This window comes from Homo sapiens, chromosome 7 (genome assembly GCF_000001405.40).
Source record: "Homo sapiens chromosome 7, GRCh38.p14 Primary Assembly".
Taxonomy (NCBI): domain Eukaryota; kingdom Metazoa; phylum Chordata; class Mammalia; order Primates; family Hominidae; genus Homo; species Homo sapiens.
Window position 1 is genome coordinate 144,435,753 of NC_000007.14, and position 540,788 is coordinate 144,976,540.

Sequence of the window (540,788 nt, forward strand, 5' to 3'; positions counted from 1 at the left end):
TAAAATAATCTATAAAAAAGTTGCAAGACTGCTTGCAAGGGTATGTTAAAATGAAGAAGCCAAGTTTTTTTTTTTTTTTTTTTTTTTTTCGAGATGGAGTCTTGCTTTGTCACCCAGGCTGGAGTGCAGTGGTGCAATCTCGGCTCACTGCAACCTCTGCCTCCTGGATTCAAGTGATTCTCGTGCCTCAGCCTCCAGAGTAGCTGGGATTACAGGCATGCGCCACCATGCCCAGCTAATTTTTGTGTTTTTAATAGAGACAGGGTTTTGCCACATTGGCCATGCTGGTTTTGAACTCCCGACCTCAGGTGATCTGCCCACCTTGGCCTCCCAAAGTGCTGGGATTGCAGGCGTGAGCCACCGTGCCTGGCCAGAAGCCAAGTTCTAATTTTGAATTCTGTAAATACTTAGAGCTTTCTGATGTGGCTATGGAATAGACTGGTGTCCAATAGAACTTTCTGTGATGATGGAAATGTTTTAGATCTGCACTATTCAGCCCAGTAGCCACTATATGTGGCTATTTAAACTTTTAATTAAAATTAAATACAATTTTAATTCCCAAGTCACACTAACCACATTTCATGTGCTTGGTAGACACATATGGTAGTGGCTTCCATATTGGATAATTCTGGAATCAAAAGAGTCTTCTGTATGGGTGATCTTTATAGCTGGTATTTGGGAAATAGTTTTCAACTTTTCTGCTAACTCTGATAGATTTATCAACCAGAAGGGTCTGCTTGAAGCATTGTGTGGGAAGGACTTGCAATCATATTTAGATACACTGAGAGAGAATGTTGTGGTAGATGGTAATCTGAGTGTGAGAATGAGGTACAGTGCTATGGTTTAATTATTTACCTTTTCTCATTTTCAACTTTTCCTCACATCAGAGAGACCGTGTGTGTTGAGCAAACCTTTCAAAACCTCGCTTCCCGTGTGATCCTGCTTCCCATCCGTTTGGTTCAGCTGTCTCGAGACATCTGTTTCTACTCTTCGTTAAGGGTGGGGACAGTGACAGTGAGTGCGCCCCCGTCCCTATCCCCACAAATCATATACAGTTACACACAGAGTGTACTATAGTTGATCAGCAAACTTGCCTGTGCTGTTCTCTCTTGCAGACTTATATGTCGGATCCTCAGAGAAGACTCAGGCAAATGGAAACTGGGCAGGCAAGCCTTGATTACAAGGAGGAGTAAATGGTGAAGGAAAGAACCGCTTTTTCTGTCCTCATTCCCCTATAAAATTTACATTTTTCCCCCACTAAGAACAACAGTAACATCTCTGCTAATATTATGCTACCATGAACTAACATCTTCCTTTCTTTCCCTATTTTGAACCCTTGGGTGATTTGTCTGGCCATCACACATCGTGATTTTTGAAAGAATTAAGTACATTGACCTCTCGCTGTTAGCATTTCTGTAGTTTGCTCAAGGAGTTTATTTGGGGAAGGGGAGAGGAAAGGTTCATAGGAATAATTTCTTTTTATTTTACTCCCTTATTGTGTATGAGTCAATTTTTTCCCCAATAGCTATGACCTTCTTACAATAAGGGACCATCCTGCAAGTAAGGATGTAAAGTATGAGTCTATTTTTGCCCCAGTAGCTATGACCTTCTTACAGTGGTGTCTAGAAGAGAGGTTGACAAAAGCCAACATGCAATATAGGATTTATTGAACTGAGGTGCCTGGGATTTAATGGAAAGCCTTGTATTTTAGGACTATGTCAAGGATACACTATCTGATTTTCTCAACTTCCATGGCTAAATGAAGATTATCAGAGACAGGAACCCAATTCAGGCTGGACTGCCAACAGCTACCCGAGTCGCTGTTAAGCCCTGGTACCCTAATAATGCCACTGGTATCAATCCCCCATTTTTTCAGTACTTTATCATTAGGATACTGTTCATAGGGTTTGCAGATGGTGGGCCCACTGAACTGAGCTGAAAATATAGATGTCTACCTGGCCAACAAGTAGTGGAAATAGACACACTACTTGTATGTATGTGGAATATACAAATCATAGTTTAGTAAGGTTTGACTGCCACCTGGTGGGGGAAATTCTGCAGTATGTTCATTTCAATGTCAAAGGCATAAATAAGACTCAAGTCATTAGTCACCTAACTGTAGGCTTGGATGCCTAAGATATTCCAAAATAGTTCAGTTGCCTTAAAGGAATTAAAGACTTATAATTGTGGTTGTGTTAGGGCATGTGCCTGCTATCTGCAAATATGATTGCTCATTAATCAAGTAAAACTCAGGCACCAGATTCATTGTCTTCGAGGGTTCTTTCCAGCTCTGAGGTTGTGTCAGTCTTCACCTAGACTTTGAGAATAAACTTGAGGCCAGAATTATTAAGATTCTTATTGCCAGCTGGAGCTAACATACATCCTACCAATTCCAAGCCGGGTGTGAAATCTCCTAGAAACCACCCACTCTTAGATCTCATGGAACAAATTAGAACAGGAAGGAATCCTCATCTCTCTTTATCAGAAAATAGCCCTGTAAGCAAGGAGCATGTAAAGAAGTAGAATGGAAAAGCAGGCAAGTTAAGTTTTAACAATGCTAAGCACCTGATAGATTTTCCTTAAGTTGATTCTTTTTTTTTTTTTTTTTTACCAATGTCTGAAAAAAAAAAAAAAACTACACAAAACAAGGAAAATGATCTACTTTCTTTGGGTTGTGGAACAATCTAGGGTATAAGGAAGACATCTTTATCTTGTAGAATGACCAGTATAACAATATGTTGTATCAGATTTATACCCTTCCCAGATTTCCTTGCTCCCTTTTCCTGGGCCACTGGCTGCTGGCTCCATGAAGAGTCCCATCACTTCTGTCCCCTCATGGAACATCACTGTCCACCTTGTCTTCCTCCAATGATGAAGGCCCAGTTTAATGGGCCTAGTCAGGTCAGGTGTGGGCACCAACGCCGCTGCAGCTTCCACTGTGCCAGGTTCAGTGAGAGCCATGCTGGAGCCTACCTTCCCCTGGGAGAGGCCAAGGGAGATGTCACTGAAGTGCCTGGACTCAGCTTCCTCACTGGCTGCCTGGAAGAACCAGTGACAACCCTAGTGAAAGTGCAGTGGTAGGCGCTGGGTCATAGGCAGAGGGATTTGCTTGTGCAAAGGACTTGGGAGAGCAAAGAGAGTTCAGAGAACTGCCCATTGTCGGCGTGGCTGGAGTGTGATGAGCAGATGGGAGAGGAAGGCAGACAGATGACACAAGGCTTTGCAGGATGACCTTGAACCTTAGCCCATGTCATTGGTAAGCTATGTAAGCAAAAGAGTATTGCAAGCAGGTTTGTGGTTTAAGATCTGGCTGCATGGTAGGGACATGATTAGAGGGAGACAGAGCTTGAGAAAGGGAGATAAGGAGATGGTTGGGGGAATGGAGACTGGAGATGATGGGGGCACTACGTGGTGGCAATTGACTTGTAGTCAGGTGACCAAAAGTCCTGTTCTGGCTCTGTCACTAACTTTGGTTGAATTATTTAAGTCTTCTGCTGTTCCATGTTCTCATCTATGAGTCAGAGTTAAAACTACCTCAGCTGGGTTCAGTGGCTCACATCTGTATCCCAGCACTTTGGGAGGCCGAGGCATGCAAATCACCTGGGCTCAGGAGTTTGAGACCAGCCTGGCCGACATGGTGAAACCCTGTCTCTACTAAAATACAAAAATTAGCCAGGCGTGGTGGCACGCACCTGTAATCCCAGCTACTTGGGAGGCTGAGGCAGGAGAATCACTTGAACCCTGGAGGCAGAGGTTGCAATGAGCTGAAATCACACCATTGTACTCCATCCTGGGCCAAAAGAGCGAAACTCCATCTCAAAAAAGCAAAACAAAAGAAAACAAAAACTACCTCATTCCTAGTCTTGAAAATTAAATAATTTGAATGCACTTACTAATAGGTGCTTCATAAATACGATTTGGGTGTGAAAGGTGTGAGGATGGAGTGGCCTCCCCTGAGTTAGCACAGCTGTCAGGCCAGCTGAGCACAGCCACCACCAAGACCTCACTAAAGTAGGCCCTAGGTTTTCTCAAGATAACAAGTGATTTACTTGGATGTAAGGAGCGTTATCTGTAAATACTGTCTCCACAGGATTAAGGGGGCAGAACGATTGCCGGTGATAGAAATGTCAACAGCAAAAGGCCAGTAGGACACTAGAAACAGCAGTGTCAGGATGTGCCAGCTGGCATTTGCTGCACGCTGTGCTATGAGTGTGTGAGCACACAGATAAACATTGTAATTAACCATCCTGGGGTGATAGTATGTTCATACAGTCAAAACAGGTGATAGATTCGAAATGCAATTTGAACTTAATCATTTGGGTGGGGTGATTTCAGAGTCAAGTAATTTAGCAAACCATTTTTAAAGGGTGCTAATTAAAAATTGCCTGGGGTTATCAATTTGCTGCCAGAACTGCAGAAAAATGGGCATGGAAAAATTTCAGTCCAGCTAATTATTGGCTAAAGCATAAGACTTGATTACCATGTCAGGGGAATTTTTTAAATGGGGATATTTTCATTCAAAGCTTTTAATTTTTTAATTTAGGGGAAGAATTATTGAGACAATAGAATTAGATATATTGAGAGACTATACTCCCGGGGTGAGAAAGACACAGTATCTTATTTGCTTTATTTTGTTCATCATTAATTATATCTAGTGTCATTAAGGCAAATAAATTTTTGTGTACTGGATTGAGGAACCTTGGAGTCCTAGTTTGCAGACGCTTAATTGTCTGAGATACCACTGAACCCTAAAACACAAGTGCACAGTTATGGTGTTTATTTCAGTCAGCAGAGTCTCAGAGTTTGATGAGAGCATTTAGTGTGCTGTGAGGGTGGCTGATGCAATTCTTCTTGGTGCTTTTCCACTTTCCTATAGATATTTTAAAAGTTAGGTGTCCAGGAAATCTCAATAAGAATCAGACTGTGAAGTTTAAAGGGGACAGACAGCATGATGGTCTTATTCTGTGCTCAACTCCCAGTGCCTGGCATATGGGAAATTCTCAGCAGGCGTTTGCTGAATGAAGGAATGCACCTGCCCTGTTGCTCTAGAGCCTTGGGAAACATCTGTGAAAACAACAAAAGTCGCTGCCCTCATGGAGATTACATTCTAGCAAGGGGAAGAGAGGTAATATAATAAGTAAATTATGTGGGATGCTAGGTGACGAATTCTTTGGAAAAAATAAAATTAACACTAAGTAAGGGGCATTGAAAGTGCCAGGGATACGGTGGGGTGGAGTTGGGTTAGTGGGCCTATTTCTTTATTCAATACGAAGCTCCAAGGAGGCCTTGTTGAGAAAGTGAGGTTTGAAAAATGATATGAAAATGGCAAGGGCTCTGGCTAGACAGACATATGGGGAGGTGCATTCTAGGCAGAGGGAACAGCTAGTGCCAAGGCTGCAAGGGTTGTGTCTGAGGAGTAAGGAGGCCTGTGAAGCTTGAGCAGAGTGAGCAGAGGGAGAGCAAAAAATAAGATTAGAGAAGTAATGAGGGGAGTCAGTCAGGCTATCTAGGACATTTCAGTCCATTGTAAAGACTTTGCCTTTCTTCCTAATCCTAAGCAGGATTTTAAGTAGAGAAATGGCATGACCGGCTGTGGCCACTGTGCTAACAGTCAGGAAGGAGCTCAGGGTAGAAGCAGGAACCATTGGGAGGCTACTGCAGTCATTCACAAGAGAGACCACATGGCCTGAACCAGAGTGATCATGACAGAGACAGCAAGAAGGAGTCAAAATCCATTTTGAAAGCAGAACTAGCAAGTGCAAGAGAAAGAGGAAATCAGAATGACTCCATGGCTTTGGGCTTGAAAACGAGAAGGATGGGATTACCAGCAATTGAGATGGGGAGGTAGGAGATGACACAGGCTTTTAGGAGAAGAGTACTGGTTTAGTCTTCGACATGCTGAGTGCGAAAAGTCCATCAGATATCAGAGTGGAGATGACAAGTAGAAGATTCAGTATGTGACTTTCCATGCATACGTTGTTGGAGACCGTATGTACTAGGTGTGACCACTAAGAGTGAGACACAATGAAAAATAAAAGAACGAGGCCTTACCTAGGAGCCGTCCTACATTAAAAAGCTGGAGGAAAAGATGAGGAACCAGTGAAGGGTACAGAAGACTGACCAGTGAGATAGATGTAACACCAGGAGAGTGGAGAGTTTAGTGTCCTGGGAGTCAAGGGTAGAATGTGATAATTGTATTAAATATTGATGAGCTATGTCAAGTCCATTGAGGACTGAGGCTTGACCACTGACTTTAGCAATATGGATGTCACCAGCGCCCAGTTGTTTTGGTGGAATGGGGAGGACAACGCATCCTTGGAGTGGGTTTAAGAGAGAAACAGGAGGGGAATTGGAACTAGAGTGCACTTAGACAACATTTAAAAGTATACTGCGAAGGAGAATAAAGAAATGAGTTGGTGGCTGATAAAGGAAGCAGGGCCAATAAAACAATTTAAGATAGTACTTTTTATGCCAATTGGAATGATCCAGGGGAAAGGAGGACAAAACCCATGATGTAGGAAAGAGAGGGGCAGATTGCAGGATGACCCTGAAGGGACCAGAAAGGAGAACTGTGCACAAGTGGATGGCCAGCTTTGATGGGAACGGTGGATGGTTCACTATGGTAACAGAAGGAAAGGCGGCAGGGGCAGATGCTGGTGGGTGGAGAATGGGATGGAGTCTGAGTTCTTTTTTGATTGCTACAATTTTCTCAGAGAAGTTGGAAGCTAGGTCACCAAATGGAAGTGAGGAGTTGGGGAAGACGTACTGAAAGTCTGAGGAAGAGGAGCAGCCATGAAAGAGAAACAAAGAAAATGGGAGAATGAATGGATTGGGGACATGCAGTAGAATTGCCAGGCATCATTGAAGACCCACTTAAAAAAGGTGTATCTGGATGTGTGCATGCAATTTTAAGTGAGGTCAGTCGTCACAGTTGTCATGTTTTGTTTTTGTATTTTTTTTTTTTTTTGAGACAGAGTTTCGCTCTTTTTGCCCAGGCTGGAATGCAGTGCCGTGATCTCAGCTCACTGCAAACTCTGCCTCCTGGGTTCAAGTGATTCTCCTGTCTCAGCCTCCCGAGTAGCTCGGATTACAGGGATGTGCCACCACGCCCGGCTAATTTTGTATTTTTAGTTGAGACGAGGTTTCTCCATGTTGGTCAGGCTGGTCTCCAACTCCCGACCTCAGATGATCCACCCGCCTCGGCCTCCCAAAGTGCTGGGATTACAGGTGTGAGCCACCGCGCCCGGGCCCTTGTTTTTTTTTCCTTATTCCCCCCAGCAATTTTCAGGTGCAGGAGAGGGAGAGGGTGGGATTGTGATTGGGTTTCGCCTGGTGAGCCTGAGTCCACGGGATAAGCAATAGCATGATTCTAACTGAAATGGAGTTTGCACAGATGCTTAATGATTGTCTGTTGAATGAATAAATGATTTAAGGAAAAGCTGAAACTTTATAAAAAAGAAAAAACATGTGCATGGGAATAATAAGTGCCATCTCAATGTCTGAGAAATTGCAGAATGAGTCAGACGATGAGGGTCTTCGTGCTGGCTGCTGTTCTGTGTGCCCTGTCAGCCTCTGCCTATTCCTCTGTCCTCCTTCCGTGGCCTGTCTACACGTTTCTATTCATGAGGACCTTGGAGAATTAGATTGTGTCTGCCTCTATGGGCCTTGTTGAGCCTCTCTGTTTCTGTGAATGTCTTCATAATGTTTGAATAATAATTTACTGAGAAGGTTTATTTTTTTCTTACATATATTTTAAATATTTTAAATCATATACACCAGTTTTTAAAAATTCTGATTTATAAACATACATGTAACCTATTTTTACAAAATATAGAAAAATGTAGATAGATTTATAATGAAAAAGTTTACCTACAATATCATCATTCAAAGTCAACCATGTTAAAAATTAAATATATTCTCTTCCAGTATTGGCTATTATTTACATAAATGTAATCAAAATTACATATGCACTGTATCCTTTATGCTCTTAGTATTAGTCTATTATAAATTTCTCACAAACATTCTTTTTACTGGATACATAAAATCCCATCTTCCACTTCTATAGTAACTTCGGTGTTAATAATTTAAGGTAGGCCAGGCACGGTGGCTCACGCCTGTAATCTCAGCACTTTTGGAGGCCAAGGTGGGTAGATCACCTGAGGTCAGGAATTCAAGACCAGCCTGGCCAACATGGTGAAACCTCATCTCTAATAAAAATACAAAAAGTTAGCCAGGCATGGTGGCAAGTACCTCAGGAGGCTGAGGCAGGAGAATTGCTTGAACTTGGGAGGTAGAGGTTGCAGTAAGCTGAGATCGCGCCACTGAACTCCAGCCTGGGAAACAACAGCAAAACTTCCTCTCAAAACAAAGCAAAACAATAATTTAAGGTAATTCTGTCATTCCGAGTGGTTTAGAGAAGGGAAGCAAACTTTCCACTCTCTTCTTCTTTCCCTATCTCCTGTGCCCACAGTGAATGCTCCACTTTAGCACTATCTGCAGTCTTCCCCATCTGTGTTCCCATGTACTTCTGCCTCTTTTTCTTCCTCTTCCCATGTCTCTTTGACTCCTGGCTCCTTTCTCTCATTTGTCTCCTATTCATTTACCATAATGTAAGTTCTGTGAGGGCATCCTTATACCCTAATGTCTGTCTTACAGTAGGTACTAAAATTTGCATGTAAGGACAATGATATGTCAACCTGGAATATCCCATTTAACTGGACTGTGGTTTATTGAAAGTTAACTTCTAATGAAATGGCCAGGGTTAGTTTCCTGCCGGGGACTGTGGAACTCCATCTACCCAGGGAAACTCATTTTTATCTACATTCTTGCATCCATAGTCTTACAGAGAGCAAACTCTTCAGTCATAAATCTTCTACTTAGAAACCTGACCAGTAGATGCAGTATTGGTAAATTTTCAATGAGGCCATAAGAATGCATTTACAAAAAGTACAAAGTTAAGGTTGCTTGTGATGATTTTAGCTAATCAGCACAATTTTAGCAGGAAGCAGATACATCTGTCCTTTCCCTCAAACTTCATATAGCTATAAAATATTCAATTTCCTGAAGGAGTTACTCAACACACAAACTTGGAGATTAATTTAGAGGCCAGATCCCCACAAGCATTTGTCTAGCCTTAGACTGAACAACTTCTGTTGCCGGGAGCTTGCCATGTCTAGTGGGAATGGGTCTGTTCTGTAGTTGTTGGATGGAAAAATTGTTAGCAGAGTCTTTTTTATGTTAAGATGAAAAGTGCCTCCCACAGAGTCAACAAAAAGGTTCTGGTGTGTGGAATTTTTTAAGGATGCTAAAGTATGAATAATTGGAAACTTTAGTAATTTGAGGCTTCTGTGATTTCTCTAATTCTTTGTAGTCAATCCATTTATCCGATCCCCTTTAATGCTAACATTATTTACTTGATTTTAGTTCTGTGAAGCTTTGGCTCTTATAAATGACACATCTAACCAAGGGAATGGTTAAGCCTTAGAGCAACTTGTGGAAAGTTTTCATTCCTCAAAACAGGAATGAATAACAATGGCCTCGATATGACTAACATTATTAATGTATTTATATGGGTACATAATTACTAGCAATATCTAGAGCATTATGAAAATGATTTGCATAGCCACTTCTTAAAATTTAGGGCAGGGAGGCCGAGGCGGGCGGATCACAAGGTCAGGAGATCAAGACCATCCTGGCTAACACGGTGAAACCCCATCTCTACTAAAAATACAAAAAGTTAGCCAGGCATGGTGGCACGTGCCTGTAGTCCCAGCTACTTGGGAGGCTGAGGCAGGAGAATCACTTGAACCCGGGGGGCGGAGGTTGCAGTGAGCCAAGATCATGCCACTGCACTCCAGCCTGGGCAACAGAGCAAGACTCCGTCTCAAAAAAAGAAAAAAAAAATCTCTATCCTATATCTCTCAAGCCTTGAAAATAATATATTGGCTTCTTCATGATTTAATCCAGGGCTTCCTCATGAAACTTATTGCTCAATGCCACTGGAATGCAAATATTCCAACTGACCATGCTGCTCAGTTCCTTGCAATAGAATTGAATAAAAACTTGGATTAAAAGGTCAACTTTAAAATATGCCTAATAAATTCACTGACTAAAAGCTATCCCAACAACTTTCTGCATCATTTCTCTTCATCTCATTATTCATGTAGGCTTCCCTGAATTTTAAGGAATGCAAATAAAAGAGCAGAATGTGTGGAGCACTGGGGCCTAGGACATTCTTTTCATGAATATGGAACTAAAGGTAGAGTGAAAGGTATTTCTTAAATAAATTACGTTGATATGGTGGAGAGAGTATTGATGGATGCTTATGTATTTTCTATAGCACAAAAAAGTAAAACTCATATATTATTCTAAGAATCCCTTATTTTATGTCCTTCATATATTTGGTCCCATAGCTATAATATTGGGAGCCTCATTACTTCAAAATGATTATTTTTAAAATTTCCTAACCTATGATACTAAAATTATTGGGGTTATTCAGCAAGTTGTCGTGGGACAAAGCATGGGAATTTCTATAAGGGAGAGGTGAGCAGAATGTCATAATATTACATAAAAAGCTTTCTCATGCATTCTACAAATAGTTGCTGAGTAACCACGTGTTAATAAAAAAAGTGATATAAAGGTAACACTTTTGGAAGGAATGAGATCATGTCCTTTTCAGGGACCTGGATGGAGCTGGAAGCCATCATCCTCAGCAAACTAACATAGGAATAGAAAACCAAACACTGCATGTTCTCTCTCATAAGTGGGAGTTAACAGTGAGAACACATGGACACAGGGAGGGGAACATCACACACCAGGGCCTGCTGGGGGTTGGTGGGCAATGGGAGGGAGACCATTAGGGCAATTACCTAATGCATACAGGGCTTAAAGCCTAGATGACAGGTTGATGGGTGCAGCAAACCACCATGGCACATGTATACCTATGTAACAAACCTGCACGTTCTGCACGTGTATCCCAAAACTTAAAAAAAAAAGAATAACTATAAAATAAGAATTCTAACTCAAAAACAAACAAAAAAGAATTATTATGAAATAAAGAAGAATTCTAACTCAAAAACAAAACAAAAGATAACTTTTTCGGGAGGCTGAGGCAGGCAGATCGCTTGAACTTAGGAGTTCAGGACCAGCCTGGGCAACATGGAGAGACCCCATCTCTACAAAAAAAAAAAAAAAAAAAATTAGCCAGGCATGGAGGCTCATGCCTGTAGTCCCAGCTACTTGGGAGACTGAGGCATGAGAATCATTTGAACCCAGGAGATGGATGTTGCAGTGAGCTGAGATCGCACCACCGCACTCCAGCCTGGGTGACAGTGAGACCACTGTATAAAAAAAAAAAAAAAGAGCCCATAATCCCAGCACTTTGGGAGGCTGAGGCAGGCGGATCACCTGAGGTCAGCAGTTCGAGATCAGCCTGGCCAACATGGTGAAACCCTGTCTCTACTAAGGATACAAAAATTAGCTGGGTGTGCTGCCAGGTGCCTGTAATCCCAGCTACTCGGGAGGCTGAGGCAGGAGAATCTCTTGAACCCTGGAGGTGGAGGCTGCAGTGAGCTGAGATCGCACCACTGCACTGCAGCCTGGGGGACAAGAGCATCTGAGACTTTGTCTCAAAAAAAAAAAAAAAAAAAAGAAAGAAAAGAAAAAGAGAAAGAAAAAAAACATTAGCTGGGCATGGTGCCAGGTGCCTGTAATCCCAGCTACTCGGAAGGCTGAGGCAGGAGAATCGCTTGAATCTGGGAGGCACAGGTTGCGTTGAGCCGAGATCCCGCCACTGCACTCCAGCCTGGGCAACAAGAGTGAGACTCTGTCTCAAAACAAAACAAAACAAAACAAAAAAGCACTGAATCCAAATCACAAATAATGAGATTTAGCATAGGGAATTCAGTTGCAGACAGCATAGCGTTTATTTTTTATGGTTTTAGACTCCTCAGGCTAATTTCATATGCATGTTAAAGGTTTAATTTGTAGAATAAGTAAATTTAAACACAAGTAAAATATTAGAATTGAATGCCAAGGTCTCATAGTATTTGAAAATCACATGTACTCTTGTCTGGAATCCACCTCAACTCTTGACAGCCATGGTCATGTCTTGAACTTCCAAATCGAGAAACCACTCCAGCTACAAGATTTCTAACTGAAAATTTTCTCTTAACCTTTTACTTCTTCTATTTTTCCTGTTAAATGAGGTCAATTAAACATGCTCTTCACTTGCTGGGCGTGGTGGCACATGGCTGTAATCCTAGTTACTTGGGAGACTGAGGCAAGAGCATCCCTTGAGTCCAGGAGTTTGAATCCAATTGGGGCAACACAGGAAGAACCCGTATATTAAAAAAATAAAAAAATAAATGTCTTCATATTTACTTTGACTTTGACTCTTTTAGCTTACACTAATATTCTAAGCCTATGATGATTACTTGTCTCATGGCTTTCATGTTCCCATGAACATGCTAGCCATTTTGAGCAACTGAAAATTGCTTGGCCTTTTGATTTTCCTTTGTTACTAGCTGAATGTTTTGCCCTGGCCTTGGCCTTGGAACATCACTTTCTTCTTCAGATATGTGAACAAGGACGGATACAACCAGATCTAACCAGACTAGGTTTAGGATATGTATCTTTCAGATTGAGGAACCCACTCAAGGGCAACATTAACATACAGAGGCTTCTTGACTTATGATGTGGTTACATCCCAATAAACCCATCATAAGTTGAAAATATCATAAGGCAAAAATGCGCTTAGTACAGCTAACCTACCAAACATCATAGCTTAGCCTAGCCTACCTTGAACATGCTCAGAACACTTACATTATCCTACAGTTGGGCAAAATCATCTAACCCCAAACCTATCATAATAAAGTTATTTTAAAGAATTTTACATCAAAAGTCAAAATTCGAAGTAAGGTTTCTACTGAATTCTAGCTTTTACACTACTGTAAAGTTGGAAAATCCTAAGTCACACCATTGTGAGTCAGGGACTGTCTGTATCTACTTTAAATCTTGGTTAGTTAGGGAACAAGGAAAGAAAAGAACAATAGTTGTCAGGGACTAGAGAAGCGGTACAGTATGTTCCCTCAGCACGGATACAAGCAGGGACTTCGGTTACTGCACTAGTGGTGCTGCACAAATATTACTGCTCACTTGCTACAGACAAGGCCCTACTCTAGGAATAGGACATACAGCAGATGACAGTCAAGGACCTCAAGGGGTTCATATTCTAGTAGAAGGTTCATACTGTTTAATGGTTAACAAAATTATGCCATTCAGATAAAACTGCTCAATTCTTGCATAATTTTATTCTCATCATTTCCCATGTTTATTGTTCAAAAATACAATGGGCTATTAAATATTCACTATTCTTTAGGTTTTAAAAATATAAGGGTTATGGTATGATTTGCCATCCTACATTTATCAGTTCCTTTGACTATTAGTTAAAAACACTTTTCTACCTCTGGACTCTGTATACATCTCAGATTTCTTGGTTCTCGGGCACCAGCTATGGGTCCATTGTGAGAAATTTCCTACTTTTCAACTGTGAGCGCTCTCGGGGCCTTGCTTACATTTTTCAAGTTATCTGCAGGGATGGAATTAGTTTTTATTTGTTGTGTACAAAGTCCTTGCTTTCGGTGGTAGAATGAAATACTTAGAGAACAGTCCATGGATCTATTTACTTCCCATGACCTGTGAAGAGGAGTGATGTTGCCAGGACCTCTTTCCTGGGTTGTACCCAGAGCTGTTTTCTGCACGCTCTGAGCCTCCAGGGATGCCATCCCAATGGAGGCTAATTGATCAAGGCTGCCTGGAGAATTGTTTTGAGATAGATTCTGAGGCTTAGGCTGGGGATCATCAGAAAAGAAAATTATGATTGATAAGTGAAATCTGCTGTGGGCAAGGAAGGGTAAACTTGTACTTTACATGCCAGGAATTTTCGAATCTGTATGTGACTCCCAAGAAAGGCTTGACCTTGTAGCTTCGATTTTAATCTCCGCAGGTATAAGGATAATTCATTTTATGTTGAATAGACTGCTCTAAAGACAATTTAAATAATCTAATACCCCTGCCCATTTCCTAAGAGAGTTGTGTTGACTGTTTTATTCCCAAATAGGATCAAATTCAACCTGCTGTCATTGGTAGATCATTCTTCTTAACACACATGTAAGAATAAAAACTATTATTAGTTTGGTGATAAAGGCAGTGAAACAAACACCGAGAATAGGAGTAGAAAAATGTTCTGTGTGACCTTGGTTAAATTATGAGGCAAATAAGTTGAAATATCTCCAGATACATTCTCGCTCAAATATGCCAGTTTTCAATAATTTATTGAAATCATATAAATTCTGAAACAGATTTTTAAAATACTTTAATAATGGGATATCTTAATTATTTGATGGGAAGTATTTTTTAAAATTACACTCCTATTGTCCTAAATTTATGAAAAAAAATGAATGTTCAATGCAGAACACTTGCATAAATACACACACTTTTTAAAAAAGGTACCTTTATGCATTTTGCTCTGCCCTTAGGCACTCTTTTTCCAATCTAGAATATATTTCTGGATGTTTTTCAATTGACAATAAAATTACTGGAGTACACGCATGTTTTATTGTGTTTGTGTGTGTCTATGGACTGGATCACAAGGTATACCAGATGTATTTCTAGTGGGCCATGGTAAATATAGTCTGAAAGTCACCATTCTGACCATACCCCTCTCAAAATCACAGAGCCTTGGAGAAGAGAAGAACAGTTTCTTGCTGCGTACTGACTTGGCACATACCATCAGTCGCAATCAGGCCAGATCTATGTGCTGCTTTATTTTCACAGTTCAAGTAAAGCTGTGGAAAAAGTCTGAGCAGCAGTAGTAGGCAAGGTCTGTGCCACACACGGAAGCAGAACGCAAAATGCATTCCACACACATAGAAGTGTGACACAAAAGTTTGAGCATTTACCTGTATGAATGCCCCAGTCTGTGTCCACCGCTTCTTTGCTCTGAGTGATGCTCACCCATGCCCCCCTAGTCCCAATTCCTTGAACCACACATATAACTTATTACATGTCATGGTCATGTGTGACTCCAACCAGGTTGCAATAGCTGCAGTGATTTTCAGATTTTCCCTGCTTTCTAAAGAGAAGTGAGATCATAGCATGTTTTCACTAATCAGTGATTTAGGTAGACAGATGACATTTGGGGGTGACAATAACTAGATTTATAAATGCTACAAATCCGACCCATAGAAATAAGAAAGTGACTGGAGTCAGAAGGTCAAGGAGCACCTGTCACTTTCCCAGCAGGGCCCAACCTGCAGTCTCTTTTATGGCTACAAGCTGGAGGTCAGGATCTGAACTGAACAGGAGTAAGAGAAGAGGGACTTCCCAGGGGGGCTCAGATAGTTCACTGGGTGTACCTGAGATCTCACTATCTGCAGACTTGTATTGTTATAAAAATAAGTGAATACTTAACTGCCACGGTGGGATAGCACATAAAGAGAAAAACATACTTAGGTAGTTTTAAGGAATGGGAAGGGGTGAAATATAGTCATCCCCTGATATCTGCAAGGACTGGTTCCAGGACAACTTCTCCAACCCCCAACCTGCAGATACCAAAATCTGTGGATGGTATACTTAAGTCCCTGATATAAAATGATGTGGTATTTGCATATAACCTATGTACATCCTCCCGTATATGTTACATCATCTTTAGATTACTTAAAATCCCCAATACAATATAAATGCTAAGTAAACAGTTGTTGTACTGTATCGTTTAGGAAATAATGACAAGAAAAATGTCTGTCTGTGTTCAGTACAGATGCAACCATTCTTTTCTTTACAAATATTTTCAATCCATGATTGATTGACTGAATGTATGGATGTGGAACCCACTGATACAGAGGGCTGACTGTAATAAAACCAGCACCTAGCGCTGTATGAAAGGTTAGCACTCCCCTTGACAAGAATGGAAGAGGCCCTCGGGCCTGACAACACACATATGGTTAAAACTAGCACCTAACTCCTCAGTAGCCTGGCAGGAACTGGGAATGGTGGCCTATGTTTTAAGAGAACCCCTTCTGTGGGCCCCCAATGGCTACAGCCTGATACTCAGGTGATGGTGTGAGATAAGCCTCAGTGCTTTTTTTTATCCCCTGTCCCCCAATATTTACTAAGCTTCAGGAAACTATATTCTTTTTTGATAAGTATCCATTTATTAACACTGGTAACATTTTCAGGGCACACAGAACATGCATTCTTTGGTAGCAAAATTTTAAAATCACAGATATATTTCTTTTATATATTATGAATATATTTCTAGTAAGGAATATATAACTAGTCTTCAGAAACTGAAGATGGAAACATAGCTAAGCCTCAACTTCCGGTCAAGCAGAAAGTAATGAAAAGTGCCGAAAATGCCACAGTCACATGGGCCACTGCTCCTTAAATGCCACAATCACGCGGGCCACTGCTCCTTTCATTCTCTACAGACAACCTGAGTCTCACACTGTCATAGCACCAAGAAGAAAACAGTTACTTTCACTTTTCTTATAGCAACATAGGGATTTGTGTACATAAAACATGTTGGACAGGTTCTCCTTCAATCATGGTTTGTATGTCAACAGTTGGTTTCATAAAACAGAGAAAGGTGGAAAGAAGATAGAAGATGGTCTCTTTACAAAAGAAAGGTGAATACATTTCGATGCACCAGGTTGTTTAGGCTAAGTCAGTAACTGTGTGTATTATCAGCCCTATGACTGCTAAGTGTCAATATTTAGAATTTCAGTGTGGGAAAGAACCTCAGACACCATCAGTCCAACCGCTTCCATTTTACAGCTAAGGAAAAGGGTCCGGAAACTTAGGTGAATATCAGACTGGGATGAGAACGCAGGCTTTGGAGTTAGGCTCCTTAGTATATGAAGTTCATGTATCCCCATAGACAAACTCATTTTCTGGTAATATGAATACACTTCTGGATGAACCAACAGTTTTTCAGTCTAAGGTATGTCAGAAACGAATTCAATTTTTATGCTTAAGTTTCCTCTGCACAGCTTTCTCCATTTAGGTTGTGATGATGATGCAGACTGTTACCCCCTCTAGACTTTTGCATTCTTACTTTTGAATTTGGGGGTTAATGTGTGAGTAGGGCTCCACGAATCATCATTTATCTTTCACATCATTTCTCTTTCCACCTATTGCTAACTACCTATTTTTAAATTTAACAATTAGGTCAATGATTCTTGATTTATTTAAGACAATACCAAAGACAGTAATAAGGTCAGAGTGACCTGGTGCACTTCTAACACCCCAATCTGAAAGGAATTTTTTTTCAGTATAAGATAATATATATCATATACAGAAAACTAATACTAAAAGGTACTCAGAGGTAGCCCTTGTTGTTAGACATTTAAGGATGTTCTAGACTCCAAGAGGAACCTCAACAGTTTTCTCTGATTCAAATTAAAAACAATTTTCTAGGATAAATGGAATGATTAATAATGTAAGAAGAATAATCAGTACTGAATTGTATAGTGGAATGATTCCCATTAGGTTCCAACCGAATATAATAGAGCTTATTTGCTTTCTTAGCATGTATCTTTCCCACTACTATAAAATTGAGATCTGTCATTTATAATGTTACCTGTATTATCTAAACACTAACATCTTTAAACCCAGTGGGCTTCCCCTAGAGAGGTTTAGATTCTTGCAAACCCAGGTGAATCGTTCTTGTTGAGCAATGAACTGTTGAGAAATGAGATAAGGCAGAGGCACACTTATGGATGCCAGTCAACAGGTTAGCTTTTGATGGCCATGGTCCAGAGGAGTGGGTGGTCAGTTTCCACAGTCACAACACCAGACCCGTCGTAGGTATTGGAAGTACTGACCAATGTTCCAAAAGCAAGCACATCATTTGCTGTAAGAAAATAAGGGAAAAAAATTAGTAACTATTTTTTTTCTTCCTCCAGTGTAGATTAACTTTGTCACTTACCAAAAAGCAAGTACACACTTTGATAAAAATATATATAAATGTGGGATAGGTGAAATATATGATGTATGGCTTTAAAATGGGTAAGTTCTATAACTTGCTGTAAACATTCTTCCTGGAATTGGTTATTGACCATTTTGGGTTATATATCATTCTCAATATTAAATTTTATTAGAATCTTTTCTTTTTCTTTACTAATTATAAAACCAAAACCTGTATTTGTAATGTGCTACTTACTTCCTTCCCTGGGTACAATTTTAGTTTCTCTTGATAATTCAGAATTAAAATTTAATATGTTATTACACTCTACAGAATGTAGTTTTAGCTTCAAGTAGAAATGATATGAGACAGATAGAAAATTACCTAAAAAAATGCATGTGATTTTGGTTACTGTTTTCTCATAAAGTAAGAAAAGCCAAAGTGAATACAGCTTACATTCTGTAAAATTAATAGAAACTCAAAGGTCAAAGCCGACTTTCAAATGTGTAATCTTGAGCAAGTCACTTAAGCTCAGCCATAAAGTGAAGGCAAGAGATGATAAGATAATCCTTTAAACTACTTATCAAAGTAAAAGGCTTATGAATTAAGATTAGAATTCATATATTTATACATTTCATAAATATATAGCTATAAATATATTTTTTATTTTCTAACAAGTTAATGCCTAAGCACAGATTGGTAACGTCAACCTCTCTTTGCTGATACAGGAGCAATTCACTTCATCAACATGACTCTAAACTCACAGCTGTCCTATAAGCATCCCTTGGTAACCAATATTATTTTCTTTACCAAAATTCAGAGAGAAAAATGAACAAATGTTATGGAGCCCAAACTATCAGAGTCAGAAGAGGCCCCTTTTCCTTCAAACAACACCTATGAAGTTATACACACTGCTTTGGGGGAAATCAATCAATTACAATGCTCACTTCCCACTAGAGGGAGCCTCCTATCTTTCTGAGGAAATCTTGAAAAGGCAATTTAAAAATTCAGGAACAGTACTGCAAGATAATCTATTGTCAGTATTACCAGTTCACACAGCTTATTTATTAAAACTCAAATTATTTTTCATAGTTCTTTATGTTTTTACTAGTGCAAACACAAAAGTAAAACTACACAGTAATACAGAGTGAATCTCATGTGAATATTGCCCTGATACGAACTTCAATATAGGAAGCTCTTAACTCTTGAGTCATTTGGGACTTGGGACTTCTGTGAGATGATGTTTCTGAACACTGGTGATATACACAAAAATATGTATCGATCTAGACACTGTTACATAGTTGGTAGATCAGGGTGGTGATCTTTGAGGGATTCACAGCAAAGTCAATTGAAATCTCTACCTCTCCTGAATAGTGGTCTTGCCTGGAACCTGGGTGCTTACCAAGTAGCTTACTGAGACCTATCCCAGGCCTACGGTTTCAAGGTTTTCCCAATAGCCAAGAGGGAGGCAATCAGGGAGCACTTCACACCACTTCATTGCGAAGGCAATTTAGAGTGCTTCAGCAGGCCTGCCAACTTTAAAGTGGAAACTCCCTCGTGAAGACCCATGCATGCACAACCGACTTGGATTTGACACACACATTATATGATTCGAGAAAATGGATTAAAATCCTAGTTTTTACTTAGGCCCAAAGAACAGGAGTACAAAATTGTGCTTCAAGTTTATAGCTGCATATAAATTCCTTTCTGATTTTTGAAGCCAGACTATGGATTTCAGAATTTCAGGGGTAAATACCTGGATTATACATACTGGGTTTGGAAGACACTGTTGTAGCCTAATTAATTTTCAAATGGGAAAATAATCAAAGTGGTTTATTTGGGCATAAGAAGATGAAATTTTTTTTTGGAAGGAAATATTTCTTTGAGTTAAGCAAGGCCACTGTTAGCCATACTTGTAAATTATGTTTTTATTTTATTTTATAATATTTAAAGTTCCAACAAGACCAGTTATATAGTTACAATTAATTAAAGATAACAATTGGTTTTGATTATCTCTAACTTTATGGAAAGTACAATAAAAATGATAGAAAACTAAGATGAATAAGTTGAGAGACAAAGTCATGAATTTTAATTTACTATGTCATTACAATTATTTTGGAATATATTTTCTTCAAGTCACAGAATCATATTTTTGGACAAAACCTTAGAAAAATAAAAAAATTTTAAGGAAAATATTTGGAATTATGATGAACTTCCTCTACCCCAAATATCTGAAGGCCAATCATGACATAAGTACATGAAACTAGTAAAGAGACAGCTGTGTACAGATAGTAGAAAAACAAATTACCTCTTCGTTTCTACCCTAGAGGATTTGTCCAACACTTTAGCTGGCTGAATTATAGAAAATCTGACTTGGATTTTTCCCCCCATTGTTTGCAGAGTAGACTACAGCCAACCGTAGTTGCTCAAAGACAACCAGTCATCAGATCAAGACCCGTTTTTAACAAAAGGCAAAAATAAAAGTTACAGATCTATGTGCAAGCTTATAAGCAACGATATTTTGTGTGATAAACACATTAACATAGATTTTACAATTTTCATCCATTATCTCAGGCTGTTTTATTTCCCAAAGGTAAGGACGAGAATTAGCACTCCGTGTTCTATTGTTTTCAGTGATGTCCTCCCAGCTTTTCTCTAAAGCTGGAAAAACAGGGGACTACAAAGCAAGAGCTGGCAAATCGGTGGAAACCAATTATTCAACTCTTTTCAGTTAGTGGGGCCATTTGTCCCTGGTTTCTTGCCCATCTTTCCTCCACAAGCTACATTAGTGAACTGTGGCTCCTTGGTTGGAGCTGGAAGCATGAAGGAGTACTCTGCAAGGCCTTGGATGCTTTTGGCACTGAAAAGCAACAGTGGGAGGCATTCATTCTCTGTGTACCTGCATGACTTTTCTGATCAGGTGCTTTTATAGAAAAGGCATCTCTCTATCAAAGAGCATGACTCCATCATGATGAAGTTAATAAGTTAGATCTAGGTTCAAACCCTGGCTCTACCATTCACCAGCTTTACAAACTCAGTTATTTAAACTCTTTGGCCTTGTGTCATCAACAGTAAATATGTAGAAAGTATCTACTTCACAGGGAAGTTGTATGGATTATGTGGCCAATCTTACATATGATACATATTCAAGTAATTTCCATCTTCTTTGCTTTCTCCTGTTATCCTGCTGATAAAACAGATCAGGTTTTTCTTTTAAAATTAACAAAAAGAGAGATGTCATGAGCTGAACAATTAGCAAAGGCCTGAATTCAAGTGATTAGTTTATAGCCAGCTGAGAAGTAGAATGAGGTACACTCGTAACTTTTCCAGGCTAGCTTTTGTGAAATACTTAACATCATTTCAGGTGATTCCTTGGCCTGCATGTATGTATGCATTTATTTAATAGATATTAAAGCCTCATTCTGTGCCAGGCACTAGGGTTTAAGGATGAGTATCTCTGCCCTCACTAAAATGAGGACTCACATTTTAGTAAAAGGGAAAGATATACAATCAAACCCAGCAGACAGGAGAGAAGCATGAGGTGGGCCAAGGAGGGCAGAGGTGCCTTCCTGGCAGCCAAGATGGGTTGTGTATTCAAGAGGGAGGTGAAGCCTTTGACAGTGGGGGGCTACTGGCATCCCTAGAGGCCTGCCCGCTGGCCTGGCTTCCCAAGAATCTGTAGATCGACGCTGGTTCTTTTGTAAAAATAAATACATTATTTAAAAAGGCAATGGAAACATTTCTAAAATCAATAAATCCTGAGGGCAAAATGGAGGTGCTATTTGAGATGGGCATAATCCTTATTCATTCAAGACGTGATCTGAGTCCTTACAGTACACCAGCCACTCAAGGCATAGCCAGGTTTTATCTTCCATTTAGAGATGAGGAAAATGAAGCTCAGAGAGGCTAAAATCACAGGCTATGATGATAATAAAAGTTGTCAGACACTAACAAGTTAGTAAGGGAGGTTAAGGCGATGCTTTGAAGAGCTCTAAAGAAGAGAACTGTTGCTGGTCTGTTCTCCTGAAGTACAGAGCTGTCTTTTGGCAGCCTGATGGAGACTTAAGGAGATGCATTAGTGAGAGCCTAAAAATCACTCTAAGACTTAATGAATACTTTACATCTCATATAGACAAATGCTTAATGAACCCATTATGATGAATCTTAAGGCTCCCTACCATTCTGGAACATTAGGTTAAGTTCGGAGAGTTAAGTTAGACATATTAGACATCACTAACTATTTAAAACATAATGGGACCACTGTCTACACTCACCATTTACTCTCTGAGGATTCTTAGCCTATGTGGAGAAATGGCAACACATTAAGAAAATATGACTCAGATTTCATTACCAGGAAAAGAAAACTATACTGTCTGTAACATCAGTTCACTATTATAGGTCTTTACAATTTTAATTTTTGACAAATATATTTTTTAAAAAAAGGTCTTTTATGTACACACATGAGGCAAAAGATTATATTTTAAAAATTGCCAATTTATACTGTAAAATATGAATTCTGGGAAGGGTTATTAGTGAATTTGTTTCTTATAAAATGGCATTTATACTTATGGTTGCTCTTGAAAATTTTCAAAAATAAAATCAATATGTTGTGTTTTCACTTTCTTGAAGTAAAAAACTCAAAGTAGTCCTAATGTAAAGCTGTGGAGTACATGTCTTTTGTGTACTTATATTTCTATTAGAATCTTAGAAAATACAAGTTTGAGACCATCTATAAAATAAATATATTTATTTATCTCAGCACTGCCAAATAAAAATAAGTGATCACAAATCTAAATTTTCTAATAGCCACCTTAAAAAAGTAAAAATAGGAAAAATGTTAATATCTTTTTTATTTAGCCCAATATATCCAAAATCATTTTAACATAATCAATATATAAAATTTGGGGTCTTTTACATTCCTTTTTCATACTAAGTCTCTGAAATCCATTTACAGCATGTCTTAACTTGGACAAGGCTCATTTTAAGTATTCAGTGGCCATACGTAGCTAGTGGTTACTATATAGATTGAACAGTGCAGTTCTAGGTTGTTGAAGCAGGAACTATATTTATGATTCAATTATCTGCTTTTTTCAGAAGAACATTATTTTTTGGTTTGATTATATAGATAGTAATTTTCATTTCATATGTAGCTATGCGGTCACAGAGTCCGAGGTTATAAAGAGAACATTAAATTCAAAGTGTGCATATACAATCATTTTGAGTGATTTGAACTTACGATGTGAGTGGATCAACAAACACTTAAATACTTAACATGTGTTCAGCAGCAAGACAGACTCAGTCCTCTGCCCTTCAACTTGAAGGCTGAGAACTATCTAGCAGGAACTGTAGAAAGGACAACCAAAAATCCAAAATCCAAGCAAACCTAATGTGAAATTACCAAGAGAATATATACTACATTCTATAAGGTATAGAATAAATAAATGCCTGCTTGGACATGTGGCAAATAATCTTCCTTTTTTTTGAAGGGGGGAGGGAGTTATTTATTTTTATTTTATTTTATTTATTCATTTATTTCCATAGGTTTTTGGGGAACAGGTGGTGTTTGGTTACATGAGTAAGTTCTTTAGTAGTGATCTGTGAGATTTTGGTGTACCCAACACCCAAACAGTGTACACTGTACCCAATTTGAAGTCTTTTATCCCTCACTCACCTCCCACCCTTTCCCCCAAGACCCTCAAGTCCCCAAAGTCCACTGTATCATTCTTATGCATTTGTATCCTCATAGTGTGGCTCCCACTTATAAGTGAGAACATATGATGTTCGGTTTTCCATTTCTGAGTTACTTCACTTAGAATAATGATCTCCAATTCCACTATTGGGTATCTACTCAGAGGAAAAGAAGTCATTATACAAAAAAGATACTTACAATCTTCTAATTGTACCTGCAAATAATCTTCTAATTTTTCTTCTAATAATTGCAAATAATCTTCTAATTGTACTCTTTTCTCCCAATTATTACCTTCTCTTCCCACTCCTCTAACACTTGTGAAAGAATAACTGGAGGACCCTAATTGCCTATAATGAAATGTTCAAAACAAACACATTCCCTCTTCCCGGCCCAAACATCCTGGCATGGCACTTAAGGCCCTTTGTTATCTGGCTACTTCCTACCTGCTTGCCAGCCACTCTCTGCTACTTGCTGTTCCTTGAATAGATCAGGAATTTCCTGCTTCTACGAAAATTTTTGACGTGTTCCCTCCGAGAACAAATTGACTTTTCTCTGCATATTTTATCCTTCAAGTCTAAACTCAATGTCACTTGCTACCCTGTACCGCTCTTTGATTCTCCAACTGCTACAGGACAAATTAAAAATTCTCTTTTCTATTTACAAAGGACTTGATTGCTTCCCTGGAACACACTTTGTATTTAAAGCTGACTGTTTAGATGCCTCGTCTCAAGCAGGCAAAGTACAGAGTGAGCTTGAAACATCTTGCTCCAGAAAGCAAGAGGGTGCTCAAAAACAGATGTAGACCTGTGAAAAGGACACAACGACTGGAACTAATTTGGGGCATTAGAAAAGAATCCTGAGAGAGAGAGGCATTATAATATATTGAATAATGAATTGCCAAAAGCAGGTGGAGAGAAGAAAACCTATTATTTACAGAAGAATGCCAACTACTAAAGGAAGGAATGGCAGAATTAGAGAATTAGAAAGGCACCATTTGCAGCCACCAGTGTAATAACTAGTTTAGGCAAGAACCATCAATGGATGGATGCTTAAACTACTGGATAAAATGTGGAGAAGAAGGATAGCACCCAGTTCCAAAGCAGTACTCCACGTATTGCTTTTAACTTCAAAGGAAAAAAAGGTAGCAGAGTGATCTCATGAGTCCGATCTTAGCTAAATGATCAACCTTAGCATCACCAATAAAAGGCCATACTGATATCATGTGCCTCCTGCTATGATGCTAGGGATGAATACAATATCACCCATTAATACTTTTGGCCAAAAATGCCTGACCTGAATTGAATCATGGGGAAACCGTAGACAAATGCAGAATGGGGGCAGATGACAGGTTAGTGGGCCTGAACTCTTAAAAGCTGTCAGTGTCATGAAAGACCAAAAAAGTGAAGGGACTTTTCTAGATTAAAACAGACTAGGCTGGGCGCGGTGGCTCACGCCTGTAATCCCAGCACTTTGGGAGGCCGAGGCGGGCGGATCACGAGGTCAGGAGATCGAGACCATCCTGGCTAACACGGTGAAACCCCGTCTCTACTAAAAATACAAAAAATTAGCCGGGCGTGGTAGCGGGCGCCTGTAGTCCCAGCTACTCGGGAGGCTGAGGCAGGAGAATGGCGTGAACCCGGGAGGCGGAGCTTGCAGTGAGCCGAGATCGCGCCACTGCACTCCAGCCTGGGCGACAGAGCGAGACTCCGTCTCAAAAAAAAAAAAAAAAAAAAAAACAGACTAAACAGATATGACAACTAAATACAATGCATGTTTTTTTAGTAGACTCCAGATTTTAGAAAGTTATAAAGAGCACTACTGGGACACTTGGGGAGTAAGCATATGGACTGTACACTATTATTCCATCAATGTTACATTTTGGGGGTAGATATTAGCACTGTAGTTATGCAAGAGAATGACCTCGTTCCTAGGAGATACAAGCTGAGGAATTTCAGGTGTTTATTATTATCATGCCTTCAACTTATTTTCAAATAGTTCAGAATGTAATGCACATACACTCATACTCACATATTATATTGTTTGGAGATTTGTCCCTGCCCAAATCTCATGTTGAATTGTAATCTCTGATGCTGGAGGAAGGGCCTGGTGGGAGGTGTTTGGGTTATGAGGGTGGATCCCTCGTGGCTTGGTGCTGTCTTTGAGATAGTGAGTTCTCTCAAGATCTGGTCATTTAAAAGTGCATGGCACCTTCCCCACAATCTCTCTCTTGCTCCTGATTTCCCTGTGGTGAGTGCCTGCTTCTGCCTTGCCTTCTGCCATGGGTAAAAGCTTCCCGAGGCCTTCCCAGAAGCAGATGCTGACATGATGCTTCCTGTACCGCCTGCAGAACCATAAGCCCAATTCAACCTCTTTTCTTTGTAAATTACCCAGCCTCAGCAATGCAAGAATGGCCTAGTACACATACAAAGAAATAAATGCAAATGTAGAAAAAAAATGTTAGCACTTGGTGAATCTCAGTGAAAGGTATACAGATTTTGCTGTACTGTCCCTTCAGTTTTTTTGTAGGTTTGAAGTTATTCAACATTAAAATTCCACAATACAATTTGGGGAAAAAATTTGGGAAGAAAGGCTAGCAACTTAGGAAGGGAAGTGTTTCCCTCTTGGTTCACCTTTGGTTTCCCTGAAAGCTGAAGTAATGCCATTGCAAAGCATTAAGAAATGTTTATTGATTTAACGTGCATCAAAATAAATCCAAGTTGAAAAAAAGTGTGCCAAATTTAGGAAGAAATTATCTAGTCTATGATATATCTGCATTGCAGCTTCTTGGAAAAGTATAGAGAGAGATGCTGAGCACACAGACTGTGTGTGGTGAGGCCCCTTCCTTTGTCAACTCATTGAAGCTCACCAAGGACAGCCTTTACTTCCACTCATTGATGCAGGAGGCCCTGGAAATTAACTTGCAGTGTCTACCAGAACTTCTTAGTGCTTGTGAAAATGGTAAGAGCAAGACTTATTGTTATGCATGTCTCTGATAACAAGCCATCAGCTGTGCTTTCTTTTTGAGCCTTATCTCTCAAAACCCTGATCTACTAAGACTCTTCCCAAGGTGAACACTCATCACCTCCCTCTCCTGACAACTAATCCTTCCTTGAACTCAAATGTCCAAGGAAGGGCTATTATAATTCTATTTGAAACTGGCTGCATTTATCTTCTTCTCTCTCAGAAGTCACATTTCCCTTGCCCTTGGATGAGGACTGGAATGCATTAGAAGGCTTCTGATGTTCAATTATTCTTCCTTCTCCACATTTTCTGTGTTATGACTCGGCCTGTTGATCGAAAAACAATTAGGCCAGGAAAATGCTGCTGCTTGGAGGAATCAAAACTAATTATGCCAGTTAGAAAATGTTTACAAAGATCATCAGTTTCAAACATTTAGCCCTTTCTAAAATAAACAAAATCGTTATTTTTATTTGTTAAAGAGAATTCCCTAATGTATTATGTCATCAGCATGTTCTACTCATAAAAGGCCCCATGTTCCAGTTAAAGAGCCAATCAGAGCTGCTTTAAGAAAAAAGAAAAGCTTACTGGGCTTATAAAATAAGAACCACAGTCCAAATCCACAAAATGTGACCTTTTTGCATTAATTATTAGTGGTAAAGTGAATGAACTGTGTAGAACTCTGTGAAAATTTTCAGTGTGGAAAATCAGTATCAGATTTAAACGTTTGTTCAAAGAGAAAGGCTGTCCACAGGCTGTTCTGAACTGATTTATTTTGCTCTGTTGCCTTCAAATCCTGTGTCTTGGTGTTGCCTCCTGTGGACACTGGCCTGCCCCAAAACCATCCCACAGGGGTGAGAATTATGACCTGCAGATGCCAAAGATGACTGAGTCGCAGCCATCCTAATCTCTTGCTGCCCGGCTGTAGAGCAAGGCAAGTCATTTTGTACTGCTGGGCCTCAGTGCCATCCCTGAAAACAGAGAGTTGATCTTTTCACTGTAATATTTTATGACTTTTGTTAAAAGTCCCTCAGGTGACCTCAGCATCCATTTGTAAAATGCCAATAATACTTGTCCCCAGTTACCTCTAATACTGCTATCGTGAAGATGAATGAGTTAATGTCTGTGAAGAGCTTTGACTTCTCCAGAAAAGTGTTGAAAATGTGTTGTATTATTATCATCATTTCATCTGCACTGAGGAAGCTTTAAAGTGGCATTTGCTTCTATCCTTCAAATGTCAACAGAGATTATTACAGGTACATCAAACAAACAGAAATGTCATAGAAAAGTGAAAAAAGAGAGGAACATGTGCAGTAGCATGGTATGATTACTTAACATCAATCTCAAACCTGCAGGTGGTATTTATACAAATAAGCTAAAGAGACATAATCCAGGCCCTTTTAGAATTTACCAGTCAAGAGGGTCTCTGTGAATCTGCTGTGATTCTGGGGGCTGCCGGATTTGCAAATCGTTCACTGCTCAATTGAACTCTTTTAAATTTAATTCGGCTGAAGTTTTTCTTTTATCAGATGGTGTCAGAAGTGGGATCCAAAATGGAGCTTCTAGCATCCCCCAGCAGTGCTGAGTGAATATGCAAGGTACCTGCAGGACCCACTTGTGTCCACTCATCTCTTAGAGCTGCTGGGGATCATGGGTAAGCTCCTTCTTGGATTTCGGAGCTCCGCTGATCTCTCACAGCCACTGGGGATCATGGGTAAGCTCCCTCTTGGATTTCCGAGCTCCACTGATCTCTCACAGCCACTGGGGATCATGGTTAAGCTCCCTCTTGGATTTCCCAGCTCCACAGATTTGTGTTTTGAGCTCTCTGAGTTTCTTTGAGCAAATTTCTGATCCAAACTGGGTTTGGAGTTGTGACAGAAACTGGACTGGGTACAGGAATGGATTTGATCTGGGAATTAACTGGCTTGGATCCAGTTAGAAGCCTCTTACATCTGACTGGGTCAGAAAGGAACTGGTAGTAAGCAGTAATATTGCAGGAGTTATAAAATTTGGCTTTTGAAAAATCAGATTTTTGTGTTATACCCCTTTGTTTCATTTTTCTTACACTTGGGTAGGAAAAAAAAATCACTGGCTAAGTTAATCAAGAGAAGCTGAGCGTAAGGCCAATATTTTAGGTAAAAATGGGATCCTTAGTTTCTGGAAAACTGAGTTCTTTCTGGCTTACACTTCAGGCCTGGGAGGCAGCGAAGTCTTACAGAAACAGCAAAATGTTACTAAAGATAACACAGTGGAATGTTCCGAATGAACAACAATGCATTTGAAGTACATTTTTAAAATGAGGGCTCTAAGTAAAGTCCCTTTTGTCTAAGAATGGGTTTGGCACTACAGCATGTCAACTGCTATTCTCTTTGGAATAATCTGCCTTGCACTCTTTGCTGACAACTGTGGGTGACAGGATTAGGCATGTACAGGATCGTGGGACATGGGGAGCTTTTTCCTCCCTAAAAGGGGAAACTTGAGAGATGATGGGCCTGCTGGAAAAGATCCCTTCGCTACCTAGAAGCAGCCGCCTGAACTTTTTTTTCAGTGTCGCTGCAATGGGTGGGTCTTTCTCTGGCCTCCCAGATCATTTCACCTTCCCCACCCTGCCTCAGGCAATGCTTTTCTCTTTCTCCTTTCTCTTTCTTATCTTTTCTATTACTCAGGGCAACCATCTTGCCCAGAGACCACAGGTTGAAACTCCTGGTTGGAGGTTGGATTAATGATGATGGAGCCCAACCAGGTGCAAATTTGAGCCTTGCCAGTTTGATACTGGGTGCTAATCAGAGCAGCTAATGTCTATGTTTTTGTCACATGTATTTTACTCTGGCCAGAACAGAAAAAGATAATTTTCTTTTCTGATGTGGCTTTGCCCCAGCGCGATGGTGTGGCAAGCTCAGTCATGGAGGCCGCTCAGGCAAAGAGAACCCAGAAGCCTGGCATGCCGGCAAAAGGGTAAGAATTTCTTACCAGTCAGACTTCTGGCTTCTCTCTTTCTGTGCAAATGGTTGACTGAATGGTAAAAATCACTGTTTATCTCCATCTTGTTTTATGTCCTTGGGAGCTTGACCTTGTTACCACGTGGCAGTACTTTCTCTTGGTCTCCTCCTTCCAGGGAACAGGAATTTTAGGGTTTATGTCATAATTAGCTCTAAAAATTATCTTGAGTAGTTAAAAGCCTGTGTAAGCTCACAATTAACTATTCTAGATGCTTTCTGGGAAGAACAGTGAAGACTGCCCTATGCTGTAGCTCAGTTGCTAAGGCTTTGCCCTTTCTTACTGGTGGTCTGGTTTCGATTCCCTGCTTGTGAAATAAAAGCCTTTTCATTTAATTTCTGCATGACCTTGTCTAGTCTCTTCTCCTTCATGTACTATCTTAAATTTTCCTTTCGCTGAGCACCTGGGAGGTTACCTTTGGTAAAGTTCAAAAGCCGGAAATATCGGAGTGAAGGTTAGGTACTATTAGAAGTCAATTTTCCATTTATTTGTGCTTGGGAAGATCTAGTCAAATTAACCAGATGACTGAATCCTTGAATTTACAGAAAGCCCTTGAAGTTCTGAAAGATTTGCCATGTAAATCCCTCTAAGATTCTGGCTCAATCTTGATCAATTCAGCCAGACCAACTGGTCCACTCAGGCCACCTCTTGCTGGTGAAATTCCCGCTCCTCTCACAAAGGCATCTTCCCTGCTGCCTGTGTCCCTACGCGGTGCCCTGCTTTCCTCTTTGGCTCCACTGCCCACTCGAGATTCCCTGTTACAGTGAGTACCTGCCACTCTAGCTCCTCCAGATCTCCTGCCACCCTCCTGCACCAGCCCCTCCCCGACCCCTGCTTTACCCTACGAGGGCCACCGGCATGACTTGACCTCTGCTCCTTTAATAATAGATGGTTCTTTCTTATATCTCAGCCTGAAACTGTGACAGTCCCGAAAATGAAATCTCAGTGGTCATGGTGGCTTTTCATTGTCTTGTGGAAAAATATTTACAACACAGAAATAGGGGATGAGTGTTTACCATCAAGCAGAATCCATTCAATCATATGGCTGTTTTTAGAATAGAATTTCATTTAGTGAGAGTCTGACCGCTGCCTTTTGGGGAAAACATCATTTGATTTAAGTTCAGATGGTCTAATATTAACAGATATGATTTGTTATAGCAAAGGTAATGAAGCAATGTCTTAGACTTTGTCCATAAACCTATAAATATACAAGCTTGCTCCTAATATATTTCATCATGACCTATTTTCATTTTTAATTTCCCCTTGCTGATATACAATAACATTATTTCAATTTAGGAATAGCTGTCATCTTCTTATATGAATATTCTAACAAGTCTGAAAATATTAGCCATTCTTAGAAACAAGCTACTTTAATTCACAATTAATATATTCTCTTTCTCGTTCTCGTTATAATAATCAATTTTTTAATACTCATACCATGGACTTTTTCCTGATGACAGGCTGAACTTCTCTTTTTTTGATGAACCTTCTTTGCATTAACTATCTGCATGCAAAGTTGCATATTATCCCAGCCTCAAATTTATAACCTTCTACTTAGCATTTTACTATATCATTGTGGAGTGCTGACATGTGTAACACTATCTTACACATTAAATGTTCAAGTATTTTTTTCTACCAATTAGATTATAAGCTCCTTGTGGGCAGAAATATGACTTGGTCTAACTTCCTTTATTATAGAATGTCTAATCTGCAAGAAACCTTATCTATTATTTAGTTCAGTGGTTTAATACAGATAAAAGTGAGGCTGCTCCTACTTTAACCAATTTAAAGTGCTAGGCTCAAAGTTCTCTTCACTTGACTTTACCTCATAACCAAACCAAGTTGGCCTTAGGGAACTGGCTAGGTCTTCAGTGCTTCAGAGAATGTATTTAAAGAGCCACTGATATAATATCCAAACACTTTATTTCAAGACAGGGAAACGAATTAAAGATACCTTATTGACCTAGGATGCCCAGCACTGAAATTCAAGTCTGTTGACTTGTAGCTCAGTGTATTCTCTCTTATAACAAAATCAAACTATGGGCCAGCCACAGTGCCTCCTGTCTATAATCCTAGCACTTTGGAGGCTGAGGTGGGAGGATCACTTGAGGCCGGGAGTTTGAGGCCAGCCTGGCAACATAGTGAGACCCCATCTCTATATATATAAAAAAATAATAAATTTTAAAAACCCAAAGTCAAATTACGGGCTTTAACAAATTGGTTGGCTCCTCAGAAGTATTTTTGGATTAGCTAAGCAAAGTTAAATGATTAAAACTACATACTGAATATCTGAATTGCTTGAACATGTGGCTATGTTACCTATTTTTTCCTAAAGCTTAGTGATTCATGTAGATTGACTAAAGTCACAGGCTTCAAGCCGGTGGCAAAATGGATTCAGAAGTTTCTCATCCTTGATTTTTGTGTAAGCTACAGACCACAGGACACAATGTACTTAACTGAAACACTCTGTACTGCATTTTCTTATTTAGAAAATGCACCAATTCCATTTATAAACCACTATCTATAGAAGTGTTTCTTTTGTTGTGTCAGCCATTATTTAATTAAGTAGTATTAACAGTCTAGACAAGGAGGAATGAGGAAATGGTCACACAGGCTTAGCTGCTAAGACATGGTTCAATATTTGGCTTTTAGTAAAAACATTTTGCTGTATCTGTAGTAAACACATTAGATAAAAATTAAAGGTGAAATTTCAGTTAATCCACTTTCACTGCTGATATGGCAAGATTATTAGAAGAAAGGCTAACTACAGAGCCTTTATTTATGATTTAGGAAAATAGACCTATATTGTTAGAGAAGAAAAAAATTCACTTGTTATAAATGGCTGTATTTGCAACTGAAAGAATATCAATATATCAGACATCAATTACACCAAAGATAAGATGATTACAAACCTTCTATGTAGAAAAAACATTCATTTTGAAGTATTTGGAGACAGGGATGGAGAGTGGCAATTTTGTTTTTGTACTAAAAAAATCATTCCTCAAAAGCTGAGTTATGAAGTTTGTACAAACTAAGATTATATTATATCAAAGCTGCAGGTTAGGAAGTCATATTTACTTGGTATGTATAGACAAATTTACAACTCTAATCAATTTGGTAGAAAGTCTACTAAAATTGAACTAATTTTTTAAAAAGCCTGTCAAATCACAACTAGTATGTATGTGTAGAAATGGCCTGAGATAGCTTTTCTGTATTCTTAATTAAGAAATAAACAATCCCATATATTCCTTGCAAGTATCTAGCCTGGAAGGCATGAAAGAACCCTGGCTCCTCCCTGTTCCTTTGATGCCATCAGTGGTATCTAGTTGTTGGGGGTTTCGGGGCAACCTCTGATTCAGACCCTTGTGGCACCTTGTTGATGACCAGGATCTTACCTACTCATTGTGGTCCAATCAATATTGGGTGGAACCCTCTTGATGGCTACCATTTTGACCTCTCACCTTTCTTCTTAATCCATGACACTCTTTGCAAAAAGCAATCTAGGAAAGCAGATATCCTCCCCCTTATTCTTCCTAAAACATCAGCGCCATCGGAGAAATGTGATGAATAATTACCAATATGCCTTTTTAGTGTTGTGCCTGCTGAGTGTTGGTGAACCTCTTCCTCCAGAGATGATGGACATAGTTGTGATGTCTCACTGTTCTATACTTTGCTTGGAGGTAACTACAGACTGGCCTCTACTTGGGCACTTGAGGCCATCTGATGTGTCTGGAGTAACAGCTGCCTCTGATCTTAGGCTTGGGGCAGCTTCACTTATGAGTACTGGCTGTGAGCCTCTGAGGCTTCATTCTGTTAGTGCTGGGGTATCTCATTTTCCACTCATTGATGGAGTGGCAGTGATGTGTGTCTCCTCTTCTCTGAGTCAAAGAGGCATCTCCTACAGGACATGCTGCAGGCCTGTGGATTGGTGCTGAGGTGTTGTAGGTATTTTTGTTCTAAGCATTAACAGGACTGACACTATCTATTTTGGCCCTTATTCCATAGAGGTCTTTTCCTTCCAAAGAAATCCAAAGGCATACACAACCTATCCCATATTTCATTTCCCTGTTGAGGGATGAAGAAATCATCTCAGCAGATTGTTTCTTTCCTTCTCATCTAAGAGATATGTTTATATGTGTACATGGCAACAGGGATGAGGAACCTCCAGATTCTTGGCATGATTTCAGGCATCTGGACACAGCCCTGCCTCTGGTATAGGGCCTGCTGTACTTTCTTCCTTGTATCCTCCCAGGCACTTCACTGGAGAGTGACTGATCTCTTCTTGAGTCAAGATTTAAATATACTTCAACATACTAATGACTTTTATTTACTAGATTTGCCATTTAAGCAGTCTTTATCTTCTGCTGTTGCCCTAGTATTTATAATATCTGAATCAAAGAGGAATAGATTCTTGAAAAACTGTGCCACACACTCTAGCCTGGGTGACAGAATGAGACTCCATCTCAAACAAAACAAAACAAACAAAAAACTGTGCTACAAATTCAGACTGCTTTTTTAAACAGTAGTCTTATATGGGTCTTTTAATGTGCAATGCAAGAATAGTGCTGTGTTTTAGCATGAGATGACGTTGCTTATATAAATGATTTTATATCTCACGAAAAAAATCTATAAAATCAAAGTAAAAAGTTATCTTTACTCTTTTAAAAAAGAGGCTCATATATTAAACATATTGAACCTTATTAGACAGATATCTACCAGGCTTAGTGATGTAAGCTCATGACTCTCAAATGCAAAACTTTAAGGCACCACTGAATTAATATACTGGCACATTCTGCAGGCAAAAGCATTAAATTTTTAACAGTACAATTGACTGTATGTGGTTCAACCTTCAAACATGTTGCTTGTGAATAATTGCAAAAGATACACTCTGGTATGTGATATGTGTTACTCATTTCTAAAATGCAAAGATAGAAGGATCTACTTTCTGTTTTGATTTAGCCACAAATCCAGTGTACAAAGAATTTACTCAGCCTGGAAAATAGTTAAGAGGATAATAAGAAAATAGAAAAGTAACAGACTAACTTCAGGCCTAGGTTCCTCCAGTATAGCTAATTTATGACATTTGAGGCTTAAGAGATGATAATAATTACCATGAGAAAGAAAAATATTACATTTTAAAATCCTGTCTCATTTTCAAAGACTACAGAAAATTTCTACTTGGTGCTTTAATTGCCATTTTAGGATGCTTGAAATCTCTGTCCCTTTCTACTCCCTGGAAATGTTTTAACACTTTGTAAATACGATGAAAAAGGCCAAGTTTCTATAATCTACAAAGACATTCAAATGCTTTATTATGTACAAGAGTAATTCTTAAGAGTAGGGAGTTGTATATATAGTTTGAAAAAAAATCCTAAAATTATAATTGTGTTACTTTCTAAGTACGAAATTTATTGTGAACATTCTGATATTACGTGTGATCTTACGTTTAGTAAAAAAGAAAAAAAAGATTCATGGGTTTAATAAAGGTAAGAAACATTGGAATAAGCAAGCATTCAATAAGAATGCTAAAATGTGCTACCCCAATCATTTTGGTACTAATTCATTATGGTAACAGATTTGCCAAGTTCCATAGTTCAAGACTTTGGCATTATAACAACTACCAGCAGGGCTCCTAGGCAGAATTAAGGGTTCAGTGTGTGTGTGCAAAATTAGGGCCTTGGTGTTATTAGTAAAGAACTGTATTAAAAAGAATGAGGGCAACTGCAATTCTGTTCTACCAAATAAAACATTTTGTTTAGAGATTAAAAAAACAAAAAACAATGAAGGCTATGTTACAGTTATGCAAGGGGTGTTCTCAATTAGTAGAAAACAGTATGCCAATTTGAGAAATTCCATTAAAAACAGAGAATTCCATAAAGGTAGCACCCTAGTTATTACATTAAACAAAAGTATTAATATTGAGTATTATTGCTACAGTTTGTTCATTACTCAGAATCATGTGAGCCCAGGAGAGACCAGGTTTGCTCTGTTCTCTATTATTCCTGTATATTTAGCATACTCAAAGAAAATATCCTAATTATAGATTACAATTACTACATAGCAGACTTACTGTAAATATTTATTGAATGAATAAGTGTGTATCCAAATAAAGATGTCTGCTCTGCAAACCTTCATCCAGGCCCTGGGTCTACATCTCAGATAATTCACCCAGACAGCCAAGACATAAAAAAACCCAAACTCCTTTGGTATTTATTCTCCCTAAGCTCCCTGGTCAAGGGTCTCTAAATGACTTCAAAGGAGGCCCCTTTCCTAGAACTCAGCATTTCCTTAACTGGTGATTGCTGATTGAAGCACACCACTCCCAGGCTTTCCAGAATTATTTAATATTGCTTCTAGGGCACCTTATATGGGTGTGTTCAGAAGCACTGGGGGGAAAAGGAACACTGGGTTCAATGGCTAGATCCTTGTTTCCCACTTGTTCCCTTTTCATAGGTCTCCCTGCCCTTTGAGATCATGAGCAACTTCAGATTACCTCTCACCCTTAGAATACAATGCATCCATGGATGGAGCTTTGGAAAATGCTACTGTGTTTCTGATAAACTAAGTGCTTGTTAAGCTTTCACTTTAGCACAACTTTAATGTGGAAGTAATGACTCTTTCCAGCTGATATCAAGGTATTTCCCACACTTTGGGAAAGATGCAAAAACCACTTTCTATATGGCTCAGTGGTTTTATTACTGATGGAAGCATCCCATTAAATTTTCTTATCAGGCTGTAAGGAAAAAAGAAATTCATTATGTGAAGAGAGACAAGGTAAGGGTTTACTATATAATCAATCAATGGTAATACACCCTTGTTTCTCTTATCAGGTAAATTGCCCCTCAAATATTTTATAGTAACGGGAATTTCTCCAATCTCAACATAGAATCCTAAAAATATGCACACTCTGACATACCATTAATCCTAACATTTATCATCCCTTATGGTTAAACATTTATAAGGTTACATTCTCCTTAAACTTTCTTAAGCCTGTAAACAGCTACAATGAACAACAGGTAAGTTTATTATGGTTTTAGACAGCTCTGTGGAGTAATTAATGAAGCGTTTAGGTCGATGTTTTGCATTACTCAAACTTTCCAATTCCAAATTTGATAAAGAAATTTTCAACATGATTGATGTAATGGTTACTTCTCAGGTCAATGAAAATGAATGAGCACTGGGTTCAAGTCCAAGCCCAAGCAAGTCACTTATTTCTTAAGTCTCTATCTTCTAGTCCATTGGTCTGAGAGATCTGGCCTGAAGTTCCACTTTCAAGTATATTGGTCCATTCTCACATTGCTATAAAGAACTACCTGAGACTGGGTAGTTTATAAAGAAAAGAGGTTTAATTGACTCAAAGTTCTGCAGGATATATAGGAAACATGGCTGGGAGGCCTCAGGAAATGTACAATCATGGCAGAAGGGCAAACGGGAAGCAAGCACCTTTGTCACATGGCAGTAACAGAGAGAACAAAGGGGGAAGTGCTACACACTTTCAAACAACCAGATCTTGTGAGAACTCTATGTGGAGAACACTAAGGGGGAAGTTCGCCCCCATGATTCAATCACCTCCCACCAGGCCCCTCCCCTGATACGTGGGGTTACAAATTTACAGGAGATTTGGATGGGGACACAGAGCCAAACCATATCACATAGCTTGGGTTTACCTTGACCAAGGCTCAAAACAAGGTGATGCAGTTTCTTAAATTTTTCCTTTACTGCGCAGGTTAAAATTACATGTTAATTTCTTGAATGGTATTCCCACAAATTCCCTTACTTCCATTCCATTACTGATTATTTCCTGAGTCTCATCTGTCTCTCAGATTCTATATTCTTTTAACTAAAGGAACAAGGGTTTCTAAACAGAAGGTCATTTCAAGTTTCAATAATAATAATAAAAGTGGTAGGAAACTTTATCTGGACAATTTTATATGATCTTGCCAAATGGACAATGGCAAGATCATATAAAAAATAGAATTCTGACCCCAAAACTGTAGAAACGTGCCCAGGAAACCAATCCCTTATCTACAACAACTAGCCTGGGAAATCAGCCCACGATAAGTCAGACTTGCAGGGATTCAGAACACAGAAAACCAAACAATAATTTCTGCAACAATTTGCCCCAAATGGCCATGACTTAACTGAAAGCTGACAACTTCCCTAATTTTTGGCTCCACTGCTAACTTTAGCACCAACCAGAGAAAGCCAAATATGCTCCTCTAACCTATCGCGTAGGATGCTTGCTTCCAGTCAGCCTGCCTGCAGCTTCTTTGGGCCAACAGACTCCAATTAGGGTACATCAGAAGCCATCCCTTTCTCCACTACACAGCATTCCCATTTCTTTCCCTGCCTTTGAATCTCCGCTGAAATGAGTTACTCTGCAAGAAACTGAATAAATAGCCTTGATTTATTCTCTTTTGGTTTGTCTTTATTTATCACCACTGTGCGTATAAAAAAGGATACAGAGAGTGCACTCAGCTTCATCTAGATCCACAGTTGGGTCAATCTTTCTGCTTTCCTAGTTAATTATTAAGTTCTTGCTAGCTACTATTTAAAAACCTACACACTAAAACCTCCTACCTTTCCAAATGCCTAATGCCTATCTACTTTGAGCATATGACTTTACCCCATCTTCTCAGGGAAAACAAGCCCAATAAGAACTTGCTCCACATCTTCTCAGCATTCACGCCAGTATCTACAGCCTCATCCAGTCAATTCCTCCCTTCTTGTGGTTGTAATAGAAATGTAGACATCTCCTCTGTCCAGGGTTCTGGATCTCACTTCCCTTACTGTCTCACAGCTTTGATCTACAGATTATCATCACTCTCTCCTGTTCCTTCAAACAGTTCTCATCATCTTATTTATTTCTATGAACACTTAGATGTGTTCAAGGCTGTTCCATTTTACTCTCTCTCCCACTCCAAGTCCCTTTCAGTTATCAATCTCTCTCTCTTCCCCACTTCAGAGCCCAAACACTGGAATTACTTATCTACCCTTCAATTTCCATTCATTTCATAACCTGCTGCAGTGTAGGTTCCACCTCTATTACTGCACTAAAACTACTAAGATCATCAGTGACTTCATTTTCCCTCAGTGCAATGTGTATTCTCAGTGCCTACAACTGTGACTGATATGGAGTAGAGCCTCACTTCTCTGGATTTCCTAATTTTAAAAATAGTTCTGCATTGGCTTATAGCTTTACCTGAATTACGTCATCTATTACAACAACCTGATAAAGTAGGTATTATTAATGTGATTCATATTTGGAAACTGGAGCTCACAGAGGTTAAATCTCCCCCTGAAGGACAGACATCTGTTCTGCCACCTAAGATTCATCCTTGCTTCTTCCCTCTGAAATAATAATAGTATTAGATAGGAAAGTATCCTGAAAAATCCTTAGCAGATTTCCTGGTATAAGAAAAAGAGTTCAATATATGTTGAGTATTATCATTTTTCTACCACCTAAACCAGTGCCTGGCACATGAAATATACTCCATAAATACTGACTGATTAAATGTGCCCAGAGAGGTCATAACAGTGATGCCCAAATAATTATTTTTGCTGGTAACTGTGGCCTAGCTGGGGCTTTAAAGCAGGTAGGGGCATTTTTCCTAGATCTGAAGGCCTCTAGAGGGCTTTACCTCGTCATACTAACTGTAGGGAAGAATAAGAAAAAAATATTTTTACTTCCTCTTTCTCAAAAATGTTCACTCATCCATTTCTGAAAAGGTAAAATTATAGACAATGTTACTTGGTAATCCCTATCACCTTTTTCAGAAAAGGATTTGCCTTTATCTTATTATAGCAAATATTAGTTTGTAGGTGTGAATTGAGAGGGAGAGCAGTTAAGTCCTTTTTCCTATTACGTACATGTATAAATATTGAAATTCATGAGATTTAAATTTGAAAATCTGCTGCTTTACAAAAATGAAGTATAATTATAGAGTTGAACAGAACAAAAGGGGAAGTAAAAGCATAGATGCACTGATTTACTATCTTGCCTTCTCTCCCACTGGAATCAATTTATGCTGGAAAGAGGAGCTAAAGACAGCTGGAGGAACAATAGGTTGTTAACACAAATTATAAGGAAAGGAACTCCCTTTAATTTTTGGGAACTGAGCCAAGGGAGAAAATTGAAGTGAGATACTGTATTTATACTACACTATAACAGTACTCATGTAATTTTCTGAGCTCCTCAAAAATCTCTACTAAAATAAAAGCATTAGTATCTATTTCTCATTATGCCTAAATATTGGTAAATGCATAGGAAAAAATCCCCAGAAGGTAGCTGCCAGTTTGCCAACATATCCTATTAAAAACTTTTTTACCAACTAGGAGACATCTTTCCTTAGTGTAAGAACAGAGATACAACAGGATGCATGGACACTGCGTTACTTTAATGATGTTGCCTTTAAGAAAAGATAATTATGCTGGAATGCAAGATGCAAAAAGAGACTACATAGGAAACAAAGAGTTCACTAAGTGCAGACTCAGTTGGGTTTCTGGCTTGAAATGCAATACAAGTAAAATATTTGGCAAGAAACCTGTAAACTACATAAAAGAGGCTTAAAAATCAAATTTGGAAGTTAAAGAAAAAAATCACCCAGATAAACTATAAAATGCAGGTAACATAGATGGATGTGATATATTTCTGGTTGTCACAATGAGGTCATGAGGATATTCTGGCATTCTCATGAAGGCTAGCTCAGAGCACTCCCAACCAATGAGGTCCTCTATTACCAACAAAGAGCATGTTAAAATTCCAAACAACAGGGTTCTACATTTTATAACAGATGAAATATTGCTATTACATAGTCAGAACTCTGAGGACGGGCTCACCATTGGAAAATAGAAATGGAAGGGTTTCCTTAGTTCAAGTGAATATGTTAAAAGATGGGAAAAACAGGAAAGCTAAAGATCTGGAAGGTCAAAGTATCAAAATGTGCCAAATTCAATAACAAAAAGGGGCTTCAAAGCTATGCTGGAAGCAAAGGCGTTGATTTCTGCCTGAAGAAGATGCTGTGACATCAACTCCAGGACACTTACTTGGCACTCACATTCTCCATCACAGAAAATGATCTCACGTGTTGTACACTGGAAGTTGAACTCAAGATACGTGATATGATATTAAAGTTCTGTTTACTCGGCCAGGCACGGTGGCTCACATCTGTAATCCCAGCACTTTGGGAGGCTGAGGCGGGTGGATCATGAGGTCAGGAGTTCAAGACCATCCTGGCCAAGATTATGAAACCCCATCTCTACTAAAAACACACAAAAAATTAGCCGGGCATGGTGGCAGGTGCCTGTAATCCCAGCTACTCGGGAGGCTGAGGCAGAGAATTGCTTGAACCTGGGAGGCAGAGGTTGCAGTGAGCCAAGGAGGTTGCAGTGGGCCGAGATTGCACCACTGCACTCCAGCCTGGGTGACAGAGCAAGACTCCATCTCAAAAATAAATAAAGTTCTGTTTCCTCAACTCAGATTACTGAAAATAATTTCCAGCTATTACTCTCGAGTGATGATATGCCTTTCAGAGACTATTTTGTATATTACCAAGAATAACACGGTGAAGTATGGGCTAAATGATTATACAGACATATGAATTTTGAGATATCAAATACCTTTCCTAAAGAGTACTCGTTAGTGGCTCTTTGGAATGGCCTTGAATGGGGCAAGAGTCTGTCCTTAGACTACCTCATTCAACTACCTATCACTGTCTCGGAAGAACACCAGTAAAGTTAATCTGATCTTCAATAGAAAAACACTGGGGAGGGTCGGGGGTAGGGAGAGCATCAAGAAAAACAGCTAACGCATGCTGGGCTTCCTACCTAGGTGATGAGTTGATAGGTGCAGCAAACCACCATGGCACACATTTACCTATGTAACAAGCCTGCACATCCTGTACATGTACCCTGGAACTTAAAAAAAAAAAAGTACTAGGAGAGAGAAACTAAACAAAGAATCAAGATTCAAGTATTGTACACTTTAAAAGAAATAATTTTATGGTTTCTGAATTATGTCTTAATAAAGCTGTTATATATTTTTAAAAAGTAACAGGAGAATGTTTAACTGGAAAATGTAAAGCCTCATATATTTGAGTTAAAAAATGTACTGAGCAGAGAAAGCTTCCCTGTTGATAGGCTGAGGCCTGCAGTAGACTGTGGGCTCAGGAGCAGGTGACAGTCTGCTGGAGTCTTGGCTTCCTCAGCAGCAGCCTCCCCCTAGACCCTCAGTACCTGACATCATGTCTGCCACAAAGGAATGCATAGTAAATACCTGCTGAATAATTATGCTCCTTAAAAACAAAACAACAAAGAAAAGCCAAGAACACAAACTTAAACGTTATGAAATTAAAAATAGGAGTTTCTTCTCTAAGAAATCTAACATATATAGAGAAAAAAGACTGGACTAAACACCAAAATACTAGCAGTAGTTGTCTTTGGGTCAGAAGATTTTGGGCAAATTATGATCATTTAATTTCATATTTCTGTCTATTTTCCTGTGTGTTCCAATTTTGTAGGATAGAGAAAAGTATATCCTCTGTTACCCCTCATCCCTACCCCAAGTCTGTTTGAATGACAATGAGTATGCTGAAACATTGAGCTGCTTGAAAACTATTTTTATATATGTTACTTTGAATTATTTATATTTGTATGTCTTTTCTTTCCACTTGAACTGTAGATACTCAGATTGCAGCAGTGATATGTTATTATCCTTGTATATAGTCTGATGCTAAGGATGGCAGCAAATTCAACCACCTTCTCTTGCAAACGTTATTACAACTGAACCGGGAAAAAGACTAGAATTTTATCCACATGGCTGCTCTAATGTCATCCTAATATGATATAATTTCTCTAAGAAAAGGCACTTGACTCAAACTAAAACAAAAGTTAACACTGTGACTCAAAGTTTAGGCTAGATGACAATTCTGAAGATCTTTTTATTTCTTGGTGGTGAAGAAAAAAAAACACTCAGATATTACCTTTTTTTTCAGCGCATGGGATCGGCAGTAATTTATCTGACATTATCCCAATACTCCTGATGGAGGACTGTCATTTCAAGTTCTACTTCGCAGGAGGATTTTATCGCCCTCTCAATCAATGTTAGGAGTCATTAGAGCAATAACAGAGAAGAAAAATCAAGGCCACCTATTTAGGCAGGGTGCTTGCCACAAGGTAGTGAAACACAAACCCTAAGATCTTTATGTCTGTACAAACGTACAAGGGAGTTGGCCATTTAGCTCCCATAGTTGTGGGGAGCACTAGGCCAGACTGCCTGGATGGGGCAATTCCCTGGGGCCTCAGAAATTAGTATTGGTAACAGCTTATATTTCTACCACTTCTCATGAAAGAAACCCAGAAATTAGCAACTACCCTTGAATACCCTGTAGAAGTTTGCAGGCTTGTCTAGAAAGGCATTAAAAATAATCACAAAATAACACAAATCCACAACCAAGCAATCAACCCTATTCACTTTCCAAGCCCCATTTCATCTCTCTAATTTTTCCATTATTTAAGACCGCAGCCAGAAAAACTTCAGTGGGAGAAGGAGAGGTGAATCCAATGCAACATGAACCAAATCTCTATCATCTTCGTGTCACCAACAGAAATGTTTTAGCTAAACAAATTTGATCGTTTGTGATATGTGCACAAATTGATTTAGATTATCTTGACAAGTCCAGTTAGTCCATCCAACCAAATCAACTCAGAAAAAGGAATCTAAGGAGTCAAAATAGATAATTCAAATCAGGTTGCATGCACAGGCACAGCCACAATGCATCTTAGCCCAAATGACCTGAATCTCATTACTAATAATTCTTAATTATTCAGTACTGAAAATACAAAATGTTTAGTCAGAACATGGTTTGGGATTTAAAAACAGAGAAAAATAAGTGAATACCAATTTTTGGTATGTGGAGCTGAGCTACAGAAAGCTATAACAAATTAATTTGAATAATTATCAATAAATTTAAGAAAGTAAATGTGCCCTAAAATTCTTTCAGATAATTTGTTTATCCAAATAGTTTAAATGACCTATTGTTTATCCTGCTATACAAATCCTTTTTCTTTAGATAATATAAGATTTAATGAATAAACACACATTACAAGTTAGTGACATTTACATAAAGAATCATTAATCATACCACCTTCAAATATATTTGCATAAATATTAGCAGTTACCAAGTCCTTTATCATGTACGGCCTCCATGACTTAGTCTAGATGAGAATACCACCTTTTGCAATTATGGGTAATACATTCTTTTTCAATCTACTTTTGAATTTGAGGATTGGAACCAAAGTTTATCGTAAGCAACGGTGACTTACTCAAGTTTGTCTATACATCTGACTGTCACATATGTAATCTTCCCAATTTTTTTTCTTGCCTCTGGCTATTCTAGTCTTTCCCTAAAACCTACTAAAAGTTACTCATTTTAAAGCAATTGCTATTTACTGTGTACTACTAACTGCTTTCTGTGAAAAATGTGTATTCTTGGATGTTGAAATACAGGGAGAAGAGATGCTCCACCAATAGCTTTGTAAACTTTTCCCATTAAAGTAGTATTCCACAACATGCATTCAAATGTCACCACGAATACTGATGATCCTGTAAAGTGGCACTGTCTTTCAAGAGACAAGATTGATGAGGATAGAAAGAACCAGATAAAGAAGTCTTTGAATTCTAGACTATTAAGCAGTAGAGAGTCACTGCATAACATTTTTATAAGGAGTGGTTGGATTAAACAATATTTTGGGAATATTCAACAAATATGATACAGCATACTAGTAGGAATTGAAATAAAATGCTTTTTGCATCGAGCATTCAATAGGCTGTTGCCCTACTAAGATGATAACTACTAATCCTTTGCTAGTGAAAACCCAGACTTTAAATTTTTTTTTTGAAAGCATTTAACTATTTATGTTGGTTGATGAAGTCAACTGCTCAAGTGAGACTGATACCTTGGAAATGTCTAGCTGGTGTTAATGGTTCAGTTTGGGAGCTCTTGGTTGGGAAAGCACTGAGCTCAGCTCTTGTGACTAAGATAGCTTGATTCACTCATGTCTCCAACAAATATTTTCAAATATCTACAGCTATATGTGAAAGCTGACAAATTTAAGAAAAGAATAAAAGTAATGTGGTTTCCACAAGTTGATCACTTTTTGAGTATAAAAATTAGGGAATGGAGTGTAGAGGGTAAAAGCTAGAATATCCATTCCTTCGGTTGAGATTTCTGATGCATTATTATTGAAGTTTATTGAAGACCTAGAGTTTCAAGAATTTCACTTAAATAAGAATATCAATTTAACTATATTATCCTTCTTTCGTGGAGGCTTTCTTAGGTACAACGTTAGGTCCAATTTCTCAGGAGTTCTCTTTGTGAGCAGCGTGTACTCCTCTGTCTCTTGATGTGGGGCCGGCCATATGACTGATTTGGGTATATGACCAAAGAGGATAGATTGCCAGGTCAGAAGCCAGGCCTTTGGGGACTTTGTATGTTTCTGCTTGCTGTCTTAAGTGTTTGCCACTGCCTTGAGAAGAAGTTAGCTCCAAGTCCAAACAGAGACTTAAAGAGCATGGCCAGTCAGACACCCAAACATCTATTTTAAGAGGCAGAGCAATGACGCACCAGGTGCTGTGTACAGAAGTTCAGCTTTAGATGAACCAAATCTTACCTGCACTGCCCTGCAGTCAAGTAAATGACTGTTATGGACCACAGAGCTTTGAGGAAGTATGAAACACAGTATCTTTGTAGCAACAGCTAATGGATACAGTGGCAAAACAGGGATTAGAACTGAGGCTTGGAGGCTCTTATTTGAATGTAGATTTTATCTATCACTTTTTTTTCCTGTTGCACTAGGCATGACACCGTCATATGTAGAACTTAATCTGTTCTATTTTTGTGCCCTTTCCATTGCCTTTTTCAGTAACCTTTTAACTACCTTGCCTTTCCATTTTTTGTTTTGTTTTGTTTTTCTTCTTTGTTTTTTTGAGACAGAGTTTTGGCCTGTTGCCCAGGCTACAGTCCAGTGGCACAGTCTCGGCTCACTGCTGGGCTCAAGTGATCCTCCCACCTCAGCCTCCGGGGTAGCTGGGACTATAGGTGTGCACCACCACACCCAGCTAATTTTTGTAGAGATGGAGTTTTGCCATGTTGTCCAGGCTGGTCTTGAACTCCTGAGCTCAAGTGATCCAACTGTCTTGGCCTCCCAAAGTGCTGGGATTACAGGCGTGAGCCACTGTGCCTGGCCTGTTTTGTTAATATGTATGTATTTCCCTGTGCTTTGGAACCAATTTTTCCACTTTACTGACATTTTGTTTTCTTTCCTTGGAAACTTAAGTCTTTCAAATAATGGCCAGTTTCTCTAACATTTCTTTCCACCTTAAGATCCTTACAGACTTTGAAAAGAAAAAAAAAATACACTCATAATAATCATTCTTATTATCTTATTATCATTTTTACCTTAGTTTAATCTTATCCAAACTAGGTCGTGACAATTTAGGGAATACTTCCGAAGACTTGCTCTGGTATTTTATTTTTTAAAGAGAAGTCCATATATTGGAATGCATGAACAAGAAATGCAAAGTTAGAAACATATCCCATGAAGCACTGTGAACACTCTGACAGCTGCAATTTATCAACATAAATTACTGTGCTTAGCTGCAAAGCTTTTGTCACAGGGAGACAGGGCACTTCCTAAATGGCTTGCTGCCCTCTTTAATAATAATCTTAGTTTTTACAATCCAGACAACCTAGGGCAAGAGACAGCCTGATGCACATAGAAACAGAAAAATTCAGGTTTTTATGTACATCACCGGGAGCACTGACATGCTACTCTATTCATTTTTAGATTAGAGTCTTTTCCCCCTTCTGTCTACATGTGGCAATAGATGACTTAGAAAAGAAAATGTGGGCAGGAGAGCCAGGATAGGAAGCTTAGCAGTAAACAAGTCAGCCTGTCTGCTGTCTCACTTTCCTTTTAATCAAGGAAAAGGCCTAACAGAATTCACTGTCATCGTCTTAGTGGTGGCTTCTAACAGCACTGGATAGGGAGAATCCTTTTATTTCCAGCATCACATGAACAAATTGATTTTTAAATTCATGCATCTAACATGTGTTCCTAAAGCCATTACCATTTAGTAAACAGCATAACTAAATGTCTTTAAACTACTTTAGACATTTTAAGCACTAATTTTTCTCATTTTAAAAAAGTTTCAATCTGTGTGTTAGAGATATTCGAGATATGCTACTACATAAAGTTTTGTACCTATTCATGAAAATCTAATTTTGGGGGGATGTGGTTGAATTCTGTATCTCAATATTGGACTTTTCTAATACGGTGGATGAGCTGAAACCTGTTCCCTGGTCCCCTTAACTCCAAAGCCTCTGCTCACTCTACTGTACATGCTGCCTTTACAGAAAGCCCCTGTCCGTAAGCTCCATTTTAAGAAAAGGAGTTTTAAGACTGCTATCCATAATGCCAAATTTCTAAGCTGCTTTCTTCTAGTATTGGAAAAACAGAAACGTCTAGTTTAGCCATTATAATCAGGAATCAATAACATGCATATCTGCTAATTTCCCTGCCTTTATGGTCTGTGCTCCTATCCAAAAAGGGTTGTAAAGGCAAGAACAAAGTTACCTATAGTCTCTCTCTCTTTTTGAGTACTTTCAAATTCATCATTTGTCAACAGATGTACTGCAGTCCCTAGCTTCAGTACAACAGGACACCAGTAAAGTCACCTGTGGTACACAGAATAAGAGCTGCCCAAAGATGTCTACCTTCTAATCCCTGGAACCCGTGAATATATATGTTACATGGCACATGGGGAATTAAGGTTGCAGATGAAATTAAGTTTCCTAATCAGCTGACCTTAAAATAGGGAGAGTATCCTGGACTATCCAGGTGGGCCCAATGTAATCAGAAGGGTCCTTAAAAGTCAAAGAGGGAGGCAGAAGAGGAAGTGAGAGTGATGTAATATGACAAATACTTGGCCCAACATTGCTGGCTTCCAAGATAGAGGAGAAGAACCAAAAGCCAAGAAATGTGGGTGGCCTAGAGGCTGGAAAACGCTGGGAAACAGATTGTCCCCTAGAGCCTCCAGAAAGGATCAAAGGTCTGCTGACATCTTGTTTTAGCCCAGCAAGACCCATTTCAGACTTCTGAACTACAGAACTGTAGGAGGAGAAATTTGTGTTGTTTTAAGCCACTAAGTTTGTGGTAATTTGTTGTAGCAGCCACAGGAAACGAATACATCATTTATTTTTAAGACAGGTTACCAGGAAGGCTATCTACATTACAGATAACTGGGAGACAATTTGACAAATATTTGACAAATTATCAGAAATGTTTTTGTTGTTTAATGGCAAAAGTAAAAGAATAATATGCTTTTGTTTTCTTTTAATTTATTTTTCCTTGCTGAATTGTGTCCTTTAATTTATAACTACAATTGCTTTGGCTGTTATTTGGCACTCCAAATGGATCAGAAGTAAATTGAGACTGATAAATAATTTTTGTAATTAAATACAATATTATAGCAAAGAAGAATTTAAAATATAAACAGCATCTTACTTCAATAAAAATGTGTTATAAAAGAATAGAAAATCACAAGTAACTAAATAAAAAAATAAATAAATTTGACTTTATCACAAGTAAAAACTTCTGTGCATCAAAGGACAATATCAAATATGTGAAAAGACAGTCCACATTAAAAAATTTTGAAATCATATGTCTGATAAAGGTCTAGTATCTAGAACATACAAAGAACTCTTGGAAGCCAACAATACAAAAGGCAAATAACCTACTTTTAAAAAGGGCAAAGAATATGGGTAGGTATTTTTCCAAAAAACCTCAAAACAATTGACCAATAAGCACGTGAAAAGACGCTCAACATCATTAATCATTAGGGAAGTGCAAATCAAAACCACTATGAGATACTAATTCACACTCATTATGATGGCTATTTAAAAAAAAGGAAAATGGTGAGGATGTAGAGAAAATGGAACTATAATACATAACTAGTGGGAATGTAAAATGACACAGCCCCTGTGGAGAACAATTTGGCAATTCCTTGAAAAGTTAAATATAGAATTTCCATATGACCCCGCAATTCCACTCCTAGGTATACACCTAAGAGCACTGAAAACATGCTCATGCAAAAACCTGTACACAAATGTTCCTAGCAGAATTATTCGTAATAGCCAAAGAGTGAAAACACCACCAATGTCCATAAATTGATACATGAATAGACAAAGTGTAGTATGTCTATACAATGGAATATTATACAGCCAGAAAAAGGAATGCATAGGTGAACCTTGAAAATTTTATGCTAAGTGGCAACAGCCAGACACAAAAGGCCACATATTCCATTTGTATGATATGTTCAGAATAGTCAAATCCATAGAGACAGAAAAATTATTTCATTGACACATAAATGAGGGATATGAAATCTATTCACAATAGGAACTCATGGTAGGTATCATTTATATAGCTGAGAAAGCTCTCAGGCAATCACACACAGGAAAATGTGTCAAAAATATCTGCAGAAAATGTTATGTGAATGTCTTCATACATCCATTATATCCTTATTCCTCCCTCTGTTCCAAATTTGAGCTTTACTGAATAGAGTGTGAGCACCTGCAGGCAGGGGCTAAATCTTATTTATCTTTGCATTCTCAGTGCTGAACATAATAGGCACACAATAAATTTGTTCTATAATGGGATGAAGAGATCAAAGCAAAGAGTAATGGCCCTCAGTAATGGCTCCTGACAATAAGAAAGCCCTTGTAGTTAGGAAATATTCTTAAATCCCTCAAATGCTTATTTAAGATACAGAGAGTGAAGTATTACCTTATGTAGGAATGTTCAGTGACCAAAATGGGAAAATTACAAATATCTGTTGCTTTAAATTCTTTAATTTTTGGCAAATTGAATATTATGCACTTTTTGTATTTTTATTATAAATAATTTGTTTCAGTACTATGACTTATTTCAGTATAAATGAAATAAGTTGAGGAGGGTTATTTAAAATGGTAAACATTTAACCATCTAATGGTTAATTAAAATGAGGAATTCAAGTTTGAACATAACCATTAAAGTCTTTTTTTTTTTTTTTTTTTTTGACAGAGTCTCGCTCTGTCACCAGGCTGGAGTGCAGTGGTGCGATCTTGGCTCACTGCAACCTCTGCCTCCCAGGTTCAAGTGATTCTCCTGCCTCAGCCTCCTGAGTAGCTTGGATGACAGGCAGGTACCACCATGCCTGGCCAAGTTTTGTATTTTTAGTAGAGACGGGATTTCAGCATGTTGGTCAGGCTGGTCTCGAACTCCTGACCTCGTGATCTACCTGCCTCGGCCTCCCAAAGTGCTGGGATTACAGGCATGAGCCACTGCGCCTGGCCCCATTAAAGTCTTTTAATTCAATGAAGGGTTCACTCAGCCTTATTTGAAAACATATTTGCTTACAGATAATTCTATTGTAATATTTTAATCCTCCAATATGTGCTTATAAGGAAATTACAAAATAACAATACATCATTTTAATTTTATCTTTACTAAAAGTAATGTAGAGATTAAGGCCTTCTGCTTCTCTGTCAAAAAATAAAAAAGATCAAACAATACCGGCTGTGATAAGCATACAACTTGTGATTATATTGTGCTAATAGGTCCAAGGATCTATGGAGATAAAATCTGATTAATATATTTATCATCTTTTTATGTTTGTTTTATAAAAGAGGATTCATGTTTCTATTTCATAAAGAGACATTTAACTTCTTCATCGGGTCATTCTAAAGTTACCTTTAAAACCTAAGAAGCACCTTCTACCTCTTAACCAAAGAAAAGTCAAATATACGCAGAATACAGAGGGATACAGAACCAGCTAAGTGTCGCAAAGTCACAAGCCTTCTTTCCCCCAGGAAAATAAAGATCAGAATGCTATGCTAGAGTACATGTTCAGGTTTTTGAAAGGGATGTAAGGATATGCAGGTAATGAGCAAGGCCTCATTTCTTTTCTGCATATATATTAGCATGGATTTTAGCCTATTTATATAAAAAAGTCAGAAATATAAAGCAGAGGAGTTTTTACTGGAACTATGATGACTCCATGTTTCGTATTTGATTTTCTCTGCTGTTCACATATGTTTTCTTGATTCCTTGAGAATTGTCTTTTTAAAAAATTTGTGAGTGTATCATTTACATGAACTAAATGACCAACACTACTTGCCCTGCCTAATAAGGAGTAATCTCTGATTCACTCAGGATACGTGGAGGCCTTAAAGTTTGGGAGTCCTTAATTGCGTTTATGGCTATATCTTGCTATTTGGCACCTGAGTGTGTTTATCACACTGTCTTACGTATGGTAGGTGCTTAACCAATCATGACTAGTTTTAGATATGTTTACTTGGTGTCCCAAATAGATTCTAAGTACCTTGAGTGCAGACATTATGTATTACATGTTTTTAGAGTATTTCACAACCTTTAGCTTGGTGCTGAGCACATGGGAGGTGCCAGTTAGCCAAGGTAGTGTAGACCCTTCTTTTCATTCTTGTTATGAGAAGAGTATAGATGATATTGGGACTCCTTAACTCCTTACCCATTTACCAAGACACATACACATGCGCACGTGTGCGTGTGCACACACAATCTGTATTTGATGAAGCAGATGCAGATTAATGGAGACACATTTGATCACAGGGAGTTTTATTTTTACTCTCTGTGTCATCAGCAGTTTTTGCATATTACCTCTAGAAAATGTTCAGAAAAGTTGTACTGGTAAATAGAATTCCAATTCTTTGTGATGGAAAAAGTACTTGAGCAATAGCGAGCCTATGGAGACAGCTAAATCAGCAGCTGGCAGGGCCCTCTCTCCATTCTCCCCTCTACGGATCAGCAGTCCTTGGTATTCAGAAAGTAGATTGTAAGCAAATATTTTTTTCTAGTGAGGCCGGAAGATTTACTGTGTAGTATTTTACAGAAAATATAAAGTCTTTGATAAAATGTAAAAGTCAGTTGTTGAGATAAAATATGACTACAATGAAGACCACTATAAATTTGAGTAGATTTTTCAAAGTAGCATTATAATTAAGACCTAATTTCTCTCTCCTAGCAGTGTAGAAGGTGGAGAGGAAAGAGTATTATGTGACAGGTAAGGAAACGGAGGCAGATAAAGTCTACATGATTTACTATTGATTGGGAGCCAGAAGCCAGAACTCAGGATTCCTGGCTAAATCAATCAAAAAATTATTAATGACTTCTACTACTTATAAGATATTATACTAAAACTTTCTTTTTGAGATAACTGTAGAAGAGTTAAAAAGACAATATATAAAGATGTGGTAAGTTAAATTACAACAGAAGCATTATAGATTTCCAAAGTAAATGATACCTATACCAAAGGGGGAAAAAAGAACAGAAAAAAGACACCTCAGGAGATTGTTTTGGGCTGTGGTGTTTTGTAGATAGTAATTTCCCACTCTAAGTTTTTTCTCCTTCCATATTGAACACTGGGACTGGAAGATAAAACCATATTGATTTTCTGTCCTTCACCATCTTGCCCAAACTTCTGTTTTTTAATCTTTCTTTTAGATATTGGAGGAAAACGTTTGTTGTTTCTCATCTAGAGTTAATCCCTTTTCTTACGTTCCATGGCTCCTCATTGCCCATTTATTCTATGCCCTTACTCCTCAGAGTGCAATCTGTGAGCCAGCAGCAGCAGCATCCCTGGGGAGCTTGTTAGAAAGGCAGGATCTCAGTCCTCACCACAGCTCTAGAGAGGAGAATCTGCATTTTAACAAGACACATTCCAGTGGGAGACCTGCTGATCTCGGCCATTCTTTCAAAAATCAGCCCCTCCATTTCTAGCACCATTAGTCTCTCTTTTTCCCTCACTATCTCCTTTTCCCTTCTTGAACAATCCAGGGGTCTTTATTAAGAAACAAACCAAGAAACATCCCTCCCTACTCCCCATCTCCAATGACTGATATCCCTTTCAGCTTTCAGAGCACCTCACTTCTGTTTCTGTGGTTACCACGTTCCTGGAATGAATTTTATGCCCCTGCTCTCTTTATTTTTAATTCAGTCAGTTTCTTCTTAAAACTTGGAAACTTTCACTCTGAAGCAGTTTGAACACATAGGCCACATGAACTCACACACGTGCACGTAGAGGCACACACATGGGTGCACCCACATGCACACACACACGTGCACGTAGAGGCACACACATGGGTGCACCCACATGCACACACACACGTGCACGTGGAGGCACACACATGGGTGCACCCACATGCACACACACACGTGCACGTGGAGGCACACACATGGGTGCACCCACATGCACACACACACGTGCACGTGGAGGCACACACATGGGTGCACCCACATGCACACACACACGTGCACGTGGAGGCACACACATGGGTGCACCCACATGCACACACACACGTGCACGTGGAGGCACACACATGGGTGCACCCACATGCACACACACACGTGCACGTGGAGGCACACACATGGGTGCACCCACATGCACACACACAGATGCAGATGATTAACTCTGATGAGGTTAGATCAACTTTTAAAATGACCATAGTTCCTATACTGATGGGAACATTAATTATCTGAGCCACATTTGGTTCCTGATGATTTTGGTGTGCCCACTCCTATCATGAATCTATTCAGGATCATCTACTTGTCTGTGATCCTGCTTAGGTGGCTGGACTGACCTACACCAGGCCAAATTTACTGAATGCCCCTGCGGTACAACTGTCCCAATCTTGAAAGGGAAATCTTGTATCTCTGCATAAATATCCCAGCAGTATACACAGATGCAGGTTCACGAAAGTGAAACAAAATGAGACCTTGTACTTAAGGCCTATCTAAGTTAGGTTTTCTTCCTGAATCCTTCTGCTGGGTAAATCCTAGACGACAGAGGTCCATCTGTAGTCTTGTGTTAGACGTGAAGAAAAGGAGGAGGTTGCCAATAGATTCCCCACCATCAAGTGTCATAGGAAAAAGCTTATACCAATGAGGAACCAAAAAATAAAAACAATCTTCTTCTTAATTCCAATGACTTTCTGAAGTCATTTCATACAACAAGGTTGGAAGGTTGAGATGTTTTAAAATTTACTGGGTACCATCACCCACTCACCTTCTACGGGTTTTGAGCAATCTGCTCACTAGTGATTGGATGTTGTGTTATTCATCAGGCCTGGCTCTTATGAAGAAAAATGAAGAGCATAAAAGAAAAGAACCACCACAGTGAAAATGGGGCTGTGCTGAAAGGTTAATGTGCTCTTCAGCCTAGGACTTCAGACAGAACACGGAGCGGCCACACAATCTGTTTATCTGATGCATGCAGACAGTACTGTCATGCTTCACCTTTGGAAATGGGCCATTACTTCTGGTGACAGATTATGAATTGTGGAATATGGCTGGCACGTGGCCAGACAATGGAGAGTTCATAAATCAGACTCAAAATGGAAATACCTGAGTAAAATTCTTGAGTTATTTGAGGGGTTGGAAAAGGATATGTAATGAGAGAATTCGTTAAACCCATGTGCGTGGATGTGTAGGTGGGCACGCTGTGTATGTGTATGTGTGTATGGGGCAGGTGTTGATTTTTAAAAGTCCTTTGTTAAGGTTCTACAAAGAAGTATTTTTTGTTTTGTTATTTTCTGGTTGGCTGAAGAATTTTGCTTCAGCATGGAATAGAGTGGTAGTTGGGGATCAGGGTAAAGGATGGTTGGGATAAAGATTTTGGTTTTTAACAGGAAATTGGTTTGAGCCTTCCAAAAAAAAGAGAGAATCAATCAACTCTGAACAAAAGGAGTAAATAGTTGGTCTACAGGGATTAATGTTTCTTTATTTTACAAATAATCTGAAAAACAGGCCCATAGATCTGGAAAACAGCCACAACTGCGTAGATAATACTACACAAATTGGTAAACGGATGAGAGTAAATTAAAATACAGGTTTATAAGCATGTGAAAATAGCCAGAAAAATATCAACTAAAATAAAGTGTTGATGCATAAATGCCCTTGAGGAAAAATAACCTAAACTCCTTGTAAGAAGACGGGCTCTAAAGTTTTGTTTTGTGATGAAGGAATGAAACCTAAAAGTGATTTTTAAAACTACTATCTGAAAATATGCTCCAATGTGTCCCCAAAGACCAGCACAGGTAGGTAATCCTCTAGAAAGGTACTAGTAACACACAAAAGGTAGGATTCCAATATTGGCAACTCATGCTAGGTTGATTAAGTGCTTATGACCAAGGAGTTGAGAGTGGTTGTTTAGTTTTCCTCGTACTCAACCTCAGACAACAGCCATCAGGCTGAGGGTAATTCTTCATCAGGATAGGACCACAAGAGCTTGTTCTTTCTTGAGAAGAAAAACAAGGATAGGTAAATATATAGATCATTACTATAATGTCACCAGCAAATTTTTAAGTAGTTCTATTTGAAAAAAAAATCACTATTTAGGCATTTAAAAAATGTAATATATAATACCATGTACAAAAAGTAGAGAAAACTTTTATAAGAATAAAAGCTATAATCAAGACTTTTAGTACCATCTCTAATTATATACTTAGTACCACCTCTAATATTATACTTTGTACCATCTCTAATAATATATACTCTGTTTATCTAAAGGCTACCTCATGGATTTTTAGAGTTCTGATAAATGTATCAATTATTTTCAGCTACGAAGTACTATCCTTTTTTTTTTTTTTTTTCTGTTTATTACGAATATCAACGACTTAAGTTCTCTGGCCAAATTAGTTTCTCCAGTGTGGAACTAACTTCTATAGAAACCCTCTAGTCTTTTTGTACAGTTGTGACATTGACTAACATTTTTACATCAGTGGCCAGACTAATCCTCAGGCCTGGAGTCCCACATTTTAGGCCACCAGCAAACTCCCTGTCAGGTGCTGCCTTTGCTTGTTGCTGGCAGGAGAGTCCAGTGCAACCGGTAGGAAAAGATCCTTCATTAGCAGGTGCTAAAATGACGGGAAGCCCCTTACAGAGATAACACATCCTACCTTTCTACTTTCTTTTTCTGCTTAAAATGTGCCTTCAATCTTCCTTTTAAATGGATTTCCTCAGTTTAGAGATGTGTAATACGAAGGCATGCATCTTACCTATGTGGCTTCTGATCCCTCTGGGCACCTGTGTCTGGATACAGACCTGTGCCCACCTGCATCCCAACCCCTGACGAGGCACATCTCTGCTGGTGGGGGCCTGTGTCAACCCTGAACAGCTCCCCAAGGAAGCTGCTTTTCTGGGTGTCTGTCTAGCCAGCTAACCTATCATGTTCATTTTTCTGGCCCTTAGTTAAAAATGCTCTATTAGGCAGGGCACAGTAAGTCACACCTGTAATCCCAGAACTTTAGGAGACAGGCAGGTGGATCACTTGAAACCAGGAGTTCGAGACCAGCCTGGCCAACATGGCAAAACCCTGTCTCTACTAAAAATACAAAAAATTAGGCGTGGTGGCACCTGCCTGTAATCCCAGCTACTTGGAAGACAGAGGCACCAGAATTGCTTGAACTCAGGAAGTGGAGGTTTCAGTGAGCCAAGATCACACCACCGTACTCCAGCCTGGGTAGCAGAGTGAAACTCTGTCTCAAACAAAACAAAACAAAACAAAACAAAAAAAAACAAAAAAACAAAACTGCTTTATTATCCAAGTGTTAAAAAAAGGTATAGGCTTTCTTTGTCAAGATACTTTCTCGAAGTCAAAGTCTTTTATCAGTCTTCTACTGTTTTTCAGTAGGGTCCCGGTTTATTCCTCTGTCAGGAGCAATATACATTCCAGTATCACACACACCAAAACTTTAAATACGTTGGTCAATTTTAGGTTATATACATTATCTATGTGAAGTGAATAATGTGCATTTTTTCTATGTTTCATTGCACCTGGTACAAGTTTAAAGCATAATAATACATTTCCAGGCCGGGCGTGGTGGCTCATGCCTGTAATCCCAGCACTTTGGGAGGCCGAGGTGGGCCGATCACGAGGTCAGGAGATTGAGACCATCCTGGCTAACACGGTGAAACCCAGTCTCTACTTAAAAAAAAAAAAAAAAAAAAAAAAATTAGCCGGGCGCGATGATGGGCGCCTGTAGTCCCAGCTACCTGGGAGGCTGAGGCTGGAGAATGGCGTGAACCCGGGAGACGGAGCTTGCAGTGAGCCGGGATTGCGCCACTGCACTCCAGCCTGGGCGACAGAGCGAGACTACGTCTCGAAAATAATAATAATAATACATTTCGGGCTACTTTGTATTTATTCTGTTGAAAGAGAATGTTAACAGTCTGTCTTGCCCTGATTTTTCATTCTGATATTATTTCACTATTTCCTTCTAACATGTCTCCAAAAGAAATTACTGCCAGACATGTGTCTTAGAGAAATAGTGATTCAATAATTATCAGTAAATTGCCAGATAATCTTTAAACTAGCCAGGAGTATTACAAGCAATATTTATGCTAAAAATCAATTTCCCTACCTCAGAAGAATAATTGTATTTTAAGGTTTCTGATGGAAACCAGTCTTTGAACATCCAAGCATTAGACCCAGTTCCTTACCCTCTGCATAAGGCATCCTGTTAGGGGCTCTAAAGAAAATCCTCAAGAGGTATGAAATTTATATAGAAGGTGACACAAGCTTAACTTCATAGTAAGTTTAACTGCATTCAATAAGTAATTCAATATAAATATATAAAGAATGGTAGGAGTTAGCATGCTTTCCAAATGAATTATAGAAAGAATAATTGCTACAAAATTTACTACACTGGCACTGTATAGAAAAGTTGGATGTAGAAAGAGAGATAAAAGTTGCCTTTCAAATAAATGGGTAGCCTTTGATTAAGAAGTAAGGAGGAAAGCATTTTGAGTACAAAAGCTCCATTTGTTAATTCCTCTAAATCTTCAACAAACAGAGTACAAAGACAGAGAAAATGCTCTTCAATTACTTTTTTTGATGTGAGCTAATACAGCATTAATAACAAAGCCTGTAAAACCTGGTTATTTAAGATAACTTTAATAAATACGAAGTAACTGGTGATAAATTTGACAAAAGATGTGCAGGAGCTATAAACTAAGAATTATAAAACATCGCTGAAAGAAATTAAGTCCCAGGGAAATGGAACAATATTGTGTTCATGGGCCAGAAGATTCAATATTGTGAAAAAGATCAAAACTAGAGGATTTACACTATCTGATGTCAAGACTTATTATAAAGCTACAGTAACCAAGACGCCGTGGTATTAGGATATGAATAGTCATACAACAATGGCACAGAAAGTCTAGAAATACACATACACATATATGAACAATTTTAACAAAAATTTCAAGGCAATTCGGTAGGCAAGGGAAAAAATTTCAACAAATGCTGTTGCAACTATAATATATCCACATGCAAAAACATGGACTTCAAACCTTAACTCATCATTTATAAAAATAAATTCAAGATGTATCATGGATCTACATGTAAGAGCAAAAACTATAACATTTCCAGAAGAAACATAAGAAAAAAAGGGCTGGCCACAGTGGCTCAAGCCTGTAATCTCAGCACTTTGAGAGGCTGAGGCAAGAGGATTGCTTGAGTCCAGAAGTTTGAGACCAGCTTGGGCAACACAGTGAGAACCCATCTCTTAAAAAAAAAAAAAAAAAAAAGTAAAAATACATAAAAAAGGAATATACAAGATGATGTTTTAGAGACCTTGTGTTAGACAAAGATTTCTGAAATAACACACAAAAAGCATGAATTATGAAAGAAGAAAGTCAGCAAATTAAATTTGATCAAAATTGAAACCTTTTGCTCTTTAAAGGAAACTATTAAGAAAATGAAAAGGTAGCCTGGGAAAAATATTTGCAAAACATATTTTAAAAGGCACTTGTATCCAGAGTATATAAAGAACTCTTACAACTCATCAACAATCCAATAAAAATGGGCAAAATATTTGAACCATGGTTTTTCAACTATGCTATCAGAGACACTGGGGATGGATAATTTTTTCATTGTGGGGAGGCTGTCCTGTGAACTGCAGGTTGTTTAGCAGCCTCCCAACATCCACCCAGAGATGCCAGTAGGATCTGAAGTAGTGACATCAAAAAATGCCTTGAGATATTTGCCAAAGGTCCCATGGGAAGCAAAATTGCCTCAGATGAGAACTACTGATTTGGATAACATGTTAATCAGAGAGGAGGTACAGATGACAAACCTACAGAACCTATGATAATCAACTAGAAACTATGGAAAACAACACAGTTTGATAAAGTTATTTAATATGCAAATATTAGCAAGATGAAAATGCAATACTGTTTTTATGCCTGTACTGTGCCGTTTAAATTACTAGAGCTTTGTAGTAAATGTTTTCAAATCAGTAATTGTGATGCCTCTAGCTTTGTTCTTTTTGCTCAACATTATTTTGGTTATTCAGGGTCTTTTGTGGTTCCATATGAATTTTAGGAATGTTTTTTCTATTTCTGTGGGAAAAAAAAGTCATTGCATTTCGATAGGGACTGCATTGTTTCTGTAGATTGCTTTGGGTGGGATGGACCTTTTAGCAATATTAATTCTTCCAATACGTTAACATGAATATCTTTCCATTTATTTGTGTTGTATCCAATTTCTTTAATCAGTGTCTTATATTTTTCAGTGTATAGATCTTTCCTCCTTGGTTAAATTTGTTCCTAAATATTTTATTATTTTTTTGTAGCTATTGTAAATGGGATTGTTTCCTTGATTTCTTTTTCAAACACTTTGTTATTAGGGTGCAGAAATGCTACTGATTTTCATATGTTGATTTTGTATCCTGCAACTTTACTGAATTCATTTATTTTAACAGTTTTTTGGAGGAGTTTTTATGTTTTCTATTTATAAAAAACATAAAACATTAAATTGTCTATACAGATGACATGGTCTTATAATGAGATCAATTTAATTTCAGAGACAATTTAATTTCTTCTCTTCTGATTTGGATGTCATTTATTTCATTCTCTTGCCTAACTACACTGGCTAGGACTTCCAGTACTATGCTGAACAGAAGTGTTAAGAGTGGGCAACCTTGTATTGTTCCTGATCTTAGAGGAAGCTTTTAGCTTTTCACCACTGAGTATGATGTTAGTTGTGGGTTTTTCATATATGGCCTTTATTGTGTTGAGGTACATACTTTCTATACCTAATTTGTTGAGAGTTTTTATAATGAAAGGATGTCAAATTTTGTGAAATACCTTTTCTGCATCTATTGACAGGATTACATGGTTTTTGTCCTTCATTCTGTTAATGTGGCATATCATAATTACTGATTTACTTAGCTTGAATTATCTTTGCATCCCAGGGATAGATCCCACTTGATCATGGTGAATAATCCTTTTAATGTGCTGGTGAAATCAGTTTGCTATGTTTTTTCATGGAGGATTTTTGTATCTATGCTCATTGGTGATATTGGCCTGTAGTTTTCTTTTCTTGAAGTGTCCTTATCTGGCTTTGGTATCAATGTATTACATGTTTCATTTATTTAAGTTAAATAAAAGGACTAGAAACAAAAACAAGAAATTGCTAACTCTGAATGATAGAAATATAAATGAGAACTATATTATTTTTCTAAACTTGGCATTTCAAGAAATTATCAAAAGAATTCAAAGTTTCTAGAAGGTAAAATAAATAAGCACGTGTTTACCATGTCAGAAGACAAAGTACAAATTCATTTACAATACATACAGTTCAATAAATGATAGAAAAGAATTTGTTCAATAAATGGGAAGATGAATGAGCCTACTGAAAAATGAGCAAAGACAAAGAGTGGTCAATTGAAAAACACAAATTTACAAAGCCTATAACAATTAAGTAATTATATTAACAATTAAATTGCAAGGAAATTTTCTACACTAGATTGACCAAAAAAACTAAGTTTGAGGATATATATATATCTTCACCTCCACCCCATGATCCAGCTGTCCTACATCTGGACATTGGGTCCTCTTGACTATTTATATTAAATACAAGTACAAGTGCAAGGATTTTGATTGCAACACTGTAATAAAAAACCTAGATAATCCATATAGAAATCATATTGGAACTAGTTAAATAAGTCACCGTAGCTCTATACAACATAATTCTATGCACATATTAAATGAATTAGTTAGATCTCATTTGTAAGATAAGACTGTATATTTAAAAGACAGAAAATATGTTCTTAAGTGGAAAAAGCAAGTGTGGAAGATTATGTTCATTATTACTTTTTGGTTAAAAATATACATATATAGACATAGGAAAAGTTCTAGGAAGAAAAATGTCAAATGTTAGAAGTGGTAACCTATGTGGTTAGATTGTGATAGGACCTCCATTTTGTATGTTTTATGTGTCTGTACTGTTTCATTACCTCAACAATGTAATTTTTATACAAATTGATAAATTTTTATTTTAAAATGTATTTAGTTTTCAAGCAGCTCTTTATCAAAGACATGGTTCTATAAGTGGCTTGGGATCCTCAGTAGAATTTCTGAAGATTTTATTTAAAGGGAGTGAGAAAGTAATAGAATAGTATGTGTTTCTTTAGGCAATGTGCTGTATAATATTTTATTGTAATCTAGAGACTTTGTGGTAATTACTAAAGTTAAAGCAGTATTACCTTAAGCTGTTGACTCCCCTCCTAAGTAAAAATAATTTTAAAGAAACAAAATAATCTATGCTTTTCCACATGAATACAGTGTTTGAAATATTTATATATACATAAAGTAGGTCATATTTCACCCTAGTTGTCATCAATTCATCTAATTCTTGACATGATATATAATTTTTAATGACTTGCAAAAAATTCTGGAAGAACTCTCTCCAAAATCATCTAAGCATTAAGATCAAAAGTTTTAGTGACACTAAACAGAGGCAAAACTTAAGACAATACTTCCTCCTTTTCTATCATAAAATAGATAAGTTTAGCTCACAAAAACACAGTACAGGCAGCAATGGAGATTTTCCATAGCATCTTTTGATACATAGTACCGCTGCAAACTTCAACAAATTCCTAAGACATTTTAAAATTAGCAATTCAGTTACTAGCTCCAAAATAAATCATTGTATTTATGCAATGGCTGAGACAGTCTTAGGAACATGGTAGGAAGTCTCTCTGTGTCTGAGTGACTCAACAGTCTGACAGCCACCCCAAGTAATCCCCTTGAAGGTCCAAAGTCAGAATCATTTCTAAGATTTGTCATCTCTAGTAGAGTAGCTAATGTGCTCTCTTGGTCCCTTTTACTTAAGTGAATTCAATAAATGATGCTGGAAGTACTTCACTAGGTAGAGTCTGTTAATTTACTAAGAAAGGTGTTTGACTTCCCATAGAATGTACAAACTGAGTTTGTACTGAAGATTTCTCTAAGAACTGTCGTAATGCTTGGTATTTAAAGAATAACAACCAAAAAGAATACATTCAGCTGAGAGAATGGTTCATTTTAGGTGGCTTAATGAAGAAATAATTGGATACAATTTGACATTTACAATTTGATAATGATAGGTAGACTGTACTTGTCCCTTTACCAGGAGAACAACTATAGAACAGCTTAGGTTCATATGCAGAAGACACCTTATTTTTTTTCTGCCTTTTTTTATTTTTTTGAGATGCAGTGTCACTCTGTCATTGCCCAGGCTGGAGTGCAGTGGTGCCATCTCGGCTCACTGCAACCTCCACCTCCCGGGTTCAAGTGATTCTCCTGCCTCAGCCTCCTGAGTAGCTGGGATTACAGGTATGCACCACCATGGCCGGCTAATTTTTGTATTTGTAGTAGAGACGGGATTTCACCACGTTGGTCAGGCTGGTCTCGATCTGACCTCAGGTGATCCACCCGCCTCAGCCTCCCAAAGTGCAGGGATTACAGGCACGATCCATCGTGCCTGGCCTGTTCTGCATTTTTATTATTACATAAACAGTATTCTGGAAAGGCTGGAAAATTTAAAAATCGCCTCTCATCTTATTATGTTTTCCCACTTTCTGCCTTTATGCACATAAGTGATTATTTTACACAGTTTAATCACAACATATGCAATTTTATATGATTTTTGAATTCATTTTCCTAATGAAAAAGTGTTTCTCAATAAGCAACTTTCTTCTTAAAAATGACACAGCCATTTCAAGAGGGAAGGGTAGAAAAATATTTTAATTGAATCAGCTACTTATGAATATAGTATTTTATATTCCTTTTTGTAATATTTTGGAATCTCAGCAAAGTCGTAGATCTTTTCCTAATTCTGCTCTCATTAAGTTACTCTGAATCAAACCCATAAGTCTGAGTCTACTCCGTAGTGCAGTATTCCTGCTGAAATACTTAGAGATTGAAGTGCATTTGTTAGACACTTGCAAATTATCATTCGCTTAATCTGTAATGTAAATGTTCGCTCTTTTTCATTTCTAATTTTACTTGCTTGTGATTTCTCCTTTTTTTTGTTTCTTGATGGCTCACTGTCCAGTAGTGTCTCTTTTTAACAAATGTTTTTTGACTGCTTAACAATTTTGTGATTTACAATTTCTCCTTTGATCATCTTTGTGTCTTTCATTTGACTTCCTTATATTCACTGTATTATTCCATTTATGCCTTCTTGACTTAAAAACTGATCCTTTTTCTTTTAAAAATATAAGTATTAAAAGCTACATATACTGTATCCGGAGGTGTGCGGGGATTATTTTTCAATTCTTAAAATGTGCAAATATGCCTTTTGATTTAAAAGTTGCTTAAAGGTACATTTTTTAATTTTGAGGATATGTTAGTTATGAATTTGTTAATGATTATATTTTGTATTTTATTGCATTGGGTCAGACTGTAGAATGTATTTATATTTCAGGGCTAAAACAATGTTTTTGTCACTTAGTAGTCCATTTTGTAAATTTCTAAGCAAGTTTAAAAATGGTTTCTGTTATACAGGTTTTAATCATATGCATATATATGTTGTATTTATGTATATTTCACATATACATATATGTATAAACATATATATGTATATATATATTTATCCATATTATGTAATCCTTACTAATAATTCACATCTTTCATATCTTTTTGTTTACTTACTTTTCTTCCTTTCACATCTTTTGGTTACTTACTTTTTTTTTTTTTTTTTTTTTGAGACGGAGTCTTGCTCTGTCACCCAGGCTGGAGTGCAGTGGCACTATCACGGCTCACTGCAACCTCTGCCTCCCGGATTAATGCCATTCTCCTGCCTCAGCCTCCCGAACACGCCTGGCTAATTTTTTTGTATTTTTAGTAGAGATGGGGTTTCACCATGTTAGCCAGGATGGTCTCGATCTCCTGACCTCGTAATCTGCCTGCTTCGGCCTCCCAAAGTGCTGGGATTACAGGTGTGAGCTACCATGCTCAGCCAAGGTTACTTACTTTCTTAATCTGTCTTGGGCGGGGGGTTGACAGAGGTTAATTAAAGCCTATAATCACCATTGTGTTTGTCAGTTTCTTTTTTTAACCTTCCTTTAATTTATGCTATATGGGTTTTTGTGCAATAGAATTTGGGTATACATACTTATACCCTCATTATGACCTTTAATATTTACTACAAATTTCTTATTTATAGCTCTGTTGACATAGTTTATCTTGAATCTAGCTTTGTACAATAAAAATCAACAGCAGCTTTGTTCTTGTTAGTACTTCTAGTATATTTAACCTTTCTAAATCTAAGTTAGAACGTTTCTAATTCTTATTCTAATTCTTCTAAATTAGAATCTTCTAATTCTAATAAGAACCTGTTCTTATGTTTGGTTTGAAGAAATCACACAACATACATTCTTATACACGAAAGTGTCTGTCCATCATCTAGATTCAAACTTCCTGGAGAGCTCCATATTTATTAATTTTTGAATCCTTTAAAATTCCCAGGGCCACGCATAAAGATTGGATTTAAAATATATTTGTTAGCTGACTTGAAATGTCAAAAAGAGTGAATCATCAGCAATAGAGCTGAAAAATAATCGACAATCCAGTGGTGATAAATTTGGGGCAGGAATTTTCCTGGCCTCCCTGGAAGCACAAAACCTCAGTTGCTACATCCTTCAACAATGTGCACCTGCTATTTCTGTACTTGGCACAGACTAATCGGACAGACACACTTCTAGTCAATAAGAAAGAAAGCACAGTCCCTTTTCAGTCACCTTGCCTTTACTACCAATCAATCCACAGGCAGTTCTACTTTGGAACGAGAGTTTAACTGCCCTGCTTGCTTCTCCGAGATCAATGTAATGGCTGAGAACAGCAATAAAGGAATAATTCAAACAAGTTTAAAATTCAAAGAAATACAGACAATTCACAGGCCTGAGAAAGAACCGCATCCAATGTAAGACGTTCTCTCTTTCCTCATTTCACTTAAGCCTCTTGTTATCTCTGCATCCTTGTAAGTTATGCTTCACTTACTTTAAAAGTTAGTCTTCCCAAATATCCTTTGATAGACATATTTCTGAATTCTTTACAACAACTTTTGAAAGAATAAGGCTGCAGTCACTGCATTTTTCTTCCTATGCTAGGCTCAAGTAGAAACTTAAAAAACATTTAAAAAGCAACTCCAAGGGTCAGTTGGTCTATCTGTTCTACCCACAGTAAAAAGAGTTTTGCCTTGAGAACCCCGAAAAACGTGAGATGTGGTGGAGAAATGTGGATAGGTTTGTTTTGTAGAAAAAAGGATTATATTTTTTAAAACAGCCATGTATGCTTAGAAGATAATCTACTAAGTGTTGTATTTCTGGATACAAATGGAAAAAAAAAACAATCACAGCTAGATAAAAACCAAACACTCGACTGATAGGAAGCTACGCTGAATGAATGCTTATCAGATTACCAGAACAGGTACTCTAAGTATGAAAATGCATGGTGTCTGGTATTTGAAAAAATTCAAAAAATCTCAAGAGCGCCTATGGCTTAGGGAAAGGAATACCTCTTCTCCTCTCTCCTTCTTTTGGTAAAGAGGAAAACTAATTTTGAAAGGTCATGTTCTTTGAGTATTAGTCAGTATAGTTTTCAATACTATAAGGTATTTTTTTTCACAATATATCAAACTAATGACATTGTTTTCTGAAATCGTATCAGTCAAGCTTTGTATACTCTGGTATGAAGTAATCATGATAATAAGCTGAAGTTAAAAACAAAAATAAATGAAAAGGATGGTAGTTGGGGGAAATAGAAATGTAGCAAATAGCAAAATATAGAAATGTTTAGATTTATTATTCACTCCACTTTTTATTTATTTTTATTTATTTTTTATTTTTTTTTCTTTTTTCTTTTTTTTTTCCACTCCACTTCTTAAATGGTTGTAACAGTAACAGGTGGAAGATAGAAAATGTTCTTTATTTCTAAAACCTTATTAGGGTTGTGAATTTTGCTCTTACAGCTTTGAAAGAAAAATTGGAAAGAAATTGAGCAATATGGTTCTCTAGTATGATATACATATATATTTGACAGAAACTAAATACATTCAAATCCAGGCAAATGAGTATCTTTTCTTTGTAAGTGTCAAAAAATATAATTTGGTTTCCAATTCATTTATATACTTCAGGTTTCTGTATTCTTTATCACTCTTCCCAAGTTAAATTTACAAACTTTGTGTCAGGTCACTCACTGCAGATGACTGAACAGGTGAGGAGCACTCTGGTACCAAGCACCCTTGTACATGTGTTGAAACCGCTGAGCAAGCTACAGTCTCATTTGTCAAAGTTTTCACATTCTGACAAAACTGACATTTTTATTCCAGGGATGAGAAATCTGCCCCTGGTCTTTTCTTCGTATTTAAATTTAAAGGGGGTAGAAAGCAAATAATCTTTTTAAAAAGTGTGAACACACATCTGACAAACATTCATGCCTTTGAATAATGGACGGGTAATTTTAAATACCCACTTAGATTCTTAGGCTCTTTAAGTCAAATGGCCCAATTGTTTCTTTTTCTTCTTCTTTCTTGAGACAAGGTCTTGCTCTGCCACTCAGGGTAAGTGCAGTGGTGCAATCACAGCTCACTACAGCCTCAACCTCTCAGGCTCAAGGGATCCCCCTACCTCAGTCTCCTGAGTAGCTGGGACTACAGGCACGTGCCACAACACCCAGTTAGTTTTTTGATTTTGTAATTTTTTTTAGAGATGGGATCTTGCTATGTTGCCCAGGCTGGTCTCGAACTCCTGAACTCAAGCAATCCTCCCACCTTGGCCTCCCAAAGTGCTGGGATTGCAGGAGTGAGTCACCACACCTGGCCTCCCAATTTCTTATTTATCTTTTGTTTGTATAAAACCTACTGAAAATGATGACTCTAATTCAATTCAGTGGGGCTCTCCCTAGCTTCCATGGTTTGGAGAACATCACTTTTCTACTTTTGTGCTACATACACATATACACAATAACTCTGTATACATTTTTAATTCACAATGCTTTCTAAACAAACTTCCTCTGTGGTGGTAGATCTCATATGGAACAGAATACAAACCCCACAGTTTATAGATTTGGGCTGCAGCAATACTGGCTAAAAACAGTTGTCTGGTGCTGAGTTGTATCTTCTCTGAATTCCATCAGAATTTAAGTTACAGGATGGATTTAGAAATAAATGGCTCAAGTGGCATAATGAAAGTTGTGACTGGTGGGAAAATGCACCTAAAAGAACTGCAAATTCAATTCAAAAAATATTCAGAAATCTTACACATTTTGTGTTTTTGACCTAGGTCTTTAGGTCCTGAGGTTTTGAGGTTAAAAACAGAAAGAAACACCATCTATTCTCCATGGCAAAAACGGCTTGTAATCCCCCAATATCCATTTTTCTCTTCATCCAGAAGAAGAGAACCACTGATTTTTAGCCAGATATATAGTTCCTGAGAATAGAGATAATACTTCTCAGCCTCCTTTGAAGCTAGGTAAATCCGAGAAAGTTTCGGCTAAAAAGATATATGCAGAATTTGTGTAGCAATTAAAGGAATTTTCCTTAAAGAGACAGCTGAAGCTTTTGCTTCTTTATATCTACACTGCCCCCTGGAATGTTGATGGGATGGAACTCTAGCTTCCATCTCTGACCATGAGCATGAAGGTCCCACCCAGGAATGCTCCAGGAACGCTGGAGCAGCAAGGCAGAAGAAGCATGTCCCTGACAGCTGTGTGAAGTGGAACCACGAGATCATCCCTAGACTGACCTGAATGGGCTTTCACAGGAGAAAGAAACCCTTCCTGTGTTTAAACCATTGTGATCCTGGGCCTTTGTTCTTTCAATTGGACTGAATCCTAATGGATACGCTCTCAATGAAGGCGCATATTGAAGAAGTAATTACATGTGTAATGAAAATAGAAGTAAAGAGTGTTTTAGAGGCTAAGCATATTGTCTATGCATTGTCTGTCTCCACACTTACTACTAATTAAGTGGTAGAAATGACATTTTTAGAATTCATTTTCTTTGGCTCAGTAATTTCTTTTCTGAGCATTTATCCTAAGAGGACAAATCTTAAACACAGATAAAACTTCTTGCATGATGATGTCTATTACAGCGTTATTTATAATAGTAAAAGCACGCTCACTGTTCAAAGGAAACAAACACAAATTTACATTGCATTGAATATTGTGTAGGTAATAAATATATAACCATGAGGACTATATAGCAGCATATGATATGCTTCTAAGTCTGTTTTAAAACAGCATTAAAAGCTGTATATATAGCATAACTATACACATAGGAAGAATGAGAATATATAAAAACTGCTGTTATTAGTTATATTTGAATGATATAATTACTGATATTAAATTTTAATTTTGAAGATACATCATATTTAATTTTTTAACATTCTAAATTTTCTTTAATGAGCATGTGCCAGCTAACATAAAAATCACGTCAAAACAAACTTAAAAAAAATTTCCCTGGCTCTAGGAAACTATCAAGATAAAATGAAATAGGGACAGTAATAAGGTCTTGCAATTACATTTAAAATAGTAACACAAGGTTAGGGTGTCTGACTTACAGTATCTCAGAGGCCTGACCTACAGTATCTCATATGAAAGAAACACAAGAGTTTTAGTTGACTGTAAGCTCAGTATGAGTTGATAGTGGTGTGATGTGACTATTAAAAAAGCTATTCTTAAGTGATATGGAAGAATAACCGTAAGGTTCAAAAAAGGATAGTAACAACCTATTGATCTATGTACTCATCAATCCAGTTTTAGAGCACCATTATCAGTTCTTGGCAACACATTTTAAGAGAGACTTTGACTACTGCCACATGTCCACAGGAGAGTGTGTTGAAGGTATCTGGAGAAAATATTATATGAAGAGTCATTAAAGAAATTAGGGATATTTACCTTAAATACATGTTCACAACCAAGGCACGTTAATTGACTTCAAACATGTGGCGTGTGCTAGAAAGATCAGATTTAGACTCCATAGTTTGAGGGATAGAATCAGATCCAATATGAAGCAAATTATGAGGCTTTTATGAGACATGAAGAATTTAAGACATATATTGTTTAAAATCTTATTTTTAATTCTGTCTTCTTTCTATGACCCTTTGGGCACATATAGTCCATTTCCTCCTTGTCTATTAATGAATATTTGAATTTTTACTAAAATCAAAATCCTATTTTGACAAGAAGGCATTAGTTAATACTTTTATTTATGAAACAATATAAACCGAACCAAACCTTGTAAATAGTAAGAGTCTTATTCAGCTCCAAGATTTTGTTGCTGAATCTGTATCTATCTGAAATACCACCCAGTCAATACCTTTAAAGTATAAACTTCTTTCAATATATTATCTTTTTTGAACTTAGCAACAACCCTGCATCATAAAGATTATTTGATTTTTGTCCTACATATTTGTGGTCGGATTTTTCACCATGGTTTTGACTTCTTTCTCCATTTTGGTATTCTATTTCAATTGACTTAATGCAAATTCTGCCAATCTCTTTGTGGAACAAAGGAGGCCACGGGAGTGCAGGGGAAAAGACTCTCATATTAGTAAATCAGGAAATATAGGTTTCTTCAAGGCCATATAACTCAACTATGAAGCAGATGTGACTAGAACTGAGAGCCTCTGATTCCAGGCCGATTTCTGCTCTCTCACGGCTGCCCCTCCAAACTCCTATTTCTCTCCTTCTCTAGTCTAGGGTTATCACTATGAACTAGCAGATAACACAGTAAATAGTGATATGGACAGGAGGCAAGGAAATTCTGGGTAGAAGAGGGTGCTTCCCCGGCAAAGGCCCCCACCTCAAGCCTGGAAACCTGGTGGCCCTAAGTGGGAATAGGCATTCCTGTTTTCATGCTCAAATGTTGCCTTTTCCAAGACCACTCTGGCCTGCCACACCCCTATCCTGTGCTCATATAAACCCTAAGCTCCACAAGCAGAGGAACAGAACAGCAGCAGAAAGGTACAGCAGAGAAGGAGAAAAGAGAAGGAGCATTTGAACATCAGGAGGTGTTTGGCTGGGGACAGTCAGAGAGGAGATTGGCTGTGGGATGGCCAAGCTCCAGGGGAAGATCATCTTCCCACTCCATCCCCTTTCCAGCTCCCCATCCATTCTGCTGAGAGCCACCTCCATCACTCAGTAAAATCCCCACGTTCACTATCCTTCAAGTCCATATGACCTGATTCTTCCTGGATGCCAGACAAGGACCCGGGTACCAAGAGGGCAGGGTGTAAAAGGATGTCACCCTAACTCTCCACTGAGCTGGTTTAACACTTAGCCATCCATGGATAGCAACTGCTAAAAGAGCACTAATTGTAACACACCTCCAGATGCTACTGTGGGGCCAGAGCCCAGAAGCACTTGGCCCAGCTCCTGCACCGGCCCATCTGCATGCCCCATGTCCTGTAAGGGGGTGCGGGCCAAGCAAATGAGCCACGCCCCTGTCACAAGTCCTGTGAGGGGGTCAGGGAACGCTCCCATTTCATAAATAGATCTCCAGTAACCTCATTTAATACATCAATTTCTTGGCATTCTTAAATTCTAAGTAATTTTTCATCATGTTTATGTTTGTCTTAACAACCTCACTTCAACTGGAATCTACAAGGTATGACTAAAGTTCAAAAAGATGGGCCAACTAGATAGGACTAAGTTTTCTGGATGCAGAGAAGAAAATTACCACCCCCATATATATGTTGTTCATGTCTGTTCTTCAGGAAGTCAAATGTAGTCAATAAACGTGACCAAGATATGTCTGCCCTTCCCCCGACACACACACAACTTTAGAAGGATGCTGAGACATCACGTTATCTAAAGAGCATTAGATAATCTATATAAGCAGTTGTAAAACTTTAGGAAATGCAGTACTACTGAAGTATTTGTTTTTTTGTAATGTAGGTCAAATGATTCTTCAACCCAGAGGTGTAGGCTCCCTATCCACCCCTAGGCTGCCTAGCTTTCCAGTTCAGGTACTTTTATTTGAGAAACCAGCCATATTTGACTGAATTACCATGCTGAAATCCTAGATTCTTTTCCTAGCCCTCTCACTCTAACTAGCAATTCTCTGAGACAGAAAGTAAAAAGACTTGGGGAAAGGCACAGGCCAGAAAAGACAGCCTCAATGTTCCAAAGACATGCCATATCCCCCAACCCTACCCAGCCACCCCGAGAAAACAAGCTAGAGCCTATAGTTTACATTAATTGCTCTCTGGTTAGAGGTTACTTTTCTGGTAGGCCAGAGGCTGTTTCCAGGAGTACAGAATAAAGCCATCATCAATCATTCATCAGTTACAATTACCATTTGCATCCATTTAATGACAGCCTGCAGTAGCTACCACCCATGAACAGTCCAAAATCAGAAACACAGAAACATTGAGAGTGATTATAATATAATTGCCTACAAATTCTCTAACACTATCAAAGATATATGTCTCGCCCGTTCATGTTTCATTTAATGAGTAATACATGTTCTCTCCCCCGCATATCACATGCCTATAGAGGGGTAAAGGAGGGTAGAATAGCGCATGGCAACCAGAATATATGGGCCATCATATGCCAAATTTCTTCAGACTAGAAAAGGCACAAATCCTTTGGGGTGCTCATTCCTGGGACTGTGGTTTTAAGCATGGTCTCTTTTTATGTATATAACCACATGAAGTGCATAATTATGCAAAGCTGCCTTATATTTCCATTCATCTTCCACTCTGCTCTTGCTCATGTATCTCCCCAATCATCATCTTCCTATTGCTGTTTTTTCTTTCTTTTTTTTTTTTCAACCGGGCTTTATCTCGGCAGTTTTTACATCAGGTTCTTTTCAAAATTACACTTAGCTTTGACATTTCTACATGTTCACTTTATCCATGACACCTTTTGGGTGTCATCACAAATACTAAAGCTCTAAAGATGGTCACTGACAGGAAACTAAATGACCTTCCTTTTTTCCTGTATTCCGAAATGTCTCCTGCCTCTTTTCATAATCGTGCACACATGTGTGCATGTGTGTGTGTATGTGTGTGTGGACTCAGAATCATACCTCATTGGCCAGACATATACTGAATTGGTTTCTGTTTACTTCTTGTTGTATCATTCACATGCTTATATACTTTCTACTCTATACGGCCTAGTTTAAAGGACTTGAACCGTCTAAACGTTTGTTTTCCAATCTCTAATTTGAAAATGCTAATAGCTATTTTATAGGGTTTTTATGATGAGTAAATAATGCCTAAGACTGCACAAGGCATTTAAATCTGCATTTAATAAAGGTTTCTTCCTCTTCCCCTTTCTCACGTGCTCAAATAAGTCAAAGCTTTCTTTTATCATTTTTTATTTTCTAGAGACAGGGTCTCATTCTGACGTGCAGTGGTGCAATCATAGCTCATTGTATCCTCAAACTCGTGGGCTCAAGCTACACCGGCACCTCAGTCTCTCGAGTAGCTAGGACTACAGGCACACATCACCACATTCAGCTACATTTTTTAAAACAGATGGGGTCTTGCTATGTTGCCCAGGTTGGTCTTGAACTCCTGGCCTCACAAAGTGTTGGGATTATAGGCATGAGCCACCACATCCAGCTAAAATGGTAAACCTTTACCTGAATATTTATGTATAACACAATTTATTTTGAAAAGATATATTTAAATAATATAACACCTAGGTGATAGCAACATTATTTTGTTGTTAAAGGATACAATTCTAGCAAGACTTAAATTGTATTAATTCACTGTAATAAGGTACAAAGACCTAGGAAAATAAGAATTTCTCTAGTTAAATGATGCCTATGTCACATAGGCTGGCCTTGCTATTGGATGTATAAATATAGCTAAAAAACTTTGTAAGAAACTTCATGTTTTGTTACACTTCATGCTTGCCATTTTAAAATCTTAACACATTAAATTGAAGGATGGCATGGGAGGGAGAAAAGGGGAGCAAAAAAAAAATTAACTGTCGAGTTACCTCAGATGGATTTAACATAATTTCTTTTGTTTTTATGGTAAAAGAATCAGTTGCTGTTTGCATCTTAGTTGAAAATACCCTCAAGGAACTTGAAAACTTTGGTCGAGACAAAGTACTATTTTCGGTTCACTATCTCCTCCCCTTTCTCAGCCCACACTCAGATCTGTTCTTTCCCTACAACGGGTGCTGAAACCTCTGTACTCCTCAGTCCTGTTATATATGAAGCAGCATAAAAATTGCCTTCACTGGGGTGTATGACAGGCCTATCTTTAGCCTGTAATAATATGATAATTAGGTTCCAGGATATTTTAAGTGGAAGGAGAAGGTGGGTTGCTCAGTTGCCAGGATGCTCATTCCTGCTTCCGCATGTAGATCTATATTCTCCCTCCTGCCTGGAATGTTCGTTTTCCATCTCTCTCACTTGCCTCTTTCACTTTTTCGCCTATTTATCTTAGACAATTGCTAAGGCTCAACTCAAAGGCCTTCCCAGAGCATGACCGTGATTTCTCCTATACTTATACTTCTTGCTACCTATTTTCTGAAATACATACATAACTGTATTTTGCTACATACTGTCTTCTTCATCTATGTAGATCTTATGTCTTCCAAGTGACTATGATGCTCTTCAGATCAAACAGGATGCATGAGCACTGTGCTTGCTAGGCTTACAGGGATGAGTAATATTTATATTGATGTTTCTTAGAACTTGCAATTTTATTTGACAGGGAAAGATGATCTCTCATGCCTTCAATGTTCAGCAATTGGATGTTTTTAGACTGTTGCAAAACTAAATAATGAACAAGTAATGTTAAAGCCAATTAAAATGGAGCTCAAATGCCTATGTGTAAGATCTAACTTGAATCAATTTACTGTTGTGTATTTTAGTTTTTTTTTTTTTTTTTTTTTTTTTTTTTTTTTTTTTTTGAGACAGTCTTCGCTCTGTCGCCCAGACTGGAGTGAGGTGGTGCGATCTCGGCTCACTGCAAGCTCCACCTCCCAGGTTCACGCCACTCTCCTGCCTCAGTCTCCTGAGTAGCTGGGACTACAGGCGCCCGCCACCATGCTCGGCTAATTTTTTTGTATTTTTAGTAGAGATGGGGTTTCACCGTGTTAGCCAAGATGGTCTTGATCTCCTGACCTCATGATCCGCCCGTCTTGGCTTTCCAAAGTGCTGGGATTACAGGCATGAGCCACCGCACCCAGCCTCAAATTAGTTTTTATGAACATTATCTTTACAGACTTTAAAATGCTTTGACCATGGGTATGTTATAAAACTAGAAGCCATTTAAAGATATTTTATATAGTAAAAATGGGTTAATACACTCATCAGCAGTTATGCATGATTATCTAAAGGAGTAATGGGATTTATGGTACATCAATTCTATAAATATATCCAACTGTTTATACAGCATTTCTTAGAGGTAACATGCAAAATGAAATATGCAGAAAAGAACTTGAAAAAATACCCCTTGTTCACATATTTTGAGATGCGACATTAGAGTTATTTATTCATAAGAATTTCATAATACATTAGTAAGCATGCCGCAGGATATTTTGGAAAAGTAATGAAGGCTTAATAATGCAAAATTTTTCTCCAGCCTTCTTTTCTAAGAAACAAATGAGGTGAGACTTTCATTTAAGGCTAAGACTTTAGCTCTTCCTGTTCATAATCTCATTTATCACTTCGTCCTGTGCATTTGTATATCTGCTTGTTCTTTTATGAATCTGCTCCCGCTCCTCTGCTAGACTCTAAGCCCTCTAGAGACAGATCCAGGATTTGACCCCTTTTTGCAAGGCCTAGTGGCAGAGTGTCCATTGTAAAGTACTTGCACATGATAAGAGGAATAAAAGCTTGCCAGACAGACAAGGGGAAAGGAATGAGAATGAATGTGAATGATGATCTAGTTAGCACCTACTGTCTACTCAAGACTGTGCCACTATGCTACCTTGGCATTTGATCAAACTTATTAATCCGCACAGCTACGTTTACCCAAAATCTTCATGCAACATTTACTGAAAGCATCTTCACTCCTTGGCAGTTTTCTCCGCATGTCCCCAGGGAAACTCATAAACAGATGAGGACATTAAATATACATGTGGTACTGTGAGTTCTGGATTGTAATGGTCGGGGTAGGAGTACAAGGGAGAAAGGCTCTTTGAAAAAGCGAGGAGCTGGCCTTAGCGAGAGCATATTGGCAGGTAGAGGAGCAGAAATATCAGCAGGAAGGTGGGAACAATTTGGGAGGTGCTGGAGTCTGAAGGCAGTTTGCTGTTGCTGGACTGAAAAGGGCAAGGCACAAAATAGTGAGGAATGAGTATTTAACAACAGACCATGTCCTAAAGGACTTGATGACCTAGTAAATGGGCTTGAGCTTCGTCTTCTGGGTAGGCAATGAGCATCCATCAGCTATTTAGGGAGGAGAGTAACAAGATGTTTTGGATAGTTTACTCTGGCGTCACTCCCTGGTTAAAACCCTTAGATGATTCCCTAATGCTCTTCGAATAAAACACACACCTCCTGCGATGGCCTACCAGTTTTCCCTCCTGCCTACCTTTTTCTCTCATATCCACACCAAATTCAGCCACTATTCCCTGTCCTAGGTCTCTTTACTGGTCTTCAGAAGCGCCAAGGCCTTTGCATTTTACATTTGTTCCCCCTCTGCCCAGATTCCCTTTCCTCAGCTCTTCTTGCGGTGGGTTCTTTCTCATTCTGTAGATCTTACCTCTTCAAAGGGATCTTTCACAGAAACATTATTAATGGGACCTTCCTCCATTATTCTATGTGTTTTGAATTTGCTAATTTACTCTATAGCACTTATCATACTGTCTATCTTGATAGTTACACTTTTGTTATACTTGGTATATTATCACTTCCCTCCCAGAATGTCATAGGAGCCCTTGAATTCTTGAATTTGATTTATCACAGGCACGTTAGCACAGTGGTACCTGGTACATGGACACCACTTAAATAAATGTCTGTGTGTGTGTGTGTGTGTGTGTGTGTGTGTGTGTGTGTGAATATATGAATATAATGAATATACTTAGAAGGTGAGTTAGAGGAAGACGCCCAGTGGTAGGGTCAGAATTTGCATCTAAGGCTTATCTGACTCTAAATTTCACCTTTATCCACTATCCAAAATATTCCTCTTTGTTTTAGAGTAAATATATATTCCATTCATTCATATTGTGAAGCAAATGCTATAGATGATGACTCAGCCTACAGACACTGTTCTCAAGACAAAACCAAATATAAAATAAGTAAAAATGCATTTAACTTGCCTAAGAGATACTTTTGTGCTATGAAAGCATATATCTATCTATAGAACTATTATAACACAAAGAATGTTTTAATTCTTACATGGTTAATTAGCAAATCTGGGGAAAGATACGGTGTTTCCCCATTTATTTCTCAGAAAAGCCTTAAGAAAGACAATAGAGAAATAACCTCCGTGCAAAAAAAGCTATTTTTATAATATGTCAAAGCACATTAATATCCTCTACAGCATTTTAGCACCAAAATTAACAAGTGGAATTTCTTAAATAAAATTAAAGTCTGTCTTATACAAACTTAGGCTGGTTTTCTTTTGCTTCCTTTTTATATTGCTTCATATAGTATTTGTACCCTACCTTGGGAAATATATGCAAAATTCTCTAAAATAAATTTGATATACTAAAATGATCTTAATTTACTACATACGTCTAGATCCTTTTATTCTATTTTTTTAAGTCAGGTAATACTCTATACCATAAGCTAAATAATATACAGCAATTAAAATATTATGTATTTCCCTTAAGACAAAGAAATATATCCAGTCAGAAATAACTTCCTATCAGGAATAATGGGTGAGGATAATATTAAAGGTGTAACTTCCATTTTGAATTCAATTCAATTTCAACCCCTTTTTAATGATATAAGTTCTCAAATATTATAATAGCATGCTTCAGGATCATCTGAGATTCTTAATAAACATGAACACTGGCAGGCCCCAACCTATGTGATGTGGCGCTCAGATATATACATTTTAAAAGTACTTCAGGAAATTATGGGGGGAAATGGGGGTGATGTTTTACATTTTCTAAATTTCTGGAGCTCTACCAAAAGAAAAAAAAAGATTCTTGGGAAGATACCTAAATTTTATAGTACCTATAGTTTATAGCACTTTTCCATCCATTATTTCACGTAATTTTCAGTACAACAGTAATATAGGAAGAAGAGGTATAGGTGTGCCCATTTTAAAAATACAAACCAAAATTCAACTGACTATCTTTCCACATTTGTTCTACTTACTAGCAAAGTACAGTTATATTTATTCAGTCAAATAACAAATATTTGAAGACCTGCTTTTGTGCCAGGCATTGTTCTAAATACTTGGAATAAATCAGTGAACAAAATAGATAAAAATCTTTCCCTCATGGTGATTATGTTCTGGCAGTTGGAGACAGATATGAGCAGTAGAGATAATAAATACATAAATAATGAAACTAATATTCATTCCAATACGATCTATTCAAGGTAACCAGAAAGTCATCTTACACAGATTATCAAACAAATTTTTGAAACAAATGGGCTATCCAGTTCATCAATTTAATAGGAAACACAACACTCCTTTGCCTTAGGAGTCTAGGTAATAGAGCCTTAAGTACAGCAACAGCATTTTGCAAATATGCAACCATTTTTCTATGTAGCAACAAAGCCTTACTGTATGTACACAGCTAATTCTAAACACATACACATCTTATTTCCCTTGTGGCTACATTATCTGAAGTGCAGAAGAGAAACAGAATCCACATTATCCAATCTATTCTGTAGATGGCACTGCAGGTCCAACAGTGGGCTTGGCTCATAAGTCTTGCTATCACTGTCGGGCTCAGATAAGTGTCACATTGAACTGCAGGAAAACCACATTCATTCTAAAAGCAGAAATCACTTTGCAATGGCAACCGTCTTATACAATTGCAGGACACAACTCCAATTTGTAATTTATTTGAAATTTTTCTTATAATGTATTAGGTCCCACAAAGGCTGAACTGGTGAAATCATTCTGTTTATCTTGTAGCATCTATTTTAGTTTATTGCCAGGAATAGAATAATGTCTGTTCCCTAAAGTGGAAAAATGTTTCATTGATAAACCTATACATTATAAATCATTCCTGTGGGCTCTAGGTCTGACTAAACCAAAGGCATGCTTTTTATGGCATTTGAGTTTCACTTCCTACCCCAGGAAGTTAAGTAATATTCTGCAGGGAGGCAGATTAATGTCCGCTGAAGGTAAAGGATGAAGGGATAAAGTCAGAGGTACTGCACCACAGTTGGACTCTAATGCCAAGGAGGGTGAGCCTCTCATCTTGAGCCAGAGCAAGAGCTGCTGGAAGTCAGCTGAAGTATCTAAGAAAGAGAAAAGTCAGGCTTTGGGTCCTGAAACCCAGACTTCTATTTTATCTTGTATTGACTGATGGATTGATTAACCTTTCTGCAGGGGTCACTAATGGCGAACGTAATGCAACTATAGAAGAAGGAACAAAACAATTCAAACTATGCCATAGGAATTGGACTAGTATCTTTTCCCATACACTTGAATTACACTTATTTTTTTTTTTTCTGGCAAAAAACAAGTTCTAGCCCAGAAAACAAGTCATGGTTGATCAGACATTCAATCGCATATTCATCAGACTGGCTTTTCTTTACAGGTACATCCTGAAACATATATAGTTGGGACGGCAATTCTAAGCAGTTTATTATCATGGCAAGTCGAGTGTCAAGTTGAAGTTTCTCAATTAAAAAAAAAAAATTCTAGCCAGGCACGGTGGCTCATGCCTGTAATCCCAGCACTTTGGGAGGCCAAGGTGGATGGACCACTTGAGATCAGGAGTTCCAGACCTGCCTGGGCAACATGGTGAAATCCCATCTCTACCAAAAATACAAAACAATTAGCTAGGCATAGTGGCTCATGCTTGTGGTCCCAGCTACTCAGGAGGCTGAGGTGAGAGGATCGCTTAAGCCTGGGAGGCAGAGGTTGCAGTGAGTTGAGATGGCTCCACGTCACTCCAAGCTGGGTGACAGACTGAGACTCCATCTCAGAAAAAAAAAAAAAAAATCTTAGATAGCTGAGAAAACCCAGTCCTCCTACAGTCCTCACCCTCTTGGCTGTTTCTGCTCTGTGTGAAACTGTGCCATGCAGGCTGTACTGAGCTCTTGCAGCTGATGAACACTGGGTCGCCCAGGCCAAGGCAATAGCTACTGCCATGGCTACTCTCTCTTGCCTTTTGTCTGAGTCAGTTACTTTAAGAGACTGACAGGAGAAGATGAGGTGTTCTCTTTCTCTCCCTTCCTTAGCGTGTGTTGCTTCAAGCAGTCACTCATATTTCCCACTCATATGGCCAACTGAACCTTAGTGACTTTTACCAAGAGTGTGGAATAATACAGAGACAGATGCTTCAGATCCAGACGCAGTCTGAGGGTGCTAGAATGATGAGAAAGCCAGGTGGCAATCTGGGCACACAGAGAAAGAAAGGATGTAATACATCAGTCCTGACCCACAGTTCCTCAGCTCACCACAATTATTTTATTTTTCAATTATCGAGGAATTGAGGTACTGAAAGGAATCTGACAAAGACCCAGGGCTCTTAGAGTCCTGGGGGGCAACAGCATGGATCAGAAAACCAACAGACTGTCAATGCAATGCCATTACTCTTCTTTTTCTATAGCTCAGGTTTCAGTGCACGGCTGAGTGGTTTGCCTTAAAGAAGTCACAAAATTTACTACAAGGTCAATGCATCATTTGGCATAATAATTTCAGTAACTCTAATATCACACATGATGTATTTTAATTGAGAAAAAATCAAAATGACAACTTTTTAGTGAGGCCCTGATTCAGCACTCATTGTTCTGTGCATTCACAGTTGGCGGTTACCAAGGGGGGGAGCTGTCCAAGAGGATTCTGCTCTCTGCCCTCCAGCTAAAAACAATCCTATAGGCTACTGGTACAAATTAACTTAGACCTCAAGCATATCAATTATTATTTGTCTCAATTCGTGTCTTTTGTAGGCAATTATTTGTCTTCATGCTTCCAAGGATTCTGTTAATCCACGTTGTAACACAATTCTCAGAAAAAAGAAAACTTACCTACAGGACATAGGAAGTTATGCAGAAAATAATTACAAATGTAATCTGGATGTAGAAAGAAAAAAAAGGAAGCAGGAAGCCAAAACATAAATTCTAATCTGTAATTTAAAAAAGGAATACCCTTAATATGACAGCATAGTGAACTTAGAACTAAATAATCATGATTTTTAAAAGTCACGAGACACCAAAATTAGATTGGGGGAGGAGGAACTTACGGATTTTTTGAGGGTGGGGTGGGGAATGTTGTACCACTAAACAGCTATTTGTTTTCTGCAGTGAAAATCATGTGATGGTATATAATCTATTTTGTTTCCAAGAAAACAAGTGAATAGTTAATTACTCTAGACAGAAACATAATTGCATGCACATGCAATCACAGAAAACAGCTCATCTACTTGCCACTCCTTGGCTAATAATAATTTAGTGATGGGCATGTAAGTTATTATGGTCTTTATTTATTTATATTTTGCTAGGGCTGTGGCTCCCTTCCTGGACACTAGCCATTTTGCTCTGTCACAGTCATAAGGAAGGGGTTACATATGACATGTCCTCTGGCTAAAAGCTGTAGTGTGGGTTACTAAAGAAATATTAAGAGCTCCATGTAAAGAATAGGTTTCTTTTACCACTGCAGTTAATTGACATAAACAAATGTTTCCTTTCAACAGAACTTGTCCATTTTCAGTCCCATGTTCTATGCTCCAGTGCTTTTCCAGACTTTGAGACGGTATTGCCTCTCAAATCACAAACATGTTATAAGGCCAGGGGTCATAAAACATATATACGATGAACGGGACCACCTAGACTGTTGTTCAAGAATCCATTTGTGAATTCTTAGGGAATTACTGGGTTCTGTGGAGTGATATGAAGATATTAAACGCTCAGGATTACTAAGAGATCCTGTTACACGAAAACAGAATGATTTCATTTTTGTGGCCCACCTTACTCTGCCAGTTGCACCTATGTAGCTGCACACCTTATGTAGGCCAATGCATGAGCACAGCAGCTCAGCTTTCAGAGCAGCCCTCTCAACCTTGGCTGCACAGGAAACACCTAGGGAGCTTTTCAACAAACAAAACAAAACAAAAACCCAGCATCTAGGCTACACCTGAGACCAATTACCTTGACCCTCAACATGTGGCACCAAGGCAGCAGTACTTTCTATAGACTCCCAGGTGATCCCGGTGCACAGCCAGGGTTGAGAATCCAGCTCTAACTGCATTTGCTTCAGCAATTCGTGAGGAGGTATCAAAGAAGGTAATAAGAAAAAACAAACAAACAAACAAAAAAAACCCCTGGCCCTTGGGCTTATTAGAAAGTCATCAGGCAACTAATGCTCTGCAAAATTCTCTTCAAGCATGTCTGAAAAGAAGAATCTCTCCATAGCAGACTTGTGAATTCTGAGATGCTGGTCAAAGATCCTAACTCTACAGTAAGTAGGAGTGTATGAGTGGTAAGCACATGGGCTTTGGCAGCAGATGGCCAGAGGAAAAAATAAATCCCAACTCCATTGCTTATAGGCTTTGTGATCCTGGGCAACAAAGCTAATATTTCTAAGCTTCTGTTTCCCCACCTGTAAAATAGTACTTGACACTATTAGATTACAGGAGACAAATTCACAGAAAGCAGTTGGAAGAGTTGCTGACACAAAAGGAAGCACTCAGTATTCACTTCATTTTTATGAGCTATTATTTTTTGCAGGAAAAAATAGTCCATAAATAAAGTGTGAAATTCATGTACAATGTTATGAACTTATTTCAGTGATTTTAAAAATCTTACGTGATAAAACACCCTATGTGATAGCATTTGTATTATACTTCAGACGGAACAGTTGCTTATCTATCTTTATGCTTTAAGATTCTAAGTAAAGTTTGGTAAGCAAAGCCTTCTGCAGTTTAAGAAGGAGTTTAAAATCCTTTGGCTTAACATCATTAATTTACTCTTATTGCATAGATTTAAAACACATCATTAGAAATATTTTGGGGCAACGGAATTTTCTACATGAGGCCTCTCTGACAATGTGAATTAGATGGATGCCTGCTATAAATGCAGGTAAAGCTACATGGCCAAGTTTTTGGCTTTCATGTGGTTTATGAGGCAGTTTTGTTTGGCACTGCACTGAGGAAACTCTGCTGACAGTGATAGTGATGCTGATAAGACTAAGGCACAGATTTTAACTGAATTAAAACCACTGGGAACATGATAAGCCTTGACTAGCACAGCGCTAAACGTGGCCTTGAATGTTCAGAAACTTTACAAGGCTTTAATATTTAGGGGAAAAGTTTGATATTCAGTTCCAGTGGAAATATCCTAATTCAGCTGTCCATCACACTCTCAATGAAGATAGAAGTATAATTTATTATTGTTATTACATTAGCTGGTGACTGGAAACACATTACCAATGTACAAATTAGAGTCTCTAATCCTAAGGTAATTATCAGCCAATTTCAGAGTTGTTAACAGGATTAAAATTATGAATACATTAGCTGATTCACCCTTGCAAATCAAATTTTGATTAGATAATACTACATGCTAATATGTATAACATTCAAATGTCATAAAAGGCTTTTTAGTATAAAAACTTTGATAAAATTTTTCAATAATGTATGCAAAGCCAGGGAGAGGGAATGAATGATTGATGGTTTTTCCTTATAAGCCTTATTAAAGGTCCTGATTTGGTTGGTCTCCAACTGTTTTGGCTCAGAATTAGGAATTCTAGTTTTGATGACAGCTCGTGTGCACTGATTAGAAAAACATCTCACAGAGCTATTAATAAGGCAAGTTAATCACTAGAAGCATAACAGTGGATGGAAAATATTTCATACTGAAAGTTCTTGAAGATCCTGCTTTTCAGTTTATTACAGGATATATCTTCTTAAAGAAGCATCATTGAACAGTTAGTACCTACATAAGTACATACTAACTCATTTCACGTAGGTGCTCTGTGAATTCTACCTGTAAGCATAATCCTTCTAGCAACAGTAACAGGCAGTGTAAAATGCAGTCAGGTGGGTGAGTAGTTGGTGAGTATGTAATTGTGACATTTTTCTAATGTCTAAAGAACTTCATTTGTGGTACATCTGGACTTTAAAATACATCACTTCACCTTAAACAAAAGATCGTTGGGTCATCAGGTTTGGTCAGAACAACAGCACAGAATATATTACAGAAATGAAGTCTTACCACATCCCACAAGGAGAAGAGACGTTTGCAATTTTGTTTGTTGGGAACAACCAAGTAATTCCACAAATCATAACCCTGAAGACAGAACATCCTTATACTCCCTTCCATGTAAGCAGACACAGAAGGTGAATTTGGAATTTCAAAGGTAAATGATACATATTGAAAAAGATGATAATACATTTAATGTAGCCAAAAGTTTTAAAAATTGTGCTCAATAGATTTTTCTTTTTAGAATGAGTAAGAAATGCTTTTTTTGAGTGTTTATTCAGGTAACTGAGATAAGGTTCTAGTTTACTATATGGTCTGATTTTAAAAAGGAACAAAAAATCTATTTACTGTATCTTTCTGTAATACAACTTGTACCTGATTCCAGAGGCATCTTTGTTAAACGCAAAGGTGAGCATTTCCCCACACCCCGGCTTAAAATCTTTCCCCATTACCTAAAGAGTAAATCCAAACATCGTGTTACGGTACGCAGGGTCCTACATGAGCTGATCCCGCCAATACTTCTAGCATGCCTCTCACCTTTCCACCACCTCTACTTGCTATGCCAGTGATGTACATATCCCTTACCCATCAGGACATACTCTGCAAATGCTGCACCACGTTCCCAGAACGTGCTCCTGTTTCTTTCTACAGTGCTCCAAAAGATTTCTAAGATTATTTAATTGTGACATATCACTGCATCCCAAAAGAAAAAAATAATGAACTTTTGGCATCAATGGAAATATTCAACTATGGGGATATATGCATTTATACATAAGTTACACATATTTAAATCCTGTGTGAGCAAGCATGTGTTTTTCCAGACTTAACAAACAACAACAAAACTTATCTGTCTTGATCCTATTCATAGACCTAAGGCAAAATAGAAATTACTGTAATAACAAACTCATAGAAATACATGAGCATAATAACAGACTGCGAATAGATTTAGTATTTTTCCATGTTCAGAAAACCAAGTCAGTGTAGCTCATATCCCTACCCTTCTTGTTTTATGGTTCTTGGCAATTCTTTTGATTATTTCTGTTCTCAGGCAGGGCTGCCAAATCCTTTTCTCAGCTCCATCTACTCCACAGTTGAGGTCTCTTCGGTTCCAGCTCTTGCTCTGCTGCCAAGCTCCCCTTCACTGCCTTGGCATCAAAGACGAAATGTGGCCAAGGAAGGAAGCTCCCTAGCCATCAGCATGTGCAGGGCAAATCGGAATTTCCTTAAATCCTTCTCCTTAAAAAGATCAAAGAGAGCATAGCTTTGCATCTTATAGTCCTTTTATTGAGAGTTTGTTTCTGCTTCTATTATGTCTGCCTCCTCCCCTGGTCCTTTTTCTTTATTTCTTCAATTATGTAAGCATAAAGTTGGTTTTTAAGTATGCAAGGACATAAAATACCAAGATTTTTAGTGTCTGTGCTGGCCAGAATGAAAATTAAGAGATCTGATGAGAGCTGAAATAACTGAGTTAGTAATTCTGATAAATATCCTGAACATACACTATGGTCTACAATTGAGTATATTGATTCTTAGAACTTACATTGCTGTGCCACACAGTATCCGAGAGGTTGGTTAAATGTTAGCATGTATTTTAGGCAAAAGGTCAGCAAGTTTCTAACTTTTAAGAAGTTTCTGCAAAATTATATCAGCCTCCCCAAAGGCCACCCCCACTTTTTTTTTTTAAATGATGTAATCAGAACTACTTTTCATTCTCTCAGGGATCCATCTATCTTCTGATAAACTTCCTATCTACTTTTCCAAATCAATGTGACCAGTGTATACTTTGATTAGAATTTCCTGTTTTAGAATCCATTACTTTAAAAACAATTTATAAAGGCAAAAGATTGTGGGATTTGTTCTCCTCAAAGGTATAAAGCACAAAGTGAGGCATTATTAATACTTCTGAACACACGTAACAAAAGAAATCATTCAGCACCATTTCAGCATATTCCCCACTCAGGAGATTCATGCATATTTAAATGAATTAATTTATTTTCTGCAATTTGCTCTTTAAGTGCTTAAGTGCTCATTTGCTGTTGCTTATTTCAAGATTCTGTGCCCTTGTTTTCTGAGTCACCAACTTATAGCTTGAGTGCTCCAGGTGTATTTATGCTCCCAAAGTATTTTAAATTACCCATTAGGAAATCCAATTTCCTATTTATAAGACTCAGAAGTGATTTTCCACTGTTACCTTTTTCTTAATTAAGAATATAGGCCTAAATTCACAGCTAAGTTTTTGGTACAATATTTATTTATTGGCTCTATGACAGTCAATATTATAGAATGTCACCAATATTAGACTCTCAGTCACTTAAGATGGGCTACTCTTGGATTCTATTGGGATTGACATTTTGGGTATCCATAAAAATCATCACCGTAACAACATCCACTACTTACACTGTGTGCCAAGCACTGGACATGCTCTATCTCATTTAGTCCTTTCAACATTCCTATGAAGAGTTATTATTTTCTCTATCATTATTTGTTTTACAGATGAGAAAATATAACTTAGAGAGGTGAAACACAAGGTCACATACCTAGCAAGTAGCAGAACCAATATTTAAAGCCCGCTCCGTCGTCCTTCCAAACTTTATAACGATCCATTTGTGTCTAAGGCATGTGATTGTGTTTTGGCAGGTATAGAAATGACTGACTGAGACCCAACTTCTGCTTTTAAAGACACTCAATAATCTCATTCAATAATTTCAGACAGTGATGATTGCAATAAAGAAAACAAAACAGGGTGATGTGCTGGAGAAGCTTTGTTGGTGGGTTGGTCATGCTAATGCAGATCTGGTTATTAGAAACAACCTCCTTAAAGAAGTAACATCTAAGCTAAGACTCAAAAAATACAATGTGGGACATCCACTGAAAGACAGGAAAAATGGTATTCCAGGCAGAAGGAAAAGCAGGTACAAAGGCCTAAGGCAGAAACTGAAAGGTCACTGAGACTAGAGTTAAGTGAGTGAAGGGAAACTGGCACCTAGGCTGGGGAAGAGAGAACAAACCAGGTCATGAGATGCAGGCAAGAGTGTGGCTTTTATGCTAAATGTGAAGGAAAGCCATTAGAGGGTGCCAAACTGGGGAGTGACGTAAGTAAGTTTTATTTTGGCTTCAAAAAGATTGCTCTGGTTGTTTTGCAAAGAATGATTAGACAAAGTGATCAGTAAGGAAGGAGACCACTGCAGGATTCCATGGTAGAGATCACCTAGACTAGGATGGGACTAGGAGATGGAGAAAAGGGAAGAATGAGTTTAAGGATTTGGGTTTGAGCTGTTGGGTAGATGGTGGTTTACTGACATGGGGAAAACCGAACAGGTGAGGCAAAAATCAGGTTGTCGTTTATGGTCACCGGGTTAGACAAGGTTTTTAGGCATTCATTCAACAAAGATTTACTGAACAACTCAGTGCTCTTGAGGGCACTAGAGATAAGTTGTTAACAAAGCAGATGAAGTTTCTATGCTCTAGTTAGCTTACATCCCAGGAATCTTGGTACAAATGGAATAATCAGAGAGGGCAGGAAGGGAACTATGTATTTGAGAAACAATGGCATTTAGATGTATTTAAAGCCATGGGTCATGGTAAGATCATTTAGGGAGAATTTACAGATAAAAAGAAGAAAAGGACCCAGGACCAGACCAAGCAAAGGGACATTTTTTATTGAGAAATGGCGTACGCAAAACATATTTGATGACTTCTAGTTTAAAAACTTGTCTTTTTTTTGAAAATACTGACTGACATGGCAAAGTGACCTCCCCTCTATCCCCTATTGTATTTTTAGATTGCTTAGATACAAGTACAAGAAATTTGTTGATGCGCTACTCTCATTTTCTTCTTCCATTCAATACCCTTTTGCTTTTTTTTTTTTTTAATTTTCTTTTTCTATTTTTTTTTTCGAGACAGAGTCTCACTCTGTCGCCCAGGCTGGAGTGCAGTGGCTCGATCTAGGCTCACTGCAAGCTCCGTCTCCCAGATTCACACCATTCTCCTGCCTCAGCCTCCCGAGTAGCTGGGACTACAGGGGCCTGCCACCATGCCTGGCTAATTTTTGGTATTTTTAGTAGAGACGGGGTTTCACCGTGTTAGCCAGGATGGTCTCGATCTCCCGACCTCATGATCCACCTGCCTCGGCCTCCGAAAGTGCTGGGATTACAGGTGTGAACCACCACGCCCGGCCAATACGTTCTTGTTTTCTTTTTAAAGAGATAGAGTCTCACTCTGTCGTCCAGGCTGGTGTGCAGGGGCACGATCATGGCTCACTGCAGCCTCGAACTCCTGGACTCAGGCAACCCTCCCACTTCAGCCTCCCGAGTAGCTGGAACTACAGGTGCACACCACCATGCCTAATTTTTTGTATTTTTGCCCAATACCTTCTTTATTAAAAATTCATTCTTTTGGCCAGGGCACTGACTCATGCCTGTAATCCCAATACTTTGGGAGACCAAGGCAGGTGGATTGTTTGAAGCTAGGACTTTGAGACCAGCTTGGGCCACATAGCAAGATCACATATCTACAAAAAATTATCTGGGCATAGTGGCACATGCCTCTAGTTCCAGTTACTTGGGGAGCTGAGGTGGGAGGATTGCTTGAGCCTAGGAGGCAGATGTTGCAGTGAGCCATAATCGTGCTACCACACTCCAGCCTGGGTGAGAGAGCGAGACCTTGTCTCAGAGAAAAAAATTAATTCATCAGAAAAATTACACAGAAAACCCAACTAACTATAAAACTTGAACCATGAAGCTCTAAATAATTTGTGACTGCCATAACAATTAATGGTAAATCTGTAACAGCAGCTGAATCCATGAGTCACCTTCAGATGAGGGGGAAAGCACATACAATTTCCATAACGCTGATTCTAACTCCACAGGTTTCTTTTCAGTTCAAGGAAGTACACTAAATTGACAGTGAGAGGCATGATTTTTAGGAGTAAATTTTAATCTGCTTTAATGAGTTTTTAAAAACTCAGTCAAAATCATGAGTACTTACACTTAGTTACAGAGTACTTGGGGCCTAATTGACAAGTGATTGAGACATATTGTGGCACTTGAGAACCGCTGCCCAAGGGCAGGCTTGCCCACAGTCAGGGCCTCCAGTCCACTCTGCCCACTATTTCCTACTACAATTCTGCTAGAGGGAAATTCAGAACTGAAAAATACTTTATGTTCAACATAGTTTAGTCCATGTTGTGGTTCAAAATGTAACCCACTCTCCTTGATAAGTATTTTAAACTTTCTAAATCCTACCCTTAACCCAGTGCCTTATCCCCGATGCTGTGGTCTCTGTCTTGGTAAAGACTCTTGCCACCTATCAGTTCTGTCATCTCTGAGTGTCTTCACCTTCATACCTAACTCATCATCTCTCATTTCGTTGTCTCTACTTTCAAAGGTGGAGCTAAACACACTTTTCTCGAAGGGCTCCCATCCCCAGTCTGAATTCCATCTTCCATCTTGAGGAATACCACTTCCACACTTCACCCATCCTTTCCCCGTTTCTTCCATCTCTCCCTGGATCTCTGGAGTTTCCTGGTCCTTTTGATCTTTCAACATAAGTAGACTCCTTTCATCTTGGACATAAAGGCCTTCTTGATAATGAAGCCTTCACATGTATATATCTTCTCATATCACTGATAAACTTCTTTTTAAAAGTTTAATTTCCTGCCATTGTGCTTTCAGTATGTTTTTAATACCTCCTTAATGAATAGAAATCTGGCTTCTGTTCCTACTATGCTATTACTCCTCTGCATTTTTAAGAGTGACCAATGCATTTCTTTAGTAAAAATCCAACAATTTTAATCTCTTTTACATAAGATCCAACTTATTAATCCCTCTTTCAATGATAGCTTAATTCTTGGCTAACTTCTTCCTGGCCTGCTCACCGTTCACTCTTTGCCTTTTGTTTTTTATATAGGATCTGCTATTTTTTTTTTTTTTTTTTTACTAATCTGTAAATATGACAGTTTCCCAGGGCTAAGTAACCCCTTTAGTTACTTCTTCTAGTTAACAATGACAGAGAAATGTGTAAGATCTGAATATTTAAAAGCAGCAACCCTGATAAGAAATCCTATTATTAATCAATGCCAATTAAGCATCTAATATTAAGGATTTACTAACTACGATGAGCAAAACATGAAGGGCCTATAAACTAAAAGAGTATACAACCTAGTTATGTAGATAAAACATACAAAATAACTGGAACAAACATAAACCCACCTTTTACATATGTGTAACACCATTACGAATGCCTGTTGGAAACAGTAGAGTAAGGTGAACTAAGATTTTTCTGTTTTCTTTCTTTTTGCAAAGCAAATATTACAAGTTTCATGAATGAGGACACAATAATGCAAGAACCAATTTCATTTGCCTTTGTTTTTACAATGATGTCTGCTCTCAAATAAGAGTTCTGTACAATTTTCAGCATCTAAAAGGAGAATGAATCTAAATGAAATGCTTTAGACCTTGACTCACGCTCAGAGCAGTAAAGAAATGAGTCAGAAAAAAACATCCTAGGGAGCAGAGGATGCATTTAAAACTCCAAATCCCCCGAAAGGCAATAATTTCCAAAAATTCCTCCACTGCCACTCCCTAGGTAAGCCCCTGTCTGGACACACACAGAGACACACACACATACACTCACTCAGACTCAAAAACCCTCTTTTGTAATAGGCACATTTTTGGATCGTATTACTTTAAACCATATCAACTTCTGGCAGGGTTTGCAAGTATTTTTACCCTTAAAATGGAACTTATCCTTCATTCTTCTAATTGCTTTAAAAGTTATAATAAAGAACTCTTGCTTGAACATTTTTTACCATAGCACAATTAGTTCCGTGTCCCATTACAGAACTCGTGTGGGTAAAATGCACTTGCTGATTTTAAAAAGGTGGTTAATTACATAAAATATGCAAAGGTACTATTCTGGATGACTAGGAGGGGACACAGAAGACAAGCACCAAATTCTTGAGGCAAATCCATTCTAGTCAAGGGAATAAGAAATATACACAAATAATGATGCTATTTATATGGAAGAGTTACATGGTATACTTTAGGAATTCAAAGGAAAGAGAAATTGCATTTAGTTATAAAAGCTTCATGAAGGATGTGATCTGAAATGGCCCTTGTAGATGAGTAACATTTGTGCAGGGGGAGACGTTAAAGGGAGAACACATTCTGAGAATACCAGGGGGTGAGGTCATGTATTATGGGGAAAATGGAATATGTGTTGGACCTCAAATGCTTTTAATAGGCTCTCAGGAGGAGAGGATAAAATAGTACAATTCTATTACTGAGAATAAAGAAGAAAGACTAATGCTAGAGATGAAAAAGATTTTGAGATAGTTTAGTTCAAAGTTACTCATTTTAAAGAAAGAGAGCTACATAGTAAGGATAGGGGAGAACAGAGCGCATATTTATATCACCATTGCAGCAGCAGGGGATGAGGAGGAGAAGGCTGCCAGAGCTAGCTCTGTCCTCATTCACTTTGTCCTACAAGCACAAGCCAGACTTCTCCTCCCTTTGGTACTGCACCCACCTATAGGGAATGAGCCTCATTTATTAAATTTATATGGTAGTTGGCATGTACCATGGCAGCAGGAAATGGCATCTCTTCACTGTTATCTCTAGAAAATCAGCATTTGGTGGGATACAAGTTAGTGAAAACACCACAAGTTTCAATTTACATTTTTCTTAATTGTATGTCAGATTTCAATTGTCCACAATTTGTTTCTCTCTCCTGGCAGACTTTCCACTTGTACACTGCACATAACTAATTTCTTAAAGGTTAAGATAAAAATTAGTTATCATCTGTAGTTGTTTAAGAAAAGAGAGTCTGAAAGCATTCTTTTTTCCTAAGCACATGAAGACACACACACACACACTTTTTTCCTAAACACGTTTTTCCCTTTTTCCTAAGCACATTAAGACACACACACACACACACACACACACACGAAAAACCGGATTTAGAGATAGATAGTTGCGAGGGAAAACTTGTTAATTTGAAATTAAATGTGTCCAGAAAATAGGTGAGTGGCAAAGGCTGCTGTGCTTCTCCAGAAGTGAAACCTTGCAATTAAGATGAGAAGACAGCCCAAGTGTGACGCTGGCGCTGGAGCGGCCGGGGGATCTCAACACGGCTAATGAATCATCATCAAAGTGATTTATTGACTGCGGCCAGAGCTTCAACTCTGTCTCAGTGTAAATGAGGAATAATAATAATTTCCCAGTACTCGCTTGGCTGTGAACTTCTAAAGAGTGAGAACCTTCAGCAGGAGATGATAAACTGTAGTGATGCCATAGGACGTCTTCTTCCACAATGTTCAAAGCCACTGTCATACAGTGAACTACATCTCATAAAACCGACAAGAGACGGGTATGCACAACGCGATGTCATCCCAACACAGCTTCCAAGCAAAAGTCCCCTGAGTCTCATCCTATTACAGCTTCTCATGGGGACCGTTCATTGCTGCCACACAGGAATGTAAGGAGGAGAGGGATGCCTCCTTAGAATATCAAGCTCCTGACATTTAGGATCTGGACTCACGCGCTTCTCTGTGGCTTCAGCGACCATGGTTTTCAAACCAAAAGAAACCTTGGATACCATCTATCATCATATATACAATCAGTCCTCTTTGTATATATGAAGAATCCATGTTACTTGTAGTACCATTTAATTCATTAGTTACAGAGTCAGACTTTGAACCCTATTGTCATCTTCCCTCCTCATTATGAATTGAAGTAAACAGATACATACTTTGTTTCTGCTACATTTTAAGGAACAGTCAAGGTATAAATTACATACAGAGAAGGTAAGTTATATATTATGCAATAATCTCCAGAGATTTTTTTTTGTCAAGATGTTTAAAGCACTGATTTGAGTGGGAGCTAACACTGAGTACACACGGACACAAAGAAGGGAACCAGAGACATCGGGCCTACTTGAGGGCAGAGGGTGGGAGGCGGGTGGGAGGCGGGTGGGAGGAGGGTGAGGATTGAAAAACTGCCTATCGGGTACCATACTTACTACCTGGATGACAAAATAATATGTATAGCAAACCCCCCAACATGTAATTTATCTAGAGAGCAAACCTGCCATGAACCCTAAAGCTAGAAGTCAAAAAACAAAAAAAATTAAAAAGGCATGGATTTGTTCTTGTTTTTGGCTCTTATAATATTCTCAAAGCCAGAGGATCTTTACCCTCTCTTGCTAGTTCAATCCTACTCTTTTCTCTGGAATGGAAAGAAAATACTGTATAATTCCCTGACGCACCCCTTTAGCTTGGGAATTTACCTGCTCTCCATGTAACCTATGCCTTGATTTTCCTTGAAGTATAGCTATATATGCATATAGCTATGCAAATACTTCACTACTATTTGGGATACATGGGTATATGTAAAAGGTCTCTGATGCAGATACTTCTATTTTGGTCTCCATAATGGGCATTTCTCCAGTTTGATCTCCCCTCCTTTTAATTTAAACCTAGTGTTCTCCAAATATTTTTAGCTTTTTTACAGTTTGATCTCCAAACAATCTAGAGGACAAAGTGGTGGCTCACTGCTGAAAAAGCCCTGCATGCAGTGTAAACCTCCTGCAGCCTTGTCTTCCTAGCTCTATTAACATTGTTCTTTTTCACCCTTTAATCTTTAGACACTCAAAAACACTGTTTTAACCATTTATTCCCCTTTGTGGATGCTAAATATATCTTTTTTCTTCCCTCGAATCCTTACCACAAATTCTTGGAGAACCACGATGAATGCTAACAATTTATAATTACCCTAGAAATCAGATATCACAGTAAGCCTAAGTTACACTTAAATTACACACTACAAATCTACTAGCTTGTGCACTTGTGGTTCATGGAGTGGAAAGGAATCTCTTGGATGGTGCCTGAAACCTGATTTTAACTGCTAAGATGTTTGCTATCTTGTTTGTCTTTGAGCCGGCCCAATTTCAGAAAAATTTCATTGTCATTTAGAAAAATGACTTGGAAATAGGCTATTTCACTACTACCACATCCAACGATTTTAAAAATGGTTATGTAAATAACTAATGATGAATCCATTTTATGTATATAGAGGACTAGGTTAGAAAATATGAACTTAGACAATTCATCTGGCATCTTGTGTCTCATCTTGTTTTCTCATCTATAAAATGGGGATGATAATACTTCACATTTAAAAAAGGTTGATATTATACCAGAATGAGAATGAGTATAGAGATACAACAGGTAGGAGATACATGAAAGACTTATTCAAGATTTAAAGTATTGTTATTTGGAACCAGCAGAAAATTATATCCAGTGTGCCATTCCCAGAGCAAAAGTTTATTCACCTGCACCCTTGATTCTTTCTCTACAACTCATGTAATCACCAAAAGTTATTGCTTTCTTGTCTCAGTGTATTAACTGGATGGTTGAATGCACAGAGCTCACATCTGAATCAGCACAAAACTGAAACCCAGAGGAGGGGAAATAGAAAGGGAGTCGGGCTTACACTGAAGTCATTCTCATCACTCAACGTGCCCACACAAATACTGGGAAATCAACTCATTTAAACAACTTGGGAGGCAAGCTTGGGTTATAATAATGTTCTTGAATGCAGGTCAGTGAAAAATTGGCCTGCACACAAATTCCCACTTGTCATATTCTCTACAAATGCACATTGATTGTTTTCATATTTAAATGCCCAGAATCAACCACAACAAATGTGTCAGGTTGTTGCGAGTTTTTTAAAAAACAAAACAGGATGAACTATGGCATATGGTAAATTATTGTGGGTTCCTTGTGCTCTCAGCAGAATCACAAAAGGGCAAGGACTTAAGAGAAATCATTTGTGTCTGGTTCAAATCCTACAACATAGAAAATGGAACTGGAGCTGAGTTAATGAAATATATTATTAAATCCCAGTTTGTAGTTGGCTGTGTGTCATTAGTCTTATATGCCTGAAAAATGTAGTATTTGCTTACAAGTAGAATACTATACAGTCTTCAGAATGACATAATCTAAAAAGTAATCTTGTTTTTCCGTGTATTTTTCTCTATAGACAAATAATATCTCCTGCTAATCAACCCCCTCCCCACACTTTGCCTTCTTCATAAAAGCTAGGTCCGAGAGCTTCCCACGATTGCCAGCTGGTGCAATCATTCCTCAATGCTAATACTCGGAACTCATCAAAGGTGGCAGTTTTGTGGTCTATAATCCCCAACTGACCAAATCTCATACGTAATAAAAAACCTAAACTTGTATTATATCAGAGTGTAGGTATATGCGGGTGTGGAAGGGGGAGGAGTAAGAGTGATAGCCATGTAAGTAGTCCACCAGCAGTTTAATGGTGTATGTGTGCTCAGAGAAGTCATTGATAATAAGGACCTTTAGAGTCCTGAGACTCTGATAACATGCGGCCAGAAAGGCAACAAAAACAGGAGGGAGAAAGTTTTGACTCTTTCTTGTTGCCTTTACAGCCACATGTTTTTAGAGTCTCGGGAATTTTATTTCCACATCAGATTGCTGCCTGTTATTGGTATAAAGTATCAGTCTCTCGTATAAGAACAACTTAAAAAGGCTAAAAACAGAAAAGACATGCAAAAAGGCTGGGAAACATATGTCTAAGAAGAGACTGGATAAAACCTGCCACAGAGTGAAGAGTGAGCTCTAGCCTAAGTAAACCTGCTGACTTCCTTCCTGGTTCTGAAGCATCAAAATACACACGTGGCAAAACTTACTACAATTTTGGAGAACAGTAACTACATTGAATGGAAAAGGTAGACCTCATTCCCTGTTGAGGGCATCAAATAAATCCTACTTGCAAAATTTGTTTTGTTTATGTCTTGATTCTTAACTGCAAGTTACCTGAGGCAAGATGAATGACAACACTAAGTTTTTCAAATAGAATACAATTATATACCGTTTTTATACATCGATTCAATTGTACAGATTCAATGGCATATAATTGTATTCAAGAAGTATTATTTTAGAAAATCACTGGATTACTATCTGATATAGTAGGCTGAATAATGGACCACTAAAAAGTCCTCAATTGTAATCCCCGGAACCTGCCAATATGCTACTTACATGGCAAGAGGAACTTTACAGATGTGATTAAGTCTGATTAATCTGATTAGTCTTGGGACGGGATTATCCTTGGCTATCCAGGTGGTCCTAGTGTAGTCACAAGTTCCTTAAAAGAAGAAGGCAGAAGACTCAGAGTCAGAAAAAAAAAAAAAAGTGACACCAGAAAGAGAGGTCAGAAAAAGAGGGAGAGAGATTTGAAGCTGCTATGCTGCCAGTCTTGAGGATGGAGGAAAGGGTTAGGAGCCAAGAAGTGTGGGTGGCCTTTAGAAGCTGGAAAGGGTTAGAAAAAACTTCCCTCTTGCAGCTTGCAGGAGGAATGAAGCTCTGCCAATGCTTGTATTTTAGTCTCATGAGACTCATTTTTGACTGTCCTCCAAACTGTAAAATCATGACTTTGTGTTGTTTTAGGCCACTAAGTTTGTGGTAATTTGTTACAGCAGCAATAGGGAACTGATAAATCTGAAAACTTACATCATGAAAATTTTAACAAATATTGTCAATTTTTTTCATCTACCTATCATCAAACAACACCCATTCTAAGTCTGTCTGTTATCTCTCTATCTATTTATCTATCTTCAAATATACTGTCAAACATAAAAAATTTTCTACACTGTAAAATTCCCTCTATGTCACGTACCCCACATTCTGTATCTTGCCTGCCAACTCTACTTTAATTGGGTTGTTCCTGCTGCCTTGCTGACTTCCCCAGTTTCTCTCTTGAATACCTCAACTTGAAGAGCAAATCTCAGTATTATCCTGATACTAAAACCAGACAAAGACATCACATGAAGAGAAAGCCACAGAACAATACCTGTTAGGAATATGGATGCAAACATCCTCAACAACATAGTCAGAAACCAAATCCAGCAACATATAACAGTAATGATACATTATGACCAAGTGGGATTTATTCCAGGGATGCAAGTTTGATTTAATATCTGAAATTCAATTAATGTAAAACATATCAATAGAAGTTTTAAAATCAAATGTTCATTTCAACAGATGCAGAAAGATACAAAATCCAACACACTTTCATGATATAACCACTCAACAACTGGAAATAGCAAAGAACCCCCTTAATCTAATAAAGGACATCTATGAAAAGCCCACAGTTAACATCATTCTTAAGAACAGAAAACTAGATGCTTTCTTCCTAAGATCAGGAACATAACAAAGATGTACACTCTCAACACTTTTATTCAATATTGTACCTGAGGTTCTAGCGAGGACAATTTGGCAAGAAAAAGGAAGAAAATGCATCCAGATTTGAAAAGAAGTAAAAGTACTTCTATTTGCAGAAATCATGATCTTGTATATAGAAACTCCTAAGAAATCTGCTAAAAATCCATTAGTCTTAAGGAATAAGTTCAGCAAGGTTGCAGGATACAAGATAAATTGCAGAAATCAATTGTATTTCTATACACTTGGAATTAAACCCAAAATAAAATGAATTCCATTCACTACAGCATAAAAACAATACTAAATAATGTAACAAAAGAAGTATACAACTTGTACTATTTAAAAAGAACATGAAAAGAAATTAAATGAGATCTAAATAAATGAAAAGCATTCCATGTTCATGGATTAGAAGACAACATTGTTAAGATGGTTATACTCTCCAAAATACTCTACAGAATCAACACAATCTCTATTAGAATCCTAGCTATAACTTACACAAAATTACTTAAATATAAAAATTAATTCAACACAGATCCAGAACCTAAATGTAAGCACAAAACTGTACATTCTTAAAAGAAAATGTAAGTTTTCATGACATTGGATTTGACAACCAATTCTTAGATATGATGCAAAAAGCATAAGTAACAAGTGAAAAAAATAAGACTTTGTCAACAGTAGTTTTTCTTTTTGCTTTAAAGAACACCATTAAGAAAGCAAAAAGAGCCCACAAAATGGAAGAAAATATTTTCAGATCATATATCTGATAAGGGACTTGTATCTGGAATACATAAAGAACTCTAACAACTCAATGATTAAAAGACAAATAGCTCAATTAAGAAATGGCTAAAGAATCTGCATGAAAGGTATACAAATGGCCAAGAAGTACTTGAAAATACATTCCACATCATTATTCATCAGGGAAATGCAAATCAAAACCACAATGAGATATCACTTCACACATGCCAGATTGGCTAGAATCAAAAAGTGAGATAAAAATAATAAGTGTTGGCAAGGACATGGCAAAATTGGAACTCTCATACACTGTTGGCAGGAATAGAAAATGGTGTAGTCCCTTTGGAAAACAGTCTGGAAGTTCTTCAGCAATTAAAGATACAATAATGCCCAGAAACTCTACTCCTAGGTATATACCCCTCAAAAATGAAGACATGTCTACACAGAAATTTGTACATGAGTATCTATAGCAGCATTACTTGCAATAGGCAAAAGGTGGAAACAATTCAAATGCCCATTAATTGACAAATAGATAAAATGTGGTATAACCATATGGTGGAATATTATGCAGCCATGTAAGTGAATGAAATACTGACAAATTTCTACATTGATGAACCTTAAAATGTTATGCTAAGTGAAAGAAGTCAGTCACAAAAATCCCTATATTACATGATTCAATTCATATGAAAGACTAGAATATCTAGAGATAGGAAATAGAGAAGTAGTTGCTTAGGGCTAGAGCAAAAAGGCATGGGGGGGATGTGAGGGTGACAGCTAAAGGATACATGGTTTCTTTTTGAAAAGATGAACTTTCTAAATTTGTCTGGTGATGACTGTACACATATTTTAATACACTAAATCCAATTTTTTTTTTTTTTTTTTTTTGAGACAGAGTCTTGCTCTGTCGCCCAGGCTGGAGTGCAGTGGCATGATCTCGGCTCACTGCAAGCTCTGCCTCCCGGGTTCAGGCCATTCTCCTGCCCCAGCCTCCCGAGTAGCTGGGACTACAGGCGCCCGCCACCATGCCCGGCTAATTTTTTGTATTTTTAGTAGAGACGGGGTTTCACTGGGTTAGCCAGGGTGGTCTCGATCTCCTGACCTCGTGATCTGCCCGCCTCGGCCTCCCAAAGTGCTGGGATTACAGGCGTGAGCCACCGCGCCCGGCCTACTAAATACTATTGACTATACATGTTCAATGAGTGAATTGTATGATATGTGAATTATATCTCAAAAAATGTTTAAAAAAAACATATCATTTCGTTCTAGCTTAGTCTACTAGAACTAGAATCAATGCTTGCCTCCTAGAAGATCATACCGGTCTGATTCCTCTTGCTTACCTTGGCTCAAAGTCATGGCCATGATCCTTTTTAGACAAAGATAGCATAGCATAGCTCTTTGTGAGACCTCTTCCCAGTACACAAATACGGAAGTGACATAACCAGCCCTTTGTTTCCAGGGCTACCCCTGACCTCTACTTGGAAGTTAAATGGTATTTTGCAATAACAAAATACACTTTTTTAAAAAGACCGCAACAGCTTGTGATCCTTAAAATATCATGAGTGACTGCAATTTGGTTTGTTAACAAATAGTTTTTAAAAGGTAAAATAATGGCTCATACAAATATAAAATGAACATGACAGATATTTTATTTAAGTCATTAATTAATGAGAAAACCTGTAAATAAAAAAAAAAACTGCTTCAAGGAGACTCTACAAAGGACAGACACATCTACAGATAATTGGGAATGCTGACATGAGTTTGCTAATGAATAGGAAACTGGCCAATTCTATAGGGTGAGAATCCACTGCATTTTAACAGAACAAAAGCTCATTTGACTTATACAAACAGTAATCATTTACATTACAATCAGCCCCTTACAAGTTAGCTTCTAACTAAACAGAGTTGTAAAATAATCAAAAACAATGAAGGGCTTAAGTTTCCTATAGAATCAGATAACCCTGAAAGGATCTTTTAGAGACCAGGCCTAACAATCCATCAGAAGACATTCAGGAATCTTTCTGTTTCGTATTTTTCACTGTTCACTTTTATTTTAGGTTCAGGGGTACATGGTCAGGTTTGTTGTATAGGTAAACTGCATTTTATGAAGGTTTGGTATACAGATTATTTTATCACCTGGGTAATAAGCATGGCCCCTGATAGGTATTTTTTCTGATCCTCTCCCTAATCCCACCCTCAAGTGGGCCCCAGTGTCTACTGTTCCACTCTTTGTGTTCATGTATTCTCATTGTTTAGCTCCCACTTATAAGTGAGAATACTTCGTGCGTTATTTGGTTTTCTGTTCCTACATTAGTTTGCTTTGGATAATGACCTCCAGCTCCATCCATGTTAATGCAAAGGACATGATCTCATTCTTCTTAATGGCTGCATAGTGCTCCATGGTTTATATGTATCACATTTTCTTTTCTTTTTTTTTAAAAAAAAAAAACAAACTTTTCTTTTAGGTTTAGGGGTACATAATGAAGGTTATATAAATAAACACATGTCATAGGGGTTTCTTTTGCATATTATTTCATTACTCAAGTACTAAGCCAAGTACACAATAGTTATCTTTTCTGCTCCTCTCCCACTTCCCACCCTCCCCCTTCAAGTAGACATCAGTGTCTATTGTTTCCTTCTTTGTGTTCATAAGTTCTCATCATTTAGCTCCCACTTATAAGTGAGAATATGTGGTATTTGGTTTTCAGTCCCTGTGTTAGTTTGCTAAGGATAATAGTCTCCAGCTCCATCCATCATGTTCCCACAAAAGACATGATCTTGTTCTTTTTTATGGCTGCATAGTATTCCATGGTGTATATTTATCACATTTTCTTTATCCAATCTACTGTTGATGGGCATTTAGGTTGATTCCATGTCTTTGCTATTGTGAATAGTGCTGCAATGAACATATGCATGTGTCTTTATGACAGAAACATTTATATTATTTTGGGTATTTATTCAAAAATAAGATTACTGGGTCAAATAGTAATTCTGTTTTAAATTCTCTGAGGAATTTCCACACTGCTTTCCACAATGGCTGAACTAATTTACACTTCCTCAGCAGAGTATAAAGCATTCCCTTTTTTCTGTGACCCTGCCAGCATCTTTTATTTTTTGACCTTTTAATAATAGTCATTCCAACTGGTGTGAGATGGTATCTCACTGTGGTTTTGATTTGCATTTCTCTAATGATTAGTGGTGTTCAGCATTTTTTTAATATGCTTGTTGGCCACATGTATATCTTCTCTCGAAAAGTGTCAGTTCATGTCCTTTGTCTACTTTTTAACAAGGTTGTTTGTTTTTTGCTTGGAATACAGCTAACCATTCACAATTGCTTCAAAGAGAATAAAATACCTAGGAATCCAACTTACAAGGGACGTGAAGGACCTCTTCAAGGAGAACTACAAACCACTGCTCAAGGAAATAAAAGAGGATACAAAGAAATGGAAGAACATTCCATGCTCATGGGTAGGAAGAATCAATATCGTGAAAATGGCCATACTGCCCAAGGTAATTTATAGATCCAATGCCATCCCCATCAAGCTACAAATGACTTTCTTCACAGAATTGGAAAAAACTACTTTAAAGTTCATATGGAACCAAAAAAGAGCCCACATCGCCAAGTCAATCCTAAGCCAAAAGAACAAAGCTGGAGGCATCACACTACCTGACTTCAAACTATACTACAAGGCTACAGTAACCAAAACAGCATGGTACTGGTACCAAAACAGAGATATAGATCAATGGAACAGAACAGAGCCCTCAGAAATAACGCTGCATATCTACAACCATCTGATCTTTGACAAACCTGAGAAAAACAAGCAATGGGGAAAGGATTCCCTATTTAATAAATGGTGCTGGGAAAACTGGCTAGCCATATGTAGAAAGCTGAAACTGGATCCCTTCCTTACACCTTATACAAAAATTAATTTGAGATGGATTAAAGACTTAAACGTTAGACCTAAAACCATAAAAATCCTAGAAGAAAACCTAGGCATTACCACTCAGGACATAGGCATGGACAAGGACTTCATGTCTAAAACACTAAAAGCAATGGCAACAAAAGCCAAAATTGACAAATGGGATCTAATTAAACTAAAGAGCTTCTGCACAGCAAAAGAAACTACCATCAGAGTGAACAGGCAACCTACACAATGGGAGAAAATTTTCCCAACCTTCTAATCTGACAAAGGGCTAATATCCAGAATCTACAATGAACTCAAACAAATTTACAAGAAAAAAACAAACAACCCCATCAAAAAGTGGGCAAAGGACATGAACAGACACTTCTCAAAAGAAGACATTTATGCAGCCAAAAAACACATGAAAAAATGCTCACCATCACTGGCTATCAGAGAAATGCAAATCAAAACCACAATGAGATACCATCTCACACCAGTTAGAATGGTGATCATTAAAAAGTCAGGAGACAACGGGTGCTGGAGAGGATGTGGAGAAATAGGAACACTTTTACACTGTTGGTGGGACTGTAAACTAGTTCAACCATTGTGGAAGTCAGTGTGGCGATTCCTCAGGGATCTAGAACTAGAAATACCATTTGACCCAGCCATCCCATTACTGAGTATATACCCAAAGGACTATAAATCATGCTACTATAAAGACACATGCACACGTATGTTTATTGCGGCACTATTCACGATAGCAAAGACTTGGAACCAATCCAAATGTCCAACAATGATAGACTGGATTAAGAAAATGTGGCACATATACACCATGGAATACTATGCAGCCATAAAAAATGATGAGTTCATGTCCCTTGTAGGGACATGGATGAAATTGGAAATCATCATTCTCAGTAAACCATCTCAAGAACAAAAAACCAAACACCGCATATTCTCACTCACAGGTGGGAATTGAGCAATGAGAACACATGGACACAGGAAGGGGAACATCACACTCTGGGGACTGTTGTGGGGTGGGGGGAGGGATAGCTTTAGGAGATATACCTAATGCTAAATGACGAGTTAATGGGTGCAGCACACCAGCATGGCACATGTATACATATGTAACTAACCTGCACATTGTGCACATGTACCCTAAAACTTAAAGTACAATAATAATAAAATAAAAAATAAAAAGATCTCTACAATGACAATTGCAAAACATTGCTCAAAGAAATCAGAGATGACAGAAACAAATGGAAAAAGATTGCATGCTCATAAATAGGAAGAATCAATATTGTTAAAATGGCCATACTGTCCTAAGCAATTTAGAGATTCAATGCTATTCCTATTGGACTACCAATGATATTCTTCACAGAATTAGAAAACACTATTTTAAAGTTCTTATGGAACCAAACAAATAGCCTGAATAGCCAAGGCATTCTTAAGCAAAATGAACAAAGCTGGAGACATCGCCTGACTTGAAGCTATGCTACAAGGGTACAGTAACCAAAACAGCATGGTACTGGTACAAAAACAGACACATAGACCAAAGGAACAGAACAGAGAGCCCAGAAGTAATACCACACACCAATAATCATCTGATCTTCAGCAAAGCTGACAAAAACAAGCAATGGGGAAAAGACTCCCTATTTAATAAATGGTGCTGGGGTAGCTGGCTAGCCATATGTAGAAGATTGAAACTGGACCCCTTCCTTACACTACATGCAAACATCAACTCAAGATGGAGTATAGACTTAAATGTAAAACCTAAAACTATAAAAATCCTGGGGATAACCTAAGAAATACCATTCTGGACACAGAATCCAGCAAAGATTTCATGACGAAGACACTAAAAGGAATTGCAAAAAAACCAAAAATTGATAAATGGGACCTAATTAAACTAAAGAGCTTCTGCAGAGCAAAAGAAACTGTCAAGAGAGTAAATAACCTACAGAAAGGGAGAAAATATTTGCAAACTATGCATCTGACAAAGGTCTAATATACAGAGGCTATAAGGAACTTAATTTTCTATTCGATTTGATCTATCAAATTTCATCAGTTCTAACATGGATATTTTCCTATATCTGCAATTATAATCAGTATATTTTTTCTTAGTATACATAAAATAATACACATCTTACAATCAATGGCATCGTAAATGTGATAAAATGCAATCATTTCACCAACTCGTTAACTCGAGAAAAGGGTTTGGGGGTGGAAGACCTCAGCTAGCATCTATTTTAGGAAGGACCAGAGGGGAAAAGATTGCCAATGCCAATTTTATTGTCACCTTTGATCTGTAATGCATCTTTTTTTTTTCTGGAAAAATGTTTTAACATATTTAATTCAATTCAGAGTAAGTTATTGATTATAGAAGACTTACAGTATGAAAGACATCGTCCTTGACTCAGACAAGAAATACTGATGTCACAGTTTCAGAGTGTCTTTTTTAAGCACTGGTCTGCAAAATCAATAATTAATATAATAACAAAGACATCTAAAAACACAAAACATCTCACACATTAGTGGCACTAGCTCACAAGAGGTTATAACCTAAGTGGGAATAGCTATAGCTATACTATGACAACTGCCTACAATCACTTTGTGAGTTGCAGTGGAGTGAGAATTAAGAGCATTTCTCACTGAAAATGCATTATTAGCAAGTGTAATTTTACAGATGCATGAACTGTTCCCTTGTTAGGCTGACACTTAAAAATTTTAATAGAAAACTCCTGCAGAAAACCATGGTACCTGTATATGCTTATTACAGCTTTTTTATTTTCATAGAGATGAAAAATCTTTTCAAACTGTTTTCTCATAATTTCTCTCTTTCAAAACTCTTTCCCCTAGGTTAAAAGAGTTGAGTCTCTTTTAGTCAATGCTGAGAAGTTATTTCCTTGTAATTTACTTCTATATTTCTTTGAAAGAAACGTAAAAGAAAGAACAATGAATACATAATTTCAATCTCAATATGAGTGCTATATAAAGGGGCCTGGGCAAATGGAAGGCAACTCCATTTAATATTTTCCTTAGGCAAAAGTGTAGAAAAGTTAAAAGTTCTGTCCGTCAGAATTTCACTTTTCTTGCCATTACTTTCCATTCTGTGCCATTATCTTCTCTTTCATATCACCTTTGCTTTCCCATGTAGTTACCTTCCTCCTATCTTCTCTTTATCCCAAATTTACATTCTCTTTATTCCAAATTTAAATTTTTTAAACATCAACTTATTTTATATAAGTCCTTCACTTACTAATTGGAAAGAAAGATAAATAGTATTGAAGACTTGATTTCAAATTTTGAGTGCATTAATCCATAATTATGTAAATTTAGGACAATTAGAGATTTTAATTACTATTTCCATATCTGAAAAATACAGACAATCCAACCTGTCACACAGACCTATTGTAATATTTAAAAGACTCTTTAAAAATGTGAAATATCATATGAACATTAATATTACAATTCTGATTATTGTTCCCATCCTTTGTGAAAAGTCAAAAACTTCTGGAAATACCTCAAACCCATACATAGAGTATACTGCCACTTGACTGTATAGGTATTACATGGAATATCAACCTAAATACACCCTGCTAAATTCACCAGGATTATCTAGGAAGGAAACCCAACTTTGAGCTATTAACACCCATTAACACAAATTTATAAATCAGATTAAGTAGCTATCTCCTGGCAGGAGACTGAAAGACTGGAGTAGTTTTAGTAAATTATTGAAGAGAATCTTTGTTCTGGGAATATGTAGAGTATGGAACATGGCTGAGTAGGGAGACAAGGGGAATGGGGAGGATGAAGCTATCATGAGGCAGAAGCCAGTGTGCTGGGTTCTGAAAAATATACAAGAAGGGGCAGAATTCTAGGGTTAATGATTAGGATGAGCAGTGGCTCCATTTAGAACTTCAAAAATCAGTGTAAGACTGGAATTCAGATTTCCCAAAGGTGAAAATATGAGTGTTGGAATGTTTACAATAATGATTTGTATGTTTCCATGAGTTAAAGTTTGAATAGAGTCACTTCAAAATATAATTGTGGCCTCTGAAAAACCTTGCCAGAGCCTTTGCTGTTAACTTTTCCCCTTCAGAGGGTTCCCTGATGCTACTCTTGTCCTACTCAAGCAACCTCAACTAGGAGATGTGGAAGATTTCCATTCTGGCCATATGGTAGCCCATATATCCTGAAATTCTCCTGATACCAGACTCTTAGACATAATACATAACTTATTATAAATGTTCTGTAACTAACATGCTAAGCTCACAAGAAAATAAACTCTTCAGTGGTATAAAATTGAAGGAGCTGGAAAACAGGGCACCTGCACAGAGAATGTTCGCTTCTTTCCTTAACTAAGATGCCTTTCTTTTCAGATACATGTCAATCAAGAGTCAACATGTTGGGCCTCGATAAAGTAGAGTTAGGACTGAGGTTCTATATAAATTCACTGCTACGTCTTTAACAGAAGGGTAGACTTGTGTCTTAGTCTGTTTGGGTTACTCTAATAAAATACCATAAACTAGATAGCTTACAAACATCACAAATTTATTGCTCACAGTTCTGGAGGTGGAGAACTGCAAGATCAAGGTACCACGGATTTGGCATCTGGAACTCCAGATCCATTGCCTGGTTTATAGATGGTACCTTCTTACTGAGTGGTGGAAGAGGCAAGTGTCTCTCTCAGGCCTCTTTTATAAGGGCATTAATCCCATTCACGAGGGTTCATGATCTACTCACCTCCCAATGTCTCCTCCTCCTGATAATATCACATTGATGATTAAGTTTCAACATACAAATTGGGAGTGGAGGCATAAACCTTCAGACCATAGCAACTAGGAAATAACTGGTCTGCCAGAAAAGGTTCGGAACAAGGAAACATCTCTCTATCAGCCTGGGCTTTCACAGAGGCAAAAACTAAAAAAGACACCTCAATTCCTTGTGGTTTTAATTAACACTGAAAGCGTCTTCAGGAAAATCTTATACCAAGGTAGCTAAGTATTCCAGGATTGGTTATACCTCAGGGCACTGGCAGAAGCACCTTAAAATCTCATGTCAAAGAACATGCTCAACCTAACCTTCTACATATTTCCACAGGAAAAAAAAAGACAACCACATATATAAAACACAGGATAAAGTGTCTATCATGAGTGAGAATAAAAGAAATATTTAAAAATAGCAGTATTATCAAAAAGGCAAAAAATTAATAGATGCTGGTGAGGCTGAAGAGAAAAGGAACACATATACTGCTGGTGGGAATGGAAATTAGTTCAGCCATGGTGGAGAGCAGTTTAGCGATTTTTCAAAGAACTCAAAGCAGAATTACCATTTGACCCAGCAATCCCATTATTGGGTATATATCCAAAGAAATAGAAATCATTCTACCATAAAGAACATGTACATGTATGTCCATCACAGCACTAGCCACAATAGCAAAGACACCGAATCAACTGAAATCCTCATCAACGGTAGACTGGATAAATAAAATGTGGTACATATACACCATGGAATATCACACAGCCATAAAAAGAACAAGATCATGCGTTTGCAGCAACATAGATGGAGCTGGTGGCCATTATCCTAAGTGAACTAACACAAAAACAGAAAACCAAATACTACATGTTCTCACTTATAAGTGGAAGTGAAATGTTGAGTTCACATAGACACAAAGAAGGGAACAACAGATGCCAATGTCTAGTTGAGGGTGCAGGGTAAGGACTGAAAAATTACCTATTGGATACTATGCTTATTACCTGGGTGCTAAAATAATCTGTATATAAAACCCCTGTGACATGCAATATACCTATATAGCAAACCTGCACATGTACCTCTGAACCTAAAAGAAACATTAAAAGTAATTGGAAACAGAAAATTTGAGACTCCTTCTCAAAAAATAAAAAAAAGGAAAATAGCAGAATTAGGTCAAAAAAGAGATGAAGAAACTAGAATGCTCAAATACCATATTGTATTCCACCAAATATAAGATACCATGTATTATAATAGGCCCCAATTTTTAAATATCTAAAAAAACTCCTATCAATTAAATTATGATTTTTAACAATCTAATAGATTAAATAATTCATCTCAATTTCTGATATTTTAAAAATCTGCTTACATATTTAAAAAAGTAAATATATAATTAAAATACTGGCAACAAACAAGACGTGATCTTAAATTTTTTGAGATAAAAAAGAGTGAAAAATAAAATCTATGAAATTCAAAACACAATCATTAAATGGCAGATTAGAAACAGCCAAAGACAGAAACAGTGAAAAGAAAGATGAAAACAAACAAACAAACAAACATAGAATGCACAAAGAATAAACAAGGAAAAGGGATGATGAGGCCTAATATGTTTACTAACAGTTCAAGGAGAAAAGAATAGAAAAAAATGGAGGGGAAGCAATCGAAGAAGATAAACGGCTAAGAATTTTCAGAATTGATGAACTATACCAATTATCAGAATGAATAAAAAGCAACTAGAACAAAAGAAACGTTACATGCAAACATATTGTTGTAAAACTTTAGAATATCAAAGCAAAACTTAAGGTCTAGAAAACGTGACAGATTATAAACAAATCAGAACTAATTTCATTGATTGTAGATTTTTTCAACAGAAACAACAGCAATCCATATGAATATGGCTGAAAGAAAACTAAAATAAATTTTTTAAGATATACATAGATAAAATGTTCAAGATGATGAATGAAGCAAAGGCATTTTTTGACAGAAGAGCAGACTCCTAGTCATTCTCTTCTTCCCTACTGATGGAACCTCAGTTTTATTTGGAGTGACAATGTAGTTGGATTCAAAATTGCACACGTAGCCTTCCTTGAAGCTAGGGTGGCTATGTGATACAATTCTGGCCACTGAGGCAAAAGATGAGACACAGGAAGGGTTTCTGAGAATGCCGGGAATCCCTGATGTCTCTGATTCCCGTTACAGATCCTTCCTGCTCCCTTCCCTTTCCTCTCTTCTGATGCCTACTGGGCACAATACAGCTGGAGTTGCAAAAGACATCTTAGATTTTCAGGCAAAGGCTGAGGAAATAATAGAAACCTTGCCCTGTAGGTACTTACCTCTGCACTTTGCTACATGAGGAAACCAACAAAAAGGCTTTTTTTTTAAAGCCACCATTTCAGTCCATTATAGTAACTTAATTCTATTTGTTACAGACTGCAGAAGAAAACTTGATTATTAACAGAAATACGATTGTGTATAGAAAACCAAGTGAGTGTACAGTCACGTTTTCAGATATAATTAATGTTCATCAATATGTTAACATTAAAATAGACAAAAATGAATTATATGTCTATATATCACCAACAGAAAATGTAATTTTTTAAAGTATAATTTATACTAGGACACAAAATATAGGGTTTATAGAAATAAACCTTATAAAAATGCATAGGATGTTTATAGAGAAAGTTATAAAATTATTGAAAGGAATTTAAAAGTTCTAAGTAAATAGAAAGCTAAACTAAATTTGTGGATGGGAAGACTCAATTTCATGTAGAAATTTCCTTCCCCAATTTTTTGAGTCTTCCCAAATTAATCTAGACATTAAATGTAATTGCAGCAAAAATTATAATAGAATTGTGTGAGAGAGGCACTTGTCAAGTTACTTCTAAAATTTATAAAGAAGAGCAGGCCGGTGTGGTGACTCATGCCTGTAATCCCAGCACTTTGGGAGGCCGAGGTGGGTGAATCACAAAGTCAGGAGTTGGAGACAAGCCTGGCCAACCTGGTGAAACCCTGTCTCTACTAAGAATGCAAACAAAACAAAACAAAACAAAAATTAGCTGGGTGTGGTGGCAGTCGTCTGTAATCCCAGTTACTCAGGAGGCCGAGGCAGGAGAATCACTTGAACCCAGGAGGCGGAGGTTGCAGTGAGCCGAAATTGCACCATTGCACTCCAGCCCAGGCGACAGTGAGACACTCCGTCTCGAACAAACAAATGAGCAAAATGCCAGGAATAGAGTGACAATTTTGAAGAACAAGGTCTGAGGACTCAACTTAGCACATTTCAATATTTATTATAAAGCTATGGTAATGAAGGCAGCGTGGCTCCAGCACAGGAACAGGTATGTAAGCCAATGGAACAAAACAGATCCAAGAAACATACCCATACATATGAACACCTGTGCTACACTGCAAATCACTGGAGAAAGGATTAATAAATGATGTTAGGGCAATTCATTATCTTTAAAAAACTAGATCCTTACATCATATACAAAAATCAACTTCAGGTGAAAGAAAAGACCTAAACACGAAACTTAAATGAGAGTATCTTTATGACCATGGGGAATAGAAAGATAACTTACACGAAAATGACTAAACTGATAAATTTTGACTGCATTTAACTCAATAAACTCTGTTCATATAAAAACACCATAAACAAATTGAAAAGCCAAAGTACGGCCAGGAAAAAGAGGCTTCAGAACTTCTAAGAATTAACATCCCAATGGAAAAATAGGCAAAAGAAAGTAGCAATTCACAGAAGAAGAAACCAGCATGAATAATAACTACAAAAAGATGCTTATCCTTATCAGCAGAGACCACAAAAACATATCATTTACACTCATCAGGCTGACAAAAATGATTAAGTTTGGTAATAGCAAGAATTGTTGACGATATGGAGCAGGGGAACTTAATATGTATTCCTGGGCTGAATACACATGGGTACAATCACTGTGTAGAGCAATATGGTGTATCTCACAAAGGTGAAGATGTGATTATCTATGACACAGCTATTTTACTGCCAACTGTATATATCCTAGAGAAACTCTTGTACAAGACACAAGTCAAAGAATATTCATAGCATATTGCTATGAAATAAAAGACTGTAAACATAGGCAGCTTCAGTAATATTTGAAACGTTTCACTCCTGGGTGATCGGTACCTAGGTATCAGTCACACAATTTTTTTTTTTTAAACGTTAGAATGGCATGTGAAATATTGCGAACTGGTAACAGATAAATCCAACTACTTTTAGAACTTGTGGCATCATGTACTTAGAGTGGGTGGAGATAGGTAGAGATCAAGCCACGGGGCCGCACATGAGGACCTTGACAAGTTTCTTCACAAAAACTTGCTTACTCCCATTAACCCAAGAAGTGAGCTGCCCCTGACTAAGTGTCTGCATATTCTTTCTCTTTCTGCAAGCCCACCTTCACCCTGTCCCTTTGTAGCCATGACTGACAAAATAACCCTGACCTCAGGGCTCTTTCACAGACAACAGCACTGAGGAAGGCAGGGACCCTCTCTGTGAATGAAATCTACCCACTTTTCTTCAAGTCAACATGATGTCACATTTATTTTTATTAACTTTTAATGAGGCAATATTACCTATCAGAAGACCCCATGAATTAGCGCTTTTACAACAGGTAATTGATGAAACACTTTGTATTTCAACTTTATTGCTTTGCATATGCCATGAAGTTTTTTTTTTATTTTTATGAAGTTTAGAAAAAATAATTACTTCAAAAGTCAAAGTGATGTGTAACTATATAAATAAGTAATGGCATATTACATGCAGGCCGGATCAAAAGTTATCTCAGGAAGGTTAAGAGCCCTGCCCTCATCATGCTGAAGGCCCCCTTACCAGAGAAAGCCTTACACAGAATTAGGATGTGTGATACGATTTGACTCCAGGTCCCCACCCAAATTGCATGTTGAATTGTATGTAATTCCCAATTGTTGGTGGAGGAACCTGGTGGGAGGTGACGGAATCATGGGAGTGGGCTTCCCCCTTGCTGTTCTCGTGGTAGTGACTGACTTCTCATGAGATTTGATGGTTTAAAAGTCTGTGGCACGTCCCCCATCGCTCTCATTCTCTCTTGCTGCCATGTGAAGAAGGTGCCTGCTTCCCTTTCACCTCCCACCATGACTGTAAGTTTCCTGAGGCCTCCTGGTCATGCTTCCTGGTAAGCCTGCATAACTGTGAGTCAGTTAAACCTCTTTTCTTCATAAATTACCCAGTCTCAGGTAGTTCTTTACAGCAATGTGAGCATGGACTAATACAATGTGCATACTACTGTGGGAAGTATAGGATCAAAGGACATTCTAAAGATAACAGAAGAATCATGTCTAACATATGACTCTTTTTTATTACTATAAGATAAAGGAAGCTGGGGCACCTGCTCCTAGTGCCAACGGTCCTCTTTGCTCAGTGCTCCTTTGTCTTGCTGCCAGCCCTGAAAAGTGTGATCGCTCCTAGATCCAGCAGGAAGTTCATCACTGTCTAGATTGGGTGCCCTTGGAAATAATGAGAACTAGAAAAAATAAAACAGTTGTTTGGGGCCAGAATGTTTTCAAAAAAGCTTCCAATGGGAGCTCAGGTCAATTTCAGCTAAACAGCTTCAAAGCCTGTCACATATTTCTGTGCACTGGAGGAGATGTGTTCTCACAGTCCTTTCAAATTCTGATGAGCTCTCTAAACATTTGTTTCAAAATATCTCTAGTTTTTCCTAATTGTTTCTGCAGTGGCTCATAGAAAGGTCTTTTTACAGGTCTTTTTGTTTCAAAATATTTATTTCTTGGAAAAAAATTTATTTTCTTGTGGGAATCTAAGTGCTTTACTTGTTAGAAAAGAACGATACAGTTCCATATTTTACTTGTACAGCTTTGCCGTATTGGTCAATTAGGAGATGATCCCTTTGACATTCAATCACAACTCTTTGATTAAATTATTACTATCCTTAGAAAGGCTAGAGTTGATTCATTTCACAACGACTGATGGTTCCTTTTGGAATCAGCATTTATCTCATGAACAGGACCCCCTTACTTTTTAATATTTTTAACTCAGATAGTTTTAGTACTAGTAGGACCTAATACAGTTCACAATTACTGGAAAACATTTTAAAATTTAATAAGAGCAGCAAATCTTATGTTAAAGATTTGACTACGAAAATAATTTGCTGCTTCTCTAGCAAAGTAAAGTAGGTTTTTCAAATATACAAAATCGTGAAGACGGTGGGGCAAAGAGTTCTTTGGTATGACATCAAAAATATGATCCATAAAAGAAAAAACATAGACTTAATTAACATTTGTTAATTTAGTTAATTAAATTTCAGAAAATGAAAATATATGCTAAGGGCTAAAAAATTTTTGCAAGTCACACACCTGGGTAAAGGACTTGTATCTAAAATACATAAAGGACTCTTACAACTCAATGTAAAAATAGCCAATTAAAATATGGGTAAAAGAGCTGAATAGACATTTCTCCAATGAAGATATATGAATGTTCCATAAGTACAAGAAAAGATGCTCGACATAATTAGTCATCAGAGAAATGCAAATCAAACCCCCATAAGATGCCACCTTCACATGCTCTAGGATAACTATAAGCCAGAAAACAGATAATAACAAGTGTTGAGAATGTGGGGAAACTGGAACACTCTTACACTGCACATAGAAATGTAAAATGGTTCAGGTACACTGGAAGGTAATCTGGCAGTTCCTCAATAGGTTAAACATAGAGTTATCATATGACCCAGCAATTCCTCCTAGGTATAGACCACAGAGACATTAAAAAAAAAGAAAGAAAGCAAGAAAGAAAGAAACAGAGAAAAAAAGAAAAAAAAAAATCATTCCTTTATGAAAAGGTTCTACTTACTGAGGTTCCACTTGAGGCCTGTGGTTGTAACCTGCATACAAGGCTGTCCAACAGGAATAAGGCCACACCAATCACCCTCCATTCCAGTGTCTACATGCAACCTGTGCTTTCCCTGAAGGAGACAAGAAATGATCATTAAGAAGGGGAAGAGAGAAGGAATGTTAATGTGCACTGAAGACCTGGGCAGGATGCGTCTACAACCCTCACACGGCTTATCATACTTAATCCTCACAAAAAAATGTTTGCAATATGTGCTGAATAATCCTAGGAACCTTCACCCGACTTAATCCTTACAATAATTTTACAAAGTATCTGATATCTTATTGTTAATTATGTTTCAACTATGAGAAAATTGAAGCTTGCAGAGATTAACATAGGACCACACAGATAAGGGATTCCTACCTACACCTGCCAATTCCAGAGACCAAACTCACAGCAATAGGACTGTGGGTTTGAAACCTATCCTAAATGAAAGGTACCACACAAAGAGAAACACACAAAGACAGCTGCTTCTCAGCAGCCATTACAATGTATTCTGCTTTTTTTTTTTTTTTCTTTTTTAAGATGGAGTCTCACTCTGTTGCCGAGGCTGGAGTGCAATGTTGCAATCTTGGCTCACTGCAACCTCTGCCGCCAGGGTTCAAGCAATTCTCCTGCCTCCTGAGTAGCTAGGACTACAGGCGGGCACCACCACACCCAGCTAATTTTATATTTTTAGTAGAGATGGGGTTTCACCACATTGGCCAGGCTGGTCTCGAACTCCTGACCTCAAGTGATCCACCCACCTCAGCCTCCCAAAGTGCTGGGATTGCAGGCATGAGCCACGACACCTGGCCTTGCGTTTTTTGTTTGTTTGCTTGTTTGTTTTCCTAAAAAAGTTTTTATTTTCTTTTAGGTAAGAGCTGCCTTTATTCCTTTTGTATAGAATTCCTCCCCGCCCCAAGTTGATTTATATTGAATAGCTTGCCACACAAATTTGAGATTTGTTTCTTCCTACCATTCTCCATTATATAAATAATTCTCTCTGAAGACAGATATACTAAACATAATACAAATGACCATCCCTAGATGCCAAACATAGCACACTTTTAAAACAAGTGCTCAAAGAGGTATCAAAACCTTCTTTCTAATAGAAGGAGTTGATGAGGCCAGGTGCAGTGGCTCACGCCTGTAATCTCAGCATTTTGGAAGGCTGAGGCGGGCAGATCACCTGAGGTCAGGAGTTCAAGACCAGCCTGGCCAACATGGTGAAACCCTGTCTCTAAAAAAAAAAAAAAAATTAGCTGGGTATGGTGGTGGGTGCCTGTAATCCAAGCTACTCGGGAGGCTGTGGCAGAAGAATTGCTTGAACCCGGGAGGCAGAGGTTGCAGTGAGCCGAGATTGTGCCATTGCACTCCAGCCTGGGCGACAGAGCGATGCTCCATCTCAAAAAAAAAAAAGGAGTTGATGAGACAGATGTTTTAGAAATTCGGATTTCCTTAGCATTACATTAGCTTCAGCAGATAAGGAACAGGAATTGGTGACGACTTATCATGTAGGTGGATCGCCACCCAGTTTCCTGTTGAAGGGCAGTACTCTTAGGGTTCCCATCAGAAAACACAGCAATTTCAGAGGGGTTATAGGTAACCTGTAGCATTCTGGACATTTTGGGGGCAGAGAGTGGAGGGCTCAAGAGAGCACCAGTGGAACAAGGAAAGGAAGGTACACCTTGTCCAGATCTCTGTACTTCTGCATCTGATAACGGTGTTTCTGACAATGAGACCTGTTGTTAGAGTGCGACTTCTCCATCACTTATCAAAGAGGAATTCCTGTGTTCTTGAGCTATCTTATTTTCAGTGTGTTACAGTTAGTTCTTGTCTCTTAATTGATGATTTTCTTTCCTCTGTCTGTGGCCGGCTTAATGGTTTGGCAGTGCCTAGCTGAATACGTTAGCATGTTTGGTGCTCCTAGGTGACTTCTGTTAAGAATGGCGAAGGAAAGAAGGAAGTGTTTTTCAATTTGTGATATTAACTCCCTAAGAGAGTATTCTTCAACTTGTATCGTATAATGCAAAGGAAACAGCACATATACATGCTAAGTTTTATTCTCCCAGGGAGAGGAGGGCTGTTATAAAATCCAATGATTTAAATGACATAGTAGTAAGCATGCTATATATTCATTGCCTTCCTCATTATTTTAAAGAATCAGCAGGCCTTAAAATTTTCAGTCTGGGAATAAACTCGTTTGTGGACTTGAGAAGTCACAGATAGGCCTTAGCCCACAATCAATTAACCATGTTTTCTCTTGTTCCAAAAAGGTGCTTAGCCATATGTGAATGGTCTTTGTGTTTATAAAAATGCAAATACAGTTTTTATGGTTAAATGAGAGCAATATTTTCCTCCTGTATCTTCAAGTCTATATGACATCTTTTGAAAATGAACAACTGTATAAAGGAATTTTTGTTCATTCCCCAGATTTCTTAATTCATAATATGTGCTAGCCTATATGTGACTTGACACAGGCAGGCATACACGCTGACATTAAAGAACTTCCCTATGGATTTATGCCATTACTGGAGACTAGAGGCACATGAACTCATCATTTACTTCCATCTTCTCCCATGAATCATTTCACAGGTTCCTGCTCTGGCCTCTTTTCCGAACTAAGATAACTCTTTGAAGTCAAAGCCAGCCCTATATAGTAAAGAAAGAACAAAAATCAATCACAGTCAGGTTGCTTTTCCAATTGTGGTTATTGCAACACATCTAACAACCTTAATAATATGAAATTGTAATTTAGGGAAAGGTAACACAGATGTTGCTTGGTATGTGTGCTGGAAAGCATACCTACGATCATGTGAAAGACAAACAGCGTAACAGTATTAATTTCCCTAGACTGTCATGTCAGGGTAGAACAAAATACACACAAATATGAAGGGGTGAGAAATCGCTGTCCCTTTGTTTTGTATTATAACTCCACTTTCCAAAGGACAATGACATAACTGAGAGAAAAGATTAAAGCTGACTCTAGATTTTGCCTTTGAAAAATACCAAACATTGACAGGGCATGGTGGCTCATGTCTGTAATCCCAGCAATTTAGGAGGCTGAGGTGGAAGGATCACTTGAACCTAGGAGTTGGAGACAAGCCCAGACAACATAGTGAAACCATGTCTCTACAAAAAAAAAAAAAAAAAAAAAAGAAAGAAAAATATCAGAGAGATATCTAAATTCTGTTTACATACCAACATCCTTAAATCCAATAACTATGCCAAGTTTTGTGCTAAGATATTTCAGTGTGGATATCGCAAAATATACAGCCAATTAACAAGATCATTCAGAAAGCACTGAACAGAAAAAGAACATAAACACATTAGATTTAGTGTAAACAATTCAAGGAGAAGCTGCCAATGCTAGTTTATAAAGTGGCCATGCATTCATCAAGTTGTTGTTAATGCTGAACCTACACTCTGAGGCTAATGGCAGCCACAATTAGTGGCACACGGTTAGACCCTGTATGAATGAAATATTGCTGTAGACGGATTAAACACAAGGCCAGTCTCTGGTAGCTCATTTTTTGTTAGCTGGTCCAGGTACTTTAAAAATTTATCAACAAACACTGCAGGAAATTAAATAGCCTGCAGGAAAGAAGAGTAAAAGAAGTAGACAGAAGTATCTACATTATATTTAGCAGGAAAAAAGGTTACTTCTCCTACACAACAGAGTTTTGTGCTGGTATATTTTCATACTGTGACTGCTCACATAGCTGAAAGTAGTCACAAGATAAAGGGTCTCCCCAGTGAACTTGTAGTTGTAAAACCTCAGAGTTGGAAGTCTTATATATTTTCTTTGATTCTGTTCCACAAATGTGGAATTCAAAATAAAAGTGTATTGGGTTCATTTGAAATAGCCTGTATCAAATTAATGTTGCATGTATATATATTAAATTGAGGGGTGTTCCCTTTGAAAAAGCATTAATATGTTATCTACAGATAGCTTTTAGAATTTCAAATCATGTTAGAACATTTTCTAAAGTGCTTTCCATAGAACATTACTCCCAGGGTCAAATACAGATTGGAAAAATCGCTTTGTCAATTCACCTCTTGGAAACCACGATTTTTGCCAGCATGTTAGATGTTCTAGGCAATCTTGCAGCAAAAACAAGTAAACACAAACCCTGTTTACCTGAATAAGTATTTCCAAAATTTACTTCACCACAGAACCTTCCTCTGCTGCTCAAATATCATCTCGTAATTTCCCATGGAAGCTTCATTTCATGAAATCGACTTAGGAAAATGTTGATTGGGAATAATATTTTTCACACAACACCCAAAACTAGCATATTTTGGTTTAATATTTCCATAGTCAGAACATTTCAAGAATATGTTTTGAACTTAATAACTTCCATTTGATTTTTGTTTTAGAAGTTAGTCAATAACCTCTGGCTGAAATCACATACGTGTTCTGACATGAGCTAGCTGTACTATTAAAGGGTTAATGACAATACTCAACAGTTATCCAAAAGAAAACCTTAATGTAGTTAAGTTAGTTTGTTTATTCAAAAGTCAAAAACATGTATGAAATGCCTACATTTAGAGATAGTAAATAACTCTAATGACAGGCTAATTTCCTTATCAATCGCTTCACATTGGATATTACAAAATAAAACATGACACTGATGTCTCTGCTTTGTTATCACCTCTGCATTTATGCCTTTTTTACAATGGATCATATCTTATCTTCATGCCTTCCTTTTATTCCAGTCAGAGAAAAACCCAACCTTGGCCTCTTCAAAAGATATAGACATCTTAAATGATGACTTCTAGAGACAATATTTATCCCAGAAGTAAGCGTTACTGACAGCAGAAACAGGACAGGTTGCATTGAAAGATATATTTTGAGTTAGTGTGATCTCAGAGTTTTCAAATTACTTTAGATAAATGCTTTTCTTAACATAGCATCTGATCAGGATGCCCATGCTCTCCTGTCTGCTTCTATACTGTTTCTCCATCCTCAATCCAGAGAAACATCAAAGCAAAATGCAAGCTTTACTTTTTTAATGAAATCTCCCTATGTGTTCTAAATAGCAAAGATGACTTCCTCCTGAATGCTACAATTTTAATTATTTATGCTACAAAATGTAGCACTTTGGTACTGTATTGCATCCCTCAAATAGTTTCATGTTGTATCCCTAAAAAGAATAAACTTTCTTTGAAGAACAAGAATCTAATTTTTTTTCTATTGGACTTACAGCACAGTGGAAGGAACATATGTATCAAATAAATACCTGATTGTTTCATTGTTTAAAGAAAACGTATTGATGAAAAGGTGTCAATATGCTTTGAAAAATCTTCTCGCAGTATCTGAGTAGATGAGGGAAGGTCCAGGTGAACTGAAAGGACTCAAGAGACAGACCCATTATTCTTTGATAAGATCAAGCTTGCCCAACCCGCGGCTCACAGGCTAAATGCAGCCCAGGACAGCTTTGAATGTCACCCAACACAAATTCGTAAAGTTTCTTAAAACATTGTGAGATATTTTTGCTATTTTTTTAAAGCTCATCAGCTATGTTAGTGTCAGTGTATTTTATGTGTGGCCCAAGACAATTATTCTTCTTGCAATGTGGCCCAGGGAAGCCAAAAAATTGGACACCCCGATCTAGATAATGTTTGCTTAATTGGATACAAGTAAACTGTACACCAATAATCATGAAGACCCTGTCACTAGTGCTTGAAATACACTTAAAATGTAATTTTATGTGTTTCTGTAAAATGCGGACTACAATATTACCTCCCTGAGTTATTTTCAGGATGAAATAACACGTTGAACGTGCCAAGAATAGCATTTCAAGCACTCATATTATATATGTTGATTTACTTTTCTCCATTTATCAGCTCCTCCAGGTTTAATTTGAACCCACACTTTCTTTCCTTTCTGCTTTTTATTTTTTTAAAAACCTGGCCACTTTGCTCCAGTAATTTTTAAAGAAAAATAAGTGTGATTAGCCCTCATAAGACTAACGTAAAATATTAGCAGAAAGAAGGGAAAAGAAAAACATTTTAATGCTATACCTCCATGAAACATTAAGATACCTTCCTTTTTTTTTTTTTTTTTGAGTCAACGTCTCGATCTGTCGCCCACGCTGGAGGGCAGTGGTGCGATCTTGGCTCACTGTAACCTCCACCCTCACCACGGGTTCAAGCGATTCTCTTGCCCCAGCCTCCTGAGTAGCTGGGGTTACAGGCGCCCAGCACCGCGCCTGGATAATTTTTTTATTTTTAGTAGAGACGGCGTTTCACCATGTTGGTCAGGCTGGTCTCAAACTCCTGACCTCGTGATCTGCCCACCTCAGCCTCTGAAAGTGCTGGGATTACAGGCATGAACGACGGTGCCCAGCCGACATTAAGATATCTTAAGGAGAGTCATTTCTCCAATTTGTCATACAGAAGCTCTAGTTTTTAGTAAATGAATTTTTAAATAAGAGCATACCTCTTTTACTTTGTTCATCATTTTAAAAAAAGTTCTAAGAACTCCTTCTGAAGCCTAATATCTGGTCACTAAACCCAATGTGAAATTCTTCAAGTTATTTTTTGGAATTCTCAACATGAATTTAGCCAAATACTGCGATAACTCAATGTTATCTTTTTTTTAGTGATAGTAATAATTTAAGTAATATTTCATTCAGATTCTAAATATACTAACGTATTTCCCACATTTTCTATAATTGTAAAAGAGTTGATTGGAATGCTGTTACTGCAATACATATTTCAACTTTCTTCCTGTATTATTAACTGCTCCAACTTTGTTACTATAAAAGAGCTACCAAAGAGAGTCCCCTTCAATAGACAATCAGCTTCCCACAATTACTGTAAGCACTAACATTCCCTTCTACCTGAACCCCCCATCTTTTGTCAGATGAGCTATTCATCAATCCCCATGCACTTCGCTTTGATGTTATCTCAGAAGCTACAAGTCATTAAGACTGGCAGGAGAATGGAGGATAAGCGGGGAGATGGTTCAACCGTAGGGAGAACTACTGGAATGATCCTATTCATTATCAAACTCCAGGCAGCGTTTCTGCTAGCTGAGAATGTGGTATGGCTGATGTTCAGCATGCTTAACTGAATGTTGGGTGTCTCGTGATTTTTTTCACTCGTGTTAATAATGCTCATGGGATATTGTTAGTGTTCCTGAAGAAAGTGTGCAGGGAAAGACAACAAATTTGCATTTATTTATTTTGAAAACCAGCATGACTATCAAACTCTGTAACCTGGAAGAAATAATGAGAAAGATCTAGTTAAAGAAAAAACGGGGCGAAAAATGAGTATCTTGTCCAGGCGTGGTGGCTCATGCCTGTAATCCCAGCACTGTGGGAGGCTGAGGCGGGCAGATCACCTGACATCAGGAGTTCGCGACCAGCCTGGCCAACATGGTGAAACGCTGTCTCTATTAAAAATACAAAAAAAAAAAAAAAAAATTAGCCAGGCTTAGTGGCAGGCGCCTGTAATCCCAGCTACTCGGGAGGCTGAGGCAAGAGAATTGCTTGAACCCGGGAGGCGGAAGTTGCAGTGAGCCGAGATCGCGCCATTGCCCTCCAGCCTGGGGAACAAGGGCGAGACTTCGTCTCAAACAAAACAAAACAAAACAAAACAAAACAAAAAAAAAACCACACAAACAAAAGAAAAGAAAAATGAGTATCTTACTTTATTTGGGCAACTAGAATAAAACACCACAAAATGGTAGCTTATAAACAACATAAATTTACTTCTCAAATTTCTGGACCCTGGGAAGCCCAAGATCCATATGCTGGCAGATTCAGTGTCTGGTTAGCACCTGCTTGCTGGTTTACAGATGGCACCTTCTCAGTCTGTCCTCACGTGGGGAAAGTGGCAAGGAGTCTCTCTCAGGCTTCCTTGAGAAGCGTACCCATCCCATTCAAGGGTTCCATTCTCACGACCTAATCATCTCCTAAAGACCCCATTTCCAAACTTGGGGTTTAGGATTTCAATATAGGAGTTTTGCACGGGGGAGGGGAGACACAAACATTCAGACCATAGCAGTGAGGAAACAATTTTTGAGTATTTGCTTGGTGCAAATATTCTGCTGGGCACTATAATTCTCGTAACAACCTTGTGTGGTAGAATTACTGCTAAAATAAAGATTGTAGACTCAGGGCAGTCATGAACTCATTCAGGATAACTCAACTAGTAACAGTAGGTGTGATATCTCAACCCAAGTATGCTGTGATTTTAAAGCCCACTTGTTTTTACTATGTCATCATGTATTTCTAGGCTCTAACTTTAAAAACCAGTCTGGCCCATTTATCTCATTGCTTGCTTTTTCCCCATTCTTCCTTTTTGTTCCCTATATTCACTTTCCAAGTGAAGCTTCTGCATGACCTTGCCTAAAGTTTATCCTAAATAATAAATACTCATACAGTACATGAATGAATAAGTCAGTGAATGCCTATCTTCTTTGACCTCATCCATGTATCTTCAATAGAATGTCCCATTCTCTTTATTTACTATGTTATGTCTCCATTCATTTCGCTGTTCTGTGTTGGTGACTGAATATGCGGAGGATGCAGATAAGTCTGTGTGAAACACTTATTCATGTTTTCAAAACATGTCTATTGGGTTTTCCAGAAGTTCACAAAGAATGGTTAAAGCAAAATCAATAACTGGGCTATGAACAAGAAAACTGAGATACAATAGTCATTTTTTTAAAAAAAATCCAGTATCATAAAGCAAGAACAAACAGGACAATTTTGCTTCTCCTCTCCCCCAATCTTAGAAAATATTAATGAAAAGCAGGTAGGCTTAATATTCAGATGGTACAAGTCCCAACACTCAGTTCAGATGCCACCGAATCCACTATCCTTCTCAGAATCCTTTGTTGAACTTGTAATCTGGGCTACTTGCATACCTTCTGCTCTCCACACACACTATTTCAAGTCTAATTCCCTTACCAGAAGATAAATGCCTCAAGGAGAGAAGCAGATCTTATTGATTTTTTTTTTTTTTAATTTTGAGATGGGTTCTGGCTACGTTGATCAGGCTGGCCTCAAACCCCTGGGCTCAAGTGATCCTCCTGCCTCAGCCTCCTGAGGAGCTGGGAGTATTACGTACACAGTAGGAGTACAATAAATATTATGAAAAGGAAAACACTAAGCTTAGTAGTTTCCATATAACAACTCTTGACCTTCTTCATCTGCCATCTACCACCTTACTACCCCATTTATTTGTTCCCATTTACATTAAGATTCCTAGAAAGCACTGTCTAAATTCACTGTCTCCAGTTCTTCTCCTCTATTCTGTCTTTGATATAGTTTTCATATTTGTCCCTGCCCAAATCTCGTGTTGAATTGTAATCTCCAACATTGGATGTGGGGCCTGGTGGGAGGTGACTGGATCATGAGGGTCGATTTCTCATGAATGGTTTAGCACCATCTCCTTGATGCTATTCTTGTGAGAGTGAGTTCTTGTGAGATCTAGTCATTTAAAAGTGTGTGGCACCGCCCCCCACTCTCTTGCTTCTGCTTTTGCTGTGTAATGCACCTGCTCCCCCTTCACCTTCTGCCATGATTGGAAGCTTCCTGAGGCCTCCCCAGAAACAGATGCTGCTATGCTTCCTGTATAGCCTGCAGAACCTAGAGCCAATTAAACCTCTTCTTTTATAAATTACCCAGTCTCAGGGATTTCTTTATAGTGGTGCAAGAACGACCTAATACTGTCTTAGAGTCATACCAAATAAGCTTTTGCCCCCATCACTCTTCCAAACTGGCTTTCACTGAGAAATCCAATGACCTCCAAGTTGCTAAATTCAATGGTCAACTATTAGTTTTCATTTGAGTTGACCTATCAGCAGTGTTTGCAATGGGTTATCATTCTCTCTTTTTGATAAATTATCTTTACTTTGCTTCCAGAATACCACACTCTTTTGATTTTCCTCTTAACCCATGTGTCTTTCACTGGCTCCTCCCCTTCTTTTCAAACTCTCAATGATGGAGGGTCTAAACTCCTTACTCTCAGCAAGATCCTCCTCCCTCATATGCCCATATTCACACTCTTTGTGATCTCAATCATCTAGATGTTGTGGAATCCCAAATTTGGATCTCTAGCTCAGACTTCTCTCCCAAACTCTGCTTTTGCATGTCCAATTGCCTATTTTACATATCTTGACCTTTTACCTCAAACCCACCCCATTCACAGCTTTTGATCTCAGTTGAGAGCTACTCCATCTTTCCAACTGCTTAGGCCAAAGGATTTCTTCTTTTCCCATACCCCACATCTAACCCATAAAGAAATCTTATTGACCCTATTCTAAATAGTTTCAGAATTCCTATCACTTCCTATCACATCTCACAGTCTCATTCATTACCACCCTGTGCACTTTGCCATAATAAGGTCTCCTCTTGCCTCACTAGAGTCTGTTCCCAAACCAGCAGTTGAAAATGATCCCTTTAAAAAGTAAATCAGACCCACCTACCTCCAGGCTGACCCCTTCCCTCAAGAGAAACACTCCCAGGTTTCAGAAAGCATTCCATTTTCTTTTTCTAACTCTTGAGAAGTCTGGGGATACTATAGATTCTGTCCATGGAGTCTGAGGAAATCACTGTCATTGTTAGTGAATCCTTCTTTTGAACTTGCCTGGGTTAATCTACCCTGCATGCAGCGTGACCATTAAGAGTACTGTAAGCCAGGCACGGTGGCTCATGCCTGTAATCCCAGCACTTTGGGAGGCCAAGGCGGGTGGATCACCTGAGGTCAGGAGTTCGGGACCAGCCTGGTCAACATGGCGAAACATTGTCTCTACTAAAAATACAAAAATTAGCCAGGCATGGTGGCGGGTGCCTGTAATTCCAGCTACTTGGGAGGCTGAGACAGGAGAATCACTTGAACCCAGGAGACGGAGGTTGCAGTGAGTCGAGATCATGCCACTGCACTCCAGCCTGGGTGACAGAGCAAGACTCTGTCTCAGACGGATGGATGGATAGACAGACAGACAGAAAGACAGACAGACAGACAGACAGACAGACAGAGTATTGTAGGTGCTAGAGAAAGACTTCATGGATTTCAATCCCTTTCTATCATGTCTAAGTTTCATTTTCTTTAACTACAAAACCAGAATAAAAACGTTGCTTTGGGAACTTAATGGCTTGAAATGCAAAGCCCTTAGAATAGTGCCTGCCAAAGAGTAAATGCTCCAAAAACATCTGCTATCATTATGTTTAGAAAACAAACGGATTAAATCACAGGTAACACAATTAATTACTTTTACTTTTAGAAAGTCAGTGTACCTGCCTCTCATTTTGGGGATCTTGAATGTTGGGATACAGTTGTCTTCTGAAAGCAACTTGAGAAGTACTTCATAACCTACAACCTACTGTGTTTGGGCAAAAATGTCAGAATAAACACTCCTTTCAAGTTATGTAGATTACAATCTTCATTGTTATAGTGGTCTTATTTTGATACCTCTTCTATATCAGATACTTTGACATGAGAAATGTAAAAGCACTGATACTGGGGTGTGTGTGTGTGTGTGTGTGTGTGTGTGTGTGTTGGAAGGGAAATATATAGATTTTTATCCTTTAAGGTAAAATTGTGGTAATATTTCTGAGAAAAATATGCCTTAATACAACTAAGCTTTCCATTTTGATGCTAGAAAGATTATTGTAATGAGAGTACAATTAAGCATACTAGATGTGACAAGTTGGGTTAGAATTAACAACTGATATTAAGCGGCCTTTACACTTGTCACAAACCAAGCGCACTTCAGGAGAACATGATCACCCTCACCCTGGACTTGACTCAACTACCCAGTCTTCTCCCCTCTCCTGTTCATAAAGGTCTGTGTGTCTGTGTTTGTCTACCACTCTCTTCCCTATTTCTCTGTGGCAATCAAGCTCCAAAACAGCGCCCAGTGAACCTTGCCTCCTGGTATTTGTGCCCTTGCATTCCCTGCACCGAATAAGCTAACCTGTATGACCAACAGGACACTGCAGAAGTGCGGGTGTATTGTAACTTCTGAAGCTAGATCATTAAAAAAAAAATACAGCTGCCCTCTTGCTTGCTATTGAAGATTACTTGCTCTGGGGGAAGCCAATCCTTATGTCATGAGGACACTCAAGCAGCCCTTTAGAGAGGTCCGTATTGAGAGGAATCCAACCTCACACCCATCGCTGCCACCAGCTGGTACCAACTTGTCAGCCACATGGAATCTGATGCCTGACACCAGGACAACCAAGCTATACAAGACCCTAAGCTTGGAACGTCCAGCTAAGACCAAATTCCTGACCCACAGAGAAGCTTTGAAAGATAATAAATGTTTACTGTTGTGTTAAGCCACCAAGTTTTCGGGCAATTTGTTACACAGCAATGGATAACTAACACACTCTCAATCTCTTGCTGTCCCTCTCCAGATGGCTTTGTCTGCACTATTTTATCTTTGTATGCCCACTGCCTTTTTTCCTTGTCATTCCTTGTGCTCTTTCTGCTTTTTTAGGCCACCATAAAACAGAAAAATCATTTTTGGTGTTTTTTTATGTGTTTGTTCAAAAGAGTTTAAGGGTCTCTTAAAATTGTAAAAAATAAGAAGTTTTATTTATTTATTTTTGTTTCTAAAATAAAAGAAAATGACCAATTTTCCCTCCTCTTCTCTGGGAGTTATCTGGACTGTTTTTTTTCCCCTGCTTATCTTTGTTTTCTCCTGGGCTATCAGTCTGAGAAAGGTAATAGTGAAGTCAGAGAATAAAGGTTCCTCAACAGTTATTTAATGAAGATGGAAACATAATCATTAAAACAGAACACTTTACGCTTAACAGCACTGAAAATGCTCAAACACACTGTACTGTATGTGATTGCTGACAAAGCCTCCATCTGAACAAGAATGAACCACATGTCATAATGAATTTGGCATACTGGGGAAAAAAGCATTAAAAATATTATACATTAACTATCTCCGTTCCTGTCCAAAAACCACTTATGCTGTCTTCATTCAAATAAATGGTAAAATATGACCATACTGTTATACTGAATTTGATTGGACCTTGTAAAGTTTTCAAAATTGGATGGTCCAACTCCAGACACATTTCAAAAGGAACATGCAAAAAACTGTTCTCTACCCTGTATTGTCTACTTTTCTAGTATTTTTAATACAATAAAATATTTTAGTTTTACAGTTATCAATTTTTGGTATCCTAGAAACTCCACAATGATGAAAAAGAACAGGTGCTCACAACAAAGCAGAATTACCAACATATTTATGGCCTTATCGTTTGACAGGGAAGGTCAAACCTCTCAGAGTTTATTCATAACCCTGCATCGGCTTTCAATTCTTTGAAAATTGCTCCTTGATACCCGACTTCCCTGAAATCACAGAGAGTGGCAGCCACTCTCTTAAGGTATAAATCAGATTCTAAATAACTGATAGTGCTTTTTTCCTCTAGACATGGACAAGAAAAGCACTGCATTTTCATTGCTGAATGCCAGTACTTAGAAAGACCAGTGCACCAAGGATGTTTTTAGGGCTTAATTTCTAAAGTCATCTATAAGAAACTGCCTTTGAGATTTTTTTTTTAAAAAAGGTCCGGCTCTTGTGTGTCCCTGGCATTTTAATAACCTCTCTTCTTTCGTTCTCCAAATTCAAATTTAACGCAATCGCAAACTTAGTGACTGTCCATCACTATAAGTTCTATGACGATGTAGCTGTTCCATACTTAAGAAGATGTGGATAATTTTGGCTCACTATAATACCAGCTGATGACACAACGGCAAGTGAAAATAGTCACACAGATGCATAGGCAACTAACAATTTAGAAAAAAAAGTAAAATTAAGGACAAATAGAGTAAGACAGGAAAAAATCTTGTGTTTTTTTCTCTATGAGATATCAGTAATTGTTGCAGGGCCAATTAAGAAGTAGGTCATGGGAACTCTTTATTGTAATAATTAGTAACATTATTTAAAAATATTTGGCATTTAGCAGCTCAGTCACGGTAGCTGGACATTTCTTCTGAAATGTGCTTATACACCTGGTGAACAGTCTGAAAGCCATACAATGTGAAAAACAGGAATCTTTAATCTGCTGCCATGTTTTCAACTCACGAGTTATCAATACACCCTTTATAAAAATAATGAAATGCTGCTTTTTCATTTAGCTGTTTATCTCAATAAAATTAATATAATCATATTAAGGTTCATCCAGATGTCTGTTTTATCATAAAATACTGGCATTTGATTTCAGTTGCTATATTTAAGTTTCAATTCATACTTGGTTGGCATCAAACAGCACCAAGAGAATCAGCATCATTGTAGTGAGAATCAGCATAGACTCTGGCATTTGGCTACCTGGGAACAAGTTCTATTCTGCTACTTATTGGCTGTGTGACTTTGGACAGTTAAATTAATCTCTCTGTGTCTCAATTCCTTAATTTTCAAAATTGAGGTAATATTTGTCATGGCCAATAACTGAGATGGTTTTAATATGAGAACAAGCACTTGCATCAATTCAAAAGGCAGCAGTTGTCACAACATGCGATATGAATGAAAGTTCATTGTATAGCACTATACATGTGCTGTTGTAAGGCACACATGATAGAGAACTCCAATGAGTAGGTATGAATGGCACTAAATCCAGTGAACGTCCTTGGAAGTCTGTAAAGGAACCCATCTCCTGCAGGGTATCAAAAGCTGAGGATTAGGTCTAGGACTTCATTATAGGTAGCAGAGCTCCCTTGAAGGTTGAATTCTCAGCATATTCTTTTTCCCAAGTCTGCTACATCGAGGTCAGGGAACTAACTGGGAAGGAGTAGGACCCAGAAAAACAGAATAGGAAAATCTGAGTTCAAGAACTCAAAAAACTTTGCAGAGAATGATGGTTTCCAGCTTCATCCATGTCCCTACAAAGGACATGAACTCATCATTTTTTATGGCTGCATAGTATTCCACGGTGTAAATGTGCCACATTTTCTTAATCCAGTCTATCATTGTTGAACATTTTGGTTGGTTCCAAGTCTTTGCTATTGTGAACAGTGCCGCAATAAACATACGTGTGCATGTGTCTTTATAGAAGCATGATTTATAATCTTTTGGGTATATACACAATGAGAACACATGGACACAGGAAAGGGAATGTCACACACCGGGGACTGTTGTGGGGTGGGGGGAGGGGGGAGGGATAGCATTAGGAGATACACCTAATGCTAAATGATGAGTTAATGGGTACAGCACACAACATGGCACATGTATACATATGTAACAAACCTGCACATTGTGCACATGTACCCTAAAACTTAAAGTATAATAAAAATAAATAAATACATAAAAAAAAGCTTTGCATTGCTTGATTCATCTGAAATCTACAGATTTCAGAAGTGGCTCTTTCTTTCCAGTTAACAGCTAGCACTCCCCTTCTCCTTGAGATTATTTAGAACCTCTGCCTTATAAGGGAACATGTCACCCTTCCAGATTTACCCCTCTTATCCCCTCCTGGCCACCAGTTCAATAACAAAGGTGAAGGTCCAACATAACCCAGCCATGAAAGGGCTGGCACTGCTGAGGGAAGAAGGGACTACATTCCAATAGAGCTAAGGACTGGTCCCCAAAGATGCTGGATCAAACAGGGTGAAACCTAAGGTAAGATAAGGGCTAGTTTATGGATAATGAAGCACTTTGGCATGACAGAGAATGTACCACCCTACAGAGGACTCTAGTAGACAGTGGTAATAAAACTCCAGTTGGCTCTGGAAAGTTGGGAAGAAGTGATGGTTTACTGTAAATGAAATTTAAATTTCTAGAATTTCAATGGCAAATGGCGAAGGATGGAAGGGATCCAAAGGCTCAGAGAAGTGAGCACGCTAGAGTAGATATGCCACCCGAAGCCAAAGTCCATCAGTTAACTCTGTTCTATGAGAAGCTGGAGGACAAAAGTGAGAAGGAATGAGCTAGTGAAAGGGATACCAGCATCCAAAAGAAGTCCTGTGGAAGCTGTCCTCTATAGACTAAGGCTGGTAAGAAAAGATGCAAATGGTAGAAGATGCTACACAGAACTGGGCTCCAGGAGAGCAACTGAGATGACAGGATCCTACCATAACAGACCAGATGATGGCCACTAACTGTCAAAAGCAGGGTAGGCTCAATTATCAGAACTAGTGACAAGACTAGTTACAGCCAGGGGCACCTTAACCGCAAAAAACTTTGGAGATGGTTACTAGGACACAAAGTTCCAGGAGACAAGATAAATGGATTGCAACAGAAATATTGCTTCATTTATAGGATTAAAATAAATCAGTTAATAAATTCATGACCTTTTGCCCCATTTCTGGCCATAAGCCAGTTCTCAGAAGTATAAACAATGGTATATATTTCAGTATAAACTGAAAGAGAGGATGAGTTCTCAGGAGGAAGGACTCTGTCCACTCATTTATATAACTGATGATTCCCTAGTCCTTCCCTAAAGAGATCCACAAGTGTTTACTGAGGTGACCATGGGAACCTCTGGGGTAACCACTGGGCAAAGGAGGACATCCATACATTGCATGGAGATGAACCATCACTGCTGAATAAGAACCTGAGTTGATATTAAGACCCAGGGACCTGAAGCATCATTGTGGCCCACTGTCAAAGTGGGGGTAGATGGGGTAGGGAGAGTAATAAACGGAGTCCGTGACCTAGTCTGGCTCACAGTGAGCCCACTCAGTCCATGAACTATCTGGTGCTTGACTATATGGTTAGAATGAACATACTCAATAGTTGGCAGAATTTCCACACTGGTTCCTTGGCCTGTGGGATAAAAGCTACTATAGTGAGGAAGGCCAGGTAGAAGCATCTGAAACTGTCACTCCTCTCTCTCCTCCTCATTAAGAAGATAATTTAAAGATAACATGGAATCCAGGAGAGAAAGAGATCAGAGTCACTCTTAAAGAGTGACTCCCTCACATCCTCATTTAATGCTTTACTCTGGTCAGCAACAAAAATCAGAAAGATGTGAGAGAATGACGAAGTACTACAAACTCAACCAAGTAGTAGCCCCAGTTGTAGTTACTCTGCCAAATGTGGTATCTGCTAGAGAATATTAATACAGCTTCGTGGCAAAGGAGGCTAGGGTACATCCTAGACTCCCCAGCAGTGGCCCGTAGTAGCCAATGCGAGGTGCGATGCACACTGCTTCTCAGCCTTCCATGTGCATGCCTTCATTTCTCCTTTTTTTTTTTTTTTTAACTGTGTGAAATAGACATGAACCCTGGCTAACTCTGGAAACTATGTTGATAATAATAGAGCCTAAAACACTTTAGGTGCCTAAATGGCTGTGGGGACAAAAGTATCCCACTGAGCTGTTCAACAGCATAGAGTTGTCATGTAAACACAAGATATTCTTCTTTGGAATTTGAACGAGCAAAAAGGGAGGCATTAAAAATATGCAAACAGAGAATAGGGGATTACAACAAAGGGTTAACAGGAAAGAGTTGAAAGCTAGTGTAAGAGTCACAACCACTGACTGATGAAAAACTTTGCTTTCATTCCATGCATTTGACTTGTAACCATGCAGGTAATGGTTTCATGTTGCCATGAAGTATTAATATATTTAGTAGCTTTGTTCTCTCCAATATTATTAGTTTATTCTAAAAAGAGGAGTACATTTTTCCTTTTTTTTTTTGAGATGGAGTCTGGCTCTGTCCCCCAGGGTGGAGTACAGTGGCACGATCTCAGCTCCCTGCAACCTCCATGTCCCGGGTTCAAGTGATTCTCCTGCCTCAGCCTCTAGAGTAGCTGGGATTACAGGCGCCCACCACCACACTTGGCTAATTTTTGTATTTTTCATAGAGATGGCGGTTTCACCATGTTGGCCAGGCTGGTCTTGAACTCCTGGCCAGGCTGGTCTCGAACTCCTGACCTTAGGTGATCCGCCCGCCTTGGCCTCCAAAAGTGTTAGGATTACAGGCATGAGCCTCCGCGTCTGGCCTTTTTTTCCCAAAGTTAATGTCATATTCTATAAAAGGGAATGTTTGGTATGGAACTGTAAAAGTTTGAATACAAGTAAATAAGGATTTAGAAAGATATTCAAGGATTAGGAATACAGAAAACAGAACATGATTAGTCTCAATCCTTAGAGTAGCTCAAAATATAACTGAGAAATTAAGAAATAAGTAAGTAAAGACAGAGACTATGTGTCAGTGTTAGAAACAAGAAGAACCCTGAAATAATGGGCCTCCGTTAGTACAAGAGTGTTGCGACAACAAGCTCAGAGCTAGCCATTACTTCTTGATAAACAAACTTACAAACCTGTTACCATAAATTATAAATTAATCTATACTGGTCAGGCGCAGTGGCTCACGCCTGTAATCCCAGAATTTTGGGAGGCCAAGGCAGGCGGATCACTTGAGGTCAGGAGTTCAAGACCAGCCTGGCCAACATGGTGAGCCCCGTCTCTACTAAAAGTACAAAAATTAGCTAGGCATGGTGGGGAGCATCTGTAATCCCAGTTACTCGGCAGGCTGAGGCAGGAGAATTGCTTGAACTGGGGAGGGGGAGGTTGCAGTGAGCCGAGATGGCACCACTGCACTCCAGCCTGAAAAACAAAAGTGAAACTACATCTCAAAAAATAAATAAATAAAACAAACAATAAATTAACAAATTAATTAACCTATACTAATCCTGTACTCTGTCATTAAAAACAAACAAAAAAAAAACTTTTGTTAAATCTTACTGAGAAGGTCAAAAGATTTTTCCATAACATAAAATGGTTGGCTTAAATTTCCAAGAAGTATTTATTTGTAAGTTTTAGGCCAGAATATGGTTGGGTTTGTTTTGGTGTAGAAATCTTTTTTGTCACCTAACACCATAACTGTTTCTCATTGAAAATCAACTTTACTCAATATAAGTTAACTTACTGTGACATCACTGACCTAATTTTAAATAATTCAAAATTTTGAAAATGACTGACACTTTCCTCCAAGTAAGAAACACAGGTAAAGGTATATTTCCTCTGTATTAGTCCATTTTCATGCTGCTGATGAAGACATACCCAAGACTGGGGAAAAAAAGAGGTTTAATTGGACTTACAGTTCCACATGGCTGGGGAGGCCTCAGAATCATGGTAGGAGGCAAAAGGCACTTCTTACATGGCAGTGGCAAGAGAAAATGAGGAAGAAGCAAAAGTGGAAACCCGTGAGAAACTCATCAGATCTCGTGAGATTTATTCATTATCACGAGAATAGCACTAGAAAGACCGGTCCCCATGATTCAATTACCCCTCATGTGGGAATTCTGGGAGACACAATTCAAGTTGAGGTTTGGGTGGGGACACAGCTCATCTTCCTTTTAAAATACACTTTCAAGTAAAATAATTAACAGATAACTTCACATCTCAATGCAGAATCTCAAAACAGTCAAATTCTAACTTTGATACTAAAAAGTTACCTTCATTGAGAAATACAGTCCTGCTCCTTTACACATTGCTAGAGACACTGAAATAGTCATTTACAGACTTGTTGAATTTTATTTTTTATATTTTAATCAAAATGTCTTATTTGGTAGTTCTACCCCCCAGAGTGAAATAGACTGAAACTCATCAACAAATTCATTGAGAGAAAGAGATAATTAAATATGTCATCCACTGCTCTTCAATTATTTTTGCCAAATTTTGTGAAGTTACCCTCTGAATACGGAGATTTTAGCAGTCCAGGTACGATCATTCCTCTGCCGCTTTATATAACCCATATTCTTACAATGTGCAGGTTAAAACAAGGCCAATGGCCTCATTGCTGAATTAAGATTTTCATATTGTACATGCCTGAAAGGAAAATGTGACCTGAAATGGGCAGAATAATTCTAGGATTCCCTGGTTATAAACATACCTTGAAAGGCATTTGCCATCCAGCCACATCTTGTCTCTAACTATTAATGTAACCTTGGGTAGAGAACTAGACTTCGTGGTGCCTCTGACTTCAAGTATTTTAGCCACATCAGCAAAATCAACCCTCATGTGGAGGAGGATAAAAAGGGGAGTAGACAGAAGACTCTCATCTTCAAGCATTCCCATCCCACTGGGAGGAATATCCCCAGCATGAGAATGAGCACATCAATTTTCCTAAAATCTGATACTATCATACATCGGTTTCCTCTCACTCCTATCACGCTAATTCCTTCTTGACCATCAGCCCTCTGATTATAATTTGACTTCTAATATGGTATGTTTTTGGGAGGGGAAGCAGTGAAAAAACATAAGATAATATGGACCTCACATTTTCTTGATACTGTTATTTTCTTATAAATTACCAAAGTATTAATGAGAGATCAAGCTGCACACTATTTCAATTACTATCATAGATATATTTCTTGTTATGATGAGTGAAATTAGTTTTATAGTCTTCCATTTTTAAACAGGTATGCTGTATGAGGAAGGAGGCTTTGTTTTTCACCTTTAATTATTCTCTAATTTTGCCAGACAAGCCAATAGAAAAAAAACAAAAAGCAGAAGATGGGTCAAAACTTGTATGCATTGCTTTTACATGAAACACATTACTACAAATTCACCTCTGTCCATATTACCCAGGTTCAGCCTTGGTCCCCATCCTAAGACCAGTCTATACAGGATTGTTAGGTCACTTTCCGAAAATCTCAAGGCTGTTGTGAAAACATAGACCAAATAAATGGGTATAGTGCCTAGTGTAGGAGAAAGAATAACCAATAATACCAAATTGCTGTTTGTCTTAAAAGCACCGTAATTTGAATGCTTTTACATCCTAGCATCTCCATAAATGACATACATTCACAGTACAGAGTTTGGGCATACTGTCCAAGTAGAAATTAAAATGTGAACCCTTACATTCTGACTCTAAGTTGGACATCACAGTGGATATAAGAAGTTATCGGAAAAATATAATTTTGTGGTCATTTTACATTCTCAATGAATTTTAAATACTACTTAAAAATTAGCTGTTCAATTTTTTATAACCTTTGGACACTGGTGGAACAGGAGCTAGGTTTGCACATGCATCCAATAGAGATAAATTAGGATTCATTTTGAAGGAGTTGTCTTATCCAACTTTCTTTTTGTTAAGAAAAAAAATCTGACATTACAAAGTATAAAAGGAAAGTTTTAAAAACCAGGCAGTTTTTCCCCTATTAAATAGTTTCTACTTATATTCGTCTTCTGAAAGTTACAGGATGATGCCTTATTAGCTTTGAGTATTAATAAATGACCTCATTCAATTTAAGCAAGTTATAAAAAAAAGTATTCTGAAGGGAAAGAGTGCTGCTACTTCCTCAAACGAGGAAAGTTAGTATCCAAACGTTATCATAAATAATGTACTTTTGCAAGTAAAAGAATGATATGTATGACATATATATATATAATATATATACACTTTTAAGATAAGTAGCCACACATTTTACTACTACTTCCTCAAATGAGGAAAGTTAGTATCTAAATGTTATCATAAATAATGTACTTTTGCAAGTAAAAGAATGATATGTATGATATATATATATATATACACTTTTAAGATAAGTAGCCACACATTTTAACTCATCACTTTTCAGATACTAATGAACAAAAACATATAGGTTCTCAGTCCCTTCTCCCCTAGCCTAAACTTCTACAGTTTCTGCTGCATAAGAAGTCTGCATGGTATGGCAAAGGGCAGTGTCATAAGAGCACAAAATTAAGGTAAATAGAATGCTTAATGACCTCATAGAAATCTAGTTCTCTTGACCCATTTGAATTGTACTCTTCACTTGCCCTCCACGATTAAATGTGTTAATGCTTATGCATCGTGCTCAATAGTTCATTTGGTACTTCTTACTGAATAGGAAACTTTTAGACTAATCCAGTTTTAAAATAAAGGAAGGTGTAAAAGCTAACAACATTATAAAGTTAGGAGTGATGTATAAAAAATGTGAAAGAATTAGGGCAAAATAGAATATAAAGCTCCTGTACCTATGAGCACTCAGCGTTTCAGCACTGCTAAGATGAGTTGCTAAAATTGAGATGTGTCAAGATTTACCATTTCAGAGCTTGAGTCTAGGTTATGACAAATCTTCTAAGCACTTAAAAGTTAAATGAGTACGGAGTGGATAATGAGATTTTTTCTTTCTCTAAAATGTAAACCTGATGAATGATGCCTGAAAGCACCACCAGTCATTTTTATGAGTCCTCAGCAAAGCAATACAAGGCATTTTTGTTTTGTTGTTGTTTTTTTCTTTCTCTGTACCTAAAAGGAAGATTTTCTTTATTTTAGCTTTTCTAGGATGGTCACATCCCCTTTTGGAGACAATGTTACCTCTACAAACTTAAATAGCTAAGACAATATACTTTCTTCCTACATAATAAAAATCAAACTATAAATATAGTTTAGGATATAAATTGTAAATATGTATTAATAATTTTATATCCTAATTAGGATTTTAGGATTATTTACAACAACCAAAAGTACATACATGTGATAATGAATTGGTTACAATTTATAAAAAGTCAAATTGCAGATATACAATTGTGTATAATATGAATAATTTTTTATATGAAAACGGAAAGTAAATCCTGTAAAAAAGAAATATAGTGTGAGAGGAATCTAAAATTAATTATCTTTGTGAACCTTAAAAAAAAGTATATTACTATTAATGTTTGATTCAAATATTTTTTCTGTTGTTTTCAAGCCCAGTTGTCAAAGATCAACTTCTAACATCAAAGACCTGACAAGAATTGTATGAAAGTGTCCTATTTCTATTGAAAAAAACCTCATCAATTAAAGTATTATTTTTATTAACAATAATTCTGAAGTATTTTTTACCATGTAAAAAAGGATACGCACCTACAGGTCTATAAACATTTTCTTCTCAAGGAAGATGGTCTTGAAAATATAATATTCAATGCTTGATAACTTAATCCCATGAACATATTATAAATTTGCATCAAAAATATCTATTTCCATATTCAATTTAAATATGAGAGTCACCTTGAACTGTTTCTTAGAATCTAAATGTAAAATGGAGAAATATCACCATTTACAAAGGGAACAGTAAAATGTTCTATGAAATATATCCAGAGAACCCTTGAAACAAGCTAAGGGGGCCAGAGGGGAAGAGGACACATAGGGTTGGAATTGCACATTTCTTTGGGAACCGTGACTATATATTGATTAAATATTTGGGATAAAAAATATGATAAAAATTATATATGTAGCAAAATAAAAAAATCCACTATGATGCAATTCAAAGTGCCTTCTGCAATTTCTTTTCTTTTTCTTTTCCTTTTTTTTTTTTTTGTTTTTTGAGATGGAGTCTCACTCTGTTGCCCAGACTAGAGTACAGTGGCGCGATTTCGGCTCACTGCAACCTCTGCCTCCTGGGTTCAAGCAATTCTCCTGCCTCAGCCTCCTGAGTAGCTAGGAATACAGGTGCATGCCACCATGCCCAGCTAATTTTTGTATTTATTGTAGAGATGGGGTTTCACCATGTTGGCCAGGCTGGTCTCAAACTCCTGACCTCAGTTGATCTGCCCCCCTCGGCCTCCCAAAGTGCTGGTATTACAGGCATGAGCCACTGCTCCCAGCTCCAATTTATTAAGTAGAAATTTTGTCAATAGCTTTAAACAACAAAGTCCAGTTTAAAAAAAAGAAGAAAACCTTCAAGAAACAAAAAAACAATTTTAAAGGTTGATACTAACAAAACCTCATCTTTATGCCAGATTCACATGTCTGACTACTTGCTTAAGAATTCTACCTGAAGGTTCAATGCATCTCTAACCTAATACAGCCAAACAGAAACTCCTGTTCCCCACTCTAGCCTACCCTATTTCTCTCTCATTTTTCAGAATATTTGTAAATCGTACCGTCATCCAACAAGCCAAAGATTAAACTGATAAATCTGTTCAACAAAGGGCATCATGAACAAAGCTAACAGACCGATGATGGTGTTAGAAAAGGTATTCTGTAATGTTAAAAACTGACATGATATTCATATTTAAAATATACAAGGAACAACTACAAATCAGTTTAAAAAATACATCATCTACATATAAATATGGGTAAAATCTAGTACCCACAGGAAGAGGTGTTCAGACTCATTAGTAATTATAGAAATTTAAATAAATACAGTGAGTTACCACATGATTCCTATATACTTATATCCAGAAATTTTGATAATATGAAATGTTGGTGGGGAAATGGGGCTAATTCTAAAACACAAATTAAAAAAAAAAAAAACCATGTTGCTGGCCTGCTAAGACCATTCCAGATAGCAATCTGACACTAGTCAAATAAAACAAGGACATGTCTTATGTTCTAACAATTTCCTTCCTAGGTATATATCCCAAAGAAATACACAGGTCCTTAAGGGCATATATGTGAGTCTGTTTATTACATTATTTGTGGTAGTAGAGCTGAGTTGGGTTGGGACACTAAGATTTTGAAGCAATGTGCTATCCATCAGAGAGTGGATGGGCAAATGTACTAGTTGTCCATCACATAGTGCTATTAAAAGGAAAAGAATCAATGCAGACATAACAACATAGATAGATCTTAAAAATATAATGCTAAGTAAAAAAAGATCGTCAGAAAAGACATGAAGACATGAATGAAGCTTAAATTTACATCACTAAACAAAACAAGCTATTCTAAAAAGACTACATACTGTATTATTTCAATTATATAACATTCTGGATAAAGAAAAACTATAAGAAGACTAAAACGATCAGTCTCCCTGGTGTATGGGAAAAGTGGGGAGCAATGAATATGCAAAGCTCGAGGGATTTTTAGGGTCTTGAAACTATACTTCATGGTATTTGGTGGCTACATGATATTATAGGATTCTTATTTATCAAAACCTATAGGGCTTTACACAACACAGAGTGAACGTTATTGTATTCAAATTTTAAAAAATCATTTAGAAAGTTGGAGGATCTCCGCAAAGAATGTAGACTGTGACAAGAAAATCTAATTGTATTACAAATATATGGAACAACCTCATTGTATGGGGTAAGAAAGGTACTGACCTAACTTTGGAAATGAATAGAATCCGTAAAAGTAAAGGCAAAAGGACCTGCACATAACTACTGCACTCGAGCTAATAAAGTTGTTTCCTACAGGGGTACACGTTAACAATTCTTATATCTGCCTACAAGTTCTTCATCTCCATCTGAGACCACCGCAGCCTGGATTTCATGGTCCATATCATTATCAGCATTTTGGTCAACGCCATCCAATAAGTCTCTAGGGAGCTCCAAACTTTCCCACATTTTCCTGTCTTCTCCTGAGCCCTCCAAACTGTTCCAACCTCTGCCTATTACCCAGTTCTAAAGTTGCTTCCACATTTTCAGGTATCTTTACAGCAGCGCCCCACTCCTGGGACCAATTTATCATGTTAGTCCATTCTCATGCTGCTATAAAGAACCGTCCGAGACTGGGTAATTTATAAAGGAAACAGGTTTAGTTGACTCACAGTTCCACATGGCCAGTTAGGCCTCAGAAAACTTACAATCATGGTGGAAGTGGAAGCAAACATCCTTCACATGGTGGCAAGAAGGAGAAGTGCCACGCAAAGGAGAAAAAGCCACTTATAAAACTATCAGATCTTGTAAAAACTCACTCACTATTAGGAGAACAGCATTAACTGCCCCCATGATTCAATTATATCCACCTGGTCCCACCCTCGAGACATGGGATTATTTCAATTCAAGGTGAGATTGAATGGTGGGGACACAGAGCCAAACCATATCACCACCTATATCAGAACTTCCCCCACAGACATTTTTTAACTGTTCTGATTACAGCTTTAGAATTAATTACACAGATACAGAGGAAACAGAAATTATTAAGTGACATAGTGCCATAAAATCAGTTCAGATTTTGGAAAACTCCATAGAACAAATGACAATGTTTTTTCAAAAAAAAAGTTAAAGGAGAAAAAGAAGAATAAGACAAAGAAGGAGAAGAAGAAAAAATGGAGACAGAGAGACTTATAGATTAAAACGGATTTTAAAGAAATAGCCAATTGCAACGTGTGGATGTTGTTTGGATCCCTATTCAAATAACAAACTATGGAGAAAACATAATAAACTATGTTTTCAAACTATGGAGAAAACATAACAAACAATGGAGAAAACATAAACACTACATTTTACCATATTAAGTAATGATTTTTAACTTTATTTAGGTGTAATAATGGCACTGTAGTTACGGTTTTTAAATTATACTTTAAGTTATAGGATACATGTGCAGGTTTGCTACATAGGTATACATGTGCCATGGTGGTTTGGGGCACCCATCAACCCGTCATCTACATTAGGTATTTCTCCTAATGCTCTCCCACTCCTAGCGCCCCACCCCCTGACAAGCCCCAGTGTGTGATGTTCCCCTCTCTGTGTCCATGTGTTCTCATTGTTCAACTCCCACTTAGGAGTGAGAACATGCGGTGTTTTGTTTTCTGTTCTTGTGTTAGTTTGCTGAGAATGATGGTTTCCAGCGTCATCCACGTCCTTGCAAAGGACATGAACTCATCCTTTTTTATGGCTGCATAGTATTCCATGGTGTATATGTGCCACATTTTCTTGATCCAGTCTGTCATTGATGAGCATTTGGGTTGTTTCCAAGTCTTTGCTATTGTGAACAGTGCCGCAATAAACATACATGTGCATGTGTCTTTATAGTAGAATGGTTTGGTATGTATAAAAATATCTTTAAAAAGTCATAAAAACAAAATATATTTTGCAAATCACATACAAACAAAAAGATAAAATGATATATTACGATGGTTTCCTATGTAATGTAAAGGAAATCTAGAGAACGACAGAAAAAATAATCAGCAAATCCAAACCAAACAATGAAACAAAGTGATCAGTGATGATAACGTGCCATGAAATAAGGAGCATGATTAATGCAACTATTTCCACTAGAAGCCCAAAGTAAAGAAACCAAACAAAAGCAAAACACAATAGTAATTTTATATGCATGGCCCTAAACATTTTAATTTTCATGAAATTAATGTGAATCATTTCAGTCTTACAAATGAAGACACTGAGACTGACAGAGTTCCTCAGGATTGGCAGTCAGTATACCACCACAGTCAAGCCTCAAACTTCCCACTCAGAGTCAGAAGCCCCAGAACACCTAAACTTGTATGAAGTAATTTAAAATTTCCAGCCCTAACAAACCACCGGATTGTGACGCCATGTTGCTTCTTCATACACTCGCTTATGAAATATCTATGCTCTAATTAAATATGATATACAGTCTCCTAGTTCCATTTCAGTTATGAATGCTTCCCTTTCTTTGTGTCTAGTTCCTTTCTAGAAGAGCCCTGTTGCAATAAACTTGTTTTTCACTTCTATACTTATTTTTTAAGAGTTTTTAACATGAACAGATGCTGAATTTTGTTAAATGCTTTTTCTACATCTATTGAGATGTTCATGTAGCTTCTTTTTTGGGGTATAAATGCACATTTCCAAGTAAAAAGCATTGTAGATAAAAGGAACAGAGAATGAAATTTTGAGCATCGATTTATTAATGTTGCACATCAAATTTTATGCTAAGTTCTAGTTAGAGTTGGTTTCATAAATTGTTTTAAATGAAGTGTATGTTAAGGATAATTTTTTAAAAATTATACACTATTTAGCTTTAGAAATAAAATTCTTTAAGACAACCTGGATGACATGCAGCATTAAGTGTTGCTGCTAATAATCTTAAAGCCACATTTAACCTATTCAAAGTTCTGTCATGAATGTAGCCACAATGAACTAGTGCTTTCAAGGGCAGCAATCTGTACATCTAAGATGTAAGTTCAATGAACACAACGTAAGATCTGCATACTGAGTTGTATCTATGGCCAATTGGTCTAGGCTCTTGTCATTAGAAACTGCTTCAATTTGTTTTTCTCAGGGAGAGGATAATGTAGCAATTAAGGGCATGAAACAGTGCCTGTGTGACCAGAATGCTGGGTATATGCCATCTCTGTACCTTGCTAGCTGTAAATAATACCTTGTGCTTATGTTTTTTCACCTGAGATATTGGAAAAATAAGAATAGCTACTTTACAGAATTGTTGTGAGCTTGTTATACAAGTTAACAAAAAACAAAAACAAACAAGTTAATATACATAATCACTCAGCATGGCGCTGGACACATGGTGAGACTCTGTCAGCATTAGCCATGATCACTATTTTCATTATGAATGAAGAGCCTGGCTGCTCCCCACGTTTGATAATTGTTATTGATAACTAAATGTGAAGCTCCTATCTATGAATATCACTAAACCCTCTCCATGCTAACTTATAGGACAATGAGGTACGTAAGAATTTGTCTGAAATAGCTGGTTCCCAAGGGGAAGTCCATGGATAGACAGGCTCAGGGCTTCTATAAACTCCTCAGATAATATTTAAAATTTTAAGTGCGTTTATAAAGGTACATTTTTATGGAGAGAAGGTTGACAGTTTTTATCACATTCTCAAATGGGTTTATGACCCAGAAAAGTTAAGAATCTCTTTAAACTCTAAAAGATAAAATCCAAACTCTTTCCCTGGCACAGGAGCTGATATCTAATTGCTTCTCTGCCCACCTTTTTAGCCTTATCTACCACCATCTCCTTTTCTCTCCGAGACACAACAGGTTTTCACCAGTTCTCCCAAATAAACTGTGCAGTGTCTTAACTGCACACATTTTGCTCATCTTGTCCCCTCTAGTGGTCTCCTGATCCCTTCCCTCTTGGTAACACTGATTCTTCTGCCTATTTTGAGGCAGGCTCAGGAACGCCCTCCTCCAGGAATCCTTCCTACGCCAGTCTGTGGCATGGCATGTGCTGCTTCTCTGGGCTCCCATAATATTCTCTACATACTTGCAATGCTGTTTTTTTAAAAAATCTCATTCTATAGCGTTGTTATATTTAGTGAAGAGACGGTTAGCTCTTTGAGAATAAATTATCCACCTTCAATCCAGCAAAGTGCCTGATACAAATAAGTCCTTAATAATATTTTGATCGAATGAATACATTTTAAAAATTGTTCAATGCCTTTTATTTTCATATGGCTTTCTCTGCTCCTGGAAATACTATATAGTATGAAATAAGCTCAGAAAAAAATGTTAAGCTTTCAATTACTATTACCAAAATTTCAAAGAGTGCCCACTTCTTAATAGGCTAGCATCACTCAGGAGAAAATCAATCCTCCTCCACTGTCCCTTGAGCAACATTGTTGTATGTTAAACTTGCCTGATAAAATGAGACCAATGTTCTATACTCTGTGCCTTTTACCTTGAGGACTCCTACTAGGGATAAAATTGGCTTACTGTCATAAGACAATTGGAAAGGCCAATGTCTCCACAATGAATCAATTTTGGGGGTCCTCTGTCATCATGCCTTTTTCCACAGAGGAAGCAATCCCGTTCCTCATCAACACTATCTCAGCTAAAACAGAATATTCTTCCTTCTTGATAAGAAAACTGATTACATCTATTCCTTTCTTTCTATTTAGAAATTTATCTACATGCAATAGCAGGTGGCAGGTAACTGGGTGCAGTGGCTCACACTTGTAATCCCAGTGCGTTGAGAAATCAAGGTGGGAGGATTGCTTGAGGCCAGGAGTTCAAGACCAGCCTGGACAATCTAGCAAGGCCCTACTTGTAAACAAAATTTTTTTTTAATTAGCCGGGTGTGATGGTACATGCCTATGGTCCCAGCTAATTGGGAGACTGAGGCAGGAGGATCGCTTGAACCCGGGAGGCGGAGGTTGCAGTGAGCCAAGATCGCGCCACTGCACTCCAGCCTGGCAACAGAGTGAGACTCCATCTCAAAAAAAAAAAAAGTCTGTATGTATGATAATTTTCATAATTAAAAAATTGATTGGGGAGAAAAAAGCCATATAGATTTTTTCAATGCTGATATGGATATGTCCCCACTCAAATCTCATCTTGAATTTTAGCTTCCATAATTCCCATGTATTGTGAGAGGGACCCAGTGGGAGGTAAACAAATCATGGGGGCAGGTTTTTCCCATGCTGTTCTTGTGATACTGATTAAATCTCACAAGATCTGATGGTTTTATAAAGGGCAGTTCCTCTGCACACTCTCTCTTCCCTGCCACCATGTCAGATGTGCTTTTGCTCCTCTTTCACCTTCTGCCATGATTGTGAGGCCTCCCCAGCCAGGCGGAACTGTGAGTCCATTAAACCTCTTTTTCTTTATAAATTACCCAGTCTTGGGTACGTCTTTATTAGCAGTGTGAGAACAGACTAATACAAATGCTTACTCCTAGGTGAACCTCATAGTGCGCAGAAGATATGTAAAACTGGTTATTTTTTTCTTAATCCTTTTGGAGCCTTCCATATGTATCCAATAACATTTAGAGAGTAACTGTGGATTCTTATAAAGAAAAGGTATAGAAGCAGCATTCAGAAAATTCCTAGATTGTTGATGGATTTGCCATGGATTCACTATGTTGTCCTATGCATAATTTCTTCATCTCAGAAGTAGGAAAAATGTACCTAGCCTGCTTACTTAAAAGGGCTGCTGGGAGAAGCAAATGAGATGATGATGAAGGTAGTTCATAAATTGTAAAAGTGTTAAGTGGACCAAAGTGTTCAGTATATAAGTAAAAATGTTATTGTTTTTTAATCTTCCATCCTTTTGGATACAGAGGATATTTCATAAATCATGCACGGCGGTCAAGAGATTTAGTATATTAATATTCAGTATATCTTCAATGTTTAGACTATCAGATCTACTTAATATTTTATAAGCAGTTTCTCAGTCTGATTCAGAAAACAATATGAAATTGGGAATACCTCTCCTCTTCTATGTTTATTCAAACTAAGTTTCTCTTTCTGTGTGTGTCTATCACCTTAGGTTATATCCTGCTAACCTGCTTTCAGACTCTGAAACTTTTTAAAAAAAAATTCCACTGGTATACTATTCTGTATATATGTAAGTCAAGTATCATAATTCAGATAATAACAAAGTTATGAAGAATTAATTAGAGCTTTTAAAAGACAAACACACTAGTTTTCAAAAAAAAAAAAAAAAAACAACAACAACAAAAAAAACCAAATCCTTCTCAATAGACCTAAGATCTAGAATCCTTACTTTCCTTTTTCTTAGTAAAACTGTGTGGTGCGTGTGTGTACTTATATATTACATGTGTTCTATGTATATGTGTGTATTGTGGGGGAGGGAGACATCTTACACAATTCCTTGAAAGAGCTTTAAAATATCTAGGGTAAATGTATGGTCTGAATAAATACCCTCCAGCCCCACCTGTCCCAGCTTAACTTTCTTTGTAAAATTTTCCACTTTTCTTCACTTTTAGTTTTGATTACTTTCAGAACAAGTAAGATGAAAATTCTCCCACATTTGGAGGAAAAAACCTTAATTGGCCGAGAACTAGAACAACCCAGCTGGAGCTGTATGGAGCTCTTTATATAGAAACTTTCACTTATGCCAATCTTCTTCCCAGAGGCTCATTTCATTTCCCTGCTGGTAACACTCAAATCACTTCACAGTTCATTGATAACTGCATTGGCAACCTTTTGTTTTCAATCAAAGGAAGATGCTGCAGCAATGCTCAATTGAACTAAGTATACATGACACAGTGTACCAGTGTCCTTGCCACAGAGGACTGTGGGAGGGGGGATAAAGGAAAAGATGACATCCTGCATCCAATATTCCATTACTTTACCTAGAATTGGATTATGATAAATTATGGTGACAGAGCTCAGACAAATGCTGATGCCATCTTTTCTATTGTTGCACCTGCACACAACACTCTTATGGATTGCATCAAGTCTCCAAATTGATTCTCTGTCACTCATGGTTGAAAATGAAAGGCCAATGTACAAATAAGTTTTTAAACAATTTCCATGAAGATTGAATTTGATATTTCCTCCCTTACTGCTTTGAAATCACTGAGGGTCACAATAGGTTTTTGCTGATGAACACCTTTCTATAAATCTTCCTTGGTGAAAGACTTCTCTAAGGTCAAGGAACCTCTATGCTGTGTGGGTGAGAGGCAGGTATCAGGGTAGTGTTTCACTCCTTTCCCCTTGAAACATCATCATACCTAGGTTGCTTTAAAGCCCACCACCACCACCACCACCACCACCACCATTATCTGCATGTATTTGATGTATTTGTCCAGCAGTAACATGCTACCAACCACCAAAAGAAACAATTACTGTCCCAAGTAAGCACCCAAAATACAAGGAAAAGGCAAGTGTCAAATGCGAAATAAGTGGATCAAGTTATAGCCTCTGACTCTTAACCAGGGATGTCCAGGCAGCCCACATTTTATAAGAGGAGGCAATACTGGATGCTTCTGGTAATGGAATAATACATTTAGATTATCTAAAACTTCCTATTTATTTAGACTTGGCTAGCATTAAACTGTGAAAATTGTTATTTCATCTTTTATCAAAATACGCAATTATTTGTTTTTTAAAGTTCAGAAACAAGAAAAGTTATAACTCAATAAATTTTGTTTTAGGTTTAGAGTATTTGAGGCCCAAAGGAGAAAAAAAAATTTAAAAAAAGTGTTTGGTTGTTCCTAATGTTCCTCATGCACTTGCCTCCCAATTCATCTGTTGAAACCTAATCACCAATGTGATAGTATTAAGAGGTAGAGCCTTAGGGAGGCAATTTAGTAATGAGGGCAGAGCCCTCATGAATGGGATTAGTACCTTTAAAAAAGAGGCCCTAGAGAGCTTAGTTGCCCCTTTCGCCATGGAAGAACACAGTAAGAAAGAGCCAACCAGCCAAGGGGCCCTCACCAGACACTGAATCTACTGGCGTCTTGATCTTGGACTTCCCAATCTCCATAACTATGAGAGATGAATTTGTTGTTTATAAAACCAAGTTTATGGTATTTTGTTATAGCAGCCGGAATGAAGACAAAAGAAGATAAAAATGATCCAGATGAAGGAGGTTTAGAGGGTTTATTTGGAAATGCTCCATAGAAGACAAAAATTTTGAGTAGGGTTTTAAAAGACAAGAATTACTTAAAAATATTTTTGAAAGTGTACAGTGAGTTCAAAAAAGCAGAGAAAAGAGTAGTTGTGGAATGTTCGAACCAGTTTTCCCTAGACCAGAAAAGGAGTCTAAAAGGTTTGACACAGAGTTCCACCATGCCTTAGCCCCATACCACAGATGTTCAAGTAGAAGAGGTGTCGAAGGGTTTATAAGAGATGTGGAGCTGGGGTTTGGGCCAGGAGATTCTTTTTCTTTTTCTTTTTTCTTGAAGAAAGTATTGGTTAAAAGTAGGGTGAAAAGTACTTCTCCAGTGTATGCTGGTATAATTAGTGTCCATGAATATCTGCAGCACTTTACAAACATGCAGCATAGTAGCTCTCAGTCATGCTGCGCAAGATACAAAGGCAAAATCCCAAATACGTGTGCCATGGTTTTGTTTTTAACTTGGAAAAATGGTCTCACCAAAACAGTTTTATAAGCCATTATTAGTTCCCAGTTTAGCACAAAAAAATCAACTTCTATAAGGGAACAACAAAAAAGGGTAAACAATAATACAAAAGAAAACAAATGTATTTCAACTGCCCTTCCCATTTAATACTCAACTCATAGTAATATAGTTTCTACCCATACTGTGCCATAAAAACGTATCAAAATTTCTTCCTGGCTTTCTACCTTATCAAATTTCTTCCTGGCTGCCAAATCCATTGTATCCTATTTATTCTTGATATCCAAGCTCATCACTCTTTTGCCTTTTTACATATTGACAATTTTCAAGGTATACCTCCAGGCCAGAACATATATCCTTTTAGGCAATTCCATTTGGTTCCAAAGATAGATCTTTCTCTTTATATCCCAGAGTCAACTGCTGATCTTCACATTTTGATCTGCTCTTCCCATTTGCTCTATCTCAAAGAAGAACAGCACCCAGTTCCCTAATGCAGGATGCAGTTATTATACCGACTCCTCCCTCTGCATTTCTACGATGAAGACTTCTGAGCACACATCCCAACAAACTCCATCATTTTTCCTTCACTCTCATGTTTACTTAAGTTTACTCACCATTTGTTCCTTGGATTTCCAAGAGAATTGGTTGGCCTCTATTTCTTCCATAAACAATCTATACTCCCACCAAATTAAACTTTCTAAAATGTCAATCAAATGCCACTCCTTTGATTAAAAAAACCCTTAAAACCTGACCTTTATTCTCAATATAGAGACCATCTTCCTGGGGATTCAAGCAAGCCCTCATGCTCTAGACCCTGCTTCCCTCCAGCTGCACCTCCAATGGCTCCCCGTGATCCAGCAATTTGCTGTTCCCCAAATGTGCCAAGTTCTCTTGCTTTATATTCCTTCCACATTAAATGTCACTATTCCTTTCTTTGCCTGACTTCTTAGCAGTCTTGAGTTCAGATATCATCTCCATATCACATATGGAGTCTTGATATCATTTCTTAGAAACTATTCAAGTCTCCAAAACTGATTCTCCATCACTCATGGCTGAAAGGAAAGGCCAATGTTCACGTAAGTTTTCAAACAGTTTCCATGAAGATTGAATTCGGTATTTCCTCCTATACTGCTTTGGAATCACTGAGGGATCACCTTAAGTTTTTGCTGATGGATATCTTCCTATAAATCTTTCTCAGTGAAAGGCTTCTTTAAGGTCAAAGAGCCTGCATGCTGCATGGGTGAGTGGCAGGTATTAGGGTTGGGGACCACCGGCCCTGTGTCCCGTCTGGGTAAGATGCTTTATTCCTGCCATCCCCCTTGCTCCCAGTGTTTTCTCATACATATTTCTGAATTTTAATATTTATTCTGTCTCTTGTACTAAACTGTGAGCAGCAGAATAAAGGCAGTGCCTTTTATTTCTGTACTCTGAATGCCTACCACAGTGTCTAACACATCATAGGTATTTACTGAATGTTTGTTTTTGAAGTATCCTACTCTGTGAATCAACAAAACAGACAACAATAGCTACAAGGTAAAGACAAGTGTGTAGTTTAACTTCTTAAATGAAAATTAGTTTAATTAAACATGGATAAAACCATAGAGGAAAATTTTCTATGGAGATTTAAAGGGAACACTAGGGCACTTAAAAAATGAGAACTGTATAGCTCTGGAATTTTATTGTCTTATTTCATACTAAAATACAAGGTTTTCCTGCTTATATGTATGAGATTAACACATACTACAACAGGATAGGTTTTTGTGTTATTTTTTTAAATGTCATGTAGAGGAGGAGGAAACAACACAAAAGAAAGGGGAAAGAGAAGAAGGAGAGAATGAGTATTGAAAATTGTTCCCTAGAAAGCCGGGCAACAATTGAAGAGAGGGAAAAGAAGAGGAGGCTTAGCGAAGATGTGTCTGTGTGTATTCCATGTGAAGAAGAACCTGCTGCATGGCATGGCAGAGCAAACAAGCCAAAGAAAGGACAGAGCTAGGCAAGGACACAATTTGAAGGTAAAGAGTATTTCGGCCAGGCGTTGAACCCTGAGTGGCAAAACTTTCCCAGGGCAACAAGCTGAGGTGGGTGTAGGCCAGGTAGGAACAGGTATTCACAATGCGCCTTTTGGAAGGCGGAGGGAGGTTGGGAAGGTCAGTGTAACAGGGCATTTCTGGTATGAAATGCCTAGTGGTCCTTTTTCAGACTATTACTGCATCAGATCTTTTTCAATTTCAGTATCAATCACCTACCAAAGAAACACTGCATATAACCTTGGGCAGATCACATAAATGTCTCTGAAATTGCTCATCTATAAAACGATCTCTAAAGCTTTACACTATTCACACTATTTAATAGTTTATTATATTTAATAATACATATTTAATAGTTCTGTGATACTATGTAGTTTATACTAGGAATTCTAAAAGGCCAAGCAACAATAAAAATTACATGAAAGATACAGAGGAAGAATAAAATAATAATGATTATTCCAAAGAAGGGAATTAAAACGGGTAATAAATAGTGTGGGAAGATTTCAGTGTTGTCTAGAATTGAGAACTCTCTGTCGCCTACTCAAAATCACACTGAGAATCACTTCTTTGATGTTATCACTGATGAGGTTGTGCTGGACATGTGCACACAAGGGTAGACCGACCCAAACGCCCAGTTCTCAGCAGAAACCATCAGGCATAGCAAATTTATATCATGAATATTCAGCTTCTATCAAACTCCCAGCATATTTTATCATATTCATTACCAGCATTACAAATGTATAATGTAAATAATGTTAGGACATTATATAGTAAATAATTGATCTGGTGAAAGAGAAAAAAAAAACAAGCAGCAGTAAAGCATGACTAAAATGATGAGGAAGAAATATTTACAACATATTTGCAAGTTTGCTCAAGTGAGATAAAAACTGACAGAAGTCTTCTCTGTGCCACCTTCTCCTATATCAGATACTGGAATCCTGAGCGGGAATCACCGAGCAAGGTTTAGGATAATGTAAAAGCCATGCCTTATTAACTCTTGGACATCTCATTTCTTGGTTATAAATCCTATTAACTTGTATTACAAACTGCCATAAAACTTGGAGATAAAAGATAATTTATGCTCAGTGTACAGAAGCTAATGTTTCTGTACTCCTGAGAAGCACAGGACCAGAAAATGAGAAAGAATGTATGTGAAACCTAGAGCCACCCGCACTCCACACAGGCAGCATGATAAACATGGCTCTGAGCACCTGACTCTTCAGCAGGAAGATGGCCTAACTAGTTACTGACATCAGCGATGTTTCATATCTGAAATGTCTGTCATCTATTTCATAGCATCCCCTCCTCATAAAAGGTGATGATGTCTTATCAAGAACACATTTTTGGAAGTAAAAGAAGGATGTTTATTTAAAGGAAGGGACTATTATGCATCCTATTTTGAATTTTCTATTTTTCGAATGGCAAATTGAACATTCCTACAAAGTAAATGCTACCTACCAAGGTTTTCACTCATAATTACATTTTGACCCATAGTAAGTGAAATATGCCAAAAATACAATATGAAAAACCTTACATGCTAAAAAAAACAACCAGCTAAAAAAATTCCAAACACCTTCCCATATTCATTTTAACTGGAACTACCTCATTGTATCCTTGTTTTAAAATTCAATTTATAACTAATAAAAATACACCACAGAGAGGGGACTGAAAAGAGAACACAGACTTTAGACTGAAACAACTATACACTTTAAGTGAATTGCTACTATGACATATAGGTCAGTCCGAAATGACTAAAATAATCTTAATGAATGGAAGATAATTACTTATTTACACAACCTAGTCTCATGAGAGTCTCATATGTAAACACTCCAAAAGAAACACAGAACATCACAGAAAGACTAAGATGATATGAGGATAGGCTTTTTTAAAAAGATCAAGAAAAGTGCATTCTGGTTCCAGGGACTAGGACTATTCTAGCCAATTAAAATTAGTGTAGCAGATATAACACAAGCTCTCTTACCAAGTTACTAGACTAAAAAAATGATCAGATAAACAGTTGCTGTAAGATGACTTATTCCTCCTACTATTATCTTTAATTTCAGATCATCTAATTGAAAAAAAATTCTGGAACACTCTAGGCTCAAATCTAACACTCGTAATAATTAACATTTATATTGAATTTTTACCACTTTTAACATACTTTAGCAAAGCTTAATGGTAAATCACTTAGTCTGCTTAAATGATGAAAGATTATTATTAGATGTAAATTTTATTATAAAACTTCAGAAAGTCATTTTTCCTTAAGGATACAGCAACAAGATGAGGTAGATCCTTAAAGTGCATCCAAGATTTATTTTACTTGAAAATAATATCATAGTGGAAAAAACATATATGTACACATATACACACACACATATATTTATACATACACATGCATACACCAACTGGCCATCAGTTACACACTGCTTATGGACAATTACCAGCCTATGGGCTGTGACTTGTTTCAAGAGTTTATTATTTGCATCTTAGTCCATTAACCCCATGAAGGAGGAAATGTAATGTTGTGGAAAAAGTGTTGAGACAAAACACTTCACTGTGTGACCATATTATCCTGCTTTTCTCCCAGTATTGTTATAAGGCTCAGATGAGATGCTTCTTGTAAAAGTATCAGTATTATCTTCCTCCTCAACAACTATATGTTAACTTTAATTTAAAAAAATTTAAAAATTTAGAGTTTTGAAGTCATTCTTTATTTGGCGCTAAAGCACACGAGACATTTTCTTAAGCCTACTTTTGCAATATTTTTAAATGATTTCAGTTTAAATTTATAACATTTCTCCTGCCCATCCGGACTGTGACTGTATGTTCTAAAAATAATGAACAGTCTGCTGTAGATGTCCATTCTGAATACCTTCCCCAAAGTATGCACACCATGTAATGTATAGGCACATTTAGTGCATGTATCACATATATTAATGATGCAGTTATATGAAGTAACACCTGACAGAGCCATTTCAGCCCCAGTGGTGCAAGTCTCATTTCTAGGATGTAGAATGCTTCTGTGCAGTAATTTTATAGTAGTTTTTTTTTTGTTTTTTGAGACGACGTTTTGCTCTTGTTGCCCAGGTTAGAGCACAGTGGCGCAATCTCAGCTCACTGCAACCTCCACCTCCCATGTTCAAGCAATTCTCCTGTTTCAGCCTTCCAAGTAGCTGGGATTACAGGCATGCACCACCACGCCTGGCTAATTTTGTATTTTTAGTAGAGACAGGGTTTCACTATGTTGGTCAGGCTGGTCTCAAACTCCTGACCTCAGGTGACAGGCCCGTGTCGGCCTCCCAAAGTGCTGGGATTATAGGCATGAGCCACCACACCCGGTCTCTAGTAGTTTTTAACTGATTTTTAGTATTAATCCCATTCACGGGTATACAATTAAAACTTGTTACCAATATGGTGGATCACATGAGATCCATCCATACCTTAAACCCCCAAACATATTCACTTCAACATATGCATTTGTGTTACTAATTTTCTTGCTATTCCCTTACTAAAAGTGATAGAAAAGCAGAGAGCCAGGCTGTGTCTCGATAAAGAACTCCCTAGAACAGAGTGGCCAAGACGAGCAAAGGCTGCACTGCTAACCCCACAGGTGGAAGCCTGTGCCTGCCATTGTCACTCCCTTAAAGAACAGAGAGTGTAATTTTGCATGTTCTTTTTGCACCACACTATGTAATAATTACTTCATTAGGATAAGGTAATTTTGTAGTTATTCCAATGACACAAAATCAAAATTATCACAGAGAGAATCTACATTGCATTATATTTGGGGATTTGGCTATGCAGGTACCCTTAACATGTTTACCACTTTAGAGAACTGGGGATTCCACCTTAATAACTAACTAAAGCCTAACACATTGTATGTTACATTCCTATAAGTTATGTAGGGTCATGATTCCAGAATTTCTTTCAAGATATCCATGTCTGGCAGTTTGAGAAAGAATTGCTTTGTAAGTCAGTGTTTCCTCTTCCTGGGCCCACAAGCTTCATTTCCTAGACTGCCTTTGCAGTTGGGCTGGGGCGGCAGAACTTCATTCCTGCAGAAGGTGACACAGGTTATAGGCAGGCCTGGCCTGTAAAAAACATGGTGCCACATTCTAGTAATCAGTTTCCCTGCTTCAGCAATGTGTTCCAGTTAGCTTAGATATAAAATGTGGGATGCCTCTCAAGCCACATCAGATATTCTATTAATAAGAAAAAAAAACTTAATAAACCTAATCTTGGAAAGCCTCTCAGATCTGGAGTTGATCATCACTGCAACATAGACGGAGGGGGGGGTGGGAAGTAACTGAGGTACAGAGGCAATATGATAGATTAGTGCCCTGGCCAACTGAAAACAATACAAATACTAAAAAAAAAAAATTAAGAGAATCTTCTAAAATGCATCAAATGTATCTTTAAAAAAAAAAGAATTCTAGGAGGCAGAGGCTGCAGTAAGCCTAGATCACGCCACTGCACTCCAGCCTGGGCAACAGAGGGAGACTCTGTCTCCAAAAAAAAAAAAAAAAAAAAGAAAGAAAAGGAAAGAAATAAGAATTTTGCCCAGAAGCCAAAAACTACATTTTGATATAAAAAGAAGGCCAAGGCTAACTTTCATCTGGAGAGTGTTTAGCAAATCAGATGAACCTGAGCTTCAGTTTCTAAAGCCCCCAACTAGGGAAGGTTGTCAGAAGACAAAGCCCAAGGCCTGCCCAAGGTTGACGTCTAAAAGGATGCTGTACCACGTAAAGCAGAGATCCAAAATATCAAGATGAATATGAACAACACTCCCACTGGTCTGCTAGGAAAAGTGGCCAACCAAACTTTGGCACTCCATAACTGAGAAGATGAGAAAAGTCTCCCCTGAGCATTTGTAACCAGACATCAGATTCTCAGCAGTGTTACATTCAGAGTCTACACTGACAACGTGGTCCAAAATAGTCTCAGACAAAATGTCCTAAGTACTTAGTGCTCCCACAGAACTGGGCTACAAGTCCACTCAGCAGCCAGGCAAAAGCAAATGTAAATTCTCCTTGGATTTACTTTTAACCCACACCTCAAATAATTCCCACACTTAAAGTTCTCAGAAATGTGAGGTCCTGCCAAAAATCATAAAACAGAGAAGGAATTGAGGTCACGAAATGTGAAAGCAAAAGTGAACACAAAAGGCAGCTGGCTTACATTAGAATTATTCTAGACTATAAAACCAGTTTGATAATTATGTTTTAAGAAAGAGCCCCTTGAAAATGTGAGTAAAGGGCAAGCGTGTAAGAAAGAATAATCATGGCAGGAATTAAAAACGCAGAGGGTGGGTCTAGCGGCAGATAGGTAGAGCTGAAGCGGGACAGTGAACAGAACACAGAGGTGGTGAAGAACTTCAGAATGAAGCCCAGAGAGATTAAGACATAGAAAATATGAAAGTGCTGAGATATATATGATACAAGTAGAGGATCTTAAATACATTTAATTGGAGGTACAGAAGAAAAGAGAAAAAGAATAGGGCAATATTTGAAAACATAATGATTGAGAGTTTTCCAGAAATGATGACAGACAACAATCTATAGATGGAAGAAAATCCAATGAATCCCAAGCCAAATGCATTTCAGAAAGCTCATAATTATACCAATTATAGGGAAAACACAGAAACCCAAAACAGTAAAAATACCTTAATGTAGAATTCATATTTTAGATGTGGCTTTTTCTATCAGTGAATCTGCCAATTATAATTTTAAAAAGTATTGTACTGCATCTTTAACTAGTAATATATTGACCAGAGCATCTATACAGAGACAAGTTATGACTGAATACTTTAGCAGTCATACCATCAATTCAGTGCAATAGAACAAAGCTCATTGCTTCACAATAGTAGTAAGTTTCAAACTTCAGAAGCTGTTGGGAGTCTATGGGTATTTAACAAACATATAAATTGATAAGAAATCTAAAAAGCATATCTGTACTGCTAACCAAAATCTTTTAATGACTTTCCAAAACCTATGGCAAAAAGAAGTTCACATTCCATTGTGTGGAATTTAAAGCTCTTCACAATCAGTATCCCAATTAGTTTTGTATCTTATCTTCTGGCATTCTTCCATACCACAGCCCATATTGTAGCTGCACAGCCCATATTTTAGCTGCACAGAATTACCTGCAAATCCTATAACACATCCTGCATCTCCATGTTTCTTCCCTGGCTCTTCTTGCATTAAATAACTTTCCCATCATCTTCCACAGCAAGAATCTACTCATCCTTGAAGATTCTGTTGAATTGTAAGCTTAGTAGAAGGTACATTGCATGAAAGGATTTCTGTTTGTATTGTTAACTGCTCTATCCCTAGAAAGGAGCCTGGCAAATAGCAGGTACTCAGTAAACGTTTGTTGAATTAATTGAGTGAATACAATGTGAGTGCCTCTGTGAAGACTTTTCTTACTACACACATGCTCCAGTTTTCTATTATTTCATTTTTTGGTACTAATCTTTCAACATTGCATTGTGATTACATTTGTATAAATGGATCTTTCATTGCACTTAATCTGGAGAGCAAAGATCACATGCAACTATTTATTTTTATCCTTAATTGCTAGGCAGTGCAACAAATACGTAGAAGGCAGTCTGTAACGGTTGACAAAATACATGGATAGTATAGTTTGAAATCTGAATTCTTCTTCTCCCCTTCCATATTTATCCAGAAAGCAACATGGCTAGGACACGCAAAGATCCAGGAAAAAAATGCAAAACTGGCTAAAGAATAGTGAGCATGCACTAAACCCACCCTATTAACCAAACTACAATTTCTAGTAATGCCAGGCTACAGATGGTGGGTAGCAACAGGGTAGCAGCAAAATATAAGTAGTAGACCACAATGAGAGGCAAAAATGGAAAGTACTGTCCACTATCTTTTAAAAAAAAGGTTACCAAATGATATTTTAAAACTGAAATCCACCAATAAACCTCATAAAATTTGTTTGTTTAGTAAGAATTCTGTTCTATGCACTACATTGAGAGAAAATGTCGTTAATGTTTATCACTGGAAATGAAAGACATCATTAGAAATTATTCTGAGACAGAGAAACTAATCACCAGGCAACTTATGAATAGTAAAAGCTAAAGACTGTCTTCTAAGTGCCTAACGAAATCAAACCCAGTTTCCAGTTATATCCAATGATAATGACAACACTCAAAATACGTAAGAATTACATTAGCAACATTTGCCAAACCTTGTGTTTCCCCTATTGAGGTTTTTCTCAAATGTCATTCACATTCAGCTGTTCAAAACGCAAAAGTGCTCAATTTAATTCTTAGTCAATTTAGAGTTACAACACTTTCTCTTGTTTTTTAGACACAATAAAATGAAAACTTTCAGGATTCTCCTTCACATTTTTGCTGGTCAGTGACCTGGGGCAAAACTAAAGTGGCCACAAGAAAGCGCACATGTTCAATTCCACTCACAGTTCGAAGACCCAAGCAGGGCCAATGTTTTCTTCTAGTCTACTCAAGTGGTAGAAGCTTTGTGAAGGAAAGGGCTCACATTATATTCACTTTTGACTCACTGGTTGGAGCAGGTAGATCAGCGATTCCTCTTGGATTATTATAATTGGAAAAGGAGTGATGTGAGTCGCTTGGAACAAGGTATTCACAGATGCCATAATCTGGTCAAAACGCCCAGCAAGGCCTCCCAGTGTCACGATCACATCAACCTAAGCAAGGAAGGTAAAACTGGGAGTCACATAGAGTCACATACAAAAAATAAGTAAAAATACAGAATATTGGTGTTTAAGTTTTAAAATAATACATTAAAAAGGCTTAATGTGTGATCCATAAAGATGGCATGACTTTAGAATAATAACCTGTTAACCAAGCACCAACAGAACCTATTCAATTCCTAGAGAAATAGGTGGTATCAGGTCATGAAGCCAAATGTTGTGTTTCTCTGGTTCAATGGTTATACCAGTGATTTTGCAAAGTGCTTTACATACAAGAAGTTCAAGAGTTTGACGAATGAATAAATGAAGACATTGCAAGAAAAGACTCATTAGCCTAAAGAAGAAATAGATTAATTGCCATACTGTGGGAATGTATACTTCAAAATGGGGTTCCATAACAGCACTAAAAGTAAATTATAGAGAAGAACCAAGTTCTGAAATGAGTTTCCTATCTGTGACCTTATCAGAATGTAAGAAGAATGGGAATTTTTACTAAGGGTAACATGCTTCACATTAAGCTTAAAATATTTTAAGACAGGCAAACCAATAGCTAAAAGATTATAACTGGATTGTTTGTAACACAAAGGATAAATGCTTCAGGGGCTGGATACCCCAGTTTCCATGATGTGATTATTACACACTGCATGCCTGTACTAAAATATCTGTATGTTCCCCAGAAATATATACATCTAGTATGTACCCAGGAACATCAAAAATTAAAAATCAAAGAAACCAGGCAGGCCGGGCACGGTGGCTCACGCCTGTAATCCCAGCACTTTGGGAGGCCGAGGTGGGCGGATCACGAGGTCAAGACATCGAGATCATCCTGGCCAACAAGATGAAACCCTGTCTCTACTAAAAATACAAAAATTAGCTGGGCCCACGTGGTGGTGCGCACCTGTAGTCCCAGCTACTGGGGAGGCTGAGGCAGGAGAATCACTTGAACCCAGGAGGCAGAGGTTGCGGTTAGCCGAGATTGCGCCACTGCACTCCAGCCTGGGCGACAGAGTGAGACTCCGTCTCACAAAAAAGAAAAAAAGAAACAGAAACCAGGCAAACCATACATCTAAAGGATCTATTATTCTCCTTGGACATCTTTTTAGAATTCGAAGAATTAGGTTTTGTGGCTCAGAAAGACCATGTACTCTAGGGAGTATGTATTACTCCAAATACACAGGCAATTTCCAGGACATCTGTTAATATTCAGAGGAAAGAGTTAACTTGTAAGCCATTAGACAAAGACTTATCAAAGGGATGGCTTCTGTTTGTGATATCAAGTTAGGTAACTGATTTCTATTTATGTTTAGGAGGCCTTATTAAAAGGGCCTCTACAGACCAGTTGGGAAAGGCCCAGAGATTATTTATGACTTCAGAAAAACTACAGCATTTGCTTTAAACTGAAGAGAAATACATAAATAAGAAATTGTATATAAAATATAGAGAAAGTTCTAAGGCTGCAGTAAAAAGCTCATGGCATATGCCTATCCACATAATCCTAAATTCATATCAGAAGCAAGGCCTGATAAAAGTTTATTCACTATACAGAATCCGAAATCCCCTTTCTAGGTTCTCAATTTTTCATTACTATACGCTAAGCCTTGAGGGATCCCATAACCTTTAAGACTGAAATTTAATCCCCATCTTCTACAATGGGATATCATGATGAACAGGCAATATCTGTAAATCAATCATTAAATTTTTCAGAAGAAAGTAGCAGCAAGATTACTTCTCATCACTACTCATTTTCCCTACAGGAAGTATTTAGCAAGATTGATTAAAAACACTAGAGGATCAATGCAAGCTGCAGGTGGGACAGAAAAGGAATTGGCTTTGGATCATTTTTGCAGTTCTTTAGTTCTGGCTGTAAGTAGGACATTTGAAATTCACAGAGATATCGGAAAGAGGACAGAGTGTTCAATCTAAAATAGACCATTTATAGACTGCAAGTGTGTCTTTTCTACATGAACCCAAACCCTGGTGCATTTATTTCTAACATCACCCAGTCATACTTGGTTATAAACATTGACATACTTGTGAATCTCTCCTTCTAGAGGAGGCCTATGAATCACAGCCGCTAGCACAGTGTTTGCAACAGAGTAGACAACAGGTATTTACTGAGCTTCCCTTGAGCATATAAATACTCAGGAAAAACTGAATAAATAACCAGAGAGGCAAGAAGCTAATTATTCAGCTGAGTTAACATCACCTAACTCCTACAAAATAGTACTTTCTTACTTGGAAATGATTCCAACAGGTAGTAGCTTTTGAAAAAAAGCAAACACATCATACTTATTAGCTCAGATATACATCTGATGCTTTTAAAAGCTTTAGTTACAAGCTAATGACAAGAAAAATTCAACCAGTGTTTGTTGATCATTTACCATGTGCTAGGAAATATCCTAAACACTTAGGATATATCGGCAAAAATACATAAGCCCCTGCCTTCATGGAGTTAATATTCAAATGAAGGATAATATACACTTGATAAAAAGGTTTTTTTAAATGAATATATAAGTTAGAATGTGAAAAAGGTGAAAAATATATAGATATTTAAAATATATAGATATTTAAAATATATAGATATGATCTATATATTTTAAAAAGTCAGCATGCTGAGTGTGTTGAGAATAAACTGTGGAAAGGCAAGAAGGAAAGTCAGGAGATATAAAGAGATCATTATAGTAATACAGATAAGAGATAAGTTTGCTACCCCTTATTACTCCATCAAACATGATTATTCATGGCATCTACACAGCAAAACTCAGTGGTCAATTCCCAGTCCTTTTATTACTTAATCCTTCAGCAATATCTGACAAGTGAAAAAAGGTAAGGATAGCTTAAGAGACTTATGGGACACCATCAAGTATAACAATTTAAACATTATTGGTGTACTAGAAGAACAAGAGAAAGAGAAAAGAACAGAAAATATATTTGAAGAAATAATGGCAGAAAACATCCCCAGCCTGGGGAAGGAAATAGAAAGCAAATACAAGAAGCCTACGATATATCAAATAAGATAAATCCAAAAAAGACCCACACCAAGACACATCACTGTCAAAATGTCAAAAGTTAGGGTGTTGAAAGCAGCAAGGAAAAAGTGAATTGTCACATGTAAAGGAATCTCCACAAAAGCATCAGTGTATTTCTCAGCAGAAATATTGCAGGCCAGAAGGGAGTTAAATGATACATTCAAAATCCAGAAGGGGGATGGGGGTTGTTCTGTCAACCAAGAATACTATTCCCAGCAATCTTGTCTTTTGAAAATGAAGAGGTAATAAACACTTACTCAGACAAACAAAAACTGAGAGAGCTTATCATCACTAGACTTGTCTTATGAGAAATGCCAAAGGGAGTTCTTCAAGCAGAAGAAGAGGATACTAATTAGTAACATTAAAATATATGGAAGTATAAAACTTTAAGTATAAAAGCAAGTATATTGTCAAATCCAATACACTCTAATAACGAAACAGTGCTGGGTAAACAATTATACCTCTAGTATAAAGGATAAAAGGCAAAATTACCAAAAACAAAACTACAGCTTTAATAATTTTTCAAGTGATTATATATTATAAAAAACATAAAACAAGACATTAAAAACATAAAATGTGGGAAGTAGAAGAGTAAATGTGTAGTATGCGTTATGTGATCAAAATTAAGCTGTTATCAATTTAAAATAGCCAGTTTTAAGTATAAGATGTTTTACGTAAGCCTCAGGGTAACCACAAAGCAAAATCCTATAAGAGATACACAAAAGATAAGAAGAAAAAATCTAAAGCATACTACTCCAGGGAGCCATCAAACCACAAAGGAAGAACACAAGAGGAAAAAAAGAACAGAAGATCTAAAAAACAATTGCTCTACAGAAAACAATGAACAAAATGGCACTAGTAAGTCTGCACTTATCAATAATTATTTAAATGTAAATGGATTAACTTTTCCAATCAAAAAGCATAGAGTGGTTGAATATATTGTTTTAAAGACTCAACATGGAATGCCTTTTTTATTCCTTCATTTTCAGTCTATGAGTGTCCTTTAAAGACTTACTTTACTTTAAAGGATACTCATAGGCTGAAGGTGAAGGAATAAAAAAGACATTCCATGAAAATGGAAGCAAAAAGAATGCAGGGGCAGCTGTACATAATACAAACAAAATAGACTTTAGGCAGAAAACAGTAAAAATAGACAAAGAAGATTCTTATATACTGACAAAGGGATCAATTCATCAAGAGGATATAACAATTGTAAATATATGTCCACCCAACATTAGAGCACCTAAATATATAAAGTAAACATTAAGAGATCTGAAAGGAGACAAAGACTTCAACACAATATTAGTAGAAGATTTCAATACCCCACTTTAAACATTAGAAACATTAGACAGGTCATCCAGACAGAAAATCAGTAAGAAAACACTGGACTTGAACTATACTTTAAAGTACCACAAATGAACCCAAAAGACATATACAGAACATTCTATCCAACAGCAACAGAAGACACACTCTTCTTAAGTGCACACGGAACATTCTCCAGAATAGATCATATGTTAGGTCATGGAACAAGTCTAACAAATTTAAGAAGATAAAAATCATATTAAGTACTTCAACATAGTCCTGAAAGTCTTAGCCAGAGCAATTAGGCAAGAGAAAGAAATAAAAAGCATCCAAACAGGAAAGGATGAAGTGAAATTGTATCTGTTTGTTGATGTCATGATCTTATTAATATACACAGAAAATCCTAAAGAAGCTACCAAAAAATGGTTTAAACTGATAAATTCAGTAAAGTTCTAGGGTGCAAAATAAAAAATCAGTAGTTTCTATATAGTAACAACGAACCGTCTGAAAAAGAAGTGAAGAAAACAATCCCATTAATAATAGGATCAAAACATGTTTAGGAGTATATTTAATCAAATTATAAGTGAAAGATCTGAATACTAAAAACTATAAAACATTAACAAAAAATTAAAGATGACACAAATAAAAGATATCCCATGTTCTTGAATTGGAAGAATTAATACTGTTAAAATATCCATATTACTCACAATGCTACAGATTCAATGTAATCCCTATAAAAATTCCAATGTAGTTCTTCACAGAAATAGAAAAAAACATTCCTAAAATTCATATGGAGTCATAAAAGACACCAAATAGACAAAGCAATAATCAATAAAAAGAATAAAGCTGGAGGTATCACACTACCAGATTTCAAAATATATTACAATGCTATAGTAATCAAAACAGCATGATACTGACATAAAAACAGATACATCAACCCATGCAATAGGATAGGGAGCTCCAAAATAAACCCACGTATCTATGGTCAATTGATTTGCAACAAAATTGTGAAGAACACACATTGGAGAAAGTGTAGTCTCTTCAATAAATGATGTTGGGAAAACTAGATATCTACATAAGAAAGAAAGAAATTGGAGGCCAGGCATGGTAGTTCATGCTTGTAATCCCAGAACTTACGGAGGCCAAAGCAAGAGGACTGCTTGAGGCCAGGAGTTCAAGACCAGCCTAGGTAACATAGCAAGATCCCATCTCTACCAAATAAATAAATAAATAAATAAATAAATAAATAAATAAATAAAAGATAAAAAGTAAAAAAAAATTAGCTTTGCATGGTGGCACGCATCTGTAGTCCTAGCTACTTGGAAAGCTAAGGCAGAAGGATCGCTTGAGTCTAGGAGTTGCTTGGGTCCTTACCTCACCCCTTATGAAAGAATCAACTCAAAATATATTAAGGATTTACACATACGAGCAGAAACCATAAAACATAAGAAGAAAACATGCAGAAAACGCTCTATGACCGACATTGTTTTGGGTAGAAACTTCTTAGATACTGACCCCAAAATCACAAGTTACAAGGGCTAAAATAGACAAATGGGATTGGTTCAAACTGAAAGGCATCTGCACAGCAATAGAAACAATTAATAAAGGAGGCACCCATGAGCTGGGAGAAAATACTTGCAAATCATACATCAGATAAGGGGCTACTTTTCAAAATATACAAGAAACTCAGACTACCCTGTAACAAGATAACAAATAACCCTTTTAAAATATAGGCAAAGGATTTGAAGACATTTCTCAAAAGAAAACATAGAAATGGCCAACAGATATGTGAAGAAATGCTCAACATGCTTTAAACATCAGATGAATGCAAATTAAAACCACAATGAATTATCACCTCACAACTTTTAGATTGGCTATTATCAAAGAGTTGAAAGATAAGTGTTGGTGAAGATGTGGGGAAAAGGGAAACCTTATACATACACTGTTGGTGGTTTTACAAATTAGTACAGCTATTTTTCAAAAAAATGTATGGAATTTCCTCTAAAAACTGAAAATAGAATCATGATATGATCCAGCAATCCCACTACTGGGACATACCCAGTGGAATGGAAATCGGTATGCTGATGAGATACCTGCATTCCTGCATTCATTGCAGCATTATTCACAATAGTCAAGATATGGAAATAACCCAAGTATCCACCTAATGGGTTAAAAACTGTGGTATACATAAATAATGGAATACAATTCAGCCTTTAAAAATAAACTAGGAAATTCTATCATTTGTGACATGAATGAACCTATATAAGCCAGAAACAAAGAAACAAATACTGTCTGATCTCATATGTGGAATCTATAAAAGTCAAACTCATAGAAGTAGAGAGTAAAATGATAATTATCAGAGCCTGGTGTTGTATGGGGGAAAAAAAGACATTGGTCAATGAGTACAAAGTTACAGTTAGAAGAAATAAGGTCTGGTGTTCTATTTCACAGCACAGTGATGACAGTTAATAATGTATTATATATTTCAAAAGAGCTAAAAGTGAGGATTTTCAATGTTCTCACCACAAAGAAATGATAAATACTTAAAGTGATGGATACTCAAATTATCCTGATTTGATCATTCCGCAATGTATATACATGTATCAAAACATCACTGTGTACCCCATAAACATATAGTCAATTAAAAGTTTAAAAAATATTCGTGCATACATACATAAAGCTACTCAGCACATACCTATTATGCCGTATTTTAAATATATAAAATGTAAAATATCAATTTCTGACTGCTTTCCATATATTTCCTAAAGTCAGGATATTTTACATGGACCTTTTTGTTTACAAGATGAGTGTGATGGGAATAAAGGTGGCCTGTGGTTTTCATATGCAATCCCATCTAGCGAAAAGGACCTTGAAACCCTGGATTAAAACATTGGAGGTCTAGCTATAGCACTGTATGCCACTTAAGTAGCCATGGAACCACATATATGTTACATGACCTCTTGGTGATCTAGGTCACTCATCTGTAAAGGAAGGGGATGCACTAAATTCATTATCATATTTTTCAAGATTCTTTTCACGTTTAAGTCCATATAAGGTTCTCTGTTTTCCACCATAAGTTAAATAGTCATAGTGTGTATTTTGTTTAGAAAATAAATGCAAAACTCAGCTTTGCATTATTTACCTTAATAGAATCATGACAAGACTGGTTGAGGGACATATAGCACCAAAAGAGAAGTAATTTCATTTTTCTATTATAGCAGTAAAAATCTTTTAGTAAATAAGTGACAAGTTTTACTCCATTTGTCCTCAAAAAGACTTAAGAGACAGTATGCATGAAGTCTACAGCAGGCACACTGGCTGTCAGCATGTTTTAATTACATTTACTTCCCATAAATTGAATTCTAGAAATGCATAAATGGATAATTTCTTTGTGGCTCTCCCTGATAGGGTGATCATACAATTTAATGTACAAACTGAGATACTTTTGAAAGTAAAAATGGGGCATTATAAATAAATTACACCAAGAATACAGGCATAAACTGGGACTATCCCATGTAAACCAAGGCACATGTTTACCCTACTGTCTGAGAGTTACAACTAACATTAGTATAGCAACTTAACAAAATTAAACACTAGGGTATAAAAAATTTAGATTATGCTTAATAAGCTTCCTTTAACTCTCAAAGATGTGTACTGCACTCTAGTGAGGCTTCAATAGAATAATGAAATTCTTGGTTTGTTTGATTCCATAATTTGAAGATGGAAGAGCCAATACAGCGTTTGGAGGAATGAGTGGGATCAAGATAGAGCAAGAACAAATAATCTGACCAAAAAAAAAAAAAGGCAATACTAAAACATGTTTTAGTAAGCCTATAAAATAATTCTACTGATTAATATGAAGCTCAATGAGAAACCAGAGAAAGTAAAGAACTCGTATTTTATAGTACCAAGGTATGTTATATGAACAAACACAGGATATATCTTGTTGCATCTTGTCAGGCTATGGAAGCACTACTACAGGGATCCTGTTTACATTTCAAGCAGGCTACATTATAATGTAAGGTCCAGTTTCATGTAAGCATGTTTGGGTGAGATAGAAATAATGCCTCTTGCAGTGGCAAAATTTTGAGGCTTCCATTCATAGATAAGAAAACCAAGGAAATTCTAGATTTATCTCAAATAATTCTTATTTCATCACTGTTGCCACAGCCTTAATTCAGAAATCATAATTCTCACATGGATAATTCCACTGGCATTCTTATCTACAATGTTGCCTCTATAACCAAGTAGTCTTTCAATTGGTTATGACAGTAAGTTTTCCAAATATTAAATCTGGCTTGCCAATGTTCTGCTTAAAATTAGGTATTGGTGCCGGGCATGGTGGCTCACGCCTGTAATCCCAGCACTTTAGGAGGCTGAGGTGGGCAGATCATGAGGTCAGGAGATCAAGACCATCCTGGCTAACATGGTGAAACCCCATCTCTACTAAAAATACAAAAACTTAGCTGGGCGTGGTGGCGGGCGCCTGTAGTCCCAGCTACTCGTGAGGCTGAGGCAGGAGAATGGTGTGAACCTGGGAGGTGGAGGTTGCAGTGAGACGAGATTGCACCACTGTACTCCAGCCTGGGCGACAGAGCAAGACTCCATCTCAAAAAAAAAAAAAAAAAAAAATTAGGTATTGGTTCTTCAGGCTCCACAAGATGAAGTCCATTTGCCTCCAGTCCTGTCTCATAAATCACATCTTCAACTCCCACCCCACATTTACATTCTAGAAATACAATCAGCCCTCTGTATCCATGGGTTCTGCATCCATTGGTTTCAACCAACTATGGATCAAAAATATACAGAAAAAAAACTGTGTCCGTACTGAACATGGGCAGATTTTTTTCCTTGTCATTATTCCTTAATCAATACAGTATAACAATTATTACATAGTATTGACATTGCATTAGGTATTATAAATAATCTAGAGATGACTTAAAGTATACAGAATGATGTACATAGGTTATATGCAAATACTATGCCATTTTGTATCAGGGACATGAGCATCCACAGATTTTGGTATGCACAGTAGGTCCTGGAACAAATCCCCCATAGATACCAAGGGACAACCATACTTTAATTCTCAGAACACGGCTGGGCGTGGTGGCTCACGCCTATAATTCCAGCACTCCTGGGAGGCCGAGGCAGGTAGATCACCTGAAGTCAGGAGTTTGAGACCAGCCTGACCAATATGATGAAACCTCGTCTCTACTAAAAACACAAAAATCAGCCGGAGATGGTGGCATGAGCCTGTTATCGCATGGTGGTGCACATCTGTAGTCCCAGCTACTTGGGAGGCTGAGGCAGGAGAATCGCTTGAACCCGGGAGGAGGAGGTTGCAGTGATCCAAGGTCGTGCCATTGCACTCCAGCCTGGGCAACGAGCAAAACTCCATTTCAAAAAAAAAAAAAAATCTCAGAAAACCTCACAAGATTTCCAACTTTAGTGCTTAAACTATCACCTGTCCGCTCCTTTCCTTGTAAAGCATTTAATTACTGTAAGTATTTCCAAAAGATGCCTACCTCCACCACCTAAAAAAGTGAACTTGATTGGATAGAGTGTTTTCATCCTACTTTTCTAAACTCTTAACATAGTGTTAATAAGAAATGTCATAAATGTGTTGTCTTAGCTCTGGCAGCTTTAACAAATTAGACTGAGTAGCTAAACAACATTTATTTTTCACAGGTCTGGAGGCTGGGAAGCCCAAGAGCAAGGTGTCAGCAGATGCAGTTCTGGTGAGGACCCTCTACCTGGTTTGCAGATGGCCATCTATTCATTGCATCCTCACATGGTCACGGCAGAGAGTAGAGAGAGAGAAACAAGCTCTTTTTTTTATAAGGGCTAATCCCATTCATGAAGTCTCCACCCTCCTGAACGAATTACCTTCCAAAGGCCCAACCTCCTAAATACAATCACACTGGGGGTAGGATTTCAACATATGAATTTTGGGAGACACGAACACTCAGTCTATAACACATGATTATAAAAAATCTTTTTTTCAACATGTTATTTTTTTAAAAAAGGTGTTTTTAAAAAAGGAGGAGGAACCACACATGAAGAGTCAGCAATGTACACAAGCTTCTTTGCATTTGAAAAACTACGGGAGCTGTGATGAAGATCTGTGCTAAGATATGCGTCTGCTATAAATCATAATTCCCCCGGTAAAAGTTTTAGCATAAAATCCCAGGCAGTCTATACTCTCATTAACTCTCTAGCACTGATGCCCCTGTACCTCTCTGGAGAGCTCAGCCAAGGGACTCCAACTTCCTTGCATAAGTGGAAGAAGAAAGTCTTGCTGGCAGAGGTCCCTGACACACTAAGATAGGAACCAGCAGGAGAAGAGTCCAGGAGAGAATGACCAATCCCAGTGAAGTTCTCTGCTAGCTTGTTAAAGGAAGCAAATGTAAATATTGCCTGAACCCAGGGTGTATGTGTGATTATTACATTCTCTCAGGACTGCCTATTCTTTGACATTCCAGAATTAAGGGGTTTACCTTTAACTTTGAATACTCAAAATAAACACTCCCCTTATTCTGGTTAGCCCTTACTATACCTTCAAGACTCAGCAGACTGACCACCTCCACTAGGAAGGAGTCTTTGAACACTCTAGGCTGGAAAACGTTTGCTTCAATGGGCTTCTCACCCACCCTATCAGACTTCTACTGTAGCACTACTGACAGTGTATCCAGATAATCTGATTACAAGTGCATCCACCCCCAAAGACAGGACAGTCTTAGAGTCAGAAACTGGGTCTCATTCAGTTTGCATTTCTCAATCTATAATACTTAGCAGAGTGCCTGGCACATGCAAAATAGATGTTTGTTTAGCTGAATAGTTATAGTTTTGAGCTTTCAATTTTGTCAGAAAAGATCAATCAGCACCAAGTATATACTTTAAGGCTAATTTCTGAGGTCTCTATTCCTTTCTCAAATTCTTGATGGAGAAAATGACTAAAGTATTGTTCTTCAAAGAACACTGTAATTGGTTCATTACTGTCATTAGATTTTCCATCCTTCAATGCAGCTTGCATACAACCATTACATTATTTTTCTAAATTGCCTTATGATTTTCTGTTCAAAATTTTTTAATAGCTTACCATTATCTATATAGATCAAGGTTCAAATTTCTTATCTAGAAATTAAAGATTCTTCATATGTTGACCCCAAACAACCTAAATCTGTGACTGCTGTGACATTTCTCCTCCTTTAGAGCACTCCCTAGCTACAATGGATGCAGTGCTTTTATCATAGGTGTGTTCTGTTTACCCTCAGATTGCTTCAAAGAATCTCTGAAAGCACTTTAATTTCAGGTACTCTGGTCATGACAATGTATAGGACAATGACAGAGAGTTCACTCCCTGAACAATGAAAACCTTTTCTGATTCACCCTAGGCAAGGATTTTGAATCTTTTAATTAAACATTTCAAGCCTGGTTGCCTTATGATTTTGTAATAATCGTGGTTGTAATAATAGTGCTTTCCTCACAAAGCTGTCTTGAATATTGATATTTCCTTGATTAACTGGACTATAGGTTTTCAAGCCAGATCAGTGAGATCCCTATAGATGGGACATTTTTTGCATATAAACAAAAACAATAACCTTATATCTAGAAAATGTAGAAATGTGTTATTTTTCTTCCCCATATAAATACACCATGGGACAGAAAGGGCAAATAAGCAGGTATTTACATTTCCCTATATCAGAAGTGAGTGATAAACGAGAGGTGAATGGAATAAAAAAACCGTTGTGGGAAGTTTCTTTTTTAACATAATTTTATTCAACTTATCTTTGCTGAAAATTAAATTCTTTGAGGAGAAGAGCAGGAATTATGAGTAAATAACAATACATAAAATTAGTGTCTGTATAAACAGCATAGATATTATAAAACCTACTAGAGGTAATTATGGTGTCCGAACCTCTCATATTCTCAGGATATGAAGATATTTTAGTGAATTCAAAGGCATTCCTTTTGAATTACGGGGGTTATGAGGAATGGAAAGATCCATTGTTTGTGGTTTAGAATGGTCATAATACCTAGTGTAGCATCTTTAACACACTAGGTGTTTAGTGTAAAATGAAAAATAAAAGTGTGACTTATATTCAGAAACAATTAGCTATTTGAAGACAGTCTTTTGAAAGGATATTACAATTTTATTTTATAAATGTTGCTTGGTACACAATTGAAAACATTCCAAAATTTATTGTTGAAGTCTTACTCAAAAAGTACCAAGTATTGTTTACTCTGGCTAAAAATTCTCTAACATACATAATGCCCCGCTAAAGTTGAATACCTGAAAGAACACGAACCAGTCACTCCTTCCCTTTCCATGGAAAATGGGTTATGATAGCTCAGAATCTGTATCCTCTTTCTTCAGTCACACCCACCAATGATCAAGTTGACAAAAGACAATTTTCCAAGCCACTTTGGAACTGATTGACTGTGATAAAGACATGCTCTGGTCCCAGGAGATTAGTATATCTGTACTTGTGATCATTTCTTAATAGCAACTATCCTCTCTTTCATTATCATGATTCGTTTTAATCTAAGAATATTTCTTGCTTGAATTCAGCCATGAAATAAGTCTTAGTCGCACAGTCTTATTGAAAGTGATACATGAAACACCTGGCTTCCATGTCTGCATAAATTAGATTTGGCTATTTGTACTATTTTTGGTGTATTATTTCCCCCAAAGTTTAGTGGTTTAAAACCCTCTCCACTTTTTATTGCCCAGTTATAACAGGTGGCCATCAGACTTGCTGTAGTGCAATCCTTAGATCTAGCAATCTGGTGTAACATACACAGTTTACATTAATTATCCCCTTTCCACCTTCTGGGAGAACACAGAGCATTTTGATTGCAAATTTTGTACTTTGCCATTAACATTCTGGTTTCTAGATATGCACTGGACCATTTCATAATGCCAAATGAGAATGTTAAACATATTACTGTAGTGACATTAATTAAAGTGTATTTCTTGCAATGCAGTTAAGTTTGCTTCACAATGCAGTAAGTTTGCTTCACAAGTTGAAGCAACCCCAAGGTTGACCTTAAAATGATAAGCAATGCTATTTGCTATTTTACTTAAACGTATTCCATATCCATGAGCATCAAAGTAAATCTGTAATCTGGGATAAAATATTTGTTCAAATAATAATTTCCTCTCTAAAATAATTCCCTTTATTTATATGAATGCTTTACAAAAAAATCAGAATCTTTAGGGTCAATCTGATACGCATCTAAATTCTCTAGTAGAAATAGATGAGGAAACAGAATTAAACTGCAATCAATATAACTTGATTTAGATATTCCTATTTCCTATATGTTTCAAGATACCCTGATCCGGTTGTTCATATTGAGAATTATATACATCGACATATATGTTCACAGGGGAAGGTACACAGCAGATTCAGGAAAGAAGCTAGAATCATCTTATTTCTACTCCATGCATCTGGATTTTCGTATGCCATTTTCTGTTTTGAAACGGCACGTTAACCATGGAGTGCTAAGTACAAATGGGAAAGCAGAGGGTCATGGACACAACAGAAACATCTTCTACTTCCAGCTACTAACAGAAGAGATGGATAGAAAGTGAATACTATAGGATTCCATCTTCTTCTTTAACTTACATGGAACTTTCTGAGATACCTAGGCTCATCACCTAACACAAAGCAAAAAATTACATGCATCTCTTTTCTTCATTACCTATTTAATCACCACTAAAAATATATCGATCTGACATATGTAGACCTGTAATGACCAGTAACATCATTACAGTTTTTCAGTCATGACTTAAACTATAAGCCAAACTTTTATTTTTGTTTGTTTGTTTTTGAGACAGGGTCTCACTCTGTTGCCCAGGCTGGAGTGCAGTGGTGCGAGAACGGCTAAACTGCAGCCTCGACCTCCAAGTCTCAAGCTATCCTCTCCCCTTGGCCTCCCAAGTAACTGAGACTAAAGGCATGCACGACTACACCCTGCTAATTTTTGCTTGTTTGTTTTTATAGACGAGGTCTCACTATGTTGCTCAGGATGGTCTCAAACTTCTGGGCTCAAGCAATCCTCTGCCTCAGCCTCCCAAAGTGCTGAAGTTATTGGCATTAGCCCCTGTGCCCAGCCCCAAAACATTTCTTAAAAATATAGACAGTATTATCATTGTGGACAATCATAATTATAGATATAGGGACTACCACATGTAATATTTCTGGCTAAGGAATATACAGAATGAGGACAAATTTTATAATCTACTAAGTAATTTCAGGATGTTCTATTATATGTGAATTTTTCTTACAAAAGTCCTCAATACATAGTTTCTCCATCTGTAATTTCTGCATTCTCACAATGCGGTAATTCAAAATAAAATACTCCTTTTCATGTAAGGTCAGCGTGTCTTTTGCAGAGGAGCCCCACACCAACCAAATCTGGAATTCTCTGCATTAATAAGAAATTTTATCTGGCAAGTGAGTCATCAAGCTGAGATTCCTGGTAAGCAGATAAACTTAACCCTTGTCTTGGGGCCTATAAAAAGCATGCTTCTCCTCCGGCAGGGATGGATTAGGTTGCCACAGCCTCTAAGGTAGTAAGCTTTTTATATCCGTAGCAACATCTCCCAAGTCACTTCAAAGCACTGGGTTTATCTATTTTCTCTTGTTGCACAGCACTATAAAAAAGATTGCTGATCTCTAAGAAGCAGAAATAGAGATGTGAATTCCTCTTTTGAAGGCTTCTCCAAAATGATCTAGGAAATAGCCTGCTAACACAGGCTGATGCCCAGAAATCTGTTCCTTCTCTTTGCCTCTTTGTCTGATACTTAGCTTGCACTGCGTTTGTTCCAAAATCTGAACATATTAAGTAGCTACTTTGGCACTCAACAAACAGAACAATGTTGTTATATACTAAAAAGCAAGGATTGGTGTATGTAGACATATTTATGTGTAACTGAATGATTGAATATATATATAAATAAATATATGTGTCATGTTACTTTCTAGAATCTTATGAAAATTATCAATTTAAGCTTACCATATCCCTTTGAGGTACACTGGCACAGGCAAAAAGGTAGTGAAACTTGTCATAAAAGTATTACGATGCCTCGGTTACACAGCTGATGTTGGAATTGAACAGTATTCCTTTCACTGTTTCTTCTTCAAGAAAGACAGCAAGATTTATTATTATCAAGTTCACAATGGCAATGGCATATGAGACAAGCTTTATGTATTCTCATGTTTTAGCTCTTGACTTTTACAAATAACTTAGAACTTGGAGGAAGCAGTTCCAAAAAGTTATAAAATACCAATTAAGGAAATGAGAGGAAGATATATGGACTGTACAATTTTTACTTACACACAACATACATCCTATTGAAGATCCTCTGTTGTAGGTAAAAATACTGAAGGTATTTATAATCAAATAATCATACACAATCATATAATACTGGATATATAACCATTTACAACATAATTATATATATAATCATGTAATAGTAGATATAATAATGGATATTTCCATGTACTGCCAAAATAAAAAATTTCTCAAGGGGTAAGTTCTGTGGCAATAGAATAAGCCCTGTTAAGTTAAAGCAGATACTTAATGTTTGCTAACATTTGATAAGAGTTTGTTACAACAAGATTCTTCTGTATTTGTTTAACTACTGATTCATTTAATAAATATTTATGAAGTGCCCGCTATGTGCCAGGTATTGCTTTAAATGCTGAGGACACAGCAGAGTACAAACATGCAGAATTCCCTGTCCATGTGAAGTTTATAATATATTGAATGAATATGTAATAGAAACAAACATCCTAAATATGTAGTATGTCAGATGGTGACAAGAAAATGGAGCAGGGGAAGATATAAGGATGGCTTAACCAAGGGATTCAAGAGGTAGAGCTGAGGGGTGCTGCCTTAAATATGATGTTCACAGAAGGCTTCAACATGAGCTGCAATTTCATTAGAAAAAAACTATATTATTCCATTTTCTCAAAAAGGAATTATATATAAATAACTGCAGAGTAATCTATCCAAAAGAAGTTGAATCTATTCTGAAGAGGCAAGTTACAGTATTTATTACAGTAGTCTAAATCATTCTATGGTCACCTGTAAATCTGTCTCCTCTATTAGACCGAAGGCTGTTTGAGATTATGGACTTAGTCACGAAATCACAGCATACTGACTTAAACAGAACAGATATTAAGTAAAAGTTTGTTAAGGTGACTGGAAGAAGATACCTAATAGCCTCTATAGTATATCTAAGAGGAGGAAGTTTGCCTGTGGAACTCTAATATGAACTTTTGCCTAATTTTAGGGTAATATAACCTTTCATGAGCATAAGGCCTATAATGTCCATACTAGGATTAGCAAGGGTAGAGCAGATCCTTCCTTTTTTCTCCACACAAAGGCAAGGTACAAAAATAGTTACCTGGGTTGTACATCTCACTCTCTGTTGGATTCCACTATTAAATATAGAGATACATTTAATATATATAGGTTCTCTGGGAATAGGGGAAGTTCCAGAACTCACCTGGGAAATACATTAACATGTAATAAGTTCTCAGTTTAATTCAAGTTTCTGATATTGAGAGTTCTTGTAAAATTAGAGTATGTCCAAAAAAAAAAAAAAAAACCCACAATACTCTATTGAGAGTCCCATGAACCTGGGTAAAAAACTGTAACTAATTTAAGAGATTTCTAAGACATACTCTAATTCTTAAGTGATATTATTCCACAAAATCTATTACATTTAGTTGCACAAGAGTGTATTACAATTATTACCACCACTATCGCTAATTTTTAAAATAAGGACTTCCTATGGGACGGGCACTGAAATACGTGCTTTACCATGTAATGCTCTGTTATAGGTGGGTTAGTATTTTTACTTTACAGATGAGAAAATCCAGGCTTAAAGAACTTAAATACTGGCCGGGCGCGGTGGCTCACACCTGTAATCCCAGCACTTTGGGAGGCCAAGGTGGGTGGATCACCTGAGGTCAGGAGTTCAAGACCAGGCTGGCCAACAAGGTGAAACCTCATCTCTACTAAAACTACAAACACTAGCTGGGCATGGTGGTGTGCGCCTCTAATACCAGCTACTCGGGAGGCTGAGGCAGGAGGATTGCTTGAACCCAGGAGGTGGAGGTTGCAGTGAGCTGAGATCACAGCACTGCACTCTAGTCTGGGTGACAGAGTTCTCAAAAAAAAAAAAAAAAAAAAAAGAAAGAAAGAAAGAAAAAGAAAAAAAAAAACAGCAACAACAAAAAAAAACTTAAATATCTTTCTACTGTCATGCAGCTAAAAAGAGTGCCAGGCCTATCCTGAGCACCTGAATACCTGACTTCTAATTACAGTGCTTTGAAGATTAACATTTTATTAAAGTTTAAGGTGGTATTATTACTTTCAATAATAAGCATATTCATTGTCACAATTGGTAGAGACAAGCAAGATTCTAAAGCACCTGGACACATGTCACAGGAGAATTAACATGGCATCAAGAATGCTAGCAACAAGAGTCCTGAAGAAAGTTCTATACGCCAGCTAAGTTTTAGCATAATGTCCTTTGGAATAGAGAAAACTGATGTTATTAGAAATGCATTTATTCATTAAATAAATATTTCTTGAATACATAACAATGAGAGACAATAAAAAATTTAAAGCAGATATAGATTTAAGATATATTATATGAATTTTGGTAAGATAATGTACTGAAGGGGGCGAGCAGAGGCTAATATAGTAACCCAAGTGAGAAATGATAAATGTTTGAACTCATATAGTGGCAGCAAGACTGCCATAGGACAGAGATCTGAAGAATTTCAGGGAACTGTGACCAACTGTCAAGGGATGGTAGAGTAAGGCATAAACTTACTCTTAGGTTTCCGCCAGGCAGTTGGATGGTAGTGCCATTGAATGAGAAAGGAAATATAAAAAGAGAAAACGAGATTCTTGTGAGACTAATAATGAATTTTGTTTTAGACAATAAAATGAAGTTCCTCTGGTCGTCCAGTTAGCAAGGAGAAAAACAGCTTTGGAGTTTAGGATTAAAGGTACGAATTAGGTACAAATTTGGAGTTTAGGATTAAAGGTACAAATTAATGAATGGCACAGAAGTGGTAAGTGAAGGTCACAGAAACAAGATAAAGAGGAGAAAAGCAGGTATGTCAGAATGTCAGCACAGGCAATGCCCAAGAGAAAATGAGAGGCTGAAGGAGACCAGGACAGAGACTGACAGGCAAGAAGAAGAGGCAGGAATACATAGGTTAGTACTTCTAGAGTTAATCCTGATAAAAACATATCTAGTGGCAGTTCTACCTTTGATAGAGTCTTACCATATTTTGAAATTTATCCCTTGGGAAAGTGGGAAAGTTGAGAGCATCTGGGCTGTCTCCATAGTTTAAAGACCATCAAATGTCTACCTAAGATTTTCTACCAGGCATAATTTTCATGTAAAACAGTTGTCTAAATATGCATCAGAAACTCACAATTTAAAATTTCCTGAGGAAATATTTTAAAGGTGGGAGAGTCCACAAAAGGCATTGTTTTTTTTTTGTTTTTTGTTTTTTGTTTTTTTGCCTAAGTACTAAGAAGCACTTGCCTTTATTCTATATTACTGTGAGCCATTCACTAAAAGATTACACCTGTTCTAGGGTAATAGCATATTTGAAACAGTGAATATATTTTCTCAATGAAATGTTGTGTTTTGGAATAATTTTAGATTTACTAAAAAGTTCCAAAAATAGTACAAGGAGTATACTCTTCATCCAGTTTTCAGCAGTGTTAACATCTTGTCTAAACACAGTACATAGGATACAACTAAGACTGACATTGGTCACTACTATTAACTAAACTTTCAAGCTTATTCAGATTTCAACAGCTTTCCCTAATGTCCTATTTTTCCACTACACAACAGAAATCAGGTTACCATACTGCAGTTAGTTGTCATGTCTTCTTCATCTCCTCTGGCCATAACAATTTCTCAGTCTTTCTCTGTTGGCCTTAAAAATGTTGGTCAGGCATTTGATGGAATATTCTTCAACTTGGAGTTCTTTGACTACTTTAAAGGTTAAAGTGGAATTGTGGATTTTAGAGAAGAACTCCACAAGTGCCCTTCTCAACTTATATCCATGTAGGAGGGCATTACTAGTATGATATAACGATGTTATTAATGTTTTTCACTTGATTAATGTGGTATCTGCCAGGATTCTCCACTATAAAGATTTTTTCCTTTTCAGAATACATTTTTACACATACACACACATATATTTTCCTTTAGATCATGCCAAAGATACCAGTTCATGAAAGCAGGCTGTACTGAGACACCAGAGTACCTGGAAAGATATCTCTTGGGGTACTATCATGGTTTTTCCTGCAACCCAATGAGTCACATCTTTTTATGCTGCTGAGTAATTAGTCCAATCAGACAGTTAGCCTTAAATTGTATTTTCAATGGAGGAGAATGTTCATATTTAGTATGAAAATAAAACAAATCCACCAGTCCATTGCAGAAAAGTAATGTACACCTAAATCCAATACTGATAATTAGAAGATAAAACAAAATATTCTAAGCTCATAGAATTTGCTGCTGTATAAAGATAATGTATCTATCTGAGAAATGCCATGTAGACATTAAATAGAAAGACTGTTCTTAACAGAGTCCTAATGGTCAAGAGTTAATAACTTCAATTTGGACATACTCAAATTATACAGAAATGTCTTAAAATATGTAAATCACAATTCAGTACTTGCCCAGCCTATTAAGAAAATAAAAAAGAATAATATGTAATAAACCTATGGCCTTCAGTATTATTTAATTCAGTCATTTATGTGTGTGTGTAGCTGTATGTATATATATATATACACACACACATATATATATAATATAAGCATTTGCCCTCATTCATATAACCTACTCACCATCCTTCATTATTTGATTTAAAAACTGCTTAAGAAATTACATGGCATAATATAAGCTGGCTAAAATGTACTGAGGTTTTAGCAAATAAAACTAGTATTGGTTTAAATCTCTAAAGCATTCAGATTGAAATTAATGGAAACTTTTCTGCTCAGATTTTGTCTAATATATAGTCTATGTTTAAAATTGAAGTAACTGATTCTGTTGCCATATAATACTAGTAAATATCCTAAAGAGACCTATCCTGTTATTCTTAGGGCCTCATAATCTTAATTTATTTCTGCTTTATTGTAAAGAACATGCATCTTATATGTTTAGATGTTTAGAGAGACAGCTTTTAATGTTTTCCACCAAATCCCAGGGTTTAGATCTCAAGTGTGTATCACAGCATCCGAAAATATATGTGTCCTTTGAAGACTCAGACATATCAGATGGCATCCTGATAATGTAGTATTCATGACTCAGTTACAGATAAACAATGTGGCAACATGAAAGCAAAGCCTTAAAAAGTCCCAGGTATGAGAGAATCCTTTTGTGGAAGAGTAAATGTTAAGGGTGATTGGGTTTCAATTAGATGGATACATGAACTAAAAAGGTAATTTAGGGGAATTTAAAAAAAGTAATCTCATGTTCTAGATAGTAAACTCCTTTAGGATCAGGACAGACCTAATTCAAATTCTATGAATTTCTAACATATAGTTCTTTAATATATTAAATACTATTTTGCATTTTATTTACATTACAATTAACATTTTATAGTAAGAGGCCTATTATAAAATATACTTTGATTATAAATTCATATTTATAATTTAATAAGTAGAAATAAAAAATATATAATAATTTGATATGATTTATTAGATGGAGAAGAGGCATATAAAGATTTGATACAGTTTATGTGTATTATCAGGAGAAATTTTAAAAAGGCTTCATGATCTCATATGGAGACAGGAGTATGGGTGGAGGGAAATCTTGTATTATTTTCCCTTCTAATGTTGCTTTTCTCTTGCTATAACATCAAATAAAATACAGTGTTGACCTTCCAAGTTAAATGTAAAGTCAGGTGGAAGCTCACAGATACTCCACTTCCTCAGATTTAATATAATCACTCTGCCCACTTTTTAATGGGGTTGTTTTTCTCATGTAAATCTGTTTAAATTCCTTATAGATGCTGAATATTAGACCTTTATCAGATGCACAGATTGCAAAAATTTTCTCCCATTCTGTAGGTTGTCTGTTTACTGTTTATAGTTTCTATTGCTGTGCAGAAGCTCTTTAGTTTAATTACATACCATTTGTCAATTTTTGCTTTTGTTCCAATTGCTTTTGGTGTCTTCATCATGAAATCTTTGCCCGTGCCTATTTCCTGAATGGCATTGCCTAGGTTTTCTTCTAGAGTTTTGAGAGTTTTGGGTGTTACATTTAAGTCTTTCATCTATCTCGAGTTGACTTTTGTATATGGTGTAAGGAAGTGGTCCAGTTTCTGTTTTCTGTATATGACTAGCCAGTTCTCCCAGCACCATTTACTAAACAGGGAATCTTTCCCCCATTGCTTGTTTTTGTCAGGTTTGTCAAAAATCAGATGGTTATAGGTGTGTGGTCTTATTTCTGGGTTCTCTGTTCTGCTCCATTGGTCTATCTGTCTTTTCTTGTACTGCAGCCCTGTGGTATAGTTTGAAGTCGGGTAGCGTGATACCTCCAAGCTCTGTTGTTTTTGCTTAGGATTGCCTTGGTTATTTGGGCTGTTTTTTTGGTTCCATATTAATTTTAAATTAGTTTTTTTCTACTTCTGTGAAGAATGTGTTGGTAGTTTTATTATTCAATTATTCAATGGGAACAGCATTGAATCTATTAATTACTTTGGGCAGTATAGCCATTTTCATGATATTGATTCTTCCTGTCCATGAGCATGGAATGTTTTTCCATTTGTTTGGGTCATCTCTGATTTCTTAGAGCCGTGGTTTGTAGTTCTCCTTGAAGAAGTCCTTCACTTTCCTCATTAGCTGTATTCCTAGGTATTTTATTCTTTTTGTGGCAATTATGAGTGGGGAGTTCATTCATGGTTTGCTCTCAGCTTGCCTGTTGTTGGTGTATAGGAATGCTACTGATTTTTGCACATTGATTTTGTATCCTGAGACTTTGCCGAAGCTGCTTATCAGCTTAAGAAGCTTTTAGGCTGAGACAATGGGGTTTTCTAGATATAGGATCAGGTCATCTGCAAACAAAGATAGTTGGACTTCCTCTCTTCCTAGTTGAATAGCCTTTATTTCTTTCTCTTGCCCGACAGGCCTGCCTACAACTTCCAATACTATGTTGAATAGGAGCGCTGAGAGAGGGCATCCTTGTCTTGTTATAAAATAACTCTTATCTTTCGGGGAGGTACCAAGATGGCCGAATAGGAACAGCTCCAGTCTACAGCTCCCAGCCTGAGCGATGCAGAAGACGGGTGATTTCTGCATTTCCAACGGAGGTACTGGGTTCATCTCACTGGGGCTTGTTGGACAGTGGGTGCAGGACAATGGGTGCAGTCCACGGACTATGAGCCAAAGCAGGGCGATGCATCACCTCACCCGGGAAGTGCAAGAGGTCGGGGAATTACATTTCCTAGCCAAGGGAAGCCGTGATAGACGGCACCTGGAAAATCAGTCACTCCCACCCTAATACTGCGCTTTTCCAATGGTCTTAGCAAACGGCACACCAGGAGATTACATACCATGCCTGGCTCAGAGGGTCCTATGCCCACAGCAGTCTGAGATTGAACTGGAAGGTGGCAGCGAGGCTGGGTGGGGGTCCGGGGAGGGCACCCGCCATTGCTGAGGCTTGAGTAGGTAAACAAAGCGGCCCGGAAGCTCCAACTGGGTGGAGCCCACCACAGCTCAAGGAGGCCTGCCTGCCTGTGTAAACTCCACCTCTGGGGGCAGGGCATAGCTGAACAAAAGGCAGCAGAAACTTCTCCAGACTTAAACATTCCTGTCTGACAGCTTTGAAGAGAGTAGTGGTTCTCCCAGGATGGAGTTTGAGATCTGAGAACAGACAGACTGCCTCCTCAAGTGGGTTCCTGACCCCCCAGTCGCCTAACTAGGAGGCACCTCCCGGTAGGGGTCGACTGACACCTCATATGGCTCAGTGCCCCTGAGACGAAGCTTCCAGAAGAATGATCAGGCAGCAACATTTGCCGTTCTGTAATATTTGTGGCTCTGCAGCCTTTGCTGGTGGTACCTAGGCAAACAGGGTCTGGAGTGGGCCTCCAGCAAACTCCAACAGACCTGCAGCTGAGGGTACGGACTGTTAGAAGGAAAACTAACAAACAGAAAGGACAGCCACATCAAAACCCCATCTGTACGTCACCATCATCAAAGACCAAAGGTAGATAAAACCACAAAGATGGAGAGGAACCAGAACAGAAAAGCTGAAAATTCTAAAAATCAGAGCGCCTCTTCTCCTCCAAAGGAATGCAGCTCCTCGCCAGCAACAGAACAAAGCTGGATGGAGAATGACTTTGACGAGTTAAGAGAAGAAGGCTTTAGAAGATCGGTAATAATAAACTTCTCTGAGCTAAAGGAGGATGTTCGAACCCATCGCAAAGAAGCTAAAAACCTTGAAAAAAGATGGGACGAATGGCTAACTAGAATAAACAGCGTAGAGAAGACCTTAAATGACCTGATGGAGCTGAAAACCATGGCACGAGAACTACACGATGCATGCACAAGCTTCAGAGAAAGCAAGAAAGATCTAAAATTGACACCCTAACATCACAATTAAAAGATCTAGAGAAGCAAGAGTAAACACATTCAAAAGCTAGCAGAAGGCAAGAAATAACTAAGATCAGAGCAGAACTGAAGGAAATAGAGACACAAAAAAACCCTTCAAAAAATCATGAATGCAGGAGCTGGTTTTTTGAAAAGATCGACAAAATTGATAGACCGCTAGCAAGACTAATAAAGAAGAAAAGACAGAAGAATCAAATAGACGCAATAAAAAATGATAAAGGGGATATCACCACCGATCCCACAGAGATACAAACTGCCATCAGAGAATACTATAAACACCTCTACGCAAATAAACTAGAAAATCTAGAAGAAATGGATAAATTCCTGGACACATAGACACTCCCAAGACTAAACTAGGAAGAAGTTGAATCCCTGAATAGACCAATAACAGGCTCTGAAATTGAGGCAATAATTAAGAGCCTACCAACCAAAAAAAGTCCAGGACCAGATGTATTCACAGCCAATTTCTACCAGAGGTACAAAGAGGAGCTAGTACCGTTCCTTCTGAAACTATTCCAATCAACAGAAAAAGAGGGAATCCTCCCTAACTCATTTTATGAGGCCAGCATCATCCTGATACCAAAGCCTGGCAGAGACACAACAAAAAAAAAGATAATTTTAGACCAATCTCCCTGATGAACATCGATGCAAAAATCCTCAATAAAACATTGGCAAACTGAATCCAGCAGCACATCAAAAAGCTTATCCACCATGATCAAGTTGGCTTCATCCCTGGGATGCAAGGCTGCTTCAACATATGCAAATCAATAAACATAAGCCATCATATAAACAGAACCAAAGACAAAAACCACATGATTATCTCAATAGATGCAGAAAAGGCCTTTGACAAAATTCAACAGCGCTTCATGCTAAAAACTCTCAATAAATTAGGTATTGATGGGACATATCTCAAAATAATAAGAGCTATTTATGACAAACCCACAGCCAATATCATACTGAATGGGCAAACACTGGAAGCATTCCCTTTGAAAACTGGCCCAAGACATGGATGCCTTCTCTCACCACTCCTATTCAACATAGTGATGGAAGTTCTGGCCAGGGCAATTAGGCAGGAGAAAGAAATAAAAGGTATTCAATTAGGAAAAGAGGAAGTCAAATTGTCCCTGTTTGCAGATGACATGATTGTATATTTAGAAAACCCCATCATCTCAGCCCAAAATCTCCTTAAGCTGATAAGCAACCTCAGCAAAGTCTCAGGATACAAAATCAATGTGCAAAAATCACAAGCATTCCTATACACCAATAACAGACAAACAGAGAGCCAAATCATGTGTGAACTCCCATTCATAATTGCTTCAAAGAAAATAAAATACCTAGGAATCCAACTTACAAGGGATGTGAAGGACCTCTTCAAGGAGAACTACAAACCACTGCTCAATGAAATAAAAGAGGACAAAAAGAAATGGAACAACATTCCATGCTCATGGATAGGAAGAATCAATATCGTGAAAATGGCCATACTGTCCAAGGTAATTTGTAGATTCAATGCCATCCCCATCAAGCTACCAATGACTTTCTTCACAGAATTGGAAAAAACTACTTTAAAGTTCATATGGAACCAAAAAAGAGCCTGCATTGCCAAGACAATCCTAAGCCAAAAGAACAAAGCTGGAGGCATCATGCTATCTGACTTCAAACTACACTACAAGGCTACAATAATCAAAACAGCATGGTACTGGTACCAAAACGGAGATATAGACCAATGGAACAGAACAGAGCCCTCAGAAATAATACCACACATCTACAACCATCTGATCTTTGATAAACCTGACAAAAACAAGCAATAGGTAAAGGATTCCCTATTTAATAAATGCTGCTAGGAAAACTGGCTAGCCATATGTAGAAAGCTGAAACTGGATCCCTTACTTACATCTTATACAAAAATTAATTCGAGATGGATTAAAGACTTAAATGTCAGACCTAAAACCATAAAAACCCTAGAAGAAAACCTAGGCATTGCCATTCAGGACATAGGCATGGGCAAGGACTTCATGTCTAAAACACCAAAAGCAATGGCAACAAAAGCCAAAATTGACAAATGGGATCTAATTAAACTAAAGAGCTTCTGCACAGCAAAAGAAACTACCATCAGAGCAAACAGGCAACCTACGGAATGGCAGAAAATTTTTGCAATCTACCCATCTGACAAAGGGCTAATATCCAGAATCTACAAAGAACTTAAACAAATTTACAAGAAAAAAATCAAACAACCCATCAACAAGTGGGCAAAGGATATGAACAGACACTTCTCATAAGAAGACATTTATGCAGCTAACAGACAGATGAAAAAATGCTCATCATCACTGGCCATCAGAGAAATGCAAATCAAGACCACAATGAGAGACCATCTCACACCAGTTAGAATGGCAATCATTAAAAAGTGAGGAAACAACAGGTACTGGAGAGGATGTGGAGAAATAGGAACACTTTTACACTGCTGGTGGGACTGTAAACTAGTTCAACCAGTGTGGAAGACAGTGTGGCGATTCCTCAAGAATCTAGAACTAGAAATACCATTTGACCCAGTCATCCCATTACTGAGTATAAAGGATTATAAATCATGCTGCTATCAAGACACATGCACACGTATGTTTATTGCGGCACTATTCACAATAGCAAAGACTTGGAACCAACCCAAATGTCCATCAGTGATAGACTAGATTAAGAAAATGTAGCACATATACACCATGGAATACTATGCAGCCATAGAAAAGGATGAGTTCATGTCCTTTGTAGGGACATGGATAAAGCTGGAAACCATCATTCTGAGCAAACTATCCCAAGGACAGAAAACCAAACACCGCATGTTCTTACTCATAGGTGGGAATTGAACAATGAGAACACTTGGACACAGGGTGGGGAACACCACACACCGGGGCCTGTCGTGGGGTGGGGGTAGTGGGGAGGGATAGCATTAGGAGATATACCTAATGTAAATGACGAGTTAATGGGTGCAGTGCACCAACATGGCACAACTATACATATGTAACAAACCTGCACATTGTGCACATGTACCCTAGAACTTAAAGTATAAAAAAAAAACAAAAATAAAAAATACAATAAAATAACTCTTATCTTTCAAGCCTCTGCAAGTAAGTTAGATGCTTCTTCACAATGTACTATTCTTTGTCCAATGTAGTATATAAAGCAACAGGCTTTAAGTACTTCTCTGGGTCTTCACTTCTTTATGTGGGCTCCCATGCCATGTAAAATTTGTATGAAATAAAATTTTATGCTTTGTTCTTGTTAATCTATCTCAGGTCAATTTAATTCTCAAGGCCCAGTCAGGACCCTACGAGGATGGAGATAGGAGTTGTGCCCACTCCTACAAAGTGCTATACACACTCTGTGTGCACTACAGTACTTCCTGAAACACTCTTCTCCCCTTTGCTGTCTGATATAGTCTGGATGTTTGTCCCCTCCAAATCTCATGTTGAAATGTGATCCCCAATTTCTGCAGTGGAGCCTGGTGGGAGGTGTTTGGGACATGGGGGTGGATCCCTCATGAATAGCTTAGTGCCACCTTTGTGCTAATGAGTAAGTTCTCACTCTATTAGTTCACAAGAGAACTGGTTCTTTTTTTTTTTTTTTTTTCTGAGGTGGAGTCTTGCTCTGTTGCCCAGGCTGGAGGGCAGTGGTGCGATCTCAGCTCACTGCAACCTCCGCTATAGGATATCGGTCAGGGTGGTGGGAGATTATAAAGTTATAGGAAACAGACACAAACCTTCTTGGAAGGCCAGTGGGTTTGCATAGCTTCAGTGAAGGATTTGGCTGAAGGCAACTGAATTCTCTTAAAAGCTTAGGGCAAAGATACATAGGAATGTAAAGGAGTTTATCTAAATAGCTTTTTTACTCATGTGGTCCTAAGACCAACCTTTGATCATCTGTGGGCTCATGACTGCTCTCTACTCAGGAGATCAACAATGTAAATTACCCTCTAGTGGTGTTTACTTGAGAACTTTGTCATTTAATTTGTACTAAATAAACGCAAACTTTGCCATTTTATGGAGGCGAAAGCTGCAGACTCAGGCGTCAGAGCCCCTTAGTCCCACTGACAGGCAAAATACCTGTGTCAGTGTATGTCTTTCATCTGTTGCTGGGTCAGGGTCTGCGGGTTGGACCCGGCACTCTGCCTCCTGGGTTCAAGTGATTCTCCCTCCTCAGCCTCCCAAGTAGCTGGGACTACAGGTGTGTGCCATCACCCCAGCTAATTTTTTTATTTTTAGTAGAGATGGGGTTTCACCATGTTAGCCAGGATGGTCTCGATCTCCTGACCTCGTGATCTGCCCACCACAACCTCCCAAAGTGCTGGGATTATAGGTGTGAGCCACCATGCTGGGCCAAGAGAACTGGTTCTTACGAAGAGCCTGTCATCTTTCTCGCTCCCTTCTTGCCATGTGACAGGCCTGCTGCCCCTTCACCTTTTGCCATGAGTAAAAGCTTCCTGAGGGGTCATGAGAAGCCAAATAGATTCTGATGCCATGCTCGTACAGCCAGCATAGGCATACACCAAATACAACTCTTACCTTTATAAATTACCCAGCCTCAGGTATTCCTTTATAGCAATGCAAAATGGACTAATGCACTGTCTACCTCCTATTTGCTTACTATGTCTCAGCCTTCTCTAAAAAGCCTTCTCCTAACTGTGTTATGTTCCACTCTCCTGTGTGTTCTTGTGGTGCATAAAACGTACCAAACTTTCAAGGAATACTTCTTTTATGCAAAATACTGCTGTCAAGTTATGAACAAGCAAACCTGAGCTCAGCTTCATGGGCTGTACAGTCAAGCTGGCAAGAATGACTTTAGGCAAACAATTAGAAACAATTAGTAAAATGATCAAAATTGTTCAGAATACCCTAAAGAAAAAATAAAGGAGGGTATGGAAATGTAGAGTAACTAAACCTAACCTAGAGTGATAGTTAAGGACAGCCAGTCAAACTCTGCCATGCCCACTATTCTAAGTGAAGTAACTCAGAAATGGAAAACCAAATACTGCATTTTCTCACTTATAAGTGGGAGCTAACCTAAGAGTGTGCAAAGGCATAGTGATACAATGGACACAGAAGACTCAGAAGAGGAGAGGGTGGGAGGGGGTTGAGGGATGAAAAACTACCTATTGGGTACAATGTACACTACACTGGGGTAACAGGTGCACTCAACTCTCGGACTTCAATAATGTACAATTCATCCATGTAACCAAAAACCACATGTACCCCAAAACCCATTGAAATAAAAAATATATAAAAATAAATAAATGTATCAGACCTGAAAAAAAAAAAAAAAGAAAAAGAAGCCCTCTAGCATGCATGGTCTAGACAAAGAAAAGGAAAAATAAGATTCCAAGCAGAGGGGGCAACATATATAAAAACACATTAAAGTAGGAGGGAGGAGAAAATGCGGCATAGTTTAAGAACAAGGAGAAACACTGGTGTAGGATGGGGCTGGAGAATGCATTGGGTCCAAAGCATGTTGGGGCCTGAGGCAGCACAGGCAGTGTACCACTGCATTGCTCTTCAAAAAAGAACTCACTGTTAGGCTGTGTGGAGGCCAGTCATCCGTCATCAGCCCCCGCTGCAACCCCTTCAGGAGGCAGCACATCACAGCCACCAAGTCTGTACTCTTCCTTGGCAACCTCTAAGCCAAGTCCACCCTCCTCATGAGCACCCTCTAGTCTGTGACTAAGCACAGTTGGAGTACAAGGTTGTTGCTATTTCTGCCCAGTGCAGGGGCCCTCTAACAGCTACTCTTGCTTCCAGAGTCCCCACCAGATTGGCCAAGACTGTCAGATTTGTTTGCAGATCATACCCTCCTCTCTCAGTTTGGGGCTCTCTCTAGATCTGGGCCTTGTTGAGTTTAAGATATGATGATTTGTTTCAAGCCTCAACGACAGAATACTGTATTACTGATACTATCGATTAGACACAACTCATTAGACTCACATAATTGCGTCTTAGCTTTTAATCATGTCAGTGGAGGTGATGGGAAAAACAAAAGACAGCTGTGAATATTTACACTGTTTTTCCAAAGAAACACCAAATCACTGATATCTGGATGAAATAAGTAACTCTCAATTTGCTGTTTCCTGCTTTCATTAAACAAATACTTAATTATATCAATTTACTGCTGGAAATATCACAATACATTTGATATAGATCAGCAAAGCTACATCAGAGATGAGAAATGTTCACTCAATTATTTTTGTTTGAGTTCGCAGATTGAGCTACTTGCCAATTGTGATAGTTAGCAAGGTTTTATTTCAAAGGGAGAAAAGAATTTACTACTAACTGCAACTTAGTAAATATATGCTACAGTGTATCTTTAACAAACTTTTGCTAGAGAGTAAATTTTTGTTAGAGCTGCCACTCTGATATCTATCCCATCCTGCCAAATATGTTTTAGCCACGTAGTTTGAATATATAAGCCACGTGGATTGATCCCACACCTGGCTCCAGCCCAAGACAATCAGGATTCTCTCGTTCTCCTTTGCCAAAAGCAAGAGTGGTTTAATGGAGAGATCTTAAGGGTTAAGTCCAATGATGGTGGGAAGTGATGTATCTCACCAGCTCTATGTCTTAATCCCCCTACATGTGAAGGGTAAAATGTTACTGCAGGTGGCAGTTGGAGACAATCAAGGAAGCTAGTGTGAAGACAAAACCTACAAAGTGAAGCCAAGATAAATAAAAGAAAAAGGGCATGAGTTCTGATTAAGCTCTGTCTCAAGACTGCCCTACATCACTTGGTTATTGAGAGCAGGTTGACATGTGTTTTCTGTTACTTGTACTATCAAAATCGTTCTAATATACAAGGGTGTTTTCCTACTTTTCTTGGTTTAAAATTACACAACTGATCATTCATCTCAGCTTAAAACTTATTGCCCCTGCTAGTGGGGGAAAAAAAGGTCAATTGTCATTCATTGCTTCAGGTTTAATTTTGTAGCTGTTCATTAAACACAGTCTTAAGAAACTTTGCATACCATTTCAACAGGTATCAAACAATAAAGTATAAACTGGTGTACTAATTAATGCAATTAAACATTTGGATGCTAGGTGAAAATCAGTACTGAATACCTTAAAGAGCACAGAATGCAAAGCAGTAGACTCTTCTCTGGCTTAAAAAAAGCTGATATTCGTTTAAATAAAAATTTGCAATGATAGCCCAGGGGCCAAATCAAGGCCATATTTGTTTTGCCTATATAATATGTAAATAGACACAGTCCAAAAATACATATAGCTCTTCATGGCAACAATCAACTAGAGACGAATAGTAGCTAGTCGCTTTCAGGCAAGAATGAGTTCCCAGTTTTGATTACTTGACACACGGTCCAGTTCACCCATTTTATTACCATGCCACTGTAAGATGTTTACATTTGTGTTCCCTGGTTTAAGTGCACATGTTAATGTTTTGGCAGCTAAGTGCAGACTTATCTGCTCTACAGGGGAAAAAAAACCTGACAGCAATTTAAAAAAAAAGAAAAAGCACAAAAGTAAATATCCATTTCAGCTGAGTGAAAAAATAAACACAAATTGTTTTCACATCCTTGGAATAACCACCAAATACATGTATATATTACCTTTAAGTCTTTTTCTTCTATCTTCTTTTGGAGCATTTTAAGGCACTTAGTAAAGTCAGTGTGGTCTTGATCAGGAGTTGAAATGAGCTCACATCCCTATGTATTAAAGTAAAAGAAAAGGTAAGAATAAGTAGTAAATTCACCTTTATGAACAAGATCAAGAGTTACAAAAGTAAAGATAAGGTATCAATAGACATATCCTATTATGCCTTTACTATTCCTGTATCATTAGAATCATTATCATTATCTTTTTTATTTCACATCATGGGACATTTCAGGAATGGTATTAGAGTGTTACAATAATGGACTGATTATGACAATCGTTTTATTTAAGAAAGTATAGATTATACTACATTAATGGGTCTTTAAAAAATACTTATGTGATGACATTCACGATTAACATAAGGACTTTGATACATGTATAATAAATTATATTCTCAACTACCTGAAATTGAAATGAAACTATTTTGATGAAACTTTGAAGTTCTTTAAGCAGAAATGACAAGTTTACATGAATGAAAAAACTAATCTGAATATTGAAGTAATAATAAAAGTTTACATTTTAAGTAAAACCAAGACAGCTGTCCTATAATATTATTTGATAAAAGCCTCTTTCTCCCTTGTGAGACACAGAACAAGGAGCTATGCCTGTGTAAATATGTCTCCTGGATTATCTTTTGGACATCATGAAATGAATTTATAAGTTCTTTGCCTTCTCTACAAGATAACTTACCCAGTGAAAAACACTGCAATATATTTATAAGTATGAAGCCACAAAAGTGCCAGTTTGTTGGCACTAGTGAACTTGGATGGCTAAAGAGACCGTATTTTTGAAATGACACCTTTTCCTCCAATGTCATACAGAGGCAAAGGTACATAAAAGTGAGCACGATGGGACTTCAGACTTCTTAATTCAGGAATAAAACAATTCTTGGACTCTGACAAACAGCTGAGTAAGGGAAAGTTAAATATAATCTAGTATATAAAGTTGCCATTCAAAGAGTTTTCAAGGATACAAAACACCCATACTGCCTCTTAAATTATTCTAAGAACCATTCTCGGTAGATTTAAAGGTTCTTCTTTTACTTCAAGGTCTCTTTAATTGTGTCAAGCTCAACCTGTGCTTCATTCATTTATGACTGTCCTACAATATAGTGACCAATGAAAAAATTAACTTCTCATCATTCAGAAATACATTATGCTCTAAAAGATGTATATGTCATCTTTACAAGATCATCGACATATACTTTCTCGACCCTAAAAGAACATTGACATTTACTATAATCACCAAGCAAGGACATAAAGAAGTGACCCTTCTCAGGTTAACACTCCTAAAAAGGAAGATAGAAGCATATGGCAGGGCATACAGGAATATTAGCATGGTTGAACAGAACAGACTGCCACCAAACCAAAAATCATTACACTGAAAGTTCCTCAAGGGCAGGTTCATTCATTATTGTTTCCAGTGCCAGGCACCAGTTTGTTGCATAGTAAATGTTCAATAAATGTTTAAATAATATTCTTGAGGAAGAAAATGGATTTTTACAAATACACTTATAAAAATGTACACTGGCTAGGGGGTACAATCGTGCAGTATCTTATTGCTAAATATACCATAAATGACAACGAAAGTTGTCTTCCTCTTTTAAATGTTAAAAATAGACATACTCACCAAAAAGGAAATAAAATTTAAATGGCAAATAGAAACTACAACATAATGGACGATTAATAGATCACTATCTACCTTCACAGAATCCATATAGAAAGCCATTGGGAAAAAGACAGTTAAACAAAACCCAGGAAGTAATCTATCTAGTACTATCGCAACATTTTGTAGATTAAGAAAATAAAAACAAGAGATAAAAATTGACTGGCTGACAACTGGACAGCTAGGTAGTAATTAGCAGAAAAGCCATGAGTAGAAATCCTATTTCTTTACTCTCACAAAGTAAAACAAAAGTTCTGAGATAGCTGATTGAAAAATGTCAGATGACATCTCTAGAGTTAGTTTCACAAAAAGGATACTATAAAAAGAAAAGCTACTTGAAACATATGAGCAAGGCCGGAATATCTTACTTTACCTCATCATTTACAATAAACACATAGAAATGCTTGGCTCAGGACACGGAGAGAGATTATTAGCACTGAGAAAATCAGACTGAATCTAAACCAAGAACGTCTATTAAACTCGTTGAAGGTGTTTAACTGCCAAACAGCAGCCATTCACAAGGTGAAATGGTTCTAATCTCATTACAGACTGAGAATGAACTCACTAGAAGTGGAAATAGCTCTAATAACAGGGCAGCGTCCGACAGTTAGAAAGGAGACCCGAGAAACAAAATCTTAACCAAAGTGCAATAACAGGCCTGTGGCCAACTAAGGATGTGTTCACTGTTTTCTGGGTCTTAGGGTAACATACTAAGATCTAAGAGAGGAGAAACAGAAAGGTAAAGATGAGAAACTACTAAGACCCTGCAAACAAGGAATAATGTAGAAATACTATAAGGTATCAAGCAATACTCACCTACTATATATTAATATTTATGATTATTTTTATATAGAATAAAGCCCAATTTCCTAGCATCAGAAGCACTGAGGTGCTGTGAAAAATTCCACTGATATGATATTTTCTTAAAAAAAAAGACAACCCTCATATTCACTAAGGACTGAGAAGATATTAAAGCCATGAAATTTAGCAAAGTAAGAAAGTATATGACTTTCTAATAAGTTGTTTGTAATGTTAGTTTCCTAATAGAAAGGTACAAAACATAGACTTATGATGCCAGTGAGTGGGAATTTTTGTTTCAACTACTTCTATCTTTGATTTTTTTTCTCAGTTACATAAAATATATTGTTTTTAGGATACAATGTATGATGTTATGAACCAACAAGTGGCTCCATTTTTCAGATTATACTTTTGCTTTTTTGGTTTTTTCTTTTTGAGACAGGGTCTCCCTCTGTCCTACAGGATGGAGTGCAATGGCACAATCACAGCTCGCTGCAGCCTTCACCTTCTGGACTCAAGCAATCCTCCCATCTCAGCCTCCCAAGTAGCTGGGACTACAGGCGTGCACCACCATGCTCAGCTAATTTGTGATGGGGTTTTGCCATGTTACCCAGGCTGGTCTCAAATCCCTGGGCTCAAGCAATCCTACAGCCTTGGCCCCCCACAGTGCTGGGATTATAGATGTGAGCCACCACACCTGGCTAATTAGTCTTAAAATATAATTTTTCACATATACATGGAAAGAGTATCAAAGACTCAGAGGGACAGAAAGATAAGAAAAGTTATCTATTGAGTCAATGATATTTTTCGTGGAACTCAAACAAACGATTATGATTTACATGAAAGAATAAGGGACCAAAAAAAAGCAAACGCAATTTTGCAAAAGGACACGGTAGTTGAACTTGCCTTTCGGGATATTCAGATATACAAAGTAATTAACACAACAGGGTACTGGCAAAATGAAACAGTAGAATATCAGCACCACGGAAGCACAGGTATTTGCTTGTGTGATTCACAGCTGTCTTCTAGGAACTAGAACAGTGACTGGCACAAAGAAAGTGTTCTTTGTGCCATATGGTTGGTAAATAGATACCTGAACAGAATTGGGAAGACAGAAATATATACAGATGCATATTTGAAAACGTACTAGCAAAGTCTCCAAACATTTACAAAAAACAACAGAAAAGAAAATGATTGCAGTAGGTAGTATTTTAAACAAGGTGCGAAAATAAATATAAATCTGAAGAGAAAGAACTGATAAATTCAGCTACTTTTAACTAAGACCCTTCTTTCATCAATAAACAATATGCATAAAGTAAAAAAAGAAAGCTTCAAAATGAAAGAAGGTATTTTCCACGAATATAACTAAAAACAAAAGGTTACTATCCAGAATACATAAAGAATTTGTAAAAATCTATAAAGAATGAATAACTGGATGGAAAAACAGGCAAAATATTTTAATAGGCAAGTTAAAGAACAGCAAACCTGAAAAAGCCAATTGTATTAATCTATTTTCATGCTGCTGATAAAGCCATACCCAAGACTGGGCAATTTACAAAAGAAATAGGTTTAATGGGAGTTACAGTTCCACGTGGCTGGGGAGGCTTCATAATCATGGCAGAAGGAAAGGAGGACCAAGCCACATCCTACGTGGATGGCAGCAGGCAAAGAGAGCTTGTTCAGGAAAACTCCCCTTTTTAAAACCATCAGATTTCATGAGACTTATTCACTACCACGAGAACAGCACAAGAAAGACCTGCCCCCCATGATTTAATTACCTCCCACCAGGTCCCTCCCACAACCCGTGAGAATTCCAAATGAGATTTTGGTGGGGACACAGTCAAACCATATCACCAATACACATGAAAAAGCAAATAGACCTGTAGGATTGCTTGAGCGCAGAAAATGGAGACAAGCCTCGGTAACACAGCAAAAGCCCATCACTACAAAAAAAATTAGCCAAACATGGTGGTGCACACTTTGGAAGGCTGAGGTGGGAGAATTGCTTGGGCCCAGGAGGTCGAGGCTGCAGTGAGCCATGAAAGCAAATACACAAAATATTTTAATAGGCAAGTTAAAGACTAGCAAAACAGAAAAAGCCAATACACATGAAAGGATGTTGATTTTCACCAGTAATCAGATAAGCCCAAATAAAAATCACTGATATACACTTGTCGTACCTTACATTAACAAAAAAACTTGTGGCGTATTTAAACACTGGGTTATTCTATGACAAAAATGAATGAACAACAACAAAAATAATAGAAGAATAAATGTATGATACATTCATGAGTTACAGAATCACACAGGCAGTATAACTGCATATATACACACAATGTAAAAACATGCTTATTACCTTTACATAGGATTTAGTGTTGCTTTTGTTAAAGTATTAACAAATGTAAGAGAATAAAAATTTTTAGATTTAACCATAAGAAAGGGCCACAGAAGTCTTGAACTGTATAGGTAGCATTTATTAAGTTGGGTTGTGGTTACAAAAGTATTTGGTTTATTATTTTTTATACTTGTACATATCTTAAACATTTCTGATATGGCTTGGCTGTGTCCTCATCTTGAATTGTAGTTCCCATAATCCCCAAGTATTGTGGGAGGGACCAGGTGGGAAGTTATTGAATCTTGGGAGCAGTTTCCTCCATTCTGTTGACTCATGATACTGAGTGAGTCTCATGAGATCTGATGGTTTTATAAGCATCTGACATTTCCCCTGCTTGCACTTACTCCATCTCGCCTCCCTATGAAGAAAGTTCCTGTTTATCCTTTGCCATCTGCTACGATTCTAAGTTTCCTGAGGCCTCCCCAGCAACACAAAACTGTGAATCAATTAAAGCTCTTTCTTTTATAAATTACCCAGACTTTGGTATTTCTTCATAGCAGTGTGAGAACAATAATACAGTAAGTACCAGGAGAAGGGTGCTGCTGTAAATATGCCTGAAAATGAAGAAGCAACTTTGGAACTGGGTAACAGACAGAGGTTGGAACCATTTGGAGGACGCAGAAGACAGGGAAGTGTGTGAAAGTTTAGAACTTCCTAGAGACTTGGAGGGTTAAGAAGACAGGAAGATGTGGGGAAGTTTAGAACTTCCTAAAGACTTGTTGAATGGCTTTGACCAAAATGCTGATAGTGATATGAACAATGTAGTCCAGGCTGAGGTGGTCTCAGATGGAGATGAGGAACTTCTTGGGAACTGGAGCAAAGGTGACTCTTGCTATGCTTTAGCAAAGAGACTGGCGGCATTTTGCCCCTGTCACAGAAATACGTGGAACTTTGAACTTGAGAGAGATGACTTAGGATATCTGGCAGAAGAAACTTCTAAGCATTAAAGCATTGAAGAGTAAGCAGAGCATAAAAATTTGGAAAATTCACAGCCTGATGATGCGATAGAAAAGAGAAACACATTTTCTGGAGGAGAAATTCAAGTCGCTGCAGAAATTTGCATAAGTAACAAAGAATGGAATGTTAATCCAAAGACAATGAGGAAAATATCTCCAGGGAATGTCAGAGACCTTCACAGCAGCCCCTCCCAACACAGGCCCAGTGGCCTAGGAGGAAAAAAATTGTTTCATGTGCTGCGCCCAGGGTTCCCCTGCTCTGTGCAGCCTCGGGATATCGTGCCTGTATCCTAGCTGCTTCAGTCCCAGCTGTGGCTAAAAGGGGACATGATAAAGCTCGGGCCATTGCCTCAGAGGGTCCAAGCCCCAAGCCTTGGCAGCTTACTAATGGTGTTGGGCGTGAAAGTGCACAGAAATCAAGAAGTGAGGTTTGGGAACCTCTAACCAAGATTTCAGAAGATGTACAGAAATGCCTGAATGTCCAGGCAGAAGTTTGCTACAGGGGCAGAGCCCTCATGGAGAACCTCTGCTAGGGCAGTGCAGAGGGGAAATGTGGAGTCAGAGCCCACACACAGAGTTCTGACTGGGGCACTGCCTAGTAGAGCTGTGAGAGGAGGGCCACCATTCTCTATACCCCAGAATGGTAGACCCAGCAACAGCTTGCACTTCCACCTGGAAAAGCTGCAAGCACTCAATGCCAGCCTGTGAAAGCAGCCAAGAGTGAGGCTAGTCTGTACCCTGCAAAGCCACAGGGGTGGAGCTGCCCAAGGCTGTGAGAACTGACCTCTTGCATCAGCATGACCTGGACATGAGACATGGGGTCAAAGTAGATCATTTTGGAACTTTAAGGTTTAATGACTGCCTTATTGGATTTTAGACTTGCATAGGGCCTGTAGCCCCATTGTTTTTTGGCCAATTTCTCCCATTTGGAATGTGTATATTTACTCACTAGTAAGTAACTAACTTGCTTTTGATTTTACATGTTCATAAGCAGAAGGGACTTGCCTTATCTCAGATTTGGACTTGGACTTTTGAGTTCATGTGGGAATGAGTTAAGACTTTGGGGGGACTCTTGGGAAGGAATGATTGTGTTTTGAAATGTGAGGACATGAGATATGGGAGGAGCCAGGGCCAGCATGATATGGTTTGGTTGTGTCACCACCTAAACCACATCTTGAATTGTAAACCCCATAATCCCCACAAGTCGTGGGAAGGTCCTGGTGGGAAGTAATTGAATCATGGTGGCAGTCTCCCCCATGCTGTTCTTGTGATAGTGAATAAATCTGATAAGATATGATGGTTTTATAAGCGTCTTGCATTTCCCCTGTTTGCTCTCACTCCATCATACCACCCTGTTTAGAAGGTGCTTGCTTCTTCTTGGCCTTCTGCCATGATTGTAAGTTTCCTGAGTCCTCCCCAGCAATGTGGAACTGTGAGTCAATTAAACCTCTTTCCTTTATACCCAGTCTCAGGTATTCCTTCATATCAGCATGAGAATGGACTAATATAATTTCATACTATTTTTAAAGTCATTTCGTGCTTATTACTAAGGAGTGGGGTCAGTGTTGATTTACTTTGATATCCCCAGTACCTAGAACAATGAATAATACACAGTAAGCATACATTAAACATTTGGTATATGATCAAATTGAGTCCTTTCTTTATCCCTCACACTAAGCTGGTACAAATTTACAGTGACAGGAAATTTCTAACTAGCCCATTGCATATCTCAATAATTCTATTAAAATTCCATAAAATTATTGTATCAAGTATATCTCCCTGTACTGTCTTGTAACTGGTCTTAGTAGTACCTTCTTAAGATTGTATAGAAAAGGTCATACATTTCATTTAAATTAGAAAACTGTGTTTCATTTTCTTATCTCCATTCCATTGATCCTGAGATATTTAGGATCCAGATTTATACCCAGTAACATATAAAATATCCCTCTCAGCTTCAGTAGACACTCACAGAGGTAATAAACATGTGTTGCCCAGCTGCATCCACATCTCAGCCCAACACTGACTAGGACAGGTGGGAACAGAGTCCTTAACCAAAACATTAGCAGTGGGTATCTGAATATCAGTACAAGACAAGGCATATTCTCGACCAAAACCAAACTAAATGAACATATATCAAAAAATAACAGTCTGCAAAAGCAAGATATTTTATTAAGAAAATGCCATAAAGCATTAAATATTATAAATGTTTTCAAATATTAGAGTGTGATTTTTACAAGAAAATAATTCTTCAAGATGATTTATGTCAAAATGACAAAGAACTTACAATGATTTTCCTGCAGTTTTTAAACAATTCAAATACCATTGGTTCTAGTTTCATCAACAAAGCTGTTATTCTCAAAGCTGCTACATGTATATGAGAAATAATCATATACAGAGGCAGGGAAAGAAACACTATTTTCTTACATGGTATCCTGTAAGTAATGAAGATTCAGAAAATAGATAAATCATGCTGTGAAACCTATAGTATGAGATGGATTGGAACTCATGAGAAATAATAACTTACTTAGAAAAATGGCAATAATAATTATAAATATTTCCTGAAGGTTCTACACTAGATCATTCACATAAAATTTTATATATACACATATATGCAAATCTATATGCTATGAGATATAAAGGTATTAAATAAATGTAAAATATTATGACTTCAATGATGATAATCACTAAAGACAAATATTAGTTATCTAACATCTGTTAAATCAATGAGCTAATAAATGAAAAATATAAAAATTAAAGGCAAAAATAATTAGGAATGAAAGGTATAGGAAGAACACATTAATTGCTGATTAAATAGAATCATCTCTCAAAGAAGGAACAACGGCAAGAGGTGGCTGGGGCTTCTCCACTCCTAGTCTCTCTGACCACCACCACCACCACCACACAAGAAAAAGTACACTACGTGTATGTTGCTATGTACATACTGTATGTGCTTGCTGTGCAAATACTGTCAAAACAGCTTCCACCTCGAACTCTACTCCCCTCTCCTAGAAATTCAGAACCCTCAAACTGCCAGGAGCACACTCAAATATGCCATATATCCTCAACATAAACTGAAGATTTCACTTATATGTATCAACCACACACAAAGAGCTGTCATTTTCTACAATTCGATTGTTTACCAAATCTGCACGAACCAGAAAATTTCCAACTCTCCCTAATTTTATACTGCCCCAGCCTCTTATGATTCTTCAGTGAAATATGGAGAGGATACAATTCATATCAAAAAGTAGCTGTTGAACTTAAATAAGATGTAGATATAAAAGGTCTTCATAACTTCTTTCCTTCATCTAATCTTTGTTAAAATTTCACCTCTTAATGAGGCACACCCTGATTACCCTACTTAAAACTTTGACTTCACGCACTTCCCTCTGCCCAACCCTAGCAAGCTTGATCTTGACTGTCCCGACTGCCCTTACCCTACTCAGAATTTTCTGTTTTCTCCAAAGGAAATAACACTTTCTAACACATTACATATTATTTATTGTCTCTTTATACCAGGAGGCAGGGCTAATCCTCAGTTTTGTTTTCTGTTTTATCCTGAGTACCTCAAACAGCACATAGTAAGCACTCAGTAAATATTTACTCAATAAATGAATGAATATTTGCTATAATGCAGATGTCTCATGCCATATGTTTGAATAGCAGTACACGTTTTACATATTGTACCTTGGTGACAAAATACTATTGACAATGACAAAAGGAACATTTTGTTATTTCCTAAAATTATAAAGCTGCAAATATATTAGTCCACTTTCACACTGCTACAAAGAACTGCCTGAGCCTGGATAATTTATAAAAGAAAGAGGCATAACTGACTCACACTTCAGCACTGTAAGTTCAGGAAACTTACAATCATGGCAGAAGGCAAAGGGGAAACAAGGCACCTTCTACACAGGGTGGCAGGAAGGAAAACAAATGGAGGAGGAACTGCCACACGCTTATTAAATCATCAGATCTCATGAGAACTCACTATTAGGAGACCATCATGAAGGAAACCACTGCCATGATTCAATTACCTCCAGCTGGTTTCTCCGTTGACATGTGCAGATTATAAGGATTATGGGGGTTCAATTCAAGATGAGATTTTGGGTGGGAACCCAGCCAAACCGTATCAGATATAGTCTATGCTTTTCAGCTGGACTGGCACCTCAATCTCTTGGTAGCCTAAATTAATCAATAGAAGACTTTTCCCAATTAAAAATAATTAAACAAGCAGTTTAGTTTAACATTCTTGTAGTAGATGAATGCTAATAAAATATTTTGAGGCTAAACTCAAATAGGTGACAGGTGAATACTTGTCATATCCTTTGATTGGCATTTTTCATTCCTCTGTATGTTAAAGTGAGACTACTGGAATTGATCTGTACCCCACCTCACCTCACAAATACACCCAACTGCAAGCCTTTCTGACATCAATGCTAAAAACATACAGACAAAACATATAGTCCCAGCTAAAATGGAAACTTGCAATAGATTAATTTGTCATGGTAATATGAAGATGGCGTCCTTTTTATTTCTTCCATTTTCTTCAAGTTCTTAGGATGAACACTTCACCAGAACAAGTACAGTGGTCCCCTCTTTTCCATGGTTTTGAGCTCCAGGGTTTCAGTTACCCACAATCAACAGCTGCCCAAAAACAGGTGAGTATAATCCAATCAGATATTTTGAGAGAGAATCACATTTACATAACTTTTATTTCAGTCTGTTCTTATCAATGTTCTATTTTATTACTAGTTATTACTGCTAATCTCTTACTAATTTACAAATTAAATTTTATCAAAAGTATGTATGCATAGGAAAACAGTGTATATAGAGTTTAGTACTATCTGTGGTACCAGGCACCCACTAGGGATCTTGGAACATATCCCCTGTGGAAAAAGGGGACTCCTATGTAGTAAAAAAAGATACTACATCCCCAGCATGCATTCCTCCTCTTTATGAGATACTAGCACCTGACTTTTCTTTGAATATTTATTTACCCTCTCTCAAGTATACAATTAGATACTCAGTTCTGGAGGTATCAGGACTGGTAAAGATGATCGACATAATTTATCCCCTTATCCACTGCAAATTGTTTGGAGATGAGTACATGCCACAATTTGGGCCAAAGAGAGCACAAGAATTGCTGGGGTGTGTGCATCAACCCTGCAAGAGATTTCTGCTCTTCAGTAGAAAGACATGTTGAGATGGCAGCCAGTCTACAACACAAGAGGACAGCCTAGAGCCAGAGATCCACAATGTGGCACCTGAGAATGAAGCTGGCAGTGCAGGTCAAAGAGTTAAGAAACAAGAAACCAGTACCTGGGGGCTGTTTTGGTAGCCCATCAAGCCTCATTGAAGCTGAATTCTCCTCTATCCTTTTCAGTTATGTGAATAAATAATTGTTTTATTTTGTGTGGTTAAAGCTATTTGTTTTCATTGCTTGCAGTATAAGCAGTTCTTACCACCAGCCTTCCCACAGATGAAGAAAATATTCATTTATATGGTAGGGCTGAAAAAGAAGACACCTAACAAATGACTTCTTTTTTCATTTCAATGTTTTGTTTATTTATTTAATTTTTTTTGAGATGGAGTCTGGCTCTGTCACCCAGGCTGGAGTGCAATGGCACGATCTTGGCTCACTGCAACCTCCACCTCCCGGGTTCAAGCAGTTCTCCTGCCTCGCCTCCCGAGTAGCTGGAACTACAGGTGCACGCCACCATGCCCAGCTAATTTTTGTATTTTTAGTAGAGATGGGGTTTCACCATTTTGGCCAGGATGGTTTTGATCGCTTGACCTCGTGATCCGCCCGCCTCAGCCTCCCAAAGTGCTGGGATTACAGGCATGAGCCACCACACTTGGCCCATTTCAATGTTTTATCTGCATTTAGACATGAAAATTACTACTAGGTAGATTAAATATTTAGGTTCTTGCCTGCCATGGCCAGGTCAGTATCTAGGAATTTAACATCCAAAAACTTAAAGACTATGTACATTGGGAGGCCAAGGGAAGATAAACATTGAAAAGTGTATAGATCTACAGATTGGGAAAGCCATGGTCCCTAAAGACATGATATGTTGGCGTGGTATTAGCAAACTCATTATCAGGTTGGGTAATGAATTTGTGCTAATCAAGTATTGTCATTATAATAGTGTTCTACCTTCTTCAGCCATTTCAGCACAAGGTAAGAGTTTATAATGACATACATAATTTTACCATAAAACACAGAGAATTAATACCTTAGCAAGCGTTTTATCCTTGGTATTATCTAAAAGGTCCTAGGGCATAATTGAAAATTAGCCAGAAACAACTGTAAATTAAGTAAAATAGGGACCAAAATTGCAAATTTTATATATAAATACACACTTGTATGTACACACACATACATACATCATGGAAAAGACAGAATTTAGGAACAACCTGGTAATATAAAAAAGAAATTTTCTTCCACATGTAAATTTTCCTTAAACTTTCATTTGACTTAAGTATGAAACTAGAGACCTGCCAAAAAGTTTTAATAAATAATACATTATAAAGATATGTTCCATTATACTTGGCTGTAATAACAAAAATAATAAAAATTGAATTGAAAAGATATAATAACAAGCTGAATACCAAGTTCAATAATAACAATCTGAAATAATTCACAATGATAAAGGAAATATCACAAGTTCACATTAAAATGATGAATGCCCTAAGGTCTCCAAAAACAAAATTTGAAAGCAAATATTAAAGGTGCAGAAAGTTACAAATAAGGTAATTTAATCCTAATCGTCAGCATGATCATTCATCAGGTTTGAGGAGACTGAAGAACAGAAAGAGGCAAAAAACTTACTAAAACAGAAGTAGTATTTTACAAAGGGATACTCATGGAACAAATTAAAGTGGTACAACTCAATCTCACGCATACACAAGCAAAAATTCTCGTCTGGCAAATCTTGTCTATTATTTGTGGAAAACAGGATCTTCAGGCAGAAAGTGTAAACACAACACTCCATGCATACAGGGAAACTGACGTCTGCACTCTCAGTCACTAGGTTACTATGGGCACATATCAATAAGTCAATAGATGTTCAGTGGCTAGACAAATGATGATTGAATTAAAACCATTTCTCTCCTCATGAAAATAATGGTATTTTTCTCATAAATATAAACACATATAAACCAGAAAATGAGTCTCACACAGAGAAGAAACACTTGTTTTTTACTCACTATATACTAATGCTGCCTTGAGGAAATTAAATAACTCTTTTCTATTTGGACACAATTAATGCAGATTCTTAAAATAACAAAAATTAGCATTTCATATGCAATTAAGTAAAGTTTAAAATACATTAATGTTAACAAAACTAACATCCAGTAAGGAAAATTGAAATATACATGCACATCGAGGTTAACAAATGCAGTAGTATAAAGTACTACAGGAAAAATTCAGAATATGTTTGAATAAGTTTTAACTTGTTTTTAAAAAAAAATGACAAGGAAAAAAACTGGTATTAGGAACTTGGCAAAAAATTAACAATAAACAGTTTTCGGAACATGCCGTGGAATGATCAGGGTTCAGCTCAATTTCCCATACTGCCAACATCTAGAGCTATAGCAAACATAAAATATATGCTTGTAATATATGGTCCTAATCACAATAAAATCACAATCATCTGAGGGATAGGTTTATGTTCAGTGTGGTATATGTATGCATTTTTTAAAAAGAAAGAGGATCAAACAGTAAGGTTTATGGTGAATATTTATTTTAACCAAATAATTTTACTATTGGATTAACCTAATATTTTATTAGGTCTATATGAGTATGAAAGTCTACCTTATGAGTATTACATATTTTATTAGAATAACCAAATAATTTTATCATATAGAATATGATAAAATTATCAATCTACCCTATGACTATTAAAATATTAATTGAAACATAAGCTTTAAGCTGTAAGCTCCTTGAAGCTACCCACTGTATTCCTTTGTTTACGACCATATTCCCAGGACAAGAGCCCAACACGGTATGTAGCAAGTGGTAAGCACTCAATAACAAATAAAGTCATTTATAAAGGCATAGCAGATGAGATAAGTTATCCCTCTAGGCAAGGGATCAGCAAACTTTTCCTATAAAGGGCCAGATAGTAATTTTTTCAACTCTGCAGGCCATAGGGCCTGTGTCCAAACTAGTCAACTCTACCTGTGTAGCATGAAAGACTCTAGAGCTAATAAATAAATGAATGGAAATGGCTGTGTTCTAATAAAACTGAAATTTAACTTGCTTACAATTTTCATGTTATAAAATTTTCATTTGATTTTTTTCAACTTTTAAGAATGTAAAAACCATTCTTAGCTTGCCAAAACTACAAAAACAGCTATCAAGCCATATTTGGCCTGCAAGTTGTATTACTAGTTTACCAACCAACACTTATTCTAGGCCAACAATTAGATATTGTCCATATACAACTAAATGCTGTATATTGTAAGAAATTTAATACAAGGAAAAAGGCTTAGATTGAAAAAAAATCCCTCTGAACTTCATAGCTCCATCTGTAATAGAACTAATATAAAAACCAGAATTGCTGTTAAGATTAAATGAGATGATGCATAGTGATGAATACATATCAGATGCTCACCTCAGAACCTGGAAAGAATCTTTAGAAACAGCAGATGTTATAGGCAGACCACCTCACATCAAAGTTTACTACAGTGAGCAAAATATTAATATTCTCCAAAGAACTTTGTGTCAATATTTGCAAAACTATTTTTAATTTACTGACAACTGAAAGAAATTATTACAAGGCAATGAGTGTCAATAATCAACCTAATTTCAAAACACCAATGCAAAAGCCATTAGACTGTCATTCTCAATTACTTAATTTACTGTCTGCCAATAATTTAACTAATATAGGTTAATGAGTTTATACATTTTACATACATAAAACCTATCAGGTTATACTATGCTGACTCCTCTAAAATTCTTTAATGGGAAAGAAAACAGATCCTTTGAAAAAAATTGTAATAACATAATAATTGTTATTTCATGGACTATATCCGGAGAGACTTGGCTTCATAAAACAAGAGGCAAGGAGGTAAGTCTGGTGAAAACATGCCCAAGTTTCCTATTAGCTTATTCATTTTAGGTCAAGTCATCATTTAGTACCCATCCATTTATCCAGGACAGAAAACACTTGTGCAAATTATCCTGGCAAGATGTTATGGGGCTCTGAGACATCTACTGTAACTTTATGGACTGAGTTTATAAGGTTACGAACTTATAAGTGCTACTTCCTCCTAGGTATCATGCACATCAATTTTGAAAATTTATTTCCAGTGACTTGCATATAGACCCTTACACAGTGTAATTAAATACAATGTATATATGGCTAATAAACTCTAAGATTCTTTTCAATAAACTAAAATTCTCCAACAAAATATAGCCTAATACTCTGATAAATAAGATAACCTTTAAAGTATCCAACCTTAAAGGATGTGATCTATTGACAACTGTCTCCCTCACTAAATGAGTAACATTAATAAGAACATTTGAGTACATTTAGTATATGAGATATGAATCACTTTACATGAATTACATTTCTGAATCCCCATAATAACCTTATAAGGCAAGTGTAATTATCACATTTTAAAATATGCAGACTGTAGTTCCCAGAGATTAAATAACTTGTCCAAGGTCACACAATTGATAGGAACACTGTGTGGGATCTGAACCTGTCTTGCTTTGTACTTTGCTTAGTACCCTGCTTAATTAAACCTCTGTTATTTGGGCACAACTAAGCAGAAAAATGCCTTTACAATTTATAGGAACATTTATTTAGTTATTATTCTCCAGTTTTAAAATACCTGAACATTCACTAGCTGTTAGGCAGACATGATGACCCCACATGACCATGCTACATCCGAAGACTTAGAAATTTTCATGGTTTTCGCAGCCTCCTGAAAATGGGCAATGAATGCTTATCTATCCCTCTCTCCCTTTTTCCTCCTTCTTCAACTCATTACATTATCATTATCTTTATTATATTTATGACATAAGTTGACTTTTTCTTTTTCTTTTAAACATACCATTACAATCAACATCTCTGTGTATAAATGTTTGGTTCCGGTTATTTTCTTAGAAATGAATTCTGGAAATAAAACTACTGGGAAAATTATGAGAGCATTTTCAGGTTCCTTGATATTTGATGCCAGAGTGCTTTCTAGGAAATTTGTAAAAATATGTATTCCTATTAGTAGTATATAAGGATGAACAGTTCATCCTTTTAAAATATAAGTAATTTTAGGAGAGACAATTCATCATGGATTTCTTGCTGTGAATTAATTGAATTGATTTACTTGCTCCTTAATAGCAAGCAGAAATCTGTTTCATTATGGGAAAGATGATTTCCATTGGAGGAGAAGGAAAGAGAAAGTTTAGATAATTTTGGAGTGTGCAACAGGGATAGGAAGTGGTTCTTTCAGTTGAGGACTGAGTGGCTAATGGACAGTATGAAAAGAAATGGACATGCTCAGAGGGCAAAATAGTTGTCTATCAATAAAGTAAAGTAAACAAGGTAAGAAGAAATCAAAGACCATCTTCAAAGTTGGCTCTGAAAACATGAAGTATAATTTCCTATACCTTCATATTGGCATATTGATATGGATTTTCTTTAGCAAATAGCAATGATAAAATTTTACTGGGTTTTAACATGTTAGCTTCTTTATTTTCCCCTATTCATTGCTGACATTGCCTTTCTTCTCATCAGTATGCAAGATATACACTTAAAAATATTTTGGGGGGATATTTTCAAGAGTCTTGGAAGAATTGAATATATTCAAGCTTTAACAATAAGAGTCCATAATCATTCATTAAATGGAATTGACTGGAACTCTGTAATTAAAAACTGCCTGCCAGATTAAGGGCACAGCAGGCATAGAGCAAAATGACAGATACTCCAAATAACCAAAGATACAGATCTAAAATTAGCTCAAACTTGTTCTCAGATTTGCTAAGAAGGGGAATAGTTCCATAAAGTAAACTGAAATCTAAAAGATCTCTGTTTGTGGATACAGGTATGAATATCGTCTTTTTCCCTGCAGAGATATAATCACAAAATAACCAATTCCCACTTTCTTCTTCATTGTATAAAGTGTACTGTGGCAGATTGTTCCTTTTATTTACCAGGCTTCTAGAAACATTTATACTTTTCAAGCTAAAAAGGTTGTTTTTTAAATCATCAAATAACAGCCTTCAAGGAATGATTTCTTCAGCAAGAATGTCACAGGATTCAACTCTTAAAAACCTAAGTAACAGTATAAAAACTCTAAGTATATTGCCTAATATAATCTAGTATTTTCTTTCTGGTATCTAGATGGTGTATAAAGGAAAAGAAGAAATGCAATTTAACCTTGTAGCAATTCTCCATTCTTTCCCAAACTTAAAGAGACATTCTAATCTAGCATAATCTTCATTGTCCTATGTGTTGTAAAATAACCTTTTCTTTCAACAAGGCATTGAACGAAAGCTATAGTGTTTCAAACAAGAAAGTCATCCCTTCTGTTAATGGAAGTCGAACGTCTTTTTAGAACAGCACAGGGTTTTAAATGATGGCTTTCTTCCTAAAACCAGAGCCAGACTTCTGGGTAAAAGAGGGCACAGGGAAAACTTAGCATAGCAGGCTTGAGACTGCTGTCTTTAAAATGGCCTGCTTGCAAGACTGGCTTTTGGCTGACATCAGGAAACTTGAATGGTAAATAGTTTCTAAACTGATAGAAAACTTTCTTTCTTTGAGAAAGAGTCTTACTCTGTCTCCCAGCCTGGAGTACAGTGACACAATCTCGGCTCACTGCAACCTCTGTCTCCAGGGTCCAAGCGATTCTCATGCCTCAGCCTCCTGATTAGCTGGGATCACAGGTGTGTGACACCACGCCTGGCCAATTTTTTGTATTTTTAGTAGGGTAAAGAGTAAATGTTCCGGGGTGAAATACATTTGAGAAATATTAAGGTAAAATTAGATTTTTGGCAGACTTACTTAAAATGATACATGCACAGTGGGTTTCCAAAAGGGGCATACAGAATGTGGCAAATTTCACAAAATCATTTGATCACAGAAATCTTTTTTATATGAAGCAAAGCAGGACCAGTGCTTTTCTGTTTCAGTTCTAAAAGAGGGATCAGATACCTGCTTCATATAAACTTCAATCTGAACCTACTAATGACTGGGGATACCAGGATGAATGACCGCAGACTTCAACTTCCAGAAGTTCACATGTTAACAGGGAAAAGGAATAAAATGATGATAGAATTGTTTATCTCAAACTCAGCAAGAAAGTATAAACAAGGGACTAACCACCACCTCCAGCTGGGGAACTGTGAAGGGATGAATTCATAAATGAAAGTGCATATAAAAATATCTGGCATATTTTAAGCACTAAAAATATTTGGTTGTTATTACTTTTTAGATTGTCATAGTTGGTTGGTTTAGGCGAAGGAAGAATCCCATGAGTCAGACGAAGGAGGAAAGAGAGAGTCACAGAGGCCCTGGAGAACACAGAGTGTAACATCAGATGAATGAGGAGAGGCAGGCAGGTGCCCCTGGAGGTCCTGTGTGTCTCACTGGGAGCTCTTCAATGTAAAGGGCAAAGTCTCGCCCTTTCTAAAAGCCTTCAGTATGTTAAACAAATTCAAACAAAACAAGATTCAAAAAACATCGATGACAATAAAGTCAATTTGAAAGGACTATGATTGAGGCAAGCATAAGAATTAAGGTATAGTCAAGAGATAGTTTCACCTAATGTTCCCCTGGCAGTCTCATCATTCCCTTGGTGAGATGCTAATAAGGGTTAGAGAGCCAGTCTAAGGAATATAAAGTGAAGAACCTGTCACTCAGTTGTCAAGGGAAACTGCCTGTCTATAATTCCCTTAGCAAAGCCTTCATATCTTAGCATATGTTAATTAGACTTCATGCTTAAGCCTAAAAATTTATTACACTCCAGGCTTTGTTTCATTTTGTTTACATTTTTTAAAGAAATATATCAAAAAATGGAGTTGAGCTTTATATATGTTGTATAGTTTCCTCTGTTTGGTATAATAGTCAAACTTACTAACTGTTCACAATTTCTAACAGTCCAGTTTGTCATTTTCTCTAATTAATTTTTCATCTAAAAGTTGTTGGCATGTGGCTGAGAAGAACTGAAAAAGAGACGTAGGTAAGAGTAGAAAATAATAAGATTCATGAGATTAGGTGGATCAATGCAGATGTTTTTAACTGGAGATTCTGTGAAATGTAAATAGAATCAAACCTGAGGCTTTATCAAATTCAAAAGGATATCCTAAGCAATTCTGATTATGAATTACATCTACATTCATAAATTATGCACTTACAAAGAGGAAGTGTTTGAAAATATTTTTAAAAAGCAATGTTACTGAGAAAAAAATAAAATATTAAAAAGGTCTTAAGCAAACAATTTTAGGAAGTAAAATAAAACACTACCAGCTTATATTAAATAGTGCTTTAGTATTTCCAGAGAACTCTACATGTATGCCATTATTAGATCATTACTATAAGCACATGAGAAAGTCAGGAATATAACACCATGATTTAGTTTCACGTGTGGTGGTAAGACTTTCATATATGTAAATTAACAACACAAATGTAATTTGCACTTAATTCAAGAAAACAATCACTTTACTACTTATAAAAGCCTGAAATCTAAAATGCACACTGCTAACAGCCAAGATTAAGTATTAGTTATTTGATATCCACACTTGAATGTACCCTTCTCCCAATAACCCGCCCTCCCCACTATTTGAGAATCAGTGTCCCCATCTGTAAGTTGGAATTAAAATATAGGCATTTTCTGCTTATCATCAGTAGTCCATTTATGAAAAATCAGACATTCTATTCAAATGCCAAACAGGTAACAATTTCCAATTATTTTAACTGAGAAAGTTATATTTAAACCCAAATCCCCAATTCCCTAAAATGTAACTGAAACACATTTATACAGGTAATAGCCATTATGATGAAATGTAAAATGATGAGACATTTTCTGCTACTGCAACTAACATTTATAGCATTTTATATTTATAAAAGGGAGCATTGGTTTTTAAAGATTAGATACACTACCCCTGCCCATCGAGAGCACTCTTCAAAAATTTGGGTATGGCCATGCAAGTATTCAATGACAATGGGAAAATACTATAAAAAATATTGGTTTTATAAGATATATTCTTCAATAATTCATGCAATTTGCTTTAAAAAAAACCCTTATCTTTCCCAAGAGGGAAAAAGATACGATGAAAGACAGGAGACAAAAATCTGCCTATGTTTCTTTCTCCATTCCTCCAGTTTATAGTGCTAGAATTATCAGGGGACCTGGAATTATCTTATTATCTCTGTAATAGAAAATCTGTGGTTCAGCATCGACTCACCCTTTCTGCTAGCCTCATTCACCATATATACAGCGGTTCAATGTTTCCCTTAACCAAGCTTGTCTTCATAAACACAGTTACAATGAGTCTTTGGGCACCTTGTTGCAATATTCTTGATGCTATGTTCTTCTAAGACTTTGAAGGATTAACAGAGAAGATAAAATCAGAACTTGGACCTACAGTCCTATTCCTGACTTATGCTAGGGTTGTTTTCATCATACCATCTAGAACATGGCCTTGTGTTGATAGCAACACCTTCTGGAATGGCAAAATACTCATTGGTAACACAAGGAAAGACATACTAAAAATTTGCCTATACCCTTGCTAATTTCATATTACCAAATCACTCTGATTCTTCAGTGTTCTATCTTGGCTCAATCCAATATCTTGTAAGTAGCTGTTGTTAATAGGTAATTTAACAATTTATCAGTTTATAAGGTTTTGCTCTTTCCTGGTCTGGTCCAACTATTGCACCTTTACCCTTGCTACCTCAAAATCAAAGGTTTAGAGGGACATACCAGAAACACAATGTAAAGTATTTGATTATGTCGTTGACGTTATGTCACACTGACAGTGATGGTAGCATTCATTCCCAGGGATGCTACATATCCAGCGCAAGGAACAACTGTCTTACCCCATAGGCCAAAGGCTTTACCTGTTGAGAAGCAGTAGCAGTGACCCAGTCCCAGTTCTAACAACATTCTTTTTATAGAAAATATGGACATTGATCCTAAAGCTGTCTCTCACTAGTTCTGCCATTTTGTTGAAGTCGCTTAGCTTTCTGGGCCTCAGTTCCCTCATCAAAAAATTGGGATAAAGAATATTGTTTAATTTCTTCTATTTTAAATTACAGTAGGCCCTTCATATCTACAGGGGATTGGCTCCAGGACCCTAGAGAACATCAAAGTCTGAGGATGCTTAAGTCCCTTAGTAGGCCCTGCATGTCCCAAGGTTCCCCATACACTGTTGGATGAATCCTTGGATACCAAGGGTTGACTGTATTTCATATTTTTTATTATACTTATATATTTTAACTCATATCCTATAAACCTACATTTATAGCAATCCCTTGATATTCTGTAATTTTTAAGGCATTAGCTAGATCCTGCAATTAGTTCCTTAACCCCCTAAATATTAAGGAAACAATTTTAAAACTCCCTTTCCTAAATCCATTGAAGACCCAACAGAATACAATAGTGAAAGAATATCAGGAGTTTGATAAGATAGTACAGTTTCTTCTAAAGTTCTCAGAAAATTAACATGGTGGTAGGCATAACAGATACACTGAAGTAGGTGATTTTTAGCTTTGAATCAAAGAAGCACTGACTGACCCAGAAAAATGAAAAATAAAATATCAAGAGGAAAATCAGTAAGAGATATTCCTCATTCTGAGTTAATAGGAGTGAACCAGGCAGAGACGAACTAAGACAAATAGGCAAAAGAGAAAGCACCAAGATGTTACAGCTACCTGAAAATGAGGACTTTATAAACTAAGGACTGTACACCAGTTGCCAGGCTCAACACTTTGTATCAACAATCCACTTTTTGATTTTAACAAAGTTTTGGTATTTTAAATTTCTTCACTTTACTAGATCCCCAGTTTCACCTTCATTGCAAACTCAGACCAGGTCGGGAGGGGGTGTATTTGAAAATGAAGATAACCGCCTTTCAATTGTGAAAGAGCAGTGTAAAGGCTGTTTAATTTGGAGATAATGGCTTATATGAATTGTGTGTAATGTTGCATTAACTTGTTGTAATTGTCATGGTTATTAAAACTATAGCCAAACACTCACCATGTGCTCTACAGGGCACATTAACTATATAAAAGACATCATCTGTGCCCTCTAGGAACTTAGCCTAAAAGTTCAAAGCAGTGAGTTTGATACTCGTTGATACATGAAGAAAGTGGATTATACTGTATCAACCTAGAACGATGTAGTTCAAGAATTAGAAGATTCAGCTAAATCTTACTTTAAAAACTAAACCTCAACAAATGTAATTTAGTTTTTAAGGTTAAAATAAAGTGAAGAAGGAAATATAAGAGAAATTCATCAAGAGGCATTAACTCAAATTTTTCCTCTATCCTTGACCCTCATTTTACTGCCTATAGGTATAAAAAGGCTGGCTTCCCCTATTTTCTTATCTTGGATAGATGTGATCAGGCTGGCACTTCTGATTTTGGCAAGCCAGCAGCATTAAAGAAGGGGGAGAGGAGTCACACCTGACCAGATCTTCAACTTGTTTTTGAGTCTGCTTGTCCCTGCCTCTCTCGCTGTTTCTTCTGCTCCTGAAAATATGATTAATATCTATGCATTTGTAAAACTCTGCATTGTAAGCAAGGCTGTGGCTTTTCCATCCCAACGAGGTTGAGGTATGGAGTTAATGAGAAGTGAGACTGTGGGGAATGAACAGGAACATGCCAATGTTAAAGTAATTGAGCATGAATATCAAACACTGACTTGGGAACAGTCTTCATTTGCTGAGGGAAAGTCTGATCAGCTGGTGGGCAGATGGGATGTGCAGAGACCTGCGTTCACTGCCAGCCCCAGAATTTCCATATCATACAGGCTATACCTTATAAGCACAACACCTTTGTGTTTCCACCTAGAATCATGTTTCTTTTTCTTCTTTCTTTTCATTTTCCTACCTTTTTCTCTTCCCTCCTTCCTGAGAAAGGTTCCTTCTCTTCTTTGAAAGATGTGCCCAATATTGAGAAAATTAACACCTTTTCAAAAGATGTAGGTTATTATCAATCTCAAGTTGTAGGAAATAGTTTTATTCAAAACAGTAATAATAATCTCTTTTTTTTTCTTTCTTTTTTTTTTTTTTGAGAAGGAGTTTCACTCTTGTTGCCCAGGCTGGAGTGCAGTGGCGCAACCTTGGCTCACTGCAACCTCCGCCTCCCAGGTTCAAGCAATTCTCTTGCCTCAGCCTCCCGAGTAGCTGGGATTACAGGCGCCCACCACAACACCCGGCTAATTTTTTGTATTTTTAGTAGAGACAGGGTTTCACCATGTTGGCCGGGCTGGTCTTTAACTCCTGACCTCAGGTAGTAATAATAATTTCAAGAAAACTAAATGTTAAAGAAAATTTTCTAACGTTAGTCCTAAATTCTTATGAATACACAATTATGCATTTTTACAAAAATTCATTTACAAAGATGATTTTAGCAGAGTTTACAAAGCAAAAAAATGCACACCCGAAATGTACATTAATTGGGAATTGGTTAAGTGAAATAAGGTACATTCATTAAATGAAGTTAAAATGATCCACGAGAAATATATAATAATTAATGAGGATATAGGCAACAATTATGTATTATTAAATGAGCATATATAAATTATAAGCTCTTTTGAAATATATATGTTTAAAGGATTAATTTTTACATAATGGTGATAAAATTTCCCCAAGATTGTGTTCCAACTTGTCATTTTGTAAGTTTCCATTTTTTTTTCCTCATTAAACTTTTTTAATGGGTCTCAAAATTCTGTGACAAATTTTTGGTCAAGTTGTTTCCATTAAAAAGTACTGATTTTAAAAACTAGTAACTTAAAACTGCCACAGGCAAAAAAGAAAATCAAGGTGGTCCACAAAACATTCTCCTTTCCTTCTGAAAATTTTACAATGCATTGTTATCATTAACCAGTCTTTTACTACTAAACGTAAATGGCCAATTGAAACAAACAGTTCTGAGACCGTTCTTCCATCACTGATCAAGAGTGGGGTGGCAGGTATTAGGGATAATATTCATTTAGCTTTCTGAGCTTTCTGGGGAGACTTGGTGACCATGCCAGCTCCAGCAGCCTTCTTGTCCACTGCTTTGATGACACTCATGGCAACTGTCTGTCTCATAGCACGAACAGCAAAGCGACCCAGAGGTAGATATTCTGAGAAGCTCTCAACACACATGGGCTTGCCAGGAACCATATCAACGATGTTAGCATCACTCGACTTCAAGAATTTAGGGCCATCTCCTAGCCTTTTACCAGAACAGCGATCGATCTTTTCCTTCAGCTCAGCAAACTTGCCTGCAATGTGAGCCGTGTGGCAATCCAGTACAGGGGAATAGGCAGCACTGATTTGGCCTGGATGGTTCTAGATAATCACCTGAGCAATGAAGCCAGCTGCTTCCATTGGTGAGTCATTTTTGCTGTCACCAGCAATGTTGCCTTGATGAACATCCTTGAGAGACACATTCTTGACACTGAAGCCCACAGTGTCCCCAGGAAAAACTTCACTCAAAGCTTCATGGTGCATTTCGACAGACTTTACTTCAGTTCTAACGGTGACTGGAGCAAAGGTGACCACCGTACCAGGTTTGAGAATGCCAGTCTCCACTCGGCCAACAGAAACAGCACCAATACCACCAATTTTGTAGACCCCCTGGAGGGGCAGGTGAAGGGGCTTGTCAGTTGGACGAGTTGGTGGTAGGATGCAATCCAGAACCTCAAACAGCGTGGTTCCACTGGCATTGCCATCCTTACCGGTGACTTTCCATCCCTTGAACCAAGGCATGTTAGCACTTGGCTCCAGCATGTTGTCACCATTCCAACTAGAAATTGGCACAAATTCTACTGTGTCAGGGTTGTAGCCAATTTTCTTAATGTAAGTGCTGACTTCCTTAATGATTTCCTCGTATCTCTTCTGGCTGTAGGGTGGCTCAGTGGAATCCATTTTGTTAATACCAACAATTAGTTGTTTCACACCCAGTGTGTAAGCCAGAAGGGCATGCTCTCGGGTCTGCCCATTCTGGGAGATAACAGCTTCAAATTCACCAACACCAGCAGCAACAATCAGGACAGTACAGTCAGCCTGTGATGTCCCTGTAATCATGTTTTTGATGAAGTCTCTGTGTCCTGCGACATCAATGATAGTCATATAGTACTTGCTGGTCTCAAATTTCCACAAGGAGATATCAACGGTGATACGACATTCATGCTCAGCTTTCAGTTTATCCAAGACCCAGGCACAACTTGAATGAGTCCTTTCCCATCTCAGCAGCCTCCTTCTCAAATTTTTCAATGGTTCTTTTGCCAATGCCAACGCACTTGTAGATCAGATGGCCAGTAGTGGTGGACTTCCCCGAATCTACATGTCCAATGACGATAATGTTGACGTGAGTCTTTTCCTTTCCCATTTTGGCTTTTAGGGGTAGTTTTCATGACACCTGTGTTCTGGTGGCAAACCCTTTGTGAAAAAGTGTAAGTTTCCATTTTGAATGTATGTTACAATTGCTAAAATAAAAAAACTATAAAAAGTAACCAACCAATGAGTTTATCAATCTCTTCCTATACACCATGACAATTGGAAACATAGAAAAAGCAACCATATGAGAAAGATCTTGAACAAAAAAATGTTTATAATTTACCTTAGTAGCATAGTATTCTCTGACTTCAGGCCTAATAGAATCAAAGTCTCCATTGATGAATTCAGGCAAAAAGCTGAAAGAAACAGTAAGTAAAGTAAGTCAACTAGTTATTTCTATTTATTTTTGAAACTTTAAAACTGTGGCCAAGTGCAGTGGCTTACAACTATAATCCCAACACTGAGAGGTTGAAGCAGGAGGACTGCTGGAGGCCAGGAGTTCAAGACCAGCCTGGGCAACATGGCAAGACCCTATCTCTACAAAACAATTAAAAAATTAGCCGGGCATGATAGTGCACACCTGTAGTCTCAGCTACTTGGGAGGCTACACTGGGAGGATCACTTGAGCCCAGGAGTTCGAGGATATAGTAATCCATGACAGCATAACTCCAGCCTGGGTGACAGAGCAAGACTCCATCTCTAATTTAAAAAATAAAACTGTGATTATAAGGACCAAAGAGAAAAGTAATGTACTCAGAACAAAACCAAAAACACAGAAACTATTTTTAGAGAGAATAGGATGTTATACCACATGCTCTTGGTTTCAATGACTGAGGCAAACAACAGGTATCCAACCAATTCATCAACTCAGTCACAATGTCAGAGAATACTTCTTTTTAAACAAATCGATAAAAATTAAAGATTATTGGTTTAAAAAATCCTAATAGAAATACTCATCATCTTTGCATATTACCTTGTATATATATATAAGGTTTTACATTATTGTATCCTCACACAAATTCATAAATTTCAACAGATATGAATAGAACAAATGATCATGAGGATTCTTTGAAATCTGTCCCAAGCAAGAGTCAGTTCAAAGACATTTTCCAAATATTCTATTGACATATTTCTAGACACAGGAATCTTTTAGATAAGTCTGAAATACTACAAGAGTCAAGGTTATTAAATAGAGAGAGAGATTCACAAATGTGGTTGCTTCTAATAATATTACTACTGCCTTTACTTTTTTCCCTGCTATATTAAGTCAGTTTAGAAAGCATACCTTACTCCATCTATTATGCATAAACCATCATTTGCTATTTTTACATAAAACATTTACATGATCTGGTAGAGTTTCTTCCCACTTAAAACACCTAATTGTAGAGAAATAAAACATCCCTGGATTTCTCAGTACTATGCAGAAATCCTTAGCCTGCTGAGCCTCAGAAATGTATATGATACAAAGAAGGGAATGGTTGCTTTCACTTCCTGTAATAAAAATATTCCACCCTTCACATGCCATGAGAATTAAAACTGCAAACATTTATCTAGTTAACTGCTTTGATTCAAAATACTAAAACTTCTTAGGTCTTCTCAAGAGGGCCAAATTGTTATCTGATGAACTAGGTCCCTAGCTAAAGAAGACTGGGGTGTTATATTTCTGGGTATTACATGTCAAAAAAGGTGAAGCCCCAGAACTTGGAGAAAACTCTATGTCATAACAAGAGGTGACAGCATGCTGGCAGCCCTCGCTCGCTCTCGGCACCTCCTCGGCCTTGGCGCCCACTCTGGCTGCACTTGAGGAGCCCTTCAGCCTGCCGCTGCACTGTGGGAGCCCCTCTCTGGGCTGGCCGAGGCCAGAGCTGGCTCCCTCAGCTTGCGGGGAGGTGTGGAGGGAGAGGCACAGGCGGGAACTGGGGCTGCACGTGGTGCTTGCGGGCCAGCGCGAGTTCCAGGTGGGTGTGGGCTCAGCGGGCCCCGCATTTGGAGTGGCCGGCTGGTGCCACTGGCCTCAGGTAGTGAGGGGCTTAGCAACCAGGCCAGCAGCTGCGGAGGGTGCGCCAGGTCCCCCAGCAGTGCCGGCCCGCCAACGCTGCTCTTGAATTATCGCCAGGCCTCAGCTGCCTCCCCACAGGGCAGGGCTCAGGACCTGCAGCCCGGCATGCCTGAGCCCCCCCACCGCCACCCGCCATGGGCACCTGCGTGGCCCGAGCCTCCCCAACGAGCGCCGCCCCTGTTCCGCAGTGCTCAGTCCCATCGACTGCCCAAGGGCTGAGGAGTGTGGGCGCATGGCACAGGACTGGCAGGCAGCTCCACTTGCAGCCCCGGTGCGGGATCCACTAGGTGAAGCCAGCTGGGCTCCTGAGTCTAGTGGGGACTTGGCGCACCTTTATGTCTGGCTGGGGGATTGTGAATACACCAGTCAGCACTCTGTGTCTAGCTCAAGGTTTGTAAATGCACCAATCAGCACTCTGTATCTAGCTAATCTGGTGGGAACCTGGAGAATCTTTATGTCTAGCTAAGGGATTGTAAATACACCAATCAGCACTCTGTGTCTAGCTCAAGGTTTGTAAATGCACTAATCAGCACTCTGTATCTAGCTAATCTGGTGGGGACTTGGAGAACCTTTATGTCTAGCTAAGGGATTGTAAATACACCAATCAGCACTCTGTGTCTAGCTCAAGGTTTGTAAACACACCAATCAGCACTCTGTGTCTAGCTCAAGGTTTGTAAACATGCCAATCAGCACCCTGTGTCTAGCTCAAGGTTTGTAAATGCACCAGTCAGTGCTCTGTATCTAGCTAATCTAGTGGGGACGTGGAGAATCTTTATGTCTAGCTAAGGGATTGTAAATACACCAATCAGCACTCTGTGTCTAGCTCAAGGTTTGTAAACGCACCAATCAGCACCCTGTCAAAACAGACCAATCAGTTCTCTGTAAAACAGACCAATCAGCTCTCTGTAAAATGGACCAATCAGCAGGATGTGGGTGGGGCCAGATAAGGGAATAAAAGCAGGCTGCCTGAGTTAGCAGTGGCAACCTGCTAGGGTCCCCTTTCACACTGTGGAAGCTTTGTTCTTTCACTCTTTGCAATAAATCTTGCTGCTGCTCACTCTTTGTGTCTGCACTGCCTTTATGAGCTGTAACACTCACCGCGAAGATCTACAGCTTCACTTCGGAAGCCAGCAAGACCACGAACCCACCGGGAGGAATGAGCAACTCCCGACGGGAGGAACGAACAACTCCAGACGCACCGCCTTAAGAGCTGTAACACTCACCACGAAGGTCTGCAGCCTCACTCCTGAAGCCAGCGAGACCACAAACCCATCAGAAGGAAGAAACTCCAAACACATCCAAACATCAGAAGGAACAAACTCCAGATGTGCCACCTTTAAGAACTGTAACACTCACCGCGAGGGTCCGCAGCTTCATTATTGAAGTCAGTGAGACCAAGAACCCACCAATTCCAGACACAATAATATATAAAACACGGGGGGTTATCTGGCTCCTGGAGACATTCTATTAATATACCAAAGGGTTTCAGGATTCACGTCCAGAAAATTTCTATGGAGACCCTTTCACGAGGGGAGAAACACAGCTGTATTTTCTACTTAATAATAAGAAAAATAAAAAACAAAAACATGTTGCCTTATCCTTCACCTATGGGTGTGCAACTACCAGCAGAAGACAATGGACCTGGCTCTCACTGCTTGGGCAAAGGGGTAACAAACTAGGGCAAAGGGGACTAATGTTATGACACATCTCTCTCAGAAAATCTGATGTGTGAGTTCAGAATAAAATTAATAGAGACAAAATTTGGAGAAAAAAATGCAAACCCTGTCCTTTAGCACATTTATTTTTGTAAGGTTCTTGACTCAATTGGAAATACTATTTCTGAGGTCAAACCTAATCTAACTGATCTGTGTTGGGCCACCTCTTCTTTGAGTTACCACAAAGATCTGTACCATATAAATTCCTTAGCTCGGATGAGCTAGGCCCAACAATTTTTTTATTAGTCAATTCATTCCACAAATATTCCCTGAACACCAACTATATGCAAAAGACTACAGCTAATCTCAGAAAAAAAGTAGAACTGGAAAGTAAATGTAAGTACTTAGGTGTTCAAATCACATCTGGTTTCAACATCTTCCCATAAGCTTTCTTCCTGGAAACTTCCCTGCACACTGTATCTATTACTTTCAATTTCATTTTATACCTATTTAGGTAAATAATTTATACCTTACCCTGTTAGGACCAAAAATAGACTATTAAGTTTTTTTCTCTTTATTTTTTCTTGTTGTATAAATTCATTCATTTTCAAAGTTTCTTTACAATGTTTCCACCCATCTCCATATAACTGCATGCAAATTAATACTCAGATGAATCACAGAATATTAGGGCTGGAAGGAATAAAAGAAATTACCCTTCTAATATCCTCATTATCCTTTCTGAAGAACTGAGATCCAAGACGTCAAGGGCATTTTGTCTGTAAAGCCAATATCCAATCTATTTCACCAAATAAAGCAACCATTTAAAATTAGGACTCTGGGTCTCTGCTGGTTCAAGCAACATCCTGGGAAGACCGACTTTATGTTGCTCTCCAAATTTTAGTCTGTCAGATCTCTAGAACCAATTTGGCAGTTTCCAAATAGCATATTGATTTTGTCAATAAATAAAAATGAAAAATAAAAGCTGATACACACAGGCAACTGAGCATCTATCCCCTTAGGGACAATTCATCCTAAAGACAATTAGATCTCGCTATATCTTACACTGTGAATAATGAAAGAAAGCATTCATGCAAATTCACTTACATTTTAGTGGAAAATATTAACAGGAAAACAAACTTATATAGGTAGTAGATACCTAACTTCTGTTAACTTTTAATATAATTTTCTCCAATGTAACATGTATGCTTTCAAATTGAATCAGGATGCTTACTTCTAAGAAGGCCCATGCCAAAAATACACCTGGTATTCATGCTGAGATGACTAAAATAATTATAACTTTTGGTCATATAATGCACTCGTTTTTGAAACTTGCTGAAATGTACTTTTTGACGCTGCAATTAAAAGCCCATCTCACTTTTCCTGAGGTGCCTGTTGCCATGGTGCCTGGGCATTCTGAAGAGGAACTTACTGAGGATGACACTTCACAGATGTAGAAGAGCTATGTTATGATATAAATGACAGTTTACACAAGCAGATTATTTTCAGAACTCTCTGGGGACTGATTACACGTAGCAACTGACTGTGGGTATGTGGATTTGTGTAGCCACTGACCATGTTTCTACCTACTGTCGACTTAGACACACCGATCTATCTTTTCTTTGCTATCCTCAATCTATGGGCACTGACTTGTTAGTACTGAAAGGTGTCCCAAACTCTCCACAAATGGCCCAGACTCCTTAAACGTTTTCATTTTAACTCTTTCCATACTGGTCACTCATTCATGATAAAGTAAGAGTCCAAAAAGTACTGAGATCAATTAGTGAACTTAAGATCCATCACATGTAATAATCAAGAGGGAGGCTGATAAATTTAGGAAATATTCTAAATACAATGGAGTAGATAGAATATAACTACTGCCTTTACAGGGCCTTTCCTGATACCACTAAAGGAAACTGTCCCTCCATAAAGCCGGGTTTTTTTTTGTTTTGTTTTTGTTTTGCCCCCAGGAAAGACAAACTTATTCCCTTAAAACTTGAATGGCACTAAAATCTCTTACTTTCCATTTCATTTTAAGCAAGTTGTTTGTCTTTTAGCTACTAATAGATGGTAAGGCCTCTGAAGCAGGATGTGTCTCTGATTGATCTTGGTACGCCCCAAAGGATAAAGGGCACTGACGCTGAAAATGATATAATAAGATGACGAGGTAGAGAAGGAGAACGAAGGGAAGAGGGAGAAAATGGGGGGCGGGGGGCGAAAGAGAGAGAAGAGGAAGTAGGAGGAACAAGGAGAAAAGGAAAGAAGGGTGAAGAGGGGGAAAAGAGTGAAGTGGGGGAAGAGGAGATAGGAGAAGGTGGAAAATGGTACAAAGAGAAAAGCCAGGAGAGGAAAGAAAGGGCAAGAGGGGAGCAGAAAAGAAGAATGAGGAAAGAAACATTTATTAGGCACTTACGATTACAACTGCCCCTCCCCCCACTTTCTAGCTTGTGCAGATTATTTAAGCTTTTTCTGAACCTCATGTCTCCATGTATAAAATGAGGATAATTTAGAGTGCTTGTGAGGATTAGGAGTTAATATATATAAAGCACTTGGAAAATGCCTGGCACACAGTAAGCACAGTTTAAGCTATTCAGTTCAAATAAAAATTATTGCAAGTGAAGTTAAGTAGTTTGCCCTAGATAATAAGGCTAATAAGAGTTAGAGCCAGAACTCAAACCCAGGCAGTTCACTCTCTGTTCTTTAATGGCTAAGTATACAGCCTCCCACATATATGCATTTACGAAACAGAACAACGATGTTTTTGGTAGAGAACGTTCTCTGCATAAATGTACTCTTTCCTGCTGATTTTATTAATCACCACTAATTTGGTCAACCTATATAGTTTATAAAGGTTTCCCTGAGGCACAAGAGAAAAAGGATTTGTGCTAGTTGTACCAGAAGGAAGGACAGGATCTTGAGGACAGACTATGTTAGGAGAAGAAAATTTGGGAATATTGTTGAAGAGCATGAATACAGACATAGAAAGAAAGTAGTATTCAGTCTGATAAAAGAAGGAATGAATCATTTAAAGATTTGTGCTAACATTCTCTGTAAAATCATATAAATTTGGTGGGGGGGAACAAGAGTGACACAAAATATAATCCACAAAAACGTTACCACATTTTGACTATGTTTATAAACACAATCAGTTCAACTGCTTGCAATAAATAAGTCTCTAAATATAATAATAGTGCCAAAAGATATTTAAATATTTGTGTAAATTTGGGTAAGAGACAGAAAACACAACAATAAATAAGTTGACAGATTATGTAAAAATGTAACAATATGTTAATAAAAAGGTCAAATTATAACTTTTACATATGCAAAATATATAACCCATAAGAATTTCTGTCCCCAACACACGAAGAGCACCCCAAAGTGGTAAAGGAAAAAGATACAAATAGAAAAAGTGCCAAAGCCTATTCACACAAGCAGTAAGTATATGAAAACATGGTAAATCTAAAATAATTATCAAGGGAATAAATTTTGAAGCAAAAATTGAGTACTTTCTTTTACACAAAAACTTAAAAATTAAGAAAAGTGAAGTGGGTATTGACAAGGCTGAGTGAAAATAGGCGCAAACACAAGACTAGTGAAGTCGTGACTAGGATACTGCCTGCAAACAGGCAATCCCACTTTAGGAATCCATCCTGGCTTTTTTGTTTGTTTTTGTTTTTGTTTTAACAGTACCTAGGATATCTGCACAATAAAGCAAGGGAAATAACAAGGAGAGAAAAAAATGGAATGTTCAACAATATAGGGAAGGTGGAATAAAACATAATGTAACCTGTTAGGGAAAGTAGGCAGCTTTTAGATGAGCTAACCACTGTCTACTGTTCTAGAGGGAATGCCCATCACATGTTACTAAGTAAAAAAAGCCTAAATATATTTGTGCATTTTTGTATAGACACAAAGGAAGTTATGGAAGTGAATGATTCAAGCTATTCACACTGATTATCTCAGGGGATGGGATTAATTTTTCTTTGAAAAATTTTATAAAGCATACCTTAATTTAATAAGCTAAAAGAAAATTAATAATGCCACTTGTGAAAGGAAATAAAAATGTGAAGGAAAATGAAAAATTAACTGAAAACGCTTAGACTCTGATTACAAGAATATTAAATAGTACTTAGCAGCCACTGAGGTTGTTATAAATGACTTTAGTTAAGTTACCCAAAGAAGACAGTGTTTTATCTCTTAGAATAATTGATCGCATCGTCTCAAACTGTCTAGCCCAGGATTCATCACAAGGCAGAAAATAACATTGTTTCCCAAAATAATTATTTAAAGATGTCTTTATATGCTAATGACATCCAGAGGGAAAAAACAGTAACAAAAACATTAACAAATGAAATATAATCTCCATATCACCTAGTTAAAATAATGATTGGGGAACAGAATGAGGATAGATCAATGACAAGAAAACATATATAATTTTGCAGAAGGCCTCTTCATTGAGACAAAGAAGGAAACACAGAAAAAGCTGCCAAAAAGAAGAAGACTTGAGGGCTCTTACCCTAGAGAAAACCTTCCAGGACACATTTTTTTGAATATTTGTTCTATGCCAGTCTCTGTATTTTATTCATACATTTTATGTTTATTAATCAATATAATTTTAGCTAATTTCCATAACACTCCCATGAGGCTGATGTTTATCATCTGAATTTTATGGTAGAAAGCCAGGACTGAGTGATATGAAGCCACCTGCATTGGTGTCACACAGATTCAAAAGGTCTTCTCTCCTTCTCCTCCTGCTTTCTTCATTGAACAACATATGCCCTTGACCGGCACAGAGAAATAATCCTGCTCCACCTCCTTCACAGGATGCAGTTTTACTTTTTCGAAAATCCTGGCCCTTGTCTGTAATCTGCTTTGCTTGCATGCCCAACAGAGGTGCACAGTCATCAAGCCGCAGCAAGAGGGCAATGCAAAGTTGCTCCACAGCACAAGTGACAGGTCCCCAAGCACACTCTCTCGTGAAGCTAGGTTCGTGGTTTGTTTTTATGAATGGAGAAGTGGGGAAGGGAGGCACCATCACAAAATCACATGAGGCTTCTAGACAGCATATTTCATTCTAGTTAGTAAACAAACAAATTTAATATTCAATTCCATAACTGAGAAATCAGCATAAGCAATGTAAATTTTATGGGTTAGTAGGAAATTAAAACATACAGACTGCTACTTCCACCCCTGCAATGGGAATTAACCTCTCACTGCAGCCACTTAGAAAAGCCACACAAAAGAAGTAGAAATTCAGACAGCGGAAAAATGACAGCTCTGGGCAGTGATTACTGTATGATTCTATAATGGTGGATACATGTCACACATTTGTCCAAATCTATGCAATGTAAAACACCAATTGTGAACCCTAACATAAACTACAGACTTTGGGTGACAATAATGTGTCAATGTTGGTTCCTCAATTGTAAAAAAAAATTCTATCACTCTGGTGAGGGATGTTGATAACGGGGAAACTAGCAATGTGTGGGGATATGTGCTATCTTGGCTGTCTTTGTATCCTTTCCTCAATTTTCCTGTGAGCCTAAAAACTGCTCTTAAAAAATAGTCTTAACAGAATGGGCAATGGATCTGAATAGAGGAGAAAACAATCTGGCAATAAATGATTAAACATGGAGTTACAATAAAAACATATGGCAATTTTATTCCTAGGTGTATACTAGATATAGAGAGAAATGAAAACATGTGCATACAAAATCTTATACACTACAACTTGGAGGAACCTTGAAAACATTATGCCAAGTGAAAGAAGCCAGGCACAAAAGTCCACATAACATATGATTCCTTCCATTTGCAAATACCAAAGAGGAAAACCTAAAGGGACAAAAAGTAGATTAGTGGTTGTCAGGGCTGGGGGAAAGAAAGAGGATGATAGTCGAAGGGTACAGGTTTCTTTTTGAGGTGGTAAAAACGTTCAGAATTGGCAGCAATGAAAGAGAGTTCCTGTTGCTCCGCATGCTTGCCACTACCGAAAATGGAGATGGTTGCAGCTATCTATGAACACTAAAACCTCTGGACTGTAGACTTTAAATGGGTAAATTATTTAGAACATGGTTATAACTGAATAAAGCTGTTAAAAAGTAGTAAGAAAAACGTTATCAGACAGCTTCATCTAACTGGTATTTCTAGAATATTCCAGCCACCACCAACAGATATATACATTCTCTTTAACTTGCACATGAAACATTCTTCAAACTAGACACTATTCTAGGCCAGGGAGCAACATTTTAAAAAATTTTTTTGAAACGGAATTTCACTCTTGCTGCCCAGGCTGGAGTGCAATGGTGCGATCTCGGCTCGCAGCAACCTCTGCCTCCCAGGTTCAAGCGATTCTCCTGCCTCAGCCTTCCGAGTAGCTGGGATCACAGGCATGTGCCACCACACCCGGCTAATTTTGTATTTTTAGTAGAGACAGGGTCCATGTTGGTCAGGCTGGTTTCCAACTCCTGACCTCTGGCCCGCCTCAGCCTCCCAAAGTGCTGGGATTACAGGCATAAGCCACCGCACCAGGCCTTATAATTTTTTTCTTAAAGAGCAAGACAGTCAATATTTTAGGATCTACGGGCTATAAGGTCTCTGTCACAACTACTTAACTCTGCCACGGCAGCATGATAGCAGCCGTAGAAAATAAGAAGATAATAGGCATGGCTGTGCTCCAGGAAAACTCTGTTTAGAGTAGTTTGCCAACCCCTGTTTTAGGCCATAAAACAAGATTCAATCGATTTAAGAGGGTTGAAATCATAACAAGTATATTCTCTAACACATACCTTTCTCTCTTTTCTCCCTTCTTCAAAGTAATCAACTGTAATTAGTACTCTCTAGAATGGACTATGACTGCTATCAGAATTAGTTGAGGCTTTAAAACCTCCATTTATATAAAGCAGGCCTGTATTAGTCCATTCTCACACTGCTATGAAGAAATATCCGAGACTGGGTAATTTATAAAGGAAAGAGGTTTAATTGACTCACAGTTCCGTATTGCTGGAGAGTCCTCAGGAAACTTACAATCATGGCAGAAGGCAAAGGAGAAACAGGCACCTTCTTCACAGGGTGGCAGGATGGAGTTAGAACAAGCAAGGGAAATGACAGATGCTTATTAAACCATCAGATCCCGTGAGACTCACTCACTATCACAGGAACAGCACGGGGGAACCGCCCCCACGGTCCAATTACCTCCTCCTGGTCCCACCCTTGACACGTGGGGATTATGGGGATTACAACTCGAGGTGAGATTTGCGTAATGACACAGAGCCAAACAGTATCAAGATCCTTGAATAACGTCCTTTCATTCAAGGTCATTTCCTTATAAGGTTGATGAGGAAAAAACCTGGCTAGGGCCATTAAATGTATAGGGTCTGCATGATCTCACCACATCTATGTGGGCTTTCTCTAGGTACTCTGGTTTCTACCTACATCCCAAAGATGTGCACTTTCGGTGAACTGGCTGTCTACACAGTCCCACTGTGAAAGTGAGAGTGAGTGTGTGTGTGTGTGTGTAAGTGTGCCTCAGAGTAGAATGTGTCCTGTCCTGGATCAGTTCCCTCTTTGTCCCCTGAGCTGCCCAGAAAAGCTCCAACTGCCCATCACCCTGAACTGAAATAAGCTGGTAAATAATTATCTTGCTTGTTGTTTTCATTGATCTTTCTTCACTTGATCTTAGCTAAAAGGCTGAGAAGTGATTTTTATTGATTTTTCTTAAATGTACATATAGCTCATATTTATTTCAGTGTTAAATACTAGAAGTGTTTGGTCTTTATTCAGAAGTTTGGTGATGTTTTTGTGACAAGAAACATGCTGTAGGAACTTAACTCTTGCTGATACCAATTAGCCTAGGGTAAAATGGGTTTTCTTTTATGTCATTTTGGTTAAAATCAGTTTCTAAAAAACTATCAACAATGTTAAGGATTTACTGTACACAATAATACTGATATTAATTGAAACCAATTATATTAAAGCAAGTTAAAAATTTTAATTTTCCTAATCATATTGTATCCTACTTATTTACACTAGTTTAAGTTGTCGCACTAGATTATATATTTAGTTAGATCTTATATTTAGTATTTATTCATAATTATATTTAATGAATATACAGCTAATTTTGAAATATTTTATAGTTCAGGCACACACAAATTTTGAAAAAGATACATTTTAAAAAGTCACTTTATTATTGCCTTACATTATAATTTCAAATTTTAATCAGTACCTAAAATGTTACATAAAGATTATTCTTAATATAAAACAGTAATTTCATAATCACAAATTTAATTAAAAAATTTAATATTCAGTGTAACATTTGCTAAGATACTATTATATTAGGCTTAGTATGATTTATCAGAAATGATTTCACTGTATCTCCAATGCTAGCAGTTTAGTATTATACATTTAGGTGGTAGAATGTGTTGTCAGTAACTTTCACGACTCATGATGACAGATTTTCCCTATAGGAAAGAAAATATCTTGTCTGCTTTTATGGCTTTGCTAGGATTTCAAGGTTCAGAAAACTCTATATAAGTGTCCAGCAGCTTCTGGAAATGAGATTATGTCCAGTCTAGAGAACCAGTTTACATTTTTAACGACCTGTCTAGTTGGAGAAAAGGAAGGATGAGATATAAGGAAGAAAAAGGTAAAGTCAATAGCAAACCTAAAGTAAAAAAGGTTTTTGATGAAAAGCAGTTTAAAATTTACTATCAACTTTTTGCCCAAAATGTACTGTCTCCTTTGCTCTAGAAAAAGAAAGATGAAATCGCTAAGAAAAGAGGACAAAGGAAATAAAACTTATAGAATATTAACAATACATACATGAAGAGCAAAAACTGTGTGCACATAATTGTATACAATTGAATTAGGTACTACATATGAGATACAATAAACAATACATTAATTTTTATGTACTACATATAACCTAGCAAATTTTCTCTGAGGTGATTAATACGGCAAGAACTAAATAGGAGTTTCTGTGAAGATAGTTTCTGTACTAAATCACATGTGTTATATGATGTGATTCCAAAAAGCAAAATTTATAATTACACTGAAGCACATGGACTATAGTCATTTTATTCTCTTTCATCGTTCCTGAAAGATGCTGAGAAAAAGAAAAGTGGGTTGCCATTTACTTAATTAAGGCTTACTGCTGCCCATCTAAACACACGGCAAGCAGAATGATTTAATATAAAACTCTTCTAACAAGCCACCACCATCTATTCCTATAAGATAGGCAAGTCACTATGGCATTCTATAAGCTGATTCAATCAACCTTTCTAATCATATTTCTCAACATTCTCTTATGTAAACAGTATACAATCTTAATTTTAAAATAAAAAAAACCAATATGTGAGTCTTGTAAATAACAAGAATAAGAACAATATTTTAGACAGAGTTTGAGATTGTAGAATATTTCAGGGTCCAAGTTCAGCTAAAAGTTGCAAACGCAGAAGGAAAGCTCAGGAGAGGCCAGAGCCAAAACTACACACTGGTGAATCCTCCATCTATAGGATACTTAATCAAATTCATCAAATATTTATTAAATATATATTTTATATATACTAGACTACTGATACAATAGTTGTCACAGTCCCAACAGGTTTGAAGTCTAAGAGTAGGGATAGACAAGCCAGGCCATCATGGAACTGACACTATAAGTAATTGACAGAGTGCTACAGTGGCACACAAGAAGTGCCAGGCTTGGGGGAGCAAGCTAGTAAGAGAAAAGGAAGGAAAGGCTTCCTAGTAATTGATAGGACAAGAAAAGTCCAAATAAATAAATGAAGCCATGGCAAGAGGGTGAGAGAGAAAAATAATACCCAGATTCAGGGAATAGAAAGAAAAGTAGGAAGACAAAAGTGTTTGTAAAAGAAATGGTATGAAATGAGGGAGGAGCAAGGAAGACCATGAAGGCCACTTCATTTCTTAGCTCACAGCTTGCTATGTTCTGAATATCTATGCCTCCCCCCGCCAAAATTCGTATGTTGAAACCTAATTCTCGATGTGATGGTATCAAGAGGTAAGGCCTTTGGGGGAGGATTAGGTGAGATTAGTGTCTTTATAAAAGAGGCCTGAGGCGGTCTGCCCCTTCCACTATGTGGGGACAAAGTGAGAAGATACCATTTATGAACCAGAAAACAGTCCCCCACCAGACACAGAAGCTGCTAGTGCGATGATCTTGGACACTGCAGCCTCCAGAACTGTGAGAAATAAGCTTCTGTTGTTTATAAACCACACTGTTTATAATATTTTGTTACAACAGCCCAATCACTTAAGGTCAGTATTGTTATGTGTGAATTTGATCCTGTCATTATGATGCTAGCTGGTTATTCTGCAGACATATTTACGTGGTTGCTTCATAGTGTCACTGGTCTGTACTTCAATGTGTTTTTGTAGTGGCTGGTAATGCCACTACAAATATTTCAGGGTCCTGAAAAGGACCATATTTAGTGCTTGCTTCAAGAGCTCTTGCAAGGCCTGGTGGTGACGAATTCCCTCAGCATTTGCCTATTTGAAAAGGATTTTATTTCTCCGTCGCTTATGAAGCTTAGTTTGGCCAGATATGAAATTCTGGGTTGGAAATTCTTTTCTTTAAGAATGTTGAATATTGGCCCCCAATCTCTTCTGGCTTGCAGAGTTTCTGCTGAAAGGTCTGCTGTTAGCCTGACGGGCTTCCCTTTGTAGGCGGTATGGCCTTTCTCTCTGGCTGCCCTAAACATTTTTTCTTTCATTCTGATGGTGGAGAATCTGATGATTATGCATCTTGTGGTAGATTTTCCCATGGAGCACCTTATTGGGATTCTCTGCATTTCAAGAATTTGAATGTTGGCCTATCTTGCTAGTTTGGGAAGTTCTCCTGGATGATATCCTGAAGTGTGTTTTCCAACTTGGTTCCATTCTCCCTGTCTCTTTTGGGTACCTCAGTCATAGGTTCAGTCTCTTTACATAATCCCATATTTCTCAGAGGTTTCGTTCATTCCTTTCATTCTTTTTTCTCTATTCTTGTCTGCCTATCTTATTTAAGTAAGATAGTCTTCAAGTTCTGAAATTCTTTCCTCTGCTTGGTGTATTCCACTATTGATATTTGTGATTACGTTGTGAATTTCTCATGTTGTGTTTTTCAGCCCCATCAGGTTGGTTATGTTTCTCTCTAAACTGGCTATCAGCTACTGTATTGTTTTTATCATCATTCTTAGCTTCTTTACATTGGGTTACAACATGCTCCTTTAGCTCGGTGAAGTTCATTATTACCCACCTTCTGAAGCCTAGTTCTGTCAACTCAGCCATCTCAGCCTCAGCTCAGTTCTGTGCCCTTGTTAGAGGGGTGTTGCAGTCATTTGGAAGAAACGAGGCACTCTGGCTTTCTGAGTTTTCAGCAATGTAAGTGGGCTGAATGCCCCAATTAAAAGACACAGAATGGCAAGCTGGACAAAGAGCCAAGAAACAGTGGTATGCTATCTTTAAGAGATCCATCTCATGGGCAAAGACACACATAGACTCAAAATAAAGGGATGAAGGAAAATTCACCAATCAAGTGAAAAACAGAAAAAAAAAACAGTGGTTGTAATAGCTGGAAAACCCCATTGTCTCAGCCCAAAAGCTTCTTAAGCTGATAAGCAACTTTAGTAAAGTCTCAGGCAAAAATTGCTAGCATTCCTATAAACCAATAACAGCAAGCAGACAAGCAAATCATCAATAAGCTGCCATTCACAACTGCTCATAAGAGTGAACAGACAACCTACAGAATAGGAGAGAATTTTTGCAATCGATTCATCTGACAAAGGTCTAATATCCAGAGTCTACAAAGAACTTAAACAAATTTACAAGAAAAAAAAAAACAACCCCATTAAAAAGTGGGCAAAGGGCCGGGCGCGGTGGCTCACGCCTGTAATCCCAGCACTTTGGGAGGCCGAGGCGGGCGGATCACGAGGTCAGGAGATCGAGACCATCCCGGCTAAAACGGTGAAACCCCGTCTCTACTAAAAATACAAAAAATTAGCCGGGCGTAGTGGCGGGCGCCTGTAGTCCCAGCTACTTGGGAGGCTGAGGCAGGAGAATGGCGTGAACCCGGGAGGCGGAGCTTGCAGTGAGCCGAGATCCCGCCACTGCACTCCAGCCTGGGCGACAGAGCGAGACTCCGTCTCAAAAAAAAAAAAAAAAAAAAAAAAAAAAAAAGGGGGCAAAGTACATCAACAGACACTTCTCAAAACAAGACATACATATGGCCAACAAATGAAAAAGAGCTCAACATCACTGGTCATTAGAGAAATGCAAATCAAAACCACAGAGATACCATCTTACCATCTCGTGCCAGTCAGAATGGCTATTACTAAAAAGTGAAAAAACAACAGATGCTCATGAGGTCAAGGAGAAAAAGGAATGCACTGTTGGTGGGTGTGTAAATTAGTTCAACCATTGTGGAAGACAGTGTGGCCATACTTCAAAGACCTAGAGGAAGAAATACCATTTGACCTAGCAATTCCATTATTAGGTATATATCCAAAGACATATAAATGGTTCTATTATAAAGATACATGCACACATATGTTCACTGCAGCACTATTTACAATAGCAAAGACATGGAATCAACCTAAATGCCCATCAATGATAGACTGGATAAAGAAAATGTGGTACATATACACCATGGAATACTATGCAGCCATAAAAAGGAACGAGACCATGTCCTCATGTCCTTTGCAGGGACATGGATGGGGTTGGAAACCATTATCCTCAGCAAACTAACACAGGAACAGAAAATCAAACACCGCACACTCTCACTTTTAAGTGGGAGCTGAGTGATGAGAACATATGGACACATGGTAGGGAACAACACACACTGGAGCCTGTTGTTGAGGGGAGGGGAGGGAGAGCATCAGGAAGAATAGCTAATGGATGCTGGGCTTAATACCTAGGTGATGGGATGATCTGTGCAGCAAACCACCATGGCACACGTTTACCTATATAACAAACCTGCACATCCTGCACATGAATCCCTGAACTTAAAATAAAAGTTGAAGAAAAAAAAAATAACAGCCCAATCAGACTAAGACATAGCTGACTTCTCATTCAATCACTTGTATTTACATGTGGCTAGCCATGCTACAATTTTTAAAGAATGAGTGACTTTGCAGGATCTCTTAGCCCCAAAATAGAGCTTTGTATAATATTAACGTATTCAATAAAAGTTGTACAAGTAAACATTTCCTCTGGCTCTGAACATCAGGTCACTTCCTCTTCAGTCATTTGTTGTAATTATTTGTTTTCCGAAAGAGGCCAGAAGGGGTGAGAAGAATGAAAGGTTATTTTAATAGAAACTAACCTACGGAGTTATTTTCCTAGAAGAACGTGGTAGCGGCAGTAGGGTAAGGTAGTGCCAGAAAATGCGATATATACATTTAGAAGACTCATGCTAACCCCTATGTAGTCCAGAGTGGAAGGTTTCATCTTTTCTGATTTACAAACATGAAAGAGTCCCAAAGTATATTTATAGGTTAATGCCAATTCTTCACCTTAACAAATATAAAAAGCTAGCTCAATGATAGTGAATTACTTTGTGTAATTTGTTTGCTTTATGCTTCTCTCTGTGATTCAGCTGAGACATAATCCACAGAATTCAATAAATACAGCTAGTGATTAATGCCATTAGGGTCACTAATAGGTTGTCTGATCCTCCCAAGTTTTCCAAAGCAAAGAGTAATAAGCTGCCTAGCTACAGTTTCTGCTAGTAGAGTGTTTTTCATCTTGATTCTGCCTTTCCAATACAGCTTCCCTCACAGCAGGAACTAAAACCTTACTTAAGAAAATGACACAAACACACGAAAAAGAAATTTCTTATGGCATACACTTTCTTGGTGAAGTAAGTACTGTATTTTCTACCTTGGATAGTTTCTGTTTTTATCTTGCTGCTGCCATCCATTATATAGATGTATGAGTCACTGTCCTAAAAGACAGAGACTAAAGCATGGGTGGTTCTCTACGGTATTTAATACTGATCTCTGCATTATAGGAATCCAAAAGAATGCAGCCAGATGATAATGGCTTGGGTACAGGCCACCCAGAAATCATAAAATCATGAGATGACTATTATTAAAATTAAAAAGAATATTAGGAAAAACATTTAAAAGAAATACAAAAGACAAAGGGTGAGTATCCTTGTTCAAACAGAGTTGATCCCAATAGCTTATAAAATGAAAATAAAATCATATAGGAAAAATGAAATAGAAAAAAGACATGACACAAAAGGGAAGGAATTTAAATAGCAGATATATAATCTCTAATCATACACACACACATACACACACACACACACACACACACACATATTTTCCAATGCCAAAGACTTCCATATTGCTAAATCTAATGGTCAATTATCCTATGTTACTTTACCCATCAGATATATATAACACAAATGATCACTCTGTATTCCTTGATTTTCTTTCATCATTTAAGGACCATGACCATAGTTTCCTGGTTGTCCCCTAACTCATGGGTTACTCCTGCTTTGTCCCTCGGAATTTTTAACACTGGAGTATTCCACAGCTCAGTATCTGTACTGTCTGCAGTCATTAGGTTATTTTCACTGTCTCATGGCCTTATATGGCTTTCTATATACTGATGACTCTGTATCCAACAACCTACTCAATGTGAGGTGGATAAATAACTCAAACTTAAATCACTGAATCTCTTCTCTTTCCCCCACTGTAACCACTACTCTTACAATCTCCCCAATCTAAGGAAAAATCATTCTTTTCTAGTTGTTTAGTTCAAAATCCTTGACTTTTCTTGGAGTCATCCTTCACTTTTCTTTCTTGCACCTAGTAACTGATTTGTCAGCCAGTTCTATAGGGGAAAATACATTCTCAATCTGGCTCTTTCTTTGCATCCTCCGTGGTACAATCCTGAAAAAACAGCTGATGGCATTCCTCTGCTGAAAACCTTCCAGTGACTTCCCATCTCATTCATAGTAAATCATCAATACTATCTACAAAGGAACTTTAAGATCTACCCTGTTATCTTTCTGATCACTCTCCTTCCTAGTAAGTTCCCCTCATTATCTCCACTTGCAGATTGTTTGCACAATTATCCATAATTATTTCCTCCTCCCAATCTATACCCCTTTATAATGTGACTTTCCAGACTGTTTCATCACAAGCTATTAATATGCATCCCTTTCCCCACCTCAATAATTTGTATTAGCCTTGAAACCTGCTTTCACTTAAAAAATGCAGTAGAAGTGACAGCATGGCAGTTAGGAATAGAGGCTTCAAGTGGAGCTGCAGCCTTCCCTTTGCTCTCTTGGAACCCTCCCCTGTTACCATGAGAGTAATTCTGAGCATGCCTGATGGATGGAGGATGAGACTGGAGTCAGGTACAGCTTACAGACATCCAACCTCTAAACATGTGGGTCCTTTCTACATGCTGACATCATCAACAAAACTGCCTACCCAACTGTGATATCATGATATAAGAGGAAATATACATTTGGTCTTCACCTCTCGTTTCCGATAAAAGAGTTGCCAAGACCCTTGGAAGCTCCACAGTAATGGGTGTCTTTCGGTGTCCTGATGAGATGACTGGTGGCTGGGGGCCTCGAGGAGAGTTTCAAGTTGGAGGCTGATACCCAAGAAAGACAAAGGCATGATCAGAGTGTGGAACGTTCATACCCACCACTCCCAGTGGAGCTACAGATTATGCTAATCACCGATGGCCAATGATGTAATCAATCATGCCCATGTAACAGAACCCCCATTTAAAAACCCTAAACAATGTGGTTCAGAGAGCTTTCAGGTTGGGGAACATATCCACATGCCGGGAGGGTAGTGTATCCCAAAGCCAAGGGGGACAGAAGCTCCTGCCTTAGGACTTCTCCAGATCCCACCCTCTGTACCACATCAGCTGGCTGTTCACATTCATCCTTTATAACATCCTTTTATAATAAATTGTAAACATAAGTGTTTCCCTGAGTTCTGTGAGCCATTATAGCAAATTACCAAACACGAGGAGGGAGTTCTGGGGACCCACTAGTTGCAACTGGCATTTAAAGTGCATGGCAATCTAGTAGGACTAAGTCCTTTACCTGTGTGTGTGTTGGAGGGTGGTGGTCTGTGCTTACTCTGAATAATGTCAGATTGAATTAAATTGTCGGACACCCAGTTGGTGGCCACAGACAACTGGCAAATTGTTTGATGTATAAAACCCAGATGTTTAGTGGCAGAAGTGTTGTGAGTACAGGAACAGTTTTCCTTTACCAACCCACGTAACTGGCACATGAATGAGCCCACAAGATCTGCCTAGCTGACCTTAGACTTGTGAGTAAATAAATAAATCAGTGTTTAAAGCCATTAATTTTGGGGGTAGCTTATGATACAGCAAAAGCTAACTGATATCATTCTCATGTCTCAGGGCCTCTGCACAAGCATCCCCACTTCCTGGAAGGTTCTTCCTTTGGCTGAGCAAATGGCTTGCTTCTCCACCCCCTGCAGGTCTTAACTCAGAAGTCACCTGCTCAGTGAGGCTCTCCCTCACTTTAACTGCTAACAACCTACTGCAAAGCATGCTACCTCTTCTCCTGCGTTATTATTCTCCTTCTCACTAGTAATATACTTAATATTTTAATTATTTGTCTTGCTTATTTCCTCTATGGGAGGTCAATGAAGTCAAGTATTTTGCTCTCCGCTGCATCATAGGTGACTACAATAATGCCTGTTATATAGAATGACTCCATAATTAAAATATGCTAAAATAATAATGGAATATGATTTCCTACATAATATATCAAAAAAACTTAAGTTAATAAATCTGGCAAGAGCAGAGAGAAATGTAAATTGTCTTATACTGTTGATGAAGGTTAACTTAAGCAACAATATTCTGGAAAGCAAGTTGTCAACTTAGACTTAAATACATTTTTTAAAATTTATAACTTCTGGAGCATGTCTTAACGTCTGTGAAACTACTGTAAGTGTCACAAACTCATACACTTATAATACTACTTAATGTTTTTATAATACTTAACAAAGTTTTATTTACCAAAGATTTACTTATAAAAAACTTATAAGCTGTCTGGGCGCAGTGGCTTACGCCTGTAATCCCAGCACTTTGGGAGGCCAAAGTGGGTGGATCACCTAAGGTCAGGAGTTTGAGACCAGCCTGGCGAAACCCCGTCTCTACTAAAAATACAAAAATTAGCCGGGCGTGGTGGCGCACGTCTATAGTCCCAGCTACTTAGGAGGCTGAGGCAGGAGAATCATTTGAACCCGGGAGGCAGAGGTTGTAGTGAGCCAAGATTGCGCCACTGCACTCCAGCCTGGGTGACAAAGTGAGACTCTGTCTCAAAAAAAAAAAAAACACACAACTTATGAGCTACATAACTTTCTGATATATGGAGAATGGTTGAGAGATAAAAATGTAACAAAATTTATATATAATGACTTGGTAGCATGTTCATAATATAATGTTAAAAACAGGCATGATATAAAGCAATATATAGATAAAAATCTGTATTTCATTACATGTACACACATACATACACAGAGCAATAAACATACAAAAATGTAAAATTGAAAAAAATTATATATGTAAAAATATTAACAGACGTTATCTATAGAAGTGGGATTTTAGGTTATTTTAACTTTTTTCTTTATGTCTTCCTCTATTCCCCAAATTCATTATAATAATCCTATGTCCATAGGTGGGGGAAAAGTTAGAGGCGATAGCAGAGAATTTGCCTTTTAAAATATATAAAGTTTAAAAGAAAGGTAAATACTAAATGATACAAATTCGAGGTGTTTAATTTATCTTTATATATTTTGTAATTATGACTGCATCAAAAATTACTTGAATACGGTTTTATTTAAAATTGAACAAATAAGCTCAATTAAAATAAATAAGTTCAGTTCAGATTTCTGTCACACAATTTGGCTAAAATCTCACTTTGATAATCCTTGCCTCCTGTATTCTTACTTGATTGCATCCTATTAAAAGCATTAGAGGGCATCAGTGTAATGCATAATCACTAACTCTCTCCTCCCACATCAGAATTAAGCTTTGGCAAGCAACTGCCACATGGAGAAAAGTCGCTGGGAAAGCCCTATTACTGCTAATAGGAATCATAAGACCACACTATTATGCAAAAATGTTCTTTTTACTGACTGATAAAATGCCAAGATGACACAAACTGGAGTTGTTTTTCTTGTTCCTAACACATGGAACAGCTCTCCAGTTACTAATAACCAACTAATGTATAGTCGAGCAGAAAAAAAAATTGAATATACACTAGAGGCCGCTAGTGATAAATAAGTGAATTTTGCATGAAGTGGAAAAAAAATGCTGCTAGTTCTACAAAGAAAACTGCATACTAAGCTCCTAAGCTTCAGCTGCCCTTTTAACTACTGTGCTGGAAGCCACAAAGCAATTTTTTTCTTAATTATTTCTCGCCTTAAATATTTTTTAACAAAAGAACTAAATCTGGGAAATTTTCATATTGGGAAATTTTGTAAAAACTTATTATTATTGTATATTTAAATTAAAGCCTTACCTTTAAGTAATAAAACCTTTTTAGATATTACAAATTAGAAAAATAATGTTATTCTCTCACTTTGTTGTCACAAAGACCCAAACCAACTAAAGAAAGCTCTATGTTGTAAAATATAAGCTTGTCTTGGTAATATTTCATTAAGAGGGGGGAAATATTTTTAAATGCAAAAGATATCTAAAAAAAATTTACAACCCTCTCCCTGGAAATTTATGAATCATAAGAGTAAAATTTTAAAGTTTACTTGGAAACAAATGTAACATGAATTCAGAAAACAAGAATCTTTTGATTAAAAAAAATTTTATAAAACTAAAGAGGAATTATACTTCCTACATACTTTTTTAAATTTGCAAAGAACGTTATTAAATTTCTCAGAATACACAAGAGGCATTTTTGTCACTTATTTGCATGACAGATGACCATTTCATTCCCTTTCACTGTCATTACATAGTGAGGAATAAAAACAGTTCCCAACCAGGGGCATTTTATACCCCAGTAAGTTAGGGACGTGTGTGGGGAGGCAGAAGTAAGGAGGAGATTAATAAAGACCATTAGACTATCCTAGGGCAAGAAGACAGCACAGGCAGCAGAGAAAAGATGCTGTTGATGTATACGCATGAGGATTCTTTTTGTTTTTTTTTTTGTTTGTATTTATAGTTGGCTGGTCCCACTTAGGCGTGCAGAAACTAGCATGGTCTCAGTCTTGACCGGAGGCAAATCCCACTCCAGAAACAAACACAACCAATAGAAACAAGGACATGGGCAGATATTCTCTCAGAACCACCTCAACTCAGTTGAACACCATATTACACTAGAAAAGAGACACAGGAATTCACCTGTAGTACACCCAGTGGCCGGCTCACAGGTGGCTAAGTGCAAGTCCTAACTTGTTCTTAGAGTGCAAGCATAGCTGTGGATCTGGCTTCCAGCTTCCCTTGATTCCTAAATGTTTCCCAAGCCTCCCAATTCCTGCATATTCCCCCAGCCTTCCCACTTTCTCTATTAATTATATCATGTTTGATTTTTGTTTACGTTGGCCAGAGTTCTTGTTCTGTACAACTAAAAACCCACACAAATACAAAAAGTTAAATAAGTCCCAATATTGTTAACAGAAGAGATTTTGGTATAGGTCTCTGATTCTCCTCTTAAATAAAAATAATCTTAAGAATTACCTTTTTGGGTCGGAAACACACATTCATACTGCAATCTGTGACAGTAGGCTATATGAAGTTTTGATGAGTATTTCTAATCATTCTTTAGTAACTCTTAAGCACATAGTTAAGAACTAATTGCTGGGGATAAGACAGTAAAAATGCTAGAGAAATGTATGCTTTCACTGAGGTTACAGGCTGGTGGGAATTTGCAAATAGGTGATTCTAATACGTTGTGATAAATGTTTGATAATAGAAGTGCTGGATAAGAGAACTTCAAGGACAAATTACGTAAGAGAGATGCAGAATAATAATGTAATATAACCTGGTAAGGTAAGAAATCTAGCCACGAAACACCCTTAGTTTATTTAGGATTTGTCACTTACTTGCTTAATTGAATATGTGGGGAAATTATTTTCAGTATGAATTGTCTAAAAGGAGTAACGCTGATTAGTTAAAAATATTTACTTATCATCTATTAGTTATCAAACCTGATCCTAGCTGCTAGGATTATTTCCAAAGATGAGTAAAACAAGAACAGGGAATTTTTCCCAATTAAATAGAAACACCCATGGATAATTTCAACATCATGTGACATTACAGTGAAGGACTGCTTAGAGAATTCATTCCTAACTTGGGTCTGTGAAAACTAAGATTTCTGGGGAGACACAACACATGGGCTGAGTTTTGAAAGATAATGATGCATAACACATGGAAGAAAGCAGGAGGCTTTTAGAAATGAATTACATAGTGTTCTGTAAAAAACAAACAAACAAACAAAAAACTCCAGTTGTACCTAAAACCTGCTCCTTGATATTTCCAAGGGCACTCCGATGGCTTGAAAATAATAGGCTTTTTTCAACATTTAGATGGCACCAAGATTTTAAATAATCTTTTAAACAGTGTTAATGCATACACATCTTCTCCCCACATGGCTCCTCTAGCCCTGGGTATCACACCCAGGTGTCAGCACCCCTACATGACACCCAGCAGAAACAGATGGAACCTGACATCCAAGGTGAAAAGAAAGTGTTCCCTGGTCTAAGCCCTGTAGAGAGGGACAACACCATCTTCCCTGTAGTCTAAGGAGAAGCATTGTTAGTCTCATTCAACAAAAGTGCTCCTTGCAATTCAAAATCACAGGATTTAGAGGAGTCAGCGTTTTTAATATTTACGATTTTTTATTTTAGTTCCTTTTAGTCTAGTCATTGATACACTAAATGCACTCTTATTCCCTTCCTCTGACTTTCTCTAGCTCTCTTCTACTTCCAAAGCCAGAGTTAACTATAGTGTAGTTAAGTATATTGCATATAATGTACACACACACAATGACTTTTTTCTTAGTGTGGTGTAATATCTTCTGTTGTATTTTAAATGCCCTCTCTGAGATTCTTCAGCATATTCTTGACCTTGCTGGCTACAGCAGCAAAACTGAAGTCTTTAAGGAATACACCTCAAACAACTCTCAGATTCCTAACCCCACATTGTAAGTGATAGTTCAGTGCTCATCTTTGTGTAATTGCCATTTGGATATTTTCCCATAAAATTTACTCACTAGCCCTTGCTTAAATTGAATTCCAGCTGTCACTTCTGTTCCCCAACAATTGGAAGACCGTGGATAGCTCAGTTGCAATCCTATCATCAACTAAAATGTCCTGCCCTATAGTGACGTGTCAACAAATAATATAAGTCATCTTGCCTAGTGTTGGAGTTATTCTGTTTGCTCTTGGCCAAATAATACAAATCCCAACTCTTAATAACAAGAAAACCAGGCAGGAAGAATCCGAGGGTGTATTTGCAAGAAGACCTGTATGTGCGATCACATAAGTGTGTATGAAAAACCAGACAGGGACAATTCCACAACTTTTTAAGAAACAATTTTGTTGGTGTGGTATTATGTGATTACTTTCAACCATCACTTCTTAACTCATTGATCTAAAAATCTATTAAAAATAAGTTTAAAACATGACAAGAAAACATGAGCTCTTATATTAACAATCACTAAAACAATTCAACATTTTTTTTAAAAAAAGTAAAATGTAAAAAGCCACGTTACTCAAAACTTTTGACAAATGATCTAGCATTCTCTAAAATATTACTGGAAGATAATTTATTTCTGAAGACTCCATCCACAGTGCAGGAAGGGAAAAGGGTTCTGTCAGGAACATACTTTATGAAATAGAATAGCCATAAAAAACAATGCCTCTGATTAAATTTAGTTGTAAACTGACTTCCTGCAGCTGCTTAAAATGGTCTCGCTCTGAAAATTTATTTTGGGTTCATGCATGATCTGAGAAACATAGCACCTTCGCATACACATTCCTCCCTCCTCTAACACTCCAAAATGATTCATAGCTATGCATGGATAATTTTGAGACCTCTGATTTATAGCATTTGATAACGAACAGACTAAAATATATTACTAAACTAATCTAATCAATAATTTAAGATAAATATGCCTTCACGGTTTGTTGTGTAAGGTTCTTTAATACCAAGACTTCTGTTGTAAATTATATTTTAAATGCACTAATCATTTTTACCTTTCATCATTTTGATTCAAAGACCTAATAATGTTGACATGCTTACACAGCTTGGTAATTTGATTGCATAAATACTTTTTAATGGAAATTTACTGAAGCAAATGACTAATCATTGCTAAGGCTAGGCTTATAAGAATCAACTGAACCAAAGATCTTTGGTTCATATTTGTTTCCTTTCTGCATATGTTAAAGCATATAGAAATTACATGTTTTGACTATTCCATGAGAGGCTTGAAAAGCAGTAAAAAAAAAAAAAAACACAATCAATGAGAAAATTAGTCATAGAGAGACTGAAATCAACTGCCACATATATTGGAGGTTATCAAGATCACAACTTATGCTCAGATACTTGACACCAACTTACTTCACACTGATTTCATGTTTATTGTCTTGCTCCTTTAAAAACAGAATTGAACAAGCTTTTATATACTTTTTACTAAGATATAGCAAATATAGACCTTACATATAAGTCTTTACTACTATTTTATATAATGTCTAGGATTGAGTTGAAAACACTGAGAATTTTGCTTTGTTCCAACTAAAAGAACATGTATTCCAAAGAAGCACATAAAAAAATGATAACAAATTTCAACAAAAAGGCAACTTTTAGAAATCAGGTTCATCAACTGTGTAAAATAAAGAAAGAAAATTGTGGTATACGCATATACTGGAACACTACTCGACAGCAAAAAGGAACAAACTACATAAAATAACATAATAAATACATAAAATACATGGATGAATAAAATAACACGGATGAATCTCAAAAGCATTTGATAAGTGAAAAATAACAGAAAAGACAACAAATTGTGTGATTTCATTTGTATGACATTCTAGAAGTCTACAGGGGACACGGTGTGGGAGGAGGCGAATGACTGCAAAGCGGGAGGTAGGAACTTTCTGGGATGATGGACGTGTTTTAATCTCGACTGTGGTGGTGGGTACACAACTATATAACGCTTCAAAAATAATTGAACTGTATGTTTAAAGTGGATGAATTTTGTTGTATGAAATTATAGCTAAACAAAGTGGATTTAAAACAAAAGAAATCAGATGCCAAACACTACCTTCCTATATGCCAACCACTATCTGAAAAATGCTTACAACGTTTCTGAAAAGTAATACAATTATTACATTCAGAATAGTTAACCATGACAAAAATATTTACAGCTATGGCCTAAAACTACATCAGGTACATGCTGAACTATTCAATAATTTATCATTATAGCTTTTAAGAGCCATGCTCCATCCTCTTGATTTATCCAGATCTTCTGTAATCAGCCACAGTAATGTTACCTCATCAAGATTTCTCTGAATACTCCAAAAGAAAGTGATCTCTTCCTGAAACGTCACAGATGAAGAAACTACAGCCCAAAAAGTTAAATTACTTGCTAAAAGTAATGAAGTGGCAGAACCCGATTTTGAACCTTAATCTAACTCTCTGACTACATAATGTCCCTTCTGGAGGGTGCTGCTACCTGCAATGAAATAAAACAAAATTGTTCAAAGTTACTCACAGGTAGCCAGACTTAGACTGTCACTGATTCACTGATTCCTTCAAGAGTAATCAGACACTTGCTACTACCAGATGCCTGGGTTAATTGTATTGATAAAGGCTTTAGAAGCTAATTCTTTTTTTTTTTTTTTTTTTTTTTTTTTTTGAGACGGAGTCTCGTTCCGTCACCCAGGCTGGAGTGCAGTGGCACGATCTCGGCTCACTGCAAGCTCCGCCTCCCAGGTTCACGCCATTCTCCTGCCTCAGCCTCCCAAGTAGCTGGGACTACAGGCGCCCACCACCATGCCCAGCTAAGTTTTTGTATTTTTAGTGGAGACGGGGTTTCACCGTGTTAGCCAGCATGGTCTTGATCTCCCGACCTCGTGATCCGCCCGCCTCAGCCTCCCAAAGAGCTGGGATTACAGGTGTGAGCCACCACACCCAGCCTAGAAGCTAATTCTTAAGAGCTCTCCTCCCACATTATTCAGTTATTTTAATTATATTTTGAACTTCATTTAGCTGGGGCACAAATAGTTGTAGAGTTAGAGTTACAACAGTCATCCTCTTCACACTTGATTAATCTAAAAAGTAGATTGATCTGATGAGTAAGTTGCATGATTATATAAAGCTCAAAGACCGAAATTTTAACTGTGAGAAAATTAATGAAGTGAGAGGAAAAAGAGATCAAGAACGTATTTTGCTTTTCGGTTTAAATAGGCCCTCGTCATCCTGCCATTGGTAATGAGTGTTTAATTATGTCGTCATTTCCATGAGTGCTAGGAATTTTTGTTAGGTGCTCATATTTAAAGAGAAAGAAAACTCCTAAACAGTTGAGCTAACTTTGAACAATGTTTATATAAAGATACTCTCCTGTAGACCTTTCCATTCAGGATTCTATATTCATTAATTACTCTGAGAAAACTAACCTAAAAACACCCCTCCCCACATTTCAGATATCCTACACACAATATTAAAGATATAGCAACTTCTTAGACTGTTATGCTGATGAGCCTGAGAATCTCTAAGTACCACAAAATCACAAATAAAAAAAAAACCTCACATTTAGCACTGATATTCATGGTACATATTGCTCTCAAAATACCAATGAATTCAAAAGCCAGGACCTTAGTTCCAGGACAAAAGATTCATTTAGACAGGAATTAGAATGCAACGTAACATAAGATATTCTGGAAATAAGTGGGATATATACTATACATGACTTTGGACAAAAATGCACAATCTTTTTAGACATAAGCCATTTCTGGCTTATAATACTAATAAGATATATAATTATCGAAAGTTTCTTTAACAACAAGATACTTCCAATAGCTGGTGTTGTATCTTATAAATCCTTGACTTAACAAAACTCAGTTTTACATCTCTGCTAACATATCAAGGAAAAATCACAAATTCAATAAATTCTCAAATGCTCATTAGTGTAGTAGATATGAAGCATATAAAGATGATTAATTATGATTGCTGCCTTCCAGGAGTTTACCACCTAGTGAAGAAGATACATCTACCCGTAGCTAAATCACAAGATAAAATAAGAAAGTAAATAATTACAAAGTATTATGCAAAGTTAAAGGGCAATAGATCACTAGAAATTTACAACCTAGTACAGAATATAAGTCTTTACAGCTTTAAATCAAGGTAAAATGTGAATGTAACATTGTGATTTAAGAGTATTATTACAGTGTAGGAAATGCCAAATCACTTCAGGCTGGAAGGGAAGAGGAGCCCTCCTGGAGTACATGGTGTGTTAGTTGAACACTGATGCACGGATACGACTGTTACAAAACATGCTGGCACATGCTGCTGAAACCATCTAAGAATGAGTACAGCCTAGGATCTACCATCACTGATTATTTCGAATGGCTGCACAATTGTAATGGACTATGGGTGGGGCTAATGTGTACCAGATCAGCCATGAGAAAGGGCCTGAGGAAAGTCAGAGGGGAGAAAGCGCGTGGCAAATTTAGGACAGTGAGCAGTTCTGCTTGACCAGAATACAAGGGAAGAAATTGGGCATGCCTAAAAAGATAACCCTGCATCTCAAGGTAGTTAATTGAGATTTCATCCAGGAGACAAAGGAGAATCTCCCTGCCTCTCCCCAGTCGCTACAAATGCACACACATATGTATACCTCACATGCTCTATGGTCCTAATCTTTTACAGCCCATTAGGATCCTCAGAATATTTTTTAATACCTTCACTCTGATATAACTGTCCTTGCTCCATGTCTTCCTTTGTTACAGAATCTATCACACTGAACTAGAATTTTCTCTTTATGTCATATAATCTGTCATACTGAATGGCACCAGGGAGCTTATGTTTACTGAGCTTGCATCCACTTAACAAGTAACTACAGAAAAATTAATCATATGTCCTACTGTCCCACAGGTCAGAACCAATAGATATTAACAGATACACTGCAATTCACGATAAGAAAAAATATTTAGGGCTTGTTTATCAAAACAAAACCTGATAAATGAAGAGAGGCTACTTTCATAGTTGAAACAGAGACAGACGTTTATGAAAGATGGAATGGCCTTGAGGACATTATGCTACATAAAATAAGCCAGTCACAGACAGACAAATGCTGCAAGATTATCTCATCTGAGGTATCTAAAATAGTCAAATTCATAGAATCAAACTGTAGAATGGGGTTGCCAGGGGTGGAGGAGAGTGAGAAATGAGGAGTTACTAATCAATGAGAATAAATTTTCAGTTAAGCAAGATGAGTAAGTTCTGGAGATCTAATGTATAACACTGTATCTGTAGTCAACAATATGTATTATACACGAAAATTTGTTAAGAGGTAGATCTCATGTTAAGTTTTGTTACCACAATTTTAAAACAATTTTAATAAAGATGGTGTGCAAGCATTTCACACATCTAGTATAGAACTGGACCTAAGCTCACAGCTGTTTTTTTAATTAATAAAAGTAACAAATAAGAATTGTGTTACAAGCTATTATATATCAAGTCATGAAATACCAATGGTCAATAAATACATGAAAAGATGCTCAACATCCTTAGTTATCAGAAAAATTTAAATTAAAATCACAAATTCCATTCACAAACACTAAATGGCTAAAATCAAAAAGATAAAAAAGAACAAATATTGGTGAGGATATGGAGCAATACAGACATTACTCATGGAAATATAAAATGGTATAACAACTTTGGAAAAGTGAAATGCCAATTTCTAGAAAGTTAAATATATATTTACCCTGTTACCCAGAAACTTCATTCTTTGTACCTGCTTCCCCAAATTAAAACATGTTCACAGAAACCCTTGTATAAGAAGTGGCATTTACACATAATAGCCAAAAACTGGAAACAACCAAATGTACATCTGGTGAATAAACAAATGTAATTGTGGTATATTCATACAATAAAATACTACTGAGCAATAAAAAAGAACTACCAATACATAAATGAATTGCAAAAACATGTGAGCAAAAGAAAAAAGACACAAAAGAATACATACTATATGATTTATTTTGCTCGAAATTCAGTAATAGATTTTTTTAAGTTCTATAGTAACGGAAATCAGAAAGTAGTTGACTGGGGGTAAAAAACTAGATTATCAATCATGAGGGAATTTTCTGGGGCTAGAGAAATGTTCTCTCTCGTTTTGGATGGTAGATAAGAGGCTGTAAATAAATGTCTAACAAAACCCATGTAATTAAACATCTATGATATGCATTTTATTGTACATTAACTATGCCTAAAAATTACATATATATAATTTATATATGTGATTTATATAATACACATGATTTATATTTATATATATGTGTGTATACATATATATAACCTTTATATATGTATACAAAGGTAACTTTTTAAAAAGAACATAGGATCTAACTTAAAGAAGTTTATATTGGCCAAAGATGAGACAATTTGAACACTGAAAACAATGATATCTGCATATCTGTAATAAAATGAAACCTATCTAATATGTATAAGCCAAGAGTTTGGGAGCACTAATTCAGTACTCTGAAAGCAGGTAACAGAAGAACATTAATCACCTCTACTTCATAAACTATGCTTCCGTTGTCTAATCTTGGACTTTCTGGGCTGCAGGATAAATGGGCACTATGTTTCTACTTGCTGATTATGGCCAAATCCAATACCCTTTTCTGAGTCTTCTTTTTACTACACACATCTCCCCATGGGTCCCAACAGCCTCACCTGCCACACTTTAACCTTCCCTTTCCCTCTGGGTCCATGAAAGAGTAAAGGGGCCAGCAGGCCCAGGCAGGGGCCTGGAGCACACCTGGGTCCTCTTCAGGCTCTCCTAGGGCCCTAGCTCCATGAGGGACAGAGATGGACCTCAATGTCCAGCAGTATCCAGAAGCAGAGTGACACGGGGCCTGGGGCCTCACGCCCTGCCACTCCTCAGCCTGAGCAGAGGAGAGAAGGTCCCATGACTGATTTTTCCTTCAGCTCCACTCCTCTGTAAACTTTGTTCCTCTGCTACTGTCTATATGTCTTCCTTCCTTCCATTCAAAATGTACAAATATTTTGTCTTCAACTGAAGATGATTCTTTAAAAATTCATGTTTTATCACATAATTATGAGGCATTGCATTGTACATATGGATGTTAAGTAAATAAATAAGAACAGGGCAAGTAGTGGTCCACAAAATACATACTGGCTTTTTAAAACTCATGCATATTTTTTCGTTTTTTATTGTGATGCCTTTCTATTAGAAATACAATTAAGAGGAATTATGCTTAGTCACCTGAATCCAACTAGTTTGACTGGTTAGGGTTTGTATTTAGAGGTTGATTCAAGGACTTAATTCCCACATGAGACAGTTAGTTTCACTCATCTTCCTATTAGAGATTCTACCCTCACCCAGGCCAGCGATGTCCCCGGGCATCAGAGTAGGAATCATTGCAAACACATAATTACAATTACAAAATCAATGAAAAGTACAATGTTTTATTGAACATCTTCATACATGAACAAACAGTTGTTAAATTATATAAATTTTCTTGGAAGACTTCTATAAGATTACTTATAAATGTGTTGAGAAACATCACACGTGGTTATTTTGAAATTTGGGCCAAAAATAATGGTACTCACCCCCTAAATCTGGTAATCTGTTTTGCTTTCAAATATGAATAAAAGTGTTCTGTTTGAAATCATCTGCTTTGTAGCAACATGGATGCAGCTGGAAGCCATTATCCTAAGTGAATTAATGCAGTAACAGGAATCCAAATACTGCATGTTCTCACTTATAAGTGGGAGCTAAACACTGAGTACTCATGTACATAATGATGGCAACAATAGACACTGGTAACTATGAGAATGGGGAGGGAGGGGGTTAGGGGTTGAAAAAGTAACTACTGGATATTACACTCACTACCTGGGTAACGGGATCATTCATATCCCAAACTTCAGCATCACACAATATACACATGTAACAAAACTACATATATATATATATATATATATATATATATATATATATATATATATATATATATATATGCCCTGAATCTAAAATAAAAGTTGAAATCATTTTTTAAAGTGCTCTGTTATCTTTATTAGTGTCCACTCCAATTCAGTAAAAATAATCAATATGAGAGTCTATATTTCTTCACAAGCATTATCGACAGATCTTATGATCAAAGATCACTTGGAAGGCACAGTGTTGAGATCCTTTCACAGTTGTGGTTACAATTACGTTCACAAGCTACACCTGCCATGAGAGAATACTTGGCACCAGATTATTTGCCAGCAAGCAGGCTACAGGCCCAATACATAAGCTTGGCCTCATGGGCATTATGCTCTTATCTGAAGTAACTGGCCTAGACCCTTTTTTTACAACACATACTTGAGCGCTTTTTCACACATTGTCCATGTCAGGTCTTGGAGGATACTGTCAGAGGAATCTGTAAAGTTACAAAATGAAGGAGCAAAAAATGTTAAGAATTTAAACTGTCTTCTTGGCTGTCACTCTTGCTATACTTTTTGATAATGCATCTAGTCCCCAGATATTAGCATTAGCACGTCCAGTCTCGAAGGAAACATGCCTTCCTCCTATAAGAAACCGGCTGCTTTCAAAAAGCAGCTCCAGTGTTAGAATTTTTCATCCCATAAAGAAAAATATATTATTTCAAAATACATATATTTAATTTGTACCTAGAGTGTGTTACATCATAATGTTTTTATTTTTTGCACCAAGAAGGTAATTTCTTAAACTATAAACATTTCAATATAATAACACATATGATAGAGATGAAACTATGTTTCATAGTTAGTCTACTTATATGTTCACTATAAATTCTTGTGTTTGCCAAGGTGTTTGGACTACAAACATGTTCACAATGAGCTAGGTTTAAAATCTACTTCCATCAAACATACTGTCGTATCTAAAAATACCTTACCGCATACAGATAAGACAAATCAGACAGCAGGGATAGTAAATCTTAAGGAAACTCTTTATCTCTTAACATATAAGTGTATGCATAACTGAGAAATAATTAAGTTAAATTATACTGGGCTTTACTCAACACTAATATAAAATCTCATATTTTCTATGAGGGAATATACATCTACTTTATATAAAATCAGTTTTCATTCATTTACACTGTTTGAATAACATCTCAAATTGCAATTTGAAGTTTTATTTAAGCTGACTTTCACAGTTCTCACAAGTATCAAGATCTGATAATGCTACTTAATGTGGCTTTGAAGTAGCAGAATGAAGGTTTTTAAAATAAGAATAGATGGGCCTCATTCTACTAAGAGATACCATTCAAAGCAAGAAATAATACAACATGGTTAAGCAGCTCAGGTTACTCTTCCCTCACTGAGGAGATTTTCTATAAAAGAGTCTGAAGGAGAATTAACAATGTCCACTTACAAGAAGAAAATAAAACAACAGAAGAGCAGAAATTCATGGTACTATGCACATTGACTAAAAGAAAGCATACCTTTCTCTCTCTCCTTCGGTGATATCATATAAGCGGTTGGCACCTCCATCGGCACAGGCTCTTAAAAGAGCTTCAAATAGAAAGAACAAAATCATTTCAATACAGGAGGCACAGAGCAATATCTTTCAAATGATGATCACTAAAAAGCAGGCACTCAGACGCACAGAGTCACGCTAACCTCTGTGAATCATTTCACATTCATCTGTTGACACTGCTGGTACTAAAAACAATTCTATATTGCACATGACAAATGACAAGTTTATTTCCTTTCTGCATCTTTTTTTTTTTTTTTTTCCTGAAATGGAGTCTGGCTCTGTTGCCCAGGCTGGAGTGCAGTGGTGTGATCTCGGCTCACTGCAACCTCCACTTCCCGGGTTCTAGAGATTCTCCAGCCTCAGCCTCCCAAGTAGCTGGGATTACAGGCATGCGCCACCATGCCTAGCATATTTTTGTATTTTTAGTGGAGACGTGGTTTCACCATATTGGCCAGGCTGGTCTCAAACTCCTGACCTCAGGTGATCCACCCACCTCAGCCTCCCAAAGTGCTGGGATAACAGGCATGAGCCACCGCGCCCAGGCTTTGCATCTTTTTTGATTAAATAAAGGAGAAGACTGTAGACGGTGCTAGCATGTCTTCAATGTTTCTTGAAATTTTTTTTCCTTTTTATAACAGAAGATAGGCCTCAGGCTCTATGACAGGCAACAGAAAATGGTTTGTTGTTTTTGCAGTTTGAGACAGGGTCTTGCGCTGTCACCCAGGCGTGAGTCCAATGGCTCGATCACAGCCCACTGCAGCCTCAACCTCCTGGACTCAGGTGATCCTCCCACCTCAGTCTCCCAGGTAGCTGGGGCTACAGACACACACCACCGTATCCTGCTAATTTTTATATTTTTTGTAGAGATAGGGTTTGCCCAGGCTGGTTCCAAACTCCTGGGCTCAAGTGATCCACCCACCTTGGACTCCCAAAGTGTTGGGATTACAGGCGTGAGCCTCTGCACCCGGCAGGATATGGTTTTCATTGTGTTCCCTCCTTTTAATAATTTTTACATATCCTTTTGATTTACAATATGTAGTATGGGTTTCAATTTTTATTTTGATTAAAACATTTCCTCTTAAAAATAAATGTTTATTTTAAAATATAAGTAAATAATAATCTAGATAATATGAGCATAATGTAAAAATTGTGAAGGTGGTACAAAATTAACTGAAACTTGGAAATGCTAAGGTAATCAAATAAATCCTGCTGTCTCTCCAACTTGGGCCTTGGCCTCCTCCTTTCGCATGATTTCTCCCTGCTACTGCTCTCGGATTTGATGCTGCTTATCAACTGCTCCCTGAAGTTTTTGCAGTCCATGGAAAGCTATTTTTATTGCTGGTGCTACCTTTCTGAGTTTTGTTCTTCATAGAAATATTTAGTATCTTAGCATCAGCTCAGAATGAACATTGTTAGGCATCAAACTAGCAGGTTCTTTGCTAGAGGCCTAAGATAATGTGACAGGGTCTCCACTTTAAGCATCTTCTAACCAGTGCAAATAAGCCAGAAGCCGATTTATTAAAGTCCACTCTCAGAATTGACAAACAAAGTGAGAAACTACTTTTCTTTGAAATTAAAATTAATGGCACAGGTAAGCGGAATTGAGGGAAAGAAAACAAACAGCCACTTTCCCTTATGTATTCCTCAGGTATTTGAAATACAAAATAGTTCAGATGAGTACAGCCTCTAGAAAAAGATCAGTGACACATGATTTGTTTTAGAAACTGTAAAATAATAGATGCTAGAAAATGACCACTTAAACAAATAAAAATCCACAGTTTCCATTGTGGGAATTTCCCCTGAATTTAATCCACCCACGAGGGCAAGATGTCGTATGAAAGTATTTGAAATAGGATGGAATGGTCCGAAATCTCAGCAGGGGACCTAACCACCTCCTGACATTTCACACCTGCATACCCCACCCAGCTTTAATGTACATTTAATGAGCCTCTCTTGGTGGTAAAGACACTCCTCTTCCGTGTGGCTGCAAATGTAATGACTTCAGCTTCATTCTGGAATAATAGATTAGCTGAGTATAAATAATACTGTAAATTGGTAGTAAATTTGACGGTATTAGTACATTGGCTTCTGATTGCCATTGGTACACTGATACTTTCAGAAAGCCGCTGTCAGTCCAATATTCTTGTGTATCTAACCTGTTTTCTCTTTTTGGCAAATTTTAAGACTTTCCCTTTGTCTTTAGTTTTCCGAATTTCACCATCGTGTAGCTTATTTGGAATTAACTGTGCTTCCAAGGTTGGGCGTGGAGGCCTTAGGAATGTAATCCCAGCACTTTGAGAGGCAAAGGCGGGAGGACTGCTTGAGCTGAGAAATTCAAGACCGGCCTGGGCAACATGGCACGACCCTGTCTCTACAAGAAATTTTTAAAAATTAGCTGAGCATGGTGGCACTCACCTGTAGTCCCAGCTACTTAGGAGGCTGAGCTGGAGGATCGCTTGAGCCTGGGGAGGTCCAGGCTGCAGTAAGCCAAGATGGCACCACTGCACTCCAGCCTAGGCGACAGAGCCAGACCCTGTCTGAAAAACAACAACAACAAAATGTGCTTCCTAAATCTGAGGACCCATGACTTTCTTCAGTTCTGGATAATTCTTAGCCACTTTTAATTCCATTATTTCCTACCTTCCATTCTCTCTACGCATCAATTTTCTGACTCTCCATTTAAACGTATTTTTAGACAGTCTCATTCTGCCCTTCACATTTCTTTTTTTTTTTTTTTTTTTTTTTTTTTTTCTTTTTTTTTTTTTTTTATTATACTCTAAGTTTTAGGGTACATGTGCACATTGTGCAGGTTAGTTACATATGTATACATGTGCCATGCTGGTGCACTGCACCCACTAATGTCACATTTCTTAAACTGTGTCGCTTCTATCACCTTTTCTTTCTGTGTATGCATGTAATTTCTTCAAACCTCTCTTGCAATTATGTCTAGTCACCTGTTTAAAACATTAAAGTTTATAGTCTTACTGATTCTTTTTAAAGAAGTTCTATTTGATTCTTTTTTCAATTCAAGGTCTTTTCTGATAATCTGTTGCTAATATTTTCTATACCTTCTTTTATCTTTTTTTTTTTAAAATCCTTTTCCTATGGATGGGATATTTAAAGAATATCTACCTGACTATATTGTCAGAAATAAAAGTTCCAATGTATTTTCCACTTATCCATGATATGTAAGACTATTTTCTGTGTTCTATGGTACATGAGAAATAAAGCAGAGGCGAAGTGGAAAAAAAAATATTCATTTTCTCTGTAGCTTACTCACCAGTAAATAAGCATATTACTTATGGAATAAGGTTATTAAGTAATTACTTAATGATTATATATAGTGCTCATTACGATACAAGAATACAATAAGCATTCAATAAACATTGAGTCCTCTTTTTCCATTTTTGTCAGAATGAAAAAAAAATCTGAAAAGATTGTGTTTCTGGAAAAGAAAAGCCTTATCTACTTAGAAAATAAAAAACAAAAATAAGAGTTTTTATAAAGACATCTAAAAGGGATGTCTCATTTTACAAATTACCAACACACATTTCCTAGTAAGGAGTGACACTCAAATTCAAATTATGTCACAAATATAACTTGCAGAAGATCACAGAAGATATCGCACATTTCCTAAGTATCAAAACCATCAAAAGCTAAAAAACAGAGATCATTTCACGTATAAAATATAGCACAAAACAAGTGATTAGGGAGATAGAAAGGACTCGTTAATAGAAACAGATGGTAAACTATCGGTAATTATCTTTAGAGAATATAAAACAATTCTCTGTAAACAAAACTAACAAGTGTATGGAATATTTTTATGTAATAACCGATTCACTAAAGTAATATGAAAATCTCAGAAATAGTAGTTTTTAATGGTCAAGGATTATCAAATAGAATGACTTGCCAATTTTTCACATTACACCATTTTGCAAAGATCGGTTGAATTCAACGTGTATTCCTATTATGTGCTAGGCTTACATAAGATAAAAAGATGAACAATAAACAGATCTAGTTCTCTGGGTTCATATTATAGTGAAAAACACGAAAACAGAAGCAAATACATGCAATGCACTGTAGACTGTGGTGAGGGCTGTAAAGAAGTCACCAAAATGCAAGAGGAAGACAAGGAAAGAAGAAATGAATTTCAGCGGGCAAATGTGTAAAACTGCTAATAATAAATCCAGTTCAGCTAAGATCATTGTTACTTTTACAATAGAAAAAACGCTAATGCCTGTTATTTCCAACATCCACCTTTAAATTGATATTTCTTGAGCAGTGTATAAAAAGAGAAACACCTATATCATAGGAAGTAAATTTGTCCACATCTATTCCTGCTTTAAATGGCAAAGGGAGCTAAAATAAGCATGATGAAATGTTTAGACTATTTTCTCAGTGCTTGTAGGTTGAGAGTAGGGATTCAATCCATCTGGAAGGAAAAACAAGTTCCAGTCTGTCCCTAAAACCATTTTGTTTTCAATAAAGCATGACCAAAAAAATGTATTCTACCTCTCCTTCATTTTATTAACAAAGAGGTTTTCACCAGTTTCAAATATTTTCTATAAACATAAATAAAACTGCATTTGAAAAATGAAATGTTTCCAACACATTGTAAACAACATTGGCATAAGTTCACACACAGCGACATTTGAAAAATGTGTAAACCAATATCACTGTTAGAGAAAGTGACCAACTAAAGGAACCAGAAGTAGAGGACATTCTTTAATTTTTGATAAATCGTAATGAATCTACCTAAAAAAAGTTCACTTTATCATCATTTAAGTTGTCCCAAGCTTTAATGAATAGAAGTTACTGCATGAGTTATCTTTTAATGTAAAAATTCTATTGGCTTATACAGCAAAATTTCTGCAGATTTGTCACATACCATAACTTCAATGGTTGAGCAATTACTTACCATGCAACAGGCTGATAAACAGATGAAGACTAAAATATATTAAAAACCTCTACAGCAACTTTATATTTTAGTAGAACCCGTAAGTAGGTGAAATACATCTTTAACTTTTTTTTTTTTTTACTTGGCATAAGTTAACATTACTGACAAATAATGAAGAGCTTCAGGCACAAGCAGAGGTTAGTTCCCTATTTCAAATAGTTCCCTATTTCTTTGGAATAAAGTTGAGTTGAAATAACTTCACTTTCTGCAAAGTAGATTATAAATTAGTTCCAAATATTAAAGTAGGAGAATAAAACAAAATAGATTCTGCAGTTTCAGTTAACTCAAAGAATACGAGAGACAGACAGTGCTAGTCTAGATCAGCCACTTAGTCCTATGATGTTGAGCTAATCCTAAGCATTCTGATTTTAGTGCAAAATCAAGATCATTTTGTATATCCTACCAAAATCACACACACAAAAATTCAGGGACTAGAGAGAGACAACATAAATAAAAGTAGAAGGAAGGTGCAGGAGGAAACATTATCTCACACGCTGTTGATGAGACTATAACGTTGAGGGACAGTTTGGCAGATTTATAAAAAATTTAAAGGTGTTTACCTTTTTATCCAGAAATTCTATGTAGCTTGCATAAATACTTGCCCAAAATTACAAGGAAATATGTACAAGGATATTTGCTGTGACAGTATGTGTAATCATGAAAAACTAATAGCAAACTTATACTGCCCACAGCTGAATACTGATAAAATATACCATGGTCCTATTTTACTACCAACAAAAACGTTAGATCTTATATGTATTAGTATATTATCTGTTATGAGATATATTGTTACTTTTAAAGTTTGAATAACCTTGGTCAAATCTTCCTTGCAATAGCAATTCATGGAAGGTATAGGAACATACCAAATCCAAGAAAGCATCAGGGAAAGGTCTTTATGTCAAGGTTGTAGATCAAGTAATCGGCCATCAGCATTAATAAGATGCACCTGCACTGGAAAATGGTCCCTAGTCTGGCACCCCGAAGGAAACAAAGGGATAAAAACTAAAGAGACCCCAAAATCAATGGCTTCCCTGGAAAAGCATATCCAAAATGTGGACTTACTGGTACATTTGAAAGCAATTACTGTGAAATGACAGACCTCACTAATTTTGTTATCAAGCTTTATTACCTGCCTTGTGCCCTTAAACTTGGCATTGAGTAAAGCCTATCATGTCTTATTAGTTTGTTAATCCAAACACAAGACCACTTCTATATTCCATACACCAAACTCATTAACAGGGATTATTTATGAGAAATGGGGTTGGCATAATGAAAAAGACTTTTTAAAAAATTACTTACAATAATCACTGTGCTGTTAAAGATATTTTTCTCAGTAATATGAATTATATTGTAATTACAATTTTAAAACCAACAGTAATAATTAAAAGGAAAAATAAGAGTTATAGACTTAAGATATAGCAAGAATGATTCCAGATACAATCTCAGGAGAAAGAATTAGATATTTTGCCAGGTTGGTCAGGATTGAGTCACAGGTGTCCACAGTTAAATTACAGGACAGAGAAGTTCCAGAATCTTATTTAGAAGATGTTTCACTGAGTCCCAGGAGAGCTAAATAATTCTAATTACTTAAATCCTGTTTATTCCTAACCAAGTTCTTGCCCCTATTACTCCGAAGATTCAATTAAGTCTTATGTTCCTGAAATCAATCTAATCTGTCAATATTCATAGTTTGAGCTAGGGATTCTGTCCCAAACCCGAGAAACAACAGTAAACCACTTAATCTCCAACTTCTGGTAAGCCACCTCTAGCACCCATAAGAGTTAGAAAGAAAATATATCCCGTCTGAATGCACCTCAGAAACAGCCCACTAGCAACTGCACATCAATAAGGAAGTGATAATTATTTGTTAAACATGTGAGTACATACATAACTACACAGGTATCAGTTTAAAGTTTACTATCAGGCATGAAGAAGATAAGTGAGTTTTTGTTTTTGTTTTAATTTGTATTGAATTAAGAACACAAGATCAGATCTAATCCCTTAAATAAGTATATAAAAAACAGTATTGTTAACTATAGATACAATAGCGTACAAAAGATCTCTAGAATTTGTTCATCTGGCATTGACTAAAACTTTACACTCATTGAAGAGCAACTCCCCATTTGCCCTTCCCCCAAGCTCCTGGTAACCAGCATTCTACCCTCTGATTATATATGTCTGACTATTTTTGATACTTCATATTAAGTAGAATCACGCTGTATTTGTCTTTCTGTGACTGGCTCGCTTCGGTTAGCATAATGTTATCTCGGTTCATCTATGTTGTCACATATTATGTTCATTCTTTTTTAAGGCTGAAAAACATTTCATTATATGTATAGTCTACATTTCTTTATTGATTTATCCATTGACATTTAGGTTGTTTCCATATCTTAGCTATTGTGAGTGGTGCCACAATGAACATGGGAGTGCTAATACCTGTTTGGGATCCTGATTTCCATTCTTTTGGATTAAACACCCAGAAGTGGGATTTCAGGACTTTATGGTAATTTTATTGTTAATTTTCACCATACAGTTTTCAACAGTGTAAACCAACCGAGTGCACATGTTTTTCACTCCTACCAAGTGTCCAAGTGTTCCAATTTCTCCATATCCTCAACAATACATGCTGTCTTTTGTTTTTTGATAATAGTCATCCTAACAGGTGTGAGTCAATACCTCACTGTGGTTTTGATTTGTATTTCCCTGATGATTAGTGAATTGAACATCTTTTCATGTACCTGTTGGCCATTTGTGTGTCTTCTTTAGAGAAATGTCTATTCAAGTCCTTTAACCATTTTGAAGAGAGTAGATTTTAGATGTGCTTACCAAAAAAAAAAAAATATATATATATATATATATAAGATGATGAGTATGTTAAACTGCTTACCTCTAATCATTATGTATATCAAAACATCATGTTGTACCTTTCAAAAGAAGACATACACATGGCCAACATCTAAAAATGCTCAGCATCACTAATTATTAGAGAAATGCAAATTAAAACCACAATGAGATACCATCTCACATCAATCAGAATGGCTATTGTTAAAAAGTCAAAAAATAACAAGATGCCGGCAAGACTGTGGAGAAAAGGGAATTCTTATACACTGCTGGTGGGAATGTAAATTAGTTCTGCCACTATGGAAAGCAGTTTGGTGATTTCTCAAAGAACTTAAAACAGAATTACCATTCAACCCAGCAATCCCATTATTGGGTATATACCCAAAGGAATATAGATCGTTCTGCCATAAAGACACACACACACGTATGTTCACTGCAACACTATTCACAATAGCAAAAACACGGAATCAACCTAAATGCCCATCAACAGTAGAGTGGATAAAGAAAATGTGGTACAGATATGTCATGGAATACTACAGAGCCATAAAAAAAAAACAGATTATGTCTTTTGCAGCAACATGGATGAAGCTGGAGGCCAGTATCATAAGCAAACTAACACAGGAACAGAAAACCAAATACTGCATGTTCTCACTTATAAAAGGGTGCTAACCACTGAGAACACACACACACAAAGAAGGGAACAACACATACCAGAACCTACTTGAGGGCAGAAGGTGAGAAAAAGGAGAGGATCAAAAAACTACCTATTGAATACTATGATTAGTACCTGAGTGATAAAACAGCCTGTACACTAAACCCCATGACACAAAATTTACCAATATAACAAACCCACATATATACCCCTGAACCTAAAAGTTCACAAAAAATCATACTGTATACCTTAAATTTATATTAAAAACTTCTCAATTTTTTTTTATTATACTTTTTTAGGGTACATGTGCACATTGTGCAGGTTAGTTACATATGTATACATGTGCCATGCTGGTGCACTGCACCCACTAACTCATCATCTAGCATTAGGTATATCTCCCAATGCTATCCCTCCCCCCTCCCCCGACCCCACCACAGTCCCCAGAGTGTGATATTCCCCTTCCTGTGTCCATGTGATCTCATTGTTCAATTCCCACCTATGAGTGAGAATATGTGGCGTTTGGTTTTTTGTTCTTGCCATAGTTTACTGAGAATGATGATTTCCAATTTCATCCATGTCCCTACAAAGGACATGAACTCATCCTTTTTTATGGCTGCATAGTATTCCATGGTGTATATGTGCCACATTTTCTTAATCCACTCTATCATTGTTGGACATTTGGGTTGGTTCCAAGTCTTTGCTGTTGTGAATAATGCCCCAATAAACATACATGTGCATGTGTCTTTATAGCAGCACAATTTATAGTCCTTTGGGTATATACCCAGTAATGGGATGGCTGGGTCAAATGGTATTTCCAGTTCTAGATCCCTGAGGAATCGCCACACTGACTTCCACAATGGTTGAACTAGTTTACAGTCCCACCAACAGTGTAAAAGTGTTCCTATTTCTCCACATCCTCTCCAGCACCTGTTGTTTCCTGACTTTTTAATGATCGCCATTCTAACTGGTGTGAGATGGTATCTCATTGTGGTTTTGATTTGCATTTCTCTGATGGCCAGTGATGATGAGCATTTTTTCATGTGTTTTTTGGCTGCATAAATGTCTTCTTTTGAGAAGTGTCTGTTCATGTCCTTTGCCCACTTTTTGATGGGGTTGTTTGTTTTTTTCTTGTAAATTTGTTTGAGTTCATTGTAGATTCTGGATATTAGCCCTTTGTCAGATGAGTAGGTTGCGAAAATTTTCTCCCATTTTGTAGGTTGCCTGTTCACTCTGATGGTAGTTTCTTTTGCTGTGCAGAAGCTCTTTAGTTTAATTAGACCCCATTTGTCAATTTTGGCTTTTGTTGCCGTTGCTTTTGGTGTTTTAGACATGAAGTCCTTGCCCATGCCTATGTCCTGAATGGTAATGCCTAGGTTTTCTTCTAGGGTTTTTATGGTTTTAGGTCTAATGTTTAAGTCTTTAATCCATCTTGAATTGATTTTTGTATAAGGTGTAAGGAAGGGATCCAGTTTCAGCTTTCTACATATGGCTAGCCAGTTTTCCCAGCACCATTTATTAAATAGGGAATCCTTTCCCCATTGCTTGTTTTTCTCAGGTTTGTCAAAGATCAGATAGTTGTAGATATGCGGCGTTATTTCTGAGGGCTCTGTTCTGTTCCATTGATCTGTATCTCTGTTTTGGTACCAGTACCATGCTGTTTTGGTTACTGTAGCCTTGTAGTATAGTTTGAAGTCAGGTAGTGTGATGCCTCCAGCTTTGTTCTTTTGGCTTAGGATTGACTTGGCGATGTGGGCTCTTTTTTGGTTCCATATGAACTTTAAAGTAGTTCTTTCCAATTCTGTGAAGAAAGGCATTGGTAGCTTGATGGGGATGGCACTGAATCTGTAAATTACCTTGGGCAGTATGGCCATTTTCACGATATTGATTCTTCCTACCCACGAGCATGGAATGTTAATCCATTTGTTTGTATCCTCTTTTATTTCCTTGAGCAGTGGTTTGTAGTTCTCCTTGAAGAGGTCCTTCACATCCCTTGTAAGTTGGATTCCTAGGTATTTCATTCTCTTTGAAGCAATTGTGAATGGGAGTTCACTCATGATTTGGCTCATGATCAAGTGGGCTTCATCCCTGGGTTGCAAGGCTGGTTCAATATACGCAAATCAATAAATGTAATCCAGCATATAAACAGAGCCAAAGACAAAAACCACATGATTATCTCAATAGATGCAGAAAAAGCCTTTGACAAAATTCAACAACGCTTCATGCTAAAAACTCTCAATAAGTTAGGTATTGATGGGACGTATTTCAAAATAATAAGAGCTATCTATGACAAACCCACAGCCAATATCATACTGAATGGGCAAAAACTGGAAGCATTCCCTTTGAAAACTGGCACAAGACTGGGATGCCCTGTCTCACCACTCCTGTTCAACATAGTGTTGGAAGTTCTGGCCAGGGCAATTAGGCAGGAGAAGGAAATAAAGGGTATTCAATTAGGAAAAGAGGAAGTCAAATTGTCCCTGTTTGCAGACGACATGATTGTATATCTAGAAAACCCCATTGTCTCAGCCCAAAATCTCCTTAAGCTGATAAGCAACTTCAGCAAAGTCTCAGGATACAAAATCAATGTACAAAAATCACAAGCATTCTTATACACCAACAACAAAACTTCTCACTTTAAAATAGGGTTATTAGTTTTCTCACTATTGAGTTCTAGGAGTTCCTTATGTATTTTAGAAATTAACCCCTTATCAGATACATGGTTTGCAAATATTTTCTCCTATTCCATAGGTTGCCTTTTCACTCCATTGCTTCCTTTGCTCTGCAGAAGCTCTTAAATTTGATGTAGTCCCACTTGTCTATTTCTGCTTTGGTTTCCTTTGCTTTTGATGTCATATCCATGAAATCATTGCCATGATCAATGTCATGAAGTTTCCCCGCTATGTTTTGTTTTAGGTCTTTCATAGTTTCAGGTCTTACAGTTAAATCTTTAATTTATTTTCAGTTGAAAATCTGAGTTTTTAACCAGCTCTTTTCTTTCTTTCTTTTTTTTTTTTTTTTTGAGACAGGGTCTTATGCTGATGCTCAGGCTGGAATGCAGTGGTGCGATCACAGCTCATGGTCACCTCAAACTCCTGGGCTCGAGCAATCCTCTTACCTCAACCTTCAAGTAGTTGAAGCTACAGGTACATCTCACCATACGTGACTAATGTTTTTAAATTTTATAGAGACAAGGTCTAACTATGTTGCCCAGGCTGGTCTCAAAATCCTGGCCTCAACTGATCCCCTCAATGTGGCCTCCCAAAGCCAGGATTATAGAGGCATGAGCCACCATACACCCAGTCTTATCCAATTTTCATCACTAGGGACAATACTGATATAATACTTTATACTTTAATCAGCCAAGATGCTCTAAACTGATACATTCTTTCAGAAATATTACTTGCTGAAAAGTATTTAATTTACCTACAGGTATTTTTCTGCCTGTGTTAAAACCCCAAATATAGATTGAAGCCTAATAAGAAATACACTTTATAAAAAGACTCATGGAAATTTTCACTTAATGAATTCCTAAGAATGTTTGGGTGGTCGGTTTTGATATTTCTTAAATACTTTATAAACAATAAAATGTCTATTTAGGATATTTCTATTATTTAAAAGAGAAGTTATGGTATTTCCTTGAAGATCTTCATAAGTAGGGGGTATAAAATATATTGATCAATGACAAAAGCAAGAGAAAGAAACACATACGGTACTATACATATACAACATAAAAAGGTATTAATTTTTACATCTATAGAATTGCAAGTGCAATAAACTTGTTACAGTGGTACTTCTGGAAAGAGAGAAGAGTTAGGACAAATATTTATATTGTACATAATTTAAATTTTCTTCAGGGCAACTTACTCTTGCACTCTCAGCTATAAGTGGTATTGAATCCCAACCAAATCCAAGCTCAGCATATGGCTCAATCTATGCCATCACAATCTCCTGGCTAGAGTGACTGATTCAGAGACAGAAATATGACCCAGGCAAAGAAAATGAGAGCTAAGGAGACTTTGCAGGTTTCCTCTTCAACTGTCCTGTAACTTGTGGGACTAAGCATTTGATTCTATGATCATGTATTACTCTACCCTGAGAATGAAGCCAAAACAGTGAAGGTAAGGCTAGGAGACAAGAGAAGACACTGTTTGAGTGTCTATAACTGCAGGCAAAGCCAGCCACTAGCCTTTCCAACTATGTGAGCTAATAAATGCTCTTTCTAGGTTCAGGCAAATTTAAGCTGGGTTGTCTGTCACTTAAAACAGAATTAATATCTGTATTAATACAAATATTAATTTCTGCTCCAAAGACACAAAATCCTCCTTTCAGTTGGAAAATTCTACTTTATTATGCCTCAAATATATGTTGGAACAAGCACGTAAGAGGAGGTGTATATTTTTGCAGGTACTTTGCCTATTGTTGGTATACGCTATCATGAGCGAAGGTCTAAATGAGTTTATGGACATAGTTAACAGAAACAGATCAGTAGATTTCCCTATCAAGACATTATTTCATGTGGAATACTTGTATTACAAGCATTTCACAGAAATATATGCTCTCCTTGAGAGACAGTAACAATTTACTTGGCTCATAAGAGTGCTGAAATGTATAATTAATTGTTTAGAGAACTCTTTCAGCACTGTAGAAAGTTTTATTATAGTATATTTATGTGCAATTATCAAGAAAGTTCACATTATTTGTAATATCCTACAAACAATGAGTCTAATACTCTGAATTTTAGTCAAGTCAGTAGCACAGAATTACATTACATAGAATAAAAATCAGGTGGCATTTATATTAAGCATCTACAAGTACAGTGCTGTGCTAGTCCTCATGATATGGTTCTTACCAGGTAATGAAGAGTTTTATTACATTTTGGTAAATATTGTTGTGTAAATTCTATTACCCTTTTTATCTAACACTTCCTGCTTCCTCCTCTCCTAGTTATATTCACTATGGAGAAAAAGTATGACATTTAATCATCCTTGATCCTATTCATAAAGTCTACGATCAGATAATTCTTTAATACTGAGTGACACTAAATACCTCATTACTAAGAAATCTGAGGGAAACAACCAAACCTCAACTATCTCTCTTCATCCTAAAGTGGCACAGAAAAATTTTTCTAAAAGATGAGCAAAACTCGGCCAGGTGTGGTGGCTCACGCCTGTAATCCCAGCACTTTGGGAGGCCAAGGCGGGCAGATCACAAGGTGGAGATCAAGACCATCCTGGCTAACACGGTGAAACCCCGTCTCTACTAAAAAATACAAAAAATCAGCCAGGTGTGGTGGTGGGCGCCTGTAGTCCCAACTACTTGGGAGGCTGAGGCAGGAGGATGGCGTGAACCTGGGAGGCGGAGCTTGCAGTGAGCCGGGATCACGCCACTGCACTCCAGCCTGGGTGACAGAGTGAGACTCTGTCTCAAAAAAAAAAAAAAAAAGATAGGCAAAACTCATATTGTATAAAAACTGCAAATAGGTAAACAGCACAGAAAAAAAAACTTGTATGTGTAAAGCTAGTACATGCACGTTTGTCCAAATATTAGTTGATAGGAACCATTAAGGTTTACGTGTACCCTCAATCATTGTATTTTTACTAAAGATTGGCCATGCTTTAGGAACAAGGTAGCAAACATGCAAGCTCAACCTTTAACGAATAAGAAAACTTACAAAAGAACTTTGTTGGTGTTTCTCTAGTACCTTGGCACTATCACATTTTGGGTCTTTTTATATGGGTAGATGTCTGGTGCATTGTAGCATAGTTAGCAGCATTCTTGGCCTCTACCAGTTAGATGCCAATAGTAATCCTCGGTTGTGACAACCAAAATATCTGCAAATGTCAAATGTCCCTTGGTGGGCAAAATCACTACCAGTTGAAAATGAGTGCAACAAAGAGAGCACAACTCAAACTTCAGCAGGCTGCCCAGAGTCCCATAATACTTAGCTGTGTAGCAGACTGCTCGCTGTTATTCTCTAACTTTTCCAATTTTGAAAACAAACCTATCACCCAGAAACTACACTCTACCTGGCAACCAAAGTCAGGTAAATTAACACAGCAATTTATGTGCTAAGTTGCCTTCACATCTATCCCAGATGCACAGGTAACAACTTACTATTTCAGGCTTACTGAATCTTCAGTAAGACTTCTCATACAATCTGGATATGTACGGATAACTGTGATACTCTGGGTAGTCTTATAGCAGTCTTATAGCATAATCCCACATCATCTCCATTTATGCCTCCTATTTATTTGAGAACCTATTCCTAAATTATTGCTATACTAGTGACAACAGTCAAAGTCAGGTCCTTCTGACTACCGTCCTGGATCTGCTGGATAGTTCACATCATCTCCCACGATGGTGAGAAAAAGAAAACATCCGGCTGGGCACAGTGGCTCACGCCTGTAATCCCAGCACTTTGGGAGGCTGAGGCAGGCGGATCACTTGAGGCCACGAGTTCGAGACCAGCCTGGCCAACATGGTGAAACCCCATCTCTCCTAAAAAAATAAAAAATACAAAAATTAGCCAGGCATGGTGGCGCATGCCTATAATCCCAGCCACTCGGGAGGCTGAGGCAGGAGAATTGCTGGAATCCAGGAAGCAGAGGTTGCAGTGAGCTGAGATTGCACCACTGCACTCCAGCCTGGGTGACACAGAGAGACTGTTTCAAAAAAAAAAGAAAAAGAAGAAAAAAAAGAAAGAAAACATACCACATGTATCACCACCACAGAGAATGAGCACCAAAAGTGACAATTTCTATTGGATCAGTTAACTTCATAATGTAAAAACATCAGTAAAGTGGCAGTGTCAAAATAATGAAATGTGGCAGATATCTATGAATGAGCAAAATAGTAAAATATATATAACTACCAAGAAGCGTTGGAATAAAAGAAATGGGTAATAATAGTGGTTGGTCCAGTCAGCAAAAGTAAAAGTATTTAAGTAAAGCTTTTAAATTAAAATAACTGTTGCTGCAACCATATTACATAATGAATGTAGAAGAAGGTGGAAAAGCTTGGAACTGTTTCGCCTCCTTGCCTGTTTCTTTGTCACCAGAATTCCTTTTCTCTTCATCTTTTCTGGATCAGTGGTCACAGATCCCAGAACTCATATACAAGTCATATTTCAAATGAGAGATTCATTGTTGCATATATCAAAAGTGAAAGCACATCAAAATCAGATACTTTGTTACACAAAAATGTGATACTTAACCTTTATCTTACTCTGTAGAGGTAGAAGGAAAAAAGTACCTAATCAGCTTATATCTCCACCTATCCTGGTACCTTTGATATATTTACAAAAATATCAACACAATTTACTGAGTAGGAGTTTCTAGCAAACACATCTATTCTCTTAAACAGTGATCATTAAATCTAAGCGGTGATAATAGGTTAACTTGGGGAATCAGACCTTAATGCCAAATAATTAGAAACAGAAATGACTGTATATTTTTACTACCGACTAATGCAAGAATTTCACATATTATGGTCTTAGAACTCGACTATGCTCTTTTTCTAAATGAGCACAATCAAAAGTTAATTCTTCCTTAGGAAACAGGGGACAGTGTGAAGACTAAGAATAGAAAGAAGGGAGAGGAATTGTGGAGAGTGTTTCTAGAAAAGAAAAACGGAAAGAAAAAGAATAACTGGATTCAGGTTAAAAGCAAGAGATAATTACCCAAAAATTCACAGTGGGCCTTCTGTAGATGAAGAGTTACAATCTTGTGGGGTGAGGGGCAACTTAAGAGCAAAGTGCTTAAAGGAGGTCAAAGTGTTTAAAATGAATGCTTTACTAATTACCACATTTCTTGGTTTGTGGAACACAGAATGGTTTTTGGTATTTAGGCTATCTCAGGGCATCTTAGGAATACATTAATCTTCATCCTTAAAATATGATTGATCAAGGCATGGAAAAGCTTGTAACTTAAAATAACTAAAAGTAGGCCAGCTGTTTTTGAGTTTACTTAGATAACAGAATAATTATACAAGATAAAGTTGAGAGGTAGTCAAAAACCGATTATTTAGACCACAATGACAAAGACAGTTTAAATATAAAGGGAAGTCATTAAAGATTTTAAGTTGAAGAGTGTTATATTCTAGCTTACATGTTAAGACCATTCTTCCATGATACTATAAGAAAAGAAAATCACAGGCCAATAACCCTGATGAACATAAATACAAAAGTCCTCAACAGAATACTAGCAAACAAACTCAATAGCACTTGAAAGGATCATTCATCATAATCAGGTAGGATTTATCCCTGGGATGCATGGATAATTCAACATACACAAATTAATAAATGTGATGCATCACATTAATAGAACGGACAAAAACCATATGATCATCTCAATAGATACAGAAAAAACATTTGAAAAAATTCTACATCCTTTTATGATAAAAACTCACAAGTTAGGCATAGAAGGAATTTATCTCAACACAATACTGGCCATATATGAAAACCCCACAGCTAACACCATATCCAATGGTGAAAAGTGGAAAGCTTTTCCTTTAAGGTTAGGAACAAGACAAAGGTGCCCACTCTCACAGCTTGTTTTCAACACAGTACTGCAAGTACTAGCCAGAGCAATTAGGCAAGAAAAAGAAATAAAAGACATCCAAATAGGAAATAAAGAAGTAAAATTGTCTGTTTGCTGATGACATGAGCTTATATATAGAAAACCCTAAGAACTATACTATCAAACTATTAGAACTGATAAACAAATACAGTAAAGTTGCAAGGTACAAAATCAAGAAGCAAAAATCCATAGCATTTCCTTACACTAGCAGTGACCTATCTGAAAAACAAATCAGGAAATCAACCTCATTTAAAATAGCATCAAACAAATAAAATACGTTAAGAAATGTGATCAAGGAGGCAGAAGATCTATATGCAGAAAACTATGAAACAATGAAATAAGTTGTAAATGATACAAAGAAAAAGATATCTTGTGTCCACGGATTGGAAAAATTAATAATGTTAAAATGCCCATACTACCCAAAGTGATCTATAGAGTCTATGCAATCCCTAGCAAAATTCCAATGTCTTTTCACAGAAACAGAAATACAATCCTAAAACTCATAGAGAACCACAAAAGATCTTTAATTCAATAGTCAAAGTAATCTCGAGCAATAAGAACAAGGCTGGAGGAATCATTATCTGACTTCAAATCTAGTACAAAGCTATAGTAATCAAAACAATATGGTACTGGCATAAAAACGGACACAATGACTGAAAGAACAGAATAGAGAGGCCAGAAATAAACTCATATATATGGTCAATTGATTTTTGACAAAGGTATCATGAGCACACAATAGAGAAAGAATAATCTCTTCAATAAATTGGAAAACTGAATATCCACAAGCAAAAGAATAAAACTGGACCCTTTTCTAACCCCATATGAAAAAATCAACTCAAATGGATTAAAGAATTAAACATGTGACTTGAAACTGTAAAACTACAAGAAAAACAAACATAGGAAAATGCTTCATGACATTGCGCTAGGCCAAGATTTCTTTTGCCAAAAGTACAGGCAACAAAAGCAAAAATAGAAAAATGGGATTGCATCAAACTAAAAGTCTTCTGCACAGCAAAGAAAGCAACTAATAGAGGGAAAAGACAATCCATGGACTGAGATATAATATTTGCAAACTATATATCTGATAAGAAGACAATATTCAAAATACATGAAGAATTCAAATAACTCAATAGCAAGAAAATACATCAAAAACAAGGAAAAGACCTAAACAGACACTTAATAAAAGACATACAAATGAGTAACAGATAAACAAATATTCATCATCACTAATCATCAGAGAAATACAAATTAAAATCACAATGAAATATCACTTAGCACCTGTTACTATGGCTATTATCTAAAAGACAAAAGCTAAGCCAGGCACAATGGCTCAAGCCTGTAATCCCAGCACTTTGGGAGGCCAAGGCCAGTGGACCACTTGAGGTCAGGAGTTCAAGAGCAGCCTGGCCAGCATGGTGAAACCCCATCTCTACTTAAAAAAAAAAAAAAAAAAAAAAAAGCCACGCGTGGTAGTGCGTGCCTGTAATTTAAGTTACTCGGGAGGCTGAAGTGGGAGAATCACTTGAGCCCAGAGGTGGAGATCACAGTGAGCCAAGATGTACTCCAGCCTGGGCAACAGAGCGAAACCCTGTCTCAAAACAAAAAAGAAGGCAAAAGATAACAAATGTTGGCAAGGAAGGATGCAGAGAGAAAGAAACCTTTGCGCACTGTTGAGGAAATGCAAATTAACACAGTGTTTCTTTTTTATTTTTTTGAATTTTTTCTTCTTTATTGGCATATTAGTGATAACTATTAGTTTTGTTACATGCTCTAAAATTTATATTTATTTTGAAATTTTCCTAGTCTACTTAGAAGTGATATAAGTTCTCACATAGCACAATAAAAATATAACAGTATACTTCCTTTCTCCCCTTTTGGCCTTTATATGTTATTATGCATTCTGTTTTTCATATGGTTTCTGGGTTTTTTTGTTTTTTGTTTTTTGATTTCTGGTTTTTTTTTTAAGGGAGTCTCACTCTGTCGCCCAGGCTAGAGTGCAGTGGTGCGATCTCAGTTCATCGCAACCTCCGCCTCCCAGGTCCAAGCCATTCTCCTGCCTCAGCCTCCTGAGTAGCTGGGATTACAAGCGTCTGCTAGCACACCTGGCTATTTTTTGTATTTTTAGTAGAGATGGGGTTTCACCATGTTGGCCAGGCTGGTCTCAAACTCCCCACATCAGGTGATCCACCCGCCTCGGCCTCCCAAAGTGTTAGGATTACAGGCGCAAGCCACCAAGCCCAGTCTTTTCATATGTTATTAACCCCACATTATGTTTTTATCATTTTTGTTTAAATGGTCAATTATCTTCCAAAAATACTTAAGTCACAAGAAAAACATTCTCCTATATTTTGCCTTGTAGACACCATTCCCAGCATTTTGTTTGTTTGTTTCTTTGTGTTGATTCATATTTCTCCCTGGAATCATTTTCCTTCTTCCTGAAGGACTCCTTTAACATTTCTTGGGTCTTTTAGAGATCAATTACTTTGTGTTTCTGAAAAAGTTTAGTTTGCCTCCAATTTGGAAAGATATTTGCTTTGGAAAGATAAAATTCTGAGTTGATATTTACTTTTTAAATTATTTTAAAGGTCTTACTCCATTGTCTTTTGCTTGCATTGCTGCTTATGAGAAACCTGCTTTAACACAGCAATTTTGAAAAACAGTATGGAGGTTCCTCAGAAAATTTAAAATAGAATTACCATGTGATCCGGCAATCCTACCTCTAGGTATATTTCCAAAAGGAATTGAAAACTGTATGTCAAAGATATCTGTACTCCCAAACTCACTGCAGAATTATTCACAATAGCTAAGATGTGGAAGCAACCTAGGTGTCTGTCATCGGATGAATGGATAAAGAAAATGTGGTACATATACACAACAGAGTACTATTTAGCCTTTTAAAAGGGAGGAAATTCTGTCATTTGTAATAACAGGAATGAACCCGTAAGACATTATGCTAAGTGAAATAAGCCAGACAAAGAAAGATAAATACAGCATGATCTCACTTACATGTGGAATCTAAAAAAGTTGAACTCATAGAAGAAGAGAGTAGAATAGGGGTTTCCAGAGGCTGGGGGTTGGGGTAGATGAGGTAAAGGAAGATGTTCACAGGGTATAAAGTTTCAGTTCGACAAGTGGAATTTGAGTGATCTATTGCACAGAAGGATGGCTACAATAAATAATAATGCATTGTATATTTTAAAATCAAATAAAATGTAGATTTTAAATGTTTTCACCACAAAAAATAAGTATTTGAGGTGATGGATTTGGTAATTAGCCTGATTTAGTTATTCCACATTGTAAACATATATCAGCACATCACATTGTAGCCCCATAAATATATACAATTATTATTATCAATTAATAACATTTAATATGTTTCTAAAGATTATTCTTCCTTTTACAGTGGAAAGAAGTTAGACGGGTACAAGAGTGAAACTAATGAAACTGGTTAGGAGGTCATTCCAATAGCCCAGGAAAGATGGTGACTTGGATTAGGGCAAGGAAAAATGGATGTATGTCAAGATGTATTCAGGAGATAGAAATGGCTGGATTGTCTGAGACTGGATATGGAAGACAGTGCAAAAGGAATCAAAGATAACTTTCATGTTCCTGTCTTGAGCAACTGACAGATTCTGGTACTATTTACAACTATTTAGTATCTTCTGTATTGTTTATTTGTTAGTTTGTTCCAATGCTTGGCCACATTTCACAAGATGTTTCTTGCTATTACTGGCTCTCTATCACCTTTCACAATTTTACAGTTCTGTTTATATTCTAATTATATGGGCCTTCCTATGATCTCCTTACAATGAATAATACAGTATTTTAGATAGCTTATCTCCTACTTTTCCACTTTCTCTACATTGCATTTACCCCAAGGTGTCTCTGCTTAATGGAAATATTTTATACTAATTGAGATTAAAAATTAAAAGGCATTATTTTAAAAAATGTTTAAGAATTTAAAACATTAAATAAAATTTGTAGAATAGATGAGTTGTTAGTGAATGTTGTGGTTCAGAGCAGTTTTGTCGTTTGGGCTTGAGTTTGGGTTTCCTTGTTTATTTTGGTCATTCCCAAATTAAAGGAAACATGAAAACAGAATGTTAATGATATGGTTAGGTTTTGTGTCCCACCCAAATCTCATCTTGAATTGTAATCCCCATGTGTCAAAGGTGGGAGGCAATTGGATCATGGGGGCGGTTTCCCCTACACTGTTCTCGTAACAGCGAGTGAGTTCTCATGAGATCTGTTGGTTTATAAAGCAGTTTTCCCTGCTCTTGTTCACTCTCCTCTCTCCTTCCACCACGTGAAGAAGGTGCTTGCTTCCTATTCCCCTTCCACCATGATTGTAAGTTTCCTGAGGCCTCCCGAGCCATGCAGAACTAACTGTGAGTCAATTAAATCTCTTTCCTTTATAAATTACCCAGTCTCAGGTAGTATCTTTATAGCAACGTGAGAACAGACTAAGATAGTTAGGAAGAACCTGAGATAAATCTAGATATGTGAGATAACTTCTAGAAAAGAAGCCATGATTTGGAAACCCAGGAACAACTGCTATAGCAAATAGCCAAAAGAGAAACCTAAACAGATCAGTTTTTTTCCTGCCTATTTTCAAAAAAGAATTGTAAGAAAACTGTAAGAAATGTTGTTTTCAAAAAATTTTTACAAACAGAACAGAGGCTATAGAGATGGCAGACAAGCACATGAAACGATGTTCAACATCATTAGTCATTAGGGAAAATCAAATAAAAACCACAATAAGACATCACAACATACCTTTTATTTTACATCAAATGCTGGTGAGGGAGCAAAGAAAATGGACTACTCATATATTGCTGGTGGGAATGTAAAATGGTACAGCCGCTCTGAAAAAAACAGTTTGGCAGTATCATATAAAACTAAACATGGAACTACCCTACAACACAACAATTGCACTCTTGGGCATGTAACCCAGAGAAATGAGAACTTATGTTCACAGAAAAACCTATGCAAGAATGTTCATAAAAGTTTTATCTATAATAGCCCTAAAGTGGAAACAACCCAGCTGCTCTTCAACATGTGAGAGGTAAAACAAACCGTGGTATGTCATACTGTGGAACACTTCTCAACAACAAAAAGGAACGAGCTCTTCGTACATGCGACAATCTAGATACATCTCTACAGAAAGATGCTGGGTGAAAAAACCAAACCCCATAATGTTTTCATGTTTCAGTTCATATAACATTCTTGAAATGGCAAAATTATAGAGAATAAATTAGTGGTTTCCTGAAGTTAAGAATGAAGAGCAGAGAGCATGGTTATAAAGGTAGCAACAGGCATGCTTGTGCAGATGGAAGTGCTCTGTGTCTTGACTGTGGTGGTGATGGCTGCATCAACTTACACGTGATAAAGTTTAACTGAACTGAATGCCTACATATACAATACACATAATGCAGAAGTGGTGAAATCTACAGAAGATGACTGAATTGTATCAATGTGTCAATTTTCCCATAGTGATATTGTACTATAATTTTGCAAGATATTATCAGCGGTGAAAACTTGTTGAAGGGCACATGAGATCTCTCTATATTACTTAAAACTGCATATGATTCTGTAAGTATTTCAAAACAAGATGTTTAACTGAAAATAGTAGAACAGCAGCTGTCACACTAACTACGTGAAAGATCCTGATATTATTTTGTGCAGCATTCTTTCATGGAAATCTTGCTAATGATACTAAAATTGTTCTAGGAAATATAATAATTTTGTTTATTAGTAGTATGTGTTTTAAACAAACAAGGACAAAAGTTTTTAAAATAAGCTAAAGAACAGAACACAATATAGCTGCCACTTACTGAGGCCATATTAGAAAGCATACAACAGGCTGGGCATGGTGGCTCACACCTGTAATCGCAGCACTTTGGGAGACTGAGGTGGGCAGATCACCTGAAGTCAGGAGTTCGAGACCAGCCTGGCCAACATGGTGAAACCTTGTCTCTACTAAAACTAAAAATTAGCTGGGCATGGTGGCACACACCTGTAATCCCAGCTACTTGGGAGGCTGAGGCAGAAGAATCGCTTGAACCTGGGAGACAGAGGTTGCAGTGAGCTGAGATCATGCCATTGCACTCCAGCCTGGGCAACAGAGTGAGACTGTCTCAAAAAAAAAAAAAAAGGCACACAAAAGATGTCTAATACATGGCAGCTATCCATGATGATAGTACTCTTCCCCACATACTATGCCAAATGTTTTATTATAACATGATTAACCTACAGCAACCAGAATGTCTCATGAAAAATGAGCTCAAAGATGCAAAGTAATTATATAAGTTACATAATTATTTTCCTGTGGTCTTCAAAGTAAGAACTTAGATATATAAGAGTTAGTATGTTTGTGATATACAATTATAATATAACTGTGGCACCTGAATCAGAAACTAGATCCATATGGCAATAAATTCCACATTATTTTTTTTATACCACAAAGCCACTGCTGTGCATTTAGGATGGCAAAAGTGAAGCATAAAGGATGAAATACGAAATGTAAAAACCGCAAACATCAACTTTAATAATGACAATAATGCAGATGGCTTTTCCAATGCAATACATGGTAGGAGCCATAGAGATGTTCACATCTACTAATCCAGTAACCCATTCATAGAGCTAGGTTAAAGCCCTACAGAAAGAAAAATGGAGAAAAGATTAAAGAGATCTTTTAAATATTAAAGTCCATTTTGTTGACTTTAGCATGCTGGAACAAACACAGTTTGCTTTCTCTATGCAACACAATCCAATCAGAAGGTCCCATGGGCTAACTTGAACAGAGAAAGTAATTTGTGAAAGTAATTTGAACTTGAGAGCAGATCCAGAGACTAGGAAGCCACCTGCCGGGACTAAGAAATGACATCACTAAAAAGGGCCCAATGGAAGACTAGCTGGACCTGCTCACTCCTGAGTGTTGGGGACACATCCACAGGGAGGTGACAGCCTTGAAACTCACTGCTAAGCCCCCTGAAGGGTACTAGCGAAAGCAGGTGGAGGGAGGTGTCCCCACATGATAGTAATCTTCTGCGTAACCATCTAAGAGGATGCTGGGAAACTGACCAAGGGAAGAGACCACAGAGTACTTCAGAAAAAACACTGTGCTTCAGGCACCTGACAAGACAAGGACATTGGAAAGTGACGAGTAGCCCTTTCATCCAGCAGCCTCCCTCTAAGCCCTCTACTGACACAGTTCAACATCAAACTCATGGCAAAGGAGAAATGCTCTAAAGGTCCAGCTCCATTATCAGAGCAGATAATAAAGGCAGGATGCAGAGCTGAAAGGCAATATACTGATAACTCCATTAACAAAATATACTGCTTCCCACTCCAACAGTCAAGGTTTATTTACTCCATTGATCATTTCCAAACTGTGTCAACATCCTAGAAGTCTAGAGCAGTCATTTATTTCCCCGCCTCCTCTCATTTTCTACTCACTCTCTCCTAGTCATCCTCACGCTTGATGCAGTATCTGTACATACAACAGGCATTCCATAAGTGCCTGTGCAATTGAATTAAAATACATTACAGCCTAAAGTGTTTCAAAGGCTCAGACCATTTCATACTTTAAAAAATACTTTTTACCTTAACACACGAGAATACAGAAAGCCCTGTGGGACATTGAGTTTTTAGGTATTTCCTAATATATTACAATTCCAGCCTGAGAGACAGGATAAAGTAAATTTGTTTATAAAATGCACTTTTGTACTTGTGTACATCAAAAGGGCTACTGCTCCATCTGTGCACCCTTTTTCAGCAAAGAACTGAAATAATTTGTAAAAGGACTAAAATGAAAAAATATCCCTACTATTTTTAATCCTAAATTTTTACTTTCAAAATACATTGTACAGACCCAAGGGAAATCCTCTGGGTCTCTGAGAATGCATAAAATGTATCTTATAAATTAAATCCAAAATACATCAAAGAATAATATAACACCTCTGTGACCTCCACCTAAAATTGCCAGTTGCTATCATTCAGTGCTTTGTCATGCAGTAAAACTAGAGAAGTTTTTAGGCCCTAGAGTCCTCTCTAATGCCCCCAACCCACTCCCACACCCCTTACCAGTAGTATATACTATTCTAGCTTTACCCTTATGGCTTAGCTGTGGTTGTTTTGTTTACTTTTATATGGCATGTATTTGCATCAATGAGCAATATGTAATATTGTGTGATGTGTTATTTTTAATTTTTTAGAAAGGTGTTCCAAAACATGCTTATTATATCATTCAACACTATGTTTTCAAGGGCTTTCCATTTAGAAATACAAATCTAGTTCACTAGATTCATTTGATTTCTGTACAGAGCTAATGAATGTGTCAAAATTATCTCATCTCCCAATAATAGATGTAAGGTGACTTACATGTTTTCATGATTTTTTAAAAAGCTGCAATTATCATTTATAGGCCTCCTTATGGAAATATAAAACATTTTTTCAATAGTACATATAGTCATGATCACATAATGACATTTTAGTCAGCAACAGATTGCATATATGAAAGTAGACCCAAAAGATTATAATGGAGCTGAAAAATTCCTATCACCCAGTGATGTCACAGCCATTGCAATGTCATGGCACATAATGTCATGTGCTACTTATGTGTTTGTGGTGATACTGGTATAAACAAATCTACTGTGCTACCAGTCATATAAAAGTATAACACATTCAATTATGTACAGCACATAATACTTGATAATGACAATAAATGACCATGTTATTGGTTTATGTATTTACTATACTATATATTTATCATTAGAGTGTACTTTCTAGTTTTTTAAAAAGTTAAATGTAAAACAGCCTCAGGCAGGTCCTTTTAGCAGGTATTCCAGAAGGCATTGTTATCATAGCAGATGACAGCTCCATGAGTGCTACTGTCCCTGAAGACCTTCTAGTGGGATAGATGTGAGGTGGAAGAAAGTAATATTGGCAACCCTGACCCTATATAGACATGAGCTAATGGGTGCGTTTGTGTCTTAGTTATTAACAACAAAGTTTAAAACATAAAAAAATTAAAAATAGACAAAAGCTTATAGCATAAAGATGTAAAGAAAAAAATATTTTCTACAGCTTACAATGTGTTTGTTTTAAGCTGTGTTATTATGAAAGAGTTTTAAAAAATTTAAAGTTTATAGAGTAAAAATGTTACAGTAAGCTAAGGTTAATTTATTCCTGAAGAAAGGAAACTGTTTTAATAAATTTAGTACAGCCTAAGTGTACAGCGTTTAGAAAGTCTAATGTCATGTACAGTCATGTCCTAGGCCTTCACATTCATTCAGCAGTCATTCACTGACTTACCCAGAGCAACTTCCAGGAAAGTACTGTAAGCTCCATTCACAGTCAGTGCCCTAGACAGGTGTGCCATTTTTATCTTTTCTTCTGTATTTTTAGTGTACTTTTTCTCTATTTAGACATGTTTAGATAAACAAATACTTACCATTGTGTTACAATCACCTACAGTATTCAGTACAGTAACATGCCGTATAAGTTTGTAGCCTAGAAGCAACAGGACGGATATATCATAATATGTTATGTAGTAGGATATACCATCTAGATTTGTGTAAGTACACTCTATGACATCTGCACAAAGACGAAATCACCTAATGATCCATTTCTCATAACACATACACATTGTTAAGCAATGCATGGCTGTACCAAAATAATCACTGGGTCATAGGATATGCACACTATTCATATTTCTACATAATACCGAATTGCTATCCATAATGACTGTACCAGGTTATACCAAGTTAAGTTTTATATTTTGAGCAGCAAGCCAAATTAGACACATTGGCCTCTATTTGTATTAAAAGGGTATGCACAGGACTTGATTTTGAATTTGAATAGGACTACTGTGGTAGAAGGCGATTAGTCTACCAGTAGAAGTGATGGCTGACTGTCAAATGCTCTGGATCAAAGGATATCAGCTGGAAAATAGACTCTGGATAGAGACTGGCCATCCTCTTAATTTCTTCTCCTATCTGTCCCCAGTAATCAATCCTTGGCAATTAATCTATTCAAAACCTGTCCCCACTGTCCTAACTTATGACTGAAATGTGCAGAATTCTCTGAGATCACAGTCCTATTTTTAGCCAATGTACCTTTAGGTCTCTTGACGAATGGTACTAATATTATTAGCTATTGGCATCACTCAATATAATATCCCTCCCAGCATATTTTACTTACTCATTCATTCATTCATAGGCACTTATTTAATGGGCACTGACTGTAGCCATAAGTACAGTAAAAACCAGACATGGTTTCAACCCTCAAGCAGACCACAGACTAGAACTATTGTATAACAATATGGTAGCCACCAGCCATGTGTAGTATTGAGCATCTGAAATGCAGATCATACCAACTTAGATGTGCGGTAAGTGTAAAACAATAGATTTTGAAGACTTAGTACAAAAAGAATATAAAATATATCATTAATAATTTTATATTAGTTATTTGCTAAAATGATAATATTCTGAATATGGTAGGTTAGAAAATAAGACAGTATGAATTTATCCTTTTACTTTTTTAACATGGCTACAGCAAGATTTAATTTTACGTATGTGGTTCACCTAATATTTTATAAATGTAAAATATATTTCTGGTCAAGAAGATAGGAGAGACAAGTAGAATCATACAGTGAGATGATTCCTAAGGTGGGTAAGTACAAAGCTCTATAGGGGCATGCAGAAAGGACAAAGCCAATTCAGCTATAAGCACGAAAGAAAGCAAACCACAGAAACTGAGACCGTAAGTAATCAAAATGGTAAGAAGTTTTATTATTACTTAAAAAGCTTGAGTTAACTAAGTGAGAAAAGATGAAGGGAATGAAATTATTCCGGGCAGAGGCCCAGAGGCAAAAGAGAGCAAAAACTAGCTAGATTAGTCAAAACTAGGCTTGATTAGTTTGCTCTTGTAACCTTGGGCGAATAATAACAATAATCATTGTTTCTGTATTATTTCTTCCCTTAAAAAAGCAACTTTAGACAACTGAACAAAAAACATCAAATAAGCAGAAAGTAATTTTTGACCATTTATCTACATAATACTGTCGTATATGATAAGAATCACCGAATCTAAAGGATAAGCAGCTTTAGAATAACACCCATTGTGCATGTAAACTTACACCACAAAAGATGAAGCTGAGGAATTATTTTAACCTCCAGGGCTTTTGCACAGGTCTTGACTCAAATCTATGGAGAATAATAGAATCTTCACGTTTTAGCAGTTCAAAAATGCATTATGTTATAGCTAGCTTTTCTCTGTTTTAGAGGCCATAGGCTTTTTGTCTTTTTACTCTATGCTTTTTAAATTGTGAAACAAAAAGAATGCAAAATTAAAATTTTGATTAACTCATCTGGTGAATGAAAGAGTAAGTTATATAAAGATAAGAATGCCTTTTATTTATATACTCTATTCCTATCTCAAACATCAAGCATCACTGAAAAACACTCATAAATAAAATCAAGAAAAAAGTGGAAAAGGGGATGTATTGAGGTTTGTTGTTAGATAACTGTTTTTAACAAGACTTAAAAAACAATTTCAACAGCTGGAAATTACATTTGGCTCATGTTAAAGAAATGTTGCTGCTGCTGCTTGCAAATATGATGAATGGAGAACATCTTGCAAATATATTGGATAAAAATAAATATTTCATTATGCTAAATGGGTTTTATTGTTCTGTTTGTAAATTTGAAACAACTGTAAGCACTGCATGGCAGCACATGCTGTTGGTCATTTTTACTGAATTGCAGGTAGTGACTTTTGTTTTGTTTTTTCTTTCCCATCCCAACTCTTTTTTTGCCTGTAGTGCCTTTGAAAATAACTTTTGGTATTTGATGATAGAAACTAAAATAGTTATCTCCTCCCCCATTGAAGTACAGAACTATGCACTTTTAAAAATTATATCTTTGATCTTTGAAATGTAAAAAGCAATGCTAAGTTGGTAACACTAAGTAGAATTCAATAATAAAAGGAAATCAGTGATTCCAGAAAAATGGCAGGCAAGTAAAACCTAGGCCTATTATTTTTAAAAGATGCATCCAAGCTTGCCTTAATAATTCATAAAATATACAACCTCATAAATGCACAAAGAAGTACAACATAGCCCAGAGAAATAAACTGAGATGGAAATATTGATCTCCACAATATTTTTAATAAATGCAATACCAAGTTATGCCCTCCAAGCAAATAATCCTCACAGCACACTCATGCCCTACTTGTTCATAGTTACCTCATCTGGGAATTCAAACCATAGACAGTGAAATCTAGTCCTCGAGGAAAACAACAATGGGAAGAAATATCACCAGACAATGAAAGGAAGGAAGGAAGAAGTCAAGAAACCAAATCTTAAACGTTACTCTGAAGAAGGCTTTGTTAGCTGGAACACATTTACTGAAAGATGTAAAGGAAAGAAAAACCTTGTTTTAAGACAGTGTTGAGAAGAAACCTGCCCTTACTACAACCCAAAACAACAGAAGAATTTCTAAAAAGAAATGGAATTCCCATCTTAAATAAAGCTAGGCAAAAATCTATCATACCACTCACAATGTATATGAAAGAATAGTGAAACCCAAGCAAGGGTGAGGGAAGATGGCAGAGGAGGGCTCTGCCACAGACTCACTCAAACTCCATGTGGGAAACACTGTTATTGAGGTGGGTGGAAAACAGTGATCTGTGAACAGACTGTGGCTTCCAGGGCACTGGCAGTAAGCAGTCAAGGTTAAATACTCTCTAATATACACTCCTGTGCCATAAAGGAAGAAATGCTGCTCTCTCTTCTCTTCCAGCCCCAACATAAACCTGTTTCAGATCAGAGGTCCAGGGGGAATTCAATTCATTCAAAGATTCAGAGAGAGGAACTGGCATAGGACCTAGAATAGACAAAGATATTAAAGGAGAGAGAGGGAAGGAGGGGAAAAAAATAGAGGTAGGGAAGAAAGGGGGGGATGGGATGGAGGGTTAAGTGATAGGAAAAACAAGAAAAACAGCTAAGAAAATGTCACCAGAAAAAAATGTTTCCACCAAGTAAATAATAATCATGACTAAAAGATCACTAAAACTTGAAGAACTTAATGAAAAAGTAAAATCACTCTTTTTTTTTTTTTTTTTTTTTTTTTTGAGACAGAGTCTCGCTCTGTGGCCCAGGCGGGAGTGCAGTGGTGCAATCTCGGCTCACTGCAAGCTCCGCCTCCCGGGTTCACGCCATTCTCCTGCCTCAGCCTCCCGAGTAGCTGGGACTACAGGCGCCCGCCATCACGCCCGGCTAATTTTTTTTGTATTTTTAGTAGAGACGGGGTTTCACCGTGTTAGCCAGGATGTAAAATCACTCTTGAAAAAGAAGATATAAAAGAGCTCTTGAAAGATATGGCAAAACCACAGAATGAGATGACTTAGGAACTTGCAGAGCTCATTAAAAAAAATTAAATCTACACAAGAAGCTGCTCAAAGTGAAAAAAGCATCACTGAAAAATCCATTAAGGGGCATGAAAGACACAATGAATAAATGAGCAAAAGGAAATGGAAATTAACAACGAATTAGAAAGAAGATTAATAAAAATTACATGTGTCTAACTGCTTTCCCAAGAAGAACACGGAACAAATTAAAGACAAATTTTCCAGAACTAGCAGAAGACTTAAACTTATACACTGAGAGGGCACACACATGTCAGGACACACCAATACAGAATGATAACACTGAATTGGGTATAACTAAACTTGCTGGTACTTAAAGAAAAAAGCCCAAAAGTATTTTTAGTGGAAAAAAAAATCAAGCCAACCTCAGACTTCTCCATAGAAACATTCAATATACTTAAACAATTAAAAGATCCCTGTAAAGTACTCAGGAAATGAAAGTGTAACCAAACTGCTGTTTAATTTTAAACAAAACAAACCCCCGAAAAGTTTAAAGGAAAAAAATGCTTATTTTTAAACATTTTAAAGCCCACAAAATTTCATTTATATAGCTAAAAAAAAAAAACTACAGAAGAAAAACTTCAATATATAAAAAAATTACTTGGAAATGCTATGACTGGCTGGCTGTCACTCCAAAGCCTTGTAGCAGCCACCTCTGCCTCAAGGTCCTCCTACTTTTCCCACGGTGTCCCCTCCCTCCCTCACCCTCATATATTACCATGGTCCTTCTTCCTTTCAACAAGACTTTGCTCAAGCAGCAGCTTTTCCTTCAAATCTTTTCTGATTCCACTTTTCTGGGCTTGTGTCCCTTCTGCATTTCTAATAAACTGACCAACTTATATGCTATAAATATTATCCCTAAACTAACAGAACTCTAAAATATTGAAAATGGGCAAAGGCTTGCCTTTTAATTAAAAACTAAAAGAAACCACGGGTCATACATCACTAGTGGAAGAAGCTTATTTTCCTTTCTCAATTCAGGAAGATAAACGACAAATAAAAAATAACTAGTGAGCTATAATTAAGTGAAGTATATCAAATGATGTGATATAAAAACAGATCTTTTCCACTGTCTATTGAAAATTTACAAAAATAGATCTTTTTCATTGTCTATTGAAATATACCCAGGCCACAAAGAAAACTAGACAAAAGGTCCAAATAGCAAAAAATAAGCCAGAGAATATTCTGTGGTCATAATGCAATAAAACTATGAATTAATTATAAACTAGAAATAACAAAAAAACCCTAAGAGCTAGAAATTTCCTTAAGTCAAAAGCAAAAGATGGGGTTGAAGAGTTAAATGAACTGATTATTTGGGGAAGGAAAAAGACAATGCTATGTTAACCTAATTAGGAACATGAAAAGGAATCATTTAAAAGATACAGTGCTGAACAGAACAAATAAAACTGAAACAACTGAAGAAAAAAATAATCTGACTGTAGCATCCCAGTTCTTGGCCTAGGTCTAACAAGAGAAGCCAAGAATTTGCCCACTCTTAACATTTTAGGGCTATTGTCTGAAGGAAACAATTAAGTCCAGCGGGAATTAAGACAGCTACTGAATGTACTGGTACTCCTGGGACTGAGAGGATCCACCAGCTTCCTCCGCTACTCTCCTCCACATTTAAATGAAAACCGTCACAGATTGGGAGACCACATTTGTAATACATATGTAGCAAAATGCTTGTAACTTAAATATATAAGCAATGGCTACAAATCATCAATAAAACCACCACCAACATAATAAAAATTAAGCAAATGGTTTGAACTGATGACACTTCACAAAAGAAAATACACAAATAGCTAAACAAGCACATGAAAAGGAAATGAAAATTGAATCAAAACCATAATGATGCTATTTCACATCCACTAGAATGTCTAAAAATTAAGACAACGAAAATCAGATATTGAGAGGGTGTGAAGCTGCTGAAACTTCACTCATTGCTGGTAGAATTGTAAAACAGTTCAACCACTTGGAACACCTGCTGGCAGGTCGTAATGTTAAATATACAATTACTCTATGGTATTTACCCCAAATAAAGAAAAACATACATTGACAAAAAAAGATTTTTCCAGCTTTATTGAAATGTGATCAACATACAAAAATTATATATGTTTAAGGTGTTGTATTAATCAGGATTCTCTAGAGGGACAGAAATAGTAGGATAAATATATATTATATATTATATTAACATGCATATATTATACATATTATATATTATATGCATATTATATAATATATATGGATTATATCTATATATATAAATTACATATATATATATATATATATATGGGATTTTATTAACTCACATGATCAAAAGGTCCCACAATAGGCAGTCGGCAAGCTGAGGAGCAAGGAAGCCAGTCCGAGTGCCAAAACTGAAGAACTTGGAGTCCAATGTTCAAGGGCATGCAGCATGGGAGAAAGATGTAGTCTGGAAGTCTAGACCAGTCTAGTCTTTTCACATTTTTCTGCCTGCTTTATGTTCTAGCCACAATGGCAGCTGATTAGATGGTGCCCACCCAGATTAAGGGTGGGTCTACCTTTCCCAGCCCACTGACGCAAATGTTAATCTCCTTTGGCAACAGTCTCACAGACACATCCAGGATCAATACTTTGCTTCTTTCAATCCAATCAAGTTGACACTCAGTATTAACCATCACGGGTGTACAGCATGATGTTTTGATATAAATATACATTGTGAAATGATTACCACAATCAAGCTAATTAACGTATCATCTCACATAGTTACCTTTTTTTCTCCCAATAAGATTTGTACAAGGATTTTACAGCAGCTTTACTGATAAAGGCAAAAACTGAAAACACCAAATACACCCCATTAACAGAAAAATAGATAAAAAGTGTAGTTTATTCAGTTAATGGCTACTATATGGAAAGGGACAGTTTAACAATTTGTCCCCACCCAAATCTCATGTCAAATTGTAATCCCCAATGTTGAAGGTGAGGCCTGGTGGGAGGTGTTTGGGCCATCGGGACAGATCCCTCATGGCTTGCTGCTGTCCTGGAGACAGTGAGTGAGTTGTCTCAAGATCTGGTTGTTGTAAAGAGTAGCAGCTTCCCTCCCACTCTCTTTCTTGCTCGTACTCCTATCATGTGAGATGCCTGCTCCCCTTTTGCCTTCCACCATAATTTTAAGCTTCCTGAGGTCTCAGAAGTAGATGCTAGGATTATGCTTCCTGTACAGCCTACAGAAGTGTGAGCCAATTAAAACTCTTATGAATTACCCAGTCTCAGGTTTTTTGTTTGTTTGTTTGTTTTTTTTGAGACAGACTCTCACTCTGTCACCCAGGCTGGAGTGCAGTGGAGTGATTTCGGCTCCCTGCAACCTCCGCCTCCAGGGTTCAAGTGATTCTCCTGCCTGAGCCTCCCAAGTAGCTGGGATTACAGGTGTGTGCCACCACACCCAGCTAATTTATTTATATATATATATATATATATATATATATATATATATATATATATATATATATATATTTTTTTTTTTTAGTAGAGACAGGGTTTTGCCATGTTGGCCAGGCTGGTCTCAAACTCCTGACCTCAGATGATCCTCCCGCCTTGACCTCCCGGCCAGGTATTTCGTTATAGCAATGCAAGAATGGCCTAATACAGAAAATTGGTACCAAGGAGTGGCGCACTGCTATAAAGATACCTGAAAATGAGGAGGTGGCTTTGCAACTGAGTAACAGGCAGACATTGGAAGAGTTTTGGAGGGCTAGAAGACAGGAAGATGAGGGAAGGTTTGCAACTTCTTGAAGACTGGTTAAATCGTCTGACCAAAATGCTGTTAGGGATATGGATAGTGAAGTCTAGGCTGGTGAGGTCTCGGATAGAAATCAGGAACTTATTGGGAACTGGAGCAAAGGTCACCCATATTATGCCTTAGCAGAGAACTTGGCTGCAGTGTGCCCTGCCATAGGAATCTGTGGAAGTTTGAACTTCAGAGTGATAATTTAGAGTATCTGGTGCATAAAATTTCTAAGCAGCAAAGCAACCAAGATGTGCCCTGACTGCTTCAAACAACCTATGCTCAGATGTAAAGCAAACAAATGTCTTAAAGTTGAAATTTATATCTAAACGAAAGCAGAACATAAAAGTTTGAAAAATGTACAGCCCAGTCATGTGGCAGAGAATGAAAAAGCCTCTCTTCGGAGAGAAATTCAAGCAGGCTGTGGAGCAAACACTTGGTAGAGAGATTTGCACAACTAAAAGGGAGCCAAGTGCTATTAAAATATCCAAAACAACAGGGAAAAGGCCTGCAAGGAATTTTAGAGACTTCACAGCAGCCCCTCCTGTCACAGCCCAGAGGCCTAGGAGGGAAGAATGGTTTCTTGGGCCAGGCCCAGGCCCAGATGTCCTGCACAGCCTCAGGACACTGCTCCCTGCATCCTGGATGCTCTAGCTCCAGCCTTGGCTCAAAGGGCCCCAAATATAGCTCAGACTGCTGCTTCAAATGGTGTAAGCCATAAGCCTTCACAGCTTCCACATGGTGTTAAGCCTACAGGCATGCAGAGTGTAAGACTGAAGAATGCTTGGCAGCCTCTACCTACATTTCAAAGCCTGGCTGCCCAGGCAGAAGCCTGCTGCAGGGCTGGAGCCCTCACAGAGAACCTCTACTAGGGCAGGGTGGAGGTGAAATGTGGGGTTGGGGTCTCCACACATTGTCGCCACTAGAGCACTGCCTAGTGGAGCTATGGGAAGGGGGCCACCATCCTCCAGATCCCAGAATGGTAGATCCACCAGAGGTTGCATCCTGCACCTGGAAAAGCTGCAGGCACTCAGCAGCCTATAAGCAGCTATAGGGGTTCCACCCTGCAAAGCCACAGGGGTGGAGCTGCCCAGGGCCTTGGGATCCCACTTCTTACACTAGTATTCCCCAGATGCAGAACCTGAAATCAAGGACTATTTTGGCGTTTTAAGATTTAATGACTGCCCTGCTGGTTTCTGAGCTTCCATGGGGTCTGTAGTCCCTTTCTTTTGGCTGATCTCTCCCTTTCAGAACAGGAATATTAACCCAATTCCTATACTCCCATTGTATCTTAGGAGTAAATAACTTGTTTTTGATGTTACAGGCTCATAGGTGGAAGGATCTTGCTTTGTCTCACATGAGATTTTGGACTTTTGAATTACTGCAGGAATAAGTGAGACTTTGGAAGACTGTTAGAAAGATATGAATTGTATTTTCCAATGCAAGGAAGACATAAAATTTGGGAGTCCAGGGGTAGAATGATATAGTTTGGATATTTGTCCCCACTCAAATCTCATGTTGAAATGTAATCCCCAATGCTGGAGATGGGACCTGGTGGGAAGTGTTTGGGTTATGGGGGTGCATCCCTCATGGCTTGGTGCTGTCCTTGAGAGAGTGAGTCCGTTCGCTGAAGATCTGGTTGTTGTGAAATGTGGCACCTCCCCCCAAATCTCTCTCTTGCTCCTGCTCTTGCCGTGTGAGACACTTGCTCCCTCTTCGATTTCTGCCATGATTATAAGCTTCCTGAGGCCTCCCCAGAATCAGATGCCAGCACTATGCTTCCTGTACAGTCTGCAGAACCATGAGCCAATTAAACCTCTTTTCTTTTAGTCAGTCTCAGGTATTTCCTTATAGCCAAGCAAGAACAGCCTAATACATGGCAATTAGGATGGAAGAAGTAGAAGAAAGCAAGTAAACTACTGATACATGCAATAACATGGATGAACCGCAAAATCTTATTATGCAAAAGGAGCGTGATGCAAAATGTGCATTCTTTATGACTCCATGTATATGAAGTCCAAGAACTGCAAAACTCCTCGATTACGATGGAAACCAAAACTGTGGTTGCCTATGAACGGGGTGGGAATTGATAGAAATGAGACTTGAAGGGAATTTCTGGGTTGATGCAAATATCCTCTATCTTAACTGAAGTGGTAGTTGATGCATGTATACAATTTATAAATACTCATCAAATTACATACTTACTATGCCAACTCATGGTATGGAAATTTTATCTCAATTTCAGAAACAAAACAAAAAGTAACAAAGACTATATAGATGTCAGAATTTCCAGGAGTAGAGTGTGCATATTTTTAGTTCAGAGACTTCCCTAGGTAAGGATAATGCCCATGTCTAGTTAAGAATCACTACATTAGACTTAGCACCATGTTTGGCAGCTAAAGTTTAACATTCAAACAAATGACTGACACTGCGGTAGGTAGCACACGTTCAGACATGGCAGAACTGGGAGTCAAGGCCATGACGTCTCATGTCATATCCAGTGTGCTTCATTCCCTTATATATTATAGATCCTTTATATAGTCAACCCAAGTTACTAAGCTCAAATATATAATATAGTTCAATTAGACCTAAGACACATAATCCGAATGACACATCATTGTTATATATATAACACCAAAAAAGAAAAGCTCTACCAAGGAAGCTATGACACAATGCATATGAGTTGAATTTTTATAATACCTAAGTACTACACTGTAGGTAACTGCCCTCCAGCTTCAGTCTTGGAGGATCCTAAATTATGGCTCTCCTTACTTGAAAGAGCTTACATATACTTGTTCTGCAGTTATGCATATATGTGTACACACACACACACACACACACACACACACACATATAAATTGAATAATTTCATCAAGAACATTTTCTATGACTTAATGCTTGAAAATGTACAGGTAAGAAAATACTGTTTCATTACTAGTTCAATGATACGGTCCTGCATCTACTATAAAATAATGTCAGAATTCTGACTACTCAAAATATGTAAACACATTCTACTGTCACATAAGTGCAGAGTCCTACTCAGGTAACGCAAATGTAATATCTTTCAGCAATCATGAGCCTGCCAAAGTGCATCTTTAGTACGTCAACGGTCAGAGTGGTGTTCTGCAAACTTGCCTGGTGAGAATCACCTGGGGCACTAGTTTTAAAACCACAACTCTCAGGACCCTCCCCCGCTGGAGATGATGCGTTGTTCTGAGTCAGAGCCTTGGAATCACATGCCATGTGTGAATCTTATTAGGCAAAACAGGGGAACACTATTCCAGAATATGTGAACTCTCGGAATACATAATTACAGAAAACATTTCACCAATCATGAGAGTTGCACAAAGACCTTTCAAATTCATTACAAATAAAAAGCAGATTTTTATCTTTCCTGTGCCTGAAATTCTGTTACAAATCAAAACAGAGGAAGCCTGGGGACAGATATGCATATTCAGACTCTACTTGATGATTCTGAGGAATCTACAAAAGAAACCTAGGGAAAAAAAAAAAAGTCGAGCAATTTCACAGATTCTGTCGATAAACTTGCAACTAGGCACCACTTTAAAAACAATTCTGCTCTTTTCCTATTTTAAAAGCAACTTGTGTACTTAAAATACAAACATTTTATTCTAATCATGAAAGCGAAACGTTTGTTCATTTAACATATTTAAAATCTATAAATTCTTCTAAGTGTTACAGTGTTGACTTGTCCAATAGAATGCCCCATGGTAATGGAGATGTTCAACATCCGTGCTAATACAGGCACCTCTAACCACATGTGGCCACTGAGCACTTAAGAGGACTTAAGATGACTAACTGCATTTCAACATTTATTTAATTTTAATTAATTTAAATGGCCACATGTGGCTTGTGGACACAGGTCCAGAAAATAAAATGGTTACACACACATCTAAAAGTTTATTTTTGTTCATGATCTGGGTTGAGAGCGTTTTGAGATCCAGGTGAGCTGAATTACCAATGGGATCGCATGACCAGCAGGCAATGCAAAATTATCAAAATCACCACAACTACCAACAGCTTAAGATTTTTAAAAAATATAGTCTCTTCTTAATTTCCAAGAGTTACTTCTGATAATGACCTCTTAGAACTTTTTATTAGCTTTATTCTTTATAATGTTTCGCTCTTTTAAACAATAGGAGAATTAGAATATCTAAATATCTAAAATATTAGTCCCATTCCTAACAGCAAAAACAAAGGGTACATTTCTTTTCCACTCCAACTTCTGGGCTCTCCTTTTTTTTTTAATTATTAAATTTGCAGCATATCTTTTCCTTTCCTTTTTTTAAAATCCATAACTCTTCTCTCAGGCTTCCTCCCTCCCTACTTAAAACTGCTCTTACCACTCACCTGTACCTTTTTTCTTTTTTTTTTGTTCTTTTCCTATACACATTTTACATTTATCCATCTCTTACCTAGCTTTATATACTGCTATCCTTACTTTTTTTTTTTTTTTTTTTTTTTTTTTTTTGAGACGTCTGTTTCTGTCACCCAGGCTGGAGTGCAGTGGCGCAGTGGCGTGATCTCGGCTCACTGCAACCTCCACCTCCCGAGTTCAAGCAATTCCCCTCCCTCAGTCTCCCAAGTAGCTGGGATTACAGGCGCCTGCCACCATGCCTGGTTAATTTTTTGTAGTTTTAGTAGAGACAGGGTTTCACCCTATTAGCCAGGATGGTCTTGATCTCCTGACCTCATGATCCGCCCACCTCAGCCTCTCAACGTGCTGGGATTACAGGTGTGAGCCACCACGCCTAGCACTATCCTTACTTTTCATTTCCCCTCCTTCCCCTTTTTTTCCTGTGCCAGAAAATCTAAAGCTTATTTGCTCATTTAATGAGCCTATTATTACAAAAAGTCTTTTCAAAGGGGTTTAATCAATCTCAGAGCCTCCTTTTTTCCTTCTGCTTGAATAAGAAGACTTGGGTGTAAAGGTTGAGGAGGAGCACTCACCACTCACAACACTCATAACACCAGCCCCTTCATTGATAGGAGAGGTATGGTGATGAGGATGAGGATGAAGATGAGGATGAGAACTATGTAAGGATGAGGATGAGAACTATGTAAGGATATTAACTCCTCTCCTTCTTTGTTCACCTGTATAAGAAATGAAAGGTTATCAACTGGCGTTAATGATCAAAAGAAAATGCAACAAAGAAAAGATGGCCAACTTTGTTTTGAAAAGTCCCTGCACCCAAGAAGGTATTTATCCAAATTAGACACAAAAATCCATCAACAACTGGAAGATAATACAAGACAAAAGCAAAACCAAAGATCCCATTTCACAGCATCAACTATTCACACTTGTGGAAATTCTGAAAAGGGAAAGATACGCGTAGCTTGGAGTCATCAAGATGGATTTGACAGGAAAGGAAGAAAATATGCTGGACTTTGATGGAAAGGTAGACTATAGATCAAAAAGAGGACAGATTTATAAACTGAGGAGAGGGCAGGCAGAGCAGAGGCAAGAATGAGTATGACCCAAAACACAGAAAGGGCATTCAGGACAGCAGCCTAAAGGTTAATGTTGGTAAACAGAAAAAGATGTGGTTATGAAAGGGTCATCTTGAGGAATAAACTGAATATAAGAACAGAAATGTAAGTGGGATGAATTAAACACTGTCTTTACTACAAAGATATGGTGAGAGGAAGGGCAATCTCTCAGAATGAGAGATCTGAGATTCCGAGAAATTGCCCTTCCTAACCACAACAGGAGGGAAAATGTAATCAGAAAAAAATCACTGAAGACACTTATAATTTCTTTTTTTTTTTTTTTTTTTTTTTTTTTTGAGATAGAGTCTTGCTCTGTCACCCAGGCTGGAGTGCAATGGCGCAATCTTGGCTCACTGCAACCTCCGCCTCCCGGATTCAAGCAATTCTCATGCCTCAGCCTCCTGAGTAGCTGGGATTACAGGCATGCACCACCACACCACCACACCCGACTAATTTTTGTAATTTTAGTAGAGACGGGGTTTCACCATATTGGTCAGGCTGGTCTTGAACTCCTGACCCCAGGTGATCCACCTGCCTCAGCCTCCCAAAGTGCTGGGATAACAGGCATGAGCCACCAAGACTGGCCTGAAGACACTTATCATAGTCAGTAAGTAAGTGGCAGCAATGGAGATACACAGTTAAAAGTCAATTAAAGAGACATTTAAGGAATAAAAATCGATAAAGTTTGAAGATATATTTAAAAGGCGAGAAGGAAAAAAAGGAAGCATCAAGGATGACTTAATGTTTCCATCCTGAAAAGCAGAATGAAGGATTGGTGGCACACGTGATCACAACATCTAAAACACATAAAAATTCCATCTGTTTTCACATCTTTCTTGGGCAGCTGGCTTGATTCATGCATACCAAATGAGGCCCTCCAGCATTTTTCAATACAATAAGCTTAAGAATATTATGGTAATATTAAGTGCAACCACATAAAACAAACACTAGGAATATTTTTTCAATTATTTCCTTATTTATGGATTAAAATGACGTATCTCACATTTGCTTGCAAATACTCCAGTAGAAAAGGGTAATATCAAGCAAAATTGGCCATGAGTTAGCAAATGTTGAAGATGGAGGCTCATTAAACTATTCTCTCCATTTAAAAACAAAAACGTGCTCACTGCTTTTATGTATTCACACAGATTTAACCATTCACTGAGCACTCCCTTCTAAGGAAAAAGATTGTGAACTCTGACAATGAAATCTGTAACTAATTTTTACTAAAAAAAAAGGTAAGTCTAACACACTATACCATCATTAAACATAACTACAAAAAACATATTTAAAAACAAACTGAAAAACCCTACCTCATTCTACCCTGCCCTTCCATAAGCCTGTGTGCTTTACATGATGTCAAGAATAAACATAAAAAAATGATTCAAATGCTATGTTTTTTAAAAGGTATTCATAGAATAATATCAAGACATACCAAAGCAAACGATGTTGTAGTCAAGCAGTACATAAAATGCACAGTACTTTGGGTAAAATATATTTATGAAAGTTTACACCTTGGGCAAGCTGTAAATATTCTCTAAATATTAACTGATATTTTAACATTTATTAGTGGATATTAACTAACTGAATAAATATTAACCGATGTTTTAAATATTAACTAAATATTTTACCGTTGGTCATTGCATCCTAATAAAAATGTGACATATAACTGACTGCACGAACATCAAATATTATTAATCTTAAACTGTAGTTCATCTTAAACTTTAGTTAAGACTCAGTAAATTATCTTTAATAAAGTGTAAATGGTTAACTGAGTCCCTGAGATAATCTAAAACATAAGAGACCCTTAAGACATTTGTTTTCCTGGAACTGTTTTGGGATGCAGAGCATACGTTTAAGCTCTTAGGGATGCTGAATGTGTTGAATCCCAAGCGCAAACCACTGCTGCAAATTTAAGCACTAAGATCCAAATCAAAGCCTGAAAAAATGTTTTGTCACATTACAAACAACAATATAACTAGATAAAAGTTTACAGTCTGTTTTCCCTAGTAAGATGTGTGTGTGTGTGTGTGTGTGTGTGTTTTGTTTGTTTGTTTTTGAGATGGAGTTTCACTCTTTTTGCCCAGGCTGGAGTGCAATGGCACAATCTCAGCTCACTGCAACTGAGTAGCTGGGATTACAGTCGCGCGCCACCACACCTGGCTAATTTTTTTTTTTTAAGTAGAGACAGGGTTTCACCACGCTGGCCAGGCTGGTGAAAACTCCCAACCTCAGGTGATCCACCCACCTCAGCCTCCCAAAGTGTTGGGATTACAGGTGTGAGCCACTGCGCCCGGCCCCTAGTAAGTTTTTTTTTTTTTAAAGTTTTGTGAAACACTAACAGTGTTTGAAAGAGGGCATTTTCCAAAACAAATTACTATATTATATGTTGTAATCATTAACTTTTCATATGATAAAAGGAGATGAATCACTAATGACTTAATAGAAAGTTTAATTGAGCAGATACGTATAAATTAGGGGTTAAGCCCACTCTGCCACTGGCTGTGTTACCTTGAGCACATGTGACTTGCTATGTGATCTTGAGCAAATCATTAATCTCAACTTCCTCATCTGTTACATGAAGATAATAAGAGCACCTGCTTCTCAGGGTAAGAGTTAAATGAGTCAATCTATGAAAAGGTCTCAGCACAGTGACTGACACATAGTAAACATGATAAATTGTTAACTATCATTGTCACTGCCACCATCAACACCATCATCATCATTAAACATCTGAAATGCTACTATATCTACAATATGAATCCATTTTAGTAAATAAGATCACATGCCTATGCACACAAAACTAGAAAGAAATGGTCCAAGGTGTTAGCAGAGGATATTTCTGGATAATATAATTATAGACATTATTATTATTTCCCCTGGGTGCTTCTTTTTTATTGTTTTGTCGAAGTTCTTAACTGCATTTGCAATTTTGATAAAATTGTTTTTAAATTTGTGTTTTTCTTTCGGTTTTGCTCTTAAGAAAGAACAAACGTAATACTGAATCAAGTTAAGGAAATAATCTAATTATAGTCCTTAAACATAAGAAGGAGGATAAGTTCATGGGACCATAGGTATATGACATTTATGAAATTCCTTAAGATGCTGAAAAGATAGAAACTGTACATTGTTCTTAATAATAACAATTCTAATAATGGCTACCATTTATCAAGTAATTACAACCTTCCAGTTTAGATATTATTTTATCCTCACAGTAATCTAATAAGATATTTTTGTTGTTTCTATTTATAACTTAAGAAAACAGAGACTCCATAGTAAAAAACTGGTAGGCATGTGCACACACACACACACACACACACACACACACACATTCTCTCTCTCTCTTTCACTTAAATTTTCAATGGGGATGTGGTGCTATTCTCTAAATGTCTAAAAGGTTTCATTATAAAAACTCTCATACCACTTAACTTCTTTTTTAAGTGTTAACTTTTTAAATATTTATTTCCATTATAAACTCAAATTTTATACCAAGCTATACACCAATGTGTACAAATCCCACTAGGATTGCAGCAGTGATAACTACATCTTCTTTATAATAACACTTAAAAACATAATAAAATCTTTTGATCCCAGAATAACAGTCTTGTTCAAATGATTAAAAATCACATATCAGGCAAGGCGCAGTGGCTCACGCCTGTAATCCCAGCACTTTGGGAGGCTGAGGCAGGCAGATCACCTGAGGTCGGGAGTTCACAACCAGCCTGACCAATATGGAGAAACCCCATCTCTACTAAAAATACAAAATTAGCCGGGCGTGGTGGCACATGCCTGTAATCCCAGCTACTCGGAAGGCTGAGGCAGGAGAATTGCTTGAACCTGGGAGGCGGAGGTTGCACCATTGCACTCCAGCCTGGGCAACAAGAGCAAAACTCCGTCTCAAAAACAAAACAAAACAAAACAAAAACAAACAAACAAAAAAATGACATATCAAGGACATTCGGCATTAACACGCTTCCAGGATGCCAAGAGTGGCCCCTTCAGAAGGATGATGGAGAGACAACTGTCCACAGTCTGTTGAAGCATAAAGTGTGGGTGGAAAGCCACCCAGGCGCCAAGGCAAGAGACAGAGGACATGAGCTGTTCCAGTATAATAAAATATAAAACAAGAATAGTTATACCAGATATAGATCTTAGATATGATTATATATGCATATCATTAATCATTAGTTTGTAGCAATTACTTTTTATTCCAATATTATAATAATCCTTGCTCTATAATCATAGCCAAGGAACCAGGCCATACAGAGATAGGAGCTGAGGGGACATAGTAAGGTGTGACCAGAAGACAAGAGTGCGAGCCTTCTGTTATGCCCGGACAGGGCCACCAGAGGGCTCCTTGGTCTAGCGGTGACGCCAGCGTCTGGGAAGACGCCCGTTGCCAGGCGGACTGTGGTCTAGCAGTAGCGAAAAGTGTCAAGGAACAACACCCGCTACTTAGCAGACCAGGAAAGGGAGTCTCCCTTTCCCCAGGGGAGTTCAGAGAAGATTCTGCTCCTCTACCTCTTGTGGAGGGCCTGACGTCAGTCAGGTTTGCCCGCAGTTATCTGGAGGCCTAACCGTCTCCCTGTGATGCTGTGCTTCAGTGGTCACACTCCTAGTCCGCCTTCATGTTCCATCCTGTACACCTGGCTCTGCCTTCCAGATAGCAGTAGTAAATTAGTGAAAGTACTAATAGTCCCTGATATGCAGAAATAATAGCATAAGCTGTCTTTCTCTCTGTCTCCTCTCCCTCTCTGCCTCGGCTGCCAGGCAGGGAAGGGCCCCCTGTCCAGTGGACACCTGACCCACGTGACCTTACCTATCACTGGAGATGACTCACACTCTTTACCCTGCCCCTTTTGCCTTGTATCCAATAAATAACAGTGCAGCCAGACATTCGGGGCCACTACCGGTCTCCGTGCATTGGTGGTAGTGGTCCCCTGGGCCCAGCTGCCTTTTCTTTTATCTCTGTCTTGTGTCTCTATTTCTACACTCTCTCGTCGCCGCACACAGGGAGAGACCCACCGACCCTGTGGGGCTGGTCCCTACATAAAGCATGTTTCATTATATCCTATTTTGGCCAAAAGACATGCCTCATTAGCATGACATTCCAATTGCAGAATATTTTACTCCAATTGTCAAAGGGGAAATGATCATAATTTTATCTATATAAAAAATCATTTAAAAGTTTTAAGCCAAGAATAATTGTTCAAACCTCATATAATTGAAAAAAAATTCTAGTTGTGCTGCATTTTTTATTCCTGATTTCAGGCCTGCCACAGTGGCTCACACCTGTAACGCCAGCAATGGGAGGCTGAAGCAGGAGGATCACTTGAAGACAGGAGGTGGAGACCAACCTGGGCCACAAAGCAAGACTCCATCGCTACAAAAATTAAAATTTAAAAATTAGCCACACATATTGGTGCACACCAGTTGTAGGTCCTAGCTACTTGGGAGGCTACAGCGTGAGGATCACTTGAGCCTAGGAGTTCAAAGCCATGCTGAACCATGATCACACCACTGCCCTCCAGCCTGAGCAAGAGCATGACCTGGTCTCTGAAATAAATAAATACACATATACATAAATATCCCATAAAAGTTACTAGCAGAGTAATGTGTAATTCCCTAATGTTAAATAACAGAACAATTCAATTTGGCCACCTCTCACTTTTATCACTCTATACAGGCAACATAAGGAAAGTGGCTAACAAATAGCAAAATTAGAGGCATAATGGAATTCTGTATATTTACTTTGGATTGATTCCATTTCCAATGTATATATTAAAATTCTCACTTCTTTAAAAATGATCTTTCCCTCCAAACAGTCGTCTGGCTTACAGTGATATCAGTTCATGAACTAAACAAAATAAAGGAGCTATGGGCTCATTCCATCCAAACTGGTTAAAATATGTCATTGGGCCATTTTAAAACTTCCTTGTAATCAAAGGGTCGTTACTGACTTGCCTACTACGTAGGGAAGAAATAATCTAAGGAATAGCAAAGGAGGGATTAGCAAGAATCCTCGCTATTTACATGCACTGGAACAGATCAGCGGAGGGTGCAGCAGAGCAGTAAGGAGGCCTGGCAGCCAGAGGAGCTCCATTTGTATGTTTCCTGTCCTGGAAACTCCCAGAGGATTTCTTATCTATGATTTCACTTGAGGAAAAGAATTTTGCTGGTAAAACAAAATTAAAGCACTGTAAAATGTTTTTGAATATATGCAAACATGTTTATATATGTATTATATTAATATACACATATGTATTTGCATATCTAATCCCCAAAACACACATGTGAAATGAAGCTGGACAGAGCTCCAATAAACACACTAGAAGGAACAAGCCTTACCTGCCAGGGTCTGAATTAGGCTAGAGATATTTCCATTTTAACTCCAGCACTTCATTAAAAAACATTAAACAGTCTCTGTACAGCATCAGTCAGTGTCTCTTACTCTTGTCAAACTGTTAGTTACAGGGAATTGGAAGGATAAAATAAACAACCCTTCCCAATCCTATTCATCAAGCTTGAATAATAAAATGTCATTATTGAATCATCATTATTCTGAACCAAATGTGATATAACCATAAAACACAACATGGAAGGAGTAAAAATGCACATTTTTTTCCTAAACTTGTTAAGGATGACCATTAAACTCCACTTTCCTCTGACAAGCGTGATTTAGATGGCAGCCAAAAATGCATGAAAATAAATTGTCTATTCTATCTCTTCCTTCTCTTCATGCTGTCTTTATTTATGGTGGTCGTAACTCTGCAACCCATAAAGAGTGGTAGTGAATACTGTGCAAAGGCAGCAAAGTCAACATTAACTAATAAAGGCAGGTTTTATCAGAGGATAACAAAGTTACTAGCAAACCTTAGGTTACTGAGAAAAATAACACATAAATCTACTGTAAGACTTCAAATATGAATGTGTGTGCTGACTACTAAATTTACCTATTATATATTTTTAAATAGATGATTGAATGAGCAAAGATAATATGTATAATTCATTTTAAATGTCATTAATTAGATGTCCAAATCATTACGTTTAATATATGTCTATTTAGAAGGAGATACACTGAGTGATTTTTAGAGGCAAGGCTATCAAGCTGACTTTTGAAAACTACGCAGATAATCAAAACTAATTTAGTCTTAAAAAAAATTAAACTTAAATGATTCTTTCTGCATATTGAATTATCAATATATTCCAAAAATTATGTATCATGGATCATTCAATTCCTTATAAAATTATTTTCTCTCGATGAATATTTCTTTCAAAAATTTTCTGCTAAAATAAAGTTATATTTTAAATGATTTGTATGCTATAGCTGAACATTATATAAAACCTAAAAAAAGTTACCAAAAACATTGAAGATTTTTCCTAAATAAGAACATTGCCTTTTGTGTGGTTCATTATTTCTATGGGAACAAATAGTGTTAATTTTCAAATTAGGATCTCTTTACCCCCATACAAAAATCAATCACATTTCTATCTACCAATAATGAACATGTGGAAAAAAAATTTTAAAAACAATGTCATTTATGATCACTTTAAAGAAAAAGAATACTTAGGCAAAAACATTAAAATATATGTACTATATTTTTTAAATATCATTTTATGGTATTTAAAATACCATCGTTCATCAGCATTTTGGTAATTTTTACCATATATTATTTAAAATACTATTTTAAACACCATTTTTTAAAAATATATGGTAAAAATTACCAAAATGCTGAGTCATGTTAGATACAAATTTTAATAGTAATATTTATATACTGTTTACACAGAGCTTATCTAAACATTGAAAATTACACATTAAAAACTCGGTACTTTTAAAAATATATGGTAAAAGCTACCAAAATGCTGATGAAAGAAATCAAAAAAGACCTAAAAAACAGTAATTTTTCAGCAACGCCTAGTTTTTAATGTTCAAGTAAACTTTGTAAAAACAGTATATAAATATTACTATTAAAATTTACATCTAACATGACTATTCTCTTGAGCAGCCATATTCAGTGGCATGAAGCCTGGTGTAACAAATGTCCCACGTATAAATTGAATTGTTCAGTACTTCACACTTCCGGTATTGCTAAGACTTCCATTTTCTTCATTACAAATTGATACTACTTCTTAGTCAAATAAATTTTGTCTAAGCCAAAGGTAAACCATAGGAACAACATTAGGCAATTTCTAAAGTCTGTTATTTTCCTGAAGAAACATTTTGGATAGCTAACAAGTTCCTAGTTATCTTCCCTTTGTATTAATTATGCAACAAAAAGTCACTTATTGGTGAATCTAACAGTTTTATGTATATATACATATATTTTTTGAGACAGAGTCTCTATCGCCCAAGCTGGAGTGCAGTGGTACAGTAATGGCTCACTGCAGCCTCAACCTCCTGGGTTCAAGTGATCCTCCCACCTCAGCCTCCCGAGTAGCTGACACTGCAGGAACAGAACACCATGCTCAGTTCATTTTTAAAATTTTTTTTGCAGAGATGGGATCTCGCCATGTTACCTAGGCTGGTCTTGAACTCCTGGGCTCAACTGATCCATCTGGCCTCCCAAAATGCTGAGATTATAACTGTGAACCACCATGCCTAGACTAAAAGTTATATTATTAATAAAAGGTTATGTATTTCCCAACTACAAGAGTGATGTTTTTGAAAACCATAGTAGTAAAAGTATCTTCAGTTAAAGAAAACAAAAGCTAATGGACAAAATAGGGTTGGCGACAAAGTCATAAAATAAAAATCACATCAGCCCTCAAGGCTGATGTGATTTTTATGTTTTATTGTATACAAAGGCAAAACACATAGATAATGAAATTATAGTTTACCAATTTTAATGGGTCAGAACAGGATCCCAACTTGAACTACCGTAAGCAAAGCAGGTGAATTTATTTATAAAAGTCCTTGTTAGCATCATGGCTTTCTGCAGGTTCTGCCCCTGTCACTCCAAGCCAGAACACGTCTGCAAGGGAAACTGAAATTTCTTTCATATTTCCTAAACAATGCCAGAAAAGCACTTTACCTGGCTAGTTCCAGTTTAAAAATAAAATCCAAAGAACACAGATAGGACTGAGTCATGTGTCCATCCCTGAGCCAATCTCAGTGGCCAGGGGGACCATCGACCTGGACACAGCTCAGGGAATCCACCACTGCAGCCAATGTCTGGGCTATGATGACTGGCAGCTTCCACTAGAACTACATGGTTAGAATGAGAGAGGAGAGGTATTTTTGCCAACAAAGGGGGAGTACTGAGCCAACAAAAAGAATAGCTATCTACATCACTGAGTAATAACAAGCATGTTCTTTTTATATTTTAACAATCTGAAAATAGGATATGTCTCAAAAACATTTGTTGGCCCGATGAAAATCATGATATAGTGTCATTATCCATATATGCAAAAACTGGGTGACGTATCTGGGCCAGGAAACTTTTCAACATTTCAATCAATAAGCCGTTTGAGAACCATCTTAGGAAGGTAAATGAATATTCATATTTCACTGAATCCTTTCCATTGACTCATATGGTAAGATTATGAAAACAATAGCATTGAAACATGCATCTTTGATGACAGCAGCTTGAAGAAAGATCTGGAAGTCAACACTCTATCATTCGTTTAAAAATGCTTCATCGCCAGTGTTATTAGTGGCACAGAAGACAATATTATGTTGAAAAACATGAACATCAACAACTCTCTTGCAAAGTGATTCAGAAGAGTTACACAATAAATGCAAAGTTTTAAAAAATATCCTTCACCATTTTTTTCACTTATATCTTTAAGAGTGCTGTGGTTTCAAATATGTCCACAAATTCCTTGTTTTTCCTCATTTGACACGTAGAAGGGTAGAGTCTAATTTTCTTACCCTTGAAAGTTGGCTTGACTTAGCAACTCACTTCTAACAAATATGACAGAAATAATGAAATGTGATTTTGGAAACTAGGTCATAAAAGACATTTCAGAATCTTTCTCACTTGTTCTCTTGGATCATTTACTCTGGGGAAAGACAATCACCATGCTGTAAGAGTAGTCAACCATCTCCATGGGGGACAAGGGATTCTCCCATCAGCATCAACAATGTGAGTATGCCATCTTGATACTACATTCTCCAGCCCCAGGAAATCCTTCAGATGACCACAGCACCAACCAACATCTTGACTACAATTTCATAAGCGATACTAAGCCTGAACCACCTATGATAACTAGCTCTTGAATTCTTGCCCCAGAGAATCTGTGAGATAATAACTGTTAATATAATAAATAGGCCGGGCACAGTGGCTCATGGCTCTAATCCCAGCACTTTGGGAGGCTGAGGTGGGTGGATCACCTGAGGTCAGGAGTTCGAGACCAGCCTGACCAACATGGAGAAACCCTGTCTCTATTAAAAATACAAAATTTGCCCAGAGTGGTGGTGCATGCCTGTAATCCCAGCTACTCGGGAGGGTGAGGCAGGAGAATCACTTGAACCCGGGAGATGGAGGTTGCAGTGAGCCGAGGTTGTTCCATTGCACTCCAGCCTGGGCAATAAGAGCGAAGCTCTGTCTCACACACACACAAAAAAATTATATGTACACACACACATATATATGAATATACATATATAAGAAAAACTTGCTTATTAAACTATATGTATATACATATATATTTACATATATAAAATAGTTTATATGTATATACATATATATATATTTACATACATATAAAAGTTTAATAAGCAAGTTTTTCTTTCCTGTGGTACATAAAATACTCATGCATCATAAAACTGATAGAGTCTCTTAGACTCAATAAAATGCAGCAATTAATTTCCATTTACAATCTATTGCTTTGTTGTTTTTTCCATTGAGTTTAAAACAGAAATATATACTCTTTCTCCATTCTGCACTTTCTTTCTTGCTGCCCCCCACCTAGCATGCATTCTCTAAATCCTCCTGGAAGCCTTCCCTGATCTCCCTCAGGCAAATTATATACCTCGCCTCTGTGTGCCACTGTATGCAGGACTTATCTATGTCATAAATAAGTGTTATCCATATGTTTATTGAAATAATAATTGAATACTATATTAAGCATTTCTGAATGTCATTTTTCTCAAATAAATTGGAGATTCAGAGCAACACAGAAGATTGCAATATAAAAAGGTTTACCAACCATTAGACAAAAAACAGTAGTGAGAAAAGCTTTTTTATAGTTATCAAATATGTATTTCTCAAAACCTTATTATAGTTCTGCCTATAACCAAAGGAGATGTCTACAGTCAATTCTGTTTTTATACATATCAGCTCCCACTCTTTCACATTATTTTTAATTGTCTTCAATTTTAACTACACATACACAGCTTATATAATTATCTCAAATCTTATATGTATAAATGTGTTCATATCATAAAGGCTTTTATTTATGCTATTTGTGCAGTTTTTGTTTTTCGCTTGCTCTCTCCCTCTCTCTTCTCTATGCTCACACCTTATTCCCTTCCCCAACCCGTCTAAGAGACACATTATAGGATCCCTGCTTCTCCATGTTGATAAACAGACAAATAAATTTTCACCCATACACAGTAAATATGTATATGTGGATTTGTTTACTTCACTTATTTTATTAAAATCACATCAAATAATGGGAACTTTTCTGCATCCTACTTTTCTCCTCACTCAATACCTCACTGAAATTCCAAGGCAATGAGTGCAGCTCTAATTCTTTTTTTTCAAAATGGCATCATATTCTTTGACACATATATGCCATAATCTATAACTATTCAATGATGATTGGGCATTTACTTTGTTTATACTTATAATTCCATATCTATTGTTTTTCTACTAACACTATGGTATTTTATGCCAACGAAAATGTACCTTTTTTTTTTTTTTGAGATAGGATCTCGCTGTCACCCAGGCTAGAGTGTAGTGCTGTAATCATGGCTCCCTGCAGCCTCAACCTCCTGGGCTCAAGTGATCCTCCCACCTCAACCTCTCAAGTAGCTGGGACTACAGTTGTGTTCCACCACACCCAGGTACTAACTTTTAAACAGTCAAATACTCCTAGCTTTTAAACTTCTAGGTTTCCAATCCTAGATGAGAAAGACCTTCCCTAATCCTACATTCATATATATCCTGATTGCCTTCAAAAATTTTTGTTTTTCTTTTTTACATTTATGTATTTTTATGTATTTGGAAATATTTTCACATGTGATATAAGGGTCTGATACAATCACATAGTCTCTATAGATGAGGAAAATATTTTGAAGACGTTTAAATCAGCAGTGTTACAAAACAGTTTAAATTGACTGATTCAAGTTTCCTTATTAAATTTTTTGCAATAAGGTAAAAAAATGTGAATAGGTATTATCTATCCATCGTATTTATAAACTGTTGGCTAATTCACCCTAGCAAGCATCTCTCCTCAATTTAAAAATCTGGCTAAGTCAAGGAAGCATGTTCTCATTAATTAAAAGTCATAAGGCCTAGGCAAGACTATACTGATATAATAATTACAATATTTGACTGCAATTCAATACACATACATAAAACAACTATAATGAGTAAAAAAGTTTTAGGTTAAATTCAAACTGTTTTCAGGAGATAGTGCCTAACTGTGCTACATGACATTCTCCATACAAGTCTTCCAATGTAACTGTTACTGTTACATGAAGGACAGACAATCCAATTCTTTGGCTAAAAATGGATGTTTGTAATCAAATTTTCCACGGTTATTAGGACTCGAGACTGTTCTAACACTCAAATGTGGCAGATAAGTCCAAGGTAGTAGGTTGCTTCTAATATTCTCTATATTACAATCTTTTTCATTACATTTCTGCCTCTGCTCATAAAGTAGAATTCTTAATCCTAGTGGCATACTTTACTTCAACATTGTGAAATATTTTAAGTATAACCTGGCTGGGTTTTTGGCTTCCAGGTTCTTCTACTTTTCCAGAAGGATCCTTGAACACTGTCATGCCAGCCAAAGCCCAAGAAAAAACATCCTCTATAATACAGTAGAAGAGAGAGGCACTAAACTGGTCAGTGTCAGTCAGGATTCTTCAGTTTGAAAGATAACAGCTGTTCCCTTCCACACCAGCATAATAAATAAAGAATTCTATGCCCTGGTGTTTTTTTTTTTTTTCCTTTTTGAAACATCACTTTTGATCTCCTTACAATTTATTATCAGCGATGGCATTTTTGCCTGCAGCAGTTTTTCAGCCAACTCCTGACGTGTGTGCATCCACGCAGATCTCTGCTCAATCCCTAAAGTCCCTTTTAGAATTGCAGCAGCATGCATACTCCCCACCACACAAAATACGACACGCATACAGGTGGTTATTTCTTGTGCTGGGTTTCATCTTCAGTACAGGTTAAAAACTCTCAAGGGCACAGCCTTCCTTATCTGCCTCTCAAATTTCCTTTCAAGCATCCTGCACAGTACATTGGTAAAATCCCGGATGATACATAAATCCTCACTGATTGATTTATAACACACACTTACAGATTGTAAATCCTGCTAAGGAAAGGGTCCTGTCTCGTTGTCTTTGTAATCCCGGCAATCTGCTAGCTCCTCAGCTCATGGAGCTCACTCATTTTTTAACCTAATAAGCATTTTGAACATTATTAATTTGCAACATTGGACAAGAGGCTTAAGAACTTTATAGTGACATAATCCTAAGGATATGTCCTTTTCACTAAACACTTTGCTTGTTTGTTTTAAATCAAGAAGACAAATTTCTTCAGAAAACAGTGTCTTTAATTAAGAATTTAATGCTAATAATGATAGCTTGTCACACTCTTCCACATAAAGCTCACCCTAGTAAAAATATTGTAAACAAGAGTGTTCTAATTAAAATAAACAAAGATCCCTCTTTGATCTGGGAATTAAAATAATAAGTACTAAAAACAGCGAAGTACACCAAAATATGGTAACAACTGACATTTTTGCCTAGCTTCATAAATGTATCACTTTTTAAAGAAATTAACTTTTTTCTGTTCAAAATATTTTATTTTCTGTAGTATTACAGAATTTCTAAGCTTTCTAAGGGGATATTTTCAAAGAAGCAGTTGCCGTAAATGTTAAAGAAAATCAAAATTAAAACCCAGTAAACAAAAGCTTTCACTTAAACATCAAACTTATCATGCAGAGAGGAGAAGGGAAGTATTCACAAAAGGAAATATAATATTAAAAAGCTATGTTCTCACTGGTAAAAGACAAGAATTGATGCTATATGAGACTTTAGTAGGGCTGAAGTCTAAATCTATGAAGGCCATTATCTCAGAATCTAATAAAAGTTGTGCTAAAACAAAAATGTTCCCCTAAGACCTAAGCCACTGGTTATCAAACCAGACCAGAGGGAGGCAAAGGAGGGAGGAGAGAAAGAAAAGAAAAAAGAGAAGAGAAGAGAGAAAAGAAAAGAGAAGAGAAAGAGAAAAAAAAGAAAAAAGAGAAGAAAAGAAAAAAGAAAAGGAAAGGAAAGGAAAAGGGAAAGGGAAAGAGAGAAAGAGAAAGAAAAGAAAAAACGTGGGGGAAGAAGGAAGGAAAGGAGGGAGGGAGGGAGGGGAGGGGAGGGAAGGGCAGGGCAGTAGAGTAGAGAGGAGGCAAGTGAATAAGGGAGGGGGAGAAGGGAGGGAGGAAGGAAAAGAAGAAGGAAGTAAGACAAACCTGTTAGGAATGTTAATTCTTAAATCCTATCCCAGACCCACTGAATCCAAAATGCTGGGCTAGGGCCCTCCAGGTAATTCTGATGCATGCTAAATTTGAGAACCACTGGCCTATAGCACATGAACAAAATGAACATATCCAGAAGTGAGGACAGAATATAAAATAAATTTTGCTATAAGTTAAAGCTCATAAAAAAGTGAACATCCTAATCAAGACAAATATTACATTGATGGAATAATAAAGATTAAAATATAATAAATTACACCTTAATGTCTATTTTTGGGGGTAACACCTTATTGAAATATAACTCACATGCCATAAAATTAATACATTTAAATTGTACAATTAATGGTTTTAGTATATCACAGAGTTGTGCAACCATCATGACCAATTTTAGAATATTTTCATCATCCTAAAAAGAAACCCTACACTTTGGTAAGTCTCCCCTATTGCCCTAGTCTCCAGCATCTACTAATATATTCTGTATCTCTACAGATGTGCCTGTTCTGGACATTTCATATGAATGGAACCATAATATGTTCTTCTGTGTCTGCATTCCTTCATTTAACTTAATATTTTCAAGGTTCAGCAATGTCACAGCATGTATCAATACATCATTCCTTTTTCTGACCAAGTAATTTTCTATTATATGAATGGAACATATTCTTTAGCCATTGTTTTTTCCATTCATCCACCCATTACTGGACGTTTGGGTTGTTTCTACCTTTGGGCTATTATAAGTAACACAGCTATGAACATTTGAGTACAAGTTTTGTTTGGACATATATCTTCATTTCTCTTGGGTACATACCTAGGAGTGGAAATAGCTGGGTCAAATGGTAACTCTATTTTTAACAATTTGAGGAATTGCCAGACTGTTTTCCAAATTTATTGCACAATGTTGCATTCCCACGAGCGGTATATGAGGGTTCTGCTTTCTCCATATCCACCCCAACACTTGCTAGTATCTGAATTTTTTACTCTAGCCATCTTAGAGGGTGTGAGGTGGTATCTCATTTGGGTTTTGATTTGCATTTCCCTGATGACTAATGATGTCAGGCATCTTTTCATGTGCATGTTGGCCATTTGTATATCTTCCCTGGAATAAGTCTATTCAGATCCCTTGTTCGTTTCTAAATTGGATCATTTTTCTTATTATTGAGCTGTAAGAATTCTTTATATGTTCTAGATATAAGTCTTTTATCAGATATAAGATTGGCAAATATGATTGGCAAATATTTCTTCCCATTCTCTGGGTTTCCTTTCACTTTCTTGATAGCAATCTTTGAAACACAAAATGTTTACTTTTTAAAAAATATGAAAAAAAGCCAAATTAAAAAAAAACAAAGAAAAAGATACAACAAAAACAAACCAAAAAAAACAAAAACAAAAAACAAAAAATACAGAAAAAAGTTTACTTTTTTAATGTTTCCTGAAAAATACTGGTTTTCAATTCACTATACAATGCTAAGTGTAATTTTTCATTAAGATGCTGGATATTAACATATAGAAACTTACGGGTTTTGCGGTGGACAGTTTATTGGAAACACTGTTCATGTTACAGAGCTATGGCATACAACCACCACTTGGTGGCAGTTAACTGCCAAAAGAGTATTACGAATAAGTTACCTGAATGTAAAAGTCAATGGTTCTGTGACAATCTTGCCATTATCTATATTAATTAATCACTTCCACTGCATGGATAATCAGAAATACAGAGAAACACAAAATAAAGAGTCCATCTGCTTTCCACGGAAACACTTTAAAAATACTGTATACACTACAAGGATAATTTCCCTTGAGATACAACATGCAGAGAGCTCCCATGCTATAAGGGACTCAAGGAAGCAATGCAATGATATTCTGGAAAAAAAAAAAAAACTGGTTGTAGAAGTCTTTAAATTTTAGAAGAAAAGTAAACATTGAAGAAAAAAAAAACTTGTTTATGTGCTCACCGAAAAAAAGGAGGGGGGGATCAAATTGAAGTAGCCAGTAGACATCAGACCAATTTTCCTCAAATGGAAAACGTAGAACATGAAGTCACAGTAAATAAATGGGCATAAGCAGGCAGACAGGCAGGCTGCCAGACACACAGAAAGAAGTGCGGGCAGGCAGAAAAACAGAAATGTACAAGTAACAGAGATTACAAGAGCTAGGAATGCTGATCTCATGGAGGTAGTGAGTAGAAGGATAGTAACCAGAGGCTGGGAAGGCTATGGCACAGGCAGATGAAGAGAGGCTGGTTAATGGGTACAAACATAAAGTTAGATAGAAAGAATAAGTTTTAGTATTCAATAGCACAGTAGTGTAACTACAGTTAACAATAATATATATTTCAAAACAGAAGATCTGAAGTGTTCCCAACACAGAGAAATGATACATGTTTGAGACAATGGATATGCTAAATACTCTGATTGGATCATGACACACTGTAGGCATATATCAAATATCACATGTACCACATAAACATGTACAACTAATATGCATCAATTTAAATATTTTCTTTAGAAAGAGATTCTCTTCTTCAACACAATCTCCAACGGCGCACAACATGCAAGGTGCTATACGAAGCACCAACATAAAGAGAGAGAAGCCAAAGACTTTATGCTCAGTCTACCTGTGAAGACACACATATATGAGTAAGGATGGGAAAGAAATTTCAAATATAAATTGTAAACACTTCTTAAAGCCTAAGGAAGCTGGATGTCACGCTCTAGGAAATGTTTACACCTGCAAAGCTTCTGAACTGAGAGAACAAGAACATAGACAAATGAATCTAAAAGGTAACGTGCAGCATAAATGTAACTGGAAAATAATCAGAAGCAGACAACTCAGAGAACAGCTGAAATAGGACAGAATTAGCATCAAGAAGAGATTAGTTTAGGTAGGAAGTAAAAATGGATGAGAACAATATGAAAACACTGTAAAGAAAAACTTGACAATAGTTGATCATACCCATAAGGATGAAAAAAAAATAAGGAAGTCGTGGGTTAAAAATAGCTCCACAGAGTGAGCCTTAGTGAATAAAAAAGGAGGTAAGTCCACCGAAGTTCTGATTTTAAGACAAAGATGTGGTTTCAAATGTGTCAGGTAAGAGACTTACATAGAAATATCCAGTAGAGGCCAGGCATGGTGGCTCATGCCTGTATTCCCAGCACTTTGGGAGGCTGAGCAGGAGGATCACTTGAGGTCAGGAGTTCAAGACCAGCCTGGCCAACATGGTGAAACCCTGTCTCTACTAAAAATACAAAAATTAGCCGGGCGTGGTGGTGCACACCTGTAGTCCCAGCTACTCAGGAGGCTGAGGCAAGAGAATCATGTGAACCTGGGAGGCAGAGGCTGCAGTGAGCCAAGATCGCGCCACTGCCCTCCAGCCTGGGTAACAGTGTGAAGCTCCATCTCAAAAAAAGAAAAAAGAAATATGCGGTAGAGAGCATATTTCAGGCTAAGAATAATAGAGTTAATATCAGTTTAGCAATTTGAAAACAAATAAATCTTAATCCAATATTCAAAGTAAACAGCCAAAACAATTCTATTAAATGTAGTCCCCTATGGAAAACTTCCGTACTGTTTTAATTAAAATTACCTATTGCTATTCTCCAGGCACAGTTATAAAGCAAAACTTAGATGGGCTTGTAGGGTGGGAGGGAGAGAGGGGATACAGAGTTAAAAAGTACCAGTTTATATATGGAATATAGGTAGCAAAAGGAATTGGAAGCAGACAAAAGCTGAAGGGAAAAATAAATGTAGCCTCAATTTCTGACATTAATGTGGCCATTTAAAAGCTTAATTATTGCTTATAATCTATGTCTGTGCTGTATTAATAAATTTAAATCTCATGAAATATAAATCTTCACTTTTTTTTTTTTTTTTGAGACAGTCTTGTCCCTTCACCCAAGCTGGAGTGCAATGGCGCAATCTCAGCTCACTGCGACCTCTACCTCCTAGGTTCTAGCATAAATCTTCACTTTATTTGCTACTATATAATGCTTATCTCCAAAAGCTCAAAAGAACATTATTGCCTTTACCTTTATAAAATTTATATAGGAAAGACTCCATTTCCTGAGAAAATAAAGTTAGGAGAAATTTAGTTTTTTCCAAAATTAGAAAATGGTCCTTAATTTATCTGGATTTGGAATTGTTGTTGTTGTTGTTTTGGCATATTGAAAGATACCTGTATTTTACAATATTCCACATAGTTAGATAACAGACTTAAATAAATACTTTAAATTAAATACTCATAAAGAATACTATTCTTTCCAATTCTTTAATTTCCTTCAGTTGTTATATTTTTAACATAATAGTTATTAGTGTATTTTTAAAAGAAAGTTTCAAATAGCTAGCTTAAACATTAAAAATACCATCTTCATCTATTACATTATCTAAGGTGCTAACATTTTAATCATTCCAAATAACACTGATAGTAGATAAAATGTGCAAAAAAATCATACAAACTTTGAAGAAATTAATCAAAAACAACCCATTCCATAAGTTAAAAAAATAAAAACACATCTGTTTACCAATGCTTTAAGAAGACAAAATAGTGATAAGTATGTTGATTATTTTGGAGAAATGTTTTCTCTCACTTTTTGTTACGGCACCAAAACTGAAAAGAAAATGGGCTATTTGGTGAGTTCAAATAAAGATAATGGCGGCACCCAATTAAGTAATCAAGTATAACAACCACCTAATTTTATGTAACAACACAGTAGTCAGATACCATCCAAAGACTGTCTTAACACAGTCACACTGGAGGAGATCATATACACACACACACACACATAAATACACACGAGATGACATTAAGACAGGATTACTTTTGGCTGGAGGAAGAAATGGGTGAAGCTTGGTGAAGGGAAAAAACAGAAATGAGCAACCTGAGTGTGTAAACATTTTGCAGAATCCAAGTGGCTTCTTTTACCTCCATTGATCATCTGTCATTTCTGGAGAACCAAATACTACTAGGCACAAAGTATCTCAACTGGCACTCTTCCAGAGAGTAAAAGTGTGACCTGATTAGAAATTAGAAGTTTGTAGGAAACTATAAGGTAATATTTGATCAGGGCAGTCACATCTTTAAGCAGATGAGGAAAGCCTAATCAGAATGATGGGTTATTCTCTGGGAAATATCCTGATACTAACATGGCGAAGTGGGTCTCACAAGGCAGGTCTCACAGGCTCAGAAGAGGCACAAATCACAGGTTATAGTACCATCAGCCCTACTAGTACAAGTCTTTCACATCTCCTTTATTAGTACCTAGCATTTAACTCACAGGCACACATGAGACTGGGTGGAAAAGAGAACGGAAAGAAAGATAGTCTCAATAATTTATTAACAAGGATGATGCAGTATAGTAACAAAAAAGAATGACTTCAAAAAATAAAAAAAGTTAAAAAATAGAGGAAAAGAAAGAGCAAGGGAAAGAAATATAGTAGTCAGTAAAAAATAAGCCTCTGGAGGAAAAATACAGCCTCCAGGTATACATCAAAATGCTTCCCAGCATCTTCAGGAAGTTCTGATGTCCAGTATTGGAAAATCTCAATATAAGGTAACATTCATTTCCATTAATATGACATTTTTCTAAACATATATGCTTGAAGACTACAGGTGACAGCACTTCAAAAATTATTATTCAAGACAGAAAAAAAGCACAGGCAATGACAGAAAGTTCAGTGATAAATATTCTTCTGTATACATTTTAAGTTAATTTAGTTTTATAATTTCTTCATTCCACAGTTAACCTGTTATCTCTATAATCTTTTCTCATTCATTTTGCTGACATATTTATTATGTTTGCTTGAGTTGCAGAATTATGCAGGTATCATTCATTAAATAAAAGGACAGAAGTTTAATTATTTATGACTTTGGCTTTTATTTGAAATACTCTTTAAATTTACTAAGGTAAATACTATCCATGTGCTATAACTTATAATTATCTTTTCATTTTGATTCAAAACTGAAAATAAGACCAGTGAAATTATAATTAGTTCAATGTTCAAGATAAAAAAGGTAGACATTGGCCAGGTGTGGTGGCTCACGCCTGTAATTCCAGCACTTTGGGAGGCCAAGGCGGGCGGACCACAAGGTCAGGAGATCGACACCATCCTGGCTAAAATGGTGAAACCCCATCTCTACTAAAATACAAAAAGTTAGCTGGCCGTGGTGGTGCATGCCTGTAGCCCCATCTACTCAGGAGGCTGAGGCAGGGGAATCACTTGAACCCAAGAGGCGGAGGTTGCAGTGAGCCGAGATCACGCCACTGCACTCCAGCCTGGCAATAGAGGAAGACTCCTTCTCAAAAAAAGAAAGACATCATCAGCTGATATGGTTTGGCTGTGTCCCCACCCAAATCTTATCTTGAATTGTCACTCCCATAATTCCCACCTATTGTGGGAATTAATTTTATCATGGGGTAGGTCTTTTCCATGCTGTTATCATGATAGTAACTCTCATGAGAGCTGATGGTTTTATAAAGGGAAGCTCCCCTGCACACACTCTCTTTGCCTGCCACCATTTAAGACGTGACGACTTTGTTCCTCCTTTGCCTTCTGCCAGGATTGTGAACCATGTGGTACCGCATGTCAATTAAACCTCTTTCATTTATAAATTACCCAGTCTCAGGTATGTCTTTATTAGCAGTGTGAGAATGAACTAATACAGTAAGTTGGTACCAGGAATGTGGTGTTGCCGTAAAGATACCCGAAAATGTGGAAGCAACTTTGGAACAGAGGTCGGAATAGTTTGGAGAGCTCAGAATTTGTAATGGGGTAAACATCGCTCTTGCTATGCAAAGAAACTGGTGGCATTTTGCCCTTGCCCTAGAGACTAATACCTCAACAGTGTATGATAACATAAAATTGGTTAAAAGGGACACAAAATGCTCATCAGTAGGATAAAGTAAGTCTTACATTAATAATAAATTGGAATGCTGACAAAATTGTTCCAGGTATTACAATGAAATAGATATATCTGTTAAGTAATATGTAATCACTTCCAGTTTGTTTAAACATGTGTTTAACAAGTATCAAAATCCTCACAAAAAGTATCGAAAGTTCCTTACATAATAAGCACTATATAAAAACATAATTGAAACCCACTCCAATGGCAAAAGATCCTGAAGTACCAAGGTTAATACTCAGGATTTGAAGACTCATTAGTGCAGAGATAGAATAAATAAAAGAGAATGAACTGAATCTTTACCAAATTTTTAAATACTGATTTGGGAGTTTGACATTTATGATTTATGACTTCTAAAAGTAGAGTTAGCAGAAAAATTTCTACTTTGCTAAGATACACAGTTTATCAAGACTGCTAGGATACAGGTATTGTATCACCTAATCCTCCCTTCACTGGAAGTCAGAAGCTTAAACACCACATGTGCCTAATAAAGAATAAAATACAAAATGCAAAATACAAAAATATCTTAGCCACAAATTTTTATTAAACTGGATGAATGAGAAAAGAAAGAATGCCTCCAATTACTGTGAAAGCCTCAGGATTCTACTTTGCTATGGTAGTTCACAGTTGCATTCTCATGGAAATATAAAGGATGTTATATTTCATTTTCTACGAGTAGAACCTCACAACCATTTCTATCATCTAGAAAATGATATAAAAATCATTTTCTACAAGTAGACCCTCACAACCCCATTTAATGAAACATAAAGTAACGCAGCCATAGCCTTTAATACTGTTAAGTATAAAAATATTGCTTCTCTCTTCTTTTAAAAAAGTTTGCACATGCTTCCTGTTTATTTTCCCCTCATAGAAGAAAGAAGTGTTGCTTCTTTAAAACTAGAAAGCAGATATACATAGGTTTTTTAATATACATTGAGAAGATCAATAGCTCACCTCTTCAAAAAAATGTTAAGAAATTATTAAAGCATGCGAACAATTCTGCAATCATTGGATAGAAAATCCTAGTTTTAGACAAAACAATTCTGCTATCATTGGATAAAAAAATCCTAGTTTTGGACAAAACAATTTTGCTATCATTGGATAGAAAATCCTAGTTTTAGACTGAACAATTACGCCATCATTGGATAGAAAATCCTAGTTTTAGACTGAACAATTACGCCATCATTGGATAGAAAATACTAGTTTTAGACTAATCTATAGCCAAAAAATGCACTTTTGCTTTGTTCTGTAAGACAAGATAAAAAGGGCACAAATGAAAGTTCTCGAGGCCTCTGCTAAAAACTCCCCATAAAAACTAGAAAGAGCATTCTGATTGTAATATTATAAAATATTCCTATTTCACTTCCAACTATAAAAATGGTATTTTATTTAACCAGCAAGAGTTTTAGAACACAGTATTTAGAGGCCTATTGAATGTTATAGTTGAATGCATACCATCTCATGAAGGTCTTTGATTCAATAACAATTGAGATTAATACAATAAAAAGCAAGGAAAAACAAAACCAATAGACCTACCTAAATAATCAAAGCAAAGGAGAGTCTGGCAAATTTAAGCATATGGACATGGATAAGCCATATGGATAACTGAAACCAATCAAAACAATTGGGTTAAATAAATATGGTTAAGTTGGCATATTTATATTTCCCAAGATCCTAAATTTGCTTTCAGTGAACACTCACATCCGTGCTCCTCTAAGTTTCAGTTTATATTTCTTTTTTTCTTCTCTCTAAGATGACAGACCCAGCCTACTTGCAAGCAGTTCCAAGATGATGCCCCTGTTTTTATTCCTGCAGTGTTTTACATGCTATTGAATGTAAACAAGGCACAATGCAACGAAGCATGATTAACTGCAACTGAAAACCCAGGAAAAAGACTGAAATTACTGAAGGCATCATTATGAACGAGATGTAAAAAGTAACCATAAAGCAAAAAGTCCGGCTTGGATTTGTAACTAGTTACAATTAATAAGTTCAATAAATATTTGTCCAATGAGTGATCCAGGCTGGTAATGATACATACATTTTAAATATAGTATTATCATTCCTTTTTTAAAATAACCAAACATTGCTGGCAATGGAAAAAAAAATCAGCTGTATCTTATCTGTCCCCTAAGGTCTCCTCTTCTGAACTCTCAAGAACAACTCTCATCACTGAGTAAATCACAGTACTTCTCCACAATACCTCAACGGAGAACAAGAGGGAGGGCACATTTTGGACACTTCAAGGTAAAAATCACAAACAATTTTCCTTTAGTGACAGAATCTTAATTTCAAAAACTGAGATATTCTGGATGATTCTCCACTAACTTCTACTATAACTTTGGAATGTGTTTTAAACACTCACCATTTATATCTAGATGAATTTAAATGTAAAGGTAAAAATTTCAAAGTAAAATACTTCATAATATTAAATTCTTTCTTACATTAATTATGTTTTCTTGGAGAGTAGATAGCCACCATCACGGATATTTTTCCCCTTTTACTATCTAAGTTGTAGGGAAAGAAAAAGAGAGACAGATGAAGACTGGTAACTTTGAAAAGATATGACATTTGATGAGTATATCTTGGCTGATTTCACTGACCTAATTTATATACCATCCTTAGACAGTATGAGGAATTTTTTTTCACGAAGGACAAGCCAATGAGTCTATTCACTTCATAAAACTCAAATTTTTATATTTATATTTGCATTAACATGGCAGGAGTTAGGGGGAAAATGTAGGTTGTTTTTCTAATGAAGATATTCAAAAGGAAGTCACATATTTTAAATATTTTTATTAAAGGTCTATATATATGTTCCCACGTTAAAAACTCAAAATATAAAAACAAAAAAATAACAGTATGCATGGCAGCAACCCTTCTTTTATAAAAATATACAAATCTTTGTCTAAAAGCTACTGTGCCCCACATCTAAAACCTCCTTTCCCTCAGTGATCATACCTAGTACTGAAAGAGTTTTACTAACTCTTTAAATTACAGTTGCCAGTGGTGGCAACTGTAATCTCTTATTTACCATTCTGTGAACAAATCTAGGGCAATGGGGCTGGCTATCATACTACAAGCCGACTACATCCTATAAAGGAGCAGGTTGGCCTCACTGTGCAATGACCTACAGAACACCTTCATTAAAGTTTATGATAGTCCCAAAGTAATTCAATGAATCCTAATTGATGTTTTACAAGAAAAGCAAATTCTCATCTACATAAAGGTTAATAGATTGATGCCCAAATAACCATAGATAGGTGAGTTATTTAAATTTCCACTTTAGGCCAGGCGCGGTGGCTCACGCCTGTAATCCCAGCACTTTGGGAGGCCGAGGCAGGTGGATCACGAGGTTAGAAGATCGAGACCATCCTGGCTCACACAGTGAAACCCCGTCTCTACTAAAAATACAAAAAAATTAGCCGGGCGTGGTGGCAGGTGCCTGTAGTCTCAGCTACCTCGGGAGGCTGAGGCAGGAGAATGGAGTGAACCCGGGAGGCAGAGCTTGCAGTGAGCTGAGATTGCACCATTGCACTCCAGCCTGGGCGACAGAGCGAGACTCCATCTCAAAAAAAAAAAAAACAAAAACAAAAACAAAAAATTCCACTTTAATCAATCTATTTCATCTATACTTTGTTCTATATCTGTTTCAGGTGTCCAAAATATATTCCCTAAGTTCTCATTGTATCAAAAAACATGTAATACAAGAGGTATTTCCACTGTTTTCTGAAGTCAGCAAAATTTCTTCTACAAAGAGGGGCCAATATGAGACCCTAGTTATAACATAATTCTAAGGGAAAGTTCAATGTCTAACAGTAATTGGAGCTACAAAGTACTAAGATAAGATTGAGACTGCCTACAAGAAAACCTGGCTCCAGGCTTATAAATGAAAAGGACCTTTGAGATCATGCTTATATAGAGAAAAGAGAGTTGAACATTTCTCAACTTGGCAAGAAGCCTTCTAATACACATGAATCTTTAAAGAACATTATGACGCAGTTGATTTGTAAGCCCTTTAAGAAAAGGACCTATGTCTTTCTCACCGTGCTATCTCCAAACTTTTTACACTGCTTGACACAGAAGGTGCTCAAAAAATATTGACTAAAAACAATAAAATAATGGAAACATTTTTGTCTCTCAGGAAACGTATTTTTAAAATGTTATACTGTAAAGCTGGCACTTAAAAAATGACTTCTCTTATAAACATCAAGTGAAACCCTTCATACACAGTATCACGGAATTAGGAAGTATAGCAGATTTATAAACTCACTTAAAATATTAAGCTCTTGAGACTTTAGCATAAATTCCTTGAATTCCTGTGATACTGTGATTACTAAAACAAAACAAAAATTGTAAGGTTATAAAATTTCATAAGAAGGATTCCACACACATATAATGTGATTATGAAAAATGATGGTTCAATGCTAGCTATTTGAGATTCATTCACTTTACTTACGCTAAAAGAAAAGGTTGTGAATATTTCCATTCAGACTTCTTTTTACTACTTTCAAATGTTTGTTTTATATTTGTTATGACATAACATTTAATGTAAGAGAGATTTAGAATGCTTGGAATATTCCTTTACAAATGGTAAGTTTTGAAACTAATGATCTGTTAAACAGAAAAACACTCAGTCTGAAATTTAAAGCTGTTGCTAGGAGGAATGTTCATTGAGACCCCTAACAGAACATGCAAATGAGGACTCAGTGTCCTATAAGTTAGTAGTATTTCCATGAAACACACTTAGGCTTCCCAGTTTCTAGAAAAGCCTCTTATCCCCTTGAAAAAAAGGAGGAAAGTATAAATGCAAGACACAGCCACTAAGAGCTGAAGCTCTAAAGCAGAGAGGTCTGGCTTCAGTCACTCTCTAGCTCTGTTATCTCTGTACTCAACGCTTCTCATTTAACAAATAAGAATAATTGTAATAATTATTCCATAAGATTGTTGAGGTGATTACATTCAAACTTGCATATAGAGTGCTTTAGCAGAGTGACAAGCACTCAATACATAGTTACTACTATGGTTATTATTAATAAACATGTCATTGATTAATCATAACCTATAGATACACATTTTCCATCACCCACAGAAATGTCTATGTGTAAATATAGGTACATGTGCATGTATGTTTCAAGAAACAATAATTATCCTAACTCCTGATACACTGTCTTTTAGTCTTCAATTTCCATTTTTTGTAAATACTGGGCTTACCTCATTAAACTGTTTTCATAACTCATTAGTAGGTAACAATTCATAGATCCAAAATAGAGTCAGGAAATCACATTCTTACTTCTGAAGAAAGGATAGGTAATATTTGTATTAATAATTACAACTAATTGATACCATCTTAGATATATTTCTGAATTGTGATCTTTCAATTCTTTACACATTTGTTATTACTCTTTATTTCAGTTTCATGAAGAAATCAGGCATGGCCACTAAGTGCCATGCAATGAAAAATTGTTACTAATAATTATTGTAATAGCTATGCATTATTAATATTTATAGAAAAGAAATAATGTGAAAAGCCTTAAATAATTATAACCATTTTTATAACAATTAGTCAGAAAAATAATTATTTACTATCAATTTTGGAAGAAGAGGTCAGAACAAATGATAAAGCATCTGCATGTATATGAGAGAGCATATGTGAACAGTTAGTGACAGAGGAAAAAGCGACAGAGAAGTAGACAAAATATATAAGCATAAAAAAAAATGAATGAGAAGGAGGAGAGAAGGAAGGAAAGAAGAAAGGAGAAGAAAAGAGAGAAACCACACTAAGAAAAAGATGGTTACAAATGAGAGAAAATTGGAAAATGAAGAATATGGTAACAGACGTTTTTAGGTAAGGAGAAAGACTCTCGTTAGATAATGTTCTTTTTAGTAAGGCAGTGACAAAGTCTTTTGTCAGGCAGTTTACAAGCTTTAAAGCAAGACACTTATTTGGAAACTAAGACCAATAATGAAACACTTCATTCTCTCTAATAGATTCCTCAAAGTTCACCCTATTTATAGCTGTTATAGAAAATATACAATATATACAATTCAGGTGCATATGATGATATAGAAGAGAATTTAGTTGTCATTAAATATCAAATCTATATACCCTCGGTTGGCAGCATAGCATGACTTCCACTAGCTGACTTGGTAAGCCTGTTCACGAATGAGAGATGGTAAGGAAAGTAAAGGGATAATTCAGGCTGACTATTCAGATGCTAGAAAAGATAGAGAAGTGAGAGGGTAGGGAATTACCATAGGATAAATATTATCACTAAAATCAGGGTCAGAATAAAAGCAGATAGCAACCAATATACTATGAAAATTGGTATAGACTAAATATCTGAATGCAGTAATAAAAATTAGGAGCAGAATCAGTAAGTATGGAAGAACAGGAGATGATGATCTACCAGCCAAAGAGAGAAATGTATGATCCTGAAACACTGAAGGTGGAACAGTTTTCCAGGAAGATATCCAAATTCCACATAGGAGGTACTGGCTGGTAGCTAAAATGGACTAGGGGATCAGGAAACTATGGACTATGTGCCAAAATCCACTCCTCTACCTATTTTTGCAAATAAAATGCTTTTAGAACACAGCATCTTTTGTTTCCTGACTTTTTAATGATTGCCATTTTAACTGGTGTGAGATGGTTTCTCATTGTGGTTTTGATTTCATTTCTCTAATGACCAGTGATGATGAATTTTTTCATATATTTGTTGGCTGCATAAATGTCTTCTTTTGAGAAGTGTCTGTTCATATCCGTCACCCACATTTTGATCGGGTTGTTTTTTTCTTTTTAATTTAAGTTCCTTGTAGATTCTGGATATTAGCCCTTTGTCAGATGGATAGATTGCAAAAATTTTCTCCCATTCTGTAGGTTGCCTGTTCACTCTGACAGTTTCCTTTGTTGTGCAAAAGCTCTTTGGTTTAATTAGATCCCATTTGTCAATTTTGGCTTTTCTTGCCATTGCTTTTGCTGTTTTAGTCATGAAGTCTTTGCCCAGGCCTATGTCCCGAATGGTATTGCCTAAGTTTTCTTCTAGGGTTTCTATGATTTTAGGTCTAACATTTAAGTCTTTAATCCATCTTGAGTTAATTTTTGTATAATGTGTAAGGAAGGGGTCCAGTTTCAGTTTTCTGCCATATGGTTAGCCAGTTTTCCCAATACCATTTATTAAACAGGGAATCCTTTCCCCATTGCTTGTTTTTGTCAGGTTTGTCAAAGATCAGATGGTTGTACATGTGTGGCGTTATTTCTGAAGCCTCTGTTCTGTTCTCTTGGTCTATATCTCTTTTTTGGTACCATTACCATCCTGTTTTGGTTACCATAGCCTTGTAGTATAGTTTGAAATCAGGCAGTGTGATGCCTCCAGCTTTGTTCCTTTTGCTTAGGATTGTCTTGGCTATACAAGCTTTTTTAGTTCCATATAAAATTTAAAGTAGTTTTTTTTTCTAATTCTGTGAAGAAAGTCAATGGCAGCTTGCTGGGGATAACACTGAATCTATAAATTACTTTGGGCAGTATGGCCATTTTCACGATATTGATTCTTCCTATCCATGAGCATGGAATGTTTTTCCATTTGTTTCTCTTTGATTTCCTTGAGCAGTGGTTTGTAGTTCCCCTTGAAGCGGTCCTTCAAATTCCTTCTAAGTTGTACTCCTAGGTATTTTATTCTCTTTGTAGCAATTGTGAATGGGAGTTCACTCATGGTTTGGCTATTATCAGTGCATAGGGATGCTTGTGATTTTTGCACATTGATTTTGTATCCTGAGACTTTGCTGAAGTTACTTATCAACTTAAGGAGATTTTTGGGCTAAGACGACGAGGTTTTCTAAATATACAATCATTTCATCTGCAAACAGACAATTTGACTTCCTCTCTTCCTATGTGAATAGTCTTTATTTCTTTCTCTTGCCTGATTGCCCTGGCCAGAACTTCCAATGCTATGTTGAACAGGAGTGGTGAGAGTGGGCATCCTTGTCTTTTGCCAGTTTTCAAAGGGAATGCTTCCAGCTTTTGCCCATTCAGTATGATATCGGCTGTGGGTCTGTCATAAATAGCTATTATTTTGAGATACGTTCCATCAATACCTAGTTTGTTGAGAGTTTTTAGCATGAAGGGCTGTTGAATTTTGTCAAAGGCCTTTTCTGCATCTATTGAGATAATCATATGGCTTTTGTCATTGGTTCTGTTTATGTGATGGATTACGTTTATTGATTTTTGTCTGCTGAACCAGCCTTAGATCCCAGGGATAAAGCCGACTTGATCGTGGTGGATAAGCTTTTTGATGTGCTGCTGGATTCAGTTTGCCAGTATTTTATTGAGGATTTTTGCACTGATGTTCATCAGGAATACTGGCCTGAAATTTTCTTTTTTTGTTGTGTCTCTGCCAGGTTTTTGTATCAGAATGATGCTGCCCTCATAAAATGATTTAGGGAGGAGTCCCTCTTTTTCTATTGTTTGGAATAGTTTCAAAAGGAATGGTACCAGCTCCTCTTTGTACCTCTGGTAGAATTCGGCTGTGAATCCATCTGGTCCTGGACTTACTTTGGTTGGTAGGCTATTAATTACTGCCTCAATTTCAGAACTTGTTATTGGTCTATTCAGGGATTCGACTTCTTCCTGGTTTAGTCTTGGGAGGGTGTATGTGTCCAGGAATTTATCCTTTTCTTCTTGATTTTCTAGTTTATTTGCATAGAGGTGTTTACAGTATTCTCTGATGGTAGTTTCTATTTCTGTGGGATCAGCGGTGATATCCCCTTTATCATGTTTTATTGGGTCTATTTGATTCTTCTCTCTTTTCGTCTTTGTTACTCTGGCTAGTGATCTATTTTATTAATCTTTTCAAAAAACCAGCTCCTGTATTCACTGATTTTTTGAAGGGTTTTTTTGTGTCGCTATCTCCTTCAGTTCTGCTCTGATCTTAGTTATTTCTTTTCTTCTGCACTAGCTTTTGAATTTGTTTGCTCTTGCTTCTCTAGTTCTTTTAATTGTGATGTTAGGGTGTCGATTTTAGATGTTTCCTGCTTTCTTCTGTGGGCATTTAGTGCTATAAATTTCCCTCTAAACACTGCTTTAGCTGTGTCCCAGAGATTCTGGTATGTTGTGTCTTTGTTCTCATTGGTTTCAAATAACTTTTTTATTTCTGCCTTAATTTCATTATTTACCAGTCATTCAGGAGTAGGTTATTCAGTTTCCATGTAGTTGTGCAGCTTTGAGTGAGTTTCTTGATCCTGAGTTCTAATTTGATAGAACTGTGGTCTGAGAGACTGTTTATTATTTCTGTTCTTTTGCGTTTGCTGAGGAGCGTTTTACTTCCAATTATACGGTCAGTTTTAGAGTAAGTATGATGTGGCACTGAGAAGAATGTATATTCTGTTGATTAGAGATGGAGGGTTCTGTAGATGTCTATTAGGTCTGCTTGGTCCAGAGTTGAGTTCAAGTCCTGAATATGCTTGTTAATTTTCTGTCTCATTGATCTGTCTAATGTTGACAGTGGGGTGTTAAAGTCTCCCACTATTATTGTGTGGGAGTGTAAGTCTCTTTGGAGGTCTCCAAGAACAGGCTTTATAAATCTGGGTGCTCCTGTATTGGGGGTATATATATTTAGGATAGTTAGTTCTTCTTGTTATGTTGATCCCTTTACCATTATCTAATGCCCTCCTTTGTTTATTTTAATCTTTGTTGGTTCAAAGTCTGTTTGATCACAGACAAGGATTGCAATCCCTGCTTTTTTTTCTTCTTCCATTTGCTTGGTAAATATTCCTCCATACCTTTATTTTGAGCCTATGTGTGTCTCTGCAAGTGAGATGGGTCTCCTGAATACAGCACACTGATGGGTCTTGACTCTTTATCCAATTTGCCAGTCTGTATCTTTTAATTGGGGCATTTAGCCCATTTACATTTAAGGTTAATATTGTTATGTGTGAATTTGATCCTGTCACTATGATGCTAGCTGGTTATTTTGCCCATTACTTGATGCAGTTTCTTCATAGTGTCAATGGTCTTTATATTTTGGTATGTTTTTGCAGTGGCTGGTACCGGCTTTTCCTTTCCATATTTAGTGCTTCCTTCAGGAGCTCTTGTAAGGCAGGCCTGGTGGGATTTGGTACAGCTGATTTTGCACTATAACAGCAGAGTTGAAGAGTTGTGACAGAGACCACATGGCCTGCAGGGCCTAAAATATCTACTATCTGGCTCTTCACAGAAAAACTTTGCCTCCCTCCTTGTCTATGAGCTGAGGGCATAATCATGTAAGCCTTAACACTAACATTCAAGTCACCAAACATACATATGCCTGGCACATACTACACAAATATTTACACTGTTTGAATTATCTGCTTGAGTTTAATTCCCAGCTTTTCCATTTACTAGAACTGTGAATGAAAACTGGCCATTCAATCTTACAGTGCCTCAGTCTACTCATCTGTAGAATGAGGATGATAATGGTATTGATCTCACAAGAGTGACAAAGGATTAAGTTAGTTAATCATGCAAAGCTCTTAGAGCACTACTTGGCACATGATAATTACTATCTGTGTGCTGGCTACTGTTAAATATAGTAGGTTCATAATAGTCATTAGTCGAATGCTGGATGAATTAACTAATGAATTAATATATTTGAGAGATAAATTCTAAGACAGTAATTTACTGAAAAACATGGTGGTAGTTAATGGTAAGAAGCTTGTAGATGAAGTAAATTCAAAAAAGAAGATATATCATTTAATTGTGATAGAGGAATATGACCAGAAGTGGCACTAAACACAAAGATTAAGTCATTCCATCTCGTCTGAGTGAATCCTGGGAAAGAAGGTAGCACAGGGCTTCTTAAAAATCTCACAATATTTGTATGACAATACCTAAATTGATTAAATATTGATTTCAATAGAAATGGGCCATCATTTGGGGGATGGGAATAGAATTTACCTCTGGCCTCATATAAAGAAATATGTATTTTCATCTGTACCACCCATATATTAAAATGTCTTATATATTTAAATAATCTTTCTGCAGTCCCCCATATATTTTTGTGTGACTGAGATACATCGTTTCTGACAGCCTTATTTACAGAAACTACAGCTTGTACATAACTGTTTTGTTCAATGGACCTGAACCAAGTATGCAAATTGCTCATCAGATCTTTGGCTCAATGTTCACTTAAATGTGCTCAAAGCATAAGTTCTATGAAACACTAAACACAGAAACAGACACAAATAATGTCAATTTGGTACTTTAATACAACTATAATAGCTGAACTATTACAGAATTCCAATTCTAATGACTAAAGCTACTCAATACCAGAACAGATGCCTCCGAGATCATCCTAACTGAAATTCAGATACCCTTTTAAAGCCCAGCATTTTCCAGGTGAAGTGACCTCCTGCATCTCTGCCTGGGTGCATTTAAATGATAAAAACGTACATGGTAGTCTGCCTGTTCATGTACTCGTAATGAGCAAATCCCTAACAGCTACATTCGTGACAACTACTTAGATAACAAAGAAGCTTTACCTAAAGGTATCACTATTTTACTTCCACAGAGATTCTGCCACTAGATATGCCAGAGTGCACACTATTCAGTTCTTTTAAACATGTTCAAAAATAGAATATGTCTTCTCCCCACAGTTCCTCTTCTACCAGCATAAACAAGTGTTTCAGCCCATGGTTTCTCCCATGTCACCCCATTCAATTTGTTCCAAACATCACCTGTAAACTCTGAACATAGAAAGAACGTAGACCAGACTTTCAAATGTGTCTCCCAGTGAATTGGAGGAGAGCATGGTTTTTTTTTTTTCTAATTATACTTTAAGTTGTAGGGTACATGTATACAACATGCAGGTTTGTTACATATGTATACATGTGCCTTGTTGGTGTGCTGTACCCATTAACTCGCCATTTACAGTAGGTATTTCTCCTAATGCTATCCCTCCCCACTCCCCCAACCCTACGACAGGCCCCCGTGAGTGATGTTCCCCACCCTGTGTCCAAGTGTTCTCATTGTTCAATTCCCACCTATGAGTGAGAACATGCGGTGTTTGGTTTCCTGTCCTTGTGATAGTTTGCTCAGAATGATGGTTTCCAGCTTCATCCATGTCCCTACAAAGGACATGAACTCATCCTTTTTTATGGTTGCATAGTATTCCATGGTGTATATGTGCCACATTTTCTTTAATCCAGTCTATCACTGATGGACATTCGGGTTGGTTCCAAGTCTTTGCTATTGTGAATAGTGCCGCAATAAACATATGTGTGCATGTGTCTTGATAGCAGCATGATTTACAATCCTTTATACCCAGTAATGGGATTGCTGGGTCAAATGGTATTTCTAGTTCTAGATCCTTGAGGAATCGCCACACTGACTTCCACAATGGTTGAACTAGTTTACTGTCCCACCAACAGTGTACAAGTGTTCTTATTTCTCCACATCCTCTCCAGAACCTATTGTTTCCTGACTTTCTAATGATCACCATTCTAACTGGTGTGAGATGGTATCTCATTGTGGTTTTGATTTGCATTTCTCTGATGGCCAGTGATGATGAGCATTTTTTCATGTGTCTCTTGGCTGCATAAATGTCTTCTTTTGAGAAGTGTCTGTTCATATCCTTCGCCCACTTTTTGATGGGGTTGTTTTTTTTCTTGTAAATTTGTTTAAGTTCTTTGTAGATTCTGGATATTAGCCCTTTGTCAGATGGGTAGATTGCAGAAATTTTCTCCCATTCTGTAGGTTGCCTGTTCACTCTGTTGGCAGTTTCCTTTGCTGTGCAGAACCTCTTTAGTTTAATCAGATCCCATTTGTCAATTTTGGCTTTTGTTGCCATTGCTTTTGGTGTTTTAGTCATGAAGTCCTTGCACATGCATATGTCCTGAGTGGTGTTGCCTAGGTTTTCTTCTAGGGTTTTTACGGTTTTATGTCTAAAATTTAAGTTTTTTTGTTTTTTTGTTTTTTGGTTTTTGTTTTTTGATATGGAGTCTCGCTCTGTCGCCCAGGCTGGAGTGCAGTGGCATGATCTCAGCTCACTACAAGCTCCGCCTCCTGGGTTCACGCCATTCTCCTGTCTCAGCCTCCTGAGTAGCTGGGCCTATAGGCACCCGCCACCATGCCCGGCTAATTTTTTGTATTTTTAGTAGAGACAGGGTTTCACCATGTTAGCCAGGATGGTCTCGATCTCCTGACCTTGTGATCTGCCCACCTCGGCCTCCCAAAGTGCTGGGATTACAGGCATGAGCCACCGCGCCTGGCCTAACATTTAAGTCTTTAATCCATCTTGAATTAATTTTTGTATAAGGTGTAAGGAAGGGATCCAGTTTCAGCTTTCTACATATGGCTAGCCAGTTTTCCCAGCACCATTTATTGAACAGGGAATCCTTTCCCTATTTCTTGTTTTTGTCATGTTTGTCAAAGATCAGATGGTTGTAGATGTGTGCTATTATTTCTGAGGGCTCTGTTCTGTTCCGTTGGTCTACATCTCTGTTTTGGTACCAGTACCATGCTGTTTTGGTTACTGTAGCCTTGTAGCATAGTTTGAAGTTAGGTAGCGTGATGGGAGGAGAGCATGTTATATCCCCTCATGATCTTTTCTGTGCCATGGACGTTTCTTTCCATGGACCCCAAAGCAGCTATCACTGTAAAACTGAGAGCTCAAAAGTCTCAGTTGCCCCCAAGAACTAGGACTATTAAAAAAGTTCAAGTTATTTTTTAATGTATAATCACACACAAATGCTCAGTGTAAACGTTCTTTAATTTACCTATATTCAATTAAATGGCATGATCTTAAAAATAAGATTCTAGAAGGAATCAATCTTGGAACAAATTATTACAAAAGAGAAGCAACATGGAATGACAATTTAAATATATATAGGAGGAACAATAATATACATCTAACATATAACATTATGTAGAGCTTATAGTAGGGCAGGGCAAAAATATCTGTTTCTGTGTATTACTATACACTACGCAATGTGGGAAAAAACGAAGGTGAACCCCACCATGTTTCTCTGGCTGTTTTCCCAAGCCTACATTTTCAGATGTCTTTAAAACTAACTGATTAAATGTATATTACAAGTGAAATAGAAAGAAAAAAAAAAAGAAACACCACCAAGGAGAAAAGACCTTAATTACTGCATAACAAATATATTACCAGGAAAGTAAATATTTGTTAAAAATGAAGATGTCTGTGTTTCAGTAAAGGGCATTTGAGACCCAAGCATTTTGATTGGGAGAATGATACCACACCTTCTAAAGAACTGGGCACCAACAACTATAAGAAAATAAATGCAAAATGTTGACTTCACCTCTAGTAAATTGTCTGTTTTGAAGTTCCACTTATATTTTCTAGTTTTATGTAATAGCCTACCACCTGGTTAGTATAAAAATAGAATTCTTTGTGTTTTTTTAAATTTTAATTTCTTTCACTAAAGGTACAGCATCACAAAGATACTACTTAGCCTCTCTAGCAAGGATAATTATTAGCAATGAGTTTAAACTCCTCAAATTATCCACACACCAGGCCCACTTCACTGAAGCAAACAAAAGATAAAACTGTGTGTCTGTTTGTGTTTGTGTATCTGTGTGTGTATACACATGCAAGTGAATTAAACATGGAGCAAACAATCAAAAAACATACATAAAATGTTGAATGTTAAAAAAGAAAACATAAGTAGCCATACAAACTTGGCAGTCATTTTCTGGATACATTAAAAATTGACATACAAATTGGACAGAGATCTAAATGGCATAAAGAATGAAGTAAAACAGGCAGTTGAAATGCCTATACTAACTGCCATGAAGCACACAGAGTCACATGGTCTTACAATCACCAATTCAGGGGCATCTTTCTATTTAGTAGTAGGATTTCACTTATTACCCTGTTAGAAATTACATTTAAAAATCATTTCATGAGAAATAATGAAAAGTAAAATTAAAAGCATAAAACAAAGATAATGACAGAAATAATAGTTCATGGGTCTGGGCATGGTGGCTCACACTTGTAATCCCAGCACTTTGCGAGGCCAAGGTGGGCAGATCACTTGAGGTCAGGAGTTTGAGACCAGCCTGGCCTACATGGCGAAACCCCATCTCTACTAAAAATACAAAAATTAGCTGAGTGTGGTGGTGGGTGCCTGTAATCCCAGCTACTGAGGAGGCTGAGGCAGGAGAATCACTTGCATCCAGGAGGTGGAGGTTGCAATGAGCCGAGATCGTGCCATTGCACTCCAGCCTGGGCAATAAGAGCAAAACTCCATCTCAAAAAAGAAAAAAGAAAAAAAAAACATATATATATATATATATATATATATATATATGGTTAATGGGGACTGACATTTTTAAACCAAACTGTGAGGTTTTAACTTTTAAAAATGCACACATGGTTCTATAATTAAAGATGAAAAATCTAAGGAAAAACTAAAGAATTTACATTTATGAAAATAAGGTTAATGGCTGGGCACAGTGGCTCATTCCTATCATCTCAGCACTCTGGGAAGCCGAGGCAGGAGGATCACTTGAGGCCACAAGTTTGAGACCAGCCTGGACAACATAGGGAGACCCCACCTCTACAAAAAATAAAAAATTAGCTGGGTATGTGGTGCACGCCTGTAGTCCTAGCTACTCAGGAGGCTGAGGTGGGAGGAGTGCTTGAGCTCATGACGTCATGACTGCAGTGAGCTGTGATCATGCCACTGTACTCCAGCCTAGGTCACAGAGTGAGACCGTGTCTCAAAAATAAATAAATAAATAAGTTAATCTACAGTTCTCATAAACAAGTTATTTAACAAAAAGGACCCAATATATGACTAATCTCTTTAGACAATAATGTCAGAAGACAATGGTACTGCTAACTTATATATCCTTCTATAATTAAAAGAGGCACCCTACCATAATATCTTAATAGACAAAGAAGATATATTCGAATGCTACATTTACTGGCATCTTAACTGTCAAAGGCATGAAACCAAAAAGGCAAAAAAAAAAAAAATACATTTTTGCACATGCACTATAACGAAAGAAGGAGAGAGTAATGAAAATATCAGTTCTGATTGGGTGTACCAGGAAATATCAAATAAGTACAGAGGAGTCATAGAGCAGAGAAAAAAAATGTGAGTGACAAAGCTCAAGTTTAGCAGAATTAGAAAAGGGACTCAACTGAGACTGAAGACCAAAGAGGAATCTGGGGAAAAAGAGAGAAAGAGAGTGCATGAGGAGGCGCAAGCATGTGCCTGCAGCCTGCTAACTGGTCCACATCAGCGCAAGAGGATTTCCAGGACCTGTCTTTGGCTGCATCAAAGACAGGCAGTGACCTTCCCCAATTGTCAGGATGACCCACAACGGCTACCAGGCCAGTCTCACAAGAACTAAGAAAACACCATCAGCTAAGCACTTTGCATCCATTTTCAAGAAGTTCATCCTCAAGGAAAGATAAGGTGACATTTGAGAAAATCTATCTCTACCTGGGGAAGCTAAGGAAGTTTTCAGAAGAGGTGGCATTTGAGTTGGACCTTAAAGGATGGGTGAAAGTCTGCAATATAAATAAGTAAAAGTCTATTTTCCGCAGGAAAAAAGTAAATGGCAGTTCTATTTAGATTAATCATTAAATACACAGGAAGAGGTAGCCATAGAGATGAGGCCAAAGGAAAAAATTATGTTGGATATACATTCTTGGGGGGACTGGCCCTTCCAGGGTCAGCTTAAAGAAATCACCTTAAGGTGATTTCAAAATTTCAAAGTTATCATCAAAAAACATGTTTCCCTTAAAATTCCTCTAACAGGAATAGTGCATACAATAGATGAAACAGGATTAAAATAGCAACTGATACCAAGCACATTAAAGCATAACTATCTATTCAACCAATCTACACGTAAAAGTGACAGGTATCTGATTTCTCTATTTTAATGAGAAAAAAACACAGAAGACACCAAAACTGAGATAAATAGGTCCCACTAAATAGAGAAATAAGAATGAAAAAGGAAAGATAAAGGAAAACTTTAATATAAAGTTTATAGGATAGAAAACTTTAATATAAAGTTTATAGGATAGAAAACTTTATATAATATAAAGTTGGTTGTGTTTAACTTAAAATAATCAAGTGAAAACCTCAAGGCTTACATAAAAGCCTGGGGTACATAATTTAAGAAGGAAAGAGTTTGTCACAAAAAAACTACAATTGAAATAAGGTGCTTTATAGCAGATTTCTACCTCATTTAAAACAAACCTAATGCCAATACTAATCACTAGCACAAGATTAGCATAATTATTATGGCAAGTCTATTTAGTCTATTACAAACTAGGTAGAGTGTTTTCATTTTAAAGAAAAGCAAATAGAAATGAACGAGTAGAGTCAATTAACCAACTATTACAAAAATATCAATTCTTAAGAAGCAGGGGCATGGCTAGTTCATTCTAAGCACTTGCGGCTTGGACAGACAGAGCTTCGGACATGCCGTCACAGGAACAGGCTGCACTTAACAGACTCCACCTCTCAATTCTAGCCACTATCATGTCCCTGGCAACCAGCCCAATGCCTGACACAGAAGGGCCTCAACTAGTGTCAGTCAATAACAAATGGAACATAACTAATGCTATAAAACCAAAGACCTTGCTTATACTTTAATTCACGAATGCTACTTGTGCCTCTTTTTAATCTGTAAGACCTGCCTGATATGTCAAATATTTTATGACTTCAGTGTCAATGAAAATAAGTACACTGCCCATACCCTGGGGTGATCTTAAGGATGATAGTAAAAGAATCTGATCATCTAGCCATAATCTAATTAACATGATCACCACTGTGCTGTAAATCATGTGGAAAAAGTGGAGAAAGGCTGTGAATACATGCTAACAATGAGGATATGTGTTAAGCTGAACTCCTAGAAACTTCATACACACTCAATATAACCTTATTCCAATATGTCTGTTTTTCATGATGTTTTGTAGCACAGAGATCTCCACTACTAACTTTGAGAACACTGTTAGCACTGTGACTCCAGTCGAGAATAACTAACCTACAAGAAATAGGCAGAGCCCTTCTAACATACATATCCCTACTTTTGCACTTATCACATATTTCAGGTAGAGAAAGACACTTCCTGAAATAAAGCCTGACTCAAAATATTTTTTAAAAACATGTTAGTAGCTGGGCACGGTGGCTCAAGCCTGTAATCCCAGCACTTTGGGAGGCCGAGGCAGGCAGATCACGAGGTCAGGAGTTCAAGACCAGCCTGACTAACATGGTGAAACCCCATCTCTACTAAAAAATACAAAAATTAGCCAGGCATGGTGGCGTGCGCCTGTAATCTCAGCTACTCAGGAGGCTGAGGCAGGAGAATCACTTGAACCCGGGAGGCAGAGGCTGCAGTGAGCTGAGATCGTGCCACTGTACTCCAGCCTGGGAGACAGAGCAAGACTCCATCTCAAAAAAAAAAAAAAAAAAAAAAGTTAGTAAACCTAAGACCAATAGCAAGTCACAAATAGCAATAACCTCTGATATTACAGAAAAGTTAGATATTAACTCTACTTCTATCTACCCATTTTTCTATTTACCCATCTACCTACCTAAGTGCTTACTTTATCATCAAACCAAACGTAGAAAATGCTGGAACAGGTAGAGAGATATGCTCCAAGACTTCTAACCAAGAAAATCACTAAACTTCATGATGTATAAAAGAGAAAATACATTAAAACCTCCATAATTTTAATCTCTCTTGAACTCCCTCCTTAGGCATTTAAGCTAAATCTCATAACTGACATTGTCAGAGTAGGTAGTTAGGCAGACATGAGCACAGCAGGAGAACTCCCCTCCCCAGGAATGTCAGGGGACCATAGGTGATGGTCAGGCAGTTGTTAAACTGTTTCTCTAAAATAATTTGTGGCAGCCAGCACCAGGGAAAGGCAACCTCCCAATAGATAGAAAACACCTGGAGCTGGTGATCAGCTGCTTCCTTATAAGGTCTCTGGAGTTGGGCAAGTAGGCTCAGCATGCACACTGCAAGAGGCAAAATGGTGGCGTTTAACTGGTATATGATCTTCCTCTGGGAATACTTGACTGGTAAAGGAAAAATGGCTCAAATGAGCATGCACACAACTTTAGTAAACACACTGAGCATGTGGCCCCTCCCAAGTGCTGGCTGGCCACTGGGCCACTGGGCTACTGTAATGCAGACAGCCCACCCTAAAGGAAGAATCAGGGGAGAAGAAACACAAACCCTGAACTATGGCCATGTATAAAACCCCAAATCAAGGTCCAAACAGGGCACTCAAATCTCTCAAGTCACCCGCTTGGCCCTCTTCCAGGTGTACTTTGCTTCCTTTCGCTCCTGCTCTAACACTTTTTAATAAACTCTCACTCCGGCTCTAAAACTTGCCTCAGTCTCTCCCTTTACCTTAAACCTACTTCTGCCCTCAGCTGAATTATATCCCTGAGCAGGCAAGGATGGGGTTGCTGCAGGCCCGTATGGATTCGCTGCTGGTAAAAATATCACTTAACCATTGCAGGAAGAAACTTTAAGATAAACTTTCAACATAGTCTTTCCCCTGAAATGAATCTCAGGAAACATCTACTCAGCAGAAGTCCTTGGCATAAAGTGAAATTGCCAGTTTTATGCAGGAGTCTCATATACTATGCAACACTCTTCAGATTTCTCTGCATTTTGAAGCTTGCAACCATTTTAACAGCCCAGTCTTCATCCCTTGATTTCAGCTCTTCACAAATCTTTGTATCATAGAACAGAAGTTACAGAAAATGTTGAGCGTATTAAAAGGTAATGGGGACAGCACCCCCAAGCCACTTCATACTTGCTAATACCCCAACCCATAATACTGTCTCCTCTCCCAAACTCTCAATGCTGCCCTATCCATTTTCCTAAGCCTTTCCTATGTTAAGATTAACAACTCAAGCTCAATACTTCTCTATTTTGTTTCCTTTACTCGGGAGAAAAGAAACACAAAAGGGGACACTACAAGCATAAAAAGCACAGCTTCTGTTAAGAGAATCACAAAAAACCTACACTTTAGTATTTATCAATAGGCCTGTTTCTTACAATGGTTAAAGGCTCCAGAACACCAAGGATTATCCTAGTATATATGTGAAAGAACTTAACATCTCAATAATCTAAAAAAGACAAATTATTTTGGAAATGAGAATTAACTAGCCATTTCAGTATACCGGATACTTCAGATACCTTAGTTTTTTTTCATGTACAGACTGATCCTTATGGAAAAACTAATGAAATGAGGAACTTCGGTCGGCTCAAAAGTCTACATCATTCACACTGTTTGCAAAATTAAGACCCTCAACTCCCCCAAACGTAACAGACTTCTTTAGATGTAGCTTTGAATATTCAAGGTCTCCAATGGTTTGGATCAACGGTTATTCTATTTCTAATGTTTGCAATAAAACAGTCACTCACACTCTCCCCAAACAATATAAAATATGATACAATAAATTCAATTAGAAAGGATATACCTAACCATTTTAGTATTTTCTAGCAATAGAAGCTATACTAAATTCATTCTTTCATTTATTGTCATTAATAGCAATTATGTGACAGATACTGCACTAGGCACTAGAGACACAGTGACAAAAGACATCACAGCCATTCAAATAACTACCTAATTAGTGGGGTGCTAAGAAAGAAAAGTTAATGGTTAAATAATTTTTATGCTTTGAGAGAAATGTTAGTACAATTATAATGTGAAATTTTAAGTTCACTAACTTACACATAGTTCAATTTAGAATACCAAGAGTTTTCACTATATTAGACAAAAAAGGTTCTTTACACAAAAATCACTTGTGATGATTTATTCCCTCTAGTATCACAACTATCTCAACTACAGATGTGAGCTTATTCACATACGAGGTTTGCATTCTAAGAAACATAAACACAATGTTGAGAATACTAAAGAGTTCTATGATGATAAGAGGGAATCAGGAATGGCAAAAATATGCATCAATGCATCACGAATCAAGTTCTTCTGCCTATCTACCTTGGCCTAAAACTTCCACTGACAACTCAACAAAAATGCTCCTTTGGAAAAACAACAACAACAACAACAACAAAATTCATTGTTTCATGGGAGAAGAACAGAGATTCAAAACAGCAAACGATATTGAACATTATTTTCCAACCTAGAGATAATCCTATAAAAGTTAAAGAATAATATAAACAGTTAATGAAGCCTGTTTCTTACACAAAACCTTCCAATAGTATCAATTCTGTGACACTATCCCATTTTTAACTATATTTTTCAGCACCCCAAGAGGTTCTTACATACTAGCATCATCATCTTTTTTGATTTTGCAAATCTGATCACCCTGCAGATACCTTATTGGATGCTGCAACAGATGAGGCATGTGGATGCTTTTCTGCTACCACTGGTGCCAAAAATAATTTACACTTGAACAAATACTTGTTGAGGATTCAGGCTTAATATCTACACTGTAGTTCTGAAATACAGTATGGTATTCCGTCCTTCGGAGTCCATGCTTTGGAAATCACATTTAAACAGTTTAACAGAGAAGCGATAATAAATTATTCTAATCATTAATAATTGAATCACCTTATTATGAATTCCACTTTTTAGTCAGGTTTCAGGGTACTTAATAGTCATGTTGGTCAGTCACAAATAAAGTAAGAAAGCAAAGAAACAGAAATGCTAATTAAGGTTACCTTTGTTCCAAAGATGACGAAAATAGTTGTCCAAAGGCTGATTAAGAATTACAAGGCAGTACTTCAAATTCCCTAGAGAAAAAAAGAAAGCAAAATAAAATACATAAGTGAACTGAGTCTTTTGTTCCTCTTATATGAGTCTAAAATCATACACTACTAGTCCAGATTTTCAGTATACACAGAACTAAAGTTCAATCACAGTGAATTTCCCATACCTTAATTTTAAAAGGCATCATACATAAACGGGTCCTATTTTACTTAGTGTATCTGTCACATTACCATATTGTTGAGCAATGTATCATAGAAACAACTGGGTAAACTTTTTGTAGGGGGTGAAGAGCACAAATGTTCTTGATATAAATTCTCATCCTTCCAATATATCTACTACTTTGACACAACTATCCTTCTACCTGGCTAGTTTTATATCATCCTGACCTTATTTATCAAATGGTATGGGTCTAGTGGGTGTGTATTTTCACATTCATTCATATTCTTTTTCTCTCTTTCCTTCCACGCTTACCCTATCCTGAACTTTCCAAAGCAAAACCCTGTGTGCTTTCAGAAATCCTACTAGGTCTTCTCATGATTCTCTTATTCCAGGTTTTTAATGACACTCCAAAGACAAAGATGAAGAAAAGTTTACTTTTAAGACAATCATTCCACACCTTTTATAATGTACTTAAAATAGTGCAAAGCAAAGTACAATCAGGTATTGAAAATCTGTCATTCAGTTCAGTCCAAGCACCCTCCATTTCATTTGTGAAAAATTAAATGTTTAAGAAAAATTGTTTTTAAGCAATCTCACTGTTAGAAATGGAACACAATAAGTAAATAAAAAGGGTATGCCATCATCCATAGCAAATATTATTAAGTGCCAATTGTATACCAGGCACTGGGAGTACAAAGAGGGATAAGATTACAAGCTGTGAGATGAGACACTTAAAATAAAGATGATTTATTCAAAATACAATATAACAGAAGCACAGGAGGAATGCCAGATAAATAGATAAATGAGTATAGCGGGAGTTCAAAGGCTAGGAAGCCAATAAAGTCTGGTGTCATCCCAGAGATTTTTGTGAAATGTAGATTTTTGAACTTGATCTTTCAAAGAGAAAGAAGGTGCAAAGAATAAAGGAAGGGGCTTTCTAGACAAGAAAAACAGCCCACGAGAAGCTGCTCTCCTTATCCATTAGGGTTACTCCAATGAACAGTTTCAGAAGCAATGCCCTAATGATGTGATACTAACATCAGTAATTTTAAACATAATGTTTAAGATAACGTAGGAATTTAAGTTGAGGCACCAACTTAAATTCCTCTACAAAAAGAGTGATGCAGTAATGAGTAGTAAACACAATTTATATAATTCGGAATCCATATAGAGATCAGAGCTGAAGGTAAAAGAGTAGGCAAGCCACTGAGATACTGCACAAAGCAGGGGAGGGCAAAGAGAGAAAAGAATAAAGACGAAAGCAAAGACATTGTGTTTTCCTCACCGTAACAGAGCCGAAGGAGGTCAACAGAGAAAATACAGAAGGAAAACCCATAAAGGCAGAAGGATAAGAAGGTATTTCCAAGAACATGCAGCCGATAACACAGCATGCTACAGAAATGTCAAGGAGATTGAACAAGAGGCCGAGGGGAGGGAGATCTCAAAGAAAATCTGAAAATTCATAGAGGGAGACTCAAGATAGTGAAGTGACCAAGGAATTAGTGAACAGTCAGGAGTTGATTAAGAAGGAAGAATAGTCACCTTTCCTTAAAATATAAAAAGTTAACTGTGAGAAATGGAAAAAATAATGCAACAAAGTCGAGATAAAATATTTTCAATATAGAAACAATCTTATATCCTAAATAGGAGAGGGAAGTAAGAGGAAGAAGGGAAATTGTCCATTTGTTCTTTCAACAGGTATTTTCAGAGCACACCTTGTTCAGGCACTGCTCTGAACAGCAGTCAAGAGAAATGGTGTGTCCCCCACCACCACCACCACCTGTAAGGCGTATCTCCTGCTGAGAAAAGAGGGACTGAGACTGAGGCACATGAAGGCGCGTCATGTGCCTCAAAACTGAGGTTGTCTTTTTTTTTTTTTTTTTTTTTTTTTTTTTTTAAAGAGATAGGGTCTCACTCTGCCACCCAGGCCAGAGCACAGTGGTACAATCGTAGCTCACTGCAGTCTCAAACTCCTCGGCACAGGTGATCCTCCCACCTCAGCCTCCTGAGTAGCTGAGACTACAGGTGCACACCACCATGCCCAGCTAATATTTTTATTTTTTGTAAGAAGCAGTTTCCAATGCCTGGCATCAAGCGACCCTCTACCACCCAAAGTGCTGGGACTGCAGGCCTGAGCCACTGGAACTGTCCCTATTTATTTATTAATTTTTAGAGATGGAGTCTTGCTCTGTTGCCCAGGCTGGAGTACAGCGGCACTATCTTGGCTCAGTGCAACCTCCACCTCCCAGGTTCAAGTGATTCTCCTGCCTCAGCCTCCCAAGTAGCTGGGATGACAGGCGCCCACCACCAAGCCTGGCTAATTTTTGTATTTTTAGTAGAGGCAGGGTTTCATCATGTTGGCCAGGCTGGTCTCGAACTCCTGACCTCAGGTGATCCACCCACCTCGGCCTCCCATAGTGCTGGGATTACAGGCATGAGCCACCTGGGATTACAGGTGCCCGGCCTGCACCTACACCTATTTAAAACAAGGTAAAATAAAGTGAGAGGGGAGAATTAGAGTGGAATACGGAACATTTTTAAAACAACTGTATAAAAAACAGACTACAGGACATAACAATCCACATTTTAAAAATAGAAATATAATTGGAATTAACTAAAAGGTAATATGAAATCATATTTATCTATAATTTTAGCACTTTTCCCACCAATTATGAGGAGGAGACATAAGAGTAGGCGTAAACAGGATGGTGACGATAGCTGGTTTTGAGAACTGGCAAAATCACTTGCCAAGAGGTCAACAGAATCCAGGATGTTTATTTGGGCAGCTTTAGAATGAATGATTATGGTGAAGACCAGTAATAGCCTCTTCTTTATTAAGAGGATCCTGAGGGGATTTTTGTTCATTTCACTGGGCCAGGTAAGAAAAAAATAACCTTGTGGCCAAATGTGGTCATAAGGCTAAGTTCTGGCCAAAGAGATGTATATAGCTTTCTTTGTTATATCTGGCAAGTCTCCTTAAAATAAAGGGGGATTTATCTTCTACTCATTTCCTTCCTCCTTCCTGCCATCTGGAAGTAAGAATTGATAGATTCTTTGAATGAAATTCTAGCAGCCACCTTGGATCATAAGAACAAGGGCATCAGAGTAAAGAAGCCTGGGTTGCTGATGACTTCATGAATCTTCCTCCGTTCCAGCACTTCACTACCTGCCTCAAAGCTTATTTTACATGAGTGAAAAATAAACTTCTAAGTCATTTCCTAATCTTGGCCTTAATTCTGGAGAGCACTCCTAGAAGCAATAGGTCCTACCATGACTTCAGGAGCCAGGACTGGAAATAGAGCCCCTGCCACTACTTTATGAGAATTTATTAAAAGGTTGTGAGACTGCAAATCAGTTTCTTCCTCTCCTTTCCTTTCCTTCCCAGTGGTTCTCAGATCACCCAGAGGAATTTATAAGACATGAAAATTTCTGGACCGTATCCTACACCTTTCAAATTACATCCCTTGGCATGAGGCATGGCAATCTACATTTTACAAGCAAGTTATTCTACCACAGGTGGTCCATGGACTAAGCTTTAAGAAATCCTGCTTTGTTATCACCATACCAGTTCCCTAAACCCAGATGGTGCTTGTTTCATAGGCTAAAATCTATCACCTCAGTGGGGGCAGTGAAGCTTAATCGGGCAAGGCAATGCATTTATTATTTCAAGTAACATGTGTCAAGCCCTGACCTAGGTTTTGGGGACACAAAAACGAAAACAAAAAACAAAAAACAAAAACATACTTCTATGCTGTACAAGTCGCTGTTATTTTGGGTTTCTATATTCTAGAGAAAAAAAAAAACCTAATTGTAATGAATGCAGTGATCACAGTCCAGATTGTGTTAAGGTAAAGATGACCTAAACAAGAATCTGAGATGACTCTAAAGAAGAGAAGACAAGCATCAAAATGCACTATTCAAAATGAATGCATTAGCTCATTCATTCATCCCACCTGGACAGAGCATCAGTTTAAGAGATTCAGAGTCTGGCTCATGGTAAATGCTCAATAAGATTTCAACAGCAAGGAGCTAATAATTTGGATAACCCAATGGTCCTTTTCTCTGTAGCAAAGTCTACACTGCCAAAAGAGGCATTCAACAATATTGAATGTAAGTTTACATGAATGATTGAAACTGCTGTTACTGATTATTTGATATATGAACTTGGTATTTTTGTGCTTCACAGAGCCATCTGGTAAGAGAGGAAAGCACTATTATCCACATTACTGCTCCTCTAGACCAATACTTTCATTAAGGTAATATCCGTGAAGGCATTTCATTTTTGAAAAGAATGAAGCAGTATAAAATGTATAGTACAGTTAGGCTTTACTAATGATGTTATTAATAAAAAAGAATTAACCACTTCAGCTATTTCTATACATAACATTTATGGTAGGCTGTTTCTGTATATAAAGTTATTTAGGTAATGGGATCTGATATTCTCTTCTAATCTAGTTTAGTTTTCTAATAAGATCTGACAGTCTTTCCTTTTCTAATCTTGTCTCCCCTGGAAGTCAGTATGGCATTTATTTTACGCTCGCAGCCTTCCTGATTACTAATCCATAGCGGGTTGCAGAAAAAATAGCATACAGAATCACCATGGTTCCTAAATAGTGTATGGGTGTTTCTCAGCCAAACATTCCACCACAATATAGCTCCATATCACTCTCAGATACTGAATTATGGGACAATGCCTCTGGTTCTAAATGCCCCAAAATTCAGAAAACTCTGGGAACTAAGGAAGTAAGAAAAATCAATAGTCTTATTTCAAGTAGTTCTCCAGCTGTCACATTGATTCTGTTCCTGGGATATGCAAAAAGATTTAAGAAAAAAACTAGAAAGAACTTCTTCATTATGTTATAAAAATTATAAAATTTTTTAATCAGGTGTCCTAAGGCAATCTCAAAGACAAATGTAGGCACAGACAGCAGGATTTCAAATGCGATGGTGAAATAACCTTTTCATTATTTATAAAAATGTATGATGCACTCCATTTAAAAGAACAAAGACAGACAGACTAGTCTTAATCCTTCAAATGTTAAGTCAAAAGTCCCTGAATTGCTTTCTCGAATGCGCTTCAATGACAGAAGATGAAAAATCCCTAATCATGGATGTATTGAAACCAAAATGCTCCAAATTGCATGAAAATCCTGAGTTAAGTACAAAAGGCCAAGTTTATAACATGAAAATAAAAATAAGGTCAAATCATCAGCCTTGAGCTAAAAAGGGAAGAGGCCCTTTGAAGGTAAAAAACTAAACGTAACAAGTTCAGATTTTAAGAAAGGGGGAGGGGCATCCCATCTGTCTTTACTGTATGTAGTTCTCCCTCTTCTGTAACCACAACAACAAAATCCTGCCTCTATAGAGAAATGGCTGATTCTATTATTAAGGAAGTATTCAAGATGAGCTTGGAGCACCAGGTAGTTCCGGTAAGAAAGAAAGAACATGATCCCCTAAACAAACAAACAAAAATACTCACAGAGATGAGAGTAGGTCAGAGGGGCACAAGAGCCAACTGAAAGAGGTCCCAATGGCCAAAACTGTTAACAATTTGAGGAAAAAGTAAAGTAGCATTGGATTACAACCCAGAGTATGAAATAAATATCCATCAATCCATATGGATTAATACACAGGTGACAAGAGACAAATCTCCCAGGCAGAATAATTCCAAATAAATTATACAATCCTCCATCCTAAAGGAGAAAGAACATAGCTATAGGCTATACACAGCAGAGAGTGGGCTGCACATAGTAACTTCCTTCCAAAGAGGATTATGAAAAGAGGGAGAAACCTTTACAGTAGAGAAATATAATAAGCACTACACTTCAGGATGGTGATCAAGGTCAACATCAATAGTCATAAATCATGTTTATAGTATGTATCTTTAACATGATGTGATTAAAATGGCACTGTCTCCAGGGTCTTTCTCCCCCAAGTCTATAACCCTAGTCTAATCAGGAGAAAAATATAAGATAAATTCCAATAGAGGCGCATCCTACAATACAACTTACCAATGTTACTCAAAACTGCCAAGGTCAGCAAAAACAAAGAAAGTCTGAAAAACTGCCACTGTCAGAGGAGCCAAGGGGACCTGACAACTAAACGTAATGTGGTATCCTGGAGGGGATGCCTGGACAGTAAAAGGATGCTGGGCAAAAACTAAGGAAATCTGAATAAACTATGGAATAATAAAATGATAATAATGTATCAATATTGGTTCATTAATTATAACAAATGCACCATACTAACGTCCAATGTTAATATAGGGGAAGCTGCTCATGGGGCTTATATAACAACTCTCTGTACTATCTTCTCAACTGTTTCTGTAAATCTAAAGTTATTTTTTTCAGTCTATTAATTTTTTTAAAAAGCTCTGAGGCAAGCAAAAACAGAACTGAACAACTATTCCATCAGGTATTCATTCAGTGATTACTCCATGGGACAAAACTGTCAACCCTTATGACGGAAGCCCAAAAGCATGTTTGGACTTCAGGAAAAAAGGCAAGAAAAAAACCCACTATGCCAGAAGGCAAAGATAATTCTATTCCACCTTTGGAAAACTAAATGACATCCAGATTTTCTTTTAATTAAGAAGTAAAACAAGAACAGAAGAGAAAATCTCAAGAAAACCAATTTCTTTTTATATCCGACTGTGAGAAGGAAAACTATTTGAATTCTATGAGAGAAACCACAGTCACTCTCTAAATCAATGATCTCGAAAACGCAGTCATGCAACTCAGGAGTGAAAGGTTGATGTATTTTTTAATTAAAAAGAAATTAAGACGATATTTAGTATGCAGACAAGCACAAGGACCTCACTTGTCCTTATAGTAGATGGTCACAGGTTATCTACTGCGAGTGAGATATGCTAAGGAAATGCGAGAGCTGCACCACACAGAGATGTCAGCAGCACCTCACACTCTTCTCCTGTATATCAGGATGACCTACAGTTTACCTGTGCCCAGGAAAGCAAAACTACAGATTATTCAGTTTTGCATAATCTTCACAAAATGGGTAAGTGGCTTAAAGATATTCTTTAACACATATTGAAGATAATACAAATTCTGCACAAGCATGCAGAAGCATACAAGTAAATACTGAACTGCTCACTTCTTCCTCCTAGAACTAGCAAGTCTTAACAAGCTTGAAGTAGACTCTAACTAGCTCTGATAAGAACTAAGCTCTGAAGAAAGGGATGGAGGGAGGAAGGGAAATTATAAACACATTTGAACTTCAGACTTACATCAATTATCATAAATGATAAATTTATCCTTCAGTATATAGAGTAGTAGGTCTCAGCCTCTCTGTAATCACAGATTTTTTTTAATGCCAGCTAGCACAGTGGCTATAATCCCAGCACTGTGGGTGGTCAAGGTAGAAGGATTGCTTGAGGACAGGAGTTGAGGACCAGCCTGGGCAACACAACAAGAACCTGTCTCTATAAAAAAAAAGTTTAAAAAACTGGCTTGGCACAGTGGCACATGTCTGTAGTCCTAGCTACTCTGGAGGCTGAGGTGGGAGAATTGCTTGAGCCCAGGAGTTCAAGGTTACACTGAGCTATGATCATGCCACTGCATCCCAGCCTGAACTACAGAGTGACACCCTCTCTCTAAATAAATAAATAAGCAAGCAAGCAAGCCAACTCCTTCCCCAAGAGATCCTTATTCAACTTGCCTGGAGTAGGGCCCATGCATCATGATTTTTTACAAGCACCACAAGAGTCTAACATGTCACCAAAGTTGAGAACCACTGGTATGGTGTCTTATGCTATTAGCTAATGACAGTGTAAAGCCCTCATAACCAGCAATGTTACTTTAAAACATATTAATTTCATCTGTATCTCACTCTTTTTCATTGCTGTTCTCTGAAAATTTTATATATAAATAGCAAACAATAAATTATTTGTGGATTTTCATAAACACAAATGAATTCCCCTTTGAAAATTGATATGGTATGAGATTTGTTTAGGAAAAAAACTGAAGCCCAGTATTGTAAATGAAATTACATTATAATAAAACACAATTTACAATAGAAAAAATATTAATGGCAAGTTATCAAGGGTTTTTATGTTCTGTTTAAAAAATTACTGAAACTGATATAAAATGAATATTAGCCAAAGCACATGCCAGTCATTATAACAGTTATTTTGCCAAAGGACCAAAGATTATTATTACGAATATCTCATCCCTAAAAAGTATTTCAATTAAACCATGAAAATTCTAGAGTACTGAGTTTCGTATTCATATTGCACAAACTTCTATATTTAAGCACAGTATTTTTTTCAAGTGTGCATAGGGAAATCAAAAGTGTCAAGTCAATTCATTCTTTGAGGAAATAAATTGCATGTGGACAAAGCAGAACTATTAAAGTGCTCTGAACAAATATTCCATACCAGAGTCTATTAAAATAATTGAATTACCAATGGACTAAAAAAATTGGTAAGTCACATATAAGAAATTGCTTCAGAGAAAGTAAACAAAGAGTAGAAATAAACAGGTACTTCCTTGAGAAATCTTTCTTGTCCTCTCCCAAGAGTGACCAAATGGTATATGCCAGTTGCACAAGCATAATAACAAACTGTGTCCCCTTCCATTCATTCGCAGACTGCCCTGGCTTGGATAATAAATTATATAATCACTGTATCCTTCATCATCTTCGGGTTTCGCCTCATCCTTCTATTTCAGTCTCCAGCAAAACTTACTTCAATGAGATGTACATCCTACCATATCCCATAAATAATGCTCATCAGGGTCACCAGTGACCTCTTCTGTAAAACTCAATGACTAATTCTCAGTTCTCTTCTTGCCTAATACATCTCGGCAGCATAACAGGGTAGATCACCCCTTGAATCTTTCTTCTTGAATGATCAGGGATGGGGGCGGTGGGGGAGAAAGGAGGGGGACAGGAAATAAAGTAGGGAGAGAGTTGTGTGGTTGCACTTTGTGAACCATCTCCAGTTTTATTAGATTGTTCTTGAGCTATCATGATCAAAACACGATTTAACGATTTGAAGGCAAGACAACTGGCTTTTGCTGCTGTTGCTATTGTCCTTTCTAGTACCCTTCCTGGAACATTTTGTATCATATTGATTTAAGCGTAGTACTCAGGGCTTCAGGACATAGGGCCATCGAGTTTTAGGAGGGAGTGATTTCATTCTGCGGAGAATCACTTTGGGCAAGCAATCCCCCCATCCCTTGACTTGAGGAAAACACTCTCTATTGGTTCTCCTTCTGTGTGACTGACCCACTCCTTCTCAGCCTTGTTTGCTGCTTATTCCTTATCTGCATAGAAAGTACTGAATAAAACTTGTTGAATAAATAGTGAATATCTCTAGCTTCCATATGTAAGAGTGCCCAGTGCCCCAGATGCAGATCTTTGGACCTTTTCTCAATCTATACCCACTCCCTAAGTAATCCCCTTTAGTCTCATGGCTTCAAATGCCGTCTATAATAGTGACTTCCATATGCAAGACACCAACCCGGGGCTTTCCCCCTGAACTCCAGAACTCTATGTCTAACTGCCTATTCAACAATTCCACTTGGAGAACTAACAGACATCTCAAACTCAACAAGTCCAAATCAGATTTCTGAATCTTCTCTCCATGCAAACCTGCTCCATCCACAGTGCTGCCCATCCAAGTACCATATCTACCACCGACGCTCTATTCCCCGTGAACAGTTTTCATCTCTAGACTGTATAAAACAGCCCTCTAATTGGCCTCTCTGCTTCTACACTTGCCTCTCTTATACTCTATTCTCCACACACCAGCCAGATGGATCTTGTTAAAATATAGTCAGAGGAAGTTATTTCCTGGTTCAAAAACCTCCACTGGCTTCCTTTCACAGTAAAAGTCAAATTCCTCACAAATCACCTACAAAGCTCTACATAACCTGGCTTCTCTCTCTCCCTACTTTATCTCCTATGTCCCTCCCTCCTCCCCCACAGGCCCCATCCCTGCGACAGACACACTGCCCTCCTTGCTGCTCTTAAAACATACAGAGCACAATGCCACCTTTTAGACTTACTGTAGATAGCCACATATTCAGTTAATGCCTTACTTTCCGTTTCACACTAATTCCTTGGCTCTCTGCTCAAATGTTAGTTATCATAGTACTTCCCTGAGCAATCTATGTAAGATAGAAACACCTTCGACTCCACACTAGCACTCACTCTTAACCTGATTTGTTTTTTATAATAAATTTATCACCAGTTTGTTCATTCAATCTTTTTTCTAATGTCTGTCTCCCCACACTAGCACATAAATTCCTGGATCCATTACCTAAAACTGTGCCACATACACAGTAAGCACTCAATAAGTATCTGCTGAGCGGCACTTTCAGCAATGACTTTATGTCCACTTACAATAAATCAATTCCATATGCTTTCTCTAAAAATCAAGTGACTCGTCCCCAATTTGAATAAGTACTCTTCCCTTGGTTGCTTGCCCAAAAGGATTCTTTGCAGAATGAAATTACTCCCTCCTAAAACTCAGTGGCCCTTTCCAGGTCCTGAAGCCCTGAGTACTACACTTAAATCAATATGATACAAAATGTTCCAGGAACGGTATTAGAAAGGACAACAGCAACAGCTACAGATGCCAAATGGCTTCCCTTCAAATCGCTAAATCGTGTTTTGATCATGATAGCTCAAGAACAATCTAATGAAACTGGAGATGGTTCAAAATGTGCAACTATACAATTTCAAAGTTTGTAAATATTTTCTTTGAGAATAGATTAAGTATTTTTGAGGTAAATAGATGTTTAGGCTTACTACCTATATAGTGAAAGAAATCCATGTAATATGCCTTGGGCCCTGCAAACCTGAGCATATATCTAGTTATTGTCATCCAACCTTTCAAGTTGAAAGTGTAAAGAGATTCTGAATGATTTAAATCAGTTTCCATCTAAGAGCATTACCTCCCATAATGCAACTGTAATGGGTCTGTCCAAGTTTACTAAACCTAATATTATAAAATCTATGCCACTATAAACAAAATGCCCCAATAAATTCTCACAAGAATCTATATATGTTAGAAATGCATGAGAAAAAGAACACTTTATATTTTACAACTAGTAAGCTTCTGCTCTGTAGGAAGTGGGGGGAAGTGCAAGTGAAACCTGACAAAGTTCTGAGTCTTTCTTGACATAAAAGTAGAAGGCTATAGCAAGAAATGTTTTCTTTCTTTACGCTTACAAAGGTTAGCCATATTCTTGTTGCCAATAAACACATTCTCACTATAACCAAATGAATGAAGTTGAGTTCTTTATCTTGGCACACTGACATCTCTGGATTGCTGGCAGAGTTCAAAGCTGCTCCATCAACTGTCCCTTGCCCTGCAGACATGGGGCACAATAAACTGTGTCTCCTGTCAATCAAGAAAATCAATCACTGCCTAGCAAACTGTAGATGTAATGCCATAACCCTAAGGGTTCATCATAAAGTACTAAAAATTATAGTCCATCACATTAGTTTTGACATGTTGACAGCAGGGCCCACAATAGTCTTTACACTTGAAAAGCCGGTTCAACACACTTCCTGAAGGCAGACTCTAAGTTTGGAATGCGCTTCTAAATCAAACAGAAAGCCTGACTTTTATCCTTAGGCTACTCCTGTAACCTCAACCCATGTCCACCCATATCAAAAAGCACAGAATCTCTTCATGGCAAGCAGTAGAAGAAAGGCCAAGGAGGTTCAACATGGCAGTAAATACTCCCTTTGAAAACCCTTTCTACTTAGGTTTGGTTAGGTTTGATGAGAATTATTTTGGGAAGAGGTGGGCTTTAAAGCTTTGTGGGCTTCACATGTAATAACTGTATTCATCCATTCGCACACTGATATGAAGAAATACCTGAGACTGGGTAATTTACAAAGGAAAGAGGTTTCATTGACTCGCAGTTCCACATGGCTGGGGAGGCCTCAGAAAACTTACAATCATGAAGGAAGGCAACTCTTTACAAGGCAGCAGGAGAGAGAATGAGTGCCAGCAGGAGAGAGAATGAGTGCCAGCAGGAGAGAGAATGAGTGCCAGCAGGGGAGAGAATGAGTGCCAGCAGGAGAAATGCCAGACGCTTATAAAACCATCAGATCTTGTGAGAACTCACTATCACAAGAACAGCATGGGGGAAAACACCCCCATGATTCAGTCACCTCCCAGCAGGTCCCTCCCATGGCATGTGGGAATTATGGGATTACAATTCAAGATGAGATTTGGGTGGGGACACAAAGCCAAATCATATCAACAATACTAAGAATAAACAATTATACTATGTAGATCTTTTCTTTCTTTAATATTCCTTAAAGAGGACTTTGACTCGAGTTATACCAATACATATAATTAAAATAAATACACATGCTCACTTTGACAGCACATATACTAAAAATATAATCAAAATAAGTACAAATTAAGCTAAATTAGACATACTTAAACAACAGTCTGATGTTCCCCGAGACCTACAGTTTAAGAGGAAAAAACATCTGACAATTACTTGGAATTAGAGTTTAAAAAGCACTTTTAATAACCTTCTTTAAAGGACCTTCTTTAAATGATATAGATTACATAACACACTATGTCATCGAAGTACTTCTGAACAGAAGTCATTTTATTCACTCAGTTTTTTAAAAATAAAATGTAAAAATTTAAATGCAAAAGACCTGTGATTCACGAATGACTTCTGATTACACAGACACAATCCACCATATCAAGAGTCAAACCCATACTGAAGGAAATCCTACTAAACCCAAAACAGGCAAACATTTTCATCTCATGGGCACTGTGGGCTTTAAGAGAAATTAAGAGCAACTTCTGCTATCAACAGGAAAAGCTTTGACACCAACTGATGACTTACACTAGGCCACAGATAAGTACTCTGGCAAATGATACCACCTCAGTCTCAGTGTCCCTTAATCAGATCCAGGTCCAGGTGAAGTAAACAGAACAAGTCAGGTATCTCTACAATTGCATTTCTTTTTCACAGAGATTATATGTCACCAAAGCTGGAGTGCAGTGGCACGATCTCGGCTCACTACAGCCTCCACCTCCAAGGTTCAAGCAATTCTCATACCTCAGCCTCCGGAGTAATTGGGATTACAGGTATGTCCCAACACATCCAGCTAATTTTTGTATTTTTAGTAGAGATGGGGTTTCACCATATTGGTCAGGATGGTCTCGAACTCCTGATCTCAAGTGATCCACCCACCTCAACCTCACAAAGTGGTGCTATCAGGTGCGAGCCACCACATCCAGCCTATATAATTGTGTGTGTGTATACATATACATACGCACAAAAAAAAGTTTGCTAACAAAGAGTATTCAAAGGTTTTGTTTTTAATAAAGAATGGAAAGAACACAAAAGCCCATTGATACAGCTGTGCTATGTCCCACATAGTGAAATAGCTATATATTACCTAAACTACAGGAATATGGGAATAAACATGGAACATTCTCCAAGACAAAAATAAGTAGGAAAGGAGGGTTCAAATAACAGATGATACATTACCATTTGTGTAAAAAAAATTTTTTATACGTATATTTTTACACATATATCTTTTCATCCTTAGACTATCCATCAAAAGGGAAAATGTTAAGAGCACAATAGTGAAAAGAAGCATTACTCTGCATATCTTACTCTTGTATCTTATTAATTTTGTACTTTTTTAAAAAATTTATTTATTTATTTTTGAGACGGAGTCTCGCTCTGTTGCCCAGACTGGAGTGCAGCGGTGCAATCTTGGCTCACTGCAACCTCCAGGTTCAAGCGATTTATCCTGCTTCAGCCTCCTGAGTAGATGGGATTATAGGCACGAGTCACCAAGCCCAGCTAATTTTTTATATTTTTAATAGAGACAGGGTTTCACCATGTTAGCTAGGATGGTCTCAATCTCCTGAACTCATGATTGGCCCGCCTTGGCCTCCCAAAGTGCTGGGATTACAGGCATACACCACCACGCCTGGCTATTTTTTTTTTTTTTGTATTTTTAGTAGAGATGGGGCTTCTCCATGTTGGTCAGGCTGGTCTCAAACTCCCGACCTCTGGTGATGTGCCTGCCTCGGCCTCTCAAAGTGCTGGGATTACAGGCATGAGCCACTGCAACTGGCTTTTTTTTTTTTTTTTTTTTTAGAGACAAGGTCTCAATCTGTTGCCCAGGCAAGAGGGTAGTGGTGCAATCATGACTCACAGTAGCCTCAAACTCCTGGACTCAAGTGATCCTCCTGCCTGCCTGTCTGACAAGTACCTGGGACTACAGGAACATACTACCACATCAAGTTAGTTTTCTTGTTGTTGTTGTTGTTTCTGTAGAGACGAGGTCTCTATGTCAGGAGTCCCCAGCTCCCCAGCCGCATCCCAGTACTGGTTCCTGGCCTGTTAGGAACTGGCTGGGCAGCAGGAGGTGAGCAGTAGGCATGCAAGCATTACCACCTGAGCTTGCATAATATAATATACTATATTATATAGTATATAATATAGTATATTATATACTATATAATATAGTATATTATATACTATACTATATAATATATATTATGTATATTATATATAACATATATAATATATATATTTTATATATATAAAATGTATAATATATATTATATATTATATATATTATATATTATATATTATATAATATATAATATATATAATATATATACTATATATAATATATATCATATATATTATATTATATATTATATATATAATATATTATATATAATATATAATATATATAATATATTATATATATAATATATATTATATTTTATATATTATATATATAATATATAATCAATATATATAACATTATATATTATATATTATATATTATATAATATATATTAATTATATCATATTATATATTATATTATATATTAATTATATTATATATATTATATATTATATTATATATGATATATTATATATCATATATATTATATAGTATATGTAATATATTATATAGTATATGTAATATATTATATATTATATATGTAATATGTAATATATGTAATATATTATATATTATATATGTAATATGTAATATATGTAATATATTATATATGTAATATGTAATATATGTAATATATTATATATTATATGTAATATATATTATATATATGTAATGTATATTATATATTATATGTAATGTATATTATATATTATATGTAATTTATATATTATAATATATAAATATATGTGTTATATATTTATTATATAATATATATGTGAATAAGTTATATATATATATATATGTGAAACAAGTAAAATAGAAGAGTTCCTACTGATGGAAAGCGACCTCCCAAGCAATGTATCCCACTCCTAAGAAGTTGCTGGCCAACAATCCTTAAATGTTAGGCTAGAATATAATAAAGGATCACTAAAATGATAGATTGTTTGGGTTTCAGACTACAAGTAAAGCAAATAATTTGTGCAACACTATCTAGCATCCTTTCTTCCCAAAAATTATTAAATAATTCATGCTGATTTGTCTGCGTAGATTGGAAACTTTTAAGAGACTAGAGAAAGGGACTTAGAACCACTAATTCCCTAAACAGCAAAAGGAGATGCAACTCACTCTAAACACCATGTAGGGGTTTTTTCCTCTGCTGAAATAAGTTATAGGGAACTCAGAAAACATTTGTTCTTCAAAGCTTAGGGGAAGATTTTATAAAACAGTGTTATATTTAAGAACTTACTCATATCCATATCCATCCTAATTCCTAATTCTATTCATCTTTTTAAATTACTTCTTGACATACAACAGTTCTCTTCATCAATAGTTACTAGAAATGAATATAGAAAAGGTGTTAACATGTCAAAACCATACCTTAGGAGAGTAGAAATGAAAAGCAGAAAGGGAAAATTAACGTTTTCTATATTTGCCTTTGGATCAGATAAATGTTTATACTAAGTCTGTACTACATTCAAAAGCTTTGTTAAAAAGAAGTGAGGATAGGAAATTTATGAGTAATTACAGAAGATTGAAACAGATTGGAAAATTATTAAAAGGCTGAGGTATACTTCAAAATATTTCCGTTCTGTCAGGGGAAGAAGCAGCAGCACACCAGCCACATATTAGTTAAAGGAAAGCAACGTTGCATTTGCGTTCATTCAGTCACAGATTGATTTGACACTCGTTTATGAAACTTTTAAGAATTTTAACAGCAGGAGCAATGTACTTTTTAAGTCAATAGCTTCAGCACTGAAATTATGAGAACCAAGTATATCAAAATAGTAGTAGTTCAACAAGGAAAATAAAGGGGCCTCTTTCTTGGAAAAAAAATTGAAGATAAAAGATACCAAAATTACTTGCCTCAATTAATTTCAGAATAAAGTTATAAAACTACATCTCTATATATACATAGTGTGTATATAGGTACAACATATATGTCTATATATATATATTGTGTGTGTGTGTGTGTGTGTAGAGAGAGAAAGAAGATTCTCACTCTGTTTGTGCTGCTATAACAGAATACAATAGACTGGGCAATTTATAAAGAAGAGAAATTTATTAGAGTTCTGAAGGCTGAGAAGTCCAAGATCAAAGCGCCAGCATCAATGTCTAGTGAGCGCCTTCTAGGCAAGGCCCTCATGACCCAAGCACCCCATCTCTCAACACTGCCATGTTGGAAGATGAATTTTCCAACACACGGATTTTGGGGGACACATTCCGAACAGAACACATGTACCTAATATAGTTTTGAAACTGTAAGATAATTCAACAATCTAGACATTTATATTGAGTGAGGAAGTACTTCTTAGGCAAACAAGCAAAGCAAAAAATCATCACTGACAGTCTCAGTTTTGTTACTAGACTCAGCTTTTAAAGGCAAGAGCATGTGTTCATTTCTGAATCCCTAGCACCAAGCAAACTGCCTGGCACACAACAGATACTCAGTAACACTCATCAAAAAACTGATCAATGACTGAACAGACAGCACATCCTGGTTTGACAGAGACTGTGTCAGAGACCAAGTGTCCAGCTCCACCTTGGCTCTAGTCTAGCAGGCTGATCCTGATTCTGTGAACCTGTCAGGAACTGTCATAGTTCCCAGATCTTTGTTATGGTTTTTCCTCTGTCTTGAATACCTTTCAGAATAGTACAGTGATTAAGTACACATGAATAAGAATAGTACAGTCATTAGGCACAGTGATTAATACAATGATTGGAATCAGACCTAGCTCAAATCCAAGTTTTCTCGTTTATTAGCTGCCTTACTGGAATATTTGGGAAATTAATTTAACATCTCTGAGCCTACAAAGTGTGGACTATAGTAACAGGAGACTCAGTGAGATTATACTTATAGAGAGCTGTATAGTGCCTAGCAATGTAAGTAAATATTCAACAAATGTAGATTCCTGTCCCTGCCAAAGACCTACCTATCTTTCAAAACCAACAGAAAATACTTTACCCCCCTCCCCTTTCCCTACATCTTTTCTTTTTACCCATTAATCATTTTCACCTGCCAACCATGGTATTCACAATTCCGTCTAATAATAACTATATACATCTCATTTAACAGTTTATAAATTTCAGATATGCTGAAAACATAATTTATTCATCCTATTAGCTTGAAAATTCAACGTAAGACCTGGCACAAAGAAGTTATACAATGAACTGTTTCTAACATAACCTAAAAAAGCCATTCATTGTGCTGTTTCCTGTGTCATGAAAATAGTTACCCATAAAACTAAATGTGTGCACATGCACATAAACTAAACCATCACAATTTCGGAGTGTTCTAAATTTCTTTCCACTTAATCTTTAAAACTTTCTATGTCAATATTGCACAACAGAAGCACAATATTGCTTCTAACGATACTATACTCTGTATGAACAGAAACACAATCTTAAAACAGATGGGCAGATGAACGGACAGATACATAGAGACAGAAAGAACAAGGTATAACACACTTACTATCAGCATCCCTCACTTAATGAAGTATATGATCCAATTCTAAATCAGCTAGAAACTGAATTTTATTTCTTCTCATGATATTCATTATAAGTTAGACAATGAATCTAAAGAAAATGAAACACTCCCACACTTGCAGGGCCAGTTAATAATAAAAAACACTTATAATTGCAAATCCCTGGAAGGTTTCCATCTAAACTGCACTCCTCTACCATTCTTCCACTCACACCCACACCTGGAAATGATCTCGGCCAACAAAAGGGAACATACAAAGTTTTCACACATTATGAGACACATATCCATAATTTTATGAATAAACAATGTGGCTAATCAACTCTCTACTTACAATTCCCTTACTTTATATGTAGATTATTTTTAATATTACAGGAATGGATTATGTAATCTGCTGGGTTCCCAAATCCTTTGTCAGGTCCTCCATCTTTCAGTTGTCTAGCATCTATGAGGACTTTGCTGCTCATTAGTACATCTACCAAAGGCAATGAAGGAAAGGAAAACAAACAGAAACAAATCTTTCATTTTGTTCAAGTGAGTTCTTACATCTTTTTTAGATGTATCATCAATTTAAAAGTGAAAATATTTACACATTTTAACATCTCTGATGCGCATTCTAGAATACATTTAGAATGCATTTTAGAGTCAATGAGATCTTAGCACAGTGTGGGTGTAATTGGCAATTGTTGTTACTTTCTTAGTGGTACATAAAACAATGACGTATCTTATAATTAATGGCATCAAGGATGCAATTTAAACCAGTATTTAAGCTATACTTATTATTTTTATTATTTTACACCAATATCATGAATATTTGTGAGTTGTAATGAGGTTTATAAATAAATCAAAATTTGTGGAATTAAGATACTAGGATAAAAGATATCAAATATTAACAAAGAATAATCAACATGTTCTCTGCTTTTCTAACAAAAGCTAATGTTTATAATATTTAAAAACCATGATTTCCTTATAATGTCATGAAAAAGCAAATGATATTGTTATTAATGCTTTGGATCCAATGAAGAACACAGGCCCAAAAATAGTGTGAAGAACAACAGACTGAAGAAAACACCCAATGTGCCAAACGCAATGAGATCACAGGGAAGGGGAAGCTGTCCCAGGGGAATGGGGAAGGAGTCATAGAAGAGTCATTCTAGCAGTACTGGAGGCTGAGTTACAGTGCCCTATGTGGAGGAGGTAGGATAGTCCCGGAGAAAACACCATATGCAAAGAGTCAAAACGCATGAAAAGTGGCCAATACTGTGAATGGGGAAAAAGAGGTAATGACAGCAGAAAACCTAGGAGAGAGGTGGTGGCCACACAGTAAAATATATTTTAGGCCATTTTAAGTAATGATCACCAGCTCCCTCTCCCCATCAATTTCAGCTGGAAGACTCAAATAAATGATTTTTTTTAAATCTCCATTTTGATATGGCTATTACTGGCCTTATTGCTTAGAGCAATGTCAAGGTGCTACATATAGCCCTAACATTGTCAATGTCTTCTTTAGATTTGACACACTAGAATTAAAATGAAATCACTCTTAACATTATTTTTGCTAATCAACTCATGTTCTCCCACATTATGATTCAGGAGCTAAGGCTTCTAAAATTACAGACTTCTCAAAGAAGCTAAAAAGAACTTGTGAATAAGATTATGAATGAAATCTAAGAAGACACGTTAAATCTGCTCCCAAGTATAAAAGCCAAAGAATTTATCCATTAGCATCTGAATAATAAGTGCCAACACAGCAAGCTGTCATCTGAAACTCTTGGCAGTTCCTTCCTTTGAGCCCTGATGAAGCAGGAGCCATAAGGTATGGATGTGTAAGGAGATAATTAGAATTCTCATTTCCCCCAGGTATTGTCAGCCCCAAGAGAATAACAAGGTGTTATTATTTTATTACACAGTAAGTTCTACTGTTACATAAACTGTATAACTTCTTACACAAGATTATTATGTATCAAGTACTGATCTCATTCCACTAAGAAAGAAGCTCAACTGTGAGCTGAATTTTTATCTCCTATTCACTGGGTATCCCTAGTACCTAACACAGAGAAGCTCAGTAAATATCCAGTAAATACAAGTAAAAAGAAAAAAAAATAGAAATCAAAGTATCATATATGCACTCTTTCATTTAAGCCCTACAAATTATGGGGAAAATCCTATTACTTTTCCTATTTGCCAAAGGAAGAACTAAGGCTTGAGAAGGAAAATAATTGACCAGAGGTCACCAGTGGCATAACAAAGCCAGACTACTTTAAGCCAGTCTCCTGCTTAACCTCTAGGCTGCCCCTTTCCTATCTACGTGGATTTCCTTGATGACTACACTTAATGCAAATCTCAAGAGGTCTGTAGCATTAGGTTTAGAGAAAACTCAGGAAAGGCTAAGTGAAAGATTCTCAGTAACCCATTAGCAAACTGAGTTTCCAGCAGATTAACACACTACCTATGAATCTTTAAAGTAGAAAATAGAAAATTAGAGGAATCTTAAGGGCAGCAGAATATACCACTCCAAAGTATGTCACAATGTTCAATGACTGTTTTGAGCTAAAGGCAATTGAGAAGAAACAGATACACAAAAAGCTCTCCGCTTTCTCCCTATTTGCCTAAAAGCCAGACATAAATTTATAAAGGTGCCCCTCTTCCCTTCTCTATCAGAAAGGACAAGTAAATCACCAGAGATGACTTCTGACCCTTATCAGTCTAGAGAGGGCGCCAGAGAAACCTCTGTCCAAAGTACACTAACTGCCATTACTTTGTTTACCATTAGTCTCCCCTATATTTATACCTCCCCAGAATGTGTACCCCTAAACACTCAAGGTTCTTTTCCATTATCATGTCCCCCTGTAAACATTCATCATTTTTGGGGGAAGATGCTATATAAGCCATAGTTCTAAGCCACCTCTTTTGAGAGTTACTCTTTCCTTGAGTTTTCTCCCTTATAAGATATACACAAGTTAATGAATCTTTTTCTCTCTTGTTAGTCTGTCTTTTGTTACAAAGGTCCCAGCTAAGAACTCAGAAGGGTAGAGGGAAGATTATTTTCCTCCCCTAAGAACCTCAGAGATAAAGGACAATTTTGGTGGAAAATGCGGTTATTGGAGTATCTTAAATTTTTCTGATTACTAATTTGTTTCTATTTCTACCCTATTATTTTCCTTCTATTAATCTTTTAAAAGCATTTCCCAAATTATATCCAATAACTACATTATTTGGATTTTTCAAAGTAATATTTCATTTCATTAAATCTAAACCAGAGGTTACGAGAGAATGTTTCAAGTAATAATTTTCCACACAACTAGGCCATGACTGCCACCTGGCTGACAGTGATTGCAAGGTGCCATCCAATTGTAGGAAGCTTAAAATATGACAGAAAAATGTGTCTCTAAGAATCCATGGAAAAAGAGAAAGAGCAAGAGAGTATCTCAAGAACAGAAGCATCGTGCTTCTTTTTAAGAGCCTTACAAAAAATGGAGTACTAAGTAGAAGCTCAATAAATATCAATTGAAAACAATTATTGGTTTGCTTTGAAATTCTGCATATGTAGATGACTTCCCTTTTAAAAAAATATTTAATCTATAATATCTAAGGTAAAAAATGTTCAACAGAAAAGTATATCTTTTTAATATTTTTCCATATAAACTGGAAAAAACGAGTCATTTCTAAACTCTTAGATGTGTTGACATTTTATGAGAGACTGTATATTTAAATTAAAAAATAAATAAATAAAATGGAAAGAATGCACAGCAGATAAAGATTACTTCACACAAACATATGACTTAGTGCTTGGGAACCCCTACAAATGCCGAAAGGTTTCAATGGAAAACAAAAAAATAATTTTACTTGCATAGGCTATGGAGCAGGCCCTCACTGTTGGTAATTGTAATTACTGTAGTTAATTTACATACTATTATAATTTATATACTATTTAGTTAATTTCATATTATAGTTAATTTATATACTATTCTATACCATGTGCATGACAAATTAATCTTCATGCACACTTTATCAATATAAATCAACAATAAACAAAACACATCAATATAAAGCTTGATGTCCAACTTGATTTTCTTCAAACGTGTGTGTTTGTATTTGCATCAAACAAAAATAAGGTAGAGCTATAAGAACTTTAAGTTGTCAAAACAAAGTAAAAATGGTCTCTAGTAAGAAAGCAAATACTTTAAAAGGCTGATATAGTGCTAAGGTTATACATGCAAGGACTTTCTCCTTTTTCTGTACAACTTTTGACAGAGGGAGGAGCAAAGAGAATAGTAGAATAAGAATCAAGCATATGAGAAAACAAAAAAGTTTGCGGTCAGAAATTTCAGCAAGGGCACTGACTTAAAAAAACTGGAGAATTATCTACAAAAGATTTTGATAAAACTATATATAACACAAGCTCAAATGGATCTGAATAAATTTTGGGGAATATACCATATAAGGAGGAGTAGGATTAGACACCTTGTGATTAGGCTGAATGGCAAGTGACATGTCAATTATGGAACAGGAAGAAAAACTATCCACAGGCCCATCTCTGGATTAAATATACTCTTTCTTAGTACCATGGGGCAGGGCAGGGCAGGGAGAGAAAGCGGAGAAACAGAACTTGATAAACACCTGTTTTAGGGGCCAAAAAGCAATATAAAAGAAATCACAGCCGGGTGCACTGGCTCATGCCTGTAATCCCAGAACTTTGGGAGGCCGAGGCAGGCGGATTACCTGAAGTCGGGAGTTTGAGACCAGCCTGACCAACATGGAAAAACCCCATCTCTACTAAACATACAAAATTAGCCGGGCCTGGTGGTGCATGCCTGTAATCCCAGCTACTTGGGAGGCTGAGGCAGGAGAATCGCTTAAACCCGGAGGGTGGAGGGTGCAGTGAGCTGAGATTGCACCACTGCACTCCAGCCTGGGCAAAAAGAGCGAAATTCTATCTTAAAAAGAAAAGAAAAGAAAAGAAAAGAAATCACAGACCTAGTCCTTATCTTTGGCTACCAAATGGGAAAATCTCACAAGTCCAAATGGACTGAGTCTAACCACGAAATAATATCACGGATTCAGCCATTACAACTCTCTAGAATTTTCTCATTTCTTCTCCATTAAAGAGCAAAGAGTAGACACAGATGTAAAACTGGACCTGAGTTCCAGTTCTGCCAGTAGTTGAACCTCTGCTCTGTAAGAGCTGTATGACAGATCTGTCTGCAGGACTCAACAAATAAGAAACGTTCAGTATACAACTGTAGCTTTTTAAAAGTCAGTCCTCAATTTTCTCATAGACTTCAATTTTCTCATCCATCTGTTTATTCAACATGTTTTAGCATGCTTGGCATTTTTATGAGCTCGGCATAAGGGCACTGAAAATAGAAATATTCTACCTGCCCTCCAACAGCCCAGAGTTTCGTGGGAGACAGACCATTAACACAAGGTTGTGGAAGAGAAATAAAGGCGTAAGAATAAACCTCAAACTGGCATAGCTTCAGCGCCAAAGTCATTTAGCCAATCTATCCCAAAACTGTTCATAAAAATTGGTATTAATCTAATGAGATAAATAACTCCTACCCATTTCTCAATGTATAACTACCACCAACCATTTTTAATAAATTAGAATATCTGCATAAAATTAATTATAAAATTGATTCACTCTGTCTTTATTTAAAAGGATTACAGACAAGGGGAAAATGCCATATACCTGTATCACAGCCAGAATCTTTTTTAGATAATTTCTCAAATACCCCACTGTTAGCAATAAAAATTCATGGGTCTTATAAAATGTATTAATTTCTAATCATGAGGCCTGTATTTGAGATTTTCTTAATGGAAGAATCTGTATGGATATAGAGTTAGCTCCTTTATGACTTAGCTCCTTAATTAGTAGAGGGGAAAGAAGGCTCTTTTGCACTAAGAGGAACCACCTACATGGCTTCAACTTGGTTGTGTTCTCCAGAGAATGTTTCTGAGTTACTGCTTTTTTTTTTATGAGACGAAGTCTTGCTCTTGTCCCCCAGGCTGGAGTGCAATGGCACGATCTCGGCTCACTGCAACTTCTGCCTCCCGGGTTCAAGCGATTCTCCTGCCTCAGCCTCCTGAGTAGCTGGGATTACAGGTACCTGCCACCACACCCGGCTAATTTTTGTATTTTTAGTAGAGACAGGGTTTCACCATGTTGGCCAGGCTGGTCTCAAACTCCTGACCTCAGGTGATCCACCCACCTCGGTCTCCCAAAGTGCTGGGATTACAGGCGTGAGCCACCACGCCCAGCAAGTCACTGATTTCTTAGGAACATTATGAGTAATCTCCTGGAAAAAAAAAAAGTTCATGTACACCAAATGTACATACAAATGTAAGAAGTAACTTTTTCTTTAAGAAATATATATGTATTAGCACCTGCATTGCTATAAAGAAATACCTGAGACTGGGTAATTTATAAAGAAAAGAGGTTTCATTGGCTCAAATTCTACGGCTGTACAGGAAGTATGGTGGCATCTGCTTGGCTTCTAGGGAGGCCTCAGGAAACTTAACAATCGTGGCAGAAGGAGAAGGGAAAGCCAGCACTTTACACGGCCAGAGCAGGAAGAAGTGGCAGGGAAGGTGCCACACACTTTTAAATGACCAGATCTCAGAACTTACTATCAGGAGAACAGCACCAAGGGGGAAATCTGCCCCCATGATCCAGTCACCTCCCACCAGGCTTCACCTTCAACACTGGGGATTACAATTCCACTTGGGATTTCGCCAGGGACACAGATCCAAACCGTATAAATATACTTAGTGCCCATTTTTCCCTCTCAAACAATTCAGGTGTGCCAGAGCAATGCAAGTGCAGGTGTGCGTGTGTGTGTGTACGTGTGTTGAAGGGTGAGGAGGGAGCCACCCAGGCCCACAGTGAGGTGTCAGAGCCAATCAAGGGTGAAGGGGGTGGGGTTGGCTGACCATGGGATGTCAGAGCTCCAGTGGGAGCGGGAAGAAAATGTCACTCTCATTAAGCCATCATGGGGATTAAGTCATATGGACAGTTTAGCGCAATGTCTAGCATAGAGTATGTAAACCCATGGGGTAGGAACTTTTTACCCGTTTTGTTCAACACTGTAGTCTCCGTGCCTAGGTAACTACTACCTTATCAACGTTCAATCATATTTGACAAACTGGTAAGTTTCAGTGTTAACTCTCCACTCAATAATTGGAATTACGATAAGGTAAAAGGAGTTAGAGAAGACCAAAAAGGCACAGTGAGTAAAAAAGGAAAACAGCAGGGACTCCCCCTAGAGCAAAGAGGAGCTGACTTCACAGGGAACTCTTCTATACACTGTTGTGGTGTCTTCTACCTCCGAGTATGTAGTAAGAAGCATTAAATGCCTGTACTTCCCTGTCCCATAAGAGCCGGAGGGGATCACCCAGATGAGGAAGAGTGATATATAAAGTGCTAGTTGAAAATATAGATTGTTTCTCAACCCTTCTCCCTACCTGTGGTCCAAGAGAAGCAAAATAGAATCCCAGGAGAAGGGTAATCACAATCTTGAATAAGGACTTAAAGGCAGCAGGGGTAGTAAAGAGAAGCAACATCTCAATACAACCAACGGCCACATCTGGCCAGTGAAAAAGACTAACAGGAGTTGGAGGCTTACAGTGAATGCTGATCACCTGAATTCAGTTGTTGCTGCTAGAGTCCCAGCTATTCTAGCCACTGCAACTGTAACTGAAACCACTGCACAGGCTGCTGGCACTAAGTCTGAGGTCCTGGGCATTACCAACACCTTGTTTTTCATCCCACAGGTACCTGAGGACCAAAATCCATTTTCATTTACATGCAAGGCCTCCAGGTACTTCCAAACGGGAAGCTACACTCTTTGGGGCTATATGCCAAGAGGGAGTAGAGTCAGGATTTCGTGCCTTGTGACATCTAAAGTTTTCACTACAGAGGAGAGCCCGTTGGTAAACAAGTCAGAAGCCTCACTTTCAACAGTCCTGACTGTGGTGTTACCATACCTCTGCCTGAAAAGGAGGCTGAGAAACTCTCACAGTGTACAAGAATCTTCCCAAGTAAAAGTTCTTGGGACTATGAAGACAGTTTTCTGCTCAATTCCTCTGGCAGTTAAGGAATTCTGCTGTCTTATTAGTCTCTTTGGGTACAGGAAACAGTATGTACCTCACCTTGGCATTCTACTTGGTGCTTTACTTTGGTTAGTTTGCAAACCAGCAACCTTGGAGCATAGCCCAGAGTCCCCATTGGAAACCAACCAGCAAGCTGTGGCACACTCTCAACCTCTGGCACTCCACAGACTCACGACGAGTCTCTACGATGAGTTGGGAATCTAAGTATGGAGTGAAGGGAGATGATCTCCAACCAGCAGCAACCTTTGGGGTTCTGGGCTCATCACCTCCCTGATGTGGCTGCCAGGTACATCCCTTTTAAAAAGCAGCTATGAGCTTGCTGCTTGGCTCTTGTTTAAACTCTCCACCTAACCCACAGAGGCCTTGTGACTCACTTGCCTGATAGTCCCATTGAAGGACTCTATAAATATCAAGGTGGGTAGGACCCAATAAGCCTAGCTTATCAAATAGAAATGATACCTTCAAGGACCAGCTAGCCTACTCCCAGTGGCATCTCAACTTTACCTTAAAAAAGTGGCAGCTATCCCTCTGGGGAAAACTATCCCCCCTTCCCCGCCGGCCCCAACTCTGGCACCTGAAGCAAAGTCATTGGCTCATGCGGCCATGGGTTGCCTGGGCTTGGTTCATTGATGGTTCAGCTAAGTTGAAACTCAATGTTCACTGGACTGCTAAAGCTGTACAATCTCAGTGCTCAACTGTGCAGAAATGAAAATAGCCGTGGTGTTTCTGCACAGGGAGGCAAAGCCCAAAGCCACTCTCACAGCTTTGGCCAATATTTGACTTGATGTACATTATATTTCTACTGACTAAAATTATTCCTAGTGTTCTATCTCAGGTTGGCCTCATTCTGCTGCTTGGACTATTACTGATAATGCCCTTGGTTAAATTTCATATGAGACAAGTTGAACAGTCTGGTCTGAGTCTCTGTCAATCCAATTAATCAGAGTGGCTGACAGAGTGGGGTATTCAGGTTAAAATTCTTCAGAAGCCAGGACAGCACAGGAGTAAGTGCAGATGGTGTTGAGAAGTAGTTCTCTATGGGTCTCTCATGTTTCTGTATGTCTTGTGAGGTACTGCCCATTTTTGTTCCAGATCATCTTTTCAAGGATAGCTTAGAGGACAGAGACAGTGTCAGCTCTGGAGGAAAAGGCAGCCATGCTTACTAAAGATAATGTCTCCTTCCAGGGCATTTACTTAACATTATGAAAAATTCAAGAGTCATAAGCTCTGGGATTGTCTCAGGCAGCCCTAGGTGTCATCTGACTGTCTTCCCATCATCCTATGGGAAGCAAGATCCAGAAAACTGGCCCAAAATGCTGCTGCCACTGCTGTAAGAAATTGTCCTTCATCTCTGACTCAGGAGTCTCATGTCTTCCACCAGTATCCATGAAATTGTGGCTGACTTATTAGTTTGCAAGAGGGGTAAAATCTGAAGCGATTCCCTGTTCTTGACATTTATAGCATCACATATACACACGAGAGTATTTTATCATATTTTTAGGCATAAGAATGAGCTGCAAGTAACCATTTATGAAACCCCTGAAAAAGTTAAGAAAAATCTTTTATTTTTTTTTTTTTAGATGGAGTCTCACTCTGTCACCCAGGCTGGAGTGCAGTGGCACGATCTCAGCTCACTGCAACCTCTGCCTCCCAGGTTCAAGTCATTCTCCTGCCTCAGCCTCCCGAGTAGCTAGGATTACAGGCACGCACCACCGTGCCCAGCTAATTTTTCTATTTTTAGTAGAGATGGGGTTTCACCATGTTGGTCAGGCTGGTCTCAAACTCCTGACCTCATGATCTTCCTGCCTCGGCCTCCCAAAGTGCTGTGATTACAGGCGTGAGCCACCACGCCTGGCGAAAAATCTTAAACTTAATAATGCATCCTCTTCTCCTCTACTCAGCCCTTCCCCCTACCCACAAATATCACCAATATTTGTAAATACCTAATTTTATTATTTATATCATGCTATTTGAACTTTATAAATTTCTAATATTTTATTTTCAGCTATGAAACAAACAAGAGTGAAATTATCATTAAGAGCTGAAGAACATTAGTAAATTACAAAAGACTTATTTCAAACATTTTCATGGACTAAAAAATGCACCGATACCTAAAATATTGTCTCTTGGGAATTTGTAGTTGTTTTAATATGAACTTTTCTCAAAATCTAAAATTCTAGTATATGCTATAAACACTATATCAGCAGAGGATAAATATAATAGCAGTTGCATTTCTGAAATGTTTAAGAATACCATGGTTTCTAGAAATAGTAAACATGTCAGAAGAATACATATTCAGGCTTGCGGGTAGAAAACATATGTCTATGTCAACAAGACTGCTGAAAATGATAGTTGATTTTCTTTCCTTCCATAAGACAATATTAACTATCCCACAAAGCACAGACACTTTTGTTCACATCATAAACTACCAAGTCAGAATATGTGCGTGAACACAGCCATGGAATAATATGTCTTAGTAAATGCCAGTTATCATTGTCATAAATTTCTAACAGTTCATTATAAACAAAACTCAGGAACAAGATTCAAAATTATGTTATTTTAAAGACAGGTCATCATTCATGATTGATTTCTGTACAAAACTGAGGTAGAGGCTATTGTATAGTAGTAACTTTTAAACCCTGTAAGAAAAAACGATTTTCACATTTTTTGAGTTTTTTCAACACAAAGGCAATAAACATATTACTAAAATCCAAGACATTGTATCATTTCATCTGTAAATATTTCAGCATGTATTACCAAAGGAGTTCTTAGAAAAAAAATAGACACACTATTACCACATCAAAAATGAACAATAATTGCTTAATATCAAACATCCAGAATGTTCAAATTTCCTGTCACATACAAAAAAATTTTTATACTTCATTCATTGAAATGAGAATCCAAAGAAGGCCCACACATATGTCTCTTAAATCTCTTTTAATCCAGATTTCTCTTCCATTTCTTTGTGTTGTTTTCCTTGATGTTTATCTGTTGAAGGAACTAGGTTGTTTATCCCACATACTATATTTTGCTGATTTTATCTAATGATATCATTTGATATCTTCCTCTACTCCCTGAATTTCTTATAAGCTAGTAGTTTGTGTCTGTTGTCAATTTTTTGCCTCCAGATATAAATCCATTCTTCCTAGCCAGCTCTGCAAGAGTGGGGTTGAACTTGGAAATATTTCTCCTCTGATGAGCTATCCCAGTACAAGGCTTTGTCACTAGAAGGCAGTGGAAAGACAAGCAGAAGGAAGAGCTTCTCTTTCTGGTTCTAGTGTATTTGTCTCTCTGGGCTTCAGCATGGCATACAGTTCCTTACAGCCGAGCTGAAAAGCCAGCATCAACCAGCACCTTCCCATGGACGTCACACACACACACACACACACACACACACACACACACGGCCAGTGTATCCCTCTTGGGAGCTTCCACAACCAGTGCCAATAGCAGGGCACTTCACCATCACCAGCCTCCCCCAACTCAACCCCATCCCCAGGAGGTTTTGCAATAGAGCACAGGAGCTGCCACCTGCCTTTAGACGACCTCCCTGGAGCCCCCAATGGCTGTGCAGCAGAGTGGCAGTGAGTAGGGATTGATAGGTGGTTTTCCACCGACACCCACCATCAGGTGTCTTTGAAGAAGGGTGCCACCAGGTAAGCACCTCCATTTGAACAAATCCTCTGTCACCCACCCATCCCAGAGAATAGGCTGACTCAGTAAATTCCAAGTCATTGCATCTTCCTGTGAATACCTTCCACAGTACTCCTGAGCATGGGTTTCCAGGCAGCACAGAACCTCGGCCAACTACCCCCAGCAGTAAGCCACAGCTGCACAGCCTCCACCCAGGCTAGGCTCTCAGCCCTGAGAGTGGGTGGTCTCTTCCTTGGACACTTTCTTCCATGCTGGTGGTGGTGACTGCTCTCCATGTATCTGCTATTCCTATACATCTTTGCCTCTTATTAGTTAATCCACCTACTCCACTCCCCTAGTGACCATTCTTTAGATGAAACTTTCCATTTCCAAATAACTGTATGGTTTCTGTCCCTTATTTAGACCATGACACATATTCAGTTAAATCTAAAGGCTTAATCAGACTCAGGCTTATTTCCTAAGTCAGGCTGAGTACTTCTGTCAGGAGGCAAAAGTCTGGTTGTCTATTTTTGTTATGATTATAATCTAGACATCTATCATTCTGTTAGCGGTTAAAATTCTAATTCTAGAGGGAGGGGCCAAGATGGCCGAGTAGAAACAGCTGCGGTGGAAGGCTCCTATCAAGAATGAAAACGATGAGTGAATCCTGCACCGGCAACTGAGGTATCCAGGTTCTCCCATTGGAACTGACTAGACAGTTGGAATGAACTACAGAGCTGGGTGCAGCGACAGCCCACCCAGGAACTGCACAGGGCACAGGGAGCTCCCACCCTTAGCTAAGGAAGGTGGGAAGTGATTGTGCTGCCCCACTTGGGAAACCATGCATTTTCCACGGATCTGTGCAGACGGATCTGTGCAGATTCTCAGTGGCTGCCTAAGACTGCCTAAGACTACCGAGGTCCTGAGGGGAAAGGGGAGGCCACCATCACTGCAGATGCCTGCTGCCTAAGACAACTGAGCTCCTGGGCGGAGGGGAGGCAACAACCATCACTGCAGCTCCAGTCTGCCGTTTTCTCCTGCCGGTGCCAGGGAGACTGGACGGTTTGGACCCACAAGGAATTCCCCACAGTGCAGCACAGCGGGTGTGGCAGATCATGGCCAGACTGCCTCTTCAGGCCAAATTTGGACCCATCACTCCTCACCAGGCAGGGCCTCTCTGCAACAATCTCAGCAACTCCAGCCATGGATATGTGAACAGAACTCTGATATCCTTAGTACAGAGCCTGTCAGGGAAGGGTCAGCCATGATCTCCATGGATCAGCAGACTTAGTCTTTCCCTGCTGGTGCTGAGGAATCTGGGCAGTCCGGACAAGTGGGATTCCCCCAGAGCAGCGCACCCTCTCCACCAAAGGGCAGCCAGAGTGCTTTGTTACACAGGTCCTTGATCCCATGCCTCCTGACTGGGTGAGAACCTCCAACAGCGGTCGCCAGACACTTTGTACAGGAGCATTCCCACTGGCATCAGGTCGGTGCCCCTCTGGGACAGAGATCCCAGAGGAAGGAGAAGGCAGCTATCTTTGCTGTTCTGCAGCCTTCAATAGTGACACCTCCAGGTGCAGATAGGACCCAGGCAAATAGGGTCTGGAGTGGAACTCCAGCAAACCTCAGCAGCCCTACAAAAGAGGGGCATGTTAAAAGAAAAACAAAGAGAAAGCAAAAACAAGAACATCATCACAAAAAAGTCCCCACAAAAACTCCATCCAAAGGTCAGTAGCCTCAAAGACCAAAGGTAGATAAAGTCACAAAGATGAGAAAGAATTAAGGAAAACAATGCTGAAAACTCAAAAAGCCAGAGTGCCTCTTCTCCCACAAATGACTGCAACACCTCTCCAGCAAGGGCACAGAACTGGGCTGAGGCTGAGATGGATGAACTGACAGAGGTAGGCTTCAGAAGGTGGGTAATAACAAACTTCACTGAACTAAAGAAGCATGTTCAAACCCAATGCAAAGAAGCTAAGAATCATGATAAAACACTATTAACCAGAATAAGCCATTCAGGGAGGAACATAAATGACCTGATGGAGCCGAGGAACACAACATGAGAACTCCACAATGCAACCACAAGTATCAATAGCAAAATAGACAAAGTAGAGGAGAAAATTTCAGAGCTTAAAGACTATCTTGCTGAAATAAAGCAGACTAAATTAGAGAAAAAATAATAAATAGGAATGAATAAAAGCTCCGAGAACTACGGGATTATGTAAAAAGACCAATCCTCAGTGGTTCACGCCTGTAATCGCAGCACTTTGGGAGGCCAAGGCAGGTCGACCACAAGGTCAAGAGATCAAGACCATCCTGGCCAACATGGTGAAACCCCATCTCTACTAAAAATACAAAAAATTAGCCGGGCGTGGTGGTGGGTGCCTGTAGTCCCAGCTACTACTCAGGAGGCTGAAGCAGGAGAATCACTTGAACCCAGGAGGTGGAGGTTGCAGTGAGCCAAGATTGCACCGCTGCACTCCAGCCTGGTGACAGACCAAGACTCCGTCTCAAAAAAAAAAAAAAAAAAAAAAAGACCAATCCTACAACTGCTTGGGGTACCTGAAAAAGACAGGGGGAACGGGACCAAATTGGAAAGCATACTTCAGGATATCATTGAGGAGAACTTCCCCAACCTAGCAAGACAGACCAACATCCAAATTCAGGATATCCAGAGAACCCCAATAAGATACTCCATGAGAAGATCAACCCCTAACACATAATCATCAGATTCTCCAAGGCCAAAATGAAGGAAAAAGTGCTAAGGGCAGCCAGAGAGAATGGCTAGGTCACCTACAAAGGGAAGCCCATCAGACTAATAGTGGACCTCTCAGCAGAAACCCTACAAGCCAGAAGAGATTGGGGGCCAATATTCAACATTCTTAAACAAAAGAATTTCCAATCCAGAATTTCACATCTGGCCAAACTAAGCTTCATAAGTGAATGAGAAATAAAACCCTTTTCAGACAAGCAAATGCTGAGGAAATCCATCTCCACCAGGCCTGTCTTGCAAGAGCTCCTGAAGGAAGATATTAAATATGCAAAGGAGAAACCATTACCAGCCACTACAAAAACACACTGAAGTACAAAGACCAATGACACTGTGAAACAACTACCTCAACAAGTCTGCAAAATAACCAGCTAGCATCATGATGATGGGATCAAATTCAAATATAACACTGTTAACCTTAAACGTAAGTGGGCTAAATCCCCCAATTAAAAGACAGAGAATGGCAAGTTGGATAATGAATCAAGACCCATTGGTATGCTGCCTTCAAGAGAGACATTTACCAAGCAAATGGAAACAAGAAAAAAGCAGAAGTCGCAATAGTACTTTCTGACAAAAGGCACTTTAAACCAAAAAAGACTTAAAAAGACAATGAAGGGCACTACATAATGGTACAGGGTTCAATTCAACAAGAGCTAACTATCCTAAATATATATGCACCCAATACAGGAGGACCAGGATTCATAAAGTAAACTCTTAGAGACCTACAAAGAGACTTCGACACAATAATAGTGGGAGACTTTAACACCCCACTGACAATATTAGACAGATCATCCAAACAGAAAGTTAACAAAAATATTCAGGACCTGTACTCAGCTCTGGATCAAGTGAACCTGATAGACATCTACAGAACTCTCAACCCAAAAAAACAGAATATACATTCTCCTCATTGCCACATGGCATTTACTCTAAAATTGATCACATAACCGGTAGTAAAACACTCCTCGGCAAATGCAAAAGAACTGAAACAATAACAGTCTCTCAGATCACAATGCAATCAAATTAGAACTCAAGATTAAGAAACTCACTCAAAACCACACAACTACATGGAAAGCGAACAACTTGCTCCTGATTGGCTCCTGGGTAAATAATGAAATTATGGCAGAAATCAAGAAGTTCTTAGACACCAATGAGAACAAAGAGACAAATGTGCCAGATTCTCTGGGATGCAGCCAAAACGGTGTTAAGAGAGAAATTTATAGCACTAAATGCTGACATCAAAAAGCTAGAAAGATCTCAAGTCAACATCCTATCATCATAACAAAAAGAACTAGAGAACCAAGAGCAAACAAACCCCACAGCTACCAGAAGACAAGAAATAACCAACATCAGAGCAGAATTGAATGAGTCAGAGACATGAAAATCCTTCAAAAAAATCAACAAATCAGCCGGGTGCTGTGGCTCATGCCTGTAATCCCAGCACTTTGGGAGTCTGAGGCGGGCAGATTACTTGAGGTCACGAGTTTGAGACCAGCCTGGCCAACATGGTGAAACCCCATCTCTACAAAAATATAAAAATTAGCCAGGCATGATGGTGCATGCCTGTAATCCTGGCTGCTTGGGAGGCTGAGGCAGAAGAATCGCTTGAACCCAAGAGGCAGAGGTTGCAGTGAGCTGAGATCGTGCCACTGCACTCCAGCCTGGGCGACAGAGCGAGACACTGTCTCAAAAGAAAAAAAAAAACACAAATCCAGAAGCTGGTTTTTTGAAAAAATTAATATAAAATAGGACTATTTTATTAATAGTCTAGCTAGACTAATAAGAAAAGAGAGAGGAATCAAGTAGAGACAATAAAACATGATACAGGATAAAGCCACTATCGCCACTGACCCCACAGAAATACAAACAACCATCAGAAAATACTATAAACACCTCTATGCAAACAAACTAGAAAATATAGAAGAAATGGATAAATTCCTAAACATATACACCCTCCCAAGACTGAACCAGGAAGAAGTTGAATCCCTGAATAGTCCAATATCAGGTTCTGAAATTGAGGCTGTAATAAATAGCATACCAACCAAAAATGCCCAGAAACAGATATATTTACAGCTAAAAATCTGCCGGAGGTACAAAGAGGGGCTGGTACAATTTCTTCTGAAATTATTCCAAACAATTGAAAAGGCGGGACTCCTCCCTAATTCATTTTATGAGGCCAGCAACATCCTGCTACCAAAACCTGGCAAAGATACAACCAACAAAAGAAAGCTTCATGCCAATATCCCTGATGAATATCGATGCAAAAATCCTCAACAAAATACTGGCAAACCAAATCTAGCAGCACATCAAAAAGCTTATCAACCACAATCAAGTCAGCTTCATCCCCAGGATACAAGGCTGGTTAAACATATGCAAATCAGTAAATGCAATTCATTACATAAACAGAACTAAAGACAAAAGCCACACAATTATCTCAATAGATGCAGAAAAGGCCTAAGATAAAATTAAACTTCCTTCATGTTAAAAAACTCTCAATAAACTAGGTATTGATGGAACATAGCTCAAAATAGTAAGAGCCATTTATGACAAACCCACAGCTAATATCATACTAAATGGGCAAAAGCTGGAAGCATTCCCCTTGAAAACTGTCATAAGACAAGGATACCCTCTCTCACCACTCCTATTCAACAGAGTATTGGAACTTCTAGCCAGGGCAATCAGGCAAGAGAAAGAAATAAAGAGTATTCAAGACAAAGAGATGACGTCAAACTGTCTCTGCAGATGACATGTTCCTGTATCTAGAAAACCCCATCGACCCATCCTGAAAGCTTCTTGAGCTGATAAGCAACTTCAGCAAAGTCTCAGGATACAAAATCAATGTGCAAAAATCACAGGCATTCCTATACGCTAATAGTAGCCAAATCATGAATGAACTCCCATTCACAATTTCTACAAAGAGAATAAAATACCCAGGAATACAGCTAGCAAGGGAAGTGAAGGACCTCTTCAAGGAGAACTACAAACCACTGCTTGAGGAAATAAGAGAGGACACAAACAGATGGAAAAACATTCCATGCTCATGGATAAAAAGAGTCAATACTGTGAAAATGGCCATTCTGCCCAAAGTATCTATAGATTCAATGCTATGCCCATTAAACTAGCATTGACATTCTTCACAGAATTAGAAAAAACCTACTTTAGAATTCACGTGGAACCAAAAAAGAGCTCATACAACCAAGATAATCCTAAACAAAAAGAACAAAGCTGGAGGCATCATGCTACCCAGCTTCAAACAATAATACAAGGCTACAGTAACAAAAACAGCATGACACTGGTACAAAAACAGAAACATAGACCAATGGAACAGAATAGAGATCTCAGAAATAAGACTGTACATCTACAACCATCTGATCTTTGACAAACCTGACAAAAACAAGCAATGGGGAAAGAATCCCCCATTTAATAAATGATGCTGGCATAACTGGCTAGCCATATGCAGAAAATTGAAACTGGACCCTGTTCTTATACTTTATACAAAAATTAACTCAAGATAGATTAAAGACTTAAATGTAAAAACCAAAACTATAAAAACCCTAGAAGAAAATCTAGGCAATACCATTCACGACACATGCATGGGCAAAGATTTCATGATGAAAATGTCAAAAGAAATTGCAACAAGAGCAAAATTTGACAAATGGGATCTAATTAAACTAAAGAGCTGCACAGCAAAAGAAACTATCATCAGAGTGAACAGACAACCTACAGAATGGGAGAAAATTCTTACACTCTATCCATCTCACAAAGGTCTAATATCCAGAATCTACAAGGAACTTAAATTTACAAGAATAAAACAAACAACCCCATTAAAAAGTGGGCAAAGAAGATGAACAGACTACTCAGAAAAAGGCATTTATGCGGCCAAAAAATGTATGGAAAAAAGCTCAGCATCACTGATCATTAGAGAAATGCAAATCAAAACCACAGCGAGATCCATCTCGCACCAGTCAAAATGCATTATTAAAAAGTCAAGAAACAACAAATTTTGGCTAGGCTGTGAATAAATAGGAATACTTTTACACTACTGGTGGGAATGTAAATTAGTTCAACTATTGTGGAAGACAGTGTGGCAATTCCTCGAAGACCTAAAACCAGAAATACTATTTGGCTCAGCAATCCTATTACTGGGTATAAACCCAAAGGAATATAAATCATTCTGTTATGAAGATAAATGCACACACATGTTCACTGCAGCACTATTCACAATAGCAGACATAGAATCAACCCAAATGCCTGTCAAGAATAGAGTGGATAAAGAAAATGTAGCACATATACACCATGGAATACTATGCAGTCACAAAAAGGAATGAGATCATGTCGTTTGCAGAGACATGGATGGAGCTGGAAACCACTATCCTCAGCAAAGTAATGCAGGAACAGAAAACCAAACACTGCATGTTCTCACTTATAAGTAGGAGTTGAACAATGAGAACACATGGACACAAGCAGGGGCCTGTCAGGGGTGGTGGCAAGGGGAGGTAGAGCATCGGGAAAAATAGCTAATGCAGGCTGGGCTTAATACCTAGGTGATGGGTTGACAGGTGCAGCAAATCACCATGGCACATGTTTTCTTATGTAACAAACCTGCACATCCTGCACATGTATCCCAGAACTTGAAAAGAAATTCGAATGCTACTTTTACTCATTAATTCTAACATTACTCACAAGGGGCTAGTGAGATTCGAATTCTATCATGAGTGACTACCACATTTATTACCTGGAGTATGTGGGTAAGGAAAAACTGCCTCATAATAATCATTTGTTTACCCTGATGTTTAGTTTATACAAGAATGGCAAGATAAACACTTGGCTTCTTTTTCCTTATCTATCAGTCATTCTGGGAGGAATTTCTTTGTGTGTGTGTTTTTTAAAGCCATAGAGAAAAGACATTGTAGTAAGAAATGACAATCAGACTGACAATTTACTCTGCAGCAACATGGGAATCCAGATGACAGTGGAATACTATAAAGTGTCCATACTTTGATACCTAAAATGAACAAAACAAATATATTTACAGACAATGAAAGCATTTTTTGACTGAATAAACCTCTTACAAAGAATATTCTAAAATGTGTATACTTCATGGATAAGAAAAAAAATTCTAGAAGAAAGGTCTGAAAAACAAAGTATAGAGAGGAAAAAAGTAAACATGAATAAATCAAATAAGATAAATCTAAATAAAACACTTATAAAATAATTACAGTGATAGCTATAGTAACCAAAGTGGTAACTAAGAGTAGCCTAAGTCTGAAAAGAAGATATAAGAGTCAAAGCATTCTGAGATCCCATACTTTGTTTAGAAGAAAGGTAAATATAGTGATTGATATGGTTTGGCTCTATGTCCCCATTCAGATCTCACCTCAAATTGTAATCCCCACAATCTCCACGTGTCGAGGGCAGGACCAGGTAAAGGGAGAATTGGATCATGTGGGCAGTTTCTCCCATGCTGTACTTTTTATAGTAGTGAGTTCTCATGAGATCTGATGTTGTATAAGCATCTGGCATTTCCCGTTTGCACTCACTCCATCCTGCCACGCTGTGAAGAAGGTACCTGCTTCTTTACCTTCCACCATCATTGTAAGTTTCCTGAGGCCTCCCCAACAATGCAGAAGTGTGAGTCAATTAAACCTCTTTCCTTTATAAATTACCCAGTCTCAGGTATTTCTTCATAGCTGTGTGAGAACACACTAATACAGTGATTAACTTTATACTTCAAATCAAACATCCAAGCAAGAAATTTTATAAGGCTGAAAAGAATGTACACATGCAATATGTAACTTTTCAAACAGTAAAGTTTGAAAAAGTAAAGAAAAAGAAAATGAAACAAGAAAATAACAAATAAAATATAACAACAAAGTGCCTAGAAAGGAAAGTTGAGAGAGGAGGTTTTAAAAAAAAAAAAAAAATCACACTTCACACCAAAGGACATTACATTACAGTAAAAATTGTAAACTGGACTTTGTCAAAATAAAAACTTTTGTTCTGCAAAATATCCTGTTAAGGAGGATAAAAACACAGGCATGGACTGGGAGAAAATATTTGAAAACCACATACCTGACAAAAGACTTGCACCTAGAATATAGAAAAAACTCTCAAAATTCAACAGTAAAAAAATGAATAATCCAATTAGAAATGCACAAAAACCATAAAAAACATTTCAGCAGAGAATACATGGATGGCAAATAAACATGAAAAGATGTTCTTCATTAGCTACTAGGGTAATGCAAATTAAACCACAATATGTTATCATTATAGACCTATCAAAAAGGTTTGAATAAAAATAGTAATGATGGCCAGGTGCAGTGGCTCACACCTGTAATCCCAGCACTTTGGGAGTCCGAGGCGGGTGGATCACCTGAGATCAGAAGTTCAAGACCAGCCTGACCAACATGGAGAAACCCTGTCTCTACTAAAAATACAAAATTCGCCGGGCGTGGTGGTGCATGCCTATAATCCCAGCTACTCAGGAGCCTAAGGCAGGAAAATTGCTTGAACCCGGGAGGCAGAGGTTGTGGTGAGCCGAGATCGCACCACTGCACTCCAGCCTGGGCAACAAAAGCAAAACTGTCTCAAAAAAAAAAAAAAAAAAAAACCAGTGATGATATCAAGTGATTCAGAGGGTAAAGAAAAACTGCATCACTCATACATCAGTGAGTGAGGGTGAGAATAGCCACTCTGGAAATCAGTATGGCAGTTTCTTAAAAAAACTAAACATGCATCTACCATATAACCCAGCAATTGCACTCCTGGGCATTTATCTCAGAGAAACCGGTATGTGAATGTTGACAGCAGCTTTACTCGTGACACCCAAAAACTGGAAATGACCCAAATCCATCCATTAAAGGGCCAATGGTTAAACAAATAATAGTGCATTTCTACCATGGAACACTGCTCAAGAATAAAAGGAATGAACTATTGATAGGCTGAACAACTTGAATGGATACCAAGAGAATTATGCTGAATGAATAAAGATAATCTCAAAAGGTTACAAACAGTTGGTTCCATTTATATAAAATTCTTAAAATAAAATTATAAAGATAGAGAACGGATAAGAGGATGTCAGGGATTAGGGATGGAGGGGGAAAAGAGAAGAGTATGTGAAGCTATAAAGGGGTAACATAAGGGAGTCTGGTGGATGTATCTTGATGAGGTACTTACACAAATATACACAAGATAAAACTGCATAGAATTAAACACACACACAAACGCGCACGCACCCCAAATGTATGCATGTAAAACGGGAAATCTGAATAAGCTATGTGAATAGTACCAATGTCAATTTCCTACTTTTGCAATTGTACTGTATTTACACAAGATGTTGCCATCATGGTAAACTGGGTGGGGCATACAAGAGACCTCTCTGTATATTTTCTCTGCAACTTCCTGTAAATCTGTACTTATTTTAAAATAAAAAGATAAAAAACACATCAACACTGCTATGGTCTGAATGAATCTTCCCTAAAATTACTATGTTGAAACCTAATCATCAGCATGATAGTATTAGCAGGTGGGGCCTTTGCAGAGGTGATTAAGTCATAAGGGCAGAGCCCTCAAAAATGGAATTAGTTCACTTATAAAATAGGCCCAAGGGAGTTTGTTCGCACTTTCCATCCTTTGAAAACACAGCTGGAAAGCACCATCTGTGAAGCAGAAAGTAGGTCTTCACCAAACATCAAATTTGCCAACACCTTGATCTTGGACTTCCCAGACTCCAGAACTGTGAGAAAGAAAGTTTTGTCATTTACAAGCTACCCAGTTTATGGAGTTTGGTTACGGCAGCCAGAAGAGACTAACAGATACAAACTTTTATGTTAAATAAAATCAGAGAAATGAATATAAATTTACCAGTAATCACGGTCAAAAAACAAAGCAAAATCTCCAGTTTAAAGACAGATTATCAGACTGAATGTAAAATTAAAATCCAGCTATATGTTGTTTACAAGACAGATAGCTAAAATATAAGGACCCAATAAATCTAAAAGCATAAAATTAGAAACAAATATGTAATAGGAAAACACTAACCAAAAGATAACTACTACAGTTACACAAAATAACAAACCTCATCACAACTAGCTTGTTATAGTTACTTATTTCAGGATATACATTGCCAACTTGGCACCATCCTTCAAAAACAGGGTATTATAGAAATACGTGCCAAATAGTGGTGACATTTCTGTAACACTTACAATGCCTAAGAGGGTTTGGGACCAACAGTAAATATTCAAATACTGTTGACTGATTGACTGAATGGTAAGTATTGCCAGAATTTTCAAATAATGTAAACCTCCAGGCAATGGCTGTGGGGGTCTGTTTGCTAAAACATTTATCACAGGCCTCCACACCAGGGCTCAAAGTGTATAAGGTAAAACTTAGATACCAGTATATCCCTTATCCTCAAAAGCATATAAACAGAGAGAGTATTTGATTCTCATTTAAACAAACAAGTTAATTTAAAAGAAGATATATTTGTCACACACAAAATATTTAAAACCTCACATTGAAATAAATCTTTCTCTAAAATTTGATAGTGTCTTTCTAAGGGCTGTTTTCTAGTTAGCACAGGTGTATCCAATAAGCAGTTAAATATTAAAACAATGCTGTATGAGTCTGTTTTCATGCTGCTGATAAAGACATATACAAGACTGGGTAATTTACAAAGAAAAATGGTTTAATGAACTCACAGTTCCACATGGCTGGGGAGGCCTCACTATCATGGTGGAAGGCAAGGAGGAACAAAGTCACGTCTCACATGGTGGCAGGCAAGAGGGCTTGTGCAGGAGAACTCCCCTTTATAAAACCATCAGATCTTGTGAGATTTATTCACTACCACAAGAACAGTATGGGGGAACTGCCACCATGATTCAATTACCTCCCACTGTGTCCCTCCCATGACACGTGGGAATTATGGGAGCTATAATTCTAGATGAGATTTGGGTGGAGACACAGCCAAATTATATCAATTGCTATCCTAATCCAATTAACCTTCACTCAATTTTCCTAGTAATTATTAAATCAGATAATAGTTAATTAATGTCCTATTTTACTCATTTTGTTACTCATTTTCATGAAATATTAAAATGCTACTAAAACCATCCTTATTTTAACACTTTGTCATCCTAAATGATACAATATTCAAAATACCATTTTAAAACAAATTTTACAGATTATATTCACTCTGTAAGTATACATTATCTTGATTCAAGTACTCAACAATTTTCTTACGGCAATAATAAAATTCACTTGCAAATAAGTAAAAAACACAAAATTCAACACTTGAATTTTATATTTTTGTCAAGAATGGAATTATAGTCTTTAAAAGGCATCAATAAAAAGGATAACTAATTATTTTAAGAACAAGTCTAAGAAACTACAAAACCCACAAAGCACATATAAAAATACTAGTTTGAGAATAAAGTTTTCTTAGTTGACCACATCTCCCCCCAAGAAAATAAAACTCCTAAACTGATTAGGTATTCTGTAAATTTAAAATGTATTCATGTGGTAATTACTGTGTAATCCATTAATTAAAACTGGTTAGGCATAGTGATTTTATAACCTGTTACATGCAGATGTGACATCTCTTCTCCAACCCTACCTAACCACTAACATAGCATAATTTTATAATCACCGTAGAGTAAGAAGCTAAATTTGAGTACTCTAACTCCATGGATTTAAAAATAGGGGTAACAGACTACATTTGGTTCTGGTAAAGATCAAATTTTGGTATCATCTCTACCTCAAACCTCAGTGGCAGAAATCTGGTCTTCTATTTCCTTTCTATCTCTCCTACAGCATTGTCTATAGGGCTTTGCACTCAGCAGGTGATCAACAAATGCTTCTTAACTAAAACAAGTAAGATCCAAGCCACAATATTCCATGAAGCCACCACTTTCATAAAAGATTTCATTTTTTTATATACAATAAGCAACATATCATAAAAGATTTCTATTAGCGCCATGGTTCACTGAAACTCAATTACAATGAACTATTTTACAAAAATGTCTCATTTAAAACAGAAGATCTCTCTTTTCATCAGTAAAACAGCACTTTTTGCATACTGCAGTTTTAATTCTCTAGTACTTCATAATTTTTCTAGGGTGTTGGCATAGCAAATAAATTTTTACAGTAAATGACCACAAAATGTCACATTTCCTCAGAATATAAATACTTCCAATTATAAAAAAAAGCTAATAAATCCTCAGTTTAGAAGGGGCATTCAATTTAAGGTAAATATATAGAAATTGTAAGCCTTTTATTGCTTCCTCCTAAAAGCAAGAGAATGCTCATGCAGTGTTTTAATTATGATACCGAGGACTTGTATTTCTTTCCATTCTGCTTTATTCACCCAGTTTTTGATGGCTAGCCAGTTTGATCACAGATCTATGAAGAAGCCCCCAAGAAGTCTCTGTGTCACTTAAACCGCTTCTGCACAACTAAAAAGAGGCCTTTACTGGAGAGTACGAGTCCACCCAGAATCAGAAGAAAAGTGCCAGTTAATATCACAGCAAGTCAGATCTGTGCCTAACTTACCCAGATTACTTGGACCAAATACTTGGGAGGATACTGACTGAAACATCTTTTTTCCAATTTTGACAACAGCAAAGTTATGGAACAAAGAGACATTATAAATACATCAGAATTATATGCAGATGAACTTAAAAGTTGGAAATTTTTTAAAAAGAATTACACACAGAGATTAAATTTCATGGAGATGGATAAAAATAACCAACCTCAAACCAAATGAAAACAATGTCAAAAAGTTGCTGATGTGCAACTCAGGGACAGAGAGATGGCCAAATGTGAATCAGCTGCAACATGGGTGCACACAGGGTCTATAGTCTGCTACTCTCTTCTAGACTATTTATTACACATCTTCTCTCACCTCAAACCTCTTTTCCCCATTCTCACCCACCTTATAACCTTATACTCCTCCTCAGTGATAAAACGGAACCAATCAGAAAACTTCCATAAATTCATACAAACACACATATCCAAGTACCATCATCTCTCTGCTCATACACCCTGTGCCCCTTCCTACACAAATAAATAATGTATGCTCCTAACGCCCAACTCATCCTTTTGTGCCTTGGACCCCATCCACTTGCACTAGGAACTGACAATAATTTCCGTAGTTCTTCCCTCTTTTCTCCTACATTATAAATTAATTCCCTTTCTGCTGGAGCACATATAATGCTGTTAATTCTCCATGCTTTAAAACACACACACACACACACACACACACACACACACACACAATTCCTCCTCAGGCTACCCCATCATTTCTCTGCCCTGTTATAGCAAAATGCCTCAAAAAGTCTTTTGAGAATTTTGTTTTAAAATAGTAAGTGGATACAAATCCAAAATAAATGAAAGAACACTCAAAAGAAGTAAGAGGTTTATTTGTTTTTTTAAAAAGATTTGCAAACTTTCTCTAGATTTGAGCAAACATTATTAGTAGATTGAACAGGTCAATAATGGGTACCTAGAGTAACTGATATACTTTAAAACATGAGCAGTTTGTTCTGGCTGATAAATTAGACAGCTGTTCTGAATTCGATTTCACGCTATTTTCACAAACAGCTAATTTCCTGCTACCAGTAATAAAGCTACCTGAAACTATACACAGTTAACATCATCACCTTTATCTTTCAAGAAAGATATCAAATTACTTGCTTACAGTTAGTTTTGGACATATCCAAAAATATGCCCCCTCTTCAAAAATACAAACAGCTACATTAGCTTCACATTTATTTCAAAATTATACTATACAAAAATCATATTACAATATGGAGTTTTAAAATACGCTATTTTCTCCTCTGCAAGTTTTCTTAAACTAATATATTCTTTACTTCCCACGTTTTCATAGGTCAAACTTGTAAGCTCAGGGAGAAAAAAAATCAAGTCGTACCAGTCTTTGATTGAAAATCCAATTTACATTTTCATCTCCAACCCCTCCTAATCAGCGTTATGCAAATTGCAATACAAAATTTCAATTCTAATAAAAATTTAAAGAAAAAAGACTTTAATTTCAAAGTTCATTTTTCAAGCATGAGATTATTCCATTTTAACTTACTATAAAGGAAATAGTTCTAAAGTAATTCCAAAAACATACACATTTGTATATACTGAATATCAGCATGATATTCCTAAATAAACATCATCAAATTTGAGAAACAGGTAACTACTCAGATTCTCTTTCCTCAATAAGTTGAACGAGTTCATGCTTCTGGATTTGTTAATAAACAACAAATTAAATTTATGCAAGGCTCTTTCTTTAAGTGATACTGTGTAGTAATGAAAATTCTGACTATAAAAAATGGTAAGCTAGTATTTACCCTTGTGGTTATGGCATTCTATTAAAATAATTTATCCTCCTGAAATTTAAGTTTCATTTCTGTGTTCCTTAGTTAAATGTGTAACAAATGTAAAATGGATTCTACACAAATATATATAAATACTCACTGGAGGTTCCAAATAAAAATATTTTTATAGCAAATTTCATTTATTCCTCTATATGTAGCACGTAGTAGCAGAGGAAAGCTACTTTTCTTCCCCTGTATATTATCATGAAATTTCACATTTTAAAAATAAGACTTCATTTCAAATCCTGAAATCACTGAAAAATCTCCAGCCTTACATGAAACTTCTTTTAAGTCTTTTACTTTAATAATACATCTCTACATACAATTGCAGCGATTGTGATGGCTTTTATTAGTATTATATTTCAACAGTTTGTTGCTTTTCACATTCTCTTAACTGTTCTGCAAGAGGCTTATTAAAAAGATTCAGTGACAAATGCCAAGATATTCTGCTATATCTGTAATTATATTAAATAAAATACCCACTACTTTTTCACTAAAAAAAATATTTCTTCAACACGTTGGCTACTTTCTACTGAGTCAAAGCAGGAGTCCTGAGTGACCTATGATCAACTCAGACCACCATGCCTGAATTCTTTAGTTAACAACCACTCTCCATGATACACTTTATCATACTTCTTGCCTTCACTGCCCTTTTATCAGAGGAAACAAATCGGATTTCATCACCTACAGCCAAGATGTCCAAAATCCCTAACTACTTCCTGTGACCAGAAAAAAAAAAAAGTATGCTTCACTAGACTGGGCACACTGCTGGTCCTCCCCTTTGTCCCACTCTGTAAGGCAAGCTAGCGTCACAGGCTTCTTGCCTGAAAATCAATATAAGTTAATCCAACCACCCATCCAGTTCAATCTCTCCCAAGAAGGCCTTGAAGACTAATGTTCCAACACCTCAAAAATAGGAAGATTATAAAAAGGCAGAATAACAATAGAGGAGTATCCTTCCTACAAGGACAAAGATGTGCTGGGCAAAATCTAGAGAAAAGAAATGCCAAATCTGAATTTCGACAGCCATTTCAACCTGAAATTAATGTTATGACATCCAGAGCACAGCCAAAAATTATAGTCGGAATAAGCCACACAAAAACTGTAGCTATGAGATCACTGTTGAACTAAGCCAAAGCTTCCTTTATATAGCATCCACATCCCAGTATTGTTTCTCTTTACAGCAAAGAAATCTTGTACTCTCAAGAGCTGACCACAGCATTATCGAAATAGCCTTACATAGAGGCAAGTTTGGGGAAAAAAAAGGTAAAGGAAATTTAAAGTTTATAGCTTCAGAAGAAACTCTCTACCACCATTTTGTTGGATGGAAGAAACATGCCAGAGATAAAAAACCAGGAAACCTTTAATTTAGAGTAATTCAGCCTATTTTTCATCCCTTGGAAACGTTACCATTTCTATGTAGAGTATGGGCATTCAACAGCATAGAATTCAGCTCTGCAGGAATTCACATTTTAAAACATCATTTTTTAAACCAACTGGATACATGAGAACTTTCAATAAAAATATAATAAACTTTAAAATCTTGGCATGTGCAAACTATCAGATCAGCTGCCTAGAATTCAAGCTCGCATAAAGACTGAATACACCTGAAATTACATGTGTAGGATAGTAATGGTTACAGCCCACAAGAATTATTTGTATCATTCTACCACGAGTTTGACAGTGTTGCCATTAAAAAAGGAGAAGAATTGCTTTTCAACCCTCAGTGAAAATTTAGCCTGTTATCACTATGTGAGATTCTGACATTACGGGAAAGAAGAACAGCTCTTCTGAAAATTAGTCCTTATTTTAAAAGCTTAAGATACTGAACAAAGATAAAAGAAATTAAAGTAATTCTCAAAGAAAAAACTGTCAATATATTCCAAGCTTCTTCAAGAACACAGAGATTTCAGTTTCACATTATAATTAGCTTTCACAATTGAAACTTAGAATTGCTCATGCACAATGACTACGTGAAGGAATAAAGAAAAACTAAAATATTATAATGCAGCCTGTGATTTACTGGGAAAGTAGAGCTTTAATACATGAAGTGAGGCTCAAAGAAAAATGGGCTGGAATATATAATACAGGCAACCAACCAGGTTTAGAACCCACATATTTAAAGGGCCACAGCTTCTGTCATGCTTGGAACCTGGGGACACTTCCTCCACTGCCTTAACAACCTGTTACCACTGCCACTTCCGGAGTCTCAATCTCACACTTCCTGCCAAAAATTCAGAAGCCAGGAAGCATATCTGATTGCCAAAAGTTCTAAAATCCTGCTACATTATGCATTGAGTGAGTTTTATAAGGCAGTCTAAGACCTTAACCAACATTGTAATTTCATTTCCATGAGAAAATATATTCTGAGTTTAAAACTACAAACACAACAGAGACTTTGGATAAAACTGTCTGCGCACATTTAAACTTAATTAGAGCTAATCAGCATAGCTAATAAATTTCTTTTACTAAGGTAAACCTGACACTTTCCAGGCTCAACCATTCACCATTAACTTTAAAAAACAAATTAAACCAAGCAAGTATCTTATCTTCAACTATGCACAAAGGCCAAAAACTGACTTAAAATTCACAGGACCTGCATACAACAACTTAAAAAATGCGCATGACCCACAGCCCTTTCTCGTATGCTATTACACGGCAGAATAAAGCATTTAGCACATATTACCACGAATCCTATATTGATGACATAACGGTAATTGGTTTTGGATTCATTTCCGTGTTTTCAAACACCTTCTAGTTTTGCCAAAAACAGAGTGAACATATTCCTATAAGTAATTTATTGACAGAATCCTGTATTTTAAAACCGACTATTCGTCAAAGATTCTGTGATGAGGTAGGGCTAAAATAGGGCAGGTGGTGGTTTGGACAAAGGGACAATTTATATTACAAGTGACTTTGAGAACTTTTTATATATATCATATATATCTTCATTCCATTTTAATAACCTGTTTTGAGGACTTCTTTAGTTCCCTGTATTTATATCTCAATACACAAATCCTTAAGATCCAGGGCACATTGAAAGGAAGCTTCAAAGACAGGAAAAGTAAAAAAAAAATCTAAAAGGCTGAGAAGAGGGAAAAGGGAAAGGGGAGAAGGCCAGGAATAATCTGTAATCAATCTTTTTTATTTTTGTATTAATACTGCTTACTGTAACTTATAAGGTGCAGGTAGCCATTCCAGGTCCAATTTCAAGTTATATCGCTAAACTAATGAAAAAACTTTTTTATAACTTTTCTGAGATCCCATTTTGTCCTCTTTAAGTGAACCCTTAATTAGACCTAACTTTGATGAACTCAAACCAGCAATTAATACTTCCTAGACCCACTGACTTTTGTTACTTGTTAAATCCTCCTGAGACATACATTAAAACCTGATGTTTTTAGTAGCCATAGCACTAACACAAAGTAATGAATATATTTACATTTTCATTATACCTTGACAGCATTTTTTCCTAAATAGATTATTTATTTAACATATTATAAACTGTAATATGCACTGAAATTTTTCAGTAAGCAGGCTATTTATATAACATTCACCCAGATGCTATCTAATGCAGTTGACTAGAATAACACTGTGTAGACAGCCATTCTTCTATGAGTTATGGCTCACATAAAAAATATTCCAGCAAATATAACTGCTATTGTTTTTAAACTCCTTTAAATACGCAATCACTACCTCTCTTCCTACAATGGCTTTCCAGGTCAAATATCTTTTTTTTTAAGTCTAAAATCCTGTCATAGTGTTACCTTCTCCAAGTTCCAATTTCCTCCCATTCTATCATAACCTTCATTCATTTGGCATTCAGTCACTACCATGTACCATCTAAATTAGAAGCTCTACAAAAGACAAAATCTCTTGGGCTCCAAGGTTTTCTACATGCTAGCCTTCATTTCTGTTTTTTAATAAGGTTATCCATACATCATCAGTAGAAAATCTTCCCCAACCTTTTACAAACTCAGCCTTATCTAGAAAACAATAGAACAGTAATTCAGCCACTATAAGAAAGATTTAATGGATTATACTGTTAACATTCTATAAGAATACTAGACCATTCTACTAAAAAACCTTTAAAGTAAAAACAGGCAGGTTACCTAATTATTTTAAAACAACTGGTGAAAGGGATATGGCTGAAAATACACGTATCATTCTCATATATATTATTACTTAACTTTTTACATGTATATCAAAAGGAACTGTTTTTAATTTTTACACATTTTAGGTGTTTAAAACTGCATGGGATGGCCGGGCACGGTGGCTGACGCCTGTAATCCCAGCACTTTGGGAGGCCAAGGTGGGTGGATCACGAGTCACAAGGTCAGGAGATCGAGACCGTCCTGGCTAACATAGTGAAACTCCGTCTCTACTAAAAATACAAAAAATTAGCCGGACGTGGTGGCGAGCGTCTGTAGTCCCAGCTACTTGGGAGGTTGAGGCAGGAGAATGGCGTGAAACCAGGAGGCAGAGCTTGCAGTGAGCCAAGACTGCACCACTGTACTCCAGCCTGGGCGACAGAGAGAGACTCCATCTCAAAAATAAATAAATAAATAAATATAAATAAAAATAAAAATGCACGGGCAACATACACAATTAAAGAAATGTAAACACTGTCTCACTGTACCACCTCAACTCTCCAGCAAACTGAGACTCTAACCAAAAGCATCTAAGATAATTCTGTGCAACAAACATAGAAGTCAAAAGGTCCAGGAATAAAGAAAAACACACACACATTTTCCTCAGAAAATAGGCTTAATGCCTTCATTTGCTACCTATTTTTCCTCTTTTCCTATCTTCCTTCAGTTATTCCTATGGTTGACAATTCTAACAACTATTTGGTTTGTAAAACAATTGAAAGTAACTTTGGAAAACAGTATTTTGACTAGATACTGTAAGGCTAAAGACAAAAAGACTGTACACAAAATTCTTACTCTAGTTAATAAGTCTGTTTCTCACAGGGATATGGGCTAGCAATCCTTTACATGTATACTATCCACTTCACTTCATATGTATACATATTAAGCAAAGCCACTTTATATGTATAGTATGTATGAGCAAATAAGTGTATTACAGGTAATGAGAACCAAGTTTTTCACTGTCAGAGAAATTACAAATAAGGAAATTGATAAGGCTAGAATGAACTCTGTGCTGTTGGACTGTAATCCAACATATCAGTATGAACTAATGTTTTTTATTATATATGAACACTAATACATAAATATACATACCAAAATATAGATGTGTATGTATGCATGAGTTAGTATACATATTATCCTGACTCTAGTCACTGAAAGGACCTTGAAGCAATTGACACCACCGTAGCAATGAGCACAGGTAGCCCCGAGACCTTGGCTTCTAGATTCCATTCTCCAATAAGGGGCCAAGGCACCTTGAAGTGGTTGATTCTGGGGCTGGGGCAGGGAACAAACAAGATGAGCCTAGAGCATCCTGTGGTGCCAGGTATTAAGAATGCTCAGAAAGAATGGGAATATATAAAAAGGTCCCAGAAACCAAACTGACCTTCCAAGGGCCAAAGCTAGAACAATGAGCAACAAAATAAATAGCATTGAATTATAATACATAAAATACCTATGTATTCATATTGATATAAATTATAATCAATTTAAAATAAATGGAGCAGCTTTTCCTTACAAAAAAATCCTAATACATGTAAAAGGGAGCCAGGCGCGGCGGCTAACGCCTGTAATCCCAGCATGTTGGGAGGCCAAGGCAGGTGGATCACAAGGTCAGGAGTTCGAGACCAGCCTGGCCAACATGGTGAAACCCCATCCCTACTAAAAATACAAAAGTTAGCTGGGCATGGTGGGGCACACCTGTAATCCCAGCTACTCAGGAGGCTGAGACAGGAGAATTGCTTGAACCTGGGAGGCAGAGGTTGCAGTGAGCCAAGACCAGGCCACCGTGCTCCAGCCTGGACAACTGAGCAAGACTCCGTCTAGAAAATAAAATAAAATAAAAATAAATGTAAAAGGAAAGAGGGAAATAGAAAATCACCATTAGAACAGCACAGTAATAATTGTTGCAGATAAAAACCCATCGAACAATGGGATATAAAAATAGTGAGCAAAAGTTTGAGAAGAAACAGGATATGTGCATAATTCCAAAGTATCTACCTGAAGATATTTAACTGCAAAAAGAAAGAAGCTTTACAGTAGAAAAAGCTGGGTAAGAACAGCTTATTCAAGCATGAACAAGGTTACCTGCACCAGTAAGACACATCAACATAACATACCCTTGACATCATGCACTGGAAGGGTACATCGTTTCTGTGGGCCTCTTGCCAAAAATGTATTACTTAAATCTAATCATGAGGAAACATCAGACAACCCCATATTTAGGGACATTCTACAAAATAACTGGCCACTACTCTTCAAAAGTATCCAAGCCATGAAAGACCTGGAAAGATTAAGGAGACGTGGCAAGTAAATGCAATATGGGATCCTGGATGCGATCCTACACCAGAAAATGGGTATTAGTGAAAAAACTGGTGGACACTGAATAAAGCCTGTAGTTTAGTAAACAGCATTATACCAATGTTAATTTTTAATTTGTGGTTATGCAGTATGTTAACATTAGTAGAAGCCAGGTGAAAGGCATAAGGGAATTCTACTATTTTTGCAACTTTTTGGTAAATCTAACATTATCTCAAAATATGAAGTATAATATTATGGTTGCCAACTTTAAAAGGAGGAAGATAGTTATAACAACAAAATTCACTGTAGACAAAACAAAATGGAATAAAATGCACTCCCTTCCACAAAACTGACTGCAAGAAATCATATACAATGTGTATAAGGTGGTAAACCACTCTGTTATACTGATGGTACCCAAATCGCACCCCTAATATCCAAGTGCTTGTACCTCTAGCTCCCAGCTGGGTCATGTGATGGCTTTGGCAGTGTAACATTAGCATGCATAAGGCAAGCTTCTTTCTACATCAGAAATTACTTTCCTGGTACGCACCTTCTCGGAGCCCTTAGTAAAGAGGTCCAGGAACCACACTGGAGAAATCATGTGGAAAGACAGGCCCAGCCAGGCCTTTTCCAGGCCTACCAGAAAAGACACCTAACATGTGAGTAAAAGAAGCCATCTTAAACGTTCCAACCTCAAAAGGTGGCAACTGGAGCAGAAGAAAGACCCACCTGATCCAGCCCAGAATGCAGAATCATGAGGAAAAAATAAATCATATTGGGTGATATACACAGTCCATACAACAGTCAGCTGTCTATTAAAGGTTTCAGTGTATATAAGATTCTTTGCTTTATAAGAAAGACAGTTTTGGAAACACAGCAGACTAAGCTGATACAGAACTTTTTTTTTTCTTTTTTTTGAGATGGAGTCTCGCTCTGTTGCCCACGCTGGAGTGCAGTGGTGCGATCTCGGCTCACTGCAACCTCCGCCCCCCAAGTTCAAGTGATTCTCCTGCCTTAGCCTCCCGAGTAGCTGGGATTACAGGCGCCCACCACCACACCCAGCTAATTTTTGTATTTTCAGTAGAGACGGGGTTTCACCATGTTGGCCAGGCTGGTCTCAACTCCTGACTTCAGATGATCCACCCCCCTTAGCCTCCCAAAGTGCTGGAACTATAGGCATGAGCCACCATGCCCGGCCCATATACATAACTCTTTTAGCATGAACCCCTCTAAATGCTGGATGGAATAGAATAAATAAATACTGCTCTCTAAAAACATAGCTGCCCTCACAAGAGAGGGAAATCCCCAAGTTTGTGTGTAGTTGGAGGCAGGGCTTGCCAAGAGGAAATTTGAAGCCACAATAACATGCTCATGAGCAGATGCTGCTGAGGCTCAGTAGCAAGAGGGTGAGTGAAGGAAGTCTAGCCAAAGGCTGCGGGCCTTATTGGTTAGGGTTTTGACACCAATGCGAGGATAGGGGAAAAAATCATGGGACATGCAAGGTAGGTACGTCTTAGGTATTTATGACATATATCACAGCTTTGGTAAGTTAACCCATAGAAGATTACCAAGTGATGTTTAATGTAAATGCCTGACTGCCCATTAAAATTTGATTTGGAGCTGAGCAGCCTGGCAACTCAACTTAAAGGCAACTCATTGTCTAAATATATGTGGTAGGATGCTTAGCATAGGAGGCATAAAGAAGAATAAGAATTCATGTCACTCCCCTCCAAGAGCATACATAAGCAAACAGATCAACTAGAGTACCACTCAATAAGTGATACTGCCTTGTGATCCTCAATTTACTTTTCTCTGAACTCTCTTCCTCTCCAAAAGCTTAAAAATAGGCAATCCTTTCTGTTAGACATAAAGAGCACACATAGGAATATCAAAAGAAAACACAATATGAGAATAAAAAAAATTATGTCCCAAACCACTACAACTACATCTTAGGTATTTATGACATATATCACAGCTTTGGTTAAGTTAACCCATAGAAGATTACCAAGTAATGTTTAATGTAAATGCCTGACTGCCCATTAAAATTTGAATTTCAGATAAAAGCAAATAATTTGGTGGCATGCTACTGTCATTTTTGTATGCTTTAGCATATAATCAGACCACCCAGTTATCTTAAAATAGTGCCTGACCAATGATATGAACACAGTGAACAAAACTGCGACATTAGGAATGGTTCAATATAAAATAAGCATCTCGGGTAAGAGAATCAAAAAAAATCAAAGCAGATTATACTGTGGGACAAAGGACAGTATCAGAGAAACCTGTCAACAAGTAACAAGGCCTCATCACTAGCTGGAATTCAGCAGTAAGAATATGTCATATTTGAGGAGCTCTGGAATAGGCAGAAAACAAAGATCAAGGTAAACTCCCAAATCCAGAGAAACCACATTCCTGAGAGTATTACAAAAAGGCTTCCAAGAAAAAGCAGGAATTGAACCACTGAATCTGAGATCAAAGACGGCAGATGTATCCTGCAAACTTTCACCTCAAACACTCAGATCCCAACTACAAGCAAGATTACAATGATTCCAAACCTTGAGTATTTGGCTAGAGTTCTTGGAAGTCATCCTGTGGCCAATTCTGTCCACTGTCTCCACCATATCTATCCATCCAACTTCTCTGTCAGTACCACTTCAGTTTATTTAGTTGCTAGTATGCCCATATCCCAGTCCCAGAAGATGAACTGTTTCTGGCCAAAATCAGTCATAAGAACAGAATTCCACGTGATTGCTTTTTAGGAATGGCCACATAACCTAGTTCTGGCCAATATGAAATAAAACAAAAGTGAATTATGTGGATTGTGGATCTTAGGAGAAGGCTTTTAGTTTTCTGATATAGGGGGATGAACCAGGTTGGCGTGACCCTTTTTAAAATCCCTCCATACTTTTTTTCTGCTTACAATGCATCCTTGATGCCTGAAGTTCTAATAACTACCTTGCCTCTAATGAGATCACAAGCATGAGGCTAACGGCCAACACAGAAAGACAGAAGAGCAAAGAACAGGCCTGCATCCCTATCAACAGTGTACAGCAGCTACGCCAGCCCTCCACCACCTACCTCCAGATTCATCGTTTAAGAAAAATCAATTCCTAATTGTTGAAGCTACTGTGAGATGAGTTTCCCTATTACTTACACCCAAATGCATTCCTTAACTGATGTACTGTTTCCCACTAAGGATAGTGATAGACTCACTCACCAGGTTGAGAATAAACTGAAAGTTTATTAAACTTGTCTCTGAGAATAAACTCAGAGACAAGAGATGTAGAGATTGGGGAAAAAAGTCTTCAAAGAGAAATAAAACTCCATCAGCCATACCACATATACACATACAAAATCAGTATTGTGGTAGTGGTTACCCAACAGGCTCTGCAGCCAGACTACCTGGGCCTAAACCTCAACTCTGCTGCTTCCTGGACCTGTGACCTTGGGCAAGATAGTCAACCTCTCTGTACCTATCTCAGCATTCTCATTTCTAAAATGGGGCTAACAGTATATTCCCCTTAAGAATGTTTGTGAGAATAAACAAGGTAATACATAGAAAACTTGGAATAGTTCCTTGCATACAGTAAGCTCTCAGTAAATACTGGTAATCACCTGTATTATGCAAACATATATAAATATATAAAAATGAATGATACAGTTTATGCAGTGCAAACATGACACAAATTGTGTGGTACAAGTGAGCAGAAAATTCCTCACAGAACTCACCCACCTCTAACACATTGTCTCAACTGAGTAGTGCTTCTGTGTCTGCTAATAGCTGCATCAGCAGCTCTAACTCTTGGATGGCATAAAAATGATGCAATTTCACAACAAGAAGATTGACTAAACATAAGCCATTTACACTTCAAAAAGCAGTGCAAGGGCAAAAGCGTAACGTCAGATCTCATCTCAAGTATTGTTCTTACCTGGCAAGTGGAAACAATAACTCATCTCCTAACAGTAATAGAAAGGTTAAATTTATGATAGGCTTCAAGTATACAATACCACCATATGCCTAATCCTTTCATAGTTATCTAGTGTCACAGTCCAATGCACACTTCAACGGAATCACTAGTTTCTATGAATGTCATTAGTACGAGCTGGTCTGCACATGGGTTCCCTTCACTTGCATTTTTTTTTTTAATCAACAAGAATTGTCACAGGCAGATTCTAACAGATCCACTGAAACAGATAACACTAAATCAGTTGAACTGATAATAGGCAAGAGAGAACGTTCAGAAACCAATTGTTCCTATGATAATAGTAACCTGGATCAAGACAGACAGCAAAAAATAAACAAGGAAACTATTTTACAGTTTTGAACAAAACAGTATAAACATTCCACCAGGCTTCCCACACCCTAACTACTCTGGTTTTGTAAGCTACTTTAGAGCTTTGGGTATTGGACACCTACTTGTAAATTCCCATTACCATCTTATTTTTCTCAGTCCTAATATATGCCTGATGTTCCTATATAAACATTCCTAGCCTTGTACTTCAGTTTAGGCCAGCTTCTTTTACTTTCCATTCCTTGGATATCTCATCAAACCTAAATATATTCTATTCTATTTCCAAATTTTAGTTATAATTTTAGAAGTTTAAAATTTGAAGGAGAGGACAATATTTTTAGAGTTGACTCCAACACTCACTGGTTTGGCGAAATAAAGTCATTTCTGTAGTTAGAAGGTAATACTTAGCACATGGAGATCAAGCATATGGAAATTAAAATGACAAAACTATATAACTGCTGTCTAAATGCAAAGTTATGACTACTGGATACATTTCACTTTTTTAAAAAACAAGTGAGGGACCATAAATACAAATGCAGATGGTCCTGGAGTTCATTTCACCTCCTCCCCTTCCCCAATTTCTGGATTTTTCAAGGAGCTAGTTCAGCAGGTCAGAGTTAACAACGCAAGAATAGGCTGAAATTAGCTGCTTAGCAACACAAGCTCCCCACTCTAGTAACCTGGAAGTTCCCAGACACACAGTATTACAGTCACCTGGAGGTTCCAGCAAATATGTGGAACTTTTGTGGGGGTGGGAGGGCAGCAGTTGAGATTCCTCTCCTGGAGTGATTACAGGGCACCCTGCAGCACAGGCGAGCCTAGCCTAAGTCCTTTCCGTGGGATGAGCACCTGAGGAATCCCACAAGCTCCCAGGTATGTGTGACCTGCCCACTTTGTACATTGTCCTCAAAGGCTGCATGCTATGCTTTTACAGGTGCATTTTCACTTTTAATTCTCATAGTCTATGACAGGTCATTTACAGATAAGGAAACTGACTTCCAAGAAAGTTAAGATGACCTATTTACTCACCTTTTAAATTAACAACAAACTAAGGAGAATTTAGTGCTTAAAGTGTAATTTCCAAAAGGTTTAGAATCATGACCTTCATGCAAATATAAAAGGAACACATGCCAAAGATATTATTCAGCTCATCAATTAATGAGATTATTAGTACAAACTTGAGTGTGTGTGTGTGTGTGTGTGTGTGTGTGTGTGTGTGTGTGTAGGTGGAGTATTACTGAAATCAATGGTGAATCTATTATAAGAAGGGTTTCCAAGCTGAGTGACAAAGCATTCAGGGTGCCTCACTGAACTAACAGAGACACTGTATGAACTACTAACAGGTTTTTTGGACCCAATTACTTAGTAGAAGTTACTATTAGGTATTTGGTGCTGGTGGCCCCATGAAAAAATTACTGAGACACTGAAGACTAAAACTGAAAGTTTAGTAATGTCTACCATAGAGCAATGAAACATAATATCTGGGGATATTTCTTCAGGGTGGAAATCAATTCTATCCTACTGGACAAAATTCATTTGCATTATTATAGATAAGAATCTTGGTCGGGCGCGGTGGCTCATGCCTGTAATCCCAGCACTTTGGGAGGCCGAGGCGGGTGGATCATGAGGTCAGGAGTTTAAAACCAGCCTGGCCAAGATGGTGAAATCCCGTCTCTACCAAAAATACAAAAATTAGCTCAGAGCAGTGGCAGGCGCCTGTAATCCCAGCTACTCGGGAGGCTGAGGCAGGAGAATTGCTTAAATCCGGGTGGCAGAGGTTGCAGTGAGCCAAGATTGTGCCACTGCACTCCAGCCTGGATGACAGAGTAAGACTCCATCTAGAATCGTTTGCATGACTATTAGTTAACTTCTATCCCTACAGCATTGCAAAATTGCCTAATCAAAAAAAAAGTGAAAGGTATACACCCTGTATCTAGTCACTTCAGGATCCACTAAACAAGCCCAGCGTTCCACTGAAAAGACTCCTAGTAATCTTTTCTGATCATTTTCAAGTCTTGGACAACCTTTCCCACCTTAGATTATGGGCAGTACTACCAAGAGTACCACAAAAATCACGATGCGGGAGTGAAAAAGCAGGATCAGCTATAATCCATGAATATTTCCATCCAGAATTGCAGAGCATCCACTGCCAGCAAGGACATATTGAAAGGGACACACTAATATGCTGATACTGCCACATAACCTGCTACAGCCTTTCTGGAAAGCCACCTAGGAACATGTACTGGAAACCCTACAGGCTCATAACTTTGATTATTTAATTCTACTCCCAGAAATACACACTCAACATACAATCAGAAGTGGACTAAGGTACATAAATATCTCACAGTGTTAATCACAAAAATAAAAAATTTAAAACAAGTTAATTTACCACCTTAAATATTTCTTCTTTCCAGAAGCCTTCAATAAACCCCCAAATCCTTCCTGTGTGATCCAAGGTTGCCCTTACATGTCTCTTACCACATTGTACTCTAATGTCTCACTTGCTTATCCATTTGCCCTACTAGGCTATAATCTCTATGGAAACTTGGACCATGTATTTCAATTGCATGGATTTAGTATGATGCTACATGCATAACAGACAAAGTTGGCTCAATAAATAAAATGTTAAACAGCCTGAAAACATATGTTTCCTCTATAGAAATGAAACCATAATTACAAGTATTAACAAGTATTTTTCACAAAGAGGCCATTTTAATTCCATTTTCAAAAAGCTTTGATATATTCTGACTTACAGTAACCAATTCAGATGCGAGATTCACCAAAAAAAAAAAAAAAAAAGTGAGGTCAGAAACAGCTTTACTGACTTCAAACTTCAGAACTCTTCAACTATCATTCCTTAAAATCAAAAGCATGGGCTTATTTAATAGGATGATATCATCCAGAGAAAAGAATGTGATCGTGTGACTACTTTCTTTGGCTTTAAGCCATAACTAGAAGAATGTATTCAGTCACAGATGTCTCATTTGTAAAGGGATACTCAGGAATTGAAATGCCTGAAGAAGCATAACTTACAAACATCTCTCTGGTTAACGATTTTCCAAAAGAAAATTGTTTGTGTGATTTTAACACCCAAACTTTATAGAGTGTATATATCTCATAATATAGTAATTTTTGGCCAATAATTCCAAAGGAAAATTTTAGATTTACTTCCCCCAAACTCAATAAAACACCAAAACAAAATTATATATGAGAAAAGCCTGAAGTTATATCTTAACCAATTACATTGATAAAATATCAGCATTACGTGTAGACATTTTGAAAGGCAGACCAAGGGCCAAAAAAGTGGATATGCACCTCAGATGTTGCTGGTGTGGAAAAAGGTATCACCTCATCGCACTCAGGTGAGCCATCCTCTGCCACTGGGTATGTGTCCTGAATGCCTCATCACACTATACATTTTCACAGACAACAATAAAGCTCAAAAGAAAACCACTGGATATTAATCGTTGAAAAGAAGTTCTAGATAATGATAAATGTTATCATGAAATGTGATGGAGGGTGTTTTTAATTATTTTAAAAGGAAGTTGCTATTCCTCTTGGGTAGTGCCTTTCACATTTTAAGGAGCATTAAGGCTGACCGAGGGTCTCGTTAAAATGCAGATATTTATTCAGTCAGTCTGAAGTGGGGCCTGAGATTCTGCTTTTCTAACAGGCACTGAGGCATGCCAATGCTATTGGCCTAAGAATTTCAATTTAAGTAACAAGGTTTTAGAGCACCATACAAAGAAATTTATAAACTTAAACAAGGTATGCAACTGTGCGACCTTCCATTTTCCTGCTCCCGCTTCCTCTTTTCATTTCTTCTTTAATCTCAAAGCACTGATTGTCTCCCCTGATGATTTATCAAGACCTTCCTGTTCAGGATTCTCAATATCCTACAGAAGCTGCAATTTAAGATAACAAAACAGGCCAAGCATGGTGGTACACCTGTAATCCCAGCACTTTGGGAGGCCAAGGCGGGCAGATCACCTGAGGTCAAGAGTTCAAGAGAACCCTGGCCAACATGGCGAAACCCCGTCTCTACTAAAAATAAAAAAATTAGCCAGGCGTGGTGGCATGCACCTGTAGCCCCAGCTACTCAGGAGGATGAGGCAGGAGGATCGATAGAACCTGGGAGACAGAGGTTGCAGTGAGCCAAGATTGTCACTGCACTCCAGCCTGAGCAACAGAGCGAGACTCCATCTCCAAAATAAAATAAAATAAAATAACGAAAACAGGTCCCAGTAAGCATTCTTGACAAGGACATCTGATTTTCCAAAAGTAGGTAACTGATACCTATATTGGGATAGGCTGGAAAGCATTACATGAAAAGAAAATTGTTGATATGTCTTCCCATGCCTAGAATGGTTCCCAGTACACAGCAGGCAGGCACTCAAATAATTGTTCAACAAATGGCTATGATCTGATTAAGATTTTTCAGTATTTGAAGGGTAATTAGGTAGAAAACAAGTAAAGATCTTCTATGCTATTTACGGTGGAAAATAGAGAGCTAAGGGTAAACTTCAGCTTTTTTAAAATACATATTTTAGTCATCAGTTGTCTGTCCAATAATGCTACATGTTTTCTCAAAAAGACTGAGCTATCTGAACATGTTCCAGCATAAAAACCAGATGGCTATCTCAGAGGATTACTAAGGAATACACACACCAGGAACAGTAAAGGTTTCAAAGGTCTCCTACCCATCCAAAGGATTCACTCAGAGCATGTGTATTTGGATTAGGAAGAAACTTTTTCTAGAACAGTTTTCCTATTTTGAAAAAAGAAAAAAAGGTTTTTTGGCAGCAATTGGGCTGGCAAGCCAAAACCTTACACATGACCTATGAGTAAATCAAAAGCTTAAATTCACTGGAACTCATAAAAACAAAAGAAACTATTCCACTGTGAAAAATGAATACCTTCAAAGACAATGGTGTGACAAAGACACAGAAATACTCAGAATAACATCCATTTGTTGCAGCATTTGTTTGCCACCTACAAAGAATAACTTTCAGATGCATTTTACCAACAGCAACAAAAAAAATAAAATGTATTTGATGGGAAGTTAATGCACAAATTCACCTCGTTTTCCTAGAAAACCTCAAAGACATCTCGTGTTAATGTGTCAATACCCACAGATTTTTTTGGTGTAATTATGCCGTAATATTTTATCATTGTGAATATTAAAACTACCCCACAGGCTCACTTGATATTTTCAATTTTTTCATCTAAAAAAACCATTTTTTCTAATACTGCTACAAAATAAAAATTTAGATAATTTTTTAAAGATTTAAAATTATTTTTAAACTCACTTTAGAAGTTTTAGTTTCTAAAAGCATGGAACTATTAAAATGCTAATATGGAAAGATGGGGGGGCAGGTGCCATAAGACTAAATACCACTGAATCAAAGGAAATTGATTGTCTAGATGATGTGGAAAAGATAGCTTATAAAGTTAATGAGATCTTATTTAAGGCAAGAGAAACAATTTGCTCACGGACAACAAGGATGAATCAAAATGTTGTCATCAAGTATAACTAATCTAATTAAAAGTACAGCAAAGGCTGGGCTCGGGCCTGTAATCCCAACACTTTGGGAGGCCGAGGCGGGCGGATCACGAGGTCAGGAAATCGAGACCATCCTGGCTGACACGGTGAAACCCCGTGTCTCTACTAAAAATACAAAAACTTAGCCAGGCGTGGTGGCGGGCGCCTGTGGTCCCAGCTACTCGCGAGGCTGAGGCAGGAGAATAGCATGAACCCGGGAGGTGGAGGTTGCAGTGAGCTGAGATCACGCCACTGCACTCCAGCCTGGGCGACAGAGCAAGACACCATCTCAAAAAAAAAAAAAAAAAAAAAAAAAAGGACAGCAAATATTAAGGCAAATATGAAAATAAAACAAAATACGAAGAAAAGTTAAACTATACCAAATGCAGTAAGTAATAAGTAAAAAATAAGTAAAGGGTAGTTAACAGCAAGTCTCAGTAAATTAGAAATAGGTTGAAAGAAATAAAAAAGAAGAATTCCAACAATTATAAGTTATACGCCAAGAAAAGCATGAACAGTCAACACAGTGAGTGTCCTGGAAACATTCCAGAGATTTGAGAGCTACGTAGGAGGATTTCTGATTGGGTAGGAGAGTACCATAAGATCCTTGAAACTCTGGAATTCACAAATTCGTATCTTCCACTATCTTAGCCCTTGATAACAAAAATATCACAATCCTTAAGCAGCAGATAAGGCTAATCCTTACACAGCAGCTTTAGTCAGAGATTTCTTTACCATACCAGATGAAAGTGTCTTGGGCAACCCGCTGGGGTCCCCTTCCACACTTTGGAAGCTTTGTTCTTTTGCTCTTTGCAATAAATCTTGCTACTGCTCACTCTTTGGAAAAAAAAAAAAAAAGAAAGTGTCTTAAAAAACCAATCAACAATAACCCTGAAAGTTTTCTAGGTTTTAAAGCAAGAATACTGCTTTAAACAACAAGAACAAAAGTCATTATAATTTTAGGGGAAATAGACATTCAGAAAACCTAGGTTTTAGTCCAGTTCTATCTCTAGTATCTATTTCTAAGGCTTTCTTTGGAAAAGAAATATTCTTTTCCTTGCCTATGAAGTTCTTTCCAAACTTACAAGGCTACGACGTACTCCTTGCTAATACGAATAAAAACAAAACATTTGACAAATTACCACAAATTAAACACAGATCAAGTATGTCTAATGAAAATTTATCATCTGAATTGAGATGTGCCAGATACGTAAACTACACACCTGAGTTTGAAGATTCTGTGCAAAAAACGGAAACTATAGCATTAGTAGTGATTTCTATTGACCACATGTCAAAATAATATAATTTTAGATTAAATAAGACAAACAAAATTAAAATTCATAACCTTTATAATGAGACTATTAGAAAATTTTGAATTATATAACATACGAAATTACATTTCCATTGTGTTGTACTAAACAGCCTGTTATGTACTGAAATCTTTCACAGTAAGATTTGTCAACCCTTTTTATTTTCCTACAACATCTATTAGATGTGTGGCCCATAATGGATAAGCAGGAATGAACAGAGAAACCTTTGTATGTAAGTAGAAAACAGAAACTAAATAAGACCAAAATTGACTCTCTGATTCATATACTAGCTCTATGCTATTAGAATTACATGTTAAAACCTCTTTTTTGGAAGTCATGGTAATACTGAAATATGGACCCAGTCAATTTTTTTTTAGTTTACAGCTGAAAAGCTAATTGACATACCCTATTTGTTATGAGCTAAATTGTGCCCACCCACCCCCCCACTCCCACCAAATTCATAAGTTGAAGTCCTAACCCCCAGAACCTCAGAATATGGCTGTATTTGCAGACAGGATCTTTAAAGAGATAAATATAGTACAGTGAAGTCAGATAGGTGGGCCTCTCCCAGATGGGTGCTGGGAATACAGGTGAGAGCCACCACACGTGGCTAACTATAGCACTTTTATTTGTCAATCATGCCTCAAAAAAGTTGAAAAAATAAAAATAAAAAGATCAGTATTCTTAGTAAACTGGAAATTAAAACCTCTGTAACTGCTGTGTCTTAAAAGTTTGTGAAATAAGTACATGGCAAATAACTGTTCTGAGTTTTGACTATTTACCTTTATTTTGGCAATAAAGTGTTTCAAGTAAATCAACTTTACTTTTTTAAAAAAAGTTTAAAGCATATTAATTTCTGAACATAAATCTTCATGATAAAAACTGAAATGATCACAGGCACTGAAGAACAAAGCAAAAAGTTTAGATGTCTAAGACTATGCTGAAAAGGCACCTAGTTTACAAGGCCTCAAACAGCCATAGTACACCCTTACCAGTTAAATATTCTGTATTAATTTAAAAATAAAAACCTTTCAGATGAAAAGTTTAAAAAGACAAAAAATACTTAAAATGCTTGAATTCTTACATGTCACCATTACATGCTTTACACATATTGTTTAATTTTCACAACTCTCCTTGGAAAGTGTCATTCTCCCTATTTTAATAATGAGAAAATCACAATGTAAAGAACTGCAACCAGAATATATTAAAAAAAAAAAAAAAACTCCTAAAATACGTTTTTATAAAAAAGGAAAGATAACCTAATTGAAACAATGAGTAAGAGCCATAAACACTTAAGACGAGCAAAAGTCAATAAACACATTATGAGAAATCTGTCATAAGGAAAATGACAAAAATCATAGAGACATCTCTATACACCCACCACAATGGCTAAAATTTAAGAATAATAATTCTAAGGATTGGCAAAGATCATTCTAGGTGGCAAATTTAGCATGAGCTAAGGGAAAACACTGAAGCAAGAACAAATGTTCCTATAAGGCAATAGTGGGTATGTGAGTTTACCTTAGGTGCAAAGAGGTGATTGTACCATCACAGTGACTACAGTTAATAAATAATATATTGTATGCTTGAAAACTGCCTTCAAGATAAGGACTTTAACCTACAGTTGGTTGGCAAATCAGAACCATGACATCAATGACACAACTAAATGAGTTTTAAAGTACAGTAGTTCCCCTTATCTGTATATAACCTACACACACCCTCCTGTATACTTTAAATCATCTGTAGATTAGACTGTCTGTGGCCAGTTACGAACCCACCCACACAGTAGGGCAGGAAGGAGTGAAGCTGAGCTCCACCTCCTGTCATATCAGCAGGGCATTAGATTCTCACATGATCCCAAAGCCTATTGTGGACTGCACATGCAAAGGATCTAGGTTGCACACTCCTTATGAGAATCTAATGCCTGATGATCTGTCACTGTATATATTACATGTAATAATAAATACCTACATACATTATATATTACAATGCAATAATAGAAATAAAGTGGACAATAAATGTAATGGCTTGAGTCATCCTGAAACCACCACCACCCACCCCTCCAGTGGTCCATAGAAAAACTGTCTAATATAAAACCAGTTCCTGGTGCCAAAAAAAGTTGGGTGACTCGCTGCAGTGGAGTTCTTAGAATATATCACTCTAGGATATGGGGGGGATTACTGTTTATAAAAAGCTGCTTTGTATAGAATGTTCCAAAGACAGAAGACACAGAAACTTTCAAAAACTATCTCTTTCTCTGCAATAAATGTCTCTTCCTCCACAATCTGATTCTACCCTCACTGTTCAACCACATTCTTCCAAAACCCTCATGAGCACTCTCCAACCTGGCCACACTCTCTCTCTCTCACCACCGTGTCCATTTTCACGTCCAGATGCAACACTGAGTTCTCTCTCTAGGATGGCCCATCACTTGCGATGCTCTTCTGGAAACCTCCCTGTGCTTCTCTCCATTTAAATCCAGTGCTCTTTTGCAGGCCCAGCTGATGTCTGACTCACCCCATGATTTATCTGCCGACTCCAGCCTGCCTCTCATCCCGGTGTCTACAGTTCCTATGTGGGTTCTACAATACATAATTCAGCATCTCACTGGAATCTTATGTTTTGTTCTTGACACTCAATTAGCCCATAAACTCCTAGATAGAAGGGACCACTTCTTTCAATTTTGTATCCCCCTCAGCACCTAGTACCAAAGGGTATACACCAGTTAGCTGATAGATCCCCTTGATAACCAGAAATACAGACACACCCTCTGGCCTGGCAACTGCATTTCTAGAAATTTACACTACTAAAATACATAAATATGAAAAATAGTATGATCAAAAATATGCATTGTAGACTGTAACAGTACAAATTGGAAGTAACATAAATGTCTATTAAGACTAGTGAGGCCAGGCCGGGCGCAGTGGTTCACGCCTCTATAATCCCAGCACTTTGGGAGACCGAGGCTGGTGGATCACCTGAGGTCAGGAGTTCGAGACCAGCCTGGCCAACATGGTGAAACCCCGTAACTACTAAAACTAGAAAAATTAGCCAGGCGCAGTGGCAGGCGCCTGTAATCCCAGCAACTTGGGAGCCTGAGGCAGGAGAAGCCAGGAGGCAGAGGATGCAGTAAGCTGAGATTGCACCACTGCACTCCAGCCTAGGGTACAGAGCGAGACTCTGTCTCAGGAAAAAAAAAAAAAGACTAGTGAGGCCAGGCACAGCGGATCATGCCCGTAATCCCAACACTTTGGGAGGCCAAGGCAGGAGGACTGCTTGAGCCCAGGAGTCAGAGGTTACAGTGAGCAATGATCACACCACTGCATTTGAGCCTGGGCTAACAGAGCAAGACCCTGTCTCTAAAAAAAAAGAAAAAAAAAGAATGACCAGTGAATTTCAGTCCATTACTGTCCATTAAAAAAACAAACAGTTGGGATATCTATACACATAGACATAACAAAGTAGTAGGTGAAAACAGTTGCAGAAAAGGGTATTCAATAGGCCTATTTTTGTTTTATTCATACACACAAAATTTAAAAGAACACATAAATTTTTAGACTGATAATGTCCGGTAACTAGGACACATTTTTTAGTTTGGAAAAAAAATGAACAAAGAGCACATGTGATGTTTGTAGTAACAAATATTTATGTATTTTAACTCACTGCCCACAAACAGTAATTTACAAAACAATTTATAATATGAACACATTTTGTTTAAAGTATGAGAAATAATAGTTATTTCTGGAAAAGGGAGTACAGGAAACTTTCACATTCTAGGGCAGATAGTTGTTTTTTCTTAAATAATGAGCACTTAGTTACAAAAAAAAAAAAAAGAATTTTAAAAAGAATTCCATCTTTCCCTGGGCTAGTGATCATCCCAGAGGGTTAAGTATTTTGGTCCACAAAACTTTTCTTAGCAACTTCTTAATCTGTAGAGAACTACCTTTATTGTTGGATTGTCCACTATACTAAATCTTAATAAGCATTACAGATAAATCATACCAACAAATAAAATTCACAGAAGCTGGTATCAGAAAAAACTTCTCTGCCAGGTGAGTATTAAACACTGAACCTGTTTGATAAAGGGAATCTCTCCAATAAAAAAATTAACCTCAAAAATTTACTGAATTACTGTAAAAGATCCGGCATCACACTGGCCCTTATAGTAATAGTTCTGTTGTTAAACACCTTATACATATCCAGAGTAATCACAAACTTGCCCAAATCCTTGTTTCAAGGTCAAAACTAGAGATAAGACAAGAATCCTACACAGTTTTACCCATAGGAACAACAGGAGGTAACTGTGAGAACCACCCAAGAGGCCAGGCACTGGATTCTGTTCCCTGGATCTGTACTTCATATATCACCATTTCCCTACAGGCCTTGCTCCAATGTGGAACTTACAAATGTCCTGACTTAAGCAGTCAAGGCCTTCTCCACTAAGCCTCTATTAAAAACAAAGGGGCAGAGCTATCAGCTCCCTCCTTTTCCATCTCAGCATCCACCCTGAGATTCAACTGCCTTTTTGCTTTCCCCTCAAACTTACTGCTGAACAGCTTATAGCTACTGAAGCTAAGTGCTTGATTTGTACTAATTCATTTATACACATAATAACCCTATGATGTATTCCTATTTTACAGATGAAGAAATGGAAGTACAAGGTGAAATAACTATTAAGTGGCAAAGCTAGGATTTAAACCCAGATATTATAGTTCCTCAATACAATCTTTATTATGCAGCAGTCAGTATCCCTGATATATGTCTTTTAACCTAGAAACCATTAGAAATCTTCAGACAGTAATGCTCTTAGGTTTCAGTAACAAATCTGAAAGTCAACATTTCACCCAAATCAAATGTTTACTCTAGAAAATGCTGTTTGTCCTGGTAATACTGGATAAACGAGAACTAGGAAATTTGCAAAATGTGCTTCCCAGTGCCTTTTGGGGTTTTTTTTCTTTGGATTGTTTTTGTTTTTGTTTTTGTTTTTGTTTTGAGATGGAGGATGGAGTCTCTCTCTGTCTCCCAGGCTGGAGTGCAATGGTGCAATCTCAGCTCACTACAACCTCCACCTCCCAGGTTCAAGCAATTCTCCTACAATTCTCCTACCTCAGCCTCCCAAGTAGCTGGGATTACAGGCGTGTGCCGCCACAACCAACTAATTTTAGCAGAGACTATTTTTAGTACAGACAGGGTTTCACCATGTTGGCCAGGCTGGTCTCAGAATTCCTGACCTCAGGTGATCCTCCTGCCTCAGCCTCCCAAAGTGCTGGGATTACAGGCCTGAGCCACCGCGCCTGGCCTTTTTTTTTTTTTTTTTTAACTTTGAAAAGCTGTTTAAAGTAATAAACACTCAACCTTTTAATCTACTAAAATAATAAAGGGATTAAGACTCTAGTTATGTAACTGTTTTCCTTCACCTGTAGAATAAGACATAAACATGTATATGTATATAAAGCTTTTAGCATAACTAGGCGTGGTAGTTCATACCCACAATCCCAGCACTTTGGGAGACTGAGGCAGGAGAATGGGATCACTTGAGCCCAGGAGTTTAAGACCAGCCTGGGCAACACAGGGAGACCCCTTCTCCACAAAAAATTTAAAAATTAGCCAGGTGGGGTAGTGCACACCTGTAGTCCTAGCTACTCCAGAAGTTAAGGTGGGAGGATCGCTTGAGCATGGGAGGTCGAGGCTGCAGTGAGCCATGATGGCACCACTGCACTCCAGCCAGGGCGACAAAGCAAGACCCTGTCACAAACAAAAACATGACTTGGGAGTAAGGAGTCAATGTCACCTACTATTCCCAGCATGTGGAAAAACGTACAAGTTAAATTCAATGCCCAAAACACGACCCATGAATTCATGTTGACAGAAAACAAATGTAAACGTTTAAACAATTATACTTTCTGTTTAAATTTACGAAAGTTATGAGAAAAAACTAATAGTTAATTGAAAATACTTTAACATTACCAAATTATCACACAGTAGTCAATTATTACACAAGAATGAATGCTAACAACCTGCCTCATAAACTCATTCATTCCATCTATTTCCATGTGAAGTACCTGAATGTCTTATTTTCAAAAGTTTTTCTCTTTCCTGTGCGATGCCTTGTCTTACCTTTAACAATGAGATAATAGTCTTTGCTCTCCTTTCCCCCACGAACACCCTTACACAACGTTTCCCTTATCTAATTATGTGTTCGTCTGAAGTTCCAGAGACTAATCTTGAAACAATTCAGGCGACTACTGAATTCTCCTCCACCTGGAGATTACTTCAAGGCTGCAGTTAATTTGCAACCCAGTTATACTCAGGCGCCAGCCCATTCACCAGATGAGGCAAAAACCCAAGATAAATATCTGAGCAAGTCACGTAGACTGGGGCCCCCGAGCCCCAATACCAAGCGCCCCTTTATAAGCTCTTACATTTTGTCCAAATTTGAAATGGTTTCGTTAAGGCAGAAGCTTGGACTACTTCCCCATTGCTAGCTTTGGAAAGTAGTCACTTTCCTTTCCGGGCCCTTCGTCCTTGTTGATTGGCTCTGCAAGCAGCGAGCAGCCCAGCCTGAACTCGGTTACACAGTAATTTCAAATCTTAGAAGAATAAAATATCCTGAGTGTTATATAGATTTAAAACACTTGATATAATCATTTGCCAATCTTTTATTAGATAAGCTCGGGGCACTTTCAATGGATTAAAAATGCATCACGGTCAGGCAACGATGACCGTCCTTAATGCCTGCAATGTCTAATGTTCCGCTATGTTCCAGATTTGTTCGCGCTGTTGGTGGAGGCGCAACAGCCGGGAAGCGCTTACTGGGCTCCACACGGACTACACACACTGTATCTTGTCATTTCGTCCTCACAGCAAGGACTGATACGTAAGCTCATTTTTCAGATGAGGAAAATGAGACCGGCGAGAGGCTGATATGCTTAGCGGTACAGAGCTAGGAAATCAGGGACAGAACCCAGGCTGGAAGTCACGCTGGCTCTAGAGCCCCGTCCTTTCGACCTGTTCCCGTCGCTGGGGAGGGGCACGTCAGTGACACTAAACCGTGGAAAGAAATACAGTACCAGTGGAAAGCAGGGGCTCCAACGGGGTAAAGGCATGCTCCATAACGGATTATTGGCCTCTGCATTAAAAAAAAAAAAGTGAAGTTAGACTCTCAGTTTTAATTAAACATCGCGCAGAACCAACAGCACGGGAGCCGCCTGAACCTGGCACTCGGCAGCGGCGCGCTCCGGGACCCAGGAGCCAGCTGAGCTGCGGCGCAGCACCCGGCGCTGGGGACCCGCCACGGCTCGCCTACAGCACCGCCGCGGGCGGGGGCCCCCGGAGACCGGCCGCGCGGGCCGCTATGAGGTCCGAGGGGTTGCCCCTGCCGCCTCTCTCCGCGAACCCATCACCATCCGGGAACCTGGGGAGCGAGAGGCGGCCGCCCCCTTCCGCGGCCCGCGCGCCCGGCAGCAGTCGCACTTACACAATGGCTGGTAGGAGCCACAGACTGGAGATCGCAGGCTGCGGGAGCTACGGCGATCGACCGCTCGGCGCTCGGCTGAGGAGCCTTGGCGCGCGGTCCTCGCTCGCAGGTTTTAGCCCCCGGGACGCGAGGTGGCCCCGCCCGCTTCCGGGAGCCGGAGGCAAGTGGGAGCCGCGCCCTGTGCTCTGCGTCCGGCACTACCCACCTCAAGTCTCCAAGGCTTCGTTTTCTGGGCTGGTTCTGCTAGCTGTAGTACTGCTGCCGGGCCCTCTGCACTCAGCTTTAACAAGGAGGCCATTTGCTTCAAACTAAGTGGCGAATTCCCTATCACCCATGCTTGACCTAGCTTCCAAGCCAAACTTACTTTCCACTGTGCTGCTTCTAGTCCTGCTACCGGTGTCCTCCCTGAGCCGTCGGGTTAAAAGCTTTCCTTCCTGGCCGGGTGCGGTGACTCACGCCTGTAATCCCAGCAGTTTGGGAGGCCGAGGCGGACGGATCATGAGGTCAGAAGTTCGAGACCAGCCTGGCCAGCATGGTGAAACCTCGTCTCTACTAAAAATACAAAAAATTAGCCGGGCATGGTGGCGCGCGCCTGTAGGCCCAGCTACTCGGGAGGCCGAGGCAGGAGAATCGCTTGAACCCGGGAGGCCGGAGGTTGCAGTGAGCCAAGATCACACCAGTGCACTCCAGTCTGGGCGACAAAGCGAGACTCCATCTCAAAGAAAAAAAAAAAGCTTTCTTTAGGGAACACTCCGTTAAGAGCTTTCCTTACTTTGCTTTGTGGAAACAGAATGTTTTTGTTGGAAGAAACTTTAAGCCACCTATCTGCAGCTGCAGAGCGTCACTGTTGCAATACAGGCTTTTCCAATAGTGAGCGAACCTAATCTCCCTCTACCCTCTTAAGGTTTCCACCTGGGCCTAAGAGGTTAAATTGACTTAAGACAGTTTAACAGGGGAAAAGCTTACAGCTATGTGCATGGGAGTCCACAAGAAAAGACCCAAAGAAGGAGGAAGCCTAAATGCTTATATACGGGTTTAGCTACAACAAATTTCAAAAGTCCATGTTTAAATATGACCTTAATGAACCTAAAAGACAATTGGGGTACAAGGAAACTATCTGCACATGTAATAGACAAGTGGTTGCCATGTGTTTATCCTATGAAGAGCTGTTACCAGTTGATGTGTCCAGGTTCTTGGCGTCTTGAACAAAGAATTGGACAAAACGCACAAAGCAAGGAAAGAATGAAGCAAAAACAGAGATTTATTGAAGATGAAAGTACACCCCATAGGTTGGGAGCGCCCGAGGATAGGGGCTCAAGAGTGCCGTTAGAGAATGTTCTGGGGTTTAAATGCCAGCTAGAGGTTTCCATTGGTTACTTGGCTTATGCCCTATGTAAATGAAGAGGATGAAGTAAATTTTAAAGTCATTTACTGGATATAAGCCCTGTGTAAATGGAGAGGATGTTTCCTGTCATTGCTGAAGTACTGCAATTTGATTTAGTTCCAGGAAGTCAGCATGAATCGGCCTTAACATTCCCTGCCTCCAGACCCTATTCTGCCTCAGAACTACATGTCCATTAGTAAAAGGCAAACCAGAAAAATTATGACCAAGGATATAAACAGGCAAGGCAAATTATAGAAGGTAGTCAAATGGCAAAAACACATCACCAATATTCAGAACGAAATCTTGAACAATGAATTCAATGGCAGATTGTAACCAATTTTTTAAGCAGTAATAAAAATTTACACTTACTGATCAATTATTATGTTCCAGTCAGTGTTGAGGTCTTTTATATTTTATTTAATTACCCTAAAATGTAGGCTCCAGGAAAACAAGGACCAAAATTTAGTTGTTGGCCCTTGAATCCTCACTCTAGCACAGTTTACTTGTTAATGATTTGTCTCCCCCTACTAGAGAGCTAGCTCTCTAAGGGCAGGAGCCTTGTCTATTTCCTTCCCTGCTATTTCTCCAGCCACACAGTGTGTCTCACCAAGATAAGTTCAGTAAATGTGAAATAAATTAACAAATAATGGGAAAAAAATGGAGAATTATGGTACTTCATACCAGGAATTACAGGCATACCTCCTTTTATTGTGTTTAGCTTTATTGTGCTTTACAGATACCGCTTTTACAAATTGAAAGTTTGTGGCAAGCCTGCATCAAGCAGGTCTATCTGCAACATTTTTCCGAAAGCGTGTACCTGCTTCGTGTCTCTGCGTCATATTTTGGTAATTTTCACAATACTTCAAATATTTCCATTAATATATTCATTACAATCTGTGATTAGTGATTCTTAATGTTACTCTTGTCATTGTTTTGGGGTGCCACCAGCCATGCCCTTATAAGACGGCAAACTTAATAGATCAATGTTGTGTGTTTCTTACTGCCCCGGGACCAGTACATTCTCCTGTTTCTCTCTCCCCGTGGGCCTCCCTATTCCCTAAGACACGACAGTATTGAAATTAGGCCATTTTATATTCCTACAATGGCCTCTAAGTGTTTAAGTGAAAGGAAGAACTGCATGTGTCTCACTTTAAATCAAAAGCTAGAAATGATCAAGATTAGTGAGAAAGTTTTGTCAAAAGAAAGCTAGGCTTTTTGTATCAGTTAGCCAAGTTGTGAATGCAAAGCAAAAGTTCTTTAAGAAAACTGAAAGTGCTACTCCACTAAACACATGAATGATAAGAAAGATAAACAGCCTTATTGCTATGAAGAAAGTTTGAGTGGTCCGTGTAGAAGATCCAGTTAGCCACAACATTTCCTTGAACCAAAGCCAGATCCAGAGCAAGGCCCTGATTCTGAATTATCTTAAAGTCTGGGAGAAATGAGTAAACTGCAGAAGAAAAGTTTGAAGATAGCAGAGGTTCATGTGGTTTAAGGAAAGAAGCCATCTCCGTAACATAAAAGAGCAAGGTGAAGTTGCAAGTACTGATGAAGAAGCTGTAGCAAGTTGACCAGAAAATCTAGCTAAGATCATTGATGAAGGTGGCCATTTTTCATGGAGATGAAACAACCTTCTATTGGAAGAAGATGACATCTAAGACTTTGATAGCTAGAGAGGAAAAGTCAATACTTGGCTTCAAAGTTTCAAAGGCCAGGCTGACTCACTTGTTAAGGCCTAATGTAGCTGGTGGTTGTCAGTTGGAGCCAGTGCTTGTTTACCATTTTGAAAATCCTAGGGCCCTTAAGAATTATGCTAAATCTGGCCAGGCACGGTGGCTCATGCAGATCACGAGGTCAGGAGTTCGAGACCAGCCTGACCAACATGATGAACCCTTGTCTCTACTAAAAATACAAAAATTAGCTGGGCATAGTGGCAGGTGCCTGTAATCTCAGCTACTCAGGAGGCTGAGGCAGGAGAATCGCTTCAACCTGGGAGGTGGAGGTTTCAGTGAGCTGAAATTGGGCCTGCACTCCAGCCTGGGTGACAGAGAGAGACTCCGTCTCAAAAAAAAAAAAAAAAAAAAAAAAAGAATTATTCTAAATCTACTCTGCCTGTATCTAGAAATGGAACAACGAAGCCTGAATGGCAACACATCTGTTTACAACATGGTTTACTGAATATTTTAAACCCACTATTTTACTGCTCAGAAAAAAAAAATCCTTTACAAATATTACTGTTCATTAATAGTGCACCTGGTCACCCAAAAACTCTGATGGAGATTAATGATTTCATGCCTGCTAACACATCCATTCTGCAGACCATGGATCAAGGAGTGATTTCTACTTTCAAGTCTTATCATTTAAAAAACACATTTTGTAATGCTGTGGTGCCATAGATAGTGATTCCTCTGATGGATCTGGGTACAGTACATTGGAAACCTTCTAGAAAGAATTTGCCATTCTAGATACCATTAAGAACATTCATGATTCATGGGAGGAGGTCAAAATATCCAAATTAATAGAAGTTTGGAAGAAGTTGATTCCAATCCTCATGGCTGACTTTGAGAGGCTCAAGACTTCAGTAGAGGAAATAACTGCAGATGTGGTAGAAATAGCAAGAGAACTAGAATTAGAAGTGGCGCCTGAAGATGGAACTGAATTGCTGCAATCTCATGATCTTTGCTCACGGCAACCTCTGCCTCTTAGGTTCCAGTGATTCTCATGCCTCAGCCTCCTGAGTAGCTGGGACTACAGATGTGTGCCAACATGCCTGGCTAACTTTTGTAATTTTAGTAGAGATGGGGTTTCACCATGTTGGCCAGGCTGGTCTCAAACTCCTGGCCTCAAGAAATCCACCCATGCCTCCCAAAGTGGTGAGATTACAGGTGTGAGCCACCACACCTGGCCAATATACCATATATTTTGAACACCACCAGTACAAGAAAATGAGGGTAGAGCCACAGAATATTTGGTGAGGAAGACAGAAGAGCCTTCTTTGTATCCTGGAGAAAACTATGTAACTTACTACTTGGAGTTCCTTCCTACTTTGTGGAGTCATACTGTGGACCTGTTTACCATCAGTATTAACCTTTTTGGGATCATAGAATCAATTGAAAATTTGTTTGAAGATTTGGAACCTCTCCCCTGAAAATTGTTCCATGTATGTATGTATGCATGCATGCTTATATTTATTCTGCTTTCCTTGGAAGCCCCAAATATACTAAAGGTTAACAATAATTGCTCATTAAATTTCTTTTAATATACATTTTTATAAACATCTTAAACTTCTTTAATATACTTATTGAAAAAATATGTATTAATGTAATAAAAAAAGTACATAAAATAAAAATTGATATCACTCTCACCCTACTGGCTCCTACCTACTACACCCCTTTTTCTCAGAGGTCATTTTAACAATTCAGTTTCTATGACTTTCCAAATCCATTTTCTATGAATCATCAAAAACAGAAGTGAGACTATTCTACCATTTACATTTACAAAATTTACTCTGTTGTGGACATTTTTCCACATGATGCCATATTTATCTAGCTCATTCTTTTTAATACAGCCATGACTTGGAAATACTGTGGGTTTGATTCCAGATACCACAATTAAGTAAGCTGCACAAATTTTGGGGTTTCCTAGTGCATATAAAAATTACCTTAGGGCGGCCGGGCATGGTGGCTCACACCTGAAATCCCAGCATTTTGGGAGGCTGAGGCAGGTGGATCACAAGGTCAGGAGATCGAGACCATCCTGGCTAACAAAGTGAAACTCCGTCTCTACTAAAAATACAAAAAATTAGCCGGGCACGGTGGCAAGCGCCTGTAGTCCCAGCTACTCAAGAGGCTGAGGCAGGAGAATGGCGTGAACCCGGGAGGCGGAGCTTGCAGTGAGCCGAGATTGCACCACTGCACTCCAGCCTGGGCGACAGAGCGAGATTCCGTCTCAAAAAATAAAAAAATTATTTTAGGGCTGGGCGCGGTGGCTCACGTCTGTAATCCCAGCACCGTGGGAGGCCGAGGAGGGCGGATCATGAGGTCAGGAGTTCAAGACCAGTCTGGCCAACATAGTGAAACCCTGTCTCTACTAAAAATACAAAAAATTAGATGGGTGTGGTGGTGTGCACCTGTAATCCCAGCTACTCGGTAGGCTGAGGCAGGAGAATCACAGTACCTTAACACTATCCTGTAGTTGCCCAGGCTAGAGTGCAGTGGCACAATCTTGGCTCACTGCAACCACTGCTGTCCAGGCTCAAGTGATCCTCCCACCTCAGCCTCCTGAGTAGCTGGGACTACAGGTGTGCACTACCACACCCAGATCATTTTTGTATTTTTTGTAGAGACAGGGTTTCGCCATGTTGCCCAGCTGGCCTCAGATCGTGAGCTCAAGCACTCCACCCACCTGGGTACTGTAATCCCAAAGTGCTGGGATTACAGGCATGGGCCACTGCGCCTAGCCCAAGCAGCTTCTTTACTTGCGTTCCTCAGAAGATGTTTAAAAGTGAATAATGTGTTATAAACCCCAAATGATATTGGTGATAGTGTGCAGTATTTTCAAAACTTATTTCACTGCAAAGCACTTTTATTATAGCATTGTTTGGAATAATATTATATTTTTTTTTAATTTTTTTTTTTTTAATGACAGGGTCTCCAGGCTGGAGTGCAGTGGCGTGATCTTGACAATTAAGGAGATGGCTTTATTCAGGCTATTGCAATAAGCAGAACACCCTAGGCCCTAATGTCAGAGTGTCTTGGCAGTGTGATTTTCCTTTAGATCTTTTTGTTTGTTTGTTTGTTTTTAGCATAGAAACGGCATCTCACTCTGCCTCCCAGGCTGGTCTGCGGTGGCATGATCCGAGTTCACTGCAGCCTCAAATTCCTGGGCTCAAGCCATCTTCCTGCCTCAGCCTCCTGAGTAGCTCGAATTATAGGTGCATGCCACCACACCTGGCTCTTTTTTTTTTTTGTAGAGACAGGGCCTTGCTATGTTGGCCAGGCTCCTCTTGATCTCATGCCCTCAAACAATCCTGTCATCTCCACCTGCCAAAGCACTGAGATTACAGGCATGAGCCACTGTGCCCAGCCCTTCTTAGACTTTTATAGGAAGTAGTAGACGTGGGGCGATTGCCATTTGGGGTTATTTTGCAATCAGGGGAAGTCCCGGTCAGTTGGCGGAACAGGAAATGTTTATGTCTGTGTTTGGCTAGTTTCAAACAGACAAACTGTTCTAATCTCTGCTAAATCATTTATGAGACCAACAACGGGGTCTTGGAGTGTTCATGACTGACCTTCTCAACAGGTCAGGCAAAAACAAAGGAGTCATCTGAGGGTATTACAGAAGCCAGGAGAAAGAGACACAGAGTCTTATCTACCTCATGTGAGAAAGGGTAGTTCTCTGAGGTAATTCATTCCTGGAACACAAAAGGCGGGGCTAGGGATGGGTTTCAGGAAACAAAAGGGTGAAGGAATTTCTCAGTCATCACTGTTTTTCAGTACAGGGCTCAGGCAATGTTAGAAGCTTCCTGAAAGTTTCACACTATACTTTTGCTTAAAACAAATTGTGACTTGAACATATACATATATATATATATAAATCTGTGAAGGATTCATTAGCCACCATAAGGTCTACGTATCACACAGCAATGTCTACTGTATCATAGAATAAATATAAACTAAATCAGTACTATCATTTATTTAATCTATGGATAATATTTAGTACATAAAACTTTGGGGACACCTGGTAATCACTCTGTGAACTCCCAGGCATCAACACCCTACAGGCTGGAAGTCACTGGCATAATAGAAAGCATCCTTGTTTTAGGAGTCAGCAACCTAGCCCTCAGTAATGAAGAGAACAAACTCCTTTCTTGTTTGTTAAACCACTCTTCTGTTTGTGAAAGTTCTATCTTGTTTAAACCACTCTTATTTAGTTGGGTTTTTCTGAGGGGCGAGGGGGCAAGAGTTGGTTATATGATACTCACCCTTTGTCCTAATTGATACATCTATTAACAAATGATGGCAAATTGATCTAGAGTGAACAGAGTGAAAAGATTTGGAAAATATTTTGGGACCAGAATTGACATTTTGGTTATGCATTAAATATATGGTGTGAGAGATTTGACTCCTAAATTTTTAGCTTTTGCAACAAAGCATGTAGTAGTTTCATTTACTAAGATGGGGGAAGACAAAACTAGTTAAAGGGGAGGAAAATAAATTTTAAATGAATACTATATGGTCAGGTGTGGTGGCTCACGCCTGTAATCCTAGCACTTTGGGAGGCCGAGGCTGGCAGATCACCTGAGGTCAGAAGTTCGAGACCAGCCTGAACAACATGGTGAAACCCCGTCTCTACTAAAAATACAAAAATTAGCCGGGTGGGGCGGTGGGTGCCTGTAATCCCAGCTACTTGGGAGGCTGAGGCGAGAGAATTGCTTGAACCCAGGAGGCAGAGGTAGCAGTGAGCCGAGATTGTGCCACTGCACTCCAGCCTGGGCCACAGAATGAGACTCCATCTCAAAAACAAAAAACAAAAACAAAATGAATGCTATAATAAATTTACTTAAAAACCTCACCTAATTTATGGCAATCTTGATGATTATGTATATTTCAATCAATAGATTTTAGAAGTTAGCAAAGCTTACAGAAGTATATACCCAAAGGAAGAAAAATCATTCTACCATAAAGACACATGCTCATATATGGTCATCACAGCACTATTAACAATAGCAAAGACATGAATCAGCCTAAATGCCCATCAATGATAGACTGGATAAAGAAAGTGTGGTACATATATGTCACAGAATACTATGAAGCCATAAAAAAAGAATAAGGTCATGTACTTTGCAGCAACATAGATGAAGATGGAGGCCATCATCCTCAGTGAATTAACGCGGGAACAGAAAACCAAATATCACATGTTCTCACTTATAAGTGGGAACTAAGCATTGAGTACATATGGACCCAAAGAAGAGAACAAAAGACACATGTGCCTACTTGAGGATGGATAGTGGAGTTGGGTGAGGATTGAAAAACGACCTATTGGGTACTATGCTTACTATCCAAGTGATGAAATAATCTGTACACCAACCCCCCATGACACACAACTTACTGGTATAACAAACCTGCACATGTACCCCAAACCTAAAATAAATAAAAGTTTAAAAAACATTTCTAATCCCACCATTAGAAAAATAAAGTATAAGGCGGGGCGCAGTGGCTCATGCCTGTAATCCCAGCACTTTGGGAGGCTGAGGCAGGAGGATCATGAGGTCAGGAGACTGAGACCATCCTGGCTAACATGGTGAAACCCCGTCTATCCTAGAAATACAAAAAATTAGCCAGGCATGGTGTTACGCGCCTGTATTCCCAGCTACTCGGGAGGCTGAGGTGAAGAATCGCTTGAACACGGGAGGAGTAGGTTGCAGTGAGCCTAGATCACACCACTGCACTCCAGCCTGGGCAACAGAGTAAGACTCTGTCTCAAAAAAAGAAATAAATAAATTTTAAAAATAAGAAAAAGAAAGTATAATATAAATTGGTTCCTTTTTAAAAAGGCTTTTATAAATAAAAACTCTTCCTATTTTCTTAAATGAGAAGACTTGTGATGTTAAAGAAACAATAAAATAAAAATCCCTGACCAGGCATGGTGGCTCACGCCTGTAGTCCCAGCACTTTGGGAGGCCAAGGCAGGCAGATCACGAGATCAGGAGTTCGAGACCAGCTTGGCCAACATGGTGAAACCCCGTCTCTACTAAAGATACAAAAAATTAGCTGGGCACGATGGCACGCACCTGTAATCCCAGCTACTCGTAAGACTGAGGCAGGAGAATCGCTTGAACCCAGGAGGCAGAAGTTGCAGTGAGCCGAGATCATGCCATTGTATGCCAGCCTGGGTGACAGGGCGAGACTCCATCTCAAAAAAAAAAAAAAGAAAAAAAATCCCCAAGTAAATCTAATAAATGTAATACAATACTTTTCAAAGTCTCAAAAATATGTTTCATGGAAACTTTTTCCTGCTATGTATAGAAAACCATATATTATCATGATAATTAAAACTATGTAGCATTGGCATAGAAATAGTTATATAGCTTGATAGAACAAAATAGAGTTCAGAAACAAAGTAATATATGTGGGAATTTAATTTATGATAAAGGTGACGTTTTACCATAGAGGGAAAAGTATAGTGGTGTATTTAATAAATATTCTTGATATAATTATCTATACATGGAAGTGAGCAAAAGTCAATTTCTACTTCATGCCATACAAGATACATTTCTAAAAGCTAAATATAAAAGTCAAATCCAATTATTGAAAAAAGATTTTTAAGAAAATTTGTATAGTGAAGAGCTTCCACAATAATCACAAAACTCGTAAGTCAACTCAGATTTGACTAAAAAATTTAAACTTCTATAGAGTATAAAACAAAATTAAGAGAGATGCAACACATAAGAAGGAAATACATGCCACATAAATATATAACAGGCAAAATCCTACTATCCAGAACATCAAAAGAGCTTCTGCAAAGCAATAAGAAAAAGACAAAGATCAGATCATGGAAGAAAAAAAATACGAAATGCCAATAAATACATCAAAGATTCTCAACTCTCTAATCATCACTGGAAATAAAAACTAAAACAATAAAAAATTTTAATTAAAGAATAAAAAAGATTAATAATATCTAACGTCTAAGAGGACTTGCAAAAGTGGTGTTTTCATACACCTTGGTGTATTCTAAATGGGTAAAAATCCTTTTCAGGTAAGTGACTTTGATAATATCTATCATTAATTTAAATGTGCATCTCTGATACAGCCATTCCATTTGTCAGAATCCATCATTATCATTCAGCTGGAATTTTATAAATTTCATTAATCTTCTGAAAAGATGCTTTTTAAATTTCATTAATCCTTTCAATTTTTTTTCTACTTTATAAATTTGAATATTTTCCTTCTACTTGTTTTGGATTTGATTTGCTCTTCCTTTTTAGCTTTTTAAGTTGGAAGGTTAGGTTTTTGGTTTTAGATTCTTTTCACCAAATATAAGCATTTAAATCTAGAAATTTTAAAGCATTTCAAAAGTTTAATATGTTGTGCATTGATTATCATTCAGTTCCAAATATTTTCTAATTTCATTTATGATTTGTTTTCTTTGGTTTATGCACAATTTAGAAGTGTGATACTTAATGTCCAAATAATTTTGCATTTTCTAGCTATCTTTTTGTTGTTGAGTTTCGGTTTTATTCTACCATTGTCTGAGAACATACATTGCATATTTCCACAGACTTGTTTTATGTCCTGGCATATAATCTATCTTAGTGAATTTTCCACTTGTAAAAAAAATTGTGTTGTTTTCTGTAGTGTTCTGTACATGTTTATTATATCAAGTTAAATGATAGGATTGTTCATGTCACGTATATTGCTACTGAGTTTTTCTCTAATTGTTATATCAATTACTAAGAAAGTAGTGTTTAACTTTCCAACTAAACTTGTGTATTTGTCTATTTCTCCTTTTAGTTTTATCAGCTGTTACTTCATTTATTTTGAAACTACAGTCAAGCACAGCATAACAATGTTTTGGTTAGCAACAGACAGCATATATGATGGTGGTCCCGTAAGTTTATAATACCATGTTTTTACTATACCTTTTAATGTTCACATATGTTTAGTTGCACAGATACTTGCCATTGTGTTACAGTTGCCTGCGTATTCAGTGCAGTAACACGTTATACATTTTGCAGCCTAGGAGCAATGGGCTATACCATATAACCTAGGTGTGTAGTAGGCTGTATCATCTATGTTTGTGTAAGCACATTCTGTGATGTTTGCACAACTACAAAATTGCCAAGTGATGCATTTCTGAGAACTTATCTCCATCATTAAGCAATGCATAATGATTAGGTATAGTCACACTTATGATTGTTAAATCTTGCTGATGTATTGACCATTTTTTCATTATAAAATGTCTTTTTAAGATCTCTGTTAATATTCCTTTTCCAGAAGTCTACTTTGTCAAATACTAATATAAGCACTCTAGCTTTCTTATGATTATATTGCATTTCCATGGAATATAATTTTCTATCCATTTACTTTTAACCTATCTTTGCCTTTGTGTTATTTTTAAATTTCAGCTTTTATTTTAGATTCAAGGGGATACATGTACAGGTTTGTTACCTAGGTATATCACATGATGCTGAGGTTTGGGGTACAACTGATCCCATCCCCCAGGTACTGAGTGTAGTATCCAATAGTTAGTTTTTCAACCCTTGCCCCACCTCCCTTCTTCCCCTTTTAATAGTCTCAAGTGTCTATTTTCACCATCTTTATGTCCGTGAGTACCCAATGTTTAGTTCCCAATTATAAGTGAGAATGTGCAGTATTTATTTTTCTTTCCCTGTGTTAATTCCAATATCCTGCTTAGGATAATGGGCTCCAGCTGTATGCATGTTGCTACAAAGAACATGATTTCATTCTTTTTTACAGCTGTGCCATATTCCATGGCATATATGCATATGTTTTCTTTATCCAACCCACCATTGATGGGCACCTAGGTTGATTCCATGTCTTTGCTATCGTGTACTGTATTGCAAGGAACATGCAAGTGCATGAATTCTTTTGGTGGAACAATTTATTTTCTTTTAGATATGTACCTGGTGATGGAGTTGCTGTGTCAAATGGTTGTCCTGTTTTAAGTTCTTTGAGAAATCTCCAAATTGCTTTCCACAATGGCTAAAGAAATTTGCATTTTCACCAACAGTATGTAAGTGTTCTCTTTTCTCCACAGCCTCACCAGTATCTGTTGTTTCTTGACGTTTTAATAATAGCTATTCTGCCCAATATGAGATAGCATCCCAGTATGGATTGATTTGCACTTCTCTGATGATTAGTGATGTGGAGCATTTTTTCATGTTTGTTGACTGCTTGTATGTCTTCTTTTCAGAAGTGTCTGTTCTTACTTTTTGCCCATTTTTTAAATGAGTTTGTTTTTTGCTTCTTCAATTGTTTAAGTTTCTTATGGATTCTGGATATTAGACCTTTGTCAGATGCATATTTTGTGAATATCTTCTCCCATTGTGTAGGCTGTCTGATTACTCTGCTAAAAGTTTCTTTTGCTGTGCAGAATCTCTTTAGTTTAATTAGGTCCCATTTGTCTATTTTTGTTTTTGTTGCAATCGCTTTTGAGGATTTAGTCATAAAGTAATTCCCAAGGTCAATGTCCAGAATGGTGTTTCCTAGGTTTTCTTTTGGATTCCTGTAGTTCGAGGTCTTCCACTTAAATCTTTAATCCTCTTGAGTTAAATTTTGTAACTGGTGGCCGGGCGTGGCGGCTCACGCCTGTAATCCCAGCACTTTGGGAGGCCGAGGCAGGCAGATCACGAGGTCAGGAGATCGAGACCATCCTGGCTAACATGGTGAAACCCCATCTCTACTAAAAATACAAAAAATTGACCGGGCACGGTGGCTCATGCCTGTAATCCCAGCACTTTGGGAGGCCGAGACGGGCGGATCGCGAGGTCAGGAGATCGAGACCATCCTGGCTAACATGGTGAAACCCCGTCTCTACTAAAAATACAGGAAATTAGCTGGGTGTGGTGGCCGGGCGCCTGTAGTCCCAGCTACTCGGGAGGCTGAGGCAGGAGCATGGCGTGAACCCGGGAGGCGGAGCTTGCAGTGAGCCGAGATCATGCCACTGCACTCCAGTCTGGATGACAGAGCAAGACTCTGTCTAAAAAAAAAAAAAAAAAAAAATTTGTAAATGGTGAGAGGTGGGGGTCTAGTTTCATTCTTTTGCAGATGGCTAGCCAGCTATCCCAGCACCATGTATTGAATAGTGAGTACTTTCCCCATTGCTTATTTTTGTCAACTTTGTTGAAGATCACATTACTGCTATTGGCTTTATTTCTGGGTTCTCTATTCTGTTCCATTGGTCCACGTGTCTGCTTTTTTACCAGTACCCTGCTGTTTTGGTTACTGTAGCCTTATTGTATAGTTTGAAGTTGGGTAATGTGATGCCTCTGGATTTGTTCTTTTTGCTTAGGGTTGCTTTGGCCATTCGGCCTCTTTTTTTGGTTCCATATGAATTTTAAAAGAGTTTTTTCCTAGTTCTGTGAGAAAGGACATTGGTAGTTTGATAGGGATAGCATTGAATCTGTAGATTGCTTTGGACAGTATGGCCATTTTAATGATCATTTTAATCATATTGATTAGTCCAATTCATAATCCTTGTTTGTGTCATCTATGATTTCTTTAAGCAATGTTTTATAATTCCCCTTGTAAAGATATTTCACCTCCTTGGTTAGATAGATTCCTAGGTATTTTATTTTTAGTTTTTGTTGCTATTGTAAATGGGATTGCATTCTTGACTTGGCTCTCAATTTGAACATTATTATTATTATAATTATTTTTTAAAGAGAAAGGCTGACTGCCACATGCAGTGCCTCATTCAGATGTGTCTGGAGTCTTGGAAGCTTTACTACCCTATGTTCTCCTACAAATGGATTTTGAGAGCTTGTTTGGAGGTTCTAGCAGGGAGTGCAGCCATTGGTACACCCTTGAGTGAAAACAAGTCCTCCTCTGTCAGGGATGGTCATCCTCTTTGACCAACCGCACAGCTTTGGGAGGAACACACATGGAGCTGTGAGGGAGAAAGGGGACACCTGCCTAGCCAGCCAGATCAGCTGAATCAACCCTGGTGATTAATGGGGTGACAGATGTCACAACCAGATCGCCCTCACCTCTGAGTTTGAACATTATTGGTGTATAGAAATGCTACTGATTTTTGTATATTGATTGTGTATCCTGAAACTTTACTGAAGTTGTTTATCAGCTTCAGGAGTTTTTGACAGTCTTTAGGGTTTTCAAGGTATGTAATTCTATATATAATGTGTGTGTGTTTTATTTTTTAAAAAATGTTTCTTTTATCATAGGTTTTCAGCAATTTGATTGTGACAGTTTATTTGTTTGTAGCCTACTTGTACTTTATTGAGCTTCTCAAATCTGTGGGTTCAGAGTTGTAATCAAGTTAAGAATATTTCTAACCATTATTTCTTAAATAGTTTTTTCTTTCTCTGTTACCTCTTTCTGCCACTCCCAGTACACATATGTTATACTGTCTGATATTGTCTCAAAATTCATAAAAGTCCATTCATTTCCTGTCAGTCTTTTTTCTCTTTGTGCTTTGGTTTGGATAGTTTCTATTGCTATATGTTGAAGTTCAATGAATTTTTCTGTTGCAATTTCTTATCTTTGGATATATAAGTCCTTTGACTTTTTTATTTCAGTTATTGTATTTTTCAACACAAGAAGTTCCATTTATTGTTGTAAAAATATCTTCCATTTTCCTTTTTTTTTTTTTTTTTTTTGAGATGGAGTCTCACTCTGTTGCCAGGCTGGAGTGCAGTGGTGCAATCTCAGCTCACTACAACCTCTGCCTCCCGCGTTCAAGCAATTCTCCCACCTCAGCCTCCTGAGTAGCTGGGACTACAGGCGTGTGCCACCATGCCAAGCTAATTTTTGTATTTTTAGTAGAGACAGGGTTTCACCATGTTGGCCAGGATGGTCTTGATCTCTTGACCTCATGATCCACCTGCCTCGGCCTCCCAAAGTGTTGGGATTACAGGCATGGGCTACCACGCCCAGCCCTCCATTTTTCTTTAAATCCTTGCACATAATTATAATAACTGTTTTAGAGTCTCTATCTGCTAATTCCGTTGCCCCTGCCATTTCAGGATCTCTTTATTGCCCTTTTGCTTTTCTTCCTGGTATAGATCAAGTATTTCTTCTTCTTTGAATATCTAGCAATTTTTGTTTAGATGATGGACATTATAATTTTTATGTGGTTGAGTGTCTGAATCTTGTTTTCTCCCTTTAATGATCTTAAAGTTTGTTTTGGTAAACAGTTCAGTTAAATGTGGATCAGCTGTACTCTTTGGAGGTTTGTCTTCAGGCTTTGTTAGTATGGGTCTATGCTACCCTTTACTTTAGGACTATTTAGTGCTAGTACTAAGGCATGCCTCTTGTGAGATCTCTATTGAATGTCCTGTGAAGTTAACAGCATCTTTTCCTTTTTGGGTGGTAGGAACTCTAGTATTTCCAAACCTGGTATGAAACCTGGAAATTGTTCAGCTTATAATTTTCTGGCTATTATACTTTGACTGGTTTTATAGAGTTTTACTTAACACATGTCTAAAATTGAAAAATATTAGAATGGATCTTTCTGCAGAGTTCTGGAGCTTTTTTTTTTTTTTTTTTTTTTGACACAGAGTCTTGCTCTGCCACCCAGGCTGGAGTGCAGTGGCATGATCTCGGCTCACTGCAACCTCCGCCTCCCAGGTTCAAGCGATTCTCCTGTGTCAGCCTCCAGAGTAGCTGGGATTACAGGCATGCACCACCACACACGGCTAATTTTTGTATTTTTAGTAGACACGGGGTTTCACGGTGTTGGCCAGGCTGGTCTTGAACTCCTGACCTCAGGTGATTCTCCCATCTCGGCCTCCCAAAGTGCTGGGATTACAGGCATGAGCCACCATGCCCAGCCTGGAGCTCTTTTTCTGCATGGTTCCCTGGTACTCTGCCCTTAAAATACCTGCCACTTTGAATTCCTAAAATTCTTATCTCTTATCTTTTCATCTCAGTGAAGGTGTTGGCTTTACTTTTCCCTCCCTATGCTGTAGTCTGAAAATTAGCTCCAGATGGGATGCTGAGATGATCATAGGGCTATTTTGGTTTTATTTTTTCCCCCCACCCCTCAAGGATCACAGTTCTGCTCTGTGTGTTGTTTCATATATTTTGCCTAGTTTTCTAGCTGTGTATGCGGGAAGGCAAGTCCTTTACTATATACTTTTTTTTTTTTTTTTTTTTTGAGACAGAGTCTTGCTTTGTTGCCAGGCTGAAGTGCAATGGCACAATCTCGGCTCACTGCAACCTCCATCTCCCGGGTTCAAGTGATTCTTCTATCTTAGGCTCTCGAGTAGCTGGGATTACAGGCACTCGCCACCAAGCCCGGCTAATTTTTGTATATTTAGTAGAGACGGGTTTTCACCATGTTAGCCAGGATGGCCTCAAACTCCTGACCTCGTGATCTGCCCACCTTGGCCTCCCAAAGTGCTGGGATTACAGGCATGAGCCACTGCACCTGGCCACCATATACTTTTACATGGAAGGAAGTAGAAGTTATTTCTAGTAAGTTTAAGATTAAAACTTAATTTCTGAAAAGTTCGTTAGAAACTCCGTGTTCATGGTCAGGAGTTTCTGACTGTTGGATACACAATAGAACGGGTAATTGATTTCATTACCCTTCCCAATAAAAGTCATTATCTGTAGAACCTTTCTATTGGGCATCTTATTTTGAAACTCAGCTATTCCTGAGTTCAGGTCTTTTTTGGTTAAGTGTCTTCAGAAGATAAACCTTTGATTTTCTCTTAGGGTGGTCCAGCAATTCTCTCTTTTTTTCTGTTGTTTAATAGTATTCTGAAGATATTTTTCACTTACTTTTGATATTTTCAGAATTAGTTTTAATTTAAAATCTGCTTGATCTTTTATTCATACTGTTTTATGTTATTACGCTGCCTATCTTTCTTTTACTTCTTTAATCACTTTAGGTTTATTTTGTAGTCTTTTTCAGATTGTTATATTATCTGTACTTTGTAGGTGTTAATACTCCTGTTGGTTGTATTACAAATAACAAATATTGTTATTTGTTTCCTTATATGTTTTAAAATTTGTGATTATGTGTAAGCAGCAGTTTTTTATTTGCTTATGACTGCAGCCTTTGGATTTTATATACATATGTATATGCATATATATACATATACACCTATATATACATGCATATACACACATACATAAAGCATATTCATACATCTATTTATATATATTTATACACTTATATATTTAAATTTAATCAGCGTTTCAATTTATCTATAGATGCATCTTCCATATCAGTTTAGTCTGAAATATGGCTGAAATATGCCTGGAATTTCTTTGAAATGTTGGGATGATTATGTACATTTGGGTGTGCTTGTATGTAAGCAAGGGAGAGGAGGAGTAAAAAAAGAACAGTTTTGTTTTAAATTACAGAGAAAAGGTAGTACACTTATTAGTGAATTCACATTCCTTCTCTGCATCAGAACTACTCTTCCCTTGTGAAACTTGATTACCTCTTCCTTGTACACATGTATCCAGCCACACACTGAGTTATTTTAAATGTACCACCTAAAAATTTCTCCAAGTTGTACGCTACTTTCTCCTTATTTCAGAGCTTTAATATACTTCAATGGATTTAGGCAATATTTCCTAAAAACGAAACAAAAATCCCTACATTCTGTCGTGTTCCCTCTTGTCCTACGTGGACTGCATAGGGATCTCTCTTAAACACAAGTCTGATCATGTCATTTCTCGCCTGAAATGATTGAATAGTTTCCAACTACTCTTTGGATAAAGGTGAAAATCCGTAACATGTCCCAAAGACCAGCATGTTCTGTTCTTGACTCATTCTATAGCCTCATATACGACATTTCTTCAGCACACTAACCTTTCAGTTCCTCGGGTGCACCAAGTTCCCTTCCACACACTACTCACTCTGCTTATAATATTTCAGAAAATTACAATTAAATAGGCCGGGCACGGTGGCTCACGCCGGTAATCCCAGCACTTTGGGAGGCTGAGGCAGGCGGATCACAAGGTCAGGAGTTCCAGACCAGCCTGGCAAATATGGCGAAACCCCGTCTCTATTAAAAATACAAAAAAAAAAAAAAAATTAGCCGGGCGTGGTGTCACATGCCTGTAATCCCAGCTACTTGGGAGGCTGAGGCAGGAGAATCACTTGAATTCGGGAGGTGAAGGTTGCAATTAGCCAAGATCGCACCACTGCACTCCAGCCTAGGCGACAGAGTGAGACTCCATCTCAAAAAAACAAGAAAAGAAAAGAAAAGAAAAGAAAATTACGATTAAATTCTTAATCCTATAATATTTTAATTAAATGTCTCCATAAACTGTAAGTTCCAGGAAGGCAGGAACCAGTCTTGTTCCAGTTCTTAAGCAGGTACTTGGGACACAAAATATACTCAATAAATATTTGTTTAAAGAAGGAAAGTTGAAAAGAAGGACATGAAATAGCAAGGGATTTAATTTGAACGAGCTTTTGTTAACGTGAAATTGATCCAACTATAAACTAAGGTAAATAATTGACAATACATTCCATTCTATTTTGATAAGAAAGGAAAATAAATGAACTTGTTTTCTCTCCTCAGTAAAGAAAAAAGACATTTAGAAAGAGGACTTAAGGAATAGAAGTGGAAGTATAAGCATTTTACTACCTTCTTATTTTCACTAATTCACTTATCATGGAATGAATTTTAAAGTTGCAACTTGAGATCCTGAGACAATTTCTTCCTACCACTACCAATACAGCCAGTTCCGCTTAGTATGACTTATTATGTTTTTGGAACATTGTTTTAATAAAGTAGCAACTTTTGGGGGTAGTTTATAATAATAAAGAATTATATAGGTCTAAGTTTTATAAGAGAAAAGAAAGAATTATAACCTCTCATTTTTAGTTTGCCATTGTGCCTTTTTTCCCTTTTTCCCCTAAAGTAGAGTTTTTAATTAGCATTCTGCTTTTCAATTAATAAAAACATTGTGTATATTCAGGCGCCTTATACAAAATTATTGATCCTTACAGTAGAGGGCAGCAGAGGAGCACATCTCAAGACAAAAATCCTGGGATACATCCCAAGTCCCCTTGTTAAGGCTCCCCTTGGAATGATGTGTGGCTAGGTCATTAAGAGGAAGACAAGCAATTTGAGAAGATAGAAGTTGAGAAGCGATAGTGACTATGAGGTGGCTAAATATCTCAAAATTTGGAAAACTCAAAGAATTTTATATGTCTTGATTTTTGAACATATATATTTTATATCTTATTCCCCTGGACAGAAATATGCATGATGTGCATAATATTATTAACGGTAGCAGACCCTGGCTTTTCTTACTTTCTGTCTTTAATGGTTCACCCTTGCTTTTATTGAAAACCCAAAAGTGATGAGTTTTAAATGGGTTTGTGTTTATTACACAGATGAAGGGAGTTTAAGTATAAGCTGTAAACATTTTTGATCCTTCTAAAGATCATACTTAGGAATTAATTTCTATGTTTTGTCATCTAATATTTTTCTTGTTTGCTTGAGTGAACTAGGAAGGTTACTGAACTTAGAGAAAGAAATATATTCTGTGGCATTGTATACCTTGGACTATGAGACACGGCAAATCACAGAGGCAAAGCACATGCCAAATGACTCCAAAGATACTTCTGTTGACTGAGAAGCAGTGCAATGCAGTGTTCAGCTACGACGAGGCTATCAAATGAGAATATGTAGGTTTCATGGAATTTATATAAAGCCCTAAAGTCGGTAAAGCTTGAGAGATGGAGCTATCATTTATTTTTTAGCTTCCCTGTCACAGGAGGAATTAGAAGTTGAAAGGAAAGCAAGTGCGATGTTCTGGTTTATATACTTGGTTGTACTTTTAGGCCAATCACACAGAGTCACTTTATTTATTTATTTATTTATTTTGAGACAGAATCTGGCTCTGTCACCCAGGCTGGAGTACAGTGGCACGATCTCGGCTCCCTGCAACCTCTGTCTCCCAGGTTCAAGCAATTCTCCTGCCCTCCTGCCTCAGCCTCCCTAGTAGCTGGGATTACAGGTGCCCACCACCATACCCGGCTAATTTTTGTATTTTTAGTAGAGATGGGATTTCACCATGTTGGCCAGAGTGGTCTTGAACTCCTGACCTCGTGGTCTGCCCTCTTCGACTTCCCAAAGTGCTGGGATTACAGGTGTGAGCCACTGCACCTGGCTGAGAGTCACTGTTAAAAGGGAAATATGCCCCCTTATTTACGGGAAAATCTGTTCAAGAGTGGTGCCATCCGTAGTACCTGGAAGACTTGGATAGTTCTGGATATCCAATAACTGGATATCAAATAATCGATGACATTTGGCCAGAGAAAGCCCCCACAAAAATTTATGCTGCAAAAGGGAAACATTATTTTCTCTACTACACTAAAAAATTACTGTAATACAATAGTTTCTATAGCGTGGAAGCAGATTATCTTCAGGATGTTCATTTTTGTTCAGTTAGAAATATATTCATCTGTAGAATACAATTATTTTGATAATAATAGCCACAATTATAATAATAACAATAGCTATTTGTATTGATAATAACATAATTCCACACTTCACAAAGTCCAAGATACATTTTTTTTTCATCTTCACATATTGTCATGACACTTTTGACCTTGGGAGCACCTATAATTGATGGTGGGCTACAGTCATTGTCAGCCAGGAGGGACTTAGTTTCCATTGCCTGTGAATGCACAGGTCATTTATAGCTGTTTATGCCATATTGAAAGATACTGTGCCCACAGAAAACCATAGAAACAGATGTGTGACATACAATTAAGTATGTCTAAGTAAGGTTAAAAAAAAGATCTTTCAGTAAGTATAAAATAACAATTCTAAGGGATAAGAAAGCATTGTTATAATTTAGGCAGTATTTTGTTTTCCCTGTTGGTACATAAAATAATGGTGTGTGTTACAACCAGTGGTGTCTCAGGTTTCATAAAATACGATATTTTTATACACATTTAATTATTAAGGAATCTGATGCTCAGAAAGACTAAGAAAGTTTTTTAAAAAGCACAATGAAATATAGTTCCATGTATAATGAGTTGCTACATAGTCTAAATAGACAGGTTAAAAGTGACTATTTCACACCTTCATTCTTACCTTCTTTCCCAATCGAGTTTTCCTTTACAACTGTTCACATACTTATACCTATTAATATAAAAATAAAGTTACACCTTCATAAATGCATTTTTAAAAAAAACACCCAGAATGCCTATTGAGAACAAAAAAGGCAATCAGGACTATGATGTTCTGTTGTCACAGAAAATGGATTCTTCAAACACTAACAATTAAAAAGTTTATTTGATTAATCATTAAATTCATACATAATTAAAATAAATTATGTGTTATGGGAAGTTTATACCATGAAGCTGCTTAAAACCCATAACAAAGTTTAAGGATTAACCCTATCCAAAACTTGATTGTCTGAACATTCTTGAGTGCCCTATATATTTTTTAAATGCACTGATATAAAAAATAGAATATTTTATTACAAATTTTATATCCTCTTGTTATCACCAATTTCATGTTTCTTTGCTCTCCAAGTAGAGTGAGAGTATGAGACAGAACTTGGAAGTCAATACACTCAGAAAGCCAACTGGCCCAGTAAACAATAACTGGTCATATTTTGTAGGATCACGTGACAGTTTTAATGTCCAAATAAGCATCAGGCTTTGGATCCAGTTCAAATTCACACTTAGCTTTTACCTCTGGCAAGAAAGTTCTAGCTGCAGTCCTCATTTATCACATGCCTACAAAGAAGGCACTTTCAGGTGCTGTGGGCCTGCATCATTATGTAAGCTGAGATTTTGTTTGATTCTGCAGAGTGCAGAGATGGAATTCAATTTGAATGCTGGCATTTGAAAGAGAAAGGCATTTTACTAGTGACCTTGAGGATAACTTTCTGCCAGAGAGGTAAAGGCTATCTCATGCTAGGTTCTGGTGTTGAAGGCATTATTTCCTACGAAGTGCAGAGCTATTTGCAAATATCGTGTGCTGTGCATTACTAAGCAATGCAGATGGCTCTGTGTATTTCACTCCCTGGTGATTTACTTGGGATAAATAGAAAGGGTTTCTTGGAGGTAAAAAGCACCAAAATAGTCTACTCTTTACATTTCACAATTAGACATTCATTTGTTCTAACAAAGTTCTCTTTGGAATAACAATGCCATTTGCTTTAATCAGAGAGGAATCTAGCTGAAATCATTCCCAGGGAAAAGGAGTTTTAATTTAAAGGGAAGAATAATTAAAATAGAGGAAAGGCTACAGAAGTAGGTGGACAAATATTCACAGATATATTCTTTATCTCTCTGATGTCAACAATATCTATCTCTCCATATTAGTGTTTCTCTTACTCATTGAAATTTCTAGTAAACAGGGGTGGGAACGTTTCTACACATAAACTAGGCCATTTAACAACAACTCAAGAAAACAAAGTTTGAAATGCATTTGTTTTTTGGTCAATGATAATTGCATTTACGCCTTGAATTTAGACTGATTTACATGTCTACGAGTGGTAAAATGAGTAGAAGTTATCTTTTGATTAAGAATAGGGAAGAATTTTTAAAATCTGGGATTCTCCATTAATGAAGTATTCAGTTGTATGTAACTCAACATTTTCCAGCAATGGCTGAGCAGCTACTTGTTAGAGATTGGGTAGAAGGGTTAGATATTAAAATGGTTTAATCATTAAAACTCTGTTATTTTCCCAATACTTTATAAAACAAAAAAAGATGAATTTTATGAACACTATTTCATGTCATTCAGTAGTAAAATGCATTTGAAACATCATTAATCCATCTTTATAAAGGACCAAAACTTTGAATAGCTTCACTTGTCTTATATTGTCTTGGCTCAGTTCAAAACATAAGAGTTCTTTGAGAATCACTTGAACTCAGGAGGTGGAGGTTGCAGGGAGCCGAGATCGCACCACTGCACTCCAGCCTGGCAGCAGAGCTAGACTCCGTCTCAAAAAAAAAAATGATAAGAGTTCTTTGAACCTTAGATTTTATTTATTTACTTTTATGTATCTATTTACTTATTTTGAAACAGAGTATTGCTCTGTTTCCCAGGCTAGGGTGCAGCAGGAGATCTCAACTCACTGCAACTTCCACCTCCCAGGTTCAAACGATTTTCCTGCCTCAGCCTCCAGAGTAGCTGGGACTCAGCCTCCAGAGTAGCTGGGATTACAGGCGTGCGCCACCACACCCAACTAATTTTCATATTTTTAGTAGAGACGGGGTTTCACCATGTTGGCCATGCTGGTCTCAAACTCCTGACCTCAAGTGATCCACCTGCCTCAGCCTCCCAAAGTGCTAGGATTATAGGCATGAGCCATTGCGCCTGGCTTTAAATTTATATATATGTACACATACGTATGTATACACACACATATGTGCATACATGTGTATATACATACATGTGTATATATACATACGTGTGTATATACATACATGTGTATACATATATACATACGTGTGTATATACATACATGTGTATACATATATACATGTGTATATATACATGCATGTGTGTATATATACATGCATGTGTGTGTATATACACATACATGTATATAAACATACATGTATATATACACATACATGTGTGTATATATACACATACACGCGTGTATATATACACATACATGTGTGTATATATACACATACACGCGTGTATATATACACATACATGTTACATATACACATACATGTTATATATACACACATATATGTATATATACACACATGTATGTATGTGTGTATATATATACTTTCTGGATTTTTAAATTATTCTGTTTAGAACAAGTTTCTGGGCTGAGGATTATAGAGGTCAGCCCTAGAGAGAGAAGATGCGCATCATCCACCTAAAGGGAAGAAGGAATGTTCGTGCTTAGAAGCTATGCAAACTTTCCTGCTTAAGTTGTCATTCTCCAACAGGCTATAAATAGCATCACTTGTGTGAAAGGGAACCTCCTAACTCATTTGTGGCAAATGAAATGTTTAGCAGCACGTTGCATCTACTTTATTGGTCTGGTTATTTAAGTTCAGTAGTAGGCTGACAGATGACAGAGTTCCTATTTAAATCTTAGAAACAAAGAGCTTCAAAAGCAATCTTATTAAGGGTAATGGAATGAACTCACATGTCCCTAGTTGATGAAGAGGTAATGAGATACCCAGTAAATTGCTCACTAAATGTCTTGTCATCTCTGGATCTACAGTGAAAGCCCACCAATGGATTATTCTATTGTTTGTAATGAGTACAGATACAAATATAAGACATCATTGTCATTTGTTAAGCAACATTTTAAAGGCCTTTTAATTTAACATATAAAATATGTTTTATTAAACATATTATGTAAGTAGTGGAAGTTATGTTAGATATGTTTAAGCTAAATGTGAATAACCAAACTTACCTAAAAAGTATATAAAAATTTTGAATTAATTTAATGTAACCAAAAGTGTGGGGGGTATTTCTTTTCTTTTCAAATACAAACAGATTTGCAAGTTTTAATTGGGGGTATTCATGCTATCAGTTTGAGTCAAGTTAAGGCACATGGCTGAAAAAAGAAATCTTGAAATGTAAAATTAATCACTACCCTCTAGATGGAAGAAATGGAATACTTAATCATATTACTATTTTAACAACAGTTAAGACAAATTAAAAAAAATAGATCCAGGACAAAGTTTCTACAATTGGAAACATTTAAATAAATCACTTGGTATTTCAATTGTTATTCTCTATATTTTACAGTGGCCAGTTGTTAGTTTTTAACATTTTACAATTCAAACATTAATATATTCTGACTACTCATTCACCCAACTCACTAATTAGTGAGGTTTATTCGTTTCCTGCAAGCGTTTTGTCCAGGCAAATTACTGCTCTGGTATCATGAACAGTATCCTGCAAAGATGAAGATTCGTAGATATTGGAAAATCAGGTTCAGTTTCAAAACATTATTATTACTTAATAATGCAAGATGAATTCATCACACTTGTGTGTTTGTGTTTTTCAGGGGAATATTTGCTTAGTTCCTAATTAGTGAAGGAAAGTGAAAATAGAGTGCAAAAACTAAGATTGTCATTAAATGTTATGAAGTGAATAGAGAAGAAAGGAAGTAAATCTAATGGCGATTGACTAAGAAAGGTCAAAAAACATATCTAGGAAAAATTGGGAAGAGAAAGGAATATGTTACAAAAGTTAATTGAAGAGCAACATTATTATTCTTAATACCAAGTATCAAATATTTATAGAGATAGCAATAGAGCAATTGTTTCATTGTTATCTTCATTGTTAGGTTTTGAGCTGAGAAAAGGAAATCTTTTATGTTACTGGAAATGAATTTGTAATCTACTAGAATATGTCTTTGACCTCAAGCCAAAAAATAAATAATTGCTTTAGAGGGTATAAAATTGTAACACTTCATGAACACAATTATTTGGCCATGGATCCACATGGGGAGTATGGTTTACTCTCAGACAATATGTAAAATTATCTGAAGAGCGATACCAAATTTGTTATTCTCAATGAAAGTTAATATACTGTTTTTACCCCAATCATGTGTGAAGACATTCAAGAAAACATTTTCTCCATATGCTTCTATCCCTGCTCACCTCCTTTTCTCTTGCTAAGCTATTAGTCCCTATTGTCAGCAGAGAGCTGAGAATTTTCCTGAGCAGTTTTCTCTAATCTTGCCAATCAACAAATATTTACTGGGATATCTACAATGTGGAAGGACCTAGGGTTTTGGTGCTATGGCTGAAATTTTAAAAGTATAGCACATAGTTGTATTTTTGGGAAACATAGCTTTTATGCACATGAAAAGAAAATTAAGAATAAAGGCAGTCAATTTTAGGTGCTGAACAAGATGATATGTACGGAGAGATCATGACAGTTTGGGATACAGAACAATGTCATAGTAGGCATCTCTGGGATGTCACAATAAATGACAACTGCTTGTCTCTAGGGATGGAAACTAGAAATTTGAAGTAGAAGAGACATGTGCTTTTGACTATATACCCTTTTGTATGGTTTTATTTACTTATGCTCTTATAATTTTTTTAATTGAAGATGTTTTCTTAAGGCAGTGTAAAACTAAGGTTTAGACTTATTTATAGTTTTTCTCCACAAACTACAAAGTTGGTATTTGATGTATTTGGTGTTATAGCAAATTATCAGTCGGATGTGGTGGCTCATGCCTGTAATCCCAGCACTTTGGGAGGCTGAGGTGGGTGGATCATGAGGTCAGGAATTTGAGACCAGTCTGGCCAAGATGGTGAAACCCCGTCTCTACTAAAAATACAAAAATTAACTGGGTGTGGTGTCGGGCACCTGTAATCCCAGCTACTCAGGAGGCTGAGGCAGGAGAATTGCTTGAACTTGGGAGGCGGAGGTTGCAGTGAGCCAAGATAGTGCCACTGCACTCTAGTCTGGGTGACAGAGCAAGACTCCGTCTCAAAGAAACAAAAAAAAAAAAAAAAAGAGAAAAGAAAATTATCCTGCTGCAATTCTGGAAATACTAGAGCAATGAAGGACTAGATGAAAATGTATAATGTACCAGATTTTTTTAGTATAATTTTCTTTACTTTTCAGATTACTGATAATGGCACACTCTTAAAAAATTTAAATAGCTTTATTAAGAAGTAATTCACATACCATGTAATTTGCCCATTTACAGTACGCAATATGTGCAAGCATCACTGAGGTCAATTTCAGAACATTGCATCATGTCAAAAAGAAACCTCATACCCTTTATCTATCATCTCCCTTTCTCCTCATACCCCCAATCCCAATCAGCCGCTGAGACCCAAGCAGCTACTTTCTGCCTCTGTGGACTTCCCTATTCTAGAATTTTATATGAATTGAATCATATAGTTTGTCAACTTTTGTGACTAGTTTATTTCACTTAACATAAAGTTTTCCAGGTTCATCAGTGTTGCAACATATATCAGTATTTTATCCTTTTTACTGCCAAGCAATGTGTTCTTATATGATACTCCACATTTTGCTTATCCATTCCTTAGCTGATGAACATTTGGGTTATTCCAACACTTTTTGGCTCTTATGAATAATGCTGCTATAATAATTCTTGTATAAGTTTTTGTATAGACATATGTTTTCTCTTGGTTATGTGTTTAGGAGTTGAAATGCTGAGTCACATGGTTACTCTACATTTAATTGTTTGAGAAACTGTCAGACTGTTTTCCAAAGCAGCTACCTGACTTTACATCCCACCAGCAGTGTATGTGGCTTTTGATTTCTCCACATCCTTGGCATGCTTATTATTGTCTGCCCTTTATGATTCCGGCCATCCTTGTGTGAAGTGGTTCTCACTGCAGTTTTGATTCGCAGTTCCCTGATGATCAATACTGTTGAGCATCTTTTCATGAGCTTCTTGGCCATTTGTATATCTTCCCTGGAGAAATGTCGAGTCAGCTTCATTGGTCATTTTTTAATTGGCTTGTTTTTGTTACCGACTTGTAGCTTCATTACGTATTATGGATATGACTTCCTTATCAGATACATGATTTGCAAATATTTTCTCCTATTTTGTGGGAGATAACTTTTTTGCAATAAATATTTTTAATTGATACATTACAGTTGCACATATATGTGGGATACATGTGGTATGTTGATAAATGCATACAGTGTAGTGATCAAATCAGAATAATTTGGGATATCCATGACTTCAAACATTTATCATTTCTTTGTGTTGAGAACATTCCAAATCTTCTCTCCTAGCTATTTTGAAATATATAATAAATTATTACTTAACTATAGTCACCCTACTGTGCAACTGAACATTAGTACTTATTCCTTCTCTCTAACTGTATGTTTGTACCCATTGACCAATATCTCTCTATCCCCACCCCCACACTCTTCCCAGCCTCTGGTAACCACCATTCTGCTCGCTACATCCATGAGATTAATTTTTTTTAGCTTCTACATATTAGCGAGAAAATGTAATATCTGTCTTTCTGTGTCGGGCTTGTCTCACTTAACATAATATCCTCCAGTTCTCTCTTGCTCTGTCACCCAGGCTGGAGTGCAGTGGTCCGTTATCAGCTCTCTGCAACCTCTGTCTCACGGGTTCAAACAATTCTCCTCCCTCAACATCCCCCCATCCCATAGCTGGGACAACAGGCATGCCCCACAGCTTCTGGCTAATTTTTGTATTTTTTTGTAGAGACGGGATTTTGCCATGTTGGTCAGGCTGGTTTGGAACTCCTGACCTCAGATTATGCGCCCGCCTTGGCCTCCCAAAGTGCTGGGATTATAGGCATGACCACCATGCCTCGCCTGTCTTTTTGAAAATAGCGATTTTAACTGGGGCTACATGATATCATGATATCTCATTGTGGTTTTGATTTGCATTTTCCTAATGATAAGTGGATGTTGAACATTTTTTTCTATACCTGTTGGTCGTTTGTATGTCTCCTTTTGAGAAATGTCTGTTCAGATAGTTTGCCGGTTTTTAATCAGATTTTTTTTCTATTGAGTTGTTTGACTTTCTTATATATTCTAGTTATTGATTCCTTGTGATTTGGATAGTTTGTGAATATTTTCTCCCACTCTTTAGATTGTCTCTTCACTTTGTTAATCGCTTTCTTTGCCGTGCCCAAGCTTTTTAGCTTGATGTAATCTCACTTGTCAATTTTTGCTTCTGTACCCTGTGCTTGATCTTACTCAAAAAATCTTTGTTCCAGATCAATGGCCTGGAGCATTTGCCCAATGTATTTTTCCAGTAGTTTCACAGTTTCAAGTCTTACATTGAAGTCTTCACTCCATTTTGATTTGATTGATAGGGGTCTAGTTTCATTCTTCTGTATGTGATTATTGTTTTCTCCGTACCATTTATTGAAAAGACTGTCCTTTTTCCAATGTATATTATTGGCACCTTTGTTGAAAATGGGCTGCTTGTCAATACATATATTCATTTCTGCATTCTCTATTCTGCTCCATTATTCTATGTATCTGCTTTTTATGCCAGTCTCATGCCTTATGGGCTGATTGTCAATGCATATGTTTATTTATGGGTTCTCTGTTCTGTTCCATCATTCTAGGTGTCTATTTTTTATACCAGTACCATGTCTTACTAGAACTTGGTTGTATATTTTGAAGTCAAATAGTGTGATGCATCTATGCTTTGTTCTTTTTGCTCAAGATTGCTTTGGCTATTTAGTGTCTTTTGTGTTCATACTAAATTTTATAATTTATTTTCTATTTCTGTGATGAATGCCATTGTTTGATACAAATTTCATTGAAGGGATTGCTTTCTTCATGGTGTTCTTTGAAGTACAAACATTTTCAATTTTGAAAAAGTCCAAATTATCTATTTTTCTCTTTTGTTGCTCATTATTTTGGAGTCTTATCTTAAAAGCTTATTCCAAATTTGAGGTCATAAAGATTTAATCCTACATTTTCTTCTTAAAGTTTTATACATTTAGCACTTACATTTGTGTCTTTGATCAATTTTGCGTTACTTTTTTTTGTATGGTGTAAGATAAAGATCCGATTTCATTCTTTTGTGTGACTATCTGCTTCTCCCAGCATCATTTGTTGAAAAGACTATTCTTTCCTCATTTAAATGGTCTGGGCACCCTTGTTGAAATCAGCTGACCATAATTATGTGATTTTATTTTTGAACTCTCAATTCTATTACTTTGGTCTATATGTCTATACTTGTGCCAGTACCATGCTGTCTTGATTACTATTCCTTTGTTAGTAAGTTTTAAAATCGGGAAGTGTGAATTTTTCTATTTTTTCATTCCTTTTGAGATTGCTTTGGTGGTTCTAAGTCCCTTACAACCGCATATGAATTTTAGAGTGAATTTTTAAAAGTTTATAAAGAAGGCAGCTGGGATTCTGATGGAGACTGCATTGGATCTGTAGATCAATTTGGGGAGTATGGCCATCTTATCAACCCATGAACATGAAATGTTTTACATTCATTCATGTCTTTAGCTTCTTTCAGCAATGTTTGGAGTTTTCAGAGCATAAGCTTGGCACTTTTTTGTTAAATTTATTGCTAAGTATTTTATTCTTTTTGATATAATTATAAACAGAATTGTTTTCTTAATTTCATTTTAAAATTGTTTATTGCAAATACATAGTAACACTGTTTTTTTAATATTGATTATGTACTATGCAATCTTGTTGAACTCATTTGTTAGTGCTAATAGTTTATGGTGTACTCTTGCCATAAAAGCAGAAAAATAAAAAGAAATGTCTATCTGCTTATAGAAGCTTGCATGGAAAGGGGAGAGGGCCACGACCCCCAAAATTATGTCCAAATCTGTCCTTCTGTTGGTTTATGTCTTCCTCCTACCTGTCTAGAGCTGGAGTCCAGTTTCTCAGTTCCCCAATATGTAACCAACCTACCCAAACGCTTATGTATTAACTGAGCTCATAGCAGCCACCTGTTCCTTCTCCATCCGGATTAAGGACATTTGATTTCTAAATCCCAATTTCAAAGAACAGAGGAAAAAAAAGAAGTTCTGAATATAAACCCTCCATTTCAAACATCTATGTATCCTTTCCTTCTCTATCTCATATGAATGAAGAAAATCCTAAAGCAATTCTTGCTTTCTGAAAAGAAAAATGCAAGATAATTTATTATTATTTTCTTTTTAAATTTGAATTTGAGTTTTAGATTCAGGAAATATATGTGCGGGTTTGTTACAGGAGCATAGTGCATGATGCTGAGGTTTGGGCTTTTATTGATCCTGTTACCCAGATAGTGAACATAATCCTCACTAAGAAGGTTTTCAGCCCTTGCCCCGCTCCCTCCATCCTTCTGGAGTCCCTAGAGCCTATTTTTCCATTTTTATGTCCATGTGTACCTAAGGTTCAGCTTATAAGTGAAAACATATGATATTTGGTTTTCTGTTTTTGCATTTTTTCACTAAGGATAATGGCCTCCAGCTGTATCCATGTTGCTGCAAAGAACATGATTTCTTTCTTTTTTATTGCTACATAGTAGTCCATAATGCATATGTAAACATTTTCTTCATTCAATCCACCATTGATGGACATCTAGATTGATTCCATGTATTTGGTATTGTGTACATGAGTACATGTGTCTTTTTGGTAGAACAATTTATTTTCTTTTGGGTATATACCCAGTAATGGGATTGCTGGTTCAAATGGTAGTTCTGTTTCAAGTTCTTTGAGAAATCTCCCAACTGCTTTCCATAGTGGCTGAACTATACCTTCTCACCAAGAGTGTATAAGCATTCCCTCTTCTCTGCAGCCTCGCCAGCATCTGTTGTTTTTTGACTTTTTAATAATAGCTATTCTAACTGGTGTGACATGGTAGCTCATTGTCATTTTCATTTGCATCTCTCTGATGATTAGTGACATGGAACATTTTGTCATATGTGTGTTGGCTGCTTTTATATCTTCTTTTGAGAAGTGTCTGTTCACCCACTTTTAATGGGGTTATTTGTTTTTTTCTTATTGATTTAAGTTCCTTATAGATTCTGGATATTAGTCCTTTGTCAGATGCGTAGTTTGCAAATCTTTTCTACCATTCTGTGTGTTGTCTTTTTACTCCATTGATAGCTTCTTTTGCTGTGCAGAAGCTCTTTAGTTTAATCAGGTCCTAATTGTCAGTTTTTGTTTTTGTTAAAAATGCAGGATAATTTAGTCAGCTTACTACTTATTATCAGTTCATAATATTGAGTTGGTCATTATTTCTTAGTAAAAAGGTTGAGAATAAAAAATTCAGTCATTTCTGAGGTCATTTGTGGATTAGCTTGTCAGCATCATTTCTCTTCTGCTAGCCTTCTTCATAGTGTAAATATCTGCCACTGGGATATATTAGCAACTGTGACTCTTTTCCAGATATCTACTTTTAGTTTCAAATTCTGATTTTTTCATTTGATCCTCTTATTGCAATACGATTGTCAAAAATGTTTTTTTGCTTCAATATCTTATTTTTGTATTTGATTGTAATTAATTTGAAAAAGTGTTTTTCAGTCCTTCCCCCTCCCTAATTAAATCTTAGAAATCAACTCTAATCCTTTAAAAATTTCTTCATCAAATTTATAAGTAGAAATATCATTGAATTCACAGTATTTTGCAAATTTTTCATTTGCAGCATTTTAATTATTTTTTCTGGATAGCTAAGCCTGAATGTGAAGAGATCATATTTCTCTGGGTCCTTAAAAGTTTTACTAAATTGATAATATGTTCAAAATAATTGTTACTATTCAGTGTCCCACATTACCATCTCTGTTTTCTTTTTCTTTTTTTTTTTTTTTAATACCTAGGAAATCCTGGGAGAAAAGGGAAGAAGTTCTAAGTTTGGGCTCAGTCATCCCAACTATAGAAAACAAATGTTCAAAATATAAATTTTGCAAAAAAAAAATGGATGGATAAAATTAATCTATGAAAACGTCCATTGTAGGTGTAAATTAAGTGTCATCATTTCTTCTCCCTTCCCTCCTCAAATATTTCAGGAAATGAAAACTGGAGAGTGGTAGACACCTGCTACACAGATTAGTTTTTGTTTGCTTTTTTATTGGACATTCATAATTTTTATTTTTTATTTGTTATTTTTTTTGAAATAGGGCCTCATTCTGTCACCGAGGCTGGAGTGCAGTGGCATAATTTCAGCTCACTGCAGCCTCGACCTCCGGGTTCAAGCGATTCTCCCACTTCTGCGTCCTGAGTAGGTGGGATTACAGGCGTGCGCCGCCACACCCCACTAATTTTTGTATTTTCAGTAGAGACAGGGTTTCACCATGTTAGCCAGGCTGGTCTCGAACTCCTGAGCTCAAGTGATCTACCCGCCTCGGCCTCCCAAAGTGCTGGGATTACAGGCGTGAGCCACCGCGCCCGGCCATGATAATTTTTAAAAGCCCATCTCGATTTCTGCATGATTAAGGATGAAGCAATGAGTGAAACGTTATTCAGTTTTATTTAATCACTAAATAAACAGAGAAAGAAAGCAACTAATAAACCAATGTGAATCTCCAGAAACACACGGTATTTTCAAAGTGTGAAAACATTAATGACTTTCATTCCCCTGGGCTGATAGAAACTCAAAGCTTTGGAAAAAAGTGAGTTTTCTGTGTATTTAAGAGGAGGAAATAGGTAAGTTTGCTAGATCCTATTCCTTTTTTTTTTTTATTTTTCTCATTCCTTGAGTAAAGCGGAATCTGAGACTCCTCGATTTTCCTAGCTGCACCATCCGCGCAGTCAGCAGTAGCCATAATAGCTGGGAGGTGGGGGCAGGAGGTGCAAGCACGTGGCAAGCCCTTTTATGCGTCAGCTAATTCCATGCTCTAGCTATAGCCTTGGGAACGTGAGAAATCCCAGACAGATGCTTTTTGTAAAGCTAAGGGAGAAAGTAAAAACTGATCCTGCTAAAAAAGAGATAACAAAAAGTACATCTGTGAATTATTTAAATCCGGCATTAAAAGGGTAATGCTGAAGAATTCATTAGCAAATTTAAGCACTTCTGTGCAGGCTCCTGATAATTTAATTTTTTCAGCTACTTTATGCAAATTTATCCTCTAATAATTTTTTAGTTTTATCTTTCCTCCTGTCCAAAGTAAAGCACCATAAACTAATATAGGTATATATATTTTAAATTACCTAATATGCATAATACAAGTTGCTGTGTTGCTTAATCTTTAGTCATGCATTCAGCCAAGCTTTATGACTGTCTCCCATGTGCCAGGTTGGTGAAACTGTGGGAGAAAGCTGTGTTTTAACAGAAAGGATATAGGGCCGGGCACGGTGGCTCACACCTGTAATCCCAGAACTTTGGGAGGCTGAGGTGGGTGGATCACCTGAGGTCAGGAGTTCGAGACCAGCCTGGCCAACACGGTGAAACCCCATCTCTACTAAAAATACAAAAAATTAGCTGGGCGTGTTGGCAGGTGCCTGTAATCCCAGCTACTCAGGAGGCTGAGGTAGGAAGATCACTTGAACCCAGGAGGCGGAGGTTGCAGTGAGCTAAGATCGAGCCATTGCACTCCAGCCTGGGCAACAAGAGTGAAACTCCATCTCAAAAAAAAAAAAAAAAAAAAAAAGCGGGGGCGGGGGGTATAGTCATCAGATTTGGACATCTTTGTATTTGAATCAGGCCTTCCTATTTGCTATTCATGTGACTTTAGAAAAAACATATAACAGATAAAGAGTATTTGCCATTAATATTTGCTCTCTAGACAAAGACTGACAAGAACATTAAGTGGGGCCTTCCCCCTTGCCCCTGAGTAGGAAGAAGGCTTGGGTATGTACAGGAAGAGGTGAGGTCCACCAAGAAAAAAGGATCAGACTGTGGTTCTCAAACACCTGCTTTCAGAGAGGTAGACATTTTTATGAGAAACAAAAGACTACTACATTTTTTTTTAAGAGATGGGATCTTGCTGTGTTGCCCAGGTTGGACACCAACTCCTGGGCTCAAGGAATCCTCCCACCTCAGCCTTCCAAGTAGCTGGAACTTTAGGCATGCTTGGCTAAGATGATCATTATCCAGTGTACTGTAGTAGCCTGCTAGGACCATCACAGACTGAGTGGCTTAGCAACCTCTGCCTCCCGGGTTCAAGCGATTCTCCTGCCTCAGCCTCCCAAGTAGCTGGGATTACAGGCATGTGCCACCATGCTGGGCTAATTATTTATATTTAGTAGAGATGGTGTTTCACCATGTTGGTCAGGCTGGTCTCGAACTCCTGACCTCAGGTGATCCACCCGTCTCAGCCTCCCAAAGTGCTAGGATTACAGGCATGAGCCACTGTGCCCAGCCAGATATTTATTTTCTCATGGCTCTTAGAGGCTAGACATTCAAGAGTATGAGCCTGGCAGGGTTGAATCCTGGTGAAGCCTCTATCTTTGGATTGAAGATGGCTGTCTTCTTGGCTGTGTCCTCCCATGCTCTCAGTGTTTCTTTCTCTTCTCCTTCTTTCTTTCTTCTTCTTTTTTTTTTTTTTTTTGAATCAGGGTCTGACTCTGTTACCCAGGCTGGAGTGCAGTCGCACGATCAGAGCTCAATGCAGCCTCCAACTTCTGGGCTCAAGCAATCCTCCCACCTCAGCCTCCCAAAGCACTGAGATTGCAGGCCACCACACCCAGCCTTCTTTCTTTTCTTTTCTTTTTTTGTTTTCTTTTCTTTCTTTTTCTTTTTTTTTTTTTTTTGAGACAGAGTTTTGCTCTTGTTGCCCAGGCTGGAGTGCAATGGCATGATCTCGGCTCACTGCAGCCTCTGTCTCCCAGGTTCAAGCAATTCTCCTGCCTCAGCCTCCTGAGTAGCTGGGATTACAGGCGTGTGCCACTATGCCCAGCTAATTTTATATTTTTAGTAGAGATAGGGTTTCTCCATGTTGGTCAGGCTGGTCTCAAACTCCCTACCTCAGGTGATCCGCCAGCTGTGGCCTCCCAAATTTCTGGGATTACAGGCATGAGCCACTGCACCCAGCCTTCTTTCTCTTTTTATAAAGACTCCAGTCCTACTGAATTAGGGGCCCAGCCTTATGACCTCATTTTACCTTAACCTCTTCCTTAAAGACCCCGTATCCAAACTCAGTAACATTGAAGGTTAGGGCTTCACATATAAATTTTGGGGTGAAACAATTCAGTCCATAACATTCAGGAAAGCCATTGATTGTATTTTATAAGGTGCATAATGAAATGCAATGTGGCAACTATTATTTATTTGTGGCTTTCCCCCATCACATTCTCACTCTCTCACGCATGTATACACACATGTGCACACACGCACACACATTCACACACACAGACATCCCTGCCTATCTCACAATCACACAGACAAGCTTGCCTTAGTGCTTTGCATCTGATTCTGAGTTTTCTACAAGATTTTCTGATATTCATAATGCATGGCTAGTGATTGTTATTGTTTATTTATATTTCTAGTGATTGATTATTTCAGGGCACGGTTTTACCCCATTCTACAAATCTGGTTTGAAGATAATAACAATAATAATAATAGTGGTAGTAAGTAATTTATTGAGTGCTGAGGATGGTACTTATTTCATTTGCTTATTTAATTTTCACAACAATCTGTTGAAGTGGAAACTATTACTGTCCCTATCTCACAGATGAGGAGCTAAGCTTCAGGAGGTAGCGACTTGCCTTAAGCCTTATAATTAGTACATTCCAGGCTGCCTGACTTTAAAGCCAGTGCTCTTAACCTCTGTACGGGGGAAATTTCACACATTGACAAAAATCTGAGAGCCCCGACAAGTCTCCTCTATCTTTATCTTGCAACTGGATTTTGAGCCTAGTTAATCCTCGAGTTAGATTTTTAGTCTTTCCCTGAGTGAGGGGTGCACTGGATAGGGTCTCCTGCCTATACCTTACTAAAATATTTTCTGTTCATTTTCATTGTGTTTACCACGCTCATCTGTAAGCTTCCCTTCCCTGTCACTGCACTACCCAGAAAGACTAAGAGGATTAATAGAACACTCTTCCTGGGAGAGGCTCAAAATATAATTGGGAGATTGCTGTATTCAGTTATTAAAATCACACCATGATGAACTTGGTACTTTCAACAGTAAGTTCAAATTGTTGTGGTGGCAAAGAGACAAATAGATAGGATGCCTGGAGGGGCCATGAAATAGTTGCTTATGGAGGAAGCTTCTAGCCATAAACAGAAAGTAAAAGTTTGCCAGGCAAGGCAGAAGGTATTCCATGCTGGGTATTCCACATTAAAACATTCCACTACATGTTTTTAATCTTATGGTATTTATGTTTAGCTGTGGTTTTTGTTCCGTAGCATTTTAAAAAAAGAAGTAATGCATCTTGGCTCCATCCTGCTACATCCTCACTCCCCCCACCCACCACCAGTGTTTCCTGTCCTGTGGATATGTCCTCCAGGTGAAAATAAGGTGCTAGGCATCTGGTAACTAAACTTGACAAACTCAGGATTCTATAAATTGGATATTCAGGGAGAACAATCCACTTGATTACTTTTACTTGACTTAAAATATATATGAACTAATAAACATCATAAAGTATTATAATCATACAATTGAATCAACAATGTGATTTTTTTTTTTTTTTTTTTTGATATGGAGTCTCACTCTGTCATCCAAGCTGGAGTGCAGTGGTGCGGTCTTGGCTCACTGCAACCTCTGCCTCCCTGGTTCAAGCGATTCCTGTGTCTCAGCCTCCCAAGTAGCTGGGATTACAGGCGCCCACCATCACACCCGGATAATTTTTATATGTTTTAGAAGAGATGGGGTTTTGCCATGTTAGACAGGCTGGTGTCGAACTCCTGGCCTCAAGTGATCCGTCCGCCTCGGCCTCCCAAAGTTTTGGGATTACAGGCATGAGCCACTGCACCTGGCAACAATATACTTTTAAGTCAATCAGAACGCCATCTCCCACTTCCACTCCTTGAGGGGAGAAATATTTACCCACCCAGCAGGAAAAGCCTCTCTCTAGTTTATTGTCTTACTGACATCCCATCAGTGTGAGGTTTACCAGAACCCAGCTGATATGGTTAGGCTTTGTATCCCCACCCAAATCTCATCTTGAATTGTAATCCCCACGTGTTGCGGGAGAGACCTGGTGGGAGGTGATTGGATCGTGGGGTGGTTTTCCCGATGCTGTTCTCGTGATACTGAATAAGTCTCACGAGATCTGATGGTTTTATAAAGGGCAGTTTCCCTGCGCTTGCTCACGCTGGCCTGCCACCTTGTGAGGGGAGTGGCTGCTTCCTATTCTGCCGTGATTTTAAGTTTCCTGAGGCCACCCGAGCCGTATGTGGAAAGGTGAGTCAATTAAACCTCTTCAGTTTATAAATTACCCGGTCTCTAGTAGTATCTTTATAGCAGTGTGAAAATGAACCAATACACAAACTTATTTTACAAATGAGGAATTTTGTTTCAAACACCTAATCTTACATCATTTTTGGAGCAGCAAACTATCCTATTTTTGAAGTTACAGATTTCGTACTTCCTGACAGTTTAGTATCAGCCCCTTAGCTACTCTTAACCCAGGTCAATATATATATCTCTCTTCATCTATTTTTCTGTCCTTTCTCTAAAAGTACAAGGAATCAATCTTCAGATAATGGTATCTTTTCTACCTGTGCCCTTGTCCCTTCCTCTCTCCTGTTCTCATAAAACCTTCCCACCATTTCCCTCAATTTGCTCATTCCCTGCTGAGAAAGCAGGAGCAACTGGTGTGGAGAAGAAAGCAACAGGGAATTAGACAACGAAGTGACCTTTAAACTATTTTTTTTTTTTTTAGCACTTTCCTCGTCCCTGAAGTACACATGTCACTATGGCCACATCTGTGGATGATCCCTTCTGCAAGGTTGCAGAGAGAAGCAACCGGGACCCAAAAGGGAATCGGAAAGCAGGGGTTGTGTAGGAAGCAGAGGCAAGGGTTTGGCGAAGTGAATGGGAGAAAATAAGAATTCAGTATATTTCCATGGAAATTAATATGAAAAATTGGCAAGGAAAAGTTCTGAAAAATCCATTTAAAACGCAAACAGTGTAGGTTAATGAAATATCTGCAGAGAAATAAATCTGTGGTTTTATTTCAGTGATAATCCAAATAGAGAATATATGGGTTAACATTTGGGCAGATGTCCTTAAGATGAAAGAAATTGAATAGTAATGCCAGCTGACTGCAGTTTCCCACATGGAAGGAAGCAAAGCGGGTGAAGAGTGAACATTTCCCAGGTGGTAACTGAGCTAGGTGCTTTGAACAGTATTTCCTGCACATGGCTGATTATCAGAATCACCTGAGGAGCTTTAAAAAATACACAATATTGCCCTTCCCTGGACCTGTTTAATCTGAATTTCTAGATGCACTGCCCCTACTACCCCCCACCTCTCCCTCCCTCCCTCCCTCTCTCTCTCTCTCTCTCCCCCTTTCCTCCCTCCCTCTTCCCCTCTCCCTCCCCCCCCCCGTGTGTGTGTGTGTGTGTGTGTGTGTGTGTGTGTGTGTGTGTGTAAAATTGTCAACTCAGTCACTTGGGATGTTTCTCAGGTGATTCAGATGACCAGTAATTTGGGGAACCACATTCTCATGTAATCCTTTCAACAAGCCAATGAAATAGGTTAAGGAGAATGGGCTTGCTTCTTGATAATGAACCAAGGACTGCTGTAGGAAACTGCAATTCAGGGCTTCTAGAGCTGTAAAATGAACTTTTTGCATAATGCATCTGGTGGTGAAAGAAATAATATGGTGGGGAAGGCTCATTAAAGCTCAGCATGTGGGCCCACATCTGCTTGGTGGAACATACTCATTCACTCTATGCTACTCTGCTTTCTGGCTTCTGGCTCTTGCATGGAGAATAGTTACAGTTGATCAGTTTCTTAACAAAATGTTCCATTAGACTGATCATCCTTTACAGATAAATCCTGGGACATGGAATGCATAGGAGAAGCCGTATGGTTTGTTATCATGGTGAACAGTTTGTTGAGATGTATATTCACACAAGCAGAGGCTCACTGCATATTTGAGAGTCTGAGTGTGACTCCTGGCTCTACCCCTAGGCTGCCGACCTCAGGTATATTATTTAATGTCCTTCTGCCTCAGATTCCGCAAGTGTTGTGGGGATTATAATACGGTCTACTTCATTAGGTCAGTTGTGGATTAAATTGGAAAATGCCTATCAAGAGCTTAGAATAGTGTCCAGGGACATAATATATGTTCAATAAGGAAATGCATATTTTCTTTTTGTTTAACTTTTAAGTTCAGGGGCACATGGGCAGGATGTGTAGGTTTGTTACACAGGTAAATGTGTGTCATGGGGGCTTGTTATACAGATTATTTTATCACTCAGGTATTAAGCCAAGTATTCATTACTAATTTTTTCTGATCCTCTTCCTTCTCCCACCTTCCACTGTCAGATAAGCCCCAATGTATGTTGCTGTCCTCTGCGTCCATGTGTTCTTATCATTTAGCTTCCCACTTGTAAGAGAGAACACGCCATATTTGTTTTTCTGTTCCTGCATTAGTTTGCCAAGGATAATGACCTCCAGTTCATCTATGTCCCTGAAAGGACATGATCTTGTTCTTTTTATGGCTGGAAATGCATATTTTCTGAATAAGTCTCTAACATATTCCTAATGCACAGTGGCACACATGAGATACCAGGGTGATTACATGGCATAAAGTCACATATTTGGTAAGTGGGTGATTTAGGTTTTAAATCTGAGTCTGACTGACATTGAGCCAGTCATCTTCCTACTACTCAATGGTGAACCTTAGCCACAAGAAATAAATGATCCTAAATCAGAGATGGTCAAAGCGTGGTGGTCTGAGTGCCCTGAAGAAGACAAAGATGGCATGTGGATAGAACCAAAAAGGATGGATCACAAAAATAAGAGCAACTTGCCCTACTGTAGGGGCCAAGGAAAACTTCCCTTTCACCCTCTGAAGGTTCCCAGAAAAATCAACTCTCAAAAGGAAGATTAGTTGGAGAAAGGGCATACAAATTGATTAGCAGGTCCAGGGGAGTGACTGCCCAGTATCACAATGGGAAACCCGGCATGGTGGCTCACACCTGTAATCCCAGCACTTTGGGAGGTCGATGCAGGCAGATCACTTGAGCCTAGGAGTTCAGGACCAGCCTAGGCAACATGACAAAACCCCATCTCTACAAAAAATACACAAATTAGCCGGGCATGGTGGTGTATGCCTGTAGTCCTAGCTACTTGGTCAGGGCTGATGTGGGAGGATCGCTTGAGCCTGGGAGGCAGAGGTTGTAGTGAGCCGAAATTGTGCCACTGCACTCCAGCCTGGATGACAGAGAAAGACTTGCTCTCAAAAAAACAAGGAGGCAGGGGGCGGTTACAGATGCTTATATACCCTATGTCTTAGGGGATTGGGGAAGTATGGATGATTTTTAGGGGGAAAGTAATGATTTTTAGGGGAATTCAGTGGGCTTGAAGAATATACAATGGCCTGCAACAAGTCTGTTGGGCCTGCAGAGCAGACAATGGTCTGTGAAAAAAGTCTGTCCAAGCGAGTAGATAGACTTCCATCTTTCTTCCTGTGATACTGACTACAGTTAATGAAAAGTTAGGGAAGGGACCAGAGGTCATTGTTTTCTTCTTTGGCAGGTCTGGACTTTAGGCAGATAAGAAACCTCAGAGAACAACTTCATTCTGTGTTTTGGGAGACATAGAGAACCGAGAGACCCGGGTGGGGTGGGGAGAATGTCAGAGAGACCTTGTGGCTCCTTTTTGAATTCAGCATGTCAAAGTGCCATATTTGGCATATTCGTTTCTGAGCCCCAACATGACCTAGAACAATCCAGAAATTGAAGGAGATGAAGACATGACAGAATGTTGGAACTAAAATAGAAACTACTGAGCGAATCAGTGATACTTGGTAGAATATGTGCTATGACCAAGAACTTGATTTTTAGAATATGAGAAAGACAAATAGTAGGAGCAAAGGACAAATAGTAGGAGCAAAGATAAACAATCAACTTTAAATTCTAGGAGGGACAAATGGTTATACAAAAAATGGAAAACTAATCACAGTACCCTACTCTGTAGTAAACAATAGTACATATTTATAGTAATATAACTATGCTTTATTGATTTAACCTAAAGAATCATATTACTGTGTTAGGTGGATCAGGAGAAATAGTGTACAGGAATTACAGCCTCATCTATCATAGCAGAAAATCAAATAATGTATAAAATGGAAAAAGATAAAAAATATTAATATAAACCTACGTAGAGTAGGGAGATAACTGCAAAAAGAAAGAAAAACATCAAAGGGTTAAAAATTGCTTTTCAAGAAAAAGGGAGGATTTGCAGGTGGGGGCTAACATGGAAAACCCTTTAAAAATACATTCACAATATTTCTGACATCAAATGTGTGAAGGCTTTTCCCACATCAACCAATTCTTCAATTCTTATCAGACACCGACTGGGTGTCCTACAATTCTGACACTAACTGCCCTGAGTTAGCACAGACCCGACAAGCTAAAGGCTCAGTCCCACAGGACTGCCCTCCTCTCTCCGCTTCAGATGCCGATCGAGAGTCCCAGGTTGTGACCTGTACTTCTGACCAACCGACTGTAATTCAGGGATTTCCACACCTCCTTCTTGGGTTTGATAATTTGCCAGAACAGCTTGCAGAACTCAGGAAGGCACATTACGTATGTTTATGGTTTATTGTAAAAGTTACAAGTCAGGAACAGCCAAATGGAAGAGATGCACAGGGCAAAATGTAGGGAAGGGGCGTGGAGGTTCCATGCTCTCTCTGGGGTGCACCACCCTCCCAGCATCTGCATGTGTTCAACCCAGAAGCTCTCTGAACCCCATTTGGGGTTTTTATGGAAGTTCTGTTATGTAGGCATGACTGATTAAATTATTGACCATTGGTGATTGAACTTAATCTCTAACCCCTCTTTACTTCCCAGAGGTCGAGGGGCTGAAAGTCCCAACCCTCTGATGACATGGTTGGTTCTCTGGCATCCAGAGCCCATCATCAAAGTTACCTCATTAGCATAAACAGATGCGGTGGAAAGGGGCTCATTATGAATTTTAAAAAAGATACTGCTCTCATCTCTGTTACTTGGGAAATTCCAAGGGTTTTAGGAGCCCTATGCCAGGAAGAGAAAAGCAAATATATGTATTTCTCATTCTATCGTATCACAGGGACAAGGAACCTGTTTTTCATTTAAAAACTCCCCCCAACACACACACCCCTCCCCGACGGAGTTTTGCCCTCATTACCCAGGCTGGAGTGCAATGGTGCGATCTCAGCTCACCTCAATCTTTGCCTCCTGGGTTTAAGCAACTTTACTGCCTCAGCCTCCCAAGTAGCTGGGATTATAGGCGTGTGCCACCATGCCCGGCTAATTGTGTATTTTTAGTAGAGGTGGGGTTTCTACATGTTGGTCAGGCTGGTCTCCAGCTCCTGAACTCAGGTGATCTGCCCACCTCAGCCTCCCAAAGTGCTGGGATTACAGACGTGAGCCACTGTGCCTGGCTAAAAACCCTTTGACTTGGGCCAGGCACTTTGGGAGGCTGAGGTGGGTGGATCATGAGGTCAGGAGTTCAAGACCAGACCAGCCTGGCCAACATGGTGAAACCCTGTCTCTATTAAAAATACAAAAATTAGCTGGGCGTGGTGGTGGGTGCCTGTAATCCCAGCTATTCAGGAGGTTGAGGCAGGTGAATCGCTTAAACCTGGGAGGCAGAGGTTGCAGAGAGCTGAGACTGCACCACCGCACTCCAGCCTGGGCAATAGAGCAAGACTCTGTCTCAAAATAAACAAGAAAAACAAAAAACCTTTGACTTCGTGAGATGGCTCACACCTGTAATCCTGGCATTTTGGGAGGCCAAGGTGGAAAGATTGTTTGCATCCAGGAGTTCAAGACGAGCCTGGGCAACATGGTGTGAGACTCTGTTTCTACAAAAAATAAAAAATTAGTCCTGCATGGTGGCATGCACCTGTAGTCTCAATTACTTGGGAGGTTGAGGTGGGGGTATTGCTTGAGCACGGGGAGTTGAGGCTGCAGTGAGCGATGGTCTTGCCACTGCACTCTATCCTGGGTGACAGAGTAAGACCCCGTCTCAAAAACAAAAGAAAACAAAAACCCTTGAGTAGGATTTGTTTTTTAAATCACCTCTTTGTATTTTTAAAAATAATAATTAAAATATAGTACCCATTAAAAATAAAATTTCCGGTTTTCCAAGGATCTAGGACAACTGGCTTGCCTCAGTGAGAGATTGTTTTGCCCACCCTCTTTTTAAGATTATGTGGGATTTTTGTTATTTGACAATACTGTCTTGGCTTGATCTAGGGAAACAGGAAAGGACTATGTTGAGAAAAAGCAAGTAGCAACTGGTTTAGGTTCAAAGGGGAAGATAAGTGGGGAAATCTTAGGACAGAGAATGGGAGTGATGGATGAACAAATTCTATATTCCCTGGAAGAATAATTAACATCAAGAAATGGTGAATAGTGATGGCTGAAAACAATATAGGCTTTACTATATAGCAACCACTGTTCCAAGCTTTTCACAGTTGTGGAGTTGTGTTGCTCTCCACAACTCAATGAGGGTTGGGTACAGTTATTATCCCTATTTTACAAATGACAAAACTGAGTTAAACAGAGATTATGTAACTTTATCAAGATTACATGGTTAGCAGGTGCCACAGTCAAAATCTGATCCCATACCCTCTGGCTCCTGAAGTCTGAGCTCTTAAGTTCTATATGATATTACTTCTGAATACACATGTACATCTCAGCTTCTGGGTTGAGGTGGAAAACTTACAAAAGCCTGCCACAGTGAATACAGGGGTTGTGGAGTGTTAGCCTGGGAGGCTTGCTTCTGAGTATTTCTTTCAGCTGCCACAGTGAGTATAGGGGGGTTGTGGACAGTTAGCCTGGGAAGTTTGCTTCTGAGCATTGGTTTTCACTGGCTAGAGGGCCACTTGCTTGTATCAGTTGACAAAGTGTTGTGGGAAGAACTACAATAAGTGTGGTAAATGCCAATTTTGTTCTAAAGTGATGATGAAGGTTCTCTCCTTTAGTGAAGATCCTCTGAGCTCTCTGCTTGATAAGGCCTGACCTCGGGGTTCCATCTCTGTCCCTGTAGAAGCCAATGTTAGCAAGAATCCTGCTCAGGATTCACCAGAATTTCTCACCCTCATTATCTGATCACTTGATATCTGATCAAATATCCTTATCACCCACTATCCTCCAGGTGTTATCTGATGATCCTGGGCTGCCTTTGGCAAGAATCCCGGTACCCCGATGTTTACTCTTAGTAATTTTCCATCTGCTGACATGCACCCCCTCCAATCCCAACCTGTTCTTTGGCTGTAATACCACTTGTCCATGCTGTATTTGGAATTTAGCCCAATTCTATACTGAGGTCTCTTTTTTCCTATTGCAGCAGATACTGGGTCAAATCAGTTTTTACTGATCTAGCTACTGTCCTGGCTCTGATTTTGTTTGACAGTGGTCAAATCCCTTCTCATATGTGGGTAGCCATGGCATTAGGAATCACTGCAGAAACTACTACACTACACATCACCTTACGGGACTTTGCTTATGTTGCTCAGGAAAATCTTTTTTTTTTTTTTTTTTTTTTTTTTTTTTTTGAGATGGAGTCTTGCTTTGTCACCCAGGCTGGAGTGCAGTGGTGCAATCTCGGCTCACTGCAACCTCCACCTCCCAGGTTCAAGTGATTCTCCTGCCTTAGCCTCCTGAGTAGGTGGGATTACAGGCATGTGCCACCACGCCCAGCTAATTTTTGTATTTTTCGTGGAGATGGGGTTTCACCATATTGGTCAGGCTGGTCTCAAACTCCTGACCTTGTGATCCACCTGCCTTGGCCTCCCAAAGTGCTAGGATTACAGGCATGAGCCACCACGCCCGGCTTAGGAAAATCTTATGTATACTTTTACCCCCCACCCCATCTCTATTCTTCAACCCCATTCTGCCTCTCCCCTCTGTCACCCCATCGCCCCAGGTCACTGAAGCAGGTATCTGGAAGTGAGATCTAGAAGTGAGAGTTCCAAATGAGCAGCATAGGAGGTTTCTCCCAAAGGTAATGAAACAAATTGGCTGAGGTTTATAATAGGAATGTGATAGTGGTGATTATATATATATTTTGGAGAGGGAGACTGAGACTGTGTGTTCTAAGGTTAAGTTGTACATGAATAATTTTAAACATTTAAAATATTATCTTCCTGATAAAAATATTTGATAACTCAATTTGGAGCAAGTCTAGGGGGGCATATAGAATGTGAATAGAAGATACCCAAGGAGGTACTTGGGAAAATTTCCTGGCCGGTTTGTTTGTTTGTTTGTTTGTTTTTTAGACGGGGTTTTGCTCTTGTCGCCCAGGCTAGAGTGCAATGGTGCGATATCGGCTCACCACCAACCTCCACCTCCTGGCTTCAAGCAATTCTGCCTCAGCCTCCCAAGCAGCTGGGATTACAGGCATATGCCACTACCCCCAGCTAATTTTTGTATTTTTAGTAGACAGGTTTCTCCATGTTGGTCAGTCTGGTCTCGAACTCCCAATCTCAGGTGATCCGCCCGCCTTGGCCTCCCAGAGTGCTGGGATTACAGGCGTGAGCCATCGTGCCTGGCCTGTTTTCTTATTATGATTAAAATAGATCGACTCTATTCAAGTCCTACCAGGAGATCCACTTTAAAAAATCTTTTCTCTCCTCCTATTTCCTATTACTTTGTCTTTCTATTTTATTTTCTCTTTTCAATTCCATTAAATGTCTAAGAATATTTTCCCTACTCTATTTTATAATTTCCTAGAACTTATTCCTGGTGTTTAAATGTTATTCATTTTTTTCTAGCAATCTATTATTGTTTAATGAATGCAATTATCTTCTTTTAAACATTAGTTTTACTTGTTTTTCTAGTCCCTGTACCTCTAAACTCCAAATTACTTTTTCTGTTTATTTTTGTCACCATCCTTTATGCTAATGCTGTCCTTAAAATATCTAGTGATCCATTGTCCATGTACATTTAAAGTGGAGTTATGAAAAACAGTCTATGGGTAGAAGGCATTTTGGCTAGTAGGCCGGTCAGCCTTTTAGTAGGGCAACTGATTTGAGGAATTGGCCATTTGGTTAAGGGATATTCAAGTGTCAGTAATTGTAGATCCTTTTTTTTGGCCTGGTTACTTTCATCAGAAAGAAATTACATTACGGCCTGATACTCTGTAATGGGAGCAGAGTGAAGTTAAGGGGAAGGTCACTGGGCTGCTAAACTCACTTTCATTTAACTTGCTTGTTTGAACATAGCCCTTAGCTATGCCTGGGGTCTCAAGTCCAGGGACTTGCCAATTTAATCATTCAAGTAGGGCCAGTCATCTGTCTGTGTAGGTTGGGTAGGGGTTAGCAAGGCCTAATTGCTCCTTGTCCAGACTCTCAACTGATTCTTCTAATTTTACCTCCACTTTGAATTCTACCCCTCAATTCAGTTGTGCTGGGAGCCTCCTATTTCTGCTTTTGGGTTCCCTACAGCCTGGCTTGCTAGCACTTTCATTTTAGCTACTTTATCTTTACTCAGCTAATAAGTATCTGCTTATTCTCTTATTTTCTTTTTTCTAAATTTTCATTGCTACTTTCTATCTACTGTTGTCTCTCATAATTTTTTTTGGGGGGGTGTAGGGGTAGAGCTATATATACTTTATACTTTTTGTTTCTTTAATCCTTACTGTCTTTTAGTGGCATTTTCATGACATAGCAGAAATAAACACATATCGTATCTATCATATTTATTTAGAAGTACGATTATTCACTCTCTTTAAATTTTAAGTGTTTAGAGACAGTCTTACTGCATTGCCCAGGCAGGTCTTGAATTTCTGGTCTCAAGTGATCCTCTTGCCTCAGCCTCCTGAGCTGCCGAGATTACAGGTGTGAGCCATCACACCCAGCTAACTCTTTCAATTTTGGGTAGTGGGCTAATGGTGGTATCAAGTGAAATAGAAATTTCATAAGTGTTTTTTAAAGTTTTAATATCATTACCAAAGAACAGGGCATATTGAATCAATTTTTTTGAAGCACGTTTCTAAATGACTCAGGCGGAAATTGGTGATCTATAAATTTATCAGAGTTATTAACTGTTGAAAGTTAAATCCAAAGAACATTAGAATCAATTCCAGATTAAGCTGTACCATCTTGGGCAAAATACTTTCTTCCTGGACCTCAGTAAAATGATGGCAATTAGATTACATGGCTTCTACGATTCCTTCTAGACTAAACATTCTGTAATTCTAGTACGTAGTTTAAAATTTCTACTTGAAGTCACCACTCCTCCAAATACTGTTAACTGAAGTGTGAAATGCACATCACTGGTCATCAAAGAAACAATTTTTAATGGTATAAGAATTAACATTTTAATTCATCATTATTTTATTTATATAATTATGAATTTTAATTTTTGTATCAAATTTGTAACTAGTACAACAATTTTTTTGTAACAGATTTACTTAAGTTTAAAAATGTGAGTTGACTTAAAATTGCAAAAGAAATAATGGAAGATGGTATGTGGGTATGATAAAGTTCTGAAGATGCCCCACAATAGTGCAGCTTCTGAAACATGGCCCTACCATGATGTCCTTTCAATGACTCTGCCTTTGCACACACGTTAGTTTTTCACTTGGCAAAATCTTTAAGTGTCCAGCTCAAAGGTTGCTTTTTTTACTGAACCATTCAAGGTAGAAGAGTTTCGTCTTCTAAAACAGTTCAGTTTATTATAAGTGATCTGTTTACATGGACCAGGGACTGTGTCTTATTCATCTTTATATCTCCAGTACATTGCTGTGCTTGAGTTTTAATGGATGCTCAATGAACATTTGTTGAAAGAATGAACCAAGTCAGTATATCACCTAATGTAATGGGCAAATGTTTCCTGTTCTTGATGTCTTTTCAGCACCTATCACTAACTCTGTGTGAACAGCCTCAGCCTTTATTAGTTCCAGAATACAATATCCACAAGGACACAAATGGAGAAGAACAGGCTTGATGTGAGAGGTCAAAAATAAACAAAAACTCTTGGAAGCTGTTGAGACTAGTCTTGGATCCCTGTGAAGTTCAGAAAGGATATATTTCAAACATGATTGAAATTTGAGAGTCTGAGATACTAGGGTCCCTGGGATGAACAGCTCTTCCATAGAAATGGACATTATCTTTCATCAGAGCAATTTATATTTTGTAGACTTTATACTATGAAATCGAAAGTTTACAGTAGTTTGAATTTACAAAGCATTTCTGTACACATCATTTAATTTTATCCCCACAATAATGCTTTGCTGTTGGCCTGTTATAACAGAAGGGGAAAGTGAGGGTAGAAAAGTTAAATAATTTTCCAAATATCACCCAGCTAGTAATTGCCTAGAACAGGGGTCAGCAAACTCTGATGGGGTGGGTGGAGGCAAGTCTGGCCCACTGCCTGTTTTTATAAATAAAGTTCTTTTGGATCACAGATGTCCCTAAGAGGGCTTAAGTCTATTTTACACATGAAGAAAAACTTGAGGCAAAGAAATGGTTATTACTTCACAATGTCACACAGCCAGACAGTGGCTAAGCCAGCACTCAATCACACCCAGTATCCTAACTCCTGAACCTTTGCGTTAGCAACTGCACTAGAGCTAGCTCTGGTGTCCAAATCCTAGCTCTAGTTTTGTGACCTGGGGGAATTTACTCCCTTAATCTCTTGTAAATTAACACGTGTTAAATGCTTAAGACAGGGCTTGGCACATAGTAAAAGATTCAATGAAATGATTATTTTTAAAAATTAACATTAAAAGCCTTTCATTATCCTGTTTCTTTCTAATAGTAAAAATCAAATCAGTACTGTGGCCTAGATGGTCTACATATGCTGTCTTGTTTAAGTTTGTAGCAGCCAATTATAAACCTCGTTTTAGAAGGAAAAGGAGAGGTTCTGAAGGGGTAAATAATTTACTCTGGTGTCGATTCCAATTCTCTCTGGTTTTTAAACCCACCTTCGCTGCACTACTTCTGGTCTCATCTCTTTCCCCCGCAGGAACTCGGTACTTGGGGGAAAAAAAAAATGAATGAATCATCTCTCCCTTCTCCCCCAACCAACCAACAAATTAATCGACCACCATCAACAAAAGGTAGGCATATTCACTCTGCTCAAATGCATCTTGGGCTTGCCTGCCTTGATTCCTTTAAGCAAGCTATTTCTGGAATCCGAAATATGCTATCTCTGCTTCTCTCTTTACTGAAATCCTATTTATCCTTCAAAGTCAGATTCAAATAGCACTGAATCCTCAAAGACTTCTCTTATCACCAAAGACAGAAGTGGTTTGTTCTCCTCAGAATCCAATGGTGTTTTGGTTTGTACCATGCTTATGAAATGCATATGGCGTATACTGATTGATAGTATTTTTTTGTACGTACTTTAAAGTACTCTCAGAAATTGGTAATGTTAAGCCATTTTCTAGAGGAAGGTGGGGTATATAGAAATACCAAATAAAAAAAATTGACACTTCTAGTACAATATACTAGAATGCTTCTTTTTAAAAATATCTCAAATTATTGTTTTGTATGCACTTATTAAGATACTTCCTCTGCACATTAAATGGTAAGAACTCAGTATTTACTCACTCTGGATCTCAAGTTCTTTTTATAATGTCAATTTCATATTTCCATTAGCTCAGTACAATTAATTTAGAAGCACCAAGATAAAGATAAATAACATAGAATAATTTATTCAAATATCTTATTTCTATGTTCCTCATTTGAAAGTGTCTACGTCTATTTTATATTCTGTGTTTAGCAGCTTACATATTTTGTTATTTGAAAAAAACAAAACAACTTTTGGTAGATTGCAACCCACCTTTGTAATACTTGTAATATGAGTGATTTATCATTCAAAATGAATCCTTTTAAAAAACCAGGGCATGATGATCTATTTATTTGCGTTCATATGTTATCAGCAATCTCAACTTGGTTTTGCAGCCTCTGCTTTACTTTGAATTTGATTTGTCTAATATAATTCTTAATTGGAAATGGAGAATGCTTTACCAATAAAATATCATCTATCTGAATTAGCATCACAGGTTTGGGAGGGGCAGTTTGAGAGAAAGCGTCAGTTTGAATTAGTGAAGAACTGCATTATAGAAATTTTTTAAATAAATGCATCTTAAGTATATCAGCAACCAACTAACAGTATCTTCTAGTAGAGGCTTTAATGCCCATTTTTAATTAGAATTTTATATTTGCATGATAATAAAATGTATTCAAAATTTAAGTTTATTGTTAGTAGGCAATTCTTTTTGGTTAAAACATAAATGTGCCACATAAGTGGTTTCTTCTTGATATATTTAATTCATGATAAATTCTCACAGATTCTGAATTTGCAGCTGGTTTACTAAAATACATTCTATATCTACAAAATATGCCTGTATGACTTTAATCAAGACAGTGAAGTCATACCACATAATCTAATTGTTTGAATTATGGTTATAGAGATTTATCTTTTTTTAATTCAATTTTTTTGAGATGGAGTCTTGCTCTATTGCCCAGGCTGGAGTGTGGCGGCGCAATCTCAGCTCACTGCACCCTGTGCTTCTTGATTCAAGCAATTCTCCTCCCTCAGCCTCCTGCGTAGCTGGGGTTATAGACACCCACCACCACAGCCAGCTAATTTTCGTATTTTTAGTAGAGATGAGGTTTTGCCATGTCGGCCAGGCTGGTCTGGAACTCCTGACCTCAAGTGATGGGCCAGCCTCAGTCTCCCAAAGTGCTGAGATTACAGGCATGAGCCACAGTGCCCAGCAGAGATTTAATCTTAAAATACAGTTTGGTAACACTTGCAGGCAAGCTGAGAATTTATCCATGCCACCCATCTCATTCATATTAGTGCTTTTGTAGTCATCTTAAAAGTAGAAAGGGTTGGATGACCAGATTATCTGATGTCGATTCCTTCTTAAAGGAAACTTGGTGGTTCTCAAGACTTAGTGTGCATAAGAACATCCCAAAGAATATTAAAAAAAAAAATGAGTACTGTACTTCATAGGCAATATAAATGACTTTCAAGGCCAATTTTAACTAAGTGCAATTCTTACCTTGTGTACTGCCTTAAAACATAACCTTCATAGTGTGCGCTATCATTAGCCTTGCCCAGTGTCTCTCATGAATGGGTTTCAACTTACCTTTCAGTTCCATCAAAAGCTGCACTCAGGGGCCTGGCTCAGTGGCTCACGCCTGTAATCCCAGCACTTTGGGAGGCTGAGGCGGGTGAATTGCTTGAGGTCAGGAGTTTGAGATAAGCCTAGACAACACGGTGAAACCTCATCTCTACTAAAAATACAAATATTAGCCAGGTGCAATGGATAATTTTTAGCCTGCAGTCCCAGCTACTTGGGAGGCGGAGGCAGGAGAATCGCTTGAACCCGGGAGGCGGAGATTGCAGTGAGCCGAGATCACGCCATTGCACTGCAGCCTGGGCTACAGAGCAAAACTCTGTTTCAAAAAAAAAAAAACTGCACTCAGTCATACTGATGCAGCCTTACATCTCCCAACATGAACATACCATGCTTCTGAATTTTTTCATTATTTTCCATATAGAATTAAAATGTGATCATATTAATGAACTTATCCTTTGAGACTCAGCTTAAACCTTGCCTTCTTTAGGAACTCTTCTTACACCTGCCCTTTACCAATTATTTCTGTATGCTTCTGGAATAGTACTTATCAAGTTGTGTTTTATATTTCCTTTCTGGTCTTCCATAATACACTATAAATTAGTAGTGATGTGTACAATAAACACTTAAAATGTTTATTGATAAATTATAGAATAAACTTAAATATTTGTAATAATGACTCTTTTGGTATCATATACAATCCTTTATGTTTTGCTTGTTTCACCTGATCCCGAAAATAATTGGAAAATATAGTGTACCTGGATCGAAATAAATATCTGATTGCTAAAATATGCAATTTAAAAAGGTTATGAGATATCTGAAAAAGCTAAATAGAAGATAATTAACATACTTTAGTTCATACTTCTAAAGAATCAGACCTCAATATACAAGGGACAGTTGCAAAAGTTCATAAAGTAGAAGTAATAATGTTTGTCTCCATAGCTAAAGTAACCATACGTCTGGGGCTGCTCAGGATGGTCTCTGTGCCTGATAGCACCTCCTTTCAATTCTTACAAGTGCCCTAGTTTGGGTGATAAAATATATTGTCACCCTGTATAGTCTCCAATAATGAACTTAAGACTGTAATGGGGAACCCAAAAATCCTGTGGAAAAAAATCATGTCGAGAGAACCAACTCTTCAAAGGCAGTATCTACAGATATTTGTTATATTATAGACCGTAATATATATTAGCATGAAAGGGACTCACAAGTGATTAGGTCATAAATTCAAGCTAGGTCCCCAAAGTTACGAGATTTAGAATCCCTTGACATTATCTCATTTTACTGAATTGTACCCGCTTGTGCTAAGTGATGAGGTTACTGTGTTTCTTAGCCATCGAGATTTTGCCCGGATTTTCCTGTTGCCACTTTATGGCATTTATACTACATTTGTATAGCACTTTCCAGTATACAGAACATGTTCATGTACATATTATATTTACAGTACTACAAGCTTTTCATTTAAGTGCTGTGATTTTTAATATTTATTGTGTCAGAAATGAAGTATTTGTTTTGCAGCAATCGATGTTTCCTTGGCTTCTAAAGGGGATAAAGCTTGTAAAGTTAACATTTGTCATGATTTATACATAGTAAAAGGGTTAATGTGGCTAAACCTGCTAATATGGTGATTGTTTTTAGCTATTAACTGGTTTGGGCTAAATGCAGAGTAAAGTTTTAGAACTGTCCTAACATACTAGGTTGTCTTGTATGTTCTGATAGATAATAGTGTATCCCATGTTACTAAATAAGCATTATAGTATCTATTAACTTGATTCCTATCAGAATGTTACAATAGACACTGTTTATATAACTGAAGAAAAATTTCTATCTGTATATGGGGTAGTGAATGCTAAGTTTAAGAAAAGTACAAATAATAATACTGGCTTACCTTATGTTACTGACTGAATGTTTGTCCTTCTCCCCTTAATTCATCTGTTGAACCCCTACCCCACCCCCATGTGATTGTATTTGGAGATATGGCCTGTGGGGAGGTGGTAAAATCTAAATGAGGTCATAAGCATGGGGCCCTGATCTGATACAACTGGTGCCCTAATAAGTGGTAGAGAAACCAGAGCTCCTTCTGTCTGACCATATGAGAATACACTGAGAAGCCAGCTGTATGCAATCCAGGAAGAGAGCCCTCACCAGAAAATGAACCATGCTGACACCTAGATCTCAGACTTCCAGCCTCCAGAACTGTGCTAAAATAAATTTCAGTTGTTGAAGACATATAGTTTGTGGTAGTTTGATGGCAGCCTGAGCAGACTAAGATTCCTTAGGTGAGCAGTTAGTGATATTAAAGTGTTTCATCATAATGTAACTTTAGTCCAAAGATTACAAGGATGAAAACTGCTTGGAAAAGTAAACCAAAAAGTCTAATTACCATTTCCCTTAATTATATAATTACATAGTTTTTAAAAAGTTAACTAAATTTAAAAGTATAATATTACTGTATCTTTTTTTTTCTAAACCCAAAGGACTTTCCACCTGGTTTATCTATTTTTAAATGATGATAATATTATATGAGTTCAGAAAAATTTCCTTGGTGAATTACTGTTAGCTGATTGCTGACGCTAGAAAACTTCCAAATAGTAAGCAAAGCTTTTCATGTTACAATTTTTTATAAAAAAGGCTTAAAATGATAATAGCATGTTCATTTATGATACTCAAGTAATAAATGATTAATTTTAGAAGCTTTTCAATAGAGAGATTGAAACAGAAATCCAAAGCTCTAGAGAGTAGATCCAGCCATTGAAGCAAAGGTTATAAAAAATGTCATTGAAGGGGACACTTGCGTATTTCAAACTTTGCCACAGTTGGTTTTGACTGTTAGAATATGGGATGGTGTTAAATCAAAGAGATTGAAAGGGTGTGAAGGATACTGATGGGGCCTGGTTCTTATATTCTTGAGTGAGCAGTAGGAATGAGAGCTGGGATAACAGCAAATCTAGTGTGCCTGCCACACACCACCCTAGTGATCTTGCTCTACTCATTTCTCCAGACTCATCTCATGGTATGTCTGGCTTCTGAAATATTGAAAGTTCCCTGAACGTGCAATGTGGTTTCATGCCTCTGATTTTTCATACATTCTGTCTGGAATGCCCTCTCCTTCCAATACTGTCAATGGAATGTTATTTCCCCTTTTCTATTCGTGTTGGAGTCCTCTGTCTCTTGGTCCAGCACAAACTGGTTGTTCCCTAAGTCTGCAGCAGAGCTATTATGCCAGGCCTTTCTTTAACTAAACTCTTGGGTTGGAGCTGCTGTACTTGGGACACTTTGTCTCCTCTTTGTTTTCGCCTTTGTTTTGCTGGAATGCACTTCTGAGCATCTTTCTAGGAATAGATGTCTGAGAAGTAAATATTAAGGTTATTGTATATCTAAACTTATCTGTGTTCTGCCATCATATTGATGGACAATTTAGCCAAATATGCAATCAATTTTTGTTTTATAATTTTCCCCTCAGAATTTTAAAGGTATGGTTCCAGTCCTACAATTGTATTAAAATGTTGTCTTTGTGTATTCGTATCAGTTATGCATTGCCTCAGACTACTTGATTTTTTTTATTGCATATTTCATTTTTCACTTCTAGAATCTGTTTGATTTATTTTCAAAACAGCAGCCCTCCCTCAAGTATTACACACTTAGCCCAGGGTGATATATTTGGTTATTCCCATGGAACATGGAGCTTCAAATCACTGTTGCAGTTGTTCCTGTTATTTATGTCACCTGGAGATTTCTTGCTTTTGATATGGGCTTTAATAAACTATTTTTAGACTAAATACTTTAACTTTTCATTTATTTGTGTTTGGAATAGAAAGAAGTGCTTTCCATGAATTAGCTTATTTTGTCATTTTGTTTAGAATCTTATTTTTAAAAATCAAATATAACAATTAGGACTCCACTCACCAAGATTGCTGATAAATTGCGGTAGCATCTTTTGGTGTCCTGTACAAATCCTCTGTGTCCACCCTGGAAGTTTCTCACAGAGGATTTCAGCTTCCTGTGTTTCTCTGAGCGCATTCTCTGCAGTGCGGATAACCTTGGGGGCAAGTTGACTGCGTGGTAGAAGTTATGCTCAGCAGTGACTCTCAATTACAAAGAGAGAAGGGTTGATGGATAAACTGCAGATTCTTTGCCCTCCACTGAGTTCTACATGGTCTCTCAGAGGGTCACCAGTAAGACTGGACCCCATTTGCCCACAACAGTAACTTGTTCTTTACTCTCCAGTGCTTCTGCTGGCTTTTCTTTCTGACTACAAACTTCCTCATGTTGCTTCCTGGAATCACTTCCAAAATAAGCTATTTGTATCACAATACTGACTTTGGGTATATTCAAAGATACAAGTTCAACAATGTCTATTTTGGGGATACTCAATCTCATTTCAGAGTTGTATAGGAGCTGCAGAAACTTGTAGATGTCCTCACACTTGTAGGGTTTCTTAGTCGTTTTCACAATTCTCCTGACTTTCCAGCTGCCATTGTTTGGTGTTGCTCCTTCACTGTATATGGCTCCATATGAAATGAGCCTTCCTTGCTCTGCTTCCTGCTTAGGTAATGTGATAACTCATCATTACTGTAAGAGGCTGTCAGCAGACTTACTTTTTTCATGTCAAGCTCATCTGTGGGAGACTCTGCTTGGGTTCCCAACACTCCAGCACTATCCCATCTATGGTCTTCTAGTATGCAGATCATTCCTTGCAAAGAATGGGCCTGCTTGAGTCCAGTGCCCATTTCTGGACAAGGGTCTGGAGAATCCTTTTGACCAGTCACATCTACTCCTGTGTCGTATATGGAATTTGTAATTGTCAATACTGTCAGACAAGGGAGAGACAAAAGAAAAGGGGGGTTTTACACCAGAATAGAGGAGGAATTCAGAACAGGAAGAAACAATGGATGTCTACTAGGTTTCACCTCTTGGATGCCCACATATGTGTACACATACACTTACAATCTCAAACATGTTCCATTAGCATAAAGCAGCTATTGTATGTAACCTCAGATATGCACTCACCTTCTCATAAACAAATATCAAAGTCTCATCCATTTCTAGGCTCTGGATTTCTGAATGGTATAATCTTGTTATGTGGAGATATATATCTTAATCATGTAGCAACTTATGCCTAACTTACACATTTAACCACCCAAAGACACCCAGGAAGTAAGGTATACGGAAGACAGGATGACTGCAAAAAATATTTCCCTTTTGAAAAGGGAAAACAACAGTTGTGGTCTCTGTCCCCAGCATAGTCCATCCCTTCCCGGCAGGGGAGTGTATTCTTGATTAGCCTCACATTTCCCAGCAGCATCTTGTATGGCCAAATTTGACAGATGGTTTGGGGAACATTTCCCTGGCAGATGCTTGGCAATATTTCTAAGAGATACTATGTGTTTGCTTAAATTCTTGTTGAGCAAGTGCCTAAATCAAGAAATATCAAAGCATGGTAGAAGTTGTAAGATTTATCTGCCTGAACTACCGATCTTGCTAAGTTATCACTGCTTCTGAGCCACAGGAGTACCCCCAGGGAGAACTATAACACTGTATTTTAGGGTTTTTTTGATTTAATAGATCCTTTTAAAACCAAACTGAGCTAAAGGACTGTACTTGTTCTATTGATTGTCAAACATTGTTTTTTTTTTTTTTATTTCAACATATTGAGTGAGTTTGTAGAATGCTCACCAAGCTGCTGGGGCTTGCCAATTAAAGCCCACATTGAAATGTTATTAAAAAGAACAGTTTATTGTAATCACAGATACTGTATGTAACATGGCAATTTGCTTCTTGAAAGCTAATTACAAAAGTTGTTTGAAATAATCAGGACCTTATTCAGCAGCTCAGGGATGAGAACAGCTATATAAATACTCACTACAGCAGCAACAGCAAAAGAGTAGGGTGGGAAAAAAAAATAGGTTAGTTAAAAGTTCAAACAAAGATTAAAAAAACAAAATAGAAATGAATTCCCTTAGCTCTTTTCAGGGACTGTAGTGAACACTCAAGGACATAATGTTCCAGATTTTCAACAAAATATTGAAAGACACTTTTGACATGACAATAGATTCTATTAGAATTATAAAGCTGAGTATCTATTTAATTAATTGCATCTAAACTTCCTGGAACTCTCCCATACTCACAGTAAACTCTTGTAGCCTGTTGAATCATGTTAATTTTCTCTAGAGAAAGGGTGCAAAGTGGTACCAACAAAAGAGATGGCATTTAAAGTCCAACAGTCTCACTAAATGGAATAAACTGGCATCTATAATATAATGTCAGTAAACCTGTTCTGTTGTTTTGCATGGCCATTTGTAAGCGTAAGTTATGCTATTCCACCAGTGCTCAACACTTTGTTCCAGGGACCTGGCTGTGCATAACTAAGAAAAGCATGTTTCTTAACTGAGTGAGCAGCTGTACTCCTAGAATATAATTTAGTCACTCTATTTTGCTATGAGTTAAGGCCCAGTGGCATTGTCCCCAAAAGGAAAAAAATCACAATTTCACAAGTTAGTGGAGCCTCAACAGTCCAGAACATGTACCTTCAAGATTAAGTGCCAAAATGGCATAACCATTTCAGCAGGGTGAGCTTTTCAATCCACCATATTGCTAGTCATAGATTTCAAATATATTGTAAGAATCACTTGATTTGTAGCCTCTTTTGATCCACCTGAAAGCCAGTTCCTATACTTAAAAGGAAGTGTTCCTATTGTTCAAGGAAGTTTATTTTTTTTTACAAAAGAAAGTTATTTGGGCAACAGAGAAATAAGGTTATTTGTTGAATTAAAAGATCCCAGTGGAGTTATAAATATATATGCACACTGCGTAGGTAATCTCTACTGAGTATCACTTCTTAAAACTTCTTGACGGTCTCTCTACGCTCATAATAAATCCTGGCCAACCCTAATTAAATTGGGGTTCAAGATCCACTAGTATTGTATCTTTTACTGAACTGTTAACAGCCTCTTCTTTATTCACTAGAGTAGGTGGAATACACATATAAATAGCAAAGAACAATGCAATATTATCTTTTTTCTGGTAAAATATTTTTACATAGCATTTTCTTTTTATCCTACACTTAGAGTTATTTTCGATATTTAGTACAATCTAGAAGAAACAGAATATCATTGCATAATTGATACATTAAGAATTAAAGTATTTTGAATCATTTGAATATATATTTTAAATAAAATATATTTTGGTTTATAATCTTTCTTATCTGTGTGACTTAGCACAAGAATTAAGTATATACTTTTCTGAAAAAGACAAGTCTTAAATTAACATATCAAATAATTAAAAAGACACTATAAACCTTTAATTTACTAATTCATTGCTTAGCATGTATGCCTGATTCCTTTTGACTTCACTGTAATATTTGGTAACACTTTCATATAACTATATGTTCATCTAGAAATAATTTGTTGAAATGACTGTCTCTCCATTAGAAGAGCACCATTCCCAGGGGTCAGTAGCTTTTTTCCTTCCCATTTCCATATAGCATGGTATCAGGAATATGATAGGCTGTAAAAATTTATTGACTGTACGATAAATAATGCAAAAACTTTTATGAATTTCCTGTTTTTCTACGTTTTCCTTTTTCTTGGTTTCTTTCACAATGTATTTTCAATCAATAAATACAGTATTTATAGGTGTTGTCTATGTGCGAAGGATGGGTTAGGATCACAGATATACCAGAGAATAAGAAAGATGTGTTCCCTGGAGCTTCCTTTGTGAGGTGAATGCAAATACAGTTAATGTGCCCCATTTAGGACCAGTAGGACCACCAGGCTGTATATTTGGTCTGTTGTTGGAAACATTGCTAGGCAACTATATGAAAAAATAATAGTGTGGTAAGTGCCACAGAAGTGGAACTATGGAGTGCAAAAAAGGTTTATTACAGGGGATTAGAAATCTATTCTAAAAGACCGGAAAAGTCTTCTCTAAAAGTGAGATTTTAACTCAGAGTTGAAGGATAAGGAAGAGTTAGCCAGGAAAAATAGGTGAAGAAGAGTATGCTGGGAAGACAGCATCATGCTAATGTGCCTCTTACCAGTGGTCATACATTCTGAGAAATGCATAATTAGGTGATTTCATCTTTGTGCGAATTTCCGATCGGGCTTACACAAACCCAGATGGTATAGCCTACTATGCATCTAGCTATATGGTATAGCCTATTGCTCCTAGGCAAGAAACTTGTATAGCATGCTACTGTGCTGAATACTGTAGGCAGTTGTAACACAGTGGTAAGTATTTGTGTCTCTCAACATATCTAAACTCAGAAAAGGTAATCTTTGTGCTGCAACATTACAACGGCTATGACATCACTAAATGGTAGGAATTTTTCAGCTCCATTATAATCTGGTAGGACCACTAGGCTGTATATTTGGTCTGTTTGAAACATTGTCAGGCAACTGTATTAAAAAATAATAGTGTGATAAGTGCCACAGAAGTGGAACTATGGAGTGTAAAAAAAGTTTATTACAGGGGATTAGAAATCTATTCTGGGTGAATGGAAAAGTCTTCTCTAAGAAAGTGAGATGTTAACTGAGAATTGAAGAAGGAAGAGTTAGCCAGGAAAAGTAGGGGAAGGAGACAGAGCAAGGAAGAGATTTATAGCAGAAGGATCAGAAAGCTTGATGACTCAACTTCATTTATCTACATTTTTCAATGACTCTTTCTTAGTCTGTTCTAGCCTCCTGACTGTGGTATTTCCAAAAATATTTGTTCTTGATATTATGTTTCCTTGAAAAACTGATTTTCAGCACTTTTATAATTACCCACAGACCAATGGCTATCAAACATGCAAGCTCAATTTTAATGCATTGTACCTGGAACTATTAAAGATGCAAAAGATATTTAAATATACCTTGCAGAATTTGCAACAACACTGCTAGGGAAAAAAACTCAGACGGTCAAGATTCCATATGTATTATATACAATGGAATATTATTCAGCCTCAAATAAAATTCTGCTACTCGTGACAGCATGGATGAAACTGAAGGATGTAATGCCAAATACAAAGAGCCAGGCACAGAAATAGAAATACTGCGTGAGCTCATTTATATGTAGAATCTAAAAAAGTTGAACTTATGGTAATAATAGAATAGTAGTTACTTGGGGCTGGATATGGAGTGGGGGAAAGAGTGATATTGGTCAGAGGGTGCAATCTTTCAGTCATAAGATGAAGTCCTAAAGGTCTAACATATTGCATGGTGACTAGTTAATGTAATTTTGCCATGAAAAAAACTGCAATTGAAATTTAGCTTTTCTATTTGAAATAATGTTTCAAAGTCAAACGATAGAATATCTTTTGTTAAAAACTACTAGAATATTTTTCATTTTATTTTTCCTTGTGGGACTATGGTGAATAAAATTCCTTTCTCCACTTGTGCTAGTAAAATGATCTGTGGATCAGTAACAACCTATTAGCCTCTTTGTATTAGCTGAGGCTTTTGATTGAAAGCCACAAACCCAACTTAGCTTAAGACAAAAAAGAAAAAAAAAAAAAGAATACCCACAAAATACCAAAAATATGGGCTTACGAAATTCACTGAAGAGTAGCAACCGAATTTCAGAAAGGGCAGGAGGAACTAAGATAACCAGAACAGAGACTTAAAGGACAGCAGACTGCCATCATCTTCACTTTTTCCTGGCTGTTGGCTTCATTCTTATTCTTTGCAGACTACCTTTCTCCACTTGGTAAGACACATGGTAAGTGACAGCTCCCCACACTTAATTTTCAAATCTTCAGCCTCCAAATGAAGACTTCTGGATATCAGATTCCAAAACTCTAGGGAATGAACTCATTGGCCTACTTTAAGTCAGGTATACTGCTGGGCCAATCAACTGTCAACAAGTGTGGGTCATATAAGATAGGAACAAGTCAGCTCCTTTGTTACCAAAATAGTTGGATGGGATCAACAATACACGAAGAGTATGCTGGGAAGACAACATCACAGAGGCCCACTGACATTTCTGAAACCTTATTTATTCCAGGATCAATTAAGACGTCTCTGTAAAAAACATATATTTTTAAACAATGTAATTCTATTTAAGGCTATCATCAAATGGTAACTGTAAGTTCCCAAAGGCCTGGAGAGAATGCCTAAATACAGTACTTTTTACATAGTAGAAGCTTCATAAATATCTCTTGAATTATGTTAATTTAAGTAGCTATGTGCGTAAGATGCTGTGTAAAACTGGTTAGACACAGTTCTGTTCTTTTGGAACATACCCTCTAAAAGGGACTAGATTAGTACAGAAAAAGTGAATAAAACTGAGATAAAGGACTACCGTGGAAAACATTTTAGACCCCCATAGAAAGAAGACTTAATTTGGTATTTGCATTGTAATATTTCTATTTTGGTTTTTTTTTTGGCAAATTTCTTTTCTCTTGCTTTTTTTTTTTTTTTTTTTTTTAAAGACAGTTTCACTCTTGTTGCCCAGGCTGGAGTGCAGTGGCACGATTTCAGCTCATTGCAACCTTCGCCTCCTGGATTCAAGTGATTCTCCTGCCTCAGCTTCCAGAGTAGCTGGGATTACAGGTGCCTGCCACAACGCCCGGCTAAGTTTTTTGTATTTTTAGTAGAGGTAGGGTTTCACCATGTTGGCTAGGCAGGTCTCGAACTCCTGACCTCATGTAATCCACCCGTCTCGGCCTCCCAAAGTGTTGGGATTACAGGCATGAGGCACCATGCCCAGCCTTTTGGCATATTTCTTAATTGGTCCACTCCTCAGTTTTATCATCTTTGAGATGAAATAAAAATCTGTGTCTCAGATTTGGAAAACTCAAGGGAAAGCTCTTCATAAGGAGCTACGTAGATTTGAAAGATGATATTATTAGTGTGGCATATGGAATGAGCAGCAAAGCCTCGACCTTTTATCCCCCTCATCACAAAGTTCCTTTGTAGAGCTTTTTTCAAAAGCTTAGAAAACAACTACTAAGACAAATATTTGTGTTCTCTTCTTAATAATTAAAATAGGCTATTAGGTCAGAGCAATTAAAATACAAACATCAAGCAAAAGAAAAGAAAATGATGCTTTTCCAGGATAAAAGAAACCATTTGGCTCAGAGGATAGGGCAATCTGATGTTAATTGAGAAAATTCTTTCTTTCTCAATATCAGATAGGACTATGTAGTCTGAAAATGGTTAATGAGAGTTTTAAGTAGCTGTGCTTAAGAACTATTTGATGTCATTCGGAGTTCTGAGGCCTGAAGGTCTCACTGGCAAATAATATCGAAAGGAAGCTCAGACTGGAGAATCATGATCCCACTTTACAATAGCACTGGAGCCCACTTTCTTCTGTTTAAAGATCAACGTGATGAAGGCTGTACTTGGGGGCTCATGCCTGTAATCCTAGCACTTTGAAAGGTGGAGGCAAGGAGAATCATTTGAGGCCAGAAACTCAAGATCGACTTGGGCAACATAGCAAGGCCCTGCCTCTACAAAAAATAATAAAAATATTAGCCAGGTGTGGTGGTGTGCACCTGCAGTCCCAGCTACCCAAGAGGCAGAGGATCATTTTTGAGCCCAGGAGTTCAAGGTTGCAGTGAGCTATGATCACATCACTACATTCCACCCTAGGACACAGAGAAACACCCTGTCTCTAGAAAATAAAGATCAATGTTATGATGGGTGTTATTGTCTACTGGCTGAAGCATTCCCAGGAGCCTCTTAAGCCTGCTTGATTCACACTTGGGCATGGTATTGGGTGAAGGGAAGAAGGATCCATAGGAAGAGATTTCTTTCAATAGGAGGAGGTAGCAGTTTCCCCAAGGAAAAAAATTTGGAAATTCATAGTTAACATTGTACGTGTGTGTATATGTGTGTGTTGAGTACATTTAAGATCTACTTTCTTAACAGCTTAAAGTATGTAATACTGATATGGCTTGGCTATATTGACCCCCAAATCTCACCTTGAATTGTAATAATCCTCACATGTGGTGGGAGGGAACTAGTGGGAAGTAATTGAATCATGGGGATGGGTTTTTCCTGTGCTGTTCTCATGATAGTAAGTCTCAGGAGATCTGATGGTTTTATGGGGAGTTCCTCTGCACATGCCCTCTTGCCTGCTGCCATGTTAGACGTGCCTTTGCTCTTCCTTTGCCTTCCACCATGATTGTAAGACCTCCCCAGTCATGTGGAACTGTGAGTCCATTAAACCTCTTTCCTTTATAAAATACCCAGTCTTGAGTATGTCTTTATTAGCAGCATGAGAACAGACTAATACAAATACAGTATTTTTTTTTTCTGTTACCATGGGTAAGTTGCAATCCAGTATTATTAACTACAGTTACTGTGTTGTACGTTAGATCTCCAGAACCTATTCATCCTGCATAACTGAACTTTGCAGACTTTGACCAACATCTCCCTATTTCCTGCAACCTTTATCCCCTGAAAACCACCACTCTGCTTTCTGTTTCTGAATTCAACTTTTTTACATTATATAAATGAGATAATGCAGTATTTATCTTTCTGTGCTTGGCTTATTATTTTTTTTTTCTAGCATGACGTCCTTCAGGTCCATTCATGTTGTCGTAAATGACAGAATGTTCTTTTTTAAGGCTGTATAGTATCCATTGTGCATGTATATATATACATATCATGTTTTCTTTATCCAGCTATAATGAACACTTAGGTTGTTTCCATATCTTGGTTGTTGTGAATAATGCTGCAATGGACATGAGAGTGCAGCTGTCTCTTTGACATACTGATTTTATTGTTTTGGATATATATCCAGAAGTGGGACTCCTGGATCATATGATAGTTTTGTTTGTTTTTATTTTTTGAGAAAACTCCATACTGTTTTCTATAATGTCTGTACATACATATATATATTCGGAAGGCTGGGGGTGTACAAGTGTTCCCTTTTCTCCCCATCCTTGCCAATGCTTGTTATCTTTTGTCTTTTTGATCATAGCCATTCTAATAAGTGTGAGTGATGCCTCGTTGTGGTTTGAATTTTTAGTTTTTTGATAATTAGAGATGTTGAACATTTTATACTTCTTGGCCATTTCCATGCCTTCTTTTAAGAAATGTCTATTCAGGTTATTTGCCCATTTCTTAAGTAGGCTATGTGTTTTCTTGGTATTGGGTTGTTTGTGTTCTTTATATGTTTTGGATATTAACCCCTTATCAGATGTATGGTTTGCAAATACTTTCTCTCTTTCAATAAGTTATCTCTTCACTCTGTTGATTGTTTCCTTTTCTGTTAAGAAGCTTTTTAGTTTGATGCAATCCCATTTGTCTACTTTTGCTTTTGTTGCCTGTGTTTTTGGAGTCATTAAAAAATCATTGCCCAGATCAATGTCAAGACGAGATTTTTTTCTATGTTTTCTCCCAGTAGTTTTACAATGTCAGTATATAAGATCATGTTACCTGCAGACAGAGACAATTTCACTTGTTCCTTTCTGATATGGATGCCTTTTATTTCTTTTTCTGACCTAGTTTCTCTGATAAGGATTTCTAGTACTATGCTAAATAGACATGGCAATAGTGGGCATTCTTGTCTTGTTCCTGATCTTAGGGAAAAAACTCTCAACTTCTCACTGCTAAGTATGATGTTAGCTGTGGGCTTGTCATCTATGGCCTTAGTATGTTAAATTTATCAAATTTTTTTTTGCATCTATTTAGATGATCATGTTTTTTATCCCTCATTCTGTTAATAGGGTGTATCACATGTGTTGATTTCCATATATTGAACCATTCTTGCATTCTAGAGATAAATACTGCTTGATCATGGTGTATGATCCTTTTAAAGTGCTGTTGAATTGAGTTTGCTAGTATTTTGTTGAGGATGAAGGGTTTGAATTTGCAATAGAAAGATTTAAGGTGGTACTTGGAAAATGAGACACAATCCTGAGAGAGTGCAGAGGGGAGTGGGCATTTTGGACCAGAGGATTAGGATTTACATTTTTGTCTGCCTTTACCTTATAGTTAAAAGAATGTATAATTTAGCTAGAACTTTAACCTTTTCCTTCATACCACAATTCTCTTGAAATTGTCTTAAAATTTTAGTAGAGCAATTCATATACACTCAAGGCTAATATTCAGTATACAATGTTATGGCCATACTCATTGTTAAAATATTTAAATTCTTTCTTATGCTATTCTGAGATTCTCAAAATGTTACTTTTTGTACCATCTCAGCCACTCTAGACTCATTCCTAGGACCCCCCTCTCCTCAGAATCCAGAAAGTAAATGATTAACTGCTGGCATAGAGCTGGTTAACTGCTAGAGGTCCTAGAGACCCTTATCTTTTCTTATAGGTTCATGCTTCTGCAGAGCCAGTTGTTAAATCTTTTGAATATCACTCCATCTTTTTATCTGCACAAACCAATGTACTAATCTTGGGGATTCTGAAGGTACAGAAAGGTGAGTAATGAGAGCTTGTTTCACACCCATCTCTTTTTAAGGTCCACTGATGATAGATTCCCTCCAATCAAATAGATGGCTACTTCTAGGTCATAATCACCTCTACTTCAGAGGGCTGGTCATAAGAAAAGTGAGAGCTGAAATAAAGCTTATATAGCCAAACAAGCACTCTAGAGAGGGCAGATGCAAGAGATAGAGCTTTCTGCTTACCTCTTAAATTAGAAGGTGGAGTGAGGCATGGTTCTGAATTATATTAGATATTGCTGAACAGAGACATAGGCATCCAAATATCTTGGGTGGACAGTTTGTTCTAATGTCAATAATGGGTTGAATGGTGAGGTGAATGCATTTACAGTTTTGTCTTCCAAGGGTCCATTTTCTAGTGTCCAAATTTGTAACATAGTCAAGAAATATTTGTACAGATCCAGGTAGCCTTTATCGATGGGACGCATTATAGAGAAGCTGCCCATGAGTTTTCAATTGATATTAGAGAATGATTAGGACCAGTATCTTAAACATATATCGATTTAAGTAATTAAGATTTTATATATAAATAAGTTGTCCAGAACCCTGTAGTGACCAGAAGCTATTACATTGCTTTGAATCATGAAAAATTACTCATTGTTTTAATTATGTCTTTTACTACCTTCTCCTCATCTGGATGAGGTATACATATCTAAAAAAAATCATATAATAGTATATCTGGAAGGAAACTTGAGTTCATTCATTCAAAATTCCTAGTTTTAGGCTGGGCACGGTGGCTCACACCTGTAATCCCAGCACTTCGGGAGGCTGAGGCAGGCAGATCACTGAAGGTCAGGAGTTCGAGACCAGCCTGGCCAACATGGTGAAACCCCGTCTCTACTAAAAATACAAAAAAAAATTAGCTGGGCATGGTAGTGCAGACCTGTAATCCCAGCTACACGGAAGACTGAGGCAGGAGAATTGCTTGAACTCGGAAGGTGGGGTTGCAGCGAGCTGAGATCACGCCATGGCACTCCAGCCTGGGCAACAAAACGAGACTGCCTCTCAACAAACAAACAAACGAAAAACAAAATACCTAGTTTTAGAGACAGAGAAACTGAAGTAACATTTAAAACCTGCATTTTCCAAAACTAGATCCAGTGTTGTTTCTACAACAGCACTTAGGTCAAAAACAGCATACGGTTATTTCTATGACTACTTAGGTTAAATGTAATAGATCATATACAAGCAGTACCGTTACATTGTTGAAGGTCAGGGACACCACTCACACTGGTACGTGAAGAAGGTTGATTTGTAATTGATTTATTCAGAATAGCTATTGAACACCATTATGTGCTGGAACTGTGATGGGGAAGCATGCATACACACCCTGGTGATTCATGTGCATTGAGTGCAAATTATGTGAAGAACATGACAAGGTGAGACTGGAACCCACATTCCTTTGTTAATTCATTCATGCTCCACTCACTAGGCTGGCTGAACCTGGGCAATTCCTTGCCTTGGTTAACTCAGTCTGATAGAGCATAAAACTCTTGCTCTCAGAATTATGGTGGCCATTGTTGGATGTCATCACGCTTTCTCTTCTCCTCAGGTCTCCTTGTTTTATTTGCATGATTTACAAAGGATCTGGGAATACATTAGTGAAGGAAACAGATAAGGTCTTTGACTTCATGGAGTTACAGTGTTACAAGGGAAAGAGACGTTAAACAGGTAATTAAATAACCAATTATTTAATTGCTGTGGTGATTATTCTGTAAAGTACAAGGTGAAATACAGCTTTTACTGTACTCAAAGTTATACTAGGTCTAGAAATTGAATAAGTCCTAGTCTGATTTCCATAAGGAGATTAGTAATAGTGATCAGTTATCAGTGTCATACACTTCATATAATTGTTGAGAATCCTCATAGCAACTCTGAAAAGTAAATATTTCCCCCATTTTACTGGTGAGTCAACAGAGGCTCAGAGAGCCTAACATCTTCCTAATGTTTTTTATAGTTAATAATGTCAATGCTGGGATTTGAACATCGGCCTTTCCAACAGCTAAACTCGTGGGCTTTCCATTATTACATTGGTTCTATGGGCAGGATACCTGAGGTGATAGGAAAGTGGGGAACTTATTCTCTCAACCACGAAATATAAGGTTTCTTTTTCTTTGAATTGCAAGATTATGTTATCCTTAAGCTCAATAAATATGTGCTAATTAATGGGACTTTTAAGTTACAAAAATGCTCCCTTCTTTCTGCCTTTAAAGCCCACACATCTTGATATGCTGAGTACAAAACTGGTGGGAGTTTTTATGGAAAAGACTGGCGGTGCCTTTTGCTCATTTACTACTAACAAAGCATTTTTAATGTCTCATCCAAAGCCAGAATTTCATGTATTGTATTGTTAGAACAACAGTCCCTCCACTGAACTGAATTGTTGTTCTCCTTTTCAAGCACACTCTTCTGTAACAGGAATAAGGTTTGTAGCTGCTGTTTTTGCATCTATTACTTGGTCCCGCATTTCTAATTGCAAGTGAAAGTTACCCTGCTAATTGTTGCATAAATCACCTAGTGTTCAATCATATGGAAAATAAGGTGTAATTTTATAATTAATAATATAATAACACTTCCCAAACTATGATTATGAAGCAATATGGAGAAGCTATTCTTCCCACAGAAAGGAAATAAATTCAAAGCTGAAAGGCTGGTTATTCATGTAGGGTTTATAGCAGTGAATTTTTTTGTCTGTTTTATTAAACTATACATGATATAAAATTTACCTTTTTACTCGTTTTAAAGTATATAGTCAGTGGCATTCGGTTGTAAACCAAAAAGCATCTGAGACAAGTCTCAATCAATTTAGAAGTTTCTTTTGCCAGGTTAGGGACATGCCCATGACACATAGCCTCAGGACATCCTGACGACATATGCCTAAGGTGGTTGGGCTACAGTTCGGTATATAGTTTAGGGAGACCTAAAACATCAATCAATACTTCTAAGATATACATTGGTTTGGTCTGGAATGGTGGGACAACTTGAAGCAGGGAGGGAGGTTTCCAGGTCACAGATTAATTGAAAGGTTTTCTGATTTGCAGTTGGTTTAAAAGAGTATCTAAAGACCTGGAATCCACGGAAGGGAATGTCTGGGTTAAGATAAGGCATTGTGGAGACCAATGTTCTTATACAGATGAAGCCTCCAGGTACCAGGCTTCAGAGAGAATAGATTTTAAAGGCTTCTTATCAGACTTAAAAAGGTGCCAGACTCTTAGTTAATTCTCTCCTAAATCAAGGAAAAGACCTGGAAATGGAAAGAGATTTTATATAGAATGTAGATTTTCCCCACAAGAGATAGCTTTGTAGGGTCATTCCAAAATATGTCAAATAAATATATTTGAAGGTAAAATACTTTGATTTCTTTCAGGGCCTGCTATCTGTCATGTGATGCTGCACTAGAGTCAGGCTGGAATTTGATATCTTATTGCTACAAAAAGTCTTAAGATCTCTTTTAATATTAATGCTGTTCGGTTGTGCATGAATTCCAAAGGGAGGAAGGTATAGTGAGTCACGTCCGAGCCCCCTTCCCGTCATGGCCTGAACTAGTTTTTCAGGTTAACTTTGGAATGCCCTTGGCTGAAAGGAGGTGTTTATTCAAAAAGTTGGGGGGCTCAGAATTTTATTTTTGTTCTTATTCTTAGTTTACAAAGTACATTTACATTGTTGTGCAAACATCACTACTACTCATCTCCAGAACTTTCTCATCACTCTGAAATGAAACTCTGAAAGGGCGTGGTGACTCACATCTGTAATCCCAGCACTCTTGGAGGCCAAAGTGGGAAGATTGCCTGAGGTCAGGAGTTCGAGACCTGCCTGGGCAACATGGTGAAACCCTGTCTCTACTAAAAATACAAAAATTAGCTGGGTGTGGTGACGCATGCCTCTAATCCTAGATACTCAGGAGGCTGAGGCAGGAGAATCGCTTGAACCCAGGGGGCGGAGGTTGCAGTGAGCCGAGATCACACCACTGCACTCCAGCCTGGGCAACAGAGCAAGACTCTGTCTCAAAAAATAAAACGAAACTCTGTACCTATTAAAAAAATAACTCCCCATTTCCCCCTCCCAAGACCCTGTTATCCACCATTCTACCTTCTGTCTATATAAATCTGACTCCTCTAGGTATCTCATCTAAGTGGAATCATACAATATTTGTGAGGTTTTTTTTGGTCTGGCTTATTACACTTAGCATAATGTATTCAAGGTTAATTCTTGCTGTGACGTGTCAAAATTGCATTCCGTTTTAAGGTTAATATTCCATTGCAAGTATATATACACTTTTTGTTTATCCATTCATTCTTTGGTGGACATTTGGGTAGCGGTAAATTTTGAATCATCTTAATATAATGAATGATTATCTGTGTAGAAAGTGAGGTAAGGAAATGAAAATATTGTACTTGAAAAGAAAAAGGAAAGGACACATGATTCTGAGCTGTACTGTTCAATACAGTGGCCACGCTTGACATGTGGCTAATCTGAAATGAGACGAGCTGTAAATGTAAAACATCCACTGAATTTAAAAGACATGGTATGGAAAAAAGAATGTAAAAACAGCTCATTAATAATTTTAAGAAATATTTATTACATGTTGAAATAATATTTTGGCTATGTTGATTTAGATAAAATATACTATTAATTTTACCCATTTCTTTTAACTTTTAAAATGATTTGTAGAAAAGTTAAAAATGTATATGTGGCTTACATTACATTTCTATTGGACAGCGTTAATATACAAAGTCAGATCTGGCTGGGCGGGGTGCCTTGTGCTTGTAATCCCAGTACTTTGGGAGGCTGAGGTGAGTGGGTCACTTGAGGGTTAGGAGTTTGAGGCCAGCCTAGCCAACATGGTAAAACCCCATCTCTACTAAAAATACAAAAATTAGCTGGGCATGGTGTCACCAGCAATTCCAGCTGCTGCGGAGGCTGAGGCAGGAGAATCGCTTGAACCCAGGAGGCAGAGGTTGCACTGAGCAGGCTGGAGTATAGTGGCATGATCTTGGCTCACTGCAACCTCTGCCTCCCGGGTTCAAACGATTCTCCTGCCTCAGGCTCCTGAGTAGCTGGGATTACAGGCGCCTACCACCACGCCCCGCTAATTTTTGCATTTTTAGTAGAGACAAGGTGAAACCCTTTTCACCATGTTGGCCAGGCTGGTCTCAAACTCCTGACCTCAGGTGATCCTCCTGCCTCAGCCTCCCAAAGTGCTGGGATTACCAGCGTGAGCCACTGCACCCAGCCTCACGTGTTCTTTACTATCTAGACTCAGATAGAATTGGATGTGCTCATTCTAACATATTAGTCTCCAACTGTGAAACACCAGGCAAAACAAGGATGAACACAATTTTGATTGTCAGAAAGTCCTTCTCTTCAAGTTCTATAATATGGAAGACTGCATCCTTTTACCTTGTCATGAGGTTGTCATGATCATATTCCTCGTCTAAAAAACAGGCATTCATAGAAATGCATGAGCCTTCCTCTCTCGTGGCTCCTTCCTCCACATGCATAATCCATCTTCATTTGGAACTTTCTTTCTGTTCACAGGAACTCACTTTACTTATTAGAAAGTGCTTCTTGAGGTCCTGTTGGGCATTTGTTTGAAGGGTCCCCAGGTAAAAGTACACTGGATGTACACTAACCGACTCTACTGTTTCGGTTGATTAGCCTCTCAGAAAAATAATGCCAATCCTTAAAAGACCAAAAGGAAACACGTGGTCCATCTATTCAAATCAAAACCATTGTGAGAAGTCAGGAGTCCTGCTGTCTCTCCTCAGCCCACACAAGGCTCTTTCTGCCTCTAGAACGGAAGTTCCAAGGGTAAACAAGGACAGGCTTTGAAGGTACAGCAGTAAAAGAAATTGTAAGTCATAATTACTTAGGTAGGCAGAATATCACATATACTTTTTTTTCTACTTTAGCTGTTTTAATGCAGAATCTTGTTACACTGAGATGTTATGGTTTTGCCTCAGATGATACTTTATCTGAATATATCTCTCTTTTCAGCTGCTTAAATTCAGCCCCAAAGAACCCTTTCTGCTCTCAGGGGCCATGTCTGTTTTGTTCCTTTTCCTTTTTGCCTGAAAGATAACCTATTACTATGGTTTTAAAAAAGTTCTCATAGATATTTTAAGTACTTTTTAGTTATATATAAAGTTTTCTTCACAGACATATGCAGATTTCAGAGTCACTGTCCAGAATATTAGAGCACTCAAGGGCTTGCCTTTGAAGCTTCCCACTTATCATCTGAAGGGCGAGATTTCCCTTGTGGATGAATTGGAGGAAATATAGATCAAGATTTTTGATTCTATTTAGAGAAAATTCTATTTTGAAAAAGTCAATGCAAGATGGGGAATTGGAGTGGGGTTAATGGCAAGGGCAGGCAAGGTGAAGCAGAGAGAGAAAGGAAAGAAAAGCAGAAAGAAAGTGGAGAGGAGAAAAGGAGGCGAAACAGGGAAAAGGGAGGTGGTGAGCTGTGGACTTTGAAATGAGAGGTAACCAGGAAAGGAGAGAGATTGAGAAAGCTGAGAAGGGAAAGGAAAGAGAAAGAGGAACTGAAAATGCAAAGGAGAAACAGAGAAAACCAGCAGAGAAGGAAAGAAACAGGGCAAAAAGCAAAGGGAGGGGTGGGGAAACTAGGGAGCAGAATCAGGCCTCCTAAGGTTTACATCCCTTCTCTAAAGCATGGGAGTTTATTTGAAATAAGGACTCACAAAGGTGAAATAATAACAATACCATAGAAGCATTTATTATCTCAATGTTGTTGCTAAAATAATGTACAGGCTTTTCCAATTATCAAATGGTTAACACTTGCTCCTTTTTTTGGATATATGCAATAGTTATGAACAGTTCCACATCACTTAAGAATGCAATGTCATATTTGGTTTCTTTTTTGCTTTAATTAGAAAAAGCTCAAGATGCTTCTCTTGTATCCTCCACCAGAAAAAAAAAAGAAAAGAAAAATGAAAAAAAAAAAAAAAAGGAGGAAAGGAAACCAGTATCAGTTGTTGTTTCAGAGTCTTCAAAGCTTTTAATTCCTGGACTCTTACAAAGCTCCTTTATTTTTCTAACTGGGTCACAGGTGGGAGCCCTGATCTTTGAGCTGTGGCTGCCACTCCTCTGGAGATTGCTTTTCCTTTCTGTCCTACCATGGTGGGTCAGAGGTCTGGTCACCTACCTTCCCCACCTGCTGCTCCCTGGCACTCCCAGGTTCTGTAGTCTGGGAGAGCATCCTCTGCAGAGCAGGTCAGCAGCTCTTGTCTGCTAAGCTCACTCAGGCCTGGAGCCAGCCACAGGCTCCCCACAGCACTTACCACATACCACCCCGGGGTTCTGAAGCCTTCCTGTCTCCTAGGATGCATCCATGTGTGGCATCCATGCGCCACCCTCAAATTCCCTGCAGCCTTTCTCCTTCAGGCTCCAGAGAGCCATCCAAAGGCCAGCTGCTTTCTTTTTGCCCTTCCTTCTTCCGATTAAATAGAACAAATCCCACTTCATACACATTTCTCCCTCCATGGAACCTGCTGGCTAATCAGCAAGTGCTTCGTTTCTTCGGGAGCCAGGCTTCAAACCCCAGAACCGCAAAAGAACCTGCCTGCTTGACTTACCTCGCTGGACAAGAGGGCTTAGTATTTTGGAATAAAATGCCTTGTAACTCTTCTGGGAGGGAGAAAATAACCTTTCCTTTATTCCAGATAAATATAGAGCAGTGGAAATACAAAGCAAAGTAATTATGTAATAGGTTAGCCTTCTATAGCATTTTTTTGCTAGTCAGTATACAAAATGTTTGATATAACGATTATTTAATGCTAAAAATTCTGCAAAGATATGTCCCACTAATTTCATTTTTTTTCTTTTAATCAAAGGGCTGAGATCTTGAGAGGTTAAATAGCTCGTTAGAGATCACACCAATAATAAATAATAGTCTGGATTGAAGCTCAGATCTGACCTCAGACCTTATACCAGTTGCACCACATCACATATTAAGATATAGTTAAGCTAGATAAAATCACTCCACTTGTTTGGAAGCCAAATCTTCCAAAGAACAATGGTAAAACAATAAGTAATCATAGGCATATACATTGGAGACAGCTACGTTTTCATATAAACTTATAAAAGATCAAATCTTAAGCCAATTAGAAATCTCTGAGAAATTATTTTGTATTAAAAACAAACTTTAGATTTCTTTAGAGAGAAAATAAGAGAAAACCCAAATGCTCAAAAAGAAAAAGGCTATAGATTTGGTGAAATAAACATTTAAAATAATAAAAAAAATTGCACAGTAACAAACACCTGAAAAAATAATCAGAATTTGAAACAAAAAGACAACAGAAGAAAATAGGTTTTGTGAAATTGGGTCCATGGAAATATATATCAATGTCTGAAGTAGCTTAGTCGAGAGACTCATATACATGCACATCAGACTACGAGCTTTAAATATTAGTAAAACTGCTTTTGTTTACTATATGGCAAAAAGACATTCTGCTATTTCCTGGGGTTCCAGACGGTTTACCTGGGAGCCATTTGTTAGTGTGGTCTTGACAAAAAGTAGAAATAGAATGAAACTGTTAATACGCAGTCATCAGTTCAACATCTCACTGCCACAGATGTTTCCTGCAAATAGTTTTTCTGCCAGCCCACTCCCTCCCTCCCTCCCCCACTCCCCTCTGTATCCACCATTTTTGTAAATCCGTGAATTAAGTACCTGTCCTCTATGGCACTTAGCACAGGTGTAGATTTACATTTATTTGTGTGATTATTTGATCGATAACGTCCTTCTCACTATATGTGAGCTCCACAATGGCAAGGATTTTATTTGGTTTTGTTTACAACTGTAGCTCTAACGCCTTTCATAGTCAGTGTCTAGCACAGGGGAGATAAGCAGCAAACATGTTTGTATTGAATAAATAGCCTAACGGTCCTGGAAAGCAGGCAACATGAGACTTTCGAGAATTTCACACATTTACAAGTGACTTTGGATGAAAGACTGGGAAATGAAGGTAGGAGCTGGAGGTAAAGGGTCATTTGACAAATACCATTTTGCAACTGACACCAGCTAACAAGAGGAATCCCAGCAGGTTCATACTGAAGTGCAATGATGCATGGATATACAAGTTAGATATACAGTCCTTAAACTTAAGCCTATGTGTCTGATAGAAATAAAATGCATTTTTTTTCAGCTGCCTTGCCCTTAACTTTTTTTTTTTTTTTTTTTTGCTTTGAGATTTTTCTGACAGGTCAGATCTACTTTTCCCCCAAAGAAAGATATTGAGAGACAGTCACAGGTCGTCCTCAGGTCCATGTGAATACAGTTCTGAAACTTCTTGGTAATTAAAACATTAAGTTAAAAACTAGGTCTTGTTTTAAAGCTAAGTTTTTAGCTTAGTTAAAAACACCCATGAGGATGTCCAGAAACAATTAGTCAAAGAATAACAAGTGTTGATGAGGGTGTAGAATAATCAAAACCCTCAGATGCTGCTGGTAGAAATGTAAAATAGCACAGCCATTTTGGAAAACTGACAGTTCCTCAAATGATTAAATAGTTACATGACTCTGCAATCCTACTCCCAGGTATATAGCCAATAGAAAAACATATATCCACAAAAAAGCTTGCATATAAATATTCATCGCAACATTATTTATGATAGCTAAAAGGTAAAAACAACCCAAATGTCCATCAGTGGCTTAATCGATAAACAAAATGTGGTATCAGTCATGGTTATCCAGAGAAACAAAACCAATAGAATATATAGACCTACTTAACAAGAGATTTATTATAGGAAATTACTTTGACAACCAAAATAACTGATTGAGGCATAAGTCTCAAATCAAGGTTTATTGAGCCTGTTTGAGGCATGCCTGGGAAAAACATGAGTCACAGAAACTTCTGTGGATGTTTTTCCCAAAGAAGTTCTTAGGAGGTTTAGTTGTTGTTTGTTTTTTTTTGTTTGTCTTGTTTTGTTTTTTGACAGAGTTTCGTTCTTGTTGCTCAGACTGGAATACATGGCCTCCGCCTCCCAGGTTCAAGCCATTCTCCTGCCTCAGCCTCCTGAGTAGCTGGGATTACAGGCATGAGCCACCACACCTGGCTAATTTTGTATTTTGAGTAGAGATGGGGTTTCTTCATGTTGGTCAGCGTGGTCTTGAACTCCCTACCTCAGGTGATCCACCTGCCTCTGGCCTCCCAAAGTGCTGAGATTACGGGTGTGAGCCACTGTGCCCAGCCCAGGAGGTTTAGTATTTATACATTTTCTTTAACAAGGGGAAGGCGGCAGTGAGACAAATGATTATATACTTGTGAGACTTTAGTTAGTACCCAGTAAATATCCATTTTACATAAGGTGAACATGTAAGAAAAGGAAGAGAGATAGCAGACATCTCAGAGTAGGGTGAAGGAATGATTTATCTCATTTTGTCTTTGTTCGGTACCTTGGAAGATAAACTAGTAGTCTTTTGAAAAGTCTGGTTTCTGTTTAGCCCTTAGGGAAGAAAATCTAATGACTGTGAGCGAGGGAAGGGATATTCCCTTTGTCTTGGCTGTGAATTCTGTTTCCAAGGTTTCTCTGGGGTTCCCTTGGCCAAGAGGGGATCCCTTCAGTCAGTTGGGGGGGATTCAGATTTTATTTCTTATACAATTGTGGAGGCCAAGAGGTCCTATAATCTGCTATCTGCAAGCTGGAGAACTAAGAAAGCCACTGGTGTTATTAGTCCTAGTCTGAAGGCCTAAGAACCAGAAGCACCAATGTCTAGGAGCAGAAGAAAATGGATGGCCCCACTCAAGCAGAGATCAAGTTCATCCTTCTTCCACCTGGTTCTATTCATGTGATCATCTGATTAATGATGACCACCTGTGCTGGTCCTGGTGGCTCACGCCTGTAATCCCAGCACTTTGGGAGGCTGAGGCGGGTGGATCATGAGGTCAGGAGTTCGAGACCAGCCTGGCCAACATGGCGAAACCCCATCTCTACTAAAGATACAAAAAATTAGCCAGGTGTGGTGGCACGCACCTGTAATCCCATCTACTAGGTAGACTGAGGCTGGAGAATCGCTTGAACCTGGGAGGCAGAGGTTGCAGTGAGCTGAGATCATGCCATTGCACTCCAGCTTGGAAGAGAGGGTGAGACTCCATCTCAAAAAAAAAAAAAAAAAAAAGGCCACTTGCATAGGTGAAGGTGATCTTTGATTCAATGCTAATCTGTTGGAATGAGGTACCAGTATGTATACAACTTGGATAAACTTTGAAAATATTACACTAAGTGAAGGAAGCCAGGCACAGAAGTCCACATATCATATCATTTCATCCACATGAGAATCCAGACAGGAAAATCTATAGATACAGAAAGCAGATTAGCTGTTGCTTAGGGTTGAGGGGAGAGGGGATTGAAAGGGGTGATAGCTAATAGGATTTCATTTTGAGATGATGAAAATATTCTAAAACTGTGAGGTAGCGCATATCTGTGAATATATTAAATACCGTTGAGTTGTACACTTTGGGTGAATTATACAGTATGTGGATTATATCTTGATAAAGCTGGTTAAAAACAACTAAGTGTTACATCCCTTCCCTACTAATCAGCTTTCATGTGGAACATGCTACGGTCACACAGTCCAATGCTGAGAACATAGACTTGGTCCATTAACTGGCAGTTGGCTCTGGGAACTGCTGAACATTCCAAACCTCAGGTTCCCCCACTGTAAATTCATAAAATAGGGCAACAGCACCTGCCTTACAGGGTCTCTGGGAGGGTTTTAGATAATCAATATTAAGTACTTGGCTTATAGTATACAATATTATTTTTATAATGGTTTTTTCCAAATTGAAGAAAAAAAAATTTCCTCATACAGAGTTTATAGTTCAATAGAAAGGTCAAATTTTCAAGAAAAATATTTAAATATTTTAAGAGAAGTTTGCTTTATCCCCAGCCTGTCATAGCAAAACAAGAGTATGCTGGGTCAAAAGAAATTTTGATATTTGATTGTTTCATTTTATTTTATTTTTTTGAGACAGAGTCTCACTCACCCTGTTGCCCAGGCTGGAGTGCAGTGATGCAATACTGGCTCACTGCAATCTTCACCTCCCCGGTTCAAGTGATTATCCTGCCTCAGCCTCCCAAGTTGCTGGGACTACAGGCATGTGCCACTATGCCTGGCTAATTTTTTTTTGTATTTTTGGTAGAGGCAGGGTTTCTCCATGTTGGCCAGGCTGGTCTCCAACTCCTGACCTTAACTGATCTGCCCACCCTGGCCTCCCAAATTGCTGGGATTACAGGTGTGAGCCACCATGCCTGGCCTGCATGTTTTATTTCACAGAAGGTAAATTTGAACCAAATTTTTCACTGGGTGTGAGGATATTTGACACAGTCTTGGTTTCCTGTGTGTAAAGATGGCATTGTTTCTACTAAAGCACAGATGTGCTCTCTTCTGCATTGTGCATAAAATAGTGAAAAACTAGGAACATCCAAGTGTCCAAAAATAGGGGAAAGGTTAAGTTAATTATTCTATTACTTCATGATGATGCAGTCACTTTATATTTTTTTGTAGAATTTTGTAGAAAGAAAATGAACAAGATAATATGACAAAAATAGAATAACAATACACATAAATACACATCCAACCAATACCGTACCACAGCCTTCTGAAAAGTATACATTGATAGATTAAAAACAAAGTTTGGGAAAGGACATAAAATTTAGTTGTGGTTTTATTATGTTGGTGGGACTCCAGCTGCCTTTTATTTTAAATAATTTACATTGTTTTAAAGTTGGTTTAATAACATACAGAAACTGTAATAGGTTAAAAATACCTACCGCTCCTTGTCCTCTATTTTATGGACTCTATTAAGAGAGATAAAAGAAAAGTTAATGATAAAGGAAGGTGGACAGTATTGACGAAACTCCCAGCTCTTAGCAAAGGAGCTATCTTAAGGGTAATAGGTTATACTTGACAACATCCTGAAAGGACATTTTTAAGGCTGATGAATGATGTCCGCAAGCCTGCTAATTAGCTGCATCCCCATGAGCAAGCCATTTAACCTCTAAGGATCTCAATTCCCTCATTTGTAAAATAAGGGATTAAAAAATACCTTTTTGACATGCAAAGATGTGGAAGTTGGGGCTTGAGTAAAAAGCAGCCATCTTAAATTCTCAGGGGAAGCTTGTGTCTTACACAACTATGTGATCTGCGTTGCACATGGAGAAAATGAAACCCAGAGTTCTGGGATGAGGGCCACATCCAGAGATGAGGGGACCCTGTCTACTATTTTTTTTTTTTCCTACTCTTCAAGGATTGCTGCTGCTTGTCCTTGTGTACTGGGATACTATTAAAGTTTTTTTAAAAAGTTAATTGCAAAGGAAGATGAGCAGTAGAACTCCCCCTAAAGACATCACAAAGAAACAATTTCAAGACATAATATTGCATATAAGATTTCCTGTGATAAAAATTTATTAAATATACTTACCTATGTGATACTGTGTTAGAATTAGGCAGATTCTCTTTCCCTGGTAACCTGCAGTTTCAGGAATTGAAGCCATCACTGAGGCACACATGAATTTAAAAGGCAACCAGGCCAATGAACACACATCAAATAAGCACACACATTAAGTACAATTAAATTCTCAAGTAAGAGGACAGACTAAAACTGCTTCTTAAAAGAGATGCTAAGTACTTTCTGTTGTGGATGAGAAGAAAATTGTAGTGGTTATATCACTACTAACTCTGAACTCAGACAATTGGGAAGTGAGAGAGGGTCATCGGTAATCTGTCTCAGAGTTCATTAAAAGGATGAAAGAGGACTGTACGTTTTAATTTACATGTTTCTACTGCTTATCTTCCATGAGCAGTAGTCTTCCTATGGACAGGACCATTTTATATGAATTCCAAAGCCTTAGAACTGAGCTTGTAGGAATTTACTGGCTCCAGGCATCACGCAGCCAAAATTGTATGCATGCTTGACTGCAAAACCAGAAGGTGAGTCCTTATTCTGTTCTCTTCTGATGGTGCTCCCATGCAGCATGGAGGCTCCCTCATCACCTAGGTCCTCCCCACCCTTCCTGTGCTCCCTCATGTTCTCAGCAATGTTATCTCCTTTTCTGCTTGTTCTCAACCTGGAGGCTGATAAACTGTTAGCACTTAGCTTTTGGGGTCTGTATGCCACTGTTAGCTTGCCCTTCCTTATCAGGATTTTTTAGGATGCCTACACTTAACTTACTAATTCTCAGGGCTTCATTTCACCTCTATTTTCCTGTTTGAAATGGCTTTACCAGTACCTAAGGTCTGATTCGATCCTGAACAGTGCCATCGGGGAATAGTAAGGAAGCTCATGTCTCTTCTGATGTTGGAGAGCCATCTACCAGGTTTCCTATAACAGATACTCTATGATATGTTCTTATTTTTTTAACAGAAAATTATTTATTCTTATTGAAAATATATATTGCTTTAAAATATTAGCTCTTCATCTCTGAACTGGAGATTAGAAAAAATAAAATATTTGCTAAATTGATATTTCTGGAAAATGTTTATCTTTTTTATTTTTATTTTTTGAGATAGATCTCGCTCTGTTGCCCAGCCTGGAGTGCAATGGCGTGATCTTGGCTCACTGCAACCTCCACCTCCCAGGCTCAAGCAATTCTCGCACCTCAGCCTCCCGAGTAGCTGGGACTACAGGTGTGTGCCACCATGCCTGGCTAATTTTTGTATTTTTAGTAGAGACATGTTGGCCAGGCTGGTCACAAACTCCTGACCTCAGGCAACCTGCGTACCTTGGCCTCCCAAAGTGCTGGGATTATAGGCATAAGCTACCACGCCTGGCCTTGTTTATCTTTTAAATAGGTGTATTTTATTGTATGAAGACAGATAGTAGAACTAATCTTGTTGCTTTTTTGTTGTTGTTGTTCATTGACCATTTTATTTTGTTCTGTTCCTATTTAAAACTGGTAGAAATATTTAAAATGAGATCTGCTCTTTTAAATTTTTAAGTGTACAAAACTATTGCTAACTATAGGCACATTGTTATATAGCAGATAAAGGTCTCTAGAACTCATTCATCTGGCATAACTGAAACTTTACGCCTGTCGAATAGCAACTCCCATTTTCCTCCTCCAGCCATCTCCTGGCAACATCATTCTACTCTATTTCTGTGAGTTTGACTGTTTTAGATACCTAATATAGGTGATGTCACACAGTGTTTGTCCTTCTGTGACTGGCTTATTTCACTTTGCATAATGTCCTCCAGGTTTCTGTTTGTTGCATATAACAGGATTTCCTTCCTTTTCTACAGCTGAATAATATTTCCTTATATGGATATACTATGTTTTCTTTATCCATTGGTCAGTGGAAATTTAGATTGTTTCCATGTTGCGTCTATTGTGAATTTGTGGTTCTCTGACACTAGTGATGTTGAGCATCTTTTCATATACCTGATGGTCATTTGTGTGCCTTCTTTTCCGAAATGTCTATTCCAGTCCATTTTTAATTGTGTGAAGTTTCTTTTTTTTCTTTTGCTATTGAGTTTTAGGAATTCCTTGTATATTTTGCATATTAGTCCCTTATCAGATATATGGTTTGCAAAATTTTTTCCCATTCTCTAGGTTGCCTTCTCACTTGTTGATTGTGTCTTTTGCTGTGCAGAATTTTAGTTTGATCCCGCTTGTCTAATTTTGCTTTTGTTGCTTGTGCTTTTAGTGTCATATAAAATATTTTTTAAAAACTTAACAGAGTATTATAAAATAAGCATATTTTGGCAATTCCTGAGATAACCAGATACTTAGGTTATGCCCCAACCAGAGAAAATGGGACTTTATAAAACATAAGCAGGATTTGGTATTATAAGAGAAACCCTGTGAATCTTGATGATAGGTTCTAATATCTTTCCTCATGCTGAGGTAAAATGCTATATTTCACAGTTAATTCATCATTCTAGTCAAATAATGATAAAAATAGACATTTTATTGCATTTTTAATGTCATTTTGTCATGGCTTAAAAACACCATCAGCAGGAGGGCGACAGGTAAGTCATAATGCTGGAGAAAGAATGAGAGCTGTTTAAATTAGGTTTAAAGAAAACTATGGGCAGGGCACAGTGGCTCACACCAGTAATACCAGCACTTTGGGAGGCCAAGATGGGTGGATCACCTGAGGTCAGAAGTTTGAGACCAGCCTGGCCAAACATGGCAAAACCCCCGTCTCTATTAAAAATACAAAAATTAGCCAGGCGTGGTGGCAGGTGCCTGTAGACCCAGCTACTCCAGAGGCTGAGGCAGGAGAATTGTTTGAACCTGGGAGGTGGATGCAGTGAGCCGAGATTGTGCCACTGCACTCCAGCCTCGGGGACAGAGTGAGACTCCATCTCAAAGAAAGAGAGAGAGAGAGGCCAGGGCACAGTGGCTCATGCCTGTAATCCCAGCACTTTGGGAGGCTGACGTGGGTGGATCCACGAAGTCAGGAGACTGAGACCATCCTGGCCAACATGGTGAAACCCTGTCTCTGCTAAAAATACAAAAATTAGCTGGGTGTGGTGGCACGTGCCTGTAATTCCAGCTATTCAGGAGGCTGAGGCAGGAGAATCGCTTGAACCAGGGAGTTGGAGGTTGCAGTGAGCCAAGATCGCACCACCGCACTCCAGCCTGGAAGCAGAGCAAAACTCCATCTCGGAAAAAAAAATAAAAAGGAAAACTATGAAAGACAACATAGAAGATGATTTAAATTAATGAGTGTTGTACCAATAACAGACAGCCAAATCATGAGTGAACTCTCATTCACAATTGCTTCAAAGAGAATAAAATACCTAGGAATACAACTTACAAGGGATGTGAAGGAGCTCTTTAAGGAGAATTACAAACCACTGCTCAACAAAATAAGAGGACACAAACAAATGGAAGAACATTCCATGCTCGTGGATACAAAGAATATCATGAAAATGGCCATACCACCCAAGGTAATTTATAGATTCAGTGCCATCCCCATCAAACTACCAATGACTTTCTTCACAGAATTGGAAAAAACTACTTTGAAGTTCATATGGAACCAAAAAAGAGCCTGCATTGCCAAGACAATCCTAAGCCAAAAGAACAAAGCTGGAGGCATCATGCTACCTGACTTCAAACTATACTATAAGGCTACAGTAACCAAAACAGCATGGTACTGATACCAAAACAGAGATATAGATCAATGGAACAAAACAGAGCCCTCAGAAATAATACCACACATCTACAACCATCTGATCTTTGGCAAACCTGACAAAAACAAGCAATGGGAAAAGGATTTCCTATTTAATAAATGGTGCTGGGAAAACTGGCTAGCCATATGTAGAAAGCTGAAACTGGATCCCTTCCTTACACCTTATACAAAAATTAATTCAAGATGGATTAAAGACTTAAATGTCAGACCTAAAGCCATAAAAACCCTGGAAGAAAACCTAGGCAATACCATTCAGGACCTAGGCATGGGCAAGGACTTCATGTCTAAAACACCAAAAGCAATGGCAACAAAAGCCAAAATTGACAAATGGGATCTACTTAAAGAGCTTCTGCACAGCAAAAGAAACTACCATCAGAGTGAACAGGCAACCTACAGAATGGGAGAAAATTTTTGCAATCTACCCATCTGACAAAGGGCTAATATCCAGAATCTACAAAGAACTCAAACAAATTTACAAGAAAAAAACAACTCCATCAAAAAGTGGGCAAAGGATATGAACAGACACTTCTCAAAAGAAGACATTTATGCAGCCAACAGATACATGAAAAAATGCTTGTCATCACTGGCCATCAGAGAAATGCAAATCAAAACCACAATGAGATACCATCTCACACCAGTTAGAATGGTGATCATTAAAAAGTCAGGAAACAACAGGTGCTGGAGAGGATGTGGAGAAATAGGAACACTTTTACACTGTTGGTGGGACTGTAAACTAGTTCAACCATTGTGGAAGTCAGTGTGGCGATTCCTCAGGGATCTAATACTAGAAATACCATTTGACCCAGCCATCCCATTACAGGGTATATACCCAAAGGATTATAAATCATGCTGCTACAAAGACACATGCACACGTAATTTTATTGAGGCACTATTCACAATAGCAAAGACTTGGAACCAACCCAAATGTCCATCGATAGACTGGATTAAGAAAATGTGGCACATATACACCATGGAATACTATGCAGCCATAAAAAAGGATGAGTTCATGTCTTTTGTAGGGACGTGGATGAAGCTGGAAACCATCATTCTGAGCAAACTATCACAAGGACAGAAAACCAAACACTGCGTGTTCTCACTCATAGGTGGGAATTGAACAATGAGAACACTTGGACACAGGGTGGGGAACATCACACACTGGGGCCTGTTGTGGGGTGAGGGGAGGGGGAGGGGGGAGGGATAGCATTAGGAGATATACCTAATGTAAATGACGAGTTAATGGGTGCAGCACACCAACATGGCACATGTATACATATGTAACAAACCTGCACGTTGTGCACATGTGCCCTAGAACTTAAAGTATAATAATAAAAAAATTAGTGAGTATTGTTATCCTTGGCAATCACTGGTTTCATAAAACCCTTAATAATTTAAAATGAGAATGTCTGCTTCTTTCCCCATTTCCTTACAACAATTTCACATTTTGGAAGCTTCCTGCTTTGTCAAAATGTGCTTTGTAGAAGTACCTTAACACAGAGGATGTGGAAACCTTGGATATGAAGCAGGAAGGGGATCACGTTCACTACTGTCCTGCAGTCATATCCAGTGTGGCTGTAAAAGAGACATGCTGGCTGGGCGTGGTGGCTCACGCCTGTAATCCCAGCACTTTGGGAGGTGGGCGGATCACCTGAGGTCAGGAGTTCAAGACCAGCCTGGCCAACATGATGAAATCCCATCTCTACTAAAAATACAAAAATTAGCTTGGCGTGGTGTCAGAGGCCTGTAATCCCAGCTACTTGGGAGGCTGAGGCAGGAGAATCACTTGAACCTGGGAGGCTGAGGTGGCAGTCAGCCGGGATTGTGGCATTGTACTCCAGCCTGGGTAACAAGAGTGAAACTCCACCTCAAAAAAAAAAAAAAAAATTCACGTCTGCTCCACAAACAGAGCATTAAGCTCCTTGAGAGCAGCAACTGTGTCATATCCATCTTTATATCTTGTGCATTTCCTACTTCTCATTCCAGATCTTCTCCAACCTCAGCACCTAGTGCAGTGCCTGGCATATTCTAAGTACTCAGCACATTTTTTGCTATAACTAACGTGATATAAAATAAGAGATTTCTTAGATGGTTCCTCAGAATCTAGCCTTTTCCTCCTTCTCAATAGCCCACGGTTTTAGCTGTGTGATTTAGGTTAGACAGACACCACTGTCAGCTCCTAAGTTAGAACGTAACTGCCTTAAGAAAACATGTCCCCTTCCCTTGACTGCAGGGGTTGGTTGAGGCATTTGTGTCAAGTCAAGCCAAAGGGTCCCATAAAATTTAAAATCTAGATTTTTTTTTTTGTTTGAATTCTTCATGCAGCAGACTTTTTTGAACTTTAAACCTGGGACTGTGTAGCTCAGGAAAATGCAAAAGCGATTTTAGGGTCTCCAGAGGGGAACCTAACAAAAATGGAACCCATATTGAGGAGGCAGGACAAAAAAATTGAGAGAGTTTTCAGTTGGGTCCAGTTTACATCCTTTTTTTTTTTTAAGCCACTGAAAAAGACTTGCCTAAAGCCTAATTATCTTGGGACTTTCAATTCGCTTTGGCAATCAGTTCTCTTTGTAGTTTGACCGTGTAAGCTGGGTTTTGTTTTGTTTTGTTTTGTTTTTAAATTTTCAATCAAAAGCATCCTATTATACCATAGATTCTCTAAAAAGAGAAGGATCTTTCGAGGCCACTGCCTCAGTGTCTGGCAAATGTCCTCACTCACACCTCTCCATGTCCCTCAGTGTGCCCAGGAATGGCAGACCCCATGGAGTAAACTCTGCGGTAGGTCCTGCTGTTCTCAAAATCCTGGGAGTGGATTCTTCCCAGAGTGTCTTGTGTTGAACCACATTTCACCCATCCTCAGAAGGACCCTCTCCTCCATGAAATAGAATGATAACATGTCTTCTCCTCTTGTTGGATCCTTTGTGATCAATGGGCCCCACGCAGTTTGCTTTCTTTGGCTAAATGCTGAAAAATGTATTTGCATTTGATTATTGAACATTGGTTAGTTCTCAGTTATTGACTTAACCAAAAGTCTATCCATATAAACACATGAAATTGATCTTGAGCACTTCAGAATTAAACACATACATACACACAAATCAAAAAAAGAAATATAGTGAGGGTATTTAACATTATCAAATTTCAGTAATTTAACAATTACATTTTAGAGAAAATTCTATGACTGTTTCATGCTACTCTTCAGGATAGCACGTAGTCATGTAGTGGTGTTTATAGAAAAAGTAATTATGTTGTAGGTAAGCCTCATCAAAGCTTATAGAGTTCAGTTCTGTACTTACAATGTCAACTGAATACAAATAGCAGTAAAACTGAATGGAAGATTCAACCATTCCTCTAAGAATTTATGATTAAAGTTACACAGGCAAATCCAATGAGATATAGCAAATAATTATTTAATAAGTTGATAATCTTAAAAAAATTCTTTTCCTACTTCTACTTCTATTTTACTCCATTTGCCTAGGTAGGTAAATTTGTTTCAGCCAGTTATGATAGGATTATTAAATTATTTGAGCAGCTATCTTTACTGGAAAGAACACTGTACCAGTCTGTATTGTTTAAATTCACTGGTCACATATTAGGATTCTATAGTGATTATTTTTTCGTGATAGTGTATGTGTGATCTCAATATACAGTGTTAATTCTGTGTAGTGAGTGCTTCTAGCCCTCCAAGGGCTGAGTATAAGCCAAGGAACTGAATAAAATATCCAGAAGGGGAAAATTAGTAAAAAATCTTTAGATGATCTCTTAGGTGACTGTAATTTTGCTCTTCAAAAAAATATCTTAACGAAAGAAGATAATTAGACTTAGCCATAAAATTGTCAGTGCTTAAGTCAGCCCCTAACTTAGATATACCCTTGTAAACATTACCTCTGAATCAGCTAGCCAGTTTTTATGCATTTGCTCTGTCTGAAATTTAATCAGGTACCCTCTCTCTTGATGGGCGTTCCTTCTGTGGTTCACACACACCCAGCGATCTCTCTTTAAACTGATTTCTTATTTTTTTCCTCTTTCATTTTCACCTTATTTTCATCAGTTCTGATCTGTCTTTCCTCTGATATGTTGCATTCTACATGTGCCAAAAACCTGGGGTAGGACATTGTTCAAGATGGACATGATCATTCCCTTATGGCCCTTACCATCTAGAGGGGATAACCAAATGTTTAATGGGCAACGACAACTCGGTGCAATAAGATCTACAAAGGGGAGCACAGAGCATAGATATCGAGCCTGCATTTTGGGGTCAGAATTGACATTTCAGAAATGGAAACCTTTAAGGTTTGGAGAATGGCAAAGTCTTATCCAGGAAAAAGTGCTGGAGAAGCATGGGTTCAAGGTAGTGGGGACACAAAGATTAATTTCCAGAATTAAGACAGTGTGTATTTGATTTGAAGAATTAGAGAAAACTCAGTATCACTGGGATGTAAAACGAGATCAGGAGAGCAAAATAGACAGCTGCAGGGTAAGCAATAACCAGATAATCCACATCTTGTAAAAAAAAAACAAAAAAAAAAACAAAAAAAAAAACACAGTTGGGCTTTTGCTAAGAACAATGGAAAAACTTTGTATGGTTTAAGTAAGAAAATGTCAAGAGTAAATTTTTAATTTAGAAATAATCATCTAGTCCTGAGCACTGAGAATGGATCAGAGCAGACCAGGTAAGGGACTCATGCATTATTATAGGTAAGAAACAGCCAGAAAAGTAAATAGAGTTTGGACTTGATGAGTTTGAAGTGGCTCTGGACCATTTAAATGTAGATGTTTGGCAAGGAGCTACATAGTCATGCACCACAACGATAGATCGCATCAACAACGGTGGTCCCATAAGATTATAATACTATATTTTTACTGGACCTTTTCAAAGTTTAAATACACAAATACCATTGTGTTACAATTGCCTGTAGTATTCAGTGCAGTATCATGCTGTACAGGTTTGTAGCGTAGGCACCATAGGTGCCGTACATACCATACAGCCTGGGTGCGTAGTAGGGTATACCATCTAGGTTTGTGGAACCATGCTCTGTGATGTTCACACAACAATGAAATTGCATAACAGTGCATTTCTCAGAATGTATCCCCATCATTGAGCAATGCATGATTGTATATCATAACATTACTGTGTATCCCATAATTATATGATAATTTTTTAAAATAAAGTGAATTAAATCTAATGTATCTATCCCTGTTTATAAGATATATACTCTTTTCCAGTATAAAGGTGTGCAAAGATATTTGAAGTTAAAAACTACATTTTTTCTAACTGCAGTTTTCCAAAGATCTAATATAAACTATGTATACTATGAATGATAAGAAACTGTTTATTGATTGATTAACATTGATCAGAGATCCTAGGATCTCATTTAATATTCAGAAAGTAGACAGAATGGGGAGGCATGCTAGATACATATTCACCCAAGTGTAGAACACAGGGCAGTGAAAGAAATGAGATGGTGTTTGGTTCAACGTCCCTGAAAGGAAAATCACTGGTAGGTTGGTTCCTTGTGACCCTGAAATATTGTTCACTTAAAACTGATTCTTTCATTTCAATAAGCCCAAGGATGATTCTTTTAGACTAGAGAAAGAAAAGTGTTCATTTTTCTTTTATGAATCAGTAACTCACTGAAACTAAATCAATTTTGCATCACAAACAAGCAAAAGTAACTTATTTGATATTTAAGATACAATACAAATATATGTACTATCTGATCAGTTAAAATGACATACTGTGGAAAGTTACAAAAGTGATAGAGAAGGGAGAAAGGAAAGGAAAAAGTTAAAGATACGAAGAAAGGGAGGAAAAATGTAAAGGGGAAGGAAAAGAGGATACACAAGGAAAAGGAGAGAGAGACAAAAAAGAGGGCTTCAGAAAATTGTAATAAACATGCGTGTGCAAGTATCCTTTTCAAATAATGACTTCTTTTCCTCTGGGTAGATACCCAGTAATGGGATTGCTGGATCAAATGGTGGCTCTACTTTTAGTTCCTTAAGGAATCTCCACACTGTGTACCCTAATAGCTTATGGAAAAAAAAATCTTAAAACTCATCACACACACAGAAAAGAAAATTGTAATAATAATTACAAGCATAATTTCTAAGTTACTTCCTTTGGAAGAATTTTCACCTTGATCATTTGTTTTCCATGCTAGAACAGGAGTTTTTTTTTTTTTTAACAATTAAAAATTTTTATTTTATTTTAAATTGTCAATTTATATATTTTTTTTACTTTAAGTTCTGGGATAATGTGCTGAACGTGCAGGTTTGTTACATAGATTATACGTGTGTGATGGTGGTTTGCTGTGCCTATCAAGCTGTCATCTAGGTTTTAAGCCCCGCCTGTATTAGGTATTTGTCCTAATGCTCTTCCTCCCCTTTCCCTCTATCCCCCAACAGGCCCCGGTGTGTGACGTTCCCCTTCCTGTGTCCATGTGTTCTTATTGTTCAGCTCTCACTTATGAGTGAGAACATGCAGAGTTTGGTTTTCTAGAACAGGGGTTCTTATTCGCATTTTACAGAGGAGAAAATTCATCAAGTCAGTAGCACAACTGGAGTTGAGATCCTTGTCTCTTTATTTCCAGTCCTCTCTGCTGATATGGTGTTTAATGGATGTAAATGACACTTGTTCTGCAGTTCCCTTGGTTTGAATGTCTCCGAGTAAGTTGTCACCTGTTATTTCTACTCTTTGAAATTCTGATTACAGTGCCTCTGGTGGCATAGAGCCACATCTTACATGAGAAAACAGCTTGTCAGTTTTTATTTCCAAACCTTTAAGTTTATTTTTGAAATAAATGTTTACTTCCCCATGGGCTTCTGAATCTTTTGCAGGTGTGTGAAGGAATGATTCGGGCTTTAGCAAATTGCTTTGGAACATTAAAGATATCTCTCAATTTACTAGCTATCACCTGTAGTCCCATTGGCATAGAAAACTGTCAGATTGTTTTATTTTATTCTTTCAGTGGTCAGATTGTTTTCATTATAGAAAAGTAAAAAGTTTACATTTATAATTGGAGTCTATTTGCTTTGAGATGAAATATTTTTTTCCCTTTACGTATTTAAAAAATCTAAGCCAGAGGTCATATTCAAAAATTTAATAAGAAGTGTGGAGGGGGAAACACCGATTGGAATAAATGCCCATCCCTACCGGCATATGGGCTAAAAATATCCACTCTTTTCTAATTCCTATTGGGAATAATACAGAAATCTCAAATCCTAGGTACTCTCCATTAAGAAAATCCTTCAGGCTGGGCACGGTGGCTCACGCCTGTAATCTCAGCACTTTGGGAGGCTGAGGTGGGCGGATCACGAGGTCAGGAGATGGAGACCATCCTGGCTAACACAGTGAAACCCCGTCTCTACTAAAAAATACAAAAAATTAGCCGGGCGTGGTGGCGGGCGCCTATAGTCCCAGCTACTTGGGAGGCTGAGGCAGGAGAATGGCGTGAACCTGGGAGGCGGAGCTTGCAGTGAGCCGAGGTTGTACCACTTCACTCCAGCCTGGGGGAGAGCCAGGCTCTGTCTCAAAAAAAAAAAAAAAAAAAAAAAAAGAAAATCCCTTTAGGAATAAACAGTATTAACTGCACTCTTAACTAGTCTTACTACTTCATCTGTCTTACTCTGTCAAGCAGACTTGAGAGAAAATAATGAAGTGGAAGAGGGAAGCAGAGGAGAGAGGCAGAGAAAAACAAATACTTGAGTTATTGTATTAGTTTGTTCTCATGCTGCTAATAAACACATACCCAAGACTGGGTAATTTCGAAAGGAAAGAGGTTTAATGGACTCACAGTTCCACGTGGCTGGGAGGCCTCATAATTGTGGGGGAAGGTGAAGGGGAAGCAAGATACGTCTTACACGGCAGCAGGCAAGAGGGTGTGTGCAGGGGGAGCTGCTCTTTTATAAAACCATCAGATTTCGGGAGACTTATTCACTGTCCCAAGGACAGCATGGGAAAAACCCACCCCCATGATTCAATTATCTCCCACGGGTCCCTCCCATGGCATGTGGGGATTATTACAATTCAAGGTGAGATTTGGGTGGGGACACTGAGCCAAACCATATCAGTTAAGCTATTTTCTATTTTCGGTTTTAGCATTTCCAAATCCAGGGTACTTTGCTGACCTTGAATTCTGTGAGAACTGTTGAGCCCTTATGATAACTTCCTGCCTCCTTTTTTTATAATCAAAATTTTGAATATGAAGTTACGTACAGAAAAGTACACATGTCAATCAAATTTACAAAATAAACCCACCCATGTAACCACTATCCAGATCAAGACAAAGAGTGTTATTCAGAAACCCTGGCTATGCCTCTTCCTGCCAATTGTCCCCATTTTCCTTGTCAAAGGTAAGCATTATCCTGACGTCTAACATCATAGATTAGTTTTGCCTATTTTTGAATTTCATTTCAGTGGAATCGTAGAGTGTGTCTTTTTTATGCCTGGCTACCTTTGCTTAAAGCTATGCTTGTGAGAATCATCCACATTGTTGCATGTAGTGGAGCTGCCTTCATTTTTATTTCTATATTGAATTCCATTGTATCAATATACTGTAATAGATAATTGTCCATTCTACTGTTGATAGACATTTAGTTTGTTTCCAGTTTTGGGCCCTTAAGAATAATGCTGCGGTGAACATTCTTGAACATGTCTTTAGTATATGTGTATTCACATTTCTGTTGGATATATAACTTGGCAAAATAAAACATTTCTGAAATTTTCATTGTTCCCGTAAAGTTCTGGATGGGTGCAGTGGCCCACACCTGTAATCCCAACACTTTGGAAAGCTGAGGCAGGTGGATCATGAGGTCAAGAGATCGAGACCATCCTGGCCAACATGGTGAAACACTGTCTCTACTAAAAATCAAAAATTAGCTGGGCATGGTGGCATCGACCAGCTGGGCATGGTGGCATCGACCTGTAGTCCCAGCTACTCAGGAGGCTAAGGCAGGAGAATTGCTTGAACCCGGGAGGCGGAGGTGTCAGGGAGCCGAAATCACTCCACTGCACTCCAGCCTGGGCGACAGAGTGAGACTCTGTCTCAAAAAAAAAAAAAAAAAAAAAAAAGGCCTAGCCACAGAAACAAATATAGTCACGTGCCGCTTAATCAATGTTTTGCTCAATGACAAGCCGCATATATGATGATGGTCCCATGAGATTATAATGGAGCTGAAAAGTTCCTATAGCCCAGTGACATCTTAGCCATTGTAAGGTCATAGCACAATGCATTCATTACTCGTGTTTGTTGTGATGCTGGTGGAAACAAATCTGTGCTGCTGGTCATATAAACATATGGCACATACAGTTATGTGTTATATACAATACTTGATAATAATAAATGACTATTACTGGTTTATGTATTTACTTCTTTTATTTTTAATTTTGTTGTTATTATTATTATTTTTTTGAGACAGTCTTGCTCTGTTGCCCAGGCTGGAGTGCTGTGATATGCTATTGACTCACCACAACCTCTGCTTCCAGGGCTCACGTGGTCCTCCCACCTCAGCCTCCTGAGTAGCTGTGATTTTTTGTAGTGATGAAGTTTTGCCATGTTGTCTAGGCTGATCTCAAACTCCTAGACTCAAGCCATTGGCTTGCCTCAGAGTCCCAAAGTGCTGAGATTACAGGTGTGACCCAACGCGCCTGGCCTGTACTTTACTTCTTATTGTATTTTAGAGTGTACTCCTTCTACTTATAAAAACAAAAAGTTAACTGTACAACAGTCTCAGGTGGGTCCTTTGGGAGGGATTCCAGAAGAAGGCATTGTTATCCTAGGAGATGGCAGCTCCATGCATGTTACTGCTCCTGAAGACCTTCATGGGACACGATGTGGAGGTGGGGGACACAGTGACATGGATAATCTTGACCCTCTGTAAGCTTTGGGTAATATGTGTGTGTGTGCGCCTTGGTTTTTAACAAAAAAGTTTTAAGAGTAAAAAATAAGAAAAATTTAAAATAGAAAAAAGTTTATAGAATGAGGATATAAAGGAAGAAAATAATTTTGTACAGCTATGTAATGTGTGTTCTAAGTGTTACCACAAATAGGCCAAACTTTTTAAAAAAAAGTTAAAAGTTTATGCAGTAAAAATGTTTCAGTAAGTTAAGGTTAATTTATTATTGAAGAAAGAAAATTTAAAAAATAAATTTATAGTAGTGTAAATGTACAGTAGTTTTGAAGTCTACAGTAGGTTTGCAGCTTAGGAGCAATAGGCTATACCATCTAGCCTAGGTGTGTAGTGGTCTGTACCATCTAGGTTTGTGTGAGTACACGTATGATGTTCGCATAAGGACAAAATAGTCTAATGATGCATTTCTCAGAATGTGTACTCATGGTTAAATGATGCATGACTGTACACTATAAAGTTAGAGAATTTTGCTTCCACATTTCTTAGAAACACCTTCACATACTATGAAGATTAGATCTGTAGCCATAAATTTCCCTAACGAAGGAGTTAATTGCTCTGATCCCAAAGATGATAAAACATCTCTTATCTCCCCTAAAGCTAAAGGGATAGGCATCTAGGTTAGCTTTGCACCTGAAAAATCTGTAGCCTTATCCATTTAGACATTTGCATTTCAGGGAGGAATGAGACCCTCCTCAAGCCTCCTAAAAGCAAGACTCTCTGGCCATTGGGCTCCTGGAGAGGTTTTATTTACATACTAAAGAGCTGAAATCCAGAGGAGACACTTTCAGAAGGAGAGAGAAAAATTATTTCTCTCTTATCCCTAGTTTATGGAGAACCTTGCCACTGTGTATGAAGAATTTCCATGGCTTCATTGCAGGATCCCAGGTGAAAGGCCAGGGGTAAGGCAGACAGAGTAGACCACACGCATTATTTATGGTGAGATAACAATTAAGAAATCTATTTCTGACCCAGAACCCTTCATGTATGCATTCAGGGTAAAATTAATAAAAATGAATATTAAAACCCACTAACTAGGACTTAAATTGCTGCATCTTAAGGTATGTATATACTTAACCTTAGCAAATAGTTCCAAACTTTCTTTTAAAAAATAATTTCAGCCGGGCGCGGTGGCTCATGCCTGTAATCCCAGCACTTTAGGAGGTTGAGGCAGGCGGATCACGAGGTTAGGAGTTCGAGACCAGCCTGGCCAATGTAGTGAAACCCTATCTCTACTAAAAATACAAAAATTAGCCGGCTGTGGTGGCACGTGCCTGTAGTCCCAGCTACTCCGGAGGCTGAGGCGGGAGAATTGCTTGAATCTGGGAGGCGGGGGTTGCAGTGAGCCAAGACCATGCCATTGAGCTCTAGCCTGGGTGACAGAGTGAGACTTCATCTCAAAAAAAAAAAAAGATAAAAAAATTGTAACTTATATTTTAGGTTCGGGGGTACACGTGTAGGTTTGTACGTGGGTGTATTGCAGGATGATGAGGTTTGGGGTACAACTGATCCCATCACCCAGGTAGTAAGCAGAGTAATCAATAGTTTTTCAGCCCGTATCTCCCTCCCTTGCTTCCTTCTCTAGTATCTCCAGTGTCTATATTGTTGCCATCTGTATATCCATGAGTACCCAATGTTTAGCTCCTACTTAGAAGTGAGAACATGAGGCATTTGGTTTTTCTGTTCCTGTGCCAAACCAGTTTTCGAAGTAGTCGTCTCAATTTCCACCCTCAGCAGCAGTTTTTGAGAGATCAGATGTGCTCAACAACGCTCACTGTTGCCAGTCATTTTTAATGGTAACTATTCTGGTGGTTCTGTTAACTTCTCTCTTTGTGGCTTTGATTTGTGTTTTTTCAGATGACCGATAAGTTGATGACTTTTTAAATATGTTTCTTGGTACTTGGATTTTCCCATTTTTCATAGTGCAATTTAGGATTTTTGCTGACTTTCCTATTGAATTTCTTCTTCTTACCCACTTGTGCCTTGAAATTATAGGCATTCTTTATATATTCTTTATACACGCATGAGCCTTGACTACGAGCTCTTTTGAAGTTGTAAGTATCACAAATACCTTTTTCCACACTGGCTTGTTTTTCTTTCAGTTTATGGCTAGCTGAAGCTCCCAGTTTTAATGTAGTATCATTTTTTAATCTTCCTTTATGATTAGTGCTTTTAAAAAAATATTGCCCTGTCTTAAGGTCATGAAGGTAGTCCCACATGTTATTTAGAAGCTTTAATATTTCCTTTAATATGGTGATCTACAGATCACCTGGAAATAATTTTTGTGTTAGAGGTCAAGATTCATTTGTCTTTTTTTTTACTCATATAGATGTCTAATTGACCTGGCAATTAAAGGATATTCAAAAGAAATATCCATTCTTCACTGTTTGCTTTGTAATGCCATCTTTATCATAAATTTTATATATCTGCAGGTCTCTTTTGGACTCTCTATTTTGTTCTATTGGTCTACTTGTCATTCTTCTATAAGTACTGTATCTTTTGTAATAAGTGGATATTAATAAATACATAAAATACATGGTGAGATATTTTGCTAGAATGCATTGAAATATGGGCCAATCTTGGGAGAATTGGTATCACGGCAAATTGAATGTTTCAACTCCAGAACATGGCACATAATCTTCATTTTCACCTTTAAGATATTTTAAAAACTTAATTTCCTGTTTTTTCAAATAATTACAATTGATTTTTTACTTGGCCTTTCAATCCAATGGCTTGTTACATTTATAACACAGTTAGAGTAACATTAATTATTATGGTTTATATAGAGATACTTAGTTTTTCTATTGTATAATGTGGTCTGACAGTAACAGTTGATTTATTTTTATTCTTTTTAGTTTATCTCACTGCTTCAGTCAAGGGAGAAATAATAGTTTAAATTTATTTCCAAGAATCCTTATATTGCTCCCAATTTCAAGGGGACATCTTTCAATATTTTACTCTTAATATGATTTCTGTTATAGGAATCGTATATTCTTTATCTGATAACTCTTTCTAGAGGGTTATAAATTTTTAAAAACTATAAATTAGTATGAGATTCTATCAGTAATTTTGCACTTATTGAGCTGATTATGTCTTTTACTTTATTGTGTTAATGTGGCAAATTATTGATGAATTTTTAATTATTAAACTGACTTTGCATTGCTTAAATTGCTGGAATAAAACCATCATCATTTTGATGTACTTTCCTTTTTATATATTGTTGGATTTGATTCGCAATTTTTTAAAAAGATATTTTCATCTTTATGAAATAGATTGACAATATGTGATCTACTTTTGGTAAATTTTCCTTGTATTTCTGGAAAGTGCACAGTTTGCAGCTCAGACGTTGTAGGTATGCCAATTAGGTCAAGTAGCTTATATCTTTATTTTTGTTGGTGTGTTATTCTATAAATTACTGAGACAAGTGTGATAGTCTCCCAATATGAATGTGGATTTGTCTATTCTCCTTTTAGTTCTGCCAAGTTTTGCTTCATATGTTTTGAGGCCATGTTATTAGGAAGATACAAATCTAAATATTTAATTGTGGTAAATTGACCCTTTTATCCTTAGAAAGTGTAACCCTTAATTTCTAATACTTCTTGCTTTGAAGCCTCCTTCATCTGAGACTGTAGCTATGACGGCTCCCTTTTTGTTAGTGCTTTCAAGTTCTATCTTCTGTCTATATTTCAAACCCAGACATTCTCATTGTTGAATAAGTTAATATTCATTTATATTTATCCACATATTTACCCATATGTTGCTGTTCCTTCCTTCCCGTATCTCTGAGCTTCCAACTGTGATCATTTTCCTTCTTCCTGAAGAATCCTTTAATATTTCCTTTCATGGTGTTCTGCTACAGAGAAATTCTTTCAGTTTTGTTTGTTCGAAATAATTTCATTTTGCATTTATTTCTAAAGGATGCTTTGACTATTCCATTTTAATTTGGCAGTTATTTTCCTTCAGTATTTTAAAGATAATTTTCATTGCCTTTTGACTTTCATGGTTTGTATTAAGAAATCATCTGAAGTCCTATTACTTCTCCACTGAAGATAAGGCATCTTTTTCTCTCTGCTTGCTTTTAAGATTTTGTCTTAGTTTTAATGTAATGAACTTAGATTGATTATTTTTTTTGGTGTTATTCCTGCTTGAGGTTCATTGTATATCTTGAACTTGTGGAATATAAATAAATAAATACACGCACACACAGTTGTGGTAAGAACACTTAATATGAGATCTACCCTCCTAACAAAATTCTAAGTGCACAATAGATTTTTTTTTTTTGGAGATGAAGTTTCACTCTTGCCCAGGCTGGAGTGCAATGGTACGATCTCGGCTCACTGCAACCTCTGCCTTTCAGTTTCAAGCGATTCTCCTGCCAGAGCCTTCCATGTAGCTGGGATTACAGGCCTGTGCCACCACACCCGGCTAATTTTTGTATTTTTAATAAGAGACGGGGTTTCACAATGTTGGCCAGGCTGGTCTCGAACTCCTGACCTCATGATCCACCCACCTTGGCCTCCCAAAATGCTGGGATTACAGGCATGAGCCACCACGCCCGTCCTAGAATATTAACTATAGGCACAATGTTGTGCACTTGATGTAGAGCTTATTCCTCTTTCGCAACTGACACTTTATACCCATTGAACAACCTCCCATTTTTCTATCCCCTGGCAGCCACCATTCTACTCTCTGCCTCTATGAATTTGACTATTTTAGATACTTCATACAAATGGAATCACACACTATTTGTGTTTCTGTGATTGGTTAATTTCACTTTGCATAATCACCTCCAGATGTTGCATGTGGCAGGATTTTTTTCTTTCTTCTTATAAATAAGGCTGAATAATATTTCATTGTATATGTATATAATATACACACACACATATATACTATATATGTATATACACACACACATATATATGTATGCTATGTTTTCTTTATCCATTCATCTGTTGATAGACATTAGGTTGTTTCTATATGTTGGCTATTGTGAATAATGCTGCAGTGAATATGGGGGTACAGATGTCTCGTTGGCATGTGGATTGATATCTTGCTTTGGAAATTTTTGAAAAAGCTCTAGACTCTGATCCCAAATACTATTCTGTTCTATTCTCTCTCTTTTCTCCTTCTGGAACTATAATTACACTTTTCATCCTGTCTTACTTGTACCTTATGCCTGTTTTCTGCATTTTTAATCTTTAAAACAATTTTTTTAATTTTTAAAAATTAAATAAAGATGGGGGTCCTGCCATGTTGCCCAGGCTGGTCTCAAATTCCTGGGCTCAAGCATTTCTCACACCTTGGCCTTTTAAAGTGCTTGGATTATAGACGTAAGCCACCATGCCAAGCCTGGTTTTTTTTTTTTTTTTTGTTATCTTTTTGCCTCTCTGTACTTCACTGTGAATATTTTCCTCTGATGTATTTTCTAGTTCAATAATCTTCTACAGCTGTTGCTAATGTATCGGGAAGATTGTCTATCCACTGGATTCTATTTGCAGTTATTTTTTCAGTTTTAGAATATCTGCTTTATTCTTGGCCATTGTTTTCTATCTTGTCATTACATATATTGTACATATCATCAGCATTGTAATAGCTCCACCTGGTAATGCCACTTCTACACCACCTGTTTTTATTTTCTGTTTTTTCTCTTGGTTTTCTCAGTTGTAGTTTTAAAATTTAAATGTCTCATTTTTGTTTGTTGTTTGTTTTTTTAGTTTTGGAGATAATGTATGGCTCATTGCCTTGTCTTGGTTTAGGAAAAATTTCCTTCTGCTTCTGCAGGCAGTTAGGCTTAGGGCAGATCACATAAATCTATTCAGAAATTGAACTATGTCAAACCTGGTGTTTAGTCTTTGAAGCTGGTTTATCACCAGTACACTCCTCTTCCTGAGGTGTAGTTCTTTGTGCTAACAACAGACAGCTGGTGGTATTTACCAGGGCCTCTCTCCAAAGACCAGCTCTAAGGTCAGCTCTAAGAAAGCCCTAAGTTCTATGAAACTGCCAAAAACTCTGCTCAGCCTTTTAGCCTGTTTGTGCTTTGTTCTTATGTTTTGAGTCTCTCTGCCACTGATTGAAATCAACAAATTCTCAAGGGAGAAAGCAAAGCTGAATACAGATTTATCTCTGTGGTCTTCCTTTATCTCTAGAATCTTAGCCCCATGTGCCCCCATGATTTATGACAGGGAATTGGCTTCCACAACGTGAAGGCTGGCTATGCAGTCTCCACACATCCACACATGTAGTTATCTCCACATTTGATGCTGAAGCCCCAAAACCACAGCCAGCCAGCCAGCAATGGAAGACTGTGAGCAGGCTGGAAACCCAGGAGCATCAGTTAGAACTTCACAAGGACAGTCTGACATCCCTGTCCGTTCTTGTTACCTCTGACCTTAGTTATGAGGGTATACTACTGAAGCCAAAGTTTTTTATCATATAACTTTACACACTGATATGGCTTGGCTGTGTCCTCACCCAAAGTCTCATCTTGAATTATAATTCCTATAATCCCCATATGTCAAGGGAGAGACCTGGGGAGATAATTGAATCATGGGCTGGTTACCTCCATGCTGTTCTCGTGATAGGGGGTGAGTTCTCATGGGATCTGATGGTTTTCTGTGTTTGGTAGTTCCTCCTGCGATCATTCTCCCTCCTGCCACCCTGTGAAGAGGGTGCCTTGCTTCCCCTTTGCCTTCTGCCATGATTGTAAGGTTCCTGAGGCTTCCCCAGCCATGCTGAACTGTGAGTCAGTTAAACCCCATTCCTTTCTAAATTACCCAGTGTTGAGCTGTTCTTTATAGCAGTGTGTGAAGGGACTAATACATACACACATCTGGCATATGAGTCAAGAAAACTGAAGAAAGTTCCAAACTGAAGAGAGCCAAGTAGGCCCAAGTGTTGCTTTAGGCCAATGAAATGAATTGGCATATTGGCAAAAATGAGGTGAATGTCGAAATCTCAGAATGTAGAGATACCTTATGTTTTTTTTTTTCTCTCTCCTCTGCTGCTTAGGGTCTCTGAACCTCAGGGAGGGCTCAGTCTCTTTAAGTGGCTTCCACATCATTAAATCCAGTCTATCCAGGATATTCTCTTTTGATTAACACAAAATTAGCTACGTTGGGACTTTGATTACATCTGGATGCTTTCATTATAGCAGCACTTGGAATAGTGTTCAACTGAATAAATGGAAGAACAACAACTATGAAATGACTCCTCCCTCCCTTCTGTCTTCCCACTCTCTTGACAAAATCTAACTGGAAACTAGAAAGGAAATTTTTTGGGTAATGCAGTTTAGCCTACCTACGTTGACACATCTCAAGGCCATCACAACATATGCTACAATGACTGTCACACCTCATAAAACTCCCATAGATCCACCCACATTCCTCTTCCTCATACCCTTTGTCTCCAGTCTTACAATTTTTCCCCTTCTAGGTCCCTTGGCAACCAGCCAAATTGCCATTATTCATACATTTGTATGTATTCTAACCTTCAGTGACTTCTCTTTCCACACAGATTGAGTGACTAGGCAAACTGTCCAAGGTTTTGCCCACTGGGAAGTTTCACCTTCACTGATTTCTTTCAGGGCCATCTTGTTTGCTTTTCCATGCCAAGACAACCCATCTGTAATGTAAGTTTAGCATTTTTCTTCCTCGATCAGTTGGTAGAAAGGGACTACACATATATCCTAGGTGTGAGCTGAAGGAGAGGAGTTAGTGCACTAACTGTGGATGCCATCATGTTCTTACTTGTGCCCTCTGGCCCTGGTCAAGCCCAATCCCAAATTAACTACTTAAGTTTTACCATAGATTGCTGCTGGGTCCTCCTGCCTTTGGTGGGTCTGAGATAACTCAACTTATGACGGGCAGTTTTGGCTGCATGGCCCTTGATGTCCATGCATGCATAATCATCTGTTCTGTCTCTATTAGAATATTTTTTTCCCCAAAAAAGCATGACCTTTTTCGGGACCCATAGATCTACATTGATCTACCTAGGAATCTCCTGCAGATGGCATGACCTTGCTTGAGAGTCCCAGGAATCTACATTGAGACATGGAGTTAGGATGTCTGGGATGATATGCTTGAAAACTTAAATCTCCTGATCCCTCTTGTCTTGAAGAAGAGGCTCATGGTCCCATATATTCCCAATCATAGGGACCCAATAGGCATAGCTGATTTGTACAGTTTTATAATTCATTCTCTCTGGAGCTCTGCTATTCTTATAATTAAGTCTTGGACCTGTTCTTTAACTTTTTCTGCTCTCTGGCTGCAGAAAAGTTTTAAAATGCTGACAAGAAGGGCCTCTGGCTTTTACACTTCTTTCTTTTTCCCTTTCCGTCCTCTTCCCTTCCCCTTCCCCTTCTCCTTACCCTTCCCTTTCTCCTTCCCTTTCTCCTTCCCTTTCTCCTTTCCCTTCTCCTTCCCCTTCCCTTTCCCCTTCCCCTTCCCTTTCCCCTTCCCCTTCCCCCTTCCCCTTCCCCCTTCCCCTTCCCTTTCTCCTTCCCCTTCCCCTTCTCTTTCCGCTTCCCCTTCCCCTTTCTGCTTCCCCTTCCCTTTCCCTTTCCCTTTCCCCTTCCCCTTCCTTCCTTTCCTTTCGTTCTGGAGTCTCACTCTGTTTCCCAGGCTGGAGTGCAGTGGTGGGCTTTAGGCTCACTGCAACCTCCACCTCCCTGGTTCAAGAGATACCCCTGCTTCAGCCTCCCAAGTAGCTGAGATTATAGGCACATGCCACCATGCCTGGCTAATTTTTTGTCCTTTTAGTAGAGATGAAGTTTCACCATGTTGGGCAGACTGGTCTTGAACTCCTGACCTCAGGCAGTCCACCCGCCTCAGCCTCCCAAAGTGCTGGGATTACAGGTGTGAGCCACTGTGCCTGGCCTTTTACACTTCTTAAATTGGCAATCAATTGCCCTCATCCTTTCATTGTCTTTCTCCAAACTAGCCCCTAGTCACTGCCATCCCACAATCTTTATAATTATTAATATCATTTTTCCCTGTATGTCTCAGTGTTTGATACATTGTAACTACCAGGGTTTTTTCCCCTACTGGTATTCTGTCTCAGTTCATCATCAGTGAAAATGTTAACAATTACATGGCCACCTGGTGCCTGGATCTAACCATTACTGTGAAGCAAACATTGAGATGTGCAGGCAGAGAATTTACAGGTGAGTGATCTAGGGTTCAGTCTCTACAGGGGGGGTGAAGGAGCTATCACTGAGTGGAAGGAGGATTTGAACTACAGTGCAGCTGCAACAAAGGCCACCAGCCAATCCTTCCATGATGCTTTGCTGCTAGGATAGCCCTTTAGAGTTGAACCATGCTGGGGTGAGGATGCTGGTTCTTTTTGCTCCATCATCATTCGGTCACTGGATGAGGACTTCCCCAGTAAGGAGGCATAACATGGGATTAGCTGACTTTCTTAAGCTGATAACAAGTCTTTGAGAATGACAGTTGAAAGTGGAAGGCTGCCAACACTCTCAGGAGCTGGGACAATGGGTACTTCATTGGGGCAGATAGGGAGTAAGTGAACCAGGATATCCACTATACTAGTTTTCTGAAGCATTCAAGCAGTTTTAAAAAATATCTTGTCAGCCAGGCACGGTGGCTCACGCCTGTAGTCCCAGCACTTTGGGAGGCCGAGGCGGGTGGATCCTGAGGTCAGGAGATCGAGACCATCCTGGCTAAGACGGATGAAACCCTGTCTCTACTAAAAATACAAAAAAATAGCCGGGCGTGGTGGTGGGCGCCTGTAGTCCCAGCTACAGGGGAGGCTGAGGCAGGAGAATGGCATGAACCTGGGAGGTGGAGCTTGTAGTGAGCCGAGATTGTGCCACTGCACTCCAGTCTAGGGGAGACAGCGAGACAACATCTCAAAAAAAAAAAAAAAAAAATGCAGAGCAAATTCACAGGCAATATTTTGGTTGCTCTCTAAAGGCACAGCTCTTTCTCTCAAATCTCTGTGTGAGAGAAAGGTCTTCTCCTTTTACTTACGTTTGCAATTATAGTGGACATAATATTTATTATTGTTGTCTTTATTTCATATTATAAACTAACCTTATATGAGGCTATACTTTTCATCATTAAATAGTTGATATATGAATATTTTTATGACTAAATGTCTGTTGTTCTGTTGCTTTCCAAGAAAACCTGCAATGTTAAAGAATATATTTTACCACACCTTTAACAAGGTTAAAGTTAAAATGAAAATTTCTTTTGCTAATTTAGTAAGATAAAGTGATATACCTCACTGTTGAGATCTGTATACCTTAATGATTATTAAGGATAAGATCATTTCATGTTTTCTCAACAGCTTTTATAATCTATTTTTTTTAGTGAATGGAGAAAGCACTGAAGTTTTTGAAAAAAATTATTGGGAATTATATCTAAACCATTGACAAAAGTCTTATGTTTGAGAATTTAATTTTTATGGTTCTTAAGCATTTTATTAGGGAAAAAGGAATGTGATTTACATATTTTTATTAAATCACTAAATGTAAAAGGAATGACTTCAGATACTTAGAAAACAATCCGTGAAATTAGGCACATTTTCCAGAGTTGTATTTATATTATGGAAATCAAGAAATAAATCAATAGTTTCTAGATTTCCAAATGGCAATTTAGATCAAGACAGGGTTCATTAAGTTGGTTTTATATTCAAGAAGACAAAAACAAAAGTCCCTTTGGTGGCTGCATTCATACAAACAAAATTATATAAAAATAAGTGAAAAATCAAATAGCCTCCTTACCTCGAATAGGATGCAGAAAAATGTTCTAGAATGCTCTACTCACTGTGATGTTACTTTGATATTATTAGACACAGTTAATGGCACAAATAAAAATGGTAGGGGATAAAAGAATCAGTTTTCATGTGGGCAAATATATCAAACTCTTTTGCCATTCTTCTCTACACTCCTCCTCAAAGTAGCCAGAACATTATGATAGCATTACAATTTAGCTTCCTAGTGTTACACACTAAAAAAAATCCATAGCTCTCTTCCTGTCTTTTTTTTTCTTTGAATCATATATAATTGTAGCTCCCATACTATATATTTTTTTAGTTTAAGATGATTTTCAGGCCAGGCACAGCGTCCTATGCCTATAATCCCAGCACTTTGGGAGGCTGAGGAGGGGAGATCACTTGAGGCCAGGAGTACGAGACCAGCCTGGCCAACATAGTGAAACACCGTCTCTACCAAAAAATACAAAAAGTTAGGTGTAGTGGTACGCACCTGTAATCCCAGTACTCGGGAAGCTGAGGTACGAGCATTGCTTGAACCCAGGAGGCAGAGGTTGCAGTGAGCCGAGATTGTGCCACTGCGCTCCAGTCTGGGCGACAGAGTGAGCCTCTGTTTAAAAAAAAAAAAAAAAAAAAAAAAAGTGCTTTTCAGTCACCCATTAATTCCATTTTCTACAATATGGATAATGACAAATGTTTTTATTTATTTTCAATGTTGCCCAATATTTAACTCTTTTTGTTGTAATATAATTAAACCCAAATTTCTAAGATAAAAAGCCAATAATAAATACTGGTGCATGTAGCTGGGAAGGGCATTGAGAAACAAAAGACCATTCACACCAGTTCACATCTAGCTTTGCTACCAGATCAGTTCTGACACAAATTTACAAAAACTTTTGGGGGTTTAGTGGTTTTCTGAATTTTGGATAAGGGTTAATGGATCTGTAATATGGTAAGTGTAATCTTTGATGCTTGTATTCTTATTCTGAAGAGAGACCTCAAATGGAGTCATCTTTGTTCAGAAGAAATACTAAAAACATAGGGTTGGAAGGATGCTGGATTATCAATTATATTCAAATTTGTGGTCCCTTTATTTTCATTCAATATACATTTCCCCAGGTCCTAGGTCTGTTCACAAAAGCAAATACATAAATCCAGTCCTCAGGTAGCTCAGGCCCCCTAGTATGGGAGAAGCAGAGATAACAAAAAAGAAAGAGAAAATAAGAGCTATATGGGTATGACGGGAGGAGAAGACACTTCATTTCTGACCATAAAGTAGTGAGAACTGTGTCACTGGAGAAAATATGCAACACAACTGTTTGGAAGAATTCAACAGATGTGCAGGGAGGGTCCTGGAGAAAGTGAAAACACAAAGTGCTCCCTGTCCCTGGGGATACCTTCCAAACTGTGATTCACAGAAGTGAAATCCAAAGAGAGAGTAGTTTCTTGCCTGGTGGATGAAACCATTTGAAGGCTGGGGCTGCTGAGAGACCTGTGATTTGTGGGCGGGGTTTGGGAGAGGAGCCTGGGAGCATCTTGCTTTTCCCTGGAGGTGGTCAGGAGGGCTGCAATAGGAGATAACACCTTTTCTGCCCAGTTAAGCTCTTTATGTGCTTCCCAAAATGCTTAGGATTTGTCCTTTAGTAAATATTTAAGTTCCCTGGGGGTGGTTACAGCAGGTGATTCTGGTGGCAAGCCCCTACACAGGTCAGGAACTCTCATGTGTGGAAGAACTGCTCAATTACATTTTCTGTAATCTCTGATTTCATTCCACATATATTTGGCTACATTTCCTAGGAAAAAAGCTCAATTAAAAACTACTGATAGCATAATGATTTGAGGAATGAAAGTATTTCATGACATCAAACTGATTTTTGAAGGTTTTTATTGAAATATGTAATTTCAGTAAAAGCTTATAAAAACTCAGTAAATTAAACTCAAAACTATCCAATACTAAAATAATGAAAAATAATTTTTATCTCCATTATTACTTGTTGGCTCTGCAGTCTTTCTCAGCATCTCATTCATCCATGCACTATTTTATAGAAATTCAAAAGGCTATTTCCCAGGTAGCAAATTATACCTCTCAGAAATCAATTACATTTCAGGACAATGCTAACACTACACATCTTTTTATTAGGAAATAAAACCACAGGATATGGATAGTAATAAAATGAGAATTATTTTACTGGCAATGTCCATAAAAGTATCCAATAATCTCAAAATCAAAGAGAAAAAACATATCCAAGATCTGCTACTGAACAATATTAGCAGTATTATTTCCCCCAGGTTCACATTAATTTCTTCTCTCCACTTTTGATATATTGCACACATTTTAAAAAACCATGTGTTATTTGCTTACTCCCCAGTTATGAAATGCTGGGAAACTTTTTCACATTATGTTACACTTGGTATCTTAACTCTACTCCCTTTTAATTGATTAACGAGGGAGGAGTGAAGGAAACAATGTTAGAGAAAGATTTCATTAGGTATAAATTGCAAGACATTTGTTCGAATGAACATAATATCTCAGCTCTATTTTGATGGGCCTTGGGGGAATGCTTTAAGTATTACTGTAAGTACCAAACCAAGCACTGAACAATTTAATGATGCCATTAGAGTATGGCCTTGTATCTGGTTTTTGCTTCAAAATGTTCCTGGGGAAAACTTCACTGACTGGTAATAGGGACCAAAATAATGCTTTCAAGTATGTGTTACCAACAAATACATCAAATGGGAGTTATTTAAGATAAACAAACAAAAAGTTTCTTTTTTTAGGCTTAAGTGATTCTGATATACCTTTTCCATAAAAAATAAAATCTGGATATCTCAAAGCTATATTTATCAAGCAAAGCCAGATTCTCCAACCAAATGACTTAGGACTTGTGAAAGTATTAGCTAGCAACCAAGATTTCTTCAGTTATTTTTAACTACCAATAATTCTGCTGCCTGTTATGCAAACACTAATTTTTATAAAGCTTTAAAACATTAAAAAAGGATAAAGAATAATATACAATCATCTACTTTTTCTCCATCTAGAATTGGCAAATGTTAATATTTTGTCATAATTTGCTTTAAGTATTTTTTTTCTTAAATAAAACATGATAGATTTAGCTAAACCACCCATAATTCTGATCTTGGAGTAAGTTCTATGATGTTACTATTCCAAAATACATACTCGTGTATAATCTATATTGTGCTTTATGTATGTGGGTGTGTATGTATATATCATACATATTTTGTATTAGCTTTTTATAATCCATCATTAAGATCAATCCATGTTTGTATATATACAAATTAGCTCATTCGTTTTCATTCCTATGTAATATTTCATCATAAAAATGCTGCAGTTTTTTCATTTTTATGCTTACAAAAATTTCCCCCATTTTTTTTCTTTTTTGTTCTTTTGCTATTAAAAATGCTGCAATAAACATATTGAATATGTCTCCTTGTGCACATGTTCGAGCTTTTCTGGGGTGGGGCTTAGAAAAAGAGGTTATATACCTGGAAATTAAATAGCAGGGGTTCCAGGTTATGAGTATTCACAGCAGTATTTGATTCTGCTTAATTGCCCTCTGAAGAGGCTGTACCTGTTTCTGTTCCCACGTGCAGTTTGTGAGAATTCCTTTTCCTCATATCGTCACTAACATTTTACACTGTCAGACTTAAATATTTGACTTGGTGGGTAGAAAACGGTATCTCATGTTTTCAGTCAGCAATTCCTTGACTATTGTTGACATTAAGCAACTTTTTGAATATTTACTTTCCATTAGTGTTTCCTCTTCTGCCAATTGTCTTTTCCTATTTTACCCTATTTTCACCATTAGATTAATGTATTTTAATTATTGATTTCCAAGAATTCCAATTATGTTCTGGGTTATTTTTATTTGTCTTTTCTTGATCTTTATTTTTTATTTATTTATTTGTTTTGAGACGGAGTCTTGCTCTGTCGCCCAGGCTGGAGTGCAGTGGCACGATCTCGGCTCACTGCAAGCTCTGCCTCCCGGGTTCACGCCATTCTCCTGCCTCAGCCTCCCGAGTAGCTGGGACTACAGGCGCCCGCCACCACGCCCAGCTAATTTTTTTGTATTTTTTGTAGAGACGGGGTTTCACCGTGTTAACCAGGATGGTCTCCATTTCCTGACCTCGTGATCCGCTGGCCTCGGCCTCCCAAAGTGCTGGGATTAGAGGCGTCAGCCACCGTGCCCGGCCTTTTCTTGATCTTTAATATTGGTTATAGTTTCTTTAACCATATGGAAGTTTTGAGTTTTGATACATGAAACCCGTATCTTTGCTATCTGTCTTTTGATTTGGTTGGTTTAACATTTTTTTGTACTTTGAGGTGTAAAATCCCCTCTTTGTTTTCATTTCTAAAAATTGTCTTAGGTTTTCATACCCCTTTATTTTTTCATGTGAATTTTAAGAGAAATGTTTGTTAATTAAATTGAAATTGTAGGTTAATTTGAAAAGAATGTATTCATCGTTGTCTTCTCCTTCATAAACATCGTATATGCTTTCATGTATTCATAAATAATTTATATCCTGGCTCAGTTAGTCCAGGCTGCTATAACAGAATATCTCAGACTAGGCGGCTTAAACAAAAACTCACAGTTCTGGAGGGTTAAGAAATCCAAAATCAAAGTGCTGGAAGATTTGGTGTCTGGTGAGGGCTCACAAGCTCTCTGGGGTCCCTTTTATAAGGGCGCTAATCTTATTCAAGAAACCCCCACCCTCATGACCTAATCACCCCCCAAAAGCCCCACCTCCTAATACCATCACATTGCAGGTAGGATTTCAGCACAGGCCAGGAGCTGTTCATTAACAGGCTTCAGGGAGATGTCCTGTATATGCAGAGCATAGGACCTGGCTAAGAACAAACTGGAATCCCTACCCAGGTGTCTAGGGCTCCTCCTCTCCTGTTTCCTACCCACCGATTCCAGCTCCCTCAGCAGCCTAACTGCCAAATACTTTACTCAGCCCAACAAAACCACTGCATTCCATTTGAGTTCCACTTCCCTATGTTACAGTTTGGAAAGTAGAGCTCACTTTATTTTTCTCTTTCTCTTAAGGACCATTCCCTGCACACTTGTGGTCCAATTATTGGGAATAGTTGTGTTGCCTGTCCAGTGTGATAGTTGCCTATCAGTGATAGGGCAAGACCAATACTTACTACAATTTCAGGGTCCCTAAATATTCATATATCTATTTCCTTTCTTCTTTTTGTATTAACTCATATTTCCTGTAGAATGCTGACTAGAAGTACTAATAGCAGATTTTCCTGTCTTGCTTTTAATATTAATGATAATGTTTTCTGAAGTTTCACCAGTAAGTATAATATTCATTTTAGGGTTTTGTGAGATTTACTTTATCATGTAAAGTAACTCCCCTTATATATGCAGTTTAGTTAGCATTTTAAAAATCATAAGCGGATACTGATTCCTTATAAATTTTTTTTTCTGTTTAGGTGGTTATATGTTTTTTTTCCATGAATCTTTAATGTGTTGGAAAACATTATAATTTTTAATGTTGAATCATTTTTGCATTCCTTTGGGGTAAATTCTACTTCATCATGATATATTACATTTTTATATATACCTTTGGATTTAAGTTACTGATTAAAACTTTATTAGAATTTTTTTCTGTAATTATAAATAAAATTGGTTTATAATTTTCTCATTCTGTAGTGGTTTTGTTAGGTTTTGGTATCATGTTAATAAAAGTTTCATAAAGCGAAATGGATAACTTTTTTCTTTTCTGAAGTGTTCAAATAATAGAAATATGGTAAAACTTACCTATGAAACCATCTGAACTAAGCAGAAATAAGTTCAGTGGTTCTGTGGTTTGTGAACTTTCTATATCTTTGTATTTCTGAAATATCTTTTTATCCTTTCCTTAAAATGACAATTTGGCTGTTTAAAAATTTTAGATTAAAAATTATTTAACGTCAGTACTTTGAAAATATTCCTTCACTGTCTTCTGATTTTGATTTTTACTGATGTGGTGTCTGCAACAGTCTGTTTTTAGTTCTTTGATAGGAAATCTCCCTTTTGTCTTTAGTGGCTTTCAATATGTTTTGTTTCATCCTTGACAATCTATAATTTAACTATATTATGCATCTAGGTATAGATCTTGGATCAAAGGCTTATTTTATTTTTTTGAGACGGAGTCTCACTCTGTCACCCAGACTGGAGTGCAGTGGCGTGATCTTGGCTTACTGCAACCTCCGCCTCCCGGGTTCAAGCAATTCTCCTGCCTCAGCCTCCGGAGTAGCTGGGATTACAGGTGCGAGCCACCATTCCCCACTAATTTTTGTATTTTTAGTAGAGACAGGTTTCACCATGTTGGTCAGGCTGGTCTTGAACTCCTGACCTCGTGATCCACCCACCTCAGCCTCCCAAAGTGCTGGGATTACAGGTGTGAGCCACTGTGCCCAGTCAAGGGCTTATCTTTTAGCTAATTTTTGGAAGATTGTTAGCCATTATCACTTTACATATTTTCTCATATATTTTCAGTCATATATTTTCTCCTCTCTTCTGGAATTCTCCTTAGATAAATGTTGGAATTTCTAATTTTCATTGTTCTTCAAGTGTTGACTTATCTTTCAAAGTGTCTTAATTTCTCTGTGCTATATTTAGGGAGATGTCTTTTTTTCTTTTTCCTCCAACACACTAATTCTCTTTTTGCTTGTGTCTATTATACTCTTTACTGAGTATTTTACTCTGATTTCATTGACTTTCTTTTTCATACCTACAATTTCTATTTTGACATTTCCTCTTTTTCTTATTTGATATTTTTTTTTGTTCCTGTTAAAATATTCTATTTCCTTTGGTGTATTAGTTCGTTTTTACACTGCTAATAAAGACACACCTGAGACTGGGCAATTTTCAAAGAAAAAAAGTTTAATGGAGAACTCACAGTTCCACATGGTTGGGAAGCCTCACAATCATGGCAGAAGGCAAGGAGGAACAAGTCATGTCTTACATGGATGGCAACAGGCAAAGAGAGAGCTTGTGCAGAGAAACTCTCATTTTTAAAACCATCAGATTTCATGAGACCCATTCACTATCATGAGAACAGCATGTAAAGACCCACCCCCATGATTCAATCATCTCCCACCAGGTCCCTCCCACAACACGTGGAAATTATCAGAGCTACAAGATGGGATTTGGGTGGGGACACAGAGCCATACCATATCACTTGGTAATTCTTTGAACACTTTAAACAATGCTATTATAAAGTTGTGGGTTTTTTTTTTTCCAGTTTGCTTTATTCTCTGGTTTCTGCTCTGTGAACTTTCCTATTTGTTGACTTTTTGCACTGCCTCATATGGCTTTGAACTTCCTCAAATATTTTGTAATCCTTGTCCACACTGCTTATCTGAGACAATAATCTTCAAATGTTCACAAGAGAGGACCATCATAAAGCTTCACCAAGGGATTGGCTCTCATGTAGTGTCTCTCCCTCAAACTAATTTTTACATTAAGTTTTGGGCTTATGTACTCTATGTAGAGTGATTGAATTCAGATCATATATACATGTGTAGCAAAAACTTAGTATTTCAATTTTTTTTTTGAGACAGGGTCTTGCTGTGTTGCCCAGGATGGAGTGCAGTGGTGTGGTCATAGCTCATTTCAACCTTCACCTCCTCGGCTCAAGTGATCCTCTCATCTCAGCCTCCTGAGTAGTTGGGACTACAGGCATGCACCACCACACCCAGCTAATTTTTATTTTTTAAAGTATTTTGTAGACATAGGGCCTCATTATATTGCCCAGCTGATCTCAAACTCCTGGGCTCAAGTGGTCCGCCTGCCTTGGCCTCCCAAGTGCTGGGATTACAGACATGAGCCACTCTGCCTAGCCTCAATTTTTTCTCCCATATATATTTTAAAAATTATGTTTCAAGACCTAAGTCTATTGGCTTACTTACAGCCATGACCCAGGTAAGCAAAGGTTTATATTTAAGAAGGGCAACATCTTCCTGGATCTCAACCAAGTTGATAAAGTCTATAAACAATACAGGCCTCTCCTTTCTGTTCTATTACCTAATTTGCTATAACATTCCCTCAAATAACACCAACTATTCATTATCCCTAACTGCCTAGCTCAGTAACTTGAATCTAGTAGGTCTTCAAGTAGTAGTTGTCATTTTAAATCTGTTTTGCTTTAAAGATTGTTTTATTTTATCTACTGACAAAGTAATGTGTATTCATTAAAAATTTAACATATAGAAAAGAGCAAACAAACAAGAAAGAAAATAAAAATAACTTCTAATCCTATTTTCCAGAGATAACATTTTTGGGTATGTATTTCAATTTAGTAATCTACTCAGCAGTAGTTATTGTGTGCCTGCTATTTTTCAACATAATTCTATAAAATGAATTTCCCTAAGTGCCCACATACTTTTTAAATGCATATATATCTTTTTATTTTTAACATAATGAGGCTATTTATTTTTTCAAAAGGAACAAACTAAATGATATCCAGTTGGAAGTGTGGCATGTAACTTATAGGTTGTAATGAGGCATACTTATATTTTTTCTTGGTGATATTCTCTTATACGTAATGACATTTTGACTTAGAAATTTTGCTTGTATTCTATTTTAATAGCTAGTCATAGAACTACATGTTTTTATTTTGTCATTGATGTATAAAACTCCTGGGTACAATCAATATTTTTCTGCAACTAATTGTACTTTTAGTTTTCCATTTATACTCTTTTAAAAACTGCTGTTTAATGATCCCACATGGAACATCACTCCATTGTTGGGCTTATTATGCCATCTCTTTATTGCCAACAAGTCCAATCTCAGTCCAGTGTTTTGGTATGATTTATAGATTGATTACACATAACTAACTCTCCCTCCTGCAGTACATGTGGCACTTAAGTATGTCATTGTATTAGTTTGACTAAACATCATAGAGTAAATCTTATTAATGCATTATATGTCATGTCTAGGGAGAAGAAATTAATGTGAGCCCATGGTATAACTAAGCTTGTTTTGTTCCATTTAAATTATGATTTTAAATATCCAAGGGTAGGCCAGGTGCAGTGGCTCACACCTGTAATCTCAGCACTGTGGGAGGCCGAGGCAGGTGGATCACCTGAGGTCAAGAGTTGGAGACTAGCCTGGCCAACATGGTGAAACCCCATGTCTACTAAAAATACAAAAAATTAGATGGGTGTGGTGGTGGGTGCCTGTAATCCCAGCTACCTGGGAGGCTGAGGCAGGAGAATCCCTTGAACCTGAGAGGCTGAGGTTGCAGTGAGCTGAGATCGTGCCACTGCACTCCAGCCTGGGCAACACAAGTGAAACTCCATCTCAAAAAAAAAAAAAAAAATCAAGACTATAGAGGACACAAATTCTTTAAGAAATTAATTTTATTACAATTACTTAGAGGCTGAGTGTTTAGATCTCCTATAAGGAAAACGTCTTTTCCATAGAGACAAATTATTCATGAAGAAGATGAATGATAACTAAAGCATCAAGACTTGGTTTTCAAAGACTTTTGTCTATATCTTCTTAAAAAGAATGAATTTGAGTAATACATGCACATGTTCTCATTACAAACTAAAAGTAAATCGAGTTCATCTTCCTTTTCACAGTATATGGCTGGCAAGAGTTTGGTTTACATCTTTCCAGATCATCTTCTAGGCATCACATGTGTATATACAAAAGGTTTTAGAACTTTTTCTATGTTAGTATGTATTTGTTTGCCAAGGAAATTTGTAAATGATTTTGAGAGTGTCATTGGACATTGTTCAGGGAAGGAAGAGAAAGTCATGATCTTTTCTCAATTTTTCTGTTTTGCCTTTGAAAAGCAGTAGGAAGAAATCACAAGAAAATTCTCCATGACCCAAATACGCAGACTGTATTCTCCTGAGGTTAACAAAAGCAGGTATTACCTCTAGCTTAGGTGATTAGCCTTGCTTACAGGTAACCATGTCATAGAGTTCTGGCCAGTGAGGAATGTGGTCAAGAAGATGTTTACAGGCACCACCTTTCCCATGTCCAGCGTTATCTTTTGCTTGAAAGGGATGTGAGGGCTGCAGCTACAGTGTAGCAGTGATCATATGGCCAAGAAAGGCCAAGAAAATAATGGACACATTGCACCTGCTATCACAGAGCCACTGAACCAAGGTCAGCAGTCTCTTTATATATATATATGTATATGTATATATATACACACACATATACATATGTATATATGTGTATATATATGTATATATGTGTATACGTATGTATATGTGTATGTATATACATATATACGTATATATGTGTATATATGTATGTATATACGTATATATGTATATATGTGTATATATGTATGTGTATATATGTGTATATATATGTGTATATAGAGAGATATTTTCCATATATATGTACACATATATATATATATATATATATATACACACACACACATATTTTAAAACCCTCCTTGATTTAAAAAAAATTAAAAAAACCTCTGCAGCCCAAAGCATTCCTGACTATTAGCATAAATTTCCAGTGATGGGTTTTCAGGGTCAATGAAATAAGAGGGTTTTATGTCCCAGGGGAAAGAACACTATCTGACCCAGTGAAACTACCTCACCACGGCATGGTGGACCAACACTTCCACCTTGTATTTCCTCTGGAAAATAGAAGAGATTTTAATTTTTTTTCCTGTTCTGTCTTTTCTACATCTTAAATTTTGAATGAATACATATTGCTTTGTCATTTTTTAAAATACGTGATAAAACAATCTGTAAAACAAAATGGATTAAAATGGCAAATACTGCTTGAAGACATACTAGATTTAAGTTACTGGGCTGTTAGGAATAACTACACTTCTACCTTGATCCTGCTGATAGACATCCTGGTGAGGTAGCAGTAGAGGAAAAGAGACTCACAGAATAGGCAGGCTCCACGGTCACAGAAGTGGCTGTCTGTCTTTTCAGAGAACAGTGCTGAGGGAAGTGATTAGGCAATTGGCAATCCCTGATTTCTGTGGCTCTGATTCCTTGGGTACTTGCTAGTACAGCATAGCAGGGAGTATACTGGTCTAGATATAGAAAACAATTGGGATCTTGTCCTAACCGTGTATATAGTTTTGTCTGACACTTCAGAATAAAACTGTATTTGAAATCAAGATGTGGATTTCTTTACTTTTTTTCACTAAAAAAAATTTTTTTTTTTGAGAACTAAGTATATATTAGTTTAACTCCCTACTGTGATAAAAATCAAACTCACTTTCTTTGAAGGGTACAAGTAAATGGTATCCAGTTAGAAGTGTGCAATGTAACTGACAGGCTCTAATGAGGCATACTTATTTTTTCATTGGTGATATTACCTTAAGCATAATGACATTTTTACTGATAAATTTTGAGGTAGAACTACAGTTCCACAATTAGTTATTAAAATGTTTTTATTCTTCACTTCTTTATGGGGACAATCATTATTTTTCTACAACTAATTGTACTTTTAGCTTTCCATTTATACTCTTTTAAAAACTCTCAAACTCAGTTTCATCATCCCTATAAAATGAAGATGGCGATCATCTGCTCTTCCCACTTCACAGTGTTGGGATCCTCAAATGAAATACCATGCAAAAAAGTGCTTTGGAAATACAAGGTACGATACAGTGGTTGCATGTGGTTGTGAAGTGAGGGTGATTCTACAGGCACAATCTGCCTCATGGTATTGTAGGAAATGAGATAATATATGCAAACGTGGTTTGGAAATCAGAGAGGACTGCGTAATTGGAGAGCATCATTGTATCACTCAGAAGGCTGGTCTTGGAGGAGCTGTTTTGGGTGGAACATCTTGGCGTCACAATGCAGTACTTGAGCACAGAAAGGTATTTCATATTGGTGTTAGGAAGGGAGAGATGCATTATGAAGCACCTACTATATGTGTAGTTCTATAATGAGCAAGTTTATTTCCATTACATATATATTTTGAAGGCTAGTTTTTTAGCGCAGTTTTAGATTCAGAGATTTCCCATATATGCTACACAGGCATAGCCTTCTTCATGATCAATATCCTCCACCAGAGTCCTACATTCGTTACAATTGATGAATCTACATTGACACACCCTAATCACCCAAAGCCTATAGTTTATGGATTTAGACATACGTATAATGATATATATCTATCATTATAATATCATATAGAATATTTTCACTGCTCTAAAAATAGGCATTGCCTATTCATTTCCCCCCTTTATATTATTTCATATGAACTTCTATCCCATAAAATAATAATCTCCATTTTATATCTAAGCAATATTATATTACTTGTTCAAGTGAGAAATCTGGAATTTAAACAAATGTCTGCTTGACTCTAAAATCGATCTCTCTATGGCTCTCTACTTAAGTAGTAGATGGTTTGAGTTTGAAGTGATGGAAGATACAAGTTCTTAGAGTCCTGGATTAATGCTAACCTCAAATAGTTGTATTATACTAGACAAGTCTTTTACTTTCTGTGAAGTTTTCTTCATCTGGAAATGGAGGTTTTAAAATGGCAACTATTTTACTAAGGGAATTTTCAACTTCCAAATTGTGATGAGGCCAATCCCCTAGGGGCATGGAGGAGTAACAAGAGGAAAAGAACTGAATGCCAGAATTGCTCATGGAAAAGAGCAGTGCCACCATCCTAGACTAGCTGGGTTGCTATAATAAAGATAAATAAGTGTTTTCTAGGCCATTGTATTTTGGGTCTTTTTGTTAAAGAAACTTAACCTTTTCCTAAATAAAGGATATTTGGGATATCCTTATCACCAAGAAGACAGCCAAACCATTCATGAGGGATCTGCCCCCATGATCCCAATACTTCCCACCAGGCCCTACCTCCAACATTGGGATTGCATTTCAACAGAGATTTGGGCAGAGATAAATAACTATATCAGTCTGCCTCTGGCCTCTCCCAAATCTCATGTTCTTCTCACATTGCAAACTACAATCATGCCTTCTCAACAGTCTCACAAAATCTTCATTCATTTCAGTGTTAGCTCAAAAGTCCAAAGTCTCAACTGAGATGAGGCATGTCCCTTCCACCTATGAGCCTGTAAAATGAAAAACAAGTTATTTACTTCCAACATACAGTGGAGGTATAGGCATTGGGTAAACGTTTCCATTCCAAAAGGGAATAATCAGCTAAAAGAAAGGGGATATCAGCCCCATTCAAGTTTGAAACCCAGCAGGGCAGTCCTTAAATCTTAAAGCTCCAAAATAATCGCCTTTGACTTCATGTCTCACATTCAGAGCACACTGGTGCAATGCGTGGGCTCCCAAGGTTTTGGGCAGCTGCATCTCTGTGGCTTTGTAGGGTTGGCCTCCCAGGCTGCTCTCATGTGCTGGAGTTGAATGCCTGTGGGTTTTTTGGGAGCAGGATGCAAGCGGCTAATGGAACTGTCATTCTAGGGTCTGAAGGATGGTAGCCCCCTTTCTGAAGCTCCCCCAGGCAGTGCCTCAGGGAGGTCTCTGTATGGGTCTTCCAGCCCAACATTTCTCCTCCATGCTACCCTAGAAGAGGTTCTCTGAAAGGGCTCCACCCCTGCAGCAGGCTTCTTCCTGGACACCCAGGCTTTTCCACACATCCTCTGAAATCTAGGTGGTAGCTCCCAAGCAGCCTTCACTTTTGCATTCTGTGTGCCTGCTGGCTTAACACCATGTGGAAGCTGCCAAAGCTTATGGCTTGCACCCTCTGACACAGAAGCTTGGGCTCTATCTGGAATCCTGTGGGCCAAGGCTGGAACCAGAGCAGCAGAGATGCAAGAAGCAGTGTCCTGGGGTCCTGAAGCTGCACAGGGCAGCAGGGCCCTTGGCTTTTGCCCATGAAACCATTCTTCTTTCCTAGACCTCTGGGCCTCTGTTGGGAGGGGTTACCATGAAGATTTCAGAAATGCTTTAGAGGCCTTTTCCTCATTGTCTTGTATATTAGCACTTGGTTCCCTTTTAGTTATGAAAATTTCTCTGGCAATTGGTTGCTCCACAGCCTACTTGAATTTCTCTCTTTTAAAAGCTTTTTCTTTCTTTACCATATGGCCTAGCTGCCAATTTTACAAACCTTTATCATCTTCTTTCTATTTAAATACAAACTCCAACCTTAAGTCATTTCTTTGCTCCCACATCTCAGTGTAGGTTGTTAGAAGCAGCCAAGGCACATCTTGAACACTTGGCTGCTTGAAAATTTCTTCTACCAGGTACCCCAGATCATCACTCTCAAGTTCAAACTTCCATAGATTCCTAGGGCATGGACACAACATAGCCAAGTTCTTTATTGAGGCATAACATGGGTGACCTTTGCTCCAATACACGGTAAGTTCCTCATTTCCATCTGAGACCTCATCAGCCTGGATTTCACTGTCTATATCACTATCAGCATTTTGGTTGCAACCACTTAACTGGTCTCTAAGAAGTTCCAAATTTTCCCTCATCTTTCTGTCTTCTGAATTCTCCAGACTCTTCCGACTTTTGCCTATTACCCTACTCTTTGTATCAATTTTCTATATTAGGCCATTCTTGCCTTGCTATAAAGAAATACCTGAGACTGGGTAATTTGTAAAGAAAAGAGGTTTAATTGGCTTCTGGTCCTGCAGGCTGTTCAGGAGGCATAGCTCCAGCATCTGCTTCTGAGGAGGCCTCGGGAAGCTTTCAGTCATGGTGGAAAGCAAAGCAGGAGCAGGCACTTCACATAGTGAAAGCAGGAGTGACAAAGTGGGGTAGGGGAAGTGCCCCGCACTTTTACGTGACCATGTCTCACATGAATTCAGAGTGAGAGCTCAATTATCACCAATGGGATGGCCCAAGCCGTTCATGAGGGATCTGCCCCCATTATCCGGACACCTCCCATCAGGCCCCATCTCTGGCATGGGGATTACAATTCAACATGATATTTGGTGGGGACAAATATCCAAACTATATCACCCCTAAAATGCAAAATATCATATCGAACTGGGAAAAGGCTTCTGAAATTAATACTAAGAATATAAAACTTTAAAGCTGTTTCTTTCTGTTTTAATTCATGTCCTGTGATCAGGTCAGGTACTAGTGTACAAGTATATATAATAAAACTACCTGAGATGGTTTATTGATATTAATCTTGCCATCACATATCACTTAGGCCTGATTTCTGTCTTTATATCTGAGTTAATGCCAATAGATTCTAAACTCCAAATTTAGACGTTTATTGGCATATTTGAAATGGAAAGTGTCTCAATATCCAGAACGTGTAAGAATACCAGGTTTTGGGGAAAACCACTGCTTCCTGGGAGGAGCTTTTCACCGTATGAGATGTAGTATGAGTTCATCTGTAAACTAATTGAGGTCTGTGAATTTCAGGTATTCATGGGGGGAGGTAACCCAATTGTATTGATAACTCTAAAGTTTAACTTCCATGTGGATCTTGAAAAGCAGCTCTCTAATGGTCTGAATACCTCAGCTTCTCAGCACATCTCATCTAGGTTAGCCAGATATTCCAGTTTATTAGGTATGGATGGGGCCTGGGAGTCTGTAGTATTTGAAACCTGCTAAATGATTCTGTTGTGAAGTCAATATTGAGAATTACTTAATTTGATGAAGGGAAATCTCTGCAGATTAGTTTTGCATGTCAGTTATTTTTTTAGGGAGGTTCCATATAAAAGATTCCCTTATTTTTCGTCAACATTTTCTGTATACTTAGCATGGTTGTTGTCTTCTACTGCTTATCAGCTCTTATTATGTGTCATGTCTTAATTTACATTATTTTGTTTAATTCTCATGAAAATACACTTTATGCATATAGAAACTGGGGCTTAGTGAAAGTAAACAACTTGGTCAAGATAACTTAGTAACCAGTAGTGATGAGTCAAACATAGGTCAGCCTGAATCCAGTCTCTATATTATCAATCATTACTTTTAATTCTCTCATAGTTTTAAAAGCAGACTGAAAATAAGAGAATTTTGTGACTCCCCTTGATATAGTTTGGCTGTGTCCCCACCCAAATCTCACCTTGAATTGTAATAACCACCCCTCATCCCCTGCCCTGTGTCAAGGGCAGGGCCAGGTGGAGATTGTTGAATCATGGGGGTGGTTTCCCCCATACTGGTCTGGTGGTAGTGAATAAGTCTCATGAGATCTGATGGTTTTATAAATTGGAGTTCCCCCTGCACATGCTCTCTTGCCTGCTGCCATGTAAGAAGGGCCTTTGCTCCTCCTTCACTTTCCACCATGATTGTGGGGCCTCCCTAGCACTGTGGAATTGTGAGTGCATTAAACCTCTTTCCCAGCCTTGGGTATGTCTTTGTTAGCAGCCTGAGAATGGACTAATACCACCACCCCTGTCCCCTCCATCTATGCAGCAGAATGATGTTGGCCAAAAACAGGCTGTGCTCAGTTAACTCAGCTGTGTATGCTTAAAGGTATTTGGTAACAAGGCACATTAGTAAGGTGTATATTTTAAGCTGAATGTATGAAGAGCTACTTTTGCTTTATGTGCTTATGTTTTTTCACCTGTATACTGATCTCTCATCACCTGTTAAGTACTTTTTGTGTCATACTGAATAAAATAGTTCTGAAAATGTTGGAATAGCTTATTAAAGGAATGTCTTTAAGACAAAATGTCAAAGCTTAAAGGAAACCTAGAGGTCATCTTAAGTCAAGTTCTTCATATTGCAGGGAAAGATAATGAAGACCAGCGAGGCTAAGAGAGTTGCTCAGGTCACAAACCTCTGGAGGGCTGAGCTGAGACCTAAACCATGTGCTCTGAGCTCTGTCCAGGCTTCATTCTACCACAATCACAGTTGTATTGCTTCAGTAGAAGAGAGGAAGAGCCCTGGGCTTGATGCCATAGCCACAAACAAAGTTCCAAGTCCTTGGATGATTGCACTAAAGGTAGAGGAGCTGCCGTGATGGATCTGAGTAGAAGAATAGGGATGGACTCTAAGGAGTAAATTTACTCTACTTACTAGGAGAGGGTAACTACTACTCTCTGAACAAGTGCGTTACAAGAAATTTTTTTTTTCTAGTGTGATATACAAAGACTTAAGTACAAAATTAAATCGTTGGATTCTATCTTTTAGTGCATAATTTCTAATACCTTTTCCTAAAGCATCCTGAGTTTTGAAGATTCTTTTTTAATTATTTTTTTTTGATTAAACAAACAAAAATCTTGGGTATTGCCGTTGTTCAATAACGTACTAACTACACAGCCTGCTTTTTAAGATCCCTTAGAGTCTGGTTCAAATCATCCTTTCCAGCTACCTATTCTACTATTTCCCTACATAAAACCCAGGATCAAGTCATGAAGGTAACATTTTTTATTTTGATCCTGCCTTGTATTTTTTCTATTCCATTAATATGTTCAGCCTGTCCCTTCTAGCTAGAATGTCCACTTTCCTGACCTGTGATCCTTACCCATTAAAATCTTATCCACCCTTAAGGCCCAGATCAAAAACCATTCCCCCACCCCGCACAAAGAGTTTCTTCTCTCTAGCCAGCAGTGATTGCTCTATAAATGTAAAACTTTAATAGAATTCTTATCACCTTTACAAAGTACATCTGGATGGGCTTGTCTGCTTTACCCCACATCCAAACAGCTGTGGCATCTGGTGCTGGGGAAGATGCTTGTGAAGAGGATAAGAGAAACTGATATTTTCTCTGGTTTTGACCCTAAGAAAGGTTGATTTTCTGTTAAATCAGTTTTTTACCATCATGGATAGATTTTTCATTGAGAAATAATTTCCTGGAGCTAACTATAATTAAATTACTTAATCACTTCTTTATAGAGCAGGGTTAAGCCATTTCAAAAAAAATTTTCATTCTATTTTTATTTTAATGAAACCATTTACATTGAAATCAATTTTCTCCATAAATTTTACAACACAGATTAAGTTCATCTATTAGTCTAATACTGGAGATTAACATTTTTACTACTGTCAGTTTTCTTTTGTATCTATTTCCTGTGTACAAACAACACTCAATTTCCTTGAGTCAGATTTTGCAGATCTCTCTTTTTCAAGAAATTGCTTGATATTTCCAACCATTTGTAGTCATTGGTAAATTTTAAACTCATAACTGTAGTCACCAGTTTGAGTTTATAGTGACTTTTACTACCAGAAAAATTTATTAGAAATTGGGTGTATGATTAATAGCCATTATTTAATTCTTGACACACGTAACGAAGAGAATTAGTAATTCAAAGGTGTAGAATCTGGGACACTGGGGAGTAAATTTTGGGATCAGAATATTCTGTGTTGGTCAATAAATGGGCAAGAAATCTAATGAATATTATATAGTGATTACTAACCAAGGAAAGAATTCTGTATCCTGGAGCAATTCTTCCTTCAGTTACTGAATGCATCTTGATTTATGCGGGGGACAATTTGTCTCAGGCTTCACTTGTTTCTCTCTCAGCCTGGCCCCTGCTGAGCCCACACTTGCGGCATTGACCTTCCTGCTTTCTCTTAAAACTCTCCCTGTCTGCCCTGTCAGTTCTAAGCCTTATTCTATTTTATGTTGCTTCATTTCTTGTTATTTTCCTCTTTCAATCCTATTCTTCTCTCTCATCTTTATCTACTCCACCTCAAGTATACATATCATTCTATTGTTTTTGTGTTGCATATTTTTGGAAATATAAGTAACATTTTTACTTTAATTTTGGGTGGTATGATTTTGAAATTGCAATAATGCATTTAGCTCAAAGTTTCTTCCTGTTTTCTATTGCTAGAGGATATCAATATCATGTAGTGGTTAGAGTTAGGTGTCCTGGTTCTCAGTATTTTCTTTACCACTTATTAGCCATCTGACCTTGAGCAAGTCTCTTAAATTTGCTGTTCTTCAATTTACTCATAAATAACCTGGGAACAATGACAACATCTATCTCATAGGGTTTTTGCAAGGAACAAATGAATTAATAATGTCCAGTGCTGAGAATAATGCCTGACACATAATAATTGCTACATGGGTGTCAGCTATTACATTGTTTTATTTGTATTTTCTCTCAACTCTCTGTTTTTAAGACCAAACCATGTTGCTGTTACAGACATGTAATTCCTTATTCTGAATGCTGCCCCGTGTTCCATGGTATGCACCTACTTGACTTTACTTTTTCAATAGTTCTAATAATGACTGCCTAGGTTGCTTTCAAATTTATGCTTTTTTTTTTTTTTTTTTTGAGACAGAGTCTTGCTCTGTCACCCAGGCTGGAGTGCAGTGGTGCAATCTCGGCTCACCGCCACCTCCGCCTCCTGTGTTCAAGCGATTTTCCTACCTTAGCCTTCCAAGTAGCTGGGATTACAGGCATGCAACATGCTCAGCTAATTTTTGTATTTTTAGTAGAGACGGTGTTTCACCATATTGGCCAGGCTGGTCTTGAACTCCTGACCTCGTGATCCACCCGCCTTGGCCTCCCAAAGTGCTGAGATTACAGGCGTGAGCCACCGCACCCGGCCAAATTTGTGCTATTACAAACACAGCTGCAATGAACATGTCCTCTTATAGGGCTGTGTAGGATTTTTTCTCATATGATGGGATCATAAAATGTACCCCCACTTTACTTCACTAAATACTTCTAGATGTTTTTAGAATGGCTTTACCAGATTACACTCCCACAAGTGCACGTTGCAGCTCCATGGATGTGGCGAGTTGTCCTTGGCTTCTAGTCCCATGTACAGGATCTGCATAAAATCACCCCTCTTAGCCTCCAGTTCTTGCTTGGAATCTTCAAGGATATTGTACATATACTCACAGTACAAGTTCATTCTGATACTTTGAGGTAAAGTCACTTTCTTCATTCCTACTCCAGCCCCATTCAGTGAAGTTTCCAGCCCCCACGGCACCACAACTGCCTTTAGAGGGTCTTACAGCTGCTGCTCATGTTGCCAGGGACAAGGCTCTTTTTGCCTCTGCGTTTGGCAACTCTTATTGCTTCCAGAGATGGTGGTATTGGTTCACACCCTAGTTCTGCCTTTCTCTGCTGCCTGGGTACTATCACCATTCTACCATCCTCTACTATCTCTGCCACATCTGGATCCCTGGTGGTCTATGTCTTTAATGTTCTAGGCCTACATTACGTTCTCTGGGTACCTCAATGCTCCAAAGCCATGGAATTTTCCATGGAAAAGCAGCAAGAATGCCTGGCTCCCCTTCTGTGTTTCCCTCTGCTTAGTCGGAGACAGTGGTGTGTGCATGCATGTGTGTGTGCGCGCGTGTGCGTGTGTGTGTGTGTGTGTTTGGGTGGTATGTTTGTTTTATGGAAAACAGTCCTTTTAGTTTTTTCCTTACTTGCAATGTTCCTTTGCAATCTCTAGGACTCAGATGCTCCTCTGTTGTGGTATGTGGACCACTGGTGACATGTGATGTGATTTTAAGTAGCACAGAGATAAGAGCAAGTTAAAAAAAATTGCATCATTCCAACAAAGTCAGCGTGATGGAAAATATTGAGCAAATAATTCAGGTGGTGTGAGAGCTAACAAAAATTGTAAAAATGGTACGCAAAGTAACTAAAGTTTAAGAAACACTGCCCTCAGATAAGGTCTAGAATTTCCTCAGTCTCTAATGTAAATATTTTTCTGGAGGACACAGCTCCGCTGTCTACCGCATATGCCCAGAGAAGTCTAAAGCTCTTTGGTGGGATACAGTTTAGCCTGAACCTGGGGCCCCCAACTCTAAACCCTGTAGCATCACCTGGGGACTCTTTCCTGTGGCTTTACTTCTGTCCTTATTTCTTTTTCATAGCATTTCCTCTTCTCTCTTTGATTCCTAGAGTTTAATAAATTTGAATTCAATTAAATTCAATATTTAGTCAGAAGACAGAGTTTTATCTAGGCTTTTTTTTTTCTTTTTTTTTTTTTTTGACTTTTTATTTTGAAATAATTTTAGGCTTGCAGAAAAGTTGCAAAACAGCATGGAGAGCTTCTTTCTATTCTTCACCCAGCATCGTCTAATGTTAACATATAGGACCATCATACCATTATCAATACCAAGAAATTAACATTGGACAATACTATTCACTAAACTACAGACTTTATTTGGATTTCACCAGTTTTTCCATTCATGTCTTTTTTTCTGTTTTAGGATTCAATCCAGGATCTTTGTCAAGTCTCTGTACTCTCCTCAGATCTGTGACAGTTACTGTCTTTGCTCATCTTTCATGACATGTATACTTTTGAAGATTATAGTTGTTTTATAAAACATCTGTCAGTCTGCATCTGTCCAATATTCTCTCACTAATGGGTTGAGATTGTGCGGTTTTTGGTAGGAATGTCACAGAAGTGACGTGTCTTTCTCAGTGTACCTTGTCAGGGACGTGTGATGGCTATGTGCCTTATGACAGTTGATGTTAAGCTCAATTACTTGCTTAATTTAAGGTAGTGTCTGCTGGATTTCTCCATTGTGAAGTTACTATTTTTCCTTTTTGATTAATAAATGTCTTGGGGGAGATAGTTTGAGACATTCCAGTTTCTCAAATTTTCACCTACTAGTTTTAGTATCCACCAGTGGGGTCTTGTCTGCAGACTGATTACTGTGGTGGTCTAATGGCCACTTTCTAGTTCCCTCATTCCTTCTCCACTTACTATGGAAATTCTGATATAAAGAAGAGATATATTACCCCCACATTTTTGATATTTATTTTATTCTATGGGTTAGAATACTATTTATTTGTATATTCATTTGTATTTGCTCAAATTTTTTCAGCTTTGGCCATTGGGAACACTTTAGTTGGTTCCTCTGTTCTTTCCCTTTGCCGTCTCATCCTTTTTGGAATAATTCCTTACCTTATGGCTCTTTAGGATCATCTTGTTTCCCCTGTCTGAGCTGTAAGAACAACCACTTCTCCAAATGTTCCCTTTTATTGGAGAAAGTCTTTAGAAACCAAAATGTGGGCCAGGCGCGGTGGCTCACGCCTGTAATCCCAGCACTTTGGGAGGCTGAGGCGGGCAGATCACCTGAGGTCAGGAGTTCAAGACCAGCCTGACCAACGTGGTGAAACCTCATCTCTACTAAAAATAACAAAAATTAGCCAGGTGTGGTGGCAGGCACTTGTAATTCCAACTACTTGGGAGGCTGAGGCAGGAGAATCACTTGAACCTGGGAGGCGGTGGTTGCAGTGAGCCAAGGTCATGCCATTGCACTCTAGTTTGGGCGATGGAGTGTATATATATATATATATATATATATATATATACACACACACACACACACACACACATTAACTCATGCATATATGCAGATTGTCATCTATTATCTATCTAGCTATCATCTGTCTGCCTGCCTATCTATCTCTCTCTCCCTCCCAAACAATACATTCTAGATAGGCACTTCGTTGTGTCTTGCTTTTGCTTTAACTGTTCTCTGCCTACTTCACTCTTAGGTCATATTTTTTCATTTGATCTGTTTTTTCCATGGGATTTTTTATTTCCCATGGTAGAAAGTAGTAGGATCTCCTGCTTGCCTATTACTGAGCGAGTTTTACCTACAGCTCCAGAGGTTAATGTGTATTCACATATATTTATATCTCCATCAAAATCTATCTATCTGGTAAAAGACTGCAAGTTCATACTAATACCTCCAATTCCAATCCAGCAACACAGGATTTATTCTAGTCTTCATTTTCCTTTTTACTGTTTGTCCTTCTTTCTTCATTAGTGAAAAACCTGCCTTTCATTATCTGTAAACTACTTATTTGCTTAACATTAGAATACAATTAAAGTATATTTAAATTTTCTAACCTGTGCCCCTTCAAGAAACAAGTTTACTAACCTGAGTACAGTATTCAGGTATGGTTCCTTCTGTCTTTAGCCTCAAAATGTCCAGTTAAAATTCTGCTTTAAAAATGTACTAAGGTTAGTTGTCTTTTTCCCTAATCCCTTTACTATGGTTAAAAAGGATATTATGAAACAGAGACTGCAGTACTCTAGTCATGAAGATTTTTTGGAGGCTGGGGTGCAGTGGCACAAGCTCAGCTCACTGTAACCTCTGCCTCCCTGGTTCAAGCAATTCTCCTGCCTCAGCCTGCTGGGACTACAGGTGTGTGCCACCATGCCCGGCTAATTTTTGTATTTTTAGTAGAGACAAGTTTTCACTATATTGGCCAGGCTGATCTTGAACTCCTGACCTTAGGCGATCTTCTTGCTTCAACCTCCCAAAGTACTGGGATTACAGGCATGAGCAGTCATGAAGATTTTTAAAAACATATATTTCTTCAGGTATGCAACTATTGAAATTTATAGCAAACACCCCCAGTTTGTCTCCCAAATCTGACCTGTACCTGGCCTCTACTTTTCTTTCTTAGGACCTCTAAGAAATCTGTTTATTCTTTCTCTTTTCATTAAAATCCAATCCTTGATTCAGCTTCAGTTTCCCACTGGACACTCAAGGAAACAAGAGTCAACTGGCTATTTTTGCTTTCCCCAGGGCCACATAATTTGCTGTTAGCAAGCTTCTGTGACTCTCCATGTTTTTCTGATGTATGTCAGAACCTCAGGTAAAAGTTCAGCTACTAAAACTCTTATTTTGGGGAGGAAGCTAACAATGAAAGTTTTAGGAGACTCAAGACTTCTTTTCTCCACTGATTAGGTGGGTATGGCTGCAGACTGGCTAGTGATGACCGTTATATGGCATAGGCCTAGAGAAAGTTTGGTTAGATGAGAATAAAACTCCTTGGGCCCAGAATTCTTCTAGTAAGAAAGATCGATCTAGGACAGAGTTGCCAAGGGGATGTTTGTCATTTCCCCAGATAAACTACCACATTGAATTGTGGGAACAACGGAAATCCTTGCAAAAGACAGAATTCTGATGTCATCTCAGATTATTTTTTCTTCTAGCTTTGAAACATTGTTTTAGCTTTCACTGTTGTTACTTCTTTGACCGTGATCCCTCAGATCCAGCTAAGCACATCTTCACCAGCTCAGCCAGACACCGCTGGGGCCACACTCTATCCTGTGTGTCTCTGACTGCTTGCTTTCATGCCCAGTCATGACCCTAGTTTGCTGTCTCTGTTCTACTTTTGCTCATGTAGCAGCCCTACCCTAAACCCTGGTGGTGACTCTGATGCTGAGTGCACCCTTTACTTAACCCAAGCAAAACGGTCCAGGCAGGTACTTCTCTGTATCTTGTTTTCACTTTAATTGTCCTCTGCCTACTTGCTATTTTTTATTTGATCTGTTTTTCCGTGGGATTTTTGTTTCCATGGTAGAAAGTAGTAGGATCTCCTGTTTACCCATCACCAAGGGAGATTTACCTATAGCTCCAGAGATTAATATATATTCATATATATTTATATCTCCATCAAAATAGATACACAATAAATCCCGAGCCTGATCATAAGGAGGATGTGACACTGTGCCATCACCTACACTGTCATCTACAGTTATTAAGCTGTGAACTCTCTTCAGCGGCCTTTCCTCACCCTACTGATTTTCATACTGTTTCATTAACTCTCACTATCCACATTTTTTGGCTCTTTAGGCATACGTTTGTCCCAAAAGGGAGGGTTGAGGATTTTGGTCTGAGTGAATTATAAACCACAGGTCCTGTTGGCATAAACTAAATTATTTCTATCTGCTAAGCCTAGGTTCTTCCACCTCTATAAATCTCTAGAAACTTCCCCATGTATATCTTTAAATTTATTAATTTTACTCTGCACGAAGATTATTTATACTTCTTCAGTTACTTTGACTTACTCATCAGAACTGCTCGTGGCAATGAAACATTTAGTGAAAAACCATATAAAGACAATTAATTTGAGTTTCCCCCCATCTCTGTTCAGACGTGGGTTGGAGGCGTGGAGCGAGTCCAAGGGGAGAAAATTTGTGAGTAGATGGAACTCAGCTTTTGGGAAAGGGACTTTTAGTGCTGTCACTCATCAAGCTTTATTAGGCTTCTGATCAATTTCTAATTAAAGAAAACATGAATCCTCATATGACAAGGGGAAAAGGTGATTCCTAAGTAAAGTACTGAATGTCTTGTCTCTTAATTCCCAATTTATCAAAACAAATCAAAACACTCACTGGTAATTTTAATCTAGACCCCCACAATTTTTTTTTACAGGCCTTGTTTGCTTTTAGGTATAAGAAATCCCAAAAGTTCTTACATTTTTATTCTATTGTTCGAGATCATTTTGGAAAAAGAAATATGCTTCAGAACATTTGGTGAAAAGATGACAAATGTTAATTTTATTTTAGACTCTATAAATACAATTTTATATTATTTATTTGAGATGGATGTATTACTTTCAGATTTTTGCTCTGGTATAGCATAATAATTGATCCCATATTTCTCAGATAAGCCGGTAAGGAATATATCACTTTGATACAGTGTAACTCTATAGGAAAAAAACCCAGTATTTCTTTATGAAATACTAAACATAAGTTTGTTTAATCAAATTCCTTTGGAAGACAGGTGAGAAGGGAGAAGGTGGACAATTTATTATGAAATAATAATAAGATCAATTTCATGTCGACCAATTAGCAGAAATGCCAGTTTATCACATAACATGTGTGTCCATTTTATATAATTAAGTTTGTTTCTCAAACCAGATATTTATAAGTAAATTCTGGGCTTGTTTTATGTTTTCCCTCTATCATATAAATTATATTTATGGCTAATCCATTCACAGAACTACCAAGCGAGAGGGGATCTTAAAAATAATTTAGCTAACTTCCCATTTTATATACGGGGAAACTGAGGGAACAGTCAAGAGACTTAGTGTCTTTAGCTACTTTTCTACTCTCCTTAATAGCCTTTGCCTAATTCAAATAATACCATATTCCCTGATGTCACTTCCTGTATGCTCCTCTGCTTTTAAGCAGGTGTTTATCCCATATAAAGAAAATGGAGGTTGAGGGAGAAATAACCTACCAGATAATCGGTACACTTTTCTATGAAGATTTTGTGAATCTGGTAACACAATCCTTTGAAGCAGGATGAGGACGACCTGTTCCACTATCACCTGGCTCCTTCCTTCTTGAATAAGAGTGTGAACACTGGAGGGGGTCAGCTGATGCTTATTCCAGTCTTTCCACCTGGATGCTACCTCCTTTGCAACACATATTTGAGTTTATGCTTTCCATTTATTGTTCCAGTAAAGACTTGGCAGAAGTGTGATATAAGACAACTACTATGGTGTCAAATAAGGCACATCACTGATGGGTGCATTTCATAAAGTTACTTAAAGGGAACTTTAGCAAATAGAGATAAGAGCTGGAATGGAGGCAGAGTCTTAGTGAGTGGAAGTGCCATGCAGTGGAAAGAAGGCTGGTCGAGAAATTCAGTCTGAGCACTGCTTCTCTACTTGTCATGAGTTATGTGATGTTGGGCTAGCCAGTTAAACTTCCTGGGACTAGTTTTCTGAAAATGATAAATGAGAAAGTGGATTAGATGAGTAGTTGGTAAACTCAAACGCCTTCGAGGGCCGTGGGGTTAAAACAAGAACTTGAAATGGCTAAGTATAAAACAATGAGGAGCTATAGAGACTGTGAAGGGTGTGCACATACCCTAAACACATTCAAATGAAAATTGATTGAAAACATTGTACTAGGTATTGGTGAAGATGTAGAGTAACTAGAATTCATATATTGCTGGGGAGTATATACATTAGTTCAGTTGTTTTGGAAAACTGGTTGGCAGTTAAAAGTATAATTTTAAACTATTACTTAAGAGCTCACAATTTAACTCCTGTGTAGAAACACATCAGAAATCAATGTTTATGTCCACCAAAAAACATATAAAAAAACTTCTCAGAGCAGCTTTATTCAGGCACGAAAGGCTATATATTATTCCATCTGTGCAAAATTTAAAAATAATCAAAATTATTCTGGGGTGATAGTTGTCAGAATAGAAGTCATTTTGGGTTATTTTGGTTACGTAAGAGTGGTATAAGGGACCATATATTCACATGCACGTATATGTTCATCACAGCACTACTCACAACACCAAAGACATGGAATCAACCCAGATATCCATCAGTGGTGGACTGGATAAAGAAAATGTGGTATGTATACACCATGGAAACGTGGCATATATGCAGCCGTGGAAAAGAATGAGATTATGTCCTTTGCAGCAACATGGATGGAGCTGGAAGCCATTACTCTTAGTCAATTAATGCAGGAACAGAAGACCAAATGTTGTGTGTTCTCTCTTGTAAGTGGGAACTAAACATTAGGTACACATGAACACAAAGACAAGAACAATAGACACTGAGGCCTACTTGAGGGTGAAGGGTGGGAGGAGGGTGAGAATCAGAAAATACCTATCAGGTATTATGCTCATTACCTGGGTGATGAAATAATCTGTATGTCAAACCCCCCACAATACGCAATTTACTCAGGTAACAAACCTGCACATATACCCCCTAAATCTAAAATAAAAGTTAGAAAAAGAACTTTATTTTTTTATCCATTACAATTTTTTAGAACATTTTATACAATAATTTTTATTCAACATTGCAACACCATGTAAATCTTATTTCTATTTTTGATCATAAATTTGTTATTTCTGAAGATAACATATTTAAAGAAAATTAAAACACCCCATCAAACACACACACACACACACACACACACACACACACACACACACACATGCACACCCCACCTCCCCACACACAGAGTGGTATAAGAAGCTTTGTGAGAATTTTCTGTATCTTGATTGGGGTGTAGTTATATTAGAATATACATATATAAAAGTTCACTTAAGATGTGGACACTTCACTGTAGCTAAGTCGTATCTTGATATATAGAAAGAAAAAAGTAAAAAAGGAAGAAAGAGAAGAATTAAGAAAATAAAAAGAAACATTTTGTTGGGGAAAATAAAACCATCTCCATAGATAGAATTCTGCCGAGAGACTGCCACTTTTCTATTCCTGGATTTGGTGATCTTTAAAATCCTCTTCAGCTATAACAGGCAATGATTGTTTGAATGAGAAAAAGTGTAAGGTGAAAATTTGAGAATGGCAAAGTAAAGTTAACACCAACTTTTATGGCCCAATATTATGATTGTCAATGGGCGCATTAACAAGAAAATGATACTAACTATAAAAATTCTAAATTGCTGTGTCAGGTCCCCACTTTCCTTACCTGAAAGCTATGGTTACCTTGTGCATCATAACACTGACTGTAAATTAGGAAACTCATTTTACTTCCTCCATCTGCAGAGACCAGTGCTTAAAGAGGGTGCATTTGAAATGGATTTTACAATTCAAATTTAGTTACACAAAGGCTTACCACTCTGAGCAAAAATAAAAATCTTCCCTCTGCTATTGTAATCAAAACAATACCCTGAGCTTACAGCTCTGTGTACGTATTGCAACCAGAGTGATTTAGGTTAAACTCTGATTCAAACATCTAAGAAATTTAGGAGCAGGTAAAACCAGCATCTGCTTTATTGGTATATTTGGTGGGAGGGAAGGAATTGTTACCCACATGTTCAGAAGAACATCACCTTCTTCCCACAGCTTTTTAAAAAAATTTTTATTTTACTTTAAGTTCCAGATATATGTGCAGAACGTGCAGGTTTGTTACACAGGTATGCATGTGCCGTGGTGGTTTGCTGCACCTATCAACCCATCATCTAGGTTTTAAGCCCCACATGCATTAGGTTTTAAGCAGTGACGGGAAATCCACAGTCATGCTTTACAAGAAATTATAATATTGAGTTATCATACCTTGGCATGATTATACTTTCTTTTGTATAAATATGGCCTCTAATTTAAGATTTTAAAACTCTGAAGAAATAAAAGAGCTAGCATTTACTTTGTTTTATCTATGTATTTTTAAACTTTTAGATTCAGGGGTACACGTGAAGGTTTGTTACCTAGGTAAACTCATGTCATGCAGGTTTGTTGTACGATTATTTCATCACCCAGGTATTAAGCCCAGTAACCAATAGTTATCTTGCCTGCTACTCTCTCTTCTCCCACCCTCAGCCCTTAAGTAGACCCCAGTGTTTGTTTCCTTCTTTGTGGTCATGAGTTCTCATAATTTAGCTCCCACTTATAAGTGAGAACATGCAGTACTTGGTTTTCTGTTCCTGCGTTAGTTTGTTAAAGATAGTAGCCTCCAGCTCTGACCGTGTTCCCACAAAAGACATAATCTCATTGTTTTTTGTGGCTGAAGAGTATACATATAGGGTATATGTATCACATTTTCTTTATCCAGCCTGTCATTGATTCCATGTCTTTGCTATTGTGAGTAGTGCTGCAGTGAACATTTGCTTGCATGTGTCTTTATGATAGAATGATTTATATTCCTCTGGATATGTGCCTAGTAATGTGATTGCTGGGCTGAATGGTAGAGCTGCTTTTAGCTCTTTGAGGAATCGCCACACACTGCCTTCCACAATGGTTGAACTAATTTACACTTCCACCAACAGTGTATAAGTGTTCCTTTTCCTCCGCAACCTCGCCAGTATCTGCTATCTTTTGACTCTTTAATAGCCAAAACTAGCATTTATTGAGCTTATAATATGTATACAGCTCTTAACTTCTGTCCTTCACTGAATTCTAAAACACGCTTTCACAGGAGAAAAAAGTGAGCCTTTGGGAATATAAACACCTAGCTCTCGGTGAGATACTCAGAATTTACCTTGAATTTGTCTGACTTTAAAGCTTGTTTTCCTTCTACTGCATCCTTCCAGTGGCTCCTTTAAAGGAAGAATTGACATTTAAAACAATTTGTGGCCAGGTGTGGTGGCTCACACCTGTAATCCTAGCACTTGGGATGTCGAGGTGGGCAGATCACGAGGTCAGGAGATCGAGACCATCCTGGCCAACATGATGAAACCCTGTCTGTACTAAAAATACAAAAATTAGCTGGGTGTGGTGGCACACGCCTGTAATCCCAGCTACTCAGGAGGCTGAGGTGGGAGAATCTCTTGAACCTGGAAGGCGGTGGTTGCAGTGAGCCGAAATCATACCACTGCACTCCAGCCTGGCGACAAAGCGAGACTCAGAGCAACAACAACAACAAACAAACAAAACAATTTGCTCTGTGTTTGGACTCACCTACAACTTTAAGTAAATGTTAAAGTACTGGCATAAATATTAGACCACAGAGTTAGTTTTCCAATAGATATCACTTGTTTCCATTTCCTATGAATTGAAGTTACTTCATTTTTTCTTCTTTCTGTTTGGTAGAAGTTTGACCTCAGTCAATTCAAGTTGTACCTAATTTTGGGTAATCCCCATTCGTGAGGTTACCCATTAATCTTGGAGGGTTGATGAGTGTGGTGCTTGTTTATTATCTGTTCAGGCTGGCCTGTGTCACCAGACCACGTGGGTTATAGCCGTGTCATTCAGAGTTTAGGATATTCTCAGGTGTGACTCCATGTCTGATACTTCCTTGATCCTCTGTAAGACTTGGGGAAATTTGAATACTTTTTTTTACTGTTCTCTAGGTCAAGGGAAACTCTGCAGGCTGTCTCTGGCCATGGTGCCATATCTTTTCTACTGATCCTTAACACTACAGAAGTTTGCCTGTTTGTTGGGATGGGGGTTGTTGAGAACAGGGAGAGGACTTTGGGCTCTTGTGCTTTTCTAAGCTCTTTTCTCTTGAATATTTAAATATTTAGGGTGTTGTCACTTTCCCTTCCTCACCCTTATGACAGAAACCTTATAGTTGAGGAAAGGAGGATGGTAAAGGTATTAAATAGCACATCCTTGGAAATCATTTTCATGTTATACGGAGACTTATTTTGGCTCCCTCAATCGGTTAACCCATAACAACTCTCCCTAGAGAAAATGAATGTTCAATTGGGATTAGAGAAAACAATGGGGGGAAAAACCCCCATATAGACTGTGAAATGTTAAACATATTCTCTATGTCATGCATATAATCAACACTCGGTTAATACTTATTAAGTTAAATGAAATATTACAGCAGAGGTAATATATTTGTCAACCTAAGGATTTTCAAAGCTGGATGAGCATCAAAGTCACCTGGGAAGATTTTAAAATTCAGATTTTTAGGCTCCATCCTTGGAGTTTCAAACCTAATAGATGTGAAGAGCAGTTGATAAATTCTGTTAAAAAAACAAACAAAAATACCTCACGTAATTGGACAAATTTGAGAACTACCAGCTTAGCTGATCTGACTACCCAAGTTTATTCAGTATTACCCTATGAAGTGCAGAGCAGGGTCCTAAGAAAATAGAATATTGATAAGCATTTTGGTAGTAAAAGAAATATGAATATATCTGAAACTTAGTAGAACATGCTTGGAAATATGGAATATAAACTTCTTTTGTGCATACATTTTATTTGTCTCAAGATCAAGGAATGGATTTGGGGCATTTATAACCCTACCTCTTCAGAGACTCTTTACCTTCTTGATTTTTAATCCTCTCTCCACATCAAAACAGGCAGAATTTGATGTAATTTACTTTAGCAATAAAACTAATTTATATACATGTGTTAATTCCAAAGTCATTTGAAGTTTAGCCTTTTATTTTTAATATTCAAATATAAGATTTGAGTTCTAGTAAAAGATTAGTTGGAGAACCAGTCTGAGAGATGTTTTTAGAGCTGGAATGGCCTTCTTGTTTCAAAAATCCTACTGCATTTGAGGCTTGCTTTAAAATTAAACGTGCTTTAGTAATTTTAGTTATATCATGGTGGTGGTGATGGAGGAGGAGGATGGAGGAGAGAAGACAACAAAAAGCCCAGGATAATCCCACTTGCTTGTTTCCTTTCATGTTAATTAATTCATGCATTTGTCCAAATACTTATTGATAGACATCGTTGCCAGTAATCAGAAACAAGATCAGTGTATTAGTCAGGGTTCTCCAGAGAGATAGAACCAATAGGGTGTACCTGTGTGTGTGTGTGTGTGTGTGTGTGTGTGTGTGTTTCTGTGAGTACATATCTGTGTGTGTATATATACATATATATACATTTATATTCTATAAATAGAATACATATATGTGTATATATGTATAAGTGTATTCTATATGTATTCTACTTATATGCATTTATATATATACATGCCCACATAAGTATTCTATATATTTGTATTATTTTACATATACGGAAACACATATATGTATTCTATTTATGTGTGTGTATATATATGTATATATGAACATATTCTATTGTATTCTATATGTGTTCTATTTATATATGTGTGTATACATATAAATAGAATACATATATATGTTTGTCTATATACATGTAAAATATGTACAAGAGGGGATTTATTAGAAGCACTGTCTCCATGATTACAGAGGCTGAGAAGTCCCATGACAGGCCACCTGCAAATTGGATATCCTGGACTGCCAGTAGGGTGGTTCAGTTCAATTCGAAAAGCCTCAGAATCCGGAAAGCTGGTAGTGTAACGTCTAGTCTAAGTCTAAAGGCTTGAGAGCCAGGGGTTGAGGTGGGCACCACTGGTATAAGTCTTGGAGTCCAAAGGCTGGAGAACAGGGAGTTCTGATGTCCAAGGGCAGGAGGAGGAGAGCGTGCCAGTTCCAGGGGGACGAGAGAGACCCATTCACCTTTCCTCTATTATTGTACTATCCAAGCTTCCAGCCAATTGTGTGGTGCCCACCCACATGCAGGTGTATCTTCTCCACTCAGTCCACTCAGACTCACACGTCAATCTCCTCTGGAAATACCCTCACAGAGACACCCCCCAAATAATCTTTTACCAGCTTTCTAGGTATTTCTTAACCCAGTTGACACCTAAAAGTAACTGTCACAAACAGTAAGATGTGGCTTTGACTTGGGAAAACCTATAGTCCAGGGAAGGAGATGGATATACAAAAATTTCAAAAAAACCTAAGTGGTATGTTAGAAGGTCCCAGTGGATCATTACGTGCAACATATAGCCATGTTTAGGGACACTAAGAAATGTTTTCTAGAGACAATGAATGCAAGTGGAGTCTTGAAGAATGAATACAGTCTTCTGGTGAAGGGGATGCAGAGAGGGAAGGGCACTTCATGAAGAAGAAACAATGTGCAAAGGCGGAGTTAGGAAAGTAAAGGGTGTGTGTTTGGAGACAGTATTGTTAACTTGATAGAGCTGGAAAATGAGGAGAATGGCAGGATACAGGGCTTGCATAGGTTTGGAAAGGGCCCAGTATTACATCAATGATGTTAAACTTGGTTCTGTGGGCAGTAGGGGACATATCAAAGGTTTTTAAGGAGAGGAGTGACATGACAAGGTTTATAGAAAAAAAATATATACTCCAAGTCCGTGGGGGATGAATTAGAGGGAGGAGGTGGTGGGGCAGAAAGACAAGTTAATACAGGAGCCAGAAGATGAATGCTTAAAATAAAACAATTACATAGAAAATGAGAGAAAAGATGATTTGGAAAGTAAAGAATTAGAATTGACAGGACTTGATATGAGAACATCTCTATTCTTAGTTTGGATTCTCTCAGATGCTAACCCTGAGATAAGGACATGAGTGGATGAAGCACAGAAAATGCTGGAAGGGAAGTGGGAGAGGGGCGAGGTGGGGGCAATGGGGCTAGTGGTGCCTTGCTTCCTAATGACCACAGCAAAACTCAAGGGAACCTGGGAAGATGTGCAGAATATGATCCTCAGAATTCTCCCTCTTGGGGAGTGAGGGAACTTCACCTTCAAGTGGAGTGACGGAGAGGGGAAAGTTGTGCTGATTTGAAGAGTGAATGGGAAGCCCGAAAATAATAAAAATGAGTCTAAAATCGGTTTAATCTATTGTTGAGGAGAAAGAGTGAAGGCAGCAGTTTGAGAAAGACACAAAACCAATTTCAAAAACTGGGGAGATTGAAGTTTCCTTTTTGGCCAAAGGGAACAACTTAGCAGAAAGAGACCGAAGATGAGAGAGAGAGAGAGAGAGACTTGCCATTATGGATGGAAAACATTTCCGGACATGTTGGAGTTGCAACTGCCAAGCCACAGCTTCAGCAGCTGCCTCTTCTGAGAGAAGTGGATGGACACTTTGTCCTCTCAGGTGAAATGGAGAGAAGTGAGCATTGGGGAAGCATACAGATACATTTTTAGGTGGAGGGAAGCTCAGTGGAAGGAGTTCATGTTTCTGTGCAGTAAGAAAAAGAACATGAATGAACCTAGGATAGCAATGTATCTTCGTCACAGATGGGAAGAGCAGGAGGCTTCTTTGTCACTGGATCCCTAACATCCTGAAGTGTGGATGGAAAGAAAGACTCCCCCTAAACAGTTATTGAGTTTAATGAAAGAACTAAAAGTGAATCACACTTCACCGATGCTAAGAAGCAGGCGGCTTCTTTGTTCATCACTGGATCCCTAACATCCTGAAGTGTGACTGGAAAGCAAGAATACCCCTAAATAGTTATTGAGTTTGATGAAAGAACTAAAAGTGCATCATACTATACTAACAGGAAAAGTGTAAAAAATATCTGTGTTCAAATCCCATCTTGCTGTATCACATTGAATAAATTACTTAATGTTAATTCCGAGAGATACAATGAGTATTCAATATTATTTGGTAGATGGCAAAATAAGAAGTAATTATACATGATTTTTATTCTGCTTGTTATACATCTCAAATAGTAAGTATACCTTGATTGTAGGGTATGAACATTTCATGAACTTTCCTCTTTGTTCTGCCCTATTATAAAGGAAAGTATACATTAAAGCTTGACTTTTTATTCAAGGACTCTTAAATGTTATAATATTCTCCAATAAAATAAAAACAAATTATTTGAAAACAAAGAATTTGTCATCCTAAGGTGAAATATGCGTGAACATATTTTCTCATTCTATCGGAATTAAATATAGTACCCAAAGTTTGAAACGGAGGTTATTTAATGATGTTGGATTTTAAAACTTCCCTAAATGTTATTCAGCACCAGGTGGGATCGCTAATTTCACAGCTGAATTAATATACAGCAGGTTTCTGAGAAGTTAGAGAAAGAAGAGAAATCAATAGAGTGAGGTTTAATCAAGATAAATGGAAAGCAATCCACTAGGGAAAGACCAAATCTGAAGGGGAAAAAAAATAATATAAGCCAGAAAATGTAGGTTAGAAGTCATTAATGTGAGTGGAAAAAAAGGTGCTAAGGTGATGGTTATTAATAAATTTGATGTGAGCTCACAATGAGATCCTACTGCAAAACTGGATGAATGTCATGTAAGAAAGTCTTCAACGGTATATGTAAGAGTGGGGGAATAAATATCCCCTCCCCACCTTTTTTTTTTAAAGCAGATTTTTGAGTCTATATATAAAACAATTCAGTTATCCTATGGCCCTCACTTTCTGCTTCTTGAAATGGCTGTGAGATTTAAGACACAAGGCAAAACAACAACGAAAGTCGTCCACATAACTGGAGAATTATCAGGCCTGTTGCATCACACTGGACCACTTGCTCTTCCTCAGACTGCTGTATCTCATTACCCTTCTGTGCCTTTGCTGGTTTGTTTTTTTCTTTTTTCCCCCTCTGCCTGCTCCTACACTCCTCCATTCTCTGGGTACAGAAATTCATTTCATTCATCTAGGGCAACCTCAAATGTAACCCCATTGGTGAAGACTTTTTTGAATTCAGCTGCTGTCTGCAATATGCTATACTGCCTTCTGTCTGACTGCCTTCCCATGAGAAGCAGGATGGGGTGGGAGGAAAGTACTAGAATGGGAGAGGAGGTGAAGCGGGGCATGTGCTATGGGTTTGACTTGGGCAAGGCTGGGTCTAGAAATTTCAGAATTACCTATATTTAAGGATCTTTACACTATAGGATCACAAGTAGAAAGCACACTCTGTGAGAGATGCTCTTGAGGATACAGAGATGCTTGGGGGATAAATGACTTCAATAGACTTCCTTGAAAGCATATCATTAGATCTCTACACCAGTTATCAAGGTTTTGTCTCTCAGCTCCAAATGCTTGATTAAAGGGGGGCAGAACATAAGACTAGATTAGCAAAATTCATCTGCTTGGTAGTTCTTTTTCTGGGACATGGATTTAATACCTCATCAAGGACCTCAGGCGAGGAGGTGTACTCTTGCCAAAGGACACAAAAATAGTAGGAATATTGCTCCTTCCCATATACTCAGTGATATGGAAGGCTGTCAGTATTGAGTGGCTCTGCAGAAGATTCAGACTGTCTTTGGATTTGGGTCATATAATCCAATTGACCCTATAATATTGGTACTAGTGGTGATAAAAGATTCTGTGTAGATTTCACGGCAATTCCCAATGAGAAAAGCACAACACAGGCCCCTGGAATTTGAAGCCAGACCATGGCAATTGCAGCAGAGAATTATAAGTCATTTTAGAAACAGTTCCTCATATGTAGGGATCCTGGTAGAGACTGAACCCTTCAGCGTGAGTCACCAAGTGACGATGCATCTTGAACTACCTATCATGGGCTAAGTGAAGTAGGAACTGCAGAGTCAAGAAGTCAGATGAGTCAGCAGCACTGGATCACAAGATGGAAATGGTGCACCTAGAACCAAATCCAGGAAGGGCCAGAGGACATGAGTAAGATGCATAAGCAGGTAACTCAGATACCCACGACAGTACAGCACCAGACCTTTCACTTACTACAGTGGTCATGTGGTGGGTCTGGTATGACCGGCTAAACAAAGAGGGGGCAGTCTAAGTTTTGTTTATGAATGAGTCTGCTTGGTATGTGTGTGGAAGCTGAAAATGGATAGCGGCTACATTATAGCCACACTCAAAGATGGCTTTGAAGATAGTGGAGAGGGAAAATCTATCACACATTGATGCTACCAGGAGGCATTCACTGTGAATGGGTCATGGAACACCAAGGAGACAAAATGGCATGGCCAGTCAGTGTTATCCAGCCTTTGTCACCAGCCT

At 37.7% G+C, this 540,788-nt stretch overlaps 1 protein-coding gene and 3 pseudogenes across 45 annotated transcripts, besides 10 other annotated features; 1 reads left to right on the forward strand and 3 right to left on the reverse strand.

The window, feature by feature from the left end:
* RNU6ATAC40P (RNA, U6atac small nuclear 40, pseudogene) lies at positions 15,929 to 16,065 on the forward strand (annotated as a pseudogene).
* Positions 16,189 to 400,685, reverse strand: TPK1 (thiamin pyrophosphokinase 1). 45 transcript variants are annotated; one of them, NR_146936.2, is made up of 12 exons: positions 303,084 to 303,146; positions 300,402 to 300,501; positions 247,157 to 247,226; positions 246,055 to 246,112; positions 231,974 to 232,094; positions 213,055 to 213,127; positions 187,414 to 187,509; positions 171,177 to 171,298; positions 155,671 to 155,817; positions 112,739 to 112,850; positions 95,312 to 95,417; positions 16,189 to 17,911 (listed from the first exon to the last, which is right to left on the reverse strand). NR_146936.2 is itself a non-coding variant. In XM_017011969.2 (11 exons), exons 2-11 carry the CDS (start codon positions 399,848 to 399,850, stop codon positions 84,471 to 84,473), a joined length of 810 nt encoding a protein of 269 aa, XP_016867458.1. In that variant the 5' UTR covers positions 399,851 to 399,866; positions 400,215 to 400,301; the 3' UTR covers positions 83,505 to 84,470. The 45 variants fall into 45 exon arrangements, 41 of the variants coding, with proteins under 41 accessions (XP_011514335.1, XP_011514336.1, NP_001337810.1 ...); XM_017011969.2 differs by lacking the exons at positions 16,189 to 17,911; positions 171,177 to 171,298; positions 231,974 to 232,094; ... (1 more) ...; positions 300,402 to 300,501; positions 303,084 to 303,146 and adding exons at positions 83,505 to 84,483; positions 210,334 to 210,411; positions 330,128 to 330,199; positions 399,808 to 399,866; positions 400,215 to 400,301; XM_011516033.3 differs by lacking the exons at positions 95,312 to 95,417; positions 171,177 to 171,298; positions 231,974 to 232,094; ... (1 more) ...; positions 300,402 to 300,501; positions 303,084 to 303,146 and adding exons at positions 210,334 to 210,411; positions 330,128 to 330,199; positions 399,808 to 399,866; positions 400,579 to 400,668.
* Positions 39,812 to 40,313: an enhancer, noted in NCBI's record as "NANOG hESC enhancer chr7:144172657-144173158 (GRCh37/hg19 assembly coordinates)". NCBI's record gives its function as "activates a minimal SCP1, AML or CMV promoter by ChIP-STARR-seq in primed H9 embryonic stem cells {active_cell/tissue: H9 hESC(primed)}" and the evidence as "EXISTENCE:reporter gene assay evidence [ECO:0000049][PMID:30033119]".
* Positions 73,184 to 73,233: a silencer, noted in NCBI's record as "silent region_18729". NCBI's record gives its function as "represses an Ori minimal core promoter by ATAC-STARR-seq in GM12878 lymphoblastoid cells {active_cell/tissue: GM12878}" and the evidence as "EXISTENCE:reporter gene assay evidence [ECO:0000049][PMID:35858748]".
* Positions 77,584 to 77,878: a silencer, noted in NCBI's record as "tiled region #13519; K562 Repressive DNase matched - State 13:Ctcf". NCBI's record gives its function as "represses a minimal TATA promoter and a strong SV40 promoter by Sharpr-MPRA in K562 cells {active_cell/tissue: K562}" and the evidence as "EXISTENCE:reporter gene assay evidence [ECO:0000049][PMID:27701403]".
* Positions 93,609 to 93,678: a silencer, noted in NCBI's record as "silent region_18730". NCBI's record gives its function as "represses an Ori minimal core promoter by ATAC-STARR-seq in GM12878 lymphoblastoid cells {active_cell/tissue: GM12878}" and the evidence as "EXISTENCE:reporter gene assay evidence [ECO:0000049][PMID:35858748]".
* Positions 98,790 to 99,663: an enhancer, noted in NCBI's record as "OCT4-NANOG-H3K4me1 hESC enhancer chr7:144231635-144232508 (GRCh37/hg19 assembly coordinates)". NCBI's record gives its function as "activates a minimal SCP1, AML or CMV promoter by ChIP-STARR-seq in primed H9 embryonic stem cells {active_cell/tissue: H9 hESC(primed)}" and the evidence as "EXISTENCE:reporter gene assay evidence [ECO:0000049][PMID:30033119]".
* Positions 129,818 to 130,379: an enhancer, noted in NCBI's record as "NANOG hESC enhancer chr7:144262663-144263224 (GRCh37/hg19 assembly coordinates)". NCBI's record gives its function as "activates a minimal SCP1, AML or CMV promoter by ChIP-STARR-seq in primed H9 embryonic stem cells {active_cell/tissue: H9 hESC(primed)}" and the evidence as "EXISTENCE:reporter gene assay evidence [ECO:0000049][PMID:30033119]".
* Positions 183,468 to 183,997: an enhancer, noted in NCBI's record as "NANOG hESC enhancer chr7:144316313-144316842 (GRCh37/hg19 assembly coordinates)". NCBI's record gives its function as "activates a minimal SCP1, AML or CMV promoter by ChIP-STARR-seq in naive H9 embryonic stem cells {active_cell/tissue: H9 hESC(naive)}" and the evidence as "EXISTENCE:reporter gene assay evidence [ECO:0000049][PMID:30033119]".
* On the reverse strand, positions 211,237 to 212,886 carry EEF1A1P10 (eukaryotic translation elongation factor 1 alpha 1 pseudogene 10; annotated as a pseudogene).
* Positions 400,042 to 400,141: a silencer, noted in NCBI's record as "silent region_18731". NCBI's record gives its function as "represses an Ori minimal core promoter by ATAC-STARR-seq in GM12878 lymphoblastoid cells {active_cell/tissue: GM12878}" and the evidence as "EXISTENCE:reporter gene assay evidence [ECO:0000049][PMID:35858748]".
* Positions 400,442 to 400,511: an enhancer, noted in NCBI's record as "active region_26797". NCBI's record gives its function as "activates an Ori minimal core promoter by ATAC-STARR-seq in GM12878 lymphoblastoid cells {active_cell/tissue: GM12878}" and the evidence as "EXISTENCE:reporter gene assay evidence [ECO:0000049][PMID:35858748]".
* Positions 414,002 to 414,331, reverse strand: RN7SKP174 (RN7SK pseudogene 174; annotated as a pseudogene).
* Positions 437,670 to 437,870: a silencer, noted in NCBI's record as "peak6812 fragment used in MPRA reporter construct". NCBI's record gives its function as "represses an SCP1 promoter by STARR-seq MPRAs in K562 erythroleukemia cells {active_cell/tissue: K562}" and the evidence as "EXISTENCE:reporter gene assay evidence [ECO:0000049][PMID:32103011]".

Excerpts from the sequence above, each read along its gene's own strand:
- TPK1 (XM_011516033.3), bottom strand. The coding sequence starts at position 399,850 with ATGGAGCATGCCTTTACCCCGTTGGAGCCCCTGCTTTCCACTG. Across the intron at positions 330,200-399,807 it reads GGAGCCCCTGCTTTCCACTG|GGAATTTGAAGTACTGCCTT; the intron begins GTACTGTATTTC and ends TTTTTTCTCTAG. Across the intron at positions 17,912-112,738 it reads AGGCCTCAAGTGGAACCTCA|CAAATGATGTGCTTGCTTTT; the intron begins GTAAGTAGAACC and ends ATTTTCTTACAG.